The sequence below is a fragment of the Melanerpes formicivorus genome, unplaced genomic scaffold (genome assembly GCF_026170545.1).
Source record: "Melanerpes formicivorus ecotype bairdi unplaced genomic scaffold, bMelFor1.0.p_v2 SCAF_56, whole genome shotgun sequence".
Taxonomy (NCBI): Eukaryota; Metazoa; Chordata; class Aves; order Piciformes; family Picidae; genus Melanerpes; species Melanerpes formicivorus.
In genome coordinates, this window is record NW_027142408.1 from 2262595 (window position 1) to 2771313 (window position 508719).

Genomic DNA, 508719 nt, shown 5'->3' on the forward strand with positions numbered 1-508719 from the left:
CAGTCACCATCCCTGCGGCTGTTCAAGCGCTGTGTGGACCTGGTGCTTAGGGACCTGGTTTGAGGTTGACCCTGCAGTGCTGGGTAGAAGGTTGGACTGGATGAGCTTTGAGGTGAAGAAGGCAGAGGAACGGTGAGAACCTCCCTCAGCCCAGCAACCTTCCACAGCAGCCAGTTGCTGCTTTCCCTCGTCGCCCCAGGGTATGCTCTCCAACAAGCGCAAAGTGAGGATGACAAATAAGAACATCAGCCTGGTGCTGCTGCTGACATGATCTGCCTTGAAGTAGCTGATGTTGACACTTAAATTGTCAGCAGACTTCCAGCTTAGCTCCAGTTAGAAGAATGGCTCCATTCACACTTCCCTCTGAGCTATTGTTTCAACTCTCTCTAGACCAGGCAAATATCACTGCAGCAGTTTACACTCCAGTTCCACTTTAAAGGGTTTTTGCTTTGTGGGTTTTTTGGTTTGTTTTAGGTTTTTCTTTTGCAAACACAACCCAAATTCACTAGAAAGGGTATTATTTTTCTTTATTATTATTGTTGTTAAATATAAGCTTGGACTCCGGAGAATAATTACACAGTGTTGTAAAAATAGTCTGCAGCAATTTAGGTAGCTGTGAAACGTTGGAGCTGGTTCTTTTCCAGTGTAGCTCTGTGTCCAGGCGGCTGCAGCTCGCTCCAGGGTTTACAGAGGGCTCACTGGAGCCTTAATCACACAAACAGGTATTTCAGGTTAGGCTCCACACAGGAACAAAACGTTTCTTGTTATAAGGGTGTTGTGTTTTGGGGTGCTACGTCATCATCCACCTGAAGCACTACCTCTGCCTTCCCTCTATCAGCTCCTGGCTGGATTCAGATAACATCCTGGTGGGTAATGAAGGCACTGGTTAGGCAGTCAAGTTGCAGAGCATTAATTTAACTTGGGTTTCTTTCCTGTGATTGCATGTTCCTTTCTGTTGTGAGCAAGTTAATCATACTGAGGGGCTGTAGCCTCATTTCTCTCCCAAGTCACCTTTGCTGCTGCTCATTTCTGTCAGCTATCCTTGCTTGCTGGGAGTTCAGTCCCCAGCCTCCTCTCCTTCATGCTGGTTCTTTTGTCTCCTGATGCATCTTGCTGATGGTAGGACCACCAGTCCCACTGGAACTCACTAATCAATCTTACTTCTGCTTAGGCACAGGAGAAAACTCCAGTGTGGCAGGTGGGAGGATAGCTGCCTGCTGACCTTTGTCTGCTACACTGCTTGCTCAGGACTAGGGACATGTTCAAGCCCAGCTCACCAGCAAGAGGAACTCATACAGCCCAAAACTGCCCTGGCACAGTATGAGCTCTCTGGATTGCAAGCAGTTATCTTGACCAGAGCCTGAAGATGCAGTGGTTTGATTCTTCCTTTCTGTGCTTCTCTAGAAGCCTGTTTCTGTCTCCCATTCAATTCTGTCAAAGCTCTACTTTGTTAGCTCATAGATTCATAGAATGGTTTGGGTTGGAAGGGATCTTAAAGGTTATCTAATTCCAAGCTCCCTGCCATGGCCACCTTCCAGACACCTTCCACCAGACCAGGTCACCCAAAGCCTCACCCAACCTGGTCTTGAACACCTCCAGGGAGGGGACATTCACAAACTTCCTGGGCAACCTGTTCCAGTATCTCACCACCCTCACTGGAAAGAATTTCTTCCTAACTCCAGTCTAAATCTGCCCTCTTCAAGCTTCAATCCATTCCCTCTCATCCTAGCACTTGTCAAAAGTCCCTTTCCAGCTTTCTTGTGTCTCCCTTCAGGCACTGGAAGGCTGCTCTAAGGTCTCCCTGGAGCCTTCTCTTCTCCAGGCTGAACAGCCCCAACTGTCTCAGCCTGTCCCCATAGGGGAGGTTCTCAGCCCTCTGATCAGCTTCACGGTCCTTCTCTCCCTTTTAAGGAGCTTTTCTAATTGCAGTTTTCCCTGGAAGAGCTTAAGTGTTCAAAATAAAATTAGAAGAAGGAATGGATAAAGCCACAGCCTGGGAACAAACTCATTGCCTGAAATCTCTGCAAAGAAACTATTCAGGAAGCACAAGTGAAAGAAATACCTGCCAGAAGAGTTTATGTGTATGGCAACACCAGCCTCCAGCCCTGCAACCTAGCAGTGAGGAATTACTAAGTGACCACTCAGTTTAGGCACTGATTTGAAGGAGTTAAATTCCCAGGCTGCCTTTTCAGAGCAGGGTGGGGCACTGGGGAAGTCAGAGAAAAGGGGGGGGGAAGGCACCTTAATACCCCAGGAAGGAGCTGCGAAACCTCCCGTCAGGTTCCCCTTCCTGCCCTGTGCTACTAATGCTCCCCAGCTGAGGTGCCCTGCAGCAGCTGCAGCCCTCAGCCGCACACACACCTGCGTGTGGAGTGACCCCCACCGAGCAGCCTCTCCCACTCCAGGAAGCAAGAGCCACGTCCGGGGCCAGCTCACCTCAGCGCCAGCCGGCCCAGTGCGTGGCGCGGGCAGCGGTGGGGCCTGAGGGCAGGGACATGGGCAAGGGCATGCTCCCGGTGTCAGAGGAAGCACCCCGGAACGCATCCTTCGTGATGCCGGGTGCCGGGAGCGGGCCCCTCTCCGGCCCCTGGTACAGCGCACACGAGGTAAGTGCCTGCTCCGCAGCACCAGCTGGGACCCCAGGGTTGGGACCAGCGGGGTAACCGTGTCAGCCTCTCGCCACCATCCCCCGAAGAGCCCCTTCCAGTGCCTGTCTGCTGCTGACACCTGCTCCTTCTTCACCCCGCAGCCCTGCCCTGGCTCCCGCTCCGAGCAGCCCTCTGCGAGCAGGGAGCTGTGCTGCGGCGCGGCTGGGGTTTGCCGTCGGTGCCCCGGCAGCGCTCGCAGTGTATTTGGGCAACTGTGAAAGGAAGACCAAAGTGGCCCCTGAGAACTAGCGAGTTGAAGCATCTGCTAACAATAAACGTGAATTGGAGGTTGATTAAACCCTTTACCTTTCCCCTGCCTTTTTGCCTCACCAACAAGGAGGCACGGGAGGCTAGTGGCCAGGCTTGCTTTTGCTGCATGAGAGGCAGACCACTTTTTAATGATGCAAAGCATTGGGGTAAATCGTGCATAAAATGGCCAGCAACTAACTGCCCTCCTTCCTTGGTGAGCAGCCCAGTAGCAGGTCAGAGCTTGGGAAAGCTTCCTCCAAACTTTCCAGTCTGGGTTCTGCATTTGCTGCTGGGTGGATATCCAGGTGGCAGGAGGAGGCACTTCTCAGGGGGAAATGTCTCCTGTTCATCCCTGTGCTAGGATCCCTGGAGCAGCACGACTCCTGGCTGATGGCTGGTAGCAGTGCTTCCCAATACCAGGGATCTCTTATGGGACACAAGAGTGTGGAGCTAAGGATTACTGTGGGTTTGGGAGTTAGGGTCCAAGGGTAGGGCTCAGTTTGCAGAGCTGCTGCAAGGAACTCCTTTGGCACGGGGATGCTCACCTGCATGTCATGTTAAATTCTTCTGTCTACCCCCATTTTCATATCTGAAATAATTTCCTCCCATTCCTGGCTGTCCTGGGTGTGATTCCCTGCATCAGCCCAGATTCAGGTCTTCACACAGGGGCCTATGTTCAGGTCTCTGTAGTATGATGTCACTTTGTGAGCGCACCACTTGGGTTTGGGGTTGGGTTGTTCCTTTGTTTGGTTTTGAGTTGGGCTTTGTGTGTGTGTTGTCTTTTAGTGGGGGTTATTCTCCTGCCAGGTCCCTGATGAGGCTAATTGGTGCTAGCTGTTGGCCTGAGGGTAGACAGGTGGTGGGGTGGGGGCAAAAAGTGTGGAGCTAGGACTTCTCCTTGGCATCAGTGTGGATGTAGCTTGGTTGGTGCTGCTTGAGAAAACTGAGCACAGGGGGCTGTGCTCCCACAGCCTTCCTTGTGACAGCTCTGCACTTTATGTCATGGGACATGGACCAGGGTAGGTTCAGGACTGACCTGTTGGAGAGCAGTGTAGGGAAAAGGGACCCTTCTGGCCAAGAAGGCCAAGGGCATCCTGGGGTGGATTGGAAGGGCTGTAGTGAATGGGTTGAGAGAGGTTCTCCTGTGTTTCTACTCTGCCCTGCTGAGGCCACCGCTGGAATATTGTGTCCAGTTCTGTGCCACTCACTTCAAGAAGGACCTCAGGAAACTGCTTGAGAGAGTCCAGCAGAGCCACAAAGCTGCTGAAGGCAGTGGAACATCTCCCTGTGAGCACAGGCTGAGGGAGCTGGGGCTTGGAGCCTGAAGGGTGCCCTCAGTCCTATTGATAAAGATGTGCAGGGCAGTGGGGGGAAGACAGAGCCAGGCTCTGCTCAGGGATATCCAAGGACAGGACAAGGGGCAAGGGCTGCAAGCTGGAGCAGAGGAGGTGCCAGAGAACAGAAGGGAAAACTTTTTCCCTCTGAGGGTGCCAGAGCCCTGGAGCAGGCTGCCCAGAGAGGTTGTGGAGTCTCCTTCTCTGGAGCCATTCCAAACCCAGCTGGATGTGTTCCTGTGTGACCTGCCCTGGGCGCTCCTGCTCTGGCAGGGGCTTGGACTGGATGATCTCTGGAGGTCCCTTCTGACCCAAACCACTCTGTGATGTGTGTGACACAGGTGTGCTTAGTGATGCACTGAAATCAGATGAAATTTGTACTTAGTCAGCTGCAATATTTCCTGACAAGCCAATACTGTTTTAATGTTTGGACAATGAATAGAAGAAGCTGCCACCTCTGGACTTTGTTGGCTGAATAGAGGATGCTTGCAACTGCCTCAGTGTAATGCTTATTTCCTTCAGTGCTGCTCAAAGGTTGGTTGTTTACTCCCAGTGTGGTTGTCTGTGGGCAAAAACATTTTGCAAGGTTATTTGCTGTTTCACTATCCCAAATATTGGTCTTGGGCTGACTCTGTCCCTGGGTGAGAGCAGTCAGTGAAAGCTTGGATGTTGTACTTCCATAACTCAGTATTTCACACGGCTGTGTGGTCCTGTGTGGGGCTGCTCAAGTGCAGGAGCTGAGCTGGAGATGGAAATTCATTTAACTCCTGCTTCTTTTTCTTCCTTTGCCTGTCTCTTAATGAACTCAGAGTTATTACTGGCTGCCCAGACACTCACCTCAAGAGATTGTTTTGTTTCGAGGCTTGTGGTAATAAATCACTTGGGCTCTGTCTAAATCCTGTGGGCTCTGTATTTGAGGTTTAGAATGGTGACAGCTCCTTCAGATGGATCTGTGGCCTCTTGTCCTATGACAATATATCACAGCCTGTCACAGGTGGCAAGTATGTGCAGCCAGGAAACCTGATCTTCTGGGTGGTCTCCACAGCAGGCACTGGTGGCTGCTATCAGGTGGGATGAGGAATCCCATGGATGAAATGCATCCCTGTGAGGTCTTCTGCTGCCTTCCATTGCAGGCATGGAGTCTGTAATGTGTGTGAAGTGCCTCAGTTAAGGTTTTTAGCTCATTCTCTTCAAGGAGAGTCTTTAGTGCTGCTACCTGTCCCACCTCACTGAGGGCTTCACGCTTAGTGCCGTTGAGCCTCAGCAAGGTGAAAGCCTGGGTTTGTCCCAGTTTCTTCCAGTGGCAGCACAGTCCCTGCTGGTACTTCTGCCACCATGGCAGCTGTGGGGGACTCAGTGTGGTGTTAGGCAGCAGATACACCAAACCAGCCCAGCTCCATGTTTTGAGCTTGGGGCACAGAGCCCCAGAGCAAATGCTGCTGATGGGACAGCTCATCCTCCACCTGTCTCAGGCACTTTGGTCTCTTCAGTGCTGCTGGCAGAGCTACTCGAGTGAGTGGTTCCTAACATGACAGCCAACAGAACCTGGTCAGCAAAGCCTTGTTGTTTAGGCTGATAACTCAGAGGTCATTCTGACTGTAGCAGTCTTGGTGGCTCCTCTGGGACACCTCAGGCAGGACACTGCAGGCAGCAGCCCTTGCAGGACTGGAGCCACGATGAGCACCAGGCAGAGCTCTGCTGCTGAGTGCCTGTTCCCTGCTTCTCACTGGGCTATTGCCTCCGAATTTCTCTCTGGTTTTGATGCTTCCCCTCCCTGCTGCTGCTGCTGTGGTAAAATGAGTTCTCAGGTTTTCTGAGGACACTAAAGAACACGTGCATTTGGTTAGTATTTATTTTAGTGAAGGTTGAGATGGCAGTGAGTGTTTAACACCAGCTTCAAAACTGCACCAGGCTGAGAGATTTGTGGATGTTAATTTGGAAACTTCTAGGCAATAAGAAAATTTACAGTCACAGAATGGTTGGGGTTGAAAGGGAGCTCCAGAGATCACCCAGTCCAACCCCACTGCCAGACCTGCCAGGGCAGGTCACACAGGAACACATCCAGGTGGCTTTTGGATGTCTCCAGAGAAGGAGACAACCTCACAACCTCTCTGTGCAGCCTGCTCCAGGGCTCTGGTACCCTCCCAGGGAAAAGGTTCCTCCTTACATTAATATATAAATGACCATTGTTGTCATTTGTCAGAGAGTGTGTGCAGAAAACAAATTCTGTCTATGTGCTGCATATCCTACTAGTGCAGAAATGAGCTTGGGACTGCTCCCAGAATGGGATTTGATGGAAAGATTGGGTGCAGAGTGCAGATTCTGTCTGATATCCATCTTAGCCACTGACCACAGGGCTTGAAACATAGGCAGTGCTCTTCAGGACAGTGATCCAGAGCAGCAGAACCAGAGAGAGTCTTTTCCCTTAGTCAACACTGAGCACAGAACACCAGACATGGGACAGCACTGAATCCTCACTCTGCTCTGGAGGTGTCTGGATAAGTGCAGTGCCTTGCCCCTCCCTGCCACCCCCTCCAACTTCTATACTGCTCTGAAAATAATGGACTTCAAATTAATTTGACCATGGCTGCTGTGTTGATTTTGGTGTCTCACAGCCACACCCAGGGCTTGCAAGGTGACACAGGGTGAAACCTGCCTGCTCAGGCAAACACCTGCAGCTCCTGAGACTTCATGAGGTTGCTGTGCAGAACACTGCCAGCCTCCATCTTATCACAGAATCCATAGGATCTTACCATAGGATGGCTCAGGTTGGAAGGGACCTCAAAGATCACCTACTCCAACCTCCCCACCATGGGCAGGGACACCTCTCAACTAGACTCAGATGCTCAAGGACTCACCCAGCCTGGTCTTGAACACCCCCAGGGAGCAGGCAGCCACAGGCTCCCTGGGAAACCTGTTCCAGAGTCTCACCACCCTCAGACTGAAGAACTTCTTCCTGAGATCCAGCCTACCCTGCTCTGCCTCAGCTTCAAACCATTCCTCCTTGTCCTGTCTCTGGACACCCTCAGGAAAAGTTCCTTTGCAGCCTTCCTGCAGGATCCCTTCAGCTATTGACAGGCAGCTCTGAGGTCCCCCTGGAGTCTTCTCTTCTCCAGGCTGAACACCCCCAGCTCCCTCAGCTTATCCTCACAGCAGAGCTGCTCCAGCCCTTGGATCATCTTTGTGCTCTCCTCTGGATTTGCTCCAACAGCTCGGTGTCCTTCTTATGGATCCTGGATCTATGCTGCTGCTCCTTTTCCCTAGCAGCCACCTGACTCCTCCATGAGGCCTTTGTCTGCTGAAATTGTCAGGAAAATCCTCATTTATCTATTTATTTTGTTTTACTTTCTAACAAAGGTTACCCTTCTCATAAAGTCTGACCTGTGGCCACTTACAATGTTGTGACCCAGAGAAGACTTCATTGCTCTCTGAAGCTGAAGTATAGAATAGAATCATAGGATCAACCAGGTTGGAAGAGACCTCCAAGATCATCCGGTCCAGCCTATCACCCAGCCCTATCCAATCACCCAGAGCATGGCACTAAGTGCCTCATCCAGGCTTTCTGAGCTCTGATTTGGGCACCATCAAAAGAGGTAGCTGAAACATATCCTTGTATGACTGCCACAGTCTGCTGGATCTGATGAATTCCTGTTTGAAGGCATCAGGAAGCTCCAAATGATTCAAGCAGGATTTTGACCAACCTCAAAACCCAAGGCCATGGAAAGATGAGCAAACAGCAGACTGAGCTCTTTGCTCACAGGGGAGGTGAAGACCTCTGACTCATCCAGTAGCTGAAGGCTGCAGTTGTTCCACTCTGAGATTTGGTGACAGGTACAAACCCTTGTGCTGGTGTTTATAGTCTCACCAGAGACTGTCCCAGAAGAAGGGCATTTGCTCCTGGCAGCAGCTGGGAGATGTGCTTTCCATGCTGTGTGTAATCCAGACTTTGAAACGTGCTGCCAGCAGCTTCCAATGACAGCCAGCTGATGTGCAAATCAACCCCAGACCTGGAGCAGAGGTCCTAAGAAATGTGGCAGTGGTGTTTGCAGAGTGTGCTCGAAAGCAAATAGTCAGTATCAAACCCAGCAGATGTGTAATGCTTGAGCTGCAGCCACCCCACTGTAACCCCATTCTCCTCCATGGCTGATTGACGTCATCCAGGCTTTGATGTCTGATGTGAACTGTTTGCCATAGCAGGGAAGCAAAGAGAGGCTTTGGAGCTTTGATGGAGGGAATGCACAGGATGCTTGGATGGACAGGAGGGACATGGAGATGCTGTGTGATGGTGCTTGATGAAATCTTTCTGTTAAGAGGTTATCAACTATGCCTGAAAAATCTGAAGCCTCTGTTACACAGCCACTAGAGAAGGCTTTGTTTGCAATCCAACAGGCAGGCTTCAAAGCATGAAATGCTCTTGGGTTATGCAGCAAAATCCAGCAGGCTGTTCACCTGAGGAAGACTGTAAAAATCCACCCTGCCTCTTGCCCCTTTTCCTATTTGTTCCTCAGTTTGAGCTGTTGATGTTTCCTGAGGATAAGAAATTGAAATTTAGGAGTTGGGAGGTTTGATTGTAACTCTTAACCCCCCAACCCCCCCCAAAATTACTACTTACAATGCTTGCTGCCATTCTAGTGGGTGGGTATGTTTGTATGTGACCTGAAGGAGCATATCCAAAAGCACTTCAGAACATTTCACAGCTCCTGCCCTTTGTCTCAGTTTGTTATCCATTATGGACAGGCTGCAGAGGAGTGCCCAAGCCATGGAGCCCAACCTCATGGAGCTCAACAAGGCTGAGTGCAAGGTCCTGCACCTGGATCAGGGCAGCCCCAAGCACAAATCCAGGCTGGGTGGGGAGTGGCTGGAGAGCAGCCTGCAGGAGAAGGGCTTGGGGCTGTCAGTTGGTGACAAACTCCCCAGGAGCCAGCAACGGTCACTGGCAGCCCAGCAGGCAGCTGTGTGCTGAGCTGCATCCACAGCAGGGAGAGCTGCAGGGCAGGGAGGGGATTCTGCCCCTCTGCTGAGAGCTCACCTGCAGCATGGTGTCCAGTTCTGGACCCCCAGGGGACACAGCTGCTGGAGCAGGTCCAGAGGAGGGCCAGGAAGATGATCAGAGGGCTGGAGAACCTCCCCTATGGGGACAGGCTGAGAGAGTTGAGGCTGTCCAGCCTGGAGAAGGGAAGCCTTTGGGGAGCCCTTAGAGCAGCCTTCCAGTACCTGAAGGGGGCTCCAAGAAAGCTGGGAAGGGACTTTTGACAAGGGCTTGTAGTGCTAGGATGAGAAGGAATGGATTGAAGCTTGAGGAAGGGAGATCCACAGCTTCAGCCCGTGCTCTGTGCTCTTGGGGGTTATCTAGAAAGGACTACAAAGCTGGCAAGTCGTTGTCATGGCTTACTCCAAACCATAGCAAGGTGAAAGGAATCAAAGCTCTGTGGTGCTTTTTAACTTTCTGGCACACTGAAGGGCAGGATGCTTCTGCTTTTGGAAACACTGGAAGAATGCAGCCACAGTTTGACATCTGGGGTCCAACCAAGTGGCCTGCACAGTCAGACAGATGTTCTGGTGACGACGTGGCTTACACTCTATGCCAACAGTTTTGAATATTTAAGGCTTTTTTTTCCTGTAGGCTGAAGTCCTCAGTTGACTGAAGCAGCACCACGGCCCTAAAGTTGTGTCTGCAACACAATTCCCTCGCGGAGCTTTGTCTCCAGGCTTGTGTGTGGGAAGCCCTGGGAGCGCTGTGGATGATATCACAACTGGATATCACAACTGGAAACTCTGTGTTCAGAGAGTATCAGCTCTGTGACTTACCAAACTGGCTGTCCCACCGGTTCCCTCCAGCCTCTGCAGGATGTTGAACGGCAGGCACAGCCCAGATGAGGAGGGTGGGATGGGGAGGCTTGTGGTGGCCTGCAGGGACAATTGTTTCTTTGAGGGTGATCTGCTGTCTGCTGCTGCTGCAAGCCCTCTGTCGCTCAGGCATGGCTCTGCTGCAAGCCCTCTGTCACTCAGGCATGGCTCTGCTGCAAGCCCTCTTTGTTTCAGGCATGGTTCTCCTAGCCTGGGGTACAGTGTGGTGTTTGTTTATCCTCTCCTTCAAGCATTGCAGTATGTGATAGATCTCCTGCGTTGCAAACTGCCTCCTGGTTGAAGCTGCACCTTGATTTCTGAAGTTTTCAATCTGTGTTTCCTCTTCACTGCACTTCTCTTCCCTGTTGCTTGCTCTCACACTGGCATGTCTGAGTGTGAACCTGTACAAGGCAGCTTTGCCATGCTGCAGCTGTGTGGTGTTGCTGTACTTTCATCTCCCTGAATGGATCCATGTGATGCTTGACCTCCTTGGGGCATTCTGCTCTGCTTTTAATCTTTGGGGGTCTGTCCAGCCCTAGGTTTGGAAGCTTGGTGGTATCAGCATATTAACCACAGCACATTAACACCTGTCAGTCTGGAGCAGGCAGTGCAGTATATATGACAACAGCAATGCTCCAGTGGAACATGTGGGCACCACAATAGAATGACCTGAGCACAGAGTTAGATGGGAAGCCAGGCTGCTGCTCAGTTTGCCTTGATCATGCACACACCCCGTTTTTCCTTCTCTGCAGACACAGGAGCTTGCTGAAGTTAGGCAGAAGGGACAGTTGGCATGTGTGTGTTAGGAGCCTGAAGGCACCCACAGCCCTGCCTGTCCCTACACACCTCCAGGGTTTTCCTGCCTGTCGCTCAGGACCCCATTTCAGCCTCTACTCCAGTGACTCATAGAATGATTTAGATTAGAAGGGACCTTAAAGGTCATTTAATTCCAATCCCCCTGCCACAGGCAGGGACACCTCTCAACTAGGCTCAGCTGCTCAAGACCTTATCCAACCTGGCCAGGGAGGAGGCATCCACATCCTCCCTGTGCAGCCTGTTCCAGAGTCTCAGTACCCTCAGACTGAAGAACTTCTTCCTCAGCTCCAGTCTAACTCTGCTCTCCCTCAGCTTCAAACCATTCCCCCTGGGCCTGTCTCTAGACACCCTCAGGAAAAGTCTCTCTGCAGCCTTCCTGCAGGATCCTTTCAGCTATTGACAGGCAGCTCTAAGGTCCCTCTGGAGCCTTCTCCTCTCTAGGCTGAATAACTCCAGCTCCCTCAGCCTATCCTCATAGCAGAGCTGCTCCAGCCCTTGGATCATGTTTGTGGCTTCCTCTGGACTCACTCCAGCAGCTCTGTGTCCCTCTCATGCTGGGGACACCAGACCTGGAGGCAGGTTTGGGGATGGGATCTCAGCAGAGCAGAGTTGAGGGGCAGAATCCCCTCTCTTGCCCTGCTGCCCACACTCCTCTGACTGCAGCCTAGGACACAGTTTGCCTTCTGGGCTGCATGGGATTGCTGGTGGTGTGCTGAAGGGCCCCCAAACCACCTCCTGCACTGGGATGCACTTTCCATTCCCAGTTGTTTACCGCTTCAGCCCTAGCTACCTGCCTCGAGATACTTCCTTATCAGTTCACTCAGTGCAGCCTGGCAGTGACTGCAGTGCCTGGCAGTGACTGCAGTGCCTGGCAGTGACTGCAGTGCCTGGCAGTGACTGCAGTGCCTGGCAGTGACTGCAGTGCCTGGCAGTGACTGCAGTGCCTGGCAGTGACTGCAGTGCCTGGCAGTGACTGCAGTGCTTGGCAGTGCAGTGGCTGGCTGTTGCTGGGGTTGTGATGTGCTATCAGACACCATTATGTTGCTCTTCTCAAAGTGATCAGAGGTTTTGTATTTCTTGGTTTTGTCACCCTGCAGGCTCAGCTCCTGGGAGTTTTACTTGCTGCTGCTTCCAACTTCCTGATCAGTGTCTCTCTGAGCATACAGGTATGAAATGAGTTCTCTTCATTCAGAGCTGTTTATATTCAGCAAGTGGCTTGTGTTGCAGTTTGTTTTGATGGGGAAGTTCACAACAACGAGTTTTCCTGCACTGCATCCTCATGCCCTCTTTGTAGCTGTGGTTTAACAGAGCCCTGCTGTACTTGCTGGCAGGGTAATGGCTCTCAGCCTGCTCTCTGCTGTGATTCTCATGTGGGGGCAGAACAAAAATTCACAACTCCTCCTCCTCCTTGCCCTGGCTCCTCCTTTAGCCATTGTCAACACCAAATCAACACACTGTGGCATTGCTGTTGCTAGCACCTCACAGTTAGAAGTGACAAGGATGCCTTGGGAGGACCTGTACTGGAACCAGCACTGGTATGCACTGGTCTGTGAAGAGCTGAGTCGTTGGAGTACCTCAGAGAGTAGGAAAAGCAGCTGTATTTGCCACCACTGCCAACAGCACTGCAAGACCAGAACAGACATTTTGCTGGCTTGTGTTTTATGAGTTGTATGTCACATACAAAGCCACTCCTTGCTTTTTCTGTGAAGGAATGAAACAGAAAGCTCTGGCAGAAGCATTTATCCAAATCCTGAATTCTACCTAACTAGTTTAGTCACATCTGATGCAGGGAGGAGTCTAAGTGCTGCCTTTCTCATGGTGAGGATATGTATGATGGAACAGGAACACCATGTTGTCTGGGCTCCTTCTCCCAGTGTGATGTCACAGTTCTGCTTGTGCCCCATCTCCTGCCTTTGGGTGTTTCCAGACTCACACCGCCGCTGCTGAGCTTTGCTTCGAGAGGTGTGCAGTGAGCGCTAGGAAGCACTACCTGGCATTAATACTTTTCAGGTTTATTCTGAGGTCTAATTTTCCACCATACCTGAAGCAGCTCTGAGTTAACACAAGGGAAGTGTCTGCAACAACAAGCTGAAAGTCATGTTGAAAAAGAAAACCTTGACACACCTGGAATTTGAAGCTGCCAGCCCCCTTAGTTGTGGAACTGGAACAGGTTGCTCAGGGGTGAGGTTGGGGCCCTATCCCTGGAGATATTCAACAGAGCTCTGGGCAACCTGATCTAGTTGAGGATGTCCCTGCTGACTGCAGAGGGGGTTGGACTAGATAACCTTTGGGGATCCCTTCCAGCCCAGCCCATTCTGTGATTGTATGGCTCTGTGCACTCGTGTCAGCCATAAGAGCACAGCAGAAGTCTTTCTTTTCACCTCTGCTCCTGATGATTCATTTTCTAGAAATGCACTCATCTCCAGCTGGCTGGCCAGGCAGAGCCAAAGCCCTACTACACCAGCAGCCTGTGGTGGTGTGGAGTTACCCTCCTGGGCCTTGGAGAGGTTGGCAATTTCACAGCCTATGGGTTTGCCCCCATTGCCCTCGTCGCTCCGGTGGGATGCGTGGCTGTCATAGGTGAGATGCTTTGCTGTTTCTTCCTTGGGTGTTCACTGAACTCTTGTTTGTGACTAGAGGAGCCCAGGAATGCATAGTCAGAGCCTAAGGTGCATGCCATCAAAGCCTTGCCTGCAAATGGAGAGCTTGGAAGATCTGGGAGATGCTGAGAGTGTGTTTAGCTTTGACTGGCATCAGCTGTAATTAGTGCTTGTGTTGTGTTGTGTTGGAAGTGCTTGGTAAGCTTTCACCTCCTGGCATTCTCCACTTCCCTCTTGTCCTCTTCATCTGCTGCTGTCATAGCATCCATGGGACCTGGACAGGGATGCATTTTCCAGTGAATCCTAAAAATATCACAGTAAAAGTTCCCAGTGTGCATCTTCTCATCCTGGCTCTCTCCAGACAACAGAGATGAACTAATTTATCTGTCTTCAGGGTTTGCACCTCAGAATGTAACAGTGGCCATCTTCAGACACCCACCTGCTATCTGCCACTAAATTGCCAGGTCAGCAAGAGTTGGAGTTGAAGAGCTTTGTGGTTTTTCATTCTAATGATTGCACCTTAAAGGTCTGTTCCCAGCTAGGCAATAAAACACAGGCACTGCAGCAGGAACATGAAGGGGAAATGGTGGTGGTGTGGTTTTAAAAGGAAGTATACTTGTGATTGCGTGAGCTGAGAGTTCAACACAAGCTCTGCTTAGCTCAGAGAGTCTCCTGTGATCATGGAATCATAGAATGGCTCAGGTTGGAAGGGCCCTCAGAGACCATCTGCTCCAACCCCTTGCACGGGCAGGGACACCTCTGCAGTAGACTTGGTTGCCCAGTTCGATTTGGTTGCCTCATCCAGCCTGGCCTTAAACACCTCCAGGGAGGAGGCATTCACCACCACCCAGGACAGCCTCTTGCCTTCCCCATAGCTTTGTCTCATGTGTCACTGCCACTTGGCCACCCAGAGCTGCACCAGCACTGCAAACCCCCAAGGCAGGCATCCTGCTGAGTGCACAGAGGTCTCTTCTGCTCCTGAGTCCCTGCAGTGTGTTTTCTATGTTACCTTCACACCAAGTGGTTTCAGCTGCCTGTCCTCTGTCCATCACTGTCAATCATGTTGACAGAGGCAAACTTTTTTGACTCTGCAGTGTGTGACAAAAAGAGCCTGGAAATTTCCTGACATGTTTGTTCATGGCCATTATCAGAAGTTGCTGATTTGCTCCTTGCAGAGCAGATTCATTGGACTTTATCAGGACTCCTATCCTCAGGACTCACTTGATATGATCTTAGTTTTTTACTTCATGTGGGGTTTTTTGTAGCTAAGGTATTGACAGGCATGAGATGTCTCCATGGAGATATTAAAGGTGAGGCTTGACAGAGCTGTGGGCAACCTGATCTAGTTGAGGATGTCCCTGCTGACTGCAGAGGAGGTTGGACTGGATGACCTTCAGAGGTCCCTTCCAACCCAGACCATTCCATGATTCTCTCTCTTTTCATCAAAGAAAGGTACATCTGAGAAAGCATTAGCATGCTGTCCTCATGCAAAGCAGAGTGGACAGGGCAATATTGTACAAGGGCTGTGAAAAGAATTCAGGGGGTAGCTGTGTCCCTTCATTGAGCTGCTTCATATCCACAGCTGAGGTATCTGGGGCTGAGCTACCAGCCCTGCATCGGCTGGAGCTCATTCACTTGCTATTGACAAGTGATAACATTTCATGACCTGCCTCTGGCTATCACTTTCCTGCTTGGAAGTGATGCTGCACTGAGGGATTCTGCATGGGAATGTAGGAAAGAGGAATTCTCTTCCCTGTGGGCTGCCCAGCTGTAGTGGAAGGAGGCAGCCAGCCATATGTGGGTGCAAATTAGCGAAGAGATAGTGGAGGAAGGAAGCTGCAGGCAATTTACTGTAGCCTTTAATGTTAAACTGTTGCAGCATTTGGGAGAATGAGATATAAAGAAGCAGTTCACCACTGCAGGAAAGACTTCTCAAAGAGAGGAGTGAGCTATTACCAGGGATGAAAATGTGAAGTAATAGGACATATCCCAGGGTGATTTTGGTGGCAGTAGTTATATCCTCAACAGCTGCAGGCATTTCCAGATGTCCCTGAACATAAAGGGACATTGACCAATTCAGGGCTGGGGTTTTTTTTGCCCAAACTGAGTGAAAGGCAAGTGCAGAAAACCAGAAAGAAGTGAAAATCAGTGGGGAAGGGGAGGGGGGGAATGAAATCCATTGGTTATCAAACTGGTACAAAGAGGAGGTCACATTTAGGGTTAATCATTTTCTGGGCAGATTCCTCCTTCTTTACCTTTGCAGTATGCAAAGAAAGGTTTCATCTACCTCCTCCCCTCTCCCTTTCCCTTTGCTTATCCCAGATACCAAGGAACTCTTTTCCTAACTGTTACATTTTATCAGCATTCTCATCAATTTATTTATTTCTTTTAACTGACCCAAAAATGCTTATCCAGGAAGCCCTCATAAAGCACTTTAATATCTTCTCTTCCATTTCCCTTTGTCAGCTGAGAGTATCCATTTCACAGCCCAAACAACAGAGGTAGCTGATATTCTATTTAGTCTAGCAAACGTTCCCTGAAGGAAGGGAAAGTAGAAGTGGTGTAGACAGCCAATTACAACAAGAGCTTCCCAGGAACAATTCCTACCACGAGATGCTTTCCTGTCCTCTGAAATTGAAGCCAGAGAGAGAGAGAGTGCTTCCTTTTAATGTTAGAAGAGTTCATCATGTAAGGCAAAGATGAACTGACCAGGACACATCTGCATCATCTGCTAACAGCTGGGCAAAGGATGGCTCAGGCAGATGGTCCTCTGGTTTGAGATCAAGAAATACTTTTCTCATTAAGTTGTGACCTCCTTGAGATAGTGGAGTGAGGCCACATCTGCAAAACTGTGTCCAGTGCTGGGCCCCTCACTTCAAGAAGGACCTCAGGGAACTGCTTGAGAGAGTCCAGCACAGAGCCACAAAGCTGCTGGAGGCAGTGGAACATCTCCCTGTGAGCACAGGCTGAGGGAGCTGGGGCTTGGAGCAGAGGAGCCTGAGGGCTGCCCTCACTGCTGGGGATAAAGATGTGCAGGGCAGTGGGGGGAGGACCGAGCCAGGCTCTGCTCAGGGATGTCCAAGGACAGGACAGGGGGCAAGGGTTGTAAGCTGGAGCAGAGGAGGTGCCAGGGAACAGAAGGGAAAATTTTCCCCTGTGAGGGTGCTGGAGCCCTGGAGCAGGCTGCCCAGAGAGGTTGTGGAGTCTCCTTCTCTGGAGACATCCAAAACCCAGCTGGATGTGTTCCTGTGTGACCTGCCCTGGGTGCTCCTGCTCTGGCAGGGGGCTTGGACTGGGTGATCTCTGGAGGTCCCTTCCAACCCCTAGCATTCTGTGATGCTGTGAGGGTGGAATTTGCACACCTTAGTTGGTGATTTTTGGAGGTGTTTTTGGGTAGGTGTCTCTTGTGAGTTGATTCTTTGAATGAAGAAGTGAAGCACTTGGTAACAAACTGCAAGGGTGTATCTGGGCTCTAAATCCACCCGCCTGACAAACAGTGTTTTCCAAATGTTGTGTCCACACACCCCTCAAGGTAAGACCTGACTCTCACTGACATTGGGGCCTGAGTACCCACCTATGATGTGCTGAGGACAGATGTGCTTTGCCCATGCCCAGTCACCCAGGGGATTCTCTGAAGGTCCCTGTCACTCCAGGTCTGCATGGAAAGTTGTCTTTGCTTGGAAACCAGGGGTGTAGAGGAGGATAAGGCAGACTGGAGTCTCTGCTGAGAATGAATTTGGGCTGTACCCATCATATGCCTCCAGACCTCTGAGGCAGGGAGCATTGTGGCTCTTAAAATAGATGGAGCCAACATCTATTAAGCTTTGCTACCATTTTTAACTGCATCCAACTGAATCTTGCACTTAACCTGCTATCAATTAAAGAGTGAAGAGTCTGTGCCCGGTTCTAACGCGCTGGATGCTTCTGATGCCTGGGTTTAGGAAGCATCCAGCACCACAGACCATGACCTGGCATGGCACCAGCAGATTTTTCATGGGTGTGTTGGTTAGACTTAAGCTACAAAGGACAAGCTTTTCCTCCTTCTACTGTGGAAGTCTTTCTCTGTGTGGTTGCAGTGATGCAAGCTCTACATCTGCTGAGGGTTTTAAATAGTTGGAGAAGACAGCAGTTGTTTGCTTCAAGAGGGCAAACGGGTAAATCTTTAATTGAAAAGTGGAGGAGTAATTCATGTTTGATGTGATCATTAAAAAGCTTTTCATGCTCAAAAAATGAGAAGCCCTCTGATGCATCTTGCTGGAGGAATTTTTAGGCTGCTGTGGGTTTGTTTTTTTAAGCTCATTATCTGCCTTGCTCCTGCAGGAAGGACTTGGGGTGGGGGATGGGCAGGGAGCAGTGGGATCAGAGATCATTGCTTCTGCAGTTTGCATCCTTCTGTCCAGAGCTGCTTTTGCACTTCACTGTTGAGATCCCTTTGCATTTTTATATGCTCCTTCCAAACAACCCTGGGGCAAGAAATTGCTTTAAGCTTTGAAATCTTATATCCCTGGGGGTGCTTTAGGGGGGAAGGTCTCAGCTGTTCTTGTGGAAAGTGTGATTCTGAATGAGCTTAATAAAAATGCCTGGGCACTTGGGCTTAGATTTTTGTTCACACTCTCCCTCAGCTAAACCACATTCCTCTCCTGACCAGCAGCCTCAGCAACTTATCCTTTCTTGTTTTCCCTTGTTCTCCTCTTAGTGGGTAGCTCTTAGATCCCCCCTGGAAATATTGGTACTTGCCCAGGAAGACCTGCACCCCATGCTCCACCTGCTCACTTCAGCTGCAGTGGCTACCTGCCTCAGCATCTCTCCAGATCCTCCTGGCTGTGTGGCAGACTACAGTTGCTTGAGGTTGGGGATGGACTAAACCACCTCATAGAATCATAGAGGGGTCTGGCTTGGGAGGGACTTCCAAGGGTCATCCAGTCCAACCCCTCTGCAGTCAGCAGGGACATCCTCCACTAGATCAGGTTGCCCAGAGCCCTGCTGAGCCTCACCTTGAATACCTTGGAGAATAAATCTTATGAGGAGCAACTGAAGGAGCTGGGGATGGTTAGTCTGAAAAAGAGGAGGCTGAGGGGAGACCTCATGGCTCTCTACAGCTACCTGAAAGGACATTGCAGAGAGGCTGCTGCTGGTCTCTGCTCACAGGTAATTAGTGATAGAACAAGAGGGAATGGCCTCAAGCTGCAACAGGTGAGGTCTAGACTGGACATTAGGGAACATGTTTTCCCAGCAAGAGTGGTCAGGGAGTGGAATGAGCTGCCCAGGGAGGTGGTGGAGTCCCCAACCCTGGCTGTGTTTAAAGGTGGTTTGGATGTGGTGCTTGGGGATATGATTTAGGGGTGAACCTTGTAGGGTAGGTTAATGGTTGGTCTGGGTGATCCTGAGGGTCTTCTCCAAGCTGAATGTTTCTGTGGTTCTGTGATCTCCATGGATGGAGATTATTAAGGCTGCTTTGGACAGACAGAGTGTAGGGATGAGGCTGTGTTTCCTGCCTTTAGCTTCTGTGGTGGTGCATTATCCCTTTCTTACAGAAACAAACAAGGAACAATCCTAACTGCAGCTTTCACGTCTGGGAGGCAGAGGAGTTGTTTTCTGAGCTGCCTTCTCACCAGTGAGTGTCTGCCAGTGGCAGAACCCACATTTCACACCACTCTTTATTTCTGTTTGTACTGCAGCAAACCTACATATGGAGATAATTGTAAACCAACCCTCTCCTAAGAGAATGAGCAGCTGGCTAAGCTATGTGCAGCACTGTTACAAGCCTCCCTTAAGGCATCTCATTGCATAACATGTAGAAAATGGACATTTTCTACCTCCCTTTCTTTTTTCTTGGTCAATTGAAATCGAAATTCAGATGCTGCAGTGAATATTTCTGTTCATTCTACAATGTGAATATATATCCATCCCAAATAGAGGGAACACATCCTCATTCAGTAAGGAATACAAAGCAGCCTGCTTTATGCTGATGGATGAGAAGGTGAAGTTGGTTCAACAAATCAATTCAGCTTCCCAACAAACTCTTCCCCTTTCCCCCTCTTTTTTTCCATAGTTTCATAAATCATAGAATGGTTTAGGTTAGAAGGGACCTTAAAGATCACCAAGTTCCAACCCCCCCCTGCCATGGGCAGGGACACCTTCTGCTAGCCCAGGTTGCTCAAGCCCTCATCCAACCTGGCCTTGAACACCTCCTGGGAAGAGGCAACCACAACCTCCCTGGGCAACCTGTTCCAGTGTCTCACCACCCTCACTGGGAAGAATTTCTTCCTAGTCTCCAGTCTAAATCTGCCCTCCTCAAGCTTCAAAACCATTCCCTCTCATCCTAGCACTACAAGCCCTTGTCAAAAGTCCCTTCCTGGCTTTCTTGTAACTCCCTTCAGGCACTGGAAGGTTACTCTGAGGTGTCCCCAGAGCCTTCCTTCTCCAGGCTGGACACCTCCAGCTCTCTCAGCCTGTCCCCATAGGAAGGTTCTCCACCCCTCCATTTGTCTTTGTGGCCCTCTTCCAGCCTTTATTTGTGCTTGGGATTGCCCTGACCCAGGTGCAAGACCTTGCACTCAGCCTTGGTGGCTTGGGCACACCTCTGCAGCCTGTCCAGGTCCCTTCCCTCCATGTGCCAGCTGGACCACGCAGCTTGGAGCCATCAGCAGGCTTGCTGAGGGTGCCTCAGTGCCTCTGTCCATGTCACTGACAAAGATGGCAGACAGCACTGGTCCCAGTGCTGACCCCTGAGGGACAGCACTTGTCACTGGTCTCCCTTTGGACACTGAGCTGTTCCCCACAAGCCTCTGAGTGCAGCCATCCAGCCAATTCCTTACCCAGCCAGTGGCCACCCCTCAAGTCCATGCTTTTCCAGTTTGGTGACCAGGATGTCCTGTGGGGCAGTGTCAGATGCTTTATACACAACTCCAGGCAGATGGCTTCAGCTTCTCTTCCCTTACCCACTGATGCTGTAACTGCCATAGAAAGCTACCAAGTTCACCAGGCAGGAGGTGCCCTTGGTGAAGCCATGCTGGTTGCCACCAGTTCACCTCTTCTTCATTTTCCCTATGCCTTAGCAAAGCCTTCAGGAGGATTTTCTCCATGCTCCTGCCAGGCACAGAGGTGAGACTGACTGGCCTAGAGTTTCTGGGCTCTTCATTTATTCCCTTGATGTTTCCTCTTTTCCACTCAGCAGGGACTTCACCAGCTTGCCAGGACTTTTTGAATGTGATGGACAGTGGTTTGGCAACTTCACCTGCCAGTCCCCTCAGGGCCCATGGGTGGATCTCTCCAGGCCCCATGGACTTGTGCATGTTCTGCCCAATATTTTGTCTTTATCATGATTTTGGGGCAGTGCCAAGTCATAATATTTTTCACTAGAAATACTAGCTCTGTGTTCCCAGATTGCAGAGTTTCATGAGCCTTCAGAAAGGCTCTGCCATACAGATACAGATAATTTACAGGGCCTATTTACCTCTCCATTTATGGACATCCATCTAAGCATGATGCAATGAAGCCATGGAGCGACCTTAAGGATTTCATTAGAGGATGTGTTGATTCTGCAGGGTTTCATCCTTAGATCATCTCCCAGATTTTCTGCTCTTCTCTTTTGGGAGTAGGATCTGTGCCTAGTTTTGAAAGTTTTACCTTAATGATGAGTTAAACAATGCTCTGATTTACCCAGCAGTGTGCAAGCCTCCTCAGATGGCCAGGCATGCAGGCTGTGCTGCAGTGGCTTGCAGGCTGACAGCTCCAGCTTAGAGCTGTGTCTGTGTTGTATTGCTAAAACCAGTGCCTCAGCACCAAGGGCAAACTGCTTGTTCTGTTGTCCAGCTGTCCCCAGCTTACACTCTGGGGCAACCTTTTCTCTCTGTTGTTTTTATCCTGTTGCTGACCAATTAAAAGCTGTCTATAAACAGGCAAACAAGTGAAAGTGGCACAGACACTGCTGCCTCTCAGCACAGTGATTGCCCAAGCTCCTTGGTCTGTTCATCAGCAGAGTTGAACATAATGTTCAGTGATTTATTTCCCACATCAGCATAATGGTGTAGGAGGAGGAGGCACACAGCTTCTGTGACAGAGGGGGAACAAGAGGACCCTGGCGTGGGAAAGGGAACATTGAGGCTGGGTGGTAGGAAGTTAGACTCATGCTGTGGTGATGTGGTGAAATCATGGGGAAGGAGGCTAGAAGGAAAGTGTGAAGGTGTAGCATCACTGGTAGTGAGATGGGAGGCACCTTGCCTGTGGACTGAGAGATGGTGAGAAAGCAGCAGGGAGCCTGGGGAGCTGAGCACAGGGGGGGTCAGAAAGCCTGCATGTAGGAAATGAGTTGGGGATGCTGTAAGGACTTCAGTTCGTGTGTCTGATATGTTTAACTGCAGCCTCTGAATGCCCCCTGACTCTTCTGGCAAGGGCTCACAGGATCCTGAGAGAACTCGGGTTGGGAGAGACCTCTGGAAGTCCCAGCCCAAACTCCTGCTCACAGCAGGGTCAGCATGGAGGCTGCCAGGCTGATAGGAGATGATGGGGGGAAGGTGTTTGCTATTTTCTGGAGGTGTTAATGTCTTAAGCAGCAGTGTTCAAAAAGGGACTGGACGTGGCACTCGGTGCCATGGTTTAGTGGTCATGAGGTGTTGGGTGACAGGCTGGGCTTGATGATCTTTGAGGTCTTTTCCAACCTTATTGATTCTATGAGACTGTGAGCTGCAGCCCCATGAAGTTCAGAAGGAATGGGAGGGTGTCTGTGAGGATTGTGCATCTCATGGGGCTCCTGGGGTATGCTTTGGTCTTGCCAGCCAGGGAGAGCTGCAAGGCCAGCAGAAGGCAAAACAAGCAACTGTTATCCTGTGCTGCTGGGGCTCACAGGCTCCCTTCATGCCCCTCTTCTGCCCTGTCATTTCTAGTGACCACCATCTGCATCAAGACAACCCAGCCCTTGATGTCTGTGACTTAACCTGGTTCAAACCCACCCCACAAACTGGAGAACATAGGAGTGTTAAAAACTCAAAGGCAGGGAGTTTAAAATCCAGAACTGTCCTTAAAATACCTTTCAAATCCCGTGTTAGCCAGTGGGCAGTGACCAGTGCTCTCTTAGCTGTGCTGCAGTACCTTGATTAAAACTCAGCCCTGGGTGTAATAGCCAGAGCTGGCCAGGCTTTGGAGCATTCAGCTATGTCCTCTAGCATCCCATCAAGGCTGTGTAGCTGTTCTCTCCTGCTTCCCTTAGATTTACTCCAGCTGCTTTCCTTCTTCACAGAATCACACAATGTTAGGGGCTGGAAGGGACCTCAAAAGCTCATCCAGTCCAACCCCCTGCCAGAGCAGGAGCACCAAGAGCAGATCACACAGGAAAGTTTTGAATATCTCCAGAGAGGGAGACTCCACAACCCCCCTGGGCAGGCTGTTCTGATGCTCTGTCACCCTCACAGTGAAATAATTTGTCCTCATGCTTCCATGGCACTTCCTATGCCTCAACTTCCACTACTGCCCTTTGTGCTGGCATTGGGCATCACCCAGCAGAGCCTGGCTCCAGCCTCCTGGCACTCACCCTGCACATCTTTATCAATATGAATGAGGGCACCTCTCAGGCTCTTCCTCTCCAAGCTAAAGAGCCCTCAGCTCTCTCAGTCTCTCATCATAATGAAGATGTTTCATTCCCTTAATCGTTTTTGTGGCTCTGTGCTGGACTCTCTCAAGCATTTCCCTGAGGTCCTTCCTGAACTGAGGGGCCCAGGACTGGACACAGTATTTGAGATGCAGCCTCACCAGAGCAGAGGAGGAGGAGAACCTCTCTTGACCTACTACTAACCACAGGCCTCCTAATCCACCCCAGGATGGCATTGTCCTTCCTGGCCACAGGAGCACATTGCTGCCTCATGGTCAGCCTTCCATCCACTAGCACCCCCAGCTCCTTTTCCCCTTCACTGCTCTCCAGCAGGTCAGTCCCCAGCCCATTCTGCTCCATGGGGTGGTTCTTCCATTGCACTGTATGCCAGGTGCTGGTGGCTTTAGCCCTGGGACGCTTGTCTCTTGTGTCTCTCCTGGGTCTCACTGTCCTCATCTTGGTGTTGTACCTCCCCCTCCTACTTCAGCTTTTCCTCCAGTCCCAGATGGCCTAATATATATTCTTAAAACCTCTCCTATTTTTAGGTTTGTCTACATATCACACATCATAAAGAGCATTAATTATGCATAGCTTCTGTTAAGCTCTGGTGCATCACCAGCTACCTCTGCAGCAGGAGCTCGCTGCTTTTGAATGGGTTATTAAAGCAGACAGGCTGAGTGACAAGCTTCATTATCTGGCTGCATTCCAGCGTCTCCCTGTGCCCACTGCCAACCTCAGAGTCTGTCATCCCCCCTGAGCTGCCATTTTTCATCTCCAGAGAAGTAGGCAGTAGAATTTGGGGCACAACTCATCTCCCCCCAGACTGGATGGCAACGCTGGAATTGAGCCCTGGGTTGAATTTGCTGAGTGCAGAGAGCCCAGACAGTGAGGTGCTAATAAAATATCACTGAGGCATCAGCACCTTAAGCACTAGGTCTTTGCTGTGACAGTGACTGTCAAGGTAGGTTGGCTGAGGTGGGGTTTGGGAGAGTGATGACAGCAGGGAGACAGAGCAGTAATTAATTCCTGCACTGTCTTGGATTGATGCTGCTGCTTTCCTGTTCTTTGTTCTCTCCCCTAAACCCAGGTAGCTCTGCTGTGGTGTTGCCTGGATACCAGGGTCTGCTCTCCAGCAAAGCTGTCTCTGAGACACTGAGTAAAAAGAACTCTCAGGCAGGTTCCCTTCAGGGTGGCATTTTCAGCTGAAGACTCTCTCCCTGCACTTCTCATTTGCAGAGATCTCCATCACTCCTGCTGCAGTCTCCACTTCTGACTTCTGCTGTGTCTGATTCTCTGCTGACTGGATGACACAGCCCCAAATTCCAGGTCTCTGTTTGCCTCTCTGTAAGAACCTCTCTAGATTTGTCCAGAGTGCACCTACTATCTAACCACAAATTGTACTTCCAATGAGAGCAGCAGAGACAAGGCAAAGATGGCTGCAGAAAAGAGGCTGCACTTTTATTTCAAGAATGAGCCAAGAATTTCAAGCTGTATGCAGGAGGAGCAGAGCTCTTGTAACAGCAACCCATGGTTTAGCCTCAGTGTGTCCCTTCACTGTCCCTCCATGGGCAGAGGCTTTCTTTGAGGTTCCTTAACGAATCTAACATTTCTGATACCCCTTTCCCAAAGGCATTGCCACACCTCTTTGACACAGGATTTATTCAGCCTCTTGTGCCTCTCCTTAGAGAGGGATGCTCTTGTGTTGTGTGCTGGAATAGAGCCATCTCTCCCAGGTGGCCAACAATCTCATCCATCTTAGGATGAAGCCAAATCCCTTTCTTCCCTCTCTGGCACATGTCCATGCTGAGCTGCTCACCATAAATGCTGGCCTGAGCACTACTGCTGCTTACCAAGCACCACTGCCCATCCCAGGGAGGCAGGGCCAGGGAGATGCGAGAGCTGAGCAAGGGGAAGAGTTGCCCAGGGGACAGGAGGTCATTGTCAGGGCTCACTTCCAGTGTTTTTCCTTCATCACTACAAGTCACTCTGGAAGAACATGGGCAGAGCTCCTGGATGATACACAGGTAGCACTTTAGGAGACATCAGAATACAGAATTAACCAGGTTGGAAAAGACCTTTGAGATCAAGTCCAACCTATCAACCAACACCATCTAATCAACTAAACCATGGCACCAAGTGCCTCATCCAGGCTCTTCTTAAACACTCCCAGTGATGGTGACTCCACCACCTCCCTGGGCAGCACATCCCAATGGCCAATCTCTCTTGCTGGGAAGAATTTCTTCCTAACCTCCAGCCTAAACCTCCCCTGGAACAGCTTGAGACTGTGTCCTCTTGTTCTGGGGCTGGTTGCCTGGGAGAAGAGACCAACCCCCACCTGGCTGCAACCTCCCTTTATGGAGTTGTAGAGATCCAGAAGGTCTCCCCTGAGCCTCCTCTTCTGCAGGCTAAGCAACCCCAGCTCCCTCAGCCTCTCCTCACAGGGCTGAGCTCCAGACCCTTGATTGTGCTGCTCCTGATTACTTCTAAGCCTCTGATACATTTAATCCTCGAGAAGTGGAATTCTATCCCTCTATGAAGTAATTTACCTCGAGCAAGTCCGTGCAGTGGGTTGAGTTGGTGGCAAACTGGGGAGTGAAAGAGTAAAGCTGATCATTTGCTAGCTTTCACTTCCACTCCTGACTGAATCAGAGCAGCTGAAGCAGTGTCTGCCCAGGGGATGGGATGGGCACTGCACATCTCCAACCACTTAAGAGCCTGCTGGGTGTGTTTAACATCTTGCAGAAACTGAGGGCTGTTTGGCTGCTGGAATGGACTCCTGGCTGCTTCTATCCTGCTAGGGTACAACAGCAGCCATCAGATATATTTAAACTTGGCCCTAGGGCAGCTCTTTGCTGTAGCACTTGATATTCCAACAAATAAATATATATGTATAAAAAGTCTTCATGTTTCTGTTCCAGGCAGTGCATTTATTTCTGCCTTCTTCCTAAAGAGGACCACGAGGGCTGCTGATATATTGGGTAAGTGAGCTTTTGCTGCTGTGGCCATGTGTGTCACCATATGCTCAGCAAGCTGCAGCTCTCACGCAGCCCCCCGCCTTCACACTCCCACTTTCCTGAGCAAGTGTTTCGAGGCAGATCCTTTCAAAATTGGGAAGAAGTGACAAAAAGAGAGAGAGAGAGAAGCTTCAGTGCATGTGCAACAAAAAATACAAGGGCTGCATTCCCAAATCCCCTGCTCTTATAACAATAACTCATTCCTTATGTGTCCTTATTGCTCAGATGTATTTATTTTCACTGCCTATTTTTGCCTCTGAGGCTGTATTTAGCATTATCTTCAGGAGTGCAGCACAAATTGAATACAAACAACGAAGTTATTGAGTTAATCTTTCAAGTACAAGAGGGCTTGGTGTGTGTTTGGGGGTTTTACTTTCTCACTGCACAAAAATTCCAGCTCAATTAAAAGTGACAACTTCCCTTTTGGTATTAATTTTATCACTTCAAAGAACAAGCAATCATATTGTCAAGTGGTTTCTGGGGAAACTCTGAGAGCAGGGCAGCCTTTTGTCTGTGGCCACGGGTTTGGAGTTGGGGTGGTGTTTCTTTCATGTCACATTTTTGTGGTCCAGCTTGACCACAAGCATAGTTTGGGGTCTGACCTTAATCCTGAGCCACCTGATGCAGCTAAAGGGCACCTGGTGCTTTTGTGGGGTGAATAGTATAGAATAGCCTAGACCAGGTTGGAAGAGACCTTCAAGATCATCATGTCCAATCTATCATCCAACACCACCTAATCAACTAACCCATGGCACCAAGCACCCTGTCAAGTCTCCTCCTGAACACCTCCAGTGACGGTGACTCCACCACCTCCCTGGGCAGCCCATTCCAATGGGCAATCACTTCCTCCTTACCTCCAGCCTGAACCTCCCCTGGTGCAGCCTGAGACTGTGTCCTCTTGTTCTGATACTGGTTGCCTGGGAGAAGAGACCAACCTCTGCCTGTCTACAACTCCCCTTCAGGTAGTTGTAGAGAGCAATAAGGTCACCCCTGAGTCTCCTCCTCTCCAGGCTAAGCAGCCCCAGGTCCCTCAGCCTCTCCTCACAGGGCTGTGTTCCAAGCCCCTCACCAACTTTGTTGCCCTTCTGTGGACACATTCCAGCAAGTCAACCTCCTTCCTAACCTGAGGGGCTCAGAACTGGACACAGGACTCGAGGTGTGGCCTAACTAGTGAAGTGTACAGGGGCACAATGACCTCCCTGCTCCTTCTGGCCACACTGTTCCTGATGCAACCCAGGCTACCATTGGCCCTCCCGGCATCCAGGCTTGATTGTGCATCCTATGGAGAGGACATCCTAGCTGTTCCCAGGAAAGGTTTGGAGTGATCTGCTCAGTATTGTTCCAGGAATACTATAGAATATTTATTTAGGTTTGGGATCCAAGTTTGCCAGCTCAGCTGCTACATTTAACCCACCCCCCCACCCCCTCCTCGACTGATCATGTTTCCCTTCCAGCCTCAGACAGTTGTGTGTTTCTTTAGCTGGTGCTCAGCCCTGATTTATTTGATTTCTGTGAGTTCAACCTTGCAAGCAGGATTTAACAATGTTGCTGCATTCCATAGGAATGAGCTGTAGGATGGGAAATATGGTGGTGTTTTTGCAAGCACATAAATATAGAGCAGCTCTGCTTCTCCGAAAGGAACTTCTGTGCCAGCAAAGCCCTCCGGATGTGCTTTTTGTTTTGTGTTCCTCAGCCTTATACCTCCACACCTATTCAGAGGTTTAGCCAAGAATGTGAAAGATCACTTGAAAATATAGATATATATAAATATGTATGTATAAAGTGTAGCTAATATCTCCCTTAATCCAATATAGTTTATGAGCTCAGGATGGGCTCACGTCTGTCTTGATACCTCCCTTGAACATCTGTGTTTGTCAGCTGGCTGTCCACAAGGCAGAACTTCCAGGTTTTTTTATTAAAAGCACAATAATGCAAGTTTGACCTTGAAAAGAGGCCCTGGCAGCCCAATGGCTGAGCAGCCTCCTGCAAATCAGCCTGCTCTAAAACACTTCATAGATCTGCAAGTACGACAGGGAGTGGCCCAAGCCTTGGCTTGAGGGCAGCTTGAAACAAGCATTGGATTGGAAGGTGTGGGCTGCACCTAATGCAGGGCAAGCTGCACCTAATGCAGGGCATGTGTTGCAGCTAAGCAAGGCCGAGTGTTGCAGCTAAGCAAGGCTGCGTCCTGCAGCTAATGCTTTCAGGGCAGGTCCGTGGCTGGTGCAGACCTCTGTGACCACACTGCCTTTGGGACAGTGGTGTTTTTGACACTGGTTCATGATTTAGCTGCCTGCCTCACCAAGCAACTTTTCCTTTCAGCTTAGGGTCTGTTCATGCAACCTGCTTTGTGCCTGCAAGAAATGCAGAGGGTCAATTCTTCCCTTGGTCTAAACTTGGTATTAGAATTGGGAGTGTTTGAAAGTGCACTGCTGGGTTGGAACCCTAACTCAGGAGGCTTTGTTGAGAGCTTTTTTTCACATCCCCAAAGCTCTTTGAGTCTTTAATGCACTAGATAAGACCACAAATGCAGAGCAGCCCAGTTACTTAAGCCCAGATCTGACAAAATGGACTTCAAGTTTCTTCTGGAAACTCTTCCCAGCTCAGCTGGAGATCAAGGATGACCCAAACATTGTGTTGTCAAATATTGTGCTATCAAATATTACCAAATACTGTGTTATCAAAAGGATGTGTCCTTTTCTCTCAAGGAGGAGCACTGACAGTAACAGGGACGTGTTTGCTGGTGACATTTGCTCCAACTGGCCCCCAAGAGCTCACAGCAAGACGAGTGCAGAATTACTTGGTGAGCTGGCCTTTCTTGTTGTACCTGGTGAGTAGCTGGCTCATAGCACTAAATCCCTACCTTGCTCCTCTCTTGTCCCCCCTTCACTCCTCTTTATTCCCCCCCTTCTCTCTTTTGTCAGTCTCCCCCAGCATCCATTCTGCATCTGCAGCACAGGTTATGGTGAAGGATGGAGCAAGCACACAGCAACCCTCCTTGACTCAGCAGAACATCCAGCTTCATTTGTTCCTTTAGTTCCCTGGACCCGTTTGTTTTGATCTTCCTCTGTCCATAGAAGAGGGAGGAGTGAAAAGTTCTGCAGCAGACTGAGCTACCAGCCTGTAGCTGGTGTGCTGCTGGAAGTTTAAGCAAAGCCTGCTGTAAGCATTCCCTCTGGGCAGGGAGGCAGCTCTCAGTAGCTGTTTGTAAAATGCCTGGCACAGCTTGGCTGCTGAGACAGAAGAAAAAGCACAGCAGAAGCTTCCAGTGTAAATGTATGGCAAGGAGACAGCACAGCAGCACAGTGCAGCCCAGCAGCCTTTCTAAAAGTAGCCCTGAAGTGTGGTCTGCTGAGAAATACAAAGCCCCAAGGGTACAAAATGTTCTGGGCAGGTGATAAACCATCTCTGTGTGGCACTGGCAGCAGAGGAGTTGTGCAGAAACAGCCTCTAGTTCCCACATGAGATAACTATCAGACACCTCCTGAGACCCTGCTCCAGCAGAGTCAAGCCTGAGAGTGATTATATCCTAGCTTGGATTCTTTTCCCTCTTTTGCTTATGTCCATTTTGAGTGACTACAGAAGGTGTTAATTATGGAGGAAGCTCTTAGGTTTCCCTAATGAGAAGCCCAGTGAATATTGGGTGATTAGTATTTCATCTCTGTACAATCAGGTTCAAAGCATTTCTGCCTTTCCTTCAAGGTGCCCACAAGACCCCTCTGGTTCTTTGGTCCCCCTGCTGCTGCACATCCCAGCAAAAGAGCTGAGGCAGACAATGCAGCATTTTGTTCTGGTGCCTCCTGGTAATGCTCAGGGATGTGGAAAACACCCTGATGACAAACTAATGTTGCTGGGATGTGGGCTTGAGGAGACTTCAGCACAGATCAGTTCTAATAGCAAAAATGATTGTAAGCAGGTCAAGTTCCCTCAGCTCCTCTGAGCAGACAAGGTGAAGCTGCTGGAATCCACACACTTCCCATTCCTGCACTTTGTGTTTAACACCATCACAGCCATCAGCTCTGAGAGCAGGAACTATTCTGTGTCATTCTGGAGTGACAACCACAGGCAGCTGCTGGGACACCCCAGGAGGGTCCCTGTCTGCATGAGGTCCTGTTAGGGTCCATGAATGCTTCCAATGCCCCTCAGTGTGCTGGCCTCTCCCTCGTCTTGTGGCTGAAGGAGACCTGTTGATGGTCACTGAGCAGCAGAGAACCATGGAAGAATGGTTTGGCTGCTGGGCAGCAAGAGGTGAGAACTAGTGGTTTGAATTTCCTGCTTCGTGTGTGAGACTCGACAGAGCTGAGTGAACTTCAATCACAGCCCCCAAAAGCAAACAGCAGCTTTCTCCCTGGGTTCCACCACAGGACTGACACCTCTGGCCCTGAAACTCTGCTGCCCTTGGGGCTTCCCCAGGAGACAGAAGTAGCCTGGCACACAGACCTGTGTGACCTTCCCAGACTGCCATCAGGGATTCTTTTATCACAGAAACATTCAGGTTGGAAAAGAGCCTCAGGATCACCAAGTCCAACTGTTAACCCTACTCTACAAGGGTCACCCCTAAACCATATCCCCAGGCACCACATCCAAACCACCTTCAAGCACATCCAGGGCTGGGGACTCCACCACCTCTCTGGGCAGCACATTCCACTCCCTGGCCACTCTTGCTGGGGAAATATTTTTCCTAATGTCCAGTCTAAATCTACCCAGTCACAGCTTGAGGCCATTCCCTCTTGTTCTGTCACTGATCACCTGTGAGGAGAGACCAGCAGCAGCCTCTCCACAATGTCCTTTCAGGTAGTTTTAGAGAGCCATGAGATCTCCCCTCAGCTTCCTCTGTTTCATGCTAACCATCCCCAGCTCCCTCAGTCAGTCCTCACCAGATTTATTCTCCAGCCCTTTCCCAGCTCCTTGCCCTCCTCTGCACTGTTCCAACACCTCCACATCTCTCTTCTATTGAGGTACCCAAAACTGGACACAGCACTCGAGGTGTGGCCTCACCAGAGCTGGGTACAAGGGGGCAATCCCCTCCCTGCTCCTGCTGGACTCAGCACTGCTGATCCCAGCCAGGATGCCTTTGGCTTTCTTGGCCACACTGCTTGCTCATATCAGTTGCCCTTGGTGGTACTGCTGGGCTGTTTCCCTTCAGAAGGGTCTGTTTGCTTCAAACAGGAGATCACAGTGGAGTTTGTGGTGGCTTTAGCATGAGAAGGGCTGATGACAGGGTGAGGACCAACGGAGTGCTGATGGACAGAGCCAGCAATGATAACCTGGCTCAGTCGAGGCTGGGGGAGCTTGGCACTGCCTGCCCACTCTGAGGGTTGAAGTGAGTGGGACAAGGGAGTGGAACACCAGAGCTGGTGTGATGAAGCAGCAGTTGTCCCTGGGCATGTTTTGCCAGGGCAGATGATGGTGCTTCCCTCTATTGGCATTGTAATCAGAGCTGTCTAGGGGCTGTCAAATGAATCAATGCCTGAGGTGTGGCTGGCTGCCTCCAGCAGGGCTGCCGCAGGGCTGTCTGGCAAACAGTCCAGGAGGCTGGGAGAGGAGATGGGTGCTCAGGTTTGCACCGAGGGAGGGAAGCTTTCTTCTGCTCTATTGGCAACTGCTGCTTGTCAAAGCAGCTATGGAAGCTATTTGGAGGCTGCTGTAGCTGCAGCCTGACAATGTGATATTCCCCTCTGGCTGCAAGATGTGCTTGCCAGTGACACAAAGAACGAAGCTGCTACCTTTTATTTCTCCTCTCAAGTGCTCTCAAAACCCTGATCCTGTTGCACAGGGAGGTCAAGATGTCTGGAAATCTTACCTTCTGCCTTGGTGCTTGACTTAGCTACACCCATTGTTAAAGCTGGGGGGGCTGGACAAGGCATTCACTGGGAGAAAGAGGGAAAAGCCTCATTTCTACCAGCCAGTGGCCCAGCTTTCACCTCTGGGTGCAGTCCTGGTGGGGAGAGATGTCACTCTGGAGGGAGATGAGCCCAGCAAGAGGTTGCAAGGATTATTAACCAAGGATTAGCCCAGGAATGCTTTTGAGAACTGGCAGTGAAATGCTTTAGCACAGTGAAGACTTTAGCTTTTTTTAATCATTATTAGTGTTTGGGTTTAAATCTTATGCTAAATATTGGCCTTTTTTTAAGGTGGTTTAAACTGGGGACTTGTGGTTCTAACATCCTGGAACCCAATCACCTCTTGGTCACTTTTGGGAGCATGAAGCAAATAACAAAGGAAAGAGAGCAAAACTGCTTCTCTGTTCCTATTTTTGAACATCATTAAAGTGGGGGCTGTGTGAGGGTGGCTGAGAGTTGCAGTGGCTGACTGTAGCTGCTGGCTGCTGCCCTGCTGCAGTCCCTCTCCAGTGTGAGAGATGGGCTGGTGCTTTATGTAACACCCCTGGGGCTTCAGCTGCTTCTCTGGCAGTGCTCTCAGGTGTTTTTGAGTCTACTGCTGCCTTTAAAAGTGGAGTGGCATTATGGAGCATGAAATAGTGTATTGGTGGCAAACACAAGGAGACAGACTCTGTTGGCCCCCATAAACAGGACAATAATCAGGTTCAGTAATTGTGATAATCATGGAATGGTTTGGGTGGGAAGGGACCCCCAAAAGTCATCCAGTCCAACCCTCTCTGCAGTCAGCAGGGATATCCTCCACTAGATCAGGTTGCTCAGAGCCTTGGGGCCTCAAATACCTCCCTGGGCTACCTGTTGCAGTGTTCCAGCACCCTCATGGTGCAGAACATTTTCCTAACATCCACTCTCAATCTGCTCTGCTCTCATTTCAAACCATTGTCCCTGGTCCTGTCCCTGCAGGTGTTTGCAAACAGTCCCTCTGCAGCCTTCTAGCCCACTTCAAGCACTGGAAGGCCACTACTAGGTCACCCTGGAGCCTTCTCTTCTCCAGGCTGAACACCCCCAGCTCCCTCAGCCTGTCTTCATAGCAGAGCTGCTCCTACCCCCTGATCATTTTTGTGGCCCTCCTCTGAACCTGCTCCATGAGGTCAATGCCCTTCCTGTATTGAGGGCTCCAGCACTGCAGGTGAGGTCTCCCCAGAGCAGAGGGGCAGCATCTTCTCTCTCCATCTCTGACCATGCTGCTTTTGATGCAGCCCAGGCTGCCATCGGCCTTCTGGGCTGCAAGTGCCCATTGCTGGCTCGTGCCCAGCTTCTCACACACCAGCAGCCCCAGGTCCTTCTCTGCAGGGCTGTTCTCGATCTCATCACTCCCCAGCCTGGATGGATATCTGTGACTGCCCCAAACCTAGCTTCAGGACCTTGCACTTTGCCATATTGAGCCTCATGAGATTCTCTTCAGCTCCCCTCTGCAGCCTGTCCAGGTGCCTCTGGATGCCATCCCAGCCTTCAGACTTAGCAACCACACCACTCAGCTTGGTATCCTCTGCAACAAACATTAATTGTATAGCTAGGAGAAGGAAAGAAAAAACACAGCTAAAGAAATAAGAACTGGCTGAAGCTCAGCTTTTTCTGTGGGAGGAAGGAGGTGACAACTGTGTGACAGCTCAGCCAACCAGCAATAAGGGGAAGCTTTTAGGAGGAGATGGTTAAGTAATTCACCTTTGACCTGCCAGAGCAGAGAAAACGCAAGTGACATCTCGGCGACTGAATGAAGCATTTATTGCCTGCTTTCACAGCTCTAACTTTCTGCCTTCCCCCCTACAGATCTTAGAAATTATCACCTTCTGCATTCTCCTCTACTTCTACAAAAGAAAGGCTGTGAAGCACATCGTGGTTCTGTTGATGATGGTCGCACTGCTGGGTAAGAGTGCTTCGCTTCGATGCTGCTGTCTGTGAACTTGATCGTTCCTTGTCACTCACTTTCCTCAGATCAGATCAGGGCAATTTCAAATGAGTGTGCTGAAGGAGAACCCTTGAAACATTTCACAGGATTCTTCCTGTGGTCCCTTGCTGAAGAGAAAAGCTGATTAGGAAAGAGCTTCCCTGCTTATTACTGAGGCTGTTGCCTCTTTTCACAGAGGCTGTGTGCCATGGTGCTTGGAAACTGTTTAAACACTTTAGCTTTAAGGCCTCTCAGTTTGGGAAGGATGTTGAGATGCTGGAAGGTGTCCAGAGAAGGGCAACAAAGCTGGGGAGGGGTCTGGAGCACAGCCCTGTGAGGAGAGGCTGAGGGAGCTGGGGTTGCTTAGCCTGGAGAAGAGGAGGCTCAGGGGAGACCTTCTTGCTCTCTGCAACTCCCTGAAGGGAGGTTGTAGCCAGGTGGGGGTTGGTCTCTTCTCCCAGGCAGCCAGCACCAGAACAAGAGGACACAGTCTCAAGATGCACCAGGGGAGGTTCAGGCTGGGTGTTAGGAAGAAATTCTTCATAGAGAGATTGGCCATGGGGATGTGCTGCCCAGGGAGGTGGTGGAGTCCCCATCCCTGGAGGTGTTTAGGAAGAGCCTGGATGAGGCCCTTGGTGCCATGGTTGAGTTGATCAGCTGGTGTTGGGTGATAGGTTGGACTTCATCTCGAAGGTCTCTTCCAACCTGGTTAATTCTGTTCTACTCTAGTCTAGTCTATTTGTGCCTTAGGGTCTGGGTGGCAGCTCCTGGTAGGGGAGTTGTGCCCTGGGGTCTGGGTGGCAGCCTGTGGTAGGGGAGTTGTGCCCTGGGGTCTGGGTGGCAGCCTGTGGTAGGGGAGTTGTGCCCTGGGGTCTGGGTGGCAGCCTGTGGTAGGGGAGTTGTGCCCTGTCTGATACCTGCACAGGTGGATTCCTGGTGGAGGGTTCATACAGATGGACCTTGAATGTAGAAAGGTTTCTTCAAAGAGAGGGCAGCCTTTGTGTTTCTCTGGCTGTGAGAACTGCTTTCATGATGAAGAAAACACAGAGGTGACCACAAAATCTGTGAGTGCTTTGCTTAGCACTACTCTGGCAGTTCATTTGGTGGGAATTATCTTACCTCCTCTATATCCTGGGAGTTATCAGAAGGGGCTTTTGGGGGGGAAATATTTCAGATTAAAATGGGATTTCTGAGCTTCCTGCCTTCACAGCTGGAAAGTGACCTCATTTGTCACACTAGCCTTAGGGGAAGGGTCATTCTATCAGAGAGAGGAAAACCATTTCCTAGGTTTTGAAACTTCCAGGGCTATTTCAGCTAAAAAAAACCCCCAACATTCCACTCTCCCAAAAGAAGCCAACCCCAGCAAGCAAACAAAACACCCTGGTGGTTTATTTTCTGTTTGTTGTTGGGTTGGGTTTGGTTTGGTTTTGGTTCTCTGTTTTGCTGTTGTTGTTTTTCCTGTTGGTTTGGTTTGGTTTGGTTAGTCAGTTTCTGGGCTCCTCAGTTTAGGAAAGATGTTGAGATGCTGGAAGGTGTCCAGAGAAGGGCAACAAAGCTGGGGAGGGGCCTTGAGCACAGCCCTGTGAGGAGAGGCTGAGGGAGCTGGGGTTGCTTAGCCTGCAGAAGAGGAGGCTCAGGGGAGACCTTCTTGCTGTCTACAACTCCTGAAGGGAGGTTGTAGCCAGGTGGGGGTTGGTCTCTTCTCCCAAGCAAGCAGCACCAGAACAAGAGGACACAGTCTCAAGCTGTGCCAGGGGAGGTTTAGGCTGGAGGTTAGGAAGAAGTTCTTCCCAGCAAGAGAGATTGGCCATTGGAATGTGCTGCCCAGGGAGGTGGTGGAGGCACCATCACTGGAGGTGTTTAAAAAGAGCCTGGATGAGGCACTTGGTGCCATGGTTTAGTTGATCAGATGGTGCTGGGTGCTAGGTTGGACTTGATGATCTCAAAGGTCTTTTCCAACCTGGTTTATTCTACTCCACTCCATTTCACTTAGCCACAAGAAAGAAATGCAGCCAAGGTCAGCAAGCCAGCAGAAGCAACCAGCTAGTGTCAGCTAGGGCAGAGGAAACCGAAGAGAGGAGGAGTTAGTTGACACAGCTAACTTCACATTGGTCTGAATGGCTGCCATGATTATTTGCATCCCATGGTAATTCATTTACATTCTACCATGCTTTGCTCAAGACCTGTGGGAAATCTTCTAGGCACAGCCTAAAACTGCCACATCCTCCCTTTGAAGCCACTGCTGTGACTTGTGCCCTGCTGACCTCTCCTCTTCCCTTTCAGCATCCTTGAGTGTCATTGCTGTGAAGGCTGTGGCCAGCATGATAGCTCTCTCTGTGAGAGGGAAAATGCAGCTGACATACCCTGTCTTCTACATCATGATTGTCTTAATGGTGACCTCTTGTGCTTTCCAGGTCAAGTAAGTGAAATCCAACTCACCTCCTAACTTTTCATGCACCTTTCATCTGGCTGTTTTATTCTCTATTGCTATCAGCTCCAGACACAAACTGCACTTAGAGGCAAGAAACTCCTGGCAGAGCCTTGACAGATGCATGGATTGCCTGCAGTTGGTTGTGTTGATTATTTAGGCTTCATTTGGTGTATGAATTGCCTGCAGTTGGTTGTGTTGATTATTTAGGCTTCATCTGATGCAATAATTGCCTGCAGTTAGTTGTATTGATTATTTAGGCTTCATTTGGTGCATGAATTGCCTGCAGTTGGTTGTATTGATTATTTAGGCTTTATTTCTTAGTTTGTAATTTAATATAAGAGATGTCAGCTCCTCTTGTGATCACCTACCAGCAGGGCTTCCTAAATTTACTTCTAGTTTTACCACAGTCTTAAATTCATTACATGGAATTTGTCTTTATGTCAGTTTTGGGGGGGTTACTTTCAGGAACCTTGAATGTCTCCAGGGACAGGGCCTCAGCCACATCCCTGGGCAGCCTGATCCATGGTTTTACCATTCCCATCACGCAGAATTTCCTCCTGATGTCCAGCCTAAATCTACCGTGCTCCAGTTTGAAACCTTTGCCCCTTGTCCTAGACCCACAAGGCTCTGCCCAGCCTCCCTGCAGGTCCCCTTCAGAGACTGAGAAGTACCTTCATTGCTGAGTAATCAAATGGCCACATTTACCTTTGCTGTGCATCTCTTTTCCTCAGCTTATGTCACTGTTTAGACCAAAGAAAAGAGTTTATCTCTGCTTTTTCCCTGCCTCCATTAAGCTGCACCTCGCACTGTGCTGCCCTGCCTGTCTGCACCTTTTTAGGAAGCAGTTAACTTCTGTTGGGCAGGGGACACCCAGGTTGTCCCCACTGGCCTGCTCAGGGGCTGTTTTCTGCTGCCTTTGCAGATTGCTGGGGGTGGCAGGATGGTAAAACATGGCTTGCAGCTGAACAGAAAGTCCATTCCCTCTATGCTGGTCCCTCTGCTTCAGGTGCTGATGGAACGGCTCAGTAATCTCATCCAGGCTGCCCCAGGGGCAGTCTGAGTGTTTGCTTGCACGATGATTTGCCAGCAGAAGAGCCACCCCAGCTTTCTCCTGGCAGGACATGCCATTCCCATGTGGAATCAAAGAAGTTCAGGCATGACTGTGCCCTGACTCCCCATGGCTGACTCAGGAACTCCCCTGTAACAGATTATAAAGTGCTTTCCATCCAGCCTGGCTTCCCTGGGAGAGTAGCTCAGGGCATTAGAGATAGGAAATAAAAGCTGGCTAAATGGGAAGCTGCTGAATTCACTTCTTGTCCTTGTCCTCCTCCTTCCTTCTTCTTGTCCTTGTCCTCCTCCTTCCTTCTTCTTGTCCTTGTCCTCCTCCTCCTCCTTCCTTCTTCTTGTCCTTCTCCTCCTCCTCCTCCTTCCTTCTTCCCTCTTCTTGTCCTTCTCCTCCTCCTCCTCCTTCCTTCTTCCCTCTTCTTGTCCTTCTCCTCCTCCTCCTCCTTCCTTCTTCCCTCTTCTTGTCCTTCTCCTCCTCCTCCTCCTTCCTTCTTCCCTCTTCTTGTCCTTCTCCTCCTCCTCCTCCTTCCTTCTTCCCTCTTCTTGTCCTTCTCCTCCTCCTCCTCCTTCCTTCTTCCCTCTTCTTGTCCTTCTCCTCCTCCTCCTCCTTCCTTCTTCCCTCTTCTTGTCCTTCTCCTCCTCCTCCTCCTTCCTTCTTCCCTCTTCTTGTCCTTCTCCTCCTCCTCCTCCTTCCTTCTTCCCTCTTCTTGTCCTTCTCCTCCTCCTTCCTTCTTCCCTCTTCTTGTCCTTCTCCTCCTCCTTCCTTCTTCCCTCTTCTTGTCCTTCTCCTCCTCCTCCTCCTTCCTTCTTCCCTCTTCTTGTCCTTCTCCTCCTCCTCCTCCTTCCTTCTTCCCTCTTCTTGTCCTCCTTCCTCCCTTTCTTTTTGCTGGGTGAAGATTAGAATGGAAGTGACAATGTGCCCATGCCATTCCCTGAGCTCAGTGTCTCTTCATCTCTCCTCTAAAACACCAGACACATTTTCTGCAGGAGGCAGTGCTGTCAGCCTGGATTTTTTCATCCTGTTTGTTTCCTCTCAGATTTTGTTTGACTGTCGTGGGTTAGCTCAGAACAGCCTGTGCTGGAACATCCTCCTGGATCCAAGGCTGGGCCTTGGTATCATTGTTTCAGTCCCTGTGACCAAATTTGCTGCAAATGGGAGAAAATAATGAGGTGTTTTCAACGACTTTAAAATCCTGACTATCCTGTGGATATGTAGGATTTCTTTATTTTTAAAGCACCATGGAGACTGCTCAGCAGTTGCTAAAATTACCCTGCAATTACTTTAATGGCTAAAACAGATCCAAGCCTGGATAGTTTTTTTCACTGTGCACATATACTGCAGCAGTGAAACATTTCACTGTGGGGCTTTTTATAGGTTTTGAACACACTCTGCAGTCTCCTGATTATTATTTCCCACCCCCCCCCTCTTTCCATCTGAAATGCACCCTTCACAGAACAAAATATTTGCTGGTGCATCTGAGAGTTCATCCTGATGATTCATCGCCCGTGGGTAAATGTTGATAGCTCTGATCTCTATACAAGTGCACTAATTGCTTTGCTTTGCTTGCTTCATGCACTGGGGCAGGCTGCTCCCCAGGCAGTGCCTCAGCCCTGCAGGTTTGTGGATGCTCCTGTGGTCCTGCACACTTCTGCTGATGGTTCTTGGGATGGTTTTGGTGTTGCCTTTCTAAGGAGCGCAGCAGACCTTCTAACCCAGAAAGCACAGGCTTGGAACCCCCTTCCTGGACTTTCCCAGCAGGACAGAGTGTGTCTGGGGTATTTATTGCATGGATAAACACACAAGTACCTGCTGTAGCCAATTTGGGTTGAGCAGCAGCAGCAAAGTGGGCTTAAGCAAAGTGAAACAGTTCCTATGAGAACTCTCAGGTTCTTGTCTGTGCTGGACACACAACCTGTTTAAATTAGAACCACTTGTCCCTGGCTGCTTGCAGGCAGCATTGCTTCCAAGAGCCAGTGCAGGCCATCAGCAGGAATACCCAGGCATTCCTCCCTTACCTGTGGCAGACAAAGGTTTTCCAGCAGTGCCTCAAAGGACTCTCCAATGACAGCCTATGGCCAGAAGGATCCATCCCAGTCTAGCTTTTGCCTGGCTGTTTGTACTCTGCATAGCCAGAACTAGAAGGTGAGTTCAACACACATCTGTCCAGGGCTACCTGCTGCTTGTGGTGGATAAAAACTGGTTGCACTTATTGTTAAGCTGATGTGAAGTGGCTTCAACTGGTGTGAAGGGCAATGGACCTCCTGTAGGCATGAGGTGCAATGATGTTTGTCTTCCAGGTTCCTGAATCAAGCAACACACCTGTACGACGTGACAGCAGTTGTGCCCATTCATTTTGTGCTCTTCACCCTTAGTGCCATCATTTCAGGTATGTTTCTGGCCTTCCAACCCTTAACACTCTGTGATTCTCTCTGCTTGGATGAGCTCCTGCGTGATCTGGTACAGCTGATCCTGCTCTGGCAGGGGGTGGTGAGCTGGATGATCTTTTGAGGTCCCTTCCAGCCCCTAACATTCTGTGATTCTTCTGCTGCCTCTACAGAGTGGGTTTCTAAGCATCAGGTTGCACAGAATTGCTGCCTGTTAACAGTAATAAAGACCAGGCACGTTTGTCTTCACCAAAAATGCCCCAAAAGTGTTTCCTAAGTGGCAGGTGTTGAAGTTCTGGAAAGAAAAGGGGAAAAAAAAGCATTAATAAGTTCCCAACTCTTGAAGCAAAATGAGAATAATAAAATGCTAGTGCTTCCAGAATTGATATCTGCATTTTACTGTGCCTTGATGGCTTGCTAGAAGGACCTGCCTGTATCCTAGCCTCATCCTGACACCCAGCAAATGCCTTTACCATGTGCGCACCAGCCTCTCCCTGCCGGAACTGGCGGAGCAATTTGGACGGCCTGGCAAACTACTCCAACGACAACCAGCTGTGCTCCACAGCAGCTCGTGTGTATTCCGTTTCAGAAGGTGGGATTCCAGGTTAAGGGAAGGAAATAAGATGACTCCAAAGACTTTTAAAGCATTTAACATTTTCTTCTGGGCGAGAACTCTGAACTCGGCGCCGTTAACGAGGGGCTGCGAGTCTCGGAAGGGGTGCGGGGCGCAAGAACACGAGCAGGGAGGGTGCCTGGGATGCTGCATCAGCAGCCAGCCAAAATGATCCTGTTGTTAGAACATTTATGACTCATTTTAAGGCACGCTGGGGGCTTTCCTGTCATTGCTAGGCAGGAGTTTCTCAGGCAGAGCTGCCATTAATGAGAAAGGGAGTTAGCTTCAAGCGCAGATTGCCTCAGCACCTGTGTCAGGAGAGACCTACACTTTGTGACTGAGAGGAGACCCGTGCCAAAAAAAGGGGGTTGCATTCTTGTGGCCATATGGGGAATTTGGCCTTTTGCCTCCTGAAAAGATCAAGTAGTTATTCAGGAATGGCTTAATAGCTCTGAGACTGGGGGCATGATGCATTTGCATCAGGTTAGCTAAAGCATTGTTTAAGCAGAAGAGCAATCTCTGCTGAGTCTTGCCGGGGTGCTTGCAGAGGGATCTGTCTCATCATTCCCTCGCTCCCAGCTATAGGCTTTGAAAAAACAGTCACCCTTCAGCTGTGCTCCTTCACACCCAGGCCTTTCCAAGTAAAAGGATGCTCATCAGTGGTTTAAAGCTAATATACATGGCTGTGAATTAGGGCAGCTGAGCTCCAGATACACATCTGGTTCCTTCGCTTCCTCCACTGCGGAGGTGCTAATTCCTGGGAGAGGGGTGACCAGAAAGGGCTGGTGATCCCTACAGCCAGAAAGATTTGGCAAGCTTGCCTGCTGGAGCCCTTAACTCGGTGTAAACATCAGGGCCACAGCTAGTTATTGAAAACCTGTTCCCAGCTGGAGTTAAGATGTCCACACGGCCTTAGCTAAATCCACGAAGAACCTGTGAGCTGTAGCGGTACGAGCCTGCTGGTGGGTAAGCCCTGGAGTTTGACCTGCAGAAAAACTGCTGCTGACAGTGCACAAAATACCTGCATCTGTGGAGCTGCTAACACAGCATGTGCTCCAGCCTGATCCACCGGATCTGCTTCGGGCCCAGGCAGCACCCCGAGACCGCCTGGACGACGGGATGCAGGCACAGAGAGCCAACCCATCGCGGCGGCTGTTCGTACCTGGCTGGGGACTTGCTTTGCTCTCTCCCTCTGAGCATGACACTTCTCCTGACCCTCCCAGCTGTAACTCATATCGCTTGGAAGCCAGTCAAGCCCTGCAGTTCTTGTTTCTGTCGCATTCCAGGGGTCGTATTTTATCGGGAGTTCCAAAGCGCAGCTCCGCTGAGCCTCTTCATGTTTCTGCTGGGGTAAGTGGATCAGCCTGGAGCCTGCCCCGAGCTTTGTGCTGCAGCAGCGGCGGTGCCTCGCGGGGTCCCCTCTCTTCTCAGTAAGAAGAAACTCCCCTTGTTATTAAAGTATTATGGAATAGCCATTAGAGCAGGATAAAAAAACACCCAACACATTAGAGGAAAGATTGATGTCTGCGCGTTGGGAGTTTGGAGGCCTGGGTTGGAGTCCAAGTATGTAAAAATGTGAGACACTTATGAACTACTAATCTCCTGGTGGAAGGGAAAAGCAGCAGCATGTGTTCCTTGGGTGCAGAATGGGTTTGAGGGATGGACCATTCAGTGGACACAGAACTGGCTTGATGGCTGCACCCAAAGAGTGGCTGTCAGTGGGTCCATGTCCCAGTGGAGGCCAGGGACAAGTGGAGTCCCTCAGGGATCAGTACAGGGACCAGGCTTATTTAACATCTTTGTGGGTGACATGAACGCTGGAGAGGGACTTTTGAAGGTGTGAGGGAGTGATAGGACTGGGGGAATGGGAAAAATAACATAGAAATGGGTAGATTCAAATTGGGCATTAGGAAGAAGTTCTTCCCCATGAGGGTGGTGAGAGACTGGCCCAGGTTGCCCAGGGAGGTGGTGGAAGCCTCATCCCTGGAGGTGTTTGCAGCCAGGCTGGATGTGGCTGTGAGCAACCTGCTGTAGTGTGAGGTGTCTCTGCCCATGGCAGGAGGGTTGGACCTGGCTGATGCTTGAGGTCCCTTCCAACCCTGACAATCCTATGACTCAGCAGGAAGGAGAATTCACTGCTCTCCACCAAAGATCATGTTCTGGAGGGTGCTTTTACAACTGGGAGAAATCTTCTCCCATGGTACCTTCCACTTAATGTGCCCAGCTGGTCTTTGGTGCCACCAGGCCTGGACAAGGATGTTAGTTGCTTGCCTACAAGGCAGCACCATCATATCCTTCCCTTACTTTCTTATGCCAAAAGAAAGATACAGCATGCCCACAGAAAAGTTCAGAGCATGCTAAGAAGCTGTTAACAGTAAATGTTTAAAGACAGACCTAGGGCTTGGGAGAGCAGAAACCTTCTACTGGCTACCAGCACAGTCAGAACCCTGGGGACAGGTGACAGTTGTATGGCAATGGGCATGGGATGGTTAAAAGCATCTCCCAGAACTGCTGGGGGTGTCTTGCATGGTGCTGTCAGACAAACAGGGCTGATAGCTCCAGACATCTCCATCCTCTGCAGCTGGGCTGGGGGAAATGCACACAACTGCTGTCCTGTCTGACTGCAGGAAGAGTGACAGAAAATGGCCATGAGCAACTTGAACCGAAGGGTTTGGCAGGCAGGAATTGCTGGTTGTGTGTGTCCAGCACAGAGCAGATAGGAGATTCATCCAAGCAGAGCAGTTCTTCATTGCTCCTGGCTTACACACTGCCCCTGAGACACACAGGCAAAGGAGAAAAACAACAGAGATGTTGATTGTCATCAGCCAGGCTGTTAATGGAATGGCAAATGCTAGGATGTTAGCTTAGACACTCTGTGCTCAGGGACCCAAATGTTGCGGTCTCGCACTCACAAGCATTTGATTAGGTGTGGATTGCTGAAAGCACAGTCCTGGAACTGATAACAAAGCTTCAGGAGGCAAAAACTAAATTGAGAGGCAGCCCAAGATGAATTTTAGAGAGCTACCAGGAAGAAAAGTTCCTTTAATAAAAACTGAGCAGCTTGGGTTTGGAAATCCTTGGAAGGGGAAGAAGGGAAGGAACGCTCCTCTGAGATGCACTGAGCTGTTTCTGATGGTGCTGTGCCACTGCTGTTTTGCAGGTGCCTCCTGGCTTTCCTTGGTGTGTTTGTAATTGCAAGAAATCAACAAGAGGAAGAATTACAAATGCCTTTTATCGACTGTGGAAGTATTCCTGGTAAGTAGGGCTCTTTCTTAGCCCCTTTCCCCTGCCCCCCCTCTGTTTAAAGCAGAAATATCAGATAATGAGAGGACCTAGGAACATTGAGTCACAAATGTGCCTCTAGTCAGACTTAATAAATCCACTCTCTCCCCTTCCTTTCTATTTCCTGTTCCCAAACAGATTCTCTTTTGTCAAGGAATTTTTCAGGGCTTTTCCAAGCCATTGTTACAACCAGGCAAAGGAAAGCGACGATTCCTGGGGCAAAGAATGTTGAAATGATGGATTGGGGGAGCAGGGGCAGAGGCTGGGGGAGGATTTGTGCTATTAAAATTCTTCACAGGGTTATTTTTTTCCTCTTCTTTCACCCCCATTTTCTCAGGGCAAAAACTGACAGGCAAAATACAACCAGATTCTCCCGGTCCAGGCTATGGCACGTGGAATAATGAAGATGGTGTGGTGAAGTCAGATCTGAAGGGAGAAAGCACCTTGCCTGCCAACTGACAAGAGGAACACCACTGGCACCAGGGCCAGCAGCAGCTTTTCTTGACTTATTTAAGTGTATGTTGAACTCCTTTATGCTCATGAGTCATAGGATCCTTTCATTCCTACTTCACTTATCCTCTCCTTGCCCCAAATGGCTTCTGAAGGTAAAGGAAGCCTGAGAAAAACTTAATAAGCACTAATGAAATGGGACCTTTCTCCCTCAGGTTGAAGCCTCTGGAGAGTATTTTTAGAGTCTTAATTGCTTTGAAATGCAAATAGGCAGAGAGCAGGATTCTGGAAACTCCCCTTTGAAGCCCCTCAGCTCTGTGTGGGTCTGTAGAGACCAAGGTGGGAAATGAGGATCATTTTCATAACTGACCTCAAAGTGTTCTGCTTTATAAGAGTTCTGCTTTATGAGACCTTCACAAAGCTGAACCTTCCTGTTCAGTAGTCACAACTGGGGGCATGTGTGCAGGATACCCAGCTCTGGACACACCATGGCAGCCTGGGCTGCAGCAGAAGTGTGGCTGCTTGTAAGCAGCAATGTGCTGGGAGCCAGGGTGCAAGGGGTGCTTCACAAGCTGTTTCCCAGCGTGGTTCCTTTCCAGCTGGCACAGGACAAGGCTGTGCTTATACCTTGCAGTACCAGCTGCCTGGCTGTGGCCTTTCTTTCCCCTCTTACTGCTTCAGTTCGAGTTTCTAAAGCTTACAATAATCATAACAACCAAAAAAAAGGCAGCGCATTCTTTTCATGCACTCTCTCCAGGGAGCAAAAGCATGCCTCCAGCCTTCTCTTGCAAGTCAAATGTAAGCTGCTTTCTAAGTCCCAAGTGAGAGTGTGTGCTAAAGATGGGAAAAGGAGGCCTACAGGTTTTCATTCTCTGACCTGGGAAACACAGGGGCGAAAGGATTTGGATTTGTCTCTTTTCTAAATGATTGGCCTTGGGCAGCTTACCAAAGATCTGCTTCTGTGACTCAGGAGAGACTCAGGTAGAGGATTTTCTCTTTGAAGCAAGAAATCCAATGTAAACACATCTGTGGCATAAGTTAGTCTTTATTTTAAACTACTGTATTTCTTCTTGAGCTTCTCCTTCTTCTCCTTCTCCTTCTCCTTCTCCTTCTCCTTCTCCTTCTCCTTCTCCTTCTCCTTCTCCTTCTCCTTCTCCTTCTCCTTCTCCTTCTCCTTCTCCTTCTCCTTCTCCTTCTCCTTCTCCTTCTCCTTCTCCTTCTCCTTCTCCTTCTCCTTCTCCTTCTCCTTCTCCTTCTCCTTCTCCTTCTCCTTCTCCTTCTCCTTCTCCTTCTCCTTCTCCTTCTCCTTCTCCTTCTCCTTCTCCTTCTCCTTCTCCTTCTCCTTCTCCTTCTCCTTCTCCGTGAGTGTCATGGAATGTCCTGTGTCACCTACTCTAAGGTGATCCTGCCCTGGCAGGGATGTTGGACTTGATGATCCTGTGCCAGGGGAGGTTTATGTTGAGGGTTATGTTGGATGTCAGGAAGAAATTCTTCACAGAAAGATTGGCCATTGGAATGTGCTGCCCAGGGTGGTGGTGGAGTCACCATCCCTGGAGGTGTTTAGGAAGAGCCTGGATGAGGCACTTGGTGCCATGGTTTAGTTGATCAGATGGTGTTGGGTGATAGGTTGGACTGGATGGTCTCAAAGGTCTTTTCCAACCTGGTTAATTCTATTCTGTTCTATCCCTGGAGGTTTTGAAGGCCAGGCTGGATGTGGCTGTGAGCTACCTGCTCTAGTGTGAGGTGTCCCTGCCCATGGCAGGGGGGTTGGAGCTGGATGATCCTTGAGGTCCCTTCCAACCCTGACAATTCTGTGACCTTTGGAGGTCCCTTCCAACCCCTAAGGTTCTGTGACATTAATTTATGGAGTGAAACACTGGCAGGCATTATGTGCAATTGGAAGCTGTGATTTGACATGTTTGGGGGTTTGGGTTGGCTGGGGTTTTTTGGTGGTTTTTCATGTGTTTGAGATGTGAGCACTTCCCAGCTAATGAATGTGTTACCCAATTGGAAAGGCTCAGTGAGGGGAATTCATTCCTGCTCTGCCAAGGAAGGGCCATGAGCAGTTTCAAGCAGCAGGCTCTGATCAGTGTCATTTTCAGGTTCTGCTTGTGATAGTTGAGTTGCAAGCAGCACAGATAAATGCCTACCAAAAGAAAAGCCTTGCCTTTGGACTACAAAGGGAAAAAAGCCTCTGGAGCCCTTCTCTCTTTCCTTGCAATGGTTTTTTCCTGGCATCCAAAACATGTGCCAGATGCAAGCTGCAAAAGTTGCACCTGCAGGCTGGACTTTCTTCAAGAGATCCTCCAAGGGGCCTGAAGAAACCAAACCATGGCAAGGTGTGGTGGGCAGGCAGCAGCTGCTGTGGTTCCCCCAGGCTCCAGCTTGGGATTTTTTGCAGAGCAGAACCAGCAGGACTCATTTAGCCTTTGTTCCACTGCTGGTCACGCTGCAGGGAGAGATGAAGCATTGCCTGGCCCCAGGCCTGGAAATGGGAGCTCTGTGGTAGGGTAAGGCTGTTCAGTTTCTGCTGGAAAATAGCAGGAGGCATTTACCAAATGGCTTCCAAAACCCCAAACAACCCAACAAGAATGAAATCTGGACTGGATTTGTATTCCTGCCCATGCAAGCAGGCTGGCATTTGCCTGGCAGGCTCCTTGGCTGCTCTGTGCTGCAGCCCAGCTTTTGCTAGCCTTGAGATTTGCATGTAAGGGAGGCCACTGGTCATCAAAACCCAAGGAGAAGAGGTTGGACATTGGGGGTGCTTGAGCTTCTGTGCTTTGAAGCTGTGGTTTCAGGCAGCTGGCAAGCTGCTTGAGTGGCTCAGTGCTGCTAAAAGTCTCATCTTCTTTTTCCAGGCTGTGATGTCCTACAACTCTGTGACTCATTCAGCCTGCAGAAGGCATCTACTTGCTTCTCCTTGCTGGGCTGGCTCTCTGAGCTGACCCAAGTGGGCTGACTAGGGCATTTCAGTGAGAAGGAGGGGGAAAGGAGGACAGAAAGTGATAGCTCTTTACTCTTACATTATTTCTCTCCTTCTGGGGAGCTTCACTACACAGCAAGCATCCTGCCAAGCTCACTCTTCATTTATCACTCTGCCTCAAATGCAGCAGTCCTGAGCTGCTTGAAGCACTTCTAAGTGTCTGACTCTTGAAGAAAACCTAAAGCCAGACTCACTGAGTTGTGCTTAGTGGGCATCCACATGGGGCTCAGGTATGGAGCTCATGTCACCAAGGATGCCCTAAAGAAGCCCCAGCATATGTGTGACTACAACTTGTTCTAAGGACTGCTTGCTGGAAGGTGCTGGAGGGCTGGACTGACAAGTCTTCTGAGCTCAGAATGCTCTCTCTTTTCCACCTCTCCTTCCAAACAACTTAGTGCAGCACCACCAGCTGGCTGGAGAAAAAGGGCAATGCTGCCTCTGATAAGAGAGAATTAGACTGAGCTGTCTTTCAGTTTGCCCTTTTGGTGCTGCCCTCTGAGGCTTGGCCTTTTCCTTGTCTAAGTTTGTTTGGTTATTCCTTCTGGAAGCATCAGCTGGGCTCTGTTAGCAGCTAGCCCAAGGGAGAGAGAGGCTAATTACCAGAATGCTTATGGGAGGATACAACCTGAGGCCAGCTCAGGAGCCAAAGACAGAGGAAGGTTTAACACTCTGGACTCTCAGGAGTTTGAGAAACCTTCTGTTTGCAGGGTTCCTGGCTTCTGGGATACAGTTGGGGACTTTAGTGGATAAGTGACTGATTAAGGAGTGCAGGATGACTCTTGCCTGCCTAGAGAAGCAGAGAGGAAATAAGACTTTCCTTTGGCAGATGGGAGATTCTTCAGCCTTTTGAAGCTGAGGGATGTGTGGAGGCACCTTCCAAGCCCCCTGGCTGAAGTAACCATTGAGCTACAACACAAGAGGAGGCAGCACTGGCAAATACCTCACTATATATTAAGCAGTCATGACCAGTTCAGAAAGGATCCTTGTCCTCTTGGCATGTACTAAATGTGTTCAGAGCACATCTAGCTGGTCTAGCCCCTGAGACTGCACATAAATGTATTAGTGAAGCTAAAAGGGACAGCTTGAACATCACAGCATTGCCTCTTGGGCATGTCCTGTCTGCCATGCCCATCTCAGGTCATGTCCTCCCTTGTGGTGGGTACACACCACAGGCTCCCTCTGCTAAGAGGATACAGCACTGCCAGGGCATTCCCAAGGCTTTGGAAGTGTTTGCAGAGCGCTACCCTACAAGGAAGCTGTGCAAACCCACAGGTGGGACAGGCTGCCCAGGGAGGCTGTAGCTGCATCCTCCCTGAGGGTGTTGAAGGCCAGGTTGGACAAGTCCTTGAGCAGCTGAGTTTAGTTGAGAGGTGTCACTGCCCATGGTAGGGAGGCTGGAGGAGATGAGCTCTTAGAGTTCCTTTCCAACCTGAGCCATTCTAGCACTCTAGGTTCCCTTTGTCATTGCCACCAAAGTGAGCAAGGGCAGTGTTGAGTACCCAAATAAGGGGAATTGTAGGCACCTCAGGAATTTCCAGGCACAATAGATCAGACCCTACATAGTTAGGTGGCTGCTGAGTAGGTTTCCTATTTAATCTAAATCCCAGTTTTGCAGCCAGGCCCCTAAGGTGTGTCCCAGCCTGGTGAGAGGCAGTGCAGTTAACAGGACAAATCTGCAGGAGCATCTGGATTGGTAATGGACTCAGGTATTGGTGCCAGGGAACTCTGTCACTTCACAAGGTAGCCTTCCTGTAGGATCCCTTCAGCTATTGGAAGGTCCCCCTGGAGTCTTCTCTGTTCCAGGCTGAACACCCCCAGCTCCCTCAGCTTATCCTCACAGCAGAGCTGCTCCAGCCCTTGGATCATCTTTGTGGTCTCCTCTGGACTCACTCCAGCAGCTCTGTATCCTCCTGATGCTGGGGACACCAGAACTGGAGGTAGGATTGGAGGTGGGGTCTCAGCAGAGCAGAGTTGAAGGGCAGAATCCCCTCTCTTGCCCTGCTGCCCACACTTCTCCATGAACACAGAGGAAGGACTCCAGGGGACCGCTAGCACGCAGTTGTCTCCTGCACTCCTTGATGGCAGTGTCAACAGGGCATTTGTTGACAGCTTTCAAAGCAGAGCTACTGCAGAGGAATGATGAAGCAGGTGGCTCTACCAGTGACTGTTTCCCATTGTCACTGCCTCACTGCAGCCAATGGTACTGGTACCTCACACATGAGAGGTGGCCTGCGGCCATCCAGCAAGGAGCCAACTTCTGTGCTTTTCTAGATCACACTGGGGAAAAGCTAAATGACTGATGGAAGCCTCCAGTACAAACACACTCTTGCCAGCTCTCCAGTTGGACATTTCCACTTTTGGAATAGGCACTGCCTTGCCTAGATGAAATCTTTGGAGCCTGCTGCCAGCTCTTTTGCCAAGAATCATTAAAGTGGTTGAAGGAGCAGCGCTGTCATTTGTCTTCTGTTTGATAGCTGGCAGGCACGCATCCAGAGCAGCATGAGTGTGAGATCAGGACTCTGTTTTCTTGGGTTTCAGCAGTATGTGTGACCAGTGCTTTGTGCTGTCTAATGCTGATGGCCTCAGCCAAGAGAGGGAGAGAAAGCCTGCATGGCACAGAGGTTGCCAATGAGGCAGCTCCTACCTGTCACTGGAGGCTTCTGCTGGTTGCACGTCAAACCCCACATCCTACAGCAACAAAGCACTGCAGCTTCTATTCAGTTTTCCAAGAACAGCTGTTCTGTGTTTTACAAGGGAAGGGAGCTGAGAAGTATGATTTATTATTAGCAAGCATCACAGCTACCCATGTGTTTATTTTTTCCAGGCAGTATTTAACAGTTCCCCACCAGGCACATCCTGACAGCCCTGACTGGACGCTGGGTGCGTGGACGTCCTGCAGCATTTGATGCAGCAGCCTGAAGAGCAGCAGGCTGCTAATGTGTGAAGGCAGCTCAGTGTCATCTGGCCTGGCCTCCTGCACCTCCTCCAGGCAGGCAACTTCCTCCAAGCACTTCTGTGTGAACCCTTTGGCCCATCTACAGCAGGCGGCACACCATCCTCTCCTACCAGAGCAGAGGATCCAGCGATGCCATTTAGCAATCCCTCCCAGCAGTGAGTCATTGCCTGCTTTTGAACTGTGCCTGAGCTCTAGTTTGGCTTTTCTGGATTTAGCCTGCAGCTATTTGTCTTTTGCCAGTGATTTAAAGCACTTGGTAAGTCCCCCTAGTAAAATACAGTAAGATGACTTGGACTTTTTGCTAAGCCTGACAGAGGAACCTTTCAAGTCTTTCACCATCAGGCCTTCCTCTCAGCCCTCAGACTGTTTTCTGTGGTTGTTTTTTGCTCTCCATTATTACAGTGTCTTCAATTGGCAAAATCAGATCCAAGCAGCACTGAAGCAGCAGCACAGAACTGGACCAGCCCCAGTGTGCTGTGATCAGGTGCCCAGTTTTCCCTCTTCCCACAGCTGCAGCTCCACCACCTCTCCTGGGAGGCTTTTACACTTTCTGTTTTGACACTGCAGTTTGACAGCAGCTGTTTTGCATGCCCAGAGATTCAGCAGCCTCAGGGTTTGTTTCAGTGATTTGACTTCTGACTCATTGCTGAGTTTGGTGACAGTCCAATGGATAGGTGCCTCTGCTGAGAAGTCCCTGGGAGGGCCACCACAGCAGGAGACCCTGCAGACCGGGAGCTGGCACAGATGCAGTAGCCCCTGGCACTGGCAGTAAGCAACCTCACAGATCTGCTCTGTCTCCAGCACCTGAGAGGTTTGAGAGCTCAGCCTGGATTTCAGAGGAGGGTGACTCATCCAGTGACTGTTTAAGCTGCAGTAAGTAAATAGACTCTGGATGAGGGGGACACCCTGCCCAGGTCACTTGGTCTCTCCTCAAGGATGTTGATGGTGCACCAGAGAGAAACAACTCTGCTGTTTGTCACAGACAGCAGGAAGGTTTCTATTCCCTCTGCCCTTTGCTGCTCACAGTGAGGATGCCTTGTGACAGCAGCACTTGGGGCATGTCCCCTCCAAGAGGACACAAGCAGCTGCTAAGGCTGAGGGGCCCAGAACTGGACACAGTACACCTGGAGTCCTGAGTCCAGTTCTGGGCTCCTCAGTTTAGGAAAGATGTTGAGATGCTGGAAGGTGTCCAGAGAAGGGCAACAAAGCTGGGGAGGGGTCTGGAGCACAGCCCTGTGAGGAGAGGCTGAGGGAGCTGGGGTTGCTTAGCCTGGAGAAGAGGAGGCTCAGGGGAGACCTTCTTGCTCTCTCCAACTCCCTGAAGGGAGGTTATAGCCAGGTGGGGGTTGGTCTCTCCTCCCAGGCACCCAGCACCAGAACAAGAGGACACAGTCTCAAGCTGTGCCAGGGGAGGTTTGGGCTGGAGGTGAGGAAGAAGTTCTTCCTAGAAAGAGAGATTGGCCATTGGGATGTGCTGCCCAGGGAGGTGGTGGAGTCACCATCCCTGGAGGTGTTTAGGAAGAGCCTGGATGAGGCACTTGGTGCCATGGTTGAGTTGATTAGATGGTGTTGGGTGATAGGTTGGACTTGATCTCAAAGGTCTTTTCCAACCTGGTTAATTCTATTCTATTCTATTCTAATGGGGCATCCAGACCCCAAAGAGCAGCAGGACCTAGGGGGATTGGACTCTGATCTCTTTGGGTCCCTTCCAACCCCTGACATCCTGTGATCCTGTGACTTGCCCTGGCTTCTGTGGCTTGTTCAGGCCATCAGCCATTTGCCTGGGCTGTGGATGACTGCACCCCAAAGTGCCCAAGGCTCCCCACAGGGCCCTGCTTCTGGGTGGACCTTGTGCTTTTGCTCCTGCTGCTTCTCCCTGCCTCAGCCCTTTTGGGGACCTAAGTTTTGCAAGGGCTTTGTTTTGGAGACGCTGTTGTGGTGCGTTTGCAGCCCAAGCTACAACTGTGTTGCTGCTGCTCTTGCACTGGGAGTAGTTTGAGCTTTGAGGTGTTTGGGTCAGGGTTTCTGTGGCAATTTCAAATGGAGAGGTCAGCAACACCACCTCAATTAGCTTGATGCCATTTGTGGTGGAACCAAAACCATACAAGCAAGCTGCTTTGAGTGGTGAAGGCTTTGCAAGGCGAAGGCCAGGCCGCAGCACTCTGAAGGTGATTGCAGTGACTCACAGTTCTAATGGCTTTTTTCTTCTTTTCTCTCCTCAAAAAAATGGCTTTTGTCCAAAGAAAGTCCTGCAAGGCCTCATAGAACAAACAAGGGTTACTGCTCTTTTCCACACATCACATGAAAAATATCCTTGAGGGGAGTGAGCTGCAGCCCATCTGCTGTAGCTTGGCCCGGAGCACGGCGCAGCTCCCCGGCCATTACGCATGGCTCTGGTAAAGCAAACCACCTGCTTCCTGCACCAGAGCCTGCTCTGAGCGAGGAGGAAACCCATCCAAACCACTGACAGGGGATGACAGCCTTGGCACCCCCTTTTGCTGCATTTGTTCTTGTGCCATTTGTTGTTCACTCTCTGGACTTCTCGTCGTCTTTTCCATCCAGACCAGGAACAGGCAGGCTGGGCCAGAGAGAAACACACTCTTGCTTTCCTCTTGACTGTGCTGCCTTGCTCCCCAGCTGCAGTGAGCAAAGGCTTCATTTAGGAATCCAAAAGGGCACCCTTGAAAGGGATGGAAAAGGAGGCAGAGGAGTCTTGGAGCAATCTGAATGTCATCCCCCTGCTGCCTGGTTCTGATGCTGCAGATGCTTAACTGAGCGGAGCCTTTCCCGACTCCCATTTATGTCAGACAAGCACTCACATGAGTTCCAGGAGCACTTCCCAAGCACTCTACCTAGGCACTCATAGCACAGGCAGGCTGGGATTCTGCCAAGGCTGTGCTGAGCAAAGGGGGCATTCCCCCCAGCTGCTTGCATCACGCTGCACAGCTCTGCCAGCTGCAGGGACTGAAGCCAAGGCCACGCACAGCACGTTCTGAGCATCCTCACCTCCCCTTCACTGCTGATTAAGGGAGATCTCCACTGCTTTCACCATGACTGCTCAAAGCAGATTAGAGACCATTCACCCAGCCCCAGCCCCATCCAAGGAGGTGGCCATGGCTTCAAAGGGCACAGTGCTTCACAGAACAGATGGCTTTCTGTGCCTAAGCAGCCTCAAGGCATGCACAGCTCCAGGGTACCTCTTGGCAGTCAAAACTTTAACCTGAAGTTTAGAAGTCCAAGCTGAAATCCTTCCCCAGTCTGAACTGGAGACCACTAGCTACAGCTTCAAAGATGATCCAAGGGCTGCAACACCTCTGCTATGAGGACAGGCTGAGGGAGCTGGGGAAGAGAAGACCCTGGGGGACCTTAGAGCTGCCTTTCAATAGCTGAGGGGATCCTACAGGAAGGCTGCAGAGAGACTTCTCCTGAGGGTGAGACAAAGCAATTCTTCACTAGGTGGGTGGCAAATCCCTGGAAAGGATTGTCCAGAGAGGTTGTGGATGTCCCCTTCCTGGAGATGTTCAAGCCCAGGTTGGATGAGGCCTTGAGCAACCTGGGCTAGTTGTGAGCTGGCTGGGAGGTTGGATTGGATCATGTCTAAGGTTCTCTTCCAGCCTAAGCTGTGCTATGATTCTATGCTTTATCTGGTTACCTGGGTTCTTCTCCACACCAGGCTCCTCCAGTCATTCCAAGGAAGAAAGGGGCAGGGGGGAGTGGGCTCTAGAAGATACAGAGAGCAAAGTGCCAGGTTTCCAAATGGTTGGCTTCTTTCCATGCCCTGGGTCCAGGAGTAGCTTTGTGAGTGCCTGCAGGGATTCTTCTCTGTGGAGGAGAGGCACCTCAGAAATCAACACAGAAGAGTAGCCTGCCTAGAATCAGTACTCATCAGATCTCCTTTGGAAGAGCAACACAAACCTTGAGGTGTCTCCTTTTGCTGATTGAAGACCATTGTCTTGCTTCTCTGCTCCTTTTGAGGAGCTGCCTCTTACCCCTTTGTCAGTAGGAAAGCAATCCAATTACAGACACCTGAAAAAAGAGAGGCTGAAAATGGATAGCCATAGAATCATGGAATTGTTAGTGGTGGAAGGGACCTGAAGGATCAGTCAGTTCCAACCCCCCTCCAGGGGCAGGGACACCTCACCCTACAGCAGGTTGTTTGGAGCACTTGGTCATGCTGAACCTCATGAGGTTGTCATGGGCTCAGCTCTGCAGCCTGTCAAGGTCCCTCTGGATGGATCCTTCCCTCCAGCAAGTCTGCTGCAGCACACAGCTTGGTGTTGTCAGCAAACTTGCTGAGGGTGCACTCAATGCTGAAGTATATCAAAGTGGGGGGGGGTGGGGGGGGGGAAGGAAAATCCAATGTGTCTTACAGTCTAAGATAACCAAATCCCTGTGAGCAGCACAGTTGTCAGCCCTGGATGGAAACCTCTTCAAAACTCAGCCATCAACACCCCCAGGGCTCAGAGTCAGCACAGCAATCCCACTGGTAAATCAGGGAGGGGGGATGTGTGTGTGTGTAATAATTGCTGCTGTTGTCTCTTCCCCATCACTTCATGCCTCTGTCTGTCTGTGTAAGACAGACATACACCTCAAAGGGGCAGGGCTTGCTGGTCCCTGCACCTCTGTGCACTGCTGACCCGAAAAGAGAGCCCTGTGCAAAAGCAAGCAGCCTTCCTTCCCTCATGGCCTTGCCCCTGCAGGAGTAACTGCCTCTCTTTTCCTTTGCCCTCCTCAGCTCATCCCTGGCAGCAGCCTTAGGAGTAAAACAGGACCAACCCTGAGCATTTTCGTTTGGAGCAAACCTTTCCCAGCAGCTCTGGGTGCTCAGCTGTGGAGGTCCCTTGGCTTCCATCAAGTTCTTTGCAAAGGGGAAAGGCAAACAAACAAACAGGGCTGCTCTAAGTGATTGCTTTTTCTTTCAGAGATGATTTTCTTGATATTATTGTACCATAAGCCCCTAGCAGCTGGTTTGCAGCCCAGCCTCACAAGATAAAAAGACCAATTACACAAGAGAAACAGTGAACAGATTGACCTGGTCAAGGAAAGCTTTCCTAAGATAATTAAAACCACCTCGTGGCTGTGCTGTGAGAAAGAAGGAAGCTTTCAGAGTGCTTCTCTTCAAGCTCAAAAGCAGCTCTGACTTTGAAAAGCAGCCAAGGAACTGATCTGCAGCCTGGGGTAGGTGGCTCAGGCTGTGAGCATCATGCAGGAGGAGCCAGGTCATCAGGGATGGTCCTGGCATGAGGCGGTCAGGGACCTCCTTCCTCTCATTTCTCTCCAGACTCACAGCTCAGTCTCCTATTTCCTTGGTCTCAGAGGCACAGCCTTTGCCAGCTGTCCCACTTGGTGCTTCCCTTTAACCCAGCCCAGCACACTAAGCCTCTCAGTTTGCTCCTTCTTTGCACTCCCTCCAGCCCTTGGCACCTGTGGGTGACCATGTGGCAGCACTATACAGCTCCCCTGCATCTTCTGTCCAGCACAGAGCCACAAAGCAGCTGGAGGAAGAGGAACATCTCCCTGTGAGCACAGGCTCAGGGAGCTGGGGCTTGGAGCCTGAGAGCTGCCCTCATTCCTAGTGATAAAGATGTGCAGGGCAGTGTCAGGAGGATGGAGCCAGGCTCTGCTCAGGGATGGCCAAGGACAGGACAAGGGGCAAGGGCTGCAAGCTGGAGCAGAGGAGGTGCCAGGGAACAGAAGAGAAAACTTTTTCCCTGTGAGGGTGCCAGAGCCCTGGAGCAGGCTGCCCAGAGAGGTTGTGGAGTCTCCTTCTCTGGAGTCACTGCAAACCCAGCTGGATGTGTTCCTGTGTGACCTGCCCTGGGTGCTCCTGCTCTGGCAGATGGCTTTGGACTGGATGATCTCTGGAGGTGCCTTCCAACCCCCAACATCCTGTGGTGCTGTGATTAGCAGTTGGGATTGGGCACATTCCTTACAGCTACAGCAGCTGAGCAGCACACACTGGCACTGGCAGAGGGAGCAGAACACAAAGGTGAAGCTGAAAACATCACCAGCAGGTGAGAGGTCTACAGCAGGAGGGAAGAGGGCCAGAAGGGGTGGTGGGGAGTAGTGGGGGAAAGGCCATGAGAAAACAACACACACCAAAGAAAAGCAGAGGGAGAAGTAACTGGTGTTAGCAGCAAGCCAGGGCACGACCCCAGCACTGGCACAGAGAGAGAGAAGCTAACCTTTGGAAGTGCTGTCAGCTGCTTGCTGGTGGAAAGTTGGCAGGGCAGGTCCTGCTCGGGAGTGACTCAGTGCTGGGGTTTCTGCTGCGCTAAGCACATGGAGGAACCTCCCCTCTCAGGGGCAGGCTCGTGGGGAACACTCACCCAGCTCTCTGTTATTCCTAATATTTTGCTGCCCTAGGCAACCAACCACTGAACTCTGCTCAGCATGACACAGCCTGGAAGGCCCGGGGAGGCGAGGAGCAATTTGCTACTCCAGTCGAGTTCGACTTTTTATGATCTTAACACTTGTCACGTTGGGCAGGAACAAAACATTCCCTCTTCCCAGGGTATGTAATGCTACTGGGAAGCCATAAATCCTAGCTCAGTGCTTTATTTCCCTGGTGGAGAGATGTTGTTCATATGTGCTGCCACAGCTGGGGGTTCCTCTGCTTTCCCCCTCCTGGTTGCCTGTCCCTTGGTTGGGCTGGAACAGGCTCAGCAGCACGACAGCTTTTGTCTCTCGGTGATGGATGTTCCAGGAGAGTTTTGGGCTGCTTTCCTTGGGCCATGCATTCTTTCACAGGAGTTTTTTCCCTGCTGGGTGAGCTGGCACTCCTCCCTCCTCCTGGCTCCCTCTCCCAGCTCTGCCAATCACTGTTTTCCTTCCCCAGTGGCAGGAAATAGAGATTGATGGGTTTATTCCTCAGAGGAAAGGAACCAATTCAGAGTGCATGCTGCTGCCCACAAGAGACTGAGGGAAGGGAAGCACCCTGCAAGCTTATCCAAGGGCATTTCAGGGCTTGGAAGTGGAGATAGAAAACTTGTTACAAGTATTTGCTGCTTTTATTCAATGTAAGGCTTGGAGTTATGGGAAAAGTACACTGCCATGGGTGAGAGGTTGGACTCAGTCTCAAAGGTCTTTTCCAACCTGGTTAATTCTATTCTGTTCTATTTCTGTAGGCTGTTGCTTCAGGGTTGGAAAAAAAAGTACCTGGAGAAATTGAATGAAGCCAAACAAGGGTAAGAGTAGAGTCCTGCATCTGGGAAGCAGCAACCCCTAGGCTGGGGACTGAGCTGTTGGAGAGCAGCTCTGGAGGAAGGGCCCTGGGGGTCCTGCTGGAGAGCAGGATGCTGGTGAGCCAGCAACGTGCCCTTGAGGCCAGGAAGGCCAAGGGCATCCTGGGGTGTACTGGAAGGGCTGTGGTGAGTAGGTTGAGAGAGATTCTCCTGTCCCTCTGCTCTGCCCTGCTGAGGCCACATCTGCAAAGCTGGTCCAGTGCTGGGCTCTTCAGGTCAAGAAGGACCTCAGGGTCCTTGAGAGAGTCCAGCACAGAGCCACAAAGCTGCTGGAGGCAGTGGAACATCTCCCTGTGAGCACAGGCTGAGGGAGCTGGGGCTTGGAGCAGAGGAGCCTGAGGGCTGCCCTCACTGCTGGGGATAAAGATGTGCAGGGCAGTGTGGGGAGCACAGAGCCAGGCTCTGCTCAGGGATGTCCAAGGACAGGACAAGGGGTAAGGGGTGCAAGCTGGAGCAGAGGAGGTGCCAGGGAACAGAAGGGAAAACTTTTTCCCTGTGAGGGTGCCAGAGCCCTGGAGCAGGCTGCCCAGGGAGGCTGTGGAGTCTCCTTCCCTGGAGTCACTGCAAACCCAGCTGGATGTGTTCCTGTGTGACCTGCCCTGGGTGCCCCTGCTCTGGCAGGGGTTTGGACTGGTTGATCTCTGGAGGTCCCCATGCTGTGATTCTGTGATTCTCTCTAAAGGCTCAGAGCAAATCTTTCCTTTTCAGTCTTCCCTCTTCCATTTTCCACTTGAGAGGAAAAAAAACAACCCAATTAAGAAGTGGCCATGAGAAGAAGTGAAGGTTCAGAGGGCAAAATGCCCAGAGAGCTGCAGGCTGCCTCCCCCAGCCTGGGACAGGACACAGCTGACAGCCTAAAGAAAGAGATTGTTTTAGCTAGAGGAATGCAGAGGGGGAATCTTTTAAGGCTTCTCTATGACCTTCTGGTAAGGGACAAAATGCTGTCCTGCCTGTGGGGTCAGGCAGCCTCTTGAGCTCCTGTGTGAGCAGCAGACTCACACTTCAGGCAGGAGGCTCATGATGTTGTGAGGAGTGCAAGGGAGGCAGCAGACACTGCAGCTTGTACCAAAGCTCTGCTCCAAGCCTAGGTCCCAACAGACCAATTTCTATCCTTGGAAAGATGCAAATTAATTTCACAAATGGCTCTGGATGAGCATCAGCTTTTTAATGGTCATCAACTCCCTGCCCTTGCAGAGGGGAGAGGTCACCTCTCCTGCTCCTTGTAAACTCTGGGCTGTGGCTGCCCTGTGAGAGTTCACTGTTTCCAGTGGTGAAAAGGGGAAGTTGTTCTTTCTTGGGAGGGTTGGTTGTTGGGGTGGGGCTTTTTTTTGTTCCCATTCCTGAGGACCACATGAAACCTGGCTACTGTCCTGGGATTTCCAGTTCAAGTTATTGTCTTTCTAGTCCCTGGGGTTAACTTAATAGCCTGGGAGCTTGCCTGCAGAAAACATTTGGAGGAAAATGAATTTATGGTGTATTTCCTGCATACTTCTGATAGCTGCTTGGCCAGACTAACAGCATCCCTCCTTGTACTGTGGGACAATAATCCTGCAGCTTTTGATGGCCTTTCACAGAAGGAAGTCTGAACCAAAAAGAAAGAAAAATAGAACACAGCCTTTGAGAATGAAGTCCAAGAGCTGCTTAGAGGAGGACCAAAGTGGAATTTAAAGCACAACATAAATACACAAGCAGCACAAACGTGGCCTCCCCCTCTGTTGTGGGCTCTGCTGCACGGCAAGGGAGGAGCTGTCAGAAAATAAACTGTTCCACACCAGTGAGAATCCTTCTGAGAAGCAGAATGGGGGCTACAGACCTCACAGCCAAGCTCAGCCTGCTCTGCTCTCCCTTCAAACCACTGCCCCTCCTCTCTGCAGGCCTTTGCAGACAGTCCCTCTGCAGCCTTCCTGTAGCCCCTTCAGGTACTGGCAGGCTGCTGGTAGGTCTGCCTGGAGCCTTCTGTTTTCCAGGCTGAACAGCCCCAGCTCCCTCAGCCTGTCCTCACAGCAGAGCTGCTCCTACCCTCTGATGATCATGGCCCTCCTTTGGACCTCTCCATCAGGTCCATGTCCTTCCTGTGTGGAGGGCTCCAGAGATGGATGCAGTACTGCAGGGTGAGGTCTCCCCAGAGCAGAGCAGAGGGGCAGAATCTCCTCTCTTAATACAGAATGAACCAGGTTGGGAAAGACCTTCGAGACCATCCAGTCCAACCTATCACCCAACACCAGCTGATCAACTAAACCATGGCACCAAGGGCCTCATCCAGGCTCTTCCTAAACACCTCCAGGGATGGTGACTCCACCACCTCCCTGGGCAGCACATCCCATGCTGCCTTTGCTGCTGCTTCTGCTGTAGAACAATATTCAAATCACCTTTCTGAACCAAGAGAGAACTCAAGCTTCCAAGCCCAGTCCTTTTGCCAGGAGAGACCTCTGGCTCTGGAGGTCTTGATGGGAAGGCTGTGTCAAGCCTCTTCTGATCCTCAGGCAATTAAGGAAGTGATTTGCTCCAAGTGGAGCAGCAGTCTGGATGTCCATTTGTCAGGAAGCCTCCTCCCCTGTGTGCCACGTGTGCAGAGGAACATCTTGTAACTGCTGCACTCCAGCTTCACACCAGCGTCTCACACATCAAGGAGGAGCTGGCTGCAGATGATGTGAGAAACAAGCCTTCAGGCAGGGAGCTGCTGCTTCCCTGGCTTTGGAGGACAAAAAGCAGTGCAGGCAGCTTTCTGCATGCCTACTAAGCTACAAATGAAGCAGGATGGCAGGATTAGACCTTCCCTTCCTTCTCCGGTACCAAAGGACTCTGGAGCTTCACAACCAGCACGGGAAGGAAGGTTCTTACAGACAATGGTAGAAGGGAGAGCTGCTTTGTGAAGAACAATTTATGCCTACAAACCATTGATGCCACAGATCACAGCTCAGTGAAAGTCAAGAGAGGGGATTCTGCCCCTTGGCTCTGCTCTGCTGAGACCCCACCTCCAACCCTGCCTCCAGCTCTGGTGTCCCCAGCATGAGAGGGACACAGAGCTGTTGGAGTGAGCCCAGAAGAGGCCACAAAGATGATCCAAGGGCTGGAGCACCTCTGCTGTGAGGACAGGCTGAGGGAGCTGGGGGTGTGCAGCCTGGAGAAGACTGCAGGGGGACCTTAGAGCTGCCTGGCAATAGCTGAAGGGATCCTGCAGGAAGGCTGCAGAGAGACTTTTCCTGAGGGTGTCCAGAGACAGGCCAAGGGGGAATGGTTTGAAGCTGAGGCAGAGCAGGGTTAGAGTGGAGCTGAGAAAGAAGTTTCATAGTTTCATAGTTTCATTCAGGGTTGGAAGGGACCACAAGGATCATCTAGTTCCAACCCCCCTGCCATGGGCAGGGACACCCCACACTAGATCAGGCTGGACAGAGCCTCATCCAGCCTGCTCTTAAACACCCCCAGGGATGGGGCCTCGACCACCTCCCTGGACAATGCATTCCAGGGTCTCACCACTCTCATGGTGAAGAACCTCCTCCTCACATCTAGCCTGAAGTTCTTCAGTCTGAGGGTACTGAGACTCTGGCACAGGCTGCCCAGGGAGGCAGTGGCTGCCTCCTTCTTGGGGGTGTTGAAGGCCAGGTTAGATGAGGCCTTGATCAGCTGAGTGTAGCTGAGAGGTGTCCCTGCCCATGGTGGGGAGGTTGGAGGAGATGCTCCCTGAGGTCCCTTCCAACCTGAGCCATTCTATGCCACAATTAATTCCCTTTTCCCCCCAGCCATAACTCTTTTGCTGCAGCCATGCTCTGTTCTCTCCTCTTCTCTCTGAAAAGCCAGGCTGGGTCTGGCTGCAGCTGGGGCAGTTGTCAGCCAGTTTCAGAGGGTCTGTCCTGCTTGCTTCTTTTTTTGGCTATGATTTCACTTTGGAACTCCCTTGATATATTTGCCAACTCATTTGCAAGAATTATTGCACTGCAAAAATATTCAGCAAACCTGGATGCAATTGGTGCTTGTAAGGCATGTTGTCTTACAGGGAAATAAATTATCTGCTGTTAACCCTTTAATCCCTGCTGGCCTGGATCAAAACCAAACCCAAACCCCAAACTAAACCAAACCACTTCCACATGTAGCCTTAAAAAGATCCATCTATATATACAGTAATTAAAAGTTGCTGCATTAAGGCAGTGCCAATCTGGGAAGCATCTTTCTCATTGCAGCTCTGGGGTGGTTGTTTGAGTGCTAAGGAGAAGCCACAGAGGCTGATGTGGGTGGTCCCTTTCTCACCCAAGCCAACCCCTCCTGAGCACCAGGGTGGAGCTGCCTTGGGTGCCACCTGGCCCAGCCTGAGTGGGATTGGGGCAGCAGAGCACACCTGGGGTGTTCATCAGGAACTGCAGAGGTGGACAGGAAGGATTTGGCACTAGAGCTTCTCTCATTGATTATGAAGATCACAGATCTGATCTTTACAAGGCTCCTGGGAGACCTCAGAGCAGCCTTCCTCGTGCTGAAGAGGGCCACTGGAGAGCTGGGTAAGAGACTTTTGACAAGGGCCTGCAGTGACAGGATGGGAGGCAATGGTTTGAAGCTTGAGGAGGGCAGAGTGAGACTGGGCATTAGGAAGAAATTCCTGACACTGAGGGTGGTGAGGGATGAGCTCTGAGCTCCCTTCCAACCTCAGCCCTTCTACAGTCCTGTGGTTTTGTTTGGGGTCAAGCAGGCTCTGACTCCCAAAGCTGCCACAAGATGGGAAAGAACAGAGCTGGGCTGAAAAGAGTCCTCATCACTCAGTACAACTCCACCTGCTCCTGCAGGGTTTGGTGAGAGCAGAGCAGTGCTCAGGAAGAGCTCAGGGGCAGCTCAGCTGAATTTGCAAGAGGCAGAGTGTGGCACTCTTTAGAATGCTGGCCTGTGGGAAGAGCATTTGGAAGCACAGGACACTGGGGGCTCTGGCTGTGGGGGTCCCTGCATGATTTAGTCTGGGGAGATAAAAGCTGCTGGGGATCTTATGCCTTTCTCTTTTTTTCTCACTCTTAGCATTTCAGAATCTTGCCTGTGGCAGTTTGCTCCTTGAGCTCTGTTCCTGCACCCTGAGCTCTGTTCCTGCACCCTGAGCTCTGTTCCTGCTGCCTGCCTCACAGGGACATGTGAAGGGACCAGGTTTGACAGATCTGCCTCTTCCAGATCCAGAGCACTGAAAAGAAACCTGTTAGGCTGCATTTGGCTACCCTGTCTGTGTGTGTGCCATGATCCCCCAAGGCTTCCACCTCCAAGAGAGGGGATTCTGCCCCTTGGCTCTGCTCTGTTGAGACCTCACCTCCAACCCTGCCTCCAGTGCTGCTGTCCTCAGTCTGAGAAGGACACAGAGCTGCTGGAGTGAGTGCAGAGGAGGCCACAAAGATGATCCAAGGGCTGGAGCACCTCTGCTATGAGGATGAGCTGGGGGTGTCCAGCCTGGAGAAGACTGCAGGGGGACCTTAGAGCTGCCTGCCAATAGCTGAAGGGATCCTGCAGGAAGGCTGCAGAGAGACTTTTCCTGAGGGTGTCTAGAGACAGGCCAAGGGGGAATGGTTTGAAGCTGAGGGAGTTCTTCAGTCTGAGGGTGCTGAGACTCTGGCACAGGCTGCCCAGGGAGGCTGTGGCTGCCTGCTTCTTGGGGGTGTTGAAGGGCAGGTTAGACAAGGTCTTGATCAGCTGAGTCTAGCTGAGAGGTGTCCCTGCCCATGGTGGGGAGGTTGATGACCTTTCAGGTCTCTTCTAACCCAGGTCCCCCTGATTCTGGTTCACTGAACAGCCTGGCCCTGGGCACACCTTGCCTCCCTCCACAGAGCATTCACCACCCTCTTGTGCAGCCTCAGTTTTTGGCTTTGCAGTGGTACAGAACACTCCTGTCAGAGGCATGAGACCCTCAGCTGGGGAGAGCCATTAGTCACTGGGCTTAACAGAGCAGGCACCTGCCATGCAAGTTGTGGTTTGGGCTGAGGCAAGATCCTTCAGCAGATGAGTCTCAAGTAGAGCATTTTGTTGAGTTGCTGTAAGGGAGCTGCAGAAGAGCTCCAGGAGCAGCACCTTGGCCACTTCACAGTGCTACAGGTTAACACCAGAGCTGCCTCCTGTGCTTCAGCTCAGTGTCCAAAGGCTCTCTCCATGAAAGGAATGACAGCAAAGGGGTTTGCTGGCATCCACTTTGAGGAGGTTGAGATAAGCATGGGAGCCAGAGAACTCCTTCCACTGGGTGAGAGCTTCCTGGGCTCTTGCTCATGGATCAGGGCCCACAGGAGCTGAGCCAGATGCTGTGGGCTAGTTACCCAGTAGGTAACTAGCAGCAAGCCCCAGCCCCAAGCACAGATGTGTGCTGCAAACCACACCTGGCTGAGCATGATGCACACAGCCCCCCTGTCCAGCTGGTGCACAGCTAAGCCCCAGGCTGATTCCCTGCTGCTGACACAGGGCTGGGGACTGAGTCCCCCTCCAGGCGCTCCCGACCTGGAAATCCCAACAGCAGTTGGAGTTTCCTTGCAGCTCCAGCAGCTCAGAGGCTGGGGCTTGGCTCTGGGGCTGCTGTTTGTTTTTTCCTGACAAGCTCTGGCTGGGAGCTTTGAGCATTTTTAACTTCTCAGGCTCGCAGTGCACTTTACAAGGGGAGTGCAGCCTGAAGGCATAAATCACTGACTTAAAGGCAAACAACTGTGTGACAATCCTGCAAGATACACAGAACAGGAGGCTCTTGGGAGCCCAGGTTCTGCTCCCTGCCTCACCAGAGAGCAGGGTCATAAATCAGGAGGAGAGGATGGAAATCAAAGGGAAGCCACAGGAAGTGTCAGAATGAAAACCTGGCAGAAATTACCAATAGGAGGAAAAGAAAAAGGCCTCCAGATGTGGGGGGGGTTGAAAGGGGAGAAAAACAACCTGGGAAAGAGTCAGTGAACAAAAGAGCAGGAAAGAAACAAATGACAGCTGGGGGGAGGGGGCTGCTCCTCTGTCTCACACACAAGCCAGGGTTAGCAAGGCAAGAAGCTCAGTGTCTGCTAAGAGGAGGGAGGTGAGGTGGGGGGAAAGCCATCTGAACATCAGCTCTGGTCCTTTCTTCCCACGAAGCACAGCTCTGGAAGCTCTGCTCCCAGCACTGTTTCAGTCAGGCTCCCCACTCAAAGGGTTCATGGAGCCCAGGCTCACAGCCACGAGAGCCCGATGGGAGCAGCCAGGCTGCGGGGCCAGGGGAGCTCCCCACCCACACAGCCCTGCAGGCTGCAGCGCTCGCAGCAGCCTCTGCAGCCCAGCCCCAAGCCCTTTCCTCTGGGGCCCTCTGCCGGCTCTCCAGCAGCTGCTTCCCGGCCTCCTGCTGGGAGGAGCACTGCTGGCTCAGGTGCACCGAGGGTGAACGCTGCTGGAGTCACTCAGCATCATTTCTCCTGGAGCTGTAGTGCAAGGCTGTGCTGGAGCCTGCCTCTTCCCACCCCACACTCCCAGCACAGCTCTTCAGTGGCTCTTCTGAAGCCTTTAATAACTAAAGAAGCCCAGCCCCCCTGCCAGCACTGCCCTTGGGAGCAGGGCTGTGGTCCCCTCCCCAGCCCTCTGCCATATTTAACCCACCAGTGGCTCGGGGTGGGTGAGGTGCTCCACAGCCTTCCTCCAGCAAACAGCTCCCCCCAGCACTAACCTGCCTGCCCAAGACTCTGCCAACCAAAACTGGGAATGAGAGACTCCCAGAAAGGCTCAGGCTGGAAGGGACCTCAGAGCTCATCCCCTCCAACCTCCCCACCATGGCCAGGGACACCTCTCAACCAGACTCAGCTGCTCAAGGCCTCATCCAACCTGGCCTTCAACACCCCCACAAAGGAGGCAGCCACAGCCTCCCTGGGCAGCCTGTGCCAGAGTCTCAGCACCCTCACACTGAAGAGCTTCTTCCTCAGCTCCAGTGCAACCCTACTCTGCCTCAGCTTCAAACCATTCCCCCTTGGCCTGTCTCTGGACACCCTCAGGAGAAGTCCCTCTGCAGGATCCCTTCAGCATTTGGCAGCAGCTCTGAGGTCTCCCTGGAGCTTTCTCTTCTCCAGGCTGCACAGCCCCAGCTCCCTCAGCCTGTCCTCACAGCAGAGCTGCTCCAGCCCTTGGATCACCTTTGTGGCTTCCTCTGGACTCACTCCAGCAGCTCTGTGTCCTCCTGCTGGGGACACCAGACCTGGAATGGCTTGCAGGGTACTACTTAGACAGACAAAGTCATTAGCTGACCCATATTTAACTCCTTGAAGCAGCAGCAGACTCCAGAGTCAAGCCCAGATTCCATTTTTATTGGCACATGATCACCTCAGGGCAGCTTCACCTCCCAGGAGACATTTCCAGCATGCTGCTACTAGACTGCAGGGCACTGCTGCAGGCCTGTTCTCAAGCTCCTTAACTCAAGAATGGCTGCAAGCTTAAGGCTGTCATTAAACACACACCCCCCCAACACCCAAACCAGCAAGACACCAAAATCAAGCCACATGCCTTCAGCCCAACCAAATACTCTCTCCCCTCACCCCCAGCACACTTCAGAGGCTCTGTGGCTGTTTGAACATCCACAAAGCAAGCTGGAAGATGAAGCAGCTTCCCAGCCCAGCATACCCCAGACACAAAGCATCCTGTGTTTGCAGGAGCCCAACCATCCCTCTGCTATGCCAGCACAAGCCTGCTGACCTGCCAGCAGCACCTGGCCTCTCAAGGCCTTCACACTGCCACTGTCCTCTCTCAGACTAGAGGTGGCTGTGCTCTCCAACTGAACAGCCCCAGTTGCTCTAGTCCAAGAGTCCACAGCTGGGGCACACTTGATTTGCCTTGAAGTTCAGGACCCTTCTGCTTTCTGTGCCAGCCCTCTCTGCTTTGCTCTGTTCCACTGCAGCCACAGCCATTCAGACAGGAGGACTCTGGAGCCCTCAACACAGGGAGGACATGGAGCTGATGGAGGGGCTCCACAGGAGGTCATGATCAAGGAGCTGGAGCACCTTTGCTACGAGGACAGGCTGAGGAGAAGACTCCAGGCAGATCTAGTAGCAGCCTGCCAGTGCCTGAAGGGGGCTACAGGAAGGCTGCAGAGGGACTGTCTGCAAAGGCCTGCAGGGACAGGACCAGGGGCAGTGGTTTGAAATGAGAGCAGAGCAGACTGAGATTGGATGTGAGGAACAAGTTCTGCACCAGGAGGCTGCTGGAACACTGCAGCAGGTTGCCCAGGGAGGTGGCTGAGGCTCCATCCCTGGAGGTATTCAAGGTGAAGCACAACTAGGCTCTGAACAACCTGCTCTAGTGAAGGATGTCCCTGCTGAGTGCAGGGGGGCTGGAGTGGGTGCCCTGGGGAGGTCCCTCCCAATCTAAACCATTCTGTGATTGTATGGATTGGGAAGAGCTGTTTGCTATGCACTGGCCCAGAGCACATGCAGCCATGTGGCAAAGGGCTCTGGAGTCACAATCCACCTGAGCACAGGGAGATGCTCACTTTCTGCCTCCTGGTCCAGCATGCCCTGCCCTGAGGTGGAATTATTGTCCACAATAAGAGCCCAGGAAGCTGATGACAATGGCCACAGCAGGAGCAGCCATCACAAGCAGTGCTTGCTCTGTGGATGCAGTCATCATCCTCACCAGCAGTACCACAAAGCTTTGGCATTACTTCACAGTCCCCAAGACATTGCTGGGCCTCACAACCACCTCCAATTTGAGAGCTACCAGGAAGGCCACAGAGGACCAGCCAGGCCTCCTTTGGTTTATTGATTGGGGTTTGCATTCTGCTGCACTGCAATGCTCCTCAAACCTCAATATTGAGCCTGGCAAATCTGTACTGCAAGGATGCTGGAGTCCTCAGCAGCACCAGCCCTTTCCTGTCTGCTGGCTGCTGGTGCAACATCCAAAGCAAGCCTGTCAAGCTAACAAAGCCCAGGGCCTCTCCACAGCCAGCAGCCAGAGAGAAGTCCCCTCGAGTCACATAGCCCAGGAGAGCTCTGGAGCAGTGGGAAGTGACATCTGGGAGGGCACCTGACCACAGACCAAGAACAAGCTCTTCAGGCTTGTCAGTTGTTTCTTTATCACCTGGAGTGCTTGCAGGCTCATCCTCTAGAGCCTTGGTCATCTTCTTCTTCTTCTTCTCCTCTTTCAGCTTCTGGACCTTGTGTTTGAATATGTCCTGGTGCCTGGGCTCCTGCGGGCCACAGTAGAGTCTGTCCTTGCTTAGCTGCAGCAGGTCAGCTTCAGTTGGGATGCAAATCATGGCATGTAACTCAGGGTTCCCCTTGCCCAGGAGAGACAGCTTGACCCACACCAGAGCCCTTGGGTAGCTGCTGAGGATGGGCAAGAGGACATCTTCAGCCATCTGCTTCTGCCCCAGGCGGGAGACGAGGCGGAGCCGCCGGTCCCTGCCCGCGGTGGGGTAGCACCAGGCTGCCAGCTGCAGCAGCAGCTTCTCACTCCTGCCAACATCAAACACAAGACACAGCCAGGGTGGTCACTGAACAGCCAGGGTGGTCATTAGCAAGCAGTGCAACAGAAATCCAGTGCCCCACACGTCTGCAAGAGCACCATCCAAACAGCCCCTGGGCTCGCCGTGACCTCCCAGGCTGCTATCAAGAGCATGAGTGAGGAGAACTCATCTGAGAGAGACTTCCTCAGGGTCACCAATGCCAGGGGTTGGAAGGGACCCCCAGAGATCACCCACTCCAAGCCCCCTGCCAGAGCAGGTCACACAGGAACACATCCAGGTGGGTTTTGGATGTCTCCAGAGGAGACTCCACAGCCTCTCTGGGCAGCCTGCTGCAGGGCTCTGGCACCCTCACCACAAGGAAGTGTCTGCTCATGCTGAGGTGGAACCTGCTGTGCTCCAGCCTGGACCTGCTGTTCCTTGGCCTGGGCATCACCCAAAGAGACCATCACCTTCCTCCTGACACCCACCCCCCAGGTATCTGTAGCCATTGATCAGATCCCCTCTCAGCCTTCTCCTCTCCAGACTACCCAGCCCCAGGGCTCTCAGCCTCTCCTCAGAGCAGAGATGTTCCAGGCCCCAACCATCCTTGCAGCTCTCCATCAGACTCTCAGGAAAAGCCCCAAAACCTGTGAGAAATGCTCTAACCCCTCCAGTGCCATTGCTGCAGTCCAGAACTGCCAATGCTTTCCTCTCCCTGGAACTGCACACAACCCCAGAGCTGCATCCAGGCTCCTTGCAAGCACTGCTGCTGCCCTCCTGTGTCGCACTGGAATGCAGGGCATCCTCTGCTCTGCTCTGCTCTCCTCACAGCTGAGGCAGTGCAACAGCCACCTGGGATGATGGGCAAAGAGAATGCAAGCTGATTTGCACGGCAGCACCTTCAAGAGCCCCAAACATGAGCCTCTGAGAGCTCCAGCCCTGGAAGCAGGGAGTGACCAGGCCAGGAGTGCACTGAACTCAGGAGTGTCACACTTCAGGCAGCTGAGGGCATTTACTTCAGCTGGTCTAGGAGGAAGACTTCCACTCAACAGCACATTCTGATCCACAACAAAACTGTTTGATCTCCTCACTCTGTTTGGGTCAAGCAATAATCAGAGAATGGCTTAAGCTGGAGAGGACCTCAGAGCTCATCTCCTCCAACCTCCCCTCCATGCCCAGGGACACCTCTCAGCCAGACTCAGCTGATCAAGGCCTCATCCAGCCTGGCCTTCAACACCCCCACAAAGGAGGCTGCCACAGCCACCCTGGGCAGCCTGTGCCAGAGTCTCAGCACCCTCAAACTGAGAGCTTCCTCCTCAGCTCCACTCTAACCCTGCTCTGCCTCAGCTTCAAACCATTCCCCCTTGGCCTGGCTCTAGATACCCTCATGAAAAGCTCCTTTGCAGCCTCCCTGCAGGATCCCTTCAGCTATTGGCAGGCAGCTCTGAGGTCCCCCTGGAGCCTTCTCTTCTCCAGGCTGAACACCCCCAGCTCCCTCAGCCTGTGCTCCCAGCAGAGCTGCTCCAGCCCTTGGGTGAAGGCTGAGCTCTTCCTTTCCCAACTCAGTAATTCCCAGCAAGGACAGAACATCTCACCCCTGTACCATGGTCACATACCTGAGGACAATGAAGTCACTTGCTGGCACAGTTTCACCTCTGTCACCACCATCTGGGGTTCCTGTATCATCCTTTGTCTTCAGGGTACCTTCTGAGCTTACTTCCATGGCCTCCTCTAACTCCCCAGTCTCAGGGGAAGCTTCTTTGATGGCTTCTGCTTTGGGCTCACAAAAGCTGTGCCCTCCTGAAGCTTTCACTCTTCCTTCCCAGTTCTTGGTCAGCTGCCCCCAAGGACAGATGAAAGGAGACAGAGTGCCCAGCTTGACATAATTTGCCCTTTTTGCAGGGGGACGCCTAGAGGAGAGAGAAAGCAGAGGAGAAGGTTTGCTTCCTGGGCCCTGATCCTGCTCCCAGCCCTCCAGCAGGCTGCCTGCTTTGTCCCACTGGCCCAGCAAATGCTTCCTGTTTTCAAAGCCAGGTGCTCAGAACAGAGTGTGCACTGCTTTTGCACCCTCATTAAACAGCTCCAGAGATGCACTTCCAGGCCCCACTGCTCCCTTCCTGCCCATGCTGCATATCTCTGGGTGCTGTGCCTGACCACCACACCTTCCCCTGAACATCTCCTCCTCTCCCCTCCTAGCTGGAAGAGGAACCAGCCTCAGGTGGTGCAGAGCTCAGGCCACCCCAGCCTCCTGGCTAGGAGCTCTGTGTTTAGTGCAGTGGAAGTGAAGGCAGACTCCAGAGCAGCTGGCATCTCAGCAGTGGACTGAAGTGCCCCTCCTCATCCACTGAGCTCCCTAGCACCCAGGGTGCACTCTGACACTCTGGCTTTTCCTGCCTCCTCCCTCATTTGCTGCTGAGCTTGGCTTGTGTTGCTGTTATGCAGCCTTGTTAGGAGCCTTGAAACTGAGCAGATCTCTGGGAGCAGACTCCCAGACTGGCTCAGGTTGGAAAGGACCTCAGAGCTCATCCACTCCAACCTCCCCACCATGGGCAGGGACACCTCTCAGCTAGACTCAGCTGCTCAAGGCCTCACCCAGTCTGGTCTTGACCAGCCCCACAAAGGAGGCAGCCACAGCCTCCCTGGGCAGCCTGTGCCAGAGTCTCAGCACCCTCAGTCTGAAGAGCTTCTTCCTCAGCTCCAGTCTAACCCTGCTCTGCCTCAGCTTCAAACCATTCCCCCTTGGCCTGGCTCTAGACACCCTCAGGAGAAGTCTCTCTGCAGCCTCCCTGTAGGATCCCTTCAGCTACTGGCAGGCAGCTCTAAGGTCCCCCCCAGAATCTTCTCCTCTGCAGGCTGCACAGCCCCAGCTCCCTCAGCCTGTGCTGCCAGCAGAGCTGCTCCAGCCCTTGGATCACCTTTGGGGCTGTGTCCTGCTCAGCAGAGCTCTCCCATTAAGGAGCTACAGAGAGAGGATTGTCTGCTTTCATCCTGGGATTTGAAACAGAAGGGCAAGATCTCCCTTCAGCCCAAGGCTAAAGGGACACAAGTGCAGGGTGAGGGTGAGGCCAGGCCCAGTGGGCAGAAGAAGAGCCCTGAGGGGAGCACTGAGCAGCACTGCTGTGTCCCCCGCAGCCGGCCGGAGGTCGGTGGTTACCGTTTGAACTTCTGCCGCAGATCAGCTTCCAGCTCCCTGGCAAACTGCATCCCTGCCCTGCAGTCTGGGAAATCATCTGGAGTGTGAGGAGTTCTCTGGTACTCAGAGTGCTTCAAGGCCTCTTGCAGGCCCCCGACTCGCACCCCTCGGTAGACCTGTCACAGAAAGCAGGGCGCCGCGGAGGTGAGGCTGGGCCCGGGCTCCCGCCGCAGACAGCGCCGTGCACAGGGCCTGGCACCTCAGCTCTCAGAGCCAAGGAAGAAATGGGGGCCACACTTCTAGATGCCCACTTACAACCACAGAATTGTTAGTGGTGGAAGGGAGCTCAAGGCTCAGCCAGCTCCACCCCCTGCCATGGGCAGGGACACCTCACACCACAGCAGGTTGCTCACAGCCACATCCAGCCTGGCTGCAAACACCTCCAGGCAGGAGGCTTCCACCACCTCCCTGGGCAGCCTGGGCCAGGCTCTCACCACCCTCCTGGGGAAGAGTGGCTCTGGCCAGCCTGATCTAGTGTGGGCTGTCCCTGCCCATGGCAGGGGGGTTGGAACTAGATGATCCTTGTGGTCCCCCCCAACCCTGACTGATACTATGATAAGAACTTCTTCCTCACAGCCAATCTCAATCTCCCCACTCCTAGTTTTGCTCCATCCCCCCCAGTCCTATCCCTCCCTGACACCCTCCAAAGTCCCTCCCCAGCTTTCTTGGAGCCCCTTTAAGATACTGGGAGGCCACAACTGGGTCTCCTGAGAGCCTTCCCTTCTCCAGGCTGAACAGCCCCAACTCTGCCTAACAAAAGTGTTTGTCATGCTCTTTACATTTAATTCTGAACAGCTATCAGGAAAGAACTTCAGAGGTTCTGATCCTGGGCACTGCCAGGAAGGTCACCTCACCCCCTCCAAGTCTCCACCCAAATCATTTTAGCTGTCCAAAGGTGTCATTGCCACCCACCCCTCTGCACATTCAAAAGCATGACTCTCACTGCACAAAGACTTCAAAGCTGTCACCCAAACAGCCAAAGCAGGATGCTTCAAACAGCAGCTGAGCAGTGTTTGAGCTTAGGTCAGTCCTTGTGTTTCAAGCTCTCCCCCAAACCAGAGGCCAGGAGTTGGCAGTGGTGCAAATGGATGAGCAAGCAGGCACCAAGTCATTTCTCTCTAGAGCCATGGGGCTGCAGGAACACAAACCCAAGAGCTACAGCCTCAGCTCTCCCTCCTTACTCCCCACTGATTCCCTGCTTCAGACTGCCCCATGGGCACAGTCACCCCCAGCAGCCTGCCCCATGGGCACAGTCACCCCCAGCAGCATGCCCCATGGGCACAGTCACCCCCAGCAGCATGCCCCATGGGCACAGTCACCCCCAGCAGCCTACCCCATGGGCACAGTCACCCCCAGCATGCCCCATGGGCACAGTCACCCCCAGCCTGCCCCATGGGCACAGTCACCCCCAGCACATCCCATGGGCACAGTCACCCCCAGCCTGCCCCATGGGCACAGTCACCCCCAGCCTGCCCTATGGGCACAGTCACCCCCAGCAGCCTGCCCCATGGGCACAGTCACCCCCAGCAGCATGCCCCATGGGCACAGTCACCCCCAGCATGCCCCATGGGCACAGTCACCCCCAGCAGCATGCCCCATGGGCACAGTCACCCCCAGCATGCCCCATGGGCACAGTCACCCCCAGCACATCCCATGGGCACAGTCACCTCCAGCAGCATGCCCCATGGGCACAGTCACCCCCAGCATGCCCCATGGGCAGTCACCCCCAGCATGCCCCATGGGCACAGTCACCTCCAGCAGCATGCCCCATAGGCACAGTCACCTCCAGCAGCATGCCCCATGGGCACAGTCACCCCCAGCATGCCCCATGGGCACAGTCACCCCCAGCAGCATGCCCCATGGGCACAGTCACCCCCAGCCTGCCCCATGGGCACAGTCACCCCCAGCCTGCCCCATGGGCACAGTCACCTCCAGCATGCCCCATGGGCACAGTCACCCCCAGCACGCCCCATGGGCACAGTCACCCCCAGCAGCATGCCCCATGGGCACAGTCACCCCCAGCAGCATGCCCCATGGGCACAGTCACCTCCAGCATGCCCCATGGGCACAGTCACCCCCAGCACGCCCCATGGGCACAGTCACCCCCAGCAGCATGCCCCATGGGCACAGTCACCCCCAGCAGCATGCCCCATGGGCACAGTCACCCCCAGCCTGCCCCATGGGCACAGTCACCCCCAGCAGCAGACAGGGGAAGGTGCTGGCTGGGAGCCTCCAGCAGGCAGTGAGGCACTCTCTTTGTAAGGGGGCTTTGATCCCTAATTGCATACAGAGGGTGAGGCCTGCTCTCTCAAAACCAATCATGCTGAGCTCAGTGATGGATCTGCCCCCACTCAGTGCAGTTTGCAGCTGGCAGTTACTCACAAGAGGAATCCAGAAGGCCATGCCCCAGCCCTTGGGCAGGTAGAGGTCCCAGCCGCTGCCCCACCCGGGCCGATCCTCTCCAGCCATCCTCCCTGGCTGCTGCACCAACAGGATGGGGATCTTGGACTCAGAAGGCCCCAAATCAAGGTGGGAGCCAGGCACCAGTAGCTGAGCTCTCAGATGGTTTATATCCTGAGAAGGAGGAGACATTTCCCATAAGTTTAGCAAGCAGCTTTCCCTCTCCCAGATGCCCTTCAGAGGTGAGGTGAGCTCGTAACACAGGAGGAACATGCTGCATCTTGAGCTGCCCCTCCTGTGCCAGGGAACTTGGAGTTAGGAACAACAAGAAGTGCTCAGCAGCCTTTTTCTGCCTTCTTAGACCCTGGTGGAGAGCAGGTAACTGAAACTCAGAGCAAAACCATCCAGCACAGGTGAAGGCAGGAAGAAGGACTGCAGCTTGGTACCTCCAGCTTTGTGCACAGGGGTGGCCTGGGCAGGGCTTGCAGACTGGCCACACATGGAGCCAGCCTGCACTGCTACACCCAAGGAGATGGGGAGAACATTTGGGCACCAAAGCATGCTGGCATCAAGGCTTTGTCAGTCAGCAGCTGCTGGATTTCACTGTACCACACCAAGGACAGAGCAGCAGGCTGCCTCCTGACAGGGCCCTTCCACATCAGCTGCTTTAGGAGGCAAACTCTACAGCTCATGGCAGCATGAGGAACACTGGCACAGCCAAAAGGGCTGCCTGGCAGCTGTGCTGTGCTGCTCTCCTGTCTGTCAATCCTCTGCCTCTTTTACACCATGGCAGCCAGGCTGGAGGAGCCCCAACCTCCTTCTCCTCAAGGGGATCCTTAGGGCTCTTCCTGCCACACAAATGTTTTCTCTTCTTTATTACAACAGTGCTGAAAGTTTATCCCCTCCTGGGACTAAGTCACCCAAGCACCTTATGGGGTGCTTCCTCCATGGCTAGCAAAGCCATGGCAGGAGGTTTCAAAGCTGTGCATTAGAAGGTGTTGCCCAGAAGACAAAGTGCTGCAGGTCAGAACCAGGAGGTTTTTCTCCTCACTTCCACATCTCTCTTGTCAGGAGAATCATCCTGGCTATGACTGAGGGAACAGCCAGAGCCCCTCTGTGCCATTTCACCTTCCTTTACCTGCTGCACATGAGCCACAGTGACACAGTAGGGGGAGAAATTCAAAGCCCATCTTATAAACAAACCTACAACCATTGAGACCTTCAGGGGCTCCAATAAAGCTTCAATTCAGTCATGCAATGGTGGTGAGAAAACACTCCACAGGCCATCAGATGAGCTGTGGATGCTGTGAGAGCAGGAAGCCAGCTGCCCTTGCACTGGTAGAGTCTCAGCCTGGGGACTCTCAGCCCCTGCTCCCCATGGCAATCCTGCTGCTGAGTTACCTGCTCTGAGAGTTTGGTTTCTGTGACGCTCTTACAGATGTCCTGGTCCCAGATGAAGCTGTGAGCACACTCTGCAGGCACACCCTCCAGGTACAGCTGCCTAGCTTTGGCATAATCTACAAAAGAAGAGAGCCTTCAAACAAGATTCCAACAACAATGCTGTGCCTGAAGTATCAAATTATCCAACCCCCCCCCAAAAAACCCCCAAGTAAACCACTCCACTGCCAGCCAGGCAGCCAGCAGCCAGCTTAAGGATCCAGGCTAGGGAAAGGCTAACAAGCTCCACTGCTGCTGGAACATTCCACTGCCACAGGGCTTGCCAGCTGAAAAGGATGAGATAAAACTGTTAGCTTCAGGCACATCCACCTGGCAGAGGGCATCACAAGTCACAGGACACCATGGTTAACATCCTGGGATTTCACCTTTCAAGCAAGAGTGTGAAGCTCAAGGGGCTGGGTGGAAATCAGAGAGCAGCATTACAGAGCCTGAAATGAAGGCCACCCAAGGAAGCTGGGAAGAGAAGCAAGGATGACCTTTAAGGGATGCACACAGAGGAAATGTCATTGTTACAGCTATGACTACCACAGAATCCTAGAATCAGAGTTGTTTGGGTTGGAAAAGGCCTCCAAGATCACTGAGTGCAACCCCACCATGGCCATTAAACCCTGTCCCCAGCTGCCATGGCCACACATCTCTTGCACACCTCCAGGCATGGGGACTCCACCACCTCCCTGGGCAGCCTCTGCCAATCCCTCTTGCAGCAAAGACATTTGTCCTCATCTCCATCCTCAGCCTCCCCTGGCACAATTGCAGGCCATTGCTTCTCCTTCTATCACCTGAGACTAGGGAGAAGAGCAAAACCTCCACCTCACTGCAGCCTCCTTCCAGGGAGCTGGAGAGAGCAGTGAGGTCTCCCTCAGCCTCCTCTTCTCCAGACAAACCCCCCAGCAAACTCAGCTGCTCTCCAGCCCTGCTCTCCAGACCCTTCCCCAGCTTCATTGCCCTTCTCAGAGTCCTTCTTGGAGTGAGAGCCCCAAGACTGCACCCACTACTCAAGGTATGGCCTAACCAGTGCTGAGTACAGGGGCACAATCCCTGCCCAGGTCCTGCTGGCTCCACTATTGCTGGTGGCCTCCTTGGCCACCTGGGCACACTGCTGGCTCCTGCTCAGCCAGCTGCCAAACACCACACCCAGCTTCCTTCTGCTGGGCAACCTTGCAGGCACTCTGCCTGGAGTGTGCCTGGGGTGGTTGTGAGCTGAGTGCAGGACCTGGCACAATGCTGGACTTGATCACAGAGTGGTAGAATGGCTTAGGCTGGAAGAGAACTGTAAGAGCTCATCCACTCCAAGCTCCCTGCCATGGGCAGGGGGATAACAGGTACTCATGTAGCACTGGCTTCCCACTCTGCACCTTCTCAGGCTCTGCACTTCAAGGAAGGGCCTATCCTTTACTCCTGGCTGCAGAGACCAGCAGCTGTGTGGGTCAGTGAAGGGAAGTAACCCTTCTAGCTTTGCAATTGATTGCTGGAGTATTAAATAACCTCCCTCCTTCAGTGCCTGCCTACCTTCAGTGATCTGTGAAGGAAAAGCCTTCAGTGTGCAGTATGAGACAGCCAGGACAGTAACTCTGACCAATTAACAACCCATGAAGAGTTCTGTGGTTAGAACTGGGAGGGACTGCTGCTCACTTTGTGCTCTCCAAGGTCTCACCTCTTGTGTGGGTTTGAAGTCAGGCTTTGGACCACTCTCTCTTTAGCAAGCACACTGCATTCTAACCAGGAGCCCAAATCCTCACACCACTTCTCTCATTTCTTACCTCTCTCCTCTTTTCTTCAGTCCACACTTTAAGACATGCTGGGGAAATAAACCTACTGATGAGTAAGCTGCTGCTGACAGGGAAGATGTTAGAGCTAGCAGAGGAAGCAGGGAGCTGTGTTACTAAGCACACAAAGTTCAGCAACAATCAGCACACTGTCTGCTTCTGCTGGTGTCAGTGCTGGTGCCTGGACAGGACAGGCAGAGGAAGGCTTTGTTCCACTGCAAGCTGTTGCTCTATCTTAACAGTCCTAGAAAGCAGACCTAAGAGTTCCTCTGTTTGCAGTTTGCCCTTCCCTCTGTGAGGAGATAACATAAAGCAAAGCCAGAGAGCACTGCTGTGGAGCAGTTTCAGAGCCACAGGAACACAGGGCTGTGTGGTACCAGCACAGCTGACCCCAGACACCTCTGCAAGCAGCACATTCACAGCCAGGGAGTCAGGCTCTCTAGCTGCAGAAGGAACTCCTGGTCACCTGTCTTTCACCATGCATTCTCCTTCTGCACACCTCCTTCAGTGACTCTTGGGAAGCTCCACCACAGTTGGAGCAGTTTTTAAGGCAGTGTCATTTGCTTCCTCCCACAGAAGACAGCCCAAGCATACCAAAACCTTGGCAGTGAGCTTCACAATGGAGCCAGGGCCTGCACTGACCTGCAGGCATGTGAGCACTGACTGCTTTCTGCCAGTCTTGGCGTCCAGAAGGCATACACCTGCTGAGCAGGCAGTGGGAAGTGAGTCATTCACAAGCTTCCTGCTTCCCCAGCCTGAAGACATGAGGACAGCTCTGTGATTAAATCCCATCAGCATGTGCCTTCAGAGGCAAGTGGGGAAGAGTGAGTTACATCTGACTTGTTAGGATGAACAAGAAGGGGGAGGGGCAGATGTGTGTCCTTTCACAGGCTGACAAGCCCTAAGCAAAGGTGATGGCTGCAACTTACCTAACCTAATCACTCCTGGTGCATGTTTAGAGCAGGAAAGACCTCCTAAGAAAATCAGTTAGCTTTTAAATGCTGTGAAAGAAGAGAGGCCAGAGCACACACACACAATCTGCTAACATACACAGTGCCACTTCAACCCTACCAACAGTAATCCTAACAGCAACTGGATGGCCAGGAAGCAAGAAGGGAAGAGTGGAATTGGTGTAGAGATGCAGTGAAGTATGCAGCAAGATCCCAAGCAGCCTACAAACTGAGCTGAGAGAATTGATGGAGAGCTTAGAATGGATCCTGGAGCAAGAGTAATGAACAGGAGCAAGGCTGCTCTAGATACAGAGTGCAGAACAGGAGGAGGTGAGGAAATCCAGGGTACAGAGCTGTGTGGAGGGATAAAGGCCAGGAACTGAAGCAGGTGTGCAGGTGATTCAAGTGAGGAAAAGACAGAGGCTACTCTGGCATCCTGCAGACACTACCAAGGGCATGAAGCCTCTGGAACCTTCGACTGGTGCTGTTTGCTACTGCTGCCTGTTTCTCCTGGGAGGTGAGGCAGCCTGTGTCCTGTCCAGCTGACTGGAAACACCTCCCAGGCACTGCACATGACTCCCACTCCATGCTGCAGAAGCTCTGGAACACTTCACTAAGGAGCTTTTAGCACCTGGTTGGCCTTGCCAGGATTCGAACCTGGATCATCTGTATGGTCAGACAGAGGCTTCCACTGAGCACAAGACCAGCTGTGGTGCATGTCCCTCCCTCACCACTGCTCTTCTCACACCTAGGGAGCTGTTTCTGTTCTGCCAGGGCTTGTGGAGAGGGGAAGGGAACATTCTGACAGCAAACACCAGATGAGAGCAGCAAGAGCCCATCAGGAGAAGCTGACAGCAAGGCAAAGCAAAGGAGTAGAAAGCAAGCAAGTGAAGCTCTGGCCTGGGGCAGGCCCAGGAGCACAAGGCAGGCAATTTTACCTTGGTATTTCCCAAAGGCTGGGGTGGCTTTTGTCTTCTTTTTTGGCAAATTGACTCGAGGATCTCCAACAGTGAGGCCCAGGACTGTGCCTGGTGGCACTTGGGATGGTGAGCTTAGCCCTTGGAAAACACACAGAGTGACATTGCCATCAAACCACCCAGCAGCCTCTGACCTCCCTCTGCACTGCTTCCCCTGCAGGGAAGTGACACCAGAGAAGCAATCCAGGGTGCTCAGTTGAACATGTGTTCAAACTCACCCATGCTTGTCCAGTGTCCAAGGACAAAAGACAACAGCAACAGCACCAAGACAAAGTCTGCAGCTACATTTGTGCCTAAGGGGGAAGGGAGGTCACTCTCACAACTCAGACTCAATTCATCCTTGGCACACAGAAACAGACTTGTCAGGCTTGGAAGGGACCTCAAGGCTCAGCCAGCTCCAACCCCCTGCCATGGGCAGGGACTCCTCACACTGCAGCAGGTTGCTCACAGCCACCTCCAGCCTGGCTGCAAACACCTCCAGGCAGGAGGCTTCCACCACCTCCTTGGGCAACCTGTGCCAGGCTCTCACCACCCTCATGGGCAACAACTTCTTCCTAACATCCAATCTGAATCTCCCCACTTCTAGTTTTGCTCCATCCCCCCCAGTCCTATCACTCCCTGACCCCCTCAAAAGTCCCTCCCCAGCTTTCCTGGAGCCCCCTTCAGATCCTGGAAGGCCACAATGAGGTCTCCTGGGAGCCTTCTCCTCTCCAGCCTGCACAGCCCCAGCTCCCTCAGCCTGTCCTCACAGCAGAGCAGCTCCAGCCCTCTGCTCACCTCTTAAAGAAAACCCAAACCTTGCTTTTGTCTTTCAGAGAAAGGAAGTTGCAAAGGGTTTGGGGAAGGTTTACCTCATCTCTGCTTAGCTGCAGCACACTGGGCAGCCTGATTACAGTGAGAGCTACCAAAGTCAGCTCCTTCCCTGCTTCAGTGCTAGAAAGTGAACTTTGTGATAGACTTGACAGTTCAGCCAGACACACAGCTGCTCATTAGAAACAAAACCATACAGAGCAAGGTAAAATATCTCCAGCTGGGGCAGGGTTCTACCATTTTACCTCTGGAGACACTGCAGAGTTTACTGCCTTCACTTGGTGTGCATGGGGGGAAGAGAGGGAGGCTATGTCAGGCTGCATATCCCACCAGGAATCTCAGCTTCAGGAAACAAGAATCAGTGGATCTATGAGCTTAGGACTGTAGAGAAGATTAAGGTGCCCTTAAACCCCCACCTCTCACATCTTTGTCAAGCCAGGCCAATGCCTTGGGCTCCAGGAGTGATGCTCAGAGGCACCACTCTCTTGAGCAAGCATTTCCAATGCCAGTTTTCCCCACTGAAGAGCTTCCCCTTCCCCCCATGCCCCCCACATGCCCAAATACCTTCTAAGAGCTCAAAGACAGCACTCTGACGGTGGTGAAGGGAGACTCTGCCAGAGTCCTTGCAGGCCTCTACCCACCAGCTATTCAGCTCTGCCTCTGCATCTGCCATCTCCTGGGAAACAACACATCCAGTTAAACTGCAGTGCAGTGCTGAGAAACAGGAGCTGTGGTTCAGAGAGTGTGAAGCACTCAGCAAAACACATCACTGCAGTCTGCTCAACAGCACCACTGCTGCCAGCTTCTTCCTACCCCCACTTCAACTCACAGAAACACCACACAATGGCTCAGGGACCTCAGAGCTCATCTCCTCCAACCTCCCCACCATGGCCAGGGACACCTCTCAGCTAGACTCAGCTGCTCAAGGCCTCATCCAGCCTGGCCTTCAGCACCCCAACCAAGGAGGCAGCCACAGCCTCCCTGGGCAGCCTGTGCCAGAGTCTCAGCACCCTCACACTGAAGAACTTCTTCCTCAGCTCCAGTCTAACCCTGCTCTGCCTCAGCTTCAAACCATTCCCCCTTGGCCTGTCCCTAGACACCCTCAGGAGAAGTCCCTCTGCAGCCTTCCTGCAGGATCCCTTCAGCTATTGGCAGGAGCTCTAAAGTCCCCCCACAATCTTCTCTCCAGGCTGAACACCCCCAGCTCCCTCAGCCTATCCTCACAGCAGAGCTGCTTCAGCCCTTGGATCATCTCTGTGGCCTCCTCTGGACTCACCCCAGGCAGGGATTCTTGCTGACACCAGAGTTAGTCAAGAGGCTCACCACAGAGAAGCCAACAGAGCAGGAACACAGAGGTCAGCCTTTAGAAGAAGCAAGGCTAGAGAGTTGGTGACTTCTCTCTAGCCAAGCCAAGCCAAGCCTGCACATCCCAGCAGCCTTCCCAACATGAGAGCAGGATCTGAACTTGAGGTCCTTACTGTTTGGAGGGCAGCAGCTTTCAAGGTGTCTGTGAGGACGCAGTGTGCTAAGGGGCCAATCAGCCTGTACCTGAGAATCTCCATGCTTCTGTCACTGCAACAGGAAGGATTCAGGTGAAGGGACAAGCACACCACACACAACCCCCACCCCCAGCACTGCCAAGGCAGGATTCAGCTGTTTCAAGAGGTTAAAGGGCAGCTTCTGACTCGACTCTGAACCAACCTGATCACGATGCCAGTAGCTGGTGAGAGCCAAGAGCAGGCCTGGAGAGGATCTCTTGTGCCATCACCAATGATTTTTTTCACTGGCACAGCTTTTTCTCCTTCCTTATCCTCCTTTCTTCTCTTGCCAAGGCTCTGAACAACATCTTTTTTCTCTGGGACTGATGGTGGGACAGGCTCAGGAATGCAGATCTCCTCAGGCTCTGAGCACTGAAAAATTGCTTTCAACTCCCCCAGGATGTCCTTAAGAAGAATGGGAAGCTCAGGATTAGGATGCTAAGCAGTGCACTGAAAAGCTGAAGTAATTTTCTTCCCCTCTGTAAGGACTTCAGAGAACAAATCTCCTCCTGATGAAGCCCAGGGCTTTCCAGCAAGAGCTGAAAGTGCTGCTGAACAGGGTCAGGGCTTCAGGCAATGCAATCTGCTGGCACACAAAACCTGATTTCTATTTAGAGAGTTCAACCACACAGGGAACAAAAGAACAATACCTGTTTGAGAGCTGGATGCACCCAGATCCAGAGCTGCCTCTCTTCAGAGCCATCCCTGGGCTTCCAAATGAATGTAACAGGACCCAGCATGGCCTCGGGGTAGCGATCCGCTCGGTAGAGGTCCAGGGAGCCCTCGAACCTCCCAGCCAGGCAGCAAGCCTCTGCAAAGGTTAATCCTAAGGAAGAGGATGCTGATTGAAACCCAAAATCATCTCTTGTTGAGAATAAAACCAAAAAGAAAGTTCAGCCTGGCTGCTGGGCTGCCTGCCACAACTGGCTTATTATAGAACAGAATTAACCAGGTTGGAAAAGACCTTTGAGATCATCCAGTCCAACCTAGCACCCAGCACCATCTGATCAACTCAACCATGGCACCAAGGGACTCAGCCAGCCTCCTCCTGAACACCTCCAGGGATGGGGACTCCACCACCTCCCTGGGCAGCACATCCCAATGGCCAATCTCTCTGTCTGGGAAGAACTTCTTCCTAACATCCAGCCTGAACCTCCCCTGGCACAGCTTGAGACTGTGTCCTCTTGTTCTGGTGCTGCTTGCCTGGCAGAAGAGACCAACCCCCTCCTGGCTACAACCTCCCTTCAGGGAGTTGCAGAGAGCAAGAAGGTCTCCCCTGAGCCTCCTCTTCTCCAGGCTAAGCAACCCCAGCTCCCTCAGCCTCTCCTCACAGGGCTGTGCTCCAGACCCCTCCCCAGCTTTGTTGCCCTTCTCTGGACACCTTCCAGCATCTCAACATCTTTCCTAAACTGAGGAGCCCAGAACTGGACTCAGGACTCCAGGTGTACTGTGTCCAGTTCTGGGCCCCTCAGCCTTAGCAGCTGCTTGTGTCCTCTTGGAGGGGACATGCCCCAAGTGCTGCTGTCACAGGGCACCCTCACTGTGAGCAGCAAAGGGCAGACAGGACTCCAGGTGTGACCAAACCAGTGCTGAGCAGAGGGCACAATGACTTCCCTGCTCCTGCTGGCCACACTCTTCCTGATGCAGGCCAGGATGCAACTGCAGACAAAACTGTCCAGTCCTACTCTGAGACATTTTAGTTATGTTTTTCAAGCAAGCTCACAACTCTTGGCCAACTCTGTTCCCCCTACTAAATTGTGTTTGGTGCTCAAGAAGGATGAGTCACCCTTTGGTCTATTCAGAACCTTTGTTGTCTGACCTTCAGCTATTTTACCTGTGTCCATGCTACAGATTCGAGCCAGCTGCTTCAGCAGCTCATTCTCTCTACCAGTCAGCTCCAGACAGCAGTAATAGGACAGGTCCTGAAACAAGAGGACAATGGGAAAGTGAGAACAGCTCTTGCAAGTGAGCCTGGCAAGGAAGGGCCAGGCAGAGCTTCACAATTTACACTGCAGCAGTAATTCTTCATTCACTGAAATCTGTGCCAAAGGGAAATTGTGAGTTCTGTTCTACCCTAAAAGTGCTACCTGCAGGAGAGCTGGCAGGCATTGCTCAGCTGAGGGCCAACCAACTCAAACCAACTGAGCAAAAAGGACATGGAACAAAGCAGCTGTCCTCAACAGCATCCTGCTCTGGAAGATCATCACAGAATTGTTGGGGTTGGAAGGCAGCTCCAGAGATCATCCAGTCCAACCTCCCTGCCAGAGCAGGAGCAGCCAGGGCAGGTCACACAGGAACACATCCAGCTGGGTTTGGAATGGCTCCAGAGAAGGAGACTCCACAGCCTCTCTGGGCAGCCTGCTCCAGGGCTCTGGCACCCTCACAGGGATAAACTTTTCCCTTCTGTTCCCTGGCACCTCCTCTGCTCCAGCTTGCAGCCCTTGCCCCCTGTCCTGTCCTTGGACATCCCTGAGCAGAGCCTGGCTCTGTCCTACACATCTTTATCCCCAGCAATGAGGGCAGCCCTCAGGCTCCTCTGCTCCAAGCCCCAGCTCCCTCAGCCTGTGCTCACAGGGAGATGTTTCTCTGCCTCCAGCAGCTTTGTGGCTCTGCACTGGACTCTGTCACACAGTTCCCAGAGGGACCAAGAACTGGACACAGTATTTCAGATGTGGCCAGAGCAGGAAGAGAACCTACTCACCACAGCCCTCCCAGTACACCCCAGGACACCCTTGGCCTTCTTGGCCACCAGGGCACATTGCTGGCTCATGTGCATCCTTCTGTCCACCAGCACCCTCAGGTCATTTTCCCCAGAGCTGCTCTGCAACAGCTCAGTCCCCAAACTATCCTGGTCCCTGGGGCTGTTCTTTCCCAGAAGCAAGACTCAACCCCTGCCTTTGATGGATTTCATTCAGTTTCTCCCCACCCAGCTCCCCAGCCTGTCAATCTCTTGGCTCTTGAGCAGACTGAAGATGTAGCTCAGCCACAGTTACCGTAAGACTCTAAAGGTTGAGCTTGTTCTGCTGCTCTCCACCCTTCATTGCCATTATGAAATCACTGCCTTGACACTCAGCAGTTACTAGGAGCTGACACAGCACCACTTCCAAGAGTCAGCAGTGCTCACAGTAGCTGGACAGGTTTCACTTCAGTAGCACAAGAAAGGGAAGAGCTGCAAAGGGGGTACCTGGAGAAGGCAGTGCTTCGTCATGGCTCTGTAACAAGCCCTGTAGCACTTCTCTGTGGGGCTGTTTCCTAAGCAGTATCCCCACTTCTTCACCATGTGGAATCTCTTGGCATGCCAAATGTGTGTCTCCAGCCAGATGTTCTTCCTTTGCCTGCGGTTGAACTCTGCCACCAGCTGGACGTGGCGCCGCCGAGCCTTGCGGCACTTGGTCTTGGACTGCTCCTTCCTCTGGTGGACAGCTTTCTCTGCCTGGGGGTGAGAGAAGGGACTGAAAGACAGCTCAGAAGGACAAACTTCTGCAGGAGAAACAAGCTGACACAAACAAGGGTACAGGAAGCACCAGCAAGCCCTACAGCTGGGTTGGAACAACCCCAGGCACAGATCCAGGCTGGGTGCAGAGTGGGTTGAAAGCAGCCCTGAAGAAAGAGCCTTGGGGGTGTTGGGTGCTGAGCAGCTCCCAGGAGCCAGCAGTGCCCTCCTGCAGCCCAAAGGCAGCTGTGTGCTGGGCTGCAGCCAGGAGTGTGGGCAGCAGGGCAAGAGAGGGGATTCTGCCCCCTGACTCGGCTCTGATGGGACCTCACCTCCAATCCTGCCTCCAGCACAAGGAAAACACAGAGCTGCTGGAGAGAGGCCAGAGGAGGCCACAAAGATGATCCAAGGGCTGGAGCACCTCTGCTGGGAGGACAGGCTGAGGGAGCTGGGGGTGCTCAGCCTGGAGAGGAGAAGATTCTGGGGGGGACCTTAGAGCTGCCTGGCAATAGCTGAAGGGATCTTACAGGAAGGCTGCAGAGAGACTTTTCCTGAGGGTGTCTAGAGACAGGACCAGGGGGAATGGTTTGAAGCTGAGGGAGAGCAGGGTTAGACTGGAGCTGAGGAAGTTTTTCAGTCTGAAGGTGCTGAGACTCTGGCACAGGCTGCCCAGGGAGGCTGTGGCTGCCTCCTGCCTGGAGGTGTTGAAGGCCAGGTTAGATGAGGCCTTGAGCAGCTGAGGTGTCCTTGCCCCTGCTAGAGGGGTTGGAGTGGATGATCTCTGAGGTTCCTTCCAACCTGAGCTACCCTATAGAATAAACCTTTATTAGAATAAACCAAACCAGGTTGGAAGAGACCTTCAAGATCATCGTGTCCAACCCATCAACCAATCCAACCCACCCAAACAGCTAACCCATGGCACCAAGCACCCCATCAAGTCTCCTCCTGAACACCTTCAATGACGGTGACTCCACCACCTCCCCAGGCAGCCCATTCCAATGGGCAATCACTCTCTCTGTGTAGAACTTCTTCCTAACATCCAACCTGAACCTCCCCTGGCGCAGCCTGAGACTGTGTCCTCTTGTTCTGGTACTGGGTGCCTGGGAGAAGAGACCATCATCAGCCTGTCTACAACCTCCCTTCAGGTAGTTGTAGAGAGTGATAAGGTCACCCCTGAGTCTCCTCTTCTCCAGGCTGAGCAACCCCAGCTCCCTCAGTCTTTCCTCATAGGGCTATAGTAAGTTATACAGCAAGAAGTCTCACTTTCCTCTGCTGTGAGATCTCTGTAATCCCCAAGGCTAACCATGACCAACACTTTGAAAGTCTTTAGGCAAGCCCCTTCCACACAATGCATCAGGCTTTGGCTGAAGCCCCAAATGCCCTCACATCAGGAGCTCAGCTGCACAGTGTGCATTAGCTGTGGCCACCAGAGAGTTGATCAGGCACTGGCACCTCTTTCCTGGCCATCTCCTGGAGCCGCCGGGGCAGGCGCTTGACGTTGTGGCTCATGGCTCGCCTCCGCATGTGCCTGGGCAGAGTCTGGAACACCAGAGAGTTGGAAGACTTCTGGGACACTGCCTTCAACATGGCTTTGATCTCAGCAGCACGAGCTTCAGCAAAGGCAGACACTGGAATGAAGAGCACTGCATCAGAGCACGAAAAACAGGGCAGGGAAGCAAAGCAGAGGCACTACGCCAGCGAGTGACTTCTGCTCTCACGTACAAACCTGTTATGTATTTTGGCATTTCCTCAGAAACACTTTGGCTTCCTCCTTGCCATCCTCCTCTGCCTCTGCCTCTCTCTCCTCTATTCTGCCCTCTTGGAAAGCACTGATCTCTCCTGTAAGAAGGCCCAGATGACTGATTGGAAGAATTCTGCTGCTCGGAGCGAACATCTCCTGGAGGGGTTGGAAATGGAAAGAGTTAACAACCACAGAGCAGTCTGAGTAGCTGAGAACTGTACACAGTCCTTCCTCCTAAGGTTGTATTTCACATTCCCCTCTATCATATTTAATATTCACACCTGAAAAAGCCAGGAGAAATGAGAATTGAGTTCTTTTTCTAGAGAGAAGTGAAGTCTTTGCGCTGCCCTGCAGCAAGCCTGCAGCACAGGAAGCTGCCTTCTGCACATTCTGGAAACGGCACCAAACTCAGACCCTGTCTCCAATACTCTGTCAGATGCGACAGGCCAGACGTGGAAATGCCGTGCAGCCGAAGGGCTGGCACAGAGAAGCGAGAAGGAGGTTTACGGCAGGGCCAAAGGAATCAGCGGCCGGGGAGCGAAGCCGCACCGGGCACGCCCCACGGGCCGCCGCCACGGACACCCACCCCGCGGCCGGGGGACGCCCTCGGCGGTCACCCAGCCCGGCCCTGGGCAGAGGATCCCGCAGCCGTACCTGGAGCCGGGCAGGCTCTGTTGCCGCCGCCGGAGAAGGGCCCCGGCTCCGCGGCAAGCGTGACGCTGGCCGGCTGGTTCCTCATCTTCTTGGCGCGCTTCTTCTCCTTTGACCCAGACATGCCGGCTGGGCCCAGCGCGCTGCGGGGAGAGGACGCTCACACCGATCCGATCCGATCCGACCCGATCCGCCCCTCGGGGGCCGCTCAGCCGGGGAGGGATGGCGGGCGGCGCGGGTCCGGTTCCCGGTTCCCGCTTCCCGGCTCTCCCCGCGGCGCGGCTCCCGCGCGCTGCACGCTGCGCGCTGCACGCTGCCCGCGGCCGGCCGGAAACCCGCCCCGCGCGCGCCACCCTCACTTCCGACACGCGGGACTCCACTTCCCAGAAGCCCTTGCGGCGCAGCACAGGCGGCGCGGCGGCAGGGGGCGGGGGCGCTAGGGAGGCGCACGGGCGGGCGGGCGGAGGCGAAGGCTCCGGCGGTGAGGGCGGCAGCTATGACCTCCCTCGTGAAGAGAATTATCAGCACTGCTAAGGCCCCAGCTGCGCTGGGACCCTACAGGTATGGCCGAGCGAGTGGGAGGTCTCACGGAGCAAGCAGGAGCCGGCGGCAGCGGGAATCGGCCGATGAGTTTCCAGCAGATCCCTGAAAGGTGGTCGGGGTGGTCGGTCAGGCAGCCCTGGGCAAGGCGGAGCTCTCCCCGCTGACCCCCTCCCCGGCAGCTGACAGAACGAAGGGGTCTGCAGTGCGAACTGCAGGGCAGCGAGGTCCTGATGTGAGCTTTTTAAATGGTCTCTGGGAGTGTCAGCTTAGGAAAATCACTCTGAAATTAGTGATTAGCGATGGCTGCGAAAAGGGGAAAAAGGGAAAAGGAAAAGTTCCGAAGAAAGAACGGTTCCTCTGGAGGGAGAAACGCTCCCCCCGCAGACCGCCTGTCGCATAGGGAAGTGGCAGCGAGCGCAGGCTGGAGGCGACCCGCAGCAAAGGCTGAGCCCCGTCCAGGACGTGCGGTGGCAGCTGGGGAGCTGCCTGCAGGGGCATCGCAAATCTTCTCTTCCTTTTGATTTCCAAAAGGTTACAAAGGCTTTTCGGTCTTAAAAAAGAAAAAAAAAAAGACTAAATAAGTGGTGCTAATGTTGCTCTTTCTCAGAAGTAAGCTGTTGCAACAGTTCCCAGTGTAGAAATGAATAAATAAATCAAAGCAATCCCCATTTTAGTTGGAGAAAGGTTTCTCTTTGCTGTTTGCATGTGAAAAGATGCACATGAGCCAGCAGGGTGGCCAGGAGAGCTTGAAGCAGGAAGAGTGTGGCCAGCAGGACAAGGGAGGTTATTCTTCCCCTCTGCTCAGCACTGGTCAGGCCACCCCTGCAGTCCTGTGTCCAGTTCTGGGCTCCTCAGTTCAAGAGAGATGTTGAGGCACTGGGAAGATGTCCAGAGAAGGGCAACAAAGCTGGGGAGGGGTCTGGAGCACAGCCCTGTGAGGAGAGGCTGAGGGAGCTGGGGTTGCTTAGCCTGCAGAAGAGGAGGCTCAGGGGAGACCTTCTTGCTCTCTGGGGGTTGGGCTCTTCTCCCAGGCACCCAGCACCAGAAGGAGGGGACATTTTTTTGGCCTCCATTACTTTGAGCTTTCTGAGCTTCAATCTGTGTTTTCCTTATAGGAATTACAAAGGTGGAGAAATACAAAGTGGAGAAGCACAGACATGAGTTAAAGGTTAACTTCTGCAGACCCACTGGTAGGGTGCAGCCAGGGCTTTGGCATCACTTCTAGGTAGGAGAACATCTAAGACATGAGAAGGCAGCAATTCTTTGTCTGCACACACACACACTGGCCTAGCCTTCAGCATAGCTCTGCTTCTGGTGTGGATTAAGTTCACTCCCAACCTTTTGGGCTTAGTGGTAGCTCTTGATGAAATGCTGCTTAATGTGCAGTCTTGATACCCCTAAGTTTATCACTAACTCAGCTTATCAGGATTCAGTGAACTTGCCAAAGTTCAGGGAGCAAAGGTTGCACAAGAAAGGACTGCAGCATCTCTGTGCTGTCATGGGGTCTGAGCATGGCAAACAGAGGGCTTGATGTGGAATGCAGGATTGTGATGCAAGGGCTGCCTTCCAGCTTCTGACACAGCTCTTCAGGATGCTTTTTGGTGACCAGTTTGTACTGGGCTTTTGTGTTTTCCTTTGTTGCATCCAGTTTCCAGTGCCTTGAGATGGGTAGGTAGGGAGATGTGTCCAAGCTCACACACTGACACAGCTGGGGCTTTACAGATCATTGGTGCTACTAAACTTCCTAAAAGACACAGCACAATTCTTTCTAGCAATCAACAATCATTTGTGTAAAGACCTGGCTAACCTTGCAGGCCTTGTCTGTAAAGAGCATGCTTCTCCACACCACATCTCTGATGGATGATGTTCTTCAGGTTCCCTCAGCAAGCTCAGTGATGGTACCAAACTGGGTGGGGTGGCTGACACCTGCCAGGCTGTGCTGCCATCCAACCAGAGCTGGGCAGGCTGAGAGCTGCGTGAAGGAGAACTCTGAAGTTCACTAAGGACAAGGGCAGAGTCCTGCATGTGGGGAGGAACAGCACCAGGCACCAGCACAGACTGGGGTTGTCCTGCTGGAAGGCACTGTTTCAGGACAGGGGTGAAAGGAAAGTGGGAGCCTGGCAGTGTTTTGCCAGCTCCCTAATATAGGTTGGCCCCCTGTGAAGTCACTGGATTGAGACAGTCCAACTGAGTCCACCTCAGTTAAGAGATGCAAGACATGTTCTCTGACATTAAAGGGAAGCTTACCTCCAAAGTGAGCTGCTTAGGGAGCTGCTTGGCTCTAGGTGTGTGACTCTGGGGGCTTGTACTATCAGAACATCCTTGTGTGGAATGGGCAGAGAGAAGGCAAATGCTGGTGGCTGCCAAAGAATCTTTCTCTGGTTTCTTTGCAAACTATCTTTAATTACCAGCTGCAGAGAAGTAAACTGTCTCTTGCACCATGTTTGCTAGGTGGTTGAAATCCTTGCTTTGATCTTTCAGTCTCTTTGTGGTGATTAGAGACCTTAGTATTTGCTAACTCTGCTTCAGCAGAGACACAAGCTGGCATTTCAACAGAGGGCTTTGCAGTGGCTTGGATGGTGCAGCCCTCTGAATCATACAATCACAGAATCAATCATCTGGGGAAAGACCTCACAGATCATCAAGTCCAACCTAGTACCCGATACCTAACACCTCCTGACAACTCAACCATGGCTCCCAGTGCCACATCCAGGCTCTTCCTAGTCATAGGGTCTGTGTTGATAGGTTGGACTCGATGATCCCCGAGGTCCTTTCCAACCTAAGTGATACTGTGATACCTCCAGGGATGGTGACTCCACCACCTCCCTGGGCAGCACATCCCAATGGCCAACCTCTCTTTCTGGGAAGAACTTCTTCCTAACATCCAGCCTGAACCTCCCCTGGCACAGCTTGAGACTGTGTCCTCTTGTTCTGGGGCTGGGTGCCTGGGAGAAGAGACCAACCCCCACCTGGCTACAACCTCCCTTCAGGGAGTTGGAGAGAGCAAGAAGGTCTCCTCTGAGCCTCCCCTTCTCCAGGCTAAGCAACCCCAGCTCCCTCAGCCTCTCCCCCCAGGGCTGTGCTCCAGACCCCTCCCCAGCTTTGTTGCCCTTCTCTGGACAGCTTCCAGCAGCTCAATGTCTCTCTTGAACTGAGGGGCCCAGAACTACTGAGGCAAATGCTGAATGTGCTTTCAGGTGGTTAAATGACTTTGATAGGGAAACATGAAACCTGAAGAACTGATTTGATTTCTTTTCTCAGCCAAGCAGTGCTGGTGGACAGGACCATGTACATTGCAGGACAGATAGGTCTGGAACCTTCTACTGGGCAGCTTGTCTCTGGAGGGGCAAAGGAAGAAGCTAAGCAGGTAAGGTGCCTTCTGGCCACAAATGGTTGGCATGTGCCCATGGGCCTCAGAGAAACTGAGGAGACCTGGAGAGCACATCTCACACCCTCCCAATAGGAGGGAAAAGCAGAAGGAAGTGATTGCAGCCTACCCCTCCTGCCTTCTACCCAAACAGCTTGGAGGTCAGGGGGGGAACCTCTGTTTCCTGCAGGGAAGTGGGAAAGAATCAACACTTGCAACAGGGGTTCAGCCCCCCAGAATTAATAAACCCAACAAAGGCTGAGAGCCTGCCTTGAACAGGGGAAGGATTTGTTCCCCCAGCAGCCAAGGGGTGCTGTGAGGTGAGGTCATGGGATGGGAGGGAGCTGCATTGTGCACTTACATCTGATGAATGGGTGGATTCATGCTTGGGGTTTATTAGAAGCTCCCCTTATTAATTCCCTACTTTGATTACCCACTGAGGACTGTTGAGGATTTGCTGGGTGAGCTTGGCATGGATGTAGCCAAGTTACAAGTCCTTCACCTACTTAGTGTAGTTTAGTTAGTCAGGGGGTGTTAGGTAGCAGGTACTAGGTTGGGCTTGATGATCCCTGAGGTCTTTTCCAGCCTGGTTGATTCTGTGGTTAGCTAAATGCAACCCAGCTGATAGTTTAAAGGTTGGTTTTGCTTCATTTTCCTTAGGCTTTAAAAAACATGGGAGAAATCCTGAAAGCTGCAGGCTGTGACTATGGCAATGGTGAGTGATGCTGGGCTGCTGCTGAGCTGCTGGGCTGCTGCTCTGCTGGGCTGCTGCTGAGCTGCTGGGCTGCTGCTGAGCTGCTGGGCTGCTAGGCTGCTGCCCAGGAAATGGCTGCTTTAACCTGGACTGAAAAAGAACCAAATCCAGGGGCTCCAAACCAAGCTGTTTGCTAAGCATGCAGCTGTCAACAGCTGGAAGAAACAAATGGAATCCTGAGTCTGGGTTAAGGGACAAGTAAATCAACCCACAACTCTTGGCAGTGGCTATCAGGGCAACACTGCCTCTCACCAGAAGCTTCTGCCCATGGCACTGGAGTGTGAGCTCCACCTGGGAGGCTCAGGCATAGGCAGAGCTGCAGCTTCTGCAGGCATTTTAGGCATCCTAGGCTTTGCTGCAGGTGAGAGCAGGTTTGCAGCTGTGCTGCTAAGATTCACAGACTGCACTGGGGTGGAAGGGAGCCTCACAGGGCACCTTGTCCAACCCCCTTGCACTCAGCAGAGGTGTCCCCAACTGAATCAGGCTGCCCAGGGCCACATCCTCTCTGATCTCAAATGTCTCTAGGGACAGGGCCTCAACCCCACCCCTGTCAGCCTGTTCCAGCATTTCACCACTCTCCCTGTGCAGAACTTCCTCCTGATGTCCAACCTCAATCCACCCTGCTCCAGTTTCATTGCCCCTTGTCCTGTCACCACAGGCCCTTCTGAACAGCCACTCCCCAGCCTGCCTGTAGGTCCCCTTCAGACACTGAAGTGTAGCTCTAAGGTCTCTCTGCAGCCTCCTCTCTAGGCTGAACAGCCCCAATTCTCTCAGCAGAGGTGTCCCAGCCCTCTGATCATCTTGGTGGCCCTGCTCTGGACTTGCAGCAGCAGGGAAGACTCTGATAGTAGAGCCAGCTGAGGATGAATGCTGGTTTGGGCAGTCATAGGTAAAGAAGTTTACCATAGAAGAGCTCTTTCAGGCTTTTTATGGACTGCTGTAGGCAGGAGGTATGATGTCATGTCTTGCCAAGAGCTGGCTGGCAAGCAGATCACTTAAGCAAGCTGTTGCCTAGAGTTGTGGGCTGAGAGTGACACTGAGAGCCTTCAGAGCTGCTCAGGAATGTCTCATTCCTTACAGCCTCATTGCACAGCAGATGCTCAGCTTTCCTAGCTGGGAGCTCTAATGCTCAGCTTCTGTTTGCAAAGCCCTTTGAAATGTTTAGAACCCTGGAGAGAAATAACAGCAAGACATGCAACTTCTGGGTATGTCAGAGGTCTAAAGTAACTGCAGCTGTGTCCTTCCCAGTTGTGAAGACCACAGTGCTGATGGCAGACATGAAGGACTTCAATGATATCAATGATGTCTACAAACAATGTAAGTAGATCTTTTCTCTCCCTTTCACCAGTATGGCTTGGGGAACAAACTATATTCCCAGGCAGGAAAGGGCTTTAGTGACTCAGGTGGTGTCAGTCCAGATACTCTGGGGCTCCAGCAGAACTGGAGCATTACAGAGAGTAACAACTTGCAGTCACCAGATCAGGCACAGCCTGACTTCTTGGGGACTTGTGTCCTACCAGTCCACTAAGTCACTGTCATGTGGGGATCAGCTCCTGGGATCCCTACAGGTGGATCTTCCACACCTCTCTACCTTCATAGAATCACAGAGTCACAGAATGGCTCAGGTTGGAAGGGACCTCAGAGCTCATCCCCTCCAACCTCCCACCATGGGCAGGGACACCTCTCAACCAGACTCAGCTGCTCAAGGCCTCATCCAACCTGGCCTTCAACACCCCCACAAAGGAGGCAGCCACAGCCTCCCTGGGCAGCCTGTTCCAGAGTCTCAGCACCCTCACACTGAAGATCTTCTTCCTCAGCTCCAGTCTAACCCTGCTCTGCCTCAGCTCAAACCATTCCCCCTTGGCCTGTCTCTGGACACCCTCAGGAAAAGTCTCTCTGCAGCCTTCCTGCAGGATCCCTTCAGCTATTGGCAGGCAGCTCTGAGGTCCCCCGGAGCCTTCTCCTCTCTAGGCTGAACACCCCCAGCTCCCTCAGCCTGTCCTCATAGCAGAGGTGCTCCAGCCCTTGGATCACCTTTGTGGTCTCCTCTGGACTCCCTCCCAGCAGCTGTGTCCCTCTCATGGTGGGGACATCAGAACTGGAGGCAGGTTTGGAGGTGAGGTCTCAGCAGAGCAGAGCCCAGGGGCAGAATCCCCTCTCCTGCCCTGCTGCCCACACTCCTCTGGCTGCAGCCCAGCACACAGCTGCCTTTGGGCTGCAGGAGGGCACTGCTGGCTCCTGGGAGCTGCTCAGCAACCAACACCCCCAAGGCTCTTTCTCCAGGGCTGCTTTCAACCCACTCTGCACCCAGCCTGGATATGTGCCTGGACTGGCCTGACCCAGATGCAAGACCTTGATAGATGCTGTGCTGTCCCTAATAGAATCCTACTGTTAGCAGTCTTTAAAGTCATTTGTCACAGCCAAAGCATGCCACTAAGCACCACAGCTGCACATCCTTGCAATACTACCAGGGATGGTGACTCAGCCTCTTCCCTGGGCAGCCTGCTCCAGTGCTTCAGTGAAGAAATGTCTCAAACACCCAACCTAAGCCTCCCCTGCTGCAGCTTGAGGCCTTTTCCCCTTGTCCTAGCACTTGTTACTTGGGAGAACAGGCTGACCCCTCACCTTGCTCCAACTTCCTTTCAGGGAGTTGTAGGGAATGAGGTCTCTGAGACCCTGACAATACCATTTCTGAACTTAATGCTCACTCTCAGTAATAAAACTTTAATTGAAGTAGGCAAATTCCTTGGGTGTGCTCAGAATCAGGCTGGATGAGGCTTGGAGCATCCTGATCTAGTGCAAGATGTTCTTGCCATGGCAAGGGGGTGGCTTGGCCTAGATGACCTTTAAAGGTCCCTTCCAGCTTGAACTGTTCTGTGATTCTACACATTGAGCTCCAATATCCTTACCAGAGATCAAGAGAGATTCCCTCTTCCCCTCCCTCCTGGTTGCAGTTGTGTCATCACCATTCTGATCTCACCTTCTCCAGCCAAGTTGGTGCTCAGGCCATGCAGAATCATCCCTGGCAACTGGACCACAGGCTGGAGCTGGCTTCTTGATGATGATTGGCAGCTTGCTGAGATGTTAGAACAGCCAGGGACCCCAGAACCAGCAAGGGGGATGCTAGCTGGCACAGGAGACTGCTTGTCTTGTAGCCTTGAACCTCAGCCTGTGCAGTGAGTGCATTTTAGACAGTGAAGTGATTGCTGCCTGCTTCTGTTTACAGTTTTCAAGACAAACTTCCCAGCCAGAGCAGCCTATCAGGTTGCTGCTTTGCCCAAAGTAAGTGTCACACTCCTGCCTTAAAGCAACTCCATTTCCTTCCTGCTGACAGCTTGCCTTGCTCTGCACTGCCTTCAGCTCCAATCATTTTCATGAAGACTGAAATATTTAGGGGGGTTCTAAGCATACCTGTCCTGTTCTCACCCATCTGACCAGGAGAGATCTACTCCTTTATGGGAGAAGAGGACCACAGCCCTGGCAACAAGGAGTTAGGTGACCACAGCCCTGGGAATAAGGTTAGGTGACCACAGCCCTGGCAACAAGGAGGGTAGGTGACCACAGCCCTGGCAACAAGGAGGGTAGGTGACCACAGCCCTGGGAATAAGGAGGTTAGGTGACCACAGCCCTGGCAACAAGGAGTTAGGTGACCACAGCCCTGGCAACAAGGAGTTATGGTACTTCAGTAGGAGTAAAGTGGCTTTTCAGTCTTACTTAACATGACTAAATCAGTAACAACTGTCAGAAGAGAATCAAATCTCTCTCTCTCCTCCCAAGCTGTCTCCCCCCTCCAGCTGCTTCATCACAGCTCTATGAGGTCCCTAATGTGTTTCTTCACTGTTGTCTCCCAGGGTGCCCGAGTGGAGATTGAAGCTATTGCCATACAGGGACCCCTCCAAGATGCTTCAGCCTGACTATAAACAGAGACTGAACAGCCTCCACCAGCAGGGTTGGACACCATCCTTCTCCGCCTTTACACCCTACCCCTACAGTTGGCTATCAGTACTTCCAAAGAGTGGCAGCCAGTGAGTTCCCAGGGAAGGGCTGGAATCAAAGCTCCTTCTTGGGTTCTCTCCAAGGAGAGCTTGCAGTGAGCTCTCTGCTGGCAGACCCTGAAACCCCCTGGGAGCTGTGCAGCCAGGAGCTGAGCTTGATGGCAGGCTCAGGCCCTACCTTGGAGATGGGGACTGAGTATTCAGCTGGTGAAGCAGATGCTTGGGGGGCAGGGGCTGATCTGGACAAGGGGAGCTGTGATGATTTGTAGAGGGAGGGGTTTGGTAACTCTTTAGATAGCAAAACCTGACAGAGGTGGAAGAACAGACCACTGCAATTGCTAAGCAGGTTCCAGTGCTGGCTGGGGTGCTTGCTGGGCTGCCTGAAACTCTTTCTTCACAGAACAGATTGCTCTTAGAACTCTAATACTTTTTTTCCTGCCCTGGAGGCAACTGCTTACAGAAGGTTAATATTCATCCCAGGCAGAAGGAACTATTGATCTTCTGCTAGCTTTGTGCATCAATCTCTAACTGTAGCCTTTTCCATCATCTTGTTCACACCAGCTCAACTTCAACTGCCTGTTTAATCTGAAACACAGAAAGCCCTCACCAGAAGCCCTGCTTGATGAGAATAAATAGCTGCAGCTGTCAGAGTGTCCTTGTCTGCTCTGGAACAAACATTCCTTTTCCTGATGAATCTTTGATGCTCCATCACTCACACACACACAGAGTCCCCATCTTGCTTATTTGATAAGTAATCATTAAAACTGGGGGGAGGGAAAGGTTCCTTTTTTATCTCCCAATAGCTAAGGATGAAAATAATCCTCCTCCACTGCAGCTCTGGGTGGTTTTCCCTCTGCTTGCTGGGGTGAGGCCCCAGCTCAAATGCTGCCTCCAGTTCTGGTGTCCCCAGCATGAGAAGGACACAGAGCTGCTGGAGTGAGGCCAGAGAAGGCCACAAAGATGATCCAAGGGCTGGAGCAGCTCTGCTGTGAGGACAGGCTGAGGGAGCTGCAGTTATTCAGCCTAGAGAGGAGAAGATTCTGGGGGCTGGGATCTTAGAGCTGCCTGCCAATAGCTGAAGGGATCCTGCAGGAAGGCTGCAGAGGGACTCTTCCTGAGGGTGTTTAGAGACAGGCCAAGGGGGAATGGTTTGAAGCTGAGGGAGGGCAGGGTTAGACTGGAGCTGAGGAAGTTCTTCAGTCCAAGGGTGGTGACACTCTGGCACAGGCTGCCCAGGGAGGCTGTGGCTGCCTCCTGCCTGGGGGTGTTGAAGGCCAGGTTGGATGAGGCCTTGAGCAACCTGGTGTAGTGGAAGGTGTCTCTGCCTATGGCAGGGAAGTTGGAAGTAGATGATGCTCAAGGTCCTGCCCAGCCCAAACCATTCTCTCAATCTCTGAATCTTGCACTGCTGGCCTTGAAATAAATTTGTTCCAAACTGGAGAGTTTGCAGGAGACACCCACCTGGATCCTGGAGACTGCAGCCTCTCCTCTAGGTCTCCCACCTTCTGCAAGAGTGAATGCTGCATTCAGTCACAGCCTAGCAGAAGGGCACTGCCATCTTCCAGCCCCCTCTGTGCCATGCACTGCAGCAGCTCCATGCACTGCAGCAGCTCCATGCACTGCCAGTCCAAGCCCTGCCTGCATATTGCCATTGAAAACCACCAACCCCCTGAGCAATGCTGCCTGAAGCTTCCAAAGGTTTCAAGGTAGTTGTCTGAACCTGATAAAGCTCCCAGCTGCAAAGTGGATGCTCCTGCTGCTGGAAATGCATCCTAGCTGTGCCCAGGAGGCAGTGTGGCAGGGAGAGGAGAGCTCAGGTATGTCAAACACCTGAAGCCTTGGCAGCTTGACTTAAGAACACACACACATATATATAGATATAAAAAGGTCTTTTTTTCCTGATGCCTTTTATTCATGCCTCTGGCTTGTGGCTTAATCCATAGAAGCTTTTCTATTCCCCCAACCCAATAAAAGCTGTTCATGCAGAGAGAAAAGCAGCCCCAGGGAGATGTTCTGAGAGACAAAACTTCTACTCCTTGTTCTGAGCAGTCTCTGAAACACAGGGAAAAAATACTTTAGCAAGTAAGTGAGAGTACAACTTGGCACTCACTGAATCCTCTCCTCCTACTCTGCTGACTCCACACCTGCAAGACTGTGTCCAGTTCTGGGCTCCCCAGGTCAAGAGAGACAGGGACCTGCTGGAGAGAAGCCAAGGGAAAGCCCTGAGGAGCTGTAAGGAAAGGCTGAGGGCCCTGGGGCTGTTAGGTCTGGAGAGGAGAAGGCTGAGTGGGGACCTGATCAACTAGAAATATCTGAGGGGTGGGTGGGGGTCAGGATGAAGGTGATGCTCTCCTTTCAGTGGTGCCCAGTGATAGCACAAGGGACAACAGGCACAAGCTGGAACACAGGAGGTTCCACCTCAACATGAGCAGACACCTCTGTGCTGTGAGGGTGCCAGAGCCCTGCAGCAGGCTGCCCAGAGAGGCTGTGGAGTCTCCTCTGGAGCCATTGCAAACCCAGCTGGATGTGTCCTGTGTGCCCTGCCCTGGCTGCTCCTGCTCTGGCAGGGGGTTGGGCTGGGTGATCTCTGGAGCTGCCTTCCAAGCCCTGCCATTCTGTGATCCCATGATAAAGAATGTTTGAGGAACTGCTCCCAGCCCCTGGCACTCTATGTCCTGCTGGCCTGCTTGCTAGCTCAAGGCTGGTGCTAGGGGGATGATTGACAGATACCACAAAGTCACACTGTCCAAGATCTGCTTTCCCAGCCAGAAGAGCCTGCAAGGACAGGCTGGGAGCATGGGATTTGCATGCAGTGAATGGTGCTGTCTAGCACAGGGCTGGTGCTAATGCCCCACAACTGCACTCCCCCCAGAGGGGCTCAGCTGTCCCTGCTAGGACTCCTGCCTTGGGTCCAGCTGAGCCATGTTAAAGGCAGCACTCCCACTGGACTGCTTCCAGGACACAAATCTCTCTTCATCTAAACAAAAACATTTATGACTGTCTCCTGTCAAAAAGCAGAGAGCAGCTGTCCAGCAGCACTGGGATGACAAGGTGTGCTCAGTAAGGACAGCACAGCCCTTGCTGGCTCCTAACCAACCCCTTCCCTCCTCTGTCAACACACCTCTCCCTCTCACTGCTGCACTATCCACAGCTTCTCCTCTTTCTTCTTTTGTTTCAGGCCCTCCACTTGACTGTCTCCCTGAGCAGCTCAGTTTCCATCTGTTCTCTGGTCTCACCTGGGAATGGTAACCATAGAATCAGTCAGGGTTGGAAGGGACCACAAGGATCATCTAGTTCCAACCCCCCTGCCATGGGCAGGGACACCCCACACTACAGCAGCCTGGCCAGAGCCTCAGCCAGCCTGGGCTTAAACACCCCCAGGGACAGGGCCCCAACCACCTCCCTGGACAACCCATTCCAGGGCTTCACCACTCCCATGGGGAAGAACTTCCTCCACAGAGGATCAGATTAGGAGCCACTGACTAAAAGCACCAAGAGCCCCAGCTCCTTTCTGTGCTTGGTCAGCCCTCCAATGGCCCTTGCTAAGGTACCTCCTGAATGGGAGAGACAGCCTGAATGAAACATGACCCAAGGGATGGAACAGCTCTGCTATGAGGACAGGCTGAGGGATGCTCAGCCTGGAGAAGAGAAGGCTCTGGGGGGGGCCTCAGAGCTGCCTGCCAATAGCTGAAGGGATCCTGCAGGAAGGCTGCAGAGGGACTTCTCCTGAGGGTGTCCAGAGCCAGGCCAAGGGGGAATGGTTTGAAGCTGAGGCAGAGCAGGGTTAGACTGGAGCTGAGGAAGAAGCTCTTCAGTCAGAGGGTGGTGAGGCTCTGGCACAGGCTGCCCAGGGAGGTTGTGGCTGCCTCCTTGGTTGGGGGTGCTGAAGGCCAGGCTGGATGAGGCCTTGAGCAGCTGAGTCTGGTTGAGAGGTGTCCCTGGCCATGGTGGGGAGGTTGGAGGAGATGAGCTCTGAGGTCCCTTCCAACCTGAGCCAGTCTGTGAATCCACAGGGAGCAGACAGGATGTTCCTATTCCCTTTCCATCATCCAGCTACATGCCCATGAAGCTCTCCTGTGCTTTCACTCAGTCCTATTGCCCCTCTACCCAACACACATCACAAGCACCATTGCTGTCCAAATTAATGTCCTGGATTTTGATTGCAACAAATCATCTCCAGATGTTTCTGGAAAGCCAAGCCCAGGGGCATTCCACTGCTGCTTCCCTTCTGCCTGGGCAGCAGCCAAGCTCCTGGGGCAGGCTGGGTAAGCCAAAGGTGCATCTGATTTTCCTTCTACAGCCAGGCATGCACCCTCCAGCTTCCTGTGCACAGGGACAGCTGCTTTAGAATGAATACATGTGACTGCCTAGACACAGCCTCTGCAGGTCCTGAGGAAAGGGTGTAAGCTGCACAGCAACATGTACATGGGGGGTAGGGTAGGGGCACATCAGCTGCTAAGAACAAACAGGACACAAAGGGAAACAGCAGGGATAATGCTTGGGAATGCTGAGGGAGTTCACTACAGCTTGGACTTGGGAGACTGAGGCTTCTCCAGCCACATTCTCCTAAGGCCCTCACTGTGCAGACTTCCCAGACCTACTTCTAACTCGAGGAGCTCACTTGAGGCTCTCAGTAAAGCCCAAGGGGGCCATGCACAACTCTCTGGAGGAAGAATTTGGTCTGACCTTAGGAAAGCACAGGCATTACCCTCAGCGAGCTGCTCCTCTTCACTGACATGGACTTTCTCCATGCTTTCCTCCACAGAGCTGTCATAGCCCTCTGCCAGCCCACTGTCCTCTGCTGGTCCTGGTGCTGGGGACTCAGCATCTTCTCCTGGTGCTGGAGGGGAAGGCCCTTGGCTCTCCTCTGGCCACCCAGCCGGCAGCCGGCAGCTCTCCTCCGCTCCCGGAGGCAGGGGCTCGGTGCCCTCCGGCTCCTCCCTTTCCCCCACCCAGTCGATCTTGCCCTCCACGGCCAGGACCACAGCTGCAGCCTCCTCTCCCAGCAGATGCTTGCCCAGCTTTGTCTCCTCAGCAGCAAGACTCACATCCTCCCCTGGATCCAGCTGCCTTTGGTCAGCTATGGTTTCATGATCGGCTGCAGGGGGAGTGTTTGCACCTGGGGCTGCTCTCAGTTCTGGCAGGGAGACAGCAAGAGAGAAGCACAGGTAATTAGTGAGGGGGTGGGAGGGGAAGTCGGAGCCAGACCCATGCTGGGGTGGTAAGGGAGCTCAGAGCCAGACCCACGCTGGGGTGGTAAGGGAGCTCAGAGCCAGACCCACGCTGGGGTGGTAAGGGAGCTCAGAGCCAGACCCACGCTGGGGTGGCAAGGGAGCTCAGAGCCAGATCCACACTGGGGTGGTAAGGGAGCTCAGAACCAGAGCCACGCTGGGGTGGTAAGGGAGCTCAGAGCCAGAGCCATGCTGGGGTGGCAAGGGAGCTCAGAGCCAGACGCACACTGGGGTGGTAAGGGAGCTCAGAGCCAGACCCACAGGGGACAAGCAGCTCCCACCTGGCTATGGACAATGCTCCTTCACAGGTCTGCTGCTCTTAGACAGGATTAGGGCTGCCCTCACTGCTGGGGATAAAGATGTGCAGGGCAGTGTGGGGAGCACAGAGCCAGGCTCTGCTCAGGGATGTCCAAGGACAGGACAAGGGGTAAGGGGTGCAAGCTGGAGCAGAGGAGGTACCAGGGAACAGAAGGGAAAACTTTTTCCCTGTGAGGGTGCCAGAGCCCTGCAGCAGGCTGCCCAGAGAGGTTGTGGAGTCTCCTTCTCTGGAGCCATTCCAAACCCTCCTGGATGTGTTCCTGTGTGACCTGCCCTGGCAGGGGTTTGGACTGGGTGATCTCTGGAGGTCCCTTCTAAACCCTCACATTGTGTGATTCTGTGATACCCAGCAGAGGATGGTGCTGCTCATTCTGCCCCTTGAACCTGAGGTGTGCAGAACGTTTGCTGCTGCCAGTACCATACAGCAGGAACCTTTTCCTGCCCCAAACCAAGCACAGATCCAAGGTGCCAGGTGGGATGGAGCTGCTGCCCTGTGCTGCACCTGGGAAACTCCCAGGGGTGCCTCCAGGTGAGCTGAACAAAAAGCACTGAGAACTTCCTCGTGCCAGAGGGTGAGCAGTGCCTGCTTCTTCAGGGCTCTGGGCAGCCTGGGCTAGGGGAGGATGTCCCTGCTGACTGCAGGGGGGTTGGGCTGGGTGACCTTTGGAGGTCCCTTCCAACCCAGACCATGCTATGATTCAACAACAGGAAGCCTGGATTAAAGCTTCTGCCCCATCCATCAAGTCATTGGCTCCATGAAGCAGTGGCCCAGCCTGGCAGACAAAAACCACAACCAAAGGAGTGGCAGCATTGCTCTGACAGGTGCTTCAGAATGAAAGCTGAAGACTGACCATGAGCTCTGCCTGCCCATCAGGCTGACTTCACAACTCTCTGCTTAAATTCAGTGTGGCAAGAGCTTGGGCTTCACCTTCTCCTGAGGCATGTCAGGATGAAAGCCCTGGGAGTCCAGGTGTGAAATCTGTTTGCACAATCATGAGCAGCCTGGCCCAGCTGGATCTCCTGAGGAAAGTGATGATTGCAGTGTCAGAGCCAGTGAGCAGAACCATTGATAGCTTCATACACAGACAAATGAGCAGCAGACAAACAAACAAGGTACTGCATCCTGCTCTTAAAACAGCTGCCTGCACACTGCTGCTTTTAAGACAGCTTCCAAAGGCTTTGGAGGCCTTCAAGAGAAATAGCTCCCTGGCAAGTGTCACCTGGTGAAGTGTGTGCCCACAGACCTGGGCAAGGACAGCTAAGGCACAAGAATCATAGAATCAATAAAGTTGGAAAAGACCTCAGGGATCATCAAGTCCAACCTGTCACCCAACACCTCCTGACAACTAAACCATGGCTCCAGCACCACATCCAATCCCCTCTTGAACACCTCCAGGGATGGTGACTCCACCTCCCTGGGCAGCACATTCCAATGGTCAATGACTCTTTCTGGGAAGAACTTTCTCCTCACCTCCAGCCTGAACCTCCCCTGGCACAGCTTGAGACTGTGTCCTCTTGTTCTGGTGCTGGCTGCCTGGGAGAAGAAACCAACCCCCACCTGGCTACAACCTCCCTTCAGGGAGTTGTAGAGAGCAAGAAGGTCTCCCCTGAGCCTCCTCTTCTCCAGGCTAAGCAACCCCAGCCCCCTCAGCCTCTCCTCACAGGGCTGTGCTCCAGACCCCTCCCAGCCTCGCTGCCCTTCTCTGGACATGTTCAAGTGTCTCAATGTCCTGGAGAAGAGCAAGAACAAGACAGATAGAAAGCCATTTTCACTATGGCACAGCTAAAATCTCCCTTTCCTGGGCACTGAAACCATCCAAAGTCCAACCAGCCCCTCCAAATTCACAACAACATCAAGCAACTCCAAGAAAGGAGGCAAGCTCAGCTGCTTGTGCCAGACCACAGCAACAGCCTGCCTCTGACAGCAGCTGAGGGGCAGCTGGCAGAGCAGAGGGACCTGGCCCAGGGAGCTGCCTTTCAGTTCATCAGTGGACATTCCTCTGTGAACCAAACTCCTTTTCAATCCTTTCAGCCTCCACCATGAGCAGTGGCAATGAGGTTTACAGCACATTCTGGCTGGGTTTTAAACCTGCTGCTTGCCATTTCCTCAAGCAGCAAATCCATTTCCCTGTTCACCTTCCCTAGACCTCTCTCACACCCTGGCTTTCAGCCTCTCCTTTTCCTAGCACAAAGCTCACCCTGAAGCAGACACCTGGTCAGAAAAGCAGGGAGGGAGTCTTAAACTCAAGCTGCTCTAAGCAATGACTAAAAGCAGTGAGTTGGTCTTTTCAGGGATTACTGTTCTTCATCCCTTTGGACACTTCTCATGCTCTCACCTGGCATGGTCCCAGGTGGACAGACAGCATTGACAACCTACAGCCAGCCAGCAATGAGCCATGGAACCCAGCATGTTGTACTGAGCCTGTAAGTGGTGTTACCAGTGAAAGAAACTCTTCAACCCCATTATTAGCAGCAATGCCTTGCAGCTCCTAGGAGCACCAGCCCTGCCAGCTTCCACCAAGCTCTCTCTTTATATCATTTGGGTTATAAAATACTGCCAGGCCATGCCCTGCTGCAAACTCTGGAAGCATTCCTCTGCTCTCATCTGAAATGCAAAGAATTCTCTAACCCAGGGAGGGGGAAAAAGAATTAAACAAGGAAATGAAACCCTCCCAGCAATCTGTCCAATAACTTTATCCCCCAGAAGAGCCAACACATGTGGCAGTCAGCATTCCTAGGCTGCCTTCTAGGTTTGTTTCAATTCCAAACTGCTGGTTTTCACCCTCCCTGCTGTAGGCAGTTCCAGCTGGAGAGACACTGGCTTTAAGTGGGCCATGGCCACTCTGTTTTTCCCTTTGCTGCCTTTCCTTTCCTTCTGGAAAAGCCTCAGGTTTCTGTGAGTCACACATGAAATCTTATCAGTTTGTTTCCTTCTCCACAGGGTCAGGTAAACTCATTTCAGATTATCTTATTCAATTACATTAGAAAGTAACTACCACCCCTGACTGTTAGGGGCCCAGCTAAGGGAGCTCTTTCAGCTGTACTTACAAACTGCACCTTATCATTACCATGACAGTGAGTGATGCATTCTGTATGCTCCATAACCTACCCTAGCATGAACAGACCTTCAGACAGAATCCCTACCATACTCAGTATAAGTTGCTTCAGTTGCTCCCCTCAGCCCTTCAGTGTTCCTGTGCAAAAGTCTTTCAGTAGAGGATGGGAAGGCAGAGGAACCTGGGACACTGAGCAGGTGAACAAGACAGCAGGGAGAGCATAAAGAGGTTCCTGCTGATACTCCCAGCTGGGCTCCTCGGTGTGCAGATGCAGGCTGGCTCTGCAGACAACACTCACCCCACACAACCTGCAGCCATGCCCCCAGCCACAAGCTGAAACACTGCCAGGCAGCAAATAAATGCACAACAAACCCACAGAGGAAGCAGAGATGCTGCAGCCAGGCTAACAGCAACAGCTGAGATCTGTAACTCAAGAATACAGGAGAGAAATGCAGTGAAATGAAATGCAGATGGGCAACAGCTGTGAGAGCAGCTTTCAGGTTCTCAGAATCCTCCCTTGGAGCAAGGAGCTCAACAGGATGAATACAAAAACCTTTACTTAACTCCCACTGAATAGCAAGGGTATTCCTATGGAGCATCCTACAAATACACCTTGCACCCCACATTAATCCTCTCTGACTTCACAGAATCATAGGATCAATAAGGTTGGAAAAGATCTCAGAGATCATCAAGGCCAACCTATCACCCAACACCTCCTGACAACTAAACCATGGCTCCAAGTGCCACATCCAATCCTTTTTTGAACACCTCCAGGGATGGGGACTCCACCACCTCCCTGGGCAGCACATTCCAGTGGCCAATTACCCTTTCTGGGAAGAACTTTCTCCTCACCTCCAGCCTAAACTTCCTCTGGCACAGCCTGAGACTGTGTCCTCTTGTTCTGGTGCTGGGTGCCTGGGAGAAGAGACCAACCCCCACCTGGCTACAACCTCCCTTCAGGTAGTTGTAGAGAGCAGTAAGGTCTCCCCTGAGCCTCCTCTTCTCCAGGCTAAGCAACCCCAGACTTGAGCCTAACCAAAGCTGCAAGAGCATTGCTGGTGCTGTACAGCCTGCTGGGGGGGATGTACAGACTTTGCAAGGAGAAGGCAGGCTCACAGGCTCAGGTTATCACAAGCTCACTACTATTTTAAAGGGGAGAAAACAAACGTTGGATTTACAAGGTATTGTACCAAAGGACCTGGCTTAAATGGGGGAAAAAATGATAAAAGAAAGCCAAACCAAAGCAAGCAACCAAGGCCACAGTCCGTGGGGAGGCACAGAAGCTCCTGACTGATGGCTTTGCAAGAACCAGAGAATCAGTTTGGTTGGAAAAGCCCTTTAAGCTCCTCCAGTCCAACCATTCTCCAACCCTACCAAGTCTGATGCTTAGCCATATCTCTTAGCACCATCTCTCTGCATCTTCTAAACACCTCCAGGGGTGGGGGTTCAACCACCCCTATGGGGAGCCTGTTCCACTCTTTGAGAACCCTCTCAGTGCAGCAATTTCTTCTGACGCCCAACCTGACCCTCCCCGGGGCCACAGAACGCCGCGGGCTACAAAGCCGGCGCTCAGGAGTTGAATTGCAAGCCCGGGCGAACCTCGACGGACCCCCGCGACACCTGCCCCCCCCGGGGCACTCCCGGCGAGCAGCCCCCCTCCCTGCCCGGCCCGGCCCGGCTCACCCCGTGGCGGCGGCGCGGCGGCGGCCGGCGGCAGCTCCTCGGGGCGGCTGCGAGCGCTGCTGGAGCAGCCCATGGCGGCAGGCGGCGGTCCCGACCGCCCGGCCCGGGGTGGAGCGAGGTGAGGAGAGGCCGCACCGAGAGACGGAGCCGGGGGGGCGGCGGGGCAGGACGACGGTGCCTTAAAACACTCCCCCGGCCGCCGAGGCTGCCCCTTGCAGCCCTGCCCCGGAGGCGTTTTGTCGTGCCCTGCTGAGGTGCATGCATGTGGTTGTGCTTGTGAACCTGAGGGTTTGGGGGTTCTGTGGGGGACCCCAGTGCAGCCCAGCCGCAGAGGAGCAGCAGGTCTGGGGCGTGTGTCCCGAGGTGTTTCTGGCGTGGGGAGGTGCTGCTCAACGCGGTGCTCTGCCGTGGTACCCCGCGGCTGGGCTCCTGCGCATTGGGGCTCGGTCTTGCTCCTGTCCCCCTACAGCGGAACAGCCGCGGATATATCCCTGGGACAGGGACCGGGAGACCTCTGGGCCCCCAGAGGCTGGGAGGCAAGAAGGAATCCCCGGGCTGCACAGTCCTCTGGATTCTGCAGCCTCCTGCAACATCCTTACCATCAGCCTTGAAGGTAAAATAAAGCCAATATGGTTTTATGTTGGCAGGTAAGCAAACCAGCCTGCTGTTTCGATTGCAAGATGATTTCTAGGGATGGAAACGTCCAAGTCTTAGGACGGAGCCAGAGTTTGACTGTTGAACGCAGGCTGTGGTGAGCAGTACCTGAAAGCGGCAGACGGTGGCAGGAGGAGGACGTTTCAAAGCAGCGATCGTTGAGCGTGTGGTGGTAGCCATAGCAACTACTTGGAAACGCGGCCTGTAAAATAGGCTTTGCAAAGGGAAAGGAACCCAGGAGGTCAACTGAGTAGAAATGTGAGTCAAGACAAAACAGTTCTAAGTTAGTAGCCGTCAGGAGAGAGCAACTTTGGCAGAAAATGTTCAGCTGGAAGGAGTCTGAGCCAAGAAAGAGCAGCTAGCAGACTCCAGCACAGGAGGAAGATGGGCTTCCAGTTAAAGGCAGTTTTAACAAGGGAAAGAATTAAATCCTCCCTCTCAGACTCAGGAATTTGAGGGTCAGGTTTCTGCCCTGAACTCTGGGCCATCACTAACCTCAGGTGAAATGCATGAGCATCCCATGACACATCCAGAGATGGATAGGTAGAGAGGCTGAGAGCTGGCAAGGAATCCAAGATGGATAAAATCCTGCAGTTTCTTTGTTTGCAGAGACAGTGTCACACTAGACCATGGCCTCAATGGGTTATTCCTTCCCCAGTGCAGGACTTCACCTTTTCCCTGTTGATCTGCAAAAGGCTCCTGTTGGTCCATTTCTCCAGCTTGCTGAGGTCTCTCTGGGTGGCAGCATGACCCTCGTGCACTCCTCTCTTTGGTGTTGTCTTCAAGCCTGCAGATCCTGTGTGAAGATACTGAGCAGGACTGGGCCAAGTATTGAACCCTGGGGCACACCACTGGTTCCTGGACTCCAACTGGATTTGGTTCCACTGATTCCCACCCTCTGGGCCTGGCCATTCAGCCAGTTTTCAATCCAGCTCCCTCTGTTCATTCAGCCTATACTTCATCAGCTTTGCTGTGGGGATCTTATGGGAGACTATGTCAGACAAGTGGATACCATCTCCCAAGACAGCTCACTAACTCATCATATTGACTAAAGCAACTGGCTGAAGAAAAAGAGCACTGGAGGACAAGGGTGGCAGGCTGCATTAGAAGTGAGTGAAGCTTGAACATGATTCAGCTCAATGCCATCCAAACCTGATCTCTGATTCAGTGATTGTCCATTGCTCCAGGCTATAATAGCAGCACCCATCTCACATGCTGATACTTGAGCTTGTGCCTTAAGCTGAATCCACTCACATATCTTATAGCCCCAAGAAAAACAAACCAAACCAAACCAAGGTAAATTCCTAAAGGGAGGCAGAAGGGCAGCACATCACACGGTCAGTGGGCACTGGAACAGCAACAGCTGCCACCAGTCACTGACTGGGGCACAGGGACAGCCCCAGTGCTTCTGGTAGAAGCAGTTTCTTAGCAAAGTGGTCTCTGAGTGTCACCACAGTCACCTGAACAGATCAGACATTCCCTGGAGGTGTCTTAGAGCAGTGCTCAACACAGCCACACCTCTACACACCGGGTAACCAATCTCCATAGCTCACACCAGAGCAGCACCCCTGGGTGTCAGAGCCTCTCAGCTGCCCTATTCCCTTAGCTTTTGCTTTATGAGCAACTCTTGCACTCCACAATGCCCAACTGAGAATGATTTATTTGCTGGTACAGCAAAAGTGATTTTTGGAGCCCCTGCATGAGGCCAGCACAAACAAGTGTGGTCTGGCACAACTTCATGTTTCATATTAACTGTTTTTCCACTCTGTGAGGACAGGCAGAAGCGAGCAAACACGCCTCTGGCCATTTCCCAGAGCAGAAACAACATTCACAGGAGTCCAAGTTATTTAATTTCACTTGTTTTGGAAGAAAACAAACAAACATGGGATTCAGAAGGTCTTCAGTGGATGCTGATGTTCCCAGGGCACAAGCAAGGCAACCAACAGACTTTCCTGCAGAGGTGTTGCCTGTATTTGTCTTCTTCATCTAAGCAGCTCTCAAAGTGTTATGAATTCATAACATCATAACCATGGGAAAGCAGCAGCTCATTAATTTTGCAGAAGCTGAAGTAAGTGACAGGGTAATTGTTATCTGGCCAAAGCAGCCTGAGCACTACTGAACCTCCTTTTGGGAGCAGCAGGACAGGAGTGGATGGTAATTGTCCTCCTCCTCTGCTCCCTCCATACCTCTCACAAGAGCGTTCAGAGAGCTGCAGCAGGCTCTGACAAAGAAATGAGGAAAGAGACCCAAAACCCAGAGGTAAAAGCACTGCTTTAAGGGCCATTCATTTCATTCTCTCAGCTGCATTTCTTCTAACACTTTATTTCCTTCAGTTTTAGACATGCCTCAACAAATGACCAAATGAAGCCTGAGGTTTTCTAGCAAAGCCAGCACGTCTTTCTCTGGGCTAGATCCACTCTGAGTTAGCAAATACTTCTTTTTGTCTTCCCAGTGATGCTAAATCAGAAACCACAGCAATAAACAAAGAGAAGCAGGGCAGAAAGGTGAGGAGAACAGATCTGCAACTCAAAACTTCATGGGGGGGGGAACCCCAAAGTTTCTTCTCTCTGCTACCTCCACCACAGTCAAACATGCATTGAATTTGGACTATACACTAAAGAATCTGAAGGACAAGGATTTGAGTTCATCCATCCCAATTTAGGGTGGGAAGCTGTAGGTGTAATAAGCATTTCAAAGCTCCTCAAGTGTTCAAGTGGTGGTACTTCTATGTACAAAGCCATCTAATTCCTAATGTCAAGTTCTAGTTATTATAAGTGGAAATTAATAGCAATTACATGAAAGAACACATTTTTCTAGACCCCTGCAAATAAGCCTCTAAGGAAATTAGTTAGGCACTTCCAGATCTGTTGCCCTGAGTACCATAGAAGCTCTTCTCCAAACCAAAGATTCAGAACTCCACCTAAGAGCACAGGAGCAGGCAATTCTGAAGTGCCACAGGCTGAGCAAGTGGGGCAGAGAACAGGTTGGCTGAGCAGGGAGCTTGGGTGGAAAAGGAAAGCGTACGGACACCGGACACAAGGACAGCCACGGGGGGGCCTGAGAGGTGCTGCTCACCGCTGCCGGCAGAGAGTTTGTGCGGACAGAGCTTGACTAAAGCTCAGGCTGGCAAGGACTGTGCAGGGCAACAAAAGGGGAGCTGTAAAAAGCCACTGACAGCAGCAGGGGACTCGATGGAGTCAGGCACGGAGCAAAGAGCGACAAAGCAGAGCGGTTCTCAGCCTCCTTGTTCAGCATCGGCGATGGACCCCAGCGCCCCACGCTGAGAGCCCGTGGCTGGGGGACAGAGAAACTCCTGCCTCAGCCTGCTCGGGACGCTGCACCTGCCGGCAACTCGGCGAGCAGGGCCGGGAGTTCCCGGGAAGAGCTCCGCCGTCACGGGACGTCACCGTGACGAGGTCGTGACGAACGACACCGCCTCCGCCCCGCCGCTCAGCAGGGCCCGGGGCGCTCTGCAGCGGGCGGGGAGCGGGCGAGACCTGACCCGCCCCGGCCGGCCCGCTCCGCTCCCAGCTCCCCTCCTCACCTTCCCTCCTCGGCTCCGTTCCCAGCTCGGAGCCCGAAGCCGAGTGGCGCAGTCCCTCCCGCTTCTGTGACGGCCTCGGCTCTGGCCGACACCGTGCCCGCAGGCACAGCGCTGTCCGCAGCTCCCCGCACCGTCCGTGCCCGCAGGCACAGCGCTGCCCGCAGCTCCCCGCACCGTCCGTGCCCGCAGGCACAGCGCTGCCCGCAGCTCCCCGCACCGTCCGTGCCCGCAGGCACAGCGCTGCCCGCAGCTCCCCGCACCGTCCGTGCCCGCAGGCACAGCGCTGCCCGCAGCTCCCCGCACCGTCCGTGCCCGCAGGCACAGCGCTGCCCGCAGCTCCCCGCACCGTCCGTGCCCGCAGGCACAGCGCTGCCCGCAGCGCCCAGCACCGTCCGTGCCCGCAGCTCCCCGCGCCGTCTGCGCGGTTGGGTGCTGAGCAGCCCTGAGCAGCCGCAGCTGGGGCGAGACAGACAATTTCAGACAATGAAAGGCACGCTTCTTCAGCTGCTGGAACTGCTTCCCTGTGCTGCTGCCGAATTCTCACTTATTTAATTAATGACTCTTCCAAAACTCTCTCCACTGCTAACTGATGCTGGTTTGTCTCTTCAGAGAGGACAGAGGAGACACCCAGTACACCTCTGTGGCACCTTCTCTAGGTGCCACAACAGGGGGTTGTGTGAATAAAGTCGAGACTGGAAATGGAAATGCAGCTTTCCTAACTGAGACTAGAGACAACCAAAGAGAGAAATGAGCTCTGGGCCATGGGGATCTGGTTCCTGCCCTGTCTGTCTGGGGACACTGTAAGTGGTCAGGCCAAGCAGATGTGTTTCTTCTCAATGAGATCATCAAAGCATAGAACTGTTTTGGTTGGAAAAGACCTCTAAAATCATCTACACCTTATTATCAACCCAACACCACCATGGATATTAAACTGTGTCCCCAGGTGCCATGTCCATGCATTTCTTGAACACCTCCAGGGACAGGGACTGGGACTCCACCAGCTCCCTGGGCAGCTGAACTGGATGTTCACCCCAGGAGCACTGAGCATTTACCACTCTAGCCACAGGTTAAGGCCAAATTATCTGATCACAGGAACCTTCATTTTTCAGGCCACCTCTTGCACTCTTGCCCAGAAGGAAAGCAGGGCAGTAGCAGCTGGTACCCCAAGTACTGCTGTACAAAAGCTGCTGCCAATGGTGTTTCTCTCTCTTTTGTACCTCATCTAGCATATTAACTTGAGGCAGTTTTCATTACAAACAAACAGCTTGCAGCACAGCAGTGAACCTCTGCAGCACTGCATTCACACTGCCACTTCATGATGGATGTGGGTCCTGCTCCTTGCAGTCACATTTGGGGAGGGGCAGAACAACAAACTTTTACAGTAGAATAAAAAATGGGGGGGAGTGTGAAACAGGCAAGATTCTGAAGAGCCTTCTTCAGTATCTGTCAGCAAAGCAGGATTGGGAAATCAGACACTGAAGCCCCGTGGGTTCTTCAGTGTTACAGAGTGAAAAATCAGTGCTGAGTGCCAGTGAGTGCCTGTGACTTCTTGATACTGGGCTGAAACAGAAACAGGAAGATCTTGTTTAACAACTTCAGGCTAGATAGAAGGAAGAAAACAAAGCTGCATTTAACCCAGATAATCTAACATATACAAATAAAGTGCCTGGGACAGATCAAAACCAGAAGTGGCAGACAAGATTAGTCACAGTGCTAAGCCAAAAGGAGCGTTTACCATCTTCTCCATTAGAGTCCAGGGGATCTGCAATGCTAAAGTGAGCCACTCAGAGAACAAGATGAGCTGCTGTTCCCTGCATCCCAGGTCACCTTGACTTGCCTCCGTCTGTGGTGCCTCTGGGGCAGATAATGTGTCTGTTCCCTGGGTACTGTTGGTCATCAGGGAGACCTAGCTGCTCTTCAAAGGATGGAGAGCCAGGGCCACACATGATGATATGGTGTCACCAGCCAGGGTCAGCCCCACAATGGGAGCAGGACAGCCCCAGCAGGGTCAGCTGAGAGTTTGGATCACCAGACAATGACAAGGCAGGGCTGAGGACAAACTGGAAGCCAGTGCCCTGGTCAGGGTCAGGTGACCAAGGTCAGGCACAGCTGGTATGAGGGCAGGTCCACAATGACAAAGCAGGGGGGAGATGAAGCTGGGTTGTCACCAAAGGTTGGGGCTCGGAACTGTGGGGACCATCCCCAGGCACTGGCATGGCTGTTGCTGGGCTGGACATCAACACTCCTGTGGTAAAGCTCAAGCAGGACAGCAGGTTAAGGTCTGAGCTGAAATTGAGCAGGGGGTGTGGGTAAAGGCTGTAGGAGAGGCTGCTTAGTCCCCTCCCTTCCTGTGTTTCTCCTCTGGGTATTGTATGAAAATGTCCTTCCCATCTGAGGATGATTCCATTGTCACTGCTCTCCATTTACAACATGATGAGATTTGTGATGTGCAGATTCTAACTCAGATAGGGCTATGGATGTATGGTTTTAAGGACATGAAGACAATATGAAGTCGGGCAACCAAGCAAGATGCAACATGCAGAGCAGGATCACATGCCATCTAGAAGTGCAAGGTGGTGAATGCCCCTTGTTCAGGGCAAAACACGAGTCCCTTCTGCAGGTCACCTGCAGCCAGTGTTCCACAGAGCACAGACAGATACTCCCAGCTAGTCCAAACCAAGAAAACAGTGGGCCCTGCTCTGTCCTACCCTCTACAACACTGACAACCACCTCCAAATTTTCTCTCTTTCCAGTTTGTCTTCTAGGAAAACTATTGATTCCCACAGCTAGAAACTCCCAGCCAGGGTGGTGCTGCTGGTGGCCAGTGGCAACTGTCTGCCCCAAAGAATGAACATGAACCTCTTGGATGGGCTCAGCAAATACCCCAAACAAGAACAAAGAGAACTCAATTACAAAGGAAAAAGAAGTTAACTAATTGGATGTTAATGACAACAGTGCTATGAATAAACCAATGCCTCTCCACTTTCTGCTTCAGGTCAGGACAGGCAGTGGACACATAAGAGAGAACTGCTAGGTCCCTGAAGCCTGAGGAGCATATGAGGGGAGTGAGGACATGATAAAAGACAAGCTCCTGCCGGGCCAGATTTGCATGATGCAATCCAGCCCAAGTCTCAGCCTCACTGCTGAGGATGGCTCTGAGCAGCTGGCTTCCTGGCCACAGCTTCCACCTCAGTCAGAGGCAGTGTCCTTCTGAGCACAGGCTGGCATTGTCACCGAGTCCCTTGGGATTTCTGAAGGGGAAGGATGAACACCAATGCCCTGGAGGCAGTCACTGCTGTCTCGTGTATTTTGGCCAGGTTCATCTCTCTTTTGTGCCAACAAAAAACATCTAGAATTGGACTGAGGACAAGACAGCCTCGGACAAGCACTCCCAGGTTTTAATACATTCCTTCCTTTCCTGCCAGCTGTGCCAATGCCCTTGTTTGTGGAGACATTATGTGAATTGGGTCAGGAAACCAAGCCAAATTTGGAGAAGTTTAAAACTGAAATTGTATTTAACAGGGTTTAGGAACAGGTGGCAGAAGAATAGGTGCAGGTGAAATACAAGATGCCATCCAGCACACAGCAATAGAGAGGCATCTCTATCACCAGGCACCACCTGAGGAAAGCCAGCAACATTTTTCATGGAGTAGTTATGCCTTGAACAGCTTCCTCAAACTCTGAATTCTTTTTGTCTCTCAACCAATTATTCTGGACAGTGAGTTTCCTGCACTGATTTACAGCTTATGCATAATGTTGGCTCTCCACTACTCCAGTATTCTCCCCATCTCTGGTAAGCCTGTGTGCTGCAGAGAGAAGTGGTTTCATGGAGTCTTCTAACTGCATGGCTCATTTGCATAAGGCAGTGAAGTAACTTAGGGAACCTCATCAAAATGACTCAGTGCTACACTATCAGTTCTCATGCACCTACCTCTGCTGCTGGTGGGCGACTCATGGAGGGGACTGTGTGTGCAATTCACTCTGCATGCTCATCCCTTTGCATATCAGGAGCCTGAGTCTCTAAGGAAAAAAGGAAAAGGAAAAAGAGAGTCACTTTGCCAAATGAGCACAAACTTCCAAGAGTCAAGTGTCAGTTGTGTGGCACTTTGAAACAGAAATCAATGCAACCCCCTCCCCAGCGCTGATGGGATCCCTAACAGCCCTTCTGTTCAGGCTGTGGCTGAAAAGGGCCTTCACAGAAACACTCAGCAAGCCCAAACCCACAGCTCTGTGTGCTGTGCTGCTTTCTCAGAAGAGCAAAGCAGCAGGGCTCTCCCAGATGTTGCATGCTGGTTTTTACCCCTTCTTACACTTATCACAGAGGTGCTACCAGCCCAGCTGATGGGCTGAGTTTTGGCCAGCGCTGGGTCTGTCCATGAGTCACCTGGAACTGGCTCCATCCAACATGGATCTGCTGTCTTCCCACAGAAGCCAACCCTACAGCCCCCCAGCTACCAAGCCCTTGCCATGTCCACCCAACAGACCACTGGTGACCACACCCCCATCTGTGTGCTGGGTCCAGCCCAGCTGCAATCCAGAGCCAGACTGGGGTCTGTCGGACAGTGGCCAGCTCTTGGCCTGCTGTGGACAGGATGCAGCGGCCTGTCACCCAAAGGTGCTCACTCTCAGTGCCACTCACTGCAGTCTAACAGCTGCAGCAATGGCTGCAAACTGAAATTAGGCTCCCTTGCTCCACACTCTTTGAGGCCCCTGTGCATCATGCCATTAACCCAGATTACAAGCAATCTGGGGCAGCAGGTGTCTCTCTACTGCTGGCTCTTTGTTTGAAGGCAGTTAGCATAAAAGAGCCCTGGTGAGGACATTAGTTACAAACAGTAATTATCTAGATGCATTACCAAATTAATCCAGTATAACAATGCATACAGACAGTATAATTAGCCCCCAAAAAGCAAACAAAATTTACAAATGAATGCAGTGGCTGTGAGGATTCTTTAAAAATAACCAATCTTGGGAACAGGAGAGAAAAATCAGCACAGCCAGCCTCCAGATTGAGAAAGCAGCAACTCTTGATCACAAATCACCAACTGCAAAGGTGCAGCTAATACCAGCATGTTCTAGTGTGATGGTGAAGGCATTTTTAGACCATTAGGAACTTCCTTCCTGAAATCAGCCATGCCAGATAATTTCCACTCAAGAGCACCACAGAAACTGGCCAAGGAGACACCAGACCTGCTCAGGTACAGTTTATAGAGCTTGGAATAGCACTGGCATTTTGTGTGCCCAATAGTGAACCTGAAAGAAAACTGTCTAGTTTGGTAATTAGATTTTTGTTGTGAAAAGCTGGAATAAAAATGGTCCACTCATTGTGAATCTCACCCTCAGAGCAGGAGTGCCATTCATCTGGCCTAAATTTAGGTGTCCATACCCTAGACTGATGGTTTTACTCCCTCTGTACCCAGTGGGGTTTAGCCACAGCTCATCTTTCTGGCTTTGAAGGTCTGAATTGCATCCATGGATGTAGTAAGGAGCCCTCCAAAGACTATGAGATGATCATGGGATGGCTTGTCCTGATATAGACACCTATGCAGCTGTCATCAGTGTTCAGCCTGATAAATTCTGCCTTAAGCATCCATACCATAACCAAGACACTACCAACAATGTCATCACTGTTTTAGTCTCAAAAAAAAAAAAAGATTCCTGACAACAGAAAAGATTCAGCATCTCAAAAATGTAAATAATCAGCTGGAATTCTACATTCTGTGAGAGAGCAAAAATGCTGCCCACAGGAAGGGAAGCCGAGGAACTCCTAAGTGATTTCCTCGACAGATCCTCCACAGGATGAATGTGTTAGCCTTCAGGTAGTGTCTTCCTTCCCTGCTGCCTATGCATCTCCACTCTCCAGCCTGCCAGAGAAAATCAATACAGAAGAAACTGAAGACACAGTGGCTGAATAAAGCAAAATAAATCTATGCAGAAGCTGTATTGCAGGCCTGAAGCCTTCCAGTCTGCTTCCAAGTACTCTAAAGACCTGAGTATCCTGAACTTGGGTGGAGTTACCTGTTCAGCTATACCTGAGACCCAAGAAGAGCAAAAAACAGTCAAAGGCCACCCTTGAGGCACAAGAATCACACACACACAAAAATGATAATAACTGGAGCATGACTTTAAAAGATATTTTCTGTGTAGGAGTGAAGGAAATGAAGGCAAAGATCACAGGGCTGCAATTATATGTGCAGGTGCACGATAAAAGAAACCAACTAATGGATAAAGTGATCTCTTCAGGTGCATGGAAAGGTGAGGGGGAAAATCTGGCAGGAGTTTGCAAATAGCATGAAAAGGTTTATATCCACATGCACATTATCAGGGGGTATCAACAGAGGAATAATGCTACTGGCAATGATGAAAATGCCAGGCTTCCCAGACACAGGTTGGAAGGCAGATGTTAGTAACAGTGGCTGGGTCTAAGCTGTCACCCAGGTGATGACCAGCAGCCTCCTCACTGAATAACCCCAGAACCAGCAGAAAGACACATTCTTTAACATTCTGTTTTCTAAGTGATGGAGGGTTTACTGTAACTCTGAGCATTACATAAAAACCCCAAACCAAAACACCCAAAACGCTTCCATTTGAATGCAGTTTACATTAAATGGAAGGACAAATGAAATCAGTCCTGTATCTAAGCTTATAAAAGGGAGAGATGCTGGCACACTGAGGGACAAGTGTAACTAGGCAGACTGATGAGCTGAATATGAAAGCACCTTGAAGTTTCTTTAAGACAAAGGTACTAAAACTCCTTTTTTTGAGCTGTGGCAGCAGGAAGCTGGCAACTCAGGTGGTATATCCTAGGCTGTGTTCCCATCTGGGAGGCTGACTTATGTCCTTCTTCAATGCTGCATTTGAATTGTAGTGCTAGTTATGACTGAACTGCTGCTAACTTCAGCCAGGGAAGGAACCACCTGCATCTCTAACAGACCTTCCACTGGAAAGCAGGTACTTGAGGCAAACATCACTGAAAAATCAAGACATTACAGAATTAAGATAGTCTCTTGTGTGTAGATGACCACCCAACTGCATCCCTTACATCCCTGGCTGATAGAGACCTTAACAGTTGTGATTCTTGAAGCCTTGAACTAATTGCTCACAGTGAGTGGAACATTTCAGATGTAACATTCCTGCTCCAGTTCCTTTCCTCCAAACTAGAGCTAATCACACCATCACAGCTCAATTGACTACGGAGAAGTTAATTGGTGTTTGTGAAGCATTCCAGTAGGGTTCTGATGAGCAGCATGGCGACACCTCCGTGGAAACTAATAACTCCATTCAGTGTGGTGTTTAAGTGGTATGTGGTGAATAATGCCCAGGGCAACCCCATGAAAGGTGATTAAAAGCAGTATTGACTGGTTACCTCCTCAGCTGGTACTCTCCATCCTTCACACCGGGTGAATTAAGTTCTTACAGAAAATAACAGCCCCAAATACGGGTTCAGGTCTGCGTCATCATGTCTTGTTTCACAATTGTGAGGACACCCCTCTCATCTTGGCACCTCAACATTATCGCACACGCTGAGTTATGATACAGGGACACGGGCGGCAGCAGGGGCAGGGACTGCCTGGGTGTGCGGCGCCGGACGTCACCGCTACCGTGCGGGTGCCCAGCGCCCGGCTCCCGCTGCAGGCTCCGTCGAGCGCCGACGGCCGGCGGCCCACCGAGCGGCAGGGCTGCCCCTCGGCCCCCACCCGCCGCAGTGCCGGTGCCCGTGCCCGCCAGAACCGGGCTGCCAGGCCTGAGTCACCGCCGCCTCCCGCGGAGCCGCCTCCCGCCGCGCCCTCCCCGCCGCCCGGGCACCGCCCTGCACACGGCAGCCGCGGCGCTTGCCAGGCTGAATAAGATAGAACTTGAAAGGCGAAATAACAGGAGCTGCCACGCCCGGGGCTGCGGGGAATCTCGCTTAACCCTTGTCCGCCTGCGCTCGCAGTGGCCCCGGCTGCGGCAGAGGCTGCGCCGGGCAGCTCGCCGGCGCCGAGGCTGCGGAGCGAGTGCCACTGAATGGAGGGGGACGGGAGGCCCCGATCCCCCTTGCATGGCAGCTCCGTGGCACGGGGGCTCCGATCCCCCTTGCATGGCAGCTCCGTGGCACGGGGGCTCCGATCCCCCTTGCATGGCAGCTCCGTGGCACGGGGGCTCCGATCCCCCTTGCATGGCAGCTCCGTGGGCACGGAGGGCACGGGCGCAGCCTCAGCCACTCTTTGCACGGCACCCCCAGGCACGGGGGGACCGCACAGGTGTCCCCCGCTGGCCTCAGCGCACGGCCCCGGGGCAACGCTGCCGTTGCCCAGGAGCTGCAGTCTCAGCACACCTCTGGCCCCAGAACGGCCCCCGATGAGCCCTAAACCCCTCCCGGCGGCTGCTGGACTGAGATGTGCCAGGCTGGGAGCAGTGGCCAGCAGCAGCGGCCAGCAGCAGTGGCCAGGGTCGGCGCCCGGCCGCCTGCCCGGAGCCTGCGCCCAGGCCTGCTCCGCAGCCAGGCTCGATCTGGTCTGACAGGCTCCGGGCAGACGGGAAGGGAGAGGCCGCCTGCGGCTCAGGAATGTGCAGCCCTTATCTCTGGCTCCCCTGCAATCCTGGGGAGGGAATAACTCTCCAGAGTTTGCCTTTCTCTCGCTCTTACTCACCCAGAGCCCTGGGTGGAGCCTGATCCTGCTGGCTCGGAGGTGCCCGTGAATCAGGCTGCAGGCACGTCCAGGGGAGCGGAGAGCCGGAGAGCACGACCCACCACCTGCCCCGGCTCACCTGGGAAGGTAGGAGAGGGACAGGCCCCTCCTGGGGTCCTGAACGGCCGCGTGAGGTGGTGGGGAGCGCCGGGGGAGGTCCCGTCCTGCTGCTCTGCCTGCGGCTCGGCGCTCTGGCGCATCTGGGACAGGGTCTTCCTCGAGCGCTCTGTGGGCAGGAGATGGCTAATTCAGCACAGAAAGGCTCTGGTGGCAGGAGCTCCCAGCTGCGCCATGCCTGGCCCTGTGGGAGAGTCCCAAGAGAGGCAGGGGGGTGAGAGAAGGTCCCAGCACAGGCAGCAGGCGCTGGGGCTGGCGAGGGAAGCGACCTGCCACTGCCCAAGTGACCTGACCCAAACTGCTTAGTGGATGCTTCAGCAAACTTCTGTCCCACTTCCCTTGAGAGAGACACATGGAGTGGGTATTTCCGAACTCTGGGGACAGATCTGGCAGCCTGACTCAGCCTTCCTCTTGGATAGGACACCACAGGGAGTCAAGAGACTGGATAGGAAACTCTGGCGTGGCCAAGAGACTGGGACAAAGAGGACTTCACTGGTGGTCGTGATGGAAAGACCAAGATCTGCAGTAGGCTAAGAGCCGAGAAGCAGCTCCTGGGGCCCACTGTGTCTTCGCTTGCTTTGACCTGGCTGCACAGGCATGGGTGTGGAGCTGTCTGCCGACAGAGCCTGCACGCAGCGACACCGACAGTCGTGCTGCTACACGCAGGGCGCAGACGGGTGCGTGTGGACACGTGTGTGCACAGGCACACACTCACCCTGGGCTTTCCACGGGGCTGAGCCCGGCCGACAGACCTCCGGTTTTGTGTGTGAGCAGAGAGGAAGGGCAAGGCCTCGTGTCCCAGTCTCGCTAAATTGACTAAGGTTAAGAGAGGTCAATTACGGCTTCTGCCTGGCCTGGGGACTGAGGCTCTCCTATCTTCTAAAACAGTTAGAGGGGGAGGAGGCAGTCGTCAAGGGACAGAAATGCCTATAGAAAGATCTGCTGAAAAGATCTAATTTGTTAATGTTGCAATAAGCTCGGCTGTGATAGAGACCAAAGCATCGTGAGTAACAAGCAGACAATGAGAGCGGCCCCGGAACGGAGCGGTGACTGTTGCAGGGCACTGGGGCAGGCACCCAGACCACAGCCTGCAGCCGCATCTGCTTCCCGTGGATGAAAAGGCGAGCAGACAAAAACACAGCACACCCTCGCCCTGTTACAGGGCCGCAGGAGGGCTGCAGCTGGGCAGAGAGAGTTGTGTCACTGCAGCCCAACTGCCATTTGCCCGAGGAGCTTTAGAGTTGCACTTGAGGGAATAAGGGAGAGTTGTACTGGCTGTCGCTTGGCAGTGGAATTGTGCTGTTCTGAGGAAAAGTGATGCTCTCTGTGTGATTGCAGGGAAAGTTGCCTGTCAAAGGTGAAAATGTCACACCCCACAGTCAGGTGTGATTGTGCCTGAGCAGTCTCAGGGCTGACAACACAGATGTCTGTGTTCTCTGCATATTTTTTTTCAGGCAATCACAGCTTTCTAAAGCAGCTGAAATTTACCTCCAAACCCTGTGGGATTTTGCCTATTTGTACTATGGTTAAATGGGAAAATCTCTGGACTGCTTCTCAGGCTCCTTTTGGCTGCACTTTTGTAGCCCTGCTGAGGAAGAGGAGTTTCATGAGTGCATTTCTAAAGTTGGGATGCGGGGGGAAGTCAAGGCAAGGGCAGCATCCAGCTCCCAATTATAGCTTGAACTGGTGGGCCTTGTTTTGAAGTTCTGTGTCTGAGACTCCCCTGTTCCTGCTCCCTAGCCACTGAACACCCAGGGGAAAGGGCTGGTGCAAAGAGAACGAGCTTGGCATGAGCACTGCTGTCACAGATGTAGCGCCGAGGGCTGTGGCTAGGTGGTGGACTTGGCAGTGGGAGGTTTACAGTGGATGTGATGATCTTGGCAGGTTTTTCCAACCTGAATGATTGAAGGATTCTGCCTCTTGAGGTTTTCTGACCTCTGTAAGAGCCCCCTTTTGCACAGAGGATTGCATCTGATTGTTCAGTAGCTGTAACACCTGGATTTTGCCCAGGTGCCTCTCTGCAGGCTGGACTGACAAACCTGCCCAGGACAGCTGCCTGACATGCTGCCTCTCAGTGACCACTCCACAAGGAAAACTATGACATGAAACTTTTCTGCTCCTTTTCCCTTCCTGGCCTGTAGGAAGATGGCCTGGACTTCCTGCATGTCTGGTTCATTGCCTGGTTCCCCAGCACCTAATATTTTGTAGGATCCCTTGCACTGACTGATAAACAGAAGCGAGTGGGGGGAATCCAGTGGGTGTTCTGAGAAGCTGGCCAGGCTCCCAGTTGTACTCTGCCACATGCCTGGATCATTCAGTACATTCACTGCTCACCTTAGATACAGAAAGAGTTTGTTCTGCCAGTTTGTGGAATCAGTTGACAGATGTGTGCAATATGGAAGATAAAAGTTGTCATCTCTGGAAGTTCAGTGAATTTAATTGATTAAATGAATTGAATCCATTTCTCATCTGATGACCCCAGCTTCAGATGAACTGCAGGAGTCAGTGATGACTGAGATTGATACAAGCCCATCCAGAGTGAAGAGTGGGATCACATCCACTCAGATGCTTTAGCATGGGGTGATCAGTACAGGCTGCTCAGCTGACCAAAAGAAAAGCCCTAGGGCTTGTATGCAGGGCACTGTAATAAGAATGACAAATTCCCTATCTTCATCTTCTAAAGAGAAGCTTGAACAGTAACCCAGACTCTGAGCCTGCAGCCTAAAGCTGAGAACACAGAGAGACTTCAGCAGGAATACAGACAGGAAAATGGAGAGAGGAACAGCAATGGCTGGCAGGATGTAGCAGATGCAGTTATGGCTGGAAAGGGTCTGACTCAGGTTGTTACCTGCACATTCCCCATGCTGTCCTGGGGAACAAAGCTGAGCCTTGCATGGTGAGAAGAGCACTTAACATATCCAGCACTCTGCCATGGCTGAACCAGGAAATGCTGGCTACACTTGAAAAGTGGAAGTGCACTCTCACCGAGACTGGCAAGTGAGAGGCCTTAACCCAGGAGAAGTCCTGGCCTTAGCACAGCCAGCTGGCACCTGCAGGGGAGCTGCTGGAAAGGATGAGCAGATCTGGCACTGTTAATAGAGGTTATTTGGTCTGCTGCAGCAGGGCTGGAAGGCACCAGCTCTCCCTCCATCACACAATGCCCACACATTCAACTGTGCTCCAGGAGACAGGGCTCCTTCCCACATCCTGAGGGGGAGCCAGCCTTTTCCAAGTGCCCTTGTCACAATGTCTGCTCCAGCAGTTTTACCTTAGGCAATACTGTCCTCTCCTTCTGACCTTCCAGAATATTGAGCACCTCTTTTCCTATCACCTTTTCTATCTTATTAGGCCAAATCATTCTTGTTTTCTCAATAACTGATTTCTAAACTTTTCCCAGCCTGCCACAAGAGATGTGAGTGATGTCATGGAACATGGGGCATGGGCCAGCTGTGGCCCACACACTCCTGCCTGCTGGATCACTGTTTGGGAATCACAGCTTTGCATTTGTCCCCTGGATGTACCATTTGCTGTTCCTTTGACTCTCACAATCCCTTTGATTCATTTCTTGACCCGGGCTTGGAGGTTCTTCAAGCATTAGCAGCACAGAAGGGTTTAGTGGCTAGCTGTGGAGTCTAGTAGGCTAAAGTAAAATCTTCTATGGTGTTACCTTTCTCATCTTGCTGATATCCAGGGCAATGAAAAGAGAAGGTCTCTAAGCCCAGCACACTGTGCCTCTGCTTTCATGTAAGCCTGAGGTCTCGGACATCTTGCTAGGCCCTTCCAGCCTGGGTGACAGTGCTCTGCTCCCCTCAGGCTGTTCCCTCTGCTGGGGCACAGACCTGGGAAGGCCTCAGCTTTTGGGAGTGTCTTGAAGCAGAGAAGCAGGTCCTGCCAGGGAAGTGATCATCTGAGAGAGGCAGTCTGGGAACTTGCTGTGCAGGCAAAACACGTAACAACAAGCACTGGAGTCAGCGCTGGAAAGGAAGATAGAGCCAGCCTGAGGTGCTGAGACATCAGCAGGGGCTGACATCAGGCAGCAGCAGAGAGAGAAAGGAAATATTGAGCCAATTTCCTTTTGCTTAGACTGGGCAGTTGCTCTTGATTCACACCTGGCACAAAGTGCAGGTCCTCGTGTTTGTGTTCTAATCTGTAGGGCTTTGTGGTGATCATCCACTCAGCGGGGCTGACACTAAGATTTCAGCCAAACCAACCCAAACAGAACAGTTAAAGTCCACTGAACTGGAACACAACATGGACAGGCAGCAAATGATGCACAAGCCAGCAGGGCTCTGCTCTTTCTAGTTTCAGAAGTGAAGGGAGAATATCTACACCCAGCTTCATCTGTCAGTGACTTTTCCCTGCTCTGCCTAGATGAAACATTTCCTGATGTCTGAGCCCTGTTTTGTGTAGCCTGTGCTTACACCAGCGCTGACTCTGTCCAGTATTAAGAAGCTCTGAGAGCTTTTGGGGATCACAAAACCCAAATGCTTGTGAGAAGAATCAAAACTATAAAGCCACTCCCAGTCTCACCAGTGTGACTAGAAGCAGGCTGTAGGCCAAAGGGAGATACTCATTGGAGGCTTCCTTCTCAGAAGAAGCTCCTGGTAATTGCTCATGGATAGATGCCTGTTCTCTTCCTCTCCTCCTGGTTTTCCCCTGCTGTTGTTTTGGGGTTTTTTTGGCTGAGGAGGGGAGTGGTTGCAGTAGTGCTCCTTGCACAGAAGTGCACTGGCACAGGAGCAACCCTGCCAGTGTCCCTGGGAAAGCCAAGCAGACGGGTGGAGGAGGCCTTTGCTGCTGATCACCAGCCTCTCATCAGCCCATTATATCAGCCTTCATCTCCCACTTGTTAAGTCTTCAACAAGCTCCTTCCTGCTCTTCTTTATCCACTGCCCCTAAGCATGGGAGGAGTTACTCATAACCAGCTACAAAGCCTGCCTTCTTCTTCTCCTTCAGCTTCCTCCTGCAAAAACAGCCAACAACTACCCCATATTAGTATGCTAAGAAGTAGGTTCTGAAGAGTTGGTGTGGTGAATACTTGTTTGTAGACTGCTCTGTCCATGTTCCATTTTCTTCCCATCTGCTATGCTTAGAGGAAGGATTTCTTGAGTAGGGATTGCAGCTTGCAGTTTGTCATGACTGGTGTTCTGATACTTCTGAATTTATGAGCATGCTTTTATGAAGTGCTTGCTTAGGACAGCAGAGAACTGCATGAAATGCCAGGTGATGGTAGCAGCCTTCTAGAACACGTGGGCAGAAGGCACAGGGGATCAATACTATTTTCCTGACTCAATGAAATACCAACTCTGAGTGACTGCAAAATCAGAGGAACAGGAGATGCAGATTACTGCAGGGCTTGTATGGAGAAGATGAGAGCCAGTGTGGGGACTTGTCAAATGATAAATGAAAGCCAGTGTGGAATACCTGTGAAAAGAAATTCCCAAGTGTTTCCTCTTGGACCATGTGCTCTTCATGCTGGGCTCCAGGGAGCTATGGTGGTGGCTCTCCCATGCTTCTCCTTAGGTTAAGGAACACCATCAAGTACTTGGCTTTCAAATGTCCCTGCAGGAGCTATCTGTAGTACAGTGCCTACAGACCACTTCTGTTCCAAACTGATTACATGTACAGTGCTGAACGTGCACATCTCTCAGCTCTTCCTTTGTACCTCTAAGCTCAATTTTCTCTTTTGTCTGCCATGACTGATGTGGCCTAGGTTATGAGACCCTCTTGTGCAAGAACCAACTTCATAATTGCTGACACTTCATCTGCTACAGTGGGATTCTGCCTCTGATCAGAGGCTTACTGTGGCTGCATATTCAACCAAACCAGCAGGGCTGTTTGCCTCTAGCCACTTGGGTTGTCACTGGGGCAGTTCAGCAACAGTGAGACTAAAAGAAAAGGCCACAAAGCAGAGTAATCCTACCTTATGAATCAGCAGGATGCTTATTGCTCCTTAATGGTCAGAGAACAGGGTGCCTTCTTAGGAAAGGAGCAGAATGTAAACCCTGAATATAAAGCCATATTTCAGTTCCATCTTGCAGCTCCAGCCCCACTATCTCTAGTAAGAATACACTAAACTGAAGCAAATTCAGAGAAGAGAGGAGAGGATCACCAGAGGCATGGAACAGTTTCCATACAAGAAATGGCTGAATAAGAGGATTCTCCACCCAGGAAGGAGATGGGTGACAGGAGAGCTGACAGATGTATAAAAGCAGAGTGGCATGGTAAGAGCCAGCAGATGTCATTGTTGTTAACAGGATGGGTTTGTTTTTAACAGATTTGCATAAAGTTATGTCTTCCCTCTTCAATGTTTTGATCAGTGAAGTAAAACCCCTTGTGATAAAGCTTTTAGGTGCTGGATTATAGTGAAAGTCAATGAAAACAGGAGATAGGGCAAGTACCTATCTTGGCAGAGCACCTTGGATGGCTTGATAAACTGATGAACCACAACTAGCTATTAATGGAACTAACTAAGGATCCATTTCGTACTTACCAGAAAGGAGACTGTACCCCAACAGCCACTGCAGTAAGGAGTGGGTATCAGAGGAGCCAGTGAGCTGCAGTGCAAGGCCAGGGATGCACAAGCAGGGGCAAGGAGGCAGCTCTGTCTCACATAAAACACTGAAGGGAACCATCAGAAGGTCAGGTTCCATTCTGCTGGCTGCAGTCTGAAGTGGGCCTGGAACAGAAAACAAAAGAACTCTTCTTAGTGAGTACAACATGGTGGCTCACAGCAGTGGTAGGACTTACCAGCCTTAACTGGAGTGTCTGCTTTAGTGTGGGACCTCACTTCACTGCATTCACTGCATTGGGTGGCATGGAGATCAGGCATTCATGGAGATGTTTTGCAATGGAGGTGTGTGGAGTTGAGCAAGACTGATCTGTCCTACTGCAGAAGTTGTGCTTGAAAGCACAACTGAACAAACCCACAAACCAACCCTGCTGTAATTTCTTTCCTCCCAGTTGAAGACTGAAACCTCTCCTAGGCAGGAGTGTTCAAAGTTTCATGCTGGATCTTGGTAGAATGGATTATATGACAGGCTCAAGGTAATCTTGGATGTTACAAACGTGAAGACTGAGGCCTGAAGCTCTGGAAGGATGGTTTGTTAATGTCTCTGGGAAAAGGATTAACAGAAGACTTGGCAAGGTTTAAGCATCTGTATGGGAAGGTGACTCTCATCCCATACTCCTTTGATTTTATTCACTTACTCTCTCCCACCTATAAAGGGGAACTGCAGGCAATTAGATTGCATGAGGCATGTTAGACATCTGCAATTATTTAATGACTCTGACCTTGAGGAGCAATCCTAGCTCCTAAACTTAGGTGTTGAGTGTTATTTTTAGGGCCATTTATGGGCTCTTTGCAAGAACATGTAGTGATAGGACAAGGGGTGACAGATAGCTTTAAACTGGAAAAGGGCAGGCTTAGAGTAGATGTAAGGAGGAAATTCCTTACAGTGAGGGTGGTGAGGCTCTGGAAGAGGTTGTCCAGAGAGGTTATGGATGCCTCCAGAGAGGCAGCTGGAGGCCAGGATCCCTTAGGGCATCCCAAGTGCCATTAAGCACCTGTGTGCAGACACCTGAATTGCTCCCGATTATAGTTTACACTTTACATGCAGTTTACCCAAGGCTTAAGGGCTAGGTCCAGGCAGAAGTTAGATTTTTTTCCCCCTTGCTACCTAACTGGTGCTGGAATTTTCCTTTTGTCTTCCTCTAAGACCACTGGAACAGGCCAGCAGGGTGAGTAGCAGCATGTGCCAGGATGCATAGTGGTCTTAAAGAGCTTCCCACATTGGTGTGTGCTGCTCATCAAATGGTGTTACAGCGGTGGTGGGTTGAAAATTGCCTCCCCCCCCCCAGCATTAAACCACAACCCCCACGGCTGCACGTTTCCCCTGGTGGTATTGTCAGGATGCAGCAGGAGTCTTTTCCTTGTGCAGCACAGGGGCAGTTCTCTGCCTCCCCTGCTTTCCCTGATACAGTTGCGGCTGCTGGAGGTGTGAGGGATGCTGGAGGTGTGCTTGACCTTTCTGTTCCCTTCAGGTGGTACACTGTATGGTTTGTGACTCTGGGGCTTTTGTCTTAAGGCCTTTGGGGACTCACTTTTTCAGTTCCTGCCATGCACATGGAAGGAGGGGTGTTGAGTGGTTCTTTTTGGACAGGTGATATGTCCCAGCACTTCACAGCTGCAGATGCTGGATGTGTATGATCCCTCCTCCTGTAACCAGAAACAGTTCAGCTCCTGAACTATACCTGGACTACAGAATATCTCATTGCCCTTTACAGAAGCACTCAAGAGCAGCGTGGAGGTGCCACACATCATTCCCTATAGCATCTTCCTTCTTCACTAGATTCTCTGTATCTTGTCTCATAAACACTTATAAATGGTGACTAGCAATTAAAATAACATTAAAATCCTAATTAAATAACATAAGCATGTCTGTAAAAAAAGGGAGATCCTCTATTAAGCAGTAGTTACAAGTTTGCATGTGCCTTGGCTATAGTTTGGTTTGTAACTTGGTTTACTTTTGACAGCTGTGGTAGTTCTGATTCCCAGGAATACAACATCTGTCTTTCCCGGGGGTGAATGAAGCTGCAGAAAATAGGCCTGCAGGTGAAGGTCAAGCAAAGAGGCAAGCCTTTCCTGGAGTTCCTCTTACAGTTTAGACACCACCATAACCTAGGGAAACACAGCCAGGCAGGGATACTAATCAAATAATGTGTGCCCTCATCTCCTGTCACCCTGGATAGAGGAAACCTGACCAGATGGTCAGTGCACTCCTGGCATAGAGCTAAGAATTGCTAAGAGAGCCTTTGACAATCAGTTCTAAGCAGGGGCCCACGTGGGCTAAGCATTTTGCAGAGCTCTCACCCAAATTTAACTGCTTCTGCCCAATATTTCCTGCCTTTTGCTCTTCCAGGCCTCCTGGGTGTGAGAGAATGAGAAAGTGCTTACACTCAGCTGCCCTTCCTGGCATGGCACGTCCTCAGTGCCCTACACAGTAAACAGAATACTCATTTCCAGAGTCAAATGCTAGTAGTGAGTCACATATCTCATCTCTGAGGATCTTTGGTCTTCCACAGCATCCAGCACCGTGCTGTCAAAACTGGCACATGCTGAGTGGACCCAAACTAGTTAACTAGATGGAAAAAACACAATTATATCTTAGAAACCTCACTGTGGCAAACAAGTATTGGCCATAAAGTGTGTTTTCATTTTCAGCCCATTCCACTTGTCAAATAGTGAACTATTTGACCTAGAACTAGAGAGACAGCCTGGTACTTGGCAGCTTCACATCACGTTGGAAGCAGCATCTCAGAGCTCTGCCAGCTGCAGATAGCTGTTCTCAGGAGCTGTAACTTGGCAGAAACCCCTAAACCCAAACCACATCCCCCCGTTAGTTGAGTGCAGAACCTGCATGAACTCTGCAGGAGGGACAGCAGCAGGAGCCTGCTTGGAAAGAGTGCATCAGCACTTGCACACTTGCAGGGAGCACGGAAAGCAAAAGCTCTGCTGGTGACTGCTTCCTCATGAATTTGCATCCCAGGTGATTCCCAAGAACTGTGAAGTGCTTCCACTCTCTGCAGCCTCCTCAGTGAGTTAGTCCTCTCTTAAGAGGTGCAGAATATGGAAGGTACTTTTCAAATGAAAGTCCTGCTTAGTTATCACATAGGCTGTTTCACCCTGTCAGGAATGCCATGAAGAGATGCACTCCAGGGCACAAACAGCCAGTGTGCTGTGTGGAGGTGAAACTGCGGCTCCTGCAGACCTCCTACCCATGCAGCCATGCCAAGTGTCCTGCTGTGTTTACCTCAGAGCATACACAGACGTGCTGTGCAGCACTAGAATTACTCTGGTACTGCCTGGGGGCACTGAACTTCTGTGAACACAGAATTGAGTTGAAAGGGACCTTAAAGATTACCTAGTTCCAGCCCCCTGCCATGGGCAGGGACACCTCCACTAGAGAATAGAATAGAATAGAATAGAATAGAATAGAATGAATAGAATAGAATAGAATAGAATAGAATAGAATAGAATAGAATAGAATAGAATAGACCAGGTTGGAAGAGACCTTCAAGATCATCGCGTCCAACCTATCACCCAACACCACCTAATCAACTAACCCCTGGCACCAAGCACCCTGTCAAGTCTCCTCCTGAACACCTCCAGTGACGGCGACTCCACCACCTCCCCAGGCAGCCCATTCCAATGGGCAATCACTCTCTCTGTGTAAAACTTCCTCCTGACCTCCAGCCTGAACTTCCCCTGGCGCAGCCTGAGACTGTGTCCTCTTGTTCTGGTGCTGGCTGCCTGGGAGAAGAGACCAACCTCTGCCTGTTTACAACCCCCCTTCAGGTAGTTGTAGAGAGCAATAAGGTCACCCCTGAGTCTCCTCCTCTCCAGGCTAAGCAGCCCCAGCTCCCTCAGCCTCTCCTCACAGGGCTGTGTTCCGAGCCCCTCACTAACTTCGTTGCCCTTCTCTGGACTCGTTCCAGCAAGTCAACCTCCTTCCTAAACTGAGGGGCCCAGAACTGGACACAGTTGCAGTTGCAGGTTGCTCAGAGCCCCATCCAGCCTGGCCTTGAACACCTCCAGGGATGAGCTGTCCACAGCCTGTTCCAGTGCCTCACCACCCTCACAGTGAAGAATTTATTCCTCGTATGGGACCTCAATCTCCCCTCTTGCAGTTTAAAGCTGTTACCTGTTGTTCTATCACCTCACTCCCCGCTACAGAGTCCCTCCCCACCTGTCCTGCAGGCACTTGTCAGTGCTGGCAGGCTGCTCCCAGGCCTCCCCTGCACGCAGAGCACGCTGCCCACCCAGAGCCTCCCAGCTGCTGCCTCAGACAAGCCGCAACAGAGCCCAGTCAGACACATGGCACCTCCAGAGGCTTCCTCGCCTTCATTTCCCAAACCAAAACAAAGATCTGCTCAGGAAGGATTGAAGTACCTGGCACCTAGACTTCAAAAGTCAGCAAACTCTAGAATTTCCTCACACCTGGGCTCAGGGGAACCTGGGGTCTTCCTGGGGGGGAAACAGATTCTTTCTTTCATACAGTCTTCCTGCCCTTGCTTTGGAGCAGGTTAATGGTCAGACATGCTTGGAGCTGCTCTTATTGAACCTCCTTGCTAGGGACCGGTCCTCATGTCCACGTAGGAGCGGCTGGTGGTGGCAGATGGTTTCTGGGGTTGCTTTCACCATGCTCAGATTTGTGTTCTCTTTGGGAAATCATTAACAGCAGCTGCAGGAAGTGAGGAGGCTTGCCGATGGGAGCCTTGCCTGGGGGAGGGCAGGAGTGGCAGACTCAGCAGGCTGTGGGCTCTTTCCAAGCAGGATTTGCTGCTGCTTTCTCAGCACTAACTTCTAAGAAGCAGCTGGCTGAGCAAAGATGAGGCATCTCCCTCCTTCTCTCTCTTCTTGCGAGCCAAAGATGGTGACGGCGCAGATTTTCCAGCCCTGTCAGGTAGCCAGAGGCCTGCTCAGGCTCCAGAGCTGGGTGCGCTCCAGTTCAGGTGTTCGCTGCGGCCCTCGCCAGCCGCTTCCACAGGTGAAGCGTCAGGGACTTGGCAGCCCCGCCCGGCCCGGCCGCTCCCTGGGCCTCCCGGCCCGGCCCCTCCCGGGGCTCCCGACCCGGCCGCTCCCGGGGCCTCCCGGCCTGCCCGACCACGGAGCCTCCCGGGGCTGCCCGCCTGGCCGCTCCCGGCCCTGCGGACAACACGGATCTGTTCGCCGAGGCCTCGGCGGCCGGCGAGACCCCAGTGCGGCCGTGGGTGGGAGGTAGGCTGGGCTGAGCAGCCCGAGGCTGGGCGCGGACGCGGCCCGGGGCAGCGGCGCATTGTCCCGCCGGGGCCGCGCTCGGTGCGCACAGCAGCCGCTCCGCAGAGGCAGCCGCTGCCAGCAGCGCATCCGCGCTGGCGCCTCGCCGGCGCGGGGGGGTTCAGGCGCCTGCCGCCCGCTCACCGCCCGCACGCCCCCAGCCCTTCCGCCTCCGGCTGCACCGCGCCGGCTGCAGCGCTGCGGGCTGCCAGGGCTCCCGCCAGCTCCGGGTTTGCTCTCTCCCGGTGGCTGGGGGCTTAGAGACAGCCATGAGGAGCATTTTGCTTTTGCATAAAATCTGCTTCTTCGCTGGTACTATTTTCCCTGCGTCTTCGTTAATAGGTTGACTACCGCTATCCTTAGGGAACAAAAGTGACTCCTTGTGCTGTAAAAAGTGCCCGGATTAGCCTTCCCCCATGTATTTCCTGACCTACCTTTCCAGCCACAAATTGCGGGATGGTGGGAAAGTGTTCTGTCAAAGTACTACCTGCCTGCCCCATTTGCACACACTTTCTCTAACCATCCTACAACGTCCGTGGGAAGGAGTTCTGCAGAGTAAGTACAATGGGGCAAAAGTGCTTCCCACTGCTTGCTCGGTTAGTTTCATGCCGGTTTAGTTCGTGTGCCGGAGGAGGAAATGGGCAGCTGTCCCTGGTCATTTTGGAGATACCTCCTCTAGACTAAAGAGTCATAGTGCAGCTTTATGATAGGCCTTTTCATGACACGAGGATTGAGGCTTCCATATTCACAACACACTCAGGTTGTGAGTTCCCTCTGAAGCAGTGCATTGGTGTTATTTTGTCTGTTCCTTACCTGATGGCATTAGCTGGCACTTAAGGGTCAGTCTTCTTGGTTTATAACAGCATTGAAATAATTACATTCATCAATAAAATACTGAATCAAAATAGTTCCACCACTTCATCAACATCATCTTCCCTCTCTCATTCCAGTGGTCCAGTGGGTATCATAGGGCTCTTCTGCTGCTTTGTTGCTGGTTTTGTGGTTGGCCGTCACCATCACTGTTGGGAGCAAGTTGGTGGTATGAGCAGTTTGCTGTCTGCATGGCTGCTCATCCTCCCCAGGGGTTACACCTGGATGTGTTGGTCTCCTATCCAAGAACAAAGGAGCTCTGGGAGTGTTTTGCTAAAAGGCACTGGTAAAATAGTTAAGAGCAGGTGTCTCGAGTACACCAACATGGAAGTACAGAGCGGGCTGCTGTAGAGAGGGAAGACAGAATGAGAATTGGAGTGGGAAGATGAATCTATAGGCAGTTCAGACTCTAAATAGGTTTGGATGTGTAGAGCATAAAGAGGACTGTCAGTTAGAAGACTTTGCACAGGGACCTGCTGGACTGAGCTGCTATGTTTACATGAGGAGTGTATTTTTTCCCTGTTGTAACTTTGTGTGCGTATCCAAGGACAGCCAAGCTCTGTTTCGTCAGGAAGCCTCTGTGGGCACCTCAGTGCTGGAGCCCCAGGGAGAGAATGCCCGAGCATCGACATGAATTGAAGGTCAAAGCTGAAGTGGTCAGCACCTCTGCCTGAGGGAAGGGAAGTTCATCCCATCTGTTTGGGATGCTGAACTTTGTCCAGCATTACTCAGCGCGCTTTTAAGCTCTCCTCTTCGGAGTCCGCCGCCTGAGCCCCCAGCTCTTGCTGTGTATGAGGTGTCTGTGGTGTGTCACTGGAGTGAAGCTGCTCTCATGGTTGGTTGTTCTCTTTGCAGCTCTCCCTCCCCTCATGGCTCGGCGCTCGCAAAGCTCCTCGCAGGGGGACAATCCCCTCGACCCCAACTACCTGCCGCCCCACTACAAGGAGTATTACCGCCTGGCTCTGGATGTGCTCACCGAGGAGGGCAAGGAGAGCTACCAGCGCTTCCTGGCAGAGGAAGCAGCCCCTGATTTTCTTTGCAACTCAGAGGTGGATCACATCATCCAGAACCTCCAGAAGCCCCAGTATGCCCATCAGGAGGGGAGCACGGACGCCGCAGGTGACAACGACATGGATGGATCCTCTGGGACTTACTGGCCCATGAACTCAGACCTCGCCGTCCCAGAGCTTGACCTGGGCTGGCCAATGGTCTTTGGGTTCAGGGGAACAGAGGTGACAACTCTGGTGCAGCCACCGCCCCCAGACAACCCCAGCATTAAGGAGGAGGCTCGCAGAATGATCCGAGCAGCTCAACAGGTGAGACAGTGAAAACCCCAACTGAGGCACAGAGGAAATTGTGTCTGTGTGAAAGATGAATCAGGTCCTCAGCTCATTCCTCACCATTGCTCCCAGGACCTGACAGAGGGGAAGGAGGAGTCTTAAAACTAGTATCCAAGTTAGCCTCTGCCCTCTGGTCTAATGGAAGGAGTATTCTAGGCCATGCTAAAGTACCAAGAGCTCACAGAAGAGTTGAGGTTGAGAAGGACCTCTGGAGAGAGTCTATTGCAGCACCCCCTGCTCAAAGCAGAGTTGATTAGAGAGGGTTACCTAGGGCATGTCCTTGAGTATCTTCAGGAATGGAGACTCCACAAGCTTTCTGGGCAACCTATTCCAGTGTTCCATCACCCTTACAGTAAAGGAGGTTTTGCTTAACTAGAATTTGCTGTCTTTCAATTTATCTCTTGTCCTTTCACTGGCTGCTACTGAGAAGTTTGGCTCCATCTTCCTTACACCCTTCCATCAGGTATTTCCACTCACTGATAAAATAAAGAGCTGGGGAGAACAGGGAGGCAGAGCTTTGAAGCTACTGCCTATATGATCAGCATATAGATTGAACTATGGAGTGGTCAACTGAACATGAGTCAGGAGTTTATCTGAGAATGGCCTGGGTGTGTTGGAGGGGGTGAGCAGGCAGTGGCCAAGCAGCTCCATACAACCTTCCAGTGCAGGTTACGTGACCAAAAAAATCCCTGCTGGCGTCAGCTTAATGAGTAAGGGAATGCTCAGCAGCAGTGAGGGCTCTGCCTCACCTCTCACCCTCACACACAGCTTCTGCTCCTTAGGCAGCCATTCTCCTTCTAGTCCTGAGGCCCTTGGTGCTTAAAGGAACCTTTAGATGGGAAAGCTCCAGTTTAAAAAGGCTGAAATGGAGCCAGGGCAGCTTTGGAACACGAGGTGCTGGGGAGTGCGATGGGTCAGGGCAGGAGCAGGCCGGGTTGGTGATGGCTCTCTGCTGTTCTTTTCCTAGGTGGTGGCCATAGTGATGGACATTTTCACTGACGTAGATCTGCTGTTCGAGGTGCTGGATGCTGCTGCTCGCAGAGTGCCTGTCTACATCCTGCTGGATGAGATGAACTCGCAGCTTTTCCTGGATACAGCTGCTAAGTGCAGAGTCAATCTGAACTATGTGGAGGTGAGCAAACCAAGGACCTGCCCTGCACCCAGTCTGCATCTTGAGGGGCACTCAGAGGGCTGTTCTGACAGTAAAACCTGAGAAGGGGCAAAGTAGGCCAGAGCCAAGTGAGAGATGAGTGGAGAGCTGGCACAGCAGTAAAGGGCTGAGGACACAGCCAGAAACAGATTTATCTATCCACTGTGTGCACAGACAGAATTGCTAGAGCTGAAGCACAGGAGTGGTGACAGGGTGGAAGTTAAGAGATCAAGGGGAAGAAGGAGGGGCAGGGAGAGGGGAGTAACAGCTTCCTACTGAGTCAGTGCCTTGTCTGGTTTGCAGTTCCTAAGGGTGAGGACAGTTTCTGGCCCAACCTACTACTGCCGCACAGGGATGTCCTTCAAAGGCCATGTGAAGGAGAAATTCCTCTTGGTGGACTGCATGGTGGTGCTGAGTGGCAACTACAGGTGAGAACACGTCCCAGTGTTGGTGAGGAGGCTGGTAAATGGTGAAGCAGTGCTTCAGTGCTTCCAAAGGAACATCACTGGCAAAAGTCTTTCTCCCTGAGGGATACTGAGCAGCGATTTTCTGCAAGGAAAAAAACCAGTTGCCTTTGCAGGATTCAGTGAGGTTCTTGTCAGCACATCTCCCAGCCTGTTGAGGTGCCCCTGACTGGCACACCAGCTGTCCCATCCCCACATTTTGGTGTCATCTGCAAGCTTGCTGAGGGTGCACAGTGTCCTGTTGTCCAGGCCATCAATGACACAGACAGCTAAAGACTATTTTCCCAAGTCCTGCCCCCTGAGGAGCACCATTTATAGCTCTTTGCAGTCAGACTTCGAGTCCCTGGCCACCACCTGACAGGCCGTGGTCCAGCCACTGTCCCACTTAACTGCAGGGCACTCTGCTGCAGTCCACAGTTCTTCAGTTTGGCCACACAGACACTTCTGCAAAGGGCACATGGAAACCCTTGCTGAAGTTCAGAAAAACTTCATCTTCTGCTGTCCCCATGTCCATGCAGCCAGCTTCCTTCTGTGGAAGGCAGGCAGATTGGGTCAGGCATGGTTTGCCCTTGGTACATCCCTGCTGTCTGATCCCAGCTGTCTTCCTGTTACTCCTGTGCCTGCCAGTGGCTTCCCAGGGCCCTGTGGTTTTCCCTCCCATGAGGCAAGGCTGGGCTTGCTGCAGTTCCCAAGCTGATCCTTCTGCTCTGTTTAGAGATGGGTGCAAGATTTTAGTTATAGAACCAACTGCAGCCCAGAGTAACTGCAGGAACATCTACTTGATAGAAGGAGTTTCATCAGCTTGCTTTGCAGCTGTTGTGACCACTGGTTGGCTTTTAGAACAGGAGCTGTTTATTACCTTGTGAAACCCTCTACAAAGATGTGAGGCCAAAGCAAGTTGTGACTGAGAGGCTGGGAACAAAAGGGTGCAATGGCTGCCTAAGCTGTAAGCTTTCTTATCATAGAATCACAGAGGGGTCTGGGTTGGAAGGGACCTCCAAAGGTCATCCACTCCAACCCTCTCTGCAGTAAGCAGAGGCATCCTCAACTAGATCAGGTTGTCCAGAGCCCTGCTGAGCCTCACCTTGAATATCCTCAGGGACAGGGCATAGTCAGCAGTCAAATCACAGAATGTTAGAGGTTGGAAGGGATCTCCAGACATCATCAAGTCCAAGCTCCCTGCCAGTGCTGCATCACCTAGGGCAGGCTGCGCAGGAACACAGCCAGATGGGTCCTGAAAGTCTCCAGAAGAGACACCACAACCTCTCTGGGCAGCCAGCTCCAGGGCTCTGTCCCCCTCCCCATAAAGAAGTGCCTGGTGTGTTGAGGTGGAGCCTCCTCTGTTCCAGCTTGTAGCTGTTGTTCCCTGTCCTGTCACTGAGCACCCCACACCATACCACAGAAGGGTTTCTGAAGTCCCATTACCTGGGACTAAATGGTTTAAAGCAAGGGGGTGCAGCGGAGGTGCTTGATGCCAACACACTGTGACTGCCTGTGTTTCTCCCTGCAGCTTCATGTGGTCTTTTGAGAAGATCCACCGCAGCATTGCACACATCTTCCAGGGAGAGCTGGTGGCCAGCTTCGACGAGGAGTTCCGAATCCTCTTCGCGCAGTCAGAGCCTCTCGTTCCTCCAGCCAACGTCTTGGCCAAGTTGGAGAACAACTTTGCCATGGCCCCTTTTGGCAATAACATGCCTTTCTTTCCAAAGAAAGCCCCCCTGATGTCATTCCAGAGGGATGAGAATCTCTTCCCTTCCTTCATGGACCGCATGGACCCGGACAGGTACTTCCTGTCCAACTTCCGTCGGGACGACATGCTGCGGCACACCGTGGAGGGCTCGGCCATGCGGATGTACAAAAAGGTGGAGATGGAGAACTCCCAGCTGGACCCCGTCAGGGGCTTCCTCCGTTCCAAGCAGCTGGAGTTGGATGCTTTCAAGAGACACAGTTTTGCAGAAGGGACCTTTGAGAACTTTGCTTCTTCCAAGCAGTACGCCAGGCAGATGTTCATGAACAACGTGGATGAGTTCAAGATCCAGGCCAGCCATTTCCAGAAGGATCAGTTCTACCAGTACCAGTTTGAACATCCCCATCTCCCGGGCAGGCCGCAGGGGCTCTTCGAGAGACTCCGAGGCGGCAGGCCAGGGTTCAATGAACTGGAAGACTATGGAGAGGGGTCCAGATACCCCGAACTGGAGTCTGGTTTCCCACAAGAGGGTTTCCCCTTGAGGCTGGATTATGTGCCTTCAAATTCTTCTCGGGAAGTGAGACACGGCTCTGATCAGCTGAATCCTGCAGGCAATGGCCCCATGGGGATGATGTTAAGAAGGCAGAACATAGGACAGAAATTTATGTGCCAGACTTCTCCAACGCAGAAGCAAAGCCTGGAACAGCGCCTGTTCCTCCAGGACAAAGAGGAGGACCAAGATGAAGACAAAAACACCCAGGAGAACAGGACGGGCTTACGAAACTGGAGGATCTCTTCGTACCTTAGTGCCTACCAGTCTGAACCAGAAGAAGGTCTCCCAATGCCCATGGAATCAGAGGCATACAATGATAGCCTTGGGGATACCCACACAAAGCACACCACTGACCTCCTCCCAGCATTCAAATCTCCCTTGTCTTTTAACAGCAAGCCACTGGGAATTGAAGGTGCCAAAGAGTTTGCAGATCCCGATCGAGTAGGTGAAGAAACGCCTATGATGAAACAAGATGCCTTTAGGTCCAGGATAAATCCTTTGATCCAGAGGAGCTCGAGACTCAGGTCCTCTCTGATCTTCAGTGCTGCCAAGTTAGATCAGCCTAACACCACAATAGAAAAGGTTCAGATGATCCAAAAAGAACAGGTGTCTAGTGAGGTGACAAAAGACAATGAAACCATAAAGACAGCTGCCTCATCCAAAGTGGCAGAGCTCCTAGAGAAGTACAAAGCTGTGGGCAAAGACACAGAGCGAGCCACGGTCACTCACACCAAAGCTGTTGCCAGCTATCTACAGGAAGAATCACAGAATGCAGAGAAGAAGTGCACCAAGTCTGTGCAGTATAAGATTCTGGAGAGCAGGGTGCTGGACTCCAAAGACTCCTGCAGTACTTACAAAATGCACGGAGAGGCTGAGAGAGCATTTGGAATGGCCTCGTCGCCTCCCCAGCTGGCTGACGCCTTCAGCAGAGATCCCCTAGCACACCTGAGCACCAAGGTGGACAAGTTATCGTCTCGGTTCTACCCCATAGACAATAAACCTGCTCTGCCAGAGAAGGAGAGTCTGATATTTGTGGGAGACACTCAGAAGCTGACCCTGCCAGACAAAAAGGAAAGAGTGACATTCAAGGACGACGCCCAGAAATTAGGCAATGTAGAACCAAAGAAACCACAGCTCAGGCCCAGTCCCACGTCGGTTCTTGAGGGCTTATCTAGAAGCCAAGGCTCTGACAGCTCCCTCAATAAATCTGAGGAAGACTGCTCAAAGCAAGAGCAGAACCCGATGGAATTCCTACGGAAAGGGTCGCTCCGGCTGAAGCAGCTTCTGAACCCCAAGGGTGAGAAGAAACCAGAGGAGGAATCTGCTTCCGAGAGCGGGAAATCTGACAAGCAGAGCGTGGCTCTCAAACGATCTTCCATAGGGGACAGTCAGGAGATGATGGAGGAAGAAAAGCCTCCTAAGTTCGCAGCAGCACTCCCTGCCAAGAGCAGCCAGCCGGCACAGGGCAGATTCCCTTCATCCACAGCCAACATCCTGTACAGCAGCAACCTCCGCGACGACACCAAGGTGATCTTGGAACAGATCTCCGCAAACAGTCAGAAGAACAGAGCCGAACTGGCCAAGCAGCTCCCATCCACCAGCAACCCTGATCTTTCTAGGTCAACAACGAGCTTGGAAAGGAAAGGGGAGAAGGAGAAGAGCTGTAACATCCACAGGTCGGAGAGTTTTGGCAGCCAGAAGCGGAACCTTCAGCGGCAGCCCTCGGAGGACAGAGACACCCTGCTGAAAAAGATGGAGAACATGAGGAAGGAGAAGAGAGTCTACAGCAGGTTTGAGGTCTTCTGCAAGAAGGATGAACACACGGCTCAGAGCGAGGAAGAGTATGACACGGATGCCAAAGACAAGAAGATGGGAAAATTCATGCCCAAAATCCTGGGGACCTTCAAGACCAAAAAATGATCCTGGAAGCACTCTTGAATTCCACAGAATCACTGACTGTCCGTGGGCAGCGAGGCAGGCCCTGCTCTGTGGTGGCAGCACAGGCAGTGCTCCTCGTGCTTAGTGAGGGGAATGTGCTCAGCATTAGGCTCCTGTGGATACCATGATATAAAGTCACCTGGTATCAGGCAACCTTACACACAACATTTTATTTCCAAATAAAACTATTAAAAGTGCCAGGATGCTTAAAACCAAAAGAAATAAAGTTAAGAGTTCCTTTATGTCATGCTCAGGGAATATTTTCAGCAGACAAAACACTTCCACTTGCAGAAGGAAAAGCAGGAAAAATAAAAGAATAGAATGCTTGAGGTCAGTCCAGGAAAGAAAAACACAGAGACACCCAGAGAGCATTACCTGGAAGAGTTCTCTCTCAGGTACAGTTATCATTTCTTCATCTCTAATAATGACTTAAATATGGGAGGCATCTTTTGGAAGGTTTACAGGAGGGGGAAGGGAAAAAAGAAGTATTGTAAAGACCTTTTTGCTCTTACCTACGGTTATGGTCTTGTCTAGCAGCACCTGCTCAGCTTTCATAGTTAGCACTTTCTAAGCCTAGCAGTTCTGTTCTCTTGTTGGTTTGTTTGTAGTGGTTTGGTACCAAGCTTTAGAGCTGTCCAGATGAGCCTGCAGGTGCAGTCTGTTGTGTCAGTGTCTTGCAGGACAGAAGGCAGAGACAGAGGCTCTCAAGAAAACTCTGTAGATGTTGGTTGGTTACTTGGCTGCTTGGCTTTTCCCCTCAGCTCAGATTGTCTCTGCCTGGCATCCAGCAGGACTGCTGAAGTGGGACTCCTTTGCTCCAGATCTTTGTGCCATAAGTGTAAAGAGATGACAGGGAAGGATGCTTTCCCCTGGAGCTAAGCTCCTGAGCTGCCTGTTCCTATTAGCCTGGGTTTCCTGACTGCCCACTGGTTACCCTGGCTGCAGCAAACCAGCTCAGGATGTGGCTGCTTTGGCTCCCGAGGGGGACTTCAGCAGGACCTTTCAAACCTCCCCTGTTTTAGGCTGCCAGCTCCCACAGCAATTATGTCATTCAGCAGGCTTCACACAATTTACATATCTGCAACAATTAATGACTATTTACTGTCTGCTGAGAGCTCTGAGAAATAAATGTGTGGAGAGAGAGATTGATCTGGGAAAAAACCCAAACCAAAACACCTGCTGCTTTCCACATGAATGCAGAGGGTGGCAAAAATCTGCCAGAATCAAGAGGAATTATTGGAACATGAGGAGGTAAACCCAGAAATAAACTTGAGAGGGGGAAAAAAAGGAGGGAAGAAGTGGCCAAAACTTGCAAGAAAAGCTGAAATGGATTTCTCAGGGCTATCCACACTGTGTAGAGGGCAGTGCAGCCTTGCAGCCAGCCCAGAACCTGCCCCAAAAGCTGTCTATATGCTGCTTTTGCCTGCTCTTAGTGATCAGATCCAGGCATTGGTGAGTCCCCAGTGAACTGCAGTGCTTCTCTGCCAGCTGATAGCCACACAAATCATTTTGCTCTGGAGAGGAAGATAAGCTGTAGAGATATACACCCACTTGTACATTGCTAGCCCTGCTTTGTGTGATTCTTACCTCATTCCATACCTCCTCAGCCTTTCCCAAGCCTACCTGCTGCAGCACCATTCCACAGCAGACAAGTTAGGAAGGTCATAATTTCTTTAGTCATAGATTATGTGAACATTTTACAGTGCTGCTCTGTTTGTGTAGATCTTTAGGCTTTCACTTTGCTCAGCATGGTGCTGACCAGACCCAGGACAGCTCATCTCCTTGGTGATGTGCTGCTTACCAGGTGCTGCAGTGTAAATACTGCTGAATAACCAATTCCCTTGGTACTAACCAAAGCCAGGTTGGTGTTACAGCCCATCACCTCTCACTCAGGCTGAGAAAAGGTTCACAGAGGATGGTAGGTGCCATGTTGTGTTGTCAGGTGCCAGGCTTGCTCCATTTTCTGTGCAGGAGAACTGGTACCCTGGACTCAGGAGAGCCAGGAGGCTAGGCAGAGCGCTGTGCCCCCCTCTCACCCCCATTCCTGTGTCCTCTGTGCCTGAGACAGACAGCAAATGCCTATTATGGATGTACCAGAAAAGAGCAGGACTTGTTGGCAGCCTCAGTCCCAGCTCCCTGGTATTGCCAGGCTGAAGAGCACACACTTGGTACAGAGGTGAATGTTTAGCCTCTGGTGTTCAGGTACCAAAAGAGAACATGGATCTCCTGTCCACAGCAGCAGTACTCACCTGTTGCACTGGAGTGCCTGAATCCCCTCTGTATCTGCAGCCCCAGCCTTCTGGAACAGGTGAAGTAACATTTCAGGGACAGACTTGGTGTAAGAGCTTCAAGTTGACAAGGAGAATGTACCAAGAATCAGAATTACAACAGGAATAGAGATTTAAAGTTTGCTGTAGTCCCACTGTTGCCTGATGATGACTTCATGATGCTTCCCCATTGGTGTCTCCTGGAACACTGCTTTCTGAAAGCAAGACAAAACAATAATAATAATTACCATGGTATTCATTGAACAAGAGATTCCTGGTTGGTTTTTTTCCCCTTGCACACACAGTAAGCTATAAAGTATTTATTATTACAACATTTACAATCTTACACCTTAGGTAGGCTATCAAATATTGTAGCAGAACCCAGCTATGTTGAAAATGCTTCTCTGCTGCATTTGAATGGGCTGGAAGGGGCTTCAAGGATGACTGAGTCCAGCCCCCCTGCCATGGGCAGGGACACCTCCTGCTAGAACAGGTTGCTCAGAGCCCCATCCAGTCTCTCCTTGAACACTCCCAGGGAAAGGGCATCCACAGCTTCTCTGGCAACCTGTTCCACTGTCTCAGCACCCTCATTGTAGAAAATGTCTTCCTTATGAGCCACCCTCTGCCATTTCCTACCCACTGCTCCTTCTTCTGGCACTACAGGCCTCAATTCAAAGTTATCCTTCTTATAAGCCCCCTTTAAGTAACACCCAGAAGGTCTTCCCAGAGCCTTCTCTCCTCCAGACTGAACAACCCAGACTCTCTCAGCCTGTATTCATGAGAGGTGTTCCATCCCTTCAATCATTTTCTTGGCTCTCCTCTAGACCTCCTCTAACTAGTCCATGTCTTTCCTGTACTGGGGAGCCCAGAGCTGGATGCAGTGCTGGATCCAGGTGGGGTCTCACAAGAGCCAACTAGAGGGGAAGAATCACCTTCCCTGACCTGCTGGCCATGCTTCTTTGCATGGAGCTCAGGAGGCTTCATGTTTGCTCCTGGGCTGCAAATGCACACTATTGGCCATGTCTAGTTTTCATCCACCACTAACCCCAATCCTTATCCATCCCTTCATCCCCAGCCTGGACTGACAGCCTGCCATGGCCTTGTTGAACTTCATGAAGTTCAGACAGACCCTGAACAGTTTAAACATGCCTACATTCATGTACCAGCACATTGCCACTTCAGGGTTTTTTGCAATCAATCAAAGGAGGAACACAACCTGACAGTGTTCACTGCTTAGGGTGGGAGAAAACAGTGCTGTGCCCATGGCTGGCAGGGCTGAAGGCAAAGGGCTCAGCTTCTCTTTCCTAAGGAAAGCAGAGCAGTGTCCCATGCAAGGAACAAAGCATTCTCCAGTGCCTGCTGCACCTTGCTGTTAGAGGGCTGGTGAGATGAGCTGTATCTTACCTCCACCTTCACTGCTCCTGTTGTTGGCAGGACTTTGGTATTGGCAGAGTCTGCAGTGCAGATTTACAGATGGTGCCATAGGCTTGGGAGTAGCTGCCCATGGATGCTTTTGGATCACCAGCAGCTCCAACATTTGCAGTAACCTGGAACATCTTCTTACTGGACTTCAGAAGGGGACAAACCTCTCTGCTGTGACTCTGAGTACTACTTGGATTCTGTGTGAGAAAGAAAAGCCAAGGCAATTAGTGACTTGCAACCAGGTTTCTGAAATACAAAGGAGGGACACAAATTTGACTTCTGCTGAGAGGCAGGACAGACCTGGAGTGTTATATGAATAATAAACAAGTCAGACTGTTTTGGAAGAGCAAGAATAGTGTGGTGAGAATGATGTGAGGGAGAAGGCCTTGAGAATGGCTGCATCAGGAACCAGGGCACTAGAGCAAGGTAGAACAAACTAGTCCTGCAGTGGTGCAAAGCCCAAAGGCCTGCTAGGCTACCTTCTTGCTTTCAACACATCCCAATGGCCAGTCTCTCTTGCTGGGAAGAGAGAGGTCTGAACTTCCCCTGGCACAGCTTGAGACTGTGTCCTCTTGTTCTGGTGCTGGGTGCCTGGGAGAAGAGACCAACCCCCACCTGGCTACAACCTCCCTTCAGGGAGTTGGAGAGAGCAAGAAGGTCTCCCCTGAGCCTCCTCTTCTCCAGGCTAAGCAACCCCAGCTCCCTCAGCCTCTCCTCCCAGGGTTGTGCTCCAGCCCCCTCCCCAGCTTTGTTGCCCTTCTCTGGACAGGTTCTTCAGCTCTCCAGTGAGGAGAGCAGGCTCTACTCAGGTCCAGCTGCCTTGTCAGACCAGGCTCCTGCTAGCGTTTGCCTGCCACGCCACTCCCGCCACAGGGCTGCAGCATCTATCCAAAACTGCAGCCATTTCAACTGGTAAAAATGTAGTCACTGAGTTGCAGAGCATAACCTCTGGCCTCTCACTGAAGCATCTCTACCAAGTTGCAAGTGAAGATAGTTTGTGTCTCTGTCAGATGGTTTGTGTCTATCACTTTGGCTTTTCCAGGACTGCTACTCACTTTGGGAAGGCTCTGCAGGCGCGCTGGAGGTGGCTGAGCCTTTGCCCATGTGATTTGCCTCCCCAGTTTCATATTGCTGGCAATTCTGGCCTGGTGAGAAGGTGGTGCAGAACAGTTCCTGATCACAGCACCAGAGTTTGCAGTACCTGCAGAAGAAAAAAACCAAACAAACATGAGAGGATGTAGGAAAATGATGAGAGCACAGAAACCCCTGGCATAACAACTGTCAGCCCCTGCCAGCTTGCTTTGTCTCACAAACAGAACAAAATGACTCTGAATAAAGTTTGAAAGCTGCAGCAACCCAAACCAGTTCCAAAGGGCATGGGAAACATGACAGCAGCAGAGAAGCAAAGAGAAAGCAGAAAGGAACAGAAAGACTGAGGCAGGAAAGTGACCAAGAGAAGTTCATACACTCAGAACTCATTCAGCAGTGTTTTGTTCTTGCTCCCCTTCCACACTCCCATCCTCTCCTTGGCTCTTGTTTCCCTTCCACACTCCCATCCTCTCCTTGGCTCTTGTTTCCCTTCCACACTCCCATCCTCTCCTTGGCTCTTGTTTCCCTTCCACACTCCCATCCTCTCCTTGGCTCTTGTTTCCCTTCCACACTCCCATCCTCTCCTTGGCTCTTGTTTCCCTTCCACACTCCCATCCTCTCCTTGGTTCTTATTTCCCTTCCACACTCCCATCCTCTCCTTGGCTCTTGTTTCCCTTCCACACTCCCATCCTCTCCTTGGCTCTTGTTTCCCTTCCACACTCCCATCCTCTCCTTGGTTCTTATTTCCCTTCCACACTCCCATCCTCTCCTTGTGCTATGTAAATTTCCCCTCTTTCCTCACTCAATCTCTTTTGGTTTTCCTTCTCCCTAAGAATGCCCCAGGGTGGATTATCCCACTGCAGGAGGGCTGTACCTACCTTGAACAGCAGTGTGTGTGATGGGATTGTAGATCACACTGAGCTTTGGTCTCTGACATAAAGCTCCTGCTGAACCTTCACTCTGGCTGGGTACTTGTGGCTGGACACTGGTTGCAGCTCCAGCATGCACAGATGAAGCTTTCAGAAGAGGAGATGTTGGTTGTCTCTGGCCTTCCCTGGCAGGCAAAGCCACAGAACTGAGATCTGGAAGTGGCCTGGATTCAGGCTGGCTCAGTTGAGCATTTTCTCTCTGCATTTGCTCCTTTGGGTTTCCTTTCAAGGAATTCTCCTTCAGTTTCCTTTCAAGGATCATCTAGAGACAGGAGAAGTTGGTTAGACCTAACACAGCTACACAGCAGAGCAGAGGAACAACACACAGAAACAAAGAGAAAGGCAAATAACTGCAATTTATTTCACAGGACAGGTAACAGCTAGAGGTTTACAATTCATTTAGGACTGGAAGGAATATAATAGAATAAGAATTTAAATGTGAAAAAAAGAATGCAAGGGCTGAAGCATTAGGAAAAAGGATTAAACAGGCAAGGTCAAGAACTGGCTGCCAGGCTTGGAAAAGACAGAATCTGTAAGACCACCACTAATGATGTTAACTTGCCCCAGAAGAGTCATGGACATTCAAGGGGGAAAACAACAAAAGACAAAAAGAAGGGCTTCAAGATGATCTGTGCAGAGTTCAGTCTTCTTGGGCTTCAGAGAACAGTTAGCTACCTGTTCTGATGGGAAACAAACATGAGTCTGCAGCTAGGCAACTGCTAAAGAATCAGAGAGGGGGCTGGAAGGGGCCCTCAAGGATCAGCAAGTCCAGCACCCTACCATGGGCAGGGACATCTCCCACTACAGCAGGTTGCTCAGAGCCCCAGCCAGCTTGGCCTATGAACACTCCCAGGGTGGGAGAACACCTCCTCATCTCTACAGGCAAAACACTGGGGACAGAGGTCAGCTAAAGGACCTGCAAAATCCTGACCAGCTGTCTGTCTGCATGGTCTGTCCCAGCCACTGGAGCAGGTCTGCAGCCCTGGGGGCTTGTATGTCCCAGAGCCAGCACCTGAGAGATGAGGAGCCCAGAGCCAGCTGCTGGGCAGTCTGAGGACAGCTGCTGCAGGAAGCCACCTTCTATAGATGTTCTCACAGTGGGCTTCCACCTTGCTCAGGCAGAGAAGGAGCAGGATTGAGGCTGCTGGTGCTCTGTTGGTGCTCCCTGTGGCCAGCCATGTGTCTGTGTATAGACAGTGTCTCTGTGTTTTCTGTGTGCCTGCTGAGAACACAGCCTTGCTGCTGGCTGGACATGGGCACATGGGGTGGCAGCAGCCTCATCTCCCTGGGACTGTTGGATCCAGTCCTTCTTAGACACCATGCTTTACAGACTTTCATGTAAAGCCCTCTCTAAAATGACAAGAGAGTGGAGCTGGCTGATCAGAAGCAGCAAGAGGTAACTGTAGGCATGCATGGAAAGCCTAGGGGAACTCAAAAAGGGAGAAATGGCAACATTCAGTGAGTGTGTGCAAAACTGGCAGCTTAGCTGGAGGACCAGGGTTTTGTTAAACAGAGGAAGAGCCATTACCTCATACAGTTTGTTTCGATACTCTGCCACAGACAGCTGGCTGTCATCACCTAAAGGAAGAGTCACTTCATAACCCAGAGAGGGCTCCCTGGCAGGACAGTGAAACCTAGGAAGAAGAGACATAATGTAATTCACTAAGATTAAAACCACCACCACTGATTAATACAGTGTTCAACAGGATTGTTACAAATCTGTTGGGGCCCATCTGGTGCAAGCAGGGTTAGAGAAAATGAGGAATTAGCTTTGTCTGGGTGGTTTTTGCTGCAATGCACACAAGGAAAACTGATGCCAAGAGCAGGCCCACAGCATCCAGAAAACAGCAGGGCCAAGTGCACACTGGCATTGCTCTCACCTTCTCACATAGGGGTGCTGCAGAGCCTCCTCTGCTGTGAGTCGTTTCTCAGGGCTAAACACTAAAAGCTTCTTCAGGAGATCCAAGGCAGGCAATGGAGTAGAGGATGGGAGAAGCTCCTCGAAAGTTACTCGCTGCCTACAAGCCAGAACACAACAACATAAGCTCCCAGTGCCCACGGTGAGGGCAGGAACTGCAGTCCTGGCACTCACATCGAGCTGACAGCTGACTCCACAGCTCACTCACAAATGGTCTCACAACCCTGGAGCACAGGCCTGGGGGACAGGAAGGTCTGTTACCCCTTGGTTTGAATGCCTTGCTGCTAGCACAAGGAGCCTACAAGGGATGCCTGACCTGCAAGCCTGGTCTTCCTCATTTCAGTGGAGTGGGGGACACCAGGCAGTATCAGACATAGGGAATAACAGGTCCTCTGGACAGCTGGGTGAAAGAGAATCATGCTGCAGGACGCCAGCTGAAGGCAGCATAAGTCAGCATGAAAACACAAGTGCTGCTCATGTGAGCAGCAAGGGAGCTGCTGGAGCTTGCACTCTGAGCCACCCCAGCCCAAACCTATGAACCTCAGCAGGCAACAGCTCCACAGCTCCCACCACAGGCAGCATGGCCACACAGTCTGCAGACCCCCAGGGGGAAGGAGTGCCCACTGGTGCCACCTCAGATACAAGCAGGGAGTACTGGAAGACTGAGGAGTCCTTTGCTGTGGCCATAGGATAGCATAACAGCATGAAGCTTACTATCAGATGTGTAATAAACACAGCCTGATCTGGTAGCCTGTGCAGGACTGGAGCATCCTAAAGAGCTGTGACAGAGACAGGAGGAGGGAGTGTGAAAAAAATCAGAGTGAGAGCTGCTAAGCAGCTGGAATGAGGCTGCCAGCCTGAAGGGATTCAGGCTCTCCATGTGTGAACCAGTGTCATCAGATAGCCAAGTGACTCAGGGTAGGAAAATGTTCTGCTTCTGAGAAAGCAGAGATGCCAAGAGTTGGGAATGCAGGCCCAGCCTCACCTGGCTTGCTTATTCTCACATTTGGTCTTGTCAGCTCTGGGGTTTTCTAACTTTGCATTCCCTTCCCAGGGCTAGGTGAATGTACACAGAGCAGAAGTCATTTCTTATGAACAACAGAAGGTGAACTCCAGGGATCACAGGATGCTCACAGGATGTTAGGGGTTGGAAAGGAGCTCCGAAGATCATTGAGTCCAACCCCCCTGCCAGAGCAGGACCATAGAATCCAGCACAGGTCACACAGGAACACATCCAGACAGGGATGGAAGGTCTTCAGAGAAGGAGGCTCCACAACCTTTCTGGGTAGCCTGTTCCAGTGCTCTGTGACCCTCACAGTCAAGGAGTTCCTCCTCTTGTTGAGGTGGTAGTTTATATCCACTGCCCTTGTCCTATTACAGGGTGCAACTGAGAGGAGCCCCCTCCCTCTTGACCCCCAGCCCTCAGATATTGATAGACATTGATCAGATCCCCTCTCAGTCTACTCTCCAGGCTAACCAGCCCCAGGTCTCTCAGCTTCTCCTCACCAGGCAGTGCTCCAATCCCTTCATCATCCTTGTAGCCCTCCCTTGGGCTCTCCCCAGCAGATCCCTGTCCCTCCTGAACTGGGAAGCCCAGAGCTGGATGCAATATTCCAGGTGAGGTCTCAGCAGGGCAGAGTAGAGGGGGAGGAGAACCTCCCTTGATCTGCTGGACACACTCCCCTTACTGCACCCCAGGATCCCATGGGCCCTCTGGGCACAAGGGTACTTTGCTGTCCCATGGGGAAGCTGCTGACATCACAGAGGTGGAGACACATCCCAGGCTTACCGGCGACTCCACTGGTTAATGATCGAGGCCTTGTAGTCTGACTGCATAGCCAAGATATCTGCAGGAAGGAAAGGACACAGTTCATGCCAAGGTTAGGATCACCTGAGCTGCACAGGCAGTGAAGAAAAGCAAAGATTTGATATTAACATAGGAAATTATCCAATCAAACTCCATGGAGATCTCACAGAATGGTGATGGAAATTCCTCAGCTGGTTTTCTCAGCTCCTATTCATTCTGCCATGGGTTTCACAAACTTGCACTCTGACACCCACATATGCAGAAGCACCAAGATAGCTAAGGCCAAATGATCTGTGTCCCTTGTGTGGCACACAGAGAACAGGGGCTGCCAGCTATTGATGTGCTCTTCCCATCTGCTCGGCTGCTTTTTGACCAGCGACGATAAACTGTTTTCTGAACACGTACTCTCAAGACCTCAACAGCTGCTAAGCAATTCTCTTGCTGCTTTGGTCCCCATAAACCCTAGGCAAAGCTGCTCCTCCTAGCTTGGTTTGGAACAGGTGTTTGTTTTCACTTGTGTGGCCCAAAGCAACAGCAAATGTGGCTGTGAGATGCTGTAACCTGGCAGCCACTGTCCTGAGGGACTTCCTGCTAATAAGCCATTTGTCCTGTGCTCTTCTCTTAGAGTGCAGACATTCTGGTTTCCATATTATCAAGAAGTTCTCCAGTAGGAGGGTGGTGGGACAATGGAATAAGCTGCTCAGGGAGGTTGAGGCTGCCTCCTCCCTGAGGGTGTTTAAGGCCAGGCTGGATGAGGCCTGAAGCAGTTGGGGGGGGGGGGGGGTTGGAGGAGATGAGCTCTGAGCTCCCTCCCGACCTGAGCCATTCTAGGATTCTGTGAACACGTTCCTCAGTTGCACTGTGGGAATGGAATGGCATTTTCTCTCCTCAGTGCTGCCTATTCTTCTAATCCCTGCTTTCACACACACATTTCTGTTCATGTTTCATTCCCAGCAAACAAATCTCTAATAAAAAAAAGATAAATCACTTGAAACCTGAATGGAATCCTCCAAAACTCTGATGGCCTTAAACTGAAGGTAGTTGCTTCTCTTGACAGCTCAGTTACAACACATTAACACATTGTAAAAGTTTATAAAAGGTATAGGCTGTTAGGCTGGAACTCAGAGAAGACAGTCATCATCATCATCATCATCCTGCTCCCTTTGGGATTTAACATACATTTACCCCAACATTCACTTCTGTGTTTAGATTTCCATACCAAAAGGCCTAATTTCCCTTTGCTGTGCAAGATCCACTGAACTATGACACTCAGTTTTAGCCTGGTTTCCTCTTGCAAATCAGAAATGTCTTGGAGGCCTGGTTCTTGTTTCTCACCTCCTCAAGGACAGGCTTATTTTCCTTGCACAATTAACTCTGATTTCCTTGGAAAGAAGTTAGATCACCTCACAACTTCCTGATCCAGCTAGGCTGCTTGCTTTCACTCTTCTAATGTCTTCTCTAAATACAGAGAAGTGTCCTACCTTCTGGGGATGGGGCAGGAATGACCCTGAAGATCATTTCAATTTGATTAACTGTTGATGTTCCAGGGAAAAGAGGTTTCCCAAGTAGCAGCTCCCCCAGGATACAGCCAATGCTCCACATGTCTACGCCTTTAGTGTACCTACAAATAAGAACAGAGCAAAGTTTTGACTCAGGCAAGCAAATCTCTGTCTGTTCCTGGCATTCCCAGCACTGCCATTAGCCTGTTCTGCTAGAAAAACAAGCTTGGTGACTCCTTGAAGACGAACACTCACAGGTTTGAACTATAAAGTGAACAAGACTCGGGAATCATGACACTGGCAAGCACAAAACAGAGAGGAGACTTATCCCACTAATAGTCTAGTCTGGGAAACCATGCCAGGGAAGGCACCAGAGGCTGATGCCAGGACAAGGCAATGTTTACTTTTCATGTCATCAAGAGTGAAGATTACAGGATGCTGTTTGGAAACAACTGACTTTTCAGGGCATAATGTAGATAGAATAGAATAGAATAGACCAGACCAGACCAGACCAGGTTGGAAGAGACCTTCAAGATCATCGAGTCCAACCTATAATCCAACACCACCTAATCAACTAAACCATGTTTAAACCATGAAAGTAGTTACAAGTACTTAAGCAAGGTAAATGCCAAACAATGGGCTAATGACAGTTTGCAAACCAGCCACATTTCCAGCCTGGGATGGTAACCCAACCTGTGTTTATTTCCTTTTCTGATCAGTAAGATTTGGTATATTTAAGTCAAAACCAAAAAGCCAGGACCAAGCCTGTCTAACAGGCAGCTTATTTAACATTTCATTGCAGAATGTTTTCTGAAGGCCTACCAAAAGAGCTCCTCTTGAACTTGGAGAAGAGGACTAAGGTACTTTGTCAAGATGCAGGTTTAAGGAGAGAAAGGGTGACAAGCAGATGAGCTGGTGATGTATGTAAAGAGAGAATCGAGGAAGCCAGGAAGGAAATGTACAAAGGGGAGATTCTTATGCCACAGAACTGAAGTTTAACTGGACTGCTGACATGCTGCCGTACCTGGTGACATCTGGAATGAGAAGAGTTAAGGCTTTCAGACTGAATTCTCCCCGTGGTCCCCCCCTGGCTCAGGTTGAGGAGTTACCTTCGAGAGGAGAGCAGGATCTCGGGGGCGCGGGTACCAGCGCGTCGCCACATACTCCGTCAGAGCTGGGCTGTCTTGGTCCTCGTTCACCTGGCTCAGGGACCTGGCCAGCCCAAAGTCACAAAGCTTAACAAAGCAGTCTGCATCCAGCAAGATATTTGAAGGCTGAATTGAAGAGTGGAAAATGAATAAGCTCTTTAGTCTCTGAGTGGCAGAAGATTCTGATCAAGGTTCTCCTACCAGTCTCATTCTTTTCATACTTTTCCAGTTAGTGTTTAACAGAAAATGTGAGCAAAGGACAAAGACTGTGACTGAAAGATACCTTCTGATCTCTGTGAATAACATTTCCTGAGTGGATGAATTTAGTTGCCTTCAGAAGTTGGTAGAGAATGTAAGACTTGTGGATATCTTTCAGCAAATTCCCCTTCTTAATCACAGCATGCAAATCTGTCTCTGTAATATATTACATCAGTAATGTATTTACATCAGGAAGGGATTACCAAGTTGTGAGCACAAGTTCCTCAAAGCAAGGCCAGAGCAGACTACTGTCCAAACTGTAACCTTCCCAGTGCCCCCTCCACAGAAGTGAACATTGTCCTTACTGAGAGTGCTGCAATCTCTCTGCTATCAGTCTGACTTGCAGCTCATGCTGCAGTGACCAGTCTGCTGTTGCACACTTTTGCTCTAACAGGACTGCACAGCCTCTTCCATGTGCAACTCTCCTGTCCCTGCAGATGCTCTAACCTACTGCAGACTGCCATCCTTCCTTCATCTCAGCCACTCAGTTCTCATATATCCCCTTTAAAGCTTCACTGCTATTCCTATCCAAACACAGTTGATATATAAACCTGCACCACTCCTGCTTCTGTGTCTGCTTACATGAATATTCATGCACATCATCAACACACTACCAGCAAAGCAGGGAGCAAAGGCAGCTGCTAAGGGAGGCTGCATTTAAGTGGCTGGTGCAATGCCAAGTCTCACCCATGGACTCAAAGATGAGGTAGATGTCCTTGTCATTCTGAGCACGGATGACATCAAGCAGCTTGATGATATTTGGATGTTCACCAAATTGCTGCAGAGGGAAGAGACCCCGCTGTCAGAATTCAGTGTCTTGCTTGAGAATCATAAGAGATTCACTTGGTGCTATAGTCTAAGAACAGGCATTAACATGCTTCACCAGAAATAAAGGTAAGGTACTTAAACAGCTGAAGTGTTACTGGTTGAGAACATACATCAGGCTGAAAGCAAACCCCAGTGCCTCACACTGTCTTGCCCTGGAGCTGAAAATGGAAAGGTACAAAAAAGTTTCAATCTATACTAAATCTGTACTAAGAAGTGGCCACAGTTGCTTCCCACCTGATGGAAGGAACATCTGTCGGTGTGTAAATCTCTTCCACCCCAGCCCCACCTCCAAAGCATGGCATTGAAATGTCAATACAAACATTTTCTCTCCACAGAGGTGTAGGAAGTGCAAGTCAGTGTGGTGATCCCAGTGTGGAGATACTGCCAACACCAGGGAAAGCACAGGGCGTGCCTCAAGGGAAATGTAAGGGCAGCTATCCCTTTCCTTCAGGTGTTTTTGCCCACTCATGGAAGGACTGCTTGCCAAGAGGGTGCAGAGAAGAACTGACTCAAGTTGCCAACACTGCTCATTGCATTTGGAAGCAGAATGGGAAGAAAAGATGTGAACAGTGTCAGAGAGAATTAAAAAGCAGAGAGGAGGGTGGGAAATGAACATTACCTGCAGGAACATAACCTCTCGAAAGGTTCTCTGTAAACAAACAGAGATGAAAGTTTAGTATCAGCAGAGCATGGACTTCCAATGAGAGGGTTAACTCCATCCTGAGCTCTCGAGCAGAGAAAACTCTGGTGTGGCAGAGAGGCTGGGGAAAAGCCAGCTGCTCACTAGAGCCACTAGTGTGCTCCCTGTGCTTAGACAGGAGAGCACACCACCAGGTACAAACAAAGGGTGCATGCCTGGGAAGACAGCATTTCCTCAGGGACATCAAACACCCTGATGCACAAAGCCTGACACTGATTGCCCCTTTCTACCCTAATGTAGCTCTAGGCTGTGTGACATGCATAGCTGTCAGACAACTGACATCTTTCCAAGACTTCAATCATGAAAATATCTGTGGAGTCCTTCAGAACGTGTTAGAACAACAATGTCTCACCTGAGCATCTGTTCTGTTCCTGAAAGCATCAAAAATCTTTTTAACAGCAACTATCTCTCCTGTCCTGCGATCGATGGCTTTCCATACAATGCCATAAGCCTAGGGAGAAAAGAGGACAGAGGGACAGTGTGCTGTGCTGTCTGCAGCACTGCCCACGCTCGCGCTTTGTGTTGTGTCCAGTTGTGGGCACCTCAGTACAAGAGAGATGTGGAGGCAGTGCAGAGGAGGGCAAGGAAGCTGTGAAGGGCCTGGAGAATAAATGTTGTGAAGAGAGACTGAAGGAGCTGGGGATGGTTAGTTTGGAAAAGAGAAGGCTGAGGGGAGACCTCACGGCTGTCTACAGCTACCTGAAAGGAGGCTGTGCAGGGGCTGGGGCTGGTCTCTGCTCACAGGTAATTAGTGATAGAAGAGAGAATGGCCTCCAGCTGCAACAGGAGAGGTCTAGACTGGACATTAGGGAACATGTTTTCCCAGCAAGAGTGGTCAGGGAGTGGAATGAGCTGCCCAGGGAGGTAGTGGAGTCCCCAGCCCCGGATGTTGGTTTGAACGTGGTGCCTGGGGGCATGGTTTAGGGGTGAGCCTTGCAGAGCAGGGTTAACAGTTGGGCTTGGTGATCCTGAGGGCCACCTGAACGCCTCTGTGATTCTGCAGTTCAACTGCAAGAGCACAGCCTGTCAAGGGATGCGGTGTACTGCCCTGAGCTGAAGAGCGGCAAGGTGAAACTGGCGACAAGGGGCAGCAAGCCTCAGGTCCAAGGCACACTTGGAATGAAGCACAGCTGTGAGGAAAACGGCAGCGGGAATTCAGAAGGGAAAACCGAAAGCTTGCCTTAGAAGAGCTTTGTGTGGCAGTCCTCCAGTAAATCAGAGGGACCAAAGCCAGACGGGCACCCAAAGGCAGTCTCAGTCCCACCCGCGCCCCTTGCTCTGAGGTGCAGCTGCGCAGCAGGGACGCACACAAACCTGCCGGCCCGCCAGACCCACCCGCGCCGTGTGCGCCTGAGGAGCCCCGCTGCCCGGCCCCCCAGGCTGCCGCAGCCCCGCCGGGCACTCACCCCCTTGCCCAGGCGCCTCTTGATCTCGTACTTCTGGGAGACAAGCGGCTCCACCTCGGGCACGCTCATGGCGGCCGGATGAGCCGAAGCAGCGAGCGGGCGGCAGGCGGCGGGCGGCAGCGGCGGCCCCGTCCCGCGGCCAGGTCCCACAGGCAGGCGCCTCAGGGGAGGGCAGGCTGGGCCGCGCGCGGCTGCCATGGAGACGGCGGCGCCGCGCATGCGCCAGGCGCGGGCACAGCGTCAGGCCGCGCGTCCTGCGCGGGCTGAGGCGCAGAGCGGCCGCGGCTGCCTTCCCCCCGCGCGGGCCGTGAGCGCGGTGCCTCTGGCCGCCTCAGGCGCACCCCGGGAGAAGGGCGCCGGTGCTAGCGCGGCGGGACGCAGCCGCTGCCCCTGCAAACTCTTCCTACTTGGTTTTAGAGGCTAGCAGCCGCCGCTGCTGAGGGCCGCGGTGCAGAGCTCTCTTGTCGCAGAGGAGCGAGATGCGGGATTAGAAAGAAGCTGCTGGGAGCAGAGGCTGGCCGGCAGCGCCATCGGTCCAGCCGGAGGGCGGCTGCTAGCTGCGCACCTCAGGGATCAATGCTGGCGCCGGTACTGCTTAGCCTCTTCACTGATCAGGAGTGCAGAGGACCGGCTGGCAGAGCAGAGGGAGCCCTTCAGGCTGAAGACAGGAGCCAGCAGGAACCCTGCGAGCTTCCTGACTGCACAGTGCCCGACCCGCAGTGCGTGAGCAGCAATCCCCAGCAGCAGGAGAGGCTGGCAGCGATCCGGCTAGGAAACAGCTCGGCAGGAAACAACCTGGCCGTCAGGGGGGCCACCAGGCTGCCCCTGAGCCAACAACTTTCCCTTGCAGCAAAGGTGGCAAAAGCCTTGCTGGGCTGTTCAAAAGCAGGCAATCCCTCCCTCCTACTCGGCACTGAGAGACTGCTCCGAGAGCATCCTGCATGGCTCTGCCCTTCCCCGTGTCAGACAGATGTGGAGCTACAGCTTCTGCCCAGCAAAGGACCACAAAGGTGACTGAGGCTTGCAGCACCAGTGCCACAGGATACATGCTGAGAGATGGAAGTGTTTAGCCTAGAGACTGCTCAGGGAACCTTACTAATACAGGACAAGTCCGGCAGAGCAGAGGGGAAGGCAGAGCAGAGGGGAAGGCAGAGCAGAGGGGAAGGCAGAGCCAGGCTGTTAGGAAATCGAATTTTGTGACAGAGTTGAAGTTCTGGTTAAATGGAACAATCTTTTTTTCTCCCCTGTGTGGTCAGACTGGAACAGGCTGCATGGAGATACTGTGGGCAGAGCCTGTCCCTGAGTCTACCCAAAAGCCACTGAAAGTGGCTCTGCTCTGGTTGACCCTTCTGTGAGGTCTCTTCCCACTTCAACTCAAGTCTGGCTCCCTACGAAATAACCTTGTGTGAAAGTCAGAGCAAGGATGATTTCTGGTGCCAGTGTAGGTGACTGAAATTCACAAGTGCTCACCTTAGGAAGTTAATGTAGCTGAAGTCTGTTAGAACTCTCAAGTGAAAGACTAAAGCAAGTAAAAAATTGGCACAAATCTCTTCAGCGGATGTATTCCACTGGTAGTGATGAGAAAAGGGTCAGTGGCCTCAACTGCTTCTCCTGTTTAAAGGACTTGGTTCCTCAAGGATGTCTTTTCTCTCCTGTGGAGACCAGCAGAAAAATGGTCTTTGCCATGCAGAGAAATGGGGAAATTGATGTTGCTGAAAGGAAGAGCTGGTCTGCACTGGTTCCCACTGGGGTACCAGTAGATGCAGTCTGGAATGAAAAATAACATGGAAATTGCCTCACTGTGTCTAAGATTATCAGTTGCCCACAGAAAATTACTAATTAATCCAACACCAACATCTGACCTCAGAGAGAAAAAGGCTGTTGTTTATTTTGGGACAGGAAGAGATTGCATTTTCCAGTGTCTCAGCACAGATCTCACGAGAGTTGACACCGAGGTTGCTTCTAAGATCTGTTGTCTGGACTGCCTGCTGAGCATGAGCTACTCAATCCTTCCCTCCACTCAAACACCACTTCCTGCTCTCTGTCCTGTTGCCTAAGACAGCCTGGCTGTGTCTGTGAGGAGCAGCCACACCTGAGGGGGCTGTGGGGGCTCACAGCTGCGTGGCCTGCTGCTGCAGCCGGCGGCGCCGCTGTGCCACGTCCTGCACACACCGCAGCTCCCGCTGGAGCTGCTGCTCTCTCAGCTCAACTTTGGCCTCTCTAAGGGCTGCAGCGTGCTGGATGAGCCTGTGCAGCTCCCTGCGCAGCCGCCAGTTCTCCGCTCTCACTTCTGCGACGTGCTGAAGGAGCGCCTGCATCGCTGCCTCCTCTGCTGTCCTGGTGAGAACCTGCATCCTCTGATGGAGCTGCAGCTCGCAGTCAGCCTTGGCCTGCTGAAACCCGCTCCTGACCTTGTGCATTTCGTCTGCATGCTGTATCTTGGCGACCAGTAACTTTTTCTCCAGCTCTTCAATCTTTTTGGTGTGTTCCACCTTGTCTTTGAAAGGCTCCAGGTCTTCGAGCTCCTTGATCGTCAGGGAATACTCCGTCTCCAGATTGGTCAGAGTGCTCCTCACCTCCTCCTCTTTTGCTGTGTACTGGGAGATCAGTGTCTCTCTCTGGGCCCAGACTTGAGACAGGTCGATGTGATTCTGGTCATTCAGTGTTATTATCAGGTTCTGGCACTTCTGCTTGCGCTTCCTTATGTAAGAGAGGTAAGCACTGCTCTCTTCCTGATACTGTTTGGCTTCCTTTTCTAGGCATTTGTTTTCCTGCAGGAGCTGCTCCACTTTTCCCAGGTATGTGTTTATATAGTTGGTGAGGATCTTGCATTCCTTCTCTAAGTACAATTTCCTCTCTGTGACAGGCATTCCCATGTCACTCGTTCCTGTGGATGTATTCTCCTTCTTGGTGCTTTCTCCTGGCTTGCTTTTCACAGCACTCATGGTGTCTTGTTTCATCAGCTGAATAAAATACAACTAAAAAAAGTCACCTGCAAGAGAAGAACAGGTTCCAAGCTGAGAGTGCTGCACTCACATTGGAAGTAGAGGCTACAGGGAGACAGAAGAATCTGCATGGAAATCAGTGCTGTTGCCTGGGAAATAGGCTTGAAAAGCTAGAAGGTGCTGCAAGGGTTAAGTAGGGAAGCAATAGCAGAGAGTTCATACTCGTGTGGTTTTGGGGGGAAGGGGTGGCAATTGTGGAGCTGTATGAATGCTGGAGAAATGACTAAATCTTCATGGGACAAACCAGACCTGGGCAGAGGTTGTATTACCCCAAATGTGGTGTGGTTGTCTTTTTAAATATATGTATAAAAAAAGCACTGACCTTTTCTGCTCCTGTGATCCTCACACCTTCTAGCTGGCTGATCCTGGCTTGCTGGGCTGCATTTTGATAGCCAAACTGTGATCTCCTGAGGAATGGTGGTGTTTGTAAGCTGTGGGTGACCATGGTGATGAAGCACGTGAAGTCACAAGAGCAGCTCTGTGGTGAGGTTCTCAGAGGCTTTTCAGTTCCCAGCTTGGCTGGGAGGCCTGATTGTGACCTGCATTGTTACCTGTTGGCATCAATGAAGCAGAAACACAAAGGCAGTTTGGCTTGTAAGAGTGTGGTTTATAGAGGGAAACAGCCTCAGCTAGCTGTTGGACACGCAGAGAGTGGGAGCTGTGCCACCAGACTTTGGTATCTGCCATGCATTTACACAACCTGAGCACAGAGCAGTTTCAGATCTGAATATTCCATTCACAATACTCAAAACAAATGCTTTTTAGTACTTTCAGTGACATAAAGATAGGTTCCAACCCCCCAACAGTAGACCTGTTCCTATTTTCTCTTTCTCCCTCCTCAGCACAGTATTACCAAAGGGGTGCTGGATTTGGCTCTCTGACCACAGCTGCAGAACACCAGTGAGGGACAGCAGTTCCAGCTTTTCTCTGTGTTCTCCACATTGCCCTCTGCCCTCCCAAAGCAACTTCTGCCAAATGATGCAGGAAAAGAAGAGCTGCCCTGTTTCCATGTTCACTATGTTCTCATCATCTTTTACTGAGACCAAACACAAAGAGTCAGTCTTGCTGCTTGTGTTCACACCAGGGACCATTGCTCACCAGGAACTACAGTAAGGCTGCAAGTCTGATTCCTGGAACTCAGGTATCCAGAGGAATGATTGATGAGGGCTGGCAGGGAAATACCACTGACACCACCCTCTCACTAACAACCCTGGGCTTTCAGCTCATCTCAGGCAGCTCAAAAGCAGCACAAGATGTTTGCAACTGTAAAAAAGGATTCATAAAAGCTCTTACACAAAACTGTTGGAGATGAGGAAAAAATGCTTGGATTTCCTAAAGCAGAACCCTTTGGTTAGTTCATGCACATTCACCTCTCCTTTGGGGGAAAAAAAAGAGCATTTCTATTTGCAAATAATTCATCTCCAACTGACTGGTGGCCCCCATCCATCCATGCCAAGCACCACTGGCAGTATGTTGGCCATTCTTCAGTTGCTCTGTCCTCTGCAGATGGCATGGAGAAAGGAAGAAAAGCTTTCACAGGCACACACTGGAGCACACCACAACCCCAAAGAGTGGCCCTTTGTGAAATGCTGCTAATGCACACTGCCTCAAGATTTCCTTTGGAGAGGTTTAATAACCCTCCTCCAGGAGTTCCCCTGTGGCAATGGTTCCAATGGTGCACATGAAACACACAACTTGAAGTCCCTTCAGCCGTGACTGGTGGCGCTTCCTTACAGCCCAAGCAGTATGGAGCACCTCAACATGTAATCCCTCTGAGTTACAGAAGTTCTCACCTCATCAAGGCAACAAGTAGAACCAAGAAGGGCAGAATATCAGATCAGATACAACAGCCAGAGCCTGGCTGCTTCAGGGTCAGTGCAACTACAGACTGCTCAGTAAGGCACTTGTTCAGAGAGGCTGGGAAACACAGGCAGCACAAACCAAACTACTACTGCTATTAACAGGTTTTGCCTTTTCCAGGATCATTCAGTCCTTTTCCAGGCTCCAAGTCCTTTTCAAGGATCCTTCCCAGTCCACTGACTTGCTCAGTAACAGCTGTAAGACAAAATTCTTCTGTATGTGATTGAAATTTCTACCCCCAGCCATCAGGTTTGCAAGCGGAGCAAACAAAGACAGTCAGGCAGAGCCCAGGTCAATGAGGAGATCAAAACTGTATCCTGGGATTTAATAAGATTTTTATAGTTCATACTTGATTAATGTCTTCCCACATTCAGTCTGCAGCAGGACAAATGGGAAGAGCTTTTACTCAAGACCCAATCTCTACCCATGAAAACAGAAACCATGAGAGTAATTTATAGCAACATATACAGAGAGAGGGAGGCCTTGTCTGGTCTGCAGGTTAAAACACCCTCACACGAGGTAAACACACAGTTTGCTCTCTTAAAAAGGCTTAAAAAAGCAGCAGTATCCAGGTCCTGGTTAAAGACAGGGGATCTCAAAAAGGCCATCCTCTGCAACAGTCTTACAGTTGTTACTTTTATCTTTAAAGGCTCCTTCTCCTTTTCCTTGTTAAATGACACAAAAAGAAGGATCTTTACTTCTCAGGAAAAAAAACCAACACCCAAACAACAAACCCTGTAGGCTCTAGTTCCAGCAGAGGAGCTGAAGACTACTTCAGAGTAGAAAGCAAGATGGGAAAGTGGGAAACAGTCTGTTCATCTGCCCAGTGGTCAAAAATCTGCATCCAGGGTGAAGACATTGTCCATGGTTTCTGCCATGACAGCAAAGCGCTGGTACTCCGAAACCCGCTTCTCAAAGAAGTTGGTTTTGCCTTCCAAAGAGATGTTCTCCATGAAATCAAAAGGATTTTCTGCACAGAAGACCTGGGGAAAGGACACACTATTGCACTGCTGGCTCTGACAGTCACCATGCTTCAAGAGACCCCAACAAACCAAGCAGTTAAACCCTCCCAAACTAGAGCATCCCTTGCGGTAATATGCTGTAGGATCCATGGACACATTGAGTGCTGTCACTCCCCAGCAGCTTGGCCCATGGCAAAGTTCACAGTATCACAGAATCATTGAGGCTGCAACAGACTTCTGAGATCATCAAGTCCAGCCTATGACCTAACACCACCACACTGACCAGACCATGTCACTAAACACCACATGCAATCTTCACCCATGCAAGGTATTATGCAGTTAGTCAGGTATTAGGTAATAGGTTGGACTTGATGATCTCTGAGGTCTTTTCCAACCTGGTTGATGCTATGATTGTAAGCTGCTTATTACCCTTCAAGGACTACAGCATTTGAGCACAGCAGAAGTTCCCCGTGACAAACCTGCAGAGCAGCTGAAGGGAAACAATGGCCTGCACTGTTCTTGCTCTTTTAAAGAGTGCAGCCTGTACAGTAATGCTGTGGTCTCAGCTGCCACTCACAGGAGGTGCAGGCACTAAACACAAGCTGCTCCCAGGCACATTCAGAGAAGTGCTTTGTGCTGCCAGCTTTCCTGGGCCATCCTGGCAGGGCTCTGGGGCAAGTGCATCTCTTACCTTGGAGAAGCCAAGCTCCATCAGCAAGCGGTCTGCCACAAATTCAATGTATTGTTTCATCAAAGTGCAATTGATTCCAATCAGACCCACAGGTAATGCCTCAGTCAGGAACTCCTGGAAGTCAAAACACAGATAGCATGCAGAGAAATTAAGAAGGGAAAAGGAGAGGAGACAGCTGTGTTTCACAGTGACACCACTGGTGATATTCCAGGCTTGGCAGGCAGTTGTTTGAATAACTGGCATCACTAAACTCAGCAAGTGTCTTTTGTTGTCAGGAGTTGTTTGCACCTTCCTTTATTCCTAGCATGATTTTCTGAAGAAGACACCCAAAACATTTCTATTACTGCCCCTCTCATCTGCCTTCAGCCAGCTCCTCATGACACCCTAAGCTTTGGTGTAAGCTTGAGCTCTAAGGTCACTAAAATGTACAAATCACACTGATGGGAGCAGGAAAAGATCCAGAAGTCCCCAGATCAGAGGATAGTGTGGATCCCAGCCATGTTCATGTTTAGGCACCAGTGAAATACCTGTCAGTGCTGTGAGGCAAAGCTAGGGCATTCATCATCATCACAGTAGTCAGGTGACAACAGAACAGAAAGAGTAAGCTACAGTCCTGCCAAGCACTCAGAGTGCAGAAACCTGCAGTTACAGATGGGGAGCACTTCATGGGAAAGAACCCAACAGCAACCTCAAAAGTCTGAGCCCAGCACACCACACGGGCTTGAACAGACTCTGTCTCCTCTGAGGACAAGCAGGGATGTGCATACAGCAGAGAGAGACAAAGAGCTTGAAAGGACAGAGGTAAAGTGGCCTAGCTGACTGTTGCAGGTCCCTTGCAGCTGTACTGAGTCAGCCTTTCTTCCTTTCTGCTGTTAGGGAGGAAACCAGCTGCGAGCTTCAGCTTCTCCCAGCTGCCTGACCACTGGATCAGAAAGTCTCTGACTCTTATTGCCACCATTAAGGAAGAGGGACAGATCAGGGATCCAGGCCTGAGCCAAGCATCCAACATGAAGTGCCCACAGTCAGTGTGCTGGGTTTTGCAGAGCTGCCCCAGCCAGCCTCACCTGCTCGATCTCGACGGCGTTAACGATGATCTCACGGACTCGCTCTTCGGATGGTCTGTTTACCAGATAATGGAACATCAGACAAGCAAAATCACAGTGTAGACCCTGAAACAACACAGAACAAGGAAGATAAAAAAGCCATTTTTCCCCACCTCTATGTAGTTTGCCCTTACTTTGAGGTAGCCATGTTCAGACTGAAGCTTTCTGGCCCCCCAGTCCTTTGACAAGGCTCCCAGGTGGAGTGGGCACTCTTCATTTACAGCCCAGTCAGTGACACCTGAAACCCAACGTGTGCCACCCATGCCCAAGTAACACTAAGAAGACATACTGCTCAGGTAGGTATTTCTGAGAGCTGCTCTGCTGTGAGGGATCCCACACAGAGCCCTGCTGGGTCCCTGCCTCCCACCAGAGATGCTTTTGCAGGAAGAACTACACCAAGATCTGAAAACCTCCCTGCCAGTTAACAAACTGTTTAGCTGCTCCCTGCTTCTGGCTACCTCTACAGGAATACTGGGGGTTAAGTTCTTTTAGCAGCATTTCTTCCCTTGTTTCTCCTCACAGCACTTTCATAAAGGAAGATTCAGACTGGGGCCACCTCTCCATGTAACATGTGCAGTTCAGCAAGGAATTTCCTGCCACAGTGTTCATAGCTTTGTAACACTCCAGCCTGCCATGCCCCAACTCAACTCACCTTCAGGTTTCACCCAGCTACCCTTCACAGAGACCAGTAACCTGTGTTCTTTCCAAAGACTTCCAGACAAGCCTCCAGTCAGGGTAAGACAACATCAGGAGACAAGCAACCCCTCACAGTCTGAGAAGGCTACCAGAGAGCTGCTCCAGGAGATGCCTCACTTTCTATTTGAGTTTGCCTGGCTACAGCTTCAGCCATAGCTGCTGCTGCTGGACTATGGAGCTCTCCTCTCGACAGCAGGGTGGTGATTACAGCCTATAAGCTGGATAGCTCCAGAGTGAAAACCAACCAGAAGGACCTGACAGACTATGGGCTCCAAGACAACTCAGTGCTGTAGTTAACAAGGGTCAGAACAAAACCAAGAAGTGAACATTCTTTTTGGAAAGGCTACAAAACCCTTTGTGATTCAGGTCACAAACCAGCCTTGGAACAACATAATCTGGGAAATACAATCCCTCTAGGAACAGCATCAGCTGCCTGCTGCAGGCCTTCCTGTGCTCTTGCCCAGGGCAGCAGGATGCAGGATGTCCCCCTGGCTTCTCATCTGAACCAGTGAGATTTTACAGATGGTGCTCCCAGCAGCTTTGCACCTTCAGGGATCAGAGATGCACCAGCTCCAGGAACAGAGCCTGCAGCTCAGAAAACATACTGAGCACTCACCATTTATTTGTTCAGGTGCAAGAGAAAACTGCTTGCCACTGGTTTTGTAGCAGCATTTCCTGGGTTTGCTGCAGGTGCTGCCTGCACCAAGCCTTACCCTTTGGAACGGCCCTGCAGTGGGCATTCCACCAGCAGAGCTCAGGAGAAGTTCAGGCTTTTGGTGCTCAGCCCTGCAGAAGTGCAGGGGAACCTGCATCTTGTTCACCTCTGAGTGACCCTTCTGACAAACAAGAGCCTCCTCCCTCAGTTCATGACTACTCCCAGAAACCCAAGACACAAGGAAGGTGCAGGTGAGGAGCTCTCTGGTTTTGCTTGCTCTTGCCTCAAGTGTCTTTCCCATTTTGCATACTGTTAGAGGCCCTTCTGTTCTCACCTTCCCTCCAAACCTCCCTGCTACCAGAGTTGGGCACCTGTAATTCTGCTCTTCTCCTGGAAACTTGCTTTCTGACCCAGCCATTACCTCATCCCTGCTAATAAGTTCATTGGAGAAGGTCAGTCCAGGCATCAGGCCTCTCTTCTTCAGCCAAAAGATAGCAGCAAAGGAGCCTGAGAAGAAGATGCCTTCAACTGCAGCAAAGGCAACCACTCTCTCACCTGTTTAACAGAACACATCTTCAGTTAGACACAGCACAGTGTGTTGCTCCTCAGCAAGAGGCACCATCTGCTTCAGACAGACAGGTGCTGGAGAGGAGCAGTCCTCTCTGCAGCACCAGGTGCTGTGTCTGACCACATCTTTCAGCAGATCCCAAAGCATCTGGGCTCTACACACGTGGCAGCACTTAACCACAGGCAGGCCCAGCACAGCTGAAGAGCAGCACCCACTGAAACTGCCACAGATCAGAAAAGAGAGAACATCACTGTCCAAAGTGACCAAGACATTACTATTATCCCTCTCTCTTAAAAGGCAGGAAAATGGCTAACTAACAGACAACACTGAGAGAAGAACTGATCCATGCATTAAACAAAGCCCCTTGCACCTCAGTTTCTGCTTGGTGAGGATCTACCCAAAGCCATATTCTTACAAGAGTGGATTGACACAGAGCATAATCCACCCAGAGCCACAGAACTGTTGATGTTATCCCACTTCTCATCCAAGGACAGCACAGCACTGGTGCTGCCAGCTCTCCTTGTTCTCTAGTGCTTCAGGCTGCAAGGCCACCTGGCTGCTGAATGAACACAGGCCTTGCCACAGGCTCCATTTTCAACAGCTTCACAGGGTCCTTGGCTATGCTCTAACAGGAAGAGCTTTTACATTAAGCTGCTGGCACCTCTTCCCAGTGAGAACTGCAAAGAATTTTGTTTCCAAAATAAACCAACCCCCAAAGATTCAGGTGTGCCACTTGCTCTAGGAGATGCAAATGCCATCTGCTGGCTCATCTGGAGAAATTCTAGCTAGGAAAAGGGCACAAAGAGCAATATGGACTTAAAGAAGCAGCACAGAAGTTACCAAGGAAAGAATTTGTCTGGCAACACTGAAAACCTCCTAAGTTATTTCTAGAGAGGAGTGGAGGAAGGCACAGAACTGAGTGTGGAAATGTTTTTTACCACCATATCCACCTGCCCAGCTACCATACAGCTGAGTTATGCTGAATCAAACCTGCCCACCAGCAGCACCATGCTGAGAATCCACAGCACAGCTACAGCAACTGAACCCTCAGCACAGGGAATCAGCCAAGGCTGTGGAGAACTGGTTGCAGGCCAAGTCCCCAAGCTGGAAGGAGATACTGAGCAAACCAGCCCACCAGCCACTTCCATTACCATTTCTCACAACCCAGAACTGCCAGCCATGGGTCTCCCCAAACGTTTGAAACTTGGGAAGTTTCCTGACTGAGATGAAAAACCAGAAGGGTAGAAATGTACTTTACAAAAACTTAGACAGGATGCATGGAGTTTGGAGGCAGAGAGTGGGGGGGGATTGATTGCTTCTTAAGTTAGAGAACCTTCTGACTCCTGGTATGCCCCAGCACTGCTGGGAGCCAAATGAAGGAGATGGAAAAAGGGACTCCACATGCAGCAAGCAAAGCCAGACTGGGAAAGCAGAAGGATGCTCCAGGGCAAGAGAATCTACAGCTACAAAAAGAACCTCACTCAAACAAGAGCTGTGAGCAACAGAGGCTGCAAAAGAATGACATTCAGATCTATTTTCTTTGACTGCCTGAATCTCTCCCTTCCACTTGCTCTAAGTATAGAGGATGTTCAGTTCAGAAGGCTCACCAAACTCTGCTCACTATTCACTTCAGCTGCAGCACATCCTTCAGAGTCAACATCATAAGCTGAGCAGAGAAGAGTGGAAAGGCTGCCCTGCACCATGCTGATGGAAGCTGAGCCAGTGTCCCAGCTCTGAAATGAGATACAGAAACTAGAAAACTGGTCCCAACAGCACACCAGAACCACCACAGACAGAGGACTGAGTCCTCACTCTTCTTTTTGCCCAGGCTCAGTCATGCTGTTACAAAACCAGGGGCTAGCATCACACAACAATCTGTCTTTATGAACAAGAACACAGAATAAACCTCCTCCTGCAACACTTCAGCTGCCCAGTTCTGAAGACTGGAGTACAAAGTAGGAGCCAGCTGGAAGAAATCATCAGAACCCCTACAAAAGAAGGTCTACAAGCAGAAAAACCCTGCAGAAACTAAGATTGTTCAACAGGAAGACAGGGGAGCTCACAAGAGGCTTTCAGAAGATGATTCTAGTGGGCACTGCCATTCCTGCACTGCTTTAGCTGCAGATAAAAGCACATGTGCTCATCAGGAGTTACTTCCAGCTCTTTAGTTACACTAGAGACCCCTAAGCCCCTGCAGCACATGGGATTTCACATTCCAGGGGCACAGCTCACTCCCACAGGATGTCTGTGACAAGTGCAACAGAAACAAGAGTTTAAGAAGCCACACACCAAAAGTGGATTCTCTGTCTTCAATCCACTTCAGAGCCCATTCTGCTTTCTTCTTGACACAAGGCATTGTTTCAATTGCATTAAATAAGAAATCCCTGCAGGAGAAAACAAAGAGAAAGCATAAAAGTCAGTGATAGATGATAAACCTGCCTTGGCTGTCCCTGCTGGCTCCACCAGGCAGGAACCCAGGCTCTGATCTAACCCAAGTAAGAGACCATCCCCACTCCAGCAGGGTGATGATCTCAGATAACAGGGGCACAAGGAGGCAGATGTGCAGAAGTGTGTCAGAGGAGGTGAGCTGATGGGAAGTGAACTCCATGTCCCATCCAGGAGTGCCCACCTGCTGCACCACACTGCCTCTCAGGCTTCGAGGCAGATGGCAGCCACTTGCCCCCCACCCAGCTAAACCTCACCTTGCCCAGCTCCACAAGGGAAATGGACAATTCCCAGAAGCACTGGCTCTGATCCCATGCTGAACACCTGAAAAGAAACCTTGCTGTCCTCCTGCTGTCACCACACATGATGTCACTGTGGGAAAGCAAGCTCTGCCTGACCATCGCCCTGCTGGAGTTTCTGTGGGAACTAGGAAGTTCTCCAGACCAGGGGCTGAGGCTCTCCTAAGGGCCCAATACTTCAAGCAGGTCAAGTTGCATGAAAAAGCACTGAGGCCACAAGAGCTGAAAGGATGCAGTGCACTGATTCACCTGTGTAAGAAACACCAGCTGGGTCACCAGTACTCAGCTGCCCCAGGCAGAGCCTTTGCTGATGGGAGAGCAAGCACCACATGGAGCTTGTCTAACCTTTGGCACCATCTCACATAGTCCTGCAATCAAAGACTTACACAAATATTACCTAAGCTCCTGACACTCCCACATGAGTCTGGCTGCTGGTCAGAAACACTTCTCTCTGTTTTGGGGTCAAGAATGCAAGCCCTGGAAGCTTGAAGGAACCATCCCCAACTCCCTCAGTAAGTTAGTATCAAGCAGAAAGCAGCTGCTGCTCAGCAATGGTGCCACTGAGGCAGGGTCTGTAGCCCAGCCAGAGGCTTACCTTTTCTCAGGCTCTCTGATGTAGGTGTCTATGAGCAGGCTGTACATCTCTGAGTGCACGTTCTCCATGAGGATCTGAAAGCCATAGAAACATCTTGCCTCTGGGATCTGCACCTCCTGGCTGAAACGGGCCACCTGCCAGAGCCAGAGCGCAGGGCAGTGAGCACAGCAAGACCAGCCCTGCACGACACTACTCCAAGCTTAGTGAGAGGCAGATGATCTCTATCACAGAGAAGGGATGGGAGCAGTTCAGGCCTACTTAATTCACAGGTATGTCAACAGGATAGGTGTGGTGCACAGAAGAGAAAGCCAGCTGGCCAGGAGCACACCTGACATGCACATTGGACAGAGAGCTGCAGTGAAGCAGGGGAGCAGCTGTGCACAGGAGCAGAACTGCAAAGCACTGCAACAGGGAACACTGAACAAAGACTCAGACATTCTGCTCATCACTGACAGAAACCAACAGCATGAGCCACGTGGTGGCTGTGCAGTACCTGCATGTGCACTGTGACATACTCCTCACGTGAAAGACACTCCAGATCCAGCCTGGGCATCTGCAGCAAGGCACCCCTGCCAACCTGTGCTAAGGCACTCTGCAGCCCAGAACTGATTCAGCAGAACGATTCCTCACATCTTCAGCAGCACCCACTTACAACCTGACAGCCCCTAGGATGCCATTCAGTGGGAGTGAAATGGGATTGACTGAAATGGAGAAGAGAGAGCATGGCACAGCACCATCTCCCCCTGCTCCTCACCCAACACAAGCATGCCTGGGGTTCTATTAATCCCTTGAGAAATGCAGGTCAGCACAGCCAAGCAGAAGGCTGAGCTTTAAAACTGCATCCAAGAGGGATGCAATTTGGAGTCTCATAACCACAGCTGACCCTACCTAAGTCCAACACTGGTCTCAGCAAAACCAACTTACTGCCTGTGGCTAAGGTGAGATAATGGGAAGAAGCAAGCAAGCATTTAACAAACTTAAGTGAGAAAGCCAAAAGGCAAAGCAGATGAAGCTTGTGAGTCTTCAGGCTCTATGTAAAGCTTTCTCACCAGGTTTTCATTCACAATTCCATCACTGGCTGCAAAAAATGCCAGAATATGAGAGATAAAGTACTTCTCTTCTGCTTTCAGCTTGTCCCAGTGAGGAAGGTCCTTTGACAAATCAACCTAAGGAAAAGGGAAAGAGAGAAATGTTATTCTCCTGTTGAGTTTGTCACTCTGTAAGAGCAGAGGGGACTCAGACAGAGTTCTGGTGCTTGCTCTCACATCTTCACATGCAGAGCATTTCATTACACCTGACTGTAAGACAATGAGCACACTGCAGCAGGGCTGCCTCCCTCTGCACCCACAACACTCTTTGCTTCACAGTTCACGCTGATGCAACGTGAAACAAACCCCAGGCTCAGATCTAAAATGCATTCCTCTCTTCCTGTCACTGGTATGACCATGCACCACTCACTCTGAAACCCTTCAGTCCTACTGCTGATACTCCAAGGGACCTGTACCCAGGTGTGCCAAAAGATGGAGCAAGAGAAGTTCTGCCTGTGGCAGGTGCTCAGCCTCCATCCTGCCACAGAATGGTGTGGTGGGAACACTCTGCAACTGTTCTGCTCTAACGGAACCAGCTCTGCCCACGGCAGAAAACCACAGACTTCCCTCCCTTCCTTGTTTGTTTGGAGAGAGGGATTCCAGGCCCACAGCAGCAGTTGAGTACAGCCACATGTGAAACATACAGAGGTCCAGGTGTGTATGAACCAGGTACACACACACACCTGTGTATATACAGACATCCCCACACTAAACAGTGACAGTTAACTTTCCCAGCTCCTTTGGAGATGCACTGACAGATGGCAGGGAAGTGCAAGGAACTAATAATAGTCCCAGCAGGACTTCTAATGCCTCTTCTTTAATGCCTTAAACCCACCTCTTCTGCAAGAGGGCAGCAAGCCTCCCAGGCAGGCAATAGCACTGCTGGGGAGAGCTGCTCCTTGCCATCTCAGGATGCTCTCTGTCCTGCTTAGAGCTTGCCAGTGCTTTCCTCTGCAATTACAGAACCATAGAATTGTCAGGACTGGAAGGGACCTTAAAGATCATCCACTTCCAACCCCCCTTCCATGGGCAGGGGCACCTCACACTGGATCAGGTTGCCCAGAGCCACATCCAGCCTGGCCTTCAAAACCTCCAGGACAGATCACTGCTCACAAAGAAGCAAAAGCTGCCCAAGCTTCAGGTTGGAACAACCGGCCCAGCTGGCAGGCAGTGTCTCCAGAGCAGTGCAACGCTTAGAAACCTCCACTGCTGCAAGTGCAGGGAGCTGAGTACTGCTCAGGTCTGGTTAATCATCAGCTTGTTTTATAACAGGGGGCAGACACTTAACCCGGGCAATCAGGAGTCAATTAGAAGCATCTGTAGCAAGTGTGCCTGATTATCACCACCCTTCCAGACCATCAGTGCCTAACACTCAACAACAGCATGCACAGGAAATAATGCTGGAGCTCCACCTGATCCAAAACCAAGCACCTAAACCAGCTATGCTGAATCACCCTGCATGGAAGCAGCTTTCCTTCCACTGTGCTTCAAGGGAGCCCTGCTCTGGTGCAGGTACCCAATGTTTGACACGGTTAACCCCAACCCTTGCAACACAGGCACCGGCAGCAGAGCTCGGAAAGAAGCACCAGGACACTCCACTGAGTGCTTCATGCCAACCCTCTGGCCCCAGGGCTCACTTCTTCTGCTGTCCAAAAGGAGGCCTGAGCCTGTTTATACATCTTCCATATGTCTGGGTACTGGATGGGGAAGATGACGAAGCGGCGAGGGTTCTTCCTGAGCAGCGGCTCCTCGGCGAGGCCCAGCCCGTTCGCAGCAGCGCTCGCAGAGGGGCTCTGAGGACAAAGCACACCGCTGGTCAAGGCTGCTGTTACTTACTCCTCCTCCTTCCCCTGTGCCACAGGCGCGGGTCAGCAGCCACCAGTGTCATGCAGATGCTCACCTGCCTTCCTCGGGTGGACTCGCTGCCCGTGCCTGGGGTGCCTGCCCCCTCGCCCTCCATCTGGGCCCCCACAGCGCTGCCTGCCCGCCCGGCTCCGCTCACACCGACCGGCCCCTGCCAGCTGCTGGCGCCAGGGAGCACCCAGGGCCTGCGTGCCAAAGAGAAAGCCTTTCTGCAGCCCGAGGAGGAGATCTGCCCCGGAGGTGACAGCAGCTGCTGCGCTCCTGCAGGTGGGGAGAAAAGCACAAGGTCAGGGCACAGGGCATCCCCCCCAGAGCGCACCCAGCACAGCTCCGCCAGGCTCACTGCCCAGGGCACCTCCCAGCCCTTCCCTTTGCATTGAGCCACCCGGGCCAGGATGGACTGCTCTAAAAACACACAGCAGCTCATCCCATCTGGTAGGGGAACAGCCCTGTGCCACAGCCAGACTCTGCAGGGAGGCTCCTGCCTGCAGTCCTGCAGCCATTTCTGACATCAAGAGCAGCAGCAAGAGAATTCCTGTCTGGGGTCACCCACTCCCCACCCCGGGCCCTCTCTGCCTGGGCTGCTGCAGAGCACCCATTCACAGCTGTTCCTCACAGACCTACCAGCCTGGCCAAGGAGGGGATGGATGATAAAGAGCAGGACAGAGCCCAGGCCATGAGCAGGGCATTCACTTCACTGCCATCTGGGGACACCTGCTCTTGGGGTCCATGTCAGACACGTCACCAAGCACCTACTAATAACATCTGCTGTGAAGAGCTGTCAGGACAGCAACTGCTCCAGAAGGGTCAAAAACTGAGCCAGCAAGGTGCCTTTTTCTGTGTCAGTTCTGAGGCCCCATGAGGAACCACTGAGAGGAGCCTGGTTCCCTGCCTTTATTCCCTTCATCAGGTGTTTACAGACACTGATGAGATCCCTCAGAACCTTCTCTTCTCTATGCAAACAGCCCCAGCACTCCCAAGCCCCTCTTTGTAAGGCAGAAACATCATTCACTTAATCATCAACCCTCAGCTGGACACAAGCCAGTACATCATCTCCCAGTTACCCTGCAGCTGCTGAGAGGGAAGCTCTGGTGAGGATAATACACTCCCGGCACAACAGACTGCCTAGTGGTACTGAGACTGGGAAAGGTCCTTGGCACTCCTGAGAGAACAGGCAGAGGAGAACAGTGTCTGCTGGTTCTGCGCCCCCCAGGAGCTGCACAGGACCGCTGGCTGCCTCTGGCAGGCCTGAGCAGGCACCACCCGGCTGTGGGCATGGCGTGTTGCTGCTGATACACATCAAGGGCTTCTTTAAGGCTGGAGTGAACACTGCCCACCACAGCTGCTGGAAGCTTTGGTATTGCTGAGATGCAAAGGCTTGGGAAGACCACCTGGGTCTCTCTGCTGCAAAGATCCTTCACCCTCGCACACCTCGGCCAGCTCTGACAGCTCCTGGGGGCAGGCTGTCCCGATGCCCCGGGGCCGGGAAGCCAGGACCACCCCACAACACCCGCATGCCTGCATGGCAGCTGGGGGCAGAGGGGACAAGCTCTGCCTTCCCAGATGCAGGCTGGCACGGCTCTGCAAAGCCGGACCCCCGCGGCTCGGCAGCACCCGCACTGCCCAGGCCCGGATCCTCCTGGCTGCGTTTCCTCATCCCGCGGACGCCGCCGCTGCTCCCCGCGGCCCCGGCGCCCGGAGGCTGCCACCCCCCCGAGCCCGAGCCGACAAAGACGCGAGAGACAGCCGGTGCACCGCCACGGACCCGTGCCGGCAGCCCCCCAGGGCCCCCCCGTGCCTGCCCCGCGCTCCCCAGGGGAGGCCTGGCCCGGCGGGGCGGCAGCAGCAGCCGCCGGCACCTCGGCGCTGGCGCAGAGCGCGGCGCCGGGCTGCGGCTCGGGCAGGGCCCCGGCAGGACAGGCGCCCGCAAGGCCGGGGAGCCGGCGGCGGCAGGCGGGGCCGCCCGAACACGCACGGCGCCTGCCCCACAGCGGGCGGCTCCCCGGGCACGCCGCCCCGACCCGACCCGACCCGCCGGCGGCGACTCCAACCCCGAGGCACCCGCAGGGCCCCGCCGCGCCGGCCCCAGCCTTACCCGCACCGGCCCCAGCCCGGGCGCCTCCTGCACGGCCCCGCGCCCCCGGCGCTCGCCCATGGCCGGCGGCTGGGCCGCAAGGGGGCGGCGGCGGTTGAAGGGGGCACGGCCCCCGCAGCGCCCCGCCCCTCCTCCCCCCCTTCCCCCCCCTCCTCCGCGGGGCGGGGCGGGGCGGGGCGCGGCGCGTGGGCAGAGCCCCCCGGCAGCCGCTGGGCACCGCCTGGGGCCGGGCCCGGCCCCACACCGAGCGATGCGGCGGCGGAGCAGGTCCCGGTCCCGGTCCCGGTCCCGGTCCCGGTCCCGGTCCCGCACCTCTGCGTTCCTGAGAGCAGGGAAAGGACCCCGCCTAGAGCCGGCGGCGGAGGGCAGCGGCCGCACGCAGGCTTGTGCCTGCTCGCCCTGGTCTCTGTGCCTCAGAAGAAAAACGCCAAACACGACAACAAAAAGCCAAATAACCCCAAAGCAGGAGAAAAAGATAGGCAAGGCAGTAAAGGAGGGTAGTGGAAGATGAAGCAGTGGAGGGAGGGAACTGCGGTGTTGCACAACCTGACTGACGAATGCATAGGAAGGTGAAGGCAGGAGGGGTAGCTGAAGCACTGAGTACTGGGGGTACCCTAAAGCTGTGGAAGGAAGAGCAACCTCTGTAAGAGAAAAAGTCATGTAAAAGGCGTCTGCGGTCGTCAGAGGAGCCTGCAGTAACTGCGTCACACACCGAGAGAAGTGCAGCACGCGGAGGTGCTTGCAGGGGCCGCTGAGTGCCAACACCACGAGGTGGAGCAGCGACATTTGTTTCTGTCAGTTCTAAGCAGCAGACAGATTTGATGCAGAGCGGGGAACTGAGTTCAGGGATCATCAGGGATCATCCAGAAGCTGCCAAGCCCTAAGGCCTTTTCCTGCATACAGGGTGGGTCGTTTACCAAAGCAATCAAGCTGTCCAAAAGAAAAAGCTAAGTCCCTCATTTCCATGAAGGTCTGAAATCAGAGATACAAACACCAGTGGGCAAGAGCTAAGAGTTTATGAGCACCAAGACAGGCACTCAGGCAGCACACAATGAGGACTCAACCACTCTTCAGAGGCCAAGAGAAATGCCTAGAGGCCAAGGTGGTCCCTGCAGGAGGCAGACCTCGAGGTGCAGTGCTCCTCAGTGAAGACACATCCATAGACAGCGTGCACCGCCCCTGTGAACGCTGCCTGGTGCTCCACAGTCCGAGCACCCTGCAGACCTCCCGCACCAGCTCGCAGCTAGGGCAGATAAATAAACAGTGCAGAGCTGTTGGCTTGGAGGCATTCTGGAATCCTTTCCCAAAGTTAACCCTTGGTTTTGCTAGTGCTCTGCCACAGAACGACAGCTCTTCCCTCTCCTCGTTTTGCCAAGCATGGGAAGGGGGAACTGGCCAGCTGAGCTCATGTGGACCACACTTGCCTCCTGCAGCCGAAGCTTCACCAGGGCAGGGGGTGAGGGCAGGTCAGTAGCACAGTGACTCTGCTGCTCCTAAGCATGAAACCAGCTTGGGTTTTCTTACACAGTTTCCCGAGGTGCAGCAACAGCTGCCTGAACAGCAAGTTACTAACCAGCGTACCAGAAGCACCCAGGAGAGAAGAGGGCTTTACACACTGTTACCTGTTAGCACAACCTCCAAGTTTTATTAGTCAGAGATACCCACACAAGCTGCTTCATAATCACAACCAGCAACAGCTCCACTCCCTGGATGCCAGGGATCTGTTTTGATGTCCTGAGTGAGCCATTAGAGGAACACTGAGACAGAGCAAACCCAACTGCCCCCTTAACACCGACAGGTCCTGCTGGGGTGCGTGGATGGCAGCGTGCCGGTGGTATAAGGAACTTCTGGGCCCAAAGCAACGTTAGTAACCATACTCAAGAGCACTGACCTGCCTAGCAGCTGCCCTAGCCCCCTAGCCTGAGTATCCTAGGTGCTGTTTCAAAATTCCCCAAATAAGGAATGCTTCTGTTGGGTGTTTGACAGAAGTTTGAAGGACTTCCACAGATTACTACCATCAGCAACAGAAAGGAGTTGGCAGTGGCTGGGGCTAACTTCTGTAAGTCACACCTGTGCCTTCTTCCAAGTCAACATCTTGCTTAGATGGTGCCAAAAGATTAACAAAGGGGAAAATACTGCAAGGGAAATGTACCACAAGGCTCAGCAAAACAGCAGGTGGCTGTTTGTTCTTGCACCTCCCCCCAAACCTCCAACAAACTTCTGTTAGCTTTGCTTCATACAGAATAATGTCCACAGAAAGTCCTTAAAATGTGTGCTACAAACTCAAAGCCCTTTGTGCTCCTCAGCTCAGCCAAGCTGCACAACGGCAAGACACTCAAAATAGCTCCAAATGAAAACCATGGAGGTTTTCCAACCAGGAGAGGGTTTGTGAGTGCTCCTGATGATGCTAGGAAGCAGGCAAGGACTGTGCTGCAGCGGAGGCCAGAGCCCAGTTGTGAGGCCTGTTTACATCCTCACCACACAGACCGGGTGGAACTTCCACCACTGGGAGCTCCAAGGTAGCTGCTGAAGCTTTTGCACAACCAATTCACATAACACATTTCAGTCCAAGTGTGGACATTCTGACCTCAGGGTAAGCAAATGCCACAAGCACTGAAAGCCAGTCAATCCAGACTGGCAGAGTCCTCTGTTAGGTTTTGGCTGAGCTGTTACTAAAAAGCTGAACTGAAAAAACCAAAGTTAAACCCTATGAAGCTTGAAAGGAGAACAAGAACCCAAGCTACTAAGATGGCTAATCTGTGTCCTGCCCTAGAGAGGGGAAGCCAGAGAAACGCAAGTGCCAAGGAAGCTAGGAACAGACACAGCAAAAGGTCAGAATGGCACAGAGACATGATCCAGAGATATAGACACTGTCAAGAGGGAATTAAAGGAGACCAGCAATAAGCTTCCTCCAAGGAGGTCACTGGTAAGCTACTGAGCGATCTTTCATGTGGCATTGAGAATGACAAAGAGGTGTGCTGGATTCAGGGCTCCCTGGGAGAAGCAGGGTCGGAAGGGAGGCCCTTGGTGGTGCCAGGTGCTGCTGCTGCCCGCACACAAGCTACTGAGGAAAGGTTCACACCCTCCTCTCTGCACACTTCTCTTTGGATGCACACATGGAAGTCAGCTTCCAAACCCCAGCAGGCCTGCGTACACCTGTGCCAAACATCCAGAGATGAAACTGCCTCCCTGAAGGACTGCTGCTGTCCAAGGGGATCGCTTCAGGTTTGCCAGTTCACAGCTTTCACTGCCTGCTACCCAATGATGAAATGACTAACTTGCAGGGGAGAAAACTCACTCCCACACCAAACAGGTGGGAAAAGCCACTTGGTGCCAAGTCCATGCAATTTGTCACTTGTGGAAAACTAGTAAAGCTGGAGCAAGTGATTTACCTTCTGAGTTGGATACAGTTAGCCAAGGAACAGAAACCAGAGCTGGGAACTGGCACTGATGTGTCAGCTTCCCTAGGTTCAGAGCAGGAACTAGTCTATAGTTAGCAACAGCACTTCATTAACAGCTGCCTCTGCCTCCAGTTAGCAGCAGCTAGGGATTCAGACTCTGAAAACAAAAAGGCAAGATTACAGAACTTTCCTCGGAGCTAGTTTCCCTGCCACCCCTTCAGAGTGCACTGACAGAAGGGCTTAAGTCCAAGGGAGAGGAGGTGTAGGATTTTAATAAACATAGTTCTTATTAAAATCTTGATAATAGCTTAGGTACACCGTACAGAGGAAGAGAGCTATGTATAAAGCTACATACACATTCCAAGGCAATGCTGACAGCACACATCATCCTAGAGTCCCTCTCCACTTACCAGAATGCCTTGTGTGTGTGTGTGTATAGGGTGAGCTACTTTGCAGTTCTCTGCATCATTTTTTTTGTCTAGCTATACATTACAGGACTTCAAAGAAAAAGGGGAAAAAAGAAGCTGTTTAAGCTATATACAGAACTATATATACATATAACATATATTTATATGTTATACATACACATACACTTATATACATATACACACAATACATATATATATATATACACACATAGTACTTTACATAGATGGCCTTGCATCCCAAGGGCCTTGGATATTAGTATTTGTGGGGGTTTGATACATCAAGTCTCACAAAGCTTTGTGAGGGAGGGAGCTTTATTTTACAGCCTGCAGAGCTGATGCCTACAGAGTTTCTGCTGTTGCTCTCTGCTAGCTTTACACCTCTCAGCCAGAGGGGTTTCTGGTCATGGAAATGACAGCAGTTAAAGATCCAGGCGTAAGGTAGCTGCTGCTTCACACCTTTGTAACTGCCCTCCATTGGTAGATGGGAACAGGCAAAGCAGTAGTAGTTTTCTCTACACTGCTGCACCTAGGTCTAGACTTGTGTAGCTGCACTGCTTCTTGCACAGCAGACTCTGACAGAGTTTGGCAATTAAGATCTGCTGGAGACCGCAGCAGGAGATCCAGAAGACTCTGAGCCTCAGACATCGAAGCTATCGTTTTGTAGGATGATTTGGGAAGCATTAGGCACATGCAGAAAGAATTCTGCAGCTCTGTGCCTGATTTGTCTGCAGTGTAACTACACAAGCCCAAAAGAGCTTAATTTAGAAACCAGGATTCTTGGCTCTGGTTTGGCAACTGGTGATCAGAATTCCTGGCTTCTGTCCTCCACATCTCTACCAACTCAACAAATGATGAAAGCACAGGGGGGGTTGGTGGGGGTTTGGTTTTGCTTTTGAGAATCACAGCTGCCAGTAACTTCTGGTCATCCCCCACTGGCTGAGAGAAAGGAAGACCCCGTGGAGCTCTAAGTCAATTGCACTCAGGTGTTGCCAGAGCCTTAGTTCAGTTCTTCCCATCAAAAGGAAGAAAAAAAATAGATAGAATTTAAAAAATATCACTAAGATGGACTCCTGAGGTTGGAGAAGCAAGAAAGAGGGAGAATAATCACAACAGCTCTTAACCTTCTTCAGCCTGCTAAGCTGTCAGGAATGTGACACAGAAAAAGCAGCTCCTTCCTTCAGCCATCCCTTCCTAGCTCTCAAGCAAACAGCTCTCATGCATCAAGGTAAACAAGTCCTCAGTTACAGCCAGAGATTGCCCTCCCCAAAACCAGCCAACCACTTCCAAACTCAGCACAGACCAGAAGCCACTACAGAGCAGCTGCAGAATTTCCTTCCAACCCAATTCCCTTGGGGTGGGTTTTTCCTCCAGAACAAGCCTCTCTCCCCTCAAACCAATGCTGTGGAAAGAAGGGGGTTGCCTGGCCCCTTTCATTCAGGGGTCTCTGCTAACTGTAAAATGTGGGCTGAATGTCTGCTGCAGGTCAATTTTGCCAGTTAAGAGAGTTCAGAGTTTCCAATGCACAACTACATTTGGAGGTCTGCTCTCAGCTAAAGGATCCAATGGCTAAGCAAAGAAAAACTGTCGTGTCTTCAGCGTGGCTCGGTGTTTCGTCTGTAATCTCTTTATTAAAAAACTGTAACAAGGTACTTAAAAAAAGGCTAGATACAAAAGAAGTTAAGCTGCTCACCAACAGTAAAGTCTTCCAAAAGGTATCTTCAATAGGCATGATCTTATAAACATTTTACAGTTACCAGAAAGTGCCCAGGCTGAGTTTACATAGTTAAGATCACGTAGTACAAGTGTCAGGTTAGAACTGGGAGCGGAACCAATCTCCTGACTGTCTGTTCACTGCAACAGGGATACAAAGATGTTGGTTGTGAACTATGAAATACTGTGCATTGGCCTCGGGGTATGTACAACAACAACAAAAAACCCCAAAGCAAACAAAAATAACCCCCCCAAAAAACAACAGACCAACCCCAAAACCCCCCCCCCCCCCCCAACAGTACAGGTCACATGCAAAGTGTCAGCGATGGTCTCTGATGCACCTGGAGCTCAATGCAGGCAGCAGAGGAACTGCGATGGAAGTGGTGTCACCGAAGGGGAACGATCCCAGCTGGGGGACCGGAGCTGTCTGCAGCTCTTGTACAAGTTCAACATACATGATACACAACTGCAGCCAACCACAAACTGAACTCTGGTGGAGAAATAAAACAAAACAAAACAAAGAGGGGGGGGGGGAAGAAAAAAACCAAACAGGGAGGGAAGGGAAAAAAAAACTCAACAAAAAAGGGAAGAGAAAAGGAAGGAGGGGGGAAAAAAAGTTAAAATAAACCACAGAACATCCTTAATTTTTTATTTGGAAATTCCCTACTCCCTCTGTACAAGAAGAACCTTTGCTGAAACACCTTCCACAAAGGCAGCAGTGAATCTGCAGAACATTTTACAGGTTGGTTTCTTCTTTTTCCACCCCCACCCCCACCCCCCTCAGCAAAAAGATAAATCACAGTGTAAATTATATTGTTCTGCTGTCATCTTTGGCTGGGGTTAGGCAAAGGAGTTGTTGCCTCAGCAAAACTGTCGCCAGCAGCCGTTGCCCAGTGCTCCTTCGGCCTCCACCTTACAAACCGAGTACAGGAATGTCTGCATTTAGATCTGCTGAAGTACCACCAGGGGTCTATGACAGCCTTAACTTCCCATAAACTTTTATAGACAAATGGAAAAAAATCTACAAAACTGAGCTAGGAATATTACACAGCAATACACACTTTTTATACTCTACACAAAACCAAAATTCTTGGTCTTAATGGCGAGTAACAATTTCTGTTTCAAGATCTGCTTAGAGGAATAGAGGGGGACATAAAGGCGAGAAATGCAGGTGTTGGCCGTGGGGAGGTGTTGGTCATCCGGCGGTCTTATTGTGATTGATGGCATAGGCTGGAATCCCTCCTCGCTGGCAGGCAATGATGGGCTTGAGGTCCAAAAGTAAACCTGAAACAGAGAGGACAGTTCACAAGGTTTCTGTAGGAGGCCAGAAGTCCTACTGCCTGCTCCTGCGGGGACAGCTCACACAAGGGCGCCGGCACGGCGAGCTGGGGCACCCCACAGCCTGCTCGCTGTGCCAGCTCAGCTCAGCAGCCAGCATACAGCCTGTCCTCCACTGCTCCCTCTATCACAGATCACAGGAGCTTAAGGCTTGAAGGGCCCTCTGGAGATCTTTGAGTCCAACCCCCTGCCAGAGCAGGACCACAGAATCCAGCACAGGTCACACAGGAACACATCCTGACAGGGCTGGGAAGTCTCCAGAGGAGGAGACTCCACAACCTCTCTGGGCAGCCTGCTCCAGTGCGCTGCAACCCTTGCAGTTAAGTTCTTCCTGATGTTGAGGCAGGACCTCCTCTGCTGCAATTTCCATCCATTGCCTCTTGTCCTGTCACAGGGCACAAGTGAGCAGAGGCTGTCCCTGTCCCTCCCTTCCTGACCCCCAGCCCTCAGGTATTGATAGACACTGATCAGATCCCCTCTCAGTCTCCTCCTCTCCTGACTAAGCCAGCCCAGGGCTCTCAGCCTCTCCCCATACATAAGGCACATGCTCCAGTCCCTGTGTGAGATAATTCTGTTCACACTGATAGAAGCACCACTCAGCATGGTCCTGTATCAGTAAGGAAAACGTCCCCAGATCCATCTGGTGACAGCCATCAATACAGAATGCATCTGAAGTCTCTCACAGACCGGTCAGTGACTACAGAGCAGTTCTTGCACAGACAAAAGGCAGCAACAGAAAGCATTTGGTTTCCCATCACCAGTGTGCAATATTGACTTGCAGAGCAGAATCACCACCACATTTAGAACCATAAGAGAGTCCTTAACAACTGTGCTCTGTACTTCCCACTTTCCAGGTTAACCCTTCTTTCCTTTTAGTCAGCTGGAAAGCAGAGATGGTTCCTTAAGTAGTAGGAAGTCAAAAGCAAATAGCTTAGAGCAGCATACAGTGAATGCCATTTACAGGCAGGTCTCCAAAATTAACCCCTCCCCCCCCAGAGTATCTTGTCCTTCCATTCTCCTCAGCAGCTTTCTTAAGGAGCTTTGAGAAAGGGAGGTAGCATTACTGACATCTTACAGGTGTTGCCTTCAGCATTCACAGAAGTCAGTAGAGCAGATGATCCAGGAAGGGAACTGAACCTCCACTCAACCCACAAGACAGCTGACTACCCCCAGTTACTCAGCTTAAGAGCAGCTCTGCAGAGGCCAGAGCTGTGCTTCCGGAGGAGCCCTGTGCCTGTAAGAACAGGCCATGCTTGCTTTCAGTTGCAGGGTTTGAGGGTCACACCTGATGTTTCCAGAACTGAAAAGCTGATCAAACCCTACTACCCTGCTCTGCTACCTGAACTCGTCACAGAGAAAGTCACAGTGGATTATTCAGCTCTTCTGGACAGCTTACCAGGTCTTGTCTTTCTGTCATACTCATCTTCTCCACTATGGACCAAAACCAGCGCTTGAACTGCAAAAGCTTCTCAGCATTTTCTCCTGTGTGAAGTTAGAGAGAGGTAATTCAGCTGGTACACTGAGCAACAAACATGGAGAGATCTGTTTTGTGTGTACTGCAAGTTGGATCTCAGCTGTGACCTCATTCATGAGGTCATGATACCAGAGCCAGCAGTACAACCCAAAGCAACACACACACTTCTGAATGGAAGGGCTAACGCTGGCACAGCCCAAGCACAGCTCCCACCCTCTCCCTCCTGAAAAGCCTATCAACAGCTAAATACAATGCCAAATGTCTGTGGTGGGTTGACCTTTGCCCCCAGCATTCACTTTGCCAGACCAACTCAGAAGCAAGTGAAGTGGCTTTTCTGCTCAAAACCTGTAACTCAATTTTCAAGGCACAGCCTAACCCCACCACAATGCAACATGATGTAAATACAATGCCAAACCCTTAGGCTACATCCATGCCACTGACAGCTCTGCAGTCCGGTCCCAGCTTTCAGAAGGAAAGCTGTGCCAGCAATCATACAAGCCTTGCATTTGCCATCAAATGACAGCGCAGCTCCCCCTCAACTGAGGGGCAGGATTTTCAGACTTATGCAGAGCACACAGGAAGGATTTCAGGATGACTTTGAGGGGCTTGCTAGCTGGTGTCCAATTTGAAGAGGTAGTACTGAGTTTAAAACCCCAAAGAATGTGCCTGCAGCTCCACTTGCAAGCAAGCTGTTCCATACCTGACTCATCGTTGAAAGAAGTGAAGCTGATGAGCATTTGCACATTCACTTCACCGCAGCCATTCACCAACAGTCTGAAATCTTCTGCTGTCAAATCTTCTAATGAATTCTTTGGAAGCACATCCAGGAGGCCCTTCCTCATTGCCTGAGGTGAAAACCACAAGAGTCACCCTAGCCCCATCGCTTGCAAACACACCACTGGAAAGCTCCACGTCAAATTCCCAGCTCAGAAGTCCTTCTCCCCCTGGCTGCTGTTCTCTTTCAAAGCTTTCCCATGCCAGAGGCACAACTTTCTGGAAGAGCTGCACCCATCTCTGAACCCCTGCCAGCCATTCCTACAGGAAAGCAAGAACACTGTGCACTAATACTTCCCCAGGAGCAGAAGCAAATGCACTGCCTAGTGCTAGGAGTGCAGGAGCTCTGATGAGCCATAGTGAACCTGATGGGAGTGCATGAAACATTCACCTTGTGTGCATTACTTTGACTTTGCTTCCTCAGACACCCTCCAGCTCTGCCTTGCAAATGTTCCTCACACACATGCATGTATTTTGGCTAAGTAAGCAGGATCCTGAAAAGGCTGGAAATCCCATTCTCAGCATGGAAGCACAGGAACTAATCTGGTGTAGCAAATCCCAAATGAAGGCAAACGTTACGGTTTGCAACAAGAGCAAGCAATAATGCAACTGCCAGTACAGGCAGCCATGGAGGTCAGGTGACTTCAACTCCAGCACTGTGTTCTTTCTCTGACAATTTTGGGCCTAAACTGCACAGAGGTAAGCCAGCAGTCTGCTGATTTGTCTGCAAGTGCAGCAGGATCCCACAGGCAGCAGAAATGACCAGGTTCAGAGGCAGTGCATGACAGAGAGGGAGTGGTTCCAAGGATTGGACCTTCAGGAACTGTTCACAGATTCAATTTTCTGTTAACTTCAATTTGGTTTTTGAAGGCCTTTTAACATATCTTAACACATTTGCTTAGGTTTCTTGCCAAACTAGTAAAATGAGAGCAGAGTTGTATGTTTCACAGCCAACCCTTCCTGTTCAAACAAAGACACAAGTTCAAGATGATTTACATGAAGAACTTTGTCATTTCCTGTTAATTTTTTTCCTAAGGCTAAAAAAAAGCCATCCCACCCCAAGCAACAAAGCTGACTGATCACCAAACCAAATCAGCACAGTTTCCAACAGCACAACTCCAAGAGCTGAAGAAATGGAGACATGCTTGACCAACGAGGTAGAGGTTAAAAGAAAGGCTCTTTCCTTCTGTAAAAGCATCAGAAACCACTCCAAGTACTCAGCTGCCATGGCGCTGCAGACACAGCTAGGCCATTCCCAACAAAAAGAGGAGAATTCCATATTGTTAACCCATCAAAACTTCAGGAGAAAACTGATTAGCAGCATCACAGTGAGGAGAAGAATTAACTGCCTGAGGTCTCACTCAATTTTTTTTGTTTGGGTTAGTTTTTGTTTGTTTTCTTCCAACCACTCCACCCCAGAGACTTACATGTAGAGGCTGCTCTGCTACCACCAACATGCGGTGCTCGGCGTACTTCCGGACATACTCATACACATTCTGAGGGGTGACTGGTATATTTACACCATTGGAAATGAGCTCCACCTGTGGCAAAGTGACAGGGACCATTTACAAAGGCAAAAAGAAGCAAGGGTCGGGGGGCAAAAAAGAGGCAAGGGTCAGGGGGCAAAAAAGAGGCAAGGGTCAGGGGGCAAAAAAGAGGCAAGGGTCAGGGGAGCAAAAAAGAGGCAAGGGCCAGGGAGCAAAAAAGAGGCAAGGGTCAGGGGGCAAAAAAGAGGCAAGGGTCAGGGGCAAAAAAAGAGGCAAGGGTCAGGGGCAAAAAAGAGGCAAGGGCCAGGGAGCAAAAAAGAGGCAAGGGTCAGGGGGCAAAAAAGAGGCAAGGGTCAGGGAGCAAAAAAGAGGCAAGGGTCAGGGGCAAAAGCAGTGTGATTATTACAACGACCACATTGTACTGCAGTGATTCATTGCTCAATCTCTCTCTAAAAGCAAGCAACATTTACTAGCTTTAAAGATTCCCTAGGACTGATTATTCTATGCAGGCTTTATGGCAGGCTCTACATCGCCCTCAATTTAAAACCCCCATGCTTCAATGTCCCAGAGGAGCAGGGTATTTGAATCTGGGAAGGGTAAAGCGTTATCTCAGCCATCTAAGGAGAGCAGGGATTATGCGTAGACTGCAGCCTGCATAAGCTGAATTCTGAAGCTACAGAGGCATGGGTTTGGCTGTGCTTACCTGCCCTCCACCCTCCTCCTTGCACAGGTCTATTGCAAAGGCCAAGTCCATTGCTGCAAACACTGCATCAGCATCTGTGCTCTGGGAAGCAAGGATAAGCTGCCGAAGGCTTTCATACATAACTGGATCGAAAAAGGCAAAGTCGTGCCAGTTCACCTGGAGAGAGAGAGAGAGGTTTGGAACATCCTGGGGATTTATCTGCAGAGTTCTGTGATCTGTACCTAACCTGTGCATAAGCACAGAGCAGTGCACAACTCCTGTAACAAAGCATATGAATGCTTGGAAACAAAGGCCAACTCCTACTTTCAGCCTGCTCCGTGCCACCGCTTCCAACAACCCAAGCACCCATTTGTGCCTCTTGCTGGTTCCTGTAGTTTCTTGTGGGTTTGGGTTGGGGTTTTTTAAATCAGCCTGGAGAGAAAAAGTCATCTACTAACCAAGCCCAACTCAAAGATTCCTTGAGGCATCCAACATTTAACTGGGCAGCACGCAGGTTCAAGAAGGAAAACCTGCTGGAATGAATTAGAAGGGAGCCTCTTTTGGAAGGTATCAGGAGACACTTGGAGGCACAGCTTTCTGCCACTAACCCTGTGTCATGCATTCTGGGTAGCTGATGACATGATCAACATCCTTTTAAAAGGAAAGATCAGCAGCCACAAACCTTGGTTTGCTTGTTGCATCAGACAGAACTTAAAGCATGAAACATACAGCAGACAATTAGTGTTTCTTGGGGTGCAGAGGCATTTTTGCTTCTGCATTAAATCACACCCACACCTGGGACAACATCTTCATCAAAATTCAGTAAGTTCTCTCAAACACTGAGGGAAATGCTTTTGATGAATTGAAATCAGAGAATCAAGCAGGTTGGAAAAGACCTCAGAGATCATCAAGTCCAACCTATTACCTAACACCTGAAATGCTGTTGCAAGCACTGCTCCAAGTCTTCAGACTCAGGAAGAGACAAAAAGGGCAGGCAGAAGAAAGGCAAACACTAACCTATTACATATCATTCCTTAGTCAAATACCTAATTTTCTAGTATCATAGTATCAGAGTATCAGTCAGGGCTGGAAGGGAGCACAAGGATCATCCAGTTCCAACCCCCCTGCCATGGGCAGGGACACCCCACACTAGATCAGCCTGGCCAGAGCCTCAGCCAGCCTGGGCTTAAACACCTCCAGGGACAGGGCCTCAACCACCTCCCTGGACAACCCATTCCAGGGCTTCACCACTCTCATGGGGAAGAACTTCCTCCTCACATCCAGCCTGAATCTCCCCACCCCCACCTTCATTCCATGCAGTTTTATTATAGTTCCATTATCAACTCTGCCAGTTGATATGTGCATGCTGTGGAGGGTAAAAAGGCAGGTTTTGAAGGTAAGATTTTATGTGGTTAAAGGAAACCAGCTTACCTTTCTGCCAAGAAGAACTTTGATCACATGTCTGTTTAATGTGATGGGACAGAGCTCATTCTGCAACAAACACAGTCCTAGGATTCTGAAAAAGAAACGTTTGGGGTTTGTTTTGGTAGAACAGGGATTCCACTGGAGATCTTTCAGCAAAAGCACATTAAGGAAAGTCAAACAGCTCCAAGCTGGCTTTTCAGCCCTAGAAATCCCCCAAAGAAAACCAGGGACATCTACAAATGTCTAAGAGAGACTTTCTGCAGATTGTAAGAAGCCCAAAACCAAACCCAAACCAAACCAACCAAGGCAAAAAACCCTCAAGTTCACATGTGCACAATCTCCACTGTTCAGGTACAGGTGAGAAAGAAAGAGCATGACAGTAACAAAGGTTTTGCTCTGGATTCATTGGTACTTTCCTTGGGATTCTGCACATCTGCCTCTCCCATTTCTAGAGTAGGAAGTGAGCAGTAGCCTACCTGCCAATGTTTCTGAAACAGTTCAGTCTTGCTTCTGTGTTTTTACCAGGTCTTGGTGTATAAAACCCTCGTTTCCCAGGCTGGTAGAAGAGTGGTGCATTGTCATCTCCATCATCTGTGTCATCCAGTTCCATATCTACCACGCTGCGGCTGGAGCCGTGCCGCTTTCTGTTCTCCTGGTTGGAAAGTCAGGAGAGAATTACCAAGCTTGCTTCTAGCTGCTGACATGCATCCACAGCTACCTGCTGCTAGACCCCAGAGGCAGGTGCCATTGGTAAAGAATTTCCATGATGTTGTCTAAGGGTAACATTTGATACTTTAGAGTAATCACTGCTTGAACTTTTCAGAGGAAACCTAGAGAAGCGGGGGGCGAAAGCAGCAGAGAGAGAGAGAAGAGGGGGGCGAAAGCAGCGGGGGGGGGGGGGGCAAAAGCAGCAGAGACAGAGAGAGAAGGGGGGGCAAAAGCAGCAGAGAGAGAGAGAAGGGGGGGCAAAAGCAGCAGAGAGAGAGAAGGGGGGGCAAAAGCAGCAGGGGGGGGCAAAAGCAGCAGAGAGAGAGAGAAGGGGGGCAAAAGCAGCAGAGGGGGGGGGGGGCAAAAGCAGCAGAGAGAGAGAAGGGGGGGCAAAAGCAGCAGAGAGAGAGAGAAGGGGGGGCAAAAGCAGCAGAGAGAGAGAGAAGGGGGGGCAAAAGCAGCAGAGAGAGAGAGAAGGGGGGGCAAAAGCAGCAGAGAGAGAGAAGGGGGGGCAAAAGCAGCAGAGAGAGAGAGAAGGGGGGGCAAAAGCAGCAGAGAGAGAGAGAAGGGGGGGCAAAAGCAGCAGAGAGAGAGAGAGAAGGGGGCAAAAGCAGCGGGGGGGGGCAAAAGCAGCAGAGAGAGAGAAGGGAGGGGGGCAAAGCAGCAGAGAAAAAGGTAACTGCACAGGATTATTGAACAGAACTTGGTCTTGTGTGATAAAGGAGGGCTTACAGGTTTGAAATTAACTGATACAACTGAATGTCAAATGAAGGTAATTTGTGCAACAGTTCATTACCTGCACTTTATCTGAAGAGTCTAGCAATCCAAGATCCAATATACTGTCAGCACCATTCTCCCTTCAAAGGGGAGGGGGAAGGGGAAAAAAAGCAAGGGAAGAAAGGCAGAGTTAATTTCACATTAAGGACTTGTCATAGTCTGAAACCAGACAACTTCAACTGAGCTCAATGAGTGACTTGTCCAAAGAAACAAAGCAGGCAGTAAGTTGTATGCATCAGAGTGAGATGTAGCACAGCACAAGTGCTGTAACCACAAGAATCAGTTTTCATTTCTTATCTAAACCCTTGGTACTTTACCTGCCATGTGCAATAATGAGTTCCATTGCTTCATCCACCCTTGCTCTAAGGGAATCTTCACTGGCTAGTAAGAGAAGCAGCTGAGCAGGGGACAATTCCAACAACATTCCTGTGATTTTGCTTGCAAATGCCTGAGGATAAGGAATGACAACAGGTCTTACTATTCTCCTCCAGTTCTCTCATTTTCAATGATGGGTTTATGACAGTTAACATTTTAACTCTAGAATGCATTACAAGCTGCCTCCTAGGCTAAACAACAGATTACCAAACCAAGACCTTTCTAAGGTGCCATTTCAACAGCCCTACACAGAATCATAGAATCAGCCAGGTTGGAAGAGAGCTCCAAGACCATTCAGTCCAACCTATCACCCAGCCCTATCCAATCAACTAGACCATGGCACTCAGTACTTCATCCAGGCTATTCTTGAAGATCTCCAGTGATGGTGACTCCACCACCTCCCTGGGCAGCACATCCCAATGGCAACTCTCTCTCTTTGTGAAGAACTTCTTCCTAACATCCAGCCTGAACCTCCCCTGGCACAGCCTGAGACTGTGTCCCCTTGTTCTTGGGCTGGTTGCCTGGGTTAACAGACTGACCCCCACCTGGCTACAACCTCCCTTCAGGTAGTTGTAGACAGCAATAAGGTCTCCCCTGAGCCTCCTCTTCTCCAGGCTAAACACCCCCAGTTCCCTCAGCCTCTCCTCACAGGGCTGTGCTCCAGACCCCTCACCAGTTTCATTGCCCTTCTGTGGACACCTTCCAGCACCTCAACATCTCTCTGGAAGTGAGTGGCCCAGAACTGGACACAGTAATTCCAGTGTTCTCAGTTATGTTACACAGTGAGGGAACAAAGCAAATGCATTATTAAGAGATGCCAAGAACAGTGCACTGCTGAGTGTGTCAGAGCTGTGAGGCTTACTGGTTGCATCGCTTGCACTCGAGGGTAGAGCCTTTCCCCCAGGGCTTGTCGGTGTGCCGGCAGAGGGTCGGGGTCGTCGCTGGGGTTCCCCTCCGAGGCCGGTCTGAAGGGCCGGGTGTCGATGGAGAGTTGTCTTCTAAAGTCCCTTAAGAAAATGAGCACAGTTTGTACTCATCTCAGAGGAAACACCCACAAATCTTCTGGCACAAGACCACTTGCCCACAGAGTCAAAATAGCATTAGCTTTTTGTGCTGTAGCAGGAGTGCTGCTGATAGCTGCTCGGAGAGAACGATTCAGAAACAGAATGAACCAGAGACTTTCATACTAGCAGTGCTCTGAGTACAGCAGACAGATGCCACCAACAGCCATGCTGCTCCTAAACCACCTCACAAGTTACTCTAGTGCCCAAGATTTCAGTACTGCTTGAGCAGGAGAGATCAATGCCTGGCCAAGTTAAGTTTTGGTTTGTTTTTTCCCTTCACAGGAGGCTGTCAGGGGATGCAGCCAAGAGAGAGCTGAACCAGCCAGTGGGTATCCAGTGCCAGCTATATAAGGGAAGGGCTGGCTGGGGCAAAGGGGGGGTGCTTTGACCTTGTGACTATGACTTGGCAATTTCTCACTGGGGACAGGTGGATCTCTGTTTCTCTTTGTACTCTTCTATTAAATTCTATCTGAACCCACAGGGCTTTGCCTTTTTCTTCCAATTCTCCTTCCCATTTCACTGTGTGTGGGGGGGAATCTGAGTGAGTGGCTGTGTGCCTTTATTGGGTCCAACACTGACATAACAAACCAAACCATAACCCTTATCCTAGCTGACCCCCAAACAATGACATATGGTTGAAACAACCTATCAGTGCTGAAGTAAGTGTAATTATTCTTTGAACAATTAGAGTGTATCATGGATTTCAATAAATTGTATCAATAACTCGCTCCTGAAAGCCAAAGAGAGACAAACCCTGTTAATCTGAGCAAGTAGCTTTCCTGAAGATCTCCACAGCAGTTCTTCTCTTCGTCAAAGTATGCCCAGCAGATGGAAAATGCACCACTTACCTATCCCTATCTCTCCGAGAACCAGCTCGTAAGCCACTACTTCTCCGCATTTCTCTCTCTCGCTCCCTTTCCCGATCTCTCTCTCCCCTATTTCGCAACCTCTGCATGAGACCTGAAGGGGAGAAATCCTCATAAGCTTAAACATCTTTGTATTTCTCTCTCCTGTCTAAGTTTCAGTGTAAGGAAGGCACAGGTTGCCTTGGAAGACAGCTCGAAAGACATCAGTGAGACAGAACCACTCTGACTAACGACTGGGGTTCAGCCAAGCTTAGGAAATAGGAAATCTTTGTAGTAACTTCCAAATGCCAAAATGCTTCAGGAGTCTACTTTCAAAAACATCAAAATCTATTTGTGACAAGCCAGATGGAGAAGCCATATTATAGTGACAGGATGTTAGGGGTTGGAAGGGACCTCTGGAGATCTTCGAGTCCAACCCCCCTGCCAGAGCAGGACCATAGAGTTTAGTGCGATTAGCGAGCATGTAGTAGCTAAAATCTCGACAGTCATTAACAACTACAAAGAAAGATGCTCAAAAAACCCTGAGAGTTGTTTGAGGAGGGAGGGAGGCAGGGAGGGAGGCAGGGAGGGAGGCAGGGAGGGAGGCAGGGAGGGAGGCAGGGAGGGAGGCAGGGAGGGAGGCAGGGAGGGAGGCAGGGAGAGAGGCAGGGAGAGAGGCAGGGAGAGAGGCAGGGAGAGAGGCAGGGAGAGAGGCAGGGAGAGAGGCAGGGAGAGAGGCAGGGAGAGAGGCAGGGAGAGAGGCAGGGAGAAAGCTATTTTCTTGCCTCAGAGAAGTAACACACAATTTTCACTGAGCTGAGCTAAGCTAAGAGAAACCTCTGAGACAATCCATGCCAAGTATTTCAGGGTAAAAAAGCAGCCAAGGCTTAACTGCTGTGCATGACTTACTCGTGTGGGTGCCCTTGTTGGCGTTCTGAATGCAGTCCAGGTTGGGCAGCTTCTCGTTGGAGAGGAAGGCCTGGGCAATAGCCGTGTAAAAGCTCCGTGCTACGCCGCTGCCCTCTCCTGGCTCATCCTTAAAAGTAACTTTGACTCTGTGTACAGCCATGGGGGTGGTAGCACACCTGCGACCAAAGTGATTGTTGAGCTGCCTCATGGTTTGCTGAATGAGAAGATCTCTGTCTCGATCAACCTGGTGAAAACACAAAGAAGTTTTCTCTCCTTGAATCTCAGCTTCACCACAGCTTTCTGGCCTCTTCTGCACAGACTAAGGAAAAAACCAATTACACTCTGGAAAACTACAGGATGATTACGACAGTGAGGTTCAGGACAGCTGCCTGCAGGTTCTGAAAGACTTCTATCGAGTTACAACAATAGTTCAGCTTTCAATGAAGCCAAATTCAGAGGCAAAGAGAGCATTTTACCTCCAGTGTCAGATCCCTGGATTGCTGGTTCCTCAGCTTTTCCATCTCCCTGCGGAATTTCGATTCCTTCACTTCAAAGCCACCTAATTCAGTCAGTATCTTAAGATGAAAAAAAGAGACAGAAGTAAAGCAAACCCAGAACAAATCCACAACGGAGCTGTCAGAGGAACTGTCCTCCCAGGGGGACGTACATACCGATCCAGGCTCTGCTCCCACATCTTCCATGAATACTCTACCGAACAGCTCCAAGGAAAGGCGCCATCGCCCCAGCAGCATGTCATGAGATATAACCATGCCCATGAAGCTGCACTGCGGCCTGACAGGAGGGAAGACAAGCAAAATCAAGTTGAATTCTAGGGAGATTTTGTGGTTATTTCTGATGAACAGCACCACAGCACAGTAAGTACGCAGACACAAACACGTGAAGCTGCCATGAGTTTCAGCTCAAACACAACTCCTGCTTCTGAAGTGAAATTGCTCTGAAAGCATGGAACTGCACTGCTGCATGGGATTCACTGTGATTGGTCTCCCTTCAATCAAAACCTTCAAAGTGAGGGCAGCTCAATACCTGACTGCGTAAAATGTTGGTATCACTGAGCTCTCAGTTCTGATTTTCACACTTAGCTACCTGGACATCATAGCAAGTCTGCAGCAGGAAGTCAAGGGCTTTTATAGACTCATTGAATGGTCTGGGGTGGAAGGGACCTCCAAAGGTCATCTAATCTAACCCCCTCTGCAGTAAGCAGGGACATCCTCAACTAGATCAGGTTGCCCAGAGCCCTGCTGAGCCTCACCCTGAGTATCTCCAGGGGTAGGGTCCCAATCACCTCCCTGGGCAACTTGTTCCCGTGTTACACTACCCTCATGGTGCAGAACTTGCTCCTAACAGCCAATCTAAATCTGCCACTGCCCCTCATCCTATCACTACAGGCCTTTGCAAACAGTCTCTCTCCATCCTTCTTTCAGGCCCCCTTCAGGTACTGGGAGGCTGCAATTAGGTCTCCCTGGAGCCTCCTCTTTTCCAGGCTGAACAACGCCAGCTCCCCCAGCCTGTCTTTGTAGCAGAGGTGCTCCAACCCCCTGATCATTTTCATGACCCTCCTCTGGCCCCACTCTATCAGGTCCATGTCCTTCCTATATTGAGGGCTCCAGAGCTGGATGCAGTACTGCAGGTGAGGTCTCACCAGAGCTAAGTGGCAGAATCACCTGACTCCAGCCCAGGACACTATGGTTTGCACAGACCTCTTTGAAGACTGATCAACTGTTTGTTTTAAAAGATACCCAAAACCACCCCCAAACCCTCCACTAATTCAAACAAAAGCAAGCTACTACTTTTAAAAGACTTTCCAGAGACTTCAAGATGACTTTTGGTTGAGTAACTTTGAAGTCAAACTACCTGAAAGATGTGAGAGGCGGCCCTTCGCTCTCCGTCAGCCCTATCTCTGCCAGCAAGCTGCTTTTCAGTTGTGCTGCAAGATCGTGAGCTGAAGGCCCTGGCTTTGAGCTCTCAGACTCTTCTGTAGGCACGTTTTGTTCCTCCCCTTCCTTCTTCTGCCGATTCTGCATGCTCATAACATTCTTCAGGTTGGCAGCATAAGACATTTTAGTGGGGAGAACCTAGACAAGAAGTAAGGTTTAATTGCATTTTTGAAGCAGTCTAGAAGGCCATTTTAAGATCATAGAATCAGCCAGGTTGGGAAAGACCTCAAAGAGCATCAAGTCCAATCTATTACTTAACATCTAACACCTCATGACAACTAAACCATGGCTCCAAGTGCCACATCCAATCCTTTCTTGAACACTTCCAGGGATGGTGACTCCACCACCTCCCTGAGCAGCACATTCCAATGGCAAATTACTCTTTCTGGGAAGATTATCTGTTTTTAAACCACAGAGTAGGGAGCACAGTAATTGACCTATTAAAGTGTAATAACTTTAATCATGTTAACAAAGCTGGCAAATCATTCTTAGTTTATGTCTGCATTTCATACATTGGCCATTTAATACTCAGTCTACAGGCAAGTCAAACCTAGTGGCCTGTAGGGAGATTGAATTCTTCTTATCACAAATTAGAGGTTGGACTCGATGCTCCTCGAGGTCTCTTCCAACCTTAGTGATACTGTGATGATATCATTGGCATTTCAAAGTTAAGCTGAGATTGTACTGCAGCCTTTAAAACAATGCAAGTATTGTCTGAGGTCTGATGGGAATCAGTAATCATAGAAGTTCCTACATTTAATAACAAAAGAATTCAGCATCCTTTCCCTAAGAAGTCCAAGCCATCAGACTTGATGGGCTTTTAAATGATCATTCTTGCAATTCTCTGACAATGTGGATGTGCCTCTTGAAGGAATGAAGGTATCAGGTAAAATTACCCTATCATTTAAAATAATATAACCTCTAAACCTACCTCGAGGCAGTTCCTGTCCACTGTAACTTCCATTAAGCACTTCCCGCTGTTGGCAGAGGATGAATACAGGCCCTGGCTCGGCCTGCCGAACAGATCTTCCTTGCGTGCATTTGGCTGAAAAGGAACAAAAGCACTCTGGGTAAGTAATGTATTTCAGTTAGGAATGGAAAAGCAAGCTGCAGGTTTCTGCCAGAACATCATCTCTGATGTCACCTGTAACAGATGGGGCTGGTCTGCCAGGGGGATGGCCTCTGCCAGAGGAACCTCGAAAGGATTGGGTGGAATGCAACCGAGGAAGGTCATAGAGTCTGAGCGTCTGAAAAACGGATGGTTTTGGCCAGTCTCTGCTGGGAGGGAGTCATCATCTTTGTCATTGAGTGTGGCACCTAAAGGTGAAAAGACTTCAAGTCAGCTTTCACAGTTACAGAAGCAAAAGATTTAAAATACCAAAAATGAGTACACTTCTCTGAGCTCTCTGACTGGTGAAGCAGCTCTGCAAATGCAACACTTCCACAAATGTTCTATTTGTGCCAAGTTGCTGAGTCAGCACTTTGATTCCTTTTACTGCAAGTAGCTTTACTGAACATGCACTCCTGCACTGTATGTCCTTAGTGTAAGGTACACATCCCACCATTTGCAGCAGCAGTTGCACCAGACCAAGAGAAAAATCAGCTGGATTCAAACGCTAGGTTCTGTCATTGTGTAGAGTAAGTAAAGGCACAAATGTTGCAGGTGAGAGAAAAAGGAGATGAAATCAGGGCCCCAAAACAAGAACAGGCAAAGGCAGAAGAAATTTAGCAATGTGGCAATGGTAGGAATCCCACAAACCCCTGACTTTAATGCAATATATACAAGCAGCAAAATTTACTGCAAACCTCAACCAGCTAAAGGGGCAAAAAAACCTACACAGGAAGGTGTTGTGTTTTGGCATCTTACAGAAGTGCTTCTGTATACTAACTTTGATTGGTGTCATCATCATTTTCATGCTCTGAATCTTCATTGTCAAGACCCAGTTCCAACAGTTCCCGGGTTCTTTAAGCAAAACAAAAAGAAAGGAAGAGTCAATCCTCTTGAAGAGAGCATTAGGTTAAACATTCCCATCTGCAGCAATCAATAAAAGCCAGAGTTTATCTCGTCAGTTGCACCTAACAACAAATTCAGTCTAAAGCCAAAGCATTGTACAGAGTACTCAGAGAGTACAGAGTACTTACTACACACTCCACTGGCTGTGTTACTGCACACTTACTCCCTTACAGCCATTTGGCCACCTACCAAGTCTTCAGCCAGTGATGGGTGTGCTGCTTTTTACAGACTAGGCCAGTATCAAGAACTAGGAAGCCTGCAGTAGCGGCAGCCTCAGTACCTTTTTCGTTCCAGCTGAGGGGTATCCAGTGTTGTCTGCTGATTCATTGCTTTGATCCAATAAATAAGGGCTTGAAAAACATATGCTACATGCTTTAGTGAGCAGACATCTAGGACGGGCAGCACGTCCGAGTGCTCGTCGTTGTGGGAGCGCATCAGCGAGAGCGCGTAGTTGAGGAAATCTCCTCGTGCGGACATCATCCCCTGACGGGCGCTGAGCAAAGTAGCACGTCTGGTGACAGGAAGGCATTGAACACAGGGATCAGGCAGCACAGCAGAAGGCAGCCTTTACATACTGTACAGATGGAAAACCTCCAAATCCCCTCCCACAAACCCAGCATGATGATGAGAGTAGCAGTCATGGTTTTACACTTTACTACAAGCTGCTGAGGTGCAGTGCATTGTAAAGAGCTGATGCTTGAGGTGAATCTAGCGCATCAGAACACACAAAACAGCAGCAAGGGCATGGGCAGACAGCTAAAGCAAGCAGTAACTCCACTGCTGCACTACAAACCTGCATGTGAGCGCACAAGATTTGACTGTAAAACTGCTAACTCATATTGCACGTAGCAATCAAACCATTTCCATACCTCCTCCCCTCGAGTGTTCTTAGGCTAGCTTCTTCACGGGCTGTCATCCTTTCCCTCCTGGCTGAGTTCTGAGAGGCGTGGAGAGGGTGATTGGGGTGCCCAGGGTCACCAGCAGATGCCAACGCAGAACCATAACGCAGCTGAGCCTCAGTGGAGTCCATGATACTAACCATCCAGTTCCAAGTAGGGATAAGCTTTTCTTCTACATAATTCTGTAGAAAGAGAGATTTGTTGTGTTTTGCAAGCAACAGAACTGATGATGAGAATGCAGTCGTCATGTAAGCCTCCACTCTGGCTTTCAGTTACCTCTGACTCCCTATGAACAAAGAGGCTGTGAAGCCACGTTTGAGAACAAACAAGGGCAGTTTCCAAAAGCTCTACTGAGGCTGCAAATTTACTGCAGTAGCACACAGATGCCATCACTTGATACCTTGGTGTCTGTAAAGCATTCTCACCATCCCTCTCTCCTTTCTGAGCATCTCTTCTCCTCCTCACCTTATAAGCACCCAGCATCTCCCAGGCACACACATCCTGGGGACTTTGGTCCACATACTCTGGTTACACATACTTTCAAAACCCAAAAATCAAGAGTGCTGTACCAAAAAAATATGCAAGTGACAGAAAAAGGATGAGCAAGTGCCTGAAAGAAGGGACAGCAAGCAGTACATTCACCTGCACAAACCTTTTACCTCTTACAATTATTTGTCCCTTATTAACTTTCTTCTTTTATAGACTCAACAGTTCATGTCAAAAAACAAAACAGGGTAAAAGTTCTCTTAGTAGAGACCACAACTGTCTCCAAAGCAGTCAGTCTTGACCTAACTACTACATAGGTATCAGTCAGAGCCTTGGAATTCCCTTTTTTGGGAGAGCACATATACAAAATATAAACAATTTAACTGAATTAGTAACTGCAACTACTTCAGCCTACACTGTCCCTCGTATGAAGGGAGGCTGAGAGAGCCAAGGCAGTTTGTATTCAAGAAAACAATTCAGCAGCATCTTATCAATATGTATCCATAAAAAGGCACAAAGTACCTTCTCTCTCTCTTCTCTATGATATCACTGGACAAGAAGCAATAGGCACAAGCTGAAATAGTTGGGAAGCCAATTTAAACTCAGGAAAAATTGGGTGTTTAATATGAAAGTAGTTAAACACCAGGTTGTCCAGCGCAGTTGTGGAGTCTCCAACCCTGGAGATATTCAAAACCTAACTGGACACAGGGCTGGGAGTTTGGACTAGACAATCTATAGAGTCCACTTCCAACCTCAGCAGTTCTGTGTTTTTTCCTAAACCCCAGCGACACTGAATTGTATTTCTTCACAGACATTTGGATGCTCTTACCTGCAAGTTCACTGCATCCTGGTAAGTCAGCTTCACTGCAGCTGGGATCTGGGAGTATACCAAATGATTGTACTTGGGAATCAGACCCATGAGGTCAGAGATCTGCCGGATCACAATGCTGTATGCTCTTGCTAAGCTGCTTGCAGATGTTAAATAGCTGCTTGCATTGCTGGCTTCGAGCGCCGCAGCTGCTGCTGCAGCACTTGTACTGATGGTACCGCTGCGACGTAGGTTTGATGGATCAATGTAAATCAAGCCTGCTGAACTTGCTAAACATAAAAGAAAGCATGACATCAATGAGTTTGTTTAACCTTTGCTACATATTTTTTGTATTGGCTAACATTGTGAATGTTTCCAGAAATGAAGCTGTAAATGTTACTAACATCACAACTGCAACTAGCTAAAAATGACTAGCCCCAGTAAGCACATGCTTTACCTTCTTACTAACTACTACTTATCCTTCCCTTTGTAAAGCCAAACCTGGAACTGAAACAGTCAAGACAGATCAGTACTGTCCTTCTGAGACAGCTAAGGTTTCATCTTTAAGACAACAAACTAAAACAGAGGAAGGAACAAAGCCAGCATTAGCTGACAGCCACGGCTGAGCTTTACTCGGACTTGCCTGCTGGGGCTGACGTACTAGAGGGAGCAGTGCTAGTAGTCCTCTGGTTTTGGGTATTACGTACAGCCCATTGCATGGAACGGGGAGCTTGGGCAGCACCGTTGGCATGTGAGCTATTTGTGGTTCTTTCCAGAGGCTCATCAAGCATGAAGGTCTCCTGCTCTATATCATCACTCTGACTGCTGCTGCTGTCCGAGTCACTGGAGTCATTCGACTGAGAGTCGTCCTCAGAAAAAAATGCTGGAACACTGCTGGCTCCTGTGGAGGAAAAGAAGCAAGAAACAGTGACTGGCAGCTCCACATCTGTGCCTGGGTACAGCACTCCAAGCTTTGTCCATGAGGAGAAACTACACGTAGCAGAAAGGCTGACGTGCCACTGCTGAACATCCTTGTAACATAAGGTTCATTTTCTACCAGTTTCCCAGAAAAAGAACTGCTCAGGTTTCAAAAGGTTAAGAAATAATTTGAGCTTTCACTTTCTTCACTCGTTTGGCCCCAGGCAATGAATTCTAACAATTATGCTTCCAAAGTGGACACTTGGGCAGTTGCTTTCAAAAAGCTTTACAATGACTGGGGAGTTTTTGTTCCAAACTATATCTAACTTCTACACTGAGTAAAAACATTCTGCTTCACAAGAGGCAAGGGAACTTGTGGCTAACATGTGCAGAAACTCCTTAAGAGCAAGATAGGCCACACTGGAACACGTGTCCTCCAAAAAGTCAGTTCAGTATAATCACAGGCAAAGGAAAACCAGGAAACATGGGGAAGGCAGAGGTGGGAGGGAAGAAGCTGAGAAGGGAAAAAATAAAGAAAGGGAAAATAAGACTACTAGGGCAAGGCATTTGTTAAAATGCCATAACCAGGTAATCCCTGTTCTATCCATTCCAGTCATTAAATCATTTATTTCTCCAGTATCCCTCTGACGTGCTCCAGATTCAAAGGCAAAGAACACTATTTTTAGGTGAAGCCAGTTCTGCCCCTGTTAAAGCCACGTTTCTTTTTCCTGTACAGCAATACTCAGATGCAAACAGCTGGATGAAAGCCAAGACAAAGTGATGTACCTGCTTCGGACCCGGCAGTAGCTGCGGTGACAACGCTCCTGCGCCCGCTAGCGTTGTCCTGGTTACTGTGGTTACTCTCACTATCGCTTTCTGTTTCAGCAGCAGCTAGCAAATCCAACTCCATATCACTGCCTACAAAAAACACAAAACATTTCATGGTTAGAAACAAAACAAAATTGAAAATGGAATGACTGTAGTGACTCTTAAAAGACATGAAACAAACCCCAGAGCCTCCTACGGTAGCAGGAGTGAATGGCTATGCCGGGAGAGGTCACAAAAGCAGTGTGAACAGGCAGTAATACTTGAAGTCTATTTACTTATTTCCCAGCAATTAGCAATCCCTGCCCCCCACACTTTTTTACTGCACATGTAACTCTCAAGACACACACTCAGAATGAAGGCTTCAAGGCTGCAGAGTCAGTCACTCAAGCCAAGAGACTCCACAACTCCCTATGTTCATGGATTGGGACAATTAACCACACCCTGTTTCAAAGGAGTACCTAAGGAATACCTGAACCTTTTATTTTGTTTAAATCTAAAAAAATACAGGTTCTATCCAAATTTAAGATTTGAGAATGAAATTATTTGAACTATCAAGTGAATTAACAGATTCCCTGTAGTGTAACACAAGGAGCAGTCCGAAAGAGAGGAAGATAAACTTTTGTCCAGTCGTGGCTTTGGGCCATCTAATCCCAAGCTAACAGAGGACAAGTTACATTAATGGCAACCACTGCTATACATAATGGATTAATTCTGTCCACAAAACATTGAAGTGCCATCTAATGTTTTGTGATGGGTTGAAAAAACTAGCTCACTGTGATTCAGATCCCTTTTGACAACACATCTACCATAAACATCATTCTATCATTAGCTATAAAGAGCTAAACTCTTTCTTCAGTCCTTCAAGCAGTCGATGTCAGCAACATTTTATAGTAGTAAATACAAAAGGCAAAGCAGATAGAGTTAAACAAGCATATAACATCCTTTGTTGGTTTGGGGGTTTAATTCTTTGGCACCTTAAAATGCAAAATGTTCACCCCTCTTGCCTACTACAAGTTATCTATAATTCTACTCCTTCTGCAAGATGCATAGTCTGAAAGCCATGGAAGTCTGCCAAGTCCTTGCCATGGGTGACTCTGAAGGGTTATCTTTTTGATGCACCACTTGCTCATCCAAGCAGCCATGTGCATGATGTACATTATACATACCATCTTCATCATGCTCATCATGCTGTCCTTCTGCTTCAGCATTTTCTTCACCATGTTCTTCCTGTTCATCATGATGGTCTTCTTCACCAGCTACTCCCTCAACCACCTCAACCTGGAAAGAGCACTGCAGTTTTATGCTAGAGTACCTCCCATAACCTATCTATTTTCAAAAACTCAGTTCAAAACTTGATTTAAAACCCAAGAAACAGATTAAAAACAACACATGTGGAAAAAAAAATGACTCACAACCAAACTTAGGTGAACAGAGAATGAGCTCATAGCTACAGCAGTGTTGTGGACAAAGCACACATCATCAGGCCCACAAACAAAAGAAAGCCTTGAACATTAGATTTTAATGCTGAAAGGGTAAGAGTGGCTAGGAAACCTAGAATCAGTTTCTAAGTATTGAAGAGATCATCTTGGTAAAAGACTCTCTAGCTCTCTAACAGAACCTACATAATGGCAACCATTTGCTGAAAGATTCAACTAAAGGGAATGACAGAAGTATTTGTTAGCACTCTAAATCATGCTGTTACCCTGTCAAAGGTAAGGCACTCAGTGTACTCAGAGGAGGCTAAGTATTGCTGAATACAAAACAACAATTACAGAGCTCTGTTAAAACAAAATGCTTAAGGCACATCAGAATTTCATGAACTACTAAGCCAGTTATCTTCTGCAAAGGGGAGGTCTTGATGCCTGGCTTTCTGGCTCAGATGCCACTGCATGTGCTGATGCATCAGGTGCCATACCAAACCAGCAAACTGACCTCTTCCACATCTGCCGAAACGATATCATCTTGCTCTTCATCCCTGCCACGAACAGGCTGTGACTGGCTGATTCGCCTCTGCTGAGGATTCCTTATGATGTAAGATGACTGAGATTGACTAGAGCTTTAAAACAGACAAACAAACACAGAATTGATTTGGACCTCTGGATGTCATCACTAACATACTGCAGTAGAAATCATAGTAGTATCCTAGTATCAGTCAGGGTTGGAAAGGATCACAAGGATCAGCTACTTCCAACCCTCCTGCCATGGGCAGGGACACCCCACACTACATCAGGCTGGACAGAGCCTCATCCAGCCTGGGCTTAAAACACCTCCAGGGACAGGGCCTCAACCACCTCCCTGGACAACCCATTCCAGGGCTTCACCACTCTCATGGGGAAGAACTTCCTCCTCACATCCAGCCTGAATCTCCCCACCTCCAGCTTCATTCCATCCTATCACTACCTGAGATCCTGAGCAGTCCCTCCCCAGCCTTCTTGTAGCCCCCTTCAGATACTGGAAGGCCACAATGAGGTCACCTGGGAGCCTTCTCTTCTCCAGACTGAACAGCCCCAACTCCTTCAGTCTGTCCTTATAGGAGAGGTGCTCCAGCCCTCTGCTCATCCTCGTGGCCCTTCTCTGGACACCTTCCAGCACCTCCACATCCCTCTTGTAATAGGGGCTCCAGAACTGGAGGCAGTACTCCAGGTGGGGTCTCACCAGAGCTGAGCAGAGGGGGAGGATCACCTGCCTTGCCCTGCTGGCCACACTTCTCCTGCTGCAGCCCAGGATCTGATTGGCTTTGCGGGCTGCAAGTGCACACTGAGAGCTCCTGGTGAGCTTCTCCTCCCGCAGCACCCCCAAGTCTCTCTCCTCAGGGCTGCTTTCCAAGCAGTCACTGCCCAGCCTGGATTTGTGCCTGGGATTGCCTCGACCCAGATGCAGGACCCTGCACTTGGTCTTGTTGAACCTCCTGAGGTTGGCTTGTGCCCACCTCTCCAGCCTGTCCAGGTCCCTCTGGATGGCCTCCCTTCCCTCCAGCTGTCTGCTGCACCACACAGCTTGGTGTCAAATCTGTCAGTAAAATGCCTGTCCAGAGTAAGAAGCCTCACTCTAGCTCTGTTAGTGAGCAGCTAACACCATGCAAAACCAAAACCCCCTTTAACAAGTCTCTGAACAGAACTTGAGGAAATGTTACCTGCTAGACTGGTCAGATGAAGGCCTGGGTGGCAGAGGCTCCACAGAGAAGAGCTCTTCGCTTCCTTGCATGGCATCTATGCTGGTGCTAGCAAGGGTAAAGGGCGCTGTGGGACGTGCGATTCCCATCCTGACTGGGATAATTAGAGACTCTGCTACATTGCACAACTCTTCCACAGCGTAGGGCAATAATGCCTGGAACACACGTTTACATTTTCCAATTGGCTGGGGAATAAAATTGCTGGGGGAGGGGGGAGAAAAAAAAAGATGGAAAAATTAAGGTCAAACAGGTCTTTTTTTTTTTTCCCCCTGAAAAAATAATGTGTGGTCATACAGGTTTGGGTGGGGGTTTTAAGCACCCCCCCAAAGAGTCAACACAATTGTCCTGAACAGATCCATGCAGTTGTGTGTGTAGTAACAATAGGCACAGTTACTCAAGTCAGGGAGAAACAGTTATCATTTAAAAACTGGAAACTAGGGTTCAGGATCTAAATCTACTACTGAAAAACAACCACAGATGTCATTAGAACATGTTAAAAACTCCTACTTCCAGAAATCCTAACATATTAAACCAGAAAGCTCAGTATGAACATTTAACAAGCACTGAAGAGCTACATGGCATACCAGCAGCTACTGTGCAGTCCTGAGGTTTGCACCTTTCCACACACAACGCTGCCTACAGATTGCAAATTAATTCAGATGCCTCTAGCTGTTCTTGATTTGTACCAACCAATTTAATAAAGGCATAAATATTGCAATTAAAAACCCCCACAACCCTAAACCACACACACACACACTTACTTTTTCTTCTTGGAGGAAGCCATTTCCACACTAAGAATGACAAACACTCTTGCCACAGAGCGCAGGAATCTCATTGTGACAGCAATAGCTTCTTCTCTGCGTCCTGGTGTGTACTTGTTTTGCAATTCCTTCACCAGAGTACCCAGCAAAGTGTCTAAGAGCTGTAGAAACAGGTCATTACAACTCAATGATGGTGTGTAGTTTAGGAGGAGGAAGCAAGACAAATTAAGGTTGAAAGGAAGACTGCACTCAGAAACAGGATAAATTCACAAACAACCTCAAGTTATTTTCCAACTAGTCTCCAAGTGTACCACCTGAGACCCTCTGTCAAACCACACTAGTAAGAACATGGAGGGAAAACAAGGCCAGGAGTGCTCACCAAGATGTCTGCTGTACACTTGACAATAAGGCAGTGTGTGAAACAGTCCAAGCGGATAGTTCCGCTTTGCTGATTAAGGTAAACTTGCTCTTCAGGCAGAAGATGACCTATCCTACTGCTGGCACTAAGACTTGGAAAAAAAGAGAACAAACAGAAAGAAAGGCAATAAATCTTATGTAAGTCAGCAGGTCTCAAACACCAGCTCAAACTTTACACTGACAGCTAGGGGTAAATACACACGGGTCTTTATTTTCCTGGGAGCCAAACATGATCATAGACTTCAGCGCGTTCCAGTCCTGCAAGACGCGTTCCAAGGCCAGCTGGGCAAAGCGAGGGGGTTCTAAATCATGATCAGGCATATCAGAATCTACAAAGGATGAAAAAACATTGAAAAACATGTAAGCACTGAGAGCACTGCAATATGGAATGTGCCATTTGTTTCAGTGAAAGAGCTCTCACCTTCAGGATTTGCAGTTTTACGATTACGATCTTCCCTAATTCTAGGTGGTCTGTACTGGCAGTGTTCCACGGTTTGCCTGGCAACTGTCTGCACTAAAAACAGCAAGAGATGTTCTCCCCTGCAATGAAAAAGTCATTAGTGGGGAGAAGATATACCACGTGCTTTAAACCAGCAGAAATGATTCTGCCCTAGCCACTGCAAATACAGACTTGCCTGCTGTTTGGCATGGTCACAAGATTGGTGGTGGTCAGCAGGCGGTAAAGGAGATCAAGGCGAGCAGACTTTTGCCCAGCAATTAATGTTTTACACTTGCACTTCTCCCAGCAGTCACAGTAGGCTGTTGGAGAAGTACGTTTGAGCCTACAAGAAACACAGAAGGTGAGCTGCAACACTCTTCAGTGAGACACCAAATATTTTCTGCACTAGGTCTTAGTGTACACAGTAAGATTCCTGCCAGAGATGCTGTGTGTCAGCACTTGACATTTGCTGCTCCTGTTTCCTGTGCTCATTTAAAAAGTGCAGTTTCACTGCAGGGCTTTTCATAGTGCCTCAGTAATACTTATCCAAGACCATTTATTCTTCCCCCAAAAAGCCCCAAGCCAAGAAACTGAAGTCACAAATCCTCACAAGGCGCAGTAAAATCTCACTGACTGTTACAATGCTAAGAGTATCTTTGTAATTATATCTGTTAAATATATATTCTTAGAGCTAAACATTTACACCCTGCAACAGTGGCACTCTGCAGCTTCAAAGCTTTGGCCAGGTTCACCAGAGACATCTTGACTGTTCATTTGACTGCTTGCTCACTTTTTATTATAGTTGATGATCTCAGGCATTCATAAGCTGCACTTCTCTCTGGAAGTTGCCAAGAATTATCTGTTATCAAGATTCCCTGGCTTCAGAAAACACACTACTATTTAGATATATTATTCTTAGAAAACCAAGCACCTTGAGAGAGAGAGAATTACTCATTTACTTCAAATTCTACAAAGTGAAAAGTACAAGACTGCTTCAGGTTACTCTTTCAATTCTAACCTGCAAATCTCACCAAGATTACAGGAAAAGAAGATAGTTTAAGTGTTTTAACAACCTTCTTTCTCTCACAGAGCTGAGCACTTCAACTAAGGAGAAATACTATTAACTATCAGTAAACAAATGATACCACCAAATATTGGTTCAATTAGAAGAACCAGAGCACAATACTTACTTGCAGTCATGTCCTTTGTGACAGACCCTTGCACATTCTGTGCAACAGCAAAGTGACTCCAAGAGGCCACACGTTCGGCATTCAAATATATCCTAAAGGGGAAAAAATTGCCACCAATATGATAAGGTTTTCTCCCTATAACACTTGCAAGTTCACAGCATTTCAGGTTACAACAAAGCTGTTAAAATAACACAACACAACAGTTTACAAAGTAGTGTTTTCAGAGAGCTGTTTCTATCAAAGTCCTGGCCAGAGCCAGCCAGAGAGGGGAAAAGCCACAGCCATGAACAGCCCTATTCTGACCAACTCAGCCAGCTTTCAACGGACACAGCTATTAGGGGATGCAATAACTACACCACACTGAAAAAGTTACAGTAACTAAAACAATACAACCTCCATAATTTCAAAATTAGATTAGGAGACTACCACAATACATGGTTGAAACACATTTCTATGTACTGAACAATTCAGAAGTAACCAAAAAGCAGCCTTACCTGGTTAATGTGCTCTGCACCAGTCCAGGTGAAACTGCACGTATCATTACAGCACAAAACATACAAAGGAGAGTCATCTGGATTTGTACCAGAAGGACAAACCATTCCCATAAACACATCATCTTCTTTTTCACTGGAAGTTGCTTCAGCTGAAAGAACAATTGGATCCCAGGGTTAAAAACAACAGCCCTAAATAACCACCCTCCCAACAACAGAGCCTGCGCTCCAGGGCTGCTCGCCGGTACAGAAATCTCATCCAGACTTAGTTTGAATAAAGCCTCTGTGTCAGTGTTTTCAGAGAGCTTTCTGCTTGTCACATCCCAGGTGTTTCTCACAGAAGCTGACTGAAAAATACAACCCCCAACTCTTCCCCAGTTCCTAACTGACTGATACTCTGCTCAATTCGGTGGATCACCATTGTGAAGGAATACAAAAATACTTCATTCATTATATTCTTCTAAGGAGTGCACAGATTTTTATAGACCTGGTCACACCACAGTTCTAATCTGTTCCTTGTGAAGATCCACTTCACATATTTCTCTTAAATGATTAAATGCCAACATCAAGTCACAAAACACGTGTTTGTATACAACTGTGCTCAGGAACAGGCTCTAGCTTGGCGTGCTGCCTTATCCTATCAGGTTTTTTCCTGTTCAAAGACAGAAGTTCCAGCCTACTCCTTAATCCTCATAGTATCTCATAGTATCAGTCAGGGTTGGAAGGGACCACAAGGATCATCTAGTTCCAACCCCCCTGCCATGGGCAGGGACACCCCACACTAGATCAGCCTGGCCAGAGCCTCGTCCAGCCTGGGCTTAAACACCTCCAGGGACAGGGCCCCAACCACCTCCCTGGACAACCCATTCCAGTGCTTCACCACTCTCATGGTGAAGAACTTCCTCCTCACATTCCTCTGATGTTTATGAAGCAATGAAAGATGGACAACTCTATAAAGAACACAAAAGCACTAATATTCACAGAAGTCTGTCATAATAGATCAGGAAAATGCTCCAGAAGAGCAAGACTTTCAAAGCGTGCAGTGCCACCAAAAGAGTTGTTTCCCACCTTCACCAGCTGCTGAAGCCCATGGAATGTCAGCCACAACAAGCACTGCTAATAATGAATCTGCAAACATACCCAACTGGAGAAGGAAAGCACAAGCTAATGATGAGTGCCAGTGCTGTTACCTTTAGCAATTTTCTGGGCAGTTTCTAGGATTGTGATTGCAGCAGGATATGCCCGGCCGCTCACCGCTGACATGAACGGTGTCATGCCTCGTGCATCCCTGGGGGGGAAAGGAAAACAACAAAACCCCCACATCAACACACACTCATTTTGTTTTTGTTATTCCAGAAGAGATAGGAAACAAATCCATGAGAACTTAGTACTGCTAATCTTGTGCCAGCAGAAACACCACCAAGTGAGTAAGCACTCCTGTATTTGTTTTATTCCTGTGAAACCAGAGCAAATTCAGCAGGCTGGCAGTGCACAGTCTCACAGCATCGCTAAGGTTGGAAGAGAACTCGAGGATCATCGAGTCCAACCTGTCACCACAGACCTCATGTCACCACCATCATTGGAGGTGTTCAGGAGGAGACTTGACAGGGTGCTTCGCTACATAGTTTAGTTGATTAGGTGGGTTGGATGATAGGTGGGATGTGATGATCTTGAAGGTCTCTTCCAACCTGGTTTATTCTATTCTATACTTACTATGACGAGACCATGGAACCAAGTGCCACATCCAATCCCCTCTTGAACACCTCCAGGGATGGTGACTCCACCACCTCCCCATGCAGCCCATTCCAATGATGAATGACTCTCTCAGTGAAGAACTTTCTCCTCACCTCAAGCCTAAACTTCCCCTGGTGCAGCTTGAGACTGCGTCCTCTTGTTCTGGTGCTGGTTGCCTGGGAGAAGAGACCAACCCCCACCTGGCTACAACCACCTTTCAGGTAGTTGTAGAGGGCAATGAGGTCACCCCTGAGTCTCCTCTTCTCCAGGTTAAACAACCCCAGCTCCCTCAGCCTCTCCTCACAGGGCTGTGCTCAAGGCCTCTCCCCAGCCTTGTTGCCCTTCTCTGGACACGTTCAAGTGTCTCGATGTCCTTCTTAAATTGAGGGGCCCAGAACTGGGCACAGTACTCAAGGTGTGGCCTAACCAGTGCCGAGTACAGGGGCACAATGACTTCCCTGCTCCTGCTGGCCACACCATTCCTAATGCAGGCCAGGATGCCACTGGCCCTGTATTTGGCACAGTCAATAACTTAAGCAGTCTCCATTTTCACTCATGCACCTTTAAATAATCTTTTTGAAAAGGATTCTAAATGTAGTAACTCTGAGGGCATATGACATGACCCAGGAGAGTGGGAACCCCGATGCAAATCCTTACTTAGCTGACAGTAGCTCTCGGAGGTAAGGCTGTAAAACAACACTGTCACACAGCAGCTTCAGGATGATGTGAGCGTTTGCTTTCCGATCCTTTGATTCCACTACAGATGGCTCAGTAGAAGGACCTGTAAGAAGAAAAAAACAAACCCATCTTGCAGAGAACCATTTTTTTCCTCAAAACACCCCCCCCCAAAACTATTAAAAGCAATTAACTCAGAGTTTCATTGGGGTGATTAATCAGCAGCTTGACTCTTCAGCGGTTTGCCAGCTTCAGCAACATTTCAGTGAAGCACTTTAAATTTTAGCTCCAAATGACACTCTGAAATACAGAGAGCAGTCCCAATTTCATACTGATTACCATATTTTTACACACTGGGCATCCACCAGGTAAAAATGATTTTTACACAGAACACAGCGTGAAGCTTCATTTACTTTCTGCACACTTGTGAAATTGTGCTTCAGTCCAATCTTCTTCTAAGAAGTCTTTCCACATGCAGAAAGTCTGCACAAACAAAGATGGCTTTTGAGATCACTCTCCTTCTAAAGTAGAATCAGATAAGCAGTATGTCCTCACCTGGTATCGTGGAGGTGCTAGGTCCTTGGCCGGTGCCAGTCGCTGCTGTGGTAAGAGATCCCACAGCGGGGGCCAGGATAAAATCAATGTCACCATCTTTCAGTAAACAGAACAGCAGGATGTATATCAATACATAAAAACATCCCTAACAACATGCTCTTTCTGTAGTGTCTAACACACTGCAGGCTTCCTCTCTACAAATGGCCACATCCCTAGATCAGTAACGTTAACTCGGCATTACAAGACACACTGTACAGGAGTTTGACGCTAGCATTACCAAACACACATACTGGATTAAAACCAGCTGGGAAGGCTTCAGTAAACTCTTAAAACTACCTCAGTGATCTCTTGCTACCTCAATGACACCAGGTATTTTAGTCTCATGCTGAAATCTAAGTGATTCACCTTAAAAGCCATCCGTTCCTTTATTAAACTTACTCTACAGTCCAACGTGAGATATAAGCAGACTTACCCGGATCCATTGCAGGAGGATCTGGAACCCAGCTGGGAGGAGCTATTGGGGGAGAAACTGGGTCCTGGTGATCACTTGACGAAGCACCAGCCTCATGTCTGCCCAGTCCAGCAGCTCTCAAGGATCTTCTCATCATTTCCCTTAATCTCAAACTAAATACAAAAGCAAGGTTTAGAACCTCAATCTCATTTGCATTCACAATTTTTAATTAGAAGACTGTCCAACACAAGTTCAAACTGCAGAGTAAAACCAAGTAATTCTTATCTCCACCTTTTTTCAGCACAATGAAGAATGAACAAGGAGGTATCTTTCATTCCTGTATACCATTTTTTCTTTTCCAATACAATATAATGGCCTTGGAAGAATCATAGAATCATTAAGGTTGGAGGAGACCTCTAATACGGGTTGGACTTGATGATGTTTTCCAACCTGGTTTATTCTATTCTATTCTATCAAGTGCAACTGTCGACACCACCAGGCCCACTAAACCATGTCCCAAAGGAGAGTCAGCCAGCAATATATCAAGACAGAGCTGAGCCCAGAACACATCCCTGGTCACCACAGCACTGTCCCTTGCTGCAGCAAGCAGCAGCTGATGGGCATTATTGCTACTACTTGATGCTCCTTTCACCCCAACCTCATTGCCGGAGGGGTTAAGCTTGTGCAAGGATTTGCTTTAGTTGCTGCTGGGTTTTAAAAAGCTAAGCACAAAAGGTCAATGAAATAATAAAAATTAGGCTTAATTTTCCCCCTGAAAGGAGTTGTTTCCAGTTATCTAACATGAAAGTGCTACTTCACTAAGGACAGTAAGTAAACAATTTCAAGAAAGAAAGGTGGTAGAATAAGGTGGAAGCCAAAGAACCCAGTGTGATACAACCAGAGAGGTACAGACATAAAGTAGTTTTGTTATTTCTTGTTTGTTTGGCCTCTTTCTTTTAATGCACTGCCTCTTAAGAGTAATGTCTGCTATGGAATATGAGAAGGAAGCTTCAAGCCTTACCCCACATCAAAAAGAGAAATAAAAATCACAGTAATGAGGACTGCAGCTAGGGAAAGACAACGACATCCTTTCACATCAGTGACAAATGACTGTGGAGTTAAGTAAAAAACTGTACTGTGCCCTCATCCACAGTGCTCTGAACTGGCTAGAACTCAGTACAGATACCACCAAAGTCTCTTGACATGAGCACCACCCAGTTACCATCACGCTGGGTGGAAGACCATACATTTCATCAGAAATCAGGATTCTGTCAGAGCCACAACCTATCATTCAGAGCCACCTCAACACAAAGGGCTTCCACTATAATAATGATTGCTTAGGGTAAGAAGAATCAAGTTCTTCCCCGATGGTGTTACGTTGATCTCAGTCTCACTCATCTCTGCAAGTGACCGGCTCCCTCAGAAAGTCTCTTAAGAGAATGAGCCTGGGCACTGTTGCAGTGCTTCAGTGATACCTAATTCTCCTTGGTAAGGAACACTAGAGCTTACCCTCAAATTCCCTTTCCCCACAAGGAGAAGCATTTCCACTTCACAACTGAGGAGACAATGCTTCAACCCCAGCAAACAAAATTAGTTTAGTAATATCCCACTATTAGTTCTCACACCAGAAAAGGCTTCAAGAGAAACCCCAAACCTTTAGAGTGCTAGCTTGGTACTCGAAGAACAGAGACTGACTTTAAACGAGCCATACTTAAGCAGTACTTAAGCTAGAGTGAATGAAGGAATTCTTAAGAGCCTGGCAATTGACAGGGCAATGAGCATATAGGAAACAAGGAGCAAGCACTAGTCAGTTTACCTCCTGCTGCTCGATGATCCTGCCCGATTTCCTGGGCCATTGCTTGACACCACAGAGATTGCATTTGCGATGGCTTCCACAGCCGAGAGTCTTTCAGCAAAGGTATTCCTTTCAGAGCGCTCAGCTTCTGAAAATGAAGGCAAGTGTTAGTGCCAGGAGTCACTTGGGAAGGAAGGAAGGAAGTATAAAAAGCATGAAATGTGGCTAACAGGTTTGTAAGGTTTGGGATTCATACACAGGGTGGTTGTTTTATTTTGGGCAAGCTTAACCATGATTGTGACTGAGTTTGGCTTCCAAAAGGCCATCAAGGACATTCAAGACATCCAAAATCCAGAACAAACTTTCAGTTTCCAGCATTATCAAGAGACAATGACCTAGCACAGAGGTAATTCTAGACACTTGCTGAGTTCAAGGCTTCAACATTACTTGTGAGCAAAAAAAACCCCAGAATGTCACATGGAAAAAAAGCTACACTTCAGAAAGGAGTGCTGTGAACAGCTGCTCAAAGCTGGGGGCTTGTAAGATACACAGCCTACTTAGGAGCATGCCCAGGAAAAGAAACTGTGATACAAGCACAGTAAGGTTGCACAATCAGTTCACCTCAGAAAGAATGAGCATCTCTTGTAACATCTGAAACTCTAAGCACCGTAAGACCTCCTAAAGGTCCTAGTGTGAGGACTGAACTGTGCCAAGTGCTATCCAGAATGTAAATCGTTGCCCAGTTGCACAGTTACAGTACAACTGGTTGCAGCCACCTGAATCAAAGACCTCAGGTAGATTTTAACTGCAAGATGAAGAGACAGACAAAGCAGTAAAGTCAGATATGCAAAGGCTGCACAGGGTAATGGTCACTGCCTCTTTAGGAGCCACTGACAAAGACTGCACAGGCCCTGCACAGCAAATTAGGAATCACTGCAGCCATGGCTCCATCAGGAATTGAAAGAGAAAGCCCTTTCAGCACCATGCAGGCTAGGAGAGGGCAGTTCTCCTTACAACAGAGTGAAAGACAGTTTTTTTGTACAGACTGGGAGGACAAAGTGTATTTCTGCAATACAGTGTCTGGGGCCACTCTTCCTGCAATTCATTTCTACAGTGCTGTAGGAGCTATGGCAAAGCTAGGCATGGGACCCAAGGACAAAAGCCCACTTGATCCCTGCCCTCAATATTCCCCTCCTGGCATTTAAGGAGGAATCTACACAAAGAAGAGTGAGGAATCTCAGGCAGCTATTAACTGGGGAGAGGCTGCACGTTCTGCCATTGTTAAGGCACATCGTATCTGGAGTCTGAAACCTGTACTCCTAACTGGAACTTTCTACAGCTTAACAGGTGGGTGAGTAATTCACAGACCATAACATCAGTCACCACTGCCCTCCAGCTGATGCAAAGAAATTAACCTTCTCCTAATATCCATCACTAACAGTTACAGTGGAAGGTGAGTGTGATAAACACATGAATCCCCTTTGAGGGGAAAGAGAGAGGCAGAGGGGGGTTAAAAGCCTGTTGAGTTCACCATTCTCATTTTTCAGAAAGTTGAATTACATCCAAATGAAGTTACTGAAAAGATGTGAAGGTTGCAGAGACAAGCACTCGAATTAGGAAATGCCAGATTAAGTTTGCCCATGCATCCTTATTTCAGCTTCCTTGTGTGCTCATAGGAAAACAATCTTCAGTGACACAGTTGGGTTGGCTTGTCTGGATTTTTGTTTTGGGGTTTTTGGTTTTGTTTTTTTGTGTTTGGTTTGGGGTTTTTTTTGTCTTGACCCCCACCCCACCACAAGACCCCTGCCTCAATCAGTGCACAGGATGGACAACACACTAAAGATGAACGGTTGCACAATGAGCGAGCTGTTTATGCCTTGTTTGCTGCAATGGGACAGAGAGAGGAAAGCACTGTCCTGTGTTTAATGCCACTGAACATCACCTTGGAGAGCTGGAACCTATTTCTGCCACATCTAACAGCACACAGAAGTTTGTGAAACAAGCTTTTACAGATAACCATGATATGTTCTACTCGTTCCTGGGCACCTAGGAGAGCCTGACTCAAAGAAAGAATTGACATTCACAGAACAACTAAAACTACTATGAATCCAGATCCAGAATAAAGTGCTTTGAAATAACACCTACACACAGACACACAAAAATTAGACCAGGCCCTAGGCTTCTCAAACAACAGCCTCAAAATTAGTCAGTTAATAGTTCTGAGTACAGAAAAACTTCAAGCTGTAATGCCTTCCAGAGATGAGAAAGCTGCAGCAGTACCCCCATTTTATAAACAGGGATATGAGGAACAATTAAGCTCTATAAATGACTAAAACTCCATGACAGCACCATACAAAAACCCCAGCAGGAAGTTCATTTGTTACTCAGTGCAGGGCTTGTATGGTGTGCAGTAAGGAAGGAATGGGGCCACACACTGAATGATGAGGATAAAAAGAAATATTGAATAGCTACCCATTCGGTGAGCACCGTCCATCTTGTGCACTGAATGAGGTAGTCCTGTGGAAAAAATAGTATGAGGGTGTAATTAAAGACCATTCCACAATGCACACCCATGTGTAGCACATGGGTAAACTCAATTCTGGCATTTCCTAAGGGTTTTTGAGTGCTTGACTTAGCAACCTTGTTCTGACAACATATTTTCCACACAGACATCTTTTAAACGGTGTCAGGAACTGCCATTAACAGAAGGCCATACTTTCATGTTTTCTAGCACATGTCAACTGGGAGCAACATTTCTGATTGGAGGCACTAACATGTATTAAATCACTTGCAACAAACATAAAAACAAACAAAAAAACCCAACAAAAATGAACACTGTTTCTCCTAAAAGTTTACCAGCACTGTAATGGGGATGCCAGTGATACAGTGGGGGGAAAATACTTAGAATCACAGAAACAGTAAGGTTGGAAAAGACCTCAAAGATCATCAAGTCCAACCTGGCACCCAAGACCTCCTGACTACTAAACCATGGCACCAAGTGCCACATCCAATCCCCACTTGAACACCTCCAGGGATGGTGACTCCACCACCTCCCTGGGCAGCACATTCCATTGGCTAACAACTCTCTCTGGGAAGAACTTTCTCCTCACCTCCAGCCTAAACTTCCCCTGGTGCAGTTTTAGACTATGTCCCCTTGTTCTGGTGCTGGCTGCCTGGGAGAAGAGACCAACCCCCTCCTGGCTACAACCTCCCTTCAGGTAGTTGTAGACAGCAATAAGGTCTCCCCTGAGCCTCCTCTTCTCCAGGCTAAGCAACCCCAGCTCCCTCAGCCTCTCCTTGTAGGGCTTGTGTTCAAGACCTCTCCCCAGCCTCATTGCTCTTTTAATCTAAACATGTGGATGTGAAAAGGTTGTCTTTTACAATCAAAACCAGTCTGGTACTCTAAACTGCTACATTCTCATCAATCCTTGTAAGAGTAACAAAGCCAACACCTAAACACCTCTGAAAGGCTTTGCAATTTTACGACAGCTACGTATGAAGGATGAGCTTTTATTTCAAGTGCTCTTGAAGGTGCATAAAAAGTTTGCTTTCAAAGGGTTTCATGACACTGTTGAGCTCACCCTCTTCCTCTTTTGTTTCTTTGTTGCTGGTTGGGAAGCAGACAGACACACAGGCATGCAGGATATTGCGGTTCCCATCACATCTGTAGCCAAGGAACGTCTGCAGCATCTGCGGGTTCTGATCCAAGATAATTGCTTGTCCGAGGTTCATCAGGTACTGTCTGCAAGCCTCATAGTCACAGCGGAGAATGTGCTGCATTAAAGTTTGTTTCTGTACTCAAAAGAACAAAATATTTTAACAACTTCAAATACAGAATGCAGAGGTACAAAAGTTTACTAAGTTCTTTTAGCTTCCCATCTCTGAATGAACAGAAAGGTCTAAATGCAGAACACTGACTGGAAGTCAGAGCAGGAGCTGTTGAGAACACGCGGTTATAGCGCTGTTAAGAACAGAAAACAGCATGCATGCAGGCACAGACAAGCTGGAGGACAGGAGAGTCTCAAGCAGCAGAAGCTATCAGGCTGACAACACTATGCTTTTGGCTTCATAGCTGCCTTCTTAAAATAGGATGGCTACTTGTAACATGGGGAAAGTGGCCCAGCAAAACTAGCTCTTACAGATTTGCTTCAAACAAGCAACAGACAGGCTGAGAAGCTGCTGAAGGTCTGGGAGGCTCACTCCATGGACAAGCTTTTCCACAGTGATGGAATACTCCACAGAGACATCAGTCTCAGTCTAACAGGTACACAATACCTCCTGGTGGCAGCACAGCACACAGCTGATCTAACTAAACTGCACCAAACCACCAAGGGGTTTATACAGGCCTGATACCTTAGCGATACTGTGATACATAAATTCATAGCAGACCTATTCTTACAGCACCACAAGTGAGCACAGACCTCCACAGGCAATTCAAGTGGGAAAAAAATAATCAAAATTAAATCTCTAGGTTCCCATCATTCCCTAATGTGTGGTTAGAACAGAAGATTAAGAAAGAACATTGTGTTCACAGAGAACAAGGTGTTGGATCCCTTGGGAAGAACGTGCACCCATAAACCAAAATTGAACCCTGGTAGTATCCATAAAAAAGTAACAGTGTTAAAAGTAATACCTAAAAAAGTACTACTAGTTAAAGGCCTGATAGAGAAGCCATGCAGCCCTAAAATGGATCTTTCACTTTATTGTGCAAATTCTGTGTGTGATTTCACGTTTCCAAGAGAATCCTCTGTTCCTCTGTTTCGTTTCTTTGCAAGAGTGAAACCGAATTGACAGCCAAACATGAAGCTGCTTTAAGCACAACTTTATAAAAGCAAGAGTTAAAAGCACATAATTCTGTAGTAAAGAAAATATTTTACCTCAACAGCCATAATGATAATAGCAGCTTTCTTTTTGATGGTCGAGTTAGCAGGAAGATTTGTTAAGGAATGAACACCCATTCCAAGACTACTAATAGGTGGAAGATCGAGCCAGTCAGGGTCTCTTATCCCACCCATACAATCTTTTGCCATGGGATAGATTGTACCATTTCCATCTCTAAGAATAATAGGAGATTCCTACATTTGGGAAGAAAGTTTTATCATTCAGTCTCCACAATTTATAAATGGTTAACTTTCACAAAAGGTCCACTTCTGCTCCACTGCCAACAATGACCAACAACTGACCTAAACCTCTCCCTTCCACCATCCTCTCCCATTGGCACAGCACAAGATACCAGACTCCCTCTCTCACGTGCCCAAAGTGTGCTTAACACAGTACATGCTACTAGAAGTCTCTTATGTATTTGCTTATGATATATTAAAACTGTTTGCACCTGTATTCTCAGCCCTCCTCGTGGATGCCTGCATGGTGCAACCAAGCTGCATCATCCTCTGAAAGGAGATGCTTAACACAGGAGACTAGAAAGAGGTGCACAGCATCTTGACCTATCATTTCTAGTATCAAATGCATCTTTTTGGTTAACATTTTCAATTCATTCTCAAGAGTGGACTTTCATCTGAGCCAATTCTGCAATACAGCTAGGCAACAAGTTTGCACTAATGTGGGAACTACTCTGACAAGCTTTTCCCCCCCTCTGTTTTACTTTTTACTGAAGGCAGATTTTGCTTAAGGTCATTCAAAGTGCTTAAGTGAATTAGATTGCTATTCCCCCTCGCACCTGCAAAATGTTAATGGTAGCAGCCAAGTCTTTCACCATCCATTTGAAGACCTCTTTCTTTGCCAGCCTTTGGAAAAGCCTGACAAAAAGCTGTACCATCCCATTCAAAGATGACGGAAGTGAAGTGCAGTGAGGTGAAATGATTGAGATACAAAAGCACAAACCTGTCCAGCTGTAAAAATAGCAACACTTCTCTCATTCTGACCCAGGAATGCAATGCTGCTAGTAGGGAAATTATTTTCCTGTTCAGCCTTTCCTGTGGCAAGGTCAAATATGCAGTATCGAACCCAGTTCCCAGTTTTCAGAACAGCATGCACTCCTTCAAATATACACAAAGAAAAAAGTCAAAGTCTTTTACTGATGGCAGCCAGTAAAAGAGCTCCTAACTAAAGCACTTTCAAGGAATTACTAATAGCAATGGAAACAATCGTTTATGTTAGTTTGACAGCAGTTGTCCACTAAGAAGAGAGACAGGTCACACAGGATCCAACAGAGTATCTTACAGGGTGAGTCCTGCTTACCTTTTGAATCTACATTCACTGCTAGGATCTCTGTTTTTTCAGGGATGCACAGCTTCTTAGGTGTCCTTTGGAAACAGTCAGGGACTTTGGGGGTTCCACCCGTTTTGACAACCTGAAAAGCACACACGAAATTGTGAGATGCAATTAAGCACACAGTGCTGGCATTTCAAAGTACTGATTGCTTCCTCGCTGTTTCACAGCCATACCTGCAGTTCATCTATTCTGAGCAGCCTGCAGTCTTGGAGAAGGGAAGAAGGGTCAGGATCTGAATTAGAGCTGCTCTGACAGTTTGTATTACTGGAGGTGCCTGGAAATTTCACAGCAACGTAAGCACCATCCACTTTTAGCACCTACAAGCAGAACACATCCCAGTTTTACCAAAAAGCTTTGAACAGGAAACTCTTTACGATGATTTGCTTCAAAATAAAGGTCTTATCAGGAAAAGAGAAAAGTTTACAATGATCAGTGATAAGATTCTACAGCTCTTGGTTATTATCCTTGCTGTCTTGCTAAAAATCAATGCTAAAAATCCCCTGGGATTTCTTAATGACTTCATCAGCATCCTGAATCAGATCAAAGGTTCCTCCATTTCAACATCCTCTGTCCAACAGGAACCAACACCAGCTGACTAGAGCAACTATTACTGACACTTCCCAGGTTATCCTTCCAGCTTTCACCTACTGGAAACAGCAAGACAGCCTCATGTTTAATAGCCTGGATTCACCCTTCTCTTACCAATTTGTCCAATTACTTTTGGAAATAAACACTGTCCTTGTGGCCATGAGCTCCCAACATTAGCTCACAACTCAACAGAAAAATATCTACACTTCTCTTACTTCTTTAAGTGCTCATTAGCTCTCACACTACAGGAAACAGGAAATTACTTTGTTTTCTTTTTCTGGCCCCAACTAAGATTTTTCAAAGCCTCTGTTGCAGAGCCTTAGTGCTCATTCCTCAAGATGACTGTTCATAACCCAAACAAAAAGAACCCACAAACAAAAGTGTTGTGGGCCTATTACTTGTTCCTCAAACTCAAATGATAAAGTTCTCTACCAAGTCCCCCAGGACTGAAGGATGCAGGCAAGCCTATCCAGACATGCTTCATCTATCCATGTCTTTCTCTGCCCCTCTAGGAATTTATTCAGCTCCACACTGACACAATCAGTTCTGAGACTCTAAGCCTCTATAAAGAGTTGCTGCCTTGCATATGTAATCAGAGCTGTCAAAACGGGTCTCCTTCATATGCAAACATCTTATGCTATCACTGAATAACAAGGCCCTCAGAGTTTCCAGTTAAGACCATAATTTTCTCAAAAGGAAAACAAAGCTAAGAGGGAAAGGGGCAGCAGCAAGGACAGCCAACATTTCCATTTTGAGCAGAAGCAGAATCTCTGTATGCTCTCAGGCCTGAACAAAATTAGATACAAGCAACTGCCAGTCTTGATTAGGCCCAAATCTCTCAACTGTTTCTACAGAGAAGTGCTTACATAGCAGTAAAGCCTTTCCAATTTTCTGAAACACCAGAAGCTAACAATTTCTCAGGTTATAAAGGATGATCATGCAAGATTCTCATGTCAGTGAGGTCATTCATACCAATCCATCAAAGATGAGACTTTTTAGGATGTCATTCAGCAAACTAAAGACCATGGAAGATGTGGCACTCAGCAATATGGTTGAGTGGTGAACTTGGTAGAGTGGGGTTAAGATTAGATGAAGGTGTAGCTAGGTGGACTGTAAAAGGGCATGGCTTCTTAACCCAGGAAATCTTAAGAGCCTGAATCTGCCTGACTGGTTGTGCAGTCTGAACCTCTGAACGCATTCATAAAAGTTACTGTGTATGGAACAGTCAGACTGTTCAGAGTTCAAATCCTCTGTGCTTAATTCAGCTCAAAACAAGCTAGGTTACAAAAATGCCTGTTTCCCAGTGAGCAATGCGAGCTGTTCTAGAGCCTGTAGGGGAACAGTACAAAGAGTAACCCTTCTGCAGGCAGAGGTGCCTCCAGTCTTTTTTATACCATCACACAACTGCTCCAAATTACAAAGAGAACCTCTAACAGGGCATAAACTGTACTTCTGGCTTTAAACTGGGCAGCAGTAGGCAAAGAAAGAATAATATTGTGGCTTTGTCTGTGGGGTCCTATCTGAACTCTAAAGTGCTACAAAACTGCAGAAGGGGAAGAGTGAACGTCTACGCATCACTGGAAAAGGACAGCATGCTTGCTGAAGGAAAAAAAGAGCATCTCTGCCATAAATGTCTGGTCCAGAATAGACTCAGCACTACAGCTCTAGTCAGAAGACAGCCCACTTAGCAGTTTTAGTACTTCAGTGAAAACACCAGCATACAAAAATTGAAGCTCTCCTGTATTTATTACAGTCACTTGATGCAACACGCAGACACCTTCACAACTGTGTGCAGAAACACTAAGCCAGCCTCTGTCCTGAGCACCTGGGCACTGAAAACAGGAAGGACACAGAAGGACAGCAGGTGCTTTCCCAAAGCTGCTATGAGAGGCAAACAACGGTTCCAGCAACTTTAATGGACCTCAAACCTTGCTGACAGAAACTGAAGTGTTCCAGTGAATTAAGTTGCTCCGTACTCCCTTTTGCAGAAATGGCCTAAACTTGACAATGAAAATTCATTGTGGGCCTCCTCTTTTCAAAGATACTGCTCAAAGCAATTTGACTCCAAGACAAGTAAACCCAAATTAAACCCAAGTGTTTCCTGTTGGACAGTTATTCCCATTCTGATAACTCTTTTTTATCTTCTGTGAATCAGGTAGAAAGCAATTCAACCTCTGATTTTGTGGAACACCTTTAATGGCTTTCCCGTTGCTCTCACTTTTGAAGAGCACAGCAGAGAGCTGTCTAGATGACCTAATCCCTCCTAAGGTCACACAACAATGCCAAAGGAGAAAGCATTTTTCTTTAAAGTCAGAGCAGAAGTTTACAGTATCACAGTATCACCAAGGTTGGAAGAGACCTCGAGGATCATCGAGTCCAACCTGTCACTACAGACCTCATGACTAGACAGATAAGAGAAAAACTACAAGGTCCAAATGAACAGTTTTGCTCTGGAGTAATAAATCAAGTAACTTTAAAGTCCTATTAATGAAGCATATAAATTCTAATCAAAACATTTCTGCTCTCTCCTTGCCCAAGCACAAGATTCACCCAAACCTTCAACTGAAGTAAATGCAGAAGTCAGGCACAACAGATGCAACTCTTCACAGTCTCACTGGGATAAACTTACATCTGCTTTTCTTAATACTGTAGTTGAACTTCAAGAACCAGAATGGTAGTTTTAAAGATTCATCCCATTTCATTCACAACACAGTCAGTCTATTATTTGTCCAAACCACAATGATAGTGGAAACGACAAAATTCACATCTGTAAGAAACAAGCATCCCTAGAACTGTAACTCTTCTGAACAGCTTAGCTAAAAGGAAAAGCTTTCTTCCCTCCCCCTCAAAGGTGGTGAAATTGTGCATTTGAGACAAACCTTGCCAACAGGAACATTCTTAACATCTTCCACAAACACAACTTCCCTCAGAGACCACTGCTCTTCATTCACTTTCTCCTCCTCTTTTGGGGCAGGAGTAGATCGTCGTCGCTCTGAGACAAAAAAAGAGACTTGAAATACTTCATCAAAGCAACAAAACACAATGGTCAGTAAAGACCAAAATACACTCAAGTAAACACCAAATATCACCACCCCCACCCCCACCCCCCCCCCCCCCCCAAACAGACTGTTAAAGGTCAAATGCAGAAATTAGCAAGAGGACAAGACTAAATCAGAGCTACCTACTGGTACCTCATGTCACTTCCTCATTTTTCTACACCACTCAAGAACATTGAAGCAAACTAATCACAATATAGAAAACTGGTTTGGTAATGCTGGTATTTGTGTTGTAAGTAAAGACTCTGATATTTTAAGACCCCTCATTCAGCCCTGCCACAGTGCTTTATATATCAACCATTACCAAAAAAGTTCTGCTTGCCCACTGCATGTCGATTTTTTGGGTGAACATCTAAGAGGAGCATCAAATAAAGCAGAAAATAGCTCTTTAGGCTAATAGCAGTTGCAAGACAGTTAGATTTGCTGCTAAGAGAACATATCTGGACAGTAACTGTAGTACACCCAGAATCAAATTTAAGTATGCAACATGGCTAACCTAACACAGGAACTTTTGATCTCCTCAACTGAGTATATAGTGTAATAAATATTATTGACATATTTAAAGCAAGAAGTAGGGAACTCCTAAGCTCTGAAGCTAATTTCAGACACTAGTTTGAAATCCAAAGCAAAACCACAGCCAGTGACAAATTACAGCTGAAAGAGCTGGAAAAGAGGAGAAAGCAGCAGCAGAAGACTGCACTAGTAAAATTGATTAGTGCTGCAGATCTGAGCATATGAGATTCTCAGTCACTGGACAAGGCATTTGGCTCCCTGGGTGAATGCTTCTTAAAACTGCAGCATGCAAACAATTAGAAGCAACAAGAGCAGAAGTGAGATTGCTTGAAAGTGATGGCATTTTAATTAACCCTTTATAAATCTCTTGGTTTAAAGGAGAACAAATGCTTTACTTATGGGAATTGTAATGCAGCCTCTTCAGTTTTTAGGTACAACTTGTACTATAAGACTTCTCCCTCCCACTGCTTTTGTATGCTAGTAAAAAATGCCTAGTTTTAGATATTTTATGTAACAGATGACAAACTACTGCCTTAGGCACTGAAGTTCATCTACAAGGCAAGCTGTACACGAACAGTTTCATCTTAAAGGGAATTTTCCAAACCAAGTTCAATTTCTGGGCTGTAAAGAAACTCACTATCACATTGCAATCCATCACAACTAACTTTACTTCAGAGTTCCTCCTGATGACCTCCTGAAATATACTTCTAAGAACTGTTCTGCTTGCTTAGATACACCTTACATCAAGTAGTCACTGCTTACACCAATACCTTTAAATTTAACACTGACAGTTGTGTGAGGTGTCCCTGGCCATGGCAGGGGGGTTGGAATTGGATGATCCTTGAGGTCCCTTCCAACCCTAAGAATTCTATGACTATCTACAACCTTTACATACATTGCAGTTCAGACTGAATGACCCAAAAGGATTCTGAAATGAGCAGAAAAATCTTTGTACAGTGTCTTTTATGAAAGCTTCTTAGCAACACAAATATTCTGTGTTACTACAAGCTACACATTACTTACTATATGGCATTGATGCACTGCTTGCTATTGAGGATGCATCACTACAAGTGGAAGCTGGGGATGGTGGAGGACCCATCTCAGTTTTCACTGGTTCCTGTTTGCTTTCAGGTCTAGAATAAAAGATGTTACTTAGAATGAAGAAAAATAAAGGTGAAATGTTTCCTGTTTCAATAGGCAAAGTGTCAGTGTGTTCCTTCAATAACATTTTAATGAACTGACTCCATAGCTGTGAAGCACCATCCTCATTGGAACATTTAAGAGACAACTCTCAAGTCCATTTTTTTCAAGTCCCTCATTGCCATGAAGAAGAGCCTGGAAACAGTTAGTTCCATAAACCACTATCAGTTCAAACACAAAATCTTGGAAACTTTAAGAAACACAGCAGCAAAGTCTTGATTGAATCTGGTTTCATACAACCAAAGATGCCTTTCCTGCAGGGAGCATTTCTGCACGCTCAGCAGAGTTAACAAGGAAATCAGAAGGTGGCAAAAAGTTCAAGCTTACAAAAACCTGACCTTGATTCCTTTCAATTTTGACTCAGTCATCAATTCCATAGAGTATTATTCTGTGTGTGTGTGTATGTGTGTGTGTTCTCAGCACTTACTTTGCCTCAGTAGTTTTGCTAGCTTTCTCCATGTTCTTCAAGCTCTCGGGTGACCGAAGCTGAAATCGGCAGCTGTCATTCATGTTCCAAACAGATTCCATTAGGACACCCACTTTAGGAATTCCAGCACTGATTGAAAAAGCAACTGCTCCAGCATGATAGAGGGGGTTGTTTCTTAAACACACCTACAGAGAGAAATATTACTGAGAACAGTGGATTGTGCTGAGGGAAATGGTATGTAATGGTATCTGCATGCATTTTCTTGGTGACACATATACTTGCCTAAAAATCAAAACAACTTAGGGAGCTAGAGGCATGTCAGCAAGATGTACTATCACTTTGCTAGGAAAAAAGAGGCTGCTGCACAATTCACAGCTGAAAGCAACAACCCCAGCAGTAAAACTACTTAATATATAGTATTTTGATGCTCAACTACAAAAGGATCAACCCATCCAATAACAAAGCGCATTGCAGAGTTGATTAAGAGCAGACTGGGAAGCAACACACTCCTTGGGAAGAAGCTGTTTTGTCTCATACTGGTTCTCATATTAATTATCACAAAGAATCCTACATCTCTGTACCAGCTGCTAACTTTTTTTGCTAAATGCTTCAACCCCAAAGTCTATCCTGCTGCATAAATAAATCACAGCTAGACTCTAATATTGCAGACACTTAACTGCCAGAGCATGTACAAAGCCACGTGCTCTACTGGGAATTGCATTTCTGTACTTCAACTTGCTCTCAAAACACAGAATCAGTACAGCAGTTAAAACACAAGTACTTGGTACCAGTAGAGCTTATTTCTCCAAGTCTGAAGCAATAACCACACCTGTAAAACAGGAGCAACACTAGCAGGACACTTCAAATTTACAGTTACAGAATTAAAACCTACTATTTGAATTCCCTAACAATTGATATGCCTAACAGCTGTAACAGGAATAGAAGTCATTTGGCTTTGTTTGTGGGTTTTTTTAAAGCAAGCTGAAAGCTTATCACATAGCACTGTGAAAATGCCAGATGGGACAGTTGCACTTGCCTGGGTTCCAACAGTTATGTTTGGCATAGAGGAGATACCAGCACTCGACTTCGGCTTTTTATTCTTCGCTCTGGCTTTTTCTAGCATTTTCTTCCTTTGGCTGAAAGGAACTACACCCCTGCAGGGGAAAAACAACACACACACATTAATTTTTAAAAGGCTATGAAATAAATGCCTTTTTTTGGGTAACTTTGAACTGTTTATTCCTTAAGGTAGTCCTTATCAAACATCTACGTCCCTGTGCCACCTCCTCCAAAATCTCAAGGCACTGTAGAAATGACATCCACTTCTATATTCATCTCCACTATCAAACATCTAAGTCTCTGTGCCACCTCCTCCAAAATATCAAGGCACTGTATAAATGACATCCACTTCTATATTCATCTCCACTATCAAACATCTAAGTCTCTGTGCCACCTCCTCCAAAATCTGAAGGCACTGCAGAAATGACCTCCATTTCTATATTCATCTCCACTACCCAAATTCATCTCAACTGGCCATTTATTAGGAGAAAAAGGAAGATGTTGCTTCCAAATGTTTTTACTTCTAGTCCAAAATGCTGCAAGACCTCTGTTGCAGATGGCATGCTCCAGTCACAGCTTTCAAGCTGCAAAGTGTCCCCTCAGAACTTGAGGATATCTTTCCCATGAGTAGTGATAATTTCCAGAATTAGCAGCCACTGGACAACAGGATAAGCTTTTTTTGACTCTTCAAACTATAGAAGCTTCACTTTCTCTATGGAGACACACAATTCTACTGAAGTATTTTCCAGAGTTATTAAAACTTAATGAGGAACTTGTTTATAGAATCCATTCTCAGTGGTCTGATTTCCAATTCGTCATCAAGTAGCCTAGAAGCTACTTCAGCTTTTGGCATGCTGGGTATTGTAATGACTCCTGACAATGCATACTGACAATGCATTAGTAAGCGTCAATGAATTCACTCCAATGAGAAATTAACATCAGAGGTCTGCTGGGACTGCTATAGGAGGGGGTTGCTTGTTTTGTTGTTTATTTAAACACAGGCTTGTTAAATATTTCAGAGTGTTTAGAAGTGTTATAGTTTAACAGAAAGCTCCAGAAGGAGCACGTGAGGTTATTTCTGTGGTGTTTAAGGTCTGGAAAGCAAACTCAGAGATCAAATCTTCTAACAGACCCTGACAGAAGAACATGGACATTACATGGGTGAGCTTGTTCCATACTTATAAGAAAGGCCTGAAATGCAACCTCTCCTATAGGGACAAGCTGCATGAGTTGAGGTTGCTTGGCCTGGAGAAAAGGCAGCTCTAGGGAGACCTTAGAGCAGCTTTCAGTACCTGAAAGGGGCCTGCAAGAAAACTGGCAGGGACTTTCTACAAGTCCTTGCAGTGACAGGACACGCAGCAATAGACTGAAGCTTGAGGAGGGCAGATTTAAACTGGGTACTAGGAAGAAATTCTTTACAGTGAGGGCGGTGACACACAGGAACAGGATGCTGAGGGAGTTTGGGGATGTCCCCTCCCTGGAGGTGTTTAAGGCCAGGTTGGATGAGGCCTTGAGTGAAGTGATCTAGTGGAAGGTTTCCCTACCCATGGCAGGGGGTTTGGAGCTAGATGACTGTCAAGGTCCCCCTCCAACCTAAACCATTCAATGAATTCTATGAATAAAGAAAGTTATTCTCTGATGCTGGGTAGTACTGATGTATCTGAATGCTAAAGCACTTAGACACGCTTCCTGAAAGAATAGCCTTAGACTCTAAAAGGTGTTATAACTGGATCCAATACCCTTAGGCAGCACAGAAGAGAGTAAATATACTTTAAAAACGGAATCTAAGCACAAGTGCAGAGTTAAACTCAGCACAACTGCAGTTCAGGAGTTTTGCAGGGCTTCTCAGAGAGAAGGACAGGAAGACAGCCAGTGGATCTACACTGTTGTACAAACCCACAGCATTTACTCACCACCAATACAAGTTGTTCTCTAGCTGAGCACATGTGTAAAGAGCACAACAGTGTAAAGAAACTATCCGTTCTCCCTGAAGCTCCGAGTACGTCTGTGCAGTGTGCTCCAACTTAGAAGCTACAGAGCTTAAAGTTTCATCTACCCATGTAGCAACCTAAGGGAAGAATGGTACAGAGGAGGGGGGCAGGGGGGAAGAAAAAAAGGAAAGTTGCACCTGAATGAAGCATTTGCTGGTTTGGAAAGGAAAAAACAAAACCAAACCAAAACCCAACCAACCAAATCCAAAATAAAACATCAAAACCAAACCAAACAAACAAAAACCCACCACAAAACAAACCACAACAAAAATCAAAGTTATTCCCTTTGGGATTTTACCCCCTGCTGCTACCCTTTTCTTCCCCAGAAAAGAGCACTTCAGGAATTGTTTGCTTCCCCTCTGTTTCCAGCCCCCAGCAAAAATAAACCAAGGTTAAATATACATGCACACACATGTAAGTAAATAAATATATATAGTAGAGATGCATATACTTTAATCAATCAGTTTTGCATTCACTCATGACAAGGCAGGAAAGCATATTTAGGTAACTTATTCTCCAGCACTGAAAGCTTCAATGTCTTTAACTTTTCTAGTAAATATTTACTGAATGAGATTTCCTAGTCCTAAACCAAGCTGAGTTTCTGCTGTAACAGCAAAAAGTGCTTCAGATAATCAGCTCAAACAGGTATCTCTGCACTGTTTCCGCTGTGAAGCTGCCAGATTTGTTTCTCTCTTTTTGCACTTTTACACACCACCACTCAGATTTGCTTTGCTTTTCCACTTTTCCTCTATACAGACGGAAGGAATGATCCAATTAAGTCCTACCGCTGATGAAGCTGAAGAATCAACTTCTCTATATAGCCCTGCAACTGGAAAACTCAGCTTAGACAAATGCAGCAGGCAGCACACATCTCATACCTTGTTGTTTTCAGTGGCAACAGTTGCTCTAATACTATTGGCAGAAAGAAGCACTATCTTTTCATTGGTCAGTCCCAGGAACATGGCTCGTGGATGATGGAGTGAGGGATTCTTTGGAAATAAACAGAACAAAAGTTGAGAGAGTCAAGGCATACCAACAATTCTAAAGGCAAGCAATTGAAAGTGTGCAGTACCTGTGCATTTCTGTAAGGCTCTGATTCACTCCACTTCCATTGGTAGAGTTCTCCTTTACTGCTAACGGCCACGAGCTCAGAATATAGAGCTCCAATAGAAATAAACTTTGTTCCATCCTACAAACACAGAAAGATGAAGTCTAAGACAGCAATATTCCAAACACATACACAAATAAAATAAACCAGCTTGTAACTGGGAAGCTTTTTTCAGGGAATGTTGAACTTGAAAATAAAGATACATCCAGCTGTCTCAAGCTCAGCATGCCCACAAGCGTGCCCACAATCACACTAAACAGAAGGGCTCCTGACAGGCTAAGGGGAGAAAGCAATCAGTGTCATTTTCTGAAGTTTATCAGTAACATCCAAAACAATTAATTTGGCCACTTTAATAAGAGCTTCCACAACATTCTGAGAACACAGCACTGTTCATGGAATTAAAGATAGGAAGATCTCTTCACTTCTGACATTTAAAGAAGTTTCCCCCTGAAATGCTGGCTTTTTGAAATGCCCAAGGAAGCAACATAAGCCCATTGCCCCACTCCTAAGAACAGTCATGAAGATATCTTCCAACTACCCAAAAAAATCAACTAGCAAACTGACTGCCTTAGGAATCAAACTATTCTCATTGCTCACTTCTGTCATCTAAATGCTGCAGGACTCACGTTACATATACCTCCATGAGGCCAAGGATGCACAAACGACATGGCAGCTCTGGTTCTGGAACCCAAGTCTTACATTTTCAGCTACAAATTCTCACTTGAGACCAGAGAAGATAATGCAAATTGATGACAAAAATCTCAAGTCTCTCTGCAGCTAAACAGAATATACTGACTGACTTGAACAAACCAAAGGCTCAGCCTGAAATTCACAACAGCCTAGAAGGCAAAAAGCCAGGCATACTTTGCCATGCTATAACATGGCTCTGACATGGCGTAAGAGTGATATGTGGCAGTGTAAACTAGAAGTACCACAGACCAAGACTTGAACTATTGGAAGAATTAGTTCCTTGATCTGAATTCTTGAGGTAAGAAAAGGCTCTGCTTATTTAGTGGAGAAAACTCTGTACCTATGCAATGTCTCAACATCTCAAACTGTGGGTGAAATTGATGTATTTGGCAACACTGTTAGCTTTACAGAAGTTTCTTCCCTTTCCTCTCAGGCTGGTATTTCATCTCACAGAAACACAAGCTGACCAAATACTACACATCAAAATAATGACAAATGAAGGAAAAACATTTACAAACAAGATCAGGTCTTTGGTAGTGGTTCCTCACATCCCTTCATCTCTCTCCTAGCTAACTGTCTGTTCTATTAACATTTCAAGATCTCCTTTTCAATTTCAAAATGGAAGAAACATCTCAACTGACCTCTCAGCTAAATCACCTCCCCCAGGACTCACCTGATAGAATTACTACTGGAAAATACAACTGACAAAACTTCAGTGGGGCTGCAGCAGGAAAGGTGCAGAATAACTAACAGATGAAAAGTTTAACTACTTTGGCCTTTTTAGTGAGGCATCTTCACATTTAGCTGGAGGCCAGGGTTCATGAGTGCATATGCAAACTGGTGTCTTGGAAGGAGTTCAGGGTGTTTAAATTAAATAAGCATGCAATTAGATATCACAACAAATTCATTCCATAAAAGATGCCCAAGGAAGGCTGCAATCATTGTCCCAGGGCAAGATCTGTTGAGTTTAAAAATAAAGATCCATCCAGAAAAGAGACAACACTGTAACTTCATAAGCAAGCTTCAAGGAGAGAGAAGAAGGGTTAACACACCTGAAGTAGGGAAAACAAATCAGAAACCCGCAATGGTAATAACAGACATAGCAGTGTAACCAAAACACAGAAAAGGAGATAAAAAAGGTATGTTACCATTCCAAATTTAACCTAGGCTTGTGCTTTGATGCTAAAACCCCTGAACTCTCTATCTAGCTAACCTAGATGATGCTCCCATTCTACCACTGTGACAAAACAAGAGGAACAAAAGCTGACAGTTTTCACTGATGCAGAAGTTCATGGTTACTGGCTGAAAAAAAAAACCAACAACATCAAAGATCTGGTTGGGAAACCCAAACATTAGACAACCATTCTTTTAAGTATCCTAGTGCCTAGTTTGATGCCCAAATGAAGATCATTGCAGCTAAAGGTGAGCTACTCTAAGCATAAATAAGGCTCTAAATTCAGCTCCTTCTTCAGGCTCTCTACCTGTATTTAGGCTGAAAGGAAAAAAAAAAACAGAGACACACAAAAGGAAGTGTGACATATCAAAATAGCAGCATCAGAGATACTGTGGACAGGCAGAAATGGGAACACTAGAAAGACAACTCCATTCCATAACATTTGGTCTAAGAAAAATAATCACATACATGTTTTCCAGGATCTTTTTTGGTTTGGGCTTGTTTGGGTTTTTTCAGTCATTTCCCCAAGCACCTAGGTAAGTCATAAAGTAATCTACAGATATCTAGCTAGCAACACATAGCTGGTATTCCTATTATTCTTATATCTGATGCAGGAATTACTTCTTGCCTTGAAAATGGAATGAAGATTACAAAGGAAAGCAGCTAATCAAGGCTGGAGGGATCATGAAGGAGCAGCCAACACTCATTTATTGATCAACTCTCAAGACATCTCTGAATAAACATCACCACTGCTGCTTAAAAGCTTGATCCACGCCAATTGAAAGTCTCTGAGAATAATCAAAAACGTATTTTAACAAAACAGCTGAAACTGTTTCATGAACTTCCCGTTGCCTATCAAATGCTTTGAGCACCTAAGTGAGAAAAAAAAAAGAGAAATAGAAAGCCTCAGCCTAATAAGAACTACAGAAGTGTCTTCAAAAGATGGAGGAGAAAATTAAAGGGTAACAAGAGAAGTGCAGCTGTAAGGCTTTATTTGTCGTTTTCCCAAGTGCATAATGAAGAATCTGCTTTATTACAGCCCCTCACATGAGCTAAGCTGTGACCCTGAAGGAGAAAACACAGAGCCTTTATTTGGAAAAAACCAACAGCTCCCACTGCACAGCATGCAAAATAAACAAAGAAAGAATCATCAGTACCTTGTCTGGCCACCACTGCAAGTCTTCTCCCAAGGAAACGGGGCTTTGCACAGGTGTATTCTTCTTGTCCAGGTTTGGTTCCCCTTCCTTACTTGTAGAGCCTCTTTCGTTATCAAATGAGGCTCCATCAAGCCACCTTCGCTCACGCAAACGTAAAACGGACTCACGTTCACGCAACAGCTCAGAGTCTCTCTCTAAGGGAAGAAGGAGAACTGGTATGCAATTGGGTCACACCAGTGGGATAAAAGTAAGCCACTCTCTAGTAAAGACCCTTCAGGATGCAACTAACAGCAGTCAAATCTACTCACAAAGATTAACAATAAACTCCTGACATGCAACATTCAACATATTAACCCTCTCCAAGCACATGTACTTGAGAATCACTGAACACCTGAATAAGCTTCAAATCAAGAGCTGTGACACTTTTGTACACTAGCACAAAATGCTAAAGCATTTTCACTGACATCAGAAGAGGTCAAACACATTTAACATTGCAGTCTGAAGTTCTAGAGTACAATCAGCAGAGTTTTCTAGCGTGGTTTTATCAATGCAGTACCAACCACCAAATAAAAACCTAAGTCTGTAGAGTCTGTTAGTTATCTTTATGCAAACCAAAAAAGAGCATTTATTAGAGAGCTTCATAACAGCTGCCATAAAACCCCAAAACAAACCAACCCCCCCCCAAACAAACAACAAGAAAAAAGAGGTTGGAAATGTTAAAGAAAGCAAGCATTACAAATAATAATTAACCAAAAAAAAGCTATCAGACATGTTTGCTAATCCAACCCCTTTTGTTCACAGCCATATTCCACAGGACTGTGCTTCAGAAATTAAAATGTAGCTGTTTGGAATAGATCAAATGAAAACTTGTAAGAGTCAGGCAAGTTTTTAAAAGGAACCTTTTAGGAAGATGTTCCTCCCCAAAATGCTTCCCCTCCAACTGGCCTACAGACTGTCTAAAGCCAGTACTCTGCAGCTCACTCATGCAGCTCCATTTTTTAACTCAAGTAATGAAGCTAACTTCCCAAGGAAAAGAAGGATTATGAAATTCTTGGTAACATCTTATATAGAATAACCTTAGGAAAGGGGAAGAGAAACAACAAAAAAGGAGGAGGAGGCATTTAGAAGGAGTTATGCCAGATGCTGAGTATTTGTACATGCACTTAATGCATTCAACCTGCTAAGCACTTCATTTATGCTCCCCAAAATCAAGTGGAATTGCAAGTATGAGATGACCACATGATTGTCTCATAGGTTCAACAAATTATGCCAAGCCTTGGGGTTTTTTGCTGGGTGAGAAAATGGGGAAGTATCTCCAAGGCAAGCGTGACAGCTTGTCTGACAGAGTCCATCCAGCACGGTATTTGTTTCTAGCAAACATCACACTGACCCCTGACAATTTCCTAACAGGAACCTCTGTGTTCAGCAATTAATAAAAACATGTGGATGCAAGGCAATAAACTGGACTGAACAAACAATCACAGCAGAGGTTGGATTAACAGTTTGGAAATCCTCTATGCATTTGTGCAACAGCTCCAAAAAGAGAGGAATTTGCTGCATGGTCTGTTATAAATCTTTTCAGTGGAATTAAAAAACCAACCAAACAACAATAGAAAAAAGCAAAATGCCTTAACACTGCTCAAGGAGTTGGTTTTTTTTCCCCCCTCAGCTGTTAACAGTGATCCTTATCCAACTATAAAAATGCTTAGGAAAAACAAAAAATTAGCATTTTTTCTCCCTCCTGAGCATCTAAAGCACCTTGTTCCATAGAGGTAACCTCTGCCATGGAGCAATTAAGGAAATGTGAAGAACAGTGAACAAAGAGCAACTCAAAAGAAAGGGAAAAGAAAGAAAATGTTAAGAATGCTGCATGTCATCAGCTCCTCATTGTTGAGCCCATTTAAACCTCTGCAATTCAGTTGATGTATTAGTGGGTACTTATGCTACTCTTCATTTCCAACTTGGCATGCAAAAATTTTACACCACCTTGCAACACACCAGTGATCAACAATCAGATTTAAACCATACTGCTGGGAAGGTTCTTGCAGAACTTACCTGCTAATATTCAGGCTTCATTAATAATTTGGATAAGCCAGTAGCAGTGGATTTGTCCACTCTGTATTTGACAACATAGCACAGTCTACTTTTGCATTACATCAGAGTCTAAACCACCAGTGTGTACTAGCACTAGCTTTCATTTTTTTTTTCCCCCACAGCAAACTACTTATTACAAAGAAAAAAGGTGCAAAATTACCTCTGGATGAGCCTAGCCTGGAAAGTGATGAGCGCCGAAAGGATGGATAACCAAAGTAACTAATATCTTCTGAAAACATAGCATCAGCATCAATAATGACACTTGGGTGAGCAGAATGTATGTCAGCATCCAGAAGAGACATAAGATCCTCTATAAGAGGAGACAAGGGTCTTAAGTGAATAATCAGCTACTTAAAACATCAGCTAGAGAGACCATCAACTAAACAAATATCAAAACACAAGAAATCCTGGCTAGTAAGTGAATTTCTGCTCTTCAGATTCACCAGTGCAAACTCATGAGCCTCCTATGCAACCACATTTGCAGTCCAGCTTGGCTGTCCAGGGAACAAAACCGCTTTCCCTACAAGAACTGCTCTGTCGCTTAACTATCCACCTTTCCCCAGCAAGACTTGCCCCAAACACATTTTGCTGTAACCCAGAAATTCAGACTTCAGCCTGTCCCTGGGAAGAACAAAGCACTAGGGTAAGAGAGGTACATATACAGAGCTGTGCACACACGCTCACGCACGGAACACACGGCTCCGGGGAGGAGACAGACTCGGTGGCCAAAGGTGGCCCTCATGGAGCCGGGTCCTTGGTGTTCCTGCGGGGAACATTTCTTCTACAGTGTTGTGTACTTGTTCACTACAAAGGCTAGCTGGCAGCACTCAGTACAAAGCTTTAAATGGGAGCTACATTAAGAACAAGAAGAGTCAGCTGGAAAAGCACCATTTTGTAATACCACACAGGTAAAAAAATAACACCCAAACCTGACCTTAAATCCTGTGACCTCCCCAGCTTCTATGATAGAAAACCTGAGTTACTCCGAAATAGTGTTCACCATTAAAGCATTTTCTTCCTACAGCTACTATCCACACACCAGACACTCCTGTGAACTCATGTAATTCATTGAAGTCAACAACTAAACCTGAATACTGTCTTGCTGCTACAGGAAGGGCAGTCCTACCTCCCTCCTACATCCCTGTGGCAAGGGCCTCCTTAGTGAATTTAGAAACCCCACCTTGCACAACTAGTGCATTTACCTGGCTTGAAACAATACTTCCTAGGGTACAGAAGGAAGGTGGGAAGTAGTGTTCAGACTGATTCCATTGGGTAGTCAAATAGAGCCCCTCAGTGCCTCACCACATGCAGCAAAGCCAAAGGAGACAGTTCCACCCCTTCCCAAACTACCTATCTAAATAAATAAATAAAACCAGGCTCCCCAGATTAGATTTCAAGTAACCCATACAGGCATACAAACCTCACCACCATGCAAGGGAATGACAGGATAGCTCCTTCTGACAGCAGGACAATCTCATCTGCTCAAACCACTGACAAAGCTAACATGAGGCTACAGGCAGAGGCCCTTGAGGAAGCACAGGAGTACATATGTGTACATATGTACATATGATTTCATCACATCCAGCTCTTAGCATCTACCTCTCAACTGCAAGCATGGAAAAAAAGGTGGCTAGAAATCAAGGACTGAAGTTAAATAAAAGCATTCTTAAGAGCAACAAAAGAAGGTATGCAGAAGCTAAAAAGGAACCAAAGGCCACACTTAACATGAGGTTTGATTCACTTAACTGTTCCACTTACTGATATTAAGATAATTAAGAGACTTCCACATCCCTGCACATCCTTACATTTCTGCACTATGCCCAGGAAACATAAGCACATAGCAACTACTACCAGCTGGCCCCACGAAACCAGCGCTGTAACTAGTGAGCATTGTGGATTTCACCGCAACCAGAGCTGCCCTAAATCAGGAACCCACGCAAGGGCACACCATTGGAGACTCAATGGTTCAGGCAGGACCTTTTGAGAAGTCATCCTCCACAGACTGCTTGGAAATCCTTGATTAAAACTTTGCATTTGGTGAACAGGCTGTGCCTTACTAAAACACTTCAGATGACTCAAGAGTGGCCTTACCTTGCCTGCTACATTATCTATTTTCCACTAGCTTTCTGCAATGACGAAGCTGCAGTACACCTCACCTTACAAGTGTCAGCTTCTAAGTACCAGACTTCAAGGGCTGGAAACACAGCACTGACTATTTTATCTCTCAATATTCACACATTGCTCCTCTTCCCTCTACCCACACCCACCACAATCATCTCTTCCTAGGTAAGCTTCAGCATCTCTACAGTCTAACAACTTGTTCTCGTTTTCTTCTTCACTTTTTTTTTGTCACTATTCAGCCAAAAATAGATTAAAGAATATAAAAAGAGTTGATCCCCTCTTAGGAACAGGATTGGCCAGTACAGAAAAAAAGCTGTGTTCCAAAGGGACAGTATGTTGAGCTCTTTTTAAGGTAAATTAAGGCAGGAATCTGTTTAACAGAAAATACACACTCATTTCTGACACACACCCCCTTCCCACCATGTTAGACATCTTGAGCTTAGCTGTGTTTCCAAACAGGAGAGTAAAACTTCAAGCCATCAGGCCTAAGAACCAAAACTTGGAAATCCTGGAAAATTGGGTTCTGGCTAAATGTGCACTAAGACGAGTGAGGGTATGAAGCTTTTCCTTACTCTCTCATTTCAGCTTCAATCAGGTTTTAATCTGCTCAGAGTGTGTCTTCAAAAGATCTCCCTCCTTCCATTTTCTGTACCAGCAAATAAAGCTGCTAAAATCAGTAGGGACAAAGAGCTAAATCCACTCCTATCAAACACCACTGGCATTTTTTTAGCACTGTCAAAAGATACTGTAAGGCTACATCCAGGTCAAAAACTCCAAGGAAAAACCATTCTCTGACTATTTTCCTGCTCTTGCCACTTCCTTAGGTAACAAAGTAGCTACGATTCTCTAGCAAATATCACTGACAAGTGGAAGGAAAATGATACACAGGGAAGAAAACAAAACCAAACCACATAAATAAAGAAAAACTGCACCAAAAAAAGAAAAGGTTTCAGCAGGCTCAGAAGCAGCAATTCAAGTACTGAGGAAAATGTTATTTTCAGTAACTCCCTGCATAGCATTACCACTGGCTTCATTAAGTGAAGGCGTTGCCTAGATGGATTCCAATCTCAAGGCAGGCTCACATTAAACCTTTTCCCTTAAGGGGGCAATCAAATTCTCTCCCTTTTTCTCAGCTGCATGTTTTTATGAAGTATTCAAGAATTCAATGTCTTCAGTATTGGCAAAACTGTGACAGTGAAGGGAGAGAAATATGTATTTTGGTTTCCTAGGAAACCAGACTCAAACAGAAACTCCAGAACTCATTTCTTGAGCAGATATACTGCAGAACATTTACCCAGCTTGAAGCTCATCTTTAAAAAACAAGCAAACAAAGAAAAGCCCTCCAAACAACTAAGAAAACCAAACCACACCAACAAAACCACAGAAAAAACATACAGCTAATTGCTTTCCCTAAAGGCAAGCCACTGAGCTGATCCCACACTATGCTCCAGTTCCCACCTCCCCACACTGAAAGACAGCACAGCTGCAAAACCAGCCTGGCCCTCTTCTCACCTTGAAATAAAACTAAAAGGGGAAACAATAAACATTTTAAACAAGCTCATCCCAGTTCCAAAACCCAGAGCAGTCTGGATGCTGCCAAACCTGTGCTTCACAAGCCCTACTGATGTGAACCAAGCATAGCACCCAGAAGCTTCTGAGCAAATGTACACATCTGAACTGGACAACAGTATTTTGTCTTCTGCAGAATCTCTGTACAGAAGACTAACAGCACATGAAGCCCAGAACCAGCTCCTCATAAAACTTGGCTATGAAAATCAACCTAATAAAATTAATCTAGAAGCCTTCAAGTCTTCTCTCTGCTCAATGATCTTGCTCCAGGTAGTTTTTTACCTTGATTATTTTCTTTATTGACTCATTATATATCAAATGAGCTCACATTCTTCTAGCATAAAAGAACTAAGACTAAAGAAGTCAAAATCAAAGCAATAAGGGTCCAAGAGACAATGAAGGTAATGTGTCCAGAAGATTGAAAGTTCTGCTCTTCACTGAGGACATTCTGAAGAATTCAGAAGGAATTTTGTTCCTCACAAAAAAATTCAGCTGCCTAACCCTTACAGCACTACCTGCAATTAGCACAACTGATACATTCATGGGATGGTGATGTGTTAAAGAAGAAAGTGTACTTTCCAACCACTGTGAAATTCATACAAGCTTTTTTAACTATTACTTCTTCATTTTAAAAGTCAGAATCCAGTGTGAGCTACCCTTGCTGTTTTTATACAAAGCTTGAGAGGCTTAGAGGAATAATCCCTAAATTTAAGGGTCACAAAGCACCAAACATGCAGAAGGGATACAGTAAAAATGAGCTGGTGCTTCTAAGCAAAATGCAGCGGCCACCACAGTCCTGAGGCAAATGCAGTCTTGTCATTTGCCTCTTTTTTTGTGGTGCTTAAAAGGAACAAACTGTAAAAGCTTTAAACCGTAATTTGACATAATTCAGAGTAAAAGGGGGGAAAAAATAAAGCAAAAGTTCTTTATCTTTCAGAATAATTTCTAACCCCCTAAGGATTCACAGCATTTAGCATCTATCACTTCCCTACAGTTTTCTTTTGTGAATTTTGATGTTACAGTTCCAAGGGAGCATCCAGGGGCGAGATGACAAGTGAGAGCAAGAAGGGTGCAAAGTTTCTAGAGCAAAAGACCTAAAACCAGATTCTACCTAGTTCTGGAGGGCAAAATGTTGCTATTCTTCCAGAGAGGTATCTGAAAGTTTCTCTGGCCAGCAGGTGTTCCTGGAAACAAGCCTGCAAGGTTATGTGACAGAAGGAAGGACTGGTAATTTGTACTATTTAATGTCTCACCAGTACATGACAGCACTGACTAGTGCTCAGCTAGACTTCTCCTACTGTTTTGATCACACTCAGCTATCGAATTCATTTCTGTGCACCAGATCTATTTTTTTGCATATAAAACTGAAAGACATTAAGACAGAGAAGGCATAGCATGGTCTAAAACTGCAAATCACAACTTCGACTTTAAGACATAGGAAGTGTCATTCCCACCTCTTTTCCCACAAGAACTGGGGGAAAGTTAGCCCAGTTTCTCTGTGGGGAAAGAAGAAAGGGGAAGGTTGAAACACTTTGTAAGAGAAATTAGTCTAAACAGTGTAGAAGCTTTAAAATTTGAGCCAAGAACAAAAGTGTTTTCTGGACAGCTAACAAAGATAGTGAAACTCTCCATACTACTATATTTCAAACACAAAAGACTCTCAAGACTAGTGCAGGCCCCTTCAAACAGAAACCACCAGTCACTGGCTGTCAGATAGTCCCTATTAACTGATCCATAAAATCTCAAAGAGGTCCTAAGAGAACAGTTAATGCCACAGAAAGCTGGTTAGTATGGTTAAAAGGAACTTCTGCTGTAAATAATTAGTAGCTGTGATTTATCTTCTGAAGGCCAGTTCTGAAAGAATGCATTCAGGTACACTTAAGACTAAGAACTCCTGCTTTGAATACTTGATAAGAGTCAGGAGAATTTCCTTCCTCCAGTGCTTCTGTCTAATGCTATTAAGCTGATCACTGAAAAAAACAAGACTCAAATGAAAGATTTTTCACCCTTCTCACCTAAGGATTCTGGATTCTACAGCAAAATAAAGAAGCTTGATAGATGCAACTCAAATCAGAAGAGGCAAAATGAAACAGGAAGCCTTTGCTGCAGAACAAAAAAATAACCCCCCCAAAAACCCCAATAAAACAACTTTGTGTAGTCCCATGATTGGTAAGACAAAGATGGAGGAAGCCCATGAACCTTCCTGGTGAACCAGATGAGCAGAAGAAAAAAAAACCAAACCAACCCAACCAAACATTCATTAGAAAACTGTCAAAAGGTTATTTTGACACATAGAAAGGAAAGCTAACACGTAGTCAGAGTTTAGGTGTGCTCTCTTCATGCAGTGCACCTAACCCACACATTAGATTTGGCTGCTATGTTTGCAAGTGTGTTCACTCAGCAAGGAAAGAGGACCTAAATTATTTAGCAAATGCAAAAGAAGACTCAAAGTCTTTTCATAAAAAACAATTGTATGGGACAGACAGGGTTCTACATCTAGCTGGATTTGAATTACAGCATTTTAGCAGTAGAGGCAGAAAACTACAATGTTTATGAGGGGAATTTCTGATGGAGAATAATTTCTCAGTCTAACTGCAACTGTAAGCTGTTTTGCCCTCATCTTGAGGCATTTTGACTTTAAAAAGCTGCATACCTTCTGCTCTAAAACCTGCTCTACCTTAAGAATATGTTAGTGGTGAAAAACATGCAAGTCACTAGAAAGTTTCAGCATTAGCTTTAATGAGCAAGCCACACAGCAGTCTCAGCATCTCATTGAGCAGCAAAATACAGATGTAAGTAATGCTGATGTTATAAAGCCTGAGAGTCTGAAAGAAACAACTTCCATGCCACCAACAGACAGGCTCAAACAGTGCCTAACCTAATCCCTCAAGACATCCTGGAGCATCTTTTGTGCATCTTAAGCCTTTGCTCATAGAAGCAAGAGCTGTCTTTGCTGCATACCTTGCACAGCACGCTGTCAGTGCTTAAGTACAGGGAAATAAGAACACATTGGTATTTTCTTATCAAATGTTGCAGGATACAAACCTCCAGGAAGATATGATTCACTTGCTGTGTCATCCCCATCATCTCCATCTTCATCATCACGACTCAACAGATTATTTACAGCAAGGTTTACATCAAGATTTGTTCGCTGGAGTTCCCGAATAATAATGCTTCTGGATTTTCCTTGTAAAACAACTTGTGCCTGTAAGAGCAGAGTAGGCTCCTGGTCATTCTCAGCTCATCAACCACCACTCCTAAGAACAGAATGCTTCAATCTGAAAGAATTGATTTGCCATTGGAATGTGCTGCCCAGGGAGATGGTGGAGTTGCCATCCCTGGAGATCTTCAAGAAAAGCCTGGATGAGGCACTTAGAGCCATGGTCTGGTTGACTGGCTAGGGCTGGGTGATAGGTTAGACTGGATGATCTTGGAGGTCTCTTCCAACCTGGTTGATTCTATGATTCTAAGTCTAATAAAACCCAAAAGTCAATCCCTCTACCTACAAGCAAAGGCTTACATGTATTTTTCACAGTATCTTGCAACTGTCCCTCAGTCAGAGATAGGCTACTGAATTACAACTCTGGTACTGAATTTGGTACAGAGTCTTAGAATCTACTTCTTGAAATGCTTAATGCTGCAGTTAAGGGATGAGCAAAATCTGGGTCTGAGAACATTATGTTTCTATCAATGTGTTTAAACTTATTGTGTCAATCAACACAGTTTTGCAATCAAATGTTTCAAAACTGCAACTCAATCCCTCTCTTTCTGATGCTTTTCTTTCCACTGTCCTTCAACATGTCACCACCTTCCTGTTTTCTCATCAACCTCTAAAAGCTTCTCTTCAGCAGTTTCTGCAGCATTTAAATTTTTATTAGCAAAGTGCAAATGCAGGGTGGGGGGGAGCATCTTCCAAACTGTTAAACAGATGCAATGAAGCATTCTGGTCAACTCCACCGCCGCTCAGACCACGTTGTCATTCCAGACAGACCACCCTCTGCCAAATGCCAGAGAACATGATAGCTCTGGAAGATCACAAACTGTGTGGAGAGGCAAGAAACCAGTATGAAATGTTTTCCTAACATAGGAAAACTGAAGTACCAAATAAAATGGTCTGCTAAGAAGCGAAAAACACAAGCCAGGAAGGGACATTTTAATGGCACTGCGGTGGGTACGCAAAGGTAAAACTGCCAGAAGTTCACAGATTTCTGGGACACAGCAGAGTTATACAGGCCAGCTGTGAAGAGCTTCCCATTTGTCTGCTTTAGAGTCACCAAAACATGTCCATCTTTGAAAAAAGAAGGTTCTAAACCAAAGTATGCTATTCCATTTGAAAGAGCAAAAGTTCACAGCAAGGGAAGCAGAGTCACAACCAACAAAGCACACACAGGAACAGAATAGAGCAGACCAGGTTGGAAAAGACCCTTGAGATAGATCATGAGTCCAAACTATTATCAAACACCATCTAATCAACTAAACCATGGCACCAAGCACCCCATCCAGGCTCTTCCTAAACACCTCCAGGGATGGTGACTCCACCACCTCCCTGGGCAGCACATTCCAATGGCCAATCTCTCTTTCTGGGAAGAATTCCGTCCTAACATCCAGCCTAAACCTCCCCTGGTGCAGCTCGAGATTGTGTCCTCTTGTTAGATGGTAGAATGGAACTGTCTGCACCAAGGGATAGCAGGGTGGTTTTCTGATTAATGTAAGGCATCACTGATGGCAGTAAACATTCTCAAACAAAGCTTGGTGGTGAATAGTGACGTCAAAACCCCCTTTCCATCACTCCACAGCTGAAAGACCACTGTCATCTGACCAACCCCTCCCCTCAAAGTTCCAAATGTAGAGGTTGTTTTGAACCAAGAATTGAAGTGGATTCACTAGTCACATATTTTCAATGTATTATCTTCTTCAAGCATGGAGAAAAAACATTGTTTTAACAGACTCTGCTTCCTCACAAAATGCAGTTTGTGAGCTTATTCAGGCTTTAGCACACTAGGAAGCAAAAGCAGGGTGATTCATACTCAACATTCATCAGTTATATTTGTAAACAATTAAAGTAGAGATGACCATGAGGGAAAATTCTTAGCATTTTTAAATGATTAAATATGCTTAATGTCTTTCATTTATAGCTAAAATGGATCACCCCATTCATCAAAGAAGGTGGGGGGGGGAGGGGGAAGTCACTCTGCCCCCTGCTTCATACTGCCTTTCAGAAAATTTAGTTGTATTGCCACATGCTTGACACAGCTCTCAAATACTCAATTTTATCACTACATCCTCCATCTGCTAATGAACAATGCATGGCATTCCTCATCCAGACTAAACACATACCTTGTCTTAGTGGAAGTCTGGGCAACAAAAATTCTGGAACCCAAAAAAAGAAGTCTTTCCCTACACACAATACACACTGAGGAATAAAAGCAATTCAGCCACAGAAAGTCAACCTTTGTCCTTGGAGAAAACACACTGCTGTTACAACTCATTCCTGTTCACCTTCGGTGAGAAGCACTCCAGGGTTCTGGCAACAAGCAGGTCATAGCCCAAGTACCTGTGAAATGAGTTCCTCTGGAATGACTGATGCTGGAATCACTGGTTGTGGCTGACTCCCCAGCAGTCCAGACCCTCGATCGCGTCCTGTGCGTATCACTCTGGTCTGCCTTCGAGAATCTCGAGCTCCAGCAGATGATCTACCAGAAGATCCTCCTCCACTTCCACCAACTCCTGAACTCCAGCGACTTCTAGAAGATTCAGATCACAATTCTTTCTTATATAGCAGCATACCTTGGGCACAACTTCAAGAAGTAAGGCTTCATTTTTATTATTATTAACTTGCAGACAGTGTCTGAAAAATACTGCAGATGGACTTCACAGACAAACCCTGTGAGAGGCTCCCTCAGAATGAGCAACAAGAGCACCAGGCAACTGATAAAGCTCTGAATTACACAGAAGAAATATAAAACAGGACTCCAACTGGAAGCTGCACTCCTTCCTACTCATATAGTTGTGTGGATGTACACAAATACATGCATGCACCAGTTCCTGGAGTTTCTGAAAGCAGCAGTCTCAGCAGTGCACAATCTAACACTGAGCTGTTAACTTCCTCCTATAAAGCACATATGCAGCAGCTTCATGGTCTGGAGACTCTGACAGAAGGTCACTATACCCAGATGGCTCTTCTGAATTCCTGACACTTCTACATTAAGAAATTGCAAACCAAGTCTTACACTAGATAGCTCCCTGATCCTCAGATGCTCATGGGTAGGTTTGAAGAGATACTCTAGACCCACTCCTGTTGGAGAACACAATGAACTGTACAATTTGCAAAGCCATGCCTCAAGTGACTGAAGGGTTTGCTCATTTCTAGGAGTCAAGGGGGTAAAAAGGCTGTGATTTGTAGAAACAGACAACTCACCACCATTACAACTTCCCACTAATCTTAACACCAGAGAACTGTGTAAGCTGCACCTGTTCCGGAGCTAAGACTAGATACTCTGTTGGCATGAAAGGCTGAAAGACTCTGTTCTTCTAGGTTAACTAAACTGTTGTACACATCTACCTTAAATGATAGTGAATATGTTATTATTGCTATTCAGTGATCACCTAATCTTCAAAATCCCTTCAAAAACAAAACAACTCTTCAAAGAAGGAGTTAAAAAATAAGTATGTTCTGTGAAACAGAATCTAATGAATTCATGCAGCTCCAAAAGCTAATTAAGAATACTTGTCTGGCATTTTATGGCTTAGGTTGATTGCTAACATCCTTCTCTTTGTTTGTTCTTTTTTCTTCCTCCTGACAAGAGCATGCAATCACAGAATAACTCAAGCATCTGCCTAGGACAAGGCTCTCACACAGAGACATCTACACTCAGAGGATTCTAGCCAAGGACCACACAGACAATGACAAGATGAAAGGTAGTGTAGCAATAGCTTTAGGAAAAGTCTTGTCTCATGAGTGAGGAAGACAGCTCTGAAGGGAGCTACTGAAAAGAGAAAACAAACCAAAACCCAACCCAAAGCCAACAGTGGGATTTCAAAACAAGCCATTGATGTGTTTCTCAAGGTGGAAAGGTTTGAGGGGAGAAGAAGGGGGCTGAGTGGGAGTCAAGCCATTCCTACACAGAATTCTCGATTCAGCTCTCAGCAGGGAAGGGGAGGGTGTAAAGAAAAGGTTACTTATTAGATTTTACTACTCATTACATAAGCATTTTCCATTCTAAGTGATAAACTATCAAGGACTGACACTTGCCAGTTACAAGCATTTCTACTCAGAGTATTTCAAATATTCCCAGTGTGTCCTGACATAAAGAAAAACCAAAATGGCAAACTTATTCCTATTAAAGCTGTCTAAACCTAGAAGAAATATTAACAGCAAGTGGCAATCTTTCTGCTTTTCTACATCTCTGCACTGCTCACTAGCATTCTACCAATTTGCCAAATCTAGGGATCTTTGAATGTTTCTACCCTCAGTTTATTAAGAATTCCCTTTGTTTAACAGAGCAGTTACAGAGTCTACTGCTACTCTACTAGTTTTGGTGATGTTTGACTCCTCCTTGAACATGCAAAGGAAGTTAGGAACCCTTCAAGGTTGGTCTAAGAACACAGCTTTGAACAATTGTAACCAGTTATGCTCAGGTAAAAAATGATGAGGGCAGAAAATACCCTTTCACACTTCCCCCAACAAGTTTGTAACCGTGACAACAGGAGTTTGCCTTTAACGTTCAACACGTGGATTTCTGTTTCAGATGCACAAAGGTTTCCCAAGGAGTCTGAGGAGGGCTCAAAGGGGGGTGGTTATTTTTCATTCAACTAAACCCCAGACAAGATTAGCTTCTTTGGTAGCATAAAAACCACATTGGCTTTTGGCTGAAGTTCCTCCCCCTTGACAAATCACTCAGGTGTGGAAACCAGAGCTTGTGAACAGTCCACCTTACCACAGTTAGTAACCTTAGGAAGGTCTTACAAAAGCACAAAGAGCTCACTGTGATCATGTAATTAAGACTAATTGACTTTGCTATTCAAAGGGACACCCTCAATTTTAAAGCTTCTGATGAAAAAAAAGACTCTGTAGAGCATGTTTAGTATACAGCACAATTTTAAAGGTTCTGAGCCACAACCTTTTCCCAATGCTCCCTTCCTATGACTAGGTACAGGACCCCAACTAACTAAACACTGCTCATTACTTGGGGCAGAGGAGAGGAAGGCACAATAAAGCACAAAATGTCTGCAAACACAGATAACAGATTCTTCCTGCATAAATGCACTCACTTGATGCTGCCAGCTTATCAGGGCTTACATTGATAATGTCCCTCTAAACCACTGCTTTTCCAAAGCAAGGGACTAAAGCATGTTCAAGAAAGACAACACAGCCAAAGCCCACTTATTCTTCACACAAATATGAAGGATCCCAGGAACTGAAGGGTCACTTGCATCTCTTATTTTAACCAAGTCAATGTTTGTTTATTTTTAATACACCCTACCTACACAACTGCTGTAATTACATGTTCCCTCACACATACTGCATACCATTTATATATGTGTATACACATATACTCAAATATGGAACAAACAGATTGCAGCCTCAATCCTATCAAAACTTACCCAAGGGTGTTGCCTGCCAGTCTGCCCAGAGTTTCAGAACCAGACAGAAACCATGGGGAGTCACTAGTCCTGCCTGGCCTGGATGTCCTTCCTGCCCCTGAGCCACTGCTCAACTTTGAACTGAAAGTAAAAGATGGTAAATCAGTCACAAAACAATCCCAAATGGGTTAAGAACAAAACCTGGAATCCCAGGTCTAAATTCTCAGGGACTTAGTCTGGTAACATACCAGCTTAAGCAACACCCTTGGGGAATATTCCAAACTAATCTAACTGTATATTAGGAGATACACTGCAAAAAGAAAGTGGAAAGCATGCCTAGCAGAGCTTACATACATCAGCAATCCATAATAGCACAGTTGCAAATACACATTAAGCTAATTAGTGATTTGGGTTAGCCACTGTGCTAAGTTTTCAGTTAGTTTTCAGGTACAAATTGTCATCACCAGAGGTTCTATCTATAAACCTGAGCAGGCTCCTTCAATATTGAGAAGAGGTTTGCATTCAAATGTGAACCATTACACACTCCTACTAAGGGGGACTTACCTGGACTGAAGACAAGAGGTCTAGAAAGTGAGCCTCTCCTGATGGGACCACTTTAAGAGTGGATTCAATATGAAACTTAACAATTTAACACAGTTTCTTTCATGAGGATTATTTCGGGGGGGGGGGGGGTGGGGGGTGGTTTCTTGCAGTTAAAGAAACCCTGTCTTACTACTTTTAGATTCACATCTACTACCTGTGATCATCTTGAAGGTCTCTTCCAACCTGGTTTATTCTATTCTATTCTATTCTATTCTACCTACACCAGTCTGTCACGTTAGGCTGTTTGGCTGCATCACCATAACCATTATTTGTCTACTCCAAGTGCCCACTCAAAAGGCAATACAGTTTAAAAATAAACAAACAAAACCAAAAGGCAGTCAAGCTGCTCACCCAGCTCAAAAGAATATGAAGAAAAGCAGTTCTTACCCATCATTATTATCAGGTTTACCCAATTCCAATCTGTCTGGTTGAACTGAAAACCCAATCCTGCAGACTCTACCATCCTGTATTTAAAACAAGAAAACAAAGTGTGTCTAGAATTGAAATGAAAGACAAGCTATAGAAAAAAAAAATACAACCAAAACCAAGTCTGGAGTTACTGAAGAACAATCAATTAATTTAATCTCAGACAAAACAATTAACTGTGTTATTTCAAGTTTGTTATGTGAGCAGATCCAAATCAATTACCTCAAGAAGAAATGCAGCATGATTTGGTCCCACCACACACTGTTTGATAGTGGCCTGTTCCAATACATTCAAAGGGGGGTGGCTGCAAACAAAAAAAAGGAGCACATGTAACAATTCAAAACTTTTTACATCAGAAAAAAGCCCCAAACACATTGCAAGTGGTACAAGGGAGGAATAATGTACAGTGATGTAATGTTATCCATACAAAGCCATGCAAGAATGCCTAAGCACGTGCATCAGTTGAAGTACCTATAAGGTATTTTTGGCCATTAAGCACAGAAAAGGCAAACCAAAAACTTTAAAAGGTGAGAAGAGTTTTAATTAGATTTGATCAGTAATAAACCAAAAGGGGATTGTACTTCATATTAAGCAGTACTGAAAGTACTCAGTAATAGACTTTCTCATAGCTGAAAATCTTAGCATTTTCTTGCCAGTGTAAGAACTGTGTTATCTGAAGCGTTTTGTAGCATTAAGGCTTTCTAAGACTATCTACAGCACAATCATTTGCTTCTTACTGCTGTTAGAAAAACTACCTCCCTAAGTGATTTACAGCAGCATGTTATATGCCTTACCTGTTTAAATTATATTTGTTCAGCTTCTCTGACACTTCCCTTAATCTGAAACAGAAAGAAACAGAAGTTGCTTGAAAGAGATCCTCCACAGTAAACAACATCCACTACAGCAGCGTTTCTGCAATGTTATGGGAACAATTTGCCACCACATTTAATGAAGCTTGGTGTAAATACTACTTGGTGTTGACAGTCTGTATAAGAACTGGATAGTGTTCAGCTTCAAATCAGCTTTGTTTGGGAGTTGGTTTTTTGTTTGTTTTAGTACCATTCCATCTCCTATCTTGCCACAAACCCCATGCTCTCTTGTATTTCTGTGTGCTTTGCAAGCCGCTATCAACAAGCACTACTCCTGCCTCACTACCCCCACTTACATCTTGAAACACAAAATAAGCAGATGAAGCAATTAGCATCAACTGTAGATATGGTTGTGTGTCTTTGTACAAGCTTGAATACAGCATCCCAGAGCAGGCATGTTCCTAGTTTTCTAGGAAATACAAGTACCTAGCCCAGCAGAGCCCAAAACATGACAGCAATTTCCCAGAACAGGAAAGACAGGGAAAGCTGCACAAAGCCAGTGTCAAAAGGGCCAAACAAGGGATCTGAGCAGTCTGAGAAACAATCCAGAGAAAACTCACTATGTGGAGAGTTATGTAAAACACCATCTCTACTAAAAGGGAAAGAGTGTTTCCAGAAGCACATCCATCTCACCTTCAAGGAACATTACCAAGTGGAAGATCAGAACCCAAAACAAGGGCCAGTTTGCAGACCAACCCTGCCTAGAGGGCATGGTGTCCAAAAGTAGAAAGTAGCACAGCAATTTCTTAGGTAATTTCTAATCCACTTAGAAAAGCTCCTCTCCATGCAGCAAAGACACTCTCATAACAGCATGTAGGCACTTCAGGTAAAACTTGTGCTGCCTTTCTTCCCAATGAAGGCAAGCAATATGAAAAAGCCCCTAAATAGCTCCCAATTCTCATCAGAATATCTGCATTACATGAAGATACAAATCCAAGGTAAACCCTGCAAAAGCAATGCAAGGTCTTCCTACTCAAGAAGACTAAAAACAACCAAAAAATCTCAACTTTGGTACCACATTCATCACAAGCATTCCATAACTCTGCTTCTTAATCAGCAACACCTCTCTGAACCTCACAAAGAGCCATGCAAATGAGCACTGCTTTTCCTTTGTCTGAACTCACATCTTTAAATCCTTTCTTTTTACTTGGTGCACTTCAATTTCTACACACAGACTGCCATGGACAACAGACTTCAGTTACTTGCAAACCCTAAGCAGGGTCCAAAGAGCCAAGTCTGAATGGTATCAACAGCATTTAATTCTAAAGCACTTGTCCTGAGGGAAAGAAAAAAAGATCTATGTCTGTTTGAGAAACAAGATAATTTATACTGATAGAAATAACTTTCAAGCCCAAGAAGAAAGGAGCCTACTGAAAGCAGGAAGGAAGAGAACGTGCCCAGAATTGTCTTTTGCTATGGAAGCCAAGCTGCTGGTTTCTTAAATAGGCAATTTCACAGCCCCAGTTTGCAGCCACAACTACTTCATACAGCCCAAGAGTACACACATAGGTAATATTCTGCGAAGACAGCCCACAAATGGGAGAGAAAACAAACTTCACTTGCAATCTGTGTGAAAGGTAGAATCAGAAAGCCTACCTTCAGGTTCACTGCACTGCCTGTATGAAAAGGTGACAGCAAACAAAGCAATGCTTTAGTGGAGACAATTACTACACTACTCTATGAGCAATATTTAAAGCTCCTTCTCTGAGCTTTGTGTCACAAAACCTGAGTACTACCAAAGAAACAGAGGGCTTTCCATTTGTAAGAGTTGTCAGAGATTATCATCATCCTTTTTACTTGTAAAAAAAAAAAGGGGGGATGGGGGGTTGGGGAGGAAGTGACAGGGAAGAAATATGCACAGATAGATTTACTGGCTATGCAAATCTTGGCTATCAGTAACAGCAGGCTCAAGAGAGGAGGTCTGTCTGCAGCAAGCATCGATCAAGAGAGATCAATGTTATTGCAAAGAGGCTGCTGTCAACATTTAAGGGGAGAGACCAGAGAAGGTAAATGACAACACTCTGAAGTACTAAACCCTCCTGCAGAAAACAAACAAACAAAACTCTCTCACCCTTCTCTCCCTACCCCTCAACAATCTCCCATGCACCTGCTGCAAGAGCAAAATTACCAAGTCCTGCCTAGGAAGCTTAGACACCCATGAAGGCTTGAATTTGACACATAACACCTCTGAGTGAAAAAGGTTTACCTCCCCAGTACTGGGTCCCTGCTGAGCTGCTGGTTTCACCCCCACCGCAGCCCCTTCCTGGTGCTGCCACCAGCCTTTGTGTGAGCGCCAGTCACAAACCGTCACCAGACTAAACCAGCAGGAAAGCAAGAGTCCAACAGAGAGAAGTGTTTGCATATTCTGTGTGCAGAACAGGTTTGGGCAAACAAAAACCCTACCTAGTTCTATAAAAACCTTTCCTGGAGCAATCTAAGCCTTTCTACTGACAGAGTTACGTGGCTTTGGATCATCCTCCCCCTTACACATGTTGTGTTTTTCACTAGTTAAGATCAGGTTAGCTTTAACAATCAAATTCCATTATTTAATGCAGTGTGCTGTTAGCTGAAAAGGTACAAGCAGAGATGATTTGATCAATTCTCTCATTAGGGAAGGTCAACACTTCCACTGAGACCTCTCTGTGGTGAAAGGGATCTCCATTATGGATGCCTCAACAGGCTAAGCTTTGAGAAACTCTCATCACAGGCAACTATTTCAATGGCAGAAGTCAGGAGCAAACTCTGTTTTCCTCACAAAATTGTTTGGGGTTTGGTTGGCTGGATTGTTGGTTGGGTTTTTGTTTAGGAAATGCACTGCTGTGCCAACCTTTAGACACCAAATGTAGTGGTGCTGGCTCCTGTGTTAAGACACTTCAAACACATCCATCCAAACTCACCCAAATGCAGTTTCAAGGAAAACAAAAAGTCAGTTTGGTTAAGCCAAGCAGGGACTGCTTTGAGTTGAAGTCTTGCAGATACAATTTCTAGCCTCTCCAAACTGATCACACTGAGCAACCAAAGAGGCTCCAAGTCAGGACTCCAGGAGCTCAGGCATCACATGTGACACTTTCATTTGTCACAAGATATTATTTCCCTCAAAGTGCACTTCTGTTTCCAGGGACCCTTGTCTGAGGACATACCCTTCCACCATATCCTGCTGTGTAAAACCAAGCTAGTCTCAAAAATGCAGGAGAGCCACAGGGAAACCTCATCCCAAAATACTGAGTGCTTCACAACAACCTGGACTTCACTACATTTTAAACTTCACCTTATTTAAACAAGTGCTTACATCCACATGAGCAAACCCCTCCTTTACAAGCTGTGCTTCTACCCTTGGTAAGAATAGAAGTCTTCCATTTTGAATTAAGCAGTTGTGAGGACTGTTAAGACTCCACAGACTTCTATGACACATCTTCACCAGGCTCAGTTGCCTGCAGCAGTTCAGGAGCAGCAGCCTTATCTTGCCAGTCATTCTCCAGGAATATTTATCAATTACTTCCATCATGCCAGCAGCAGTTTGGAGACCAACCAACCAAAGTAAGACATCAGCAAAATTTTCTTACTGCTGTAAGTAGTTTTAAAATGCCTGCATGCTCATCTTTAGTATCAGAGTATCAGTCAGGGTTGGAAGGGACCACAAGGATCATCTAGTTCCAACCCCCCTGCCATGGGCAGGGACACCCCACACTACATCAGCCTGGCCAGAGCCTCAGCCAGCCTGGGCTTAAACACCTCCAGGGACAGGGCCCCAACCACCTCCCTGGACAACCCATTCCAGGGCTTCACCACTCTCATGGGGAAGAACTTCCTCCTCACATCCAGCCTGAATCTCCCCACCTCCAGCTTCATTCCATTCCCCCTAGTCCTATCACTACCTGAGATCCTGAGCAGCCCCTCCCCAGCCTTCCTGTAGGCCCCCTTCAGATACTGGAAAGCCACAATTAGGTCACCTGGGAGCCTTCTGCAGACTGAACAGCCCCAACTCCTTCAGTCTGTCCTCATAGGAGAGGTGCTCCAGCCCTCTGCTCATCCTCGTGGCCCTTCTCTGGACACCTTCCAGCACCTCCAGATCCTTCTTGTAATAGAGGCTCCAGCACTGGAGGCAGTACTCCAGGTGGGGTCTCACCAGAGCTGAGCAGAGGGGGAGAATCACCTCCCTTGCCCTGCTGGCCACACTTCTCTTGCTGCAGCCCAGGATCTGATTGGCTTTCTGGGCTTCAAGTGCACACTGAGTGCTCATGTTGAGCTTCTCCTCCACCAGCACCCCCAAGGCTCTTTCTCTCAGGGCTGCTTTCCATGTGTTAGGAAACCAAGAGTTATGAAAACAAAGGAAAACAAACAAACAACCCAAACAAACAAAAACCCCAACCCACACTCCATCATCATCTACGCTTGGTGAACATCTGCAAGACCTCATCAAGCAGGCAAGTACCATGAAAATCACAGTGCAGTGCAGACAGGATTCTCACATCCCTAGATTGATATAATTCTCCCCTCAAAATGTACTTGCTGTTTGCCACAAACAGTATTTGCAGGTGCCAATATCTAATCTGACACTTTGCAGCCTTGGTCAAATAATGGTATATCCATCATGGTGATTTTTAAGTGTCACAACAATTCCTGCCATCTCAGAGATTAATTTCTGCAACCACATGCAGCAAGCCATTTCTCATTTTTCTCTGCAACTTTAAACCACATTTTTAAATGTCAGTTAGGGCTTTCAAGAACACACAGAACAAGAAAAGAGAAGGAAAAAAAATCACTGAAGCTAAGCAATTCAAGCAAATTATTTCACCACAGAGATGTAAAATGAAATGTTCACGTGCTGCATGGCTTCAGAAGGAAAGAAGTCTTGTTGTGCTCAGCAAGTCACACTGCAGAGTCCCACACAGGATGCAGAAGATTGTCTTCATGTTGCTCCCTCATAGCCTTAAAAGCTTACTTATACACTTGAAAGTAGCTAGAAAAGCTTTCCTCACATCAGCAGCACATGGTGATGGTAAAAGTTGCAAAGGAGGGAAAGGAAAGGTACATCAGGGGGAAGAAAAAGGAAAAAAGGGGAAAAAAAGAGTCAAAAATGTGAAAAAATACTAGTTTGGTCTAATGAGCCACTCTAAGTAGGGACATTCACACCACAACTAATTAAGCCATGTAGATTCTTCTAAGTGATCAAGCCTCTTTCAGACGACACATCAAACAAGTCTGTAAATCAGCAAACTTAAAGAGACTTCCATGAGAGGGCAGAGAGTACAGAAGAGCAGATACAATGCTCCTCCAAAAGCAGATATCCAAGAGGAGAAAACAAAACCAACTCAACCACTGGAAACCAGTGATTTACTCAAGTAAATACAACCTTCATCTCTAACCCTCAGCCAAGAGCCTGCAGCGCTCTGAGCACAGCAAACCAGGCCCAAGGAGGCAGCTGTGTGGCCAGCTAAGAGGTGTGGGCACAGCAAGGATACAGAGCCTCCGTATCAAAGCCCACTCACACTTGCCTATCTTGAATCATGTGGAGAAGAACTCCCATGCCTATCAGTGTCATGGAAATGGGCTCAGAAAAGCAGAAAATGGACACCAATAAGAAACTTAAGCAAATATGTTGTCTTTGTTTGGTGATATTGGGCTCCCAATTCAAGAGGGACAGGGATTTGCTAGAGGGAGCCAATGGAGAGCCACAAGGATGATTAGGGGACTTAAGCATCTCCCCTATGAAGAGAGACTAAAAGGCTGTTCAGTCCAGAGAAGACTGAGAGGGAATCTGATCAATGCCTATAAATATCTGAAGGGGAGGGAGCCAATCTCTTTTTGGTGGTGCACAGTAATAAGGAACAATGAATACAAACCAGAACAGATAAAGTTCCACCTCAACATGAGGAGAAACTTCTTTACAGTGAGGGTGACAGAACACTGGGACAGGCTGCCCAGGGGGGTTGTGGAGTCTCCTTCTCTGGAGACCTTCCTAACCCACCTGGATGCACTCCTGTGAGGACCACCCTGGGTGATCCTGCTTTGGCAGGGAGGTTGGACTGGATGATTTCTGGAGGTCTCTTCCAACATCTCATGTTCTGTGATTTTGTGATCTCAGGACGTGTTGAATGCTGGGCACTGTCACTGATGCAAAGACACATCCAGCTGTATCTTCCATGCCAGAATACAGCATACCAAAGAGTCCTTCCCCTTATTGTCATGTCTGAATTGCCACGTTCAGTGCTAGAAAGCAGTTTGCAAAGAGCCAGCCTTCCACACCTTTCTCTTAATGGAATAAATGAAGAAATAAAGGTGGGAGGGGAAGAAGAGAGCATTTAAAGTGCACTTTAAGTCTTGCTGGGTAGTAAGGGGAGAGAATCCATTAAAACAATATGCTGAAGTACCAGATGAAAGCAGGCAACAAGATTAAATGCAGAGAGTAAGGCCTATTAAAAAATCCCAAGCACAAAATGACAGCCTCCAAGATAAGCAATACTACTCAGCCAAGGGCTGAGACTACCTCTTAAGAGTACAATACACTGAGAACCGAAACAAACAAGACAACAAAGAAAGTCCCTCCAGTGGGTAATTAGCTGTACCCTGGCTAATGCTGTGCCCTCTTCTCAGTCCAAGAAACCTGAGTGAGGAATATTCAGCTGCTACATACTAAACCAACACCTGCTGCTCAGGAAACCATTGAGCTGCAGACTCTACAGAAGCTGGAAAATCATTACTGTATGTTTGCCCTATTCTACAGTCTATCATCTAACTCTGGTCTTTGCCACTACCAGGAGGAAAACAAGGTGGACCCATTGTCTGACTCTAAGAGCTATTGTCATGGTCATGGCATCAGCCAGCTCGAGGCTATAGAGTATGGTTCCCAAACTTCATTTTGTTTGGTTGATAAAGGTAATTCTGACCATTTAATGGTCCTCTCTGGAACAATGGCTGGTAACACACTGTGCTGAGTCAGTAAGCTATAGCAGAAAGCTAGTATGGCAAACATCAAACAAATTCATCTCCTGAAAACAGCTTTCTGCAATATGACTGAGAAGTCCTCAGCTATCACAGTGACTGCAGAAGTACATTCCCTTAGAGGGACCATTATTATTTCATGATATAACAACACTGATACAGAAAGTGACCCATATCTAAAGCCAGGTATAAGCTAGCCCACAACAGTTACAAGGGGGACAAGAAACAGTGGGCAACATTAGAATGTTAGATACCCACCAGTGGCTAATATTCAGAATTGAATCACATATTGCAGAGGCAGGCAAAATGACTTACTGACCTTCACCCCACAGAGAGGATGAGCATGTATTTATTTCAGTTCTCATTTTAAGGAAGGCAGATTTTGTAATACTGCCCAGGATAATGAGGGGAAGGCAGTGGAGATTGCCTGCTTAGGATGCAGCAAACCTTTGGACACTGTCTCCTGTAAGATCCTCACAGAGAAGCTGTTGATAGATAGGCTGCATGAACAGACAGTGAGGTGGGCTGAACAGCTGTGCCCAGAGAGGTGATCAGAAGCATGAAGCCAAGCTGGAGGCCAGTGACTAGCAGTGTAAGCCAGGGGTCAACATCAGGTCCTGTTCAAAACCTCCATTAATGTTGGGGATGAGGGGGCAGAGGACACCCTCAGCCAGCTTGTTGATGACTCCAAACTGGGAGGAGTGGCTGATATGCCAGAGATATATGCTGCCACCCAGAGCTCCTGTCATTCTAAAAGGGAAAGTGTAATGTCCTGTACAGCCCCATGCACCAGCACATGCTGAGGGACTGCCCAGCTGGGAAGTACCTCTGCAGAAAAGGACCCAGGAGCCCTGGAGAACATGAGCCAGCATGCCTTGCAGCAAAGAAGAGAATGGCATCCTGGGCTGCATTAAAGCATTGCCAGTAGGCTACGGGACGTGCCCAGGTCTGGGCTCCCCAGTACAAGAGAGTCCAGCAAAGGGTCACACAGCTCACCAAGGAACTGGAGTATCTTTCTAATGAGGAAAGGCTGGGAAAACATTCTCAAACTGTTTGTCTTGGGGGAGAGAAGGCTCTGGAGGAACCTTATCAACCCATAAGACACACCTACTGAGGGAGGGTGTAAATAAGACAGAGCCAGACTTTTTCCAGTCTCACCCAGTGAGAGGGCCATAGGCAATGGGCACACACTGAAACACAGGAGGTCCCCTCTGAACATCAGGAACACTTCACTGTGAGGGTGACTGAACACTGACACAGATTGCTCAGGGAGGCTGTGAAGTCCATCCTCAAAAGCTGTTTAAATATGGTTCTGGGTAACAAGCTCTGGATGGCCTTGCTTGGCCAGAGAAGTTAGTTGGACCAAATGATGTCCAGAGCTCCCTTCTAACTTCAGCCATTCTGTGATTCTGAAGACTTCCAGCTTTCAGGATATGATCTACCCACATTTTACTTGGAGGCATAGTAATAAAAGGATGGGAGGGTTGCCCCTGAAAAGCTAGGAGCTCGTGCTTTGCTACAGAATCCCTGTAAGGGCAGTGGCTTAGATGAGAGCTGCAGCAAGGAGTGAGGAAAATGTCTGAGAACTATTATTTAGACATAAAAATATTCATGAGTACTAGAACATCCAGATGGAAGTATTCCCTTTCTCATGCAGGAACAGCAACACCATGGGACAGCCACCTGCAGGACTTGTGAAATGCAGCACTAGACAAATTTGTAAGCTGGCTGGCCAGTTCCTCTAGCTCAACAGCAGCTTGCACTTTTTCTTCAGCTTTAAGTGACACTGAAAACATTGCCCTCTGAATAATAATTATAAAGCCAAACCCTCCAGTGCAAAGCACAGCCATAACCTACTGCAAGGGAAATAAAGTCAGTCATGCTTTTTAAATAAGCAAACTCTCAACCCTGTAACAGCTATGGCACAGCAGAGCCCCCTTTCAGGAAAGAAGCTGTGATGAAAAGTAATTAATAGAAATAGGAAGAAAAGACAAATGGTATGATCCTTACAGCAGTTACAGCACAGGGACACATGTTTTTAGCACAGTATCTAAGGATTTGGTAATAAAGCAGACCTACAGCTACAGGTTGCCTTAACCAGGGGTGTTCTGCAGAAACAAAGGAGAATGCAGTACAGGAAAATGAGTCAACCTCAATCTGATGTTATTTTATGACAGCAGACATCCAAAACCATGGGTCTGCAGACTCAGCCAATGCAAGACAGAAATCTCTTTTTTGTCTGCTCCCAGATTCAGTTCAGCTGCACAAAGTGCCTGCAGCCGCAAAGAATTTCTGTTCAATGTTTAGCAGAAGGTTACTTCTTCAGCCAGAACACCACTAAAAGCTAAACAATCAAATCAACCAATTTCTGACCCTTTAAACAGTGAAAACTGTAAGCTATTTAGCTGCCCATCATTTCAGGAAGTATATTGTTACCATGATAGCAAAATATGGATAATGGGAGTTTAGAAGTCCATGCTTGTCTTCAAAGATGCTTTAGAAAGTACTCAGATGAAATTAAGGTGAGCCAGTATTGCTAATGCAATGGAATGCTAGCTACCAAAAAGCAGCTCAGAAACTGTATCCTTATTTGAGTAGCACAAGCAAAACATTTAGACAAAGGAGGGAAATTCTGGGGTTTGGGGTTTTTTTGATGTCAGAGTGTTGCTCTAGTGATCCACTAAGTAAAAACCAAACCAATCCTGTTGTGTCCCATAGTGACAGACTGTTAAAGCTCCTTCAAGAATTACTTATGAGCCACCAAGGAGGCTGTGTATTTACCAGCTTAAAGCCAGGAGGGCCAGGTTTTGGTCCCAGTAGAGGCTGCTGTAGGAGCCCAAATCACAGTCTCCCCACCATTTTCCCTCTTGCTCTAAGCTTTTGGAAGCAAGGACTACATGCAAAGTTGGAAAATGGCCTTTGATTAGAGCATTCAGATGCTCCAGAAGTATTTTGAGACGTAGGAGCTGTGACCTTATTATCTACTGTGTGTCTTGGCTGGCGAAAAGCAACAGTGTGTTTTGAACAAGGGATTGCATTAAAAACAAAGCACAAACCAAACACTGCATTTTAATTGCCTTGCAATACAGCCCAGTATGCTTATTCACATGCTGAATTAGTTTCAGCAATAGGAAAACATCCTTTAGCATGTCCAGTCCTTTACTTGCCAACTCCTCCAATTCCAAGGCTTGAAGTCCTCACCAAAACCTCTGCTATCACAGCATTGCCTGCACATCACATTCTCACACTTGCCAAAGAGTGCCTTTTAAATGCTATGGACCCCTCCCCTCGTACTACACTATCTTCTACTAAACATACACCTTCAAAACCTCCCTCTCAGACACTGCATCTTTGATTTAGACAGCAACGGAATGAGGCCTGGCAGAGGGAGTAGAGAGCAAGCACCATGCCAGAAAAACAAGCAGCCAAATACACTGCAGGCAAAATAACTCAGAAGAAATCCCAGCTTTTAAGGTGCACACTGCATCACAATACCTTTTTGTACTGCCAAAACCCAGAGTCTCTCTTTTCCCTCCCTCTCTACCACAGCCACATAACTCCAGGTGCTTCCCCTCAGCATAACCATTATTTCAGTTCCTCTACAAGAACTCAGCTATGTTCCCTACCTCCTGCTTCACATTCTGCCTACAGTTGCAGGTAACAAGAGTCCAGATACAGGCTCTGTATTCCAAATAGAAGAGGACTCTTTGGGCATTCCAGCAAACAGCCTGTTACCAGGACCTGGGCAATCCAAGCCAGACTCTGCCTACCCGATCTGCCTCGCAACAGCAAGATGCTATGATTTGTATCATTGGAATGTTTTATTAAGTACCTTTAAATCCTTGCTCTAGGGACAGATGCATTTTGCCAAAGTCAGCAAACTGCATAAATAATGTCTGAAGAAAAAAAAACTGTAGAAAGACAAGGAAAAGCAAAAAAGGAAGAACAAAAAAACAAAGAAAGGGAAGAGGAAAACTGCTGTAGCAAATGCATCAAACATGGTCAGAGCTGATGAGTTTCAAGTACCTGAGATCTTTGGTGAAGGTCAGACAACAATAACTCAGTTATATTGGAAAATAAAAGCAACAGAAAATGGATTAAAAGCATAAATCCTATTTAGAAGAACCTTTCTTGGTATTTGCTAGAGAAAAACAAATAAAATGCAGCTCTGCTCATTTTCAGGCTTGATAGAGAAAAGCAAAACTTCCTACCACAAATGAAAGAATAACCACCCAGGAGACACACTGAAGGAACCTGATTTTGAAATATGAACAAGAAATCAAGATGTCAGCACACTTACTGAGGGAAGTGACAGACCCCAATGACTTCAAATGACAACAGAACAAGGCCTACAGCCTCATTCCACTGCAGTCACACGGGCAAGTATTTATTTTCAAGTTGGTTGGTAAAAACACTGTAGCACAAAGATATTTCCATGTTAATCCAGGTCAGGCTCCACACTGGAGAGTATACAGTGCAATTATAATTTGCATTGGAATCCAGAGATTCAATCAACATCCATCTCACTGTATGAGAACCACTTATGTATATAAAGAGATAATCTATCCCAAAGGTGCAAAAGGTGAGCACTTGAGGAAACCTAATAAAAAAACAGAGAATGAAGCATGGTAAGAGACTGTCAGATATTTTGTAAATGCCATTTTAACACAGGCCTGACTTAAACTAGTCAACTACTGCAGCTACATAGAATGAAAAAGGCAAAACTTGGCATGCCAGGGATGATGGCAAGCATGCTGCCTAAAGCAACACCCCCAAGCCCTCTGTCCAGAGCCTTCTGGGCTATTTCCTAACACACACACAAACTACAGCTGCATGGCTACAACCACCCTCACTCTCCGTATCCCCAACTGTCCTTACTACCTTGAGTAAAGTATTGAATACTTTGAGTAAAAGGCAAAACAGCTCAACCAAGCACACACATGTCCCTTTGAATGTGGCTTGGGTTTTGTCTCTGAAGGCAACTTTTCTAAGATTACTGAATTCTTCAGCAGCCTTCATGCTTTCATCTGCTGAGTTACACTGCCCCTGTCACAGATGAAACTGGCAGACCTCAGAGCTGGCAATACAACAATGATAGAGAGAAGTTCCAACGTGGTTAATGTCCAAAAATGCTAATCATGTGAATGCTTTCAAAGGTTTTTATTCTGCATCCTTCAATAAAACACCACAAATGACATAAAATATACATTGCACCTCCATTGTGGATGCAAATAACGTGAGAAACTGCCAAGAGACACTGCAGAGCAGAACACCAACGGCTCTGGGGTTATAGAAACCAGCCAGAGAGGCACACCATGAGGTGCTATGTTCTAGAAAGTGCAGGTTGAGAACTGCAAAGAATAATGGTGCTGGAGTGTTACAAAAGGCTGGCAAATGAATATTCAAAACTTTTCTGTACCAACATAGGTTGGTACTACAACACACACTGCACTTGAATGTACAGCACCTACGATTTGCTGAAAGGTAGAGCGAAGCCTATGTACCATGAGACATTGCCCTGACACAAATGCTGGCAGGAGCAGTGAGACCTGTGAGAGGAAGGCAACCTTTTCAAAGATGGCAAATTCAACAGTTCACTCCTCAAATGGAACCAAACTGGCAGTTTTGCATAAAGGTAGCTGACCAGGGCACCAAACTTACACCTTTCAACTCAAGTTGTACAGCATGCTTGAGGTGCTGAAAACACCAAAGCTCTTCTCTTTGGATCAGGGAGGGGGCACGTGTTCTCTCTCAAATGCAGCAAAAATCTCTTTAAACTGAAACAAAATAGTTCATTTTCCTTGGAAGGGAAGAGTAAGAGCAAAGGAAGCAGAGCTGGTTGATTGCCTTTTAGGGGTTGGGGTTTTAGTTGGTTGGATTTTTGTGGGGTTTGGGGGTTTTTGTTTGTTTGTTGGTTTTAAACAGAAATACTTTAGGAAGTAGAGCACAGAGTTACTGTCAAAACCAGAAATACTTTAGGAAGTAGAGCACAGAGTTACTGTCAAAATAGTTCTATGCCAGAAAAAGAATAATTAAGATTGGAACTCTGGATAATTATTGCTGTAGTGGACTAACCAGTGCTGTCTGTGACATCCTCAGTTAACCTGATGGGCTTACAGCTTTGGCCAAACCTCATGTGCACCTTCAAAATCACATTTGCACATTTACATCACTTTGGTTTTTCTCCTATTCATCCCTTCCAATTTAAAATCTACCCACTACAAACAGGCTCTGTCCCCACGTTCTCCCTGAGGCATGTAAAAATGGCAGCTAATGCAGACTTCTACATCAAGTTGTTAGTGAGACCCAAATCTTTAGTGGACTTCACCGAGTCCAAGCTTAAAAAGAAGCTGGAATGTTTGTGCAGCTGAAAAGCACAAGCAGGGCTTGTGTATCGTGTTCTTCTGCAGAAGTGGCTGTGGGTTTGATGCAGGGAGAGACAAACCAGCAGCTTTTACAGGGAGCACCTTGCAAATCTAGCTACCCTGAGTGCTGCTGGTATAATCACTGCAATAAAACCTATCTTGAAATCTCTTCTTACATAGTTTCATAATCCATATTATTTCATTTAAGCCATCAGCAACTAACCATGCCAGAACTGGAAGGAGGCAGCTTCAACACCCTCTCAGAGCCTGACCTGCTTAGGTACACCCCTGGCTGTTTTTCCTCAAATGTTAAGCCATTTGTCACAAACACAGTTGGTTACTGACCAGTTATCCACTTACACTGTAGGTAGTTGAAGAAAAAACGTGTCATGACCCTTACATCTATGCTATGGCTTAATCACACATCTTTGGCAGACATCTTCCTTGCATGGCAACAACAGCATTTAATAAGTGCATACTACACCAAAATTACCTCAGAAGCATGCTATTGAGTAGAGATTTTAACTTCCACCACAAAGTAGCACAGAAATATTGTTGGCTGATATCTCACTGTTCTTAGCATTTTGAAAGTTGCTTTCTGGCAGCTCTGACTTGCATTGCCCATCTGAAATATGGCTATTAATATCTTAATTAATCACACTTAATCTTTGGTCTAGCAAAAAACATGCTCAGGCCTCATAGATAATTTGAGGAGGTGAAAAGAGACAACATTTGTGCCCCAAGTACTGTTTTACTAAATTCCTTGTGACAGGTCACAGCTACTCTCAGAGCAGATCGCATGCACGGTGCAGTTTCACATTACAGTAGCCAAAATAAACTTGCTGCTTTCAAAATGGAAGGAACTCAACCCAGCTTCCTCTTCCCCTTCTTCACTCCCAACTCTCCCTCCTGCAGCACTTCTCAAAATCTCTTTAGATAGCTACTCTGATGCTCAGACAGCCAGGAGATAAACCACTTTGGCTTTCTAATGCACAAAACAGCATTTACTTCACTTTCCCAGGATTAGCTTTATATAATTTTAGCAAATAAAGTCCATTTACTGTGGGAACAGACACTTAAAGTCAGTGCAAGGTAAGAAGCAAGGAAAACAAACCACCCCCAGCTCCAGAAGGGAGCAATACTGTGGACTTACATCACCTGGGGAAAGTTTCAGGAAGAACATTCACAATCACACACATCCACACTCTAAAAAAACCAGCGTCTGGGGAGTAGCAAACAAACGTAACCAGAAGAGGATCCTGGCAGAGCAAAGTCCAAGAAGGCCTGGACTATCGGCCTGTGCACAAGTGATCTTTCACATCTGACCAGATATGAAATGATGCCTATGTGCAAGTGCTGATGCTCAGCATCCCAAATGATCATCTTCAAACAGCAACACTTAAACGAGATCAGCTCTTAACGCACTGCTTCTGGAAGTTATGACCCTACAATGGTCTATAGAACCACAGTGGTGGGGCAAACTGAGGCAGCAAAACATTTACTTTTAAGAAACTGTTTCCACAACTCAGAGTCTGATGATGGTGATGATGATAATGCCAGAACAGCCACACCATTCCCTCACTCTCTTCCAAAAGAAGTCAACCTCAATTGTGTCATGCCTTCAAGAAATTCTAACACCCAAGTCAACGCTTCTCACATTACCAAAGTCTCATCAAGCAACTGTAACTCTAGTGATGAAAGTACCACATCAACAATGTTTCCCCTGTAATTAAACAATCTATTCCTGTTTGAGGCAGGCTGACTTGGCTCTGGCCAAGGTAGACTAGGAAACAGTTTAAAGTACACCAAAGTAAATCCCCTGAGCTGAAAGAAGCTCTGTACTATCTGCACACAACTTGCAGGTTTTCCACTTAAGAACAAATCATTCAATCCCTTCTGTCCTTCAATGTCAGGTAGCAATGCAGATCACACGTGAGCTAACAGCAGGGAAGCTCATACTGGTCCTCTCCACAAGAGGACAAGTACCTTCCCACCGCGCCTGTGGACACAGAAGAGGGAGTTCAGGGCTAAACAGAGACGCTCAATGATAAGGATCTCTCCCTCTCAGTGAACGACTCCAGCAGACATGTGGGGCCAGACACCAGCTCCACATCCCTGCTGGCTCTCTGCACAGAATCATACCACACCCTATGCCAGCTCCTTCCAGCAACATCTGCTTAGGATTTTTAACAGATTTGCTCATCAGTAAGAGCAAGGGGGGGAGGGGTTAAGGAAATTCACCAGAGTAGCAGCTCACATATCCACTGATCACTTGCCTAGTACCTGGAAATGATGTTTTCATGTAGATAAGCTATGAGACACAGGCACAGACTAAAAGGGTATGCCCTTGCTCAGTACTTTTGCCACGGAAATTGATTCTCAGAGGGTGTAACCGACGTGGGCAATACGAAGCACAGCAGTTAATTTTTCATTTCCGGGATGGCCTACAGCAACAAACACTCAAATAATGGAGACAGGCATGGAATCTATTACAGAAAAACTCGTGCAGGAGTGAGGATAACCCTCCCTCGCCCCAGATCTGACAGTGCATAAACTGCAGCTTCACATTAACCTTTTTTTGGTCACGTTACTTGTTTCAAAGAGCTATCTGAGTGCAAACTTGCTACCTGCCACTTCTCAGCACTCAAATTCAGCATGCCCTCTCTTTAACCAAATTCATTACATCTCCTCTTCAGAGGAGAGGAAAAAGCACATTAACATCTCACTTCAAAAATGACATCTCAGCCTATGCTAGGGCTCACATGGCTTAGCTAACAAGGGTTTTCTCAGTAGACAGTAAAAACAAAAGCAAATCCTTAGACAACTGTCCCTGAAGGTTAGTTCACACACACAGAGAAAGGCATCCATGTGAAGTGACAGACTCCTCATCTCATCCTACAGAGTAGCTCCTGGGAGATTTCCTAATGACCAAGAAATAATTCTTTGTCATTGCTACACTCAGTTCATAACCCAGCATCAAATTAAGACATATATTAAGAGGAACTTCCTAAGTGTAGTTTATCTATGAAACAGTGTCAAGCACCCTTCACAAAGCACCAAGTCTCCAACCCTGATACACATAAGAAAGAGATTTGTTTTGTTGATTATCAAACCTAACACCCACTGTGACAGAAGCTGGGCATTTCTTTTTTCAGAGACTGAATACATCAATCCTTTACACCTCAAACACTTTACAGAGCTGCTTCTCAAACTGCAGGCCACATTCAATATTCCTCCTGTCAAGCTTTTCACATTTGGTTTGTAAGGAACAAATTATTTGAGGAGGGGGAAGTTCCAAATTACTTATCTTCCTAAATAAACTCAGTGGAAAAAGCATAGTTGCACCAGTTTATCCTAACCAAAAGTTCAGCCTACTACCCATTTCAAGATGGTGCATTCTAATACAACTGCAAACATAGATATACATACACACATATATAAACCATTGTCCTCTATTGGCCTCTATAAGCTTTCTTCAGTGCAACTAGCTTCCAGGCATCTGAGTGAATACCATGAACAAGGCAACACTCCTTCAACTTATTTGAGAGAGGTCTAATAACTACTACCAAGGTAATACTTTCAGAAACACAAGCTAAGAAGTACTTTCAGATGATGACTAGGTGTGCTCAGGAGTCTTCCCCAATTATTTGTGGTTCCACAGTTACTCTTTCCTGTTTTCATCAAAGTGTTTTACCATTCTCCAAGCTGCTGCATGAATAAAAGGGAGAACAATTTACACAGAAAATGCAATAAACTGTAAAGCAGAGCGACAACAAACTGCATCAACCCAAACTGAAAAGCCCTACTTCCTCCCAGGCTGGAGACTGGCTTACAAGAGCAGTATTTCACAAGAAAGATGCTTTCCAAACACACTGCACCCCCTCCACACATCTGCACTGATTATTAAGCACAATCTATCAAGTACTTCACTATAAAATTTCAAACCTGTCATCTAGCCTGAACTCACAGGGGTTGCACCAGTAAATCCCTCGTGTTTTAAAATGTGCTGCTTCCTCAGATGCAGAACATGATCCATTACTGAAAGCTACACAATTGATCCTGTTCCACAGATACTACAATGCAGAATGATGGTATCAGACTTTGAGAAGCAGTCAGCATTCAGAATGCAGACAGGAAAAATACTAACTGGGGGCTACTGCTCATTGCCTGCAAAACAAACACAAACCCCCCCCTATAAAGTGTGAGAGGAGAAACATCATAGAGATATGAGATGTTCCAAGATCCCAACTTCTGTGAGCATGAGAATTTGAGCCATCCAGATGCTGACCTATACTGACAGGACATTAATAAGCAGCAATACCACGGATGAAATGGAACTGGCATTTCCAGCACATGTGTGTGCCTCAACCCTACGTATGAATCATTCTGATTTCACTGCATTACAAGTTCTGATACACAGCCACTGTGCTTCTAGTAAAATCACATTTATGAAGTGGAAATTTATGACTTTGCAGCTCAGATCAAGGAGCCACTTGATTTTTCAGAGTAAGTCACTACTTAATAGCACTTCTGGAGCTTTCTCCATATATTAATTACCATGCATTATGAAGCTTCCTGCATCAAATGCAAGTTGTGAGAGCTGCTGGTGTGGTACAAAACAACCCCAGACATTAAAAAAAAAAGATAGGAAGCATTATGAAGACTGAAGAGGCACATTCAGTACCAGTAAGTCAACAAAACAGGTGACTACAGAAAAAACAGATGAGCTCTCTCACTCTGAGCACAGTGTGATAATTACATGCTAAATGGTTTCTAAGGGCCTATCCTCGTTAAAAAAAGAAAGAAAGAAAGAAGGGAAAAACACCGGGGTCCTTTCAAGTTCAAAGCCCTAGATCTCAGCTAAGTCAAAACAGTGCAACACAGAAGCACTTCCCAGCATCACCTCTCAGACTGTCAGTCTAAAGGAAGAGGGTGTTTGCCAAATTTTACTGTGGACAAAGCCAACCAATCCCTCAGGAACGGGAAGCAGGATTCTGTGAGCTGGTGAAGGGAGGGGGGAAAAAGCCTGCACCGGCACTCTTCAGGTTTCAGACCTATTTTATGGTGAGATGCTTCGTGCCCCTGTTTATGGGCACAGATGATACAATTCAGCAGAAATTTCATCTTTACCATGACCTATTTTCCCCACCACCAGCCCCCAAACCTCCGCTGCGTTTTAACAGAGGCATCTCAGGAGAGATTGGTGTAGGAAAAGCGACCCGAGTACAAACAGCAGTGAAGTGAGCTGAACCCTGACCTACCCCAAAACCTGGTGAGGTCAAAAGCAGCAGAATACACAACCACACTTGTCAAATATTTGGATAGCATTTGCAAAAATAGAATAATATTTGTCTATAGTGTGGAAAAAGATATGCAAGCCTCTACCCAGTGATGAGTAAATACCTCGATGTCTTCACACATAAACTGGTAACAAATTGAAGATGAGCAGCTACACGTTTCTTCAGCATTTCTGTACTACAGCCTAAGTCGTAAGAAGCACAAGCTGTAACACACCCCATCAGCAACTGCCATAGCATAAATCTTTGCCAGACACACGGACTGAGGTCAAGTACACATCAAGCACTGGAAGAAAACTCAGGCCACGGATTTATTTTCTCCCAAGCATTCTGCTTCCTCCCCCAGCCTGCAATTCTTCCCTCTCGATCCAGCTGAAAGTTAGCTACGAGGTGCTTCCATGCACCGAGTTTCTGCTCCAGCTGTCATTCCAATCGCAGCCAAACCGCACGATCTGTAGCGTGGAGATGGAGCTTCCTCTCTCGTTTGAAAGAATATCGCCGGCACGGGGGGCACGGGGAGCCGGCTGGCGGTGCGTGTGCGTGTAGCATCCCCGGCGCACGGCTCTTTATCCTCGCTCCCATCATTCTCTCACACACACCGCGATCCCCCCTCTGCATTGTCTGCCTCGCTCCGTCTCTGATTAATGCGGGCACGTTATCGCTCCTCCTCGCCCGGGGATCCTCGCGAACACGCTTCCTCCCGCAGACGCTGGGACTCCCCTGACAGGCCGGGATCCTCGCCGGAGCCGCCAAGGGGCGGCGGGCCCGCGACGAAGGTCACGGCCCCCCCCCCGCCCCCGCTCCCTCAGGGGGCAAAGTTTACGGCGCGGCCGCCCGGAGAGGCCGGGTGCGTGCGGTACAGCCCGCACCGCTGCTCGCCGGAGGCTCCGCAGGGAGACAAGCGCCGGGGCCCTGCGGCTCGCCGGTGCGGCTGCGGGACGGCGGCACGGCGCGCAGTGCCTGTGGGGGAGCGTTCGGACATCCCTCGTGGCCGGCGCGGCCCGCTCCCCCGGGGCGCCCCCGCCGCGCCGCGCTCCGGCCGGCCGCCACCGGCCCCTCCCCTCACCCACAGGGGGCCGAGCCCCGTCGGGCCGGCCCCTCCCCTCCGCCCCCCGCCGCACGGCCTGCCCCTCACCGGTCATTGAGCTGGTCCTCGGTGCCCGGCAGCGGGTGCACCACGAAGTGGATCGAGGTCATGTTCCGCGCCGCCGCCGCTGTCCCCCCCGGCGGAGGGAGGCGGGCGGGCGGGGGCCGGGCACACAATGGGGGCGGGGGGGGGCGGCGGGGGAGGGGGCCCTCAGCCTCCGTCCCTCCCCCAGGGCCGCTCGTGGCCGCCGGCGGAGTTCTCGGCTCACCCGCCGCGGCGCGGAACGCGAGGAAGAAGGAGCCCGCCGCAACGGCGCCGGGAGGAGGCTCAGCCCGCACCGCACTCACACACGCGCCGCCATCTTAACTTCCAGCGGGCCCTTCTCCCTCCCTCCGTGCGCCGCGCCGGGGAGGGCGGGGCGGCGGCGCGCGGCCGCGGTGTAAGCCTTGCGCTGACTGGCGCGCGCGCCGTCGCGCAGGGCCCCTTCACTAAGGGCGCCGTCGATTGGTCGAGGAGGCCCCGCGGAGCGCAGTGATGTCACACGTGGGACGTAAAGGGTCACGTGCCCCCGGCGGGCAGGGGTGGGGCGGCGCCGTGCGGCGTGCGTGGGCCCCCCCCCCCCCGAAGAGCCGGACCTGGGCAACCCCCTGCGCAGTCCTGCTGCGCCGCCGCCTTCCCTCAGCTGGTAGCGGGGCGGGGCAGGGCTGGGCTATCTCTCGGGAGGCTGACGCAGCTGCGGGGTCGGCAGAACTGTGCAGGCACAGGTCGTAGCGCCCTGACCCGCTCCGCCGGCCTTGGCTGCAGTCTCTTAGCGCGACGAACGCCTTCCCGAGGCTGCGCGGGTCGAGCCGTTCCCTTCCCCGCGAGTGGCGTGCGCCTCGGCTCGCTGACCCCCGACGGACTGGCCTCGGGAAGGCAAGGAGGGGGAGCAGGTGCGTGAGGTCAGGCCTGACTCCGGCGGGTCCCCGGTGGGGCGTTGCGGCAGGGCTTCCCCCGCGCCCTCCGGTACGCGGGTGGTCGGCGGCCGTGCTTCGGATTCAGAGCCCTTCGTCCCCTGCTGCTGCAATTCGTAGTGTCAACGCAGCGAACGTTCCGTCCAACAGACAAAGTTATCCACTCTTTTTCAGGGAAATGGGTGTTAATGTCAGCGCAAGAAAGCCATCTCCCGAGGCGGTGCAGCACTCGGTGCCGCTCTGGCTGCGCGCCCTCCCCCTGGACAGCTGAGCCCTACTGTGCCAAGGGAGGGCATGCCTTGCAGAGAGGACTGGCTTTAAGGACATCTCCATTTGCTGAAAGTTGAGTAACAAAAGTCAATAACGCAGCCATTTGTTTCTATAGAAACCAACACCTTGGCTGCGATCGTAGCGAGCTTTGAGATTTCGAGTGGACTTTGCTGCCGGTGCAGCCTGCTCTCGCCTGCTCTTTCCCCAGGGAACCAAGAGCTGTAGAGAACGGGCTTGGGACCTTGTAGCATTTGAGGAGTGTTGGCAATCACATGATAACGATACAAAAGAATTCTAGAAGCCAGTTCAGTCAATTACAATTAAGTTCTGAGGCTGTGTATTCATAAATCTTAGAAATCCCAGATTATTTCCCCCCTGTCTAAGGAGCCTTGCAGCTTCCTATCTTCCCTTTCTTCCCTGGCTCTTTCTGCAGTACAGCTGAAAGGAGCCAATCCATGAACCAGCTAACGGGGAGCTTGTGAATTATTTGGTTTTAAGTACAGTTATCATTGTGTATGGTAAAGAGAATAAATCCTCTGTTAATCTAACCCGGGTTTGTTACTCTCAGTGTTCCCCCATACATTCTGTTCTCAACTGACAGTGCTACAGACAGGTAAGTAATTTAGCTTATTCTAGAGGGAAAATCCTGACAGGTTTCTGCAAATAGACAGCATATGGAATAGGACTCATTCTGTGGGGTAGTGAGTGCAGTAACTGTGCTTTTGAAATCAGTGGATTCATGGTTTACCTTTTTCCCCTGTCAGGACAGCTAAGAGATTTTGAATTTAGTTCTGCATTGGTTTGTACCAAGGCTAGTTAGGCTTATTCCCTCCCTTCCCTCCCTTTTTAGCATCAGTCCTTCTGATTCCCTGAAAGCATGTATGGTTTTTATTGCAGTGAGAGATTCTTCTAAACTACCTTGACCTCAGTCATTTTCTCAGAATCACTTGCATGTTTTGGTAGTCACCTGAAAAACCTTGAGTCTCAACTGGATTCATCTCTTCTCCCCAGGCAGAAAAAAAAGGATACTTGCCTGTGACAGTCATTTCTCTTGTCCACTGAGCTGTAGGAAGCTGGGCCACATGAACTCCTGCAGGAGGTCTTGCTGCATCCTTGGGAGTGTTGCCAAGAATTTTTGCCAGAGTTTGGGAAGCTCCAGATATTTGCATTTATCTCTCAGGATCAAGATCTAGTTCTCCAAAGCATTTGCATTTCCAGATAACATGAGTTCTCTTAGCAGCTAGACATAAGGAGAAGATTTTCATTACTCTCTTCCTTTCACTCTTTACATACAAGCTTGAAAAGTTAATGGATTATGGAAACCTATTAGATAAAAGACAGGAAAAGAGCTGGAAAAGCCCCAAAGGAGCACACCCCTGTTGGGGCTCAGCAGTCTGCTGCTGGCATTTCCAAGTAACCCTTTTCTGTAGCTTTGCTTGCATTATGCCTGAACCCCAGTTTTAGCCAAGGCAAACACTCAGCACAAGCAAAAATGAAAGAAAACAAAACAAACCAGAAAAGTTAAGAGTGATTGCACTGGAACTTGCACTTGGAGCCAGAATAAACTTGGAGTAGTGCAAGTGTCAGCTTTTGTTCACACCAAGAGCTCACACTGCTCTCTGAAATGGCAGCTGCTCCTCTAAATGTAGATGAGGAGTCACAAAGCCAAGTGCTCAGCTGACAGAGTTGCTCTGATGGGAGCTTGCACCACAGTGGATGTTCTAGCACGCTGTCAGAAGCAGCCATAGTTCTCTGATAAGGATGCAAGGCTGCATTACAGGCTGGGGTCAGAGTGGCTGGAGAGCAGCCAGGCAGAGAGGGACCTGGGGGTGCTGGTTGATGGTAGGCTGAACATGAGCCTGCAGTGTGCCCAGGCGGCCAGGAGGGCCAATGGCATCCTGGCCTGCATCAGGAACAGTGTGGCCAGCAGGAGCAGGGAGGTCATTCTGCCCCTGTACACTGCACTGGTTAGGCCACACCAAGTCCTGTGTCCAGTTCTGGGCCCCTCAGTTTAGGAAGGAGGTTGACTTGCTGGAACGAGTCCAGAGAAGGGCAACGAAGTTAGTGAGGGGCTTGGAACACAGCCCTGTGAGGAGAGGCTGAGGGAGCTGGGGTTGCTCAGCCTGGAGAGGAGGAGGCTCAGGGGTGACCTTATTGCTCTCTTCAACTGCCTGAAGGGAGGTTGTAGACAGGCAGAGGTTGGTCTCTTCTCCCAGGCAGTCAGCACCAGAACAAGAGGACACAGTCTCAGGCTGCGCCAGGGGAAGTTCAGGCTGGAGGTCAGGAGGAAGTTTTACACGGAGAGAGTGATTGCGCATTGGAATGGGCTGCCCAGGGAGGTGGTGGAGTCAGCATCACTGGAGGTGTTCAGGAGGAGACTTGATGGGGTGCTTGGTGCCATGGGTTAGTTGATTAGGTGGTGTTGGATGATAGGTTGGACGTGATGATCTTGAAGGTCTCTTCCAACCTGGTTTATTCTATTCTATCTTCACTGCTTGACTTTCAGAGTGCCAGCAAGGGGTAGCAGACTGAGTGTTTTGTCCACGGATGCATTTCTTGGGTGATCACACAGGTGACAGATTCATAGCCTTTTGATTGTGTGAAATTACTCCAAAAAAAAGAGTTGCTGTCTGATGGCAGAGCTGCTCATTCCTACAACCTCAAAATAAACCCACTTTTCCTGTGCCCTCTGGATTACCCGAGTCTGTTGGATGACAACACCCCATACTGAAATGGTGTTTGAAAACTCATTGTTCACCATGTCATGAAAGACAAACAAAGCAATCCAGGACAGAACTAGATTGCCTTCCTTTACAAAAGGTACCTTTAAGAGAAAACTTCACTCTTGGCCCAAGAAACATAGCTCCCTGTGTTGCACAACTCCTTGGTGTGCAGATGGTGCTATCTCCAGGCCTCCTGATAGAGCAGCAGAGTCCTTATGAAGGTGCAGCTATAAATACACCAACAGCCAACCAGCAGAACAAGTTCCTGCTCTGTGCCAGAGTTTTTGCCAGCATGGAAGTACCATGTGAAATAACTCCTGTGGGATTCTTGCTGCCATGGCTGGAAGTGAGTTCTGATGAGAGTCAGCGTTGCCTGAAGGTTTTAAGACTGGTAGAAGCACATGGGTTGGAAGGGACTTCTCAGGTCATCTCATCCACTCTCCAGTTCCAGTAGATTAGGAACTTTCCCATCAGAAATGGCTTCTGAATGATGGGCACCAGGACACAGTCCTGAGTGAGTTGCTAAACTCACTCAGCAGCTGCATGCCTGGAAGTTTTGCACAGAGATTTGTTAGTCCTGCAGGGAGGGTGCTTGGCTAGAGGTGGGAGGGTTAGGGGAGGAGGACTGGAAGGGACTTTGCACTGTTTACAGTGCAAGCAGACTATGGCAGGTGTACCACAGGTGGTGGTGCCTGTGGCTGATGGGGTGTGCTGAAGTCAGGGAGGAGGTCCTGGGTAGATAGATCTCAAGGCTTCAGGCAGCTAAGGAGAATCCCAGTAGGTGCTTTCCAGGCTGTTAACTCCAGATACCAACAGAGATGGCACCAAGCTGGCAACATAAGATTGTTTCTTCTTGTGGAAGAAATGAGGCCAGCATTCCTGGAAATGTCAAGAAGAATGCTGTGCAGAAAACTGCAGCTTCTAGATTATTCCCAGGGCTGAGCAGAAGTTCCTACAGTGAGCAGCAAAGTACATTGCAAAGAAAGAAGTTGTGGTTCTAGCACCTTGTGCCACAAACTGAAGCAAAGCAGGTCCCTTGCTGCCTGCTGCTCTCCCTCCATCTGCATAGCATGAGAGTGCTTTGCCTGGGGATGGGATCCTCTGGCTTTCAGCACCCATCCATGAGTTTTGCAACACAGATGCACATCCATTTGGCTTCCTAGGACTCAAAACATACTGGAGTGCCACTTCAGGCTAATATCCTCTTCTCCTACACCAAAACACGTCACTGTAAGCAGAAGGCATTTCACCTTCTCTGCCAAGGCAAGGGAGAGAAGAGCTGAGAGGTGCAGGGCTCAGTCTGCAAAAGATCAAGTCAGAAGATGTGAAGATAATTTGGATCTCCCACTCAGTGAAGACTTAAAGCAGTCAACGTATCTGGGAGTGTGATTCAGGTGATGAAACTTCAGTATCCATCCTCTGGTGAGCTGAATCCCTTGTGGCAGTGGTAGGTGGGACCCTGAACTCTCACCAGTGTAACACCCCTGGCTACACATCTGCAGCCTGGGGGTAAGCCCACTCCTGAAAGGATGTGCTGCTGACAGGGATTCAGTCTCCAGCTGTTGTCATTGTTTCTCCACTTTAAGGAGAGGGGTGGGCTGGACCCCCCCCAAAAGGCTAGAGGTGCTGAGCCCTCCAAATGGTCTGAGGGTGTGTAGGCCAACTTCAACTGCTCTGTGTGAGGGGAGAGAGCACATTAGACCTTACTTAGAGAGGTCAAAATGGTACTGGGGAAGAACACCTAAGGCTTTCCAATAAAGACACAGCATCACTGTTAATACTACTCTTACAACCCTAGTTGATGGGGTCAGGCAAAGAGACTTACCCAAGCCCTCTCAGTACATGAAATGTTAATATCTACCACTTATTTTTGAAGCTATGCTTTAGATTTTATCTTTGAGAGGAAGGACTCATTTAAAATGATGCCAAGGAGCTGCCAAATGCAGGGCATTGTGTAGAGGCAGGCAGCAGAGCGTTAACCCTTGGTGCTGCTGCCCTCTGCCACAGCAGCCCTGCACAAATTCCTTTCAGCACTCCTTAATGGCAATGCTCCTCTGGCAAGGCCTGGGGTGTGAGGCTGACCATCCTGCACATACCCAGGGGGTTTGGGTGGATGGAGGAGATGCATTTGCTGCAATGCTCACCTGGAACTCCTGCCTGGCACAAGCTGTACCCAACCCCAGGCTGGGCTGCTCAGAAATGACAAACATTGTGGCTGTCATCCGCTGTTCCATACAAGCTGTTTCCAGAGCATTTGAGGTGACTGTCATGGGAGAAACATTAAATTGCTTTTCAAATGTCAGCAGTGCGGTCACACTTTAAAATAAACAACTGATACTGCCAGCTAGAAGTCCTGGCTTAGTGGTGTACACTACACTTAGTGGTAGCAGCCTTGACTTTCTGGAGAGCAAGGCTATTAAAAGAGCTGCATGTTCATGGGTTCAGTAACTCATTAGCCCAGCCACCTATAAAGGTGGTGGGAATAACTCTCAGCCAGGAAGAGGTGGGTGTTGAGAAAGATCCAAGGCCTGATCTACTCTGGAAGTTTGCCCTGGTCTCTGCAGCCAGTGCCAACAGCTGCCATAGTGGCATCGGTGCAAAGTCAGTGCTGAGCAAGAGATCCAACGCTTTATAGCCCTGAAGTCTGGCAAATGGCAGGGGCTGGCAGATCCCCAACACACAAGGTTTGTGCCTTGGCCATGCCCACACTCCATGAATATGGAGTTTGTTCAGCATCAGACAGGGATGGATCCTGCTGAGCCCAGGATGGAGTCTGGCTGCAGCACAGAGGGACTTGGTTCCACACTGCATCTTCCACTTCAGCTCCTTATGGCTCTCTGAGAGCTCACAGAGCACTGCAGGTGCCAAGGAGAACACCAAGGAAAACATCTGCTTTCCAGTTGCTAATTGGGGGGGGGGGGGGGGGAAGTAATTTTTCCCCCTTGCTATCTTTGAAGAAATATTTGTGTAGTGAAAGACTTCAGTAAGAAATAACATCTTGGTGCTGCTCTAGGAGATCTGGGGGTCATCTGGATTTATCTTCTGCCCTCCCCTTACACCCAAACTCTTTAAAGCTTCCTCCACTCACCAAATTGCTCCCTCACTTCCTCTCTAGTCGAGGGTGTCATTTCAAAGTGACTGTCTGAGCCAGCACAGAAGACTGAGTAAATGCTTCAACATAGCCCAGCCTGGAAGAAGCTATCAGAGAAGTTACAGACTGAAAGCTTATGGCCAGTTTTAAACTGCATACAGATGCATGTGCAGAAAGGCTAGCTCACTTGAGCTGCTTTGGTTTTGCCTGGGTTTAAGAGTATTTTTGGCTAAAAGATGTGATGTCTATCACACATTTGGAAAGAGTTGTCTAGAGCACATGATCAACATCTGCTGGTTTCAGATGTGCCAGAGGAGATCAGCAAGAATGTAGTAGATGGCAGAGATCAGAGAAAACACTGCTCCTCTGTGTTTTTATTGGAGATGGACTTGGAGTTTTCCTATTGCTCATCAGTCTGAGATGGCCAGTGGGAAAAAACCCAACAAAACACCCAACCAAGATATCCAGCCACATTGCTTCAGGTTTTTGTTAGCTTGGGAGGGCACAGCCAAGAACTCTATCAGACACTGCTGCTGTACTGCACTTGCCAGCTTCAAAGAACTCAACCAGTTCAAATAGGCAGAAATACTGTTCTAGGGTGGCCCACATCTCAAAAACAAATCTGACCACAAAGGCCATGGGAGGAAGTTGCTAGGAAACCTCTACAGTGTGCTGGAGAAGTTTGGCAGCACAGTCACCTGTAAGGCAGTCACCACCAACTGCCAGCCTGGGCATTCCCCAGGAACTGCAGTGCACCTTTGTAGTCCACATTCATTCCCACAAACAAAGCACCAGGAAGTGCCTCACAGCCTCTTTTAAATCAGTGCAGCTTCAGGGGACTGTGAGTCATCCTCAGAACCATCCCTGAAGACTCAACACTAAGGCCCTGTCTGCACTAGTGCTGAAGCCCTGACTTGTGTTCAGGCGAGGTCTGAGCAGGCTGCTCTGCCAGCACCTCAGCACTCATCTTAACTAGGCTCTTAGCAAAAAGTCTTTGCTTCTGGGGGCTCTGGTCTTGCTTGTGCTGATATTTCAGTACGGTAACTAAGCCAGACTAACACTCTGGAGGTAGGGCCACCAACTCTCATCTCTTCTGAGCTTAGTCTCAGGGTGGCTTTTGCCAGCAGAGATTCCATGCTGCCACCCCAGGTGACCTTTCTGTAGGGGGATGCTCCACAAAGCTGAGGTCAGGCAGGTGGAAGTGTTTGACCTTGCAGGTCCACCATGCTTACAGGCACAGAGTCAAGCCCCCATTTCTGTACCAAGTAGCTGTAATTATATCTCAGTCCTCTTAACACTTGATTTCTTTCCTGTGGCTGCTTCACAGCTAATCACAATCCATTTGTGCCTGTTCTATGGTAACTGGAAGAGAATCAGCAAGGACACATTTTGTCATGAAGTCATCTTACAGTGCAGCTTCTGCCTGGGATAAGGCAGGAAAAGCCATCAGGAGTTGCTGGGCTTGCTGGTCTGTGGCTTTTCCCAAGGACTGGTGGTGTGAGGCACAGTGGTGGAGTGATGGCTGCTGTGAGCACAATGAGCAGAGCAAGCTGAGCATGGTTTAAGAGTCCCTGTGAAATGCCCTCTCTGTGGGAACCTCCTGAGGGTGCAGCACTGGCAAATTCCTGCCTGCCATTGCCCCTCCTCACTACATCATAAAACCCACCCAGCACATTCCCCACTCCTCTGTGCCCACCTGTTGAGATGATCCATCACAGCTGAAAGCCTTTATCACTCAGAAGGTGGACCCTAGGATCTCTGCTCCTTCAAAGAGTCGCCAACCCTGGATGTGTTTCAGGGTGGTTTGGATGCAGTGCTTGGGGATCTGGTTTAGGGGTGAACCTTGTAGAGCAGGGTTCTGGGTGGGACTCAATGATCCTGAGGGTCTTTTCCAACCTGAATGTTCCTGTGATTCTGCAAAAGATAAGCAATAAATCAAGAGAAGCCATGTTAAGCATCAGGCTGCTGCTTGGAAGAAAGATGGGTTTTAAAGCAGAGGGGCTCATTCCTCTGCAAAAGCAGCACTCCAGAAGTGACACTGATGTGCAATGCTGATGCATGGAGTGTTACAGGGTTTCTCATTCAGGTTTCTCCAGTCCCTTGGCATGTCAAGAAGGAAAGGTCCATCCAGATCTTCAGCTTAACTTTTGAAAAAGCTCTTAGGAAATCCTCTTTTTTTTCCCCTGTTGTGACACAAGTAATTAATGTATGAAATCAGCCCTGGATATTCCCAACAGGTTTAGACTAGCTCTGCACTCAGTGGCCTAGCAGTGCTCATTAGCTCTGTCTCTGTGTAATGCTGTGGGAGGAAGAGCTCCAAAACATTCTCTAAGTTGTTAATGTAAAGAAAAGCCTCTTCCAGGATAGCTTATGGAGCAGGAAAACTGTGAGGCAGCCATAGCAGTTCCTGGCTCACAGCAGGCTTTCTGCACTGCTGAAAGGACTACCTGCATGCACAGAAAGCTCTTCCACTGGTGATGCTGCTGGAAGGTTGCATCCAGAAGTTCTCACTTCCCACAGTTCTTCAGGGCTCAGAAAGCAGCACCACCTGCTCTGACAGCAGTGATGCTCACACCTCAGCTCGCTCTCTGCAACCCTCTTTGGGTCAGTGGGGAAAAACAGGGGCAGAATGCACTCAGCTGCACAGCTGCTGGTGGGATTAACCTTCTTTGGGTCAGTGGGGAAAAACAAGGACACAAGGGACTCAGCTGGACAGCTGCTGGGGGGATTAAGCATGCCCAGGGAGCACCTCTCTCTTCTCCACTGGCTGCAGAGGACACTGAGGGAAGTGGGTGTGCTTGCTGTAGGAATTTGAAGGGAGTGAAGCCCATCAAGGTGCCTGCTGGCTGCAGCCAGAGATCTGTCTGCCTGTCCCCGCTCCAAAGGCAGCATAGCTCTGGACAGAGTGCTGGGTGACCCACAGGTCCTGCTCAGTGTCAGACAGCTGAAGCAGTCGCCTCTTGCAGCCATTCCTCCTGCCCCTTTGGCAGCCACAGTTGCCCTGACACGAGGATGTGCTCCTCCTCCCATGAATCACCTCCTCAGCCACAGATGTTGATGTGTCACTACACGTCTGTTGGATCCCTGTGTTCTCCATGTGCTGTGCAGAGCCCGGCAGCACCCGGGCAAGCCCCACTTAGAGGAGGAGAAGGAACAGGAAAGGCAAGTTCAAAGGCAGGCATGACACAAAGGGAAAGATGATGGTTGTGACATCAAGCCAGCAGCCACAGCAGCTACTGCACATGGCAGACACAGCCCCATGCATCCCACTGGTGTGCTCAGGACCCCTGCCCTCAGGCTATGCTGTGGCAGCACCCTATCTCCAGCTGGGAGGCAGAAAGGGTCTTCTCCAAAGCATCCAGCACAGGCAAGACTGCTAGAGGCAAGGCACCAGAGCAAACCTAAGCCTAGCTCCTCACCACAACATCCACATGCATAGGTAATTGCCCCTTCCAAAGCAGCAGCCCTCAGTATCTGAGCTGCAGAGCATCTCCTACTCTGCCTGGGGCATGTAGGCCACCTAAGAGATCACATCCCCTTTCAGAAGCATTGATCATTACAGTTCAGCAATGCTTAAGCTTAATCTTCAACTCCTTGGGAATGTGAGAAGTTAGTGTCTGACCCTGTCTCACACCCCATTTACTGCCAGAGGAGGAGAGAAGGAATTGACATTTCACTCAGTGGCATACAGAGGGATTCAGAATTAATCTAGACACAAAGATAAGAACAACATTTTGGTCTAGTCTTTGATCCCTTCCACAAATACAACCCCCTGGAGGGGCTCAGTGCTGCAAGCTGGGGGTTTTGTAGTCACCACTGCCTGGAAGTGGCTGGAAAAATGCCCAGATTGGACTGAGTCTGTTTGATAAGACAAACTGCTCTTCCCACACTGTAAGAGAGACATCACAGGTTTCTTGGGAGAGGATACCAACCTTCAGGGCTAACTTTTCCTTCCTCTAGAAGAAGAGTTTTTCCCAATTTTCATTCTTAAACCATTTACTTTCATAATTACCCACAGAGGATGAAAATGAATCCAAACAACTCATGGGTAGCCACACTCCACAAGGATGTTGTGCACTCTTCCTCCTCCACATGCAGCTGCACTTCAGTGACAAGTTATGTGCTACCATTGCTGCTCTGGAACTCCAGCTCCTTTGGGAAGAGCTGTTGCAGCATCTTGAAGGTCTCTTCCAACCTGGTTTATTCTATTCTATTATGTAAGCTGGAGAAGTTTCCTTGTAACTTCAGACCTCACTTCTTTTGGGCTTGACTGAGATTTCCAGGTTTCCCCCAGATTGGAGGCCATCCTTTGAAAAGGGAAAGAAAAGAGAATGAAAAAAATCCTTGACTTGAGGAACTTCCTGTTTCAGAGTACTTCAGTGGTGAAAGCATCTCAGAGAGTAGCATGTTAGGATGTATCTGATGCCTAGAGGTATTTCCAGGTAGATCACAGAATGCAAGGGGCTGGAAGTGACCTCGAAAGCTCATCCAGTCCAACCCCTCCACCAGAGCAGGATCACCCAGGGCAGGTCACATCCAGGCAAGTTTTGAATGTCTCCAGAGCAGGAGACTCCACAACCCCCCTGGGCAGCCTGCTCCAGGGCTCTGGCACCCTCACAGGGAAAGATTTTTTCCCCTCATGTTTCCATGGAGCTTCCTGTGCCTCAGCTTGCCCCATTGCCCCTTGTCCTGTCACTGGGCACCACTGAGCAGAGCCTGGCTCCATCCTCTGTTACTGACTCTAAGCCAGCCTTACCTTGTGCTCACCAGAGTTGCTGGGGTTGCAGAAACAAGCTACCAGCTCTTAAATTTTAAGCACCAAGTCATTTACATCTGCTTTGAGGATGCTGTAGATAAAACCTCTGAGGCTGTGGGGTAGTCTCACTGGAGAAAGCAAGGCTACCACAGCTGCTGTTTCACCACTGCTGAAGGTGACCCATGATTAGTGTCATGAATTAGGACCTGCACAGTTGCACAGCTCATGCTTCTGAGCCACTGCTATTCCTGCATCTTGCTGGGGAGATCCTCACTTCAAACAAGAACTGCTCATCCCTCTTGAAACAGGGAAGAAAGGCTTCAGAAAAAACAGAAAAAGGCAGCAAAACTCAGGTTGGTGTTTTCTTGCCCTCCCCAGACCCCATGGCTTTGTCCATTTGAGTAGAAAGAAGCTGTCACAGGAATGATGAGAAGCTGCTGGTGAGAACTGACTGCCAGGGACAGATAGCATCAGTAGCCTGGAGTGTCCAGCCAGTGTTGGTGAGTGGTAGAGATGTGTTTGGTAACTCATTGCTCATCAAAACTGACAGATCTATTTTTCCCCCTTCTTCCTAGCAGATTAGAGCAGAAGCATTTGACACAATCACTGATTTCACCCACACAGGACAGAGTTATCAAGCACTTCAAACCTTACTCAACTTGATAGGAATCTCAACAAAGATCAAAACATCAGCATCTGAATGAAAGGCTTCAATAAGCTCAGGTTTGGTATTTCTGTTCCATTTTGCAATGGAAGGGGATGGGAAACAATCAACTTTCCCAAGGAGATGTGAAACTCACACAGCTCTAAGCATCCTCACATCAGCCTCACCAAGCCCAAGGATCCCTGCTGACAGGCAGGTCTCCTCCTGTGCTCAGTGATGCTGCTGCCAGCCCAGCATGCCTGCCACCAAAGGCTTTGTCACTGGCATCCTCTCAGAGATGTCTTTCAGTGTGGCAGCACACTGATGGAAATGCAGAGATCTTCACTGGTGTCCCAGTGGCCTAGGCACATCTCTGACAAGTGGGCAGGCATTGCCTTCATCCTGCGGGGGAGAACACAAACAGTGCCTTGGCACACACCAACAGTTTTCTCTTGAAGTGTTGGAGAAAGTGGGAGAGCTCTCCTTGAAAGAGTTCCCTCTTACATGGCTCTGGAGCATCCATTCCACTCATGCAGAACAGCTGAGCTTCATTTGGAGAGGGCTGCCCTGAACAGATGTCAGGTCATTAACTACCAACACAGCATGCATGGTTGGGTTTTCTTAGCAGGTAACATTTTGTCCTTTATTTACCCTCAGGCAGACAAGATAGCTACAATGTGAGAACAAATCCCAGCAGCAAACACACCACACAGAGCCCTGCAGGCACCGCTGGCTCTTGGCACTCATTTTCAGGTGGGAGTTCGTAGCTCTGGGGTGCATTGTACCTACCCCTTCTCTTCATTCACCTGAGAGGTGGGAAGCACAGGCAGCCACATCTTCAGCTGCTCCACCATTCACATCTGCTCTGGGCAGCAGACTGGCAGTTTGCTGAGCTGTTTGAACTCAAGTGAGAGCAGCAGCAGGAATGCAGTAACTGTTGGCTGAAAACAACAGCTGAAGCAAGGAGACTTTGAGAGCAGCTTTAAGGCTGAATATTACTGCAGCCATCCTGCTTGTGCTGCAGAAAGGCAACATGGGTGCCTGGAGATTACTTTGGTTGTGACAGGGAGGAGAAACTTCAGCTTATCAGCAGGCTGTTCTCTTAACAATAATAAACCAGGTTGGAAGAGACCTTCAAGATCATGTCCAATCCATCAACCAATCCAACACCACCTAAACAACTAACCCATGGCACCAAGCACCCCATCAAGTCTTCTCCTGAACACCTCCAGTGATGCTGACTCCACCACCTCCCCAGGCAGCCCATTCCAATTGGCAATCACTCTCTCTGTGTAGAACTTCTTCCTAACCTCCAGCCTAAACCTCCCCTGGCACAGCCTGAGGCTGTGTCCTCTTGTTCTGGTGCTGGCTGCCTGGGAGAAGAGACCAACCTCTGCCTGTCTACAACCTCCCTTCAGGTAGTTGTAGAGAGCAATAAGATCCCCCCTGAGCCTCCTCCTCTCCAGCCTAAGCACCCCCAGCTCCCTCAGCCTCTCCTCATAGGGCTTTAAGCATTGCAGCAGCTTTCAGAGCAGAGGAGAATGGCTGATGGAGGGACAGAAGAGTTCTTCCACAGCACCATCCCCTCCACATCTGCAGCTGCTGTGAGTGCATCTTCCAAGTGGCCTGCAGCAGCCCATCAGCAGAGGAGCAATGGCAGGGCTGGCACAGCCAGGCTATTGCAGGGGCTGTCATATGAGAGGAGCAGTGAGCAGGCAGTAAGCCAGAGCTAGTGGGGAGACACTACTGGGACATGTTGGGGCTAGAAGAGGCTCCAGAATGAGCAAAGTTAGAGAATATACAAAGCTGAGAGGCCAGGACAGGGCACACCATGGGCTTCAGCATAACATCACCTGACTAAACAGCTCCTGCTCCACCACCACCATTCCTGCACCCATCCCAGAGCCAGGGGCAAGACCCTCACCCAGCCAAGATAGCACCCAGAGGAGCTCAGCCCTAGTAAGGAGCCCCAGCCAGCACCCATGGATGGTATCAGAGGAGTCATCAAACCTAGCCCTAACAACTGGGGGGCCACCAGGCCCCCCGGCCTTTTGTCACCACCACCATCACCCAGGGTGCAGCAGGGGCACTCACCAGCGATGAGAGGAGGATCCTCAGCCCAGATGGGCTCAGCTTGGGGCTGCTGCCCTTCCTGGGGGGGATTAAATAGGGGAGTGGGTGGGGAGGGCAAAGTGGCCACACCTGGGGTGGGAGGAGACTCCCATAGAGCCCAGGTGCTCTGGGTTTGAGGGGAAAAAGGGGGGAAAAGGGGGTGGGTGAGTGACCTATAGGGTGTCAGGGAGTGATAGGACTGGGGGAATGGAGAGAAAAAAAAAATCAGAAATGGGTAGATGCAGACTGGATGTTGGAAGAAGCTCTTCCCCAGGAGGGTGGTGAGAGACTGGCACAGGTTGCCCAGGGAGGTGCTGGAAGCCTCATCCCTGGAGGTGTTTGCAGCCAGGCTGGAGGTGGCTGTGAGCAACCTGCTGTGGTGTGAGGAGTCCCTGACCATGGCAGGGGGTTGGAACTGGCTGATCCTTGAGGTCCCCTCCAGCCCCAACAATTCTATAATTCTATGATTCTGAAACAATTTTGCAGTTCAGGCTGGATCTTGGGAAGAAATTCTTCACATAAGGAGTGGTTGGCCATTGGAATGGGCTGCCCAGGGAGGGGGTGGAAGTGTTTAAAATAAGACTGGATGAGGCACTCAGTGCCATGGCTTAGTTGATCAGATGGTGTTGGGTGATAGGTTGGATCTTGAAGGTCTTTTCCAACCTGGCTAATTCTGTGATTCTGTGACATTTTGCTCTCCAAGGTGAGGTGCTGCAGTCAAGAACTTGTGTACATGAGGGATAAAGCACCTTTAGCAATGCTGCTGGACACTGTGGTGCCCTGGAACGTGCTGGGGAAAGACCTGTCACTGCCTTGACTGTACTCAAACATGCAGAGCTAGAGTGAATAACACCATGAGCAGGTCTCACTCACATCCTCGACAGCCCCAAATGGGTTTCATTCCCTGATCTTAGCAGAAATCAAAATCACCTCCTCTCCACTGGAAGGGACTTGATGAAGCTGAAGCCTGTGTCAGACCACAGCAGCTTTACCCTACAGCATCCATGGATCAGCATCTTGTCATCAACTCACACACTGCAATTAGAGCACTGGGGGGCTTGCAGTGAGGGAGAACCACCAAAAGACCCTCTGCTGGACAGAATAGCAGCACTGCCTCACCAGCAGCTGGAGTAACACAGTGTGTGGCACAAATCCCTTCTCCTGGGGAAGGGATCTGAGCTGCTTCTTGTGATGATAGGCAGCATGCTTCCAGTGTGGAGCTGACCTGTGCTCAAAGCAGTTCCCATCCATCCACACCCCTTCTCAGCCCTGTTTGCTACCCCTTTCAAGCAGGGCCAGCTAGGCAGACCCGTGTAAGCATGGGTGCTGGTTCCCCATGCCTGAGAAGTCCTTAGCTCCACAGCGGTGGCAGGGACCAGGTCACCCGCAAGCGGTTGGTTACTCCTCTGGTGTCTGCCCGTCATTATCCAGCCATGGGCAGAAGGGCAGGCAAGCTGTCCTGCAGCTCACAGGAAATAATTACAGAGCAGCTCACCTTCCTGCAGCACAAAGCCCTTCCTGATGAGTCCCGAGGCCCCAGCAGCATTACTCATGGTGGTGACGTTCCCAGGTGCGATTCTCAGGCTCCAGCTCGGCCATCCAGCCCTCTCCCAGCCGGGGCTGGTCAAGCCCAGGACAGCCCTTCAGTGCTGAGGTGTTGGAAAGGGGAGGAGTGGAGGTGGCCCTGGCTGTGGGCAGCAGCCCATCAGGAAATGCTTGTTTAATGCACAGCAGGTTAGCTTGCCTTGGGAGTGAGCAGCTTCTGCAGATTAAACATCTCGTGGGTCAGGAGCCCAACCCTTTGCTACAGAGCTGTCTAGGCTCAGAAATTGCTGAAGGAAGTAGCAGGTATCCTGGAGAGGATGTTTCACACTCATGTGGCCCCACTACCCAGGTGCTTGGCTGGGTCCTGTGCTGCTTCCACAGCTCCCTAGCTCTGTACATGGAGCAGCTGGAGGTGGTCCAGCATGGTGCTGTCCTGGAAAAGGTGCCCTCCCGCCTTGATCCTTCCCTGACAAGGAAGTGAAGGGTGCAGGCTGGTGCTCTCTCATGCCAGCTTTGCTGAAGAGATGCCTTCTTAGAAGCTCCACGTGCAAAACTCTTCATTCTCGTAACCTGGAGATGCTATGACTCTCCTTGCTCTGCAAGAGCAGAGGCAGGCCTCTGGTGGAGACCCAGCAGCCTCAGAACACCTTTACCTGTTTATGGTGATGCCTGAAGACACAGAACCTGCCTTGAGGGGGTTGACTCACATCTGAGGCAGAGAGGGAGTTTACATACTGTCCTTGTCTGGTGACACACGGTGGTGGCATGCAGCTGTGGGACTACCTTCACCTCAGGCCAAGGGTAGCCCAGAAGAAGCTGGGAAGTGGGACCTTCAGAGGTGAAGCCCCTGGCCTGATGGAGTCCATGGCCATCATCTCTCTCACAAGGTACCCTTGGGGCTCTTTTAGTTTGGGTAAGTTGGCATGACAAACACTGTGGTGAGTGGAATAACCCAGAGCTCATTGTCACTCCAGAGGCTCAGAGAAGACTCTGTGTCCCCAGGAGCTCATGACCTCTCAATGATGAGCCTGGCACATGGGATCAGCTGGGGCTGGGGGAGCTTGAGTGAGTACTGAGTTAGTTCCCTCACCAGTCACCTACTCACAGTGACACTGCAGAAGTTGCCAACTACACCACAGTGCTTCAGAGAGAAGCAAGACCCTGAGAGAAAGAAGGCAGAGGGAGGCAGAACCCACATTCTGGATGGACTGAAGGTTTTAGCCAAAAGCTGAAGTCAGTTGGTGAGCCATCCATGCACCTCTCTGCAGCCTCTTTGGGCTTTGTCAAGCCCAGGCTCAGAAGGACACAGACTCCCTGCTGGCTTGGCACCTGTAAGGGAAAAGCTCCCTCCCTCCGATCTGCCACTCTTGTGTTAGCAACATCAAGACACACATTTGCCCCCAAAAGGGGGACTGGTGACAAATTCACCTTTATGGCTTGCCCACCTGGGCAGGTTGTCCCAAGCCCTGGCTGTGCTAGGAGCAGGTGGCACCAGGAATTCACGAAGTGTTATTGCTAGCATTTGCTGAGGCTTATGTACCAGGCTGAGGTGGGGCCTGACTCTCTGAACTGTGGAAAACCTGGAAAGGGATACCAGGCAGCCCACCCATGCCATCATCTGCCCAAAGAGACAGATCAGTCTCTCTCCTCTGAATGCTTCTGAGGTCCCTTTCCTCCAAATGACATCCAGAGACAGTAAGCTCTGTGAGGACACTCCTGGAAATGATTGTGTGCAACTGAGAGTGGTGAAACCAAATGTATAATACTCAGCTGCTGCAAGCTGCAGACAGTGCTGAATGCTGCAGAGAGGCAGCAGCCCTCTGCCAGAGCTGCTTTCAAGTACATACAACCAAGAGAGCCACTTGTCACAGCCAAAGCAGGGGCACAACTCTGCACAGCCCCTAGGAAGTCACAGGAAGGGTTAGCTCCATGTAGATATTCATAGACAGATCATAAACCACAAAATGATTATGAAGTAGTCTTTCTAGCAACCCATCCATCCCTTGTAAGTGCAAAGTGAGTGATGTGCATGGGGAAGAGCAAAGGTTTGAAGTGTGTGTGTGTGAGCTAAAATCAGCAATGGAGCTCTCTGCTGGCACACAATTCCTGCTTAGCTGCTGCAGGAAAGGGAAACAAGGCCACAAATTCCTTTCAGAGCTCTGTGTTTCATTTTGGCTGAAAAACTACAGCCCAGTTTCCAGAGCAGTGGGGGGAAGAGGGGGAGTCCAGCCTGCAGATAGGTTTCCATGATTTTTGAACACTGAGGGAGGAGCAGCTCCACACCCGGGTGCTGGCCAGGGAGAATCTGCATTGCTAACCCCTGAGTGAACTGACCTCCCAGAGGGCAGCTGCTGGCATGGCACTGCAGCCCATGGCAGGGTTTCCAGGGAGGTCTCAGGACACAGCAAGGCAAAGGCCAAGCTGGTCCCAAAGCTGCACACTGCACTTTGGGGTGAGGTGGTGTTAGGGTGGGAAGGGGACAGAGAGGGTTGCTTAGCCTGGAGAAGAGGAGGCTCAGGGGAGACCTCATTGCTCTCTACAACTGCCTGAAGGGAGGTTGTAGCCAGGTGGGGGTTGGTCTCTCCCAGGCAACCAGCACCAGAACAAAAGGACACAGTCTCAAGCTGTGCAGGGGGAAATTTAGGCTTGATCTTAGAAAGAAGTTCTTCACAGCAAGAGAGATTGGCCATTGGGATGGGCTGCCCAGGGAGGTGGTGGGGTCAGCGTCCCTGGAGGTGTTAAAGAAAAGCCTGGATGAGGCACTGGTCTAGTTGATTAGTTAGGGTTGGGTGATTGGTTGGGCTTGATGATCTTCGAGGTCTCTTCTAACCTGCTTGGTTCTGTGGGGAGAGCAGCAAATCTCTGCTTGGCTGATCCATGTCCACAGACACCTGTTTATCCCATGTAAGACGTGGGGATGCCCTCCAGGTTTGTCTTACATGCTGGGCTCTCTGCTTGGTGCTCAGGGTGGAGGGCTGTGCTGATGCTCTCCAGGTCTGGGAACAGATGCCCAGGGTGAGCATGCCTGCAGGGAAAAGCTGACATTCCCTGGGATAAGGATGCATCCCAAAGGAGGAGGCAGCCCACAGGCACTGCTGCCTGCAGAGCCTCCTGTTTTGTTGTGGGATGCATGGTGAGTCCCCAGGCCTCCCAGTTTCATGCACCAGGGAGGATTCACTTCAAATAATTCTCAAGCTGTTGCTTTTTCCTGCAGAAATGTTGACAGATGTTCAGCACCTACAGAGCAGCTCCTGCAGCCTGCACCCCGGGGACTCTGCAGGAAGATTTAGCTCAACGCTCAGCTCGAACGGTCTGCTCCACATCTCCTTTCTTCAGATGGGACTTGGCAAACAAAACTTCCTCTGTGAAAGAAAGGATTCAGGCTCTTGCCATGTGAGAGAGACTTCCTGAAAGACTCTTTCATGTGGAGCCAAAGAGACTAGAGAGTGTCAGCATCTGTAGAGACAAAACTCCTGCCCTCAGAAAGGTGTGCTGCCTTCCTGCAGGAGGGAGCCCTCACACTCTGGCAGCACTCACTTCAGCTTTCGAAGATGTGTCTTCAGGCTGAAAAACATGATGCTTTTCATGAGTAATAAGGCATCATTATACTGTTTCCCCCCTGGGTAAACCTGCCACTCAATACAAAATAAGCTGGATCTTGATTTATTGGCAAGCCAAACTCCCCTTTCCTTGGGGAAAATAAGACATCACCCCGCTCACCAGAAGCCTGAGGGATGAGGCTGAGGGTGGGATCAGCTCCTGTGCCACAGGCCAGTCTGAGAGGATATGGCTTCATGTCTTAGACTACAGCTCTTGCTGGGAATGATGGGATGGATTCTGATGGGGTCATTGCTGGGAACTGGGGGTTGTGAAGAAGTTTTGCTCTGTAAGTGCCTGTGAAGCATTTGGCTTTTAACAAAGGCTGTTCGTGGCTGGTGCACGTAAAGGTAATGATGTATATGAGATTATGTGAGTGGTTTCATTCGTTCTTGCATGTGACACACCAGTGTCTGTACGTGAGTAATGTCCAACAGGAAGCCTCCTGTGTTTGTGTCAAGTCTGAGATATGACCTGCTCCCCTTTGTGGTTCTTGGGGTCCCCCTTTTGCATCAGGTCCAGCTCTCTCCAAACGGCAGCAGCCCCCAGGGCCAGCTCAGCTTTAGCTCCCCAGAGGCTGCAGGGAATGCTTTCTTCTCTGGGGCTACCTGGGCTTTTGGGTAGAGATAATTGTGGAAGGTGCTTCCCCAAGGGAAAGTACCAGCAAGCTAAAGCAGTTCCCAGGCTCCCAAGGGGTCTTTCTCCTGTGTTCTCAAATGCACAAGGACTATGCATTCCCACTGATAATGGGCTGCAAGGCCTTAAAGACCAGGCTTCCCTGAAGTGCTGCAGTCTTCACTTAGTTTTCATAGCAGAATTACACCCAGGAGGTTTTGGTGTCAGTGCTGCTTGTGATTCAAGTACACTGGAGGTGCCTTTCAGGGAGCCACTGAAATCCACCCATGCCAGGAGCACTGCTGACACCGAAATCCCTGTGGGTAGCTCTCAGGAAAACAATGATGCAACAGCCTGACGGGCCCACGGTGACTCCAGGAGTCCTCAGAGCAGGATATGATGTCTCAGGCACTCCTGCCCAAGCTCACCAAGTGAGGAAGCAGCAGATCTCGACACACAGAGGCTCTGCAAAGGTGGAACTGTCAGCTCAGATGAAGTGCTTGCAGCAGGGCCCTGGCTCCTCTGTAGCATCCTCCTTTGCTCTCTTCCATCAAGCACAATCCTCGCTTCACTCGCCCTTGCCGAGGCAGCACCTTGCTCTGGTGTGTGGGCAGGCAACAGCTGTGGAGTAACATTTGTGAGGGGGGGGAAGCAAAGACCTGGATCTGCATTTTGTGGCACCTGGTTTGCTTAGTATGGTGTGAGAGCAAGCACATAAATACGTTTGAAAGTGCATGCTCTCAGAGTGTTCCCAGGAGCACCTTAACTGCAGCTACCAGCAGGGGAGGTAAGGCCAACCTCCCATTTCTGAAGGCTTTTAGCCTGTTGCTGTGCTTTCCCATCAAAACAAACAAACAATCCAACCCAACAACGACAACAAGCAATCCCCACCAAAACAAACCAACCAAACCAAACCCAACCAAGCAAAAACAAACACAAAAAGGCAGAGAGCTAAGAGGAAGAAGAAGAAGGTCCTGATGGAAGCAGAAAATTCGAAGTCCCAACTGAAACGTGCAGCCTCTGGAGATAATCCCAGGAGAAGGCAGCCAGCAGAAGGGGGAGACAGAGTGAGGTGAAGCTATGCAAAGTTGCCATGAGCATCCCACCTTTCCCTGGCACTCCCTGGGGAGCTGAGGGTGTTTCTGGGGGTGCCACCAACCTGACGTATTCAGGTCAGGGTTTCTGGTCACCTTTGCCTAATGCTGGGCATCAGCAAAAACCATGCAGGCATCACCAAAAACCATGCAGGCATCACATGCCCAACACCTTGTGCAAAGCACTTGCAGAGATGCAAACCAAAGCTCAGCTGCAGCTCTCTGTACCTTGCACCTGCTCTTTAAGGCTGTGCTAAAAGCAGCAAAAGAGGCATGGAGGGGAAGGCTGGAGGGGACCATGGCTTTGCAGCCCGCTGCTGGGGCAGTGCTTTTCTTCTCCCAAGGGTAGTGGCAGTCAGCGCCTGGGAACAAGAATCCCCACACATTTCCAGAGGAGATCAAGCTTTAAAGCCTGAGTGGAGTCCTGGGCTCGATCCATGGGGATTTGTGCCTGGGAGAGGGGCGGCTTGTGTTCCCTCTGCACTGCTGTGCCAGGGCAGGAGAGAGGGAGGCAGCACAGGCGGCCCTGGTGCATCGATGTTGTGCACGAAACTGCACCCAAGCCACGCTCCCCGTGGCCTGTGCTCCTCTGCCTGGCTACTGCACACATAACCCTGCCATGCCCCTAGCCCTCCATCCCTCCCCCTTGGCACAGGCTGGTCCGTGGGTGGGATCTGGAGGGAGGGAGCGCAGCCGGGCGTGGAGCCGGGCAGCGCTTCCCACGGCGGCTGTGGAGCTGCCCACGCCGCGTCACAGGGCTGTGATGTCACAGGGCTGTGATGTCACAAGGTGCCCGCTGGAAGGCTGCAGGAGCACTGTGGCTCTGCTCGGGCACTCAGCTCACCTCCAGCCCAGGCTCTCCAGGCAATTTTTGTCCTACAGGAGCGCCGGTTGCCGCGGCCGCGCCCCCTGCACTCGGCGGTGCGACGATGTCGTTGCACGACAGCCTTTTGGAAGAAGCCATGCAGGAGCTGAGGGAGGCGGAGAGAGAGATGCAGCGGCAGATGAGGCTGATGGACCTGCATCTGCAGCAGCTCAGCGAGGAGCTCGCTGTGCCACGTCAAGGCAGCCCAGCCGCGCACCCCTGCCCCCTGTGCCAGTCTGACCCCAGCCCCCGAGAGGGAAGGGCCCTTGCTGCCAGGCTGGAGGGGAGGCTGGACAGGTAACGGATCCCTGTCTGCTTTCCGTGGACACTGCACTCTCTACGGCAGGGTGAAGGAAGGTTTGGCATCGGTATTAGGAGCAAAGCCGGAAAAACACAAGCAGGAGGAGAGAGAAATAACCCTCTTTGGCTAAAGTAGTTGAAAGGGGAACAGAAAGGCACAGCTCGTAGAGCCAGGCAGGCTGAGAGGAGCCAGGCAGGCTGAGAGGAGCCAGGCAGGCTGAGAGGGGAGCCAGGCAGGCTGAGAGGAGCCAGGCAGGCAGCACCTGCGCTGGGCAGGGTTTGGAGCATACTATTGTGACCTCAACCGACTCACAGACTGCACCTACAGTAAAACACACCCCCGGGTTCAGAGGCGTTCAGCCACGGAACAAAGTCCATCTTCAGTGTAAATTCAGTTTAATTCTAACAGCTGTGCAACTGCCTTCAGCAGCAGCCAGAACCTACCTGGGGCTGCAGCAGCGATGCACCACAGGCACGGCTCCCTAGCTCCCCACCTCCTTCAGCAGAAGGCATAAGTGTCAGGGTTGCTGCCTCTCCGTTTTGCCCACAGTTGTGATGACTTCATTTTGTGGATGGAGTTCACAACTGAAATCCAACTGCAGCCCTACAGGGAGGGACGTGATGAATGATAGAAGGTTCACACTTGGGTTGAGGCACAGCCAAACCACTGAGAGGCTCCAAGGGCTAAGAAGCTCCTTGGTCATCAGCAGCGGTGGGAGTTTCTTGCTGCCTTTGTGGCATTGCTTATTTTCTCTACAAACTCAAGTTGGAGAGAAAACCTGGAGTGGATGGAGCCTTCACCTTGGCAATCAAAAGGGTGGCATTTTCATTACCTGTATGGCAGCAATTATCCTCTCAGTCTGCCCTGCGTGTTAGCTACTGGGTACACCAAAGCTAGAGAGAGGAAAAGGGGGGGAAAGCCTGAGCCCTGGGTTAGTTTTACACCAACTTGGGCAAAACAGAAAGTTGCTTTCAGCTTTCCTGGCAGCTGCAGCTCATGCAGGGCTGCCGAGGAGCAGGTTTCAGATCCCAGGTGTCACTGGGCTGGTGTTGTCTGCCCAGATTTTCATCAGAGCATTTGGGTACCACAGCATTGCTTTGCAGAATCACTGCACACCGAAATCCTGGGGGAGGGATGGGAATTCAGTCTGAATGGGAGCTGCAGCTCTCAGGATGGGTTAAACTAAAGTCCTTACTACTGCCAGCTGATACCACACCGCAGCAGGGTCTCAGTCCATCGTGCTGGCAAACTGAGAAGGCTCTCGGTACATTTATTCTCCAGCCAGCACTACAATGTTCACCCCTACAGGCAGGTGGGGCAGCTAGCATTGAAAATCCATCCCCAACTTCCCCCCCCACCCAGGGCTGAATCATTGCAGGCTTCAAGCAGGATTGCTGGAATGGGTGTTGCCTTGCTAATGAACCGCTCAGTAAGGATTTCTCACCTTAGTGGTCATGCCTGTTCCCCATTGTTTGCTCTATTTCCTCTTCCATCACGCAATCATCGGTTTAATTCGGTGCCTTGTGTCCAATTCAGCTGCTCTAACTGAGGTGGTCACCTCTTCCATTGTCTGCTTTACAGATGGTTTGAATAGGAGCCAGGCTTCTGGCTGGGCAGAGCTGCTGTTTGACAGTGTTAGAAATCATTGTGATGTCCCAGTGAGCGCCCAGCCCAGCTCAGCAGGAGCAGTTTGGGCCTTTTTGCCAGATGGGTCTCCCATCCACTGACTGCTTTAAGCAAAGCTCCTCACTGGAAAATGAGATCCACTTTGAGCTACCCGGTGAAAATGTAGGACAAGGTATAAGATGGACACACAGAGCTTCATGGTGCATGCTCATATGAAACAGGAGTGCTGGCCTCTCCTATGCAGACAGACTGAGGGAGTGGGGGCTGCTCAGTCTGGAGAAGAGGAGGCTCTGAGGAGACCTAATCCAGTATCTGAAGGGGGCTACAAGAAAGCTGGGGAGGGACTTTGAGGGTGTCAGGGAGTGATGGGACTGGGAGGAATGGAGCAAAACTAGAAGTGGGGAGATTGAGATTGGATGTTAGGAAGTTGTTCCCCATGAGGGTGGTGAGAGCCTGGCACAGGTTGCCCAGGGAGGTGGTGGAAGCCTCATGCCTGGAGGTTTTTGCAGCCAGGCTGGATGTGGCTGTGAGCAGCCTGATCTAGTGTGAGACCTAGTTGGAACTAAATGATCCTTGAGGTCCCTTCCAACCCTAACAATTCTATGATTTAGGTGAAAGAACTTTCCAGCTCCACAATTGCTCCATCCCAAGAGGGGCCTGCTGGGGCATGCAGGTGGGAGCTCCTTCTGAGGGCATAGACACCACTCCCAAGTGTGCTGCATCAGCATGGAGATGGATCCAATAGTTTCCTATTTGTTTCTGTTGTCCCTAAGGAGGTCAGTTGGACTGAATAGCTGTCCTCTCCTTTGTCCTTCCAGCATACAAAGGAGGCTTAACAGGATGCTGAACTCTTCCCAAGACCACAAGCTTCTGGCTTTGGTGGATGTGAACGATTTTGAGCCCAAGAAAATCACGGTGTCGGTGAAGGGTGGGAAGGTGAAGGTGCTAGCAGAGTGTGAGGAGGAGCACACCACCCCCAGAGGGAAGGAGCACAGCTACAAGAAGTTCACAAAGGAGATCAGCCTGCCACCGGGGGTGAGTGAGGACCAGGTCACCTACTCCCTGGAGTCCAATGGCATCGTGAAGATCAAAATGGCCTGCGAGTGCTGCCCCTGTGCCCTGAGCCACTGAGCCTCAGGGGCTCACTGAGCCCTTCCCCTCCCACACCTGTCCTCTCCGCTGGCTCTAGGTCTGTCCTGCTAGCAGAACATCAGCAGCTCCTTGGGCCTCTTCCACAATAAAAAGACAGCATTGTAAGCAGTTGTGTGTGAGCTATTCCAGATGTGGCCTCACCAGGGCAGATGACCAGGGGGACTTGGAGGATGGCAGCAGTGCAGGCAGTGGGCTTCCACCCACAGAAATTTGCCTCCTGACCGCCAAGGGAGTTGTGTCCCTTGCTGAGCACACCTGGAGGAGCTCCTCATTCCCCATCCAAGCCCTCCATCCTGCACAGTGGGGTGTGAGCCAGCCTCTCTGTCTCTTCCCAGCTCTGCCACCCTTGGTGGCACAGGGGCTCAGGGGCAGCTGGGCAATTTTCATGCCCAGTTCAGCACTGTTCAGCTCTGGCCGTAAGACTCCAAGGTGATTTCTCTTGCTCTGCTCCCTGCTGGCCTCCCAGCACCATTTTCCTTGCCTGGGGTTTTGGTTGCGGTGTGAGAGCCACAGGGGTGTGAGCTTGTTTCCAGCCTGGTCCTGCTGATATCCAGACTGGGCAAGGAGTGGCTGGAGAAGGACTTGGGGCTGTCAGCTGGTGACAAACTCCCCAGGAGCCAGCAATGGTCACTGGCAGCCCAGCAGGCAGCTGTGTGCTGAGCTGCATCCACAGCAGGGAGAGCTGCAGGGCAGGGAGGGGATTCTGCCCCTCTACTGGGGGCTGCAGAGGAGGGCCATGGAGATGATCAGAGGGCTGGAGCACCTCCCCTATGGGGACAGCCTGGGAGAGTTGTGATTGCTCAGCCTGGAGAAGAGAAGGCTCCAGGGTGACCTTAGAGCAGCCTCCCAGTACCTGTAACTATTTCTACAGAAGCTGTCTAAGAGTGCAGAAGAGAAACACACTTCAACACCTCCCACCTCAGACTTGCAGAGCATCTCGAGTCCTGCAGCCATCGTGGGGCTGTCTGTGACTGCTCTTACCCTTACTGCTCACCCTCTAACACATTCTTCACACTTTGCTCCTAAATTAGGCTGCTGACACCAGCCTGCACTCCTGAGCAGCAACTGTATTGACAGATAGGACTTCATTGTGGGATTTCAGGACTAGAAGGAGCCATCAGATCCTCTGGCCTGATTTCTGCTCAGATTATATCACAAATAAAGTGCCCCAAGCCTAACTGCCAGGCAGATATCCAGGCTTAATGAAGACTTCAAAAGACAGGCTCTAGCACTTCTCTCTGTGTTGTGCTCCAATGGCTAATTTCCTTGTAATTAGATGTCCTGCCTCATTACTTACACAAGGCTCTCTGGCATCATCAATTCTTTTTGCCCTTAGAAGCCCTTTAGAAGCTGACTGTGTAGTAACTCAGTGGCAGTGATGAAGTTCTCCTGCACTGCTGGCTAAATCACTTTCTAGTCCTGAAATTCTGACATTTCTCCTGCTGTGCAACTCTCTGACATTGTTAGCTCAAGCACAGAGCCACAGAATGTTAGAGGTTGGAAGGGACCTCCAGAGGTCACCCAGTCCAAGCCCCCTGCCAGAGCAGGAGCACCCAGGGCAGGTCACACAGGAGCACATCCAGGTGGGTTTGGAAAGTCTCCAAAGAAGGAGACTCCACAACCCCCCTGGGCAGCCTGCTCCAGGCCTCCAGCACCCTCACTGTAAAGAAAGTTTCTCCTCACGTTGAGGTGAAGGCTTCTCTGGTCACATTTGTATTCATTGCTCCTTGGCTTATTGCTGTGCACCACCAAAAAGAGCTTGGCCCCCTCCATTTGACTCCCACCCCTCAGATACTTATAGATCAAATCCCCTCTCAGCCTTCTCTTCTCCAGATCAAACAGCCCCAGGGCTCTCAGTCTCTCTTCATAGGGGAGATGCTCAAGTCCCCTAAGCATCCTCATGGCTCTCTGCTGGACTCTCTCCAGCAGGTCTCTGTCTCTCTTGAACTGGGGAGCCCAAAACTGGACACAGGATTGCAGGTGTGGTCTCAGCAGGACAGAGTAGATGGGGAGGAGAACCTCCCCAGCCCTGCTGGCCACACTTTTCTTGATGCACACTAGAATACTATTAGCACTCTTGGCCACAAGGGCACATTGCTGCCCCAACAAGGGCACATTGCTGCCCCAACAAGGGCACATTGCTGTCCCAACAAGGGCATATTGCTGTCCCAAAAAGGGCACACTGCTGTCCCAACAAGGGCACATTGCTGCCCCAACAAGGGCACATTGCTGCCCCAACAAGGGCACATTGCTGCCCCAACAAGGGCACACTGCTGCCCCAACAAGGGCACATTGCTGCCCCATCAGCCTTGCCCTCTGTTTCAAGTCTCCAGTGCCCTCAGCAAAGGTGGCCACCAGGATTGGGTCATCCATCAGTGCAGCGTGTGGAGGCAGAAGCACAGTGTTGGTTCTTTGATTATTTGATCATCTCCACAAAGAGAGAAAGGCCTCTGTGTCTTTCTGATGCTGCCCTGCATGAGGTTCTCCTGCTGGGTGGACATGTCACCCTCATCCCTGCAGCTCCCTGGGGCTGCAGCCTGGGGTGGTGGCCTCACACTGCAGATGCAGAGAAGGTTATCATGGGAGCCCAGGGGGCAGGAAGCAGCATGCAGCAGGAAGTGTGCTTCAGTTAGTAAAGGGAGATTCAGGCACAACTGCTTGGTTTATGCTTTTTTCTTACAGAAATTAGCCACAAAGAGCCATTTTCCCTACTGCTTGAGACTCCTGCTGTTCACCTTGAAAGAGACAGAGGGGCACATCTTAGGGGGCACTCTAAAGAAAGTTCCTACTTCCCCTGCCAAATGCTAGCCTGAGCTGGTGGGAGCATCCTAAGGGCACCTTCCAGAACAGAAGCACTCCCAGAGTCACTTTGTTTTGTGAACACCTGCATGCTGCAAACAGCCTGGGACATACTCCAAAGCATTCTGCAGTTCTGTGCCCCCCAAAGGCTGCTTAGCTGAGAGTTTGCCGGGTGAAAGCCCCTTTGGAAACCCAGCATTCCCAGCTCAGCCTCTGCCATACACCCAATCCCTTTGCCACTAGGTGGCACATGGACTGGTGGCTTCATTCATTTATTTCTCTCTCCCTCTGTGCCACTGCTTCCTCAGGAGCAGGCAAGGTGGCCTCCCAAAGCTGGCACAGACCCCAGCTGGCAGTTTGCTTGGCGGTGCTAACAGCAAATGAAGAGGAAGGGCAAGAGTCAGAGCTGTGGTGGTTTGTGATCCTGGGTGTGCAGGAGCCCTCCTGACAGACCACCATCATATTAGGTTTCTGCACTGGATTATAGAGACCTTTGGTCCTGCACTGGATTATAGTGACCTTCAGAACAGGCTGCCCAGGGAGCCTGGGGAGTCTCCCTCTCTGGGGATGTTCAAAACTTGCCTGAATGAGTTCCTGTGTGACCTGCTCTAGGTGCTCCTGCTCTGGCAGGGGGGTTGGGCTGGATGAGCTTTCGAGGTCCCTTCCAGCCCCTAACATTGTGTGATTCTGCAGCTCTTCCCCCCCAGAGCACAGCCACTGGAGAAGGTGAGTTGAATTTGCTTCAGCAGCCTGGCTCTATGGCAGCTGCCAGCCCACCAGGGGCTTCCAGGAGATAGAGTCTTGGAGGTGGAGGTCTCTTCCAAGCTGGTTGATTCTATGACTGCTGGAAAAATCCAGCTTCTGATGAATTCTGCACAGTGAAGCCATACAGGGTTGAGGTAAATTCTGCAGAGGTGTGGTGTGGATTTGATTAGCAAGTGAGAACACAACAATGAACTCCTCCTATTGACAGCTAGTAAAGACACCCTTTTGAGCACCTTCTTTCCATCACAGGCCCTCAGGAGAAGGAACTAAAGAAAACTACAGGGATGAGGCATACTCTTTCTGTTGGGTTAAGCAGCCAGCTCACAGAAACTAAGTGGCAGGATGATGGTGCTTGCTGTGTTTCCAGCAGCACATGGCCTGGATGTTCCATTTCTCACTAGGATCTTGGAGGTTACTGAAGCACTGCTGCTGGTTTCCAAGAGTTACTGTGCTTCATGAGTCACTAGTTGCTTTCATGAGTTACTGTACTCTGCAGCATACTGTCACAATAAAGTAATTGGGAGCCCATTTTGACCATTCTCATACAGCAGATACCCTCTCTGAATCCCCTGCCCTGAGGAAGATGCCCAAGAGTGTGACTTGGCTCTGGGTGCAGCTGTGAGCCCAAATGCCTTGCTGGGGCCTTTAGAAATAGCCAGAGCCCTAGGGATTGGTAACAGGACTCCACCTCCACACAAGGTGTGGAACTTCATCTACCCCTTTCAGTTTTGCTCAAAGTAAACTTTAACCATCATCCCTGCTAGGAAGTTTGGCTCCTCAGCCTCCTTAGTAAGGGCTTCGAACCATATCTTCTGTCATCTCCCCTGGGGAAAGCACTAAAGGTTCAGAAGACAGAGCAGGTCCTGTGGCTTCAAGCCTGCCTCTGTACCAAAGGTTGAGTGGATTTGCTGTCACTCTGGACCCTGCACTTGTCACCTCACTAATAATTCTGCTCTGGATGTAGGTTAGAGGTAAGCTGATCCTTCCAGCACACTCGGCTGCACTGTCAGTAAGCTGCCACCTCCACAAGCATGGGGCACTGGCACCCTGCAGGGCACTTCCCTGGTCCCTTGGATAAAAAGGTGTTTGGGGTTTTTTTTCCCCATCTCTGTCTGTCTTCTAATTCCCCCTGCCATCTCATTTGCCCCCCCCCTCCCATCTCATCTGTCCCCCGCTCCACTTCAGACCTGTCCTTTGGCAAGTGATGTCTGGGATCCGATTGCCCTCTTGAAAGGCAGAGCGCTTTGCTGGGGCTGGAATCCCAGCCCAGGTGACAAAAGCTTGGCTGTCCCTGAGGTTGGCCTCTTGATTGCTCTATTATAGGTGGCTGGTGTGAAGCCACACTCATGTCATTGCCCATCAAGCCACCGTTAATCACAAGTAATAGAAGATCTCTCAGCTCGTTGGTGCCTCAGGCTGGCCCTTAACGAAGGGGCATTACCTGCGGTCTTTAAAGGCCTGCAAGTGAAGATGGTGCTCTGATTAAAAGAACCTGTAAAGCATTAATCAAATGACAGGGGAAATCCTCACCCCTCACCCCAGAACTGGCTGCAACTCACCAGAGGAATACAAAGCAGCCTTTTGTTTGTTTGTTTTTGTGATGTGAGTTTGAGCATCTCTGCCTGGATGTGTGGAAGAGCCTGCAAGAGGGAGAGCTGCCTGGGCTCTGCCTGCTGCTCACACCAGTGGATGTGGCACATTGAAATATGTCAGCGGAGAAAACAAAGTCCTCTCCCTCTCAGGTCTGGGACCCAAAGCTCAGGTGGGTCCTGGCTTCAGAGTAAGCTGGGAGGGGTCTGCAGCAGTCAGAGCACAGGACTGGGTGGTGACAGCGCTTGCCTTGTCTCCTCATGGTCCCCCACTGCCCCGGGGGAGGTTCACCACATGCCCTGTGATTGAGGGGCATAAGGTTGTGTGCCTGCAGACACAGTGAGAGCACCACCCAGGGCATCTGTCTGCTGCCTGATAAGCACTTCAAGGAGAATTTGAGCCAGGAGCTCTGCCGGGGGGAAGGCAGGTGCCGAAACACAAGCTGCTCCTTATTTACACCACATTACCGCGGCCCCTGCTGCGTGCCAGGCAGCACCCCGGGCTCAGGGCTCACGCTCTGCCACCTCCCTGGCAGCTGAGGGCAGGAGTCAGCCAGGACGAGGAGCAGGGACACTCAACTGTGCACAAACGCAGGGCAGCACTGGGACCTTCCTCTTCTTCTGACCATCTCTTTGGGAGTGCCCAACGACAGACCAAGGGTAAAGCTGACCAGCCGTGTCAGGAAAACAAAGCTTCAGGTCAGAATTCCCATGGGAAAGCCATCCATGGGCTCAAGGGCTTTGGAGTCCTCATGCTGGGGGATGCTGCATCCTCAGGCTGCTCAAGGACCTTGGTCAGTACACAACTGATTCAGCAGGAGACCCAGCACGGTGTGGTACAGAGGGAGCCTCCTTTGGAGGAAGAAAAAAAGCATGAACGAAATTATTGAAAGAGTAAAGAGCAGAGGCTCCAAACAGCTTCAGAAGGAGTCAGAGGGAGGGACAAATGCAAAGCAAGAGCACTAAGCTGCACCTTAGCAGGAGAAGGGACTCTGGATCGGTGCAAACAGGAAAGAGGAGAGCAGGGAGAGCCCAGCAAGGACTCACACAAGCAGCCTGCCCCCAGAACAGCTTGAGGCACAGGTTCTGGGGCACCTCTGTAAGCAAACCCAGGCTGTGCCAAAAATGCTTCACTCCCTTGGCAATCTCCCCCCACAAAAGCACGGCAGGGTGCCACATTTGTGGCCAGCCACCCATATCCAAGGGTAAAGACAAGTCCTGGGGGGGCCTCTTTGCTCCCTGGTAGAAAAGGCAGCAGCCCAGAGCCAGACCACAGAGCAAGGTGAAAGCAGGCAATGACTGGAACATGCTAGCAACAGCTCTGGTGGGATTTCCCCCTGCTGCTGCTGTGTCATGGCAGTAGTGGGTGCCTCTTACCAGTTACTGCAGTTGTGCACCAGGTTTACCTAATTTCAAGGCTAACCAGCTGAGATGTAATGGCCTGACACACAGGGTGTCCGATTAGATGGCCTGATCGTGCCTGCTAGTCTGGAAGGCTCATTAGCTTCTCCTGTAAGGAGCTAATGACATCCATCCTGGGTCAGTCCCACCAGAGGCTGCAAGAAGGAGCTCCCATCCATCCAAGGACAACAGTAGCTCACACCCCAGCAGGGCTCAATCACTGCTCAGTTCCTAAACCACCTCCATGCATCCTGCAGCCCCTCTGGTTTCTCCAGGATTTGATTCTAGTCCTTGAGCTCTTTTCTTCCAGCATTATTGGGTCAGTCCTGGGCCACCTGTGCTCTGGAGAGATGTGAACCTGAGGCTCAGCATCTGTGCTGGAGTGTCTCTTGAGGATACTGCAGAGAGCTGACCTCATCCATCCTGTCATGGGGGCTGGCTTGGAAGAGGAGCACTCTGCAGCACCTTTCCTTCTCCTTTGCTTTGCTCCACCTTAGGGGCAGCCAGGCTTCCCCTCATATCCAGCAGATTCTTTCTGATTAATTAACAGCTTTCTGTGCATTGACCTCTTCCACTTCTAATCTGCAAACAAAGAGCAGTTTGCTTCCAACCCTTCCTGTGGGCAGACCCAAGAGATGTGGTAGAAGCAGCAGCTCATCACTTATGTTCATTACACTGGAGCAGAGCATCACAAATAACAAGCAGGGAGATGAGCTTCCCCTCCAATAATCTAACACTTTGAGAACGTTCCTTTGATTACCACAGAAGGAAGGGTAACAAAATGTGTTTGAAGAGGCAGAGGCTCTCTCCCTTGACTAGCATTAGCATCAATCTCTCTGACATTATTTGTGCTAGCTTTCTCCTGGGCATAGAGGCTTAACTGGATTTCAGACATTACCAAGGAAGACTCAGAAGGCAAAGGGCAGAGATTTTTATGCTTGCTGGTTGAAACAGTTTTTATTCCATCTCCTTGGCTGTGATTAGAGAGACACTTTCTGCTCCTTGAAAACACTGCTAAATTCACAACTGCTCACAAAGCCATATAAAAGTAATTTATTGCACATCACTGAGCAGCCTCCAGAGGCCCAAAGCAGCATTAGCATTTTGATGGGAAATGCTGGTGCTCCTTTTCCACATGCCCTACCTGCTCTTTTGTTCCTGCACAGTGTTTGTGAGAGGCACAGAAATGCCTGCAAAGATGTGCCCAGCCCCGTGCAGGGGAGCCAAGGCCAACCAGAAGAGTCTCTGGTGGGGTGCAGCAGACCCCACACTTCCACATCAGCTGCAGTGAGACATTTCAGCTGTGTTAAGAGCTGAGGACTGAGGGCACTCCGTTGCAGATCCATGCTGACCACTCCTGGCTGGAGAAAGCCTGACCTAGCAGGAGCAGGGAGGGGATTGTCCCCTGGGACTCAGCTCTGGTGAGGCCACACCTCGAGTGCTGTGTCCAGATTTGGGAGACCTTGAGGTGCTGGAGCAGTGCAGAGGAGGGCAAGGAAGCTGTGAAGGGCCTGGAGAACAAATCTGATGAAGAGCAACTGAAGGAGCTGGGGATGGTTAGTGTGAAAAAGAGGAGGCTGAGGGGAGACCTCATTGCTGTCTACAGCTACCTGAAAGGAGGCTGTGGAGAGGCTGCTGCTGGTCTCTGCTCACAGGTAATTAGTGATAGAACAAGAGGGAATGGCCTCAAGCTGCAGCAGGGCAGGGTTACACTGGGCATTAGGAAACATCTTTTCCCACCAAGAGAGGTCAGGGAGTGGAATGAGCTGCCCAGGGAGGTGGTGGAGTCACCAAGCCTGGATATGTTCAAAGGTGGTTAGGATGTGGTGCTTGGGGCTATGGTTCAGGGGTGAGCCTTGTAGAGTAGGGTTCTGGGTTGGACTTGGTGATCCTGAGGGGCTTCTCCAGCCTGTGGCACACAGTTGGGCTCAAGAGGAGAAGCAGCTCAGCCTGCCAGCAGGCTCTCCAGCAGGTGTTAAGCTGCACACATTTCAGCTGGTGACCATCACCAGTGTCACTGATTAGGCAAACAAATCACCTTCACCTTTCCAGGTGAAGGAAAATGAAGACCAAAAGCAAGCTGCACAGGCTCACACTTCTGCCAGCCAGACCAGTAAACGCCACAGCACTGCAGATTTCAAACACCAAGGCAGCTGGGCTTTAAAATGCTTCCCTTGAGGATGCAGTGGCAAGAGAGCATCGTGTGAGCTAATGCAGATGGTGCAGGCTGAAAGGCACTCAGCACCAGAGCCAAGCCAGGCAATTGCTTCATCTCTGGCTGAGGCTGTCAGGGGTTGTAAAAGTTACATTCATAAATGGATTTATCACCTTATCAGCTGACATTCCTCCTGCACCAGCTGCTGCTTTTGCTCTTCCCCTACTTTTCACTTGTGTATTTCCAGGCATTCACTCCTGGTGCAGAAGGGCAGAAGGTGCTCTTTGGGGACCGCTCTGGCCACAGGCTCACAGGATGCCAGGGGTTGGAAGGGACCCAAAGAGGTCATTGAGTCCAACTCCCCTGCCAGAGCAGGACCATACAATCTAGCTCAGAGGAACACATCTAGACAGGCCTTGAAAGTCCCCAGAGAAGGAGACTCCACAACCTCTCTGGGCAGCCTGCTCCAGGGCTCTGGGACCCTCACAGTAAAGAAGTTCCCCCTTGTGCTGAGGTGGAACCTCCTGTGCTGCAGTTTACCATCTCAACCCCCAAGTGCCCAGCACTGGTGCCAGTGTGTCCCCACACCAGCCCCTGCTGAAGACATTACAGAACCATCACAGAATCAGAACCACAGAACAGACTGAGTTGGAAGGAACCTTAAGGACCCTCTGGTCCCAGCTCTCTTAACCATGGGCAGGGACACTTTCCACTGGACCAGGCTGCCCAAAGCCCATCCAGCTTGGCCTTGGGAATTAGCACCCTCAGCTTCTCTGGGCAACCTGTCCCAGGGTCTCAGCATGCCCAGGCTGAGCAGCAGGAGCTGTGGGCAGTGAGTGGGGTGACCTGAGCTGCATGCCAGAGGAGGTGCAGCCCTCCCCTCCGAGGCTCTGGCTTGCCCTGGAGGTGGCCACCTTCCCTGTGGGCTGCACTGCTCACTGAACAACCCTTCTGCTGCTTTGAATGTGTTCCTGCTTCTGTGCTGCCTGAAATTCGTTCCAGCAGTGCCATGGGAGGGAAAGCAGTGTCCATGGGGGGGGATGAGGGTCTGCCTTTTCATCCTTTATTAGCACAGACTTTACAAGAGAATTGACTCTGTACACTCAAGCACCCACATCATTATCAGTGCTCTTCATGCCTTTGGGGGTCAACCATCCCCTAGAAACCTTCTCTTCTGTAACTAACTTTCCTGGAGGCTCTGGTTTTATTTATGAGCCCCCCTCCCCCCCCAGACGCCCTTGGAAACTCCAGGAGAATGATAAGAATCAGGCTGGAGGCTTTTTGCCAGCTTGGAGTCATGAAAAGCCCACTTCATGACACCGGAGTGACCTTCTGTCCAAAATACCATGGCCATGTCCCAGGCACCAAGGCCTCAGGGTGGCTGAATCCAGAGCTCAGGGCTTTGTTTTCCAAGCAGTACAACCCCAGTGAGAAATGAAGGTGTTGGGGGTGGGGGAGTTGTTAGAAGAATAAAGCCTCAGAGCAGCTCCAGGGGCTGCAACCCACACCCCCCAGCCTCTCAGCAAAGCAGCAGGGTTTGGGGCCTGCCACTCTCTGAGGTGGGGCCAATGTGCTGGGACCTGCAGTTTGCCTTTCTGATGCCCAAATAAAGCTGAGTACAAGCAGGGGTTGGGTTGTTGGGGTTCTTTTCCCCCCCTGATTGTCTTCTGAACTGCACAATGGGCCATCCCATGGCAAACCCCAGGGGGAAAGGGAGGCTGCTGTGCACCCAGGCACTGCACAGGCTGCAGGAGGAGGTCTGAGCCCTGCAGGGAAGCCTCTTCTCAGCAAGACCTGGCAAACACCACAGCAGCTCCTGGAGACTAAGGCGGAGGCAGAGGCAGCAGGGATGGGGAGGGAAGCACTGGCAGCACAGCTCCTTACCTGCCCTGTGCAGATGCTGTCTGTTACAAAAGGCCCCCTCAGCCCCTTTCTGTTTAGTTTTGGGGTTACCTGGGGAAGGGGGGAAATTGCATTGGGATTAGGTGGGAGGGGAGGGGAGGAGGAGGAAATGGAAGACATTGCCAAGCTGCAGCTCCCAGCTGTGGGCTCTGCAGGACCTGCCTCGAGGCTGGGAGGCAGGAGGTTGGGAAGGCCAGCAGCTTCCCAGCTCAGCAAAAGCAGAAGAGAAGCTGCTGCTCCTCCTGCCTTTGCTGCTCTCTCCTTCCTTTCAGCCCTTCTTCCCCATCCCTCCCTGTGCCAAGGACATACAGAGGTTCCTGCCAGAAGGATCCCTGCTGGAGGAGTTCATGCCCTCGATTTCATAACTCTGATAGGGGGGGAGGGGGGGAAAGGAAGAAGAGCTACAAGAAAAACAATCTCTGAAGAACAATTCTCCCTTACACTCCTTCCCAGAGCTCTCCTGAGCAGGGACAGCACAGCAGCTGGAGACAGAGCAGCTCTCACCCCGTCCAGTCCCTCTCGGGCTCTCTCTCCCAGGCCTCTGAGTCAACTGGAGGAATGTATGGGGAATGCCAACGTGCTGAAGTAGAGCAGAGAAAGAAAACAGCAAAAGGAAAACATGTCCTGGGCTCAAATGTTTGCAGGAAGCTCATTTGAAATGCTGTGAGGAGAGAGGGGAGCAGGGCTACAGCTAAAGGAATCCTTCCCCCAGGCTTTAGGCTTTGCATGGTCCTAGGGAGCCACGTTTGCAAACTCCAAAGTGTCAGCATGCCTGGAGTCTCCCCCTCCTACCCCTTACCCTGCACTCCCTGGGGAGCCAGGGCAGTCCTTGCCCACTCTGCCTCACACTCCTGCCTTCCTCCAGGCCCCCTCTCAGGGGCAGCAAGCCTCCTGTACTACCCTCAGCCACGCAGCCTCCCTGCCCCTTGCAGCTGCCTGTGGCCTTCCTCCGTGTGGCTGTTTGCTGCGCTGTGTGTGGCCAGAGAAGCTGCCAAGCCAAGGCTGGGAACTGCAGTGCCAAGCCACCACCACCCAGCACCTACCACACACACCAGAGGCATTGCCCAACAGGACACAGTCTTGGCATGATCCTTCTGCAACATCCTGTCCCTGGCTTCTGCCTCCTCCTGGAGGCCTCCCCTGCTGCACAACCCTTGACAGTCCCCCTCTGCTCCACTCTGCTGAGACCCCACCTGGAGCACTGCGTCCAGTTCTGGAGCCTCTGTGCCAGGAAGGATCTGGAGGTGCTGGAAGGTGTCCAGAGCAGGGCCACGAGGGTGAGCAGAGGGCTGGAGCTGCTCTGCTGTGAGGACAGACTGAGGGAGTTGGGGCTGTGCAGGCTGCAGAGGAGAAGGCTCCCAGGAGACCTCATTGTGGCCTTCCAGTATCTGAAGGGGGCTACAGGAAAGCTGGGGAGGGACTTTTGAGGGTGTCAGGGAGTGATAGGACTGGGGGGGATGGAGCCAATCTAGAAATGGGTAGATTCAGATTGGATGTTAGGAAGAAGTTGTTCCCCAGGAGGGTGGTGAGAGCCTGGCACAGGCTGCCCAGGGAGGTGGTGGCAGCCTCGTCCCTGGAGGTGTTTGCAGCCAGGCTGGAGGTGGCTGTGAGCAACCTGCTGTGGTGTGAGGTGTCCCTGCCCATGGCAGGGGGGTTGGAGCTGGCTGAGCCTTGAGGTCCCTTCCAACCCTAGCAACTCCACGATTCTATAGCATGACCCTTGGCAGTCCCCATGGCATGCTGCATCACCTACAGCATGCCAGCTACACTGGGGGCAAAGCCCATGAGGAAGAGAGAGGGCCCAAGATCTTCTGCCCTGCCTCACTGCTGCTGGCAAGGAGCCACAGCTGCAGGCATGAGCTCCTCAGCATCTCCCAGGGTGAAGGTTTCAGGCTCCCATCTCCACGTGCCCAGCAGTGGTTCACACAAGCATGCTCTCTTTTAACCTTGCATGTGAAACAGCAAACAGCTTGCAAAGGCAGGTTTGTGAGGCCTCAGCAGAGCCTGGCTGTGTGAAAAGCTGTCCCCTTCAGGAGCCTCTCAGCAAGCAGCTGTGCATGTGCTTGTTCAGAATAAAATATCAGGAATAAACTACTCTGGGCATTCATTTGGCTGTTGAGCTTGTTGCTTGGTTTGTTTGAAGTACAAAAGAGCACCACTGTATGACTGAAGCTGAAACAGTGCAACACAGGCTGGCTCCCTCCCTCCTGGCTCCCATGTGCCTGTAGCACAAGAAGGTGGCACCTGAGAGAACCTCTTGTCTGAAGGAAGTGCTGAGGGAGAAGGAAAAAACCCAACCCTCATTTAGTTTTCTTCCCAGAGGAAGATCTTCCAGGATCTGCCTAGGAGTTTGCTGTATGGACAGTGCCATGGCACTGCTGAAGTGCCAAATCTGGACAGGCAGGAGGCAAACCAAGCCTGGAGAGCTGGGCGAGTGGCACGTCCTAGGCTGTCCCAAAATTCCCCCCTGTGGGTGACTGTCCAGCTGAATGCAGCAAGTCCCCAGGCTGCAAGTGCCCAGCTCAGAGCCCACTGGCATGTGCTTTAGGGGACAGAGGTGCCTGGTGAAGCCCAGAGGGGTGCCAGAGCAGGGGCACTCTCTGAAGGAGACTTTTGCACCCACCTCGTGTGCTAGAAAAAGCCTCAGAAGCTTCTCTGCAGAGTTTCAGGTCACACTCAGCACACTGGAACCACTCATCTTCACAGGCTGTTGGGGGCTGGAAGGGACCTGGAGAGATCATCCCAACATCCCCCACACCCCACCCTACCCTGCTCCCAGGACCCCATCCCATATCTCCCCTGCAATTAAACACCTACTTTGAAAGCAGCTGGCACTGCAGGGCTGCATTTGCTTGGGCCAGAGCAAGGTCTGTGCTGGGTGCTGTCACACAGGGGGTGTTGCCATGGGAAATATCAGTGTTTGTCAAAACTGAAATCCAGCCCAGCCCCTCCAAGCACCCCACTTCCTCCCTCTCTCTTTCCTGGTGCACCCACAAGGCTGGGGACCAGCTAAAACGCTGGCAAAGTGACCGTGGGCACGATGGGGTATTGAACTGGCTCAATAAACAGCGCAGAGAGAAAGGAGTAGGCAGCAGCGAGGAGAACAGAAAGGAGAGATCAGCATGTGAACAAAAAGCACCGGGGGGGAGGGATGAAAGGGGCCAGAAGGCAAAAGAGTTAAATCCTAGCAACGTTTTCTTTTGCTTCAGTGACACTGACAGAGTCCTGTGGCTTCAAATCCAGCACTGAAATTCCACTGCAATCAGCGCTCAGGGCTGTGAAGAGTTCCTGTTAGGTGGGTATTAATTACACTCATTAGTGGCAGGGCTGTGCCGTGGCCACGCTTCTCAGAAGCACAAGTGGGGGAGGGGGTGACCTTGTACCTCTGTTCTCCCTGCCTGCTCTTCTCCTCTCCAAGCCACCTTTCTGGGGTGCATCAGTGCAGGGGCTCAGTGGAGAGGGCAAAGCCCAGCAGCATCCTCCCCAGCCCATCCAACTGAGCAGAGCCTGTCCCCTCCCTCTTGATGCCCACCCCTCAGATATTGATAGACATTGATCAGATCCCCTCTCAGTCTTCTCCTCTGCACACTAAACAGCCCCAGGGCTCTCAGCCTCTCCTCACCAGGCAGTGCTGCAGTCCCTTCAGCATCCTTGTAGCCCTCCCTTGGGCTCTCCCCAGCAGATCCCTGTCCCTCCTGAGCTGGGCAGCCCAGAGCTGGATGCAATATTCCAGGTGAGGTCTCAGCAGGGCAGAGTAGAAGGGGAGGAGAACCTCCCTGGCTCTGCTGGGCACACTCCTCAGCTGTCTCTTCTGGGCTGCATCCAGAGAAGTAAATCCACTGAAGAGAGATTTAGCTCTGTTCTAGCTTGGGTCAGGACAGGCCATGAGGCGCTGCCCACTCGTGGCCCTGGGGACAGCTCTGCCAGCGCTTGGTGAAGGTTCCCACTGCCCAAGGCCAGCTCCAGGTGGTGATGTCTCCAGCCTGTGGGGTGGCCTAGGCCACTCTGCACACCCAGTAACGCCCTTGGCAGCCGTGCCACAGCTTCACAGTTGCAGCCAAACAGATGCTTGCCTGCTTGCTTGTTTCCCAGTGGCACCTCACAGCATGGCAGCATGAGACCAGCCAAGAGCTGGGGGAGCTGCACTGCAGAGTGTTTCCTGTTCATGGCCCAGTACCTCCCAGCAGAGGAGCTGGCAGAGAGCCCCACACCTGCACTGCCAGCAGCAGTGACTCACACAGTGCTTCCCAACCTTGCACACAATGGTGCTGGTGCATGCAGACAACTCTTATGCCATGGCAGCACAGAGCCCAGCCTGGCTTCCCTTCCCTCCTGCCATGGCAGCACAGAGCCCAGCCTGGCTTCCCTTCCCTCCTGCCATGGCAGCACAGAGCCCAGCCTGGCTTCCCTTCCCCCCTGGCACAGCAGCACAGAGCCCAGCCTGGCTTCCCTTCCCCTCTGGCATGCAGGGTCGGTGCCAAGGCAACAGCCTGAGGGCAGCCTGGCTGTGCCCCTCAGAGGAGAGCTTTGCAGCTCTCTTGTGCCAGAGGCTCTGCAGCTCCCTGCAGCGTCAGTGAATCCTCACCAACAACGCTGGAAGGCTCCACCAATGCTTCCCTCCTCCCTCCGGGGGGGTTTGGTGCCCAGCTCCCAGGAGCACAGCGTTGCACAGAGGAGCTGGAGTCACCTCCCAGCCCTGCCTGTGTCTGGAATCTATTTCCTTCCTTTCTCTTGCATTTTAAAAATAGCCAGGCCCAGGCCTTCCTGCAGCTCCTTTCCCGGCCCGCTGACTCATCAGGGACGGTCCTGCTGCTTGCCTCCCTCCAGCAGGGCAGCGAAAAGTCTCTCGCACAAAGGGCAATCAAATGAAATCTCAAATAATTAAATGAAAAGAAATTAAAGAAGAATCGAGTAAATAAAATAAACACAATGAAAATGAACTAAAAAAAAAAAAATGACATTAAAATGAAAGCCCCCAATAGAATAAAAATAGATGACATAAAAATACAATTAAAGGAAATAAAATTAAAAGGAACCAAAAATAATGAAGTGAAGGAAAATTAAACCCAAAATAAAACTTAATAAAATAAAAATAGATTAAATAAAAAGAAAACTAAAAATTAAAATCAATAAAATGAACTAAAAATTAATGAAATGAAGGAAAATTAAGTCCAAAATAAAAGTAAAACTTAATAAAATAAAAATAGATGAACTAAAACTAATAAAATAAAGGTAAAAGGAACTAAAAATAATGAAATGAAGGAAAATTAAACCCAAAATAAAACAAAAATAAAACTTAATAAAATAAAAATAGATGAAATAAAAAGAAAACTAAAAAATAAAATCAGTAAAATGAACTAAAAATTAGTGAAATGAAGGAAAATTAAGCCCAAAATAAAATAAAATTAGATGAAATAAAAATAAAACTTATAAAATAAAGGTAAAATGAACTAAAAATAATGAAATGAAATAAAATTAAACCCAAAATAAAACACAAATAAAACTTAATAAAATAAGAATAGATTAAAAAGTAAAAAATAAAATCAATAAAATGAACTAAAAAAATAATGAAATGAAGGGAAATGAAACCCAAAATAAAAGTAAATTAAGCAAAAATAAAACTAAAACAAAATAAAACCAAGTTAAAATGAACTAAAAATAATGAAATGAAGGAAAATGAAACCCAAAATAAAATAAAAAAAAAATGAATAAAAATAAAAAATTAAAACTAAAATAAATCAAATTAAAATGAACTAAAAATGACGAAATTAAGTAAAAATAAACCCAAAATATAAATAAATTAAATCAACATAAAAAAATTAAAACGAACTAAAAATAAAGGAATGAAATAAAATTAAACCCAAAGGAAATTAAAACATCAAAAAAAAAGGAAATAAAATGGAAATGAACTAAAAATGATGAAGGAAAATTAAACCCAAAATAAACTAAACAAAAATAAAACTAAAAAAAAAACCCCAAAGTTAAAATGAACTAAAAATGATGAAATGAAGGAACATGAAACCCAAAATAAAAGTAAAACTTAATAAAATCCATACAATGGAAATGAACTCAAAAGAAGGGAATGCAATAAAATTCAAGCCCAAAATAAGATAAAGATAAACCAAACCAAAATGAAAGAAAACTAAAACTAATGAGATGTAAAAAAAAAGATAAAGCAAATAATTAAACCAGAGGAGAATAAAATCAACACCTCCCCCCATCCCCTCCCCTCCGCCCCAGCTGCGGATTCACCGCTCGCCGCTCCGAGCGCCTGTGAGGGGTTAAAAGCAAACCAGCTCCACAAGCGCCAGCTCCTGCCGCCTGTGTTGGAAGCAGTCAGGAGGTGAACTGGGCCGAGGGGAGACACTAAGTGCCTCAACCCTTCAAAGCCATCCAGGTTTTGCTGGGGCCCTGGGGAACAGTGAGGCGAGGCAGGGTGGGCTGGGGCATCCCCTTGACTACAGCTGTTCAGCCGGGAGGCTGCTGCCCTGGCAGTGCCTTGACAGCTCACAAACCCTCCTGAGCAGCTGAAGTAGTGGTAACAGCAGAACTTTTCTCACCAATTACTTTGGCTCTCAGAGTATGCAGGGATCAAGCATCACCCAAACTGGCAGATCCTAACAAAGCTGCAGAGTTACTTCATGTGGCTTGTACATATTTATCCCACAGCACAGCAATCCCACAGCATCCACCAGTCCAGCCCTTGCCTTGTGCACATAAGATGGCTAAGGATGTGTTTTGCTCTCCTTTCCTGACTGCCAAAGCATCACATTTTCTTTGGATGGCAAGAGGAAGCCTACCAGCTCCCTGTGCTCCCAGTGAAGCCATGGCACCACCGTGTGCCACACTGAGTTCTATGGTAGGACACGTTCCAAACCCCTTTGCTCTAGCCGAGTGCCACCCCTCTGACCACACACAGCAGGAGGAGCAAAGCTCTCTGCAGACCTCTCCGTGATGCAGGACAGGGAGCTCAAGCCTGCAGTGCACAGACTCACTCCACTCATCCTTTCTCTTGACCTGATTTTGTGCTCTAACTTTCCTGACAGCTTGTGAGTGTTTCCTTGGTGATCCAAGTTTGTTGCCAAAGCAGACAAATCCTCTATTGACAGCAGGAGCAGGGAGCTGCCAAGGGAATACCTGGTGCCTCTGCATGTGGTGTGCAAGGCTGGCTGACGATTAAAGGCCTGTCTCTTGGCTCTCTGGGCATGTGCCCCATCTGCAGAGTGGCACAGAGGCTGTGTGGACCCTCTGCCAGGATCACAGGGCCAGTCGTTGAAAGGTGTTTGGAATTGCACTGCTGGATGGAGAGGCTCAGGAGGAAAGAGAAAGCTAAGCTGTCCGGGTAGGATGAGCAGACAAGCTGCCCTGGCTCTTGCCTGAGCTGCATCTCTGGCTCCAGATGAGATGCCCCAGCTCAAGAACCCTTTTTTAACACATCTTAGTTCACTCACAGAGCCTCCCACAAATACTCTTGCTGTAATGGAAAGTCTTCTTCTCCAGACCACAAGGGAAAATGCTTGCTTTTTCCAGCCCTCTCTCCATCCTCTCTGAAGTGATTAAAACCCTTGGGCAGTGACAAAGGCACACTTAGGGAACATGCACAGTGCCCTGGCACTGCAGTACCCTGCTGCTGATCCATCCTGATGTGTGCAGAGAGTGAGATAACCAGGCCCTGACCTGCTCTGCTCTTCCTCTTGCAGCAGGAGCAACCTGCCTGCACGCCAGGGCAGGCAGGCACCCTCTGGCCCACAAACGGTCCCCCATCTGCCGTGGTGCCCCTCAGTGAGGTAGGCATAGCAAGTGCAGGGTTACACCAGTTGGCTTTTTGAACACAGTGGCTCACTCCCTCCTTTTCCAGCCCAAGACCCCAGCTGCTCTCTCCTGCCCATCGGTTTGGGGAAGGTCTCTGGCTGCAGCTGGCGTGACCAGAGGCCACTACTGCAGTGCTGATTTTTATGTGCACATCTGCCTCCAGAGATCAGTGCTCAGCAAGAAGATGAAGGGTTACAGACACTTCCAAAATCTGCTTCCAAGAGCACATGTTGAGCTCTCAGATCCCTTTGGATTGGCAGCCTGGTGTCTGCACAGCAAACAGCGGCAGCGGCTGCCCTGGCAAGCCCCACCGCAGCCAGCAAGCGCCAGCGCTGGCATCCGAGTACTAACCCTGGGGTTTGCCAAGGCCATTTGGGGTTGAATTTCAGTTTAGTTTCGCCCAGTTCTGGAGCCTGTATTACAGGAAGGATCTGGAGGTGCTGGAACATGTCCAGAGAAGGGCCATGAGGAGGAGCAGAGGGCTGGAGCTGCTCTGCTGTGAGGACAGAGAGCTGGGGCTACTCAGTCTGGAGAAACCTCTGAGAAAATCTTATTGTGGCCTTCCAGGATCTGAAGGGGACTACAAGAAAGCTGGGGAGGGACTTTTGAGAGTGTCAGGGAGTGATAGGACTGGGGGGAATGGAACAAAACTAGAAGTGGGTAGATTCAGATTGGATGATAGGAAGTTCTTCCCCATGAGGGTGGTGAGAGACTGGCACAGGTTGCCCAGGGAGGTGGTGGAAGCCTCATCCCTGGAGGTGTTTGTAGCCAGGCTGGATGTGGCTGTGAGCAACGAGTCCCTGGCCATGGCAGGGGGGGTTGGAACTGGCTGATCCTCAAGGTCCCTTCCAACCCTAACAATTCTATGATTAAAGCCAAGCAGGAGGACAAAACACAAGGTGTGCTTTTGGTTTACAAACAGAAGTAAAGAAATTACAGTTATTCACAGAAATCTGTGGAGCAAAAAGAAATAGCCTCCTACCACACAACTGAACTTGATCACACAATGAAGTCAGCATTGAACAGGTGTCTAATAATGTCCTTTCAACTGCCTTTTCCAGGTTAGGCTTGGATTAGCCCCCCACCAAATAGCTGGTTTAATTTCCAGCTGGCTGCCATGGCTAAGCTTTAAAAGCAGCATGAGGTAAACTCACAATTATGGCTCTGCCTTTGGCTGGGACCACTCAGAAGTGCATTTCCTACTGCTAGATGCTGTATTTAGAGTGAGAAACTGTATTTCATTCAGCCCACAGCAATGCCAGGAGCAGGCTTTCCTCTGCAGCCTCCCCCGTGGTGCTGCCAGCAGGTGCCCTCAGGGCACACCCCGCACACACCTCCAGAGCTGGAGGCCACACAAAGCACACCAGCAGTTGCTGCTTCTTCAGGGAACCCAGGCAGCAAAGGCGGCCCTGGCAGAGGAACACCTTCTCTTCCCCCATTTTATCACAGCAGCATGAGAGCACTCACCTCAGCAAAGTCAGATTTCAGTTCAGCTAGATGGGGTTCAATGTCGCTGTGGGGTCCAGCACAGCACCCGCAGCGACAGGGATGGAATTGAAGCCAAGGGGGTAAGGAGCACCCAGGTCAGGAGCTCCTGCCCATAGCAGCCAGCCCACGAGACTCACCACTGCCTTCATGCAGCTTGCATTCATAGCTCTCCTCTTGGTGTGGCTGCAGGGGATTGGTTAACAACCCCTTCTCTTCTCACTGGCTGGCAATACTTATTAAGGTAGCACAGGTGACTCTTATCTCATCTACCGGAGTTGCTTGTTAAGCCACTGCAGGTGGTTCCCATTTCATCTCTCCTTGCAGTTTCTCATCTTCAATCATCCAGTCCGGGGGACACAGTCCCCCACAGTTCAAGGCCTGGCTGCCAGAGCTGTTACAATGCCTTATGCCCATGAAACACAAAACACCTTGAAGCAAGGTGGTGGAGCGAGGCGCTCCTGGAGAAGCGTCTCTTTTGTGTTGGGCTGTGATGACACATTTCTCTGGAACAAGAAGAAAAGGCAATGACTGCTGTTCTCCCTGCACAGGGCACTGGCCAGACAGGGCAAGGTAAGGAGTGCCCCTGCCCCAAACAGCCTGCAGGGCAGGGCAGTGAGTCAGCAGCTGGCAGTTGTGAAATCCAGGGATGCCCACAGGCAGGGCGGGAGGCAGAGGAACCCTGCTGCCTGCCTGTTGCCCTGAGAAGGGCAAAGCCCAGCACCCTGCCCTCTTGCCTGGAGGATAGAGGCCTCAGAGCCCACCTCCACACCAGCACTGTCATTCCAGCTGTGCCCAGAAAAGCTGCAGGGACATCTGGATCCCATGCTGGGGGGTGGCACCCCCTGAGCTGGTGACCTGGCCATCAGCAGCAGAGGCCAGGTAGCACCGCGGGGGAGGCAGTGCAGACCCACCACCACCAGACAGATGTGTTTTGCACCAGTGTTATAATGGCCCACGTCAGCACATTCTTTTTTTGGGTGTGTGAAGAAAAGGAGAGAGGATGAAGAGTGGGGAGGCAAAAAAAACCCCAACCATCCAAAAATCCCCCCCCAAACCCACCACCAAACAGACCCAAGAACAGAAAGCACAGAGTTGAAATTCCACCCCTCTGGGCTTCATAAAACACCAAATGTGAGGAGAGTGTTTCACTGGTCAGGACACTGTGTTCTGAGGTCCTTTGCTTTGCAAAGGGTTAAACTCTGCCACAAAGCCAGACAAGAGAGGCCTGCCTTAAAGAAAACGGGTTTTACTGTAAACAAAGTATAAAGAACAACATAAGAAATGTGCAAATCTTCAAAGTAGTCACAAAAAGCTAATACACTGTTTCCAAACTCTTCACTTCCTGTGTCCTCAACGCAGTAGGATAAAATAGGAATAGTGAAAGCTGATGCATCATCTGTCACAGAAGCTCTAGTTTAAGCTCCAGGCCGGTGCCCCTGCTGCCTCATCTTCCTTGTCAAATCACAACTTCCTAATTCAACACAATACATTAACAAATAATAATTAAACTAAAAACACCACCTTTTCAATTTGAGGATAAACCATCTTTCCCAGGATAACATGATCAAGAAGCCTAAGATTCTTGGGTTTCCCTCCTTAACCAAGCAGAGGAGTCCACAGTTACAGTTTTTCCCCCCTCAAAGCGCGCTGTACCTGCTGCTGACAAAGGCTGCGGCACAGCTGGGAGAGGGTAGAAAGGAAACCATAAGCAACACAAAAGCAGAAGCACCGTAGGATGCCCCAGCAGAACCAACTGGAAAAATCACAAAATTGCCAAAGAAGCTGGGGGAAATATTACAAAGCTGGTGAGGGCTTAGAAAGGTTCTGAGCCTCCAGCTGCCCTCGTGCTGCCCCCGGACACCCACCCCAAGCCCCTCCGGACAGCAGCATGAAGCTGGGTGTACTGAACACCCCCTGCGGGAGGACAGCTCCGAAACCTGGCACCAAAGCAGCACTTACGACGGGGCTGGAGAATGGACAGGAAGAAAAGATTCCTACCAAGCAAAGGTGGCAGAAGTAGGAAAACCCATTTGGATTATCTGATGCAGATGCATTCTGGCCGTTCAAGCCTGTGCCCATACACTGCTGCTTCCCAGCCTGGGCTGCGCTGCAGGCTGACAACCGACAGGCGCTGAAGGGGAGCCGGTCTCGAGCAGCAGCAGCCAAGGGCAGTAACACTGAGGTGTGACTGCTCTAGAGTAGATATGAATAACCTGCAAAATTCACAACTGGCACAACGTGTGCTGCTCTGCCCTGCACCCTCCCCTTTCCCTCTCTCCCTACCAGTGCAAAAGACACCTGCTGTTCCAGTCAGCCACCGCTTCTCCCAGCAACGTGTTTTGTGACCAAGCGCAGACTGCCTTTGCCTCTCTGCTGCGCTGCCATCGGCAGCTGGCGCAGGAGAGCCACAGAGCAGGAGAAAAAAAGCCTTTTCCCCGCTGGCAATGCCCCAGCAACAACAGTTAATTGCACCCTCTTCAGAGCGAGTCCCCTCAGTGGGCGGTGGCGGCGGCCGCCGGCGGCAGGGCGATGTCGTTCAGCTTGCTCACTTCCATCTGCCAGTTCGGCAGCTTCTTGGCCGACAAGTGGCGCCGTGCGTGCTTCGTTAAGTGGTCGCTCCGCATGAACCGCCGCTCGCACATCGGGCAGGCAAACTTCTTCTCCCCGGTGTGTGTTCTGCGGTGGCGGGACAGTTCATCAGAGCGGGCAAACCTCCTCTCGCAGCCTTTCCAGCTGCAGCTAAACGGCTTTTCTCCTAAAAGGAAGAGAAAGTACAAAGGAAAACGCCCAGTGAGTGCTAGCTGAGCAACCAACACTACTGCCTTGACTGGCAGGATTTGACCTTTTCAAAGGAAAGTTTCTATTAGGACAGTTGAGCCCAAAACCTACACAGACCCGACTTATTTTTGTGTGTAAGTGAATGGGAAAAACTGTTTATGTGCCAGTATGTTAAACAGGCAAATCCACTGTCCTCAAGGCTAAGCAGTGCAAAGGGTTAACAATTCCCTGAGAGCAAATAGTTTGAGATGCTCTTTGTATCTCGACAGTGGATTTTAACTCTCAGCTCCACGTGAACTGCAGATGATGATGATGACGACTTAGCACACCCAGAAGTAGCTCCTGCAACACAGCCTGTAGTAATGTTTTATGTAACACAGCCCTGGGAGTGCACCATGACCCTATCTGAAAAGATACCAGTGGTGACTGGTTTTGCTACTGCCGTTAAGAGCTGAGGCACGGAGAAGCTACTCTCAAGTGATCGAGGCAGGACTAGTTTGGAGAGGACCCTTACATTCCTTCACAGAAGAATCTCTTCAACTTCTACCCACTTCTGACAAAGGCATTCTTGTAGGGAAGCCTAAGAGGGCTCCTTTAACTCTGGAAAAGCTCTGCCTGGGGTGAGGCCTCACTTCCACACTGGTAAGAACCATTACTGAATGCCTTCTGGTGTGAAGCAAGGCCAGCACTAACAAAAGTGCTGAGTCAACTTCCCCTCCAGGAGATTTCCTGACAGCGATCAGGCAGCACTGCAGTCATGCTGGCAAAGCAAGCGTTTCACTGCTGCCCTACAATTTGTTCTGTGGACAACTCCAGTCACCACGAGAACTTTCATAGCTCCTGCATACAGCCAGGATTTTCTACTTCAACATGCAGCACCAGTGACAAACCTGTGTGTGTTCTGATGTGAGCCTTCAAGTGGGAGCTCTTGAAGTATGTTTTCCCGCATCCTGGGTAGCTGCAAATGTGGCTTCTTATCCTTGAGGAGTCGACTGGAGGAGCGGGCTTTGCCGCAGAAGGTACGAAGCCGGGAGCAGGGGCAATGGGAGAGAGTCTCGTGCCGTTTGGACTAATGATGGGAGCCTTTGCGCTCTGCACAACCGGCTGGGGCACTACAAACATGACAGCACCTTTGGGGACTTGAGCGCCCATGAAGACCATGGGCTGACAGAGCGCCGGCTGCTGGCTCGGCGCGGCGTTGGGCACCACGGCCGTCACCACGTTGTTGTTTGCGGGCACCGGCACCATCTGGCAAATCACTGGCACGGGGGGAGCTCCGCCGCCTTGACCGGAGCACAGCGGCGCCACCAAGGCCGGCTGCTGCGCCAGCCCAGGGACGGGCTGAGGCGTGCCGGCCGAGGGCTTCGCCGCGGGCCCCGCGCCACCAGCAGGTTCTGTGGGTTTGCCTTCTGCCGCCGGCGGCTCCCCGCTCTCCTCTCTGGCTTTGCCTGGTGCCAGCACAGCGCACGCCGAACCCTCTGCCTCGGCGCCGTGCTTGCCGCTCGCCTCCCTCGAAGCGCCGTCCTGGTATTTCAGCACGCTGGCCGTCCTCACCGGGCAGGTTTTGCGACTGCAGGGCTGGGCATCGGCCGTGTGGCGGATGACGCTCGTGGCTTGAGCCTTCAGAGGCCTCTCTGCCTCTCGCCGAGGTGCGGCTGCAGGAGGCTTGGCAGCCTCAGCCAGCGACCTGCTGAGCGCCGCGGCGGGCGCCGACGCCCCCGGATGCGACATCTCGAAGTCAGAAGGGCTGTAGGGAGGGGTCAGGCACTGTGTGGAGGAGAGAGAGAGGGTAAGGGGGGTCCACTGCACTGCCAGCACATCAACACACCGCTGGTCACAAACCCACCCAGACCACCTGCAAATGAAAGCACTTACGAAGGCTGGGATTGCAGTGAAGTCTGCTGCTCCAGGAAGCAAAGGCTCATCGCTCTCCTCTGACATGTCAGACGCTGGAGTTATAGGCCTCATTTCTGCATGCTTTTTGAAGTCTGACTTCCAGTTGCAGCTCATGGAAATAAGGGCTTCCACAGCCTCATAATCACTCTTTTCAGGAGTATTGTTCCAGAAATGCCTGGTATCTCTTTGTCTCTCAGTCATCATCTCCATTCCTTCCTTCTGTTTCTGTTAGAGGGGGGAAAGAAGGAAACTTTACACCTGATGCTGAGTGTTTTCGACTCATTTTTCAGAAGGCACTATAAAAACAAACACAGCAGCCCCTGCACTTGGTCATTCATGGGTGCACACGTGCACTCTCCTAGCCCTTTTCTTATTGATGTAGGAAGTTGTCAGAGGGGAAACCAGGCCATCTGGGGAAGATTATGCATTTTCTTGAGACAAAAACTACTCCCCCCCAAATCTTAAGCAACAGTTTTAAGTTATTCCATATTGCAAGCGTTGCATCTGAAAGCTTAGCAAAAACCTACACCCAAAGAAAATCACCACCCCAACAAACCTTCCTCCCCCATGCAGTTTTGCTTTGAAGTAAGCCTCCAGCATTGTGTGTGAAACTACCATATTGGGACTGATATTGGTGGAGGAGAAGCTCAACAGGAGCCAGCAGTGAGCACTTGCAGCCCAGAAAGCAAATCACACCCTGGGCTGCAGCAAGAGCAGCAGAGCCAGCAGGGCCAGGGAGGTGATTCTCCCCCTCTGCTTCACTCTGCTGAGACCCCACCTGGAGCACTGCATCCAGTTCTGGAGCCTCTACCAAAGGAAGGATCTGGAGGTGCTGGAAGGTGTCCAGAGAAGGACCACGAGGAGAAGCAGAGGGCTGGAGCTGCTCTGCTGTGAAGACAGACTGAGGGAGCTGGGGCTACTCAGTCTGGAGAAGAGAAGGCTCCCAGGAGACCTTACTGTGGCCTTCCAGTATCTGAAGGGGGCTACAAGAAAGCTGGGGAGGGACTTTTGAGGGTGTCAGGGAGTGATAGGACTGGGGGGGATGAAGCCAATCTAGAAATGGGGAGATTGAGATTGGATGTCAGGAAGAAGTTCTTCCCCATGAGGGTGGTGAGAGCCTGGCACAGGCTGCCCAGGGAGGTGGTGGCAGCCTCGTCCCTGGAGGTGTTTGCAGCCAGGCTGGAGGTGGCTGTGAGCAACCTGCTGTGGTGTGAGGTGTCCCTGCCCATGGCAGGGGGGTTGGAGCTGGCTGAGCCTTGAGGTCCCTTCCAGCCCTGCCCATTCCATGGTGCACATTTTCTCCAGACGTTATTAGCTGCCAAAGGCACTGCAGAGCACACTCTGCCTGCGCCGCACACCCAGCCACGCCAGGCACAGCACCGGCCCGCAGCACGGAAGCACACACACGTACGTGTGTACATCCACTGCCTGTCCAATCACCGCGCGGAACCCACCCACGCCAAAGAAAAAAGCCTCCTAAGCTCTGCGTTCCACCCCCGCCCCGTCCCCCCCTCCCCATCCCCATCGCCCCCCGCCGCCTCGGGGGCCGTGCCAGCGCTGCTGGCGAGCTGCACCCCCCTGCACACACCCGCCCCGAGGGGACTCTGCAAACGCTGCGTTTCTTGACTCCAGGCCGCTGGAGTCACGGATAAGATGTTTCCCTTTCAGGAGAAAAACCGGGCCACTTCACGGCGGTGGCGGTGGGACGGCACCGGTACCGGCAGCAGCCGCCCGCAGCGGCCCCGACCGCCGCCAGCAGCCCCAGGCGCGGCGGCCTGAGGATCCCCTTAGGGCCTGGGCGCCGCCAGGCTTGGGCGCGCGCCACCCTCACCTCAGGGCACCCCGCGGGCGCGCATCACCCCCGCCCTCCCCTATTGGCTCCCGGTCCCGCACCGCCGCTCATTGGCCGGCGCCGATCGAGGCGCGGCCCGGGGCGGGGGCATGTGAACAAAGCGTGATCGGCGCCCGCTGGGCGGCGTGGGTACTGCCGCGCGCCGACCTTTCCCCCAGTTCCCCGAGCGGCAGCCCCCGCCCTCGGCCCGGCGGCAGCCGGCAGGAAGGGAGCCAGCCACAGAGCCGCGGGCAGGGCCGCACCCCGCCCCGCCTCCACGGGGCCGGGCGGGGGAAAGCCCGGCCTGGGGAGCTGCGCCGCCTCGCCCTGCCTCGCCTGGCAGCGGGCGGGGGGCCGGCCGAGGGTCAGTGCCGCCACACCCGGCGCCTCCCGCCGCGAGGGAGGCGAAGCGAAGCGGCGTCCCTCTGGGGAACGTGCCCATGTCCCGGCTCCGCCAGCGCCCGGCGGCGAAACGGTGCGCCTGGCTCTTCCCCGAAGCAGCAGCCCGCTTCCCGGCCTCCGCACCGCCCACCCCCGCCTGGCGGCGGGCCCCGCCTGCTCCCGCCGCGCCGGGATCCCCTCCGCTCCCTCCTCCTTCCCCCCGCCTGGCACATGTAGCTGCGGAGCCTGTCGCCCACGCCGCTCCCCCGCGCCGGGCGCGCCCGGGCTGGCGGGCACGAACGCACGCACCTCGGCTGCACGTCGCCGGCTCGGCGGGGCCAACACACTCCCTCCCCGGCAGCTCCTCTCTCTCCCCGCCCGTGCCTGTCCTCAACCACCGGCCCCACAGGCTCTCCCCGTGGGGGCCTCTCCTGCTCCTTCCCCTCACCCCACAGGTCACCCACTAGCCCCGGTGCCCACGCCTTTGCTCAACCCTTCCAGCCATTGCCTCGATCCGCTTTCCCGCCGGTCCTGTTGCCTGTCTTCTCCTTTCTCACGGACCGCCGGCCGCCCTCCGCGCCCGCCCTCGCATGTCCCATCGGAATCCCGCTGTCGCGCCATCCTCGGGGACACCCTTTCCCACCTCGAGGCACCCCTTCCCTCACCGCCTCGCACACCCCCGGAGGTGCCCTGACCACCCTCAGCCCCCGCGAGGCCCATGGGGGGCAGCCACTCACCGGTGGCGTGGAACCGAGCCTACCCGTAGCCCGCGCCGCCGCTGCTCTCCGCCCGCTGCCTTTATTTTCCTCTTTTTGTTCACCGCTCCCCATTCAGGTGGCGGATCCCCTAGCCCCGCGCGCGGGGGGGGGAGGCGGGGCTCCCGAAGGCCCGCCGCCAATCGCCGGCAAAGGTGTGTGAGGCGGCGGCCAATGGGCGCCCGGCCCCCGCGCGTGATCGGCGGCTGCCCCGCGGCGTGGCCAGTGTGTCAGCGCGGCGTGCGCGCGGTGAGTCCCCGCTGCCGGCTGAGTCAGTGCCCCCTCCCCCTCCCAACCCCCCCGCCTCCGGCTGGGAGCGGCGCGGGCGGCCCGGCGCTTCCTCGCTCATGAGGTCACGCGGCTGCGGGGGGGCAGCTTCCCCGGCGCGGACCCCGCCCATCCGCCCGCTCCCCGCCGAGCGGAGGGGGCGCGCAGCCGCGGCCTCCCCGTGCCTCTCTGGGTCCCCTCCTCCCGGAGAAAACAGCGTGGCTGGGCGTGCCTGGCTACTGGCGGATGTGTCTTGGCAGCATGTCCGGGCCCACGCCGGGTGGAGGCCCACGCAGCCGGGCCTTCGTGGGGATGGGGTTGCTGCCACGCGTCGGGATCGCCCCGGCTTTGCAGGCCGCTGCCGCCTGGGGCGGCCCGTGAAGGCCGGTTGGGGCCCCGGCTGGCTCCCGAGCCTCAAGTGGGAGCCCCGTGGCGGCCGGGAGCTCCCAGGGAAACCGCATCCCGGCGGGGCCAGCGGGCACATGGGGCCAGCGGGCACGTGGGGTCCGCAGGCCGGGGAGCGGTGCGCGGCTGTTCAGCAGGCAGCCTGAGCGAGCCGCGCTGCCCCCGCGCTGCCCCCGCGCTGCCCCCCCCGCTGCCCCCGCGCTGCCCCCGCGCTGCCCCTGCGCTGCCCCCGGCCCCCGCGCTGCCCCCGCGCTGCCCGCGGCCCCCCCGCTGCCCCCGCGCTGCCCCCGGCCCCTGGGCTCCCGCGCTGCCCCCGCGCTGCCCCAGCCCCCGCGCTGCCGGCTGCCCCTGGGCTCCCGCGCCCTGCCCTGCCGGCAGCTGCCGCCCAGCCAGCCCGGGTAACGGCTGCCAGCTAGCTGGGTCGCAGCTAATCGCCTTTAACGCTGCAGCCTGCGGCACTCCGGCAGGGCGGGAGCCGCTCGATAGATTCTCCTGGATGCCGCATTTAAAGGCAGATCGTTCTCGTCAGAAAGTTTTAATGAAAGCAGGAATGGTGCTGTTCGTGTCAGCACCTGAAAAGCTGCTGCTGTTGAGTGCTGCTTGTGCCAGAGTGCTGTTAGCTGTAGAAATGCAGCTGATGTTTTGTTACGGTTCAGTTCTATCTCTCCTATTTATTCAGCTTCACTTCAGAGATCTCCCCTCTCCCTCGGCAGTCCAACCTCGTTTGCTCAGAGCATTTTTCTACCATATTTTTTTTCCCTCCCAAGATACATCTTCCTATCATTCCCAGTGGCGTTACAGTCCAGTATTGCATTCTGCTTAACTCTTCCTCTTGTCAACTGATTGCAGCTGACCGAGGGGTCTGACAGCAGGTTATGCTCTCCTGTAACTTGCCTGGAAATCTCCCAAACTGTTCAATTACGTTTGAAAGTGGAAAACAAAAACCAAAGCAGCAAACATCTGAAAGAATAGCAGATGGGCAGTTTCTTCAGCCTGAAGGGAGAATGAGGCTGTAACAATTGCCAAACACATGTCCAGAGTAAATTATAATCCAAACCAGTTCTTAATTAGTTCAAAGACTCGTGTGTTGCCAGTAGAGAGTTACTGCCCCTTCTGAGGAAGACCTGTGTTTTTGGAATTGCTTTACTGCCAGCGTTTCCATGATACATTGCATGGCTGGAAGTTCTGTTCAGCTTTATGTTGGAACCCCACACACACATCTGTTGGGGTGTGCCCCCTGCACCAGGCTGCCAGTGGCGGGGGTCCCTCTCCCCTTGCTCCTGCGGCTTCCACAGTTGTTATGCCCGAGGAAGCGTGATGTGTGGCAGAGGCAAGTCTGCAGCTCCCTCCCAGCTTGTTTCTGTGCTGTAACCTGGATATCTGCCCTCCTTTTGGCCAGCTTTTGTAAGATCCCTGCTAACCCCTGCAAGGGAAACTGATAGGCTCGACTTCTCTAGAGGGAATTCCCAACAGAGAATTCAGCAGGGTGATCCCAAGCCTGCTCACCAGTAGCGGCAAACAGCCGTTTACGAATCACCCCGCTGGTTCCCACCTCTCCGGGTGTCTCAGCAGGAGAGAGTGTGCTCAATGTGTGTTTCCCACTGAAGTCAACAGGAAGGAAAAATGTTGATGGAATGGTTGCTTGACTCCTGGAACATGCTCTCCTTTGCCAAAAAGTGCTACTATCACGCGAGGCACAGCTGGGGAAAGAGTTCTTGGCTTCTCAGTGCATCTCTCTGCATCTGCTCTGGCTGCATGAAGGTGGGGGGGAGACTAACACACACAAGAGACAGCACACAAGAGACCTTAGTAAAATACTGGGGTTTCTGTTTAGGGCAGGATCACAGGAAGTCAGGGGTTGGAAGGGACCCAAAGAGATCATCAAGTCCAACCCCCCTGCCAGAGCAGGACCTAGCTCGGGTCACACAGGAACACATCCAGACAGGCCTTGAAAATGCCCAGAGAAGGAGACTCCACAACCTCTCTGGGGAGCCTTGTTCCAGTGCTCTGTGATCCTCACAGTAAAGAAGTTCCCCCTTGTGCCGAGGTGGAACCTCCTGTTCCTTGGGATTGTATTTAAAGCGTTCTGACATCTCTTTTGAAACATCTTACTGCCCCTAAAACCGAATCCCTCAAAGCTGTACCTGCACTACAGACAAATTAACTCACACAACCAATAGCTTCTTGCCTGCACACCAGCAGAAAAGGAGGCAGATCTCTGTGGTTTTGTTCACCCTCACATGCCTGCAATGCACATGTTTACTGCAACTCTGAGAACTTCGTATTAAATGGCTGGTGGGGAAAAAAAAAGACCTGAAGATCAGTATGATGAACCACTTTCTGATTCCTTGCAGTGGCAAGATGTTGGAGGTCTGTGCTGCGCTGGTTGTGGAAGTTAAGGTGATTCTGCAGCAAGTTTTCTAGAAGAAAACCTGGGGTAGGATGCAACTCGACACTGAGAGGTACTTCTGGGCTCTGCTATGCTGTAACTGTGAGAAAATAAACAAAGGGCTGGCTTGAAATATCAGTGCTCACTTAGGGTGGCTTGTTCTGGTTGGTTTGTTTCCTGCTTTCCCCTCTCTCCCCTCCCATCCTTGCTTTGCCTCCTTGTCCATACTCGCTTCAGTTTCCCGGTAAGGCCTCGTGGCTCTTGGCCGTAGCTGCCGCCTCCTGCCCTCGCTGCTTGCAGCACCCTTTCCAGCAGTAATTCTCCACTAGTCCTCACGGCTCGCCTTTCCCAGCTGCCGATCTCACATGCCCTGAGCCCGCCCACTGCTTCTCAAACGCACCTTGGTTCCCATGGCATCCGCGCTGCTCTGGCTGCGGGAAAGCCTCTGCCCGCAGCCGTTCCCAGCGTGCCTGCTGGAGTCTGCTCCACACCGCCTGTGGCCGCTCATCCTCTGCCTCCTCCTCGGCCACTTTTGGATCCATTCTATCAGTTTCTCCCCTGCCAGCACTTCCAGCCACTCCATCCCAGCAATTCATCCCCAGCTACCATTCTTTTTTGCTCCTTTTAACCAGCTTGTTTCAACTTTAATTTCCAGAGCAACCCTCTGCTGCTGCTCTTCGGTTTGCTCCTCTGACCGCTCGGGAAGCCTCCTCCTCATTCTCCCTCCACCTTTGTTCCTGTCTCCTCTCCCCTTTGGGGCTTGTTCCCACCATGTCAGTGCTTGTCTTCTGCTGCCTTCTGGCCCCACAAGTTTTGCTTTGCAGCCTGACCAGCTGCAGTCCAAGTGGACAGGATGGCTGGGGCTGGGCTGGTTGGCCAAAATCCTGCTCACTTCCCCTCCTCGGGGCCTTTATGCCAGACCTTCAGATGGTGTCTGGATGCTGATGATGGTACTTGGCAGGGAGTATGGTCTCTGCAAGAGACTGCCTGGTGGCCTGAGGGTGATAGGGGTGCAGCTTGGGTGGGGAACTTTGCCAGAGGGTGGAGGGGGGCTTTGCTGTCTGTCCTCCACAGCAGGCTGGCCTGTCAGCTCAGTGGCTTGTCCTGTAGCAGCATTGCAACCAGCTGGCCTTGGGTTGGGAGAGAGCAGCCCTTGAAGTGGGGAGCCTTAACTGCTCCTTGACTCCTGTACCCCACGGGAGCTTTTCATTCCCCCCCAGACCTTCAGTCCCATCTGAGTACACAGCCAGGAGCCTTGCATGTGTGTACATTGCTGTACCCTCCCTGCCCTTCTCCCCCTGCACTGACATGGCCTGCCCTGGGCTCTGCTTGTGAGCTGCAGGGCAGAACTGTCAGAGCCACTTCTCCCCAAAATAATCTCTGCTTCAGAGGCTGGAAACTGTGACAGCTCATTTTCATATGCAGAGCAATGCAGTGGGTGTCTGAAAGCAGCTGAGGCTGAGGGGGTGGCCAGGGAAAGGCAGCACTGAAATGGTAGGAAAGTGTCAGCTGGGTAACATGAGAGGAGGGACGGAAGGAAGGGAGCAAACCGAGAATGAGGACAGCATAAAGGAGTGCCAGAGGCAGCAGACAGGGCAAGAAAGGGGAGTGCAGTGTGGGGCTGTTCTGGCTTCCCCAGCACACCTACTGCTGCTCACACTGGGTGGTTAATAATTGGAGAAGTGTCTGTGCTGCTCCTGGCAGCAGTTGGAGAGCTTTGTGTCACCTAGCTGGGGAGGTGGAGCATGGCAGCAGCAGCAAGGCAGCTTGCCTCCTCTTAGTTTTTTGGTCTGCTCTTGAGTTCTTTCCCCTTCTTCATAACCCATTTTCCCTCACACATCCCAACCTTAGGAAAAACCTACAAATTAGAATAGCAGGTGAAAACAGAACCACAGAATGTTAGGGGTTGGACCTCCAGAGATCATCCAGTCCAAGCCCCCTGCCAAAAGCAGGAGCCCCCAGGGCAGGTCACACAGGAGCACATCCAGGTGGGTCTGGAAAGTCTCCACAGAAGGAGACTCCACAGCCTCTCTGGGCAGCCTGCTCCAGGCCTCCAGCACCCTCACTGTAAAGAACTTTCTCCTCACATTAAGGTGAAACCTTCTATATCAAGTTTGTATCCATTGTTCCTTGTCTTCTTGCTGTGCACCACCAAAAAGAGCTTGCCCCCCTCCACTTGACACCCACCCCTCAGATACTTATTGATCAGATCCCCTCTCAGCCTTCTCTTCTCCAGACCAAACAGCCCCAGGGCTCTCAGTCTCTCTTCACAGGGGAGATGCTCAAGTCCCCTGAGCATCCTCATGGCTCTCCAGCAGTTCCCTGTCACTCTTGAACTGGGGAGCCCAAAACTGGGCACAGTATTGCAGGTGTGGCCTCACCAGGGCAGAGGAGAGGGGCAGGGGAACCTTCCCAGCCCTGCTGGCCACACTCTTCTTGGTGCACCCCAGGATCCCATTGTCCCTCCTGGGCACAAGGGCACATTGCTGTCCCAGCACTCACTTGTCATTAAGTCTTCATTTCTGGGTTCTGATTTGCTTCCCCAGCCTGCCAGACAGAGCAAGTCCTGTTTGGCAGCACCGCGTTCCTCCCCAGCCCGACGTGGTACTGAGGCCAGCGTCTGTGTACGTGCATTTTACACAGCATTGCTCACGGGCCTCTTTCTCTGGAGCATTTGTGGCTGTTCCTGAGTCACCACAGTTGCAGCCCTGCCGTGCCTGCTCAGCACTGTGCAATGGAAGGCTTCAGAGGCTGTTAGCAGTGCCGATGTTTGCGCTGCTGCCACGGGAGACAGCCTGGAGAGGTGGGGGAAGGTTTGAAATGCCCCTGCTGGAGCCAGGGGCAGGTAAGGGAAACTTCTTTGTGGAGAGCGAGCGGTGTTGAGTGAAACTGAGCTCCTCTGGCAGTAACTGCAAGCAGCTAGAGGCTGGCTGTCAGCTCCCATCCATTTGTGCTTCCCATTGTTTCCCAGAGAGGCTGGGGATGTGGTTTCATGCCGCCCAGGCGGAAGCGGACATGCCTGGGTTCCTCACTGGGAAAATGTTGAGGAGTTTGACTTTGAAGCATTTGTGGGTTATTTATGTATGCCTGTCACACTATATCTTAAGTTTAGAGTTCCCAGAAAACCACTGGTTCAGCCTGCAAGCCATATTCTTCTGATGTGGATAGCTAAATTGTCATGGGAATGGGAAGATAAATTAGGGAGGGGAACTGGCAACAGGGCTGCTAAATGACTGGGCAGCTGTGTGGAAGCATAGAATTGTCAGGGCTGGAAGGGACCTCAAGGATCATCCACTTCCAACCCCCCTGCCATGGCCAGGGACACCTCACACTACAGCAGGTTGCCCAGAGCCACATCCAGCCTGGCCTTCAAAGCCTCCAGGGATGAGGCTGCCACCCTCTCCCTGGGCAGCCTGTGCCAGGCTCTCACCACCCTCATGGGGAAGAACTTCTTCCTAACATCCAATCTGAATCTCCCCACTTCTAGTTTTGTTCCATTAACTGCAGTCCTGCCCAGCAGCCTAGGGAATGAGGCTGATCCAGGCTCCTGAATTTCACCCTGTCCTTAGCAAATACAACTCTGTTATCTGTGGCATATCTCAGCTTTGGCATGTAGAATTGGAAGGTGTTTGAACTTGCTCTTTCATCCTAAACTCTTGGCTCCTACGTACTGCTAAGCAAGAGCCATTCTCCATTTCTCATGATGGGACTTCAAGGGGCAGCTTTAGCCTCTGATCACATCCTGGGCTGCAGCGAGAGCAGCAGAGCCAGCAGGGCCAGGGAGGTGATTCTCCCCCTCTGCTTCACTCTGCTGAGACCCCACCTGGAGCACTGCATCCACTTCTGGAGCCTCTACCAAAGGAAGGATCTGGAGGTGCTGGAAGGTGTCCAGAGAAGGACCACGAGGATGAGCAGAGGGCTGGAGCTGCTCTGCTGTGAGGACAGACTGAGGGAGCTGGGGCTACTCAGTCTGGAGAAGAGAAGGCTCCAAGGAGACCTTACTGTGGCCTTCCAGTATCTGAAGGGGGCTACAAGAAAGCTGGGGAGGGACTTTTGAGGGTGTCAGGAAGTGACAGGAGCAGGGGGAATGGAACAAAACTAGAAATGGGTAGATTCAGATTTGATGTCAGGAAGAAGTTCTTCCCCATGAGGGTGGTGAGAGCCTGGCACAGGTTGCCCAGGGAGGTGGTGGAAGCCTCATCCCTGGAGGTGTTTAAGGCCAGGCTGGATGTGGCTGTGAGCAACCTGCTGTGGTGTGAGGTGTCCCTGCCCATGGCAGGGGGGTTGGAGCTGGCTGAGCCTTGAGGTCCCTTCCAACCCTGACAATTCTATGATCTTCCAGGAAGAACAACAAACTCAACATGACTTCTTTTTTATCCCCTGCTTAAAATGTAAGACTCAAAGAAAGAGCAATGCAGAAACAATCTGGAAAGGCTGAGTGAATCCCAGCAAATCTGCACACAGAGAACCCTTCCCTGCAGCCCACAGCTGCCTGTGCTGACTGACTGGCAAAACACTGTGCCCCCATCCCCCTGTTTGATTGTGTGATTCTATGCTAGATGCTTACTTGTTTCACAGGAAACTGGGACAGATGGCTGTTTTAGCCAGAGCAGAAAGAACTTAGATAACAAATGATTGCTTCAGCAGCCACTGGAGATTGTGAGAGGTTTTGTACTCAGTCCCTCCCCTGCGGGATCAGGCTGTACACCTACCAGAATCTTCCTCAGGTCCTGTGGCTGTCCCTGTGGCTGTGTTTCTTCTCAGAACCCTGGGCAGGGTGGTGGTCCTGGGTCCAGCCCTACTTCCCATGTATCTTTTAGCAAGGTCAGCCAGAGCAGGGGCCTGCTCAGCTGAAAGCAGCCCAGCTGCATCCTCGCTGCACGCTGGGGTCCAAGAAGTGCTGGCAGCTCCCTGGGGTGGAAATGAGGAGTGAACACTGGGGTGGTTGGTTGATCCTCTTCTTGTAGAGCATGCTTCCTATTCCAGTTCACGTGGTGTGAGCTTGTGTTTGTTTTTGTTTGGTGTGTTGCATGCTCTGTCTTCACTTGTGCAATGCTGAGGGGTTTGTTGATCCCTTTGGAGAAGGACAGCGCTGTTGAGCCCTCTGCACGATGGGGAGACCCTCCATGGCTCCTCTGGGGAGCTGTGGCAGAACAGGACCAAGTGGCATGCTGTATCTTCAGACAGAGCTTGGAGAGCCTCAGAAGACAGAAGTGAGAAGCTTTTCTGCTCACAAGGGTAGCATTCAGGTCAGTGTGGTCCATCCCTCCGGGTGGTGTATTGATTGTGTTCAGAGTTTTCCCAAAGCCATGAGCTGTTTAACTCCTCAGTATAAAGCCTGACTGATACATCTGCATTTCTGTTCCCCAAATCAGGTACTTAGAAGCTTAGCTACCAGCCAGCAAGGTGAGGAGACAGCCTCTGAGCGTTGTGGAGCGAGCTACTGAAGCCACCTGTGCCTGCTGTGCCCAGATCAATGGTTTTCCCTCTGGAAAAGTCCCATTTGTGTGCTCCTCTGGTTTTCATCCCAAAGCAGAATTTACTCATTACACAATGACTTAATGGCTGCTGCGTGTCAGGACTCCCTCTGAAGGGCTGAATCCTGGAGGAATGAAGGAGATGAGGTGGTGGTGTGGCCAGGGCATCTCATAAAGAAGTCATCAAGGGGCTTTGCCTTCCCTCCTAATACAGGTAACAGCATTTAGTAGTTATCATAGTATCAGAGTATCAGTCAGGGTTGGAAGGGACCACAAGGATCATCCAGTTCCAACCCCCCTGCCATGGGCAGGGACACCCCACACTAGATCAGGCTGGCCAGAGCCTCAGCCAGCCTGGGCTTAAACACCTCCAGGGACAGGGCCCCAACCACCTCCCTGGACAACCCATTCCAGGGCTTCACCACTCTCATGGGGAAGAACTTCCTCCTCACCTCCAGCCTGAATCTCCCCACCTCCAGCTTCATTCCATTCCCCCTACACCTCCCTACACCTCCCACTGTAGGTGCTTTGGTAGAAGTCATGTGAATGAAGGTCCTTCTTTTCTTTAAACCTTCAGGCTTTGATAAGTTTTCAGCTATTGTCTAGTTTCAGCTCCATATGGCAGAGATGTTAAGGCTGCTGCAGTGTTAATCTCTTGAGGCTGACAGCTGAACCCCCTCCCAATGTGTACTCATAAGTTTACATTCAAGCAAGCAAATAGTCCCTGGCTAGGAAAATGCAGGTGCAGCAATGCAGGCAGCATGTCCCACATCACAATGCAGGCTAAACTGCATCCAGTTTGGCTCTCTGCATCCAGGGCACTGCTCCTGTGTGTGCCAGCAGGCCTTGAGCTCACCCCTGTCCTGCTGCTGTCTCTTGCCAACGGGCTGGCTGCCATTCCCTGGCCTTGGCAGGGTGGCTCCAAGCACCCCACTGGCATGCTGTTAAGCAATCTACTATCAGTAAATAATTTATTTGTGGGTATTTGTTTTATTTTCTCTTCAGGATGTCAGAGGAACTAAGGGCACAGCACACATGTGACAGACCTGTGGAGATCAAGGCCTCACATTTGGTTTTTAAAGAGGTATTGGAAGAGCCACAGCCCTGCTGCTCAGGTAGGCAGCAGTGTAAGGCTGGAGCCATACCACTCTATAGCTTTTTAAACCAAGGCTGTGTGAAAGGCAGCTTTGGTGCTGCTCTGTGAGTATCCTCACTGTGGCCTCAGAGCTACCTGAGGGCTTGCAGGGGAGACTAGAGGCAGCATGTGCAAAGAGGCTGCTGGCACTGTCAGAGCCACAGGGAGGGAACCCCTGTCAGTGGGGATGCCCTGAGGGCCAGAAGAACTTGGCACAAAGATTTTCATCAGATGTGCCAAACCTGAGGACTTTGCAGAGTGGTTTAGCTGGAGATCATGGAGGTTATGCAACGTGCAGCCCATCCCAACCCGCTGCGTGGCAGCAGGGTGCTGCCATCTCACCGCTCCCTGAGCTCTCCCTCCCATGTGGCTCACTTTGCTCCTGCAGACCAGGCCTGCCCCTCATTCCCACAGCTTCCCATGGAAGGGATACACTTTGGTCTTGCAGCTTACTGCTGGGGACACTCACCTCCTCCCTGCACCTCATCCTCGGACACACACACTCTGCACCTTGGTCCTACAGATGTTCTCCCTGCAGAAGCCCCAGGGCCCTGTGAGAGATGTCCTGCAGAGTGGCAGCCTGAGCTCACAGGAGCTCTCCTGTAAGAAGAGACTACTGGTTTGTCCAAGGGGATCAGTGGTGTGGTCTAAGCCCCTGCAGCTAGTGTGGCACCCATGACTGCTGTGGCTGGCAGCTTTCAAAGGGTGCTGGCAATCTCTGATGTGTTGAGATGGAAGCCCAGTGAGGGATGTGCTGGACTTAAAGGGCTGGCAGGCAGCCTTGTAAAGACCTCATCAGTCTGAACTGGCCTGTGTCTGCTGCCTTCCTGGTCAAAAGTCTTTCCACAAGGGGAAGGAGGGGATGAGGTCAGTGCTTGGAAGAGCATAGATGTGTGGGCACATGTCTGTTGCAGAGCAGCCACAGAGGGTTCTGGAGCATGGCCTGTGCTAGTGTGTGTGCAGGCATGGGAGGCTGAGAGGCCTAGGGAGGTGGGGAGGGCACTGCCTTGCTCCCACTCACCTTTTCTGTGGGTGCAAATCATCTGCCCCTGACTGTGAGCAGCTGGGAAGTGAGCCAGTTTGCACTGCTCACCCCTGCTTCCAAGGCTGCTCTTGGGGCCAAATAGCCAAGTGAATATAAATGTACCCAGAGTCCAGGGTGGAGTTAACCTAAGATTAGCTGCTTCAAACACCAGCATCTGCTTTTGCAGCTCTTTTTAGAGTCAGGGGAATGTTAGTAAATATAAACCACAGGGCTCAGGCATGTTCCACTCTCCCTGGTGTGGGATGAATGGCCCCCTGAGCTCTGTTGTCTCCATCTCCTGTGCTGATGATGGGAGCCTGGGCAGCTAAGGCTGATGAGTGAATCTGCACTGCAGGAGGAGTGAGGAGAGGTGGATCTCACCATGAGTGCCTGCAAGGCTGAGGAGAAACATCAGCTGGGCAGTGGAGAGTTTTCTGGAGGGAGGGACCAAGCAAATTTGGGGCCTGTCTGCTTGGCACAGAGGTGTTCACTTGCATGGCTGCAACTCAGACACAGCACAGACTGCCCTTTGCTACCAAGAGACCTGGGTGAAAACTGTGGGGAGGGAGAGGAGACACAGTGATGAGGGCCTGGGGATGTTGAGGAAGCCTGAGGATCTTGCAGGGGGACCAAGGAAGCGGAGCAGGAGGAACCCTGTAGCTATTGAGACAGGGCATAGAAAACAGTCTCAGACTCTACAGGGCAGCTGGCTCTCCCAGAGCTGCTGCAGGGGAGCAGCTTGGTTCCCTCTGTCCCCCATCAGAAGCTTCCATTTCCCCACATCCCCTCGCTGTGCTGTGCAGAGTGGCAGCTGACTGTCACCATCCTTCGGAGGTGTTCCTCCTGAGGGGCAGTGGCTCTCTTCTGCTGGGTTTGACAAACACTCATCCCCTAGGAGTCTCTTCTCAGGGTCTGTCTCGTTGGGTGTAGCCACAGGCCTGGGGTCACAGCTCTGTGATCCCTGCATTTTTCAGAGCTTATTCAGAAGCACAGCTTCTATTTAAAGACCATTCTGAAAAGCAGAAGGTTTACAGGCAACCAGCTCCATCCTCCCAGCAGAGAGCTGACATTCATGTCTGTCTTCTTCCAGAAATACTTGGCTTGGTCAAATAGCTTTTTCCCCCTTTTACTTTCACCACATTTTTCTAGTGTCTCCCTGTTGCTGAGTGAGCTTGAGGTAGGTTTTGCAGGTGAGCTCTACTCCTGCAGCAAGAGCAATGGCTGAAGCTTGGCTGAGGGGCTCCTTTGCAGCATGAACTTGCACCAAGGCTTTTCAGAAGTGCTCTTGACAGGCAACTGGTTTGCAGCAGTGGCAGGACAAAATGACTCCTGCAAAATACTGTTTCATATTCATGGAGTAGAATGGTCTGGGTGGGAAGGGTCCTCCAAAGCTCACCCAGTCCAACCCCCTCTGCACTCAGCAGGGACATCCTCCACTAGAGCAGGTTGCCCAGAGCCCTCTTGAATATCTCCAGGGATGGGGCCCCAACCACCTCCCTGGGTGATCTGTTGCAGTGTTCCAGCAGCCTCATGGTGCAGAGCTTGTTGCTAACATCCAATCTAAATCTGCTCTGCTCTCAGGCTGTGAGTCTGCAGTCATTGATCTCCGGTGCAGTGAACTGTTTGGAGCAAGGGCTGAAAGGTGGAATGGGAAAGGAGGATCTCTACCAGATCCAGTTGTTGGTTTGGAGAAGCACTCCTGCACACCACCTTCCTTTGTTTGATGGCACCAGCTGTAAGAGAAGCTTTGGTGGGGCAGTGTGTGTGTCCCTGGCTTGGCTTTGCAGCTGGAGCACTTTCCACTCTGCTCGGTGCGGGTCAGGCGCTTACCAGGAAGATCCTCAGAGCCCTGCCAAACCCAGGCATTCCCAGCAGGAATGTGAGAGTGAGCAGAAGAGGGAGCAGTGAGTGAGGCCACTGGGGCTCTTGTGCCCACCAAAGGCTGTGTGAGATAAGGTGGCTCATGTTTTCCACACTTCTATTCTGCCTGTGTTCAGCCTCCCGCTGCATGAACCTGGGCGCACAGGCAGTGGATGCCATCCTCCATGCTCCTGTTCACAAGTGAGCTCTGTCTGGCACCACTGCTGGAATGTGAGTGCAGACAGAAGGAGGAAGGTAGAATACCTTTGGTTTCCTTTGCCCTCAGGAAGCTTTGATGTTAACCTCAAATCCAGGTCAACCTCGTGAGGCTGTGTGCAGCATAAGCTGTGCTGTGTGGCTCTCTAGAGCAGGTAACACCCACAACTAGTGCCCAGAGAGCTTTGTCTGCTTCTTGGTCAAGCAAAGGAGGACTTCAGGCTCCCAGGACTGGAGAAGTCCTTCTGAAGAAGTCCTGGAACCTCCTGAAGCTGGTGTGACACTCCCTTCTCCTTCACCCTGGAGTTTCCTGCCTGTGTGAGCTGTGCTGTCACATACTGCCAGTCTGTCACAGTTTGGATGTTTCCTTAGCCTGTGGGGAACTAAGGGCTCAGATTTCATGTCACAGCAGCTAGAGGCACTGTGAATGCTTGCAGAAATCCACCACACACCATCCTGGTCAGTGTCCCTGTGGGAGGTCAAGCTGAGACACTAACATAGCTATGTGTAAAACAAGACCCTGTCTGGAACACAACTGTTGAACCAAAGAAACACAGCAGCTCCTGCTGAAGGAGGTGTGGATGGCTGCATCCAAAGGGGCAACACCTCCAGATGCTGCCCCTCAAGGATCTGTCCCAGGACCAGTGCTGTTCAATACCATCAGTGATGCAGACAGCAGGATTGAGAGCACCCTCAGCAAGTTTGGAGGTGATACCAAGCTGAGTGGTGTGGTTGATAAATCTGCCAAACAGGATGGGAGCCAACCTGGACAGGCTGCAGAGGGGAGCTGGGGAGAATCTCATGAGGTTCAATAAGACAAAGTGCAAGGTCCTGCACCTAGGTCAGGGCAGCCCTAGATATCAATCCAGGACAGATTTAAGTTGGACATCAAGGAGGAAGTTCTGCACAGGGAGAGTGGTGAAATGCTGGAACAGGCTGACAGGGATGGGGTTGAGGCCATTCAAGATCAGCCCTGCTGTGTCCCTGGGCAGCCTGATGCAGCTGGAGGTGCTCCTGCTGAGTGCAGGGTGTTGGACAAGATGCCCTGTGAGGGTCCCTTCCACCCCAATGCAGTCTGAGAAGCAAGCTCTATGGATCTGAATGTGGATGCCACAGGTGAGAGAGTGAAGCTGCAGTGTGCAGGTGCAGTGTGGCCCTCCCTGCACAGAGCCCTGTCCCCTCCTCAGGTGACTATTAATAGCACAGGGGCTGGCTGCCCAGCCTCACCATGCCCTGGCTCCTGCAGGGCTGTTTGGCAACTCTGGGTGAATGCCCTTCAATAATCCTGACCCATGGTGGCTGTTGGAGAGCTCCAGGCTTCAGAAACTTTGGGGTCACATTTACTCTGGTTAAATAAACAATGAGTATTGATTAGGTCATATGACAGAGCAGGCCAAGCACTCCCAAATGCCCCCAAGCCCCTGGAGTTCGTTTTTATGTATTGGTATCCTCAGAATCCTTTGAAAGAGTTGCTTTGATGCAAGAAATGCTGAGTCTCCTGCTCACCTCCTGTGCACACAGGCAGGAGGCTGCCCACAGGCTTGGGATGCTCACTGTGTTCCCTTTCAGCTGGAGACTCCAGTCCCTCAGGCAGATTGGAAATATCAGCCATAATTCTTTGCTTGTTGCACTACATGGGATCAAGACCTTTTCCCTGGTAAAATGACCCCCAGAGCAAGAAGATGTGTTGAAGTGGAGCTCCAAGAAGCATTTGTGTCTTTATCCATTTCTCTTCCTCATTTGCTGGTTTGTTTACTGAGGAAGTCCTTCAGTCACAGTCTGTGTTTTATACTGAGCAGGGTAAGCAAGGAGCTTGTTGGAACTAAACAGACAGATCTGTCAGGCCTTGTCTCATGATTATTTATACAGCTCCAAATGCCCTGGAAAGGTAATTCTCATCTCTGAAGTAGTACAGTTATGTATCTGGCCTGAAAGAGATGTCAGGAAAACACCATCTGGCCCTGCCAAAGGCATTACACAGACACACAGGTGCTGGTGTGCAGCAGGGGGAGAGGAGTGAGGAGTGGAGTCTGTAGGCAGCTGAGTAGGTGAAAGGCTGCAGGGCCATGTGTGCTGTGGGCTGGGCACAGCGCTGGTGCTGCACTGCCAGCTCTGCCTGGGCAGGAAGAGGAGAGCACAGCCTGGCTCGGTCTGGCTCCAAGGCCCCTTGTAACCTAGCTCCTGTTCCTGGCAAGGTGCTGGTTGGAGCTCAGAGGAGCTGCAGCCATGGGATACACTGCCTCAGTGCCCTCCTGGCTGCTCTGCTGCTAGGAAACTGCTCAGCTAGGGGCAGTGCAGGCAAGGGGCTCCTCTTCACATCTTATCCCAGCAGTCTCACATGTGGGAGCAGCTGTGGCCAGGTGGATGCCACGTTAGCTGGGCTGTGCAGCATGGTTTGGGGCTGCTCAGGGTTGAGTGTCATCTTTCTGAGCTGCCTGGGTGATGGAGGAGGTGAGCTGATGGCCTCCAGGATGCTGGTGGAACCACAGAATCAACCAGGTTGGAAGAGACCTCCGAGATCATCAAGTCCACCTTTTTTCTCATTCTCCCCACTCCTATCCGTCCCTGACACCCTCAAAAGTCCCTCCCCAGCTTTCTGTAGCCCCCTTCAGACACTGGAAGGCCACAATTAGGTCTCCTTGGAGCCTTCTCTTCTCCAGACTAAATAGCCCCAACTCTCTCAGTCTGTCCTCACAGCAGAGCAGCTCCAGCCCTCTGCTCATCCTCGTGGCCCTGCTCTGGACACCTTCCAGCACCTCCAGATGCTGCCTGAAATAGGGGCTCCAGAACTGGACACAGTGCTCCAGGTGGGGTCTCACCAGAGCTGGATCACCCAACCCTAACTAATCAACTAGACCATGGCATCAACTAGACCCCACCACCTCCCTGGGCAGCACATCCCAATGGCCAATCTCTCTTGCTGGGAAGAATTTCTTCTTAACATCCAGCCTCAACCTCCCCTGGCACAGCCTGAGACTGTGTCCCCTTGTTCTGCCTGCCTGGGAGAAGAGACCAAGCCCCACCTGGCTACAACCTCCCTTCAGGTAGCTGTAGACAGAAGTGTGGGGAAAACAAACCCACCCTCAGCCCTGACTTGGCTCTTCCTGCCACTCTCTGACAGTGGCTTTGAGTGCTGCTGCAGGGTGATGTCTTCCTGGTTCACTCCCACTGAGGAGGAGCCTCTTTGGGTGTAACATAAATAAACAGAGCTCTGTGGAATTAGCTCTCACCCAGGGTGAGCAGGGGCTGGCTGCTCCTCAGGCACCCATGAAAAGGAGGAATGAAAGGCTTGAGACAGGATTTTAAACATCCCTTGGATTTCCCTGGGAGTGCTGAAGTGCTGCAGGCCTTAGTTGTGTGTGCTGGGAATGGTGCAGGTGTCTTGGTAAAGAAAATGCTCACAGACCTTTTGTCCCCAGCAGGTTTCAATCATAAGCACTCTTCCCTCTGCCATTTCCCCTCCAGCTGGAGGAAGAAGAGCTAACAGCTCAGACTTCAAGCTCTGGGAAGACCACCTGCCCTGCAGAGAGAAGAGCTGAGTGCCTGTGTGGTGTCAGCCCCCTGGCTGGAGCAGCAGCACCTCCTCCCGTGCTCACCCCATGGCCTTTCCTACAGCCTTGGCTTTAGTGAAGTGTGGCCGAGGACGTGGCCCTCTCTGCTCTCAGGAGAGGAGCCTGTGGCTGTCCCACAGCTTTCTGGTTCCTGCCATGGGTGTGAGCCCCTCTGCAGGACTTGCTCAGCCAGGCTGAGGACCTGCTCCCTTTGCACACTCCCAAACACACTCTGGTTCCATTCTGGTTGAGAGGAGCCGGCTGGAGGTGTCAGCCCCTTCCCCAGGGCCCTGCTCCCTCAGTGCCCAGCACAAGAGCAGCCCCACATTCTGCTGGAGTGATGGGAGGTGGCCAGCAGCTCCAGCCCCGGTGGGAGAAGCCTTTGCTGTGGGCTGAAGGCACCAAGGGAGGATGTGTGGAGTGCCAGCTCAGTGGCTGTCCCCCGTCAGGACCGCCTGCAGCCGTGGTGCCCTGCTTTCAGCCGGGACAGAGTTAACTTGCCTCCTGGTAGGTGGTGCAGTGCTGTGCTTTGGATCTGGTGTGCCAACAATGCTGACACCATACCCATGTTTTAGTTGTTGCTAGGTAGTGCTTATCCCCACTCCAGGGTTTTTCAGCTCCTCGTGTTCTGCCAGGGAGGAGAGGTTGGGAGGGAGCACAGCAAGGACCTCCAGGAGCCCGAGGGCTATTCCCTGGCACACAGCATGGTGCTCAGCCTGCCAGCTGCATTGCAGTTGTTAGATTTTGCTTTACTGCAGTTATTAATTGCTCTGATTTCCACCCAGAAGGTTTACTTTTTTTCCCCTTTCTCTCTGAGTCTCCTCCCCATCCCACCAGCGGGGGAAGGAGTGAGCCAGCGGCTGCGTGGTGCTTAGTTGTCAGCTGGGCCCACACCAGGACACTCAGTTACTCATCCACAACCAGTGCCAGCTCCAAGAGGCCTCAGGGAGAGCAGAGAGCCACCACGTCACCCTCCTGCTTCGCACTTCCTCTGCAGGCACAGCACAGCCTGTGAAGCACAGCTAAAGGGCCTGCTGGAAACCTTGCCAGCCTGGCTGGGCAGAGTCCAGCAGAAGGAGATTCAACCAGTCCAAGTGCCAGGTGCTGCACTTTGGCCACAACAGCCCCATGCAGGTACAGGCTGGGGCCAGGGTGGCTGGAGAGCAGAGAGGGACCTGGGGGCACTGGTTGACAGCAGATGAACACGAGCCAGCAGTGTGCCCAGATGGCCAAGAAGGCCAAGGGCATCCTGGCCTGGATCAGGAACAGTGTGGCCAGCAGGAGCAGGGAGGTCATTCTGCCCTGTGCTCAGCACTGGTCAGGCCACACCTGGAGTCCTGTGTCCAGTTCTGGGCCACTCAGGTTAGGAAAGATGTTGAGATGCTGGAAGGTGTCCAGAGAAGGGCAACAAAGCTGGGGAGGGGTCTGGAGCACAGCCCTGTGAGGAGAGGCTGAGGGAGATGGGGTTGCTTAGCCTGGAGAAGAGGAGGCTCAGGGGAGACCTTACTGCTCTCTCCAACTCCCTGAAGGGAGGCTGTAGCCAGGTGGGGGTTGGTCTCTGCTCCCAGGCACCCAGCACCAGAACAAGAGGACACAGTCTCAAGCTGTGCCAGGGGAGGTTGAGGCTGGATGTTAGGAAGAAGTTCTTCCCAGCAAGAGAGACTGGCCATGGGAATGTGCTGCCCAGGGAGGTGGTGGAGTCGATGTCCCTGGAGGTGTTTAGGAAAAGCCTGGATGAGGCACTGAGTGCCATGGTCTGGCTGATTAGTTAGGGTTGGGTTATTGGTTGGACTTGATGATCTTGGAGGTCTCTTCCAGCCTGGTTGATTCTGTGATTCAACTCCATGTCAGCAGTTTGAAACACACACAACCCCCCAAAAGCTAGGATGAGTTGGCAGGGCTGTCTCTGCCCCTCCTGTCCTGCAGGCAGCAGGGAAGCTGCACCAGAATTAGGAGCTAGGCACCAAGGGGGGCACTGCTTCCACCTCCAGCGCTGTGCTTCTGCTGCTGGCTTGCATCAGTTTGCTCAGCAGGGCGAGAGAGCCTGGTGCAGAAGTAAAAATTAACAACCTGCTTCATGCTGAAACAATGCCTGCTGCTGACCTGCTCCCAGGGCCTGCTGCTGACCTGCTCCCAGGGCCTGCAGCTAGCTGAGCTTAGCCTGTGCCAGACCAGGCTGCTTTGTATGTCCCAGCACATGTCCTCAACCTCACCCTTCCATTGTGTGCCTTATCCCATCCCCGCTCCTGGGGGCTGTGTTGATCATTCACAATTAAGGAGGAGACAAATCACCTTAGCCCTCATTTGAATGCAGGATCAGCAAGAAGCTGGGGGCCCTGCTGGGTAAATCACTGACTGGTTTAGCAAATGTCTGTCATGGGGACGTGCTGCAGGAGCTCCCCAAAGCCCAGCCTTGTGGGTGTGGGTGTAAAACATCAAGAGAGAGCTTGCAGGGAAACACGTTTGAGGGTGAAGGGGCTACAGTAGGAGACAAACTCCAGAAGGTCGAAGGGACAACCTGAATCTGAGGCTGGGGGATCTTAAGTAGTCACTAGAAGGCAGCAGAAAGAACATGGGAGCATATGGGAACTGGCAGTGTGAGGGAGCCCAACCACCCTCTCTCCATGCTCTGCCAGTGCCAAGGGCAGCAGATAGGATAGGATAGACTAGACTAGACTAGACTAGAATTCACCAGGTTGGAAAAGACCTTTGAGACCATCAAGTCCAACCTATCACCCAACACCATCTAATCAACTAAACCATGGCACCGAGTGCCTCATCCAGGCTCTGTGGGGCAGGAGGGTTCAGCCCGGGGCACAAGGAGCCTGCAGCAGCTGCAGGAAGCCCCCTGCAGGGAGGAATGGCGCTGTGAGAGGTTGCAGCATGGCAGGAGGCACTGATGGATGGCACCACCTCCCCTCTCTCCTTTGCCCTGCTGCCTGTAGCACATCACGAGTGCTCTCCTGCAGTGCTGAGCCCGGTCCTGAGGAGCAAGTGGCCCTGGCTGGAGGGTGCAGAGGTCGCTCATGTCTCAGCAGCTGGCCCTGCTGCTTGGCCAGAGCTGAGGTGCAGGGCTGAGGTGTGCAGACCATCTCCAGTCCCTGCACACAGGGGCCTGTGGACACCATCTCATCGTGGGTGCTTTAGCCCTGTGTGAGTGCACTTCAGGACACTTGGCAGGTGACAAGGAGTTCCCTCCTCTGAAACTTCCCTGGCTGCTGTACTCTGCACCAGGGCAGGAGTTTGGTCCTGCTCAAGCTCGTCCAGTGTGAGTGATCTGCAAGTTTAATGGAAGTTTGATGTCAAAGAAATTGCCCTCTGAGCATGAGGGGCTGCCAGTGACTGCTGGGGCCCAGATCAGCTTTTTGTGGCTGTGTGGGGCTGCCACCCAGAGCTGCAGCCCTGAGTGCTTGGAGCCATCTGAGCATCACTGGCAGGTACAGTCCTGAGCACTATGGTCCCGAGCCAGAGCTGTGTGTGGGCAGTGGGCAGCAGCAGCCCTGTTGGACTTTGTGCCTGCCCCTTCATGGCCAGGCTGCAGATGACTCAGTTTGCTAACAGCCTTGTTTGAATTTGAGGTGGTTGAACCTCACTAAAATGCCCAAGCAGTTGGCATCTCTCAAGGCCTTGGGTTCAGGGGACATCAGCTGCAGCCTGGCTACGCAGGGGGAGCAGCAGCAGCAGCTTGTGGAGGTGCTGTGGGTGGGTTTGGTGTGGGTGCAGCAGGGCTAGGGCGCAGTGGGACCAGGGCTTTGGCTGTCAGCCACCACTGGAGGCAGGATCTAGCCCTCGGGCAGCACAGCCCTCCTGCTGCAGGGAGACTGCGACTGGAGCTGCCAGGAGCAGAGGAACAGCTCTGTGCTAGAAAGTACTGAGCTTTCACTGAACTGAAACAGCTTTGCTCTGTGGATACTTCTTTTTTTCACAAGCAGGCAACTAGAAGCCACTTTGGGAGGTGACCTGGAACTGGGAATCCCTCTTCCTGTCTTTCTCCCAGCCTGTGGCAGACCAGCCCTCCCCTCCTGCCCGTGTCCTCACAGGATCCCACCCAGCCCTGGCAGCCTCTGCAGCAGCACCATGGAAAAACTGCATCGCGGTTCCACAGGACTCGGCTTCCAGCCCTGAAGGACGGGGGCGGGCGGGGGCGGGTCTGCAGTGGCAGCAGTGCCCCAAGCCTGGCATGGCCGAGCCCGAGGGGCTCTGCCCTGGGAGGGGAGGGGGCTGCCCCTGCAGTGGGGACTCCCTAAAGCAGCCTGGAGGGGGTGTGAAAAGCCAGCGCTGCGCAGCCTGGAGCTCGCCGGGGAAAACGCCCTGGAGATCTATTCTGGTCTCGCAGGCGTCTCAAGTGGAAATTTTCAGCCGCACTGCTTGAGGCTGCCGGGGTTAGGGGAGGTGAGGCCTGGCAGCCCCACGCACAGGGACAGATGGCTCCAAGGGCGCCCGTGCCTGCCACGCAGTCAGGGCCACGCCTGGCAGCGCCGCCGCTGACACCGGCCAGCAGCTGGGCTCCGGGGGGAGGGAGCGCACGGAAACCCGAGCCGCCGGGGGGGCAGGGGCGACGCAGCCTTCAGACGGCACGGCAGCTCCCGCCTCCCTTACACCTCCTCTCCTGGGAACAAACGGCGTCCCGCACGGTGCGGCAGCCGCGGGATGGTTACCGCTTTGCCCTCACGGTGCCCCGGCTGCAGCCCGCAGGGCGCTGTAGCGGCAGGGCCGCGGGGTGCCGGCGGGTGCCAGGCGCCGTCCCGCAGGGCGACCCCGAGCACGCTGCTGGCAGCGCTGCGCCCACGCCGCCGGCCCGGCCCTGCTGACGGCACCGCCTTGGAGCCGCGCCGGGGCCGCTTGCCTGGGCCTGGGCGGAGCAGCGGCTGGCCCTGAGCGCCTCCGAGTCAAGGGCAGCTGGTGGCTTTCCCCCTTGGCTTTCCCCTCAACGCCACCGTCCCAGGACCACTCACTCTGGGACCTGGAGCTGGCTGGGAATGTGCCGTTGAGGTGTTTGCGGCTGGAAAACAGCAATTTGTTGGGCTGAAACCTTTCAATGGGAACGTTCATGTGCCTGGACACATGTCCTCTGGTGCTGTGTCCCAGGCTCTTGCCTCCCACCTCCGCCCTCCAGCTGGTAGCAGCATGGGTCGGTCAGTCCCCATCTCTAAGCGGAACAGGAGAGCTCAGGCTCCTCAGACACCCGGGAAGCAAAATGGCTTTTCCAAGCAGCCCGCTCGGGGCAGGATCAGCACCAGGTCAGAGCAGGCTGCCCAGGGCTTCATCCCATCGCGCCAGGAAAAGCCTCCGGGAATGGCGATGTGGCATCGCCGCTGGGCCCTCGGTGTGCTGCCTGGCACACCCCCACTGCCTGGCACACCCCCACTGCCTGCAGTTGGCGTTTCCAGGGTCATGTAAGGCGCAGGTTGAAGCGCCAGGCGGAGGTAGGAGCCTGTGTGAGGAGCTGTGAATGCAGCGCGGCTCCGGCGGCACACGGCCTCCCCTCTAGCCCCCCCGGGCACCGAGCCCTCTGCCGGGCACCGAGCCCTCTGCCGGGCACCGAGCCCTCTGCCGAGCCGCCGCCGCCTGCCAGCACACACACAGCCAGCGCCGGGCTGGCCGCGGGGCGGTGCGGAGCAGACAGCAGCTCGGAGCGGAGAGGTTTTCCCTCCGCACGGCTCCCGGGAGGCGGCCCCAAGGGCGCAGGGCGGGCGAGTGGAGCTCCCTGCCGGCCGCCGCGCCCCGGGACCCAGCCGGCGGCTGCCAGCACCCCACCATCGCCCTTTAGAATCGGGTACGGGCGGCGGCAGCTCGGCCTCGATCCCCCAGGTGGATGCTGCAGCGGCTGGAGCAGGGCTCGCCTGCCAGCTCCGCGTTTTTTAAAGGGGAGAAGCGTCAGAGCGCAGCGCTGCTGCTGAACGCGAGGTGCCCAGCACAGCCCTTTGCCACCCCTGCATTCACCTGACCGACCGCAGCGACCCCGGAGCGAGCCGCCCCAGGCTGCAGTGCTGCTGCTGAACGCGAGGTGCCCAGCACAGCCCTTTGCCACCCCTGCATTCACCTGACCGACCGCAGCGACCCAGGAGCGAGCCGCCCCAGGCTGCAGTGCTGCTGCTGAGGCTTGAGGGTGGTAAGAGCAGAGGGGAGCCCATGGTTAAGAGTTGAGGTATTCCCGGGTCAGAAATGTAATAAACTTGTGCTGCAAACATCCAAGTGACTTTCCTCACAGGATGAAAGGTCATGCTCAGGGACTGCAGCCTAGCAGCACAGCCAGCCATGATCTAACATCACCCAGGGACTGGCTGAGGCCAGGAAGAAGTTCTATACAGAGTGATTGCGCTATGGAATGGGTTGCCCAGGGAGGTGGTGGAGTCGCCGTCATTGAAGGTGTTCAGGAGACTTGATGGGGTGCTTGGTGCCATGGGTTAGCTGTTTGGGTGGGTTGGATGGGTTGATGGGTTGGACACGATGATCTTGAAGGTCTCTTCCAACCTGGTTTGGTTTATTCTAATAAAGGTTTATTCTGATAAATTCTTAGGTCGGAACCAGTGAAAAATGGGAGGGGAAAAATGCTAGCAGGTAGCTGCCCTGCAGCAACACAGGGGAGCAGGACAGAGGCTCTTCCATGGGGCACGTTTGACACAGGCTGTGGTCAGCACTGGTGCCTGCCACAGATCTCCAGTTGAAAAACGTTAAAATAAAGGCTTGTAGCCAACAGAATGTATGGAAATAGTCACATAAGGTCTTTGGAGGAAGACCTAACTGTAAGAGTGCAGAGGGTGAGGAGCAGCTGCAGCTCCTGCTGCCCCTTCCCCCAGAGCGTCTCCTCCCCGGCTCATGCTGACAAGGACAATTAGCTCAGGCCCTCATAGCCGACGACACAATCCCCTTAACCCTCCCACCTCGGATTAAAGACGATGCAGGCACAAGGAGATGCAAAGTGAGAGGCAGTTTGCTGCAACAGCGACTTTAATAAGGGGCAGGGGGATCCAAATCACTCCTGCACCATCACTGCCCCTTCCCCTCAGGGTCCCAGGTCTGCAGGGCAGGCTCCCGTGCCTGGCAGGCTCATGGGGAGCAGTCCCACAGTGCTTCACCTGCCTTCCTGCACTGCACTAACTGCAGGCCCGCAGCAGTCACACAAATTACTTCCTTCTTCAGTTCTGATCAGCCCAGTTAAGCCAAGCCACCTTTGGGACAGACCTTGCTCCTTCTCCAGTGCTGGACACATGGCTGGCCCAGGTAGCACTAGGGCCTTGCTGCTGCTGAGGCTTCTTTTCAGGGCTGGTATTTGCTTTTCAGCTGCTGCCTAAGGCCTGGGCAAAGCCCCAGAGCACCACTACCCTGCCTCTCACCCAGGAGACCAAAGGGTGTGGTCTGTGGGGGTCTTTCTGGGGAGCCAGAGCAAGGTAAGAGCAGAGCATGTCACTTGCCCAGCTCCCAGGCAGTAGAAGCAGGCTCTCACAAAGTGAGCTACAGAGCTGATAAGCTGATTGCTCACTGCACTTTCTCTTTCAAAGCACCTGCTCTTGCCCCCCCCCTTTTAATTTTTGCCTGGTTGTTGTTGGCTTCAGGTTTGAACCCTGCTAAGCTCACTATGAACCACAGACTACTCCACCCCCCCAGAATCAGTAGCCATGAGGTACAGATGAAGTGGCAACACATCCAATGGTGGATCCAGGGCACCCACGTTTATTCTGAGCCAGCTGCACAGCTGCTTGGACGCACAAGGACACAGCAGAACCATTTTCTCCCCTTGCCCAGGTGGCACCAGCAGTAACTCAGCGTTGTCTCAGGTTGTGGCCCTGGATCTTCCTTGGGGAAAGGCATGCAGAGTGGAAGGCTGGCTTGGGGAAGCACTTCAGGCCAAAGCAGGGGGAGATCTGTTTGGCATGCAGTAACTGTAGTAGACAGCAACACACCATTCACATGGAGCAGTACCAAAGACACTGCAGCTGCTGGAGCGAGCTGGAGCAGCAGGGCTACAAGAGCAGTGACCTCAGCCAGCAAGAGGAGCTGCAAAGTACTGAGTGTGACAGAGCTACTTTAGTGCCAAGTACCACAGAGAAACAATTTGCCTTCTCTATTGAGTAAAACTGAGCTGCAGTTACAGTGTCAACAGTAACACTTAGCAGACTGAAAGGCTTTCTGTGCTCCAACTCCAGGTTGCTTTGAATTGCAAACTGTCTTCAAGCACTACCAAGATGTCTGCCCTGACCACTCTCCCATTCCTAGAGGAGCTTTGGTTTTTCAACTGATCCACGAATGAGCACAAAGCAACCCTACTTAGGACTGCACAACAGAATCCTTTAAGGTGATCTGAAGCAACAATCTGTAGTCAAAAAACATGCAGCAGACCTCAGCTGAGAGACTGAAGTGGCATCAAGTTCTTGAAGCAAGGGGACAGACAGCAACTCAGGTTTAAAAGCAGCCCCAAACCAGCTTCCCTCACTACCCATTAGTACTCCCTTTCCTACTTCCACATTGAATTCCAGCAATAAATATTTACCTTCAAAACATAAAACCATTTTGTACTTTTTAGCTGGCCTGTAAAATTGTTCTGCTAAGTCCTAACTGAGAATTCTCCTCAAGCAAAAAGCCCAAGTTTCAGGAAATCTTTGCTTTACAGAGCTAGAAGTGAAGACTTCTACCGGCTGGCACTCATGTCAAATGCACCAAGAGGCAGAAATTCTACTTCCAACTGAAGTCAAAGTCCCCTTTGACTAAAGGATGCCGAACTGGAAGCATCATTTCAAAGCCCTGACCCTCCCTTCTCCTCCAAGCTGAAGCAGAGGAAGACCAAAAAGAATTAGAAGTACCTTGAAGAAATAAAAATGCTCCAAGATAATTAACAATCCTCTGCACAGCTTCAGCAGGAGCAACTGCACCATGCAGGCCCTGTCCCCCCAGCAGTGTGCATCCCCCTGCTCTCTATGGCAATGAAGCCCAGCACAAAGAGCACTGAGGCTTCTGAGGCCCTGCTCTGAGGGCTGGAGCCAAAAGCTGAGCTCCTCAAATGCCATTTCAAAAAGCAAACCCAAAAGCTAGAGGTTGTGTGCTAACTTGCAGAGCTGGAGCAAGCCATGCAGCCTCAGGGGCACTGCATGCAGACTAGCTACAAGACTGCCTCCTCTCTGCACACCCACACCTGCTGCAGGCTGCCGTTGGGTGGCAAGAACTGAGCCGAGGGTCACAGTCTAGAGCCACACCACCAATCACCTCTTAGCCTTCAAACGACTTGCATTTCACACAGGTTTTATCCATCCTGGGTTGGTTTATGCTCTAACACAAAGCTGCCACAATGGGCTAGAGACAAGAAGGCCTCTCCAAACAGTCACATCTGTTTCACAGCTGCCCTCTTCTGCCTAGCCCATCCCAAAGTCAGCCTGAAAACCAGTAAAATCTACACAAGGTTTTATTGCAATCATACGGGGGGGAGGGGGAGGAGGGGGGAATACATCAAGGGTCAAATACAACCAACACTATGATGCAATTTTACATTTATTAAACTACAGTTCCAAGCACAAATTTACACATTCTAAATACACTAAACACCTAAGGAAGTCACACTGCCCTCCCACGGACGTCTGATAGAGCTGGGCGAGAGACAAGAACTTTACAGGACTTTTTCTAACAGGAATCCTTAGTATAAAAACTGTGTGTACTTGTATGTAAACTGTTGAAGAACCCAAGGGATGGGTTTCCATCTCCACTAAGTCATCCATTTTGTTGCATATTTAAACGCTCAGGGGTTGAATGAACTTGATTCTGAATTTGGACACCGTTAGCTACCCCTCCCCCTCCCCCCAGCCCCCCTGGTGAATTGTAGCTGTAGCTTGTTTTGCCTGGTCCCCATTACCTATTACTATCTTTCCTCCTTTCTTTCAAGTTTTGAAGAGAATGAGTTGGATTCAAGGTTGTTCCACTTTTGTTCCAGGCTGGAATGTTGACCAGACAAACTACAGGCTTGCGGCTGCAGGTCTAACTGAAGCGGTACTGCCTGTTTAAGCTGCAGTGGAAAAGCGGTCTTCTGGGCCCAGCTGAATGCAAGAAGGCACAAAGAAGAAGTTCTTCATCAATGTGTCTGAAGCAATTGCAGCATCTTGCATCTCATCCCTGTGGCAGAAAAGGATTGAGAGCTGCAGTGAGGTGTTTCCAGGTGCACTTTCACAGCACCACAGAACTGCCGAGGCTGGAATAGAGCTCTGAGACCATCCAGCCCAGCCTGGGGCCTAACACCACCACAGCAACCAGACCAGGGCACTAAGTGCCATGTTCAGTCTTACCTTAAACACCTCCACCACCTCCCTGGGCAGTCCACTCCAGTGCCTAATTCCCCCTTCCCTGAGGAAGGGCTTCCTAACATCCAACCTAAACCTCCCCTGGCACAGCTTCAGGCCATGCCCTCTGCTCACATCACAAGGTGCCTGGGAGAAGAGCCTGACCCCCACCTGACTACAACTTCCCCTCAGGTAGTTGCAGAGTGTGATATGGTCCCCCCAAATCTCCTCTTTTCCAGGCTAATCAACCCCAGCTTCCTCAGCCTCATTTCTGAAACCAGCCCTGAATACAGCACTCTGGAAGTCTACTGCCCCTGGATAGGTTGGCCTTAGTCTCAGCAGAAGAGAGGATCAGCAGCACAAGTGCCTGGCAGGTAAAGGCTGAGACTCCCTGCTGGCAGAAGCACACAACCCTGGCTGCAATAGGTTACTCACCTCTCAGCACCACCACAACCACCTTACTGCCCTCCCTGCCTGCAAGAGTGCACACAAGGTGCAGCCACCAGGATTAGAACAGATCAAAGGTTGACATCAAAGAGTAAAAGGCTTTGCAGCTACCACTAAACTCAGCCAACAGCAGGTGCTCTGCTTTCCTCTGTCGGCTTTAAAGCACAGCTGGTATTTGACCACAGCTCTCAGCTCAGTCTTAGCAAAGTCAGACAACAGTACAACACTCTAAACACACAACCCCAGACTAAGCCAGCACTTGGTTGCTTCCTCCTCTATTTAGCATGGGACAGAATTTCTGCTGGGCTGTCAGGGCACCTTCCTGAAGCCAGTGAGGACAACCTTGCCAGGGCTGCTCCCTGCTACCAGGAGGATTTTCTTACCAGTCACTGAAAGACATCATGTAGTAGATCAGTGGCCTCTGGTAGTCGTTAAAGGCAGACTGCTCCCCCAGGGTGCCAGAACCCATGTTGTCAAAGATCAGCCAGTCTCCAACGCTCAGCTCAGGAAGAAGACAGTTTTCCACTATTTGATCAAGCTCATCACAGGATGGACCCCACAGGCTGCTGGCAAACAGAGGCTCATCTTCCTTGTATTTCTAGGTGGAAAGGATCCAAGGAATTCAGGCTTGAGTTTAGTCACCACCAACATGTGCAAATACACAGAAGGAGAGGTTTGTATCTCACCACAGACTTAAACACTTCCTTTGTGTATTAAGAATAAGGAGTTGGAAGCAAGGAGAGGGCCTCACCTTGTGAACCTCTGGGATGGCATTCAGTTTCTCAGACAATTTGCTTGCAAACGACCCATAAACTCCATCATTAATGTAGTATGTAAATACTGGCTCATCATCATTCCTGGTCTGCTCCACTGCAAGCACAAACAGAACTTGTCTGGCATGCATTTGTTGTCAGAGGAGTTCTTTTACACCCTAAGTGAACTGCCTTCTCCTGACAAGGGGGTTCCATATGCACTGGAAAGGGAGAACTGCAAGCAGAGTAACCTCTGAGAGCAGACTGTACACCAAGCTGTCACAGGGAGGTTGTGGATGTCTCCTCCCTCAGGGTGCTCAAGGCAAGGCTGGATGAGGCCTTGAGCAGCTGAGTCTAGTTGAGAGGTGTCTCTGCTAATGGCAGGGAGGTTGGAGTAGGTGAGCTCTGAGGTCCCTTCCAACCTGAGCCTTTCTGTGATTCTAAAGCATCAGGCTTAATGCTTTCAGTAATAATCACTGTTGAGAACATAAACCCAGTGTCTACTTTAGCAGAGAAGCAACTATCTCCAAGACAGATCTGTGTCCTCCTGCAAAGCACCCAGTACAGCTTTAACCAGTGGGGTCAAAGCTAGCGAGGGGAGCAGCGGCACAACCGTAACAAAGGAGGCAAGACAGATCACATCTGCTCAGAAGCCAAAGGGCAGATGAAGGTGCAAGCAGAAGGGAATGCTGAAGCAACTGGTCCATCCTGTCTGAAAGCAGGCAGGTGGCTGCACTGGCTCACAACATGCAAGAGGCAAGCAGAGCCCTTACCTCCAGAAGGAAGAAGTTTATCACACTCAACAGTCTTCTTTGCGATGATGTTAACTGCCAGTGTAAATGCAGAGGAGACATAGTAACACCCAGGCTCTGCAATCACATTGACACCAGATTCCTTAGGAAAGTAGACCTCCAGCAATGGCCTGATGAAATGATTAACCTAGGGAGTTGAAGTCAAAGGTAATACCAATGAAACTCATCTCAGGGCAGGGTCAGGTTTCATCTCCAAGCATCAGCTTGCAGCAGCAGCAGTTGAAGCCAGGGCACCAAGAGCTCTCTCTGCTCTGAGGTGCCCAATGTACACAAGTGCTCAAGGCAAAATTGGTCCTTCTGCTAAACACTGAGAACTGAGTAGCACACCTCCAAGCACTACACAGGGCCTCCTCCCAGCCAGAGCTCAAGCTGTGGCAGCCTCAAGGCTGCACAAGTGCAGTAAAAGCTTGTCCAGAGCGACAGATAATGTGAAATTACACACGAAACCCAGGAGCCTCTCTGTGAGCAGTTCTGAACACTGCCCTGTTAGATCTGACACTGATGGTCAAATCTTAAGCCACAGATCTGAAGACTAACAAGCATTTTGGAGAAGTTACAGCAGCTGAGCTAAGAAAGAAAAGCTCCAACTGCTGTTAGTGACTTTTTACAGCATCACTGCTCAGAGGCTGCTCCGTTTGATGTGCTGCCGCTACCCAAGAGCCAGTTTAGGCCAAATCAAAGGCTGGCCAAAAGCAAAAATAAAAGCAAGATCTTGGTAGCCTTCAGTTCTAGAGCAAAGCACCAGAAGCTTCTATGCAGTAGCAACATGGTTGATGATCCCAAGCAGGCTAAGCAGCCCTAGCCCAAACCATGCAGAGTAACCAGCTGGGACGAGAGTCAACTGCCAGAGCAAACAGAGCACTACTGTTGAGTGCCACAGGAGAGCAACTGAATCTGATGTGGTTAACAGCATTCACCCAGTGGGCAGGGTGAGAAAGAAATAGCAAGCATTCCCAAGGACTGGTTGCACTACCCATGATAAAAAACCCCATATATCAACAGAGGTCTTTGGGTCTCATGGATTACAGACTAGCATGGAACTCAGAATAGTGCCAGCTGTCGCTGTCAGCTGCACTCTGGAGGCTGAACACTTCAGATCTCTAGACCAGAATCCAGCAGGCTGCAAAGATGAAACTTCCAAAACACTGCATACCTCTTCCAGCTGCAGTTCTGACCCTGTGAAGCCCCCACCAATATCCAACAGGTTCATCTTGAAGCCAAATTCTTCCTGAAAAAAGCACAGGCAGAAGGTAAGTGCACAGAGAACTGAAAGACATCTTTTGTGCTCCTTGCTGGGGCTGGTTTGAGTGTGCTTAGCAGAGCACATCTAGTGAGGCACTAGTGGCACTGTGAGAGTCAGCACAGCTCCATTAAACCCAGCAGCAATAGCACTGGGATGTCAACAGAGGCTGCCTCAAGTCCCACAGCAATGTCAGCTCCCATCTTGGGCTTCTCTGCTCCGCTCAGACATTACCTGCTGAGGAGGGCAGTGCGTTCTGACAAGGCTTTAGCAGCTCAGGTGTCTGTGCAATCCAAGCCATCTCCTAAGATGGTCAGGGAAGGTATTTCTGAACTCTGCCATGTAAGAAATACCCAGAGCATCTGCAAGGCTCACAGGAGTCATCTGAAACATCTGACAAATACCAAGCCAACCTCATGGAGTTCAACAAGGCCAAGTGCAAGGTCCTGCACCTGGGCCAGGGCAATCCCAAGCATAAATCCAGGCTGGGTGGGGAGTGGCTGGAGAGCAGTCTGGAGGAGGACGACTTGGGGCTGTCAGTTGGTGACAAACTCCCCAGGAGCCAGCAATGGTCACTGGCAGCCCAGCAGGCAGCTGTGTGCTGAGCTGCATCCACAGCAGGGAGAGCTGCAGGGCAGGGAGGGGATTCTGCCCCTCTGCTGAGAGCTCACCTGCAGCACTGCCTCCAGTTCTGAGGCCCCCAGCAGAACAGAGATATAGAACTGCTGGAGCAGGCCCAGAGGAGGCCACAAAGAAGATCAGGGAACTGGGGACAGGCTGGGACAGTTGGGGCTGTTCAACCTGGAGAAGAGAAGGCCTTGGAGCAGCCTTCCAGTATCTGAAGGAGGCCTACAAGAAAGCTGGGAAGGGACTTTTGACAAGGGCTTGCAGTGAGGAGAGAGAATTGACTGAAGCTTGTGGAGGGCAGATTTAGACTGGAGATCAGGAAGAAATTCTTTCCAGTGAGGGTGGTGAGACACTGGAGCAGGTTGCTTAGTGAAGTTGTGGATGCCCCCTCCCAGGAGGTGTTCAAGGCCAGGTTGGATGAGGCCTTGAGCAACCTGGGCTAGTGGGAGGTGTCCCTACCCATGGCAGGGGAGCTGCAACCAGATGATCTTTAAGATCCCTTCTAACCCAAACCATTCTATGAATCTCTGAATCCAAGTTTGGCTATCCCCCCACATGATGCTTAGTTACTGATCTCAGAGATTAGCCTGCACCAAATCAGTAGTCCTATCACAAGGAGTGCTTAACATTTTAATACCACTTAACTGTGCATTTGCAGGATTGAGATGAATTTCAAGAAGCCTTTACCAGAAGTGGGAAACTTTAACTGGAAAACAGCATCCAAGGCTGCTGCCTGTCAGTGGGACAGCACACATTCATCTTTGTCCACCATCAGGATTGCACAGTTTGGTTTAGCTCTACCACACATTTCACAATGCAGCACTTAGTCCCTTCCTAGGAGTTCCATTTCCTACATTGGTGCATTTTGCAAATCATGTAGTTGGCTTGCTGATACAACTAGACTGGCAAGGATCCTCTGCTGTGGCAGTGCTGTGTGCATCCATCTACTTACAGCCATGTCAAACACACACCGAGCATCAGATATGGCATGAATGTAGGTTTGCAGCTCCTTGCAAGAGCCCGACACATGGAACCTGAAAGAGAGGAGCCCACAGTTAGCAGCCTGCACCAGGCAGCTGGCAGGCTGTTCCACCAGCTAAAGCAGCAATGGAAGCATTCATGCTCAGGTGGCTTGAGACAGGCCTGCAGGGTAACACAGTGACTGTGCAAAGCAGCACAGATGATTCTCTTCTGCTGCATGGGATCTGAACTCGAGGCTTGCCTTGCTCTTCGTGCCAGGAGTGTCCTACATCTTTGAGGAGTAGCAACAGATTTACTGAACCTTCCTGTCACCTCTGCTGAAGGGGTTAAAACTTGGTCTTCAGTGAGTGCAAATGCCAGCAGGACCTGTACAGTGTCCCCTCTTAACCTGCTCTGTGTTGCCTTGCCTGTGCAGCCTCCCTGCTGGGCTTCCCCTTTGCTTCTCAACGCTATGGCTCTGCTGTGCACACTACCTACTCTCGCCAGTATTTGGGAGAGAAGGACTAGAGCTGTGTCCCACTGCCACCCTGCTCTGAAGCCTCTTCACCCCAGGCCAGGCCCTAGTTTCACTGGAGGGCCAAACAGGCTGCTGAGCAGGTCAGCAGCAGCAGAGAAGTATGGATGCCTCCCACAAGCCCCTGAAGCCCCTCTGGCTCCCTGTCTAATAGGTTTAAGCACTGCCATAGCTCTGGGAGTAACTGAGGTGCTCCAAGCAGCAACAACATTCCCATGGGCTTCTGAAAGACCACTGTGGCCTGCTGGTTCTGGAGAGACTGTACCACACCCATGTGTCACAGTGCTCTCTATGCCAAATCTGCTCCCAAAGAGCATTCCTTAAAGGAGGAAGGGTCACACTAAGCTTTCTGCCCCCAATGTCATCTACTTGGACACTGATTTCAAATAGCTTTGCATCAAAACAGTTGGGGTTTTTGATCCCCCAAATCTGACTTCTGTTTGAAATACTGCCTTCCTGACCCACCCTCTGGTTGGTTGCTGTGTTAGAGCATTCAGCAGCAGCTGACAGACCAGCAGCTGCAGGCAGGCAGAGCAGTGACTTGTGCATGCATTTCCTCCTCCATGCAGTACAAATCTTTGCACAGCTAAGTCAAAACACCACAGATCATCTGGAAGCTCTCAGAATGCCAGGGCTCATTCCTACCATCTGCAAGTCAAAAAACTTAGTGACATGGGATCTAGCTCTTAGAAAATTCAATCCCATATTCTTCTCAAGTCTGTCCAAGCCATTCCATACCATAACAGCATTTGTCTGTTATGCCTATTGCTGGAAAAGTACAAATTAAGTTAACCATGGAGGCTCAAGAGCACAGCCAGAAAACAGGAGAGGCTTCTAAACTCTGCTTGTTGGCTGACAGAAGGATTTCTGGTACTCAGTTGCCTTGATGATCTTTCAGGTCTCTCCCAACCTTAGTGACTCCAGGATTCCATCTAATTTCATTTCAGTGTTTGCTTACATGTGAGCACTTTGCTTGCAAGCAGGAACTCATGATCCAAAAGCTGTCAGTGTGGGCTTTGTTTCCTTGTGTTTATTAACCCATGTAAATCAGCATCAAGGCTAGAGGGGGGATTCCTTTGCACTCTAGGTCTTGAGAGCATCACCCACACATTGGCTTGGCCAGCATGGAGCAATAAAGTTACTCACTTGACACCAACTATTTGGACTCCCAGCTCCTTAGCACATTCCATGAGGTGCCTACAATTCTTCAGAGTGGTGCCAAACTTCATCTTCAGCTCCTCATCAGCAGTAATGCCTTCTGTGGCAATGTGCAGTAAGAGCCTAAGAGAAGGGGAAGATGATTGGGGCAGTTGGTTTACATCATCAGCACATGTGAAGCCTGAAGACTGTCAGAAGGGTGTTGATTATGTTGTCAGACTCCAGCGATGGATGAGCCAAGGGAACCTAGCAAAACCAATCCTGCACAGAGAGAAAACTAGCCATTAGGGGCTACACCATGGAGCCAGCAAGGACAAGGGATTGTGAAATGCAGCAGCTCAGACTCTTCTGTAGCAGCAAGAGTCTGCTGAGTGCTGGAATAGAAAGGCATGTTACCTTCTCCCATAAAACCACTGGCACTGCAATATGCTCTTCCCACCCCTCCTGCCTGCCAGTCAGGAGGAGAGCATGGAGCTTCTCCTCCAGCCAGCTGTACCAAACTTGGTGAACTCAGCCTCTGGGGAACACCAGGCTGGCACACTGAAAGCACACCCCAGCCTCTCCCTCCACCTCCCCTCCTGGCTGAGGATGGGGTGAAGGGGGGAGTCTGTTCCCTGCCCCTTCCTTCTTACAGGGATCTTGTGAGGCAGGGGGGAATCAGTGTAATTGTCAGGCTTCAGCAGTGAGACAGCTTCCCCTTCCCAGCCAAAGCTTCATTCTGGGTAGGTCTGGCAAAGCATGGTGCCAGCATTGAGAGTTTTCTACATTAAAGCAACCTTTGAGGGGCAAAGGCACATTCACATCAGAACCTCCAGAGGTGTCTCTCAAACTGACAGCTTCAAGCTGCTGTTCACCAAGAAAGTCACTCCTCCCCCCCACAAAGATCCATTAGTCATGGGAAACTAAACAGTTGTCATGACACACACATGGGCTGTGCAGAGCACATGCCAGGGAGCCAAGACGGAGAGCACAAGAAAGTGGCAGAAGCTCTGCACCCCAAGGGAAGGAGCTCTCCAAGACATGCACCAAGCAAAATTCAGCCTGGCCACTACAAAACAGATTCACAGAGGGGTTTGGGTTGGACACAACCTTTGCAGGCCATCTAGGCCACATGTCCTGCAATAAGCAGGGCCATCTTGAACTGGATGAAGCTGCCCAGGGCCCTGTCCCACTTGACCTGGAATGTTTCCAGGGGGGGACATCTACTACCTCTAGGAAACCTGTTCCAGTGTTCTACCACTCTGAAAAACTCCAACCAAGTCTGGATCTCCCCTCTTTGAGTTTAAAGCCATCACCTTTAGCCCTCTTGCAAGACAACCTGCTAAAACACTGGTCCCCATCTTTCTTACAGGCCCCCTTTAAGTCCTAGAAGGCTGCAATAAGGTGTCCCTGGAGCACTCTCTTCTCTCCAGGATGAACCACCCCAGCTCTTTGTTTTTCTTCACAGGAGAGATGTTGTCTCAGCAGCTACCCTAACTTCCAGGAGCCCTTTCCAAGTGCCTCACAAAGTATTTGCCATGCATTTTGTAAAGAGCAGAGGGGAAAACACCAGAAAACTCCTTAGTTCTTAGAGAGGTTGCCCAGCAGTGCTGCTCCACTTGCACTGCCTCATCTGCAGCAACTGAGCTGCCTCTCCTTCCCTGCTTCTCCACCAGCACAGGCATTTCTGTTCAGGAAACCTGCAGTCAAGCAACCCTCTGCAAAGCACTTGGGGAAAGTGCTAGACACAGTAATGAAAAACACTGTCAGAAGCTGAACTCTTCACAAGGGAAGCAAATCTCAAATCCACAATGCTCTGGTTTGCAACCACTTCTGAAGTCATCCAACATGAAAATGCAGTGCTGAGTTTTGGTGGCAGTGTGAGTAAGGATAGCTTTCTGCTGCAAACCACTGAAGGAAGTCTAATTCTGGTGTCTGGAAAACTAGCAGGTTTCTTCTTCCTGGGTTTCAGCCAGCTGGAGCAAGGCTGGAGGATGATGCTTGGGGTTTTTGCTTAAGGAAGCATTGATACTTCAAACCACCATGCCTCTGCTTGAGCCCCACAGACTCCAGCAGCCTTAGCAATTAATCTTGGCCTAGAAAAAGCCAAAAGTACAAAAGAAATGAAACACTTCAGCATTCCTTTCTGACTCTGCTCCTCTTTCTTGAAAGTTTGCCACTTTGAGTCAAGACTTCCAAAGGCAGGAGACACCCTGTACATGGAAAGCTACACCTACTGCAGAAGCTACAGCAGAAAGCTACAAGAACTCAGATGAGAATCACAGCTGAGCAGGATTCCCCCCAAAGCACAATTAGCTTCCTCTACAAAAGGATCCAGCTGTAGCAAGCACACATCAGAACAAGGCTATGTAAAGGCTTTGACTTCCTGAAGCTATGCCAAGGAAGAGAAAGCAAAAAGCCTCAGCTGTCACTTCAGCACAGAAGCTTTAAGGACCCCAAGAAGAGAACTTCACTAGAACAAGCAAGTCTGTACAAAGCAGGAGCAAGAGGTCAGGGTCCCAGAGAATTTCCATTGCAATCTGCACTTCTGTGGAAAACTTAGTTTCTTGTCCTTGGTAAAGAGCAACTCCTTCAAATATTAGGCTACAGGATCCTTGAACAGAAGGATTATTTTCCCCTCTAGCTCATGAAACTCCTTCCCTCTCTCTCCCTGCTTTACAATTCCTCTGGCTCAAGAAAAATCTGCATCCTAGCTTCTCTTCCTGGGCATGTTACCACAGACAACATCTCCTAGAAGGAGGAAATCCATGTAAAGACTAACCAAGCACCCAAGCCCAGTGGTAACTGGTTAAACTCTAATGATGCCAGAGACAGCTTCAGCATTGCTGAGGCTTTCACATGCACACAGCATGCTAAGGCCAGTGTTTCACACACATCCCCCATACACAACAGAATGTCACCTCTAGCAACTGCAATATCAACTCTCAAAGCAGTCTTCAAAAGAAAACTCACCAATCCCAAACTCACCAATCCCAAACCCAAACATCAAACCCAACCCCAAAATTGGTAACTACTTGGGATGAGCAGTGTCCAGACACTGAATTCAGGAGAATCTTCCCAGTTCTTCAACTTATGGCCAGTTTTGGCAGAAGACACAACACTTCAGTAAGGGCTGTCTGGAACCAAGGGATGTCAGGAATTCAGTGTGAGTGTGTTGATGCTTGTGGCAAGCCAGACCTCACACCACTGCAAAGCACTCTGACAATCACTTAAGGCTCTGACTCCACAGGTTTTAAAGCTATGGCCCACAGCCAAAGTATTCATGTGTGAGGGGTCTGATGCTTCATGACAAGCACTTATCAGTCCAGAAGAGCCCATGACACATTGGCAGCAGTGACACTGAGCCAGAACAGCAGCTTTGATCACTCCTCTACAGAGAGCACCTGGGCCAATACTGAAGCAAAGGGAGCTGGGGTCAAACTGCTCACTGCTACTAGTGGGGGAACACATGTAGCTCTATTTGATAGACACTGCAGAGTGCCCAAACCCCAGATGGGACCCAATGCACATTGCTCATTTGCTGATAAGGCTCAGCCCAGACTTCAGCTGAAGCTACTAACATCTGAACAGAATACCCCACTGAAAAAAAATGTACTGAAGGCAGAGCAGAAGGATGTACTAGCAGATGAGGTGCCAGACTTCTGGCTTTAAATCACTACCACCTTTCCATGAAGCCTGTCCTAAGAAATCAAAGAGATGTCTCCCAAAGCAAGGGCCTTACTCTCATATTAATAAGCTGAGACCCAGCATGGAAGAAGCTGCAAAAAGCTACCTTCAAGAGAGACAAAGAGCAGAGGAGATACAAGTGAATTGTTTTAGAGGCCATGCACCTCTCTTGCCTGTGTTCTGGGCTGTGTGAGCTGCAAACTGAAGTCCCCCCCCAATAAAAAGCCAGCCCAAGTGGTGACACTCACTTGGCATTGGGATGGTTCCGTGCAATCTTCTTCAGCTCCACGTCATTGTCACAAGTCATGATGTTGATCCCAGCCTTGGCTGCATACTTCAGCTGAGAGGCTTGCTTGCAAGGGTTTGTGTAGATGATGTTCTCAGGAGAAATGCCCAGGTCTTGCACCAATGCCATTTCAGACTGGAAAGCAGGAGCACACCAGAGTTGGACACAGCCCAGCACACTGAATTTTCATTAGCTGTGCCCTAGTACTGCACAAGCCCTGTGAGGAGAGGCTGAGGGAGATGGGGCTGCTTAGCCTGGAGAAGAGGAGGCTCAGGGGAGACCTCATTGCTCTCTACAACTACCTGAAGGGAGCTTGTAGCCAGGTGGGGGTTGGTCTCTTCTCCCAGGCAACCAGCACCAGAACAAGAGGACACAGTCTCAAGCTGTGCCAGGGGAGGTTGAGGCTGGAGGTAAGGAGAAAGTTCTTCCCAGAAGGAGTCATTTGCCTCTGGAATGTGCTGCCCAGGGAGGTGGTGGAGTCACCATCCCTGGAGGTGGTCAAGAAAGGATTGGATGTGGCACTTGGAGCCATGGTTTAGTTGTCAGGAGGTATTAGGTAATAGGTTGGACTTGATGATCTCTGAGGTCTTTTCCAACCTGGCTGATTCTATGATTCTAAACAGTCAAATACACTCAAGAGAACTAAGCACTGCTCCTGGGGTGCAAGGGCAGACTTGTAACAGGAGTTCCCAATTATTGATAACCATGGCACTTAACAGCCAAACCAGCTGATTTGTGAATGGACAGACATGTGCAAGAAAACAAAGCACAGAAACACAGCAACTTACTTTACTGGAACATGCAAATCCAACACCAAGGGTTCCCAAGATCTCAAGTACCCCTGGAGTAGAATTGCATCTTACAGGATAAAATGGCTTTATCGGTGCCATCACATTCTGCCATTGTATGTTCTTCTTTACCAGCTTTCCAAGGTCACCAACATAAAAGGCTCTTCTTTCAGCCTAAGAAAGGGGGAAGAATAGAAAAATAAAAGGTCTGAAATGGTGGGTTTGCTGCCAGAAACAAACAGTCCATGAAACAAAGGCTTAAAGAATCCTGTCCATACTTCCCACAGCTTTTGGGTTTGACCTTGAACAATGCTTTGGCTTTTAATCTCACCTAGCAACCTGATGCTTTGGGGTTTATTGCAGAAGGGGAATCTCTACCACTTCAGAGACATCATGAATGCTGTTTAGCCAACATTCTGAGATTCCTGAACAAAAGGTATTACTGAAATGCCAAATGCTGGCTTGATCTTAAGCACAGGATTGGTTAGGGATCTCTCCCAGCTTTTCATTTTCAGACGGTTGCAACTTTTTGGAGGGAGAAAAATCTACTGGGATGAAAGCTTCCACAGTCTCAACATCATGTATAGCTTATTGTACAAGGCATCAAAATCTTACTGCTAGCTAACAGCTCATTCCACTGGAAATTCATTTGGTAGTTGCTTTAATTCAGGAAGTTTGAGACTGCCCTTGAAATCCAAACAGACTTTTGAAGGGCTAAACTCAGAGTGTTGAGGGTGCAAAGTCAAGCACATCATCTTTAAGAAAATGCAGAGACACTGTCCTGGAAACTGTTAACAGTCCCCCTGGTGAGCATCTGCTAACAGAGTCTCTCAACATCAAGTCCTGATGTGGATGCAGCGGACTGGAATCCCAGCAGATCATTCAGGAGTTGTCTGTCATGTGCACTCAGTACAACTCCTGTCAACTGAGGGCCTACTGCCTATCAGCTGAAGCCCATCACAAAACACCACCACCAATCTCACTTACGACTGCACATCCAAAGTTAATTCCAGCCCTTGACTTTGGCAGGTATGGAACTATGCTGTTGGCTTATTGTACACAATGCTGTTTCTGTTCAAAAGACAAAGAGAAATTCCATCGGGTGGAAGCATACTGACCCCCTGTACGGGTCACCAGCAGGAATGGGATCTGCAGCTTTAGATCCATGGCACAGGCCTCTACCCCTTGAGCTAAAGGAGTAAATGAAAGCAGCAGAAGGCAGCTATATCCTCTGTGAGCCAGCCAGTGGTTGGAGACATGACATGTTGCCAGAAGTTTACCTATTTATTTGCTAGACAGAAAAAGAATATTAGGAATCAGGAGTTGGGAATCCTGCACCTGAGTTGAGAAGGCCATGGGATTTAGCTATCTGCTGTACCACAGTTGAGCACTTGCACTTGAACATTAGCTCTGATAAGTCAAGGGCAAAGTGAGTAACTCTCAGATATGGCATTAAGGATACAGGATTTGCTTAAGGATTCTTCTTCAGCCCACTTTCTACAGCCTTGTCCATAGAACAGGTCACAGTATCTTGCTGCCTCCTAAGGGGTAGGGAAGCCTCACTTCACTACAACTGCTATTGTACACACAGAGCTGTCTAAGATTGCTAAACCTTAAGAGCTTTTAGACCAGTTTCTTTCTTTGAAAGGAAAAAAAGGTAGTATCTCACCATATCCTCACACTCCTGTTTCCAATGGAGAAAACAGTGATGGGAACACAACTGTGATCAACCACAGGAATGTTAAACTGGCTCAGCATACAGGTTTGTCTCAGCTTGGGCATAGTTTAAGGTAAGAAAAAGGTTTCTAACTTAGCACTCTCCACTTGCCCCATTTCAGCTTCCTTCTCTAAACTCCATTCTCAACACAGTGAGACTGGAAATGGGGTTTAATGCCATCAGCAAGGCTACTTTTCTGCTGGCCTCTCAGGTAGTTAACAACTGTTGCCCAAATCTCCCCAACAGAATCCAGCCCAAGGCCAAACAAACAGTACAGAACTAGCACTGGAAGAGGAAACTAAGGTGAGTTTTAGCTGACTGTTCCTCTGACGTTGTCAGCTCAAGGTTAGACATCTTGGCTTAGTTTGAAGACTTCAAGAGAAGTGACACCCAGAAGATTTGAGAAACTGCTAGGAACCCCCACTTACATGAGTGTGTTCATAGATACAGTTGTCAATCACATCTGCAAGGGTCGCTCCTTCATCCAACAGACCAATGGAGTAATTTGCATCCTCGAGAAATCCTTTCATCTCAGCCGTATTCCACGAAGCCGACAGTCATAAACCAAGAAACACAAGGGATGGCCTTCCAAGCCTCAGGTCCGGGGCCTCAGATTATGCAACAAACTGCACAGAGAAGACAGGCTCATGGCAAGAGGCACAAAGCATGCTGGCTCACTGCTTGCAGCCAGAAAGCGTGCTACACCTGACAGACAGACACTAACACACCTCCTTGACAACAAAGTCAGAGGGGTTTTCCCCCTCTTGTTCACCCTCTGCTTGCCATCAGGACAGAGCAGCTCTACTGAAGGCACAAATAAGAGAAACTGGTTATTCTGACACAAAAGCTGAGCAACAAATCACTGATGCAAGGCTGGTGGAGAAGAATCCCAGGCTGTGTGCATACTGATCTGTGCTGAGCTTTTGCAAACTATGAAACCATTGTAGGTACACTCAGAGAGAGATTGCCCATTGGAATGTGCTGCCCAGGAGTGGTGGAGTCAGCATCACTGGAGGTGTTCAGGAGGAGACTTGATGGGGTGCTTGCTGCCATGGGTTAGTTGATTAGGTGGTGCTGGATGAAAGGTTGGACACGATGATCTTGAGGGTCTCTTCCAACCTGGTTTATTCTATTCTAAGTGTGGCACACTTGTACAAACACCTCAGCTCAGCTGCTCTGAAACACAGCATCTTAAGTGACATTACTTTTCAAGCATGCAACTGGCAGACTGCCTGTGATACATTGCTGAGTTGAAGGAAAGCTTGTAGTTTAATGCTAGCATTGACATGGGTTAGATTCACATGCTGGTGTTTTGTTTAGATGCCAGTTCACACTGTCTTATGTGGTTGTTATTTGCTAGACATTCATTTTACTGTTCTGATCATAAGATTACCTACAACACCTAAATAAGTCTCCACTCCCTCTAGAGCTTAACAGAAAGGAGCCCTAGCTAGAAGTGCTATTACCCTCTGAGTGGAACATTTCACTGAAAATTTGGCAAAGCCCTGGAGCATTCAAACTATGAAGACAAAAAGAAGAGTTAACAGCAGTTTAATTGGTTTTTAGCTTAATTCCCTTATAGCATGACTTAAAAAGCCTCATGCTAGCTCAGTTCAAGTACTTGGTGCCCCTTTAGGAGCTTCAGAAACACAACATTTTCTTCTGCAAGAACAAGTCTTTTTTTTGTCTTGCAGGAAAGACACAAAGAGCAGTAAGTAACCCAAGCATAGAAAAGCAAAGGGGTTTCCATTTGCAGCAGGTGATTCAAATGTAGATCTGTTACCCATTCAAAACCCACAAGCCTTTTGCCATCCTTTTGGGACACAGTGGCTGCTAAAGGGAAATTGTCAAATGTTTGGTGTTCCATCTGAATCTGTAACACAGGATCATAGAATTGTCAGGGCTGGAAGGGACCTCAAGGATCAGCCAGTTCCAAACCCCTGCCATAGGCAGGGACACCTCACACCAGATCAGGTTGCCCAGAGCCACATCCAGCCTGGTCATAAAAACCTCCAGGCATGAGGCTTCCACCACCTCCCTGGGCAACCTGTGCCAGTCTCTCACCACCCTCATGGGGAAGAGCTTCCTAATACCCAATCTCAATCTACCCATTTCTAGTTTTCCATCCCCCCCAGTCCTATCACTCCCTGACACCCTAACAAGTCCCTCCCCAGCTTTCTTATAGGCCCCCCTTCAGATACTGGAAGGCCACAGTAAGGCCTCTGAGCACCTTTCAGGATGTGTCATCTGTCCTAAAGCTTCAGAAAGGTCAACAAAACTCAGTGGCAACATTCTGACACACTAATTCTGGACACCACAAGCCTCTACCACCCCAGTTTTTCTTTCCCCCCTCCCAAATCACATCCACCCAGTAAATACTGTGGGCACCTGCAACAAAATGCATGCAAGAAGTGACCCAGCTGGCAGAAGCCTCACATCTGAACCTCTTTTTATTGTTTATTCAAGTTGGACAAATTCTGTGTCTCCTGTAAGCTCCCAATTCTCTGCCATGCTGTACAAACCTGTCTAAAAGCCTGCAGGCAAAATAAAAGCATTTAAAGGATTTACTACACTTATAAGGGTACCACTTAGCAAGATCTTAAAGTTTTGGTGGTTTTGCTCATACTATAAACCATTTCCTGCTCTCTTAAGCGTGCAGATGGTCTAGAGTCCCTTCCACTGAACAAAAGCACAGCCACATCTGCCCTGCTGGAAGGTCTCAGTACAGCCAGGGGAACCAGTAACAGCACTGAGCAGGATTTTACACCTACTGGGCACACAGACCCTGAAAGCTAACTGCTTGTGTCTTGTATTTCCAGTGAAGAACCTCAATCAAAACAACAGCTAGCTCTTTTTCTTCCACTCCTGGTGTTCACCTGAGTTGCCCTGGAGTAGATTCAAGCTGATGTTGTAGCATATTCATCCAAAATCATCTTGTGGTCAAAAGGCAGGGACAAAAAGGAATCTCTTGCAAGTACAGACATAAAAATAGCTTGCAACAATCCATGGACAGCCTAATATAACCTCTCCCACACTGCTAAGCAGCAACTGTTTTTCCTAGGCATGTCCATGGCATCTAAGCTTTCTCCTTTAGCAAAATCCATCCAGTGAAGAGCTTACACTGCCCTACCAATTTCTGTTCAGTCACAGACCATTTCTCTCCCATTTCTCCTGCACTGCCTGGAATAAAGTTCATCTTTTCAGTCTTGTTGAGAAGATAGGAAGAATATTCTCCCAAGAGAAAAGTGAAATGCCTGCCAGCACTGCTACAGCACCACCAAACACCAGTGCCTGTCTTGCTAAAGGGTTAACACCTGCAGTAGGATTTAGGCTTGGGCTGTGACCTTACTCTGTTCTGACTGGCCCTCCTCCTGAGGAGGGAGAGGAATCAGTGATAAGATCCATGACAGATCAAACGATTGCACAGAAGGAAAGAGGATAGTTTGAAGACTTCTGTGTAAGATGAGTCAGAAACCATAGAGCACAGAGTGCAGTCCATGCTGGAAGTGCTGACTTGCAGCAAGTCATGATTTGATAGACTTCAGTGTGCTAACACCACCCATTTTACCACCCGAAACGTCCGCCTGCACAGCGCTCCAGGACACATATTTGAGGGCAAAGGAAAGCTGTCAAATGGTATGAGAGTTCCACAAAGGCATGCAATTGCTTCCTTTGAAGTGAGGCTTACATCCTCAGGCTCCTTAGGGTTTTAACACAACAGCTTTGCAGGTGAGGAACTTGAGGATTCAAGTTTACAGATTTAAACACTGCAATCAGATGCTTGGACTAGAAAATGACAATGCTCTGAGGAGTGACTGCCACAGGCTTGTCACATGCAAGCATCCACAACAAACATTTTCCATTCTTTCCCCTTCACATTGTCAGAACTACCTACTGTTTGGCCTGAAAACAAAACCCAACCCAACCACCACCCTGAGGTTTGGTTCTGTCACCAAAAACTTCCTCTGCAAAGAACAAAGTCTCCACAACTCAAATGGGCTCCCAACAATGCCTGTCAACCACACGTCCTAGGCCAAACAAATAGTTACAAGATTAACAGTTCTGCTCATGGAAAAACCATCCAGAGGTAGAACACATTCATCTTGCATTCCTCCCAGTGCTGGTGCTTCAGGGGGAACAGAGTCAAGAGTAGAGGCACTTTGTCCCTGAAGTTGGCAATGAAGTGCAGAACAGGTGTAGCTGGAAAGCAGGAACACAAGCCACACTGGTTTAGTGTAGGAAATGCCTCTTTCCCATGCCTTTACAAGAAGTATTCCATGAAGCCATTTCACCACTTCACGTTTTTATCATACACCTAAGTGCAGCCACTAACTGCCTGCCAGAAGTGCAGCGGCAGGTGCCTGCCTTCACAAGGCCCGAGGACACTTTGCAGAGCCCAAGTTGCCCCGGCACAAATCCCCTGAGGGTTACAGCAGAGCACCTGTGCAGCTTCGGTGAGCTGCATCCTCTCATTCTCCCAGGAATGCTCCACACAGTTAGAGGAGCAATGGAACAAGAGCCAAAGTAAGCAAGCAAAGATGGTAGGTACTAAAAAAGTAATGCCCCATCTATCATCATCTGCAGGAATCACACTTTCAAGAGCCCCTTTGTTTCCTTCAAGCTCACATGCATTATTCAAAGCCAAGATGCTAGTAAAGCTCACTGCAGTAATTACTCCTCTAAATGCATATACACTTCTGTGGTACCACACCAGCGGTTGCAGTACTTGCACAACAGAGCAAGCAGTCATTTCCTTATCCTATCCTCTTACTTCCTTAGTCAATTGCCCCACTCCTCCAAACTCCAGGTCCTCCCATTCCCTAATTACCACCCAGTGCCATTTAGACAGTCAAGAGAGCTTTAAAGGCTGGCCAGGACAGGTAACTACTGCTTCTACTTGGCACAGACAGGGCTTGTTCACTGATCAGATTTCCTATCACTCATTCCCTCCATTTCCTATCAACCAGATGTGGCAAGAAATACAACAGAACTTGAAGAGAGTAAGACTTCAGGCCACAGTTCCCAAACTGCTCAGAAGTCAGAGCCTGAAGAGCAAGACAGAACTAACTGCCAGGCTCTTCCCTGGGCAGTGTAACACAAGGACAGAAGTGGGAGGGAGAGAATTAGAAAAAGGAAGCAGGTTTAATGGCAATTTAAGTACACCTTAAGCCAGCAGGTTTATTGGAGTTCCAGGGGAACATCATAATTATATTTAAAAGCTCAATTGACCGTCTTCCCATTAAACCACTCTGCAAGCCGAGCAGGACTCAAAGCTACCAATTAGCGCCTGCCTTACGTCTTCGCTGCGTTTGAGGCAATCACCTGTGCCTTGGCACACCCAAGCAGGCAGAGGTTCGCTGGCAAAGGCTTGCCAGTCATGCTGCCTGCATCCCTGCCACTTTCAATGCTCAGCTACTCGTTTGTGTACAGTGTACTACTACTGAGCTCAAAATAAACACGCAGCTCAGACCATCTGCACACTCAGCCGCGAGCAGAGCGAACCCAGCAGAGCGTTCCCAGCCAGGACAAGCCAGCTACACTTTGCACCACTTGCCACAGCACCTGGGTCTGGAATGCAGGGACCAGAACAGCCTTTTCAAAGGCTTCAGCCAGAGCAGAAACTCTTTCAGAGTAGTTTTAGAAACTGAAATTCATTATAGGACCTTAAGATTTCACACATCATTCACTCCCCCCTCCTAGCAACTCTCTCTGCCCTGTCTTTTCCCTGCCTTATTCCTGTTGGAAAGGCAAGTGTCGATGGGGCAAGTGGCATGCAAGAGTTCTACCCACATACAAAAGTGAGCCAAACCTCAGAAACTGAACCAGATAAAACTTCCTCCCTCAGGTCTTTAGCTTATGAAATCCTGTGACATCTGCAAAATAAGTGACACTTAGAATTGCCAGCGTTAGCTGGGCTCACTTGAACAGGGCAGTTGTCTGCAGAGAATGAATGTGGTTAATTCAGTAAGTTTCCAACCAAACAAGGATATAGCCTGTGGAGATAAAGCCAGAAACCATGACAAACCAGGCTCACCCTGGGCCTCCCTCACTGCAGCATTTTCTAAGAACAGGGTCACCTTATCAGGAGACATACTAACACAACTGGCATTTGGATTCTTTGTGGTCTTTAAAAGGTACCTGGCTCAGTCAGATGCACTTAACCACTCAAGTGTTACATTAAGAAGTGTTTTGTAGGTACTAAGCCAAATAAAAGTGCCTGCAGCTAGACAAAAAAAGTATTACTGTAAAGCCAACTGAACTCAGCACAAATGCATTTAAGCCTATTGTTAAACCCACATAAAGCTATTGTTTTATGTTAACAGAACAGGATAACCACACACATTCCAGAGTTTTCTGTGCTCCTTGACATCAGCTATGTACATTCATTTGTTTTCTGTTATCATGGGCCTTGGTTTTCCTTTAACAGCTGTTTGCCTCAAAAACGTAAAGGCATTTACACCAACGGCACAGAGTTTCCATCCAACAGAACCCCACATTCCACTGCAGCTCAATTACAACTATATGTGGAAGTGGATGGCAATTAGCAAATAATGGAGACAGGCATTTGGGAAGGCACACCCTTCAGCAGCAGCATTACTTACTGTAACTATTTGAGCAAGTCATAGTGTCCCCCCCGCCCCGGAGTGAAAGCCCCACACAACATGCACACCACTGCTTTCAAATGCTGATTACTTACACCAAGGCAGTTATCTTGCTTAACAAAGACAATACACGTTCATATTTTCAGAAGTGCTTATTCACCAGCACACAGAGGGAAAGAGAAGGAAGAGACTTACATGGACAAGTTAGGAGATGGAACCCTACTATCATCAGCTAGGTTCCCAAGGTGGCTCAGCGTTGAAATCGAACTGTTCTCTATAAAGCACTTCTCCTAAGCCCTCTGGATAGTTGTAAACTTGATCAGAGATTTTGCCCTGTGGGAGAGAAGATGCACACAAAAGTAAATGTCATAACCAGAATGAATTAAAAGCTTAACCTTCAAACATGTAACAAACATCTCTGCAGTAGTGCTTTGCAGGAGGCTTGCAGCAATCCCACCACGAAGTTACTAACCACGTAAGATGTCCAGGGTAAGAGTGACCATGAATGTTGAGCCAGATCAAAGCAGGTGTCTGAAGAACTGCTCAAACACATTAATTTGGCACATGAAACTGTTAGTTGTACTTCTCTTTCATAAATCTGAACTGGAAGACTTTCAAAACTAGATGCAAAGTGCTCTACAGGACCCTGGTTTAAGGCAGTATGCTTGACTACTGGACTGCAGTCCCAGCAGCATTTCTGACCCTGCAATCACTCTGATTCTTCCCCTCCCCACTTCCCTTCTATTTTAGAATTCCCTTGCCATGTTTTCTTCCTCTGCTGTGAATGAAGACAACATATGGGTGAAAAATAGTGCTTTATATAGTGAAACTGAACACCATGCAGACAAATCCAGAGATGAGCAAGACAGTCAAGAGAAGGGAACTTATGCTTGCCTTCAGGAATGAGGCATTACCTCAGCTGCCCACTGAAGGCTATTACAAACAGCCCCAAAGCAGCATTTTAGAAGTACAAGGCTAGCTCACTCAAATTAAGGAAAAACAATCTCATAACACAGTACAATGATCATAAGAAGTAGTCAAGGAAGCATTAACCAGCCCTGCTCAGGAAGCCAATCCTTCTAAGAGGAACTGTAATTTTCAGGGATTAAATATGATACAGAAGTGATGATGTGTAAACCCAACACAGAAATGGTTTCTACCAAAGCACTGTGGTCTACAGACCACATGAAACATGGAATGTGCCAACCTGCTGCACAAACAAATCTTTCCTGCTCTCATTATTTAAGTGAGACATGTGCTGACTGCAAAAACCCAGCTTCTGGTAATCACCTAACCCAAATTATCACCTTTTCAACCACACTACAGTTAAAGAAGCAGCTGAAGGGTATTGCTTTTCACTTCTTCTTGCCCTTATAAAAGAAAACTAATATACTTTATGAGGCACTCAATTAGCATGAGCACAACTTGGGGGTAACTTCCACAGCCACTCCACAAGAGCAGCATGTTCACCTGTAGCATACAAATGAGCATTTGGGAGCACACAACAGTAAAAATAACCCTCAGCACTTCAAAATTAATTGAGAAATTAAGGGATTGTGCCTGCTAGAATTAGTGCCATGCAGTGTATTTAATCTTATCCCTTTCTTCCAGTAAAGAAGTCGGTAACATTTACCTCTGAGTGTGCACACAACTGTTAAAAGCTGCCAGCACTCTCCTTCTGTACAATTAATAATTCCATTAGTTACCAGTGCTGTTCTGATTACACTCAAGCACTCTCATGAATTTTCCAGGGACTATGAAGTTTAGCACCCAAACCAAGGCATTAAGCCCAGGTGTTTCTAGGCAGAGTGTCTGACCTTTAGAGCAGGACTTCAAAAGCCACACTTCAGACAAGTATCACCTGCAGTACTGTTCCAACAAATATTCTCAGACACCCCAAGAAGGAAAGTTCCTGTGGAGCTGGAATGAAAACTGATCATTTTCTGTAGCAAGCCAACTGTGAGCTGTGCCCAGTCCTAATTGCCCTCAGAATTCCTTTCAAATGAGAATTACTTATTTGACTGACCTACACAAAGTCTGACTGCCCTCTTTTGTGCAGGCTTGCCAATACTGAACACGCAGAGGGGGAAAGGAGGCAATGTTGGACTTTCAAGTCATAGTAGTTTCACTCTGCTTTAACCAGCACGAGGGGTGAGTTTGCTGTAGGGTGGCAGAGCAGTACTACCACTTGATGCAGAAGTGTATTAGATGTCCATAACTGATGTGGAGAAATTCATTTTTAAAAGAGCTGTGCAGGCAATCAGCCACAGGGAAAAGTGTTCAGTGCTTAAGAGCCTTAAAATAGGCATAAAAAGCATTATTTGCTAAACAGTGAGCTTTTAGTTCTGGGACTAATCAATGAGCCAGCCTTGCCTTTTAAAACTCAAGTGGCACTATATTGATGTCTTTAGGTATCATCTGTTAGTGTACTCCACTGGCAGGTGCCTCCAGTTTGGCTGCAGCTCAACCTGCAGTGCTGTGCTTTGTAGCTGAATAGTAACACTCACCTGAGGAACAAAACAAGCCCGCAGCTGTCCACAGCACATAGTTTTGCCAGAACAACTGCATCCCATGGCAAGCCTTCAGCGCCAGCAGGCCAGTCTGGGCCAGGCTTTTTGCAGCTAACCAGCCTGCCCCCCTCAGCTCCATGTATCTGATATTAACAGGCCTACAGATACAGTTTCCAATTCATTGATGAGAAAGAAAAAAACCCACCCCAACTCACTGCATCTGTTTCTGGAAAGGGAACCTTTAGTGACCTGAGCTAAAGCATCTCCGAACCAAGCACTCTAGCAAAACCATGACCCTGCACATTTGCACCAGCTGACAGAGGCACCAAAGTTACTCCAGTCCAGGAAAAACCAAACCAAACAACAGATCAGGGTGTTGTGACACGGCAGTCACCTGAGGAGGGCAGGTCCTGAAGGGAGCACAGGTCCCCAAGGAATCTGCCCATCAGCCATGCTCCTACACTACAGCAACAGCATTCTTAACTGAAATTTGCCATTACACCCAAATTAAGCCTCCCTTTCAGGAAGGAACAGTCTTCATTTCCTTCCAGAGCACTGTCTCTCCTTTAATTGGAGAGATGGAATCCTTTCAAGACCGTGTAGCCCAGCATTGCTGCAAACACACACCTGCACCAGCCTCCCAGCACAGGGAGCAGCAAGAGGCACAAGCTGCTTGCCGGGGGGCAGGCTGCAGTGCAAAAGGCAGCAAGCCTGCCTCTTGCCTCCTGTAGAATTGTCCCCACGGGAGAAGCATTCCCATTGCTGCTCACCACCAAACAACACTTTGCCTCTCCCAAAGTTCCTGCACAAACCCTTCTTTCTGGGGTTTAAAAGCCCTCCCCTGGAGACCAAGGCCTGTCGGGAGGGATGGGGGGCAGCAAGCGGCTGGCTCGGGCTACAGCAGGCAGAGCAGGCAAGGGAAGGGAGCTCACCACTGCCTGAAACACAGGGGAGGGGGCTGCCGTGTTGCAAGCATCAGCCACGGCAGCAGCAGCATTGTTCACACGGTGACAGGAAGGAAAGAACTAGACTGGACCAGTCCAGACTGGAACAAACCCCTCCTACCATCACCATTATTCACAACTCCCACCTCCCCCCCAGCACCGCTGCCTCCCACATTTATCCAGGGAAGAATGGCAAGTGCAGTATCTTCAGAGCCAAAAATGCAGCAGCAGGGGTGAGGGTAGAAGTGGGGCAGCACTCCCCCCACGACCCAATGCCATACAGGAGACTGAGCCATGTCTCTGGCTGGGAGGGTAGGCAGGTCTAACCCACTTTGTTGGATGCCACGCTGCTTTCACGCAGGGCGGCTACGTTCGACTGGGACAACACAATCCAATCCTGCTCGGTCACCAGAGACTGCTGCAGAGGTCTGAAACACAGCACTTCTCCAGCCTGCTGGCACACATCACCTGTGCAGGATTCTACCCTGAAGAACAATGCACTTCAGAAAGGCTCAAAAGGTTTAAGCTCACTTTCTTCCCTCTTCACCACAATCAGGGTGCCCCCAGAACAGAAACATCTTCTTGGGCTCTGAGTGAGCCCAGGCTGCCACCTGGAAGAGACTTGCAGCGTTGTCTAACAAAGAGCCATAACAGTATCCTCAGTCATGCCAGCTGGTCCACATCCCTGTGTCTGCAACATCCACCTTGGACACGCATGAGCCCCCTGCTCCCACACTGTACTTCCAGCACCCATTCAATCAGTTGGCAGTCACCTCTGCTGATCCCTCACCACTAACCAGTCACAGGCACCTCTGCTGATCATTCCAACAGGGAACAGCACAGCAGCGAGCACACACACACACACTGGGCATACCCTGACATCCAGGTGCATGTGCTTTACACACACAGCTGGCAGCTGAGCAGCGTGACTGGACCCTCTTTGCCATACTTTCTGAAGGCCACCAGTCCAGCAGTGGCTGGCTGGACCACAACAGCAAAAGCAGCCAAGCCAAGGAGGTTGCCAAGGTTCCACCAAGCCTTCTCCTGCTCCACTGACAGACAATGGGAGGGGTGAAACTTGCGCCCTTGAGATGACCAGCCAGCACCTCTAGCAGAGAGGGGACTGATAACAGGGCTCCACTCTCCTTATGCTGGAGAACCCCCCCGGCCCCTGTGCGAAGGCAATTTGCTCCGTCATTCCAGCACCCGTCCCGGAAAGCGTCACTTGTGCGCTGCCCTTCAACTTGCGCGGCGCCCTGACAGCTCGCACTGCCGCCCTGCTCCCACCACGGCGAGGGGGGCAGGGGGAAGCCTGCGCGGGCGCCCACGGGCACAGCTCAGGTGAGGGGCGAGAGGTGCGCGACAGCGGGAGCCCGGATGGATAGTCACAGTCACAGGCGCACAACATGGCCTCTGAGAGGCAGGCAAGACGAGGCTCCGCGACCATGCCGCCGGCACTTCTCCAGCCGTTAGCCAGGTCAGCCTCAAAGCCTCACACACAGCTGCTCCCCCCCGGGCCTGTCTGAGGGAGCTTCTTGCAGTGCGGCTGCACCCGAGGGGAAAGGATTCGCCGAGACCTGTACGGGAAGCACAGTGCTCCCGAGCCCAGGCAGCCGCCACCGGGCGAGGGTACGGCACGCCGGGGGCGGGGGCAGTCCTCTCCCTGAGGGGTCCAAGCGAGAACGCCCCTCGCTCTCCCCAGGAGGGTGCACTGCGAGAGGAAGCAGCGCCCGGCGGGAACGGGTCTCCGCCGCGGGGCACTGCCCCGGCTGCTAAGGGGGAAGACACCACACAGCCCCCTCCGCACGGATCCGCCATGTTAGGGCGGCCGCCGAGCCCCCGCTCCCCGCGGAGCCAGCGGCCCCACCGCCCTGCCCGCGCCCTGCGGCACTGGGGAGAGGGGAGAGCCGAGTCTCCGGCGCAGCCCTCGCCCCGCTGCCCGGCTTCCCCCTCCCGCCTTGCCGCCTCTCACGCGCAGGGCTGTCCGCCATGTTAGCGTGGCGGCCGCTGACCCCCTCTGCCCACCCTCACCACCGCCCTCGGGGCCGCGGGGGGCCTCGCTGCTCGCCCGCTCGACCCCCGGGCGGCGGCTCCCCTTCGCCCAGCGGCTCGCTGCGCGCCGAGGGAGAGAGGGAGCCTCAGCTCTGACTCATCCCCGCCGCTCTCCCATCTGCTGCCGCCGGTGGCAGCCGGTCTCGCCCCACGCCGCCGGGCGGAGAAAGGGCAGCGGGAGGAACTGGCCCCATCACCCTCCCCGCCGGCACTGCCACGACGGCTCGCGGCGGAGCTGCCCGCCGGGGTGCCCTCCACCTTCCCGGGCCGCGACCATCGCTCCCCTTCCCTTCTCGTACTAAGGGGAACAAGGGCTCGCCCCTCCCGTCAACCCCAGGCCCAGGGAGCGGAGCTGCCTCCCCTGCCTCCCGCCACCGGTGTCAATGGACGCCCCGGCCCGCTCCGCAGCTCAGGGTGGGCGTCGCCACCTCCCTCCCTTCACCCCTCCCACCCTCCCGCCGCCTCCCCCGCGGCGCCAGCCTCAGCCCCCCGGGGCGGCCGGGGGCACCGGGACCCCCAGCCCCGGTACTCACGTGAGATAACGGCCCGAAAGATTTGGTAAATCGTCTTCTCTTTTTAGGCGGAATTTTTAAAGAGGGATGTGGGAACCTACAGCAGAAATACAGGCGGCGGCAGCGGCGCCTTCCAGGGCCATAGGCTGCGGGGGCGACCGGCGAGGGAAGCGCAGTGCAGCGCTGGGACGAGAGGGCACAAGCAGAGAGAGACAGAACCGGAGCGGGCCGGGGTGCGGGGCTGCGGCAGGTAGGGACGGAGGGACGAGCGCGGCACCGGGCGGCGAGGCGAGCGGCGAGGCGAGGAGAAGGGGCCGCCGCTGGCAGCGCTCTTATAGGACGAGCGAGCGGGGAGGGACCTGGCGCCACGCGTCACCGCACCGCGGGGCGGGAGGCGCCGTCGCCGCCGAAACCACCCCCAGTGCCCCCTCCCGCCACGGCGGGCCGGGTCGTTGGAGGCGGCGGGCGGGCATGCGCCGAGCGCCGCTGGCGGGCAGGGCACCGTTACCGCTGCCCCGGGGCCCGCTGCCCAACATGGAGGCGCGGCAGGCTCTGCGCTGCCGGGGCGGGACGGGCGCAGGTGCGGGCGGGGCGGGGCTGAGCCGGGCGGGGCTGAGCCAGGCGGGGAGATGGGAGCCACCCGGGGAGGCTGGCTGTCCCCGGGGGAGGCTGGCTGTCCCCGGGGGAGGCTGGCTGTCCGTCCCCCGGGGAGGCTGGCTGTCCCCCAGTGGGCTGCCCTCCCTCTCTGGCAGCGCGGGTGCTGCGGGAAAGGCCGCGGGAGTTAATGAGGGGAGGGGCAGACACCCCGCAGGGCTGTGCTGAAGGCGTCCCTCAGAATCCAGGGCAGGATCCCCCCAGGACTCCCGTGTGGGAACCCGTATTTGTGTCACAGAAACGTCTTTCCGCGAAACCAAGACCCATCCCGTGTCACTGCAGCATTGAGCAAGGGGGAAAAGAAGCCAGGTCTTGGGGCCAGCCTGAAGCCTCGTCCGCCGAGTTAGCAGCAGTCCAATACCTCGCGATTCACTGAGCATTGATAAGCTGCTAATGATGCTCCCTGAGGGAGATTCGCCACACTGCAGACCTGGCAGCCTCTGACTCTCATGAATCTCAGGCCTTCAAGTGCCCAGTAGGTGGGCTTAGCTGGCCCATGGATTTCACAGAGACATCTGCAGCATATCCAAAAGCCTTCAGAATTGTCATAGTGCTCTTGCAAGAAAGCACAGCTCAGATAGATGTGGAACAAAGCCACTGGGAGGACGAGTGCCGCACTTAAAGGTGAAGCTGAGGGTGAACCGTGATCTGCCAGCCCCAGTCTGTCATGTCAACTTGACCAAACCACACAGGGCTGTTGTAAAAAGTCATTCCAGTAGTTACAGTTCTTTCCAGACACTAAAATGTGTGGCTATGCAGTTCACTGAGACACCAAAAGATGTATTTGTTTTGGAAAGAAGTTGTTCACCTTGGGGCACATTAATTTTCTTTTTTTAAAGGTAGATTTTTTTTTTCCCTCCAAGAAAAAGCTGAGTTTGTTTAGTTTTATAGCAGAGAGAATTCAGAAAAGCAGTGAATAGATACCTGTCAACTCCTCAAAACCAGACTGAAACAGATCCTACAGCATGCAGTTTGTTTGTCTGGTGTCATGTTCTAATCTGCAAATCATTTTAAATGAGGAGGAAGTGAACTGAACAGATGCAGTCCAGTTAAACTGTGTCATCTGTCCTGATAACAACACTAGCAGGGTTGTGGATGAAGTCACTAAAAGCAGGCACGCTGGAAAGTCAGAAAACCTTTCACATACATTTGCAACAAACCTTGCACTGAGGACTAAAGATGGAGTGGTTTACTCTGCTGGTTTCTCAGGTATGTTCTGTATTGTACCCTTCATTCATGGCTTACCTGCTGGTTTGTTTTGCTATTTCAGAGTGCAAGTGCAGGAGGAAGAATCAGAGTACATTTAAAAAACCCCACACTAAAAAAAAACCCAGCCCACAAACAAACAAAACACCCCAAACAACCCAAAAAAGCTATAGATAGATAGATAGGAAGATTTAGGCAGAGCTTGTACATGGCACAATAAATGTGAATCATTAACAGGCAAAGAAAGGAGGAAGGGTTAGAGGGAAGTACAAAGGTTGTAGTGAGATACATTGAGAAGCAATCCAGAAAGCTGTACTCTTTGGGATAGTAGACCTCTTTTAAAACACATTTTTGAAAGAGATAAAGAGGCTTGATTATTCAGTCTCCTCCTGAACACCTCCAGTGATGGTGACTCCACCACCTCCTCAGGCAGCCCATTCCAATGGGCAATCACTCTCTCTGTGTAGAACTTCCTCCTGACCTCCAGCCTAAACCTCCCATGGTGCAGCCTGAGACTGTGTCCTCTTGTTCTGGTGCTGCTTGCCTGGGAGAGGAGACCAACCTCTGCCTGTCTACAACCTCCCTTCAAGTAGTTGTAGAGAGCAATAAGGTCAAGACAAAGAATACAAACACTAGTTTTGTGTAGAACTAGGTTCTTCATGTATGTTCTTAGACCATCTCCTGATGGAAATATCCAAAGGTAGTCCAGCGATGTATGAGTGATGTAACTGGCACCTCAGTGACTGCCACCCCAGTTACTGCCACCTCATCTCCATTAATCTTCCCAGAAGAGCTTTGGGGTTGGTAGGTAGGTGAGTTTTTTTTAACATCTTACCAGGAGTGGGAAAACAGATGGAGTGTGTGAGAGGGGAGGACAGTCACGTAGGACAGGAAAAAAGAACTTCAGTTTGATACACAATTAATTGGGGGCACTGTCAGCTATTCTAAAAACGTATGGAGGGAGGATTTCCTGCTCACATGGAGGAAGCAACACTTGAAAACAGAAACATAAACTTCATCTTCTCAAATCCACTGGAGGGAAAAGACAGAAAAAAAAAGGAAAGAAAAAAAAAGGAAAAGAAAAGGGAAGAGAAGAGAAGAGAAGAGAAGAGAAGAGAAGAGAAGAGAAGAGAAGAGAAGAGAAGAGAAGAGAAGAGAAGAGAAGAGAAGAGAAAAAGAAAAGGAAATGAAAATAAAAGAGAAAAGGAAAAGAAAAAAGAATAGAGAAGAAAAGAAAAAAGAAGAGGAGAAAATAAAAGAGAAGAGAAAATAAAAGAAGAAAAGAAAAGAGAGAAAAGAAAAGAAAAAAGAAAAGAAAAGGAAAGAAAATAAAAGAAATGAAAAGAAAAGAAGAAAAAAAGAAAATAAGACAAGAGAAGAAAAAAAAGAAAAGAAAAAAGAAAATAAAAGGAAAGAGAAAACAAAGGAAAACAAAAGAAAAAAGAAGACAAGAAAATACAAGAAAAGAAAAGAAAAGAGAAAACAGGAAAAGAAAAAGGAAAAGAAAAGAAAAAAGAAAAGAAAACGAAAAGAAAAAAGAAAAAAAGAAAAAAAAAGAAAAAAGGAAAAAAAAAGAGAAAAGAAGAGAAGAAAAGAAAAAAAGAGTGGCACTGGAGGAGTAGAGGACTGAACTGTATGGTCACTGTGAACAAAATGAGAGAAAATGGATGGATAAAGCTTCATGCAGTCAGAAGCAGAAAACTGCTGCCAGAGATCAATGTGTGTATATATGTATGTATGTATGTGTTTAGTATAGTGCTACAAAAGGAGCAGTCCTGTTTTGCCTGGAGAGGCAAAATGCAGACAGCTAACCTAACGTTTCCTCCTGCCTCATTAACAGTTCTCTACACTCCGTTTCAACATGTGGATTCCTAACCTTGTAATGCTCCATGCACACATCTCATAGCTTAGGACTGGAGTATTGAGTCTCATTTTGTTCTCCAGAGATAACACAGCATCAGAGCACAAAGCACTTGTCCAGCCCTGAAGCCCTGGGTTCCCCTTGCCTCCAGCTGTGAGGCTCTTCCATCGCATTTCCCTGTTTTTTTCCTTTTTCTTTTTTTTTTGCTTCTGTGTTTTCTTTTCAGCAGAGTTGAGAGCTGGATGTAGACAAGATCAGGTGTTATCCCTGTGACGCAGATAAGCTGGGGCAGGAAGGACACCCTTCCCCACCTTGTCTTTTGGAGTGTAAAAAATACTCACTGGTGAGCAGTTGGAAGCCTCAGATTGGTTTGGACAGATGTCTGAAGGCTGCATAGCCTGATGACCTTCTCCACTAATCCCAAGTATTTCCTTCTCTTTATGTCTTCCTATGGGCTACCTCTTCTCTCCTCTGGTTCTCCCATTTCCTCTCCCTCTCTGATGCACCCTCTATCACCAGGCATCAGCAGTGGGGGCAGATTCCGCTCCTGCAGTGAGAGAATGAGATTATTTCCTCCTCCATCTCCTCTTCCTCCACTGCTGCCAACTTCTGCAGCAGTCAGTGTTTTTTCTTGGAGCCTCAGGTGCAGGAATTATGTGATTACACAGGAATTTAATCTTCCATTGAGAATAAAATGTCCCTTGCCACTGAAAAACCAGTGCAACAGAAGAGAAATGCAAGTAACAAACCACCTTTGGATGCAGGGAAAAGGTTGCTTTGATTCCTGACCGCTTGAACTTGACAACGTGGTCCCTGTCCTGGCTCCTCTCACACACAGCAGCACTCAGTGCCAGGTGTAATTAACAATCTGTAGCCATCCAGCCAGAGCACCCAGCCGATGCAGTGGGAGGAAAGAGCTCAGGTTGCATTTTTGTCTGAGCTGCTCGGGGCAGGAACGTGTGTGCACAGGGCAGAGGCATGAGGAAAGGAAAATGAAGGCTGTGACAGCTCTGGATCCCTCATGCACACCACAGCAGAGCTCCAACAGTCCCTCTTTCTACTAAAATGACCTTGCAGAAGGAATATCAATGGATACTTCAATCTCCAGACCTTTGTCATTGCTGTGTACTTTTGGAGCTCTCACTGTTCCTCTCCAGTTGACAGAAATGCCAATAGCCAGCTGGAGGAATGGTTCATAATTACTAGAAGGCCAGAGGTGGTGGGAGGAAAGACATCTCTGCCTTAAGTCACACGAAGCAGTCACCTCTCACCTGTATTTACCAAATGGTTTACTGGATCAAAACATCTGGGGCAGAAGTACGGTCCCAGCTTTTTAGTATGGGTTAGTTTGGTTTCAGAAGCAGCGTGAGTTTAAGCATAATTTCTGCAGAGGATGCTTACAGAACAGAGCCACATACTAGTGCTGCACTGGTTTTGTGGGAACAGCAGCTCAAAGGGTTTAAAAAGATATCACAAGTAAGCAAAATTAACTCTGGGTTGTTTTACAAAGTCAAAGGTAGAAGGAAAGAGCGAGAGAGAATTTGGTCATGCACTGGGAGTAGCCAACAATACACCATAAGCACCTTTCAGTCCAATGCCAGGGTGTTTTCACCTCCAAAACATCTGGACTAGATGGGCAGGCATTAAAAGAAAATGGCTGTGAACTAAATATCTAAGCTACTAAATAAGGACTATTGAAGAGAACATTCAGATAAGAGCATTCCTGGAGAGTCTCCAGCCACCTGCATGGCTCCTCCACATAAACTGAGAAAGAAAACTCAACAGTTTGAAGTGTCTGCAACAGGGTATGGACTTCTTACTGTTAGGAAATATGCCCAAGTCCAGCCCAGGTTAGAAAAGACTTGGCCTTGTTATGTGATAGCTATTAGTCACACTCATTTTAGTTCCTGCTATCCATGTGTCATAGATCATAGATCACTGAAAAACTGAAGGATCAGCTGCAGGCCTCTGGAAGAGGAGGGAGGTCATTCTGCCCCTGTACACTGCACTGGTTAGGCTGCACCTCGAGTCCTGTGTCCAGTTCTGGGCCCCTCGGTTTAGGAAGGAGGTTGACCTGCTGGAATGAGTCCAGAGAAGGGCAACAAAGTTGGTGAGGAGTTTGGAACACAGCCCTGTGAGGAGAGACTGAGGGAGCTGGGGTTGCTTAGCCTGGAGAAGAGGAGACTCAGGGGTGACCTTACTGCTCTCTACAACTACCTGAAGGGAGGTTGTAGACAGGCAGAGGTTGGTCTCTTCTCCCAGGCAGCCAGCACCAGAACAAGAGGACACAGTCTCAGGCTGCACCAGGGGAGGTTTAGGCTGGATGTTAGGATGAAGTTCTATACAGAGAGAGTGATTGCCCATTGGAATGGGCTGCCTGGGGAGGTGGTGGAGTCACCATTACTGGAGGTGTTCAGGAGGAGACTTGATGGGGTGCTTGGTGCCATGGGTTAGTTGTTTAGGTGGGTTGGATTGGTTGATGGGTTGGACATGATGATCTTGAGGGTCTCTTCCAACCTGGTCCTATCCTATCCTATCCTATCCTATCCTATCCTATCCTATCCTATCCTATCCTATCCTATCCTATCCTATCCTATCCTATTCTTTCTATTCTGTTTCTCATTACAAGTATCTCTGGACTGGGGAAGAGGCATGGGGTGTCCCTCTGTGGAGAAGCAGGAGGCAGTAGTTCCCAGAAGTGTGAACTAGTCAGCAGTGATAAGACTGTATCAACTTTAAAATGCAACAGTCCAAGCAGTAAAGTGGGGAAAAGTGGTCTGTGTACTATGCAAGGGAGGTCAAGAATCTCATAGAGAATTACAGAACATTAAGGGTTGGAAGGGACCTCCCCAGCCCAACTCCCCTGCCAGAGCAGGGAAAAAATCTGTGCTCATATGATGTGCTGTTACTAGTGGTTACCACATGGGGAAATTGTGGGTTTTTTTCATTCACTCTTCTGGAATGAATACTCTGGGTTTGTTGTTTGTTGCATTTGCAAGGAGTTTTTGTTCCCAGATGTTTATTCTCAGCCCTGAAGTTCTTATGTAAAGTAGTCTTCCTCAATGGGGTCCTAGTCCCACGCAAGGATTAAGCCAGACTGTTTTCAGGCTGCTTGGCGAGTTGCTCTTGTCAGTCACCTGCCAGCTCTCTGAACATGCACATTTTCTCATCATTTCTAGACACAGTGTCCCCTGGGAGCCTTCAGTTTTGCTAAGCTTCCCCTGGCTGATAGGGCATTTTGTCAAGAGTGAAGACTCACAGGCTTCAAGAGGAAGGTTTCCAGCTAACCCCCGGAGAAGCACTTTCCGCTTGTCACTATCTTTCATCACCCTCCCAGCTCTGAGAAGTGGCAGTGATCTCCCCCTTCTCATCCAAGAGCAGCAAGAATGAAAGTGGCCTCTCGAGATTGCACTCTGGTTGCATTTGAGATGCTTCCAAATGTGCCCTTGCATTTTCTGTTCCCTTGACAAGGTTGTCTCACATGCTTTGGAGATGAGAGAACCACAAGGCAAAGCAGAGGCTTTTCCCACCAGGGCAAAAGGAGCAGGAGTCTTAGGCAGACAAAACCTTAGTAAACTTTTCACTGCTTTCAAAGCAAGTGACAACACATTAAAGAAAGAAAAATATTTGACCTATTTAAGGTAAATCCTGTTTATTCTGCTTGCATGAATAGAGATGCTAATGTGAGCAGGAGGAAGATGAGCAGAATGTGGCTAGGGCCTTGCTTGCCTCTGCATCTGAGTTTTCTGTAACACAGCTATTTTTCACTTAGAACTTGGCAGACCTTTTCAAGAAGTTGGGTTGGGTTGGGTTGGTTGGCTGTGTTTTCATTCAATTCCTTGCTTTTCTTCCTATAAAACCCAAAAGCTCCATAGATGGTAGGCAGGCAGTAGTGACCAGCATGGAACAATTACTCCTACCACACAATTAAGAGCATACAGAAGGGTCTGGAGGATGCAGGTCACAAGCATACAGTAATGAACATGCTGTGGGCCTGTGCAGTTGGTTCCCAGACTATGACAACCAGGGCCTTCAACAAGCCATCTGCCAGCATGCTTTTGAGTTGCTAATTGTATGCAACCAAGGTTGATCTTCACTTCTAGGAAACTCTCTCTGTGTAACTCCTGCTCTTTCTCTTCTGGGGCTGATGTTGTATAGGGCAGTTTGGTCATGCACAGCCTGGAAGGCTCTGTGCCAGCAGAAGCTGTAGCAGGGGCCCCACTAGTGGCTGCAGAGCAGGACTGAGCTTCTAAGAGCTGCCAAGCTGAGCTCAGCCTTCAGCCACTGGCAGTCCCCGAGTCTCCCAGCCCACTCCCAGCCATGGTGTCTTGACAAGGACAAGCATCTGCTGCTTCCCTTCCTGTGGAGAACTCCCAAGCCAGGGAACAGCAAACTGCCCAGCTTCTGTAAGCTCAGTCATCCCAAAGAGGGGAGAGGTGGTCTTATACAAGGAGCTACCAGTCAGTGTACAGTGGTGGCTGCTCCCTGCCTATCTACCCTGCATCTGCTCATGAAAACCACCACTGAAACTAGTCTTGGCCTGTTAGCATTGCCAGATGCTCAAAGACTGCGATTTGGGAGTTGAGTTGGGGTTTTTTTTTGTTAAAGATGAGAGCCTGGCACAGGCTGCCCAGGGAGGTGGTGGCAGCCTCATCCCTGGAGGTGTTTGCAGCCAGGCTGGATGTGGCTGTGAGCAACCTGCTGTAGTGTGAGGTGTCCCTGCCCATGGCAGGTGGTTGGAGGTGGCTGATCCTTGAGGTCCCTTCCAACCCTGACAGTGCTGTGATTCTGTGATTTTCCAAAGGGGCAGGTAATTGCTGTTCCCTCCTGAAATCAAAAATAAGTGCGAGGTTTTTCTTGTTGCAGCCAATTTTCATGCATCATTCAGAATTTGTCTCCTCTTTTCTCCACTGCCTGGAAGTATCATAGTATGACAGTAGTATCAGTCAGGGTTGGAAGGGACCGCAAGGATCAGCTAGTTCCAACCCCCCTGCCATGGGCAGGGACACCCCACACTAGATCAGGTGTGGGGCAGGGACCCAGCACAGCATGTGGAAAGCTGTTGCAGTCCCACGTCTGAGCTGGATGCCCACATCAGCTCAGGTGCTGCTGGAGCTGGAGGGAGAGATTGCTGCCCAAGGGCTATCATCCCTCGTGGGAAAGAAATGCCTCCATCAGTGTGTACTTTAGGTTACCCCCTCCCAGACAGCCTCTGACTCAGGACATTCCAGTATTTTTCTAGCTATGGAGCAGGGCTTTGGGCTTAGGTTTCCTCTGAGGAGCCAACGAAATGCTTAGCATTTTCTGTAAGAGAAGCAGAGTTTAGATGAATGATTACAATAATAGCTGGGGACTGTGTTTCTGAGCTGTTACCACATGTAAACACAATCATCAGTGTAATCAATGTCAATGACTTCCATTTAATGCTCAGACAAAGTTTGCTTTTAAATACCACAGCAGATTTGACACGGCCAGTGATGAATGGAATGCAATTAGTTCTACTATTTGCTTTGATGATATGCTAAATTATTTCTTACAACAGACCATTTATTATCCAAAGCTAATGGCTGTAGTCTTGATTTAAAAAGTCTAATATATCTTAAACTCTGGCAAACTGATAAGTTTCAGAAGGAGACATTAAAGTCTAGAAGAAAAAGTCATCCCATGAGCAAGTTTCATCCAATCAATCCTTGTCAATGCCCAATCAGTTTCCCAGAGAAGGCCTAAACTGTCAGAATTCTCTATGTATTTCTTACCATTGCCTGTGCTAAAAACCTTAATGATGTTGCCTTTTGGTGATTTACAGCCAATTAGTATATAAGGGTAAGGAAACCACAGTTAGGACACCAGTCCCTGAACCTGTGACAGTATTAAACCTTCCTTGTGAACATCAGGCTTTGGTATTTCAATGCCTGTTGGAATTCCACGGTGGCAAAAGCAGGGCACATATAAAATACCAGGCCTCCAAGACTCTGGAAAATCTTGCTGTAGAGTTAACTGCTACAGTGGAAGAGTATGGAGGGTTTTCTGTCGTGCCACACTACCCTGGCAGCCTCATCAAAGCATCCCTCTAATCCTGCTGTCCATACAACGTGTTCATAAGTCAGTTCACCTTGAATAAAACCAGCAAGTGCAGCAGGCAGGTTTGACATGGGTAACCTCACAGCACCACAGCTGGGATGCTGCTCTCCTGGTACCCTTTAAAGCTCTGTCTCGTTATTGTCTCTGTAAGCTGTCTGGTTTCTAAATTGTGATCAGCAGAATGTTCTCATCATCCAGATCACATCCTTTCTCCTGCCAACCTTTTGGCTGTGATAACATTCCTTGAGGTTCTCTGTCTAGATAAAAAAGCCCTCAACACACTCTGCATGACTGGGCTGGGGCTGCCTGAAGCAGCACGCTCTTGCTTCTCTGCTGCAGACCTCCATAGTACATATTTATCACAGCAAGACTCATAAGGATTTTTGACAGATGATTCATGGCTTCTAAACTTCAGGTTTTCCACAGAAATACCATAAAGTGTCAGGCATCTGCTTTGTTTGCAGTTGGGGGGAAGGCTAGCAGACACAGAGCAGCACGCCATCCTGCAGCAGAGGCAATCCATCACGCTCACTGTGCCTTCCCCTCAGCTGGGCTCAGGTACAGCTCTGTGATTTTGGCACTCCAACGTCTCGTTTAAACCCACCAGCCGGCAACAAAGCTCCACACAGCCACTCTCTGACCCCTACCTCCCTCTGGTGGGAGGAGGAGGAGAGAATGCAACAAAAGGCTTAAGGGTCAAGACAAAGGACAAGGAGGGCTCAGTCACCACCTACGGTCAGACTCCACTTGGGGAAATCTATTTATACAAACCCACCACCAATTCACCAACTGAAACAGAGCAGGACACGGATAGATACAACCAAATCTCTAATACCCCTTCCCCTTCACCCCTCCCTTCTTCTGGGCCCAGCCCTGCTACATCCTCCCCACCAGCTGAACAGGACAGGGAGTGGGGTACTGCAGTGAGTTCCACTGCATTGTGTTGTTCCTGTTGCATCCTCCTCGGGGGGAAAACTCCTCACAGTCCTCCCCTGCTGCACCTTGGCATCCCTCCCACAGGAGAGAGTCCTCCATGAATTTCTTCCACCTGCATGGGTCCCTGCTCCAGCATGGGGGCCTCCCCAGGCTGCAGGCATGATTTGTCTCCCCCACTGATGAGGATGCTCTGAGGGATGCTAGGGCTCATTCTGCCATCTCACCATGAGCCAAAGGGCAAGGGCTGCTTTATCAGGCTTCCCCAGCTCTTAATTCATGCACCTCAGTGTCACCATGGTTGTCTTCCTTACATCCTACTCCAATCTAAAAGAGCTCTCTCTTGTGCTGAGATGAGGCATCAGCAGGAGCTCTGTTCTGTTCAGCTGCACAGCAATGGCATGGACCAGCTGCAGCACACATTGCCTCCTCTCTAGCTGGCCTTTGGGCAAGACCTGTTAGGAGATGTGGGGAGACCCTGAGACTGTGGAGAAGGAAGGAGGCAGGGGTGTGATGGGTGATCTAGGAGTGCTGCAGTATGGAAAACAAGGCACAAATCATGGCAGGCAGGCATGGTTCCTGCTGCTGTCCACAGCACAAACTGTCTCTTCCTGCCACAGCTCAGGCGAGCTTGTATGTGGCAGTGACATTACCAAAAGGAGTGAAATATGAAATGAAGGCAATGCTGAGGTGAAATCCCTTAGGAGAGTGAAGAGGAAGCACGCAGCTCTGCTCCCTGCACGATGGGTGCTGACTTCTTCCAGCACTGCGGCTGCTCGCTTTAGCACAGGATGCCAGCTGCAGGATACCATTAGCATTCCTCATCAGCTCCAGCTTATGCCTCTCTCTGTGCACAACGTTGGAAAACCAGGTCATCCTCTTGGCTCATCCTCCTCTGATAACTCCTCTTTTCTTCTGCTGCTGGGAAGCTGAGGACAGCATAATTAGTTTTCACTAATGCTCAGCTCTACGTGCAACTGCTTCTGGCTCCAGCCAAAAATGAAGTTTCCACATTGTCTGCATGCCCCAATAGGAGGAAGACTTGAGAGGTTTGAGGGGTGCCCCTTTTCCTTGTGTTGTAAAGATGCAGCTGATATTTCTCAAAAGCCTACAGCGAATATTAATGACCTGTTAAGCTTCCAGTACTTGCAGAACAGAGAGTAAATGAGATTCCAGTGAAAAGACAGAGTTCTAAACCTACCCATCCCAGATAACAGCTGGTACTGCAAGGCTGTCATAACAAGCAGCCCAAAATCATGCCCTTAAGCAGAAAAACTCCCCAAAGTTTTATTTAACTTCTTGTGGTTTGCAGGCAGATCAGAATCCTGATATTACAAAGAACATGCAGGGGAAAATAAAAGGGGAAAAGTCAACCCAAACACTGGATCAGAAGCTCAGGTTTTTGTAAGGCAGTGGAAATGATGGCTTGGAAATGATGGCTTTTAAACATGTGAGAAATAAATGTTGAGAGGGCCACAAGGGTGATGAAGGGGCTGCAGCACTGCTTGATGAAGGGCTGAGAGACCTGGGGCTTGTTAGTCTGGAGAGGGGATCTGATCAATGCCTATAAATATCTGAGGGCTGGGGATCAGGAAGGAAGGGACAGGGACAGCCTCTGCTCAGTTGCACCCTGTGATAGGACAAAGGGCAATGGATGGAAACTACAGCACAGGAGGTTCCACCTCAGCATGAGGAAGAACTTCTTGACTGTGAGGGTCCCAGAGCCCTGGAGCAAGCTCCCCAGAGAGATTGTGGAGTCTCCTTCTCTGGAGACTTTCCAGCCCTGTCTGGATGTGTTCCTGTGTGACCTGTGCTGGATTTTATGGTCCTGCTCTGGCAAGGGGGTTGGATTTGAAGATCTCCAGAGCTAAGAACAATGCCAAAGTTAACCTGAAGGTTAAACCATATATCCAAAAGTGTTGCCCAAACACCTGTTGGCCACCGGCAGGCGTGGGGCCGTGACCACTTCCCAAAGGACCTTGTTCCAGTACAGATCTCTGAGGAGATGAGCCAAAAGCCATGTAAAGAGACCTTTTGTTGAGAGCACTGTCATGGAGAGCACAAATCTTTGCTGTGGTTGTGCAACTGAGTTGCAAGGGCATGAGAGGATAATAATTAGTTGTGTAGGAAAATAGGTCTGTGAGACTGAGTTGAGGCCTCAGGCTCTGCACACAAACCAGCGCAGCAGAGCGGCTCAAATGAAAGGCTCTCCTTCGAAGCTGGTGGAGACACTGCCATGGTAACACCTGCAGTCATTGGATGTGGTCCAGTAGGTTTGGCTCCAGCGCTCGTGGCACAGGAATGTTTACACAGTGTAATGTATTACAAATGAAGCTCACTTCTGGGTAGATCCTTGGCCCTGCTGGTGACGAGGAGATTCCTTCCGTGCTCCATCTTCCATGGGAAGAATGGTTTCTGGAGCATTCATGTCTCATGAAGAATGCTGCAGAAAGAGCTGTGCCACAGCAAGATCTGACTTCCTTCCCCTGCCCTTTCTTTAAGAAACTGTTCTGCATGCAGTTCAGCTTTGTGTGCCTCCAGCTTGTCACACTCACACATCCAAAGTGTCACTGCCCTCAGCCTTATCCGTGCGTTGTAGTCTTCTGCCCAGCCCCACGGGGCGTGCTCATGAGTATAGCCACACTGACAAAGAAAATTGATGGGCCTTCTTTTTAACCAACAAAATGATGAGGCCACTTCCCTCTGTCTGAAGATACATTTTAAACAAGAAAATAACCTTCAGAAGGTGTTCTGAAAAAGTTAAGGCCGCCCATGACCCAGCAAAGTGCCTGGCTCTGGCTCTGGGCAGGAACAGTGCTGAGCAAAGAACTCTTTTCTCACTCTCTGCATCATAAATCCTGTCCTCAGTTCTTAAAGTGTTCACAAATGATCTTTCCAAATAGAACATAAACCCAGTTTCTGCATACTGTGTTCTAGGCTACAAACAAGGGCTTCCTCCATCACCACCATCAGTTACTCCAAGTTGCTATGCTTGCTGCACCATGCTGAAAACGAAGCTTTATTGCTGAAAAGAATGTTCTGAATACTGCTGAAATTATTTTTAAATACTTAAATGGCAAGGTCCTGAGCCACATCTGGCCAGGGCAGCCTGTATCTGAAAGCTCAGGACAATGTTTATGTGCTCCTAGAAGTGAAAAGGGTTTAGACCAGCGCTTGTAAATTCGCAGCTGATCCTTTCAGGCTGATGTAGTCCTCACAGCACAACTGATCACAAACTGCTAGGCACTTTGCCTCTGAAATTCAGGTTCCTTTAATGTTCCTCAAAGTGACTTTACTGTCTTCAGTGATATGGAAATCATGGGTAGGCAGGCATGGAAACATCTCTGATGCCCGTCTGGCAGCAGCTCTGCGATGCATTTGACTGCAGCGTGTTATAACACAGTTTCAGTCTCTCCTTTTATCTCTCCGACTAAGACACCAGCATGACAGAGCAAACACTTCCAGGGCGTTGGGGGACAGAACATTTGGGGCAGGACTGATGCTGTGTAGGCTCTTGCAAGCCCCAAATGGCCAGAGAGTTGTGGATCAGAATACAGAATTAACCAGGTTGGAAAAGACCTTTCAGATCATCAAGTCCAACAGCAGCTAATCAACTAAACCATGGCACCAAGTGCCTCATCCAGGCTCTTTTTAAACACTCTCAGTGATGGGGACTCCACCACCTCCCTGGGCAGCACATTCCAATGGCCAATCTCTCTTGCTGGGAAGAACTTCTTCCTAACACCCAGCCTAAACTTCCCCTGGTGCAGCTTGAGACTGTGTCCTCTTGTTCTGGTGCTGCTTGCCTGGGAGAAGAGACCAACCCCCACCTGGCTACAACCTCCCTTTGGGTAGTTGTAGACAGCAATAAGGTCTGCCCTGATCCTCCTCTTCCCCAGGCTAAGCAACCCCAGCTCCCTCAGCCTCTCCTCACAGGGCCGTGCTCCAGACCCCTCCCCAGCTTTGTTGCCCTTCTCTGGACACCTTCAGCATCTCAACATCTTTCCTAAACTGAGGGGCCCAGAACTGGACACAGGAATCAAGGTGTGGCCTAACCAGTGCTGAGTACAGGGGCAGAATGACCTCCCTGCTCCTGCTGGCCACACTCTTCCTGATGCAGGCCAGGATGCCATTGGCCTTGACAGTAGGCTCATGTTCATCTGCTGTCAACCAGTACCCCCAGGTCCCTCTGTGCCTGGCTGCTCTCCAGCCACCCTCACCCCAGCTTGTAGCACTGCATGGGGTTGCTGTGGCCAATGTGTAGAACCTGGCACTTAAATGTGTTCAATCTCATGCCGTTGGACTCTGCCCATCTGTCCAGCCTGTCAAGGTCCCTCTGCAGAGTTCTCCTACCCTCTAACAGATCAACTCCTGACCCCAGCTTGGTGTCACCTGCAAATTTGCTGCTGATGGACTCAATCCCCTTGTCCAGATCATCAATAAAGATATTGAACAGGATGGGGCCCAGCACTGCTCCCTGGGGGACATCACTAGTGACTGTCCCCCAGGCTGCTCTGTTCCTGTGTGCTGCATGAAGCTCACTACAGCTTTCCATCGTAAGCGGGTTCAAGGGGAGGCCAAGCCAAACCCCAACCCAAACAAACAGGCCCTGTGTGCCCCTACAAGCTCAGCAGCACAGCTGAAGCTTTTCTTTAATTTCTTGTTTGCTTGTTTGGGTGAAGAAATCTGCAGTCACTTAACAGACTTGGCATTGTGTGTGACTCCCTGCATCAACAAGTAGGTCAAGTGGCAGTGTAAAGCATTGTACGTGCAAGAGGCTCCCTCAGCTCAGCCGCTGCCTGCTGATTGTATTTTGGGCATTAGGTAGGTAGAAGAGAATGTCCTCCCAGGCATGTGCTGCCCTGAAACTTTATCCCTTTGCACAAGTCATTTGAAACCTCTTCTCGGCCCCAGCTGAAAAGGCTGCTAAATCCATGGCAGCAAAGCCAGGCCGAAGCAGTGCAAAGTTCAGGGGGTTTCTCCTCTTCCCTTTTTTGCCCGCACCCAGTGGTGAGCGGCAGCAGCCAGCACCGTATAGGGCTTGGGCTGTGCTCCCCAGAGCCGTGCGGCTGGGCCTTGGGTGAGATAAAAGTGAGAGGATAAAGAGCTGGGATATTTTTACTGGGACTATTTTTATTTGCCTGATGAGCATAATTCCTACCGCTGCTCTAGGCAGAGACAAATAAACTGCAAAGCTGACAGCGAGCCTTACGGCGAGGCAGGCAGAGCCCCGCGCCCTGCCAAGGCGTGGGCTGGCCCGCTCCGTCTCTAGCGGAGCTGCCTCTGTTGTAGTGCCATCAGTGTGGAAACACTGCTGCTAGAACATATTTTTGGCCCTCGCTCAGAAACTGCTGCCAGCCCTCCGCAGAGCCTGGGAGACCTTTTACGCTGTGAACTTGCATTTAAGGGGAAAGTCCTGGGAGCACAAACCCTTTCCACCGCGCTCCTGTAGCTCTGCTCTTCCCCTGATCTGCAAACAAAAGGAAACTGACCAAGAAATAAGCCCAGCAGCTCTGCTGGCTCCCATCTGACACGTACCTAAAAGCTAAGGAATTACACTCGGCTCCCTTCCCAACGTGCCCATAGGATAAAACTCCTTTTAAACCAGGATGCCAGGGAGTTTGTGGCAGCACAGCAAATGCAGAGATGGCAAACAGAGGGATGCTCCTGTCCTACCTTTTGATCACTTCAAACCTAATCTTCCATATTCTGCAGAATTTGTAAAACTGCAGTGGAGTAATCTCTCTACAACCTCTTTGCCCTCCTTTTGCACAGTGCCCAGCCATCCCTAAACACTCACTGGCATCATTTAAGCCTGTAGAGTCAGAGGGGCTTAACGAAGGCTTTGAGGGAGGGCATCAGCAGCCTCCTGGAGAGGCTGCCTGCACAAGGATAGTGGTGGAGGTTGCCAGGGGACAGGCAGTACTGCTGTGGGGTTGCACCTTGGCACGTCTGCCCCACTTGTTGAGGTATGGTGTGAAAAGGTCTGAGCTGTGGGGAGCCAGCTGGGACCTTCACAACGTGCAGCAGAGCATGTTTTCAAAAGTCCTCCAAGTGTGAAGCAGGAGTGTGAAGCACAGGCAGCTTGTGCAAAAAAAAAGGGTATTGCACTTTGAGGTCACACTCTCACTCCCTTGAAAACAGCTTATTTCCAGGCTGGATTAGCCTGGAGGTGGAAAAAACATCTTTCTGAAGCACAGAAGCACAAGTGAGAGGAATGCATCAGAGAGTGACACTGTGGAAAAGGTGTAGTACGGATTTCCCTCCTCTCTCACCGTGCAAGGAGAAATGGACATCTGAAGAAATGAACATAGGACACATTCAGCAGCAATAGGAAGTTAAGGTTGTCTCTCATGATGGGTGGTTCAACTGCAGGACTCCCAGCTGCTGGATGTGACCCATGGCAAAACCTCTGTAGGAGGCAGTAAGGGCAGAAATCCTAACGTGAGACTTCAGAGCTGCAACAGCTTGACCTGTTGAAAGCGGTCAGGATTTACCCTAGTCCCCAGCTAATCAAGGTTGGGACATTTCTTGCCTCTTCCTTTGCTGACTTCTGTCAGGGAAATGATAGAGGACAAGGTGAAGCATGTGGCTAATCCAGCAAAACAGCTGGTGTGACACAGGCGTGGGTGTGACACAGGCGTGGGTGTGCCATTAAAATGTGATGTGACTTCACAACAGCTACAGCCCTGTGGCAGGGCCATGCCTCTAAAGGAGTTTCTTGCACACGTGTGTATTTTGCTTCTCACATGCACTCACTAGTAACTTGAGGGGAACATAAGGACACTTCTAAGAAATCTATTTACATGCATGTGACCTCCCTGTAAAAGTAACCAACTGTGAGCACTGAGAAGTCAAATTTAAAAGTAATCCCAGAAGCAGGATGATGCAGCAGTTTGTGCCCCTCGCCAGCTCAGCAAAGGACACAGCAAGTATTAGGTCTCACTCCAATACCCCAGTTTCCCTGTGAGCACAAGCTCTTAGCAGATCACAAAGTCTGGACTAATCCATCATGCCAGCAGCATGACATTAAGACCAATGGGGTGTGCCAGCTGCCAAGGCAAAAGGTCTCTCTGCCAACGTAGCCACAGTGCCACACAGGGCTTGCTAAGGGGCTGTGAGAGCCAGCAGGGGCTTGCTGCCCAACTGCCACAGGGAAGGAGACTATGCTCTGTGTAGAAAAACTCCCAAGGTGAAGTCTGTAGGTAGCATCAGGAAGAAGCAAATACCTCCAAAATGCAATCATAAGATAGTTTTAAGCATTGCTTGAGTTTTCTGGAGCTGACAGGACTGCAGTTTGCACATTACTACAACGAATTTGGTGCAGAGCGATGAAGCCCAGCAGGCATCCTGCTCTCTCCAGTTGGCCAGCACTGCTCAGCCATGGATTCTTCATACAGACACAAGATACACTTCATCACAGATAGGTGAATAATTTACTGTGATCAGAAACAAGATAACATAACAAAGCAAGCTGCTACATTGTGTGTCCCCTGGACACCAGCCCCTGCTCCCTGGATGCTTCCCCATGCTGATGCAGCTCTGAGCAGGGCACTGCAGAGATGGGCAACCCCAGGGTGGTTTAACTATACACATGTGTGTACCAGCAGTGGCTGGCTATGGAAGAAATGGATGGTAGGAGAGCAAGGCCACCCTACAGAGCTGCCTGATGACTTTCCTCAGCCCTTTCCCTGCTGTGAACCCCAAATTTCTGCTCTCATTCCTATCACTGGCTTGCTGCACAAAAAATTACACATCTCCTCAGGCCCCTTGCCAAGGGCCAGATTTTCATTAGTGTTAAGCACTCACATTCCTAAATGAAATGAACAGGATCTGTAGATGCCCTGGACACTGGGAAATGCATTGTTATTTCCTCCATGCCCTAGGGCCTGCCTGCCTAGAATGGGAGCACTAACCTACTTTAACGAGATCCATTTTAAAATGTGGGATCTTAAGAGTGAGATTTTTGCCACTCCAGTGATACAGGCAAGGCCTCAGAGTCCCTAACTTCCATGGCTATAAAAAGAAGAAGTCTGTTTCTCTTAAACAGGTTTAATGGTGTGTGAAGCCCCTGGGTGAAAGGCACTGAGCCCCAAGTGCTCTTCTTGCTGTGTTTCTTACGATGGCACTTTCCAATTGTGCTGTCTGGGGAGAGCTGAAGGGCCACAGGGCTCCAGTTCTCTCCTTTGGGTTGCAGACCTCCTGCACTGATCCCTGGGCCTCTCCCTTCTCTTTCATCTCACCCCATGGTGGCTCTGAGCAGGGAGTCAGCAGGAGCACGCACATTCCAACCTCAGCTACGCAGCATTTCTCTCTGGATGCGAGTGGGCTTTAGCTTTCATTTTTCTCAGTGCCATAGAAACAAAGACTGGAGGCAGGGCCATGCAGAGCAGTTTGCTTTGCTAGCATCAGGAGGGCTCTCAGCGAGGCTGCCCTGTTTCTGCCCAGGGTTTCAGCCCAGGTTTGGCAGCATAGCTCCTCCTGTTTGTTGCCCATGCTGCATGCATAGGTGCATCGGTGTTGGTGCACTTCAGTTGGACTACTGGTCCTGCCACCTTTTTTTTGGCGGGGAAGGAAGCCTAATTCCTACATGACTCTTCTGTGGCTCTTCTGTGGTCTCTAACACACCCATTGGTAAAATATCCCCCTGTGAGAAGAAAGGGAAGAGTTTCCACTGTCACTTGGGGAATAGACTCAAAGATCTAAATTTACCAGCAGGTAAATGGCTGCCCTTTTAGCAACCAACCAACCAACCAACCAACCAACCAACCAACCAACCAGGCAGTGACATGTGTTCCACAGCCCATGAGGTCACCTTGGAGGTACGTTGGGCAAGATGAAACCTCAGCCCCTGGGAACCCCAAGTGAAATGCCAGCTTTGCTGCACGGCTGGGAAGAGCCAGACCTAGCAGCATGTGTAAGCTGTGAGAAATGAGGGCAGAGCTGTGAAGATGAGGAGATGAGCTGTGCTAACATTGCCCTCTATCAGAAATGTTAAGTACAGATGAAAGTGACACAATGTATGGGGGTTGGATGTGGCAGATGTTTTTGTTGCAGTTAGCATAGAAACATATAACAGCATCTAAATCATAAACATACAAAGAATGTTCTTTACCTGAGGACATAATTCAGTGGAAGTGCTGCAGGAATCTGCTGTACAACTCACTGCTCTTGTACCTCCTGAGCACTCTCCCACCAGCTCCCCCTTTCCAAGCACTGGCACATTTACAGCCACTGAGAAGGTCAGGTTAAAGAACTGATTCAGCTGAAAAAAGATACAGGGGTGGAAAAAATGTTGGTTTCCAGCCACGAGTCCACTGGGTGGTCACAGAGTGCTTGTGCTGGGGCAGCACCGAGCAGAAGGGGAGGTAACGCTGGGTGGGATCAGCAGACAAGGACACAGAAGGCAGACTGATTTTGTAAGCTGGCTCTGATGTCAGATAGTTTCTTATCAAACTATGCCCTAAAGCTTTCCTAACTGATGGGGGAAATACTTAGCCAGGATTATAACCAAAGGATTTGAAGGTGAGAAAACAGAGGATTTAAGGGAATACAGCAAAGGATCCCAACTGGGGGTTAACAAGTAATGTTTGAAGGGAAATCTGTAGGAGGCTTTTACAGGAGTGAGACAGGGCTTTAGCTTTTCCAGTCAAAACCACTGTGCTAGTAGCTTGCATTATCTCTACTCTAGCCAGCAACTCCTTTGTTCAAAGGTGCCACCTACCAAGGCCCAAGGGACATCCTGCTTAGTTAAATGAGTGCCAAGTTGTAACAGTTAATACTTCATTGTCACTCATGCTTTCACAGACTTCTGTAAAGTGTAAGCTGCCAATCCATTGTGGCTGTTACTGCTGTGGTTATGTGTTGCTTCCATTTGTGAGAATACTCAGACATAGCAATCATTTAGATAATCTCCTAAGATACTGAAACTACCTAGGTGGGATTTTAATTCAGTGAAGCTCCCCGGTGGGGTTCAGGCATTTAACTCCAGTGACTGCCACCTGGCATCACTGGTGTCCACAGGGTTTACAGGACCACAGGATGTGAGGGGTGGGAAGGGACTCTGGAGATCTTTGAGTCCAGCCCCCTTGCCAGAGCAGGACCATAGAATCCAGCACAGGTCACACAGGAACACATCCAGACAGGGCTGGGAAGTCTCCAGAGAAGGAGACTCCACAACCTCTCTGGGCAGCCTGCTCCAGGGCTCTGGGACCCTTACAGTAAAGAAGCTCTTCCTCATGTTGCCCCTTGTCCTATCACAGGGTGCAACTGAGCAGAGGCTGTCCCTGTCCCTTCCTTCCTGACCCCCAGCCCTCAGATATTGATAGACATTGATCAGATCCCCTCTCAGTCTTTTCCTCTCCAGACTAAACAGCCCCAGGTCTCTCAGCCTCTCCTCACCAGGCAGTGCTGCAGTCCCTTCAGCATCCTTGTAGCCCTCCCAAAGCATCCAACCATTCTGCTCACAGAACCTCTGGGCTCTGAGATTTCTTCAGCTGGACCATCTCATAATGGTCAGAAGTGCTGTTGCACCATGCAAAGTTCTGCTGGCACAGCCAGGACAGCTGAGCTCTGCTGGAGTCGTGGCTGTGCTGGCCAAAGAGGATGTTGCCTGACTTTGTGTTATTTGAGGGCAGGACTAGCATCAAGCCTGAGGCAGCAGCACGTGGATGGAAGTCCTGTGCAGCTACAGGGATGAATGTGTCCCTGAGCACTGCTGACCATACAGGGCTACAGCCTTCCTAGTCCCTCCCCCCTCATCAGACTTGGGTCTGGAGTGCAACAAGAAGTCCCCATCAACTTATCTCTGCTTCAGAGCTCTGAATCAGAGGCTCTGAAACACAGATACATGGCAGCACTGATCTTCCAGGTGCCCCCTGCCATAAGCCAGGTGCTCTCCCAAATATCTTGCCTCTGAGTCCTGCACCAGTGGGGTACACAAGGAGCCTCTGCCCTGCTCTGGACAGGTGAGGCAGCACTCACTGCTGTCTGGGTGGAGCATGGCTTTGGGCATGGATTTCAAGTCCACCAGACTACAGCTTGCCACAAAGAACTTTTAAACACATTGGTTTAACTCTTTCTGCACCTTTGCTCTACATACTGCCCACACTGTATAGAATAATTGATCTGGAACATGGCTTTGGATGTGGAGTTCAAGTCCATCAGAGCACAGCTTGCCACAGAAGCTTTCAAGGACGTTGGTTTAAGTCTTTCTGCACCCTTCCTGTACCTGCTGCCCACGCTGTATGGAACAAGTGAATCCTCATATGCATAAATATCTACAAATGGGGACTTCAGCATCAGTTCAGGCAATTCAGGATTTGGTAAGAATGCTGTAAAATCCAAGTTTATGAACTTCCTCAGGTCCTTGATCTGAAGCTGAAAGCCAGGGAGGCAGTTAGAAAATGGTGAAGCATCTAGGGAAGAGACATTCTGTCTCCCTCCCAAAGCTTGACTGAAGAAAATAGAGCATTTCTGCTCCAGTTTGCAAATACCTTTATTTTTTTCCCCCAAAATGCTTACATTTCAGCCTTAAGCTTGTGTCTCCCAGGCATCAACACAGATTGCAATGCAATGAGCTTTGATAGGTATCTTCTATTAAAATGCTTTCAAAAAGCCACCTCCAGGGAAAAAATAGAAGTAAATAACAGGGTAATGCAAAATCTCTCTCTACTCTCTCTGAATAACTTGGGGAAGCAATTGTCTTTTCCTCTCTTTCTCCTATCAGTCAATGTGAAGGAGGCTGGGGATGGGGTCTTGTCCAGCAGTTCCCCTGTGTTACACAGAACACCATCGTGATCTAACCCCACTCTGTTCCATATTTGCCAAGCATTGGAATCCTGTGCAACCTGAGACAGAGTTATATGCACAGCAGTGTTATTCTCTTTCATCTTTTGACCTGCATATGTTGAGAGTATTGAGAAAGTTTGAGAAGCTTCATTGTTGCAGTCACATCTGTGTCCAGTCCTGGAGCCTCTATTACAGGATGGATCTGGAGGTGCTGGAAGGTGTCCAGAGAAGGGCCATGAGGATGAGCAGGGGGCTGGAGCTCTTCTCCTATGAGGACAGACTGAGGGAGTTGGGGCTGCTCAGTCTGGAGAAGAGAAGGCTCCCAGGAGACCTAATTGTGGCCTTCCAGTATCTGAAGGGGGCTACAGGAAAGCTGGGGAGGGACTTTTTAGGATGCCAGGTGGTGGTAGGAGCAGGGGGAATAGAGCAAAACTGGAAGTGGGGAGATTCAGATTGGATGTTAGGAAGAAGTTCTTCCCCAGGAGGGTGGTGAGAGCCTGGCACAGGTTGCCCAGGGAGGTGGTGGAAGCCTCATCCCTGGAGATGTTTAAGGCCAGGCTGGATGTGGCTGTGAGCAACCTGCTGTAGTGTGAAGTGTCCCTGCCCATGGCAGGGGGTTGGAAGTGGATGATCCTTGAGGTCCCTTCCAACCCTAACAATTCTATGATTCTAAGCTTTAGGAAACACAGCTTTCCAGTTTTAGGCCTTTAACCCCTGCAAATTGTGTAGAATCTTTATCACCAGAACAGAAACCCAAACCAACCAAGCACAAAACAATCCCACTGGCATATCAATACCATTCTATTCTTTTTTAAACAGTGATGGTACTATCCCCATTGTCTCCAGGAAGTCAGTTTGTCAGCTTTGGTTTGTGTAGTGCCCAAGGAACACAGCCTCACAGAATACCAGAAAGCAAAGGAAATCTAGGTCATGTCTGCCAACCTCTCCTGTGCATGTCACCTACATAGCAAACCCCAAGCACACACAGAGATCATTGCAGAAAAGTTGCCTACAAATCAGAACAAACAAATAGAAAGAAAAAGAGCTGGATGATCAGGATTCAAATACAGTCTGTGTTTCCCTCAGAGCTGCTCAGAGATGTCAAGAGCCACTGCCCTAGAATGAAAAGCTAGAATCCTTTCACCATGTTTATTTTGGAGGCTCATCCCTGTGAGGGAACGTGGAATGTCAGCCTCCCCTCCAAATGAGAGGCTTGCAGGGGATGGAGCCTTGGATGGCTTCTGACAGCAGCCTGCATTGGGCTGTTTGGCTGAGGCGCCTATGGCAGGCGTGGATTCCCCAGCTGGGGACTCCCTCTTGCTGCCTGTTGCGGCACACATGCTCTGAGTCATGTAAGCCCCATGGGACTCTGGTAGCCCTGGAGGGTGTTAACTTTCATCACCAGGATTTTCAAACTGCAGCAGCAGCTATTTCCATAACTCTTCTCATGTTTAGGCGCTCCAAATCTAGAAGACTGACCACTTTACACAGCTAGCAAAAGATCAGGTCTAGGGGCAACCCTGCCCCTGCCACCCCCTGCCTAACTTCTAGGTGAGAGCTCTCAATCCTAAGCAGATTTACCTGCAAACAGCTCTGTGCATTCTGGTGCACGCTCAAGTCAAGTCTGGCCTGTGCATAAGAGTTTTCCCGAACAAAAATGAGTCATGGAGGTGCTCAAAGCTGAAGACAGGCCTGCGTGGAGAGCTGATCCAAAGCCTCCTTTGGCTTGTAGGATGAGATTTCTGTGCCATGATTTAAAGAGGGAATCAAAAAGACACAGTAGAAAATACAGAGAGAGCAGAAAGCAGTGAAAAAGACACATTTCCCCCTCCCCAAACAAAGCTTCAGCATAGAAATTTCTCAATCCATCAAAACAAACCCAAACCCTCTCTAATGCTTACAATAGTGCTAGCTTTAGATAATACCTTTCATATATAGAAGTATCTTTCAGGCTCCCAAGGCTTCATAAAAATACCCCTGTCAGACCAGATGGAGCAACGTTAGGCAAGTAACAGGCAGGTTTATAGAGCTCCTAGTGAACAGATCTGTTGAATCTACCATATACCCACTCAGATTGTGGCAGCTCTGGGTTTAAGTGTTCCTCTTGACTGAGTATTCTTCTTGATACCATTTATCATTACTGCACACCTGGCTCAGGTTTCTCACCTACAGCTCCCTCCAAGATCACGTTGCAGCTCACTTGTCACTGTGTGATTGGAATGGAATGGAATGGAATGGAATGGAATGGAATGGAATGGAATGGAATGGAATAGAATAGAATAGAATAGAATAGAATGGAATAGGAGGGAATAGTATAGTATAGTATAGTATAGTATAGTATAGTATAGTATAGTATAGTATGGAATGGAATGGAATGGAATGGAATGGAATGGAATAGAATAGAATAGAATAGAATAGAATAGAATAGAATAGAATAGAATAGAATAGAATAGAATAGAATAGAATAGAATAGAATAGAATAGAATAGGATGGAATAGTATAGTATGGTATAGTATAGTATAGTATAGTATAGTATAGTATAGTATAGTATAGTATAGTATAGTATAGTATAGTATAGTATAGTATGGAATGGAATGGAATGGAATGGAATGGAATAGAATTAACCAGGCTGGAAAAGACCTTTGAGATCATCAAGTCCAACCTATCACCCAGCACCATCTAACCAACTAAACCATGGAACCAAGCACCCTATCCAGTCTCTTCCTAAGGACATCCAGTGATGGTGTTCATTATTCTGAGGGTGTTCATAGCCCAATTATTTAATGTGTTGATTCTTTTTCCCCCCTTTGGTTTGTTTCCTAGAGAAGAGTCATAGATTGCCTATAGGCCTGCTTTGTACCTCATTGATCTTAATTAGCCCAATGGCAAATACTGAGACCAAGCACAGCAGGCAGTGGATTTTAAGTGGCAGATCAGAGGTCCTGGTTCTCAGAATCCCCTCCTGTGCCTTTACAAGCGTGTTGTCATCGAGCAGGTTAGAAATGCTTGCTGTTCTCCTCAGAAGTGCTGATTTTATAGCACCATTTACTAATGGCTCTGTTTATTTATGGAGGTGAATGCCAAGTTTCCATCTGATAGCTCGGAGCTACGGATCACTCAAAAAACCCTTATCTTGTTCCAAAAATAACATCATGACTTGTATTTGCCAGTCAGTGCTGGCATATGGCAGATACTGCCACAGTTGGAGGAAACAGCTTGCCACAGTAATGAAAAAGAATGTCTCTGCAGTGAAGTTTTAGAAGAGTTTGCACTGAAAAGTGGCTGAAGGTTAACAATTCAGCCATTAAGAAATTATTCTTGTTGGGATTTGTAATGTGGGTATTCAAAAGTAAGTCTGCCCACTTCTAAGGTAGGTGAGTTTCGGCTTTGTTAAGCTGGTTTAGAGCAAGTGTCTTTATGCTGATGTGAGGAATGTGCCCTGGTGGCCACGAGAGTGTGTCCAGCAGGCTGATGGAGGTCCTCCTCCCCCTCTACTCAGCCCTAGTTAGACCACATCTGGAATACTGTGTACAGTTCTGGCCTCACTAGTTCAAGAGAGACAGGGAACTACTGGAGAGAGTTCAACAGAGGGCTACAAGAATGACTAAGGGACTGAAGCAGCTCTCTCATGAGGACAGACTAAAAGACCTGGGGGGCTGTTCAGTCTGGAGAAGAGAAAGCTGAGAAGGGACCTTATTAGTGCCTACAAAGAGGCATCTGAAGGGTGCCTGTCAGAAGGATGGAGGCAGTCTCTTTTCAGTGATACCCAATGATAGGACAAAGGGCAGTGAACATAAATTCAATCACAGAAAATTCCATCTTGAGAAGAAACTTTCACTGTGAGAGTGACAGAGCACTGAACAGGCTGCCCAGAGAGGCTGTGGAGTCTTCTTCCTGAGATCTTTAAAAGCTGCCTGGATGTGTTCTTGTGTGACCTGCCCTAAGTGCTCTTGCTGTGTGTGTGGGGGTTGGACTCAATGATCTCTGGAGCTCCCTTCCGACCTCTAGCATTCTAATAGTCCATGAAATAGGTCTCTAATAAAATTGTACCAGTAGGAGCATGTCAGGAGTATCACAAATGACTGTGGGCAGTTCAGTAGTGGGAATGTGTTTCAGAAGCCAGCAGTGGTTGAAGAACAACATAAATGACTGAAGGAAGACTGGCCTGCCACGTTAAAGGTTGTGGAACAGCACTGAGACTTTGAATTTGGTGGAGTTTGGAGCTGCTAGACCTGTAAGTGCTTCATGGGGAGAAGACCACAGGACCAGAGGTCTAGAGTTGCACCCAGAGACATGGACAGACATCCTTTGCTGGGCTGGAACTATGTACAAACACCTTTTTGGTGTCTGTGATTGTATTTGTGCTTCCTCTCTGCTGCAGTTGCCCAGTAGCCACCCACAGCTACAGGATGGCACCAAGTCTTTCCTAAAAAAAAACGAAAAAGGAACAAATTTCTCCATCAAAACGAGTAAAGCAAAGTGTCTGCTTTTTGTATATGGCTCCTGCTGGGTTTGTGCGTTCAGATTGTAAGCAGTCTCACACAATAAAGACATTGACTTCGCTAGCAACAGAGTATTTTACAGCCTGCTGTTTTTCACTGAGCAGTTACTGTGCCAGGTAAGCAAAAGGAAGTTTGGAGACAAATAAAATGGCAATACTTTCCTTCCAGGCCAATCTCTTCCCACTCTTGACCCGCAGGTGTATCATCTTCTTTCCTATGTCCTTCACATCAGTAGCACTTCGGCAGCTCAGCGCACACCCCGCGGTGTGCGTTGGAACACCAGGGCATTTCCCAGGACTCGGTGGTTTCCAAGAGACCAAAATCAGCCCGGAGGTGGCCAGGGCTGGCCAGGTCCTAAGGCTGCCGGTGCCCGCCGGTGCCCGCCGGTCTGAGCACCCGTGGCAGCCGCCACAAACTTGTCTGAACTCTACGAAGAGGCTGACGATGTCCGTGATGGAGGCGGTGCTCCAGACGAGCCGCGGCTGCTTTGCGAGCCGGCGGTGATAACCGAGCCGAGCCGAGTCGGCTCGGGTCTCGAACCCGGAGTCCCGCAGCCGCAGCCGCGCGAGCGCCCCGAGCGGCCGTGACCGTCACTGCGCCGCTGCGCCACAGCCTCCTCCCCTCGCCGCGCTCCGCCGTCTCGTGACCGGCGCTGCGGCGGCGTCAGCTGACCCGGCGCTTCACGTGACCCGCTGGCGGGTGTGCGGGCGGCGCGCGGCTGCGGCTGCCGGCGGGGGATGGAGCAGTGACGGGTAAAGGCGGCGCGAGGGGGGCCCGCGACCGTGGCGCGCCGCGGGGCACGGAGGAGGGTTGGGCCGCGCCGCCGCGCGCCCCGAGCGGGTAGCTCAGCGCTCCGGCCTCCCCCGGCCGCGCGCCGCGCGCGGGGCCTGGCCTGAAGGGCATCGCCGGCCGGGCCCGGCGGAACGGCGGGGGCCCGCCCGCCGCCGCGCCCCTCGGGGGCTCTGACGGGCCTCGGCATTGCTGCGGGGGCTGCCGGCTGCCGGGGCTGCCCTGCCGCCGCTCGGCCGGCCCCCCGCGACACTGGGGTAGCAGCTGTAGAGGGGGAGTTCTCTGGCGGAGTGCGAAGCCACAGTGCGGTCCCGGGAGCCGGCGGCGGCAGGGGCAGCCTGTCCGCCCCTCCGCGTTATGGGTGCTGTCGTCTAATCCCTGTGATCCCTGTGATCAGCGGCTCTGGGGAGAATAAAGCCAGCTCCCCCGCCCCGTGTGCCGGCCCCGGTCTGCCTCTGCTCAAGGCAAGGGAACTCTATCCTCCGGGTGCAGCTCTGCCTGCCTGGCTGTGGCCACCTCTGTGTGAGGCGGAGGCAGCGGAGGCCGGGCGCCGCGCCCCGAGTCGCTGCTGAGAGCGGAGCCGGCCGGGGCAGCCTCACGGGAGCCTGGCGCTGGGTGTGGGCAAACTCCGGAGTCGCCTTAGCAGAGGGAGCTTTCCCCTGGGGCTCCGCGGGGAAGGAAGCCCCAGCTCTCCTCTGCTTTCCTGGGTACAGCGCTGGAGCTGCTGGTCAGCAGTTGTATGGATTGTAGTAGAGTATGCTGCATGGTTTGAAATCGATTTATCCTACCAGCAAATCTTACACAGTACCAACTACAGGTAGCCATGCCCAGTGCATTTTAAATATATCAGACTTACTTTGGACAGTAGCAGAGAGGTCAAACCCAGGTTCCAGAGCTGAGCTCCAAGGGATGGAGCACTTCAAGCATTTGGTAGAGGAGCTGTGCTAGCTTGGCTAACAGAACATCTTGACAAGGTGTTTGTTGCTTAAATCTCTTCCTCACAGCCCATGGGAGAGGCTGGAGAACATGTCAAGGGAAAATCTGCCCAGCTGTTGGATCTGCAGTGAGAAAAGTGTGTTCTAATGAAGTTCTAGTATTAAGCCCTTAAAAATAAGAATTTGTGAGTACTGAGCCAGGATAAAGATCTGTTGAAGCACTGCTGGTCTTGCAGGCTTAGGGTTTGGTTTGTTTGTTCTATCCTTTGGTTATTCAGTATTAAACCAGTCATGTCATGTCCTGTGGAGTTGTAAGTATCCAGGTAGCAAGCTGAGTGCTGTGTGCAAAGTTGGAACTCCAGAGCCTGTGCCTGGAAATCCTGAACTTTGGTTCACAGAGTCTCTGGGGAGATCCTTGTATAAACCTGGTTTCTCATTTTCCTGATTTCCCCTCCCCCAGCTGTGTCACAAACACTTCTTGCTGAAGTTGGTCAGGAAATGCTTCACAATGGCACCTCAAAAGCAGTTTCACTGCTTAATGGTTGGCTTTACCCACCTTCAGCAGAACGAGGACAGCCACTTCCACTCACTTGGTGTCATAGTGTGGTAGGGATCTGACTGGAGAATGTTTAGGAGGAAAAACACTGCCTTGAAAGCCTTAACTGGATGCACATTGTTTTCTCAACACTTCTCCTATCTTCACTTCTTGTTTCTTGTTCCCCATAGTTCTGATTTCAAACTCCTTCCTCCCTCACATCAAACAAACCAACCCAAAACATTTAAAACTCTTCTGCCAAGCTTTTCCCCCCCTTTTGCTTGTGTGTGTTTGCCAATACATCCATCGAGTAGGTAGCTGAGATGGGGAAGCCTCTTGCTTTCCATGGCTGTTAGAAACAGAACAGGACTTCAGGAAAGCAGAAATGGTGAGGGAGAGAAGTCTGCTAGCTTAACAATTCATAGTATGAGTCAGGGTTGGAAGGGACCACAAGGATCATCTAGTTCCAACCCCCCTGCCATGGGCAGGGACACCCCACACTAGATCAGCCTGGCCAGAGCCTCATCCAGCCTGGGCTTAAACACCTCCAGGGACAGGGCCCCAACCACCTCCCTGGACAACCCATTCCAGGGCTTCACCACTCTCATGGGGAAGAACTTCCTCCTCACCTCCAGCCTGAATCTCCCCACCTCCAGCTTCATTCCATTCCCCCTAGTCCTATCACTACCTGAGATCCTGAGCAGTCCCTCCCCAGCCTCCCTGTAGCCCCCTGCAGATCCTGGAAGGCCACAATGAGGTCACCTCAGAGCCTTCTCTTCTCCAGACTGAACAGCCCCAACTCCCTGAGAGCTACAACTGTCCAACCTGTGCCTCTGTGCTTTCAGCAATAGGAAAGAAACCCCAACCCTGCTCATTCAGTTGGACAATCCATTTTTGCCTCTGATATTAAGGAGTAATGAAGTACTGTAGCTTATTGGAATTCAGATGTGAGGAAAAGATTTGCTGCAAGCCTGGTGGCAGGTGTTGGTAACTTCAGACTGGCAAATCACATGGAGTCTGCATCCCTGAACTTACTTTGAAGGAGTGGAAAGCTTTACTTACTGAAAGGACTTTATTCTGTCTGCTAAAGATTGTGGGTTTGGGTTTGTGTGTGTCTTTTGGTTGGTTTGTTTTCTTCTTCTTCTTCTTCCCATGGGAGAAGTTATTTAGGTTTTCAGTGGTGAGCTGATTTTCCCAATCTGTAAGGCAGGGCATAAGGCTGTGTCTTTGTAAACATGTAGGTGTTCCCTTAGGTGATACCCTCTCTGGAAGCTTTAAACTTACTATTTAGGGGCTGGTTATGTTTTAGTAGCAAAGGTGAGAGGACAGTGTTCCAGTTCTCTTGCTGAAGAGGATTCTGGATTTCTACAGTATGGCTCTTGTCTTTCACTTGGGTGTTTGCACACTGCTGCTGCTGCCACCTGAACTAGTTTATTTATCCAACACTTATCCCCCAGCCTCTCCTAGTCTGGTCAACTCCAAACAAACACAGTTTAAAGTTTAAACACTTGGAGTGCCTGGGCCAGCTTTAGTGGTGTCTTCCTGCATGGGGGGCAGCTTACTGTAAACTTGGCTGTGTCTTTTATAGGTCCACAGTTCAGTGAATCATGTGGAATGTATTAACCAATTTTGATGTGCATGAAGGTAAAGAGTGCATCAGAGCAGTCTAAGTCAGAGGAAATTTTGTCTTCTTCCAAACTGTTGGTAATGAGTACACCTGTCATGGAGGCCCATGATGTGAGAGAATCTCTTTGGTGCTTCCCTAAGCCAAGGCCCTCAGTCACATGGTGGTGACTGGTGTTGATTTGATAGTTCATGATACTTCCTGATACCAAAGCCATCAGCACCCTTCTCTGATTCTGCTCTCACAGGCTTTCCCCCAACAGTCAAGGGAGGAAGTAAACTTCCCCTTTTCACCCATGCTTCTGAGACAGGACCCCTTTTCTCACCCATACTGTTTCCAGAAGCAAAGAACTCCTTAACCTTTCTTCCAGCCTACTTTAGCAGCATGTTAGAGGAGAAGAGAGAGTAGTGCCAGTGAGGAGAGAACAGATAATTCCCAAGTCCTTGCTGTGCAGGTGTATGGCCCCAGCACAGGAGGGTGCCCAGCAGTGGACTGGTCAGGCTGGACAAAGAAGTGTGGAGTGGGACATGTGTCTGGGCTTGTGCATACTCTGATTTCTCCCATAGCTGTACCCAGCTTGCACTGGCTGTGTTTCAGATGATAGCACTGCTGTGCTGCTACCTAGTAATGCAATGCCAGACATATGGAGTGTGCAGGATCAAGAGCCTCTGGAACTGGATGTCATCATCTCTTGTTATAACCAAGGCCCTTAACTGAGGGAGGAGGGCTGGTGTGCTAGTGACAAGATGTGCTTCCTGATAGTCCTTTAATGGCTGGCAAACTGTCTTCAGCTTTAGGCTTCCTGAGTAGCTGAACCAAAGGACCAGCTAACAGGCCTTTCTTGTGCTCACCTCTGACATCAGCACCCTTCATTCTTTGTCTGCCCTAGTACCATCACACAGATGAAGATGTGTTGTTCTGGGCCAAGCTTGCTGCTGTGCATTCATTCTCACAAATGCAGGGTTGGATTTTTCTCTCTCTGCTCTGGTCTGTGCTGACTGTGAAATGCAGGTTGGTCTCTGCTCTTTCAAACTGCTACAGGTGGCATGGCAAATACCAAAAGCTGCCATTTTGCTCCTGTCCAGACAGGCTTTCATGTGATTCTCCTGTCTGTCACACAAAAGACATTTTCACAAGTCCAGTGAGGCTCAGTGAGGGACTTGTTGTGTGTGGCAGTGGAACACAGCTACTCTGAGCTTCCTGGGCTCGTTTGCATGTGGCTCAGCACCATTGTGGTTAGTAGCAACACTCATTTGCTTGCTCCCAGCCTGTGAAATATTGTTGAAGGTCTGCAATGACAGCAGAGGTACCCAGATTAGAAAGTGTCCTCCTTTGTGTTGACAATTCTAGTTGCCAGGGGAACCTTCTTTGCTTGAAGAATGAAGCTTATTGAATGTAAACATGTTTTACTGCCTTTCCTTCCTTCAGAACCTTGCCCTGAACTGAACATTGATTTGAGCACCTATGATGTTGACTATGTTGTTATTTGTTTCCCTCTCTTATGTGCTCAGAAGCAGCTTTCTGTTTGTACTGATGCTGGGAAGCACACACAGCTGTGCAAATAGGGTCTGGGTCCTGTCTGCCTGGATTTATTTTCAGTTAGGTCCTTTGCCTCTCATCTTTCTGTGCAATTGCAGCTACTGTTGCCAACCCAACCCACTTCAACTTGCAGCATGGGCTGTTTAAAGAGGCTTTCCCACTGTGCCAGTGTGGTTTGGTAGACAAGGAAGAAATGAGTTTGGAATCACATGCTACTACTGGGAAAATCTTTTAGACTGGCTGCAACTGCACTTGAGTAAAATGCCATGAGATGTTTTTCTTCAGGCAAGGCTTTCAGTGCAGAACTAATGGCAGATATTCTTTCTTTCCCCTCCCTGCCTCACTTTGCTTCTATTAGCATCTTGCCTCTATCTTCAGAAGCAGAAAGCATCAAGATAAAGACACAAAATGACTGAGTTTTGGCTGATTTCTGCTCCTGGGGAAAAAACCTGTCAACAGACATGGGAGAAGCTACATGCAGCAACCACAAAGCACAACAATCTGTCTACCAATTCCAAGTTCAATATTCCAGACTTGAAGGTAGGTAGGCCCCAGGTCATGTAAGAAGTGTTTGGCTTGCATCACCTTTGTTTCTTTAGACTAAGACATCTTTCACCAGTTTGAGACTTGCTTATAAAAGAGCTAAAGAGAATGTTTTACTGTACTGCAGTGTCCATGTTTGAATGGTACAGTCTGAAAGAGAAAGTTCATCCCTGGCCCCAGAAAGGTTTGTGTATTACTCTGGATTATTGCATTAAAGCAGGAAGGAGAAGGGAAGAGTGGGTGAAAACTTGCAGGCCAGCTGTGGGTACTCCAGTACTTAGATGGAGAAAGTCCAGGCTCCTGACAGTCTGACTGCTGCAGCACTCTTGCATCTGCAGAGTTTTCCCTGTTCTGCTTCTCACCCACACCAAGATACCTGATTACATAGAATCAGAGAATTGTTAGGGTTGGAAGGGACCTCAAGGCTCAGCCAGTTCCAACCCCCCTGCCATGGGCAGGGACTCCTCACACTACAGCAGGTTGCTCACAGCCACCTCCAGCCTGGCTGCAAACACCTCCAGGGATGAGGCTTCCACCCCCTCCCTGGGCAACCTGTGCCAGGCTCTCACCACCCTCATGGAGAACAACTTCTTCCTAACATCCAATCTGCATCTACCCATTTCTAGTTTTGCTCCACAGCAGCTCAGGATTTGATCTGAAGTAGTAAACCAAACATTGAAGCAAATCACTTTTGGGGAAGGCAGCCAATTCCTCATGTGAAAGTTGTTTTCACATATATTCACAGAATGTTAGGGGTTGGAAGGGACCTCCAGAGATCATCCAGTCCAGCCCCCCTCCCAGAGCAGGGTCACCTAGGGCAGGTCACACAGGGATGCATTCAGGTGGGTTTTGAATGTCTCCAGAGAGGGAGACTCCACAACCCCCCTGGGCAGCCTGTTCCAGTGCTCTCTCACCCTCACAGTGAGAGAAGTTTTCCTCCTGTTTCCATGGCACTTCCTCTGCCTCAGCTTCCACCACTGCCCCTTGTGCTGGCATTGGGCATCCCCCAGCAGAGCCTGGCTCCAGCCTCTGGGCACTCACCTTGCACATCTTTATAAACACCCATGAGGTCACTCCTCAGGCTCCTCATCTCCAAACTAAAGCCATTTTGGATGGCTGGAGTGCAGGGCTGAGACTGTGCCCCAAAGTGGAGGGAGTTAGATCCAATGCAGGTGCTTTAGGGGCATCCTGAGCAAAAGAAACACTGCAGCTTGGTGTTTTTAGATCAGCTGATGAAACACTTCAGGTGCAGTGTTTTCTGTAGCTCTGCAAAGTTACCTGTTCAGGAGACTCAGCTTTTGTTGCTGTTTGCTGGTCAGGTGTTCAGCTATGTGGGTGCTCTTTGTTTGCAGTTTAGCTTACATTGCTCTCTGTCCATGCTTGTATTCAGCTGCTAATGCATTGTTGTCTTTCCCTCTAGGTTGGCACACTGGATGTTTTGGTTGGTTTGTCAGATGAGCTGGCTAAACTGGATGCCTTTGTGGAGGGGTAATGGTTTGCTTGTACCTGGCATGCAGAACGTTAGAATCAGAGAATAGAGTCAACAAGGTTGGAAAAGACCTCAGAGATCATCAAGTCCATCCTGTCACCCAACACCTCATGACTAGACCATGGCACCAAGTGCCACATCCAGTCCCCTCTTGAACCCCTCCAGTGACTCCACCACTCCCTGGGCAGCACATTCCAGTGGCCAGTTACTCTCTCTCTGAAGAACTTTCTCCTCACCTCCAGCCTAAACTTCCCCTGGCACAGCTTGAGACTGTGTCCTCTTGTTCTGGTGCTGGGTGCCTGGGAGACCATTAGAGTAATGATGTGATGGTTTGCTGAGTTCTAATCCTGCACAGATCACTTCTGGCTTCTCCTGGTTTCATAGTGCTCCTCTGCAGCCAGTCAGCAAGCTCAGGTTTCAGCAAGGTTAAGCTGCTCTTGAGAACAATATCTTTTAGAATGACTGTGGAGCCAGTGTGGCAGTCTGATGTCACCAGAACTCGTGGAACCATCTGCTGCTTCCAGAAGGGAAGTGTTGGGGAGTATTTTGCTAACTAGGCAAGGAAGCTATTTGGCATGGCACATGTGAGTAATATTAAGTGTAGGTTTTTCTAGTGAGGAAGGCAGGTCTGGAGTGGCAGCTGTCATGAGGGTTTTGGCCTGGGCTTTCTCCAGAGCTCCTCAGTTATCTTTGGTGTTTTGTTGTCATGGTTGCCTTGTGTTTAATTGGATTACTCATGGAATCATTAAGGTTGGAAAAGATCTGTAAGATCAAGTCCAACCTCCTACCCAGCACCCCCATGACCACAAGACCATGTGCCAGAGTGCCATATCTACTGACTTATGCTTTTTGAATGCCTCCAAGGATGGGGAGCTCACCACTCCCTGGGCAGCCCATGCCACACCACTCTTCCACTAAGGAAATTCTGCCTAATTCCCAACCTAAACTTCCCCTGGGGCAGCTTAACCTCCTGTCCTGCCATTAGTTACCTGGGAGAAGAGGCCAGCACTGGCCTCACTACAGCCTCCTTTACAGCAATCAGGTCTCCTCTCAGCCTCCTTTTCTTCAGGCTGAACAACCCCAGCTCCCTTAGCCACTCCTCATGTGACCTGCTCTCCAAACCTCTCCCCAGCCTCGTCACCCTTCTCTGTACCAGCTCCAGCACCTCAATCAGTATCTGTCTTACACTGCAGTGCCCAAACCTGGACACAGTGCCTGAGGGGTGGTCTCATCAGGTCTGAGCACAGGGCAGTCAGTTCCCTACCCCTGCTGGCCATGCCATGTCTGACAGGCCAGCATGCTTGATGATTTCTACCTCACTGTCTATTTTCAGGAAGGGGTTAGGATTTTTCCAAGTACCCCAGACTTAAAAACCAGATTGGAATACAGTGAGATGATCACCTAAAGCCAGCCCCTGTTGTCTGCAGGTGTGGGAGTAGCCTCACCTTGGTGCTAACTGATGAGTATCAACAACAGAGGAAGGACTAAGTGAAGCTGTGGCATGTATTCAGTTGGTCTTGAGATGCTGCTGCCAGTTTGTGCTCTTGTGAAGCAATCAGCAGTTCCTTTTTGATCCACTCTTGGGCAATGTCAGGTCAGCTCTATCAGTGGCATTTCTCCAAATGGCAGGATTGTTTTTTCATGTCTTTATCTTTTCTTTTTCAGTGTTGTGAAGAAAGTGGCCCAGTATATGGCTGATGTCCTAGAAGACAGTAAAGATAAAGTTCAGGAGAATCTTCTGGCTAATGGAGGTAAATTACTAACCATGATGTGTGCATCCTATAGGAGCAGGGGAGAAGGCAGTGATCCTGAAACATACTGAGCACTGCTTCCCTGTATGACATTCTGAAGCCTGGTTCAGACCTGGAAGTGCTTTCTCCCCAGAGTCTGAAACAGATGATAGGAGCCAGAAAGACAAGAAATTAGATCCACATGCTAGGTTCTCACAGAAGCCTTCTGATCCTTTAGGGCTGTAATGTGTCATTACTGATCTCTGGTGGAGCATAGAAATCACTGTGATTACTAAACTTGGTATTAGTCTGCCATCTGGGTGGGTAGGCTCTGCTGCAATACTCAGTTGTTCCCACCTTGTGCTAGACTGGTTTGGTGAAAGCAGTTGTCTCAGGGAAATGTTGCTCCATTTTCTTGTAGTAAAGAGTTGCCTTGGCCTTTAAATCATTGGTTTGTGTTCAGAGCCATTTCCTGTAGGTCACCACATCTTGTACTGCTGCAGGAGAGGCTGATGTGAGTGGATTGACATGATTGGATTCACATGCAGGTGCAGTGATCCTGACCAGCAAAGCTGTTCTCCCACCTGTTTTTCACACAAAGCCAAAAATAGTTGGTCTTGCCTGTGCTTCTCCAGCCCTCACTGACTTAGTGATAACTACCAGTTGGAATCTGCAGAGGTGGAGAAACCAGCACCCAAAGGTGGAGGCCATGGGTAGCTTCCAACTTGATTGTTGATTTTAGAGTTTCTTAAGCAGCAGGGTTCCCCCCTGGGAAAGTCCCCAGCCTCTTACAGCACTCTTCTGCTGCAGCACCCCTACAATCCAGCAGTCTCTTTACTGTCTGTCTGACAGAGTTCTTTGCCATTGTAGTTGACTTGGTCACCTATATAACAAGGTTCCAGTGGGATATGGCCAAATACCCAATCAAGCAATCCTTGAAGAATATTTCAGAGATCATTGCAAAGGTAAGGTGGTTTGTTTATAAACCTTCCCTCCTTGAGACAGCTGTGCACAGAACTTGGTCATCAAGCCCATCTGTCTTGTTTTTGATGACTCCATGGCACTTGGATAACAGCAGGAGTGAACCTTTGTGTTCTTCTAGGTGCTGCCAAGTTGCCTGGCTGGGGATTGATCTTTGGTAATAGTTCTGATTAATCCTGGAAGGTGGATTTGAGGAATGTGGCTTCCTTGAGCAGCAATGGCAAACCAAATGTGAGAGTCTGAGTCTAAACAACAGAACAGTTGGAACTGTGATGTGCAGGCTGCCAGGGATGTTAAACACACAATGTGTCCTCTGCCTGGTTCCACAGACGCATTAATTGTCTGAAATAAACAGTACTTCAGCCCTGAATCCAATGTATCTGTCCACCCTGGAAGTGACCCTCTGCAACTTCAGACATTCCAAGACACCTCTAAGTTTTAACTGAATGAAGAAAGTCTCTTCTAGCCCAGCATTTCCTTTGTAGTCTAAGCCACTCCCATTGCAAACCAGCAGCATGAAAGATGAGTTTGTGAAGGGAGGTGGTGGCAGCATTCACTGTGTTTGCCTTTGCAGGCATGCAGGATGGGAAGTAGCTCTGTTTGGCGAGGGGGGGAGACCTAAATTAACTGTGATAATGTTTAGAACCCTGAATGTTGCTATTTGGTATCAGGCAAATGATGCATTTAGTTGTTACCCTGACCTTGAGTGACCAAGGCTGTTCACCTCAAGGAATGGTGCAAATCTAGTAGGCAGATACGGTGCCACGGAGTCTCCTTTTACATCACAGATGATGCAGAGCATTAAGTGCTTTGCAATTGTTAGGTCCTGATTTGCTGCCCGTGAGGCTGTGTCATCATTCTTGTCATTGAAATTCTAATGAGGGGGAAAACAGAATGAGAAGGGAGGTAACAGCTGGAGAAGTGATGGCCAGTGCTCACAAGTGTGCTTGCAGCACAGCAGGAAGGTTAACTGAAATGATTTGAGGTAGACTTCAAATGGCTGAAAGTGAACTTTGTGATTCTCTCTGCTGCCAGCTGAGAGGGAGGCTGGCAGTGGCAAGGTGGATGGGCTGATGGGCAGCTGGATGCAGTAACGTGTCCAGTTGATGCCAGAAGGGGATGTGCAACTTTTATTGGCTGATTTTTTTTCCCTTTAAGGAATTCTGACTTAGATTTTTTCCTCCCTGTTGAATGAAGTCTGCCAAGCATTAGAGCAATTCACCTTTGAACTGCTCTCTCTTTCCTTCACTTCTCAGTGGTAGACCTGAGCTTTGAAATGGAGAAATCATGTCAAACCCATTCTGGGTCTTGAGGGGCTGTTCCTTTTCTTTTTATCTTGAAGGGAGTAAACCAGATTGACAATGACCTGAAAGCAAGAGCCTCAGCATACAACAACCTGAAAGGGAACCTTCAGAACCTGGAGAGGAAGAACGCGTGAGTCACGCTGGGGCTTGCCAGCAGAGCCTGGAGGGTCACCCAGCTAGGAGAACTGAGCAGCATGGGAAGAGGCACATGTGGTCTTTTAGCTGTTTATCAATCTTGACTAGCAGCTGCCACAAGAGAACATCTCTTAGCAGCTAATTGGCTGGTAACAGCTCACTTGATTGATAAGCAGTTATGAACTGCACAAAGGCTTTTGGGAGAGGCTTGATGTTAAAGAGCTGTGTAAGGCTGCTCCTTAGGTGTCTGTCTAAACAAGGAAGTCTTTCCCTTCAATTTATGCTTGAAGTGCATCAATGTTATTGAGTTACTTCCATCAAATGTAACCAGCAGAGACAGCTGATAATAAAGGAAAGAGGGGCTGCATGCTCTCTTGTCATGTACCTGTGATGTTTATCTGAAATGCTGTTGAGGTACAGTAGTGCTTCTGTACAAACACACTTGATTAAATCAACCCAACCCTGGCATTGCACTTAATGCTAGAAGCCCTGCTGGCTGATTCAGAACCATGGCTATTTGCTGCTTCACATTTTGATTGAGGCTCCATGTGTAGGTCTGTGCCAGGCTAGGTGTAACTGTGGGGCTCCACAATTCATGGTTTTAGAATCACAGAATTGTCAGGGTTGGAAGGGACCTCAAGGCTCAGGCAGTTCCAACCCCCCTGCCATGGCCAGGGACACCTCACACTACAGCAGGTTGCTCACAGCCACATCCAGCCTGGCTGCAAACACCTCCAGGGATGAGGCTTCCACCACCTCCCTGGGCAGCCTGTGCCAGTCTCTCACCACCCTCATGGGGAAGAACTTCCTAACATCCAATCTGAGTCTACCCATTTCTATATCTGTTCCATTCCCCCTGCTCCTGTCACTCCCTGACACCCTACAGAGTCCCTCCCCAGCTCTCTTGTTGGCCCCCTTCAGATCCTGGAAGGCCACAACAAGGTCTCCTTTAATGGCTGTTGTGGTTTTAAATCACCTCCAAAGAGAACTTGGCTCCTGAGGTGTCTGACGTATTCAGGCTGGGGAAATGCTGCACAGCAGTGGAGCTGCTGATAAAAGCTTGTGATGACTTCAGACTGCAGGATACAGAATGCAGAGAAGGACATTTTTTGTGCTCTGCTAATTGTGGGTGCTCAGCAAATGTACTTTTGAAAATGATCTCTTATCAGCTGTGTGATGTAAATGAATTCATTCTTACCCATGCACTTACTCTGGCTGTCTTTGTCTGCCTGCAGGGGAAGCTTGCTAACCAGAAGCCTTGCTGATATTGTAAAGAAGGAGGACTTTGTACTTGATTCAGAGTATTTGGTCACGTTATTAGTGATTGTACCCAAGTAAGTTTATTGTTTGCCCTAATAGCAGAATGAAAGAAGAAAGCTAACTCAAGTAACAGATCCCACAGCCTTACCAGACTGTAAGAAAGGATATCTGAATTCTCTGGATGAGCTAAAGCAGGCTCTTGGATGCTTAGGAGAGGCAAATGAGCCTGCCTGCCTGAATTCCTTTGTTCCCAAGAGCTCAAGGAATGCTGAGTGCTCAGGAATGCCTTTAAGAAACCAGAGATTAGACCTGTGTCTCTTATCTAATAGTAGCCATGAGAGGTCATGTTGCAGAAGGTATCCTTATGAAAATAGTAGGTACTGAGTGAAACCATGACAGGTTTTAATTAGAAGGCTTAATGATTGAGTTACCCTGCTCAGGACTGTGCTGGCTTTTCACCACTTCAGGAGAGCACTTTGTTTCAGACTGCCAGAATCAGAGAGTCAACAAGGCTGGAAAAGACCTCAGAGATCAAGTCTAACCTATTACCTAACACCTCCTGACAACTAAACCATGGCTCCAAGTGCCACATCCAAGCCTTTTCTGAACACCTCCAGGGATGGTGACTCCACCACCTCCCTGGGCAGCACATTCCAGTGGCCAATCTCTCTCTCTGGGAAGAACTTTCTCCTCACCTCCATCCTAAACTTCCCCTGGCACAGCTTGAGACTGTGTCCTCTTGTTCTGGTGCTGCTTGCCTGGGAGAAGAGACCAACCCCCACCTGGCTACAACCTCCCTTCAGGGAGTTGTAGACAACAATAAGGTCTCCCCTGAGCCTCCTCTTCTCCAGGCTAAACAACCCCAGGTCCCTCAGTCTCCCCTCATAGGGCTGTGCTCCAGACCTCTCCCCAGCCTCATTGCCCTTCTCTGGACACCTTCCAGCATCTCAATGTCCTTCTTAAATTGAGGGGCCCAGAACTGGGCACAGGACTCAAGGTGTGGCCTAACCAGAATGCTGCTCTTACACTGATCTAAGTATCTGCCAATGGAACCCTGCTCCTGTGGTGTTGAAGGTTTGCTGGGAGGGGACAGGTTGGTCCTGTCTGAAATGTTTGAACAACAAACCCCCAACCTCTTACCCAGGCCAAGGAAAGTGGTGACACAGGTGGCCTGAAGACTGCTGTAAAGGGACAAAATGGCACTGCAGTGATTGTTCTGAAGCTGGGCATGAGGAGAGAGAACTTCTAAAGACAGCCAGCAGACCAGTTACCACAGGAAGCAGTAGTCTCTGTCACACATGAAAATCTGGTGAAGGCAAATCAGCTTTGCAGTGCCTTCAGTGCAAAGCAAGTGGTTAGCATATCTCAGCTGTTACTTTTCTTTCACCCTTGGCTTGGGTTTGGTGTCCAAAGGGTGGAACCTCTTTACCCACCAAGTACAGGAAGACAGGGCTGCCAGACTTCAAGTGCAGAACTCTGGGGAACCCATTTGTAATTGTGTAAAGGTATTCCATGATTTGGAATCAAAGGAGTGGAGTTGCACAAGGAGTTTCTGCTAAACCTTGGCAGAGAAGTCTGCTTGAGACCTGTGCTCAGTGATGACTGATTTCACAGGTCTTGGATTTAAACACATTCCACTTGTAGACTTAAAGGAAGGCTGAAGAGAAAATGTTCCTTCTGCTGTTGCTAGAGTTTGCTGAGCAGTCATCTTAAAAACAGGATGAGGAGGACTGCCCCTGGTACCTCTGTATTGCTGACAGCCTCCACCTGTGCTGAAGGTTGTGATGAGTAGAAGCTGTTATGTTGGGAAAGCTTGAACCATTAGTCTTAAGATTTGTTACTGCAGTACTGGAAGTCTAACCATAACCTGTGTGTTCTCCAGGGCAAATTATAATGACTGGGTTAAGCAATATGAAACACTGGCAGAGATGGTTGTCCCACGTTCCAGCAAGTAAGTTTAGATGCTAAATCTCCTGTTTGCTTCTCTTCTGGTCTAGAAGTGTTCTTTAGCTGGCCCAGCTTCCAATTTTAAAGCTTGGCCCAAACCCCTGTCCAAATGCCCAGCTTGCTTGAGCCTGATCTGTTGTATTTGAGGGAGAATTCAAAGGATCTCCAACTGCAGGTTCAACAAAGTTAGTTTGATAACTTCTGTGGCAAAGGAACTGAAAAGTTAATCTAGTTCAGGCACATTCACCTTAAAGCTTGTGTGTGGTGCAGTTCAGCAGCAACTCTGAGCTGCTAGCCTGCAAGCTTTATGTCTGTGTCCAGAGGACTTGAAGCAAGTTACTTAAGCTGTTTGAAAGCCACTGAGGACTTGGAAGTGTGGATGATTTTTCCTGTGTGCAAAGAATCATAGAATTGTTAGGGCTGGAAGGGACCTCGAGGATCATCCACTTCCACCCCCCCTGCTGTGGGACACCTCACACTGGAGCAGCTTGCCCAGAGCCACATCCAGCCTGGCTGCAAACACCTCCAGGGATGAGGCTTCCACCACCTCCCTGGGCAACCAGTGCCAGTCTCTCACCACCCTCATGGGGAAGAACTTCTTCCTCACATCCAATCTCAATCTACTCACTTCCAGTTTTGCTCCATTCCCCCTGCTCCTATCACTACCTGGCATCCTAAATAGTCCCTCACCAAAAAGGCTGACTTGTTTCTCTTGGGCTAACAGAGGTCATCCATTCCAATCCTGAGGCCAGGATGTGCTGCTGCTGTTAAGCCACTTGGAGCAGTGTGGTAACCACGCTGCAAACCGAGTCAGCACGTAGCAGGAGGCAGAGTTTCAGCTGGCAGAGTGCAGCTGTGGTCAGCCAGGTCTGATGTTGGCAGCTCTGTGCCAGTCAGAGATGCTGAACTGGCTCTGGCTATTTGCACATTTGAATTGGATCAACTTAAGCCTAGTGGGAGATCTACTAATGATTTGTTTAATTACTGGGAAATGGTGGTCTAGGGCTAGCTGAGGAGGGGGTGACTTGGTAACCCATTGGGTGCTGTTTGTGTTGAAGGCAGCCTGACACTGAGGAGCAGTCTAAATCTCTTCAAGCTTTGTTCCTCAGCTGAGGTCTCCCAATACAGCAGGCCTGTCTTTGGACTGTAAGGCAGCAGTGCTAGGGCTCACCTTGGCAGCCCAAGAAACACTGTTTTTCTTGCCCATCTTTGCTTTTTGCTTTGTACCCTTTTCTGGTTTAAATCCATTTCCTTTTTCTTTCACACCTGCATTTCTAAGGGTCCTGTAGTCCACAGCTCTCAGTATGGAGCCAGCTTCAGCTCCTTTTGCTGTGAAGGAATTTCAGCTTGAGCAAATACCCAGAGATGTATGAAGAGCCTGAGTGCTGAGGGCTCTGACTTTGCAATGCAAACCCTCACCCTTGGTGAAGGGAGCAGTGTGAGCAGGTGCAGAAGCTTCAGTTCTTTTCTGTATGAGGGGTTTAGTTTGGAATCTAATCTGAGGTGATCCAGTACAGAGTAAGCTGCTGCAGAGCAGACCTGAGGTGACTTGAAGCTTGGGAGCTCTGACAGCTTTTCTCCTCCTGTGCAGTGTACTCTTTGAGGATCAGGACAGTTACCTCTGCAATGTCACCTTGTTCAGGAAGGCAGTGGATGACTTCAAGCATAAAGCCAGAGAGTACAAGTGAGTTTCACTCTGTGTGTGTTCTGTCTCTCCTGTTTGAAGGACTCCTGGATAGCCTCTTCTGGTTTTCTTCTCTTCCCCACACAGATTCATGGTCCGTGACTTCCAGTACAATGAAGAAGAGATGAAGGCAGATAAAGAAGAAATGAACAGGCTGTCAACTGACAAGAAGAAACAGTTTGTGAGTCTGGATAAGCCAGTCACTATAGAATCAGGAGACCTCTCAAGAGCTGTTATTGCCACATAACCATTGCATGAACTTCTTGGGATCCTGAGAAAGCAGTGCAAGGCTGATGTGATGTGGTCCTCTTGCCCCCCAGCCAAGCTGCTCAGGGAAAATGGAGCTTCCTGTGCACCAGTGCTCCTCACCACACTGAGCCAAGTTTGGAAATGGACAAGTAGCTGGGTGGAAGAATGAGATGTTACTAAAATGGTCTTTAACCTACTTAGCCCACAGCAGTGAAATGGGGTACTGAATCATAGAATTGTCAGGGTTGGAAGGGACCCCAAGGATCATCCACTTCCAACCCCCCTGCTGTGGGACACCTCACACTGGAGCAGGTTGCCCAGAGCCACATCCAGCCTGGCCTTAAAACCCTCCAGGCATGAGGCTTCCACCACCTCCCTGGGCAACCTTGTTCATTGTCTCTTTACTTGCTATTGAAACCACCTTGAGCCATTATGTCCCCAGTGAACTCTGCCTTTAAGTTGTCTGTGTTACCATGGTATGGATGCTGAATGTCTGCTCAAACATGCCTAATAGGCTGAATCTCTTTCTTCTGAAGTTTACACTAACGTTTTGGTTTCCTCTCCTCTTCCACAGGGGCCTCTGGTTCGGTGGCTGAAGGTTAATTTCAGTGAAGCTTTCATTGCATGGATTCATGTCAAGGCACTAAGAGTCTTTGTTGAATCTGTTTTAAGGTAATGAGGCAGACCTGAGCAGTGATGTTGTACAGACTTGGTAAGCATTTACAGGGGAGGTGTAGGCTGGATGTTAGGCAGAAGTTCTTCACAGAGAGAGAGGTTGGCCATTGGGATGTGCTGCCCAGGGAGGTGGTGGAGTCACCATCCCTGGAGGTGTTTAAGAGGGGAGTGGATGAGACACTTGGTGCCATGGTTTAGTTGATCAGATGGTGCTGGGTGAGAGGTTGGACTGGATGATCTCAAAGGTCTTTTCCAACCTGGTTAATTCTATTCTATTTCTACTTCTTGATCTAGCTTGGCTTTGCCAGACTGAGGTGTGTGAATGCCACCCTTCCAGGAAGGAGGAAGCTGGTAGTAGGACAGTTAGAATAGCTGATGGCAATAGCTCTTGTTGCCAGCTGTGGAGTATTTGAGGGAGGTAGTTGTGTATCCTGCCCCCTTGGGCAGTCTGTCCACCAGTGCTGTGGGAATTGCAGGTACACTGTGAGCTGCAGCAAGGCTTTTCTGCTGCTTTTTAACCTGCTTTGTGAGCTCCTTGTAAAAAGAGCTTCCTGTATCTTCTGGTGAAGTGGGGAAATGGGAATGGCTCAGAATCAAAAGGCTTTGTGTAATGCATGTTAACATCTTGAGCTGGCTGCTCTCCAGAGCATGCCTTCCTTAGCATTCTGCAGGCTCAACTTCTCAATAGTATTCAATATTCTAACTGTAAACCACAGATATTTTTCATACCTATCCAGAAAGACAGGCACTAAATTAACTTAAGACCCAGCTCCTCCTGCACTAGAAAGGAGCTGGGTTTGGCTTCTTTGGTTTTGGGGTTTTTTGAGTTGAAAGGACTTCTGCTGTAGTCAGAAAATGGAAAGGGTCTTTCAGTCTTCTTGATGTTATCCTAAAAGAATCAGCCAGAGGAGGAAAATAGAACAGTCCTCACTGACTGGCATCCTAGGCTGGTTTGTAGGCTTATTTTGAATGTAAACTTGGGGAAGGAAGGAAGCTGAACTTGATTTGGATCTTGGCAAATGCTTCCCCACACCTAGAAAGGAGGATCGAGAGAGTCTGGGTTCTGCACTTCATGGCAGAAGCAAAGTCTCACAAGTAAACTGATTGGAGTATGCAGAACTCAGTCCCAGACTTCAGGCCCCTTGTGAGCATTGTGCTTAGCAGTCAAGGGGTTTAAATGATTTTGAACAGCATTTAGACTTCTGCTTTGTTATTTTCAACTTGGAACAAGGCAGTTCTGATTCACTGGTGGGTTACAGAAAGAGTCTTGCAGGAAGGCAGGTGAGCAGAATTCTCTCTTCAGCAGCAGGATTCTTCCTCCAAGGAAAACTCTGCTTTGAAAGGTGAGGCTGAGTGCAGGATTTTCATAGCTTTCTGCTTGACTTCCCCAGGTATGGTTTGCCAGTTAACTTCCAGGCAATGCTGCTTCAGCCTAACAAGAAAACAATGAAGAAACTGAGGGAGGTTTTGTATGACTTGTACAAGCACCTTGACAGCAGTGCAGCAGCCATCATTGATGTAAGTCACCTTGCAACTGCTCCTCCCCTTCAGCAGTAGGGTTAGTCTGTTTAAACAACAGAGAGACATTCTGTGGCTTCATTAAAAGATAACAGAAACCTCAGCAGCATCTTCATCATTTTCTCTCAGCACAATTGTCTCCATATAACAGCCTCATGTCATTCCTTCTTACTAAAGTCTTTCCCACTGATGGGAAGATAAGTTGTAGACTGCATTTATCACACTATCAGAGAATTCCAAGTCACTGTGGAGCTGAGACTGGGTGTGAGGAACTTCAACCATTTTCATATGTCTTTTTGAGCCCAGAGAGAACACAAGAACTCTCCACAGTGGCCTTAATAGTGAAACAAAGTTGGGTTTGGGGGGTTTCCATTGCTGTCTTTAATGGAGTTGTCCTAGGAGGCTGAACTGATGTCAGGATGGAGTCATCCTTTCCACCTGCAGAGGTCTCATTTTCCTCTTCTCAAACTGGTTTGCTGGGAGGCTTAATGTGCTCTTGCCCAAATGAAAGATGAACTGAAAAAGGACCACCCAGTCAGCTCAGCTGAGTTGTAAAAGCCTACAAATCCTGGTGGGGGTTATTTGATGTCACATTTAATAATGTGATGGGGTTTCCCCCCAAAGGATTTCTTAAGTCTTGTTGGGAAAAGGGGATGTGAGACCCTGGAGGTGTTTAAGCCCAGGCTGGATGAGGCTCTGGCCAGCCTGATCTAGTGTGGGTGTCCCTGCCCATGGCAGGGGGGTTGGAACTAGGTGATCCTTGTGGTCCCTTCCAACCCTGACTGATACTATGATGCGAAGATACCACACTTCCTGTGATGTCCTGGATCAGTCAGCAGAGACTCAGAAGCAGTAAAACAGAACTGCAGTACTTCTCCTGGCAGTCTGTTTAGCATCAGATGTGAGTTATTGGCAGGCAGCTGCTTAGATTTTGATCAGAAACCCCCCCCCCCCACACACACAATGATTTCATTTTGAGCACTACTTTCTTCACTTGTCAAAGATGAGACTTTGTGAGTGAAACAATCACTTGAAGGTGAAAATGGCAGCTTGAAGTCTTGCCTGGCCCTGCTTGCTCTAAAATCGTAGTATCATCATAGTATCAGTCAGGGTTGGAAGGGACCACAAGGATCATCTAGTTCCAACCCCCCTGCCATGGGCAGGGACACCCCACACTAGATCAGCCTGGCCAGAGCCTCAGCCAGCCTGGGCTTAAACACTTCCAGGGACAGGGCCCCAACCACCTCCCTGGACAACCCATTCCAGGGCTTCACCACTCTCATGGGGAAGAACTTCCTCCTCACCTCCAGCCTGAATCTCCCCACCTCCAGCTTCATTCCATTCCCCCCAGTCCTATCACTACCTGAGATCCTGAGCAGTCCCTCCCCAGCCTTCCTGTAGGCCCCATAAGAACCTGCTTCTGAAGAGGAGTCTGGGAGTGTAACTGGTTTCAAACCTTTGTTTGCAGGCAACTATGGATATCCCTGGCTTAAACCTCAGTCAGCAGGAGTACTACCCATATGTGTACTACAAGATTGATTGTAACTTGCTGGAATTCAAGTGAAAACCAATTCCCTAACGTGGCAACCTTCCCAGTGTTGGTGTAAACAACCAGAAGTGAGGCTGAACTGCAGTAATACTTCAACACCCTACTAATCATCTGCTTGCTTCTTATGTTAGGTGAACTTAACACACTGTGGTCCATCTCTAGGCATTTTCTTTTTCTTCAGGAGGAGTGTAGGTAATCTGCTTCTAGCCAGTTCTGTCTGTAAATGTATATTGGGAGAACAGAAGTATTTATAAAGAGAGTGATTTATTTAAGGGAAAGCAACAACCCCCCCCCAGCTCATTCCTCTTTCACATGGTGGTCTGTGTTAATTCCATGTCCCACTGTTTATAAACCCAAACCTGTTTACAGAAGCCTGGTGTAAATGTTCCTGGCCATTTTGTTCATTTGGTTTGGTAGCTACAGTTGTGTTACTGTTGTTGAACTGTGCTGTAAAGTATGTACAACTGGTATGCAATTGTGTGTTCTGAGTGGTTTAAAGTGACAGCTGAAGCCCTGTGCACACAGGAGAGGAAACCAGTAATAAAACATACCTGTGCAAATGTGTCACTTCCTTGTACCACATGGAGATGCCTGTGGCTGAACTGCAGCAAAGGCTTGGACAGGTGCTGCATCCTGCATGCAGGGGTGCAGGAATGCAGTTCTTGCAGCACCAATCCCTGTGAGAGCTGCAGGTGTTTCTTCTGCTTTGTGTGGAAAAGCTCCAGCACCTCGTTTGCCCACCCAACCTATGGCTCTAAAGGTATGAGACAGTTGTGGGGAAGATGGGAGTAAGACTCACCAGATTGCATTGGGTTGGGAAGGGATCCTCAAAGGTTGTCTTGTCCAACACCCCTGCACTCAGCAGGGACACCTCCAGCTGCAACAGGCTGCCCAGGGACACAGCAGGGCTGATCTTGAATGGCCTCCACCCCATCCCTGTCAGCCTGTTCCAGCATTTCACCACTCTCCCTGTGCAGAACTTCCTCCTGATGTCCAACCTCAATCCACCCTGCTCCAGTTTCAAACCCTTGGCCTATCCCCACAGGCCCTTCTGAACAGTCCCTCCCCAGCCTTCCTGTAGGTCCCCTTCAGATACTGAAATGTAACTCTAAGGTCTCCCTGGAGCCTTCTCCAGGCTGAACAGCCCCAATTCCTTCAGCCTGGCTTCATAGCAGAGGTGCTTGAGCCCTCTGATGGGCTTGGTGGTTCTCCTCTGGATCCACTCCAGCAGGTCCATGTCCCTCTTGTGCTGGGGGCCCCAGAGCTGGATGCAGTACCCCAGGTGAGGTCTCACCAGAGCAGTAGGGCAGGATCCCCTCTCTCCATCTCTGGCCATGCTGCTTTTGATGCAGCTCAGGCTGCCATTGGCCTTCTGGGCTGCAAGTGCACACTGCTGGCTCATGCCCAGCTTCCCCCAAGTCCCTTTCTGCAGGGCCACTCTCAATCTCATCATCCCCCAGCCTGGACTGATAGTGAGGGTTGCCCCAGCTTCATACTTTGCCTTCAGGTGATTCTCCTCAGCCTACTTGTCCAGATGCCTCTGGATGCTGAGAGGCTAAGCTAAGCTGGATGCTGACAAGCTAGGCTGAGCTGGGATTTGTGATAGCTAATATTTTGCTCTTTGCCATCAGTGGGTGGCTTTGAATAGTGTGCTGTTGGATGCTCACTAGGTTTTTGGCATCATCCTTTCTACCATATGGGAACACAACAGCTTCCTTCTGTGTGTGGAAGGGAGGGCTGGTTTATTTCAGTAGCAGTTACCACAGCTCCTCCAAGTATTCTGCAGATTCCAGCTGCTAAATATGCAGTTAAAAACTGCAGCACCCCTAAAAACTGACAGAAGCCTGAGACTGGAGCAGCACTGATTTGCCCAAAGTGAGTATTTATCACAGAATCAGAATTGTCAGGGTTGGAAGGGACCTCAAGGATCATCCACTTCCAACCCCCTGCCATGGGCAGGGACACCTCACACTACAGCAGGTTGCTCACAGCCACATCCAGCCTGGCTGCAAACACCTCCAGGCAGGAGGCTTCCACCACCTCCCTGGGCAACCTGTGCCAGGCTCTCACCACCCTCATGGGGAAGAACTTCTTCCTAACATCCAATCTCAATCTCCCCATTTCTAGTTTTTCCCCATTCCCCCCACTCCTATCACTCCCTGACACCCTACAGAGTCCCTCCCCAGCTTTCTTGCAGGCCCCCTTCAGATACTGGAAGGCCACAGTAAGGAGCTGTAACCAGTGGCAAACATCTTCTACTGTGCAGAGTTATCTTTGTACTTCTTGCTGGGTTTTGTAGGTAAGAGAGTGATATGTTCCATTCTGCTCACACTCCCATGGCCTCTCACTATCTTCCAGAAGGTAGCTGCTGCTTGCTGTGCAGCCCAGGTGGTTAAGGGCTGTGAGCAAGGGGCAGAGGTCTCCCTCTCTCTCTCCCAGCTCCGCCCTTGCCGCTGTTGCTTTCCTTTCTGGGCACAAAGATATTTGTCTTGGTCCTAAGCCCACTGGAGCTGAGATAAACCTCTTTACCCCAAAGCAGTTCCCTTGGTCTGCTGGAAGCATTTAATCCTGCTTCCCTGGTACACCAGGCTAAACTGCTGCCTCTGGTCTTCCTCTCAGTTCTCTTTTGATGTTGCTTTCAAAGCCTTCCTACAAGCAAGGGCACTCTAAAGGCTCAGGATTCCAGTCGGCACTGAGCAAACTGCTCTGTGGTTTGCTGCCTTCTAGGGACCCAGCACCTCTGAAATCACCACAGGATTCTTCTCAAGTGGAAGCTAGAGGCAGCTGGACCACAGGATGCCAACACATCTCCCAAGCTGAGGGAGCATTTGATACACTGGAAGCTGGGTTTGCTGCTCAGAGGGGTGTCGATATGCTGGAGAAATGGGTGGGTGGGCACTGCATGAGCTTCAGCAAAGAGAACTGCAAGCTCCAGTGGTGGAGTAAGCCTGCAGCAGGACAGGCTGGGGATTGAGTTGCCAGGAAGGGCTGGATGGTGGTGCTGGTAAGACCTGAGATGCTGCAGCTCTGTGGACACTTTCCAAGGGGAAAACTACAGGGAAGCTAAGTTAAGCAGAAGTAGATGCTGGAGAGCCAGCTTCCACTAGACAAAGTTAGAAGCCCTAGCAGGCAGTGTCACAGGGCTGATCCCAATTGATTTGCCCTGGTGTTACTCCTCTAGAAAATGTGCTGGGTTTAGCTTTTGTCCTAGGGAGGCTCATTAAGATCTCCTTTCTTACAATACCCTCACAGAAAGCAGACAGCTTGTACAGCAGGGGTGGTGAGATACCAGCCCAGGTTGTCCAGAGAGGTGGCAGATGCTCCATCCTGTGAAACATCCAGGTCAGATTGTCTGGGACTCTGAGCAATAGCTGAAGGTGTCTGCACTGCAGGGGGGTGGGACTGGGTGAACTTCAAGGTGCCTTCCAAGCCAAGCTGCATGGCCAGGTCTGTGTGTGCTCTCTGATCAGTTGTTTTGATTCAACACTGCAAACATTAAATCTTTTGTATTCATTTTTTTCTCACCTCTGGAGGGAGAACTTGAGCTACCTTCAAAAAGCTGCCAGGGTAAAACCCTCACGAAGCCTTTGCTGGAGGATTTGGGTATGAGCTGAGGTCTTTGATCTTTGATGATTTCACAACATCCAGAAATGTCTTAATATTGACCATAATTAGGGACAACTCTCTGCTCCACTCTGCTGAGACCCCACCTGCAGCACTGTGTCCAGCTCTGGAGCTTCTATTACAGGAAGGATCTGGAGGTGCTGGAAGGTGTCCAGAGCAGGGCCATGAGGGTGAGCAGAGGCCTGGAGCTGCTCTGCTGTGAGGACAGACTGAGGGAGTTGGGGCTGTTCAGTCTGGAGAAGAGAAGGCTCTGAGGAGACCTCATTGTGGCCTTCCAGTATCTGAAGGGGGCCTGCAAGAAAGCTGGGGAGGGACTTTTTAGGGTGTCAGGGAGTGATAGGAGTGGGGGGGATGGAACAAAACTAGAAATGGGTAGATTCAGATTGGATGTTAGGAAGAAGTTCTTCCCTGGGAGGGTGGTGAGAGCCTGGCACAGGTTGCCCAGGGAGGTGGTGGAAGACTCCTGCCTGGAGGTGTTTGCAGCCAGGCTGGATGTGGCTGTGAGCAACCTGCTGTAGTGTGAGGAGTCCCTGCCCATGGCAGGGGGGTTGGAGCTGGCTGCTCCTTGAGGTCCCCTCCAACCCTGACAATTCTGTGATTATTATGCTTTGCTTCCCCACACTCCCTAGAGATTCACAGGGTGCCAGGCAGATGTTCAACCTCTTGCTGAAGAGCCTGGCATGTCCTGTCAGGGGAATAGAATTCTGGTGGCCTCAGAATTGGTCCTCAAAGTTGCATAAGCCTAGGCTAAATGACAACATAGGAGTTCAGTATTTTAAAAGTGGACTTTTTTGACTACACTGTTTACTATTTCTGTTGATTTTACCTGCTATGAAATGAAGAACTCACACTGTGCTCATGCCCAAGTTCCTCCTCCCTTTCCTGCACCATTTCCAACAGGCAAATGTTACTTGCACACAGTGATGGCAGCGTGCAAGCTGTGCACAAACCTTTGAGTCTTCTCTTCCTGACTGAGGGGAAAAGAAGAAATGTTGCCTTCCTGAGGGCAGAATTGACTTTACTGAGCTCCTCTTACAGCTGTGTGGATTTATTGTGAGCAGAACTCATGTTTCTGCATGAGGATCTTCACTTACCAGAAGTCACTAGAGCTTGATTTCTTCTCCCCCTCTCTTTGAGGTCTAGATGTGATCAAATAAATCTCTCCTCACACACTAGGTTAGCATTAGAGAAGATTAGAAAGAAGATCATCATTATTTTATCTTAATCTACAGTCCTTGCTGCTCTCTCAAGGGAAGAGCTCTTGGTGTGGTGAGTGCAGCTCATGAACCAAGAATGACAACTAGCAGGGGACCTGAAGTGGAAGGCAGATAACAGAACACTTGTGTCATGGTGGGACAATATCTTCCCAGCTGATGGTTTTGTACCTAGGTAATACAAACTGTTTCCCTTTGAAAATCAGGTAGCAACAGAAGATCATCCCTAGGAGAAGGTGCTTCTCCAAGCTGTCAAGCTGTGTTCAGATTCATCAATCCCTCCACTCCCAACTGAATTTGAGCCCAAATACTCAAATACAGTTAAACCTCAGCTACTCACATTTGGACACAAAGTATGGGAGAGCAGAGAGCCATGGAATTCATAAGAGGATTCCTCAGATAAATAAGAATGTGGTTAATTAATATCATTAACAGGTCAAAATCAGTCACAGTGCTTAGACAATGCTGAGACAGAGCACTGCCACTGGAGAGTCACAGGACTGCAGGATGTTAGGGGCTGGAAGGGACTTCTGAAGATCTTCAAGTCCAACCCCTCTGCCAGAGCAGGACCATAGAATCCAGCACAGGTCACACAGGAACACAACCAGATGAGTCTTGAAAGTCTCCAGAGAAGGAGACTCCACAACCTCTCTGGGGAGCCTGCTCCAGTGTTCTGAGACCCTCACAGTGAAGAAATTCCTCCTCATGTTGAGGTGGAACCTCCTGTGCTGGAGTTTCTGCCCATTTCCCCTTGTCCTATCACAGGCTGCAACTGAGCAGAGCCTGTCCCCTCCCTCTTGACCCCCAGCCCTCAGATATTTACATTAATTAAACCCCCTCCCAGTCTTGTCTTCTCCAGGCTAAACAGCCCCAGGGCTCTCAGCCTCTCCTCACAGGGCAGTGCTGCAGTCCCTTCAGCATCCTTGTAGCCCTCCCTTGGACTCTCTCCAGCAGATCCCTGCCCCTCTTGACCTGGGGAGCCCAAAGCTGAATACCTATCTATTCTACAAAAGATTAACTTCATTTTCCTCTCCCAAATGGCTTTGCTTCCCAATGCAGTTAGCTTGGCTAAGGTCAAAAGCAGAGGCAAATTTAAGCTGAGGCAAAATGAGTCTGTCTTGAGTTAAGCAGCCCTCGAGTCGTCATCTGGCTCCCCATGGCAAGCAGGGACCAGCACGCCCTGACGTTAATGCTCAGATGAGTCAGCTCTTTCAGATACAAATGAGAGGACCTGCTCTTAAGAGAGACAAAAAACCCCAACCCCAAATCTTATCTGGAGGAGAAAACCTCCATCACAGCATCATAGGAGAGAGGCTCCATGGCTCAATGGAGAGGAAAACGCAGTCCTTGGGACACGGCGCTTCTGCTCCAGTTGTAAGTAGGGACTGTTGGTGCTGGCAAAGGGAGCTGAGCTGGCCAGGCGTGGCCACCAGCCCTGCTCTGCTGCCAAGAGGACAAACGTGTAGCCACGGCTTCGTCAGTCACAGGAGTGGAAGGAAGAGATGAATAGTCTGCTGCGAGGGGAAGGGATAACGGAGATGTGTTTGGAAGCTGCTGTCAGCACCGCTCGGTGACGTGCTGGTGAGTCACGAGGGTGGGTGGCAGTGATTCTGCATAACAACCCTATCCTCTGCTTGCTCCTCTTGCACTGACACACGACAGCAAACACAGGCACTGTGCAGCAGCTGGTGACTCAGATGCTGTGTACCAACCTACACGGGCTGGAACCTCAAAATATTGACAGCTGCATTTCACAGCTCAGTGTAAAAAGGCACTGGGAGTGGGCACTGCTGTTTGGGGTCCCCCAGGGGCTGACCACATCATAAGGTGGAGTTAAAACTTTGGGGGAGTCTCAGGAAGAGACTCCACAGTGCTTAGACAGCATAACAGAGGACATTAGCAGCGGGACATGCTCTTTTAGAGTCAATGTTTGTAAAGGACGGGGCTGAGTTCAGAGTGAGTGCACTGAGCTCGGTTTCAATTCCATTGTTCAGCAGACCCAGCAGAAGCACTGGAGCTCAGGTGGAAGATGCATCCTTCAGGAAAGGCTTGTGCTGAAGCTCAGAAACCCTCAAAAGGGAACTGAATGGAGATGGCCTTTAGTTCTTATTCTAAAATATTGACAAAACATGGTTTAAAAATTTTGTATGATTGCTCCAAACTGAATTCTCAGCCAGCACACCGACAGCACAATGGAATTGAACCCTGCCAGCTGCCCTCGCCTTCTTTTTAGTCCTCTTGGCACTGTAGGGAATGGAAACAGAGCTGGAGAGGGAGAGGGGGAGGAGAGGGAGAGGGAGGGGGAGAGGAGAGGGAGAGGAGAGGGAGAGGAGAGGGAGAGGAGAGGGAGAGGAGAGGGAGAGGGAGAGGAGAGGGAGAGGAGAGGAGAGGGAGAGGAGAGGAGAGGGAGAGGAGAGGAGAGGGAGAGGAGAGGAGAGGGAGAGGAGAGGAGAGGAGAGGAGAGGAGAGGAGAGGAGAGGAGAGGAGAGGAGAGGAGAGGAGAGGAGAGGATACTGTATCTTGTCAGGCTGACAGCTGACTAGAAGGGCACTGTACATATGGAATTAGCAATTCCTTGACTGGCAGAGCTTCCCTAATGCAGCACACAACTAATGGAGTGTCTGCCTACTTCCTTTTTAATTGCATTTAGATTTCCCTGCACTCTTGCTTTAGGTTATTATAGCATCTAGCCTACAACAAAACAAATTAATTACCCATAAACGATTTAAACATAGCAGGAGCTGCTTAATCTCCTAATACCTGCACAAAGAAGGCATCTAAAAGAAAAAGTCAGAGCTATTTTAATTAAGATTTAGTTATTAGGGCCCTAGAATTTCAGACTCACTCTGCCAGGAACATCTTAAATGATGTTTACTCAGGCTGATACTTAGTTACATGAAGTACTGATTTCATAACTGGGTTTTATGATTTACCTCCTTAATGAGGGGCAAAATGTAGTCTTGGAACAGAGAAGATGGTAAACAGGTTTTATGTGGAGGAGCTCCACAGAGGCTTGGGAAAATGAGAGTAAATCCATCACAGCAGAGTGCTGCAACTGAAGTTTGCGGTCTGAGGTCTCCAGGGGCGTTGTGTTTGGTGCCTGTGCCAGCTTCTGCAAGGCAGCAGCAGGAGATTTGCATCTTTTTAGTGATAAACTTAACAGCTCTTCCCTCTGGGGAGTGCCACCCACAAATTCCCCACGTGAACCATTTTAAGCCTCTCCCTGTATTATCCTTGCTGCACTTACATTTAATATCCTTGCTGGATATTACACTTGCTCTGCTCCACTCAGGCTCCTTAGCCAGCACGTATTTAAACGCTCTCAAATAAAGCCTAGTACCAGCTGACATCTCTCCCCCCACAACATAATTGTATTTCACTTAGCTGCCAGTTTATTTGAACAGGTCTGGGACACCCAAAGGGACTGGAGTGAGATTTTCTACCTTTCAAAAGGAGGAGGGCTTGGCTTGGCTGTCACAGCCTGGCAATGCTTCATGGGATGTGTTTCCGCTGGTGATTATTGCACCCTTCAAATACTATTTTTTTAGCCTGGAGAAGAGAAGACCTTATTGCTCTCTACAACTCCCTGAAGGGAGGTTGTAGCCAGGTGGGGGTTGGTCTCTTCTCCCAGGCAGCCAGCACCAGAACAAGAGGACACAGTCTCAAGCTGCACCAGGGGAGGCTCAGGCTGGATGTTAGGAAGAAGTTCTTCCCAGCAAGAGAGATTGGCCATTGGGATGTGCTGCCCAGGGAGGTGGTGGAGTCACCATCAGTGGAGGTGTTTAAGAGCCTGGATGAAGCACTTGGTGCCATGGTTTAGTTGATTAGATGGTGTTGGGTGATAGGTTAGACTGGATGATCTCAGAGGTCTTTCCCAACCTGGTTAATTCTGTTCTATTCTAGGTTGAAGGGGAAGAATGGCTGTTTAGAACAGCCACCATCTCTTTGATGTTACAGAGTGATATGGCCAAACTTTTACTGTACCTGTTTTTCCTTCTGTCTGGATCCCTTCAAACTATTTGCATTCACAGGAAAAGTGTTTGAGAAGCTATTTTCCTCAAGGCCAAACATCCTTTCCTGAAGGAACCCCCCAGTTTCCACCATCACCCAACACCACATCACCGCCCCTGTGGTGGGGTCACAGCCCACTTTCCATCCTCAGTTGCAAACAGGGTAACACTGTGCTCCCAGAGCAGCAAAGCATCCTCACATCACAAACAAAGCAAATATTCTGGCTGCCCAGGGAGGTGGTGGAGTCCCCATCCCTGCAGGTGGTCAAGAGGGGATTGGATGTGGCACTTGGTGCCATGGTCTAGTCATGAGGTCTGTGGTGACAGGTTGGACTCGATGATCTTTGAGGTCTCTTCCAACCTTGGTGATACTGTGGGACTGTGACTTTTAAATGTTTGAACTCCCAGCGTTTCAGAACTTAGATGGAGGCAGAGCTATGACTCTGTCCTTCCACCTGCTGACACAGAAGATTTGCTTGCACAGAGCACACTGCAAAAGCACAATGGACTCCCTGCAAACCTGCCTGCCTGGCCCTGTTTTCAGTCCTTTGAGCTGGGGATAAAACAATCCCGTTGAAAACAAGCAGCTGTCCATCCTACTAGGCATTAATGAAAAGACAATTAAACTATTTACTTACCAGAGCTAGCAAACCTAAGGTGCTGGCATTAGTCAGCAAACCTTTTATATTTTGAAGGATTAAATATATATATATATAAATTAATTTGAACCTTGTCAAACTTTAATATTTGAGAGCTAAAATTATCAGGTCTTAACCCTTGTCCAACTGATTTAACAAACCAATCCAAAATGCCTCTAGCTGCTTAAATATGAAAGAGGAATTCACATTAGCAATGATAAATAGTGAAGAGTATTCTCCATTTGCTGCAGCAATTTGCTTCTTGCTCCACCAAAGGCGGAAATTTGAAAGCTGATGCAAATTCCAGCTGCGCAGCAAGCATCTCTGTGGGGCTCAAGGGAAACAAATATGGGCTCAAGGGAAACACATGTGGTTTGATGCCATGTTTTAAGACCTCACTTTAGCATCTCTAGTGGTGGTGGTAATAACAAGGAAGAAAGAGAAACCTTCTGTTATCCTCTTGCAGTGACTTTTCAAGGGTCTGAAAAAGAGATGTCAGGAAGAAGAAGTTTCTGCAACTACTATGACTGACATAAAGTGATGAGAAAATACATGTGGCCAGCAGACAGCATCCTGTCAGAGCCCTCCCAGCTTTTAAGGTGCAATGAAGCAAAACATAAAAGCTCCCCCAAGGTTCTGTTCAGTGCTCTCAATCTAGAAAGCTGCTTCTCCCAGTTACAGTGTGAGACGCTGGCTGTGTTGCTCAGGTTTTCTTCTGGAGATTCAAGCAGCTCTGGCAGTTTTTCCTGGGCCATGCCCTATGCCCACTTAGGTTAGGCACACTTGCTGAGAAGTGGGACGTGATAGACCTCTCTGATAGCTTCATACACCACCATATCCCTTGCCCTGAGGACTCTGTGCTGGTGAGGCAGCCTGAAAGGAAATCTCTGTTGGAATCCTCCTGTTATAGAAGCCCCTCAAAGCCTTACTAATGCAGAAAAATGTTATCATGGTGGTGAGAAAGTAGCTGCTTCCTCTCAGATCACCGCCCCGCTGATCCTGGGGTTGTGGGCAACAAATGCCAGAGAGGGATCTCAGCAGATCTCAGTAGGGAAGTGAGATCTTCGTGAGTCAGTAATTAACTGGGAAACTGCTTAGAGACATCTTAACAGTCGTCTGCTGCGGGAAGCTTAATGAGTGATTCAGCAGCCCAGGCAGCAGTCTCTAACGTGAATCACTTCGGAACTTGAACGCGGGACCTATCAGCTACCATGCAAAGCTAAGGCCTCTTGGATCTGCTTAAAGATCTTTTATTAGCCTCTAGGAGCAAGAGCTTTCAGCTGCAGAGTTTGTGCTGCAGCTTGCAACTCTAATGAGACGGGACAGCCTGAGGTTCTCCAGATTTCACTGGAGAGTTCACTTCTCAGTAGGCAGCTGCGTCCGTACTGGCCTGCAGTGCAGCGCCTGTGACTTCTGTGCCGCGCTGTAAATCGTGTTAGGGGAAAGAGTCAGACCTCCTGCTCCACTACAAATTCATTACAGCAGAGAAATGGTTATTTGGGATAAAGGCTCCCCCTCACAGTGCTCCTGAGGCTTGCTCCAACCCTGACAGGATCCTGAGAAGCACCTGTGGCAAATACAAACTACAACCATCATCGCTGCTGACTTGGCACAGCGTCAACTCCCTGTCGTTTAGGTTACCTGCAGTGGCATAAATGGCAGCTTGCTTGGCTAGAGTCTCAGGAAAGACTGAAAGTTTCTTTGGAGTTAAGCACTCAGTGTTACATCTTCATTTCTGAACTACACAGCAGCAGACCAGCTAGCTCCAAAGGTGGAAGCAGGGCTCTCCCGGGCCATCCAAGGAAGGGTCTGATGACTTTACGCGGTGGGGTCCAGGGTGCAGTCAGGGCGCATGAAGAAGCTGTAGAACCAGGCCAGAAGTGCTGCGCAGTGCCAGCTGCGGCAGGCTGGTAGGACTTCTAAGCTCTGCATGTACAAATCCCTAGCCAAGGGACGAGGAAGGGCTGCCAGCCCAGCCACCCCGCCGGGGCTCTGCGGTGCGCACAAGCGCCGGCAGCAGGAGCCCTGCAAGCACGGAATACGACTGGGTGCGGGGCGCTGGGACTGGAGAGAGAAGTGGGAGAGGAGGGGAAGGGTGATGGGAGGAGAAGGGGAGGGGACAACGAGGAGCGGGGGAGGGCTGGAGGAGATAATAACGCCGGGAACGAGGAGGAGCCGGTCAGTGAAGAGCGCGATGGGCTGGAGGGCGTGAGGGGTACCTGCAGGGGAGCCGTGGCCGGGGGCGCGATGCTGCCCGGGCTGCGGCAGTGAGCGGGGCCCCGCCATGGGCTGCGGGGGCAGCAGGGCCGATGCGATCGAGCCCCGCTACTACGAGAGCTGGACGAGGGAGACCGAATCCACCTGGCTGACCAACACCGACTCCGAGGGCCCGCCGCAGGAGGGCGGCAGCGGCGAGGCCGGCGGCCGGGAGCAGGGCGCCCCGCGCCACGGTGAGTGCGGCGGCTGAGACGGGGGCGCCCCGCAGCCGGCAGGGGAAGCGGGGCGGCTGCCACACACACACGTGTGCCTACAGATGTGCAGAGTCTGGAGGGGGGTGTGTCCGCCTGTCTGTCCGCTTTGCCCGTTCTTCTGACGCCGTCTTTCTGCGACCCCAGCACCCTCGCCGGCCCCCGGCTCCGAGTCAGACTATTCAGCGTCCACAGACGTTCTCACGGTGGTGCTGGGTCGTGAGAGAAGGCATGGGAATGCTACTAGCTGTGTAATAACGTCGCCAGAAGGGCAGAGAGCTTGCTCTTTGAGGCTCTTTGCTGTGGAACACGTAGCTTTTATTTTTGCGAAATAAGTCGGTTAGGTTTAAAGTTCATTTTAAAATAGGGAAGCGGTAGTGATATGCCTGCCTCCTTCAGCGCTGCCTCAAGTGAGGATGATGCACAGAAACCTGAGCAGATGGTGGGCTGCACCTGTAGCCGACCTACCGGTTTGGATTTGCCCATCCTTGCCCGGGTGCTACACTCTTGCTTGGTTTTGCACCTGAGGCATTTCCAGCAGGGCCAGACGTGGAGAAAGGGGCATGAGGCGCTCTGCTCTGCTGTGAGCTTTAAAATGTTTTCAGGACTGTGTATTACGGTGGTATCTAAAAATGTCAGTCTAGGTCCAGAAACTCGTCATGCTTGGTGTTGCACAAACACAGCATGAACAGGTCACTGCCCCAGACAGATTATAAGCTGCATATAAAGCACTGAAATGCCTATAGGCAGCTTTGGGGGAAAAGAGAGAGCTTTGCAGGCTTCTGTAGCAAGCTACAAAGCACCACAAAGAAATCATGGAAGTGTAGGAGTGAAAACTCACAAAAGGTGGGCATCAGAGGCCACCTGGAACAGAATGGTGATGACTCTGTGCTGATGGAAATGCTGCCTGGAGGGAGAAGTCGTAAAGAGTCATATTGTACTCCTGCAGGCTAAAGAAAGGCTTTGTAGCATGTAAAATGACAAGAATGTGAAGGTGGGTTAGGATACGAAATGCTGTGCTGAAGAAGATCATAGAAGACACTTAAAGAGGTTCAAGATGATCCTGTGCTGTAAGCTTGAATGGCAGGTGACAGTCTTGTCTCCAGCAATAAAGGCTAAACGGTGAGTGTTAGCTATCTACCCACACTTGGCATTATCTGAGCCCTGTTTACTTTGAGTCGATGCCTAAACATCACAAACAGAAGCCAGTTAGCCCAAGACTGGATATTAAGTATGAGGTGATAAAGAGGTAGATCAGCAAATACTCCTACTGGAAACGTGGTAATTCAATTTATGTTCACTGCAGAGAACAGCAGAGATAAGGAGGAGAGGATGACACTCAAATACAATAGAGACTAATTAGGGCAAGAGAAACCTCCAAGAAAACCTTGCAGAAGAGATTAGTGAGGAAGGGAACGAGGAGAGGACAAACTAGTAGGAACAAAGGAGGCACTAGCAGGACTTCAGGGAGGGTGGGGTTCACCCTCCGAGACAGCGTTGGCAACAACAGCATAAGGAATGCACACTGGTCCGGGCTAGTGCCTGAAAGTCACAAAGTACTTCACTAAGAGCTGTTGGAGAGTAAGGCTTGAGTTAGTGAAAGAAAGGAGTGCAGAGAGGTACTCCAGGGACTAGAAATTCAATGAATTTACAGATGAAAGGGAGAGGAAAGAGCAACCGGAGGAGCAAATGAGGTCAAGTATGGGTTTGGACACGAAGAGGAAAACATGCTTTTGTTGTGAAGAATGAGAACTACGTGAGTGAGAGACAAAAGGAAAAGTAAGGGGGATGGGGGGATAAGAGCAGAGGGAGAGAGGAGGAGATGGGATATGACACTGGCATGACTGGAGGCAGGGAACTTCTGTAACTGTGATAGAGAAAGGGAAGAGGCAGCTGAGGAAGCAGGGAACCGGTCAAAGGTGGCTGGGGAGAAGAGGTTGAGGTTGGTTGTCATTTTTCACTTGGAATAACTTGGTGCTGTGCTGTGACGACAGAGAAGTGGAGGCAGGATGAAGGAAAATTTTCAGGAGAAAACAATAAACGAGGTGGCTGTGACTGTCACCAAGCTTCAGTTAACTGGGGGATAAAAACTAACACCAAACAGTGGGCATCAAAATGGAAGGAGTGCTGAATCACTCAGGGCTAGGAGGATTGTGTGGTATAAAGAATCAGCAAGAGCACTGATGAGGAAAGGATTAGTAAGTACTGTACAGTAATCTCAGGAATCTCAGCCCACCCCAGGTTTTCTCTTTGTCAGCCTGCACCGTTAGCTTTCTGTGCCTGCTCTCAGTGGAATCCTATTTCTTTGTGTAGCCAAATATTTCCGTTTTCATTGAAGTCTTTCAAAAGCTAAAATGTTAAATTAAAAAGAAAGTCAGGTTTCAGAATTTGCCCTTCACCCCTCCGAGATTCTTCCTATTTCAGTGGATTCTTTGTGAGAAAGTTTCTCCACTTCCCTACTTCATTTGTTTGCATTCATTTTAATAAAGGATGTTGCACACAAGATATAAGATAAAATGAAACAGACAACCACAAATACAGCCAGCAGCAACTTGCTGCTGTGCACTGCTAGGGCTCTGACAGTGACGAACAGGGTGAACTGCTGAAGAGAAGCAATGAAGGAGCTCATGGAGCACTGTAGGTGGTGAAATTGAAGGACATCCCCCGGACTCTAAGCGTACACACTGTTCACAGGGTGAGTGAGTGCTTTCAGGGGGGAGAAAGACTCTCAATGAGCCATACAATACAGCAGCCTCTCTTGAGAACATCCGTTACTATGTGAGCAAAGAACTTCTCACAGGATGTTAGGGGTTGGAAGGGACCTCCGAAGATCGAGTCCAACCCCCCTGCCAGAGCAGGACCATAGCAGGACCATTCAGCTCCTGCATAGGCTATAGCTGGGGGAAATAGTAGACTGCATTTCTGCTTGGTAACACTTCCTTGATCCTTGTAGCCCTTGGCACAAATCACCTTCTCTTCAGAGGGTCTGTGGAAGTGTTGGCACAAATAATGGCGTTCTTGGGAAGCAAGGACCTGCAGGAGTGGGTGAGCCCGCAGGGCAGTCACCATGGGTTACACACCATGGGTTACAAGCAAACTGCAGGGTGAAGGCTGAATTAACACTAACTGCAGAGGAGCTGTGAGGTGTGTTGGATCATGTTTGCTTAGCCTGCTGTGTTCCACTGGGATAACTGGCTGATATGTGTTTAGGTTTGCAACACAAGATGCACAACTTCCTACCAGAAACCGGTACAGTAGCAAGAGTGCTTCAGAATCCTGGTCAACAGCAACTGAAACAAAAGTAAAATGCATGTAATTAATTAATTTTATTGATTGATTTTTTTAAAGGCAGTTCTCTTTCTGTCCCTTTTCCAGTGATTCTGGTAGCTGCTCTGCTCAGTTGTTTCTTCCCTGCTGTACTGGAAAGGGTCTCAGAGTAAAGAACGCAGCATGTTGCCTTGTGATCAGATACCTCACAATCAAACACCTTAGGACAGGATCTCTCCTCAGTGCTTCCTAACAGTGACCAGCAGAGTAAGAGCCCATGCTTGGCTGGAGCTTCTTACTGAAATGCAAATAAATGCAAGTTAGGTGGCTGCCAAGTGGAAAACAACTCCCTTGTGCCAGAACTGAAGAGCTGCCCATCAATTGCCAAAGGATTTATTCTCTCAGTGTTTCAACTAACCAAACATTTGCTTATTTTTTTCTCATTACCTGACTCACAGCATCAGCTAAGGGGTTTAAAAACAAAGACAACTGATTTTTTTTTCTCTTCCCTGTACTTTGCACTGTTTCTATTCAATATCTTTTCTCCTGATGTGTATTAAAGAAAAACATTATCACACGGGCTCCTCTGAGTCCTCGCTCGGGAGACAAACTTGCTCATGACATCAGCAAATGTACCTCCAGTCAGTGATCTGCCAGGAATACAATAGCCAGTTTAGAATCACAGGAATGTTCAGGTTGGAGAAGCCCCTCAGGATCACCAAGTCCAGCCCAGAACCCTGCTCTACAAGGCTCACCCCTAAACCATACCCCCAAGCACCACATCCAAACCACCTTTAAACACATCCAGGCTTGGTGACTCCACCACCTCCCTGGGCAGCTCATTCCCCTCCCTGACCTCTCTTGATGGGAAAACATTTTCCCTAATGTCCAGTCTAACCCTGCCCTGTTGCAGCTTGGGGCCATTCCCTCTTGTTCTTCACTAATTACCTGTGAGCAGAGACCAGCAGCAGCCTCTCACAACTTCCTTTCAGGTAGCTGTAGACAGCAATGAGGTCTCCCCTCAGCCTTCTCTTTTTCACATTAACCATCCCCAGCTCCCTCAGTCTCTCCTCATCAGATTTATTCTCCAGGCCCTTCCCCAGCTGCCTTGCCCTCCTCTGCACTTGCTCCAGCACCTCCACATCTCTCTTGTATTGAGGTGCCCCAAGCTGGGTGTGGCCTCACCAGAGCTGAGTATTTGGGATCAGTTCATCCCCTCGTGAAGACATTTGCCAAATAGCTATGAAATGGGAGCAGAGCTGAGCTCTTTGGAAAATAAAGAGGGTTGGAGGAATACTGGAGGAATGTTATCCCTGCCTAGCAATGCAGCTGGCTAAGAGTTTGTTTTGCATAGTTGCCCTCAGTTCAGTTGTGCATTTATGAATAACTCCTGCTCTTTTCTCTTGGGCTGAATGCCAGGCAAGTGCTGCTGCTCTGCTAGTTTCTGATTGCTGGTGACTGTAGGAAGTTTTACAGACCAGGCTCATCTTTGCAGCTAGGCTCTGGTCAAGCCTCAGTGTGCAGCCTCCAGGGTTCCAGTGGTAACCTTTCATAGAGAAGTTTCTGAAAATCGTTTTTTCCATCCTTTACAGTAGGAGGACTGGAAGGAAGCAGGGCTGTGAGAACCCCAGTTGCCATAACAACAAGAATTGTCTTGGACCACAGCTGCAGTTATCTGCTCTTTCATTTACCAGGTGTATGTAAAGTGAAAAGCTCAACAGGAATAAATAAGCAAGCAGCAGGCTGTCAGTGAAGAACTTGATGCAGCAGATGGTTTCTCATCAATTGGACTGCAGGGGAATCTTAATAAATATCTATTTTAAGTTAAGAAGCAGAGGGATGACCTTGCCTGGTGCATCATATGGGTACAGCAGGATCTCTGTGCTCTGACACCCACCTGCCTGCTCCTGCCTCAGCAGCCTCTTTGTTGCACTTTCTGCCTCTAAGACTCTCTCCAAGCACTGCAAAGGCTGTGGAAACAAATAAAATCATAACAACTTAGACTGTGAAACTTTTCCACCAAGCCTCTTAGTCTCTCATTAATTCCCATCTAGCTAATGTCTAGTGAGTGTAGTAGTCCAGGACTGATTGCCCACAGTTTCCCCCAGCGTAATCATTTTCCCACTGATCAATAGATTGACTGCAAATGCAATATGCCTGAACACTTGACTTGTAGGACAGGCTTTCCTAGCTGTCACAGCACCAGAGAGGAGAAAGGCTGCTGAGCATCAACAGAGGTGATTTGCAGGAAAGAGGGTTTGTAACCTTCTCTCCAGATGATTTTCCAGTGGGGGAAAAAAAACCTTTTGGTGTGTTCAAGTCTTTCATGGAAGAAATGTCTCAGTTACTGAGAGCCAAAGGGCTGCTGTTAACTATGGGAAGAGCTGTTGCCCTCTGGCTCGGCAGCAGGCAGTGGGGAAGAGGGATGGCAAGAAAGGAAGAGCATCTGAAAGCGTTTGTGCAGGACACCTGAGCAGTGGTTTTGGTCCAGGACAGGTGTGTCTTAATTTATTGATTGCCTCCTATCCTGATTGAGGACATTTAGTTTCTTTTCCTCAGGAATGAATTCATTCTTTCTGGCCAGGTTCAATCCTACCTTTCCCAGTTTAGGAATCCACAGTACAAAACTTAGGACTTGAAAATAGAATTCTCTTTGAGCGAAGCCTCCTGCCGGTCTCCCAATGATGCAGGAAACAGGTCAGTGCCAGGCTCTCACCACCCTCATGGGGAAGGACTTCTTCCTAACATCCAATCTGTATCTCCCCATTTCTAGTTTTGCTCTATCCCTCCCTGAGACCCTCAAAAGTCCCTCCCCAGCTTTCTTGTAGCCCCCTTCAGATACTGGAAGGCCAGAGTAAGGTCTCCTTGGAGCCTTCTTCTCTCCACACTGAACAATCCCAACTCCCTCAGTCTGTCTTCATAGCAGAGCAGCTCCAGCCTCTGCTCATCCTCGTGGCCCTGCTCTGGACACCTTCCATCATGTCCCAGATCTATCTTGTAATAGGGGCCCAGAGCTGGATTCAGTCTAGCCTGCTCATGTGGGTGCTAGCTACTGCAGTGCAAAATAATCAGCCAGTCTTGTGCTGAGTGACTGAATCCTTTAAGGGTTGTTTTGGGTTTTCTTTCCCTAGTTTCCTGGCAATGCATGTGGTGGTGTTTCTGCATCTGTATGCTTCATCTGCATGTTGTCCCCGTGCTGCAGTTGTCGCTCTTGTAGACTCCTGGCATCTCTCAGCTGGGCCATCAGAATCATTTCAAGCACTTGCAGTGCTGGAGGTCTGAAATCCTGCCACTTGCACGAAGCTGCTGCCCAGGAGCTTGGTGAATCTTTACTCTGGCTGTGGAAAACATGAACAACACTTCAGGGCTTTATCTAGCAGATGGCTAACCAGCTGATGACTTCAGGTTTTAACACAGCTACTGCCCTCACTTGAGGATGAATGCTGACAGTGAGTTAGAATGTTTTCACATGTGTAGGGACATCTTGAGGCGTTTTATGATGGCAGCCACACCATAAGCCACTGAAGTCATCAGTGTCCTTTCATAGACTGTAAGGCTGGCAATGTCACCTGGGCATGCAGCCCACGGACCTATCCTGAATTAATTCCCATATGGAGCATATCTTTGGGACACTGAGACTTAATTTACAGCTTTCCAGCGGCTGACACTTTGCCAAAGCCTTTGTAAGTTAGACCAGTAGCTAACCACTGGTTAAAATCCATGCCTGATGTCTTGTCTGGAACTTTCAGCTTCAATTTCCAGCTGCTGAAAACTGAAGAGTCATTTCAGATCAACTTTCATGTGCATTTAGATGCTTTTCATAAGGATCTCTGCTTAGCCTGCCTAAACATTATTGCTGCTTCTCAGGGTGGTTAATTGAAGTTGCCCTCTCTACTCACCTTCAAATCCCACGTGTTTAGCTGGCTGATTGGAGTGATGATAGTACTTCCCATTTCCATGCTGGAAATTAGTCTGAAACTTCATGAGTGATGTTTCCCTGCCAAATCCTGAAGGAGAAGGAAAGGCCATCTGAATGTCTACAAATCTAAGCCATAGTTAAGAACCTGTCTTCAAACAGGGTGAGTACAGCTGTGGGAAGGATGGTTGAGAGCGAGCCAGCAGCCTGCTGCTTGTTTTCCATCTTGCACTGTGCTTCCCTGGAATGGGAGTGTCTGTCTTCATATGTTAAGGAAAGAGTCAGACTGGAAATAAGCCTTAGATGTCTTGATACAAAGTATTGTGCATGGAGGGTATAATTTTTAAGGTGAATTTTTCCTGGGCTCTGCTGAAACCTATCCTGTACCACTGCATGTGGAGAAGCAGGTCCCTGCACTGCTTGCCCTTCTCAAACAGTGTTCTGAAAAGCACTTCAGAGCTTTGCTATTTGTGTGTTAGTTTTTCACTGTGGAGGATTGAGTGATCTCTTCCTGGCACATCATATGGCGCTGGTAAGTTGCTTAATGCATTCTGTCTCGTGGTTTTCTGAGGCACAAAATGTGCTCAGCCTTCACTGCTTTCCAAAATGTTGCCAATTCTTACTCCACAGCATAGTGAAATTTCATTCTTTCTTTCCTATTCCAGTTACTGAAATTATTCTAATCCATCAAACTCTGTTGTCTCTCTGCCATTAGGTCCTTCCCTTGCACCCTGACTGCAATTCTTTCAAGCTTACCTTTCCTATCTTCCCTTCATGCTCAGACCAGTTTCCCCTTTCCTTGCTTCTGGAGCTTTGTGCCTTGAGCTGTGAGCTGATCACACAGTGTTAAAGAGGGCTGCAAGTTGTCACTGTGGAGTGCATACACACTTCACTTTTACCTTTCATTTCATAGATGTGGTTGCAGCAGTGCCAAAGTTTGTTAACAGGACAGCTGTGCCATGATTCTGTAGCATCATTTGGAATCAAAATATACCAATGTGCAAAGATTTAGCACCTGCTTTGAACAGGGAAATTAGGCCATGTGAGGAACATCAAAGTTTGCAGCTTCAGGGCTGCACTTTGTGTTCTTCTTGTCTGTTAGAATCTTTGAATACTCTCTAGTAGAAATCTTCATATTATAAAGGTCTTTCCCAACCTGCTTCACTCTGCTCTGCTTCACTCTGCTCTGCTTCACTCTGCTCTGCTTCACTCTGCTCTGCTTCACTCTGCATAGTAAATCTGATCAGACTTCCAGAGCTTGTTTATCCTGTGCTGACTTATGCATGTGCAAGTTAACTTCTAGTTTTGGAGGTTCCCTTTCCCTGACACAGGGGACCCTCTTGCCTCATTTCAAAGCTGCAATAATAAAAGCAGTTTTGAAATCCAGAGAGCTTTTGGGTTTTTGATGCTCAAAAATGAGGGAGAGGAAACAGGCAAATAAGCAAATGGGCCAGGCAAGTGTTGCAAGACGTAGTTCTTGGTCTCCCAATTTTCCCAGTGTGCAAAGAGTAATTCAAAAGCATCAAATATCTTCATTGTGAGACAGTTCTTTCAGTACTGAGAGTTAGACATTGAGTTCCCTAATGTGGCAGAAGAGCATCATTCTGCAAGGCTCCTAAGTGTGACAAAACCATGGCTGGATCAGGATCTGAGAGGCTGATTTGCCTTCTGCTGTTAGGGATATTAGGGGCAGAGAATTCCCTCTTAGTCATCTCCTAAGTGCCTGAGCACTGGAAGCAAATCAGATTCCTCCTAAACAAAGAATGAACAGGCTGTTTGTGCTGGAGGTAGAGCTGAGTTCAAATAAACATCTGATGGAGAGAGGGAGGTGCTCAGCTCCCCACTGCTTCCCTCTGCATGCTGGGGCTCAGCCCTGCCTGGCTGGAGGCAGCTTTGTTGTAGCGTGGAGCCCTTCCTGTGAGGACAACAGATCTCCTCTTACCCTTTCTGTGGCACTTCTAAAGAAATGCTCCACAGAGCAGCAGTGGCTGATAGCGAGCTTGTGGGAGGCGCAGATACATTTGGGTTGTTTGGCTTCAGCTGGTATCACACTAGAGTTAAGATGAATCATTCTGGGTTCTCTGAACATGGAGGCAGCCAATTTGTTGTGTTATTGTGTTTGCTGATTCGATAAACACAAAACACTGCTTCTGGTGACATTTTCTGCCTGCAGCAGGCCCTACCTCTGCACATCTTCTGGATCCCTCATCCTGGGTTATAAACACAGCTCTGCTGTGTCTGAAAGTTTCTCTATTCTTTCTTGTTAGGGAGGGGAAAAAAAGCTATTGCAGATTTCCTGAGCATCTGGCCTCAATCCCTGAGGCTACTGCTTTGGAGGAAATGACTTAAACTTGACTTGTGTCACAACCTCTCCTGCAGGGCGCATGCTGTGTATGATTTCTTCAGCACCCAGGCCTGCAGATGTGTAGCTTTCCTAAACATGGTTAGTTTCAAGTCAGGAAGGCAGGTATAGAGAGCAGGTGTGGCAGTGCACTCCGTGCTTAGCATTGCTCTGGAGCATTAAACCCAAGAAACTCAGTGGTGGTAACAAACATGTATTTGCTCTGGAAGCAGCTGCAGGTTCTGATAGCATTGTTCAGTTCTCTTCACTGTGAGTTTTCTGAGTCCATTTTGACAGTGCAGGATCCCATTGTGCAGGCATTTTCTAACCCAGCATCTCAGGCATTATTCATGAGACAACAGCCATGATAAATAAAACCAGGTGCTGCTGAACCAGAAAATTAAACCTTGCTGGTTTGTTCTCAGTCAATTCCACAGGTACACATTCAGCATACTAATCAAGCCACTTCAAGCAAGTATGTGCTTGTTAGTCAACAGCAGAGCAAGTGACAGCGAAGGCTTCGCAGTACAGGCTCAGCTCTGTAGCAGATTTAGGTCAGAATTCATCAGGCAGGAGAATATTGTGGCAAGAACACACAGAATCTTTTTCTCCACAAAGGTCCGAGGCTTTTGGGTAAGATTAACTTCACTTCAGTACTGTGAGGCTTCAGATTCCTTCCAGATTTCGTGGCAGCATTAGTTCTTGCAGCACTGCTGATTTGTGTTAGTCACTTCAGTTTAGATCTTGCTAAGATACTGCTTTTCAGATGAGGTCTATGCAAAGAAATCTGGGCAGACCAACCTGTGTGCCCTCTGTGGTTTGAGAAGTTTCCTGTAGTCCTGATAATGAAAGGCTAACCTTAAGTGTTGCTGTCTGGTTCCTTCTCCCATTCTTCATAACTTTTCTATATATACACACATATATCTCAGCTCTCTCCTGCATAGATAAGGTCTAGCAAACAGCCTGGAGGAAACCATACCTTTATCTTTAGTCATGCACAAACTGCCCCCTCCAGTTCTCGTTTTACCCTGGTTCTCTGTGCCACCTCTCATCCATGACACCCTTTTGCTTATTCCTCCAGTTTTACTTTCATGATGTCACTTTCCCCATCTTCAGAGAATCTTTATACTAAAATCTGGTTGAAAATCTGAGTCAGGTAGTATCAGCAGAAATTTCCTCCCCTCTCACAAAGGAGTGCTTCATACTCTCCTGTGAAGAGAACTTCTGTTCTTTACAGAATCACAGAGTTTCAGGGGCTGGAAGGGACCTCGAAAGCTCATCCGGTCCAACTCCCCTGCCAGAGCAGGAGCCCCTACACCAGAGTACACAGGAGCACATCCAGGCGAGTTTTGAGTATCTCCAGAGAGGGAGACTCCACAGCCCCCCTGGGCAGCCTGTCCCAGGGCTCTGTCACCCTCACAGGGAAATAATTTTTCCTCCTGTTTCCATGGAACTTCCTATGCCTCAGCTTCCACCCATTGCCCCTTGTGCTGTCATTGGGCATCAGCCAGCAGAGCCTGGCTCCAGCCTCTCAGGATTCACCCTTTACATATTTATAACCATTGATGAGGTCACCTCTCAGTCTCCTCTTCTCCAAGCTAAAGAGCCCTCAGCTCCCTCAGTCTCTCCTTGTACAGGAGATGTTCCATTCCCCTAATCATCCTCTTGGCTCTGTGCTGGACTCTTTCAAGCAGCTCACTGTCAAAGTGAGGAGCCCAGAACTGGACACAATATTCCAGATGCTTCCTCACCAGTGCAAGGTAGAGGGGGAGGAGAACCCCTCTTGACCTACTGGTCACAGCCCTTTGAATCCACCCCAGAATGGCATTGGCCTTCCTGGCCACAAGAGCACATTGCTGGCTCATGGTTATCCTTCCATGCACCAGGACCCCCAGGTCCCTTTCCCCTTCCCTGCTCTCCAGCAGGTCCATCCCCACCCTATACTCTGGTGCATGGAGTTGTTCCTTCCCAGGTGCAAGACTCTACCCTTGCCCTTGTTGAACTTATCAAATTTCTCCCTGCCCAGCTCTCCTCCCTGGTCACCTCCAGCCTGGGATTGATACATCAGTTAATAGCCTGAAATGCAAAGAATCACGATGATGACAACTGTGGTTAGTTAATAAAGACATTTTAAGAGCAGTAAGGCACCAGGAGCGCTGATGCTTTCAGAGCCTCCCTTCTAAAACCCGACGTTGATGCTTGCTTGGAGGCGCTGAGTTTTTCGTTCCCTTTACAGCAGGGAGAGCAGGAGGTTATCCCAGAAAGACTGGAAAAACTTGCTGTCTGCTAGCAGCCTGAACATTCAGCACTGGCTTCAACCATTCATTAAGAGTAGCAGCAGCTCTCAGAGTTAATTTGATTTATGCTCTCCAGGTGAGCTACACAAACACAGCAGCGCCTTTGGTTGGTTTGTTCTGTGTGTGTTGGTAGCAACAATTGCTATGTTCTCTTCTCTTTGTCCTCTTCTAGGGGGTTTATTTATTACCTTTGACATGGCTGCTGTTCTCCACATAGGGTACATCCTGTCTTGCTGGTCTTCATGTTTGTATTGAGGTGGCTCTGATTTCAGGTAGCTTTCTCTGCCTTACCTATTGATACAATTGTAAAGCTGGTCTTACTTAAATGCCCTTCTTAAACTGTGGGAAAGGTGAACCATGCCCAGCTGTCCAAGGGGCCCCTCTGTAGTTTTGATTTGTAAAGTTCAATAACTGGAGTGGGGCTTTTGTCCATGTCCACATTTTCACAAGTTTTATGTTTTGGGGAGTTTCAATAAAAGGCAGAGGGGGGTTGGAGTCGGTGAGCTCTGGAGGTCCCTTCCAGCCTGCACCCTGGGACAGGACAAGGGGCAGTGGATATAAACTACAGCACAGGAGGTTCCACCTCAACATGAGGAAGATCTTCACTGTGAGGGTCACAGAGCCCTGGAGCAGGCTGCCCAGAGAGGTTGTGGAGTCTCCTTCTCTGAAGACTTTCCAGCCCCATCTGGCTGGATGTGTTCCTGTGTGACCTGTGCTGGATTCCGTAGTCCTGCTCTGGCAGGTGGGTTGGACTTGATGCTCTCTGGAGGCCCCTTCCAGTGGAAGGCTGAGGAGGTTATTTACTGAACCCATAGTGTGAGGGTGATATAAATACATGGATTGTTATCTTGGGTTAAATGGCTCTGAGGCAAGATCCTCACTCCTGCCAGCTTGTAAACTCCAGATTGTACAGAAGGAGAAAGTTAACTTTTCCATTTTTATGTCCTGTGGCAAACCCTAAACAGCCATGCAAAGACATTGGCTATTTTAAAAGCAACCATATAGAATAGAATAGAATTCACCAGGTTGGAAAAGACCTTTGAGATCATCAAGCCCAACCTATCACCCAGCACCATCTAATCAACTAAACCATGGCACCAAGTGCCTCAGCCAGGCTCTTAAACACCTCCAGTGATGGTGACTCCACCACCTCCCTGGGCAGCACATCCCAATAGCCAATCTCTCTTGCTGGGAAGAATTTCTTCCTAACATCCAGCCTGAACCTCCCCTGGCACAGCTTGAGACTGTGTCCTCTTGTTCTGGTGCTGGGTGCCTGGGAGAAGAGACCAACCCCCACCTGGCTACAACCTCCCTTCAGGTAGTCATAGAGAGCAAGAAGGTCTCCCCTGAGCCTCCTCTTCTCCAGGCTACACAACCCCAGCTCCCTCAGCCTCTCCTCACAGGGCTGTGCTCCAAGCCCCTCCCCAGCTTTGTTGCCCTTCTCTGGGCACCTTCCAGCATCTCAACATCTTTCCTAAACTGAGTTTTCCTAACAGATTTTGGTGGGGTTTTTTTAATACCATGTCTCTGTTTTACAGTCAGCATTTTGTGCCAGATCTCTAAGCCTATAAACTAGGCTTTGGTTTATGAATTGCCAACAAATCTTGTGCTCTTGCTTCCACTGCTCCTCGCTGTTGTTTCTGCACTCAAGTCTTTGAACTGTTGCCCACTCTCTAAATCAACTATTTGCCAGTGGAAAAGAATTCTCTAACAGTTTCTTATCTTAGGAATAGGAAACATACTTCACAATAAAATTAAATAGTAAAAAGCTTTTTGCTTTTTTGACCACTAGGTCACAAATATTATACATATATATATGTATACACACACACAGAGTGCTAATGGAAGGCTCAGATAGTGATATCTAGATAATTTCTGAGAAGTATTCCAAGCAAAGTCTGACCCCTGCAAGGCAGGTTGCAATCAGGATGCTTGGGCTGCAAACTAACAGAGGAGGGAGGGAGGGAAAAAAACCCCACCACAAAACCAACCAACAAAAGCCCCAGAGATGCCATTTTCAGGATTCAAATCCAGCAATGGATGCAAGAAAAGCTGCTCTCTGCCAGGCTGAAAGATGCAACACAGCCTGGTAAATGAGCAATTGTGCTGAATAACAAAAGTGGCTTTTCAGCTGACAGCTGTTTCACCAGACAGTTCAGCAAGAGGCCAGATGGCCAAAGGGACACATGATGGAAAGTAATTTAGCAGGATGACTCCACAGAAGGAAAAATTCGTCATTCATGTGCGCTTGAAGCATCCAAGATTGAATGGAGCGAGTTAGTAGGTAATGATTGGAGCCTTTTGCCTGGTGAAAGCTGTGCTCAAGCTCGTTCTCCCAGCTCTGCTGCAGGGTGAAGTGGTGGACTGCAGTGGGGCTCTTGGCTTAGAGCTCTGACTCAGGTGGCTAACAGCCTCTCCATCTCCCTGATGTTGTCTAGGATATCAGTCTATGCCCCTGGCTCTTCTGCACCAAATCATTTATAGGCTTCACCTCCAGTCATTTGTCTGCCTCTCATCTGGCACTGCACAGTGATGGGACCTAAAACACAAAGAGGTGTGGGATCTGGGAGGTGCAGGAGAGGTATGGGGAGTTGCCTTAAGGGGAGTTGTCCGTAGATTTCAATGGGAGGGCATCAAGTTTTGTTTGTAGCACAAAAAAAGGCAGCTACCAGAAACTGAAGTGGCAGGGTTGGTTTGTTTGTATGTTTCCTGGTTTTGCTGCTGTTGACTTGATTTGACATGGGTCCTTTTTCCTTTTATTGTTTTCATTTGGTGCTGCTGGCTTGGTGCTGTTGGCTTGGGGGTTTGTTTGTTTGTTTTAAAATGAGCTATAATGTAATACTTCCAAGTTTCAGCTAAAAATGTTTTCTATCACAAAGCAGATCATAGAATTGTCAGGGTTGGAAGGGACCTCAAGGATCATCCAGCTCCAACCCCCCTGCCCTGGGCAGGGACACCTCACACTACAGCAGGTTGCTCACAGCCACATCCAGCCTGGCTGCAAGCACCTCCAGGGATGAGGCTTCTTCTTACTATTAGTTAACACCACTACAAATTAAACCATCTCTGGAAAACTCTAACACCATCTTCTGACTGCTGAGGAAAATGCAGCAACTAGTTTTTGTTTCGGCTGAAATCTTGCCCAACTTTTAGATATCTTCAGTGTCAAGAGGTTGAATATTTGGTTGAAGCTTTATCAGTCTTTGCTTGCTGCTTCTGATGTTGCTTCCTACTGATAAAGCAGCTTCCCTTACAGCTTTCTGAGGCTTTGCATCCTTTCCTAATACCCTGAATACTCTGCTTGAATTCCCACCTGATTCATGGCAAGGTTTTGATGACACTTCAAGTAGCCATGATTGCTTTTCCTCATTTTTCACTTAGTATCTGTGGCTCCTTGCTGCTTCTTCCAGTTTTGGGAGCTGTGTTTCCAGTCAGTAAATCTGCTCTTTTTGTTTGTTTGGGTTTTTTCCCCCTATTTAAACATAAAGCTTGCTATAAATGAGCCTACCTGGGTCCTTAGTGAAAGCCTCAGCCATGCAAGCAGCTGTGCTTGTGGAGAAGCCAGTGGCAATGTGCAGGTGACAAAACAGGCTCCTGGTGTGCTGCACTCCTTCACTGGCTTTCCATCTTTTCTGATCCAGTGTTTCACAGGGCAGGGGGCTGTAGGAGAAAGGCCAAATGATGTGAAGTGTGAGTACAAGGCTGACAAAAAGAGGTAGACTGCTCTCACTCCAGTACCACACCTTCCACAGCCCGTGCTGTCCCAAACACGTGGGGAATCCAGAGCCAGTTACAAACTGCTCCTTAGCATTAACTGCATAGTTTCATGTGTCCCTGCTAGGTCTTCTGGAGGATGGGAAATCAGCCCAGACAGGTGCAGCTACAGCATCAGCCACAACTGGAACTCTGAACATTGAGAAGAGGAACAACTGTGGCCCTCAGTGTGCAAACCCTGCGGTCCATGGCACGGGAGCTATGACCCAGAGGCAGAACGGCTTCCGGACAGCCGAGGTAAGAGCATGACTGTGTTCCCTGATGCTCAGCACTAGCTTCAACCAGGTCAGCCTTATTTTTGTGACAATCTTCCTCACTGCAGTCAAACTGTATTTAATGCTTTGGGATTAGAGGAAATGGCTGCACCACAGCCATGGCACAATTGAGCCTTTGACAAAGCCTCACGCTTGAATGGCCACCGAACCGATGTTTTATTCGGCCAGCAGAGTAACACACACGTTTGTGACAGCAAAAAAATAAAGAACCCAAAGCCCTGCTTATTTTTTTCCATCTCAGTCCAGCTGTGGCAGTTATTGTGCAAACTGTTCAGAGGAATTATCTGAAAGGGGGTGGGCTCTCTCCTTAATTGTTGTTTCGCTGAAGTGATGTGCACTGCATGAACCCTGGGTCACCAAAGGCTGGATGTGAAGCCTAAAGAATTCAATGGGAGTCTTTTCAATAGCTTTAGTAGGGCTTTGGATCAGTTCTTCCACTCTTCCCCCCCTCACCTACATGTTGCATGTGCAGTGTAATAGTATACATGAACACCCAAGGCATTGGGGCTAGACCAAAGCCCAAACTCTTGCTGTCCTCGCTGCCTGCCTGTCTCTCACAGGTTCCCACTTGCTGCCCTCTCTGTGTGGTAGCTGCTGAGCTGTTGCAGACAGAAGTTATCTAAAAGCTGTGGTTGGTTTACTGCTTCCTTGGTTTCTCAACAGGAAGACCTCTCAGCCTGGGGTGTGGTGGAACCACTACACCCATCCCAGGAGAAGCTGTTCCCTGCTGGGAATCACATCCTTGGGAAAGGCCAATTTTATCCCAGGGGAAATGAGCAAGTGAAAAAGGGGATTTGGATTGAGCTTCACCTTGCATTTGTTAAGAAGCAAGGTTTTGCTACATGAGTGTTTGCTTTATACTTCCACTGTGTTATCTTCTGTACTGCTGTAGTACAGCAATACTCCCCAGTGGCACAGGTCCTGCTGTATCTTCCCACAAGAACCTGCAGCTCTGATGAACAGGGACACATTCTACAGCAGCATGACACCTGGAGCCATGGGTTTGCTGTAAATGAAAACCATAAATGCCTGTCATAGCCACTAGCCCACAGGGAGAAATTAATTGGTCAGGTTGGATGTGGTTGGCTGGAACTAACGCAATTTTTAATCCAATTTGAAGAACACTTGGCCACCCTCGAGAATTACAGTGCATGCCTGAAGTACTGCTGGAGAGAATTGTTTGTCTAATGTTGTGAGCAATTGAAAAATCACTTCTGTGCTAGACATTGTGGGAAACGTTGGCAAATTGGCTCATTGTGAGAGTGCTGGCTGTAATGGGAGCACTCAGTGACCTGTGGGGTCCTGACCTGGAGCCCTGTGGCTGCTGCCTTGTTCTGGCTAAGATGCATGCAGTAAAATGGATCTGTACTGCTGCAACCCAGTGCAAAGATGAAGTCTGGTGCTAAGTAGGGCACTGACATTACTCTACACCTCTAATCCAGGTGTCTAAGAAAGGGAGGTAATTTGTCTAAACTTCTCCTACTCAAGAGGAAAACCAATGTGTTTTTCTGTGGTGAAAGTGCAGTACCTAAGTGAGGCTCCAGCTCTGCTCTGCCATTCTCAATCAGTTTCTTCACTGAGTGATCAGGGAAGTGTACAGTCAGCAGGTTTCCAATCTGCACAGCTAAAGTTTAGGTGTCTAGAGCAGAGTGTGACTATCACCCCCACCTGGAAAAGTGCCCATTTTGTTCATGTGAACATTCACCCTGACTACAGTTTTACTTCTGTTTCTACATGCAATGTGATGCAGCACACAGAGCTCTCAGGAGGCTTGGGTTCTGCCATCGGCCTGTGGGGCAGCAGGGGGTCAATTGCTCTACCTCTCTGTGTCTCGATTTCTCAGGCATCAAGCTCCAAAGCATTCCACTGCCTTACCCCTGCCACTGGTTATGTGACAGGGTGCAGTGTGTGATGTTGAGAGGGACAAGGTTTGGCATGGGCTGCATCTGGGAAAACTTAGTATCCTCCTATGAGGGTAATGTCAAAACCACTGAGGTGCTGCTGCTGAAAGGAATCCTGATGCCACTGAAGGCAATGGGTCAGGCACCCCAAAGCCAAAGGTGGTATCCAGACTGTGGCTGACAATACACTGGTTTGATTTTCATGACTTGTAGCCTTTGGAGAGTGCTCACATGAAGAGGAGCACTAGAGGGACAGGGAGCAAGGGAGCATGAGTAGCAGAGCCGCAGCAATGTGAAGCAATGCAGAGATCAGCCAAGCAGCAGGCTTTGCTCTCAGACAAACGTGTGCCCTCTGCTCACGTCAGTGGAAGTTTACCAGGGCATTATTCCACCTGGCATTGTTACCATGTAAATGATGCCTGCTTTGCTGGGCATTTTTACCCCACAGGCTGTCTCTTGAGACACTGGGCATGCAATAATGACCCCCCCCTCACTCGCTGCCTCCCGCAGCCTGTTTCTGTGTGTCCTTGGCTAGACCTAGCCGGCTTGCTGCGCGGTAGGGCACGTTGCTTATGGCAACCAGCAGGGAAACCAGGCTATGGAGGAGGATAAATTTAAATGAGAGCTGCACTTGCTTGCCTCGGGAAGGCTGTCTTTATTTTATGTTTATTCATTTACTTTTCAATATGTGGACATGCTCTGCTGGCTCTCTGCGAGGTGTTTGCGTTTGGCTCTTACATGCAGGCAAAACTAGGTGCTGTTTTGAAACTGTGTCATCACATCATAAAATCATGGGATGATGTGGGCTGGAAGGGACCTTAAAAAATTGTCTAGTTGCAAACCCACTAGGCCAGGTTGCTCACGGCCCTGTGCAGCCTGGCCTTGAGCACCTCCAGGGAGGGGACACCCACAACCTCCCTGGGTAATCTGTTTTCACTTAAGAAATACAAAGTAGGGGAAAAAAAGGAACCTCTAGTTTCCACTTCTGGACTGAAGCCAGATTGGTTTTGCTCTGCTTTTATAACACACAGGTGTAGAGGTGATGATTATAGGTGGAAGGGTTGATACAAAATCTCCTGATGTGCACAGCCTTTGTAGCAGTTATAAACCCCTTGTGTCCGTGCTGAATGAGACCGTGGCTGCACAGCAGCCTGCTGTGTGAAGGATGCTGGAGGCACTCTGGTTGGTCAGCAGAACCATTCTCACAAATTAGGAGCTAACAACAGTCAGTGACTCTTTGTGCTGTCAGCGTGGAACTCATTGTACCTTTTAAAACTTTGACAGAGCAAACGGGACAGCCAGAAGATGTCCGCGAAAGAAGTCACCATTAATGTCACAAAAAGCATCAGACAAAGTGACAGAAGGAAAACAAAGAATTGTGTCAATTAACAAAGGAAAGCACAGGTGAGGATGGACCCAATGTCGCTTCACTGCACTTTAAATGTCATCAGTTCCTAAAAGGACAAAGATCTCCAGATGTAGTGTGTGGGAAACAGCAGGCAGCCGCTGCTGAGTGCCTTCAGAAACGTCTGGCAGAAAGCAGGAGGATGTTCAGGCGCTGTAGGGTTGTTCAGATGTCATTTGGCCAAAGCAGTGGCACTGTGCAAACACCAAAGCTCATGCCTTTTGGTTTATACTAAGCCCTGTGTTATCTCCACCTGTATGTCCTGTTCTGCATTGCTTTTAGGATGAAGCTGGATGATGAGAGGCACAGCTCAGTGCAGTGGAAACCGGGAAGCAAACAAATGATCAACCTGATCTAGTGTGAGGTGTCCCTGCCCATGGCAGGGGGGTTGGAACTGGATGGTCCTTGAGGTGACTTCCAACCCTAACAATTCTATGATTCTATAAATGCATCTGCATTTTTAGTCATAAAGGGGTCTGAGTGTGTCCATTCAAACCCACAGAGTTCATTTTGAGTGCTCACTGTCAGAAAAATCAGACCCAGAGATGTCAGGAAAAGCCCCAGAGATGGCTTCCACTGACTCTCTCTTAAGTTGTATCTATCAGCCATACACACTAAGCCATAAGGGAGCCTTTTTATGTATTAATCCTTTAAGTAGTTAGTTTTCATTTATTTTTCTGAATACACAGAATTTAGATCTTAACCTCAGGAACTTTCATACTGATCCTGGTCTTAGCTGGCAGGGAGGGTTCTGGCTACTTGGTTATTTGATCCATGCCCCTGTAATGACGTGGAAGCACAGAGTGACTGGGGGGAAAAAAGCGATCACTAACATTACCATGATTATTAAAACCATGTTCCAATGACTGCTCCAAAAGTTAACTTTACTTTAATCAGGTAGAGTTGTTTTCCTGTGCAGAACTCCTTTAGGTGCATTGTAATCATCCTGTATCACAGTGCTCCAAGCTTGTCATAAATATACAGCTAAAAGGAGTGTAGTGAAGAGGAAGATGAAAGGTAGAAGAGGCAAAATTATTTCCTTCTCATCAGATGCAGATGAGTATCCTCAGAGGGCCATTTAGAAGTAATTCATAACAGACAGGTAAAGTTGGGATGAAAAGCCAAGTGTGATCTGTGAAGTTCTCTTTACACATAGGCAAATGAGTATAAATAGAATTGTGGGACTGAATCCTCATTTATTCTGTGTTAGAATCACTGTTGCTTGGTGTGAGCACTTCAGTACCAAGTATTTAGCACTTAGTGCAAGTCTGTGCCATAGGGAATTGTTTATTCATTATGCTGATCTGCCCAACAGGGAATTGTTTAGTCATTACTCTGATCTGGGCCACAGGGACTTGTGTAGTCGTCATTCTGACACAAAACCAAGCTGAAACCTGGAGTCAGTGCTTGATTTTGGCATACAGCAGCACACATATTAGAAATGTTTATTCTTAGGTGTCTCCAAAAGGGGCAAAGAGATCGTGCTAAGCTCTCTGCAGATCAGTGTGTTACCAGGTCAGTGTTCTTGTGCTGCATGTTTGCACAGAAGAACTGAAAAACAGTGAAACTAGTGTTGTGGGGGTTAGACAAGGACAGTCTGTGTGTGTGCTTCCAGCTTGGGGCTTTCTGCCAGCAACACTATAGGACAGGAAGGGACTTGACTCACTCTGACAACAACCAGTGAGTGGCTGGAGCAGGTCAGCAATATTAATGTAGAAATGGAGAGCCACTGTTGGGGGCCATGTACTGACACAATTGAAATCATCATGCTCCCAGCACTCTGCACTCTTTGGGTAAAGCAGAAGATGAACCATTGCAGAGCTGTGCTGGGCTTGTAAGTCACTTCTGTTTCAGAGGATTTGCTGGCAAAGAGTAAATGATGCACATCACAAAGTGCTTGGTGCTGCTGGTTTGAGAAAGGGGAGAGTGGGTTTGGAAGGCAGGCAAAAGGGGAAGGTTCTTTGTGTAAGAAGCTGTTGCCCTGGGTGGGTGCCATGCTAGGGTGAGTAGAAGCAAGAACAAAGGAGTCCTGGCAGTATGGTTATTTACTAGCTAAGAAATGATTTCATAAGGATGTGCTGACCAGCTGCACCTGATGGCTTGGGTCACACAACAAAAGCAAGGCTGCAGTGCTGTGGAGCACATCATCATGAGAAACAGCCCTAAGCTGCATGTCAGCAGGGAGGCAGTTTTTGAGTCTCCTGCTCAGAGTATGGGATGTGACAGGATGATTACCAAGAGGTGGCCTTGCTACCTAATTATCTGGGCAATACTACAGACCTTGCTCAAGCTGACCACATCCCACAGCAGGGTGGAAGCTCATGTCTGCTCATGTTCCTGAGCTCCCTCAAGATCCCATAGATCTGTTTATGTCCTGAAACTTAACTTTAGGACATCCAAAGAGATCCAGATTCTGTGGCACAAAACAAGCTACTTTACAAACTCTTCTCATGTAGCACCTTTAGTATTCTCACTCACTAGATGGTAACTCAAAAGAAACTGCATGATGTCTTAGGTGGCTTCTCAGTTCTTGATGCATAAGCTGCCAAAGACCTTAATAAAACTAAGAGCATGTTGTGGAGATGTGGATCCTGCCTCTGCACATAGAGTTATGATTAGAATCATAGAATGGTAAGGGTTGGAAGGGACCTCTGGGGATGCTGTAGTGCAGCTATGCCTACATCAGGCTGCACAGGAATGCATCCAGGCAAGTTTTGAAAGTCTCCAGAGAAGGAGACTCCACAACCTCTCTGGGCAGCCTGCTCCAGTGCCCTGGTACCCTCAAAGTAAAGAAGTTCCTCCTTAAGTTTAAGCAAAACCTTCTGTCCTATCTGCCCCTTGTCCTGTCAGTGGCCATCACTGAAAAGAGCTCAGAACCATCCTCATGACCTCCACCCTTTAGATATTTATGTACATTGATAAGATGCTCTCACAGTCTTCTCTTTCCCAAGTAGAGAGTCCCAGGTCTCTCAGTCTCTGCTTGTAAGAGAGCTGCTTCAGTCCTCTGTCAACCTCATGGCTCTCCACTGGACATTCTCCAATACCTCCCTGTCCTCCTTCTGCTGGGGAGCCCAGAACTGGACAGCACACTCCAGGTGTGGCCCCACTAGGGTGGGGTGGAGGATGAGGTGAAGCTTCCTCGACCTGCTGCCCACACTCTTCTTAGTGCACTCCAGAACAGTGTTGGCCTTCTTGGCCAGGAGGGCACACTGCTGGCTCATGGTGAACTTGTCCACCAGGACTCCCAGGTCCTTCCTCATAGAGCTGCTTTCCAGCAGGCCAACCCCTAACCTGTGCTGATGCATGGGGTTGTTCTCCCCAGGGGCAGGATTCTACACTTTGCTAGAGACAACCACCAGTAGAAATAATTTGTTTGTAAGATAATATCCCACTCTGTATAATAAAAGGTAGCAGAATCTAATCTATAGTACTTAAGGCAATTTGAAGTCCTAAAAACAGATTCCTGTGCTGGCTTTAGAGGAAGAAGGAAGCTCAAAGAACCACCTGGACACCTTCACTCCAGGTAGCCCTCCCTAGAGCCTGCTCTTTGCATAGCATCTTTCAAATGTAATCAGCTCTAAATACAGCAAACAAAATAACCTCCTTAGAAGACTTCTGGATAAAGGACCTGTGGACATCTCTATCTTCTTGTGTGACAGGATTGTTGACAGTGTTACAGCACTTGGTGGCACCCAAGGGTTCCTGCAGCTACAGTGACACATCCTGCCTTCTGCTGGGAGGACTGACCCACAGCCGGTGAGTTTGTCTCATTTACCTGAGCCCAGGTTTGCAACAGAACCCAATTTGCTTTCTCCTGTTTCCATAATTCCAATCCAATGTACAGATAGGCTTTTCCCCTGCTGTGTGCCTTCATCTGAAACACATTTTCTTCCACTAGATGAGAAATGGATTCACTCCAAAGGAAGGAGACGCTGGATAAAGAAGAGGGAGAACTGACAGTTAGCAATAGGCAAATCGACCTCCATGGACTCAGTGCAATTTTCTCTTTGAGTATTCCTTGCTCCTTATGCTTCCTCAGCCTGTTCCACCACTTCACCATTCCTGCAGGACATTTACTGGGAGACCTGCAATTTTACCCTGTGGCAAATTCTTTTTGTGCTGAAAAGTGAACACCAAGCAGGAAAATACAATGATTGTGTGAGCAATATCTGAGTCCTGGGTTAAGCATGCATTCTTGGTAGCTGAACGAATGAGATCCCATCCAAACCAGCTATTTTTGATCTTCCTAGTGTGCTCATTTGCATCTCCAGTCACATGTGCACGTCCTGCATATGTACATTGCATATCTAATGGATTTAGTGTGCACTGCTGTTCTGCAGCTCAGGCATGGGGGTTGTTGGGGCTTTCTTTTGCCAGCCTTTCACTTGTGTTTTTCATTCTGACTGCCAAGTGTAAAATGTTTTAATGTTTGAGCTGAAACCTGGCTTTCCTGCCTTCTGAAAAGAATGAGCTCTGTAATTTGTGCACAGAAATGATGGTTGAAAAAAGCAGGCTTGGTTTTCTTTGGAGATGATGTCAGAAACCAGACTAACAGGAGCATTTTTGTACTCTCCTTCTATCTGTAGATGATTGGAGGTTGACCTTAAACTTAAAACCCCCCAGAAAATAAAGCCAATTTGGAAAGTGTCTTGTTTATTGCTCCATGCATTTTGCATTCCTGTGTTTGGGGTTGATCTGTTTTTAAGAGCTGAGACCAAAGACTGCCAAAGTATGTGAATGGTTCCCACCTCCTCTGTTCATGGAATCAGAATGTTTCTGTATCTGCTGGCCTCAGACTGTGGCTCATGGACTAAATGCATGTATTCTAGACAGGAAATTGCTGTATTTGCCCCAGAGGGCTTGTGAGGTCAAAATGAGAGGAATTGTATCTCTGTGATTATAAATGGGAGAGTTGGTCATTGATGTCAGGGCTAGAGTGGAAGACACTGGGACTCCAAGACGTTTGATGTCACATTATAGGAGGGAGACCAAGAACTGAGCCGTAGAGAGCCAGCTCAGAGTTTCTTCTGTAAATAGCAAGTCTGGCACACACTGAGGCAGTCCTTCCCCATTCTAAGCAGCCTCAGGAATGTCCTTGCTGAAGCACTTGGCCATTTCTGACACCTCACTTCAGAAAAGCTGGGGAGAGATCAGCAGAAGCAACGGGCAGCCTTGGAGGTGCAGACCCCCAGCAGAGTCCCAGGAACTCCACCTGCTCACTGCGAGAGGGCACGGATGGAAGCATGCCTGTGGTCTTCCTTCACATGGACTGGAAAGGAGACAAGAAGAAATGGACTTAAGGGGAAGTTGGGAAGATTAATGCTCGAAAATTAAAACCCCTGAGGATCAATAAGTATTTGACAGATTGCCTGGGAAGGTTTGTTAATACCCCAGCAGTCGTCTCTGGTTCGTGGTGTACGGACAGCTGCTTCTTCCTGTCTTGTTCTATGACAGCCCACAACCTCCCCCAATTCTAATTAATTTTCTAAAGCCTCTTGTTCTTCAAGAGGTCTTCCCTGAGGTAACTTGTGAATCACAATAATAAAGAAGACATTTGATGTACAGTTGTTTAGTCTTGTACCACTCAGGACTCATCCAAACGCAATACCAGTGGGGAAAAGGGATGACGTGCTCAGAGGAGGTGTGACATGCCCATGTAATGGAAGCCCCACTTCTCCTGGAGTGGTAATGACAGCTATTTGTCCTCCTTCCTCTCTTATTGCTTTCCCCAGTTGCACCCAGAAGATTGAGTCCTGAGCTTAACTGTGTAAGAACACAGGATGAGACAGTCCTTGTCTCAATGGACACAGAGTGTTCTCGGAGCCGAGCCGTGGGAACTGAGTACAACCAGCAGAAAAAGAATAGTAATAGGGGGGGAAAAAAAGAAAGAAGCTGGCTAAAGAGAAGGCTGAACCTCTGGGTTAGGTATGTAGAAGTGTTCTGCTGCTGAGGAATGTTTTGAAGTCTTGTTAAAAAACCCCAAACAACGACCACCACCTGATAAAGAAGGTGTCTATTCAAACATGCAAAAGAAAAGACAACATTTATTTCTGAAGCTCTTCAGTGCTTAGGCAGACCCCAGGGGGATGGCTGCAGGACACACTGTGCCCATTCAGAAAGGCATTATCCAAAATGCTGCTGTCAAAGCCCAGGTGGGACAATCTGTAGAGTCAGTCCCAGCTCAGGCTTCAGGATGTAGCTGTGTCCTCTTTTTCCTGCAGACAACCTGAGGCATTTCTGCTATGTTTGATGTAGCCATATCCTCCTCTTCTTGCACAAGGTGATACTAATCGTTGCTGGTGTGTTCTGGGACCCTCCTGCAACGTGATAAAATGAGTGTGCAATCAGTGACTGCTACAAAGGTGGCTAAATATGAAAGGAGGACTTTGAAGTACCACAACAGACAGCAAGAACTGAATTTTCTACCTGAACTCAGCAAGTACAAAAAGCTCATTTCTGATACATACCCCAGGGACATACCAACAGGACTTCAGTGAGGGGTGTGCATTTGGGTCCCCTCTGAGGGCAATCTGTGCTGTGAAACTGCAAAAAGAATCAGTTATGTAGCAACAAATTCTGCTCAGTACCTATGCAAAGAAAAACCCAACAAAAAAATCTTGACAGTAGTGTGGGAAGACTGGCAGCCAAGTACAGCACAGAGCTGCTGCTACAGAAATTGCACGGCCTGTGCTAGCAGCAAAGCTGTTAGCTGCCTGTCAAGAAGGTCTGTGGTCTCCAAGGACTCCGGCAGCAGCTGGCAGCACGGCTCACACTTAGCAGGAGAATCAGCAGGTTAGGGAGAGCAAAAGGGATGTAGTTTGTTCAGCCTCTTTGTTCAGTGCAGGTGCTGTAATGCCTGAAGTGACAAGAACACATAGCTAATAAAATACTCTTGTTCCTACTTGAGCTGGAAAGCACAGGGTGGGGGAAGTAGCTGCTGTGTTGGTTAACCTGTGCCACAGCAATCAACTCGCAAATTTTACAGATTGTCCCCTCCCCTTCCTTTCCCTTCCCTTCTTCCCATTTTTAAGCTGTTTTCCCTTCCCTTCTTCCCATTTTTAAGCTGTTTTCCCTTCCCTTCTTCCCATTTTTAAGCTGGTTTTCCCTTCCTTTCCCTTCTTCCCATTTTTAAGCTGTTCTTCCTTAGTGCCAGAAAGGGTTACTCCTGCTGAAATCTCATCCCCATCCTAATTGCCTGTGCTTTGGGTGTTGTCTGGCAAGCATCTTGTTCCCTTTGATTCCTGGCCAAGATGCTGACACAGCAACTGGTTTGTTTCCTGTGGAAAAGGAAGAGTACAAAGGAACACCTTTCAGATGTGCCAGAAAGCAAAAGGGTTTGAGGACCTCAGGAACCCATAATCTAGCAGTCAGGCATGTAAGAGCCCATGGAGACTCCACCAGCAGGAAGCTTCAAATTTGTGCTTCAAAGCAGCCTGTGCCTTGCAAACAGGGTTATCGCTGCTGTAGGGAGTGACAGAGAGGAGGACCTTGTTGTAAGCTAAGCTCCCAAAGCAGGAGGGGTTTAATGGTCTCTGCCCCTCTCCTGCAGCTGGGGAGTATGTGCTGAGGTGGCATTCCTAAACTGAAAGCTTAGGAGGTGTTATGTGCTCTACAACCCAGTACACACTGTACACAGTACATGTTCATTCCACAAGGAGGCAAATTTGGCCTCCTCTTTTGAAGAACTCTGCATATTGCAACGTTTCAAAGTCAAACCTGCAGTGTCCTCAGGCCAAGCATCCCCCACTGCACTTGTGCCTTCCCAGGTGCCTGCTTACCAGATTTTCTCAGTGAAGGATTTGGAATAGGTAGCAGGAGGAAATAAGGTGTGGTGGTCTGAGATGCAGGGATCCAAGACCTCTTATCCTGTCCTGTTATTATCCTGGGGTTTTCAAGTCCTCCACTCTGACTTTTGGACTTATATACGTAGGTTTTTTTTCAGGTAGGCTATGCATATTATCCAGAGTTAAGAACTCTTCTTCTGCCCATGAGTAAGGTCATTAATGTAGGATTAAAAGTGAGCTGAGTCACCAGAAAATACATTGGTTGACACAGGTCACTTTAACAAGATCAAACCCCAAATTTATTTGGAACAGGTCCTTGCACATGCTAGAAAGTAGAGAAAAGTCTAATCTGAACTGTAGAACTAAGCAAGAAGGGAGAGCAGAGGATGTAATGGCTTTTCTTTTCTTCCTGAAGGATTGAACACCATTTCAGTCCTGAGTAAGAGAAGTGGGAAGGAAATCTGTCCTTGCCAGACTGTTTGAAACAAGCAGTTTTCGATTGCTGTGGGTGCCTGCTGAGGGCTGATGGAGAAAGAAAGAGAAGGGTGTCACAGGTCAGGACTGAGCTGTGCTGCCAGCTGTATTAATTAGCCTTGCTTGCACACTCTTGCATTATAATCAGTATTATTCAGCTTTAATTTAATTTCCATTAACTTTCACAAAACACCCACATGTTTGGATACAGAGAAATATGTCCAGGGCATTACTGCGTGGAGAGAAAGAACAATTTGCTCACAGCCAAAAAGCAGCTTAAGAAAAGGCAGCCAGCTAATCAGCAGCCTATTCTTTATCAGCTGTGAGCAGCTGTCAAAAGGCAAAAGGTATGAAAATATTGATGGTCATTTGCACTCCTTCATGCAAGGCAGAGAGAGCTTTCCAGGTCACACTTAGTAAACAGCTTAATGCTCAGTTTGCTGAGTGACTCAAGGGCTGAAGGGCTGATTTGAACCTGAAACATCAGGTGCTGAGTTTTGCCTGTGTCCCTGAGCCATCCCTTCTGCAGTGCTGTGGCATTCACCTGACCCTCAAATTAGTTCCCCCCACAACATTTTTTGCACTTTGTTCAGGCCATTAATATGACAGAGCTTCTGCTGCCTGTTATTAGAAATACTCTCTTACCTTAAGCATAATTTGACCAATTCAAGACCTGAGGAAGCTTAAGCCCATAGGCAAACCTGCCAAGCACAGGAGCAAAGTTACTTCTCATTGATTCACTGCCCAGCCGCAGCCCCCCACAAGCAGTGTCAGCGCTTCTGGGAGCTGCTGGGACACAGGGGGTTAAATATTAATGGCAAGGTATAGTGTTCTATGCAAATAATATTAATTATTCATGATTCTGATTCAGAGCCATCTTTCAGATAACCTAACATGTTTACAATCATCACTGGGGCAAGTGTTTTACACCCGCTCCTGGCACGCAGTAATTTACTGTTCCAGCTGGGATTTCACACCCAGCAAATAAGGATTTTCTTTCCCTTATCTGTGGTTGATACTATGACAATCTTCTGATGATTTAGGAGAATAATTAATTAAGTACAAGAGAATAACTTCCTGGGCCACATATTCCAGCAGGAAATTGCTGCTGTTGCTGCTGCTTCTCTGCCTACGTGCTGCGTTTTCTTACAATGCACTAATTAATTACATCCATGGTAAGAAAGCAGCTTTTGCAGCCTGCCTCTAGAAGTATCTTTCAGTTCTCTCTAATAAGCCCTCTGTGGAGTCTCATTTTTATCATGAGGAGGATCCCAGTCCCAGCCCATCTGCACTGCACATCTGCATATGTGCATGTTCACAACCAGTGAACGCAGGAACGAAACAAGCACTTCCCTCTGAGATAAAAACAGGCTCTGGCCCAGGAGCTGCTCCTTGCAGGCATCACAGGTGACACTTTGTGCCTTGCCAAGGCCTCTGCCACCCCACAGCTGGCCCAGCCTGGCACACCCAGGGATGCCCTTGCGTTACACCTCAGGGCACGTCTCACAGAGCATTGGCAGTGAGGTGGAAACAGCTCCTGCGAGTGCAGAGCAATCCTTCAATGACTGGGGAAAGGTGTTTTCACACATCATGAAACTAAGGTCCTACTAAATCCTCCTGTCCAGCTTCCTGGGAAATGCCACCTGGGCATGCCAACAGCAGCTCTCCTTCTCCAGGCAGAATGGTTCCACACACATCCCATGTTTCTCCCCTAGCTCAGCCTTCCTGGAGCTCACGTTTGTTTGCAGCCATTTCCCCACGACACCCCAGTCTTGCCACTTGTGTTCACCACACATTTCTGCCCACCTGAGCACAGGGAGGCTCTCCACTCTGCTCCACAGCCACCAGGGATGACCAGGGCTGGATATGAAATTCTCGACAGGGACCCCAAGAGAATGTGGAGGAAGGAGAGCTCACACCTCAGTCCTCACAGGAAAGGTGAAGCTTTTCATTCACCTCCACCTCATAAGTTTGTAAATCTGGGTTACTTTTCATTTTGCACCTGGGAAGATCAAGAAATGAATCCTTCCAGAACTGCCCATGTGCTCCCTCTTCCCAATCAATGTGACTAGTACAGCTCACATCATTTGATCTAGCAGGACACTTTGAGGACAGATCCAGGTATCTCTGGTGCAGTCCTGTTATTCTTAGAGAATACAGAGTCAGGGGGCCCTGGATGCAAGCAATGGGAGATAACTTCTCTAAAGTATCCAAGCACTTCTGTGACCAACAGCTGCTGAAAAGCTTTTCTCTCAGCTCTTTCTCCCAGAACTGCTTCTCTGTCTCAACAGCCTTTGACTTGAGCACATCTCACGACAGACACAAGTGATTCACACTGGCAGTCTCCATGTCCTCCTGGGAAGGTCCTGCAGTGATCCAAATTTTCCTTTTTCATGCACCAGAGAGCCTTCCACTGGTCATTTAAGCACACAAATGACATTGCAAAGCAATGAGAACTTCCCTCAAGGGGGTCAGTCACCTTGTCTCAGGTAGGAGGTTGGTCATTAGGGACCAACAAGTGGTAACCTCTCAAATGCCTGTGATCACCTGTGGTTGTCCACTTAGACTCGTGGAGAAGACTTTCCTACTGTCTCAAGCACATGGTGTCCTGGAAGTATACTGTCACAGGTATTGATAACTGGAGGGGTTTACTTTGGATGCTTTTGAGGCAGATGGAAGGCTGCTCTCTAAGAGGAGGTATTTGTAGTTCTCATTCACCACATTTATCATCACCTTATGGACCTCTCCAGTGGTAAACTAATAATGGTTTTAATTATTATTAGCTCAGGTTACCTCAGTTCTTTGCACTGTTTCTCTTCAACTTCAAATGGCATTTATCCCCCACACTTCAACAGTCAGTACTAGTGAATTCTTGGCTGTATTTTGTCCTCTCAAACACCTGTTGGAAATTGGCTAGAGCATTCACCCAGGTGAATGCTTTTTTGACATGAGTAGTTAAATAAGTGTATCTTGACACAACTCTCAGACCACCTGCAGGGCTCTTAGGAGAGCAGCAGCATCTCCCATCTCTGCTGGGTATTTAGGATGTCTTTGAGAGACAATAACTTCCTCCTTCACATGATAGGTTAAATTCAAGCTTTGTTTAGCCACACTGGTGCAATTTAGTATGAATTGTTCCTACTCTTGTGATTTTCTTCCATATACCTAAAGCAGCAGTTTAAAACCTCAGTGGCCATGGGTCTGTGTGACATCTTTCTTCCCCTGCTGATTGACTACTTCAGTTGCCAAGGGTAAGTTTTGCTTCAAATGATGCTGATTTTCACTTCTGCATAGCATAACTGCCTGCTTTCTTAGCATAAAGGCTTTTAAGTGAGTGTGTTGCACATTCTGATGCCTCCCTTTATATTACCAATGTGGCATGCAGTGACTTAACTGCAGGCAAAAATCAGTGGCTTTTGTATTTTTTTTCCCCCCAAGGTTTTAATTTATATAAAAATAAATGACTTCTGTGTTTGTGTTGACAAGTGAAGACAGCCTCTCTCTTTATGCATGCAGTGTGTATTATGCTGCTGCTCTTCTCCCACACCAATTAGTATGAAAGCAGCAAGCTCTGGTAACACAGGTTTGATTTTCTTCCCTTTTTATTGCTTTCAAATTCAGAAACAGGTTAAAACCAGCACTTGAGCTGACACAGCTAGAGCTCCTGACTGTAAAGCAGCTTTAGAGTCATCCAAGTTGGTAGAAATTTGAGAATTCTCTCCTGGCATGTGATAGTTTCACTCACATGGTTCTCGTAGAGCTCAAAGAGAAGCTTAGCTGAATTATCCTCTGTGCTCCCAGGAGAGCAGGAGCATTGTATTTACCAGCAGCTGAAGAAGAGACACAGTGCAATTAGCAGAGGTGCATCTCCTATCTTGCCAAAACAGGCACAGACAGGAGAATGGAGCAAGGGAAACATATGAAGTGTGGAGTGATGGAAATGTTAGCCCAATGGACTAAATCTTGATGAGTTACCTCAGTGCAAATCAATGACTACATTATGTTACATAGCAATAGAATCTGTTTTTTTCTTCTATTAAAAATCTTAGTGTCCAGTTTGAGGGTGAAACCCATCACAACACACTCACTTAAATGCAGTTTTGCAAAGGAAGTTGAATGCATTTGGTACAAAATATTGTGAGGCATGCATTAGTACAGTGCAGGTGCAAAGAAGAGACTAGAGACAAACCACTTGCTTTGTTATCACTGGTTTGAATGTATCTTCAGTCCCTTTGTACAGGGGCATGAAAGTGCTCTTGAGTGATGAAGGATGAAGTTCCTAGATGCTTATTTTCAGTTTTTACTCCATGCTATTATGACATTTGATGAAGGATGAAGTTTCTAGATGCTTATCTTCAGTTCTTACTCTCTGCTAACTATTATGACATTTGATGAAGTTCCTAGATGCTTACTTTCAGTTCTTACTCCATGCTGTTATGACATTTGATGAAGGATGAAGTTTCTAGATGCTTATTTTCAGTTCTTGCTCTGTGCTAGCTGCTGTGACATTTGATGCACAGAGACAGTATCACTGGATTTATGAATCCAAGCTGCAGACTGAGAAATCCGAGGCTGCATGACTCCAATTGCGTTCCCAGCAGGAGTTGGGTGAGTTGAACTGATTTTGATCCATTTTGCTCTACTGACATTTTGAAAAGGGGCCAGGAGCTGCATTACAGTACTTGTGGTCTTCCTGATCTCTCTAAACAGTGCTGCCATCCCTGCATGTCTCTTATTAGAGTTTCACTGCTCAGCTGATCAAGTCTCAGGTGCTGTCAGTATCTTTAGTTCTTTATCATCTACCAGACTTGGAACCAGTAGACTTTGTTAGGAAAATCATGGAAAAATATATAACAGAGAGTAAGTAGCAACCCAGCCACAGAACAGTGGGTAAAACACTCACTGTCACTGCTACTCTTACTGTCACCCAAGGAGGCAGGCTGCAGGCTTAGCAGGAGTGAAGACAGCTGCTAAAGGTCCACAAGGAATGAAATGCCCTTCATCATTCTTAGGAAAGTTTGCTCCTTGCAAGTGTATTTCCTCTTTAGTTTACTTTGTGCTTGGGCTGGGTGAGGCAGCCTGTTGGGAAAGGAATACCACTATCATAATCAGTGTTTTATGACAGCAGTGCTGTGAAGGCACAGTGTGGTCATTTACAGACAAATGAAAGACGAGATCCTTCTAGCGTAAAGGAAATCAACATCTTATGTGTGGGTGCCACAACCACACAGCCATAATGCTTTGAAGGACTGATGTCTGAAGTAGGTTGTGGCAATACTAGGCTTAATACTGTGTGCAGGGTAGAAGGTGACATGAGTTCCATGAGTTCCAGGGGCACAGTAATGACGGTGTATAAACCTTCTGGTCTGGGCAATATGCTTCCTTCTCTGCTGTTCATTGCTGCTGCGTGGTGGGGTTGGGGCTGGTAGAGTTTAAAGGCTTTATGGAGAAAATGCATTAGAAAGAAGGGTTTAAGCTGACACAGCTGCCTGAGACTGGGGAAGTGCTCAGAAAGCACTAACTCATCAAAGACTGGATTTTCTAAATAGGAAATGACTGTAAGACAGCAATCTGTGTCTGCTCACCCCAGCCTTCCTCACAGGCCTGTGTGCACAATTAAATGGTAGAGTTTTGACTTAGGCAGCACATTCTGTTTGTAAACAAAAACGTTTTCCCTGACTATTACTGCAAACAGAGAAGAATAAATTACATCATTAATGCTGTTTTCTCTCTCTCTCTTTATTTTCATTTCCCAAATGTATTTCAGGGGGGAAAAAAAGGCACAAATTACATTTATCAATGTTAAGTCTCCCTAGAGGATTTGTTTGTGCCACCTCCCAGCTATTTGCTCTTTTCTAAATTCCACCAAATTATGAATAATGTGTTTGTAAAAGCAGAATATTAGGAACATTATGACCCTTCTAAGTGAATTAGCCAACATCAAACCATGCAACTGGCAAATCTGGAATAGTTAAATTGTGTTAAGGCAGACTTCAGTGCAGTGTTCCAGCAGGTAATTCAGTTGTGAAGCTTTTAGATGTGCCAACAAGAGAAAACTTGAGCCAGTGTGCATCTGCTCCTGTACAGACTCCATCTATTAATGCCACACACACAGCACACCTCTTGTGTCTCAGAGCTAGGCTGCTTGGGGGACTTTATAGGGTGTCAGGCAGTGATAGGACTGGGGGGAACAGAGCAAAACTAGAAATGGGTAGATTCAGATTGGATGTGAGGAAGAAATTTTTCCCCATGAGGGTGGTGAGACACTGGCACAAGTTGCCCAGGGAGGTGGTGGAAGCCTCATCCCTGGAGGTTTTTAAGGCCAGGTTGGATGTGGCTTTGAGCAACCTGATCTAGTGTGAGGAGGAATTATCATCTAGTTGGAACTGAACTATGATTCTTCCTGGCAGCTGCCAACCATTTTAGAACCTTCCTCTTGTGCATCAGCACATGGGGCACTGATGTGTTCCCACAGCAGGCAAACATGGCCATGTTGCTGTTTGTCTTTCCTGGAGGGATGTCCTCAGAGTAATGGGAAGAAGGGGCTGCTTCATTTCATAGCCCAGGCAAGCTGTCAACGCTTCTGCCCAGGATGGGTTGAAGCTAGCTGGATGGACCATAGGTAGATAATTACATACAACCACCACATCTGTAGCACAGATGGTAGACGCCAGCAGAGCTTGGAAGGGAGCCACCAGCCACTCCTCAAACTCCCCTCTGAAGATGACCTAGGAATTAAGGGAGGCTCTAAATCACTTGAACTCTTTCCAGTAAACATTGCTGATTTAAATCATTTGAAGCAGTGCTGGAGAAAGGTTAGCAAGTTAATATTACATTAACTGAAACCTTAATCCCTCCAGTGCCAGGTTAGCAAAGTACTTACACCTCTGAGCAGCTGTATCCCTAACCAGTGATATATTTGAGCACATGCTTGAAATACTTAAATGATATTTAAAGGTGATTTGCTAGATACCAGTGAGAGTGCTCACATTTCTCACTCTGGTTAGTCAAGACCTTTACAGAGCCAGAAACAAATATATTTAGATCACAGCTCTGAGAACCAACCCCTGGAATAACTTGCTTAGTGACTAGGTTGTGAGCAAAGGAAGTATATTAATAAGGTGATGGAAGAAAAGGCAGAGAAAAGAAAGGGAAAACCCTTTCCAATCAGGTAACAGCAGGAGAGCCTTTAAGTAAGGGAAACAATGTTATTTAGCCATAGCTGGTTTTCAGGGATTTCACTTAGATATGAAAATGCATTCTGGAAACAGGAAGTTTCTGGAAAGCACTAAGCCATCACTTTATATAATGACATATTTATATAGTGTGATATTTGCAGAGCTTTCAGGTAAGGCTGCTCAACTCCTCACAATAGCCTGTTTGCAGCTGCTTGTTGCTTTGACAGAATGCAGTAGTTTGGCTGAAGTTTCCACCCCTTTTTGTCTGGTTGTTTCAGCAAAGTGTTAAAAGCCTTCATGGAAATCACATCAAGTCAAGCTGGTATTCCCATATCAAAGTTGTAACAGAAGCTTGTGTGAGAATCTGTCAAGCCCACAGGCTGGGAGGCAGAGGCTTTTCACCTGGTATAGATGGTTCTAGAGAGCTCTGCTGCCATTTCCATGACAATGCCTATAGGCTCAGTCAGTGAAACCAGGAATTCAGTAGAAACCTGCTGGACTGTGAATCTGCACTGAGCATGTCCTGTCCCTGCAAGGTTCCAGCATATCCAATGAGCTGATGGTGTTCCTGGAGCAGAGTGCAACTCAGCAGCTTCATCAAAGGCTGAGCAAGAACTTCCCTAGTCCAGCTTCTGCAGACATGGAGTGGGGAGACTCTCTGGCACGTTCCTCGTGCTCTCACTGCCAGCCCTGCAGTGTGTGCCCCAGGAAAATAAAACTGTACTATTCCTAGGATGGGAAAGGAGCTACTGGGAGAGACCAGGGCAGGAGCCAGCTGGAGGATGAGAAATGAGGCAGTGACAAAGGGCAGTCCAGGTGAGTGTTTTCATACAGTAGAACACATTAACTTCCACAGCCTGCAAACAACATTTCATTTAACATCACCTGCGAAACCTGCTGGGAAAAGGTTAGTCACCTTCTGATTCAGTTGTTTGTTCACAGAGCAAATTGAATTCCAGCTATCAAATGGCTCCATTTGCTGAAATGGCAGAGATATGTGGGTCTGCAGCAGGGAGCTATAATCCTCCTCATGATTCAGGCAGGCGCTACAGCAGCAGTCTCAAGGGGCTTCATCGTTCTGTGGGGTGACAGGAAGCGAGAGACAGAAGATCTGCATGAACAGAGAATGTTTAGATGTTTGTGGTCCTCTGAACAACCACGTGCAATTTCACGCTCTCCTCCATCCATGGACAGATTCTCTGGGTAAATGTGCTTGCCCCTGCAGGGACTAGTTTAACCATGGGTTCAGTTGTCATGAGGTATTAGGTTGGACTGGATGATCTCTGAGGTCTTTTCCAACCTGGTTGATTCTGTGGTTCTATGAATCTGTGACTACCCTGGGGCATACCAGCAAGAAAGGCAGCACTGCCTGAACATTGTCAAACCAATTCTAAACCTGGTTTGCATGTCTCAGCATCTGGTGTTTCCTGCTCCAGTCCTGGAACACAGAGCAAGTTGCATGGCTGAGCAGCAGCCTTGGTGGCTCCACACAGAGAAATTCTACCATGTCTGCCTATTCTATTGTGAAGCCTCACTAGCACAGGCCTGTGTTTGCAAACACAGCTAAGTGCTACTGCTCATGTACTGGACTGGCACGTGTGGTCTCGGCCTGCAGACAGAACACACATCCTTGAGCCAGGTCTCTGGAAGACAGCAGTAGCCTGAGCATCAGTGTTACCGCAGCACTCCTCCATCTGAACACTCCCTTTCATTTCTTCTCACCTCAGCATCCCTTTTCTTTGCAAATACCTGAAATCACTTTCCTTTCTTCCATTAAATGCAGTCATTCCACATGGATTTCTGGCACCAGCTTTCTCCTCAGTCTTTCCCTCATGTAACAAGTGCTCACAGCTCTCACCTCATGAGCATTTGGGACTTTTGCAGGACCATGGTGGTGAAGGGCACAGCCACCAGCTGCCCTTGCAGCTCCTGCAGAGCCCTCACATCTATTGCAGTGCCCTTGCTCTGCACCTCCTGCAGCAGTGCAGCTGGCTGCAGCCCAGACACTTGTTTGACAGCAAGCCTCTGAATTGCTTCCACAGGCGGGACAAACTCATGCTGTAATGCTTGGAGGTCTGTGTTAGTATTTCATGCAATCATAGAATGGTTTTGGTTGGAAGGGACCTCCAAAGGTCATCCACTCTAACCCCCCTGCAGTGAGCAAGGACATCCTCCTCTAGATCAGGTTGCCCAGAGCCTTGTTGAGCCCAGCCTTTAGTATCTCCAGGGAGGGGGTCTCAATTACTTCCCTGGGCAACTTCTTGCAGTGTTCCACCACCCTCGTGGTGCAGAATTTTTTCCTAACATCCAATCTAAATCTGTTCTTCTCTACTTTCAAAACATTGCCCCTCGTCCTATCGCTACAGACCTCTGCAAACAGTCCCTCCGCAGCCTTCTTGTAGCCCCGCTAACAGGCAGGTCCCTGTTAGGGCTTCCTGGAGCGCAGGTCTCCAGGCTGAACAACGGCAGCTGCCTCCAGTGTACTGCAGAGCTCATGGTGAGCGTTTCCACGTGAGGCTGAGCGCCGGGCATTGCGGGCAGTCTTCCATGCGTTTGCACCTGTGCGTTCAGACCGCAGAGCTTTCTCACCCGCCGGGGCAGGGCGAGCCCTGTGCGCGCCCCTCGGGACGGCGGGGCGGTGCGCGGGGGAAGCGGGGCACGGCTGCTGGCGGCGGGGCCCCGTGCAGAGAAAGCCTCCCGAGGGCGCGGCCCCGGCTCGCACGGAGAGGCGGAGCGGCAGGCACCTTCCCGCCCACCTCCCACCTGCGGACGCCACATCCTGTCGGTGGCGCGGGGGGTTGGCGCCATCGCAGTGGCGGCGGGGAGGGGGCAGCTGCCACCGGGCTGGCCCGGTGAGGGTGCGGCGAGGCAAGGACACGCGTGGGTCCCCGTCCTGGGTCGCGGGGAGTGCTCCTCGGAGCGCCGCCCGGGGGCAGCCGCCGGAGGGGGCACAGCGTCCCGCCGGGGGGCGGGTCCGGGTGAGGGGGCGGCGGGGGCGCGCCCCGGGCGTGGCGGGGGATGCGGCGCCGAGGCCGCGCCCGGCGAGCCCCGGCTGCTGGGCCGACTTCTGGGCCGGCTCCCCGCCCGGCCCCGCGGGCGCCGCTTCCCAGGGCGGGGCTGGGAACCGAGCGCCGGCGACGGGGCGGTGAGAGCGGCGGTGGCTGCGGGGCCCGGGCGGGAGCGGCGGCGCACCGCGGGAGGGGAGCGGCGGGAGTGCGGGCTGCGTCCTGTCGCGGGCCCTGCGGCGTGTGCGGGGGACGGGGCCGCCGCGGGCGCCGCCTCGGCGGAGCGGAACGGAGCGGGGGAGCGGCGGTGCGGGCGCGGCGGGAGCTGCCCTGCTGCCTGAAGGCCTTCGGGGAGCCCGAGTTCCGCCTCCCGGGCAGCGGTCGCCTGGCTGCGCTGCTAACCGCTCTGTCCCGTCTTTCCCTGCCTCTGCAGCTTGCGGGCTCGGGGAAGGAGGGATTTAGTTCCGTCGGGGTCAGCCAGGATGGGGAAACGCGGCAAGAAGCAGCGAGGAGCCTGACCGTCCGTCTGCCTTACTGCCCGCTGGAAGGAGCGGAGGAAGATGTGCGTTTTCATCCCGCTGCAAAGCCGGCCCGTCTGCCTGCTGAGAGCTGTGATGTGCTGAAGTGGGAGACCCGGACACAATGGGAGCGCTCACCTTCTTCGCGACTTGCGCTTCGCTTCTAGCTCTGGTGCGAGGACACAGCTTGTTCACCTGCGAGCCCATTACTATCGCCAGGTGTTCCGGAATGCCTTACAATATGACTTTTTTCCCCAACGTCATGGGGCACTACGATCAGGACACGGCTGCTCTCCGAATGGAGGTAGGTTCTGCTGCTGCAGTATGTAAATAAACGCTGGGAAATAACCGGTTTTGTCCTTGAGAAGTGGTTCGTGGTGTCTGTGGCACTGAAGGACGAGAGAGGTAATGTTCAGGGACTGGGCGTTTCTTTAAATCTTTTTGGAGCGTGCTGCAGCTGCTGGGTTGTAGGAGCGCTGTGAAAGGGAGCTCTAGACACCCTTCCTTCCTTTCTCCCCCTCCCTTCCCCCGGTGGATTGTGTGTTAAAGTGGAAGAGGAATGAGTGTAGCGCAGCAGTGTGCCTGTTCAGAGCTCTTTGGCAGAGCTGACGGCAATTAGCCCAGGCACCTCACTGATAGGCAGAGCAATTCTTCAAATTCTCTGGGGCCATGGCTATGCTCTCCCAGACTGCCTGCACTCCAGCAGTGCAGAAATAATGTTTAGAAGTTGCTCTTTGATCCTTTCCCTAGCTCATGACTACTAAGGAGAGGGACCTGAAGTAATTCTTAGCCCTGCTCTCCATTATGGCTTTGGCATTCTGCTGCCTTCTCGCTGCATAGTGAAGCCAAGTGTTTTGTTTTTGTTTTGTTTTCAACCTGAAAACACTTTTCACATACGAGGGGACTAATACATGGCTCCCCTGAGAACATGCCACCTTGTGGAAAGGCTTTGCCCTTACCAGTAGCTATACAAGGGCCAGAGCCTCTCTGGGTGAGAGGCTTGTAAAACAAGTTTTAAACCTGTTTTAATCAAGGCTTTTCAGTGGCAAGAGGAGGGGAAACATCTTACCACAAGTCTTGGGAAGCTTACTGTCGTGCTGTGCAGAGAGTGAAACAGAAGTGCGTTGAAAAGTGAGCATTTTCTGGTGAAATGAATTATAGATGGTATTAGAGGTGGCTACTGTTGCTCCAATCTTATTTGCATGTTCTTTACTGAGCCTGGAGGAGGAGCTTGGCTCGCTTGCCAAAACACACATTTATTTATTTATGAATGAATTCCTGGGTTTGGCCTCTAGCTGCCAGCCTGGAAGGGCCCAGGCTTTGATCTTGTGTCATGTTTCTCAGCCCAGTGTAGGTGGAAGGGAAATTCTGGTATTGAATTTTAAGGCACTGGTATGCCAGCAATGGAGTTCAGCTGCAGATCTTTATCCAGTTGTAGACTTTTGAAGGGGAAGGCTTCAGCTGTAAACTCTGGGGAGTGTCTTTTCTTGTCACTGTTTGTCAGGAATGCTTCCCACAGTGTCTGGTGCTTTATCTTGTGAGGGTTCCTACTTGGTGTATTGTAACTACAACTGTTGAGCAGCACTTGTCAGTGTTCATGCCTTCCAGTCCTCCTCCTGCTCTCACAGCAGAGGCCACAGAGCTATTTTTATTAGTTTGCTGTGGCTTTTCTGAACTGACAGTGACTTGTTCCTAGTGTGTCCTGTCTGTGTGGAGGCTCTTCCCTTTGTGGCTTACCTGCTCTCATGCAGCTCCTTGTGTGGTAGTGAGAAGTTTTGTTGACCAGCTGAGCTGGTCTGGCAAAATTTAATGTTGGGGGCAATTTTCAACCCACCACACCATCCTGTCTCTTATAACCACCTCTCACTACTGCAGTGGTTGATCTCAGCTCAGCCAGCTGAGTGGGTGGCTATGTGGAAAACCAGTGTCTATTAGGATTTGATTTCCCTGCCCTGTTGCATCTGCTTCCTGGCTGTCCTGTCATTGCCACTGTCTGGCCTCTAATTTGGAGTTCCTCACTGCTCTTGTGCAGACAGTTCTGAACTGCCTGATGTGCATTTGTGCTGATCTGCCTGCCTCCAGTTGGGATTCAGCAGTGACCACTTGGTCAAACTGAACGTTTTTAGGCAGCTGCTGTACTGGTGAGAGGGTAAGGAGGTTTCCTCCCATTCTGTATATGGCTTGTGTTGTTGGATGGTTAGGCTGGACTTAGTGTGGTAATCTTACTGTTGGTTGTGGCTGGGCCACTTTTTTCTGAGGGGAAACCACTGTGTACCCATGTCACTTACACATCTGGATGTGATTCCACATGGCATTTGCTAATGGCTTCAGTGCAGTTTGTGGTTGGTTGCAGCAGGGTTTGTTAAAGGGTTCTGCTTTTCAGGGGACTTGGTGTTGCAGCAGAGGAGGAAGAGGAGATACTGACTTCTGGAATATCATTTGATTCCACTTGGCAGCCATCAGGAGGCAGTGGGTTGGGAGATGGAGGGAAACTTCTGTGGTTTTTAGGAGCTTGAATGTTTCTGTAATTGCTGCTCTAAACTTTGTTCATACCAAAGGAGGAATTTTAATAGTATGTTGGCTAAAACCTCTTTCTTCTGATCCTCAGCAGGAATGCTTAAAGGCTTTGTTTTTAAATTCCATCTAACTCTTCTCCCTCCCCTCTCCACAGCCTGTTCTCAAGACTGGGCATGGTCTTAGGATACAAACACTGGCTTTTGAGATTGAGGCTTGTCATATTTTCCTCACTTTATTGTAGCTGACTTGGGACAAGTTGCTTAATCATACAATCTAGGGTACACCGTAGAGGCCTCTTCAAGAGATCCAATTATGCTGTGCAGAAAAGGCCTTGACTGTAGTCCTGGTTTTTTTTTGCTCCTGTCCCCTCTGGAAAATTCTTCCCACTGCTTATTTGAAGGGTTTAATCCCAGAAAGAATGAAAATTTATTGAAGGGACAGGTTTCACCTGAAGGTGAAGTTCACTCTCCAGAATAGAATAAAATAGAATTACCCTTCGAGATCATCGAGTCCAACCTACCATCCAACACCATCTAATCAATGAACCATGGCACCAAGCACCCCATCCAGTCTCCTCCTAAACACCTCCATGGATGATGGTAGCTGTGGTCTATGTCCCACTCTGGAGGCTCTACATGTGTGTGGTGCTGTGGGGAGTCCTGTGCAGCCAGAAGAGCTGTACCTTCCATCTGCTGGAGCACAGAAGCTTCTGCACAGTTCCTCTACTTTTTGGAAGGCTGTTAAACTGGCATTTCTGAGATGGTGTTTTCCTAGTAATGCTCCAGGAGAGGATGATGTTGAGCCACTGTCACAGGTGGCTGTTGTCCTCCAGGAGATCAGATTATCCATGGTCTTACATTTCTGCTTCATGTATCAGCTCTTGGTAATGGTGAGCTGTAAACCAGAACACTGAAGTGATGAGAGCAGGAAAAAAGACTGACTCAATCCTATGGCCTCTGGCATGAGGGATTCTGGCTAGGTAGTCCCTCTGGGGAGCTTATTTTTCTGCAACAGAAAATTCATACTTTGCAGTGGCTGCCTGCATCCCCTCCCACTGAATTTGTTCTCTTTTGTACTGAGCTTTCAACTTGGCAGGCTGAGTTTAGGCTACTTGAGTTGTAGCTTCTACTTGGATTAGTTTGGTTTATGCAGCACATAGTGACTTTTAGGCAAGTAAAACCTCTGTGGAGTGAAGGTTTGGGTATGTTAGCCAAACAGCTACAGAAGAGTGGAATCTAATTATGTGTAGATGCTTACCACATCTGTATCTCAGAGCAGTTTAGCACTGCTCATGTTGCTACCTGCTTGGATTGGGAGGCTGAAGATCTAAAGAGGTTTGCCTGATGTGGAAAATGGATGGGCACAGCAGAATAAACAGGTTCATTATAGCTATGCCTACACTGGTGTAACTCTACCTCGTGATCATCATCCACAAACCCAAGGCACTTCTAATTCTGAAGTGATTCCTACTTCAACTCTCCTGGAGTAGGTTGTCAACATAGGAGACTAGTCCAGCCAGGCAGGGAATATTCCACTCTCACAACTTTTTGTTCCTATCTCTTAATCTGTTGTGCTGCAGTTCTGGCATTTGTCCACTGTAGACAAGCCCTTAAGACTTCCTGACCTGGGTAAGATCTATGGCTTTGTGGAAATACAAAGGCAAAAGGCAGACTATACAAAATGATGGAAAGGGGCCCACAGAGAACAATAGAACCTCAGAGGGGTTGGAAAAACTGTTCAGCAGTGAGTTTTCCATTCCAAGCCATGACCATGTGCCAGAATATGGATGTGCCTGTGGAGAGTTCAGTGCAGCTGGCTGCAGCAGAGGGGAGAAGTTGTGTGAGAACTAGGCTCAGGTTAAACTAACAAAACCAGTTTGAAGTGGATTAAAAAGTACCTTCAGAGGCTTAGTACTGAGGTTCTGCAAGTTGAAATTTTTAATGTAATAACTTAATTTGTTTCCACTCAATTGAAATTTGCAATTAATTCAGTATGAAGGTACTTCCAAAAAACTGGACACCTGCTGCCTGGGAGCTTTGAAAGGGGAGGTGTGTATGCACCCAGGGAGGAGGAAGCTGTTTCACCTCTGTAGGTTGGGAGCTTTGGGGAAATAAGTGTTGTTCTGTGTGGAAGGCTGTTAATGGGATGTTCTGCAAAGTAGCCCAGGTGTGACACCTCCACAGAAAGGCCTCCTGCCTCTCCCTCTTGCTCCACATGAGCAGTGCTCGGTGTAATGTGTGAGCCACTAGTATGTAAAACTTGAAGCTTAAATCTCTCTGCTCTTAAACTTTTGGTAGCTCAGCTTCCATTAGGAAAGCAATCAATGTTCTCTGCCTGCCTGGAGTCCTCTTTTGTCCTTGCTGCTGTCTCAAAGCCTCAGTTTGAGTAGGGCTGTATGGACATTGACTCAATGAACAAGCACAGTGGGCTCTCCAATGAATCTTTTGCTGTTTCTCTGTCACTGGTGTGAATGGGCAGAGGGGCTGGTGTAAAAGGTGGTGAAGGCAGCATGCTGTTCATCCTGCATTACTTAGGACAAGCTTGAAGTGACAGTCACAAAAGATGGTGGTGGTGAAGCAGTTGATGGCAAACTCATTTTTTTTGTATGGACACTTGATATGGCTGAAGGGAGATCCAAAGCAGTGTGACTGGCTCCTGTGCTGCCTAAGGCTCCTGAAATACAGACTAGTTGGACATTAATAATTCCATTTTGAGTATCACCATGTTGCCTGTAGAAATCTTTTGGCTAAAGAGCCAAAGCCATATGAATTATATGTAGCTGTGACTTTAGTTGTCCACTTGCAAGTTGGATGTGATGCCCAGGATGAGAGCTTGAGTGCAGGATCTTCTCTTGTGGTTGATAAAGACCATAAAAAGGCAGTTGTCCAGGAAAGGCCTGCATGGGGTAGAGGATGTGGTCAAATGGCAGTGCTTAGTTTTCCCATGTGACAATTGCTAAGCCTACTGCTGTGGCATCTCTGTAGTTGGCTACCCAGTTGCAAAGGAGAGGGTAGGAGTGTCTGCACCACAAAGCTTGCTGCCTCTCTCTCCCTGCTGCTGATTCACCAGCCCTTTGGGGCAAGTAGGGTTGCTTTGTCTCCCCTTCCCTTTTTGGGCCTTTCCTGTGCATCGTGCACAGCTGTGGTTGCTACATCACAGGAGTTATTTGCTTGCCAGAGGAGAAGGTGATTATCCCTGCCCTCTGCTCCTGAACCACGTAATGGAGGTGAGAGGAGGCTGTTAGAAGAAGGGAGGATGTTCAGGGCAGCATAAGAGCTATGTAAGGAGCTCCTGCAAATGAGGGCAGAGAAACTTGCTGTGACAGAGAGGCATAGGTGACAGGCATAGGTACTTAGCATTTGCAAGAGAGGAAGGATGCCCTCTTACAAAAACACTTGCTCCTCTCCATCCTTGTAGTGAGACAGAGAAGAGGTTTGTGGGGGATAAAAAAGTTGATCATCCATCTTCCTTCTGCTTAAACTTCTGATAGATGAAGTTGGGGGTGAATACCAGTTATTGATAAGGATGGAGGTCTCTCTAGGATTGAGATACATCTGTTCCACCAGTTGCCACTGTAGTTCAGTTGTTTGGCTGTTCTGGAGGGAGGTGGAAAGTTTTCTGCACAAACTGCCATCCCCATCACATGTCTAAAGCCTCCTTTACCACTTGTGCAGCAGGGTGGGACAAGAATTGCTCTGGTCTTTTTCCATGGCCTTGATGGGCCTGTCCATGACTACTTACACAGTAGTGTTCCTCAGTCTGTCTTCACCATGCCCCCTCAGCTGCATAGTGACCTCTGGAGATCATCTAGTCTTAACTGCTCTGCTACAGCAGGTTGCCCAGGACCTCATCCAGGCAGGTTCTTTCTTCCTTTCCTTTCCTTCCCTCCCCTCCCCCTTTTCCTTTCCTGCAATAAATCTTGCTAATAGGCTCTTTTGAAAAGTATTGGAATACTTGCACTTCACTTTGCTTCAGAATAACTTTAGTGACATGTAATAGTCCTGTTTCTGACCTGTGCTGTGCTTAAAAAGTACAGGGAGAGGTGTGCTTTTAGTTTGCACTTAAAAATGCTTAAAGGGCAAACACGGAGCTAAGGTGTTCTACTGGAGGAGAAATTCTGTAGCTGCTAGCTAACACAGAGCTGTCTGGAGCCCACAGGAGTAAAAAGCAGGGCAGGCTGTGTAATCTTGCTGTGTCTGGGTGTGCTGTCCATGGCAAGCTTAGTGCCTGCCTCTGGTGTTGGATAGTTTTTGGGGCTTGCTTACTGATTAATCTCCCTGTCAGCGTTGAAGAGCCAGTGTGAAAGTTCAGACCTGAATCATCATGTGTGGCACATGCAGGGGTGAATGGTGGTGAAGAGTTTGCAAATACACTCATGATGTTGCTGCCAATACATTGAACATTCAGATGGTGAGTGACTCTGCTCCCTCAGCAGTTGCACAGCCTGGGATCTGAGCTGCTGCCTGGCCAGTTCAGCTTCAGCCTTGTAATGAAGTTGTGGCCCAGAGTCTGCACTGCACAGGCTTTTGTCTGCCTGCTGGTCAGTCCCTGAGCCTCTGGAGTTCACAGCACAGTACTTTTTAAGACCAACTGCCATCTGACTGCCTTCTAAATGGAGATGTTTCAGGTGCTGACCAGTTGGCAGCTTCCATAGCTGCATGACCATGGGAGGAGCGGACTGCTGGGAACAGTTCAGCTTAGCAACTGCTGCAGGTGAAGCTGTCCCCAGGCTTTGCTCAGAGCCCTTTGGAACTCCAATGACATCTATTGCCTTCCATTGGAAGGACAAAGATAAAATCTCCCCTCTGCAAACATCTTTCATTGTAGAGCAGCATTGCTTGGACCTTTGGGGTCTTGGTTTGTTTATTGGTTGGTGGTTTGTTGTTCTCTCCATCTCCTTGAACTCCAGATTGTTCTTGAATAGGAGCCTTCAACTATTTTGTCTTTTAAACTGTGGAGGGCACCTGTTTTCTTCTCTACAATAGATTTCATTCTTCCCTTTGTAAATCCTAAGCTAACATTTGAAGTGTTTGACAATCTTTAGCCTAAACCTGACTGCATTTCCCTTAATCCTGTTGTGAAGCTGCAGCAAGTCGTGCTGCTGTGTGCAAAAGCAGCTTGCTAAAAGGCAAGCCAAATCCATGTGCTTTCAGTGACTTTCTTTTCCCTCTGTCAAATTGGGATGCACTAAAGCTGTGTATTAAACTTAGACATATTCATATCTAAAATACTGTACAGCTGTCAGTGGATTTGAGTCCTGAAGAACTTGTGTTGTGGAGGAGTTCCCCATGGAGTTTTAACTGAGGTCAGAAAATACAGATTATGACAGACACTTGCTGCTGAGAGCAGCAGTGAGTTATTGCCCACAGGTCAGGTAGTGACATGGAATATGTGGGCCTCCAAATGAGTTCATTCCATCTTCCCTGGCAGTGTAAAGGATGGTGACATTGCACTAATGTTCCTGAGCTGCACCCACATAAGCAGCAATTTCTAGCAGACATGTAGTAACAGGACACTGACACTTAAACTGCCTTAGCCTCCTGCAAAGTAGTTTCTAAGCCCTTACATACCAGCTCAAAAACGTCTTCCACTTGCCTTTGATTTAAACCATCAGTGTAACTTCCTACAGGAAGAAGCTCTTCTATTCTCAGCCCTGCTTTGAATCTAATTGGACTTGAAAATGTCATTGTTCATTTGGTTTCACAGAATGTTAGGGGTTGGAGGGGACCTCCAGAGCTCATGGAGGCCAAGCCCCCTGTCAAAAGCAGTTTCATTGGTTAGGATCTCAATTTATCATAACTTAATAGATTGTGCATGAATTGGGAATCAGAGATTCTTGGCACCTGATTCACTGTGACTACCAGCAAGCTGCCACCCTTGCCAGCCCATCCAGGAATTGGATGAAGGCATTAAGCCTCTCTGGGTGTGATGCTAATCTCATTTGCATCCAGTCCTGAATAACTCTGTTGAAACAACAGTGGAGGGTTAAATCAACCATGCCATACTTGTTTCACTGGTTTTAACTGAAGCAGATCAGCACTAGAAAAGTGCCTGAAGATACTGTGAAGATGAATTGTTAGTATAGCTCTGGTGAGTATAATCAGTGCCTGTTTCTCTTGAGACTATAAACACCATGGTTGGCAGTGACCATAACACAAGGAGGACATGGACCTAATGGACAGGGTGCAGTGGAGGGCCACAAAAATGATCAGAGCACCTTTTCCCTGGAGACAGGCTGAGAGAGTTGAGGCTGTTCAGCCTGGAGAAGAGAAGGCTCCAGGAAGACCTTCTAGCAGCCTTCCAGTACGTGAAGGGGGCCTCCAAGGAAGCTGGAGAAGGCCAAAGGCAAGGAGCAGCAGGATGAGGGGCAATGGGTTTAGATTGGACATTAGGAAGAAGCTCTTTACTTTGAGCATGGTGGAACACTGGAAGAGGTTGCCTAGGAAAGTGGTAGATGCCCATCCCTGGAGATACTCAGTCAGTTGGGGCTCTGAGGAACCTACTCCAGGTCAAGATGATCTCCTCACTGCAAGGAGCTTGGAGTAGATGACTTTGCAAGGTCCCTTCCAAGCCAATGCATTCTAGGATTCTGTGGAATACCACATAGGACAGTGTGAAATGTATTGTGTCCAGGTTTTGAGCTTATACTTTAATTCTGTAGTGACCCTCACTGGACAGTGCTGGTGGTTTAAGTTTGCTACTGTAAATTATTAATCATTAATTGGTAAGGATTAATCATTAAAGTGTCCTGCAAGGAGCAAGGGAGGTGGAGTTGATGATCCTTGCAGGTCCTTTCCAAGCTGAGATACTGTGTGATTTAATGATTAATCACTTAGGTAAGGTGTTTTTTCTTGTAAAGCAGGTGGAGAGTTTCCTGCCTGAGGATGTGGATCCTCAGGACAGGTAGGTATCTGGGGGCACAGTGTAGTATCTTTGAAGAAATGTGGATTTAAGCCCATTTTTGCTTCCAAGATTGCATAGAGCTGTGTAAGGAACAGGGCTGTAAGGTTGCTGTAGGTCACAGGATGGGTATCAAACCATGAAACAGATACCCTTGCTCAGCTTTGGGACAGCTGATGTCTCTCACTGCTTGGCTTAGTTTACCTCACTAGTAACTGGATTAACCAAGCTGGATGCTTTAACTTGGGAGCTAGACCTGAGTGGTTAGGTTGTTGCTCTCTGAAACAGCTGGCTTCAGTGGCTGAACGAAGGCTCTGTTCCTTTGTGTACCTCAGCAGTTCAAGGTGTTTCCTGTCCCACAGTCAAAGTTTGCTGTGGCTGATTGCAACAAAGACCTCAATATTTTGAGCCACTGTTTTCTATGTTATGTAAATATTTAGGTGACATCAGTCAGCAGCATGCAGGGGAGCGTTTCCACTGCCTTGTCTCGGGCATGCACGAGTAGGCCTTGTACATCCTGACCCTAGAGACATCTTTTCTCTGGGATAACACTGAGATGAGGTAGGAGAGAGCATCTGCATCTGTCTGCCTGGGATGATGAGCTCGTTTGTGTTGGGTTTTGGCCTGTTAAGCACAAACAAGAGAAGCGTGCTGAGCATGAGATTCACATCAGCTGTGGTGGCTTTACAGTTGCTATGAGCTTGCTGGGGGATTATATCTGGTTGGATTGCTGGGGGTCTGTTTGGTTGGTTGGATTGCTGGGGGTCTGTTTGGTTAGCTTGTTGCAGTATGTTCTAGTTTGCCTCATGATTACTGGGGCTTATTCCCTGCTGGCAGCAAGGTGATTTTAGGACCTCCTGGCTTTGTAAGGCTCCGTTCTTGGTTGTGGAAGAGTCTGGTTTCACCCTGGGTTTAGTGCTGCCATCACCCAACCTGTGTGTTTACATCCTTCATCTTGTGATGGGGCAGTGGTTGCTGGTGCTGGAAAGGCCAAAGAAAGGCCTTTGGTTCCTGGAAGAGCCTATTTTGTGTGATATTGCCACCTGAACTTCCCAAAGAGAAGAGGGCAGTGGTATTAGGTTCTGAATTTTCCAGCCCTGGGTGCTCAAGGTATCAGCATGTGTGTGTGTGTGCAGGTTACTCAGCTGATCACTTGGGTAAAGAATAGCTGGTTGGGACACTCATGGTCCAGATAAGGCAGCCTTGAAGCTGCTGATTCCTACTGCCAGTGAGCTTGGGATCTTGGCTTTACACTTTGGGTTTGGTTTTTGCCTACAGGCTATGGAGCTGGAGGAGCAAATACTTTAGTTTTGCATTAAAATACTTCACATTCATGGTGAGTCAGGAAATGCAGACCTGTTCTGTAGTGAAACATTGGCTAGCTGGGGAAAGTGAAGCCCACTTTTGAAGGCTGGCTTAGCTCCCACTGCTTATTTTGCTGTTTTTAAATGCAAAAGTAGGCAGCTCCTGAAAATAAACCTGGGCTTTCCAAATGCCATCTGTGTGTGCTTAAGGCAGAGTTTGCCACTTAATAGAGTTGTGGGGTATTTTGGTGGAAGGAACTCATTGCCTGTGAACCTCTTGGAGTTTTCTGAGGGGCATTGCTTGAAAGGGCTGATTCAGCCAGGGTATTGGACTTCAGTTTTCCAAAAGGCTTTGACCAGCTTGTGTTGGTACTTGCAGGTATCAAAAGGCAGAAGTTTTTAGCAAGCTGAAAGAAATAGTGTAAGAGCAATTACTCTTGGCAGCCAACCCCTTGGACTTCACTGGTTAGGCCACACCTGGAGTCCTGTGTCCAGTTCTGGGCCCCTCAGTTTAGGAAAGATGTGGAGTTGCTGGAAGGTGTCCAGAGAAGGGCAACAAAGCTGGGGAGGGGTCTGGAGCACAGCCCTGTGAGGAGAGGCTGAGGGAGCTGGGGTTGCTTAGCCTGGAGAAGAGGAGGCTCAGGGGAGACCTTCTTGCTCTCTATGACTACCTGAAGGGAGGTTGTAGCCAGGTGGGGGTTGGTCTCTTCTCTCAGGCACCCAGCACCAGAACAAGAGGACACAGTCTCAAGCTGTGCCAGGGGAGGTTTAGATTGGATGTTAGAAGTTGTTGTTCTTAGTGTGATTGCCATGGGAATGTGCTGCCCAGGGAGGTGGTGGAGTCACCATCACTGGAGGTGTTTAGGAAGAGACTGGATGGGGAGCTTGGTGCCATGGTTTAGTTGATTAGGTGGTGTTGGGTGATAGGTTGGACTTGATGATCTTGAGGGTCTCTTCCAGCCTGGTTTATTCTGTTCTGTTCTATTCTACTCTGATTGCAGTCTGAACACAGCTTTCTCCATGAAGTGTTGCACTTGTTATTTAGCTGGTAACCTAGTCCTGCATTTAGACCAAGTACATTCTTTAAACAGCAGTGTTTGGCCAGTGCTGTGGTAAGACTCTGGCAAACACTTCATGTTGCTTGTCACTAGTTGTCTCTAATTCTTGGGATACTTTAGCTTGCAACTACCTTCATGTAACAGAAACTGTTGGAATGGCCAAAGTTTGGTTTGTGTCCTGACTTTGTTCACCAGACTTTGCTTCCTTTTATACTGAGTTTCTGTGTCAAGGCAGTGAGCTCAATGTGTAACAGCCTCATTAGCTGTGTTGGAAAATCCTGTTTCCAGATGGTAAGTTATCAAAAGAGCTGCTAAGATACCTCTGTAGGTAAAAAGTTGGTTTCATAGGTGGGAATACAGTTTTGTTTTCTTTTAAGTTCTTACTTTCTAGCACAAAAATCAATAAATTGCTCTTTTACCTAACTCTGCAAAGGTTTGGTCTTTTTACTGCACCCCAGAACTTGCTCTAAACAACTTTGATGACTTCTATGCACTGTGGGTGACCAAAAAGAAGCATTCTTAACAACTGAGACAATTTGCACCATTTCAAAAGTAATCTCAGTTTCTAGAGGGGTTATATATATTACTGCTCCAGGCTGTTGTTTTTATTTCATCCCAAGTGCCAGGAGGAAGAGAGTTTACATAAATTAACTCTTGGAGGAAAGGGAAGTTAATCACAAAGGAAGCAAGCAGTGCCATTGGGCAAAGGGAGCAGAATTCCTGTAGGGTTAACTCCTGAGTGGGTTTTGGTCATCTGAAGCTTCACAGCATTTAGGAAATAATCCAACTTCTGGGACTGGAGCATGTTGTGCCAGAACTATACTTCTCTCCCTGTCATGAAATACTCAAGCCTAGGTCTCCTGCAAAGGCAGCTCCAGAGCAGACATCCAAAGGCAGGCTCAGGCTTCTGTGTGCCTGCTGTAATGACATCTGCAGATGGAGCAGACAGCTGCAGTGCTCTGAAGGACAGGGCCAACATTATTTTGCTTTTTTTCCCCCAGGAAGTATTTCTATGCTCTGCCTTATCCTCTCCCTCCCCCTCCTCCCCACACACTCCTGTGTTGCTTACAAAGGTCCTTTGAAGATTGGGAGTTACTCCATTTTGAAAGGGAAATGTTATTTGCTGGTGGATTTTCAGTGAGGCTCTTTGGGCATGGGGAAGGAGGGAGGGAAGTAGATAGGTAGGTAGATACAGGCTGGGGTCAGAGTGGCTGGAGAGCAGCCAGGCAGAAAGGGACCTGGGGGTACTGGTTGACAGTAGCTGACCATGAGCCTGCAGTGTGCCCAGGTGGCCAAGAAGGCCAAGGGCATCCTGGCCTGGATCAGGAACAGTGTGGCCAGCAGGAGCAGGGAGGTCATTCTGCCCTGTGCTCAGCACTGCTTGGGCCACACCTTGAGTCCTGTGTCCAGTTCTGGGCTCTTCAGTTTAAGAAGGATATTGAGACACTTGAAGGTGTCCAGAGAAGGGCAACAAAGTTGGGGAGGTGTCTGAGGCACAGCCCTGTGAGGAGAGGCTGAGGGAGCTGGGGCTGCTTAGCCTGGAGAAGAGGAGGCTCAGGGGAGACCTTCTTGCTGTCTAAAACTCCCTGAAGGGAGGTTGTAGCCAGGTGGGGGTTGGTCTCTTCTCCCAGGCACCCAGCACCAGAACAAGAGGACACAGTCTCAAGCTGTGCCGGGGAGGTTCAGGCTGGAGGTGAGGAAGAAATTCTTCCCAGCAAGAGAGATTGGCCATGGGAATGTGCTGCCCAGGGAGGTGGTGGAGTCCCCACCACTGGAGGTGTTTAAGAGCCTGGATGAGGCCCTTGGTGCCATGGTTTAGTTGATGAGATGGTGCTGGGTGATAGGTTGGACTGGATGATCTTGAGGGTCTCTTCCAACCTGGTTAATTCTGTATTCTGTAGATAATTTGGGGTACTTAAAGGCTGGCAGAAGTCAGGATACTCTTCTGGACTCAGAAGTTAATCCTTCCTTTACCAGTCATTGGTGACCTTGCAGTGCTGGGTCAAAGGTTGGAGCAGACAATCTTGAAGGTCTCTTCCAACCAAAGGTACTCTGAGTGATTCTGTGTGTAAGTAGTTGAGAGACACAGCTGTTAATGGCAAAGAATAAAGAAATTCTTCCTAAATAAAAATCTCTGTCAAAAGCTTTGCCCACACTGGAGGCTGGATGATGTCTCTATTTATCAGCACATTTCAAAGCCTGCTGGGTATTGTTTCAACTTTCCTGGTGCATGAATTTGACCTTTGTCTGTGATATGGAGATTCCTTTATCCTGGAATACAAGCAGCTTTTGATCAAAAAGCTTCCCTAAAAAGGCCTTAGGCTGGTGTGGTCCTGCAGGTGGATTTCACCCTTAGGTGTGGGTCATGTCCCTCAGAATGGTGTTTAAATTGGCTTGTGCTACTCTCCTGAGCTGGATCAGGAGTGTGTGTGGCACAGGACGGTGGCAGCAGCTCGCAGTGGATCTGAAGGCTGGGGCTTGGGGCATGTTAGAAAACCAGCAGAGCTGAAGCCCTTCAACACAGGCATGCCCCAGCAGCCTCTCTGCTTCCCTTCCTTTCAGTGTGAAGCCACAGGGCCCACGTAGAAGAGCAGGAGTGGGCTTGAGGATGCTGTTAACACCTCATCATTTGCTTCCCTCACCGAGCTGCCCCTATTCAAGGCCTGCAACAACAGCCAACCACTTCTGGTTTGTCTGAGGCTGTATTTCAGCTAAGATAACTTTCCCTAATGATGAAGTTGATTCCATGTGGAGAAGAGAAGTGGTTGGGTTTTGTTTGGGTTCTTTCTTTCTTTAAAAGCCCATCTGCCTGTAAAGAATGGATCGAGTGAATTCAGGGGGGCAGGAAATCGTGTTGGGTTTCCTTGTGTGAATTCTCAAGTGAGAATCAGTCATCAGTTACTCGCTGCCTGGGGCTTGGAAATAGAGGTGAGGAGAATCTCAGTCATGTTGGGAGTTTACAAATGCAGTGGTTAAAGAAAAAAAGGAAGAATAATAATCTTTAGACCTCATTAAGGCAAGGAAAAAAAACCCAATCCCAAACCTCTCTAGCAGGAGAGAAGAGGATGAGTGTAACACACCAGTTAGGACTGAGTGTGTGATTTGACAGAACTACAGAGACAAACAACCTTGGGAAAATCCCAGGGCATTTATTTAGAAGCTGCCAGGTGGACACAGGAAGTTACTGTTGTGGAGTCTCCTTCTCTGGAGGCTTTCAAGACCCATCTGGATGTGTGTCCTGTGTGACCTGTGCTAGATGTCCTGCTCTGGCAGGGGGGTTGGCCTGGATGATCTTTGGAGGTCCCTTCCAACCCCTAACACCCTGTGAGCCTGTGACTGTTTTCCCCTATTTGTTAATGAATCTGGGGCTTTCACAACAGCTTTCAGGCTTCTAATGCTGTCAAATAGGAAAAATCAGACTTGAGCAGTTGCAGGTTGTCCCGAGGCAGGGGCTGGGCTGGCAGTGTTAATGGAGCTTCTCACAGCTCAGGCTGCTGCTTTGCTCTTTCACAACCGCTGAGCACATGCTTATTTTCTCGCAGCTTTTCAAACCTCCAGGGAAACAAAGGTAAGCCATAGTGATGAAAGTCAGGTTTGATGCCTGGAATTAGCTTTTTTTTGCCAAAAATTACTAACCTAGGCCTTTTCCTTTCTCTCACAGCCTTTTCTTACACTGATGAATCTTCACTGTTCACCAGACGTCCACACATTTCTCTGCAAAGCCTTTGTCCCGGTCTGCCTGGAGCAAGTGAATGTGATCCACCCTTGTCGAAGCCTCTGTGAGAAAGTCTATTCTGACTGTAAGCAGCTAATGGACACTTTTGGCATCACTTGGCCTGAGGAGCTGGAATGTGCCAGGTGGGCTGTTTGTCATGTTGATGGATGGTGGGGGTGATATTTTTCATACTGAGTTGAAACTCTGAAGGCAGAATGAGAACGATCGCCTTGCTGGAGCTTCCTCCTCACTGGGAGCACACACTGCTTGTGCACAGGACTGGATTTTGATTGAACCCTTTACCTTATTGAAATGATCACCTGCATTGCCTGCTTGTGAGGCTCTTTTCTTTTCCCCCAGCAAAGTTCTGCAGCAGTTCTTCTGGGTACTCAAAGCCTAGCACAAAGAAGTCTTCTCCACCCTGCCTGTTTCTGTGATTCTGTTTGAGATTTGCCTTTTCTGTTTCATTTCTGCAGGCTGACAAATTGTGATGAGAACGTTCCTGCCACTGCTGCTGTGACCACGAACGTGCACGGAGCTGTGAAGACCCCGGGGCAGACACGAAGGGACTACGGCTTCTGGTGCCCGCGACACCTGCACACGGCCAGCGGGCAGGGCTACAAGTTCCTGGGGATCGATCAGTGCGCGCCCCCCTGCCCCAACATGTACTTCAAAACCTACGAACTGGATGTTGCCAAGAGCTTCATTGGCATAGTTTCCATCTTCTGCCTCTGTGCTACGCTTTTCACGTTCCTGACTTTCCTGATTGATGTGAAAAGGTTCAGGTACCCAGAGAGGCCAATCATCTACTACTCCGTCTGCTACAGCATAGTCTCCCTGATGTACTTCATTGGATTTCTACTTGGGAACAGGACAGCCTGTAACGAGGCAGATGATAAGTTAGAAATAGGTGAGACAGTTGTTCTTGGCTCCCAGAACAAGGCCTGTACTGTCCTTTTCATGGCTCTGTATTTTTTCACCATGGCAGGCACTATCTGGTGGGTGATTCTGACCATCACTTGGTTCCTGGCGGCGGGAAGGAAGTGGAGCTGTGAGGCCATTGCCCAAAAGGCCATGTGGTTCCACGCAGTAGCCTGGGGCATACCTGGCTTCCTAACTGTTATGCTCCTTGCCATGAACAAAGTGGAAGGGGACAATATCAGTGGAGTTTGTTTCGTGGGTCTCTACGACGTGGATGCCTCTCTGTACTTTGTGCTTTTGCCGTTGTGCCTCTGCGTGTTCTTCGGCCTCTCTCTCCTCTTAGCGGGTATCATTTCCCTGAACCACGTCAGGCAGGTCATACAGCACGATGGCAGGAACCAGGAGAAGCTGAAGAAGTTCATGATCCGAATTGGGGTCTTCAGTGGCTTGTACTTGGTGCCTCTGGTAGCGCTCCTGGGATGTTATGGCTATGAGCTGGTGAACCGGAAGATCTGGGAAACGACCTGGGTGTTTGACCACTGTGACCAGTACCACATTCCTTGTCCTTATCAGGTAAGCAGCAACTCCCTTTAGAAATAATACTGGCAGGTTAATTAACAAAAACCCCTTCTGCATCACCCTACCTGCCATTCAATTAGGGAATGATTTTCACCTTAATTAATCAGTTTGAGAGCCTGCAGCGATTAGCTGCTGTTAAAGCCAAAATCAGAGGTGTGATCCTTTTGCCTTGACGTTTCTGACTAATCAAATTGATGGCACTCAGCAATTTAAATTCCAGCTCACAGCTCTGAAGGGATTATAATAATCTTTATGCTACTTGAACTTCACGTTCCACATCTTGTTGGGGGAGAAGATCAGTCTTCAGAGTATCTGTTCCTAAAAGCACTTGTTCAATATTTGGGTGCCTAGCTCAGTAGTGAAGTACCTAAGGTGAATTTTCATCAGCCTCAATTGAAGCTGAAATAATGATTCTTGGCAATGGAGTCTAAGTGGGATTTTAAATGCTGTTTATAACCACAGATTTAAACTCACTTTCCTTCTTCAAAGTGTAAAGCACTGAAACTGCAAACCAGAGCTCTGGTGGCTTTGTTCCCTGGCAGATGTCATTTGCAGGCTGATTCTCAGTCATGTGAAGAAATCTTTAAGAAAGCCTAAACAAGCAAACAAGACAGCCAGCCACCCCAACATCACTTTAAATTGCTGAAGTGTTCATCTTTAACGTTGGACTCCTTAAAACAGCTTGGAAAGGCTTTTAAAGTACTTCTGCCCACGTTCAGTGCTCTTGATGGATGAAGTCTTTAAGCACATAAAGCATGCTGCAATTGCAAGTCACTTCTGCTTTGTTCCTTTCCATTTAAGAACCAATACAAAGAAAGACACCAGCACTAAGAGAAATGCAAGCACCAGTTTCATTGCTTTGTACTTACCATCTATGTTTTTACTGCAGTAAAGTTGGTGTTAAAAGGAGGAGTATCAGCACAGGCATTCTGGGACGAGAAGGCTTGATCCTTCTCCATACCTAAACATCCTCTGTATTCTCTCTGTTGAAGTCAGTGTAAGACTAGAGCAGCACAGCTCACAGACTTCTTTTGTTGATCTTTGCTGCCATGACCATTCTTAACAAGTGCACTTGTTTTACACTGAGCTCTGTGTCCACCTAAATGCCCCAAAGTATAGAGAGTTAGAAAAAAACCCAGAAGGGATTTATGCTTAAATAAAAAACCTCCTCAGTTGTTTCTTGGTGCTCAAATATAACAGGTATAAGAGCATGTGTTGTCAGCCTTCAATGCACCTGTTGGAGAAAGTAAACAGCAACAGGGAATGTTAGGTAAAGACACACTTCATGGGATCTGAGCCCTAATAAACAACAGTGTGTGCTAGCTGTGGGCTAGCTTAAAGCCTTGGCTTACCTGAGGTAGCTTGTAGACTTCTCTTACACTGGCTACATCAAACCCAAATGGAACCAAACTTCAGTTAAAGCATGCAGTGTTACCCAGCTAAGAAAAAGCATGACTTTCATCAGTGGGGCTGGCAGGTGAAGCCAGGGAAGGTGAATTGAATTGGTAGCGTGGGAGCAGAAGATAATCACCTTTCACTGAGTTAAATGCCTCAACTCCTGTGATCCTGTTCTGCAAATGGCTGGATTAATTTTGCAACAAACAGAGGACTCCTAAGCAGTTCCCTGCGGCTCCATGAAGGTGCTGGCTAAGCTGATCAGCTCCTGACTCATCCACTTACTGGTTCCCTTCAGCTGAAGGGATAAATCTTACAGGCACAAACTATTCTCTGAGGAACATGGTTACTAATTCTCCCCCTCAAAAAAACCATCTTTCCTTTCAATTTCAAAGAAAAACAATTTCTTCTGCCTAATCTCCTCTTTGTGTATTCAGCTGTAGGCATGACCAAGGTCTGACCTGACTGTACATGCCTGACGTCTGTCCAAGCCTCAGCAGCCAGGATGTGGTGGTTTTAGGCTATGCCTTTACAATTTAGTTACAGATTTTGAGCAGAAAAGTAGGACAACATAAATAAATCACTGTTGGGTGTAAAAAGGGAAACTAAAGATCACTCTAAACAAAGCAATTGGAGAAATGTCTAATATAGGACTGGCTGTACCCAAACAATTCTTTCTCTTTTCTGATCTCTTCTCTGCTTGCTTCGCTCGGGAGAGATTAGTCTGCTGCTGGCTGACCTTGGCTGCATTGTTTTGGTTAAGTCTAACCACTGCTTTCTCTCTGCTCCTTTATCCTTTCTGGACAGGGGGTTGGGGAGGCAGTGGAACAGCTTCCCTGGTGTTTTTGAGCAGGGGAGAGGTTGTGTTGTTTGCTAACTGTAAATATCTGTACAATCCTGTGAATCCTGTATATCTTGCACATGTTCATTGCATTGCATGGTAGAGGGTAGTTTTGCTTGTGAATACAGCTCCCATGTGCTTCATACTGAGCTGGTCTGGCAAAGGTAATACTGGGTGGGGGGTTGGAATTTCAAAAGCAAGTCTCTCTTTTACATCATCCCTTTGCTTTCTCTGTTTAAAAAAGAATGAACCAAGGAGTGTATTTTCTGCTTTCCATTTACTGAGCTTGCTTTTCTTCTAGGCAAAAGCCCTAGCAAGACCAGAAATATTTCTGTTCCTGATGAAATACCTGCTGACACTAATCGTTGGCATATCTCCGGTCTTCTGGGTGGGAAGTAAGAAGACCTGCTCTGAGTGGGCCAATTTCTTCAACAGGAACCGCAAAAGAGAGTAAGAACAATTCTTCCATTCTTCTAGGCTGTAAACCAGGTTGGATTCCAGACATGACTCTTTAAATGCAGCTCAGGTGATCAGTGTTGTCCTCAGGCTCTTTGGTTTTTAGGAGCCTGAATGCAGCATGTGGGCATCGGCAGAGCTCCCCCAGCGGCTGTGGAAGTTTTACACGGGCAGGGTCCTTGTGACAGCAGTCTCCAGAAGGCTGAAAGTGTTCCCTCTGCTGGTTTATTGGTTTGGGGTTTATTTTCTCCTTTCCTTTTTCTTTCCTAGAGCAGCAAACCTCTTGTTGTGTTTAACATTGGCTAATACATCTCTAGTCAAAAGAGCGAAGATTGTTTCAGCCAATCAGTTTAGATCCTTTCACGTGTTCTGACTACTGCATTTGGCACAGTGCTTACTTGTGTTTACCATCAGGCACTGATAACATCCTCTGCTGTTCTCCTCTGCCAGGCTTGGCTTAGTTCAAAATGAAGTTTCATGAAACTCTCTTCAGTGTTGCTTTCCTTGTGTGAACCTTCTAGTCCTGATTTGTTCTTCCAAACCAGAGTAATCCCATTTCAGTAAATGGATACATATGGATTGAAACAGCTTATTAATGTCATCTGCATTTGTTGCAGCTGCCATTTCCCCCCCTATTCCTCTTTATTCCTTGATCATTTCTTTTTAGATTCTCCCTGTTACTCATAAATTTTATTCCTGTGCATTTCCCAAGGCAGCAGTCCTTAAGCTCCTTTTATTTCACATCTACATTCCTTGGTGGTGAGCTTACAGCTTCCTTTCCCTCTCCCTTCCCCCCACCCCCCACTTTTCCTGTGTATTTTCTGTTCACTTAAGATGTTAACTGCTTTCAGCTATAAGAATCTAAAAGCAATGAAGCCAGTTTTATACTGCTTACCTCTTTTTCACATGAGCAAGGTTTGCTCTACAGAAAGTTGGTTTGGTAATGCAGCTGCTGCTGACCTCATCCTGCTTTCCTCTCTTAGATAATTAATCTATTGAAGTCCTCACATATGCTCTTTTTTTTTCCTCTCCCCCCACTTGTGTTCATTTCCAGCCCTGGATGTGTTTAAAGGTCATTTAGATGTGGTGCTTGGGGATATGCCCCTGCTTGCTGCAGAGGGGGTTGGACTACATGGCCTTTGGAGGTCCCTTCCAACCCAGACCATTCTGTGATTCTGTGAGATGGTTTAGGGGGTGAACTTTGTGGAGTGGGGCAAATGGTTGGACTTGATGATCCCAAGGGTCTTTTCCAACCTGTGTGATTCTGAGGTTACTCTCCAGCTCAGATTGCATCACTGGTTGCTATTGTTGTCGTGTGTGGAGCTGTATGACGTGATACCTGAGCTCATCCTTTTCATTCAGCTCCATGCCTGTGTTTCCTTTCAGCCCCATCAGTGAGAGTCGCAGAGTGCTGCAGGAATCCTGTGAATTTTTCCTGAGGCACAATTCCAAGGTGAAACACAAAAAGAAGCACTACAAATCCACTTCACGCAGGCTGAAAGTCATTTCCAAGTCGATGGGGACCAGTACAGGTGGCACAGCAAATCATGGGACTTCTGCAGTGGCCATCACCAGTCATGATTATTTAAGCCAAGAAACTGTGGCAGAAATTAAAACCTCTCCAGAGACATCTGAGAAAGAGCTTGAGGCAGATGGAATGTCAGCCCGAAGAGTGGAGGAAGGAGACAACAGTGGAGATCTAATGTTACCTGGCTCTAAACTGACTGTGGATCAGGGGGAGAAGAGAAACAAAGCAGACAGCACATGTGAGATGAGTAGCTTGGCTGAGAGCATGAAGAGAGTAGGGGAAGGAAGGTAAGGCTCCTTAACCCAGTCCTCTGCTTATGTGCATTACCAGTGCTTCTAGCAGTTTTCTGTGTCTTCCCCCCTGAGGAATCAGGGCTCTGACCCTGCACAGGTAACCCCCAGGAGCTGCCAGCAGTGCTGTAGTTCTTACAGACTGTTTTGTGTAGCCATGTATCTCTAGCACACAGGCTGGTTTGTGTTTCTGTAGGACTCTTCTGTGAGAGTTGAGTGCTGGAGCTTCAGCTGGGAGGATGTTCCTGTGGTTTCTGAACAGTGAGCCTGAAGAAATCCATGGCTGCAGTGCCCTCATTCTCAGAGGGGACAATTCTGCAAAGGAGCAGTGGTGCTCCTGAGCTTGGAAAAGTGTGCAGAGCTCTATTGCATTCTCTTGACAAGAAGGCAGTTTAAGATACAATTTTGCTGCTAAAAATGTGTTGTGGGGTTTGTTTTTTACCCCCCAGTGTAATGCACTGTGCTTAGAATTTACCTCTTGTCTTTTCTTTTTCATTGCCCACAGGGTAACTCCTAAAAAGGATTTTGTTGAATCTCCTTCGTTACAAAGCAGCTGTTCCCAAATCCCTGAGGTCTCACAGGCAGCTTCTGTGCCCCTGCTTGTCTACTCTGCCTCAGACACCAGAAGAGAGCTGGATTCAGGAAACAGTTCAAACCTTTGAAAGGCTGAAATTGCCCAGGGACATTTTCAGTGCCTCAAACTGCTAGGGATTCTGTGTTACACTGGAAAGAGTGGATATCCTGTGCCTTATTATATACCACACATACCTTGCTTTGCACTTAAGGAATGTTGTAAGTACTGTATTTTAATCCTATCCAGGAGTAATGGCAACTAAAGTAGGACACAGCTGGGTTGACAGGCAGTAATTTAAGAAAAGAGATACAGATATAGATAGATACAGGTATCTCTATAGCTCTAGATCTACAGAGACATATCTCTATCTATACCTATAGAGATCTGTCTGGAGAGATCTGTATCTTACAAAAGATGTAAGGAAATCTTATACCTTATATTAAAATCCTATCCAAGCTTACTCCTAATATATTACTATTCCAAATATAAAGGACACTTCATAGTGAATTGCATTAAAATAATGCTCAGAAAGCACTGTTACTTTTCAAGGCATAAAAGTTCCATTTGCCTTATTTTTAATGCTTTTTGGAGGGGAAAAGAAGTTCTCTTTTAAGCTTTTGTTCTCTCTTTTTACTACCTTAAACAGCAGGATCACTTCAATAAGGGATACAAGAATTCCTCATTCTAAATGATGTGTTGTGATGTATCCCATCTAGCACTGTCTTTGGGTAGCCTGTACACTGACTAGGAAAGGGAATTGGGAGTTGTAATGATTTATTTTGTACATAGAAGTGGATTTTGTACATAGCTGACTGCATAAGGTCAGTGTTTAGAACTACTGTGTTGTATGTACTGTACAAACCTGGGAGAGTTAACCTGCTTGCATTAGGTTGTCACTAAACCCAGCAGTCCTGTAGTGATCTGACAGAATCACAGAATGTATCTGGGTGGAACAGACCTCCAAGATCACCCAGGCCACCCCTCGACCCAGCACTGAAGGGTCAGCACTAAACCAGATCCCTAAGCACCAGGTCCACACAGTGCTGGAACAGCCCCAGGGATGGTGACTGCAGCACTGCCCTGGGCAGACCATTCCAATGTTTAAGAACCCTTCCAGTGCAGAAATACTTCCTAACATCCAGCCTGAACCTCCCCAGGTGCAGCTTGGAACCATTTCCTCTAGTCCTGTTGTGTGACACTAAGGAGCAGAGGCTTCCCTCTCCTCACTCCAACCTCTCTTCAGGGAGCTGTAGAGAGCAATGAGGTCTCCCCTCAGCCTCCTCTTCTCCAGCCTGAGCACCCCCAGCTCCCTCAGATGCTCTTCATAGGCCAGATGCTCCAGGCCCTCCTGGAGCCCTGTTGCCCTTCTCAGGACACACTCCAGCATCTCAATCTCCTTCCTACCGTGAGGGCCCCATGTCACTTAGTTCTGAGTAAAGCAGCTTGTGCCTTTCTGTATAAGCTGCACCATACACTGTGCATTTTGGGGCACACCTGGTCAGCCATCTGTGCACCTTGTGACAGGGATAATCTGTTAGACACAGCACTGCTTCAGGAAGATGCTTCATGGAGCCCCTCCTGGGGTGGTGTTCCAGTGCACTGTGCCAAAGAAGGAAACACTTCACACCCCTGGTGGCTCTGGGGCCAGGACTTGAAGTATACAGTGGAGTTCTGCACTGAGCTGCACTGAGGGTGTGTTTCACCTTGTTCTATGCAAGTAATCAGTTTTGTAGACTCTGTAGAGAGGTCTCTGGCAGAAAATCAACTGCTGAGTTATTAACCTATAGGGCTTGCTTAACAATGTATTAGTTAAAGGAAGACCTTCATACTTTTTCTACCCAGCTTAGTTTTCTATATGCTGCAGCAATGTGTTCTTGAAATCAAAAGGGCCTTAGTCCAGGTGGCCTTCCCTGTGGTAGGGTGGCTCTCCAGGGCAAATACTACTGATGTGGTTGAAGATTTCAGTCTTTGACTGTTGGCAAATCCTGGCTCCAGTGAAGTCAATGTCATTTGTTACTTGAGGTGGCTAAGCCAGGATTTTGCTGTTTTCTAGAGCTATGCATTTGTGAAACTGTTCAGTGCCTTGCCTGTGATCATTGATCAGGAGGATTTATCAACATTCTGATGTTTATGCAGAGAAATTGTTGGTTTCCAGTTGGAGCAGCATTGGTGGTAGTGCTTGGTACAACCAAGCAAAGCTGCCTGGTGCTAAGGTCAGGGAAATGCTGAATCAACAGGAGCTACAGAGAAACCAAAGCTGTTCAGAGTCCTGGAATGGTCTGGGCTGGAAGGGACCTCCAAAGCTCCTCCAGTCCAACCCCCTCTGCAGTCAGCAGGGACATCCTTCGCTAGATCAGGTTGCCCAGAGCCCTGTCAAGCCCAACCTTGACCATCTCCCTGGGCAACCTGTTCCAGTGTTCCACCACCCTTGTGGTGCAGAACTTGTTCCTAACATCCAATGTTTTATCCTTCCTGTGTTAAAAATGGAATGTGTTTACCTTTCTGTTGCAGCACCTGCATTTGAGCACTTGTAATTTATTGCCTTCAGTCGGATGTGTGCTGTCTCTGTTACAGTTTCCTCAGTAAAAGGATACAGAGCTCCTGCTGCTGAGGACAGGGAGGATTTTCCCAGGAGAGTTTTGGATCTTGGTTCTTGTCATGTTTGTAAAGGAGTCACTATACACATGTTCAGGAGTTTTGTTGTTACTGTCTTGGTTAGTAATAAAACACACTCTTGTGTAGCACGAGCCTCTGAGTTCGTATTTCTTACTAACCACTTTGTTGCTCTATGGCTGCAGTATTTGTGCACCTAAGGCACTTGAATTGTTTTGGGCTTGGTTTGGTTTGTTTCCCTTAGAGATGTGTGAGGGAATGAGCACTGCCAACGTTTTTAATCCCTCCTGTGTCAGTGAGAAACTGAGCCAGAACAATGCTGGGAGTTGGTGCTGTGGATGCGGAGAGTTGTGAAGGGTTGAGAAGCTGAACCAGTTCTTTCATCTTACCATTTAGAGCTCTGCTTACAGACCTCCTTTGGATGACACAGACTACTGTGTGCCTGCTGCAACCTGCTTAAAATGCTGATACACATTGGAAATTGGTTGAGTATTTGCCCCTTTTCTTGGTAGCTCAGAAGAAGCTGTGTTGTAGTGCTGACTGCTCTATAAAATGAGAGATACCAAACAGTTGTGATGTTAGGGCTTCAAAGCAGATGCATTTTCCAAGAGCTGTGAAATGCTGAGCAGTGATCAAAACATGAATTGGAGGTGAGATCCATCAGTGGGAGATTGAGACCATAGCATTTGTGTGTTCCAGTTGTTTCTGGTCCAGAAACAACTAGCAGCCTGTGAATTCCAAAGGTGACTTTTATGGGTTGAGAGGTTGTGCTCTCGGCGTGCTTCAACCCTGAGATACCCAACCAGTAGCTGGAAAGTTAAACAGCTGCTTTGGTGCCCACAAAAATGGTGAGGGGAAAGGCACTGGAAAAGAAAGAGATGCAGAGATGGGTCAGGGCATGGGAGACTGCCCTGCAGGGATGGACTATAGAGGGGACAGCAATGTGCCCTTGTGGCCAAGAAGGCCAATGGGACCCTGGGGTGCATTCAGAGGAGTGTGTCAAGCAGATCAAGGGAGGTTCTCCTCCCCCTCTATTCTGCCTCAGTGAGGCCCCACCTGGAATATTGCTTCCAGTTCTGGGCTCCCCAGTTCAGGAGGGACAGAGATCTACTGGAGAGAGTCCAAGGGAGGGCTACAAGGGTGATGAAGGGCCTGCAGCACTGCGTGGTGAGGAGAGGCTGAGCGCCCTGGGGCTGGTTAGTCTGGAGAGGAGACGACTGAGAGGGGATCTGATCAATGTCTATCAATATCTGAGGGCTGGGGGTCAGGAAGGAAGGGACAAGGGACAGCCTCTGCTCACTGTGCCCTGGGATAGGACAAGGAACAGTGGGTGGAAACTACAGCAAAGGAGGTTCCACCTCAACATGGGGAAGAACTTTAAGGGTCACAGAGCCCTGAAGCAGGTTGCCCAGAGAGGCGGTGGAGTCTCCTCTGGAGACTTTCAAGCCCCATCTGGATGTGTTCCTGTGTGACCTGTGCTGGATTCTATGGCCCTGCTCTGGCAGTGGGGATGGACTCCAAGATCTCCAGAGGTCCCTTCCAACCCCTCACACCCTGTGGGGGGAAAGAAAAAAAAGGGAAGACAAAAAAGTAGTTCACATATTGCAAAATTACTCCATGATGAAAATGTCTCTCTCGTTTCTAACATTTAAAAGGTGCTGTTGGCAGATAAGAAGAAAAATACCTGCCCACAGCACCTCTCAAATGTTCTTTACCACTTTAAACCATTTTCCTTATTTAAACCTCTTAAGAAAAATCACAACTCAGGAATGAAGCACTCACAAGCTGTATCACAGTATCACTAAGTTTGGAAGAGACCTCAAAGATTGAGTCCAAGCTGTCACCACAGACCTCATGACTAGACCACGGCACCAAGTGCCACATCCAATCTCCTCTTGAACGCCTCCAGGGATGGTGACTCCACCACCTCCCTGGGCAGCACGTTCCAATAGCGAATGACTCTCTCAGTGAAGAACTTTCTCCTCACCTCGAGTCTAAACCTCCCCTGATGCAGCTTGAGACTGTGTCCTCTTGTTCTGGGGCTGGTTGCCTGGGAGAAGAGACCAACCCCTTCCTGGGTACAACCTCCCTTTAGGGAGTTGGAGAGAGCAAGAAGGTCTCCCCTGAGCCTCCTCTTCTCCAGGTCAACCCCAGCTCCCTCAGCCTCTCCTCACAGGGCTGTGCTCAAGGCCTCTCCCCAGCCTTGTTGCCCTTCTCTGGACATGTTCAAGTGTCTCAATGTCCTTCTTAAACTGAGGGGCCCAGAACTGGACACAGGACTCAAGGTGTGGCCTAACCAATGCTGAGTACAGGGCACAATGACTTCCCTGCTCCTGCTGGCCACACTGTTCCTGTAGCATCACAGCATGTTCCTTGGCAGCTGTTAATGGATTTACAGGGAGCTGTAGGTTGTGGGGCTTTTTACTTGGCTTAAAGGCAGTCAAACCCAGCTGAATGTCAGGAGAAAAACAAACTGCAACCCACACCAAACTACACTGAGATACGGAAAGGTTGAACTCCTTCAGGGGAAATATGCTCAGCATTCTGCAAAGCCCTGAAGAATGCAGCAGCTGAACAGGACAAGGAATCAGGTTTCCCTTTGAAGTTTGACCACCCAGCCTCAACGTGCAGTTTCAGAGGGCTGCACATCAAAGGAGAAAGGCTGCATCCCTCCCTTGACTCTGGCTGCTTGCTGCAGCAGCCTTTGAAGGTATCTCACTGCTCCCTTTGGCTGCCCTCACTGCTGGAGATCTCTGCTGGCATTAACCGCTGCTGTTTGCAGCAGCTCAGAGGGCTGGCACCCAAGCTCTCACATGGAAAGAGATGGTAGCTCCTGTGCATTGCCTTGTGCTTCACCCCTGCTTTTGGCCCTTGTCATCCTGTTTGTTTGTTGGTTTTGTTTAAAATGGGGTTTCATTTTTCTTTGCATTATTTTTCTTTGCATTATTTTTCTTTGCATTATTTTTCTTTGCATTATTTTTCTTTGCATTATTTTTCTTTGCATTATTTTTCTTTGCATTATTTTTCTTTGCATTATTTTTCTTTGCATTATTTTTCTTTGCATTATTTTTCTTTGCATTATTTTTCTTTGCATTATTTTTCTTTGCATTATTTTTCTTTGCATTATTTTTCTTTGCATTATTTTTCTTTGCATTATTTTTCTTTGCATTATTTTTCTTTGCATTATTTTTCTTTGCATTATTTTTCTTTGCATTATTTTTCTTTGCATTATTTTTCTTTGCATTATTTTTCTTTGCATTATTTTTCTTTGCATTATTTTTCTTTGCATTATTTTTCTTTGCATTATTTTTCTTTGCATTATTTTTCTTTGCATTATTTTTCTTTGCATTATTTTTCTTTGCATTATTTTTCTTTGCATTATTTTTCTTTGCATTATTTTTCTTTGCATTATTTTTCTTTGCATTATTTTTCTTTGCATTATTTTTCTTTGCATTATTTTTCTTTGCATTATTTTTCTTTGCATTATTTTTCTTTGCATTATTTTTCTTTGCATTATTTTTCTTTGCATTATTTTTCTTTGCATTATTTTTCTTTGCATTATTTTTCTTTGCATTATTTTTCTTTGCATTATTTTTCTTTGCATTATTTTTCTTTGCATTATTTTTCTTTGCATTATTTTTCTTTGCATTATTTTTCTTTGCATTATTTTTCTTTGCATTATTTTTCTTTGCATTATTTTTCTTTGCATTATTTTTCTTTGCATTATTTTTCTTTGCATTATTTTTCTTTGCATTATTTTTCTTTGCATTATTTTTCTTTGCATTATTTTTCTTTGCATTATTTTTCTTTGCATTATTTTTCTTTGCATTATTTTTCTTTGCATTATTTTTCTTTGCATTATTTTTCTTTGCATTATTTTTCTTTGCATTATTTTTCTTTTCAGACTTTAGTTTTTATTTTAGTTTATTTTTTATTTTGTTTTATTTTAGGTTTTATTTTATATTTTATTTCATTGTTGGACTAGAGTTTAACTACAATTAAAATCCAACCCATTGGGCAACCTCTACCCCACCTTCATGAGCTGTCTGCTTTGGCTCTCTGGAAGCAGAGCTCAGGGTACCCTTCTGATGTACCAGGATGAAATCCTCTTTTGGGTCTTTAAGCAGACTTCCATTGCTATTCAAAAGCTCTTGAGATGCAAAGTGTAATTAAAAGATTAAAAAACGTGCCTGGACATTGAGATCTGAGCTCTTTCATTAGTGCTTACTCCCTGTGTTTCAACTTGGTTCATCAAAATAAAGCTTTGCTTTATTCCAGGTCTTGCTGAAGTAATGACAAGCAGGAGATGTCTTTAAGCATTGCAAGGATCTGCCTTGGTTAGATGGCTCAGAGCTGCTTTCTCCACACAAGCAGGACCTGGAGCAGTGAGTAGTTTCTGCAAGAGGAGCTGGGTGGAATGCAGCACTTTTTGTGGAAGGGAAGTGCTAAATGGGCACTGAGTACTGGGCATAGGTGAGCTGGAGGCTCACAGATCTCCAGCCTCGAGAGCATGCTCTCAGGTGTGACGACACCAGAGTCAGGAGAGAACAGTGAAGGGAAGTGCAGTGATACTTTAGGAGTCACTTTTAACACAGGGAGTGAAGAGAAACAAGAAGAAACCTGTAACAAATTTCCCTGAGCTCTTAACTCGGGCTTTCTTCCACAGCAGCACAGACAGCTCTTTGTCTCCTCGATCAGGCAGGCTGCAAAGAGCCACTGGAGAAATTCAACAGCCTTGTCTGATCTCAGCCTCCTTTTAAACCAACTGAAAACTCACCCTAAAATAGCAGTTAGTTAACAAGAACTAAATGATTAACTTCACAATTAAAAGCCCTAAAGGTAGATCAGGAAAGATCCTGAGTGTTGTGGTGCTGAGTACAGTATTGCTGAGCCTGAGCTCTCTGCTGCTGAGCCTGGGCTATGCACATGTTCCCCAAAGCAACGCATAGGCAGGACTGACAGTCAGCATTCCCACATGGCACCAGAACAGGAACCATATACAGCAGGAAGACTCAAAAGCAGATGAAAGGTCCAGGTCTTGGCACTTGCCTTACTGGGCCTCTTTAGGCTCGGGATCCTCAGCCCTGAACCTTCTGTAGTATTTTGCCACCACTGCCTGGTTTTCCTGCTTGTGAAAAGCCACAAGAAGCACAGTTCCCATCTGAGAAGAATCTGCTTGTGAGTGGTTAAAGCTGCTCCTCACTGTGCACAGAGACTCTTCCACCAGATCTTGGTCATCTCTACCACATTTGGAATATTGGCTTGGTCTTTCAGTGCAGTGGGTTCCCATGAGAAAAAGCTCCTAATCCTTCCTCCTGGAATTGTTTCACTTTGAGAAGATCAAGGAATTGGTAGCAATTATTTACTGGTGACTTCAAAGCAGTGCTCTAACAAATAGCACTTATAGACTGGAAGAATTTGCAGTCTGGAGGAAAGAAGGCTCCAAGAAGACCTAATTGTGGCCTTCCACAGTGGGCAACCTCTGGAACTGAAACATCTAATAGCTGAGGTGAGTGGAAACACAGCTGGATACAAGCACATCCTTCTCTCCATGTTTGGGAGAGACTGTGTGAGAGAGCTCAAGCTGCATCAGAGAGACCACTCATGAGACCAGCCTGGTGGTGTGAGCATCTCTGCAGGTGAGGTACTGACAGCACCACAGTGACCTTGCATGAGCCTGCCCAGGTTGTACAGCAGCAGTCTGATGGTATGGAAGACTTCAGTGGCATTTAAATGGTGGAGGTGTGCAGCTCATCAGCTTTGCTGGTGTTTGTAAAGCTACATATAAAAGGTGAATCCTGTATCACATGGCAGTAAGGGTAAGATGAAGGAATTGATAGTTGACATAATACATACCCTGGTTTGAAGATGCTTAGGCAAGTTCATGACAGCAGCTCCTTTTGTCAGGGGAGAATTCAAGGCAAAGGAGATCAGTAGTTCTGATTCAAGTATCTCACCAGCATCCAACAACAGTTGCTGCCCTCAGAAGCATTTAAATATATCAAAACCCCCAGAGCTTAAGCCTAGCAGATGGCAAGGCTTGCCTGGACTGAAGCAGGCTGAGGAGGATGTTGATGTTCCTGTTTTCCAGATGGTAATGCACATTGCAAGTCAAATGAGCACTACAAACTGCACGGTGCCCTTAGCAGAGCTCAAAGCAGATGTCCCAACATTATTTGCTAGGACCTTCTCTTACAGTGTTCCTCAGCTTGCTTCCCCCAGCAAACCCAACCCCTTAGCCTTTAAAAGCTTCTAGCCCAGACCCAAACTCCAGTGGTGACAACCCCAGGCACAGAAATGCATATGAGGGGATGTGCAGGCCATGTTAACCACAGAACAGAGCACTTGTGTTAGGAAGGTGCTCGGTGCTGCAGTGCTGTGTGCTTCAGCTGCTGCACCTTGCCTAGAGAAATGGGGGGGTGGTGGTGGAGGACTTGGTCTCCTGAGCTCCCTCCCAACCTCTGGTGTACTGTGAAATTGGCTCTGTAATACAGGAGCCTGGCAGTCTGAGCAGGAATGTGCCTTAGTAACAGCCCAATTTGATGCTGGGGATCCCCAGCCTCTTGGTAGTGATGCTTCTGTGGACCTGCACCTTACAGAAAGCTCAGACATTGCCATCTTCATTGGCACCAATCCTGACCAGAGGCAGGACTGTTTGCAGGCAGAGACACACAGCTGCACAGTGAAGCCTCTGCATGTCCATGGATGTTCACTGAGGCTGTCACAGAAGCAACTGCTCTAATTAAGGATTTACATAATGCCATAAACCTTCCCACTGCTGTGGGATCCACGATTTGCCAGCTGTGTTATGAAGCTGGCTGGGCTGCACTGCTGCAGTCACAGAGCAGGAGCCCAGGCCGGGCTGGTGTTCTCAGGACAGCGTGTGACCTGTGGTGCAGATCTCATGTCACTGCTTCGTTCAGGCAGTACGGTCATGGAAGGGGGGAAAGACAGAAGTGCCTTCAGGTGCTCTCAGAGCGACAGGAAGAGGTTTAGGTTAAACTAAAATGGGGTTCTGCACCATCTAGTGTGAACGGCTCTGCAGTTGGGAACATAAATCCCTGCGGGAGCAGTGTGTGGGTGTGTTGGAGCTTATCTCCCCCTTCTGGAAACTCCACCTCTGCAAGGATCTAAAATGTCAAGAGGATGGGGCTGGGCTCCTTGCAGAGGTGCCCAGGGAGTGGACAAGGGGCAACGGATACAAGCTGCAACGCAGGAGGTTTTGCTTGAAGGTAAGGACAAACGTCTTTACTTTTAGGGTGCCAGAGCACTGGGACAGGCTGTCCAAGAGAGGTTGTGGAGTCTCCTTCTCTGGAGTCATTCAAACCCCGAACAAGGCAAGCCTGCCTTACCAAGTGGGGGGTGGACTAGATGGTCTAGAGAGGTCCCTCCCAGCCCCTACCCTTCTGTGAGTCTGTGAAATCCCACGGAGGTTGCAGCCTGCAGAAGTTATCTTCCAAATACTTGTTATTTTTACCTGGAACGCTGGAAGCCATGCAGCGTTCTTTATTTCCTAGTGCTCTCATTGTGGTGGAAAGTAAAACACTGTTTGAAGTGACAGTGAAAGGAGATGGGCTCTGCTGGTTTGCTGAGGTCTTTTCCCCTGCTGCTAAACTGACAACGTTCAATCGGGCAATACTAAGTTCTTCGACGAAAGTCCAAATGCCGCTGCTGTGTGAAGAATTTCGTGTCCTTTCCTTGTGCTTCTGTGCAGACAGAATCAGTGGTTTAAACCCATCTGCTGCTTTTATCGCCGTTTCCACTCAAGGTGCGTCAGGCTCCGGCCATCTCCTGGCAGAAGGGCTCCTGCATCAGAGAGGTGCCCGCACAGCAGCTCCTGGCAGACCCGCAGAGGGTTGTGTGGTGCTCCGAGGTGGGTGTCCGCCGCCCCTGCAGCCCTGCGGCCGCTTGACACAGCACGGTGCGGCCGGGGCTGCCGGCAACGCCCGGGTAGAGATCGGCGGGGCCCGGCCCGAGGGGGCGGGAGCCCCCCGGCCCCCGTGCCAATGGCTGCGGGGGGACGGCTCTGCCTGGACGTTCCCGCTCGGTTACGGGATGGAAATTCCCGGCCTCTCCGGGGAGGGAGCTTAGGCTATGCTCTGAAAGGCTCATTTATCCCCGCGCTGCCGCCCAGAGCGGCGGACCCGGGCCCCTTGGCAGCAGCCTCCCCTCCGCTCTCACCATGCTCCGCGCCCCGGCCGCCGCCGTGGCCCCACTGCTGCTGCTGCTGGCGCTGCTGCTGGCGGCCCCGCCAGCCGGCCGCTCCGACAGCCCCAAGGGGAAGCAGAAGGCGCTCCGGCAGCGGGAGGTGCTGGATATGGTGAGGGGGAGCGGCGGGGGGCGGCTGGGGTGGAAGCGACAGGGCGGCCGGAGGACGGCTCGGCCGCTGCTTTATTGCAAAGCTTGGACAAAAGCGGAAAACCGTCGGGGTCTGGGACCTCAGGCGGCCGCGGCCGGCCCTGGGGGCTCCTTCCTCATGCTGCTTCTCCCCTCCCCGTGCTGAATCGGGAAAGTGCTGAGAGGGTGGGACGGGAGCTGGCTGGAACCGCGGGGGGTCGGCGGCTGGGTGCGTGTCTCCGTGGTGCTCTCGCTCGGCTCGGAGCCTGAGGGTCCTGCCCTTAAAGCCGGCGCCGTCTCCTGCTGCTCCCGAGCCGGCGAGGAGGCACCGCGATGGGAAGCCCTGCGCCCAGCCGGGCTTTGCCCGCGACCCGGGCAGCGCTGGAATCTCACCGCTCCTGCAGCGCGGGCAATGAGAGCTGCTTGATTACTAACAGGATGGTGGAGAAATCGCACACCACAGAAAGAGCCATGGAAGAGCTGTGCTTCAGGTGCTGCGAAGGCTATGTCTATTCCTTGGATTTCCATCAGTGCAAGTCCCCTTTGGCTCCTGGGCTGCGTACTGCTGTTTGCAGTTCCATTGCAGCTGGAAACGTGAATGCGTTGGGACTATCCCGTCTCAGGGACAGGAGAAAGGAGGGAGATTTTCCAGTCACTGGAATGTAGAAAGCAGATGTGAAGCTCGTTCCGTGAGCTGCTGGACTGTTGTTCATCTCCTGTGGAAGATCAGTGGCGGGGCCATTTCTGCCATGATCATCAGAGACATCCCCCAAAGTGATGTGCTGGAAGCGCCATTGGTAGCAAAGACCCTTCCCTTCCACACTGCTTTTTGCTTGCATTGTGGAAATCGAATTGCATCGAAAGAGAGGTGTTTGCACACATGGAGGAGCTCACAGTTTCTGTGGGAGTAGTGTTTCGGGGTCCTCCGTTTCTCTTGCCTTGCTCCATGCTTTAGGATGCAGCAAAGTGCAGGTAAACAGATGGCATCTGAGTCAGGCACAGCCCCGTGGCACAGAGGGCTTCAGCCTTCCAGGGCAGAATGAAGGCACATCCCAGAGGGGATCCTGCCTTTAGCAGATGTTTTAAAATATTTCCAGCTTAGGAGAGGCTGACAGACTGGATTTGGTAAGCAGAGATGGATTTAGTTGGCGTGGAGCCTGAAGCCCAAGTAATGCTTTCACTCCCATACATTTTTGGGTTGTGCAGTGGCTAAGCCACACTCCCTTGCAGGGCTGGTGGGGGCAGCTCTTCTTTCCTGGTAGCCCGGAGGGACAGGGAGGTGGCAGCTCTGCGCTTCAGCGGCCCCAGTTCTGCTGATTTCCACGTCCTCAGGATTTCTGTGGTAACAGTCACTGCTTCTGTGGTGAGCCAGGCGCTGCTACAAATCCGGTCCCACTGGGAAGTAGCAGCAGAAGCAGATAACCAGCGCTGTGTGAGACAGAAACGGCTTTGCAGTGTTCCTGCAGTCCCTGGGTGGGTGTGTGCCTTGCCAAGGAGCTTGGGCTCCAGATCACTTTCTTTTACAACGTAGCCATCTCGATGACAGTATCTCAGTTTCCACTGCTATTTGCCAACATTGTTTTCCTTGGTGAAGGTAGTAAGGGAGTGCCAGCCTCCACTCGTCCAACTCTCTTCAAATAGTCACCAATTTTATGTATGGAGTGCCTCCAACTGAGCCTGCGATGCCCATGCACCAAAGCACAAAGGAGCAACCCCAGAAGAAGGAAGTTCACCGTTGTGACCAAGGAGAGAGGGCGGGGCAGCAGTTCCCAGCTCTGTAGTGCAGATAGCAGCATGGCTTGCAGAGGGGCAGCAGCTGAGAGAAATGGGTGTGAGAAAGGGGAAGAGCAGAATGTAGTCACCTGTGGAGAGCTGCAGTGAAGACTGCAGGCAGCTGCCAGTCACCAGATGGAGGAGCATTTAAAGTGAAAGCTGTGCCATCACCAGCTCCTGCAGGTTCCTGCTCAGTGCTGCTGTGCCTGCTCCACCAGCTCCACGCATGGGTGCTCGCCCTGGCATCCAGCACACGTGCCACCGTGGGAAGGAGCTCTGGGCTGCCCAAACCTCATACAGTGTGAAGGCAGAGTGTGTTCACTTGCACCATTTGACCTTGCCCACGATTGTGATGTTAGGGATGATGTTGCTGTGCCATCCTCCCATCTGTGCCTTCCCACTGCTACCAAAGGGGATTCCCCGTTCAGGATTATTCTGGGGTGCAGCTTACCCCATTCATACCAACATCCAGCATGCTGTGTGAGGTCTGGAGTCTGACTGCTGTGCCTTGACTGTTGCAATGTGATTCTGTCCCAGGAAGCTGGCATTGACCTTGGCTCTCTATGAAATGCAGAAGCCTCTCTACTGTTGGTTGTTATTTTGTTAGCTTTATTTACTTTTTAATGGAAGTTTATCAGCTGAGACAGTTAACAGTTAACATCTAACTGAAGTTTTCCAACAGGTTTTAGTCCTTGGACTAGGGCAATTGGTAATTCTAGGACTTATGCCTCTTTCCATAAAATCATTGGCTTCTTAATTGGCAGCACATCCTGCTGCTGCTTATCTTTGAAACGTTATTTTGCTTTCCCACTCCCTCTGTGGAGACATTTTCTGGCTGATTTAGCCCCTTGGCTTGTGTCTCCACAGGGGTTCTGTGTTGTGCTTAACTTGGTGTTAGCAGACATAAGCAGCAAGGTCTGTTGTGTGTTTCAGTACAATGGCATGTGCTTGCAAGGCCCCAGTGGCGTTCCTGGACGGGATGGAAACCCAGGAGCCAACGGCATCCCTGGGACACCTGGGATCCCAGGCCGGGACGGGCTGAAGGGGGAGAAGGGCGAGTGCATGCGCGAGAGCATCGACGAGGCCTGGACCCCCAACTTCAAGCAGTGCTCCTGGAGTGCACTTAACTACGGCATCGATCTTGGCAAGATAGCGGTGAGTTAGCTGTGCCTGGGGGGGCTGCACTTCCCCAGCCACAGCTGGCTCCAGGCCTGCCTTCCTCAGCTGGGCAGCACAACCCTGCACATTTTTGTGTTGGAGGGTGTGAAGCCAGAGGTTTAGCAGCTGTGGATTGATCTCAGCTGTGTTTTCCAGCTGCGTGCCCCTTTCATTTCTCTAGTAGTGTTTCAAAAGAATGCTGTGGCTGGTCTAAGAGTGCCTTTAGAAGGTCTGAGCTGTAACTGTAAGGCTGTGAGCCACACTACCAAAAATGTACCTCCAGCTCCCTTTCCCCTTATCCTTTCCCCTTTCCCCTTTCCCCTTTCCCCTTTCCCCTTTCCCCTTTCCCCTTTCCCCTTTCCCCTTTCCCCTTTCCCCTTTCCCCTTTCCCCTTTCCCCTTTCCCCTTTCCCCTTTCCCCTTTCCCCTTTCCCCTTTCCCCTTTCCCCTTTCCCCTTTTCCCCCCAGAGGGCAGGACCTACAGGGTTTAGCCCAAACACTCTGAAAGAAACACCAATCTCTTTCTACCATGCATTTGGGAGTATGGAAGGCAAGCAGGTTGAAATGCAGAGGTTGCTACCAAAGCCCTTTTGCCTCCCCTCAGGAATGCACCTTCACCAAGATGCGCTCCAGCAGCGCTCTCCGAGTCCTCTTCAGCGGCTCGCTGCGGCTCAAGTGCAGGAGTGCCTGCTGCCAGCGCTGGTACTTCACTTTCAATGGAGCAGAGTGTGCTGGGCCACTGCCCATCGAAGCCATCATCTATTTAGATCAAGGAAGCCCAGAGCTGAACTCTACTATCAACATACACCGAACGTCTTCAGGTAGGTGTGCCGAGAGAGGCAGTAGGAGACAGCTGCAGAGTGCACTCTGCCTTAGGAAGACAAAAAGGCTGAGGGAAGAGGTTAAGGAGTGGCCAGCTGACACTTGTTGCCCTCACTCTGCTGCCCCACAGGTGACTATGAATAGTAGCAGTACTAGAACTATGAAGAGGACTTTGTGGTATCTTTCGTGGTACTTGTCCTGCAGTTTAGAAGTGGAGGTTTCTAGCCAGACAGTTCTACTGCTCTACTCTCAGCCATTCTGCTCTCCTATGGAGACAGGCTGAGAGAGTTGGGGTTGCTCAGTCTGGAGAGAAGGCTCTGGGGGGTGGGACCTTAGAGCTGCCTTCCAATACCTGTAGGGATCCTCTAGGAAGGCTGCAGAGCGACTTCTCCTGAGGGTGTGCAGCAATAGCACAAGGGGGAATAGTTTTAAGCTGAGAGAGAGTAGGTTTAGACTGGATCTTGGGAAGTTCTTCAGTCAGAGGGTGGTGGGATACTGGAACAGGCTGCCCAGGGAGGCTGTGGATGCCTCCTCCCTGAGGGTGTTGAAGGCCAGGCTGGATGAGTCCTTGAGCAGCTGAGTCTAGGTGAGAGGTGTCCCAGCCCATGGTGGGGAGGTTGGAGGAGATGAGCTCTGAGGTCCCTTCCAACCTGAGCCATTCTAGGGTTCTATGCTTTATCTCAGTACTGTTTCATGCCTGCATTAAATCTAATGTCTAGAGCTATGACAGTTCTTTTTCACCAAGGGGTAGGACCCACTTGTCTTCATGAACCCACCTCCAGCTAGTGGTGCTAGTAGGTAAAAAAGGGCAGCAGCAGCAGAACTTTGTGGAGAAGCAGTGAATTAGGAGTGCAAAAGGTTACAGGTTGGCAATCCCCTTTGCAGGGCTTAGCTGTGGCAGCCAGGTATGGTTGTGTCTCTGTTCCCCTCCCTCCCCATCTCTGCTGAAAAGATGGCAGGATGGGATTGAAGGCACATCCTAGCTACCAGCTGGTAAACATGGTCATGGAAGAAAGCAGATAGAGCTGCTGTGTAGCCATCTTGGGGAGTGTGATGTGCTTCAGGTACTGCAACAGACACTGAGAAGCAGGATGGACAAAGAGTGGCTCTGACCTGTTGCCACACCTCTGAGTCACTGCTTGTAGTTCTGACAGTGCTCCTCAGGTTTAACTAACTAGCATGGGCTTGCTGTGGGCTGTGGAACACAAAGTGACCCCATTTTTGTCTTTAACCAGTGGAAGGTCTGTGTGAAGGCATCAGTGCTGGCTTGGTGGACATTGCCATCTGGGTTGGGACTTGCTCAGATTATCCAAGGGGAGATGCTTCGACTGGATGGAATTCAGTCTCCCGAATCATCATTGAAGAACTGCCAAAATAATTTCCCCTCCCTTTTTTTTATAGATATATATATATGTTTTTTGTTTGGTACACTTTTCTTCAGGATTTATTTCTGTAGAGTTGGATGCAAGCATTTGACTGAAAGGCATCAATCTCCTGGATCTGTAGTCTTTGCCTAGCCTTTTGTCTCGCTGCTTCTTGCACATTGCAGAGGCTTTTCTATCGCCATCATTTTAGACTCTAAATATCAAACCCAAGTTCATTAGCCTTTTAAACTGTCTTACCTATGAAAATATACCTCCATGTAAAGAGTCAACTGTAACTTTTTGTATCAATAAATAGGACCTTTTACAAAAAAAAAGAGAAAAAGACATCCAGGCTCTTTTACTGACCACCACATTGGCTGAAGGGATGTCCCATGGGGTTATGATACATGTTGGAGATGATTTCATAAGACTTCATAGAAAGTGCTATAAAAGTAAACTCAAAGTAAACGTGCTTTTAGCCTTTGGAGACCATATGTAGCATCTGCTCCTGTAGACCTGACTCCAGAATAGGATGCTCTTGCTGTTACAGTCTTAAGTCTCTTAGCAAACTCCTGGTGATCTGGGGAGGAACAATCCCATGGACCAGTACAGGTTTGGGACTGACCTCTGGGAGAGCAGTGTAAGTGAAAGGGAGCTGGCAGTACTAGTGGACAGGATGACCAGGAGCCAGTAACGTACCCTTGTGGCCAAGAAGGCCTGGGGCATCCTGGGGTGTATCAGAAGGGGTGTGGCTAGCAGGTCGAGAGAGGTTCTCCTCTCCCTCTACTGTGTCCTGGTGAGGCCACAGCTGGAATACTGTGTCCAGTTCTGGGCACCTCAGTTCAAGAAGGACCTCAGGGAACTGCTTGAAAGAGTCCAGCACAGAGCCACAAAGCTGCTGCAGGCAGTGGAACATCTCCCTGCTGAGGACAGGCTGAGGGAGCTGGGGCTCTTGAGCTTGGAGGAGAGGACCTGAGGGGTGCTCTCATTGCTGGTGATAAAGATGTACAGGGCAGTATGGGGAGGACAGAGCCAGGCTCTGCTCAGGGATGTCCAATGACAGGACAGGGGGTGCAAGGTGGAGCAGAGGAGGTGCCAAGGAACAGAAGGGAAAACTTTGTCACTGTGAGGGTGCCAGAGACCTGGAGCAAGCTGCCCAGAGAGGTTGTGGAGTCTCCTCTGGAGACTTTCAAAACCCACCTGGATGTGTTCCTGTGTGACCTGCACTAGGTGATCTTGCTCTGGCAGGGGGGCTGGACTGGATGATCTTTGGAGAGCCTGTCCAACCCATAACATTCTGTGATGCTGTGACTTAACTGTGCCCTAGATGATGTGGTAGGAGTTCAATACCTCATCCTGAATAATTAAGTAGAAATAGACTATGCAAGGTCTCTTTCCCTCTTTAACTTCTTTAATGACTGCTTCTCCACTCCTAGCATGCAGATAGTAATTTCTCAGTTACAAAACTTAATGTCATTGCTCCAAAAAACTAAATTCTGGATTTATCCTTTCAGGCAGAGAGCAATTGCTTTGGTGTCAATTAAATGCTAGATAGATTAAATAGTTTGGAAGACACAGAAGTGAGGCAGGTTAGAATGCCTTGGCATCTTCCAGGCTGGACAAGTGTCAGCACTGCTCAGGCCAGCACAGTTTGCTTCCCTTTTGTTAAGTGTTTCCTTCTAAAGGCCATAAAAAATTGTCCAGATTCTGAAGGGAAGCCACAGTCATATCACCAAACCAAACTGAAATGAGTGAAAAAAGGCAAAAAGCTTGTACAAGGTGCAGAAAGCTGAAAGTAAGAGGGGAAACAAACCAAACCAGCATGAAATCTGAGATAAGGAATCGAGTTCATCTAGTTGTGGTTAAATCTCTGCTTTTCCTCCCTCTTCTTGCTTTTCCTCCCTCTTCTTGCTTTTCCTCCCTCTTCTTGCTTTTCCTCCCTCTTCTTGCTTTTCCTCCCTCTTCTTGCTTTTCCTCCCTCTTCTTGCTTTTCCTCCCTCTTCTTGCTTTTCCTCCCTCTTCTTGCTTTTCCTCCCTCTTCTTGCTTTTCCTCCCTCTTCTTGCTTTTCCTCCCTCTTCTTGCTTTTCCTCCCTCTTCTTGCTTTTCCTCCCTCTTCTTGCTTTTCCTCCCTCTTCTTGCTTTTCCTCCCTCTTCTTGCTTTTCCTCCCTCTTCTTGCTTTTCCTCCCTCTTCTTGCTTTTCCTCCCTCTTCTTGCTTTTCCTCCCTCTTCTTGCTTTTCCTCCCTCTTCTTGCTTTTCCTCCCTCTTCTTGCTTTTCCTCCCTCTTCTTGCTTTTCCTCCCTCTTCTTGCTTTTCCTCCCTCTTCTTGCTTTTCCTCCCTCTTCTTGCTTTTCCTCCCTCTTCTTGCTTTTCCTCCCTCTTCTTGCTTTTCCTCCCTCTTCTTGCTTTTCCTCCCTCTTCTTGCTTTTCCTCCCTCTTCTTGCTTTTCCTCCCTCTTCTTGCTTTTCCTCCCTCTTCTTGCTTTTCCTCCCTCTTCTTGCTTTTCCTCCCTCTTCTTGCTTTTCCTCCCTCTTCTTGCTTTTCCTCCCTCTTCTTGCTTTTCCTCTTCTTTTTTCCCTGAAGAGGCTGTAAGATTTCCGCCCCCCCCCCCCCCCGACATCTCTCACCTCGGTAGCTCTTGTTAAGGCTGCTAGAGGAGCGGAGCACACCTGCAGCTAGGAGAGCATTCAGGCTTTCCCCACTGCATGTCTGAAACAGCTTGTGTGTGATACTGCTGCAAGCCAGGACGTTACACAGTTAGTATTTTGTCTCTGAAGAGCTGGGCTGTTTTCATTGGCATGGAGGATAGGTTTGAAGGTATCTGAACACAAACAAGGTACTGTGAGCTAAGCTGTGGTGTGAATGCACAGGATGCCAGTTAATATACAGTAGCTGATTGTGTACATACATGCTTGCAGCCTGTCTTTGCATTTATCCTGGAGCACAGCTCAACTCTTCTGGGCTTGGAGCAGACCAATCCAGGGCAGTAAGTGCACAACTTTTAATCCTTCCTTTGCATTTATTCATACATCTTCAAAATAGGTTTTGGACCCTGGGTAGCAGAGCTAACTTTGTGTTTCATTAAACTCATTTTGGGTGCTGAAACACACAGAAACCCAAGTGAGCACTCTGCAAAGGCAGAAGTTAGTAGCTGTTAGGGATCTGGACAGGAATTTCCATGGTCAATGTCCAGTAAACTTGCTCTTGAGCTGAGCACACATGGAAACTTTCACCATAAACCCCAAGGCTGGCCAGAATGGTTGCATGGCATTGGCAGATGAGATGATCAGTAAAGAGGATGGGATCCTGGAGGAGGAAGTGTAAAGTAGACACGAGAGTATCAACTGAACCAAGCAAGTGAGCTGCTGAATGAAGATCCAAACTATTGAGCAGTTTCTGTAGCCTTTCAGGTTTTAACTTAAAACTGAAACCAAATCTCTATTCTGTTCATTTTTGGGAGGGAAGGGGGGAAAGCCTTGTTTCTGCTTTAGGTTAGCCTTGTGTGAAGCAGGAAACTTCTCTAAGTGATTGTCCTGGTGTTTTTCTGGGTAGCATTCTCTGCTCCTAATGAAACTGATCGTTTCTCCCTACCTGCTGAGTAATTGTTGCAAATTTATTTCCTCCTTAGTTCAGAGAGACTTCTGAATACCTTCCCCTTCCCAGCAGAAGGCAGATGTTATGGCTAATAATGTCTTCTCTTAAAGAGCTTGAAACAGACCCCAGCAAGGGCAGATCTCCTTACCAGCCATCACTGCCATGCAGCCAAACCTCACTACACCACCAGTGCACTGAGATGAGCTGTAATGTAGGTTATCAAAGCTAGCAATCAAGGGATTATTACAGTCCTTGCCTTAGAGCAAATCAGAAGCTATTCATGGACTCCTTTTTGTTGTTGTTTTAAAGCAAGTCCTGTGCACAGTATTTTTTTAGACTACTTATAGAGTTGGGGTTTTTGTGTGTCTCTGTTTGTTGGTTGGTTTGTCCCCAGGGAGTATTGTTGAAAATAAGCATGGTCACAATTGCTGTTACAGTGATTTGAAAGCTCCATCACTGTGGGATCACTAGGGTAAAAACCACCCTCAGTTTTAAAATGTAAGCATTTCCTTCGTGATATTTGGTCAGCTGTTTCAGTCATGGAGATGGATTCTTGCTCAGGGAGTGATAGAGAGGGCAGGCAGGGGAGAGGGAAAAGGAATTAGGAGTCAACTATGCA

General features: G+C 49.5%; 16 protein-coding genes and 1 long non-coding RNA gene across 50 annotated transcripts; 9 read left to right on the forward strand and 8 right to left on the reverse strand.

Moving 5' to 3' along the window:
- Positions 1-2269: 2269 nt before the first annotated feature.
- Positions 2270-59325, forward strand: NIPAL2 (NIPA like domain containing 2). 5 transcript variants are annotated; one of them, XR_010990124.1, is made up of 14 exons: positions 2270-2606; positions 11992-12060; positions 13303-13474; positions 25999-26058; positions 28800-28921; positions 33762-33858; positions 36163-36298; positions 39674-39762; positions 41660-41723; positions 43534-43628; positions 43993-44171; positions 56411-56558; positions 57172-57231; positions 58863-59325. XR_010990124.1 is itself a non-coding variant. In XM_068161167.1 (11 exons), the coding sequence occupies exons 1-11, from the start codon at positions 2496-2498 to the stop codon at positions 44112-44114; spliced, it is 1137 nt and encodes a 378-aa protein (XP_068017268.1). In that variant the 5' UTR covers positions 2270-2495; the 3' UTR covers positions 44115-44625. The 5 variants fall into 5 exon arrangements, 1 of the variants encoding a protein (XP_068017268.1); XR_010990123.1 differs by lacking the exon at positions 58863-59325 and having other exon boundaries at positions 57172-57468; XR_010990125.1 differs by lacking the exons at positions 56411-56558; positions 57172-57231; positions 58863-59325 and adding an exon at positions 49917-50542.
- A 6169-nt stretch (positions 59326-65494) lies between these two features.
- Positions 65495-86867, reverse strand: POP1 (POP1 homolog, ribonuclease P/MRP subunit). Its single transcript, XM_068161166.1, has 15 exons — positions 86590-86867; positions 85921-86091; positions 85647-85822; positions 83946-84194; positions 82596-82683; positions 81412-81587; positions 80925-81166; positions 80702-80795; positions 79788-79899; positions 78375-78494; positions 74664-74779; positions 73245-73436; positions 70824-70978; positions 69286-69579; positions 65495-67679 (listed from the first exon to the last, which is right to left on the reverse strand). Exons 1-15 carry the CDS (start codon positions 86708-86710, stop codon positions 67022-67024), a joined length of 2964 nt encoding a protein of 987 aa, XP_068017267.1. The 5' UTR covers positions 86711-86867; the 3' UTR covers positions 65495-67021.
- Positions 86868-87021: 154 nt separating this feature from the next.
- On the forward strand, positions 87022-95893 carry RIDA (reactive intermediate imine deaminase A homolog). Of its 3 annotated transcripts, none has more exons than XM_068161179.1 (7): positions 87022-87147; positions 90391-90496; positions 91157-91211; positions 92484-92567; positions 94477-94532; positions 95102-95275; positions 95807-95893. In XM_068161179.1, the coding sequence occupies exons 1-6, from the start codon at positions 87083-87085 to the stop codon at positions 95162-95164; spliced, it is 429 nt and encodes a 142-aa protein (XP_068017280.1). In that variant the 5' UTR covers positions 87022-87082; the 3' UTR covers positions 95165-95275; positions 95807-95893. The 3 variants fall into 3 exon arrangements, with proteins under 3 accessions (XP_068017280.1, XP_068017281.1, XP_068017282.1); XM_068161180.1 differs by having other exon boundaries at positions 95102-95199; XM_068161181.1 differs by having other exon boundaries at positions 87023-87147; positions 92499-92567.
- Positions 95894-97115: 1222 nt separating this feature from the next.
- LOC137452632 (skin secretory protein xP2-like) lies at positions 97116-130148 on the reverse strand. Of its 9 annotated transcripts, XR_010990129.1 has the most exons (6): positions 129472-130148; positions 125014-125199; positions 118483-118704; positions 113663-113751; positions 99954-100382; positions 97116-97297 (listed from the first exon to the last, which is right to left on the reverse strand). XR_010990129.1 is itself a non-coding variant. In XM_068161178.1 (4 exons), the coding sequence occupies exons 1-3, from the start codon at positions 105604-105606 to the stop codon at positions 97424-97426; spliced, it is 519 nt and encodes a 172-aa protein (XP_068017279.1). In that variant the 5' UTR covers positions 105607-105625; the 3' UTR covers positions 97116-97297; positions 97390-97423. The 9 variants fall into 9 exon arrangements, 3 of the variants coding, with proteins under 3 accessions (XP_068017279.1, XP_068017277.1, XP_068017278.1); XR_010990127.1 differs by lacking the exons at positions 113663-113751; positions 118483-118704; positions 125014-125199; positions 129472-130148 and adding exons at positions 97390-97440; positions 98367-98481; positions 105534-105625; XR_010990130.1 differs by lacking the exons at positions 118483-118704; positions 125014-125199; positions 129472-130148 and adding an exon at positions 117098-117155.
- Positions 118365-140874, forward strand: FAM83H (family with sequence similarity 83 member H). Of its 3 annotated transcripts, none has more exons than XM_068161169.1 (5): positions 118365-118490; positions 132064-132524; positions 133516-133680; positions 134002-134126; positions 135673-140874. In XM_068161169.1, the coding sequence occupies exons 2-5, from the start codon at positions 132078-132080 to the stop codon at positions 138320-138322; spliced, it is 3387 nt and encodes a 1128-aa protein (XP_068017270.1). In that variant the 5' UTR covers positions 118365-118490; positions 132064-132077; the 3' UTR covers positions 138323-140874. The 3 variants fall into 3 exon arrangements, with proteins under 3 accessions (XP_068017270.1, XP_068017271.1, XP_068017269.1); XM_068161170.1 differs by lacking the exon at positions 118365-118490 and adding an exon at positions 130279-130299; XM_068161168.1 differs by lacking the exon at positions 118365-118490 and adding an exon at positions 130711-130893.
- On the reverse strand, positions 138492-153723 carry MAPK15 (mitogen-activated protein kinase 15). Its single transcript, XM_068161171.1, is given in 15 exon segments — positions 138492-140822; positions 142012-142226; positions 143085-143230; positions 143997-144309; positions 145576-145681; positions 145928-146065; positions 147755-147812; positions 149254-149393; positions 150381-150412; positions 150414-150545; positions 150703-150833; positions 151365-151455; positions 152125-152154; positions 152558-152656; positions 153612-153723. Coding segments are annotated over 14 exon segments (1692 nt in total). The 5' UTR covers positions 153681-153723; the 3' UTR covers positions 138492-140822; positions 142012-142019.
- Positions 153724-155474: 1751 nt separating this feature from the next.
- CCDC166 (coiled-coil domain containing 166) lies at positions 155475-158677 on the reverse strand. Its single transcript, XM_068161175.1, has 2 exons — positions 156939-158677; positions 155475-156603 (listed from the first exon to the last, which is right to left on the reverse strand). The coding sequence occupies exon 2, from the start codon at positions 156569-156571 to the stop codon at positions 155723-155725; it is 849 nt and encodes a 282-aa protein (XP_068017276.1). The 5' UTR covers positions 156572-156603; positions 156939-158677; the 3' UTR covers positions 155475-155722.
- A 117-nt stretch (positions 158678-158794) lies between these two features.
- Positions 158795-171603, reverse strand: RRM2B (ribonucleotide reductase regulatory TP53 inducible subunit M2B). 2 transcript variants are annotated; one of them, XM_068161174.1, is made up of 9 exons: positions 171537-171603; positions 169216-169371; positions 167540-167656; positions 166491-166624; positions 165441-165535; positions 163005-163138; positions 161194-161298; positions 160130-160243; positions 158795-159459 (listed from the first exon to the last, which is right to left on the reverse strand). In XM_068161174.1, exons 1-9 carry the CDS (start codon positions 171594-171596, stop codon positions 159307-159309), a joined length of 1068 nt encoding a protein of 355 aa, XP_068017275.1. In that variant the 5' UTR covers positions 171597-171603; the 3' UTR covers positions 158795-159306. The 2 variants fall into 2 exon arrangements, with proteins under 2 accessions (XP_068017275.1, XP_068017274.1); XM_068161173.1 differs by lacking the exon at positions 171537-171603 and adding an exon at positions 169479-169624.
- Positions 171604-176956: 5353 nt separating this feature from the next.
- Positions 176957-264074, reverse strand: UBR5 (ubiquitin protein ligase E3 component n-recognin 5). 11 transcript variants are annotated; one of them, XM_068161186.1, is made up of 60 exons: positions 263720-264074; positions 243906-243950; positions 243334-243415; positions 243073-243149; positions 242104-242223; positions 239054-239243; positions 236545-236704; positions 229970-230119; positions 227716-227909; positions 224659-224775; positions 224465-224575; positions 223509-223663; positions 221573-221690; positions 220537-220721; positions 219933-220042; positions 218220-218332; positions 214926-215069; positions 214720-214831; positions 214363-214517; positions 213399-213596; positions 212103-212313; positions 210994-211038; positions 208543-208669; positions 206748-206899; positions 206276-206371; positions 205703-205826; positions 204502-204599; positions 203315-203463; positions 202821-202912; positions 201827-201973; positions 201613-201731; positions 201394-201520; positions 201154-201283; positions 200775-200935; positions 199975-200214; positions 198774-198897; positions 198008-198119; positions 196800-196931; positions 195739-195996; positions 195117-195385; positions 193772-193983; positions 193183-193413; positions 192778-192851; positions 192033-192205; positions 191820-191933; positions 190806-191026; positions 189605-189725; positions 189410-189508; positions 188934-189177; positions 188028-188139; positions 186978-187122; positions 186058-186188; positions 185760-185820; positions 184732-184907; positions 184262-184346; positions 182852-183007; positions 182089-182202; positions 180588-180732; positions 179810-179895; positions 176957-178359 (listed from the first exon to the last, which is right to left on the reverse strand). In XM_068161186.1, the coding sequence occupies exons 1-60, from the start codon at positions 263779-263781 to the stop codon at positions 178147-178149; spliced, it is 8424 nt and encodes a 2807-aa protein (XP_068017287.1). In that variant the 5' UTR covers positions 263782-264074; the 3' UTR covers positions 176957-178146. The 11 variants fall into 11 exon arrangements, with proteins under 11 accessions (XP_068017287.1, XP_068017289.1, XP_068017285.1 ...); XM_068161188.1 differs by having other exon boundaries at positions 206276-206320; positions 227716-227927; XM_068161184.1 differs by having other exon boundaries at positions 201154-201277; positions 227716-227927.
- Positions 264075-285931: 21857 nt separating this feature from the next.
- ODF1 (outer dense fiber of sperm tails 1) lies at positions 285932-289177 on the forward strand. The gene is made up of 2 exons (XM_068161033.1): positions 285932-286232; positions 288681-289177. The coding sequence occupies exons 1-2, from the start codon at positions 286000-286002 to the stop codon at positions 288991-288993; spliced, it is 546 nt and encodes a 181-aa protein (XP_068017134.1). The 5' UTR covers positions 285932-285999; the 3' UTR covers positions 288994-289177.
- Positions 289178-310155: 20978 nt separating this feature from the next.
- Positions 310156-324533, reverse strand: KLF10 (KLF transcription factor 10). Of its 3 annotated transcripts, none has more exons than XM_068161196.1 (4): positions 324340-324533; positions 313579-313824; positions 312594-313470; positions 310156-311680 (listed from the first exon to the last, which is right to left on the reverse strand). In XM_068161196.1, exons 2-4 carry the CDS (start codon positions 313807-313809, stop codon positions 311418-311420), a joined length of 1371 nt encoding a protein of 456 aa, XP_068017297.1. In that variant the 5' UTR covers positions 313810-313824; positions 324340-324533; the 3' UTR covers positions 310156-311417. The 3 variants fall into 3 exon arrangements, with proteins under 3 accessions (XP_068017297.1, XP_068017298.1, XP_068017296.1); XM_068161197.1 differs by lacking the exon at positions 324340-324533 and adding an exon at positions 316572-316720; XM_068161195.1 differs by lacking the exon at positions 324340-324533 and adding an exon at positions 316549-316707.
- LOC137452637 (uncharacterized) lies at positions 316617-337022 on the forward strand. Of its 2 annotated transcripts, none has more exons than XR_010990132.1 (6): positions 316617-316815; positions 319593-319700; positions 324688-324876; positions 325003-325318; positions 326110-326219; positions 336823-337022. It is a non-coding gene; the product is annotated as an uncharacterized lncRNA (long non-coding RNA). The 2 variants fall into 2 exon arrangements; XR_010990133.1 differs by lacking the exon at positions 336823-337022 and adding an exon at positions 328845-331495.
- Positions 337023-342355: 5333 nt separating this feature from the next.
- On the reverse strand, positions 342356-368870 carry AZIN1 (antizyme inhibitor 1). The gene is made up of 12 exons (XM_068161198.1): positions 368782-368870; positions 362938-363075; positions 356569-356766; positions 354424-354597; positions 353598-353770; positions 349672-349806; positions 347983-348064; positions 346317-346391; positions 345125-345290; positions 344351-344469; positions 343983-344197; positions 342356-342988 (listed from the first exon to the last, which is right to left on the reverse strand). The coding sequence occupies exons 3-12, from the start codon at positions 356668-356670 to the stop codon at positions 342877-342879; spliced, it is 1353 nt and encodes a 450-aa protein (XP_068017299.1). The 5' UTR covers positions 356671-356766; positions 362938-363075; positions 368782-368870; the 3' UTR covers positions 342356-342876.
- Positions 368871-396460: 27590 nt separating this feature from the next.
- ATP6V1C1 (ATPase H+ transporting V1 subunit C1) lies at positions 396461-416833 on the forward strand. The gene is made up of 13 exons (XM_068161199.1): positions 396461-396539; positions 401568-401749; positions 403173-403240; positions 404907-404992; positions 405842-405936; positions 407295-407386; positions 408627-408725; positions 410534-410602; positions 412190-412282; positions 412370-412463; positions 413106-413203; positions 414598-414724; positions 416193-416833. The coding sequence occupies exons 2-13, from the start codon at positions 401618-401620 to the stop codon at positions 416286-416288; spliced, it is 1149 nt and encodes a 382-aa protein (XP_068017300.1). The 5' UTR covers positions 396461-396539; positions 401568-401617; the 3' UTR covers positions 416289-416833.
- An 11090-nt stretch (positions 416834-427923) lies between these two features.
- On the forward strand, positions 427924-452973 carry BAALC (BAALC binder of MAP3K1 and KLF4). Its single transcript, XM_068161200.1, has 5 exons — positions 427924-428209; positions 443890-444059; positions 447283-447402; positions 451063-451159; positions 451302-452973. The coding sequence occupies exons 1-3, from the start codon at positions 428044-428046 to the stop codon at positions 447385-447387; spliced, it is 441 nt and encodes a 146-aa protein (XP_068017301.1). The 5' UTR covers positions 427924-428043; the 3' UTR covers positions 447388-447402; positions 451063-451159; positions 451302-452973.
- Positions 452974-465631: 12658 nt separating this feature from the next.
- On the forward strand, positions 465632-491187 carry FZD6 (frizzled class receptor 6). 3 transcript variants are annotated; one of them, XM_068161201.1, is made up of 7 exons: positions 465632-465707; positions 466278-466666; positions 481803-481999; positions 482333-483350; positions 485894-486042; positions 487435-487863; positions 488372-491187. In XM_068161201.1, the coding sequence occupies exons 2-7, from the start codon at positions 466487-466489 to the stop codon at positions 488526-488528; spliced, it is 2130 nt and encodes a 709-aa protein (XP_068017302.1). In that variant the 5' UTR covers positions 465632-465707; positions 466278-466486; the 3' UTR covers positions 488529-491187. The 3 variants fall into 3 exon arrangements, with proteins under 3 accessions (XP_068017302.1, XP_068017303.1, XP_068017304.1); XM_068161202.1 differs by having other exon boundaries at positions 465637-465691; XM_068161203.1 differs by lacking the exon at positions 465632-465707 and adding an exon at positions 465895-465984.
- A 7974-nt stretch (positions 491188-499161) lies between these two features.
- CTHRC1 (collagen triple helix repeat containing 1) lies at positions 499162-504872 on the forward strand. Of its 2 annotated transcripts, none has more exons than XM_068161204.1 (4): positions 499162-499361; positions 502097-502318; positions 502925-503141; positions 504378-504872. In XM_068161204.1, exons 1-4 carry the CDS (start codon positions 499236-499238, stop codon positions 504518-504520), a joined length of 708 nt encoding a protein of 235 aa, XP_068017305.1. In that variant the 5' UTR covers positions 499162-499235; the 3' UTR covers positions 504521-504872. The 2 variants fall into 2 exon arrangements, with proteins under 2 accessions (XP_068017305.1, XP_068017307.1); XM_068161206.1 differs by having other exon boundaries at positions 499221-499373.
- The last annotated feature ends 3847 nt before the right edge of the window (positions 504873-508719 follow it).

Bases quoted from the DNA above. Each gene is read 5' to 3' on its own strand.
- CTHRC1 (XM_068161206.1), top strand. From the start codon at position 499,236: ATGCTCCGCGCCCCGGCCGCCGCCGTGGCCCCACTGCTGCTGCTGCTG. The intron at 499,374-502,096 runs GTGAGGGGGAGC...TGTGTGTTTCAG, and splicing joins AGCGGGAGGTGCTGGATATG to TACAATGGCATGTGCTTGCA. The intron at 502,319-502,924 runs GTGAGTTAGCTG...GCCTCCCCTCAG, and splicing joins TCGATCTTGGCAAGATAGCG to GAATGCACCTTCACCAAGAT.
- ODF1 (XM_068161033.1), top strand. From the start codon at position 286,000: ATGTCGTTGCACGACAGCCTTTTGGAAGAAGCCATGCAGGAGCTGAGG. The intron at 286,233-288,680 runs GTAACGGATCCC...TTGTCCTTCCAG, and splicing joins CTGGAGGGGAGGCTGGACAG to CATACAAAGGAGGCTTAACA.
- UBR5 (XM_068161183.1), bottom strand. From the start codon at position 263,781: ATGACCTCGATCCACTTCGTGGTGCACCCGCTGCCGGGCACCGAGGAC. The intron at 220,043-220,536 runs GTAAGTGCTGAG...CTTTTATTCTAG, and splicing joins AGCAAAACTACTGAGGCAAA to ACCTGAAAGCAAACAGGAAC. The intron at 184,347-184,731 runs GTAGGCTACTGC...TTTCTTTTTCAG, and splicing joins TGTTTCAGAAACATTGGCAG to AATCCTAGGACTGTGTTTGT.
- RRM2B (XM_068161174.1), bottom strand. From the start codon at position 171,596: ATGGGCGAGCGCCGGGGGCGCGGGGCCGTGCAGGAGGCGCCCGGGCTG. The intron at 169,372-171,536 runs GTAAGGCTGGGG...CTTTGTCCTCAG, and splicing joins CCGGGCTGGGGCCGGTGCGG to AGCCCCTCTGCGAGCGCTGC. The intron at 167,657-169,215 runs GTGAGCCCTGGG...CCTTTTCCTTAG, and splicing joins CCTTTTGGACAGCAGAAGAA to GTTGATTTGTCAAAGGACCT.
- NIPAL2 (XM_068161167.1), top strand. From the start codon at position 2,496: ATGGGCAAGGGCATGCTCCCGGTGTCAGAGGAAGCACCCCGGAACGCA. The intron at 33,859-36,162 runs GTAAGAGTGCTT...CTTCCCTTTCAG, and splicing joins GATGATGGTCGCACTGCTGG to CATCCTTGAGTGTCATTGCT. The intron at 41,724-43,533 runs GTAAGTGGATCA...GCTGTTTTGCAG, and splicing joins CTCTTCATGTTTCTGCTGGG to GTGCCTCCTGGCTTTCCTTG.
- FAM83H (XM_068161168.1), top strand. From the start codon at position 130,755: ATGTATTTCCTGACCTACCTTTCCAGCCACAAATTGCGGGATGGTGGG. The intron at 132,525-133,515 runs GTGAGACAGTGA...TTCTTTTCCTAG, and splicing joins TGATCCGAGCAGCTCAACAG to GTGGTGGCCATAGTGATGGA. The intron at 134,127-135,672 runs GTGAGAACACGT...TTCTCCCTGCAG, and splicing joins GTGCTGAGTGGCAACTACAG to CTTCATGTGGTCTTTTGAGA.
- RIDA (XM_068161179.1), top strand. From the start codon at position 87,083: ATGACCTCCCTCGTGAAGAGAATTATCAGCACTGCTAAGGCCCCAGCT. The intron at 90,497-91,156 runs GTAAGGTGCCTT...CATTTTCCTTAG, and splicing joins CAAAGGAAGAAGCTAAGCAG to GCTTTAAAAAACATGGGAGA. The intron at 92,568-94,476 runs GTAAGTAGATCT...TTCTGTTTACAG, and splicing joins CAATGATGTCTACAAACAAT to TTTTCAAGACAAACTTCCCA.
- FZD6 (XM_068161201.1), top strand. From the start codon at position 466,487: ATGGGAGCGCTCACCTTCTTCGCGACTTGCGCTTCGCTTCTAGCTCTG. The intron at 483,351-485,893 runs GTAAGCAGCAAC...CTTTTCTTCTAG, and splicing joins ACATTCCTTGTCCTTATCAG to GCAAAAGCCCTAGCAAGACC. The intron at 486,043-487,434 runs GTAAGAACAATT...GTTTCCTTTCAG, and splicing joins AACAGGAACCGCAAAAGAGA to CCCCATCAGTGAGAGTCGCA.
- ATP6V1C1 (XM_068161199.1), top strand. From the start codon at position 401,618: ATGACTGAGTTTTGGCTGATTTCTGCTCCTGGGGAAAAAACCTGTCAA. The intron at 404,993-405,841 runs GTAAATTACTAA...TTGCCATTGTAG, and splicing joins GAATCTTCTGGCTAATGGAG to TTGACTTGGTCACCTATATA. The intron at 412,464-413,105 runs GTGAGTCTGGAT...CCTCTTCCACAG, and splicing joins CTGACAAGAAGAAACAGTTT to GGGCCTCTGGTTCGGTGGCT.
- BAALC (XM_068161200.1), top strand. From the start codon at position 428,044: ATGGGCTGCGGGGGCAGCAGGGCCGATGCGATCGAGCCCCGCTACTAC. The intron at 428,210-443,889 runs GTGAGTGCGGCG...TGTCCCTGCTAG, and splicing joins GCAGGGCGCCCCGCGCCACG to GTCTTCTGGAGGATGGGAAA. The intron at 444,060-447,282 runs GTAAGAGCATGA...AAACTTTGACAG, and splicing joins ACGGCTTCCGGACAGCCGAG to AGCAAACGGGACAGCCAGAA.
- POP1 (XM_068161166.1), bottom strand. From the start codon at position 86,710: ATGTCTGGGTCAAAGGAGAAGAAGCGCGCCAAGAAGATGAGGAACCAG. The intron at 85,823-85,920 runs GTTTGTACGTGA...TCTTCATTCCAG, and splicing joins AATGCCAAAATACATAACAG to TGTCTGCCTTTGCTGAAGCT. The intron at 73,437-74,663 runs GTAACTCAGCAG...CCTCCTTCTCAG, and splicing joins AAACCAAACTCTCAGAGCAG to GATATAAACCATCTGAGAGC.
- CCDC166 (XM_068161175.1), bottom strand. From the start codon at position 156,571: ATGAAACAAGACACCATGAGTGCTGTGAAAAGCAAGCCAGGAGAAAGC.
- KLF10 (XM_068161195.1), bottom strand. From the start codon at position 316,641: ATGGGGAGCGGTGAACAAAAAGAGGAAAATAAAGGCAGCGGGCGGAGA. The intron at 313,471-313,578 runs GTAAGTGCTTTC...TCCTCCACACAG, and splicing joins TCACTGCAATCCCAGCCTTC to TGCCTGACCCCTCCCTACAG. The intron at 311,681-312,593 runs GTTTGTCACTGG...TCTTCCTTTTAG, and splicing joins TCACATCAGAACACACACAG to GAGAAAAGCCGTTTAGCTGC.
- AZIN1 (XM_068161198.1), bottom strand. From the start codon at position 356,670: ATGAAAGGATTTCTCGAGGATGCAAATTACTCCATTGGTCTGTTGGAT. The intron at 346,392-347,982 runs GTAAGTAGATGG...TGCTTTTTTCAG, and splicing joins GGTGTGTGTTTGACATGGCT to GAAGAATTTGGCTTCAAGAT. The intron at 342,989-343,982 runs GTAAGAAAATCC...TTTCTGCCACAG, and splicing joins ATGATGTCTTTCAGTGACTG to GGATGAGATGCAAGATGCTG.
- LOC137452632 (XM_068161176.1), bottom strand. From the start codon at position 105,606: ATGGGCTGCTCCAGCAGCGCTCGCAGCCGCCCCGAGGAGCTGCCGCCG. The intron at 100,383-105,533 runs GTGAGCCGGGCC...TCTCCCTGCCAG, and splicing joins CGCCGCGCCGCCGCCACGGG to AACTGAGAGCAGCCCCAGGT. The intron at 97,298-99,953 runs GTAATGCCTGTG...CCTGTGTTTCAG, and splicing joins AGAGGAGCAGCTCGCTGAGG to AGACTGCTCAGAACAAGGAG.